A 474,846-nucleotide genomic window follows, 5' to 3' on the forward strand; every position below is an offset into this window, starting at 1 on the left:
AAATGCAGGAACATGTTCAGCTATATCATACTAATAAATTTTAAAATAAAATGTTCCTCATTTTCATAGCTTCCATATTCAGCTTAGTTCAAGCTAATATAAACTACACTATCTCTGATATTGGCTTTCTAATTGCTCTACTAAAAACTGGATTAATATTGATCTCATGAATGATAGTCTGCCAAAGGCATGACAACTTTTCTGTCAATCTTTAAAAGAGAAGACAACATAAGGCCTCTCCAGAAAAAAAAATATAGAGATTCTGAATGAGAGGGGAAAAATCTATAGTTAGAATAACTGGAAAACTCAAAATTGTTCTGCCAGCTTTTTAGCTAAGAAAGCTTTCATTGCCTGTGAAACTGGAAAGAACAATTCTAAAATATAAAGTTAAGATGATCTGCATGCTTCCTATAGTCAAAAATTTTGATGGATAAAAGTAATACCTTTTTCATCATTATCATTTTGCATAGTACAGGTGAAAAGACTTTAAAAATGTGAGAGAGAGGTGGGGTAAAAAGCCCTGCTGTGATTGACTGCAGTGATTTACTTCATCCCCCTCTACATATATCTCCTGTGATCTTGATTCACCACTCACCAGTTGTTTTATTATTATAAATAAGCATTATTAGAGTCATGCTTATCAAAGCCAGACTTAGGTTTTAACTAGAGCTAGATGGCTAATTCAGTGATCCAGGGAAGAACCTATTAAAAAAAAAAGTTTTTCTTCCAGGTCATTCTGTGAAGGATTGCAGATAGATTCAAGGGCATCTGAAAAATGTTAAAACTGATTACAGCAATGTATTGATGGCATGCCAGTCAGCAAAGGTCCCTGAAAGGAAGGAATTAGTACGTGGGCTTCAAATTCAATCTTTGTGCAACTGTTTCACAGTTGCTTAGGTGGCAATTCTTCCAGGTGTGTTATCCTGAATGTAGCTTGCTGTTAATGCTTCAGGCAATCCAAATTTCATGCTCATTTACCCAATCATTTTTCAGCGGACTGGCATAGGTCCCCTTCAAGGAATGCCCTAAGTCCAGGCCTTGCCAAGGCTGGTAGGGTAAGAGGGTTATCCCAGATACTGGGCAGAGGTGACCTGGCCACACAACAACCTGAGGAGTTTGGCAAAGTCCCAACTCACCAAACTCCTCTGCACTGAAAGCTCATGAGTAATTTTCAGCAAAACTACCCTGTATCCCAGTTTATTGTTTGTTTCATAGACCTTCCACAGCCTGAAGACAATCTCTTCTGTAAAATACATCCTTATGTGTGAGAGAGGTTTTTAATTACAATATCACATTCATTCATGCACTCTATGTTAGTCATGTTTTCCAAGCAAAAATTTCCCTTTTCCCCCTCCTGTTGTTTTTCAAAGTCCTGTTGGATGGAAAACAGGTGGAAGAAAGACATGAAAAATTCTTCAGGCTTTGATGGAAAAGTTTTTTTTTTCCTTTTCCATCAGGGAGTTCCTTCCATTTCTATGGATAGATCATCAATCAGCTGGTAGGTGTGTGAGGTTTTAAACCTGAACTGAATAAGTAAACCTGCAAATAATGAGGTTTTTTAGTTAGATGATGCATGTGTAGTCCCTCTTTAATTTCTAGATTTTTTATTTTCTTTTCATGTTCTAGCTGTCCAACAGGACACAATTAGTGGTGAATGTAAAGCATTGGTGCCATTCAATCTGCTATTATGCAAATCTAATACTCAATGTTAAAATTACCTACATTATGTAGACAAGTACATATTAAGCTTCCCAACAATTAGTATTTTTCTCTCAAAGAGAAATCTGTCTTTGAAAGACTCTTATACAACAGAATACAGTTTAACTGCTCAATACCAATTTACCAGAAGAAGTGATTCTCAAATGTTTTCAGATTACTTTGTTATGAAATAGAATTTTTTCTTTGCTATCCAAATTTTAGTCCTGGTGGAAGTGTGTACAGAATTCCTAAGGGATTTTGACTCTGTGGTGCTCTCCAAGAGCACAAAAGAAAATAAATAGTCATTAGAATGGTTATTTATAAAGAAAGTGAAAACTATTTCTGACAAAATAATCTGTATTGTATTCTAGCTGCTGGGACTGTTAACTGTACCACAGGAAGAACAGAAAAGAAAATCCCATCACAAAGGCAGATATATGTAATTCTTGGAAAAAAACATTATGCCTTTGCAATGCTATGGTTGTTTTTAATCTAAAGCTACTTTAGAGTTTCATTCAGCTTGTGTAAACTTGGTTTAGGCATGCAGCTCTAGGTCAAAGAAGACTAACAGTATCCAAGCAACAAGAGATTAAATTAATTATACTTTTCAAGTTGTCTTTCAGAAGAGGAAGGTTTACCTAGCAAAAGTGAATATAAGGGGGAGAGAATACAACAGCTCAGCCCAAATTCTATATATATCACATTCCATCTAAACATACTGTATATTTCTGAAGAAACTTTGAAACCTGAAAGCACAGCCTGTCAGCAATGAACCACCATTTTTCTGTGAGGGAGATTATTTGCACACAGCTGATGTAATATTCTTCTTCTTCTTCCACCTCATCCTACTGAATGTTTTGCCATGGGGGAGAAAAACAGAAAGAAAGCATCAGTTATGGATTACTTTGCTCTCTCTGAAACAACCCTCCATTACAATCCTAGGGAAAAGGGTGAAGTTAATGTATTTTTGTGACTCAGGACACCATAATATTAGAGTTGCACAATCATCAAAGATCTAGCTGAACTTTATGTATTTAATTTCACAGATTCTTGTCATCATTTCTTGGTGGTGGTGGTGGTGGTTTGTTGGGGGTGGGGGAAGCTTGTTTGTTTTTTATTTTGTTTTTCACACATATTTTCTAAATGTTTTAATGGTCCAAAACACCAAGTTTCTCAAAGTATTCAGAGGTAATCAGGAGATCTTAAAGGTACTGCACAGAATCATCTGGAGGGAAAAGGGTACAGAGTTCTCATTATTATTCAAATTCTAATATCACTTGCAGAAGTTGTCATTACACCATCATCCTCTTATCTGCCCTGTGGCATACATATAGCAATGCATCAGCTCAATATACCAACCTGGTTTTTAACATCCTGCACATCCAAAACACATTAAACCAAAGCAGGATTTAATTGATCATCATTGAACATATTTTTATTTTACCTTTTGTCTCACCTGAATTCTGTGAGAGGAAGAACTCCTTAATCTCAGAAATGCCTTTCTACAGGAACTTCTTTTTTTCTGGCTACAACTTCATTCCTGTTTGAAATGAAAATATTTTCTTTTTTTAATTTCCAGTGACATGAAAATTCCACAGTCAATTTCTGATGGAAATACCAGCACAAAACACTTCCATTTCTGCAGTTGTATATTTAGATACTAGAATCATAAAAAGATTGGGAATCCTTCATAAGGTAAGAAAACTGTTCACATTGAATCAAGCCATAAGCTATTATATGGGGGGAAAATCATTAGAGGGAGAAATTAACAGTCACTTCAGTTCTTTGTCTCTTGAGTTACAGCTGGGCACCCTAACCTCTGAATTAAGTGCTACAGGAAGAAAAAGAAGATTCATAAACACAGATTCTCCCTACCCCATATTCCAGCATTTTTTTTGTTTGTGGGTTTTTTGTTTTGTTTTGTTTTGTTTTGTTTTTGGTTTTTTGGGGTTTTTTTGGTTGGGTTGTTTTAGGCTTTTTTTTTTTTTTTTTTTTTGGCGGGGGGAGTTGTTTGGTTTGTTTTTTTGTTGTCTGTTTTGTTGTTCTTGTTGTTTGGTTTTGTGGGGTTTTTTGGGTTTTTTTAGAACATAGCTCTCTTGCAAGTGCATCCACAGAACTGAAACAGCCCAGCCCTGCTTTTGCACAGCTGGTCTGCTGAGTGCTACCAGCTCCATGCAGACAATTTTCACTTCTCATTCAGCCAGTTTACTGGAGTTGGAGGCACTTCACAAGATAATTTTGGACACTCCTCTTTTCTTGGCAAATCTACAGGGGGAAAAAAGAGTGCTTGGTTGAATGGACATGACAGAGATTTAAGAAGCTGTCTGCCTGGAGCTTAGAAAAAGCACCTGTTTGCAATAAGAAGAAAGTGCAAGGCAAAACCAGTTCATGTCTGTAACAGCATGCAGAACCTAGGAATTAAGCCCAAGGAAGAAAAGCCACACACCTAATCCCTGAAGTAATCAAGGAGGAAGGACAAAGGCAGATCAGTGTGAAATGCAAAGAACATTATCCTTTGAGACCAGCCAGGTGCTCAGAAAGTGCCTGCATTAGGCAACATTGCCTGTTCTTTCAGCACAGTGACATCTAGGGGTGCCTCTGCGAATGCCTAGGGAGAAATCCTTCCTCATACCCTCTTGTACTGCTGAGCTCTTAAACCCCCTACAACTTGCAGGAGAACTAGGGAGCTGCTGCACTTTTATCATTTAACTTGTGTGCTCCAGTAAAGACCCTTTGCTGGTTTGTCACCTGTTATCTCTGTGACTGGAAACTGATACTCTCATCTGAACCAGACAGTACAGAAAACTGACAGTTTTGTAGTGCAATGTGATTTATTGTGATTTTTTTACTTCCCCCCCTCCCCACCCTTCAGTGAGTAAATCCAGGCCTGGTTATTTTCGTCATGATATGGCATGCAGGGGCTACAGTAAATTAATATTATTATTTTCTTCAATCAGAATAAGTTCTCTTATAGATAAAATGAACTTCTGAGGGTGACTGCCAGTTACCTTATTGATTAGAACATAATTAAACTGTAAAGAGCACTGCAGTAAAAACTGGCATTTTGTCTTGTGTCATGGTGCCAACTCACAGTGTATTGGGAAATAGCTTAATAGAAATCAGATTCTTCTAATCAGCATGATTTTATCCTTCTATACAGGTAAGAGGAGTACTCGGAATGTAAAAATACTCTCTTTAATAACATGTAGGTATTTGCAATCTTTGCATATTGCAGGTATTCCCTCATCTGAAATTTACAGCATGGTATCACAAAATGGTACGTAATTAGGCAAAGTGTAAACATCTTCCCACTATCATAAAAATCCCTCAAAGTTGTATTTTAACTGACACCCTCACTTTTCAAGGGTTCCTATGAATAATAGCTGTTCACTTCAGACAGCACATATTTAGGGGCCAGGGGAGAAATTTGTGCACCTCTCTACCAATCTTCCACATGAATTTTGAGCAATGTTTCTTGTCTTTGAGCCCTCCCAGCTGACAACGAACACTAATCCCTACTGCCAATATTCTGCAGCTCCCAAACATAGAATAAAAGTATTATCACTCTCCTCTTATGGGAAAGAAGATTTGAAGATTTTTTGGTTTTTTCCTCCCATTTTTGTCCTCTTTCTGCAAATCCCTGAATAAAGTTCTTTTCAGTAGCTTCTCATTTTTTGTGTGTGTGACCTTAATCAAGTTCTTTAAGGAAACTGCAACTTAGTTGTCACTAGACAAAAATGTTACATATTAGGTAAGTATTTATCCAAGAGATTTTGCCTGTGAGCAGGGGGGCATCAAACTTTAGTGTGAGCTGTGTATTCTACTCCCTTGAAAATTCAGTACTATATGTAACTTAAGGACAATGACAACTTCACATCAGAATGGATGTGGAATTCTGTCAAAGAGCCAGCTGCCTTCAAGAGACAGAATTCCAGGCCGTACACAGACACATTTTCTGATTCCAGTAAAACTCAAATGATGCAAAGCAGGCCGGGCTTGCACAGTTTCAAAGGAAATTTAAGCCGAGCCTAAAAGATGTTTGCTCAAAGTTTTTGCAACAGAACTGTAATTTTAATAACTGGTATTTCCCTGTATTAGGCAAAATCTCTGCATCTGAAATGTCCTGTAACAGAAGAAAATGCTCCAAGCAGGAGACTAACTAAAGTTATTGTTAGAGGTAGGGAAGTAAAATGGACAAAAGGTTTCTTCTATGCGCTGCATCACTCAAAAGGTATGTTTCCTTCTCTTGTTTTTCAAAGCCAGTGTTGTGATAAGGGTGTAGAACTTTGGCAGAGAAAGAATCCAACACCCCTCTGTTCCAGATGGTCCTCAGAGATCAGAGGGACTGGGAGCAGCTGGGTTTCATTTCTGTTTTCAGCCAATTTGGCACTATCAGCCTGGTCACGTTCAGTAGGAACTTTTGTGACCACAGACTCACAAATAGTGCAGTTTACCATCTCCTGATGCCATGGCTGAGTTCATGAAGAACCTGCACAACCCAGAATCACAAACTTCCATGTGAATTCACCCACATTTCACAAAAAAATCCTGGATCAGTTCATTGAAAGAGGGTAGATTCAGAGCTATCAGTGAGAGGTACACTAGCTACAGAATGTCAGGGTGCAGTAACGGAGCTCTGTTAGAGGGATATAGATTATATAATATATATGTATAATATTTTATACATGCATGTATATGTATGTGCAAATATATATATACAATCTATCTATAGACACAGATATATAAACATTCCCACATCTGCCCCAACACAGCTGGAAGCATAGAACTTACCCAAAAGTGGCCCTTCAGGAAAAGAGGAGGAGACAGAACCTGTGGACTCATCCCAAGCAAGCAGAGATGTTTCTCCCTCTCCCTTTTTGCCACCAACACCGCCGTTTTTTATACCCTAATTTTTGTCCTTCCCAAAGGGGTGACACAGTCACCTGCTATAGGGTGGCATGTTGGTGACCATGCTCTTACGTGTAAGGCACGTGTTCGTTTTTTCATCATTTGCATTCTTAGGGGGGTGAAAACTAATATGTAAATGAGAGCCTCGGTTGGTTTTGATTAGAATTTATAGTTGATACAAAAGGTAAAATAAACACTTGGGTCCTCCTCCACCCTCTGAGGCAGCAGTAGAGGCTCTCTGACCTTCAACAGAGAGTGTTTTCATTATCTCCTTAACAAACTAGATTTATAACAAGGCTTGTTTCTCACAGTGAAGGGGGAGTGAGACCAGTGGCTGGTGCAGAGATGAAGTTGTTTTCCTGTGCCTCACTGAAACAACATCAGCGGAGAGGTCTCGCTTCACTCCAGATCTATTTCAGTCTTCAGGCCTAAGACAGGTGCAAGATAAGCACAGGGCCCAGCTCATGTTATTCTTCATCAGTTCTTTACCAACTTAAGGCAACTCTGGGGCAAAAATTTACCACAGTCTGCCTGCTATTATGTAGCTCAGGCATTCAAGATTACTTGATTAAGTAATTTTTTTATTTATTATCTTGATTATATTCAAGCTCACTTAAAGATATTTACCCTTAAAATAAGTCTTTTTCAAAGTAGGGGTAAACTTATACAACATTTGCCCCAAGGAAGGACAATTTGCACAGTATAAGACAGTTTTAAGTTTTTAGGCTAAAGATATCAAAAGAGGCTCCGAGCATTAGAAGAAACCACTCACTTGAAAATGCATTAATAATTAACAGTTCTACAGGAAAGTTATCAAACTTATATTACTAAAATAATTTAGGAACATGTTAAACTAACAGATTTCAAAGTACAGTTATTTTTGTTCATGCCTCAGAAAAGACAGACAGCTTAAATCAATGTGAGACAAAGTGTTGATAGGTAGCAGTCACTGTGTTCTAGGATTCAACAAAAAACAGGAACATCATCGTTCCAGCTATGCAAGCTATAGTATCTCGGTAGATTTACAAAACACAAGACATCCAAATACTCAAACTGGGAAGAGAACCCCATTTCCAATTTTCTTTTTAAAAGGGTTTTCAAATGTGTGACTTTGATTAGAAATACGGAGGACATGGAATAAATAAAGGAGGTGCAAAGTATCCCCTACTGAGACTTAAGAAGGAAAGCACCTTTTACACCAGTCTCATCACTAAATTCATATGAGAAAAGGATATCCTGTTAAAAAAAAACAGACTTCTTCTGGATGAAAAGGGGCACAAAAAGATATTTTAGGAACTAAAATTGGTATCTCATTTGTGTCAGGAAGGCCTGTTCACTTGACATTCTGCAGACCCCTGTGAGGAGATTGGCACCCCACCCAGTGCCTGTGTGAGCTCAGCACAGGAGGAATCAGAAAAAAATAGATACTTATGTATAAAAGACCTGTGGCTACACAGAAACATGGTTACAACAACAAGGACCTATATCCTTTTCAAACTGATGAACTGCATGCAAATGCATGCATTTGTCCTACGAAAAATTCTGGTGTGAAAATGCAGCTGACTTTCTGCAGCCTCCCTTGTAACCCATCCAAAAAGAAAGACAGGGGTCTCAAAAATGCTGCAATTTGCGTGTTCTACAATGGGCAGTGAGAACCTGCCTGACTCCTGTAACGAGGGGAGCAGGGGGACCAGAGGAGACACCCCTCGTGGGACTCCACAGAGCCCTCACAGAGGTGCAGGCCTGCGGCCTTGCTCTTCAGTAAGCAAATATCACTATTTGCTCCTAAAGAAGCTCGTATCCTCTTCTTTTCCTATAAACAGGGAGGACTGAGGAAGTCACGGACTGATTATCTGCAGGCACACCAGCTGCAGAAAACAATCTCTATCTGCTCTTAGCTGTTTACAGCTCCCCATGAAGATGCAGCAAGACATGGGGCTGTGCAGTTCTCATCTTCTAGACAAAGAGGAGTAGCATGGTACCCCTTTCCTAATCCTGTTGAGAGGGAAAAATAAAACATATCTTTCCCATGAAACAGCTCAAACTCTTGAATTTTGTTAACTGATGAAAGCTGCCTTTCAAATACATGCTGCTCAAACTTCTGCAGAGAATCATAAGAGAGAAGAAAAAGAAAAGAAGGAAAATAGAAAAGGAAAAAAGCCATAACAATAAAATAAAACAAAACAAAAAAAAAAAAAAAAAAAAAAAAAAAAAAAAAAAAAAAATAAAATAAAATAAAATAAAATAAAATAAAACAAAATAAAATAATAAATATTTTAAAAGACTACTCCTTATGCTGGGAAAAAAGGTGACAACCAAAAAACTTGGGAATCACAGAAGTTCAATAAAAAACTTTAAAAATTTCAAAAGAAATACCTTCCTATCTAAAAGCCTGTGCTTACACCCTGAACAAGTCATAATTTTAATTCAAATTCCTGAGAGTCCACCTGAGTATTTGCTGTTTCAACCAGATGCTTCTAACTACCTGCTAAGTGAGGAATGCCTATCTCCTAACAAGTGTTGTGCATAAATAACTGCAAGCCAATCAAACTTGTGTGAAGAAAGATTTTGTGGCTTTCTTTTTAATAATTTAACAAAAAGGATTCTAATTCTTGCACTTAGAATATACCTATTTCTGCTTTCATCAATGTTATTCTATCATAGATGTTAACTGAAATACAGAAAATTCTATTTTTAAATTTTAAGGGAAAAAAAAAGGAAAACTACACTTTTATTACAGGGAGAGTGGACAAACAGTGGAACAGGGTTTGTACAGTTTCCATCCTTGGAGATGTTCAAAACCCAGCCAGACATGACTCTGAGAAATCTGCTCCTCCTCTCTCTGGTTTGTAGGGTTGAGCAGATGATCTGCAGTGCTGCCTTGCCACCTCAATTACTCTGTGATACAGGACAAGGAAGGAATATATCAGAAAAGGAAGGAGATTCTGAAATAGATGCAGCTGCTCACAAACAAATCCCCTTGTTTCAGAAGGAAAGAAGAATATTGGTAAAATGCAGTGTATTTTGCAACCATCCGCTACTTTCTGAGGTTTTTATGTGTGCTGCCTGTCTTGATTGCAATTCTCTGTAAAGAGTCCAGTAGTCTGATATATAAGATGAGCACATCTGCTTTACACGGGGTAGGCTACGTGAAGGAAAGTCAAGTAAGGGTACAGAAAAAGACTAAAAGGGTAAAAGATGGAAATAAAGTTTGTGTAAAAATACTAAGTTTCCCTAGTGGTAAATGTATGTAACTGTGGTCAAAGATTAAAGTTCTTTCCCACTGTCCTGTTTCAGGCATTTTTTTGCACACTAAAATATGATAACATTTTTGTTTGTTGGTTTTCAGCTAGGCTTGTATGCAACAAGAATTTAAGTAATTGACACAGGAAAAGAACTCTTTTAAATTGACAAAAACATATCCAGTCTGAGCTGGCAAAAATTTTAACACAGTAACTTCCTGGAAGTAAAGCACTTGTATTCTTGCTTACTGAGTGTTCCACATAGTTTTTGTGTGCTTTTGTGAAGTTTTTTCATGCTTTTGAGAAAGTGGCACCCTTTCAACTGACCTCCCACGTCACAGGGAGCACTTCTCACAGCCACCTTTCTGACAAACGACTTTTCTCATGGTGAGGACACTTACAGACTAAACACAAGGTGACTCCTATTAGCCATGGGCACAAGTAAGCTGATGCAGATGACAGGATGACACTTGGGATGGGGATGCCAGAAACCATTCCAGCCTCCCTCCTCCTCTTATTTTCTGAAGATCAGCTGGGTTACTCAAGTGCTTCAGTCTTGAATCACCATCTGTTAACAGCATCCACACGAATGCCTCTGGGAAATTCATAACATTAGATTCAGTTACCCTAGAAATGTCCTTCAGTCTCACACTAAATGAGGAGCTGTAAAAGCTAAGCCATAGTACTGGAAAGTTTAAAAGGCAAAACAATGCAGGACCTCTGCAGTCCAGCAGAAGGAATATTTAGGCTTTGCAAACATCTGTCTTTTTCTGTAGTTTGCCTTTAATGGCCTCTCAGAAAGACTAAGTTCTCTCTCTATTCAGAAAATCATTCTTTAAGAAGCCATTAAGAGAAAAGGAAGATAATTTGGTCCTAGTTAATTAGAAACTCTCCTGGCTATGCTACGGATTGGTTTGTGTACATTTGTATGAATACCTAAGTATTCTAAGGAGATGTAGGAACACAGGTCTTGGAAAAAATTAATGGTCTTGGAAGGAGACTATTTAAACCAGGATGGGCAACCCAGTGGGGGGTGAAAGTGCTAGAGTTAAAAAAAAAAAAAAAAAAAAAAAAAAAAACCACTTTGAAAAACAATATTCTCAGGCTGAAGACATAAGCTTGTCCTGACCTGCCAAGAATATGGTATGGTCACCCTGCTGTGCTCTAGAGGAAATATGAAAAGGGCTACTTGGCAGTAACAGAGAAGCAAAGAGGTTACTGAGATCTATAGGACTTCAGTATTATCCACTGAGATGTTACCTGTACAAGTTCATAAATGTGTAATTAAAACCTTTCAGCTCTCTTTTATTTTAAATCTAGCTAGGAGAAACAAAATAAAATACATCTTTAGTCCTAAGCTATCTCTCTTCTCTCAGCTAGCAAACACAAATTTTATGTTTGACCCAAACAACACGGTGGCTAGCTAGTGAGGAATTTTCAGTGAGTTATGAGCACAATTAAAAGCTCATATCGAATACTGTGATGATGACTTTTAGTTTTATGACTGCTATGTCATAAAGATATATAAGACCCATCATTACCTGTAATATCAGAGCCATAAAGACTTCTGAATATGCAAACTGAAAATTTTAGAGCCTGTTACTTCTTAACTGATCTGGTTGGGAAAATAAAACACAGGGGGTCCAAGTATGAGAAAGCAGCTACAAAATACTTTAGTTAGAACTGTAACTTTTTGTTTCAGGCTGAGAATGTCTAAGAGGAATTAAATCTCAGGAATGACTAGAAGATAGTGAGTGTACCAGAGTCAGTAAATAACAGTAAAAGTTAAGATAACAAGAGATGTATTCAGTAGCAGCCATAAGAGCAGTATTTCACCATAACTGGGACGGATAGAAGAGGCAATTGTTCTTGTCACTTTCTTCTTCTTCAGCCTTTCCTTTTCTTGAATATGTCAAGAATAAAAATCCCATTTTGACCAACACAATTGTGCCCCACATACAGTAAAGAAGCTGTGATCTTCAGCTGGCAGAAAGATGCCTCTAACCAGAACTGTCAAAAACCTCCACCTCAAGGGTAGCTGTTGTTAAGTGCTGGCATTTTGAGGCAGAAAAAGTACATGTGCCACTTCAGTCTGTGGAGAAACACTGAAAGACAAAGTGCTTCAAGGAGAAGTGTCTGTAATAATTCACCAGAAACAAGAAGCCCCAGGAGCTGGGACACCGAGGGAGCTTGGTGTGCTGCCCTGAGAGAGGCAGAAAACAAAGGATGGAGTGGCACAGAGGTGTTGTGGCCATGCTCTGTTTAAAGCAATGCAGTCAATGGGAGCTAAGCCAAGGAAGGGCCCAAGCATGAACAAAAGCTGAACTTTGCTTCATTAACTCAATACATACGGCTTTTCATGCTCTGCATGCTCTAATGAAGTAAAATCTGTAAGTGCTTTGTACATTTGACTGAAGTCACTCATGATCACCCTGATCATGAAATGACATCAACTTCACTTTTCCCTCACCCTCAAAGGAAATAATATAAGTGTCATTTCAGAGAGGAGGGGTGTCACCCTTCTGTACTGGGACAGCTGACAGACTGCACCCATCTCTCCCCATAAGGATGCCTATAGGTAAACTTTACTCCATGGTAACCAGTGTGCTCATAAATAGTAATTTCTGAATACTATTCTGTTGTAGCAATCAATGAACTGCACTATTTGTGAGTCTGTGATCATCAGTGTTCCCAGACTTAGTCTAAACCACACTGTGAACCTGTGGTTGTGAAAGTTCATATTGAAAATGAGCATGTTTATTGTGTCAGATAGGTTACTCTGTAAGATTATTTGTGACTCTGCATCACAAAGGTCCTGCAAGGACTAGGAAGACAGATAGCATTCAGACTGAAAAGGGCAAGGTCTAGTCAGCCCTGGGCCCAGTAATCTGTGGATAATCTGGAAAGCATGTGGGTGTCTCTCTCCTAAATTTTTACATGATGTGGCCCCATCATGCCTTACACTACAAACAGCAGAGCCCCTCACTCTGTGTCACATTAATTTCTTCCTGCCAGCTGCAAGAGACAGATTCCTTCTGGAAACAGCATAAGCTGTAGATCCATCTTAAAATGTTCTGCCACAGATTTTGCAGGTACTGCTCCTTTGCTGAGGGCCATGTGAGAACACAGAGAGGGCCTTTACTGCCTCACTTCACTCTCCTTCAGTGACTTTGAGGATACTGTGGTAAAGAAACACAAACAGCATATAAAGTGAATTTATAATGGCAACAAGTTTAGAAACATTTCTCTGGTTACCCCTTCCCTGACTTCACCTTGTTCTCTACTGAGCAGGAGGGAAATTTTTTTGAAGTGGACATTCCTGATTAAAAAAGGATGAATATACCAGTAATCTGCTGCATTGATTTTATCTTTCAACAAAATTTTTAAGGTACCGTGTATCTTTGAACAATAGTATGATGGGAGACAGTCTTTCTCTCCTCTCCTTGTTATCCATAAGTTTTTGTCTTTCCTCTCCTTGTTATCCATAAGGAGAAACATGCAGCAATCAATATCTATCTCTACTGAACAATATAAATTCTATTAAGCTAGCTTGAATCAATCATCCATAAGGCCTGATTTAATTTGTCTCAAACTTATTACAACAGAGAGGGTAGTCTCAAGATTAATTCAGTTCCAGGTAGAGAAGATCAGAAATCAGGGTACAAAATCCCCGTTTTTTCTTTTTTTGTACAGCATGCTGACAAAAAGTGTCAGGACTATCAAAGGGAAAACAAAATTTCTGTCTCTCCTTGGAAGTTATTGCTTCCTTTAAGCCACTCTCTAACTTTAGGAAGAAGACTGAGACACACAACAGACAATCAGAATGAGAACAAAGAGCTATAGTTATCAGGAAAGGTAGGGGTGACTCATACTGCATAGACTTTTCATCAAATACTCCAAGAATCCTGTTGAGACACTGAATCTTGGGTTGATGGAAGCATACCACCTGGAACTGCAGTTCAATGAAACTCAAACTTTAGAAAATAGTACCTGTCCTGAACAGCCGGCATTAATAAGCACTAAGTAACATAGTAGGATGAACAAATATTTAAAATTTACCTTGTCCATTTCAGCTTCAGTTCTTCCACCAAGTCTGGGTATCTTTCCATGCCCAAATATACTTCGTTGGGCAAATATTGGTACTCCATGAATTGATCTCTTGCAGTGCATTTTAATGAAAAACTAATGCAAGAGATCACATTCATTTCACATCAGGCATTGATGGAAAGCTGATGGGTAGAAATATGCACTTCTGAAATTCACTTCTTGTTCTGAAAGAGCAAGATGTAATGGACCTAGAAACTGTATGGTACTATGAGTCATTCTTACCAATTACATATGTTAATGTTCCACTTTTTTGTATCCGTACTGTCTTTGACGCAGAGAAGATCACAGCTTCTGCCAGGCATGGAAGCAAAGGTTTCTGAAACTGAAGTGATGGAAAGTTCAGGAAAGGGTGTTGAGAACTAGCAAAGACCACCAAATCAGTTGCCACTCTATGCATGGGTGCAGCTCCAGAAGCAAACATGGGCCAGAAAGCTGTTGTCAGCTTTGACACCCTGCTAATAACATCAGAGGAGCACCAAGAGCTGATGGGGGTCTGAGCGAGTATTTTGTATTAACTCTTCTGGAAACATGACTGAGTGCCTGAAATAGATCAGTTTGATGCTAACTGGGTCTGTGCGTCATTTGATATTGGTTTATGCAACATCTGCAAAGCACCAATGTCCTTCTTCCTCATGTGTGTAAGTGAGACTGAAACTCCTCACTGGAATAAAGCAGAACTAATATTCTCCTTCTTTCTTGGTCAAATGGTTGATATGCAAGCAAATACCCAGGGAATGGTAAGAAGGCTGTCAAAGTTAAGGAGTGCTTTGCAAATCTAGGGAAGGTGCTGCTGCTAAGCATGTGTTCTTGACAAAAAACTGGTACACAAAATATTCACGTTAGAATGGAACTTGTGTTTGATGAAATATAGTGGAATCATTAATTAAGATCCCATATCTTACCTCAGTCATTCCAGGTAGAAAGATTTTGTTTCTCTTCCACCTCATCCAACAGAACTCCAGAATGACCTTTGAGGAATTTACAAGATTTTTCATACAACAAATCATACCCCAAAGTACAGCTTTTAGTGGCACCAACCAATATTTCAGCACTGGTTAACTTCTTATCACCAGGGAGCCACTAGGACATATTTGCAGTGAGGCATTCTTTAAATTCTATCAATTCCTGCAGTTTTCACTTTTTGATGATCAGCCTTTTTATTTAGGTTGTCTGCTGCTTTATAGTAATTACTGCAACTGTGTCCTTGTGTCAACAAGGCAGTTTACAAAAGCTTGCTTTAGCCTCATAAGGATGGAAATTAAGGGTACTGGGAAAATCAGAACCTTTCTCCATCTCATCATTATCATCGCCAGGCCAGATGTCCCCATGCCATATTTTGGGGTCTGCACAGTTTTCCACTTTTTGGCTTTCTTTAGTTAAACCAACAATGGCAACAGGTTCAGTAAGAGGCCTAATTTTTCCTGCAGCTGTTTTTCCCAGTTTTCAGCTGCAGATATACCTTTTCAAGTTCCTTATTCCCTGTTCTTAGGTTTTGGGTTTCACTCATGAGGAGATCTACTCATGTGCTGAGCTTTTCTTAGTACTTTCTTTCAAAAGTCAGTAATGTCTTCAAAACTTCACTTTTGGATTTCAAAGCAGTATATTCTAAATCTGGAATTTTTGAGGAGAGACAGTACACTTATTTTCTTTTGTGCACAAAATAAGTTAATCTCTAATACTAGACAAATAATACTTCTGTCATTCTATTTTTTTAACTTTTTACACACTTCTATAGTTTTCTATCTACTTTCTATCTGCCACTTTATGCTTATTTTCCCAAACTTTTTGGGCCCATTCTATTCCCTCTCAGAATTATGACTGTTATATTTTTGCAGCAGTTCATTCATGGCAATCCTGCTGACTATACTTTTTTTTTTTTCTGTTGCACTAGAGGATGAAATCTGGCAGAAAAATAAACCAAATTGCATTCCAGCTGGTACTCAGAGATTAGAGTGGCTGGATATGGTTGGGCTTCATTTCTGATTATGAACAATTTGGCTCTGTGAGTCTGATTTCACTCAGTAAGGATTTGCACAATTGGTGATTCAACAGTAGTGTGGTTTACTGAAGCACCAGATAATGCAGGTTCTGTATTGATGCTGTTAAATGCACTTACTCTGTTAGCACTAAATATACTGAGGCCAATGACTCAACTCTGTTCACTGAGTTCAACTTCACCCTTGATAAAGCTTAGTTTCACCTGGGTGTGCTCTGATGATGTCAGAGGCACAAATCATAGGAAAGAATCATAAAAGATAAAGTTCCAGCTAGTGCCATTCTATGATCAGGTGGAGTTTGAGTGACTTTGGTCACGTCTGTGAAGCATGTGCAGGTTTTCCTTCATTAACATATGACAGGGCAGCAAATGCCATCGGGTTGGAAAAACAATGTGTATTTTTGAGTTAATAAAGCAAAGTTCAGGTTTCAAGCACCACCTGGGTTCTTTCTTTGGCTTAGTTCCCATTGTATTAAACAGAGCATGGCCACAACACCTCTGTGCCACTCCATCCTTTGTTTCCTGCCTCTCTCAGGGCAGCACACCAAGCTCCCTCGGTGTCCCTGCTCCTGGGGCTGCAGTTTGTTTCTGGTGAACAGTTGCTCACACAGACATGTGTCCTTGCTGAGCTTTTTCTCTGAGTATTTCTCCACAGGAGCCCACCAGAGTTCCATGGTAAAAATTAAACAAGTTGAGAACAGCGTAAGAGAAACTTTCTCCCAGCTTCACCAATTTCCCGAGCAGGAAACCATGTAAGATTTTCAAACACTCTTGAAGTTCAAGCATCGTGGTTCCAGCTTAACTAAAACTGATAATTTCCGGACTTCCTAGATCTGCCTGCATATGGATTGTACTTGGATAATTAAGTGTCTGAAACTCTTTGCTTGCTAACGGAAGTTTTTCCAAATTTAGCATAAGAAATCATTTCTGCTCCACCACCTCTATCCCCACCACCAAGGGCTAGTTTGATCAATTAAAGAAATTTGTCAGCAGCAAACTGATTACAATGCCTTTGACACTTTCGGAGAAGGAGGAGGAAGAAAGTGGTCAGATACCATCAACTAACAGCATTTGGACTTGATAATGCAAAATGGTAATCACACTCCTCTGTAGAGCATCGGAGTAGTCAGGACAGCCAAATATAAACTCTTTTCTTGGCTTGAAATTATCTAGGAGATAAGCCAATATTTTATGCAAGACTTCTTTTCCTTCCCTGAGGCCTTAATTCTGACACTCATTAAGCTGCAGATACCTTTGTGACAAGATGGATACAGAGATAAAAAGGTAAGAGGGAATAGTTTGACTTTGGTGCTTCAGCAAGGAGTGCATGAGTCCCTGCAGTTCAAGGAAAATCACATATGCAGCTTTTAGATTTTCTTCCTCTATTCTAAAACTTTTTCATTATAAAAAGATTTGTGTGTGTGATTTAACATCTATTTATATACTGCCTAGATAAACAGGCTAAATCTGTGCTGTCAGTAAACACAACACTAAGCACCCAAAATGAGATTACTCTAACCTTTCTGTTACAAATTGTTTACTGATCTTTTGGAACAGATCCCATACCTTGTCTTAAAACATGCTAATTTCGAAATGTTCTGGATAACAGTCTTGCTTCAGAGTAAATACCCATTGCATTCCCAAATGGCTGCCTGCAACAGCAGCTCCCTTTCTTCTTGAGGAAAGGCTGTAGATCTCAAAAAAAAACTTCCAAGCTTCTGCTGGTTCCTGCATTAACAGGATGACCGTCTCTAGACAGCCCATAATGTGTCTCATTGTCTCAGCCCTTTATCCAATAAAGTGGCAGCCTTAGCCTATTTCTGTTACCTTGCCTGTTTGAGATAAAAACCATCCACTTCTAAGAACAGCAACTTCCTCCTCTGCCCCACATCCAATAGCAGGACAAGGACTGGGGAGATAAAAAGTAGAACTTGTGGCAGGAAAGAGAATGGTATTTCTACCTCTGCTTTCTCTCTTGTGTGCAATTGCAGCCGACTTGGCAATATGTGCATGGAAAAGTTTGACAAAATTCCCTTTGCTCCTCATTTTCCTCAGAGCAATCTGTAAACTCTTTGTGTGGTACAGCGTATTAAGGGCTTGAGAGAGAGGATATAACCACCAGAGGTGCTGTTCCAGCAGGAAGAGTGCACACCTGGGGTCCTATAACCTGTGGTGGGAGAGGGTCTGCATCTCGCCTCCACTTTCATTCCATTGTTTGAATCTTTGCTCATTTCTGATTTCTTCTCACCTTTTTTTTTGTTTGTTTTTTTTTTGTTTTTTTGTTTTGTTTGTTTGTTTGTTTTGTTTTTTTCTGTTTGACCTTATCTTTTATGCCCTTCAAAAAAACAACGCCAATGTGATGCCTTTCAGTTAGTAATTCTGTTATGCTGCCACAGGCTCAGTGCCTGTCTTCTGCAGAGTCAGTCATCCCTCTGGATGCAGGAGCCTCCTAAGATTGCTTGGTACAAAGTATATCCATGCTGAGAACAACTCTTTTCTCAAACATCCATCCATAATGGATTATGTTATGTTCCACTTTCAGCTTCTAACAGAAGTCATCCTAGCTGAGCACCAAAATGTCAACTTTGCTGTTTTAAGAGGCTGCTGACCGCTTAAACAGAAACTCCTCTAAGTCAGCCTGTGTGCCATCACTGGCTGTCAAAAAGGGTCAGTTGTGTTTGCCCTATATTGTTCCTATCTGCATTTATACATAAAATATCCCCAAGACTAAACTGCAGTACTACAGTAAAAGAAGATATGGGACAAAGGGCGGCGATACCCTCCTGTATGCCTGTCTCCAAAATCTGTTTGTTATGACAGATCCTGACTGAACACAAAAACCCTTCCCCAAATTCGGCTCTTTCGGTTTTACAACTTCTGTCTTTATGGAACTGCTCATAGCTGGAGCATGTCTAAAGAACACTGAAAAAACAAACACATTACTGTTGTGAAAGCTGCACACAAAATGCTTTTTTTTTTTTTTTTGACTGAAATTATATCTTCAAATCGGTTAGCATTCATCCTTTTCTGATTCCCTGAAGTGCAGTGTGTGTGGTGTGTCCTTGAAACTGTTCTTGTCTACTGGTAACTGCATGGGAGCATCTAGTCCTGTAATAAAAAGTATCAAAAATTTGTATGTTAGGGATTCTTCTTGAAAGTTTATTCTGGTCTTTTGATTTTTTTTTTGTTTTTTGTTTTTTTTGTTTTTTTTTTGTTATTTTACACAACTTTGCTCCAATATGCTATCTAGTGTTTTACCCAGATTTGAATCATTACGTAGTACAGCTCAGGGGGGACACACATTCTTTAATTAACAGTGAAGCTTGCACTGTCAGATATGGGCTATGAAGTGTCAGAATGTTAATTTATTCCCTCTCCATGTATGGAAGTTATTCTGGTTTTAATCAAAATATCATCATTTTTGTATAAACTCTTCCCTGTCAGCTTCTGTGCAATCACTAGCTGGCTTTCCAAAATTAGGAATAGTAGCAGTGTTACATAAAGATAAATGTAGAGTCACTTTCATTTGCTGCAGAGGTCAGCACTGGAGGTTGTCACAAAACTGTGAGATAAATGGATCCAATGGGAAAAAAATCTGTCAAATTCAATATCAGGTTTTCTCTTTTTTTGCTTTTTTGTTTTTGTGGGTTTGTATGTTTTGTGAACTGATGGATGTTGCCTCACATTTTGGCTCATAACATTTACTGACCAAGAATCTATTTTTGATACTCTCCAGTTTTGATCCTATTATGCCTCACCTTTAAAATGAAGATAATAAAATTTGAATGTGCTGAACATCCTGGAAGCTAAACACTTTAGTATTTCATGATACCCAGACGACTCTGACACAGCATCACAAAGCAGTCTAAGGAAATCAAGACTATTTTCAGAAAGAGGTTATAAAAAATGTAAAATAAAAGTAATTGTTTTCCATAAATTCCAAGTCCTCAAGCTCCTCATCCCAGTCCAGGACCTCCTGTGAAGAGAGATCTCCAGATGCAGCTTTGAGCTCACCACTCCCTCAAGCAATTCTTCAATCCCTTTTGAATGCCTGAGGAAAGTCTTTTCCACTGTGGCCTAGAGCCTTTCAGAGGATCTGTTTGGGATCTGTGGGAGACCCAGAAGAGATTTATGAAGCTCTGCATGGCCTGCGGGGCAAGCTCAGAGGTTATCTGATTTCACCCCACATGACAGCTCAGCCCAAACCCACTCACTCCCTCCATACCAATGGAGGTGACAGAATTGGAAGGGTGAAAGTGAGAAAAACCATGCACTGAGATAAAAACAGTTAAATAAGTACAGCAAAAGCTGTGTGCACAAGCAAAGCAAGGCAAGGGATTCGTTCACCACTTTGTATGGACAGGCAAATGCTCAGTCACCACCAGGAAAGCAGGGCTCTGGTACCAGAGACTTGGGAAGACAACGCTGCCTCTGAACATAAACCCCTTCCTTCCCCTCCCCACAGCACTCCATGCTGAGCACGATGTCTTCTGGAATATCTCTTTTTTCAGCTGGGAGCGGGTGTCCCAGCTGTGTCCAGCTCCTTGTCCAATCCCAGCCTCCTGGCTGAAGAGACAACGTGAGGAACAGCAAAGGCCCTGGCACTGTGTAAACGCTGCTGGGCAATAACAAAAACACCCCTGTGTTTTCAACGTGGTGTTATATGTAACAGGTATAATTCGCGCCATTTTCTTGCATTATATATATATATAATATTAAATAGTTGTTAGGATGTACCTTTTGGCATTAGAAGCCCCCCCTTCTCAGGCAAAACTAAGTGTGTGTTAAAACCTGATTTACAAGCAAGGGGATGTGGCTCGCCAGGAGACGGGCGCTGATCATCATCAGGAACACCCCCCAGGCTGATACATGTGAATACTCTGTTCCCGTAAATTTCATCAAGCGTTTCCACGACACCAGACTTCGAATTTTTCTGCCTTGTCGAGAGAAGGAAATCTCATTAACTTATGGGACTTTGAATGAAACAAAGGACTGAATGCTGAAATCCTGGCTTCAGGCAAAATTTTCCCTATAAAAATCGCTTGTACCAGGATGGTGGTGTGTGGGCATAGAGTGAAACCTCTGCTGAAGCTGATCTCTGTGTCTTGCACCCAGCGCGGATCCCGGGCTCGGCACTGTCCTTTTCCGTGTGGCTGGCTAAGTTAGATCTCTATTGCAAAAAATAAATTCTTTTTATTTTTTTAATTTGGCTGAATCATTTTCATTTATAACAGTGGTGTTCAGCACAAATCCAAAACACTGCCCACACAAGACCCTGGGAAGAAAACAAACGTGATTCCAGACAAAACCAGTGCAGAGAACCTGCATCTGTAATAGCATGGATTCAAGGAGCAGGAAGCAGCTGAAAGGGTGCAAATGCTGGGCGTAACTCCACTCCTACCCCTTCAACAGCAGGCTCAGCCAGCTCCTGCTCTGCTCTGTAAAGCAGTGGAAAGTAGCAGTGTGTTTCAATAAAACCACCAGCTGCTCAAAACCAGTTATCAATATCTACCAATATACAAGACCTGGAGTGTGAACTTCCTTCAGATACTTCTCCAAGTAAAAGTGGAATTCCTGATTTCTGTACATTAGTAGATCAGTAGCATGGGTTGCCCCTTATTCTGGCTCTCAAAGGAATCAAAGACCAAAGTCAGAGAGAGATGGACAGATTTGATTTTTTTTCAAATGAGAAACAAAAAATCCAATATTTTACTGCTGAAATAAATAATTATGGTTTATTAATTAATAATTAAACATAAATTAATACATATTAATAAATATAATTACCGATTAATTAATTTTTTATTATTATTATAATTGTGGACGTGTCCATTCTTCTTTATGTCTGATATCTGTCCATGAATACTCTGATTTGAAGTTGACCACATCTTTGCAGAGTTACACATTCTGATACTTTCAATTGGGCCATCACATTCACAGAAGCCATTCAATGCCACAAAAATTTAGATACCTGCTAGCATTCAGCAAAACACTAACTGCTTCTGGAAACTTACGTAATTTTCAGTCTTTGCAAAAGAAATGGAACCTGCTGGCACATGCTGTGTTAATTCTAACACATAATATCAAAAATCACATGTGTTCTTTGTCTAGATCTGCTTCCCTGTGTCTAAACAGGGCCACACACAGTAGGATTTTCGTAGTGATAGCAGTATCTCAAAGCTATCACATCATGTATGTAATATTCATAAAGTTAAAATTTTATTCCAAGCATAGTCAAAGTCCAGAATTCATACTGCATGTAAGAAGACAGCAGAATTGCTCGAAACAATGGTCTGGGAAAGGGAAGAGCCAGACCTTCAAAAGCACAAAGCCTCCAAAATTACTGAATTATTTTCTCAAAACACCTAATCTTTAAATAACTGCAGTTTGCAAGAGCTGTGCTCAAACAATTCAGAATGTTTTTGGAATGTTAGGAAAAACAATTGAAGTACAGCAAACACCATAGTACATGAATCGCCAAAATACACTCCTGGAGAAATCAAGACTTGTAATAAAATATAAGGCCTTTTTTGGAGGCAGCAAATAAAAAGAAAAAAGAAAAGAAAAAATAAGTATAAGCTACCAAATGTTACAAGGTCCATTCAAATTATCCCTTCACTGAGTATTAAAAATATGGAACACATCCATTGTTCCATATTTCCCCTTTTACAAGTGGCATGTTCTGACTCATGCCTGCATTTCCCAGAGCATTATTCAATCAAGCCTATTTCTGCAAATCTATAAATTCCTGCTCTCAGATCAAGAGCTAATGGCTTCAGTCCAAGATATCCATATTCTGGATAGGGATATTCCCTTACATGGGCAGTCTTGGTGGCAAATGAATGAAACTGTCATGAATTCAGGTTTATGGAATATGTGTAGAGAAGATTTGGGAAGATTGGGGAAATTTTCTGGAAAGAAACAACAGCTCATACATGATGCAGCCTTGGTAACAGTGAGGTGTGGACTCGGAGTGAGTGAGTGGATGGATGCTAGGAATTTCTGACAGCCCTGCTAAGGCTTCCAGAGCTCTCTCAGAAGGACTGGTCCCACTCTGTAGGGCTCTTGCTATCCACTGCTCTCACTGGATTTTTAAGGAATCAAACAGCAGGATCAGAGCTAAGTATGGGCCCTGGTAAATATAGTTTCACCTCCTGCATTTCTCATCAGCCTAGACAATCTTTTTGGTTTGTTTTTTTTTTTTTTTCCTGAAAGTACCTACTTATTACCAGACTTTAAATTCTAATGGCACAAAGAACTTTGCTCCTCTTGTTATAAGCATGTGAGTACTGGAAAAAAAAATGCTGAAGAATGAAGCTGTGTTTTTCAGCAAGTGTAATTTTGATTAGCTCCACTGGCCATGTGTTAATGGTGAATGGGGCACAAAGAAGTCTGTGTCTCATTACATACCCTCTGCAGGTCTTCCATGGATTAGGTACACTTGATATTTGAACTCCATAAGGTCTCTAATAAAAACATTCTCAAGATGCTGGGTCAGGATAACAGCCCCTAGAAGAGATACAAAAAATGGTCCACGGAGTTTTTGGTTGCTTTTAGTGAGTTCTGCTGTGCACACAAATACCTTTCACCAATTCAACTAGGTAACATAAAACACCCTAGGAATAATCTCAGCATCACTAAGATTTTGATTAGATTAAGATTCTTTTATTTCAACCTAGATGGATTACTAACCCCTTTAAAAAGGGTTAAAACTACTCACCATTCTGCCTAAAACTAATAGTAAAAAAAACAGGGGAAGTAAATATCCCAGTGCTACAATGTAGCAGAGATATTGGTGTGCAGGCGGACACCACTCCCTCGCATCAGCTGATCCTGCTGTAGCACATCCATCACTCGGGACGCTGGTTGGGGGCACAGGTTTCTGCTGGCATCGGTTAAGCACAAGGTCAGATCTGCAAGCACAGTTTTCAAGGGAATTAGTGGAGTAAAACTGTACAAAAAGAACCTATCCTGAGCTTTCCCCTGTGACAGGAGACGAGATAGACTCTCATCCTGCCTAAATCGTTGCACCTGAAACTCCCTTTGCACCCCGGCTCAACATATCTTCCTGAAACTGCTCCCAGAAAGGTCACAGAGCTATGGTGAGACATAAGGATGTCAATGTCTAAATTGTCTTTTCAGCTGAGTGAAGCTATATCACCAAAAACACAAAAAACACCAACCCCACAAAAATTTCCACTTGGCCACTCTTGCCACAATTGCCAATGGCAAAACAATTGCAATTATACCCTCGCGTTACACCACAGTCTTCCCTGGGTTAAAATCCACGGTTTCCTCTTTGCCAAGCCATCTGTGATGTTCCGGTATTCTTTACTGGTTTTGGTCTGAAAGTGATGGTCTCTGAAGAGGACAGAGGAGAGAGCTGAAGGAAGAAACCTCTTAATTTGCTGCTACAAATCTGTGAGAAATCTTCTCTTAGAGTCCTTGAAAACTTCTGCATTGTGATGAGAACTGATCTGGTGAATCAACATAACCTGAAAGAAAGGACTGTTCTCTCTCCTGTGAAGGTTTCACTTCCTGGTAATATTCAGAAATGTCTTATTTCAAATCTACCTCAGCAAAAATCTACCTAGAATGACCTGGTCTTGGTCCCCTCACAGCAGGCAACCCTGTCCTGACCTGATACACTATTTCAGTCAGTTTAACTTGCTGTAACATTATCTCTTCTTCTCAATAAAGTTGTTTACTCTTCAGTTCTGAGAAGAGCAGCCGGGAACACACCAAACATCAGACCGTGACAAATTCAATCAGTGCTGAACTGCTGTTCTGGCATATCTGTGAGAGCAAGTCATCCTTTTCACACGTAGTCAAGCCTGGCAATTACCTTAACAATGACAGCACAGGAAACCCATGAAGAGCTGGATACCAGCAGGATCTAAGTTTATCAGGGACTAATTCAGCACAACATGCTAAATAACTCTATTGATTAAACCTTGTGACATCAGAGATGGATTTGGCTCACGGCAAAAAAAAGAGAAAGGCAAAAAGAAGAAAAGAGGAAGAGATATTCAGAAATCACTAGGATAATTCAGCACTTTATACAGGAACATTTTCTCTGGCAAACAAAAATTATCCCAGTGTTTTGAAGTGCATCTAGACACATTGCATATGCCAATTTTTAGGTCATATATAGGACAATATTTTCAAAAGCAAATATGAAACCAAAAACCAACTTTAAACTGGGAAAAATGTTGCATGAAATAGCAGCAAATAAGTCCACTAGAATTCCTTGCAAATATTCTCATACCATGTCTCACTCCATTTCCTAACTCATTAGAAATATTTCCTACAAGACACAGTTTTCACGGAAGTCTTTAGAAAATACCTGTCTGCCTCAAATGCCTTTTTCCTTCAGAAATCTGCAATGATTTATTGGTTAACTTGCTTTTTATCACTTCTGTGAAGAGATACCAAATGTAAGATTAAAGAATTTATGTCCTCCTTGCATTTTTATCAAATTTAGAGCTACCTTAAGGTGCTGAGACAGAGAAGAATCTTGTCACCCAGGTATCTGCAGGCAGAAAAAAAGATACAGCAGCAAAACTGGCAAGATTTCACTCTTTTCTGTGTACAGCAACAAGGTTTAAAATTTTTCAACTGACAGCCATACAGCAAAGATGCTGAGATGTTACATTTTTGTCTTTCAGATTCTCTCATCTTTCACATGGATGTACAGCAGCAATTACATTCTTTATTTCTAAGTCATTAACATTGTTCCATTTATTACAATACATATGTTGCTTACAGGCAGAGCACTTAGCAAATGCAAACAAAATTTTTGGAGATACACAATGCAAAATCTATTGCACTTGTATGAGTAAAATATGGTAAAAATTATGTACTGATGCACATCAATGTGCATGCCTTCAATTAATTGTGTGAAGGCATTAATTGTCTTGACTTAAATATTTTCAATTCAAATTTGATGCATTTTTTTCAGAAATAAAAACACTCAAGTAAAAAAAAAAAAAATTAGTGTTTTAGAAGTAAAAGACCAGATTTATAAAATCAGAGAAGAATGGAGTAACCCTACAACACTGAACTTTAGGACTAATATGGAAAATTAAGAAACCAAGTTCTGCAAGTTGCTACAAAAGCAAAGAACTTCCCTTGCATTATTTTTGCAGGCTCCTAGAAGAGCAAGATTATAAACCTAATTTACAGTGCTCTGCAAATAACTCATTTCAGTTTGTCCTGCTGAAGTGTTACACACCTGCTAGACCTGACCTGCTAGACCTGGCTACCTCAGTAGCCAGTAAGACTCTTCTGTGATAATTGAAAAACTAGTTTGCAATTATACTTCTAAAGTCTCTTCGACCTGTCCTTGTGGAATGGCCTTGCCCTGAGTTATTTGGAAAGTTTTGTTCGAGAGTTCTTCATATACCACTCAAGGCAGTCACTAATGATGTGTGACACTTCAGAGCCAGCCCTGCTGAATCAGGCAAAAGAGGATTTGTACCAAGACTCCCACATCCCAGGGGAGTGTGTACCTGTTATGCTGTGACGCTTCTGCCTCTGCTTTAAAGGAGGTCACTTAAGCAGCTCACTGTTCATTTAGATTAGTGATGCAGTAACTGCTTATAATAGTACAGATGATTGCTTGCCCAAATCCTGTATAAACCATTCACAGAATATTTTCCATGTCTTAGTTTCAACAAAATTAAGAATCAAGACATTTACTGGGAGGACCCTAATGCTGATATTGATGTTATGTCAAGTAAGTGAATGGGAAGTGCAAGATCAGCCTGAGGTACCCAGCTGGAGTTCTGCAGTATTTGTAAATCTCAGAGGCACAGCAGAGTACCAGAGTCACACTCTTAATAAAATATTCTGGACAAGTAAATTTTCCTGGCTGAATATTAAAACAAAAACCAAAATGGGGATAGACAACATATCAATACTGTGTATATTATGAATATAGACAAAATGTGACTTTCTTCACCTTAAAATAAGATTTTGGCTCTCTTTTCCTAAACACGTGTTTATTTCTGTCAGTGAAGATTTGGTTATTTACAAATTTTCCAAACATTTACATTAACCGCCATTTACTATTATTTACTGCAATTCAACAGCCATTTCAAGATATCCGCAACAAGGGCTGTGTTACCCCTCCAGGTACAAACAGCTGCTAAAATGAGAACTCAGAAACGTCTGTTTGAGCAAGTAGGACAGAGCCCTGAGGCCAAAAATGCTTCTAGCTCTTAGCCCTGTATTGAACCCACAAGCCACAGGTTTGTCTTATTAAAAGTTAAAATTGCTTGGTGTTTTTCCAGTCCTTCTCTGTCCAGAAGGCAATACAGCTGGCACCAGGGGTGACATGCTGTGCACACAGCTGTTCTCCTCCCAGGTCACTGCAGGAAGACCCACTGTCAAACCAGTGAGAACCTGCACTTGGGTGAGGCAGAGAATAAACAGAGACAGGGAGAAACTCCTCACTGCCCTGGAAGAGTGATAAACATAAAGGGTGCATCAGTGCAGAGACTACACATCAGCAGAGATACCACTATGGTGGGCACTAATTAAAAGGAAGAAGGCCTCTCTTCCTCAAATATTTAGCTGGTCTACAGTCCTCTTATATTCCTGACCCAGTGTGTGATGGAGACACTCAACTACATCCATGAAAAAATGAAGAAAGGAGTAGCACACATAAAAGTACTGCTTCTCCTGTACTCATTAGCAAAATGGAGCCCACTGTCTCTGCATTTTAAAAGTTAAAACCAAATAAAGCTAAAAGAATGAATGCAAGACAACAGATGAAATCATGTACTCTTTTTCCAAGCCAAAGGTGCTAACATGCGGCCCCTGCACCACACATTATGATAATGTTTGTACACAAGACCCACAGGTGAGATTTATATGACCACAGAGAGATTAGAGCGTGAAGAGCATGAAGTGGAAAAGACTCCCCAGAAGCATATTAAATACATTACCTTGCAGAAAAACACAGAAAAAATTCATGTCCACAAACTGTCGATTGAGATAACAATATCTCAATAACTGGGGGGGAAAATAAGAATATGGTGGTGGTAATAATAATAACAATAACAATAACAGTAACAATCACAATAACAATAATAATAATAATAATGATGATGATGATGATGTAATAACAACCACAATAATAATAACAACAAATTAAAAACTCTATTCAATTAAATAAATAAATAAACAAATAAAAGGTGGGGAGAAAGGGAAAGAAAGGGAGATAAAACCCAAGTGAAAAATGTGATGCACAATACAATTGCTCACCACCCACTAACCAATGCCCAGAATATCTTCAAGCAGTGATCAGCAGTTCCTGGCCAACTCCCTCCACTTTGTACCCTGAACATGACGTTCTATGGTGTGCAATATCCCTATGGCCAGTTCAGCTCTCCTGGCCATGTTCCCTCCCAGCTTTTTGTGCACTTCTTCACTGGGAGGGCTCGGAAACTGAAATGATTGCGACTTAGGTGAGCACTTCTTAGCAACAACCAAAACAACAGTGTGTTACCAACATTATTCTCATATGAAATCCAACACCAGCATTGCACCAGATACTAATGAGAAAATTAACTCTATCCCAGATAGAACCATGACACCATCCATTCTGAATCACCATGGCACTGTTGATTTCAGTATGATTTATCTAGTATTCATTGATGATGGATTGGACTCAAAGAACAAATGCAAGAAAAGCTTCATTTGGGAAGGGAGATTAAAAATTCAGCTGAGATATATGTTATAATGAAGAAATAGAAAAGTGGCATGAAAAATGAAGTACACATTACACCAGCAATGTTGTCCACTGTTCTCCAAAATGGAGAAATTCCAATTCCAGCTTTTGAATAGGCACTAGTTTCCCTAAGAGAAAACCTAACACAGTTCTTACAATAAAAGCCCTGGATTTGATCTATTGATTATTGAAACATCTGATAATGCAAGAAAGAAAGGGAGGAGGGAAAATGTGGCAAAGAAGGCAAGGAGAGAGGGAGGCAGGAAGAGGAACAGGACATAGGAATAAAAGAAGGAAGGAATAAAGAGCCAGCATCAAGGTAAAGAGATGAGGGCCTTTGCAAATCAAAAGCACTTTGCAACAAAGACATTTCTCAAAGCAGACCAGAGTATCTACACAAGGAAAGCTTGACTTTAACATGTGCAAAACCAACACTGTTTTTGAAGGTTGAAAACCAACCCTGTTCAGAGATATCACACATTTTCTCATAATTTTACTTTCACGACCTGCAAGTTTGGTTTCCCCATCTTGATCAGGAAAGGCTGTTATTTCAGAATATACCTGAATACTCTAAAAGAGGGAGAGCTTACCAATCTATACAAAGTGTGGGAAAGTCTGTCTCACTAAGGATACCACTCTGAGTCCAGTTTCCTCCAGTGGGGAGGAAACCTTGTGCAAGCACAGAATCTTAAATAGAGCTCTGCTTCTACACCAAAACCAGAGAATTAACCCCACAGGTAAAAAAGCCCTGTAATCCTTCTCCCCTCCTCATGCAGACGGTGAAACCTCTGACTGTTCATATAATGCTCAGACTCTTCAAGTTAAAAGAAAAGAATTAAGACAAAGAAGCCATCATGGAAAACCTCTATTTTTTCTGCTTCAAGGACTGTGATTTGAAATGAGTCATAGCTCTCTTCCACCGAGTGTATAAAACAAGACAGCAATTTCACTGCCTGCATACAGAGGGAAAGACAGCAGTCTCATCTCTTCTGTCCATTTCTGCCCCAGCACAGGGAGAAAGGGTACAGACCTCCTCCCAGCACCACCAGCAGCACCAGGAGAAGGATGAGCTGGGGCTGACAGACACACTGAGTAGTCCAATGGACTCAGTCCCAATCTGAAGCACAGTGGGGTGAGGAGGAGAGCAACCAGCACCAGCAGTGTGAGTCCCACAGGCACTCACTCCTCGGACCCCTGCTCATCTGGCACTGCTCCACAGCGTGACATTTGACAGAGACATCATGTGCCCCTCCAGAGCACTGAGTGCCCTCCCTTCCTCACACTCCTTTGGCTTTCAAGAGCCATCATGTAGCTTAAAGTGTTTTGTGAATGCAGCTTCCTTTCCATCTGCTGGTGTTGCAAAAACATCAACACCACCACAAAATCCTCTCTCATGCAGATTGCAGCAGTAGCAGCCAGAAACTGTTTCACCCTGTCAGAGCAAGAAGCATTTCTAAGATGCACCACAAGCAGGAGCAAAAGAAATCCATTTGGATGGGAGGAGAGCACAAGGGAATAAAAACAAGGACTTGATTGTCCCAAGGACAAAGTTTCACTTACAAAGAAAACAACCAAGTTGTTAGTAACAAAGGATTTTGAAATGTTAGGGGTTAAGTTCCCACTATAAAGTCATAGCTTAAACTTTTACTTAATTACACCCTCAATTTACTTAATTACTTGCAAAATTATCTTGTTATTCTTACATCTACATCTGAGGTCACTAGTGCCTTGCAGATACTGAATGTTATCTTGCAAATCATCAAATATCTGACAAATCTTCTGTTCCTCTCTCTCTCTGTGAAAAGATGAGAGTTTTCTCTTTTGAAAAAAGAGATCTCTTTTGTCTTTACAGAGAGAAAATTGACATCTTCAAACTTTAGTAAAAGAGGAAAAAGACACTATATAAAAATGCCCTTGAAAAGAAGAATAAAAGAACATAATAACAAATATCTGCAAGCTAAAGTTTTGCAAGTGAAAACAGATGTGGCCTGTGAGAATAAGCAACATGAAGGAGTCTTCATCCTGTGAAGTCTGTAGGTGAGTGCTAGATAACTTTCTGCTTCAAAGCAACAGAAACATGATGACACTGCAATTCTCTGGAAGAAAAAAAAAATTCAACAGTTATTGCATTTTGCAATTGTGTTAGATAAACAGCTTTATTCTTCTACACTTGATAGGCAGAGCATACTGGATTTCTAATAAGACTTTTGAAAGGTCAAAAGCAAATGAAAAACTGTTTGTGTTTCAATTCTTAACATCTGGAAACTATAACTCCAGAAACATGAATGTTAAAAGTCATTCTGTGTACCTTGAAAGGACTGAAGTTTAGTATAGGCATGAGAGCAGTTTCATCATTTACTCAGCTTAATGTTCTTCCATTCGTGACTTTCAAACAATCTTCAATCTCCAAGTTGGTTCTGTAAAGCATATCTATCACCATCTCAGTACTGCAGCAAATGACACATTAGAGCCCCATTTTCCTGAATCCCAGTCATCCTGCTGCAGGTTTCAGCAAAGCAGAGGTGGGGCACACCTCAGAGCTGTGACACATGCTGTCAGAGGATGCTGCCGGTCCAAGCGACCTTGGATGCCACACAGGCTCCTGAAGATGCCTTGTGCTGACTCCGCACTCAGCTGACCTATTGCCCCATGACACAGGAAGATATCTCAGCTGTTTTTAACCCTCTCCTGTTTTCACCAGGAAAATCTGATTTTAACCACTGGACCAAAAGTAACTTAATAATTACCTGGAACAGAGTGGGGATGCTTGATAGGGAAACCCATGTAGCCAGATAGGCTTTGGGGCATGAGTTTCTCAAGCAATTTCAAGCTGAGGCTGCTCTGCAGATTCTTTGCAGAATTTCCTTTTCAGTGTCATTATTCCTCATTACTTTGAAGGCAGATTAGACAAAATCCAGCACATCTGTAAACTCACCGGTTTGATGGTATGAGATTAATGGCTGTGATAATAGCCTACAGTGCAAGTCAAAGTGAGGAATTTTGGAGAGATCACTGTCTTCCATAAATCCAGGTACAGCTGAATGCAAATGTTGAACACAGCCAGGATGAAGTTATAGTGTCCTCGGGGACCCATCCATCCCCAGCCTTCAGCTGAGAAGGTGGAACCAGCTGGAGATCAGCAGGTGCCTCCCCAAAGTGCTGGAGTATGAAGCTGTAAACCCTCTGGTGATGGAAGGAGAGGGATGGAGAAAGGTTCTATTTTCAGCTCTGACTAGGTCACGCCTCACAGGTGTGGTCCAGCATGCAAACCAACTGCATGTCTTTGTCCTGCACAAACCAAACAGTAAAATTCAGGACAGCCAGAGCACTTTGGTACCCAGTCAGACTGAATTTTAATCCAGTTTTAAAGCACTGCTCTGTGGAATTATTCAGAAGATGTCTCCAAGAGGAGCTGATCAGGAGGTCCTGATTAGGTGATGCTTCCTCCTCACCTGTGGCCCTCCATAGAACACTCTGACTTATATTATTTTTGAGACCTAGATAGAAAAATAATTGTTGCTTTAATCACTGTGCTGAAGAAACACATATGGCACTCATACACTGTGTTTTCACATAGTGCTTTGTTCTTGTCTAAACATGGTACAGTGGTCAGAAAAATGAGCTGTTACCTTAAAAGCAATTGAACTTGAATCATCACATCGTTTTGCCACATCTTCCAAGTACAGTATGCAAATTAAACACAAAGAATCTCAAATATCCAAGCACACTGCCTCTGACAACAAAATAACAACAGCAAAAAGAAAGACAAATAGGAAATTATTTTGGATGATGGCTCTTGCTAAATATAGTCCATCAGAATATAAACAAAGAAAACTCTATAAACAGTGCACCAATTACAATGTCAGAATCAATAGCACCATCTACCTAGAAGGTTCAAACTATTCATGCTAATTCCTTTTCTTTTCTTCAGATGTGTTTTCTCATCATTTTCAAATTGCAAAAGTAATATTATTTCTTTATTTTCAGCCCCTGACCTCAACCATTTTACCCTATTTTAAGAGGTTAAACCACATAGCATACATAAAGTAGGGATGATTATTCCCAGCAGCACTTCTGGTAAAGACAGGTTACAAAGTGTTCAGTCTGGATTTATGCATTTATTCAATTAGACAGGTAAACAGACTATGAAAATTCTATTATACATGCCTATTCTAGTGATTTGCTGTATTAGCTCTTTTGACATCTGCATAAAACAAAGAGCAGTTTCTACTCATTAGAGCCCTGGGGAAGGCTCATTTGTGATTATTATGTATTGTTTTTCATGTTTTTTATGCTTCCCACACAGAAGGAAATAAATGTGTTGAATTTGTACCCTTCAAGGCTGATGGGGCCCGCTAGCTTGCACATCTGATGCAACTCCTATCTATATGGACTGGTGGAACTAATCTTACAAGATATAAGATTATATCTTTTGAAACTGAAAAAAACAGAGGATTTTTTTTTTAATACAGCAGCTGTGAAGTGAAGGAAAGAACAGGAAGATAGCAACAGAAAGGCAGATACCTTGTCCATCATGCATCTTAATACCTGTTGATTTAAATGTGTTTCCACATATAAATTCAAGGGGTCACAGAAAGACTATAACTAATTTCCTAATTGGTCCCTAGGACATCTCAGGCCAGTAGCTATTGTTAAAAGACCAGACCCCAGGCAAGTGTCTATATTTTCTATATAGACAATATTTTCTATATTGTCTATTTGGGTGCAGCATTCAATAGCTTACTGATTTCGGGACACTGTGTGTGTACAGCTTCAGTCCTAAATTTGGGAAATAACAGTGACTACATCTTTCAGGCATGCCACATATCCTCTTGCTTTCACATGGGTGCATCGCTCTACAAAATAAATGAAATCAGAATGAAACCATAAACCACTACTAAATCTGGTATCTCAAAGTGTCACCGAAACTCGTGAAGAAAATAAAAAACCCTCTAACCCTGTATTTGAAGTGATAGAGAGCCAGGCATTACTTTATTCTGGCCAGGATGTGCCACAGAAAACATTCCATATACACATAAGTTTTTCTAGGTTTTTCCCAAACTTTATTCAGTCCAAAACCCATAGAAGTCCATTGGTCCCAAGCTGAGTATTTCTTAATATTTGGTTTCCTGTTGGACCTGGATTTCTCCACCTCTGACATTAATTAGGTCCACACTCCTTGATTTACTTATCAGCCTTTTCCAGACCAGGTGCCTCCGGCTGTGCCAGGGGACAGTGTAGATGGGGTAGATATTCACTGATGTTTTCTGATGATCGTTGATGTTTTGTCCATGGTCGTTATCTCTTTTGGTATCTTTTGGGCTATTCCCAGTCTGTTGAGATGTTAAGGTCATCTCCTTTGAGTGGTACAACATTAAAAAAAAAACACATTAGCATTCCTTTCTCCAAGGCAAAGGCACACCAAGCCTGACTAGAGAAATAAAATTAAAAAAAAAATTAAAGTTATATTATTTCCAACAAAAGGACAAGATTTTAGTCCTCTAATTAGGTCGGATAAAGATGGATTTTATCCTGACAGGGGTTTGGATACCAGGGCAGGAGCATTTGGGCTCATGAGAGGCCTTTTATTTTTTCTGAAGGTCGTTGCCAGGGCTGAGGTTCTTCCAGCTGTACCTGCTGGTGTCACTGACACAGCTGCTTTGGGAGCTGGTGGCTCCTGGATGCGACAGGAGAGACCCACACCAGGAAAACTCCATTGGCGTTGGTGCTGCCTTTGGGGTTAAACACTGGGCTGGCAGCAGTGCCCTGGAATTCCCTGCTGCAGTGCCCAGAATTACTGCGAGCAGAGCCACAGCTGCTGCTTGCACTCCAAGAGAGCGGAAGAAACACCATTAATTGCAGGAATTCTTTGGCATCTTGCTAATATTGTCAGCAGACCCTTTATGCTCCTTCCAGGACATCTTTTGGGAAAGCCCGAGTTTTTTTTTTTTTTTTAATTTTTGACAGATCAGTAGCCTACTTGTCAAATAATCCCTGTCTCAGCAGAATTCACTCATAAAAGGCATCCATGATCTACCTGCATTCAGGAAATTAAGTTATTTGCAAGCCAATAAAGGGACTGATTCCTTTCAATATTATAAGACAGATTTATGGCACCTGATTCCCCAAAAAGGATATCTAGCATTAAAAGAGGAATATGGAATTGAGTTACTGATTCATGAGAATAAAAAATACCCAGATTTATTTCTGTGTATGTCAAAGCAAGCACAGTAGTGTACTCATGAGACCAACCTCCTTTTTCTCTCTTAAGCATGGATCCATGGCCAGACCAGACCTTCATTTTCTCTTACTGCTTTCCACCTCATACAATGCCTTCATAACAACAGTTCTAAAGAGGGATTTTCACTATTAAATGCACCTTCCAAATGTTGCTGATTTAACCTTTTCATCCAATGTTAGCTGCAGTGTCAGTGTGTGAACACTACTTTGCTCTACCTATTATTATCAGACGTTTTGCTAATTTATATCCTGTACTTACTCTAGTAAAGTTCATCTAGGAGAAAAATCAGAAATCAGACCAAAAGAAGGAAAATATTTCCCTTTATTAAAAGACCATTTTGAATTAAATTTTCTGTTGTATTTCTTTCGTTGTCACAATCAGACAAAATTTTCTCATAGATACATTTTTGGACTTATGTTTTCACTATTTTTTTTTAATTTTAGGTTTTCAGGGTAGTGTATCAACTAAACACTGTTCTTCTCTTCATCCAAATTATATTTCGGGCAGATGAAGGTCCAGCTGCTGAATTTTTAGCTGATGTTTCTTTTTGCTGTCACATTTAAACTCCCGCCAGATACCCACTATTTAAATAACTGAAGAAGTATTTACCTTCTATTAAAACTGTCAAGAAAAGTGCTTGCTGTTCTTAAAAACATGAAGAGATTGATGGGATAGGGCAAACTTTTTTTTTTTGCTTTGTTTGACAATGAACCAGTAAAAATAGAGATTTGACAAAAGCTTTGTGGCATGCAAGTATAAAAAAACAACAAGCAAACAAACAAAAACAAATAAACAAAGCCAAAGGAAATTACCTAAAAAGCTAACAAAGGAAAAAAAGAAAAAAAAAAAATGCTACTACATACCATCTGTAGGTGAACTACAGAAAAGAATGAATTTGTTACTATTTCATTTTTGTCTTTCCCTTCCTCCTTAAACACAACTTCTAAGATTCCTGCATATCTTACCACAATGTCCCTTGCTGTATTAATAAATGTATCTGCACAACCTTGCTAATAGAATAATTTAGGAATATGTGTTACCCACTTCCTCAGTCTGAGCCCTAGTAGCAAAGATTGGAATTAATAAATCCTGATCCTGAGCTCTATTTTACCTTCTAAGAGCCTGCCGTGTAGACACAGCTACATCTGAATTTGTTGTAAACAGAGAGGTTTGTTACTTTTAATTATGTAATTAGATTTGCTTTAGCCTCACTGGGATTGAGGATAGTAACTCAGGAAGATAAGAGTTTGCTCTGGGTCTTAGCACATCTTTATGATGAGAACACAAAAAACCAAATTCTTCTCTGGTGCAAACCATGACTGAGGCAGCTGGAAGGTGTCAGCTGAGGGTTATGGGCCGCAGGAGTGACTGCTGGGCACAGACATCTTTAGACAAAGGTGAAAACCTCTTATTATCCCCCCAGACAATTCTTTTCTGAGCTGCTTGATGGATCTCTGCCCTTCCTGCAGCCAGGCTGTGCCACAGGCAGAGCTTTTCCATTCGTGAGAACTTGTAAGACCCACTGTAAGGAGGAAAGCATCAAAGATTGATCCACAAAATTACCATAAAATAACAAATCCATACACTCCCGCTAACATAAACTAGCAGGCAGATTGTTGGGAAATAATTTTAAGAATTTTACCTCCATTTTTCTTTGTTTAGAAAGGAGAAACATCTTTGCACACCACTCCAATTGCTCCTTTTGTCCTTAAATAAAAATACGATGATCCGAGGATTTTAAAATAATCCAAAAACTTGTCTGCTAAAATAAAAGAAGAGGATTGATATTATTAGTAGTAAATAAATTGAATTATCTTTTTTCCACATAAGTCCCTAGGCTAAGGGGACCATCCATATAAAAATGTCCTTCCAAAACCTTCCATGATGACTCATACAATTATCTGAGTTTGCAAAAGATCTCTGGTTAGGATAAAGGTGCAGAGACCAGCGAGATAATTTCACTTTCTCTAGACATTACAACTTTCCTAGCTATGTGCCAAATACTCCCCCAGAAAGGTGTACATTTGTCACCACAACACTCATTTCTTGTTGTATATAAGTGCAAAGGTCCATGAGCTCCTCCCTGCCTGAAAGTGTAGGAAAGGCTACTTAACTCCATGAAAGGAATGCAAAAGGTTATTGTTTTCAAGGAGGTTGCCAAGAGATAAAATTCCTCTTTTTCACAGCTCTTTCCTATTTAACAAAATAGAAGAAAGATCTTTTAAATCTGCCTTTAGAAGAACATTAAAAGGTCTGATTTAACTAATGGAAGATCAAATGTTTCCTCTGTCAGCGTGGTACAAATCTGGAGTTCTTCTGAAATCAGAGCTTTTGCCTGGAAAGTTCAGAGAGGAAATTCAGCTTACAGAAAAAGCAGAGCAGGAACCATTTCTGACACCTTGGCTCTTCACTGTCACTACCAAGTTAAATAAGAAAATTGAACAACTGTATATTTAAAGACATCCAAAAACTGATTTTTTTTTTAACTAGCTGAACCAATACACTCTTCTACTGAAAGAGGAGCCCTACATGGGAGTAGGGCTCAAGGAGTTAATGTTGTTTACTCCTTCTGATTAACAGTTAATAATTTAAAGAAAAAAGAAAGAAAAATGTAAAAAGGAAGAAGAAAAGGTTCAGTGAAAACAGGGGTCTCTCCAGCCCCCAGCCCCCTATGTGTCCTGAGGTACTGTTGGGGAAGTAATTTTTCTCTCCCCTATAGTGTAAACCTTATTAGAGTTGCTGTACCATCTCCTTTTTTGACAAGGGAGTTGTAAACAGAAGAAAAGCAACATTTCCCCTGTGTTTTTCTCTATTCAGGCCTAAAATCTCACCATGTTGTACATGAAAATACCAATACATCTCTACTGTAAACCCCACGCTCAGGAATATTCTCTGAATTTCTTATGTTTGAGTCACGAAAAGATAAACATAGTATCAGTGAAACAGTAAGACTGGAAGGGATTTCAGAGAAGTCATCCAACTACAACCTTTGCCTCAAGCCAAGAACATCTCTCAGGGTTTTAAAATACATATATTAATTGTGATCTATTAAAGCAATCTTGTAAACCACCAAAAGGGAAAAGTAAAGCTTTTTCCGCATGAAAATATTGCAGATAATGCAGAGTTGGAAGAGCACAGCTGCCAAAAGATTGAACACATCTTATTTTGGCAGTTCTTTGGTGAAGAGATGCAAGCATATAAAAAATGTGATGGATACAAACTGCTGTTTACAGGCTGTCTTGCCTACTACCCTCATTGCAAAGATCAGCAACTTCCTGAGGAAAAATAAAATAATTGACTTTTAAAGCTTTATCTATCATATTTATCTGTCTACATTTTCATTACTTTATTACTTCTCAACTCCTCTACTATGTGTTTCTGGCTACCTGAATACCCACTTAATGCAGGAAAATATTCTTTAGCATGTAACTGATACACTCTGTCTCCAGAAAAGCTAGAAGATTTCTTGAAATGCAAATGTCCTTTCAGAAGTACAGAGGCTATGGATCTGTACACTCAGCTTCTACTTCCCTGATGCCAAGATTCCTGCAGGAGAGGATTACTATTTCCAGGTAGTCCCTTCTCCCTGAGGCATAATTTGGTAATTTTAGAGTCTAAGTATCTACAAAATATTACTCTTCTTTCTCCTTAAAGCATCCAGAAAAATATATTTCTTAACTTCCCTAGGTAGCTCCTTTTATTGATCACCCATCCTTAGCATAAAAAGTTTCACCCAGCTTCTTACCTGATTTTTTTTTTCTTTTAAGCTGGAAGTTTCTTTTGACTTTCCCCAAGTAGAGGTCATGCAGAATGGTTTATTGCTGTCCCTTATGTGAGTATTTTAGTTCTCAAAAACAGCTACTTTTCATCTCCCTTCAGCCTTATATTGCTAAGGTGAACAGAGCTAATTCATTCAACCTTCCCTCACAGGCCCTGTTCCATAAATCTGTTCTCACTCCTTGTGTTCCCTCCTCCAGTTTGCAAAAATCATCCCTGCACTCCTCTTCCTGTACTGGGACACAGAGCCTGGCCCTGGTCTTACTGGTGCCCAGGCATTATTTCCTTCTACATCCAACGTTTGATCTTCCTTTGAGGAGATAATTTAATTAAAAGTGACTTCCCTTCCCCCATCCTCCCCAACAGCACAGCTGATGCAGACTCAGTCTGTGATCTCTCTATCTCTGTCACCCAACTTTTCTTTGTTCATTTTTTTTTTAATATTTAAAATAGTACATCGCATTTGCTCCTACTGGATTTCATCTTGCTGATACCATGCACTTTCTGCAATTAAATCAAAATCATATTTAATTTTAAACCCATTACCCATCATGCTTGCAGCCCTTCCCAGCCCCACACCATCTGGATAGGCACACCATTTCCATTTTATCATTTAGGTCTTTAAACAAGACATTATCTCCCTGCTACAATTGACCCTCATGACATCACTTGCACCATCTTTCCAGAATAAGACAGCAAATAGGTTCACAGGCCCTCATTTTGCATCATGCTCCACTATGCAGTTCATGTGAATGCCCCAGAGCACTGTGTCAGGAAGCAATTATATTTTCTCTTTCTCTTGCACACAGCAAACTGTGTACCCTGTCAAGAAAAAGCTTTAGACCTGGCATAAATTAGACCTGGCATTGTCATTTATGGGGCAATTTCAGGGATTCAGCCACAGCCCAGGGAAGGCTGCAGAGACTTTTGGAGTGATCAAACTACAATTATTGGTTTGGTCTGTGGAGTGGTTTTGGTTTACTTGTTTTTTTTTTGTGGTTCTTGTATGCTCAACTCCAATTTTTTTCAGAATTCAGAAAACTGAAACATTCTTTGCACCTGAGACTCAAAAGGAAAGCTCCAGACAAAACTTCAGGCAGGCTCCTCAGGAGCAGGAATTTCCATCCTTATGGGACATTACTCTTCCTCCTAATTCTTCAAAATCTTACTGATGCTGCCAATACCAACCTGTAGTTCATGTTGTTGCTATGCTGAGTTCAGCTCCACTTTTCTACCTTCTATTCACACATCCTTCCCACTGGATGGCAATGTAAACCTCAGCCACCTGTATGTGAGTGTACACACAGCCACACAAGCTGTGTGTGAAGACAAATTTGAGAGGGAGGAAATGATCAAAGAGGTCATTAACCAGCCCAGCTTCCTGAGTTACACCACTGACAGTAAAAATTACCTTCCAGCCATTGCATCTGGAACACTCTCAGGCTTCTAAATTCTCCTAGCAGTTCTCCTGGGACCTGGATTTAAAAAGTCACAGCACCCAAGTAATGATGTCCTGATCTTCCACCACCAAAACCAGCAAGAGAAGTGTCTGGAGTACACTGTGTGGGTTGATACTGCCACTTTCAGAGACAGGTATCCAAACACTCATCCTGCAGCCTCTCTGTGCTGTACAAAGTGCAGGACAAAAAGGTAAATAAATGTCCAATCCAAAAACAAGCAGGAATCGGTGTTTTTTTTCCCAGTGAGTGCTCCTGTGTTACAGAAGCAGAAGGACACTTGGACTCTGTCCCGCACCTGCCTGAAAATTCTCTGTTCATCTCTGTCTTCTCCTGGTCTTCCTCATTCCAATTGCCTTAACACAGACCTCAGACTCAGTGGTCTGTCACAAAATTGTGTATCTGTACTTCCCTGTGGCCCCCATCACTTTGATCCAATTACACGTTGGTTGGTGCATAGATAAGAAGCATCAGCAGGAATTGGTTTCTAATTCTGTCACTTGTGACAGAACTGCTATTTACTGCATTGTGTGCAGCAAGCAGCCTTGCTTTGTTGCAGCTCCTTTTTGTGACGATCTAAAAGAGTTTTATCAACAGAACAACTAAATTCCTGTTCCGTGGCCTTTCTTCATGATCTGAAAGAAAATTGACACTTGATATGTCTAAAATAAGTTCCATAATGGCAGCAAAACTGCCATTCAGTGTGCTGAAAATATCAGATAAATGGCAGGCTTGGCTCATGTTAAGAAGCTTTGCACTTCTTGTGTTCGTTTCATCTGTGACAAAATTCAGCACTTATAAGCCATTAAGGCTGCATTGTGCAAGTCAGAAATGCAGACAGATATTCTGAGAGAATTTTAATCATGTAATCACTGTACAAGACATTCAGATATTATATGCTCAGATTTTTTTATTTATTCTTTTTATCCTCCTTACAAAACATGTACACAGACAAAATAACTAATTCTAAGAGACCAGCTTTTATTTATGCTCATCAAAACAGCTGTTTTGAAGGTGGCAGGATTGATGCTGCTATCAGGGACAACCAAGCCAAAAGGTCATATCCTAAAGCAGAGAGAAAAAGACATGTTATGATGGGATGTTTTCAAGCTCCAGAAATTTACAAATGGTGCCAGAGGCCTTTAGAGCTGCAGGACCCTGCACAAGCTTCCCGTGGATAAGTCACTCTAATTGATGATATTCAGAACAAAACCTGCCTGAAATGAACCATTGTCCTCTCTTGCTTTTGTGGCTATTGTCTTCTCTTGCTTTTATTGTTCCTTTTCATGTTTATCTGTTCAGTTCTTTAATACTGCACCCACAAAAAACCATGTGAAAGGAGAGAGGAATGCAAAGTGAGTAGAAAAATGCCTTGTCTCCTGCCATCCATCTTCAGTCCTATAAATTTCTTCTTTTACAAAGAGCAAGGCTTCACTCATGGAGGTGACATCCTCAGGTACACAATGAAGGGATGAAAATTAAAGAAGGGATCATGGCTTCATGCTGGTTTCACTTCTGCCACTTCAAGAGTTCTGTGGGTTTCTGGGCCTGCCAGTTCAAGGCAAAGTTATTTCTGAAAATTTGATTTCTGAAAGACAGAAACAAGAGGAACACTTTTTTCATGATAGCCATATTTGAAATTCAAAGCAAACAGAAAGTACTTTTAGGCTTAGGGAAACATAAGAAAAAAAGAGAGAATCTTTCACACTGTCTGCATTTTCATGCTGCAGAAACTGGAAAGACTAAACCCTCTCTGAAAAAGCAAAATTAAAAAGTTCTCAAAATCCACAGCTAAACTTATTCTCAATCAGGAAAAAAAAAAAAAAAAAAGAAAAAAAAAGAAAAAAAAATGAGAGAGAGAGAGACCAACGCTACAAAGCTGACAAACTAGTCTACTTTTCATATCCTTTTCATTTCAACAAAAAAAAAAAGTAAGTAAGCATCAGAAAAATCTTGATTTCTTGATTTTCAGAGGTCTCAATCTCCTGCTCCAAAGGAAGGAGCCTCAATACCAAAAAAAATCACAGAGACTGGGTAACTCTTGCAGTTTTTCTTCAAAGTAGTCAAAAAGCCAGCCACTATAACTGTTTTGAGAGCAGAGGTCTTCAGAAAGGCTTTCTAGCAAAGCTATGGCTGCTTGTTGAGCCACAATATGTGGCTTCAACAACCTGGCAGCTGTAACAAAAGCAAGAGCCACCTTGTGTTATCAAAATTACATTTATGAGACAAATTCCTGCTAGGGATCAGAGGGACAGAAAAGCAGAACTGGACCCTGGTTCTGGTGGTGAGTTTATTTGGTTTCAGGATTATGGGTGCTTTTCATCCTGAGGTCTGAGTATTTATCAGCCTTAACTGATCAACCATTACAACATCCCAATACTATGACAGAGAAATATGATGAGAATCTGAAACCTTACAGGTAAAGCAAAAGTGATGAGAAAGTCCTTTTCTCTTGTGATTTCAGAAGTTATCTTTGGTTCCTGGGTTGATATGAGCAGTAAGACAGAGAGACATGTTATGTCTGTTGTGGGTGTGTATTATTTTTCATTCCTGTCAAAGCACTGCAGGATTTCTTTATAGGACTGCATTTAGCCAGTGGCATGGGTTATAGCAGGTGTTAGTTCCATCTTCCTTTTCTTTAAACTGGATGATTTTTTACCATAAGAATTCCTAAGAAGTCTGTTCACATTATGACAAATGTCAGTGAACATCCACGAGTCACTGCTCATTTGCTCAGGCCAGTGGCCTCTGGCTGTCTCAGCTCCTGACATATTAGCCACATGAAAATATATGTTCCCATTCCTAGTGCATTTCTAGAAACACATCTTTGCCTGACTCTTGGTTAACAATCCCACACCTCATTCAGGATCTTCATGAAAATTATGGGAACTGAAGAAAGAATTTTTTTCACATGGAAGGTGTATTTTAACCCTCCAACTTTAGTCTAGAAAAAAGCCCAAAGAAAGACAAATCTAGCCAAGATCTACAAAAAGCATATCTGAAAATGAACAGTATGACTTTTTTTGTGTCTATAGCCAAAAGGGCAAGGAAATAAAGATGGTAAATCTGTGTGTTTACTTAAAATCTCATTCAAGAGACTGGGGGCTCTGAAACAAGGGAAACAAGCTGCAGCAGAGTTTTTAGTTTTCATTTTGCCTGAAAATCATGTCTTAAGAATCAGGCTGAAAGAATACAGGAAGTTCTAGCTTGCATGAAAAAATGTGTTCTAAATTCACAGTCCAGCTTTCCCACTTAAGTCAGGCTTGTGCAGGGTGTTTATTTAAATATTCTCTAAAAAATGAGATGCTTCTATTGTGTCTTTGCCTCTGCATGAAATCTGAATGAAGTGGCACATCAGTGGTCAGAAGTTGGTGAAATTAACCAAAGCATCTGCCTTGGAAAGCTTCCAGTAAATACATCAGAAAACTTCCTAAACCACCATGGCCTTAGTTAGCTTTACCAGAATATCAGCTCAATCACAGTCTTTCCTTTCCTTGATTCTTCAGAGACTTCAATTTGCAGGTCATAAGAAGAGAGTTCACACTGTCTTCTTGGTTTCCTTCAAATAACACGAGTCTCTGTCTTGTGCCCAGTCTGGCATTTGACCTTTCACAACATGAAAAAAGTGACAAATAATTTCCACTGTTTTCTTTCTGAATGTCAGAATTTAATGTTTTCTGGTTTATTCCTTCATGTATTGCCATCACATTTTGTTTTACCTGATCATGACTGAGTATATTGCATTGCTGTTTTCCAAGTTGATTTGTTATGAACACAGAAGAGTTTTCTTCAGTCCAAGTATACTTGATATATTAGGTATAGGAAAGCATTTTAAAGTGTAAGAAAGGCATTTGGTTCTAACAATAGATGTCCCCGAGAACCAGGATATATTGTTTAGTTTCATTTTACTGGGTTCACCATGAAGAAAACAGGGCAGGGAAACAGCAGATACAAAATTTAAGTCCAAATCGGGATGTGAATTGAGGTTCCTCATAAACTTTTGCTGTGATTTCTGATTTCTAAGTAAAACTCTGACACAAATGCTGTCACCATATGCTTCCAATTGCTCACAGCAAGCCGGACCGAGAATTACCCACACAGGCATGATGTGCAACATTTCCACCAGTTTAGAGACTGCCATGGAACTTCAAACAAGTCGTATTTAATTTGCATTAGAATATATTTTCCAAGCAGATCCTGGATTTACCTGCCCCCACAAATGGAGATGTTTGACTAGCAGTGGCAAGCAGAGTGGCAAAACCCACTTTCCTCCCAGCCTGGCTCAGGTGGTGGAGTAGGACCATGACAGGGAAGATGTGGAAACCAAAGAGGTTCCTTGTCACACCACAGAAGTACACAGCTCTCATTTCTGAATCCTTACAGCTGCCAAGTCAGATCAAGAGCCTAAAGGAAGTAATGAGACCTCAGCACTGTGGCAATCTTTTCTGTAGTCAAAGAAGAAAAGACAAATCCATCTGGCTAAAATACTGTATAGGAACTGGATCTCACATGTAGATTTACTGCTTTATTGTGAGGAATTCACTTATTTTCCAACCATGATGCTCTCAGCCAGTTCAGACACCAGGAACAGATATGTAACTGGTTATTTCATGCCCCATTTATTTAGATTTTACTAAAATTGGTCAGGATAATGGTATGCTATTCAAGCAAGGAGGACAAGAAATGCACCTTTTTACTTTAATAGTAAAGCTGGTTTGTCCGTGAATCTGTGCAAGATGCAAAACCAATAATGAATTACTGCACATCCAGATAAATACTTTTTCTGGGAGATAAAATGGAATTATTAGGTTAGCTTCATTATTTAAGAATGAAAAAGAAACAAGAAAAGTAAAACAGGAATTATAGGCAAATTTTCAAAACTGCTGTTGTTTTAGTATTGCAAAGTGTCATATAACAAAATAAGTCAGGTTTTTCCTGGCATGGATGGTGTCCAGCTGTGTGAGGCATCAGTTAAGCCAGAGCAGTGTGGCAGTTTCCTACAGGTCTGTTATTCCATGTTTTCCTTGACCTGCTGCTGGGTGTTGACAGAGTTACGAGACCTGAAATATCTCCTTGCTTCAGGGATCTGTATGGAGCTGCTAGGAATAATGTCAGACAGTTCCTCACTAAAGCCAGTTTTGATCCTTTTATTTCCTTTACTTGGCCTGCCCAGATCCACTGATCACCTGGGACTTGGGGAAGCTCAACTACCTGTGAGAGCTTCCAGCATGCAGCCCTTCCTGCTCACCTGTGCTGCATGGTAGGTACAATTTGAACCACAGGCTCTTGAAGACTTATAGAATCCTGGAGTCACTGAGGTTGGAAAAGACCTTTCAGATCATTGAGTCCATTGTGAACGCAACAACTCCCAGCCTGCCACTAAACCATGTCCCCAGGGGCCACATCCACCTGTCTTTTATCCCTCCAGGATATTTAAAGCCCTCCCGGGACTCCATTCATTTTGGTCTCACCTTCTCCAGGTGCCAGCATCACAGATGGGGTTTATGCAGTTCAGCTCTTCATTCTTCTCACCTGCAGCTTCTTCCTACACTTGGCACAGCACAAGGCTGCAGCACTCATGTTTGCATATGGTTCTGCCTTTCTTGTCTCAAAAATCTTTCCCGGGTGTGCTTCAGAGAAAGTATCTTATGAGTGAGAATCATTCTTAAACCTTACTCTTAAAGCCCACTGCTTACTAAGAGCTGAACAGACACAAATGTTTTACATTAAAAAGCTGCACTCAAAGATAGCACAGATTTTTCTTATGTGTACTAGCTTCAGTCTGCTTTGCAAATTAATATCCTGGGCAATTGTGCCTAGGCAAGGACAGGAATATTTAATAGCAATGTTACTGAGCCTCAAGCACCTGATATGGTTTAAAATACATTTGGCTGGCTATTGGCTGTCTTGTCCAACCAGCAGCTAAGGAAAAATTGTGGTGCATCATCATATAAGTCAATGCATTTAGATGCACTCTTATTCTTTAATGTCCTTGCCTGTTTAACTAAGGACTAACTAAGGAATTTCAGTCTATTGCTATAAAAATCTGTGGAATTGTCCCATTACATTCCAAGCAAGTTAAATTATTATTAATTGCATCTCCATCTCCAAACTATGAGGCCTTTCATAAACTGCTACAATTCACTAGTCTTCATACATTCTGAATACTCTGGCTTTTGGGGGCACAATCTGGGTCCAGGCAACACTGACTGATCATAGAGGGTTCCTGCAAGCCAGAGCTTTCCACATGCAGCCTGCTGCCCACTGCCCACCTTTGTGAGGTGATGAGAGAAACCTTCATTCAGCCCAAAAAGCCACCCTGTCCTCACAGTGCTCTCAAGTAACATAGAGCAGGAAACCTATGCCAGGGAGAAAGTACAGAAGTGGAGCATCTTCTAAAAAATAAACTCATGGCACCAGCCAATGCTGGAAGATGAGGAGGGGGGCAAACAGAACCCATTGTGATAACTTAGTGCTCATTTTTAATACAGGAACTGCTAATCTTAAAAGATATTTTGTCCTCTGAAACAAGTCCCTCCTAATCTGAACATGTTATAGTAGCCATTACTACCAAATTAGTAAAATTTTCAAGACCCTTTTGTTATCATTGTTTAAACATATGAATCCTCTTGAATATCAAGCAAAGCACAAAATATCCAGCATCCTCCATGAAAAATCCCTGTAATGGATTAGAAGAGACAACAAAAACCTCCAAACAATTGTAGGGGAGAGATTATGAGCCTCAGTTTATAACCACATTCTAACCAACTCAAGGAAGAATAAATGGGTCAGTAGAGAAACGACAACAAAGCTTCTCAAAGGAAAGAGGGCAAACCTTGAGCTCATGTAAACTGCAGCTTCATTAAAGTCAGTGTATCCAAGCCTGTGTACACCAGGAAAAAATATGGCTCTGAATCTCCCTCTTCTGGTGGGGACCATAGGGCAAACCTTCACATGCCTGAGCTCTCTTCATAAATGAACACCTGTTCAAGCTGAGTTTGTACACGAGTTTCCTGTTTGTGCCTTGAGTAACAGCCATGAATAATCCATGATGGAAAAATACACATTTACAAGTGCTTTTCCATCATTCTACCACCAGGCTTGTGCTCAGCACACTCAGGCTGTACCACTTCTGGAAACTTTAATAAGCAAGGCAATGGGCTTCTTGTGGAAGAAGTACTAGTTTGGGTAACACCTGATATCTCCAATGCCTTTCTCACATAATTCCATGAATTACGGCAACACAGAAAAGAACAAAACACTGAGAATGAAGACAAGGATACCAGACCATTAAATCTATGGTGGGGGCTATTTGATTTACAAGCAGTTTTTAGCATGGTGAATGCAACAGGTCACCATCCTCTAAATTATCTGAGAGGTGTTTTTCACCTGCTGTCTCACATTCAGGATCACCTGTGGCACAGGGCAAACCTCAGCACTGCCCAGAGGGCTTCCCCTTTGCAACAGAACCACTTATTTCATTCAGTTCATCACAAGAGACAGATTCTCAGTGCGCAGGCTTTTAATAAAAAAGCACAAGTGCCCTCCCTGCCTCTCCAGTGCAGAACATGCCATTCCCCTGGTGCCCATCCCTTTTGCACTGCTAGCACAGGCAAGCAATCAACCCCATCTCTGGCTACAAAAACTCCACATGCTTATTCTGAATTTTTAATTGCAGCTGTTTTGGTGTTTTCTGTTTGAAAAAAAATCTAGATTTTTCAGTGTGCTATATAATGGGGAATCTTATTTTTATTTTTTCTTCTCTTTTTCTTTTTTTTTCATTTTTTTCTTTTTTCTTTTTTTCATTCTTTTTCTATTCCTTTATTTTTGGTTTTGTGGAGTTTTGTTTGGTTTTGTTTATTTGTTTGGGTTTTTTTGCTTGGTTGTGTGGCTTTGGGGTTTTTTTTGGGTATAGGGTGTTTTGTTTGATGGTTTAGTTTGGTTTTTTGGGTTTGGGTTTGCTTTGGAGATTTGTTTTTGTTGGGGTTTTTTGGTTTTTTTTTTTTTTTTTTTGCAGTTGGTTGGTTGGTTGGTTTTGTTTTTTGGTGTGGGTTTTTTATTTGTTTGTTTTTGGGGTTTGTTTGTTTGTTTGTTTTTTTTGTTTTTGTTTTTGTTTTTGTTTTTGTTTTTTGTTTTTTGTTTTTTTTTTTTTTTTTGTTTGTTTGGTTTTTTTTGTTTGTTTGTTGTTTTTTTGTCCCCCAGTAAGAAGCTGGACTTTTCAGCAAAGATCCAGTTCTTCAAAATCAATTAGTAATTTTGGACTCTTCATTTTAGTGCATCCCACATCAGATACGTCAATATTACTTCATTTTCTGAAATAGCTCAGTATTCAGACTTGGAAAATTGGACCTTCAGGTTAACCAGTCACTAATCCTCAGTTCTTAATTGACTCCCTAGTCCCTCAGCCATAAATCTCTCTTTCGATGAGAGAGAGAGACTGGATTTGTTTCTTCAATGACATATTCATTTACTCATCAAAGGAAAAATAGTGGTGAATCAAGACACAAGAGAAAAAACCAAGAAGCAGCAATGAACCATGAGTCAGACTTGAGTCTGCAAGGAATGACTGTCTGGAGTTAGGGCTCCACTAAATCCAACCCATCACAGATTGATGAAGAACATCCTCATTTATTGCCTACAGAAATGTCTCTAAAAGGATTTCGATCCAAAATTCAGTTTTGAGAAGGAGAAGGAAGTTGGTGATTCATAGGATTGTAATGCATCAACTTTAGCTGTGTATTTGCAGGATGGTCCTACTTTCTCTTGCTGTGGATTAATGAAAGGAACTGAATTGTCCTTGACAACAGCATGTCAGGATGCTGTCACCTTTTTTACCTTCAAAAATTACCTTTAAGTTATCTTTAAATAACATTTTGTATTATTTAGACAAATTAAACTAACATAGACTATTAAAAAAAAACATTTCAGAGCCTTTTTATGTCTGTCTTTGTACAATGGAGAGGCTGGAACATGATCCTTCACATAAAGCAAAAGTGCCTGCCTGAGTCTGACCTTCAGGGAAGAGCTGATGCTCAGAGATCAGCATCCTTTCCCTCCATCTGCCAATGTTCCACGAGGCAAAATATCAGACAGAAAAACAGATTACATGAGTCACATGGATATTAGAAGAATTCTGTGGAGCAGCCATTAAGATTTCCTCCCGCAAAAAAGACCTGGAAAATCACCACCTGGCAAATCCTCCCCAGAGGAAGCAGTAGAGAGCTGACAGAGTGTTTGAAGCAGTTGATCTGAGCATTAATAGGCAGTCTCCTTCTGCAGTGCCAAATTCAGACCCAACAGGTAGGAAAGAAGGGTGAGAAGAAGAATCTCAGATGAGATTTTCTTAGAACAGGGCAGAGTATGGAGGAAATGGAAAATACAGAAAAATTTAAGAGATCTGGGGTTTGTCCTGCAAGCTGGAGTTGTTGCAAGAACAAGGAATGAATGAATTTTCTTCAGAATTATCAAGAAAGAAAACTATAGTGATTAACTCTGAAGACATTATAACATGTAATGGACCAAAACTGATGGTGAATATTATATTCTGATTCTCTTTGAAGACCCTAGTCTCTCTCAGACGCCACCATTATCATAGTTCCTCAAAAGGAATTGTTCTGAAAGAGCTTCATGTTTATGAAATCCACTAAAGCACAATTAATTTATCCTTACATTTTTTTTGCATCTGCTGCAAGTGAGTGGTTCAGGTAACCTAAAGAAGGACAAACAAGGGATCAGCAATAGTAGGTTCAATATAATTTGCAAAAGCACAACAAACTTGGAAGGCAAGGCTCACTCTGTTACTGAATATATATGGAGCACACAAAAGACAACTGGAATGAAAGCAATCTACAATGATTTATGTACATGCAACACCACAAGAAGTTAGTGTCAGGAGACCCAAATAAAATTAGATCTTCAGGTAATTACTGTAGACCATGCTAAGTACATTTTTCCACTACGAACATTTTAAGCAGCTAACCTCACCCTTAAAACAAGTCAGCTCTTCCCACAAAAGTGTTTCTGCCAACAGATTAAAAGGACTCCACACAAAGAAGCATAAACCAGCTTCCCTTATTCAGAAAGCTATATTTAGAAGGAAGTTCTGTTCAGAATCTCTTTTATCTGTTACAAACAAATAAAACTGGTTTATTAGTTTCCATTATCCGATGGTTTATAGTATTAAACAAGCAGAAGCTAGAGCATTATGATGATTTCCACACCTAGAGATGGAAGAAATTACTACCTTTTGCCATCCCTGTTGACAAAAGGAAATAGGAATCCATATCCTATTCATTCACAATTCCCAAGATAACTGAGTTCATATAAAGACCAAGTAATTAGTTAAAGCTCTGTGCAAATTACAACATAATAAATTACCAAACTTCCTTGTTTTGTTGTTTAGAAGAGAATTCAGGAATCTTCACATATTATTTAGAAAAAGAGAAATAAAAATCAACACAAATTACATGAGTGTCTCTTTAAAAGTTCACCTCAGACTTAAAAGAAATCTCACTTCATATTGCGTTACAATGATGATTAAAATAGCTGAAACTATTTTATAAGGTGATAAAACCCTATACCCTGTATAGAGGAGTAGGCCATGGTTCAAAACTCAAGATTTTGAAAACTCTTCCTCTGAACACCTCCTCCCATGGGGTGGGATAAGAGAATGATTGAAGTCCACAAGACTATTCATTTTCCGACTTACAGCAAAGATAATCTGAGGGAGCTGAGGCTTCGGGTCCTAGCCGTGATGAAATCAGTTTTGATGGTATTTCTTGCCTATAAAACAGACATAGTCCTGTCTATTTCAGGCCCTGTAAGACCTAAATTTACTCAAATAACAAAGGTGAACCTAACTCTCAAAAACCCTAAACTTATACAAGGTGTATATTCAGAGGATTTCTGACTCCAGTGCTGAGAAAATCCAATTTATCCATCAAACTTTAATTCTGCCAGTGGTGCCTGTGCAGGTGGTTAGAGAAGGACTAAAGCATATGGGTTGAACAGGGGTAGGACATAAGACAAATCTAAACAAAAAAGAAACCCCAAAGAAAAAACCCAAACCAACAAAAACATGTCTTGGGGATTTGCAAGTTTTCTGGTTTTTTCTCAGAAGTGGAATGGTTTTGCCCTTCTTTCCCTCTTCTACCTCTAGGAGCTAAAACTCCTGGTCTTCACATGGTCACTGCCCTTCACCAGTGCTTGTTTCCTTCCTAAAGTCAGAAATGCAGCATCTGCTATTCTTCCCTTGTCACTAGAAGCAAATACCTCAGCCATAAAAAAGGAATCAGGGTGGTCTAGATAAAATTGCTTTGCATTTCATAGTTTTCTGTTGCCCACAAGTATTTGCTTTCCCCTCAAGTATATACTCACAAGTATATCCTGAAGCTTAGAGTTTAGGATTAAAAAAATCAGTATTGCAGCTTTCTTAACTGGTTATATTTTCACCCTTTTTTCTCACTGTTTTTTTTTTGTTTTGTTTTTTGTTTTTTTGTTTTTTTTTTTTGTACTTCATTTCCTTTTCGATTTCTGTTTTCTCCGTACTTCACCTTGGTTCTTGAATTCATGGGGGAGATTCCCCTTTTTAGATTAGATGCTGAATGTTATCCCTTAGCTACACTGAGACTAAACTTGAAGAGAGGAAAGTGAAATTATCAGGTCTGGAATATAAAAAGGTAGAAAAAAGTATTATAATATGAATCCACTGCAAACCTTTCATAACTGGGAAATCCTTCCACAAAATGCCAAAAATTAACTAGAAAACATTTTAGTAAAAAAAAAAAAAAAAAAAAAAAAAAAAGCCAATGAAAAACCCACAAACTAAAAATCTTAACTCTTCTTGGTACTAAATCCCAGAAGCTCTGATATTTTAAAACATTTCTCTGTTATGAAATTTCAGACATTAATATTGACATTTTTTCATCTGGATATCTAAAAGCTGACTTTTAAGTAAAAATCTTTTAACAGTTGAAAGAGGTTCTATGCATTTCAGAAGCTGTTGTGAAAAGATGTAATGTTCTCTCAGGGTTTATGTACTTAACAGTAAATTCAAAGTGTTGCCTCCTCACATTCCCAGGTGTGTAAATTCTGATTCTAATCTCTTGGCTTGAGGCCTTCTGTTCTTATAACAAACCCTTAACTCATAAAGTAAGTGCAATGTGTAATGTTAGCATTTGCAGCTCTTTTCTTGCTACTAAAGCACAAACCTTATAAGTCATATTCCTGCAGAGTCATCATTCCTCTAATTAATTTGCCTATTAAATAGGCCTGTTCCTATTAAATAACCCAATATCCACTATTGCCTCTCTATAATGAAGGAAATAATATCTTCATCACCCCAATAATGACACACATCAGTCATTGGTTGTTGTCATGAAAATGAGGGGAAAAAATGTCTTCTGAGGACATTAGAAAACTGTTTTTGAGAATCTCATTTCAGTCCTAGCAATCATGAATAGATGACAGTCTTTTGGGATGTAAGAGCTGTACAAGTAACTCAAGGCAGCTTTGGAAATTTGATCCTCAGTCCCTTGAATAACCCAGCATAAAGAATATTCTCTCAAGCAGTTTCTACATGAAAATAAGGAGTGGGAGAAATACATTCGAGACATGCAATTTTCCCATTGGTTTCTATGTTGTGAAGATCATCAAATAAAAAGAGAAGTAGTGAGGCAAAGGAAAAGTACTGAAGTTTTAAAGAGGACTCTGAGACAGCATGGGGAAAATTGCGTAGATAAGCCTAACCAGGTCCCAGAATAGTCTAGAAATAAATAATATTTATCAGGAATCCAATCTTTTGCCATTTTGTAAAGCAATAAGCTTGGGATCGATTTTGCTCATATATCTTTTATGGCTAACACAATGTGTTAGTAGACTGCAAATATAATTTGTATGGTGTATTTCAGACACAGAAATACTCCAGAACGTTTCAGGTGTACCTCACAGAGCTGCAAAAATCCACTGCGCACATACTCATCTGTGCAACTTCACTCTCATGTCACTTGGAGTAGAATGACCTTGCTCAAGGTATGCCAAGTGGCAGAAAATGGATGTATGAATTACAGAAAGGACAGAAAAAAAAAAAAACATTACTGCCTGAGGGGTGACTTCTGATGGTGCTTGGAGGGGGCAGAAATTTTTAAGGCAAAGTGCTGAAAGATCTCAGGCTGTGGAGATGTAGACAGTGACAAAGTAAGGTAAGAAAGAGAAAGAAACAAGGAAAGGACCCAACTGTCTGACAAGCTCAGCTGCAGCACGCATTTACTGTGCTTTGGCATACTTTCTATTAAGTGAGAAAATAATTGCCCACCACCAGGGAGTTACTGAGTTCATCCAAGCTGGGGTAGAAATAAGGCAATATTCTGAAATGCCTGTGAAACTAGTGATTGATTGATTGATTGATTGACTCACTCACTCGGGTTATATCACTGATCTTATTTTCCGCACTGAACTGCAAAATCCACATGTCATGTTCAGGCATCTAGATGCAAAAAACTGCCAACACAGAAGAATTATACAAGAGTTGGGCTAGAAGGGACCTTTCATGGTCTTCTATTCCAAGCCCTCTGCCATGGGTAAGCATATCTACAGGTAGTAGATGGTTGTAGTACAGGTTGCTCAGATGCCTGTCCAACCTGACCAAAAGGTTTCCAGGCATGGAATCAGCTCTCTGGGCAACTTGTGCCAGTGTTTCTCCATTCTCTTAGTAAACAATCTAGCCTGGCTTAGATCAAAAACATTAGCCCTTGTCCTATCACTACGGACCCTACTAAAAAGTCAGCCCCCACCTCTCTCACAGGTCCCCTTAAGGTATTAAATGGCCTCAACAAAGCCTCTCTGGAGCTTTTTCTTCCCCAGTAGGACTTAGCAGCAGGAGACAAAGGCATAACCACCAGCAGAGAGGAAAACTATCTATTCTATTTCTGTGTGAAGAAAAACGCACAGATTAGGAGATGAGTAATTGTTTTTACTTTTTCAGATTTGTGGCATTTTTCACATGACCTTTCTTTGAGCCACATGAGTACATATCAAGACATCAGGCTGATTCAGTCAGAAAGCTGTGCTTTTACCAGGTACTCCACAGCCTTCCTCAGGGAAGCCATTCCAACTAGAAAAGGGCTGATCTAAGAGCAACTTCTCCTTTAATTTGCCATTATAGGTTTGGTTCAAGATCACCATGATTTGCAGCATTTGCAAACTCTTGCCCTTTAAAATCTTTATCCCCATCACTGTGAGTTTTCAAATTCAATAGCAGCCCCCAGCAGAGTCAAAGAACCTCCCCCCAAAATGCCATCTGTTTTCCACAACAGTAATGTCTGCTCCACGAAAACCTGCAGTCTTTTGGAAGCAAGTCGCCTCTAAAGCTTTTGAGAATCTTCTGAATTCCTAACAAAAGATTATTATCTTTTCTAAACTCTCAATCCTCACATGGATGTAAAAATAAATCTCTGCTTTATTTATAACTGCTGATTGAGTTAGAAAGTTGCCCTTTATCTAACAAAAAGAAAAATGGCATTTAAAGCACTTCTAATTCATTTGGCTTTCTGTTCATTCATTAGCTGAATACACTTTTCACCTGTATTTTTCATTATTCACAGTAAGTCTATTTTTACAAGAGTATTTTGACAATTTTTTAACAGTAAATGCTCACTGATTTTATGGCAGTCCTCTGCAGAATGTTCTACATTATACACTTCCCTGGTATGGCACCAGCAGAACTCAAAGTTTGCTCTTCCTTCTTAACTCAGTGTATGAATACCATTTGGATGGTTCTAAATATTTAAAACTACCCAGTCCTCAGCAGATGCCATGAATCTGTACAACCACACAGATCACACCACAAAATAAACCATCATAGACTCTCCTCACTTTGCCTAATTCTTCTGGAACCTTGCTGCTAGTACACTTTATGTGGTTTGATGACAAGGCCTTCACCTGAGATAATTTAATGTGTTCGGTGTGATTAAAGCATTACTACACTCATATGCTTATTCCTCCCACCACTGATGACTTCTTGCTGGTATAGTCAAAGGGAACCTGGTTTCTATTGAATGCTTATTGGCTTTATATTCAAAAACTCATTTAGGTCTAGTATTCCATTACCATATGATTCATAGTTATCCAAGCTAACTTTAAACACACAGAATAAGCTCAATCTTTGCTTTCCTTGACTCTTCAGAGTCTTCAATTTGCAGGTCACAAAGACACAATGGTCACACTCTCCTCTTGGTTCCCTTCAAGGAACATCATGGACAGCAATCTCTGGCTCATGACCAGCCTAGAATTTGACCTTTATCCACACAGAAAATGCAATATGCAACTTGCCCTAAAAATGTAGTTCTGTCTTTGTTTAAAATGCTGTCAATGTGACCATTTTCATCACAACCTCAAGTTTTATGGATTAGCTCACAAAAGAATGTAAGCATTGAACAAGGAGCAAATAGCACTGTTTTAAACAAAAATGTGATTTTTTTCCCCTAAAGAACTTATTTAAGCCAGTCTGGAGCACTGCATAAAAGCATTCATATTTTAGTCTGAATAGTGCTTTTTTTCAATTATGATTGGTTCTGTGGGTGTTTGGCACCACTGGAACTAAATAACGATTCCTATATTAGGCTAAAGAGATTCAACTTCTTCCTGTAGACAGGTTTAGCTCCTTGACAAATTTGCAGTGCTCCTTATCAGCTGTGGGTTGTAAGCAAGGCAGGGACAGAACATCCAAACAAATAATTCTGAGGGTTTTCAATTATTATTTGTCATCCGTGAATAACTCATGGCAGCCTTAGTGAATCTTGTTTCTTTTATTTTCTGCAATCAGCTTATGTTTCTTTCTGGGATATTTGTTGTTGCCCCTGTAAATTTGTCAGATGCAGTCTCAGCTTGAAGATCTATCAAAAGGAGCTTCTTGTAAGTATCTGCTGGACACAATTCAAATTAGTGGTAATTTTGTGGTAGGTTTCATCAGGCACACAGGGCTCAGGACAACTTTCTTATTCTATTAATTGCAAAACTATGACTGAAAGACACGGATGTGAGTTAGAACTTATTCATTTAATTAACGTGGGGGGAATTAGCAGGGAGAGTAAGAGAATGTTAGCTTCTTCTTCCCACTCTAAGAGCACAGGACACAACTGTGCAGTTTCCAACTAATCAATATACTTTAGGACTCTGATCACATCTGAACAGATGAAATACTTAATTTTTAAAAATGTATTCAAAGAAGTCTAGTGCCTTTATGGAATTTCTCTTCTTAATTTGGTAGGATATCTGAAAGCAAAGCAAACCCAAGACAAATAAACTTAAATGTGTAAGTAATTTCAGGGGACAAAATACACACAATTCACTCAGTTGGAGTACAAGAACTCTGTTGCACACAACTGAATCCACTCTTGCAAACAAACGAAACAAACCAGTAGCTTAGTTAAAAAAAAAAAAAGGTTTTCTCAAAATACTAGCTGCAGAAACCACCTGTTACTTTTGGTAGACTCAGATTGTGTCAATTTATCTTGAGGCTGTTGAATATTGGATTTCCTGTGCTCACTTTTCTCCACCCCACAATACTTGCGATTCCTTATTAGACAGAGATTTTATTCAAGTCACATCAGATACTCCTTTTTTATTATTATTTGATCAGTGGGTAAATTCCTGCATTTGTCTTCTCCCTTACTTCAACTCCTAGCCAAACCAAGCAGCTATGTACTTCCAGCTTACAGATCCATAAGAGATATCCCCGACACCCAGGGACTTCGGGATGTTTAGGCAATGTGTGTGCCTATATTATAGCTTTGCTGTTGTCCTTACATATTTACTCAGGTTAAGTTCATGAACAACATGTGTGCATGTGGGAAATAATTCAGCTTGCAAATAAAGATGCCTCCTCCACTGCAAAAATGCCTCTAAGAATCTAGAACATCTTCCCCATTCGTATTGAAATTCAGCAGCTAAAATAATATCTCCCCAAGTTATGTTCCCAAGGAGTTTCCTGCTGCCTGCAGAAAAACTGTGAGGTAGGAGACCCTGAGCACTTAAATATGATCTGCATTCTGAACAGACTCCAAAATTTTTCTTTCACTTCAGCCTTTGTCAGCTATAAAAATGCTTCTGCCATTAATTTAGGAGCCAATGCCCAGGTGGCCAGCTGTTAATGTCACTGACAGACTGCTTGCTCCTGTTGAGTGGTGCCTCACTCCACCCCTGCTCCCACTGAGGTCAATTTGCTGGGGGCAAGCAGTGCACAAATTCAGCAGGCTTTGGCCTTCAGTGGGAGTCTGAATCTTTTTATGAAAACTGAGTAAAGGACTCCTCTGGTTTTCTGCCCAGTCAAAACTTTCAGGTAACGTAGAAAGGGATAAAGTTCCTGCAGCACACATTAAAAATGTGCTGGGGAAAGCAGCCTGGGTTATTCCTGCCTCAGGCAAAGACAAACTCATCTGTGGGATTGTTTTTGCTCAAGAACCTGGCTGTACTCATTGGGTAACTGGGGAGGTCAGGGAATCCTGGTGTTTGCCTCACTGGGGTTGATTCTGGGTGAGAATTGTCTTCCTGCACCAGCTGTACACCCATCACCAGACCTAGCACCTCACAGTGCCCATCTCTGCCACTCCACATCTGGGGACCTGAGCCCAACCCCGTTGATGAGAAATGAGCTGTGACCAAACCGGACAAGTGCTGCAGTAATGGAATCGGGCCTGACTTCTGCAGGTTACAATCCACCACCACACACCATCTCTCCTGCCCTCAAAGACTACTTGACCTTCCTAAGGGCAATCACAGAATGCTCTGAGTTAAAAGGGACCCACAGGGGTCATCGGGGCCAACCCTTCAGTGAATCCCCACAAAGGGATCAAGCCTCGGTGTTACCAGCACATGAGCCAATCTCTACTCGTTAGCTTCCTTCCTGAGCAAAATAATTTTTACTTCTTTCTGTAACAGCAGCCTCATCTAGAAGCAACAGCCTAAAAAGTGGATGGAAGAGGGCTGACTGTGTGAAATGTTTCCATCTCTGAAATCAAATGCTGGTTACATTGAGACCCACAGGCAGTTTTAAAATGCCCTTTGCAGGCATATTTTGAACTCTCTGGGTTTTTTATTTTTTCTGTAATTGTGGAGATGGAGGTGACTCAGAACTGCACTAATGGGATGTTTGCATCTACCTTCCCCACTCTGGGTCCTGGTTGCCTTTCCATGCTCCACTCTTCATGTGACCCCCAAGTACTATCCAAAATCAGCCTTCTCTCACATGCTGGTGTGACCTGTTGGGTCATAACCTGACCAAGAAAACCCCAGGTCTGGGGTTTTGAATGTGTTTTATGAGTCCCTCTGCAGGTACACACATTTTAAAATTAATTTTAAATTAAATTAAATGCCAACTATGGTACAACTTAAATTGGAAAACATGGAACAGCTTAGCCTTGCCTCCTGTAATTTTGTCTTGGCACTGTACTGCAGCAAAAATCCTAGGATTTTTAAATTTAAAACAAAAATAAGCCATACACTCATAACCTTTGTGTTCGGGGAATATCACAGAAATGGGCATTGGTAGATTTGAGAGTGGCTGAAGATGAGAAGAATTTAACAACTACACCAAGTGAAGTAATAAAGTACTGGGGTTTTTTTACAGTGCTTTATAAATTGTGCCTATGTCATTGTCATGATAAAACTGCACACTGCTCTGGGCATAAAGGAGGATTTAAAAAATAATTGGAAAGCTGTATAATTTCATTGCTGTGGCTGATAAGAGTTGTGAAAGTGTTGCCTTAGCCTGAAAAGCTAAAAATGTCATCCAGGCTTCATCTTGCATATATTTAAAGCCTGATGTTTGTCACTTTTCCCATGATTACTGTGGTTCGGACTGGTTTTCAGTCTGAAAATTACAAGTTGTTGCATTTAGTCTGCCATAGCTAGACTTCCCATAATCTGAAATAAGTGTGCTAAGTGTGAATTTTGCTTTATGTAAAATAGCATTGAATGTCCTACAAACACAAGCTTACACAGGAATAACATGACACTGGAGCCACTAAGAGAAAAAAGAAGCCCTTGATTCTCCTCTTACTGTACAAATTCTGTACCTTACTCTTAGATATTCAGGCTGGAGCAGTAATATTTCAATTACAGTAGATGAAATAAACTTGAGTAGGAATTAAATATTCCAGGCATTTTAAAAGTAAACTCAGTGGACTTTCATATGGATGGTCCATAGATTAAGGGAAATATAGTTGTGAGAAAATCTATCAAAAGATCAGAAAGTTAATGGTGCATTAGGAAGTGTGAGACCTGGCGTGACCTAAATGGTGCATAAGGGGTGGGCACTGTCCTGGTTTCAATTACTAAATAGCTCTCATCTCAGTCCATGAGATGTTGGGGGTTTTCCCTCCCCTGACTCTCCTTCCCACCCTACAGGGCAGGGAGTGAGCAAGGAGCTATGTGGCACTTGGCTGCTAGCTGGGGATAAAACACAGCAAGGACAGACCACAGTTTTGCTTCTCTAGACGTGAGAGAAGCAGCTAAACTCAGGGTACCAGTACTCTGTAATCTCTTTATTCCTAGAGGCATGTAGCAGATTCACTCTCAGCTCAGTTACAGATGCAGCTCTGCTGTGGAAATGACCAGGAAAACTGCTTTCTTTTGGAGGCCTGGCATCTAAACTGTCCATGGTCTTATCAACCCAACCGACTTCTCACATGAAAAACCTTTTAAAATACAGAAGACAAAAAGGTGAGCTCACTGAAGAGCCTTATTTAATATTTACAGAATCACAGATTAGTTTGGGATGGAAAGGACCTTTAAATTTCATGTAGTTCAATCTCCCTGCAATGAGCAGGGACTGCTTTATCTTCCTATTCAGTACCTCTAATGAAAAGCAAAAATGCAGTTCTTTTCCATAGTCCTTTGTCAAGGGATAGGAGCACCCAAAGCTTCCAACAAACACACAGAAAAACATAAGTTCAATATGTTATGATTATGTCTTCATTTCTGATGCTTTGGGGGTTTCTCTGGAGATTCACACATTAGCATCTCTGTTTAAAAGAGTTACAGCTGACATTTGGCTTTTCTCCAGGTTTGCAAACAACAGAGAAAAACCTTGACTTCCTTCCTCTTCATCACAGAGCTCTCAGGTATCTAAAGCAAGTTGCCCAGAGGATGTTGGCTTCAAGATTCTCTGGTGCTGCAAAAGTGGTGCTTTTTTTCTCAGAGGTGTTTAATTCCCAGTGACACTCATGTGCCTCCCTGTGATGGGCCAGAGGAGAGCTGGGCTCTGTGTTTGACAGCAAGAAATGGAAACTCAGAGAGGACTCACAGAGTGTATAACAGAGACGGAAAGCACTCTCACAATTTCAAAGCCCGGGATTACATCATATAGCCTGAGCTGTCTCTGTTCTTTCTTTCCACATGACATATCTATCCTCTGCTATCCAGCACCATGTTAAAAATACCTGAGCTTCGTCTGAGAGAGCACACTTGCACAACAGGAATAATTTGACACCAGCATTTGTGCTTGGAAATTCTGTGAGTGTGCTGTTAAAGGGGACTTGTGTTTTCCAAAACAGACCTATAAAGATCAGGCTCTGTTTTCATCAGGCAGCTTGTGCAAATTCTTCAGTTCTTAGGTTGCTTCTGGAGTACGACAAAAACCGTTTGTCCTATGCACATGTCTGGTTGCTTCTCCTGCACCACCTTACCAGGAGATCATCCAGCATCACATTATTTAAAGGCTCCTTGGAACAAAAGCCACATATCCAGTTCATTAATTTCCTCCTAAAACCACAACCTTGGGTGAGTGCCATTCTCACTTGTACTTCATCTCATGTGTCAGCATTTTGCAGATGTTTTCCTTCTGCCAGCATAATCTCATATGTGAGCCTAATCCTAGCAAACTTCAGAATTATTTGCCCTTCTAAGACATTTTCTTTGTCACATATGTTTTTCTGATACCACTTTGAAGGAGATTTAGTTGTTGTATAGACCACAGCAGACAAAGCAAGTTATTGAAGATAGCAGCAGCCGGCTCCTCAATATCACAACCATATAGGACTCAATCCACAGGTGTGGGTACCACATTTGGCTGGAGGCTAGAATGGACACGCTGGATTCAAAGAGGTATTTTCTGCTGTTGGGAGGCTAGGAGGGAGCTCTGCATGAGGTTTGGACCCTCACAGAGACTCACATTTCTTTCAGGGTGGCACCCCTGGCAAGCTGTATTTTCTGCTGTGCAGCTCCAGACAGTGCCCAGAGGCACGTGCGAGCCCACAGTATTTCAAGAATGCAGCTGGCTCCTGCCCAAATCCATTTAGCTTGTACCAGAAATCCTCATTAAAACCGACAATTTAGGTACGGTCACCCCAGCTGATTTGAAGAAGGGTTTACAGTCAGTTTCTAAAGCAGCAAAGAGAAGGGTTAAGCCCATGTGGCCTCTACACTTCTCCGAGGAGATGAGGCAATTTGCCAGTTTTGCAGCCCTCAGTAAACTTGACGGAAATGTTTAGCTGGACAAATTGGGTGAATTATTTCTTTGTTGTGGCCTTTTCCTTAGCTTGTTTATTCCATCTTTTCGTAGTTTTTTCACCATTCTTATAATTCAACTTGGATAAGCCCTTGTGATTTCTTACTATTCCCCCTCCCTCATTTACCCCAACCTCTAAGCCAGAGGGAGCAGAAGGGGACAAACAATAAGAAGCCTGTGACCTACCAGAGTGACGCAGCAGAGGGGTGCCCTGTCAGCTTTGTGAAAATTGAAGCCTTTCCCTGAAAGTTAAACAGTCTTCATTCATCTTTATTGAGTGATTACACCAAGTGGCCTTTTGAAGCCAACCAGAGCTGTGCAAGGGTTGCACACAGCCTGTAATAATTTTATATTTGCCGCAGAATTTGGGGCAGGAGGAGATATAATGCAGAGGCACCATAGTGCCAGCAAAGCACTATTGATATTTTTTTCAAAATTCTGTGTTTGCTCTGTGAGGTGTTTGTCTGACCTCACTACTCAAATGACATTGATGCTGGTAACAATTTTGACACTGACTTCAGATTTTTTTTTTTTTTTTTCTCTTCGCACCTCCCCAAATTTTCACAAGCACTAAAACTGTCATCTTGAAATAAAGAAGGAAAAACATACAGGGAAAGTTTCATTAAATCCAGTCTGGTCCTACAAAGTCCATGGATTGGCATCCTGTTTTCATGAGGGATGTCCTGAGCAGGGCCATGATAGGGGATGTCCTGCTAGAACAAAAACTGGGGATGTAATCTTTTGTTGTGAGCCTGCATGCTGAAAAAAATTCAGTTAAAAATAAATGTGCTCACAGCAAAGACATGCAACCGCACGAGCACACCATTCCAGGAACCAGTTCCGTACTCTGGGCCAAGGTGTGCCAGCTCAGGGAATGAGCAGTGGGGATGACTTTTCCTCTTCAACATCTCACTGTGGATATTGAGGATAGCACCTTTTCTGGCATAAAGCTGGTTCTTCTTTGGCAGGGCTCTGGCCTGGTCTTTGCTTTAACTTCAGGTCTGGAATATCCAGACAGCTCTTGCCTGTACAGTTGGTTCCACAAGAGTTCAAGACCCAAGAGAGAGCCTTTATATCCAAGTAGCTCCTGGGTTCCCAGATCATCACCTGCCTAAGACTAGGCCCTTCTAAAGACTCTCTGTGCCACCCATCACGATGCTGTAAACAGTGCTGTGACCAGTCTTATCTACTGGAGCTGTTTCCATCACTGTCATGTGAATAAGCAAGACAGAAGGTATGACAGAATGGAATAGATTTAAAAGTAAAAATAACTAAAGGCACTGACATAAACTTCACTTAGAGGGTCAAGGTACTAAGCCAGATGCTTACTAATCAACCAAGTCAATATAATGGCTTCTCTTCCAGTTGTCTCTCTGCCCAGAATTAATGTACCTCCAAGATGAGAACAACAGGGAGTATTAAAAATGACTGGCAAGGAGGAAAATATGACTAAGCATCAAACTCAAAACACATGGCATGAACAAAATATGTGGCAAGTGGGAATCTCAAGAGCATTTTACAGCTACTTGTTTGGGAAAATATACACTACCACCACGGACAGGGAGCAATAAAAACAATCGACTGGATCACTCACACTGACAGAGAGAATGATGCTGTCACATGTAGCTGAGCACTTCCTCCCTCATCCTGGCAGTGGAAACAGGGCTCATAGAGTATATTTGTATCTCCTTTAGGCACTTTAGTCAGTTCCAGTGCTAGAAAGAAGCTGTGACTGAGTACTAGCAACTTTTTTTTTTTCTTTTTTTTTTTTTTTTTAAATTTATGGGTACTTGGAATGTATTGAGGTCTTTACATGGTAGCATTGGATTTAGAGAGGAGACTAGCAAAGCCAGAGGGGGTGGTGGGCTCTGTGACACTTCCTGTCAATGTTACAAGGTCCCCTGCTGCTCTTCTAGCCAAAAGGACCACAGAGACGAAGTGGTTGACTGCCTGTTTTCCTCACTCACTTCTTGAGCATCCTTTGACAGGATCAATCTCTCTGGATTTATACTGCCAAAAGAAACAAAATGGAAGTTTTGTTCAGGTAGCAAGAGCTGTCTCAGCCTCTCTTGTGAGGCAGTAAAGTAGCACACAGCCCTCACTGGTGAAAATCCATTTGACTTCAAGGAGTTGTTTGGCTTGCCTGCCCACAGAAGGACATTTGCAGGCATTAAGTGTTAAGCGTATGAATTTTGGCAGAAAATAAACCCTTGCAGATCAGAGGGGCTTGGTGTGCCTGGGCTTCAGTTCTGGTTAGAAGCAATTCTGCACCATCAACCTGGTCACATTCAGTAGGAACAGTCATGATCACAGATTCACAAATAGTGCAGTTTATTGAAAGAACATAAATAACAGATTCAGAATTGCCATGGACAAACATACCAGCTGTGAGAGAACTCTAATAAAAACCATATTATTGTATTAACCTGGGTAATAGTAATCCTACACAGAAACTTACCAAGAAGGTGTTCTCCCCTGGGAGAAGGGAGAGCACAGTAACCAGTCACCTGTCTCCATCTGGGATTTTTGGGTCTTCCTCCTAGCTAGGTGAAATTTCTACCTTCCTGCTATACAGGCCAAACTTAACCTCCTTTTCCATCCTACAAACAGCAGGATCAGGATGGACAGTTGAGTAGTTTAGTTGTTTAGTAGCACATACCTCATTAAGCTTATTAGCCTATGCAGGGATGAGAACTTTAAGACAGGCAAAACTCACTTTTTAGCTGTTCTGTCCTTCAAATTTTCAGTCACACAGCCTTGTTCTGTTCCTCACATCTTATCTTCACAGGACCTCCCCCCACAGGCAGCTCAGCCTTTCGTGATGTCAGCCATGCAGATCTCCATCTGCAAAGATAACACAGAATGAACACAGCATGTGCTGCACATAGTAAGCCTTGGCCCTTCCCTGACTCCTTCAGGGATCACCATCCATCCCACAGTAAGGCTGGAGCAGCCAGTGCACTGATGATCCACCACAGCAACATGAAGGTTTTCAAACATAATACTCAACATCATTAATGCAGTTTTAGATATCTGAAAGTGTTTGCAAATTTATTTTTTCCTGGCTGGTGAAAGAGTGTGGAGGGCAGAAAGTAAGGAACATCTAGATTACTATTTTTTTTTCTCTTCGAGTGGCAATTCAACTGAAAAGCATAGCATTTTGAATCTTGGAAACTGCATTTAGATAAATTGGAGCATCTAAATAGAAACAAAATAGTCCATTCCTAGTAAATGAAAGGATTAACTTTATCTGAACAGTTTATTTTTCCCTCTCATTTTCTAACTATGGTTATGAAAAGGGACGGGGGTGGAATCATTCCAGACTGACCCAAAATAAGTCTCTCACCCATTCCGAGGCTATAGAAACAATGTGAGGTGTCCTGCATCTCAGCTCATGACTTGGGCCTTTTAGAAGATGTGAGCAGATAAAAAAGGGGCAGATGAACATGAATTTAAGTAATATCACGCTCTGCAAGGCCTTGGGGTTTGTTAGCAATGGGAGCAGAACAACACAGAGCTGGACAGAAGGGCTGTGATGATCTATTTCCAAACAAGCCCAGTTGCTCAGAGGAAACAAGCTTTGTGGAAGGTCACTGTGATACACACAGGACAAATGTTCTGCAGCCCAGAAAGCGAACAAACCAACCCTACTTCAAAGAAATGACAGTGAGCCAAGCAAGTGGAAAGAGCAGCAAGAGAAATACGAGCGATGATTTTAATCACATTTCCCTGCTGCATTTTTCATTGCTGAAAGGCTTTCACCAGCTCTAATTGTGATGCTCAGACACTGATCAAGGATGGATAAATTCTATGGCCACAGTTCTGCAGCAATCAATGTCACCAGCACTGCTCTGCTCATGGGTGACACAGGGTGACAACCAGCTCAGAGGAGGTGAATCCACTTGCCTGGGTCTGCCTGGTCTTTTTTCAATTGAATAAGTAGCACAAAAAAAAAAAAAAAAAAAAAAAAAAAAAAAAAAAAAAAAAAAAAAAAAAAGAGCAGAATGGACATTCCTCATTCCTATGGCAGCAACCACCATGAGAAAAGGAAAATGAGGGAGGAGTGCTGAAGGCAGACAGTCCTTAGCATGAAGTTGAAAAAAGTCAAAACTCTGTCAAAAATTACATTCTGTATTTTATTCAGTCCTAAAAGAGGGACTGCAGTACTTCTAAAAAGCAGGGTGCAACTGATTGCAGTCTCCAAATATTTTATTAGACTAAAACAATTGTGCTCTTTTGCACATGAATATTTATGGGAAAAAAAAAGCAGAAAAAATACTGATACAACTTTCCAAATATATAAACTTTGGTGGCATTTATATCCTTTCTCAGGGCACTTTCTGGAAATATTCCAGCACCTCACAGAGCAGTACTTAAGGAGTACTTAATGTCTTCTGAAAAACAAAGCCTGTGTTCAAGCATTTGTTATATCAGGGACATTGCAGACAATGTCATTAACAGAAATATTTGAGCAAAGAGTAAAAATAAACACAAATCTCAGAGAAGACAAATTAATAATTTATTTATTGCTATAAATGATCAAGCTGAAAAGATACTTTCAGAATGTAGAGCCATTTGAGTCAAAAATATTACAAACAAAGGTTTGACTACTCTTTACAGGTCAGGTTTCTAACAGCGACCACTTGCTATGACTTGTTCAAAACTGAATCCAGAGCACAAATTCTTTACAGATGTAATCCCCAGAGTAGCACTGATGATCCAAAAAAAAAAAAAAACCAAAAAAAAACCAACATATCACTATCTGGCCATAAATTATCCACAAATGAAAAACAAACAAGCAAACAAAAACCCCAATAAAACAAAACAAAACAAAACCTAAACAAACTAAAAAGTCACCAGAAAAATGGCAAGCAAACAAGAAAAAAAAAAGATATTGAATGATTTCACTTTATTAACTGATTTCTAGTGTAATTTCCGGAATTCTTTCAATAATAAGGTTGATTACATTTCCTGAAGCATGTGCTTTTTTAAATTAGTGCCACCTGTGCCCAAAAGCCAGAGAAATATTTGCTGCTATAATAAATCTTTAAATGAATGACAATTTAGGGTTGTCTCTTAAGACACAGAAGAATCACTATTTCTTATAAAAATAATTCCTACATGAAAACTAGTAGTTATCTAACTACAGACCAGAAAATTTATATGCTTACCAGTTTTTTTTTCAAACCCGACAAACAGGATGCAGATAAAGACAACACCTCTGGAGCTGTACAAATCTCAAATTATCTCTTTCTCACTACCTGAAAGGTAACTCCTGTGGTTCAGGGAAAAAGAAAAGTTTTCTCTGCACTGTGTGAGATTTACTATATCCAAAGCCAATTCTCCCAGCCAATAATTCTTATTGTTAACAGAGAAGACTTAAAACACCTGTGTTAACACAAACTATCCATTCCTTCAAAGAAAATGAGGAAAAATGACAGGAAGAAGCTGGGCTGACCAGACGAGAAATAAAAATGTGATTATAAGACTAGAAGAAAAATGGAAGAAGAAAAGGGGAAATAGGAAATCGTTGCTCGCCTCTACACGTAGAACATGGTGCATTCTTGGCCTACAGACCACCATGCTACCATCTGTACTTTTCCATGCTGGGAACCAATTTTGCAACCTTGTACCAATTTAGAGAGAGCACTGTGAGAGAAACACTAGCTTTGCAGCATGCTGGGGATAAGGACATGATGGGGAGAAGGACTTAGAGAAACAGCAGCATGGCTGCCCAAGATGTGGGTCAAACCTTGCCTTGAAGACTTTGTACACCTCTGGTGACCCCCGCTCAAGAAAGATGAATTTAAATCCGAAAACACACAGTTCAGACCTATTGGGAGGCAGTGACCTCCTCTTTTATGCAGTGGGATAGGAAGCGTTTATTTCTATGCAGATTTTATGTATACCAATGGAAGAAAAAACAAGGGAGGACAACAAAGATTTTTCAGCAAGGGTGGTAAAACATTTTCAGAGGTCCTCCAGAGATGTGGTGATTGCCCCATCCCTGGGAACAGTCAAAGTCAGGCTGAATGGGGCTTTGAGCAACCCAATCTACTTGAGGATGCTCCACTTATGCCAGGAGGGTTTGAGTAGATGGCCTTTAAAGGTCCTTTACAACTCCAACCATTCTGTGATTCTATTATTTTATTTTTCTTCATAAATATGTCTGAAGATAAGCCTCAAATAAAGGGGAAAGACTATTAACATTCAGAAAAGATCTTAAGTTAAAACACTAGGTCAGGGTAAACTGCTGGAGGAGCTGCCAAAAGACTTCTAAACACTCCAGGCATGAATGTCTCAAACCATCCTTCCATGCAGGACAGCAGGACGCTGCGCTGCACTCAGGACTCAAACAGGGAAAGATGACAGGAGTCCCACGGGCAGAAAATACATTCAGGTGCACTCCAGCAGGCAGCGCTCTCCTCGCTGCCGGGGAGACCCGTGAGATGATTCCCCCGTGATGGCCAGCGTGGCTGCGGAGAGGGATTCCTCTGAGATCCTGGCCATCCCACACGGGACGTGGAACGTGTCAGTGCCCCAAGCACGGTATTAGAGTCTCAGACCTGGGGTCAGCACGGCTCCGACAGCCCAGGATTAAACCCGTCTACCAGAACTGAGACAATGACGGGGATTTCCCCTGATCCTTTCAGACGCGCACTCAAACGCCCATCTCAGCTCTTCCCTGTTTTCCCTTAGGACAAGGGTGGTCTGTCCTAAAAGCCATGTTAGGCAGTGCCCCAGGTTTGCGGAATCAGGATCTCGAGTCCCACATGTCGGAAAACGGTTCCGTTTGAAGCAGCAGCGCATGGGAAGGCATCGGGCACTGCCAGCACTGCTTTCCACAACAAGCGGCAGCGGTAGACACGGCTCCACCGCCAGCCGAGGGCGAACCGAAGCCTCACCTTCGGTTCGCAGCCCTTGGGACACGGAAAACTGTTCCGCTGCCCGGGCGCGGTGAGGGGGGCGTCCCGCGGCAGCAGCGGACAAAGAGCTCCGTCGGGGCTGTCCCGGGATGCTCCCCGAGGGGTGCAAAGGGGCGGCCCCCCCAAGCCCCTTCCTCGCCTGGCGGCCCGGGGAGGAGCCGAGCGGGGCCGGCGCCTGCCGTCCCTCCCGGCGGGAGCGCAGCGCAGCCCAGCGACCGCCCGCAGCCGCGCCGCAACTTTGCCCGGCTTCGGAGCCGGCGGGGGGAGCTCCGAGGGCTGCGGGGGGACAAGGGAAGGGGGTGGCGCAGGGAGCCAGGCCGGGATTACAGAGCGGAGACGCTGCGAGGCGGGGAGAGGAGCCGGGAGCAGCGCGGGGAGCGGCAGCGGGGAGCCGGGCAGGGGCGAGCCGGAGGGCTCGGAGCGGGGAGCGGGGAACTGAGCCGTGTAGAGCCCGCCCGGGCTGCGGAGGAGCGGCCGGACAGGGGCAGCCGGGTAGGGCAGCATCCCACTGCCGGCCGGGTAGCCGGGCGGGGCGAGAGGCAGGGGTCGGGTGCCTCCCGGCCCCTTCGGAACCGAGGAGGGCGGTCCGGGGGCTGAGCCTCCCCGCAGTCCCGGGGCGGGGGCGAGGCGGCGGCGGCCCCATGGGCGGCGGCGGGGGCGGCTCTGCGCGGGGCTCGCCCGCCGCGGCTGATGCCGCCGTCGCCCGCCCGCGGGGCGCTTGATGCGGGCGGCGGGGCCGGAGGAGGCGGCGGCGGGGGCTCCCGGCCATGTATCGGCCGGGGATGCGCGGGGTCTTGGGCCGGGCGTGCCTGCTGCTGCTGCCGCCCTGCGCCCTGGTGCTGGCGGCGGTGCCCGGCTCCGCGTCCCACCCGCAGCCCTGCCAGATCCTGCGGCGCATCGGGCACACGGTGCGAGTGGGGGCCACCCACCTGCAGCCCCGGGCCGCCCCTGCCGCCGCCGCCTGGCCCGGGGAGGCGTCAGGCGGGCGCCCCGAGGGGCCACCGGGCCGACGGGCGGGGGGCGGCGGGGGACAGCGGCGGCCACCCCCCTCGCCGCGGGACGCGCTGCTGCTGGCCGTGGCCAACCTGAACGGCATGCCCGGGCTGCTGCCCTACAACCTGTCCCTGGAGGTGGTGATGGCAATCGAGGCGGGACTGGGCGACCTGCCCCTCTTCCCCTTCTCTTCAGCCAGCGCCTCCTGGAGCAACGACCCCGTCTCCTTCCTGCAAAGTCTCTGCCACACCGTGGTGGTGCAGGGGGTCTCAGCCATCCTCGCCTTCCCGCAGAGCCGTGGGGAGATGCTGGAGCTGGACTTCATCTCGGCGGCGCTGCGCATCCCGGTGGTCAGCATCGTGCTGGGCGAGTTCCCCCGGCGGAGCCTGGTAAGGCAATGGGGACACGGGGAGAAAGCGGCGGGCAGGGCAGCGCCCCGGGGACGCTGCGGGGAAGGGCCGGGGGACGGGCGTCGGAGCCGGGCAGGGGTCTCGGCGGGAGGATTGTGACCGGGGAAGAAGCGCTCGGACCCCGGGGCCGCCGGCATCGCTCTTCGGTCCCTCCCTCCTTTAGCACCCCGTTGCGCTTTAGCCCCGGGGTGGCCGGGGAGAAGCATCCTCTCTGTGGAAAGGCAGACAAGAGCTCGGTGGCACGAGCGAAGTTGTTAGCCCGAAGTCATATACTGCGATAAGTTGTGAGCCGAGAGCAGAAGGGGGGTCCAGGACATGCTTTGCATATCAGGAAAAGGTTGTTAAGGGGGAAAGAAAAAAAAAAAGGCAAACCTAAAAAACCCCAAACGGCTTTCAGAGTGTTTGTTAATGGTCTTAATGCTGTGGTCTGTGTATGGGCACTGTAGCTTGGGCACCAGGTGACACTTCTCAGGGAAGTATCTTCTCAGTGTAACTTGACTTGGCGTCGAGCTGAGCTAAAGCGCCAGAATTTTCTGTAGTTCAGTTTCATTTGTAGTTCATATGTTGGTACTAGATCAGATTTTTGCTAATTCGAGTTGCCTAACTAAAGTTTGTTTGATTGTGTAGCTAAAATAGTAGAAACTGAATTCTTTGTGTTTGACAGAACTCTTAGGTGCAAGTAGAAGTAGCACTAGGAGCTAAACTTTTTATTATACAAAGATAGCAGCTTAGTGTTACACACTCTGGAGAAAGGTAATAGGCACAGTATGTTGAAACCGTGTGTTTGATGCCGGGAATCATCTTCAGGTAGAAGAGCTGGAAGAAAATGCTCTATTCTGTAAAGCTTGTGCAAGGGAAGTCCAAAGTAAAATGGTACAAGCTGCCTTTTAAATACAGGATAAATAGTTGTTGTATATAAAAAGAGGTAGCTCAACTTTGCTTTCAAAATGTAATTAGAAAAAAAAACATTGTCAGGTGAATTTGCTTTGCAAAAAAAACCAAAATACAGACCACGCCCTGGATCTAATTTCTGTGGGTTTGGGGTTTTCAGTTTTTCTGTGTTTGAATTGTGACAGAAAAGGTAGAAAAAGTCTGTGTTAGGTAGTTCCTAGTCTGTAACTGAAGATGTGACTGCTGTATCCTGTCTGAATCACAGAATGGTTTGAGTCAGAAGGGACCTTAAAGATGATCTCGTTCCACTGCCTGCCATGGGCAGGGACACCTTCTACCAGACCAGGCTGCTCCAAGCCTCATCCTGCATGGCCTTGAGCATCACCAGGGATGGGGCAGCCGCAGCCTCTCTGGGCAGCCTGTGCCAGGGCTTCATCACCCTCACAGTCAAAGATTTCCTCCCAATATCCCATCCAACCCTGCCCTCTGGTATTTTGAAGCTGCTGCCCCTCCTCCTGTCACTCTATGTCCTTGTCAAAATCCCCTCTCCAGCTCTTTTGTAGCCCCTTTAGTTCAGCTAGGCTTCTCCACGTCAGCAAAACCCATGTAACTCATGTAATTCATGTAACCCATGTAACTCTCTAGGTTTAAGCCAAAATTCAGGCGTAATCAGTGCTGCTGAATTCTGCTACTAATGGTGCCAGTAGCATCCAAGTTTGCTGTTACATCTACCAGCCTTGCATCTGCAGTCACAATGGTGCTGGAGTCAACAGCCAAAGCTCCCCGAGGGCCAAATCTTGAACCCCTGATTTGGTCTGGCTGTTAGCATTATTTTATGTTCCATCTCAGAGAAGGGTCTAAATTCACCCAAAGCTGCCTGAGTTCACCAGATGTGTTCAACACATGCAGCACAGGGTTAGATTTCATTGCTGCTTTCCATGGACTTCAGTGCTCCTGCTTAACTTTCAAATTGTTCTCAGCAGGGAGCCCAATGGATCGGTCTTTCCAAATCAGGACTTTGTTCTTAAGCAGAATTTTACTGGTATTGTCTTCAGTGACAATGAAACCAATGCCTGGCACTGCACCTGTGCTGAAGAGACTCCATTTTTCCTTTGGGCCGAGCTAAAAAAAAAAAAGACTTTTCAAGGACCTGTGGAATTAAAAAAACAACTCAGTCTTACTCAAAGGCCAGCAGGCACTTGTATTCAAGTGTGTTAGTCTATCAAGGTTGTCTTGGGAAGGGCTGATATCTTTCTGAACACTGTTTTTTTCATACTTTCCCTTATTACATACCATCTTTAAGCTAATGCTGGAGGCAGTGCTACAGCAGCTTTGCCTTGCATACTTCCTGGAGTTACAGTATTTCCAAGAGGATATTGGACCCAGGAGTCCCTGGAGTTGTTGGCCTCAGCAGTCTCTGTTGCAGGCAGGGATTTTGTGTTGCTCACAGTCCCATACCAGCACTGACATGAAATGGACATGCCACAGACCTGTCACCTTCCTGTCTCTCTAGACCTGGAGCTGCAGATTGGCTTCTTCTACTGACTGGCCGTCTTGGAGGAGGCAGTTGTAAATGACATCACTGTAGACAAGGCAGTTTTTGCTGATAGGCCCAGCATGCACATTTCCAGAGAAGAAAAGAAGACTGATTTCTAACCCTGCTTCTGAACTGGCACCCCTGGGGTCACTCTTTCTGCTGATGCTTGGAGAGAGTGTCTTCTCTCCCACTAAACCACTGCAGCATGCCCTTAGGAGTGCCTGCAGGTATCTTCCTTCCACACAGGCACAGGAGCAGACCCAAAACTTGTTTTGCCCTTAGAGAGCATTCTGCACTGTGAAGACCATGGCAAACATAGCAAACCCAGGATTCACTAGATGCTGTATCATACTGCTTCTGCTCAATATGGAAATCTTTTATTAGGGTGGTCTTAAGGTAGTAATGTCTAGCAAAGTCTCATTTTCCACACTGCAACAGGACAGGAACATACACATGCAATGTCTTGTACTGCTGCTGAATGTTAATGTCATTACTTCATGCAGTAGTTTGTAACAGGCAAATGTTCACTGTAATTGAAAAGCATGTTGATCTTGGAGCAAATCTTCTCTAACATGGCAAAAAGCAATGCTTAGAATAAAAGGGAAGGTTAAGATTCAGAACTGAAATACATTTCAATAATACTGCCCGTTGTCTCTGGTGTTTGATGATAGTAATACTTCAGATGTGTAACATGAGAGGAAATGTACAGCACTACAGATGGGCAGCTGCAGTAAGATACCTAGACAGTGTTTTAAAAAGTTTTGTTGCTGTTCAAGCATATTTAAAAATCCATTTCTCATTAAATTCTACCACCCTGAGGTTAAAAAAAAAACAGCTAAGTCTTTCCCCGTGACATGAACGATCACAAGACAACAGCCATCACAAGGTGTGGTACTATACTTGTTCTTCCACAAGGCAACAGCCTATTCTGGAGGTTCAGGAGTGTGTTGGTTTCAAGGGAGGCTACACAGAGTAAAGTGAGACACACTTTTTTCATTTTATATATGTGATTTAATTGTTAATGTACACTAACAGTAAATCCAAGTGCTGTTGTGACCTGAAAAAATGCTGTTTACTTTTCTCACTTTACTGTCATTTCAGTAAATTTTCACACTCAGTAAGCAAAAGTAACAATTTAACACTGTCATTCAGCAAGGAAAAACAAGCACTGGATTTCTTCACTACTAACACAAATGCAAATTGCAGTGAAGCTTTGACAGCTCATTATTTTGGAGACAGCATCTTCACAAGCACTGATGCCACTGAGGCAAGGCTTGTCACTTTATGTATGTTTGTATCAAGAGAAGCACTTTATTTTTTGATTCCAAGATTGCCAACGTCATTAATAATTTTCCCATGGATGAAATAGGGAAAAGATCCAGGGAACATGAAGCATAAATAAATACGTGATACTGCTTCTAGTAGTACAGCTCAGAGCTGAGAGTCTGGGAAGAATAGCCCGTACTATCCATTTTGTTGGTGATAGTATCAGAAACACAGGGGAGGTCATGTTTCCAGCAGTGTTCTCTGAATTTAAAGGAGTATTTTTAGTGGGTTTCAGATAAATCAGGACCTCTGGTGTCTGTTAACATGAAAAGGAATCTTCTCAGAGCAACTAAACAGAGTAAAGTAATTGCAAATCATCAGTCCCTGCCAGTCTGTGCTTTACCTGGTTTCTTGAGGAACTGAAACTGCAGTGCTACTGATTATTGCTATGACTTCAGAAGGGGTCAAAAGAATAAATAAACGAAGTCAAAGTTCCAGATTAAATTGAATTTTCCAGTAAAAAGCAAGCTCAGCCTCAGAACAGATGCTGTAAAAAGAAACTGCCTATAAACGTTTTATTTTTTAATTTGTTTTTAAAGGAATTAAGTGGGTTTTTTTTAACAGCTTCCTAATTTATAGATATATCAGACCAGCCTGGGTGAGGAATTACAGGTGTTTTTGGAAATAGACAGGAATAACACTGTAAATACAGTGTCCTCAGAAGTCATACTGACCTGCAAGACACAGACTATGCATTGCACCAGTGAGGGCAGACAGAAATTACAGCAAAGGGATGGAGATGTGGGAAAGCTTCTGCCCAACTAAATGCCCAGAGACAGATTTTTTTCTTTCCTCCTCAGAGATAGAATTTCATTTTTGCAGAAAAATGGTTTTGATTTTGGAGAAAGTTTTAATAATTCCATTTTCCAGGGAGAGAATGCAACACACACGTTTGGCTGCAGGCTCTGGTCATTCAAACTGTCACTGCTAATCTGTCTTAGTCCAGATATTGGAAGCTTGTGCTAGTTTCTGTGTAGATGAGGAATACGTGTTCAGTCTTTCCCTGTGGCCAGCAACCCTCCTTACCTCACACTGAGTAAATAGGGTGGTGGCACTTGCCTTTTGTATACTTCAGGAGGGTTTTATGAGAGGGGTCTTGAGAGGAATTGAGGACAGACATTGAGAGGATGTGCAAAAAAATGCCCAGTTGCTTCTCTTTCAGCCAGAGACCCCAGTGATATTTCCTCTATCAAAAATCTTTGCATGGAACAATGAAAGGGGAGAAAACCCAAACTAGTCTCTTTATAGGAGTTAAAGAGTTTAAGGAAGCTCCACTTAATCACAGCTGCAGAAGATCCCTTTTCAGAGTGCAGGAAAGTGGTGAGAATGTTTAACTTCAGTTCTCCTCTGGTTCCTTAATTTTAAAGTCCCATGGAGACAGAAAGAGCCTGAAGTCTGCTGGGATAGCACTCATTCAGAACTGGCCAGTAACAAGATTTCCTCATTCCTTATCTCATGCTGATTCTTCGATGCAGAAAAGCTGAGTTAACATCAAATTCAGTGCCATACATGATGTTTATTTTGGGTTTGGCTCTTTTTTTCTATTCTGGGAGTTCACAAAGCAGTGTCTTCCTTGCTGCTAGGTCTTTCATAACACACTGCACAAACTCCTGTCAGTGATGAGTGATTAAAATATGACAGTGTTAAATCATTGATTATTACTTTGCTGAAGGACAGGCATTATCAGAAGAAACATCAAAGAATACTTGGTTTAATCCACTAAGTAAAAATTATAATTTTGCCTAGAATAGACAAATTTAAAGACAACCTGTTGTCAGATTCTTTATGAATACATGAGTTACTGTACTGAACAGATTGTTAACAAAGAAAAGTAAGTTGGAGTATTCAATATAATTTCCTCCAAGAATTTGTCCATGAAAGTCAGTGGAAGTAGAGCTCTAGAAAATAGAAATCAACAAGTGATCTTGTGATGTGTTATTCAATTTATTTATTGCAATAAAATTCAAATACTACTTTTAAAAGTTCTCATTTAGGGTATATTTAATAAATTGTTTACTATTTAAACCCATGAAATATTGAAAACACATAGTTTTAGGACTTAAGCTTGTGCTGGATTTAGTTACAGTTCTAAGCCCGCAAATAAAATGTTTCTATCATGTTCTATTATTTCCCTCTCTGGATTTCCAGTTAATTTTTAAATGTGAAAGAAAACCAGGTAGAACATGGCTAGAATTTATGTATTTTTTGTAATCAGCAGAAAACTGGAAAAAGCAGTTTCTTTTAAAAAAGCTAAATTTGCCCTCAGACTATAAACCCATGTTTCTGTAGGCTTTACTGAAGGGCTTTTAAAGAGTGGAAGGGTTGTCTTCTTCATTTGATGGAATGAGAGAGTGCCTCAGTCAATCTCACTGCAATACAAATAGCTGTGCATTGCAGAGTTTGTTCTGAAGAGCTGAAAGCATCCAAAGAGGAGGAAGAAAACAAGAAAAGGAAGCAAGAAAACTGGAAACATCACATGTCAGTGATGCAGGGGAAGAGAAAGAGCAAATAAGCTGAACTGAGAAGAGAAAGAAAAGGTGCCCTTCCCTATGTCTTTACTTTTTGAGGTTCTAGCAGCACAAAACAAGGGAACTGAATTTTGTAGGAAAGCACTGGACAAAGAGCTGGAATCACCAAGCACAGAGAAGAATGGCTTGCCCAAATCAGGGCTGAATTCACAGGGCTGTCGTGATCCCTGGCTAAGAATAGCTGCTTCCAGTGAGTAATGCTTGCCCAAAAAAGCATTCCCCACCGCGCTCCCCCCGCAAAAAACAAATGCATTGTCTTTCCCGCAGACTTCTCAGGAAACTGATTAAGCCAGCATGTAGGATGCAGTGATGGGAACAGGGATTTATGTCAAAGGTAGATAATGGTTTATTGCTGTTGCCAGAGCGGTGTCTTGCAAAGGGTGTGAGACCTTGGTGTGGTTGGGTGTGATTAATGGAAGCCTTTTTGCAAACTTCATGCTGAGTTATGATCAGAGTCCCTCATGATGCTTTGGGACCCAGGGTCAGACAGATCAGGATTTCAGAGCACCAAGTTACTGGGATGCATGCAGCATCATACCAGTAGGTACCCAAAAGGGATTTCCTAATAAATGGGAGCAGGGTCAGGCACGGGGACTTTAGGATGGGAGCTTTGGACATTAGCAACTGTACTTTACTTCAGGTCTGGCCCTGAAAGACTCCACATTTTCCCCAAAACCCTGTTAGCCAAATTGGTTCTCACCACCACAGGGAAAGGATGTGCGGATGGTGGAAGTAGCAGGAGGACTGGGAGAAGAATTTAGGCTTGAGTAGGCAGCACTGATAGATGATTCATTTATTAAGGGAGTCACACTCAAGCGAAGCTGCTTGTTCAAGGGGGTCCTCATCAGTGTGACTCAGAAGTTCACAGCCTGGCCCCAAGTGCTTCACAGCTGTCACAGCAAGCTGGTAACACAGCTCTTGGTAATTATGGACAGCTTCACGAAGAACTGAGACAGGCATACCACAGCCATTGTAACATTACATGCTGCCCTTGTTGGGCATTACAACCAAAAGTTTGTGTGCAGTTGGCCTTGAGACCTGGATTTGGCTGCAGACAGAGTTCCAGAGCATCTCTCTGTTCAGGCTTGCTGTTCACCCCTCAGAGCTGAGCTCTGTGTGTCATTTCCCTGCAGTGTGGGTCCGTGCAGGCACTGATGAGCATCTTGCATCCCTGGAGCACAGGAATACCCTGCTGGTACAAGCAGAAAGCAGGTGCCACCCCCATGCCAGGCAGCCACCCTGTGCCTCTGTGAGCTCTGAGTGCCTTGTCAGTGAGTGGGGAGATGACGCTGAACCTCTCAGATGTGCCCTGCTGCAGGAATGGTGAGCTGGGAGACCCCTCAGAAGCTGATGGGAAGGTTTCCAGTTGGCAGTGGTTTGGAAAAGTCTAGTGTGCAGTGTTAGTCCTGGATAATTAACTTTTATCTGAAATGTTTCAGCCTGGCTGGCTGCTGGCTGCAGATAGTGGGTGGGGGTAGAGGAGGATGGCACAGGTGGGCACAGGTGCACCCTCAGCTAACACCGAACCACAATAAATGGGGAAATTACTGTGATCATTCTATTCTTATTATTATGCAATCAAATGTTGGGGAGCTCAGAAGAAGCATTTTTTGCTCTTCTTTCTACAGTATTTTTATTACTCTCCACCCGCTTTCATCTGTAATGGTCATTTCTGAAGCCTGTTTTACAATGTGGAAAGTATTTGAAATGGATTATAAAAATCTATGAATGTGCTGCACAAGCATATTTTAAACTCTCAGTATTTCCCCGAAGGCATGCTATCCCACTTCCAGCTTCTTTAAGACTGTGAAGGAAATGATTGCCTATGCTGTTCATGTGACATTTTTATAAGACTTTCTAGCTTGAGACAGAGTCAAAAGACAAGACAGATCTTCAAGCATCAACTGAGATTTTAAAAATGAAGTTTTGCATTTGTTGCAAAGAAAGAGCTATTAGACATAGCAAATAATAACCAGAAAGAGCAGCTGAATTATGCACCAGCCTCTCTCAATGATGCTACTGATAGATGCTACTGACAGTTGCATTACACTCATTTTAATAGCATACTCTCTCAAAATGGCTTAAAAAGATCTTTTTATTTTGCAAATCAGATAGAAAGTGGTAAGTAATTATGCTTTCAGCTAAAATAGCACCGGAAAATTATCAAACTGTGAACTCAGTGATACCGACTTTTCGAGTGTGTAAGGCTCACTCATATGTAACTGCTTTCTGTAAGACAGCAGTTGTTTTTAAGAATTTTCTGTACTCAATGTAAGTATCAAAAGTGGGAAAAACAGATCTGACCTCTATTTGGAGCTGCCCTCCTTTGAGAATGTACTGAAAGTGTTTTAGCTGTGATGTACATTGTTTTAGTGTGCTAATACTGCAGAGCTGATTTTAGCCCTGCCTTAGAAGGGCAACAAGATGAAAGGTTTATGTGCCTGGGTTTCTTCTGCTTAAGTTTTGTGTGTGATAGGTGATAAACTGCAGAGGCAACAAATAGATACCCACTGACAGCCCTGAGGCAAACACAGGTAAATAGTTACAGCAGAAAGCACTGGTATTTTTTGTTTAAGTGTCGAGGCATGAAAATTCCAGATGCCTCATCTTCTGTCCCTGGAAGTGTTGAAGGCCAGGTCACATGGAGCTCTGAGCAACCTGGTCTGGTGGAAGGTGTCCCTACCCATGGCAGAGGGTTGGAATAGAATGGTGTTCAAGGCCATCCCAACCCAAATTATTCTGTGATTCTGTGGTCTGTGAAAGTGTCTGCTCCAGAGTTCATGACCAGGGAAATGGTAAAAGGTGGCATAAGTGTTTCGGCCTCTGAGATAATGGGGAGAGAAAAAACACCTATTAATCACCTCTATAAAAGTTCCTATCACAATGTATCAGTATACAAATATCCTGGGTAGGCTGGTATGGTTAACAATGCTCCTGTGGTATCTGATTAGGAACCTTACATCAGCAGTCAACACAGGGAAGCCAAAATTATGATTATTCAGTCATCCTTATGATCATGTTTTTATATACATGAATTATTTACAGAGTACAGGATGCTTACAAGCTTGTTAATTAAAAAGTCCTTTTTCACTTCAGTTATGCGCCTAAGATTTCTTCAGAGCATGTCATCCTTCTAATGACTTATTTCATGTTCATTAAGCCACATTTTGTTGAACGTTTTCTTCCGCTGTCTAAATTGAAAATCCCTTAGTGTGGATTTTCCCTTAGTGTGGGAAAGGATTCCTTAACAGTTAGATGGGTGGTGGGTCTGTTTTGGATACTGATGCCCAGAATCCCCAGGAATGCTCAAATATTTTTTCAGATGCTGTTATCGATCTACTCTTCCATTTTCAGTGTGGCATGCTCATTTCATCCTTTCTTTATTATGCCCACTGGTCTTTGTTCTGAGATCCTGTCTTCCACTGTAGGATACTACAGAACTTACAGAGTCTATGAACTTACAGAGTCTATGAACTGAAGAAAAAGATTGCAAGGCTCTGTTGTGATACAAATGATCAGCAACATAAATTGCTCATCATTCACTGTTCATCTGCACTGAAGAGCACCAAAAATAAGGCACTTACTTATAAATAGCGCAGCCTGCAGGATTACAGTGAAACACAGTTTTATATCTTCCCACCATTTTGACAGTGCATATAAATATGTAACATGCAGTTCTGTGGAAGTGAGCTGTGCCATGATGTCCTCCTGGGGTGTTCACAACCCTTACAGGTTTATAAGTGGCAAATTTAGACCCATGGTGGGATGCAGCAGTGCCACATGATTAGCAGAAGAAAGATGCTCTGTTTGACAGGGAATGGGAGCTTGTTGACCAGCTCATACTGCCCTTGTATTCCTGCCCAGAGCTGTACTTTAAGAGCAAAATGAAGTGAGAATTCACAGTGAATAATACATCTGATAATCACAGACATTTTATTTCTCTGCCTGAAAACCACCTGAAATTTCTGGACCAAGCCAGAAAAAGGGAATGGCAGCATCCCAGAGACTTTCAAAACTTCTGTGGGACTACTTCCCTTTACTTCACTGGCCAGTTTGAGATACAGTTTTGGTTGTTTAACTAAGCCCATGATTTTTTTCCCCCCAGTCTAATAAACACAGGAATTGGTGATATACATGGAATCTGAAACTTGAAAATACTCCAAGTGTTTGGTTTTGCTGTACATTTTCTATAAGCATTTGTCCTAATGTAATTTGATTACAGAAGTGTTCATGAAAAGGGGAAAATGTTCTTGTTGAGGAGAAGAGCAACAGCTAAAGTGAATCTTTTCAGTTGAGGGCCTGCATGCTGTTTCTGATGCAATTGACATCATTAAAAAAAAAGTATTCAGACTTCATTTAAGTGTGGTATTGTTTTGCTATGAATGAGGAACTAGTCCAATAGGATTTGTGGTTTGTTGCTGTGATTCTAAAAATATATTCATAAGCAAACTTTGGACTTTTGTCAACTCTAATCTTTCATTTTATCTGAATTTGACTTATTTTCACCAGAGAGTTCCCACTTTGCCTAAAATCCTATAGAAAGCAATTCACTAACTATGACTGAGAATAATTCAGAATTCATCTTTTTCTGGATCCATATTATGCCAGCACTGTGAGAGCAAATGCATGTCTTCCAAGAGTCATACAAAATTATTACAATTTTATTGGAGAATAATAAGCAGCAAAATGGCCTATTATTGTCAGTAAGATCAGGAGAAATGAGTCTGCAGTCTGACCACTGAAAAGGGGACTCAAATGGGAAATTAAGTCCTCTTCAAAACAGTTAAAATCACAGGAAAATACACTGGGCTGGTCTACCAGTCCAGGCATGAAGAAATCCAGATGTATTTCTATGCTTTGTCAGAAGTCTCCTCTGGAAGACTAAACGTTGCCAGGGGGATGTCAGAATTACCCATGATTTGTTGCCCGTCTGTAAACAATGACTGCCCAATGTCACAATGATGTGGCTGCCACTGAAAATGTTGTATGGTGCTGTGGCACCCTTTAACAGAAGATCCTGGTTTCTTGAGTCTCTCTTTGTTGCTTTTATTCTCACTGCTGGCTGACTGTTCCACTCCAGTTTGCCAGGTACCTCACAGAGCACTTCTGAGGTATCAATGCTTTATTGCAACAAAATTGAATTCAGCTTATAGTTTTTCACCTTCTTTAATTCCATCCCAGGTCACTGAAGTGTGTGGAACTGTAATTCTGCACATTGCTGTAATAACTGTAATACATTCCCCATCCCTGGAAATGTTCAAGGACAGGCTGGACAGGGCTTGTAGCAAGCTGATCTAGTGGGAGATGTCCCTGCCCTTGGCAGGGGGTTAAGGTCCCTTCCAACCCCAGCCATTTTAGGATTCTGTATCTTAGACTGACCAAGACTTGCACTCAAGTGCTAACATCATGTGAACAACAAAAACTGAAATGTGGAAAGAAATAAAATCCTGATATTTTTGTGTCTTCGGAGAACATACTTTCTTTTTGTGGCAGTTTTTGCTGGAGGTTCTCTCTCCTTGAAGCAGTACCGTTTCCTGCAGAGAGAGCGACAGCAGTTTGCAAGCTCTCGCCAAACTCTTTGGAGCGGTGATCTGTCATCCCTTCCTCTCAGGTTGTCTGGGGGAATTAGATACTCCTCTGCAACACTCCCCCTTGTTCGGAGCGTTAAAAAGAATCCAGTGCCAGAAATAGGCACCACAAATTCCTTGTCCCCAGGCTTTGGTTCACCAGACTCTGCAGAGTCATCGTGGATTATTTGCATGGGGCTGGAGAGACACAAACATCTTGCAGAGATTAGTGAGACGTGACACTCCCATATTTTGACGAAGGTGCTTATCCGTGTTAAACTCCCGGGGTGCGCCTCATTTTTGCCAGTTCTTACCCTCTCCTTCAGGAGGATACAGTCACCCACTCAAGGAGCAGAAATAGTGCATGACTAACTATGTCACAGAACAAATGATTATCACTAAGTAGTTTGTGCAAGCTGTTTGCAAACAATCCACGTGCCGACAATTACGCTGGAGCAATTTTGTGAATACCTAACTCAGTGTGCTTTGCATAACTCAAGACTGGCTCCCAGATCATTAAATTCATAACTTCTGTCTCGTTTGCTAAATTCATGAATGTCATTATTTCTTCTAGCCCGTAGAACTTGTAGTGTTAGACTTGACTGTGTTAATTAGTCTTTGTAACACTGGACTGGCAAAGCTGTCAGAGGGATGGTGGCTCTGATGACTGAGGAGCTGTTAAAGAGGAGTAACAGCTGCTGTGTTTTTAGAATTTCTAAGTCACTTGAAAGTTAACTCACAAGTTTTTAAGTGAAGAGGAAGGCAGACTACACAGGCAGGTCCATTATTAATCTGATGCTCTCAGATTCTCAGCAACGCAAACAAGGACGCTGTTTGCCCCAGCTGCACCGGGAAGACCCACAGACCCAACCACTGGCTGCCCAAGTGCATCAAAACACTCTTAGAGTTCATTTCTGAGAGCTGAGAGCCTCTCTGTCAGCTGGAAAAGTTCATTTAGCTGTTCAGGGTCAAAAAACTGACTTCTAAAGAGCGTAGCATCTGTAGGCATCATCTCATGGATCAGGACGGGGAGAGCTGAGCCATGAGGAAGAAAGATCTTGTACATCTGTAGGAATCTCAAGCACAGACAAGAGTTTATTGATTCATTTGGTTCAGAATGTTTGGGAGCTTTTGACTCACAGAAATGTGCAGCCCAAGCAGATGCTAAAGCTCTTAATGAGTTAACTGAATGCCCAATGTGCTTGGGTAAATTGTGCTCTGCAATGAGTGTAGTGGCTTTTCAGCTGTCCCAGAGTTTTTCAAACCCTACATAATTCTATGTAGGAGGAGGAGGTACATTAATTTTTAAGGGAGATTATAAGATATTATTTCATAATAAGATATAGAGGCAGTGGAGATTTTAAGGAATTGCAACAGAGATGATTTAATCAGTATCATTATCATTTTATAGGCCTTTTTCATAATTTCCATGCTGCAAAGCATTCTTCCCATCACTAACATCCAGACTATCAAATTGTTGCTGTTACTTTCATTATTTTCTCATAAACAAGGCCAACCCCTGTTAACCTGCCACAATAGTTTTTTCTTTTTCCCCTCAAGCCATGTAAGGTATCAGCTCACATATGATTTTTAAATAAATAGGTAGGGTGAAGAACTTTATTTATGGAGAAGTTAAATTGGTATTTAATTGTGTCCCAACAATTTGTCCACTTTCTGACTATCTTTTTCCTATGAGTGTATTGAACTTCCCTACCATGAAAGGTCTTGCCTGGTAAGAGCAGTATGATGAGTTATTTATGGATGGACACATTGCTTAAAGCCTCAGTTACCGCTGCTCCACTGAATCTAAACATGATTCAAAAGAGGGATTAATATGTATGATTCATATTTCGTTGTTACTTACAAATCTTGTGCAGTCACTTCATTCTTGGTCCAAATGACTACGATAGGTGAAGAGTGAAACCAAACTGGTAGCAGTAGTCATGCAAGCATTTGCGTGTAGTAGGGAGGTGAAGGTGTTGTGTATTTTCTGTCAGGCATTTAGATCAGCCCAGAAGATTGAGTCACAAGTAGGAGCTGTAAATGCTCACTTGATGATCTTGCACATTATAAATCCAAGAGTGAGACAGGGATGGCTGATGATTTTTGACACATTCTCCCAAACCTTCCCATAATACTGGCTGTAAACCACTTTCTGCCCTCTGAGGTACCTACTACAAGCAAGATCTTGTTCCATGGCTGTATCCAGGACTCTTTTGGAATACTGTGGACCATGAGTAACTTGCTTATCCCCTTTAAACTAATGAGGAAATCACAGTACCAAAATACCCATAGACATGGGGCCCTGATCAAGGGATTTTCAGTGGGATGTTGGAAGGGCACGCCAGCGCACCAGAGCAGTGTAATGGTGCAAATACCAAATTATTTAACAACACATAAAACAAATTGTTGTTACTTCCCATAGTTTTTATATATTGAGGTAGTTGTGTCTAGCACAGCAAAGAAATGGAGATTTTGGCCTTAGATTCTGCTTCTGGCAAAGGCTAGATGTATTACTTAATCTGTTTTTTTTTTTTTTTCCCTTTTTTCCCTCTGATCCGTGTCTGTGTAAAAGGCTGTGAAGTATTTATCTTGCTGTAAGCCTTAGGATGGGTGAGAAGCCTGGTGGTGATGTGTCCCCCCTGGGCACTGTGGAGGGGGTTATCCCCACTTTACAGCGGGGTTTGCTCACTGAGATGAGGCAGGGATCTCAAACTGGATTGCTCAGCTTCTATATTCAACAGCTAGACGGTGCCTCTTCTTCCCCCTCCTCCTCCTCCTCCTCCTCCTCTCCTGTGTGCCTGGTAACGGGCTCAGTGCAGTCGCACACTTTAGTGGGTCGTTGCTATAACGCTTTATTGGAAACTCAAATGCTTCTGCCTTTGGGGGTGGGGGGTGGGCGCTTCTTGATTACAGGATCTTGCCGGATTTTGTGGTTTGCACGCTCAGAAAAAGCAATTGCAAAGCACGGTCACAAAACTTCTACACGCTGGCTTGTCTTTTGGGTTTTTGTCAGTATTGGGAATTAAAAGTAGGGAGCAGTGGTTAAAGCATTTGCAGCGGGTAGAAGCCACTAGGCATTGGTGCATTTTCCAAAGTTCAGATTCCTGTCTTGTGTTGAAAGGTGCTAAGTCTGCAGCTGAGGACCTTTCAAACATCACAGCTCCCAGTTTGTTTGGGTTTGCCCCCTGCTGAGGAAGGGACTATCGCTGCCTGATTAGTGAAAGGTACCCAGCGAGCTGAGGATGCCCGTGCAGGATGAGACCCTCTGACCCTGGCCATCATTCAGGACAGCAGCAAGAGGCATTTCAAGTCCGCTCAGGACAGCACCTGCCCGCATCCCGTCACATGGAGACTGTATTTGTTTTTAAAAGAGATGTTTGATTTTTTTTCCCACTCATCCTGTGCCCTGAGAGCCAATTTTAAGTTTGTTTTTTTTTTTTAAATTTCCCATCTTTCTAATTAAATCCTTGGTGTATTAAATAAGAAACCTCATGTGAAGTTGTTTAAATTCTGATCCTGGTTTTGAGCCAAGCCACATACACCCAAGAATTCACCTTAGAGCCATGTTTTTAATGGCTAGCCTCAGAAAGATGAACTACGAACTTAATCTACCCTGGCTTCATTTAATAGAGTTAAGAGAGCAAGCTTTGCAAGCTTAATTCTCAGCTCTCTTTCATACAAAAAAATCAATAAGGAACAAAATGCCCTTGTAGCTAAAATTAATCCTGTGAAACATGCCTGGAACAAGGCCCAGCAGAAGAGGATGAGATGATGAGCTGGTGCTGGCTTTCTGAGGAATGGGACATGGGTCAGCATTAATTTCCCCTGCTGTATATTGCCATCATTCCAGGGGTGCCCTGTGGATCACCACATGGGCATTTCTTTGACAGGCAGAAGAAGGAGGAAACTTCTTCTCAGGGACACAGCTGCTGAGGGTATGGGGAATGCAAATGCTCAGGAAGGGCTGAAAACACTTTCAAGCCATGCTGTAATTGCACTGGTGAGTGAAAATGGTGCTCTATCAGATTTTATTCCTTGCTGCAGGTGTTAATGGTAAATATAATCTAATTGGATTAAATGCTGTGTGCATACACCAGGTACATCTCAGAAGGGGCAATAGCTGCTTTTGTAAAATGGTACCAGACTCCTTTTACCAACACAGCATGAATCAGTCTTCTCCGTGTCCTCTCTTTTATTCCACATTTCCTTTCAGAATTAATTTTTTCCTGTTCAGACACTGTTTTGCTTATGCCAAAGAAGTTAACTTGTTCAGAAAGAGTGCTCACAGCCTGCTGTGCCTCTGAAAAAGCATTTGCCAGCAATATGCTGCAGGATGTCCATCTTACTGATGGGAAGGTGGAAGCTCCTGAAACAGGGCAAAGATGGGAATGCTGTTTCAAGAGCCCTTTATGCTGAGGAGCCTAGCAGGGGTGACGTGCCAAGGAGCCCAGTGTGGAGCAATGCTTGGCAATGTGCTTCATAATTACAGCCCTGGCTGCCAAATTCCCTGTCAGCTCTTGTGCTGTGTTAGCAGGGGTCCTCAAGAGCAAGGCATGGGAGCAAATATTGCACTCGGCTAATGTGAGCTTTAGAAACCCTTTCTATGTGCAAAGCCGGGAATTCATTGTTAGCCTAATCGAGGTTTCAGCCCTGTTAGCAAAATGATATTGTTGGTCCCAATGATGCAGGGGAATTACGCAAGTGCCACAGCTCATTCTCCGTAACAGCACAGTTCAAAATGTTGCAGTCAGAGTCCCTGTATCTCTGTGTTATAAACGCCAATCACTTGGTTTTTAAAATTTTAAAAGTTTAATAATAATAAAATAGTTTTAAAAATAGTAATACAATTAGAGTAATGAAAATTTAGAGTTAGGACAATTACAAGACAATAAAAAGCAAAGAATTACGGATGTCCGGATGCTCTCGGGCACTTAAGCCCAATAAGCATGCCTTGTGAATAAAGGAATAATCTTTAAAAGCAGTAGCCTGTTGCATATTCATACATCTCATACATGATGCATAAATTCCTTGCAAATTAAGAACTTTTCTGGTTTTTGTCAACTTCTTCCCCTTAATCCTGGTGGTTCCATAAAGACGGAGAGAAGGTGGAAGAATGTTTGTCTTTTCCGATAAGGAGGCAGTAATTCTTTATGGGCCCCCATCATTGTCATCTCTGTGTGAAGAGTTTCTTCATTATCTCATCTCTTGCTTGAGCTAGTAAAAAAAAAACCCCACATACATAGGTTCTATTTTAACTACAAAACTACATTTACCATACTATTAAAATGTTAATACAGCACTTCTAATCAATATAACATAATACATATAGTATTCAATTTAATATTTGCGAAAAGCCAATCATAAAATATGCATTTTTCACATCTGGGATCATCCTCTGGGTTCCCAGATCTTTAGAGAGACAGAGCATGTGTGCCTGTGTGTTTTTGGGGGCCGGGGGTTGTGACTGCCAAGTAATCTGTGTTCCAGGATTTCTCAAGCCAGGAGCTTTATGCTGGTTTTGGGAATTTCTCCCACTTTTGGTCTCTTCTAGATATTTGCTAATGCTGCCTGCATGCCTTCTCTATTTACTTGCCCATTCCTCATTTGTTTGCAGTTCTACCTTATGTCCACATTTGTGGTAAGTTTTACACACTGGGTAGTTGTCCTTTGTTCTGTGTAAATCCTGTTCTACTCAGTTCTTAAGATTGCAATCTCCTAGTGACCAGTAGCTGACCACTGGTGAGTGGTGATTTTTAGCCTTGGCACCATTCTGTGCTGGCAGTGGTGTTTTTTGCTGTTACTTTGTGATATCACTCTGAGGATCTGCAATATAACCTTGTTTTTGTTGTTTGGTTTTTTTAATCAGCTTTCAAACTCTTCTTTCTCGATAATCTCGATAATCCAGCTCCCATTTTATTCCTGCAGCCTGGTTGCACCTATATCTTTGATCTCGAAAAGGCTAATGAGAGTTCTTCCATTAGCAGACACACACACAGAGCACCCTTGCATCTGCTTAAATAGCTTTCTTCGAGTTAAACCAGCAACACTGGCTGTGTTACCAAATGTCTTTACAACAACAGAGTCTTCCTCTATCACACCTCAGATGTGAGGAGCAAGGAGGCAAATTTCAGAAAGCCCAAAGTACTTGCAGTATCTGCTTCAACGTGCAGCTGCTGTTTTGGCTCTGCTGTTGTCAAAAGTTGAATTGCTTGAACCAAAAACCGGGGTGGGGGGGAAGCTCTCCCCTGTGCATTGCCTGAATAACACATGTGGGAAAACTAAACATTGAAATGGATCTCTTTGGACTGATAGGATGTGCAAAGCACCAGTTCTTGTGAGTTGCTTCTCTACAGAAAAGCACTCAGACATCCCTAAACAGTCTGCTGAAGTCCTTTGAGTCAGTAGAATGCTGTTTCTTCTTAAGGGTAGGATTAAATTCTGCTAAACACAATTTTACAGCTATCCAGGCCGATAGTAGCAATCAGAAGAAACCCCAAAAGAAGCTCTTAGTGGAACAGCCACTGTGGTTTGTATTCTTTATAGATGTGGGAAGACTTGTAGTGGGGCAGCTCCTTCTGGCAAGTCCTCACCCACTTCAGTAGTCCATTCTGACCTCCACAGACAGCAGCTCCTGGCAGCTTTAGCTCAAATGTTTGCAGGGGCTTTTTGGACACTGATGGCAATTCTGTGACACCTGGGAGTGAGCACCAGAGATACGGACCCACCGCTTCCTCCTATCCAAATTGTACTGCCATTTTAAAGAAATGTCATGCAGAATTAGTACAGCTCCCTTGGTCTGTCTGCACGAGTGACCACATGCCCTTTTTTAAACTATAAAGGCAAATTTTAGGGAAGGGAAAACTGTTCTCTCTCTTGGATCTGTATGAAATATTCTTCATCAAACTTTGAATGCTGGTATTTTTTTCTTCTTGCTGAGCAAAGAACACCTTGAAGTTTTTGAAGTTATATCACTGAGGATAATTTATAAGTGGCTATTCAGATAAATAATGGACCCTACTTTCCAAGAGCAGCTGAAAGTTCATATTTTACATTGCCTCTTTGACCTTGAAGAGAGCTGTACATATTCAGATTCGTCTGGAGTATTTTTGTGTAGCACTAGAGAAAGCAACCTCAAGTCATTTCTGTCTGGTCTAATAAAAGAAATAATTTTCAAGACAAACTAAGTCAAAATTTAAATTAAGCTAGCTCCTGTGGTATAGTGATTTTTAAAATCAACAGTGCATTTTTAGGATTTGCATGTAAGCATTGCCTGGATGGATGCCAGGCTTCTTTTGCTGCAGGAATCAGGATAGCTCTGGCTAGTCTAAGAAAGCTTTTCTTTCTCAGCTTTTAAATCCTCTGCAAAAAAAATAGTCTTTAGTGTGGGGACCAACCCAGTTTGAAATTATGGTCTTGGTCAAACAAGGATGTATAAGGAGACAGATGGACAAGAGAAGGAAAAAAGGAATTTCTGACATCATCTCACTCGTTTTTGGTACAAAGCAGGTCTGGGATTTTCTTCCCCAGAGAAGCAGAAGTCTGCACAGCAGAAGCAGCAACGTGCTGAGGGCAGAGCAGTTTTTTTGTTGCAATTGGAGCTCACCTCCCCTCTGGAGCAGCGGTGGGCTGGGCAGGGATTGGGATGTGGTGCAGAGGGGGAGCCTCGGCAGCTGGCCAGGAAGAGGGGGCAGGACTTCCCACAGTCTGTCAGCTGCCAGCACAAACTCCTTCTTGAAGTATTGCCATTTCAGCAGAGGCAGCACACATTAAAAAAATAAAATAGCATTTCCTAGCACCTTCTCTCATAGCATGAAATGAGGAGGTGCCCATAGACTTTAAGGAACTGGGCTTTAGGCCTAAATTTTCTAATTTCAACCCTGGAAAAAACCAGTCCTCCCAGTTTTTGAATCTGTGGCATCAGCTTGCTCACAGCTGCTGTTGAGCTCTGTTTTAGAGATGTGAGTCCCCACAGTAGCACTGCAAGCCAGGAGGTGTTTTTTCCTTCAGTGGAACTTTTTCCGATGTGATTACATAGCCACATAGCCTGTTTTCTCTTTTGTGTTTCTTATCAAAAGCGTATATACTTATATATGTACGTAAGCACTGCCTTTGCCCCCAAGAGTCAGAGGGAAATCATATTTTCTGTGTCTTGTTTACTTTTACACAGTTAGCAAAACAGTGTTCACATCTATCCTTTTAACTCTGCTAATGAAGCTATTATAATGTCAAATAAAATGTCACCATGACTATGCCTAATTAGCATTACAAATTTGGTTGAAGAGATAAATGACCAGATCCTTCAGGGTGCAAGTCAGCCCAGCTCCAGGCGCTTGTGCTCGCAAGATTTACAAGGATGGATCTGCAGACTGATGAAATGGAGGCCTGGAAAATCCTGCATTAATGAAATGCAAACTGTGTTTCAGCTGTTAAATGAACTGCTCTCTCAGGTGTCTCAGGCAATAGGAAAAACCTGTAAAAACTGCTCTGGTTGGGATACAAAAAACAAATCAGTAGTTACAGTCTCTGCTGATGGGCAGGAGAAGACACACATCAGACCATGTACAGCTTAATGTTCCATGAATGGCTTGGTCCAGAGCCTGCTGAAAGTCAGTGGAAAGACGGTCAGCGTCTGATCCAAAGGCAGTTAGTCAGAAATTAGGGATTCAAGGCCTGTTCTTTACCAAGTGAACAGTGAAGTCAGGTGGTCATGTCTGGTTTATAAAACAGGGGCTAGTGATGTCCAATAAAAAATTAAGCACTTGTGGACATAGAAGTTGTTTCTGCTAGTGGCACTGTGTAAACTCATCACTAAAAACAGATAGCAATTAGCACTATTCAAATAAAGTTAAATTGTCTGTTTCTGTAGTTTGAAGAAAAACTGATGCAGATTACTAGTCTTCAATGGCAGCTTAAAGTCAAACTTAAAGACATTTAAACTGAATTTCCATGTGAGCTTTAATTGTCATTTTAACTGAAATAGTAAAACTCTGCTAATTTCAAAGGGAGGTAAAGAAGGAGTTTGCCTGAGAACTTTAATAAGGGTGGAGCAGATTTCAGTTCACAGATGAAATCTCATAAATCACTGTTCTGTTATTACCATGAAGTTGTACACATCTAAATTATCATTTCAGTTGTCAGAAACCTTCTTTATGAAACTACACTGTCTCAGCAATTAGTACTGAATGGTTTAATAAATGATTTGTAGAAGTTCTTCATTAAAAACCAGTAATTGTTGACTTTGAAGAGAGAAAAATCAACAAGAGATATGTAAAAGTATTAAGAACACTGTAATATCAAAGGCTCTCTACTGAAATGTGGCCTCTGTGTGTTTTTCTTCAACTGCAACCTACATACAAATGGCAAATAAGCCTTTCAAAATATAATTAGGAAGGCGTTAAATCCAAACATATCCAAAGAAACATTCCCTTCCCTCAGTCCCAGCACAAAGGAAACATTGATTACTCTTCCTTCCCAACACCTACAGGGGTGTTCTCATGGTGTGCAGAGACAATTAGCTGAAACCTAAGCAAAAGTAATGCCTGGTGACTAAATTTTATGTATGCTATTGTATCAGAAAAATTCTGAAGACAGGTTTGCAGTCCAATACTCCTAGTAGAGAAAAGAGACTCTGCTGCTTTTCCAGGGCTGAATGTTTATCTTTCAAGCATCTTAGCAGGGAATTTAGCAGCTAATAAATCACAGTGATGGTAAGTGCTTGTGTCAGTGCATCTGTGGGCTCCTAAAGGTGATGGCTAAAGCACAGATGGTCTCACTCTGAGGAGCACTTCTACCCACAGGCTCAGTCCAAGCCAGGTTATCACAAATAACACCCCTGTTCAGGAAGGAGGAGTGTCTGAGCATGGGAATGAGCTGTTGGACCATGCTGCCACATCCAGGTGTGTTGCACCTAGGACAGGGATCACAGTGCAGGAGCTCCTGAGGACTAATGCTGTGGAGGTGATCCTGTAGGAGAGTCCAACCCTGGACCTGAGAACTCCCTGTCAGGTGGAAACTGCCTTCACCTCCTCAGCCTTTTTGCTGAGTGAAATTGCATCCATTTTTCTGGTCCTGAGGCAGAGTTCCACCTTCTCTGTGTGTTCTTGAGGGGCCTAGGGTAATACCTAATAATCTCATAACGTCAGAAAAAAAAAGTTTGTTGTGATTTAGTTTGCAGAGTCTAGTTTATTCAAACCAGCTTCCCAAACCCACTGTGCACAGTGCTTTATTTCCCTCCTGAACTTATCATGTGTTTTAATTAGTAGGCAATGTTTTCCAGCTCAGAACTCAGAAATTCTGCACAGGTTAGCTCCTTGAGCACTGAGTAACTTGTCCTTTATCTAAGAGTCATCCCTCTTGTGTCTTGCTGGCAATGTATGATGTGCATCGATTGTGGACAGCGATCTGTTTAATTAGCTCGGTCTTGCATCTTGGTAAAAAAAAAAAAAAAAAAAAAAAAAAAAGGGCCACAGGTACCAAAGCCAAGAGATAACAAAAAGAACTGAGAACATCTTCAATTACAGCATTATTTTTATCAAGCTTTAAATTCAAACTATCTGGAAAACAGATGATGAGTTCATGTAGCTGCAAATTAACACAATGTGGGCTTGCTGCTTATAACCAGTACATAGCTCTTCAGGGTTTGAGTTTTTTTCTTTTGTTGGTTTTTTTTTTTTTTGTTTTTGTTTTTTTTTTTTTTTGTCATTTCACCCCTTACATCTCTGTTAGAGAGCCCAGGGTTTTATTTAATAAAACTAGTGTAAATTGACTCATTATCATATTATTCTGAATTCAGAATGACATTTCTAAGATCCATACAAACTGGAGCCTATTATTATCAGTAAAGTACTTTTAAAACCAAAGTGACATTTTTTTATTGACTTTGAAAAGGTTTGGTCCCTCACATAATACACATTAACTACTGAGGATTTAAGAGAAGGATGAACAGACCTAAAGTGTTTAGTAACATAATGGATAAAAAGATAAAATACAGGTACCTGTGTAGAGTAATATACAATTTGAGTGGACACGAATACAGACAAATGCTGACATAAAGTCACAATGAAGCTCTCACAGACCAAAAGATGCATTGGAACAGACATAATATTTTTTTGGATAGTCTCATGGCTGGAATTGAATGCCAGTGTAAAGTGATACAACTTCTTTAGGAAAGCTACAGGGAAGACTGTCAATCTCAACTAAAAGCAAAAGTTGGAGTAATATATAATATGCTAGCTGAAAGCCTGGTTGAAGCCTTTTTGTAGGGCAGAGAATTATTTCGTAGCAAATGCCAAAAATTGCTTGTATTCTTTAACTTTTTTCCTTTCTTATTAAAACTGTAAATAAAAATTTATTTTTAAGACCAAGGAAAAGAGAGAAATGAGAGTGAGGGAAAAGAATGATCAAATAATAAGAGCTACTCACCTTAAGAGTACAGAGGAGTTAGCCTCAAATCATCCCTCCTTTTCTGGAAAAGATAAAGCCAAGGGCAATGGTGTTGGGAAACATAATGGGTCACGTTCTGTAATAGCATCAATGACACGGAAATGCTTATTTATCAAATATTTTCCAGCTCAGAAATCACAGTCTGCGTATGTTAGCCTCTTGTGCATTGAGTAACTTGTCCTGTTCTCTTGGCAGTACATGATTTGCCTTGGTGGTAGACTGTGATCGGTATGTCTGTAAAAACTCCCCCAAATACACACACACACAAAAAAAGAGCTATAATGAAAATAACAGAGGGGTTTTCATTATTTTTTCTTATTGTTTATCCATGAACTTTTCAGCATCCATTTGTAATTGGGTCTGTAAATGGGCTGAACTTGAGCAGCAAGGAAATAACTTCTCATATCCCTGTTAGGGGTGCAGGGAAGTCTTTGCTTGAGAATGCTTCAAAATCCAAAAGCACGAGTAGATAGAAAGAAAAACATATTCTCAGATACAGTCATTAATGACTGCTGCAGTTGAGTCAAACTAGCAGAGAAAGCCCATGAATCACAGTCCATTTAAGCTGTGTGGGTGTAAATTTTCCTGTTGGTCACACAGTTCTGTTGATTGGCAGGTGGTTACTTTGAACTAAAGGAGTGTATAAAAATTAATCAGACTCACTAGCTTGTTTCCAGGATATTTCTGATCAATGTCTTTCATTTTTTTAACCACAGAACCCCCTTCACCTGCAGATGAGCTTAGAAAACACACTGAGTTCTGATGCTGACGTCACTTTCTCGATTCTCGTGATGAACAACTGGTACAATTTCAGCCTGATGCTGTGCCAGGAGGAGTGGAACATCACAGATTTTCTCTTCCTCACACAACAGAGCTCCAAGTTCCACCTGGGGTCCATTATAAACATCACAGCAAACTTCACTTCAGCCAGTGACCTTCTGAACTACTTGCAGTTTTACCTGGAGAGCATCAAAGACACAACATCAACCATGGTGATGTTTGGGTGTGACATGGAGAAAACACGGAGGATTTTTGAGATAACCACACAGTTTGGTGTGATGCCTCCAGAGCTGCACTGGATTATTGGGGATTCACAGAATGTGGAAGAGCTGAGGACAGAAGGTTTGCCCCTTGGTCTCATCGCTCATGGCAAGACAACTCAGTCGGTCTTCGAGCATTACGTGCAGGATGCCATGGAGCTAGTAGCCAGGGCTGTGGCAGCAGCCACCGTGATCCAGCCTGAACTGGCTCTCATTCCAAGTACAATGAACTGTATGGACACGGATGAAAGGAATATCACTTCAGGCCAGTATTTGTCAAAGTAAGTTTTGCCTTTTCCCCCCTGCCCCAGGTGATATTTGCTGTATTGCAAGAAAAATATTTTTCTTCTCCCTCCCACCATTCTCTGTGGTTTAGCTATCATGCTGCTAACCCTCCCTCACAAACATGTTTGTTTCAGTGTTTCCTCCTGCTTCTTTACCTCTGGGCAGATAATGAAATTTTGACTTTGCCACACTGGGAGAGAAGCTAGAACTTCTGGTGGAAGATTGTGGTGGAAGAAGAAGACACTGTTCCACAGAAGTAGAGATCACATAGTAAACATAGGCTAGGTTACAGACTGTGCTCTGAAACTTTATTTATATTTACTCATGTAAAGTGGGCTACCATCAAATTCTCTGAGATTCTGAGTGTACAAAACAGAATATTTGCACTGTCTAAGCCCTTGGACAATGTAAAGATGTGTAGTAGCCCTTGATAGTATGCTTCCATGGAAAAGAGAGGAAAAAAATGCATCTTCATCTCCTCAGTTTCTTCTGGTGAGAGCACTCAAAAGTACAATGTGCTGTTTCTGCTGCATGTTGCTATATAGAAGCTCTTCCTAAAATGACTTCTGTGTTCCTGTTTAGAAATATTAATGTTTTTAACATATGAGTTGAAAACTTGCATGGTACTTTCTGAAAACAAGCAAAAATGTCTTGGCTAACTACATGAATTCATCACTTAATCTACATCCAGCAACTGTTGCATGTTTTTCCCCCATTACATCTGGTGTTCAACTTAAAGATTTTGTTGGACAGAGTTAGGATAAAAATTCTTGAGGTTTTTTTTGAAAAACGTAATTTTTTCTTGGATATGTCTGCACAATCTTGTATTAACAGCACTGCTCGAAACACAGCCATTTGAGACCCTATCATTTCCTTAGTCCACTCGTCCGTTCAGGGTCAAAAACTCCGTTTCCAAAGAGTGGAAGAGAGCTTGGGAAATAAACACTGGACCAACTCACAATACCCCAGTGACCTGTGATGTTTATTTTGCCACATTATTCTGGATATTTTAACTGAAAAGTAAAAGTCAGCAGGAGCCTTCTTAAAGTATCAAGAGGACAGCAGTTTTCTGAATAGGCTTTTTGAGGTTTGAAGAAGAGATTAAAAAAAAGGAAAACAAAAGTAAAACACTTAAATGTATTCATGAAAAATAATTCATCATTGTTTCTCTCTATGGAGAACCATTAGCTTTTGTTATATTTTGGGAGACAATATGCAATTTCACATCTGTGAAACTTCTTTTACCTTCATATTGGTAAAGATATCGTGGAAGTGAAAGAAAGAATTTTATGCTTAGCCTTGGTTTTTTTCCCTATACATTTGCTTGTGAACTCTATTAAAGAGAAAATAGCAGGTTAGAGAAGCCCTTGTCCTAGATCAGTGCAGCTGTTTCTGCAGTGTATGAGCGAGACAGGTACCTGATGGCCAGAAGTGATGCATTTGCATCAGCAGCATAACTGTTAACTCTGAGTGGTGCCATTAATTTCTTAACTGTGACATGCTGATGAGTGGCTTCACTGTGACCAACCTGGCCCATCTCACCAGGGCTTTTAGGCATTTTTAGCCTCCAAAGATGAAAATTTTGTCTGGTATTTAACTGCTTTTTACTAATGAGTGCATTTTTCAGTCTGAATGAACACACCTGTCTTGGTGGGAAGCCTTGGAACTGCCGTGCATGGGGATGGAGAAGGGGATGATGGAGAAGAAGCAGTGCTCAGACCTCCACCTCGGCCCTCTGCAAAGGGTGGATGGACAGCAGCCCCACTGTCTGGCATAGCAAGAATTTCTTCTGCCAGCATTGATCTCATACCTTGGCTGTGCAGACATTTAAGTGCACCCAAGAGCAGAATAATGGGCTAGTACATGGCAAAGCATGCTTGTATCTGCATGGATATGGGTATAGATGTACAGCCCCCTGGAGATTCTACTGTTGTAAGTCACTGTCCATTATTCCTCTTGCAATGGGATTGATTCCCTCATCTATTCTTGCCTCCTCCCGGGAGCATCCTTGTTGATGGAACAAGGCATTAAAATTTCAAAGCCTCATCTTGTCTTATAGCTTTAATTAGTCTTACAGATTTAACTCAGCTTCTTGGGTAATTTCATCAACCTGCTATTTCATAGATCCATAAACTCACAGAATGGTTTGGGTTGGAAGGGACCTTAAACGTCACCTCATTCCACCCCTTCCTATAGGTAGGGACGCCTTCCACTATCCCAGGTTTCTCCCAGCCCTGTCCAACCTGGTCTTGAGCACTTACAGGGATGGGGCAGCCACAGCTTCTCTGGGCAGCCAGTGCCAGGGCCTCCCCACTCTCACAGGGAAGAACTCATTCCCAGTATCCCATCTAACCCTGCCCTCTGGCAGTTTGAAGCCATTCCCTCTTGTCCTATCAGTAAGAAGTCTCTCCATCTGTATTGTAATCCCTTTAATAACTGCAAGGCTACTAAAAGTTCTCCCCAGAACCTTCTCTTTTTCCCTGCCAATTCTAGTTCTTGCCTCCAAGAACTAGAGCTCACTTGCCTCCAGTAAGCTTCCCAAAAAGAGAGGTGGAATGATCCAACTATCAAGAGTGAGAGAAAATAATTTCATTAGGTCATTCTTAAATATACTACAAAGATACTGCTACCGGAGAGTGATAGTACTGCTAAAGGTCTAAGAAGCAGTTCTTGTAACAAAGCACATGAGAAACAAAGCTGAAAAGAACAAATGACACACTTTGGAGTCATTCAAACTGAAATTACTCAGATAAAGCTTTGATGCAGTTATAGACTGTCACTGTCAACGTCAGCTCTCATATATTGACACAGCATCAAGAAAATTCATTCAGCTGTCAGACCTGAGGATCTTCACCTTCTGAAATTTGTGCAGGCTATCTTTCCATATAAATCTGTCAGTAGCCCTTCTGAAACAGCTGCTCAGATACTGCCAGCATGTCTGTGCAGTACTCAGCACTTGTAATTCCCAAAGATTCACGCTGAAGATCTCTAGCTTAAGAAGTGTAGTCAGAGCCTCTTATCTGTTTCCTAAGTTATCGAGTAAAGGAGTTTTCACTTGAAGTTGCTGGCATGAGTTTCACTGGTGCTGCTCACAGTGCATGCAAATGCTCAGCAGCCGCAGCTGCTTGTGTATAAAACAGAGTGTTGTTAAAATGCTTCTCCAGCATGGTTCCCATCATTTATTTTGATTCATGTTCTGTCACTACAGAAAAATACAGAACATGCAAATCAGCTGCAAAGTAAGCCACTAACTTGATGAGGTGGTGAAGTTGTACATTCAAATGCTGCTAAATCTCTCTCGGGTACCCGCTCCTTACAGAACCACAGGACAGGTACAGAGGGCTTGTTCTGCCCTCCTGGGTGTGCTTGCTTCTACTGCACATGTCAGGGAACAGTGTGCATTAATTCCAATGCTCTCCTTCCACCTTCAGAAAATTAATGTAATGCATTGTTCCGTGGCTTCAGTTACTCCGAAAGCACCTGCTTTGCAGCATTCTCATGCCCAGGTCATGCTGTATTAGCAACATGGGGCCAAATTCATGAGAACTTTGCAAGCTTATTCCACCTGAGGACTTGTCTTCCTCCGTTTTTGGCATTTTTGTGAACATCTTCTAAAAAAATTGTCATGCAGGTCCATCTGCACACATGGAAGGGTTTTACTTTTACTGTCACAGCGATGGCTTCGGCCTGTATGCCCAGGAAAGCTTGTAAAGAAGTCGCATAATTTGTTACAGAGACTGAGGGAGATAAAAGTAAGAAAGAGATAAAACCCAAACAAGTTTATGGGTACGTAAACCTTCCTTTAGTGCTAAAAATTACCTGCTCCCATAAACTTCGTCTTGATAGTGTTTGCATACACAAACAGGGAAGTTACACCATCAGATAGAAAGCACGGATTAGGAGGGAAGGAGTGGGCAAACAGTGGCAGATACCACTGATTACTGGAGCTATGGTGTCCTTTAACACTGGACTAAATGGATTTAAAATGGATTTAAAACATGAAAACGGTATATATAGTTTATATACGTTTATATTTATAAACACCTGTCTGCCTTTTTTAGGTGTGATTTCCAGACCCAGGCTAGCTTATGTACAGATCATCTGCTTTTGAGAGTATTGTCTGTGTCATCTTTCTCTAAACTCAACCTACTCAAAGGAGACTGAGCAAGAACTGTGAAGCTGCCTTACAGAAGCCTATCACGGACACAACCACACTCAAAACTAAAGCATTTACTTTCATAAATTTACCTCTGCAAAGGGGTAAAATTTCTGTGACCTTGAGACTTAAACAGTGCAGAGTTTTAACTGCTGAAACCCCATCAAAAATCATCAAAAGTTATCAGAATAAAGTGTAGAAACCAGACAGAAGTTTGGATTTACACACACTTGCAATTGATGTATCCTTTTCAAATCAATTTAAGGTTATTTTCTATCCTCTGTAACTATTGATAAACAGTTAAGTCTATTTAAAAGTTTATGTCTTCCTTATTGAGGCTGGAATGACAGCCTTCACACTTCTTCCAACACTTACTTTCATCCAATTCTCAGGACCAATATGAAGTGCTGTATTCTGCTACAACAGCTGAGTAGTCTGTCTTCTGAATGCCTCTTACTGAAAAAAATGCACGTGTCTTGCCTTGCACCATATTAGCAGCAATTTAACTCAGTTGTTTTTAATGGAACCACTGTTGTAAGGCTTGTGCAGCCCCTGCCAAATGCATAGCAGCTCTGTTGTTAGCAAGCATGCAGTTCAGCTGGTCATGGTGTTCACACTGAAAAGGATTTTCTGCTTCAAACACTTAAATCCTGCTGAGTTCTCAGCTCCTTTATCCATGTTGTTTTTAGCCTCTTTGATGATGGCTTGCCAGAAGCTGAATTTAATAGGCACAGTGGACAACTACTAGCAAACACTGCCTTCCAATACAAAGGAAATACGCAACTTTATTGTCAGTATCTGGAATAGTAAAAGCCCAGAATTCTCAATGCAAAATGTGCAGTGCAAAACTGGCACACTTCATGAGATCTTCTTCAATGGCAGCACTGCACTTTTAAGAACATTACTTTTGCACATTTTTTTTTAAAAACTGCTTTTTTTGTGGGTTTTTTTTGTAAGAATTAAAACATTAAAACTGACTGTCCTAGAGCAACCATCTTTCACTTTCTTCCCTTACTTTTTTCTGAAGTGTCTAACAGTGATTTACCAATGCCAAATTTGCATTTTTGAATCCAGACTGGTTCACTTGAGAGTGCTTGAAAGCTGTTGACAGCACTTCAGTAGCCCCTCATATGTAAGCTAGATCTTACTGAGATTGTAGCAGTTTTCTTGGAAGGACATTTCATACATAATTTCCACTCTTCCATTTTCATATATATTTTTATCTAGGAAAGTGACAGCAGATGTGGTGAGTTCAGTTTAGAACTAACCTGTATTTCATCAGTTTGTGAGACAAAGGTAACTGAAAAAATTACTGTTCTCGTATTCATTTTTTCTAGTAAGTAAAAAATACATCTTTCCTGAGGAGTTTTCATTTGCATTAGATAGGTAGGGGAGCATCCCCATATAATTTAGCCATAAATTATGTGGCTGGTTCATTGTACCATAGGATCTATGTGCTATTAATGGTCCAGGTGTTCAGCAACATCCCTATCTACTCTCTCCAACATAAATTCATGGTCCAGCTGTCTGCTTCTGATTCCCCTGCTTTCTCTCTCCAACAGGTTTTTAGCCAACACAACTTTTGATGGTCTCAGTGGCCACATTAAGGTGAAGGGCTCATCCATTGTCAGCTCAGAAAATAATTTCTTCATCTGGAATCTGCAGCACGACCCTGTTGGAAACCCAATGTGGATGTGCCTGGGGAGCTGGCAAGAAGGGAAGATCATCATGGACTATGGCATATGGCCAGAACAGGCACAGAGACATAAAAGTCACATGCAACACCCCACCCGGCTGCACCTGAGGGTGGTGACTCTGATAGAGCATCCCTTTGTCTTCACAAGGGACGTAGATGATGAAGGTCTTTGCCCAGCAGGGCAGCTGTGCCTGGACCCACTGACCAATGATTCAGGTGTGCTGGACAACCTGTTTAAAACCCTCCAAGGGGGAAATGACACCGTCCCCATTGAGCTGAAGAAGTGCTGCTATGGCTACTGCATTGACTTGCTGGAGAAGCTGGCTGAGGATATGAATTTTGATTTTGACTTGTACATTGTTGGGGATGGAAAATACGGTGCCTGGAAGAATGGCCACTGGACAGGGCTGGTGGGAGACCTTCTTGCTGGTACAGCTCACATGGCAGTGACATCATTCAGCATCAACACTGCCCGAAGCCAAGTGATTGATTTCACCAGCCCTTTTTTTTCAACCAGCTTGGGGATTTTAGTGAGGACCAAAGACACTGCAGCTCCTATTGGAGCCTTTATGTGGCCACTTCACTGGACTATGTGGCTGGGGATATTTGTTGCTCTTCACATCACAGCAGTATTCCTCACCTTGTATGAGTGGAAAAGTCCTTTTGGAATGACCCCTAAGGGAAGGAACAGGAACAAAGTGTTCTCCTTCTCCTCTGCCCTCAATGTCTGCTATGCAATCCTGTTTGGAAGAACAGCTGCCATCAAACCCCCAAAGTGCTGGACTGGAAGGTTTTTAATGAATCTCTGGGCTATTTTCTGCTTGTTTTGTCTGTCGACATACACAGCCAACCTAGCTGCTGTCATGGTAGGAGAGAAGATCTATGAAGAACTTTCTGGAATACATGACCCAAAGGTAAAGCATGTCCATTGTTATTAACTCAGCCTTTTCTTCTCTCCACTCAAAATTCACTGCTGCATAATTTACGGTTTCTAACAAAATCAGAAAGTAATCTCTGTGGAAAACTGTGGTTGCAATTACTTACAACCTGGTGGCATTTCAGGAGGAAAGTTCAGTGAGATAGGACTTTTAAACACCCACAAGAGTGTAGGGGGAAGGATTTAAAAGACTGAAGGTGAAGAGAAAGGTGAAGTGTTCTGGTATTGTCCACTGCAGAGAAGAATAGTGGGTTCTACATGCAGATTACGGATTTGAGTTCAGTTCCGAGTTCCCTTTGGTAGGACTTGTTTAAATGAGTTGGATGATTCAGATCATCCTGAGATCTACTCAAACAAAACAACTACACAGAACAAGACAAAACCATTGATCCTCTCTAGGTAAAATTTTTCAAATATTTCACTGGTCATAATGCTGCTGGCAAAGGCGGTGCTGGCAAAATTCCCCATTAATGGTAAATGAAACGTAGCTGAACTGAAATATTTTGAAAAATCCTGCCTTTTGCTTCAAAACAGTGGAGTTCACTTTACAAGTAGTCAGGCATTTGATTTGCAGTGTTGTTTCTGCTGGGGAGCCATCATGGGAGGAGATGAGCATTGTTGTAGACAACCCATCTGCAATGAGCTCAGACTTCCCAGATCTTCCTCCACCTGCTTTCTCCCCCTTCCCAAGGGGTCTTCAGTTGGAATTTAAGTCTAGTCCTTTTCTAAGACTATTCTTAATTTATATGCCACTAAGTAGTGATTGGGAAAGCAAGGGGCAGAATGGCTTTTAGAGAGAATAGATGGCTACAGGTGACACCAGAACATCCTCTGCACCCGACAGTCACTCCAGGGGACATGATGGCAACAGCAGATTTCCCTTGCTCATATGACATTTTCTGTAGTGAAGGTGTTATTGTCTTACCCACAGTTTTGTACTTGTGACCTAACTGTACTTGTCTCAAGGGACTGAACTGACAGATTGTGGCTCCACTGTAAAAAAGTAACTTTAATAACACGAGAACAGGGCATACATCTTGTTTTTGTAAACTGTGTGAATAAATGGTGTGTATGTCCCTCCAGACAGCAAAAGCCAGGCTCCATCTGTTATGTCAGTGAAACCTCGCAGTCAGGCTGATGACCAGACAGTTTTAACTTTGTGAGTGCAGTGCCTGGCTCACTCCCTGCAATGTTAATTAGATGATTTCTACCAAAAATGTTATAAACATAGAACAACAGTTTTGTGGCTGACCCAAGGCACTCTGAAATTTATTTATGGCTTAAAGCAAATTGCTTCTAATAATCTGCCATTCCTTTCCCAACAAAAAATATCATAAATACTGCATTAATATCTTCATCAATATAAGGCACAAAAATCCATTATATGTGATTTCCTCAAAGCATTCTTAAGAAGCAGATGAGAGCTTTCAGCTGAATTTCCCCAGCTCCAGGGATATCTCTGTTACATTTTTGTGTGAAGCCACAGTGTTGATTTGAAAATGAGGTTGGTCCCCTACTCTTTGCGTGGGTGTCTCCTCATCCATCAAATCAAATTGCATCAGATTACATCCTGTTTTTCAGCATTATTGCTGTGACCACATGCAGTGTTTTTAAAACAGGTATTGGGAAATTCCTGCAGCTCCAAGGAAAATTAAATTATTCTAAAGCTGTGCTGTTGAAGCTTAGTGCAGAACACTGAAGCTTGTCAGATGCTGCAGACACAGATCTTGGTCCAGAACAGAAACACTGATGACTCCTGGTTAGTAACCTCAGCGATTCCGTTACATCAGTGGGATTACTGGCCTTTCCTGGAAAAGCACTTCCCTGCTTTATGGAATAAATCTAAGCCTCTGAGTAGTTACCAGTTCCCAAAGTGGGAATAAGACAACCCAGATTTTAGGGAAGAAGACGATTGCCTGCCATTACATGAGCTGCAGAGTAGTTTTGTGTACGTCATTCATGCATTTGCCTCCAAAGTCTTAGTCTGAAAGAGTAGTTGTAATAAAAAGTGCACTGGTTTAACCTTGCTCACACAAGAGCCTGAGCTGTGGCTATTCAAAGTTCTCCCAAAGAGTTAAAGCTTAGGTTTAGGAAATATTTGGGCCATAACAGTCGCATATTTACAGGCACCACATTTTATTTAGTTACTTAAAGCATTTTTATGTGACTTGAAAGATGTTATGCTTGGGTTTTTCTTCCCAGATATGTTTACCTCTTTCTTTATAGTGGTGGAGACTCATTTCAAAAAGAAGGCAGCAGGAGGGAGAAGTAACCTTTTTAATTTAAATATATTTCTAAACATCCTTCTGCTGCTTTCAGTATGCATGTGCACTTCGTACTGTGCTTTTGAAATTTATTTTAAAAACAAAGCCCAAAATAGAGGAGCAGCCATTAAGACATTTAATTTCTTCAGGCTGTCAGCCATAAATGGCAAATCCCATCTGAGGTTGTGATCAGTCAGGAAGGACAGAATTAGAGCTATCTCAGTTGGACCTTTAAATGCACTAATGATATAGAAGAGAATATAGAAATATCACCAAGCTGCTGAAAGGAGGAGCAGCCAGGGAGACAGGAACCAGAACAGAAGGAAAGCAGTGCAAGGAATGAGAATTAATTTACTGGAATATGTCTTGAATTTGGGGAACTTGCTATATATTTTCTGTGTTAGAATCTTAACCAGGACAGGTCACTGAAGTCACAGTCCTGCAGTGTCCATCAAGGGTGGCTGCCCCCTTTCCTAGGAGGAGCAACAGGAGCCAATAGGTTGTAGGGATCTTGAAGCAATGTCCTGCTACCTTCATATCTAATTCTTCTGAGAAAATGGGCAGTTTTGGGCCACAGCTTCCCCCCCCCCCCCCCCCCCATTTTCTAACTATATGGGTTTTAGACATCATCTCTTGCCAGTGGAAACTGGCAAATACAGCTTCTGTGCCCACTGGAGCATGTTCATCCTCCTGTTTAAAGACAAGGGAATAGGATAGCTACAGGATGAATGTGCTGGCTGCCCAGACGGAACATGCATCCATGTCCTGAATCCTTGTTAAGAAGCTCTCTACACTACATGGCAAAGAAGTTTAAAAGCTTGTCTGCAGACAGAGGACATAGAGAAAAAGTGTTGTACTTGTATTAGTATTAGTACTTGTATTAGTAGTTTCATCTACTTTTATCTCTTCTCTCATCTGAATCACAGAGGCTCGTTTCACTTTTCTTCTAATGTCACCTCTTAGGTTGCACAAAAATATTATAACAAGATTCTTTGTCAGAGTGCCTGGCAGCCAGGTACTCACCCAGAGCTGAGCTCTTTCCAAGGTTCAGATACTCCTCCTCCAGGCACAGCCACGCATAAGTTCTAGAAAGAAGGTATTTTTCTCTGCAGGTGATTCTGCCCAGAATCTCCCCTAAGAGTGGAGTTTTTTTAGTGGCAAAAGGGACCTGAATGGCTTTTGGCTTTTTCATGCAAGAACACATATTGGAGATGCACCATGATGTCCTGAGTGTGTTGGGTAGTTCAGGTTATTTGAGGCAAAATAATTCTGGAAGCCCATAGGGCAGAAGAAATATTTCAAACATGCTAAGATGGAAGCAAACAGCAGCAAAAGGAGAGGGGCTGGGCAGATTTTCCATAAGGTAGTGCAACACCTGGCCTTCCTTTCTGCAAAAAGTGTTGTTCTTTCAACAATTTAATGAGTTTTGGGGTGCTATCTGCCCATTGTGACTTTTGTAATAGCTGTCAGCTTTTCTTTCCCATCTTTACCACACACTTGAGTAGCCATTTACTGTGGTTATGTTTTTACTTCTCTGCAACACTTTACCTTCAAAAACATCCCTTGGCAGTGGAAAAGTTCCTTTGTGCGTTGTATTTTGACATAAAATATTTCACCCATTTAGCTTCATTTAACAAAAAAAGGGCTACTCCTTTGGGTCCCATCACCAGCAATTTCACTGCATTGTTTCTCCTAACTTTACATGCCTTCAATGAAGAGATAAGATATTATATTATATATATATTATATTATAAGATATTATATAAGAGATAAGACTAATATACCTTTGCAGTTATAGTTTGATCGTGTTTTCAAAACTCACCAAAAAAAAAAAAAAAAAAAAAAAAGTGTCCCAAGAAATACAATGCAGACACCTGCAGTCACTCTGGCAAGTTCCACCCAGCAAATCCTTCAAACAGCCTTGGTGTGCACTGGGATTAGTCCCCAGAAATCTCTGATCTTCTCCTAGCTCAGTGTCTGAAGATTTGCTCTTATGAGATGCCCATATTTTTATTACAAAACTGAGCACTCTGAGTGATCCAGGCAAGTTATTTCTGAGGTTTTGTAATCAGGAATTCAGTATGTGCAACCACCCAGATATTTGTATCTAGATATATAAAACATGAGGGTGCAAGCTCTCATTTCTGATTTATGAGCATATCAGTTAATTTAGAGGCCTCGTGGCCCTTATTATATCAGTTGAATACTTTATGTTACTTGTATTAAAACTGTCCAGAAATACAACTGGCAAGCAACTGCAGATGAGTTTTAGCAACAACAAATCACAGAAAAAGAAAGGCCAAGCCACTCTATAGGTGGTCCCTCATTAGAGGCATGATTCAAATACTCCTTCTTTTAATAATATTTTTCATCGAGTTCAGCAACTTTTAGAGTGAGGCCATAACTGCAGTGTGTTTATTGGTAAATTTTCTTCCTGAAAAAGGAATTTTTGTAGGAATTACACTAATGGAAATTACTGCTGTGGTCTTTCACTGCAGCAGCCTGAGATGAATCCTTATAAGGGGCACCACTTGAACTGCTATGTGTTAAATAGATAATGAAGTAGCATTTATTTAAATATGCATTAAATACATTAAATTGTGTAGCAAAAAATCAAGTTACAAACTCAGTGGAATTTTAAAAAATCGTATTGCTGCCATGGGGTTTAGTATTTGTACAGGACCACAGGGTTCTTTTTACAATTAAAAGAAGAAACTACAGAGCATGTGATTCTGTGAAGGAAGTTACTGGGCACAGGAAGGTCATGATTCACAGCATCACAGCCTGCTAATTAATACATGGTGATTTTCTGAGTATTAATGAGTCAGAGAAGGATTTGAACTCAAAAGGACTTTCAGTGTCACAGAGAGGAAAGTGAAAAACTCTCAGACGAAGGCAAAATTGAGTATCAAGCTCCAGCCAGAATAAAGAATTGCAGAGCTGTCTCGCACAAGAATGAAAGGCACCTGCAATTTATGAAGGTGAAATCTTGACTTCTTTAGTTTCCCCATGCAATTTATGGTGGTGAACACTTGTTTAGCTTCCCCATCACCTCATTAAAGATTTCTAGTTAAAGTTACAGTTTTGGAGGTTCAGAATCTGTCCAGCTCAGATCTGCTTCGTTCTGATACCCATTTTATCAGACAATGCCTGCAGTGTTCTGCAAATCAGGTTTCCTTTCCCAATGAAACATGCTTTTTTATGCCTTCTTGCCAACAATTATCTTTTTGTTATCTTTGCATATTAACACTTACTGCTCGAGGTCTTCACCTACACACTTGCCTCGCTCTGTCACCAACTGCCCTGGCCATTCTTCACCTCCCCTCATTGTTTGAGCCAAAGAATTTAGGGGTAGGTGTGGAAGAGAGGAAGTCCTGCTGTTTTCATTCCGTGTGGTGCAGGTCGTGAAGGTTATTCTTCAAGCACCAGAAGGAATTCATGTGTTTTGGCATTTTCCCATCTATGTGGGTTTCTTATTCTCAAGCTAAATACCTAAATACTTAAATGTTATAACACATTTTGAAAAGAGGAAAGTGAGCCCACCACCAGAAATAGCAACTGAATCATAGGTGGGACTCAGATCCTTGCAAGAAATAATGCAAGTGGAGAATTACAAGAAGTTACTGAAGTAACTGGCAAAAAGTAGCAGAGAGCAGTGAAGGTGCACAAGCTGATCCTACCACCTGACAAGTGGAAGATCATTATGTAGCTGGCTTAGCAGCATGGAGAATGTTTATTATTGTTCATGAAAGTCACAGCCATAATGATCTACAGAGACCAGAGTGCTAGTCTGGCTCACCCTCCTGGACACAGGAGTCCTGCACTGATCCCCTGGATTTCAGTGATGACAAGGGTCCAAGTCCTCTGGAAGAAATAGTGGTTTTCGCTGAGTGCATTGAGATTTGACTGAACACCAGGTAAAGTCAAATATTAATGTCTATTAATGGCCACTGTGGAAGAGGCCAGGATATCCAAATATGGCTGTAATTTTTCATTTACACTTCATGCTTAACACAATCCTCACTGATTCCAAGAAGGAAAAAATCCCTTTCTGTTCCCATGTTGGATCTGTCTGTAACACAGGACTCCCTCTGATTTACCTTCATTTGATGTTCTTGAACCCAGAGCAAATAGCAAATAATGTGTTGAAGAAATGAGGGCAGTGCAGGTAGACAAGTTCCACCACCTACAATTGGAAACCACTTCATCTTGGTAACTCATGACCTCTCCACAACACAAACCCATTGTTTGTTCCTTTCCTGGAAAGCACAGAGCATTCTTCCTGCTTACAGGTTTAGGGAGAGGACTGTTTTCAGCCCTGGCACCCAGGGGACAGTTGCCACGTGGCAAGGGGGTAGGAGGACTGACCTTCAAGCAGCAACAGCTGGAGCAGAAGAAATTAGTAAGAAAAAGGGTTTTAAAGCTGGTAGTTTTGAAGATGGTAAACTATACCTACATTTAAAGTTGCTGCCACATTAGGTTTCCTCCTTCAGCCCTCAGATGCTTGTAGAAATCTGTGATAGTTTTTCATCCAGAGACTGGAGACTCAGGATGGAAGGACAAAAAGAATTCTCTAACCAGAAATCTTCTTTGATATCTCTTTGGTAGCTTGAACATGTTCTCAGCCACACAGCTCTCTTTCATTTGTAATTTGAAAAGCATTTCACCCGCATGACAGTGCATTAGCCATGTTTTACTGGGACCAAGCAGAAGAACATGCTGGATGCAGTGACTCCATCTGACACATCTTTACAGCTGCTTTCTGCTGCTGAAGTGGAATTGGAAGCAGTGATCTACTGCCTTTGGGCAATTACATCACTTCTTTTCCCTCAGTCTACCCATTTTTCTTACAACATTTGACACTTTCTACCTTACAGTCCTTAGCTCTCCCAGAATAAATCGCAGTTCAGAGATCCCTCTGTCCAGAAAACTCTTAGAATGCTATTGAGAAACAGGGATAAACACACCTGCAAGTTCATATTCTGCAGAATGCTCTTCTTACAGAGCTTTTTGCACTGCCCAGCACCTGAATCATCAGGGCAACCCTCAGAAATTAACCACAGACCTGAGTCTCCAGTCTCATCCCTGAGCTGAACAGCTCTTCCAAGGAGCAGAGCAGATCTTACATATAATTATCAGCGCTCACACAGGGACCATGAACACAAAGGTTCACATTTTTGAGCAGAGACTCAAGTTACAGTTTCTTTTCACGTATCCCCTTGTTGCAGTGAAGAGAATAAACTGTCAGCAGTGGTCTCTGCACTCACATCCAGATTGGAGCTGCTCATTGACTTCTGTGCAGCTGTCCGGTTTTATGCCAGCTAATGACCCCTCTGAGCTGGATTCAAAGTGACAGAATTTTAAGGAAATATGTCATTATCCTGACAAGGAAAGAATCAGCTCCACCGACACTTTTCGCAACAGAGAAGCGAAAGCGTTAATTCAAATGTATTCTGCACTCACGCTCCCCTGGAGGCCCTGGGAACATCTCAGCTTCCGAAGCCTGAACATGTAGGACAGTTCCTGATCAAAACCTCCACTTCCAGAAGCTGAGCTGTGAATTTTCATCTGCTAAAATATGAAATTCATGTGCTTCACTGTGAATAATTTTCTTTCATCTCCCTCTGCACCCCATAAATATTCACTAGTTAGTTTCACTAGTTAGTTTTCTAAAACTCCTGCAGATAAGAAGGGAAAGCCCATGAACAGTTTGATATTAGTTTGTGGTTGGGGTTTTTTTTTTTTTAATTATTATTTCATTTGTTTTGTTCATTTTCCCCTGAAACTTTGCTTATCACTTCCAATTACTTATATTTTCTCACTGGGCTATGGGAAATCTATTGGTGTCTGGGAAACCACCTAAATGTGTGGGTTACATAAGGCAAAGTAAAATACTATTGTTTTATGTGTGAGAGACAGAAGTGTCATTGTAAAAAAGCCGATTTCTAAAACCACATCAATTATTCTATTGCTATCCTTCTCTAGTGATTAGCAACTGAAACTGAGCAGATTTTCAAGATTCTGCAGCAGTTGCTTGGCAGAGATCATGCTGGCAATTCTGCTGATACACAAGGTGCCCATTAAACACTGCACTTGGTGTTATAACAGGTAACCAGCACTGTTGTGGAAGTGAGCTACTAAAACCTTTTGCACCATAGTTTTTCCTCAGAAATTGTTATAAAAGTTAGGAAAGTGCTTTCAGCCGTGTTCCTCCTTTCTATACCTTATTTAAATTAAAAGGTACCTTTATAGGTAGTGGTAAAAGCTAAATCCATGTTAGCTCTGTCACTGAAGCACGTGGTCACTGGCACTGCCCTCAGCTATGTACTGGGGGTTGCCTTTTTCTCATTTCTGGCAAAAAAAGTAGTTCATGGAGTTGAATTTGGGAACTGAAGAGGCCAACAGAATTAATGATGAAATGCTTCTTGTGAGCTGAGATTGTGGTTAGAAATGGAGTTCCCAAAGCATTTTTCCTCCAGTCCCATTTCACAGAATGGTTCTGAACCAGACTCAGTGAGGCAGCTGCTGCACCCCATCAATCAATTTTCTAGATTTCAGTTACATCATTTCTTGTAGAAAACAGGCACAATTTCCCTTCCCAATAGCTGCTCTGTTTAGATGTTCCTTGTCTCCTCACAAGTCCTAGCAAGCTCAAACTCCATGGGATCAGCAGGCAATATTGTACTGCCTACTTTTGTGGACCAGAGACCATAATTTTCTGTACCTGGGTTCTTACTGCAAAAACAAATGGCAACTGAATGGGATGCAAACCTCAAAATTATACTAAACTAAACCAGGGCATCAAGGCAGGAGAAGTCCTTAAGGTAAATTATGTGACTTTGCAGCACTGAAAAGTCATGCAAAAGCCAGAACCTGCTAGAAAGACCTAAAAACTCTACAGTCCCACAGCCTTGAATGTGCCAAGGTTTACTGCTGCATTTTCAGTTTTAAATCCCAACCGGCACTGGAAATTTCTGGGCCTGTTTCCTTTCAAGTTGGCATCTAGGTGCTCTCCCCAGCTGACAGCATTGAGTGCAATGGCAATGCATTACATAAAATGGAATGTGCCAAGTTATGCAAAACCCCTGCCATTCAGGATTATGTTTTCCTGTTTCTGCTGCTGTGGTTTCATCACATTGGTGTTTATCTTGTAGGTATTTTCATGCATAATTGGCAACCCAAGCCATAGATGTATGCAGATGCCCAATTTGTCTCAACATCTTCCCAAACAAAACAAGTTCTCCACTTCCCACTCAGCAGATGTTTTAACAACAGCAGACAGAAACCAAGGAGATTTGGAAGTAAGGGGCCAGGCTGAGAGAACTGGTAGCTGCAGTGTTTGCTTTCAGCAGCAAGAAGCACAAACATCATTTGTCTGGGAGCACCATGTTATGCAAGGCACAGAAGACTCTGAGAGGTCCCAAAGCTTGTCATGGCACTGTCAGAGAAGATGGATGTACTGTAAAGCTCTGGTGTTTTCTTAAACACCGCATGGCCTTTATGTCTCAAGAGCCAGTGAGACGGATGGGAGCTGTGGGCACGGAGGGTGGCGTGGGCTGTGGCCGTGGGCACTGCCCGGCGGGGCAGCAGCGGGCCCTGCCCGTGCTGGGGCTGCTCAGCGCAGCTGCCCCGGCCGGCACAGGGGCTGTCCTTGGGCAAGGCAGCTGTGCCGGCAGGGCCCGGGAGCCGTGCCGGCTGTGCCGAGCTGCCGGGGCTGCGGGACAATCCCGCCGCGGCTGCGCTCACCACAGCCTGGCCCGCTCGGCTGCTTTTTCCTTCTAACCCTCCTGGGGAGGCTCTAAGATCTTCCCTTCCCTGATGGAAGTGCAGCTGCTGCCAAGGAAAACGTCCCCATACTGACTCAGTGTTCCCACTGCTTCCCAGCTGTGCCATCTGCCGTCCCTGTCCAGGAGAGCTGCTCTGCACGGGAGGAAGAGACCGAGGGAGAGCCTGGGGACATTGGCGGCTGCAATCCCTCCTGATCTGGTTCTGTTTAAAGATGTATGGACTTGCACCTAGACAGGGATTATTACATGGTCATGTACATATGTAGGCTTCTGTTTGTACAGGAATATTTCTGTAGGTATGTTGTCACATTTATGGATGTATGCTATGTATATATGTATGCATATATATACATATATGTTTGTAATTACATATATGTTTGTATATGTATCTAAGTATATGTGTATGTTGTAATAACTATGTTTAGTTCTATTTCCTAGGGTTACAGTTGTGTGGGTATCTATTTGTATTTATACAGTGTAGGTATATGGCACTTTAAATATGTATATTGGTATTTGTATTGGTAGATATTTCTATTTTTATATTTTTATATGTATATTGATCTATTTTTGTCTGTTTAATGATATTTACGTTCGTGTCGAGATGTACAGCTGTGTATTTGTATTGATGCAGTTGGGAGGATATTTAGATTGGTGATATTTGCATATTTATAGATAGGTTTGGTTAATAGATCTACTTATATTTATATATTATATGTAATATGTAATGTTTACTCTATATTTACATCTAGTTTGTTACAGTTATGTAGGTATTTCTATTTAAACATGTATGGAGGGTATAGTTGTATAATACTACCTATTGAATTCTTCCCTCTCTATTTAGAGAGGGAATGCATATTTTTGTATTTCTATATGGGCTGTACACTTGTAGTAATATGTAATAAATTGAGTTGTTAAACACTTCATTGATTTTTGTGTATAGTGAGTTGCTGTAGAAGTTTGCAATAAATTAAATTTTATTAACTGAAGTTGGTATTTGTATATTTTTACATAGACTGGTTGTAATAATCTAATAAATTCCTGTTTTTAACCTTAACTGAGATTTGTATAGATCTGTACTGTCAGTGCAGGTGTAGCAATTTCTAATAAATTATGTTTGTCAACTGCAATGGGTCTTTTGCAATTTGTGCTACCCAAAGCCACGAGCAGATGTAAATGCAGGAGGATTTTGGCCATGAAAATCTCCAGCCATGCCCAGCCCATGCCCCACTTGCACTCAGGCTGGGCAAGGGAAGCGCAGATTTGGGATGGCAGCAGAGCCACACGTTGGCTCAGAACTCGCTGCAAAGGTCTGCTGAGGAGACTCCGGGACTCCACTGGGAGTAGAACTCCTGCTCTGTGGAGATGCAGATAATTCAGTCCATGTTTGGTTCTTTACATACACACACACACAGATATATGTAGGCAGCACTTACTAACCTGTAGCATACTCGATTGTGGGAACTGAAATGGATATGTCTCTACATACAGGGTCAGCAGAGTTGTGCCATTCTGTAGCTGATATTGGTCACTGTATTTAAGCAGCAACGCAGTTGTATCAATCTGTAATAAATTTCCCTTTTAAATTGACGTCGGCTTTGGGGCACTTCTCATTTCCATGATGAGTGACCACATCAATGTTTGTCCCCATTTCTTCACTGATCCTGAAGCTTTGACGAGTGTACGACAGGCCGTGGCACCCAATTCCTCACAGGTCTGTCCAGCTGTGGGTAATGGAACCTGTCTTGTCTGTGAAACATCCGTCTGAGGTTATTTGTCTGAGAGTTGTGGTCCATCTCTAGAACCCCCTCAGGCCGCACGCTGGCTGGGGAGGGGAGGGGAAAAATGTAAGGGGATTATGGCATTTATTCTCTTTTAACACATATTTGCATTAAGCTGTAGTCTAAACTCAGTAAGGAAAAGGATCTATTTTCCTTAGTCGTGCAGTGTGGGATAAAAGGTGTAGGAATTGCCACAAACCAGGCTGCAGGAGCAGCTTGTTCTTGGTCTTAACAGAACATGGTGTACAGGTAAGCACCACAATCTTAATGATTCACCTCTTAGGTAAAACCACAATGGTTCACGGTGTAAAACTATCTGTGGATGGAAATAACAAATGTCCCTGGGCTGGGGCAGAAGCCTGGGAATCACACTCTTGGAAAATGAGACCCGGCAAAGCCAGCCTAAGGCGCAGGCACGCATTTGGCTCAAGTCAAGAGGCAGCTTGTGCTGCCAGCACGGGAAGGGACTCCAGGCAGAGGAGCTGGCCGACGGCAGGGAGCAGCTCCTGCTGTTGCTGTGAGGGAAGGACTCGCAGGACGCAGGGGAAGCGGTCACATTGCAGATGGACAGCGGAGCCGCTCCTGAGCCGCCAATGTGACCCCGCCTGGTGCTGCAGTCACAGCGCAGTTACCTGTCCTGCAGGCTCTCTTTGGCTTCTGGAGCTCCAGCCTGTGTAGGCGTTTTTCCTTTTCATGAGCAGGACGGGACTGCTGGGATACGTTACTAGAGCTTTACTTGCAGCATCAGCCTCATTGCATGGATGAGACAATAGGAAGATGGCAAAACTCACGTGCAGCCAGCAGCAGCCAAAGATTTCTTTGTTACAGAGCATCTTAAAAACTTTTTAGCCAATAGCATATTGCTAAAGCTTACAGACAGTTGTTTTAACCAATTAGTAAAAGTACGCGTACACCTGCTTCATGCAACGCTTGCTTGTCTTCTTTCTGTGTATAGTACACAGTATTCCATTATTAAGCTTAAAACCTCCTACTATCTTGCTAAGCGTATTTTCCTTCAGTCTTAAGGTCTGTCTTAGCCAAGCCTAAGACTCAAGCTATTGTTTAATGTCTTTGCTTGCTATACCATTGTAACTTTTTCTACTTTCAGACTTTGCAGCTGCAGCTAGCTCTAAGTTTCTTTACTCTTTCGGTTTCCAAGGCTTGCTTTCCCAGCTTTCTAAAAATCTTCTTACCTTTACTAATTCCTACAAAACCCACTGCAGAAAGCAGACCTGATTATAAATTATAGAAATTACAAGACGTCAGAACTTGCTGACCCACTGGTAATAGTGGAGTTTTAATGTCTTAGATTATCTGTGCTTTAAGGATCATCTGTGTTTCAAAAGGTACTGCTCAGCATTTAGAACCATGCATTCTCTCCTTTAGCAGATTTTTATATATATATATTTATATATATATATGCACGCGTATATGTTTGTTATTTTATGTGTTTGCAACATTCATTGGTGTGAAGAAAGGGTAAACTTAAGAATATGTACTTGTTTTACAACAGCACAGTTCCACAGAAATGTATTTCAAATTCTTTTCTGAGGTTCCTAGAGTATAAAACACTTTGCTAAACTATTAAGGATGAGAACTGCAGGCTGGTTTAAAATCCAATCCAAATTCTATTTCATTGTGTGCAATATTTCTATTTCTAATAGTAAATCTAATTAGTGTCCAGGATTAAAATACTAGATGTCTTTTTTTTTTTTTTTTTTTTTTTTTTTTTTTTAGGAAACAAGGCATGTGTATGCTTTTGATTTTTATTTTAAAGATAGTAATCCACTGGACTAATTGATACCTTGGAACTTCTTTATCTTTTACAACTACTCATGGCTCTCAGGAACAGAAAGGTTAAAGGAAGGGAAGAGAGCAAATCTTTTAAAGCAATGACCTGAGAGTTATTTTACATCACTTTGTAATCACTTGGTTAAGTACACCATTACCGAAAAATCATGTATATATGTACTTGGTATGAAGTATCAGCTGAATAAATGCTATACATAGCATAAACTATGCTATACATGGCATAAAAGTTCTCATCTACATTTTTTTTGTAGCCTCGTGTTCTGTTCTTTCTCAGTAAAATCAGGAAGAGAAACACTGCTGCTCTTTGAAAAACCAGTTGGTTAAAATATTGACAACCCTGAAGTTTGATTTAGGAGTGTACAAACAACAATTTTAATTGTCATGAGAGGAAAAGAGAATTGTCACATCATCTGTGGTAAACACCAGACATTGTTACCAGTAAGGTTGCACAAACTATCTGTAGGATGTTGCATAGCAGTTAATATGAAGATCTCATCGATGAGGTCTGAGATAAGAGACACTGACCCTTGGACATGTAAAGAATCATTTGATAACAAGAAGAGCTTATCTTGTTCATCTTATACTTAAAATTATTTTATGTGGATTTGATTTATACTGATTGAAAACTCATCACTTCTTGTATGTTGTTGAACAACACACAAGTCTCAGCCCACAACAACATTTTAGTCTCAGCCCACAGATTTAAAAGATAAACATATTACTACAGCTTGCAGTATGGAACCAGCATCACTTGATTTGTAATTGAAGTATCAGAAAGTGTTGTAAACGACATAGATTGCCATGGTGAGGTATTCCCAGGAGCTGTTCAGCATTGCAAATAAACATAGGTCTGATTTGTAGTCTGTCAGCAAATTTGCTGAGAGCAAAACAAATCTCTGAAATTGCCATGGTTATAAAGGAGAAAATGTGCCAGTAGAAAAAAACTGCTCAACAGATTCTGTAAGAAATCATAAAATTACCATTAAACAACATGATGCAGAATTGTAAACACAAGTGGCCGGTATCATCATATCCTGTTTAGAAAGGCAGAAAAAGTCAGTAAATTATGAAGCTGAGAGTTGCACTCATTCATCTGGGGGCTGCTGAGGCAGCAGCAATGCAGTTCAATATCAAAGATTTGTTATTGCTCAGACCACGTCATAAAATCTCTTGATTATCCATTATTCTTTCGGCTAATTGTTGTGCTCTTGGTAATAGACGTCTCAGAGCACCGGAACGTCACAAGCTGGGCTCGGCCCGGTTGTATTAAAGGCTGTTGCCACGGCTTTCCAGCATTTTTCCCAAGTGTCTCTGAATTTGGTCAATTCTGCTTATGCAGCAGACACACTCAATTGTTTTGAAAACTTTGGGGACGCAATTCAGACCTGCGTTCCTTTATATCACCCGAGGTGTTCATTCAGGACATGACTGCATATGCCAAAAGCCTTGCACAATTCTTCTGTCAAAGTGCACACACCCTGCAAAAAGCAATTTCAATGAATGCCAACCAAGGCTTGACCTGCTGTGCCTCACTGGCTGGGATAATCCCAGAGGCCTAAAGGCTTTGCAGCTGTGGCAAACAGATGTTACTCATCTTGCCAAAACTGGCTGATTTGAGTATGTGCATGTGTTTATTAATACCTTCTTTTCTGCCATGTGGACATCTGCTCACGCTGGAGCTGTTGGAACCATGGATCAAGCTCAATCAGCTCTACCTAGTTTGGATTTGCCTCAAACTGGATTTCAAGTTGATGCACCTCCCGTGAGTGCGGGACATACTCCTGCACTATTGATGCTCTATAATCCAACAATGAGAGGACATATGGGTCCTTTGACTTCCCGTTTAAGCGTGATTACAGTGGTTTTTCCGGCTTTTAGGAGTTTCTTTCCAGTTCCTGAATTCCTTAAAAAGCCTGATGGTTCACAGTCTAGGTGGATCCCTCATGATTATGGTCATGATGGAGGGAAAATTCCACCTGTTCCTGATGACCTTGACCATAGGCTAGGACAGTATTGTGCTGCCTGCACTGTCCTGACTGCTGTCTTCCGGAACTCAAGAGATAACTCCCATACAAAGACTGCTGAATCTTGATTCAATGCCTTTAAAGCATCTGCCAACATATCTGCTAACCATATACCATATCCTCTTTTAGACGCATCGGCCTTTGTCTCATGGATAGCAGGTCAACCTTGGACACACCAAACTCTAATCCAGATTCTGGGTGAACAAGTACCAGGGATCGGTGCGAATCTAATGACTCAAATGGACATGGTTGCCGGAGAAGGCAAAATGACAGCATTGAATGCTATAAATAGTTTCTTGAAAGAAGTGGATTCTGGGCTAATCCTTCTTCCTGGTGTCATCGATGATATTCCAAAGTTTCAAGAGGCCTGGAAAAAGCTCGAAGCAGCTGTGTCGCTTCAATGGTTTCCATATGTTAAGGCAACATACCACCCAGAAGCGAAGAAGATTTCCACAAATTCTTTCCCAAAGCTTGCATCCGCTGCTTTGTACCATGCTGCAGAGACCAATGCAACTATGAGACAATACCGACAAGGGAGACCAATCCCTGGCGGAATCCCGGAGAGCAAACTTCGAGAAGCTTTCAAGAAGCAGCTCAAAAGAGCTGGTGCAGAAATCCTTACTCTTGAACAATGTAATATATTATCCCAATTTGGAATTACACCAGATATCATCACACAAACTCTGTCCTTCAGAAAAAGAGATTGATCCCCCGCATCGTCCTCATTAGAAGATGAAACCTGTTTTTAGTTTTTAGACATAGAGTATTTAGCTATTAAGAAAAATCAAACCAATGGGTGATCATGATGTCAGAGCAGTCGCAGAACTTCTCCGCAGGCTCATTGTCGCTTCAGCTTCCATCATCGACAGAGGCAAATCAACAGTTGGATCCTCTATACCGGAAACCACCAGCAATACTGTCAAGAATTCGAAAGGATGAAGAAAGCCACTCTGTTAGTAGTGTCAAAAGAAGCAACAGGATTGGAAAACGCCACACTGGCCGACCTCTACTCAGCAGTGGAGAAAGTAAAGAAAAGACGGAAAGAAGATCCACCAAGTGAGATCAGCGATGATGAAACTTTCTGTGATAAGAAACTGGAGAAACTCCAAACTGATGTTGCTTTCTTAAGTTCCAGGGCATCCGAGGGAAGACCAATATCCTCAGCAATATACCCCTTTGGAGAAGCAAATATCCCTGTCTGGGTGCCAGTTATAGGCTACCCTGGACCAAGTCCCATGGGGTGACCCTCAGCTGGCCGGTCAACAGGTGTCTGGATAGCGTAATTAAAATCCCCACCAGGAAGATGGAAGGATTCTTGAGCTGCTGGAATCCAAGTGGGTTTATTGAGGCTTGATCGAAGGAGTAGGGAGGCAGAAATAGGAACAGGGAGACAACCACACTCAGGGGAGGCAGAGTCCAAGAGCCCTGGGGAAGGAGGGGAGGGGCCAGAGTATATAATTGGGAGGGAAGGAGTGACTAGAGTACAAATGATCCAGTGGGAAGAGGGTGGGGTAACATAAACTGGGCCAATGAGGGAAAAGGGGTGGTTTACAGAGGGAACCATGAGGAGCAACGAGAATGGGGAACTTTCCAGAACTTGGGGAGATGACAACCACAAACTGACAGGTGATGGGCATGTGCTCATTTGCAGTGGGGGGCAGAGGACTCTGGGGAAATGCCTTATGCCAAACAACTGTAGTTTCCCATGGCATTCCCACACTGTCTTCCCCATGGGCACATCCCACATGCTGGCAAATGGGTTTTGACAAGTTGGACTGCCAGTCCTTTGGCGGTCTAACAATGTTTTGTTACCGTACTCGAGTTAGTAACTGATTTCTTAGAATTAATAGTTACGTTTGTAAAAGGAATCTAATGGTAGAGAATTTAGAGTGTAAGTATTGCTGCATTTTGTAACTTAATTACTAGGCTTCCATTTATTTCCTGTTACATATATTTTTAGGCTGTGTTTAGTGGAACCTGCAAAAAAACCCATGGGTTATTAACTATGTGGTAACATTTCTTGTAAAGTGTTTCCCTGTAGACAAAAACAGTTGCCTTAAGTATGTGAACAGTTTTTGTCTCTTCAAAAATTCTAAAGCAAAAATTCATTTGGGATATAGGTAAGTTGTCATAATGTAACTGTTTTAACTTCTTACTCTAATTTTCTTTTTTTTTTTTAAACATTAAAAATATTATTGATCGCTAAATCTATTGACTGATCGCAGAAAGAGAGTCACCAGCATCATCAGAAAACCTGACAGTCTCTATTGCTCCTCTGCACAGTGGGCATGATGGATTTGTCTGTGCCCACCGCAGGATGCAGCCCCGGCAGAACTGGTGGCCACAGGGCAGAGTAGAAGCCACATCATCCCAGGTGTTCTGGCAGATGGCACAGTTGCCATCTGTCTCTGTGGCCATATTTGGCCGCTGCAGCACGTTGAGGAGGGCTGAGGATCAGGAGCTGCTCTCCATTGCCGGTGTCACACCCTGCAGGAGAGGGGAGGAAGAAGGACACCCTCCCACCTCCCTAAAGCCCTAAAGTCACCTGCCCACGTCCGACCGGGGGACGTTTCCTGTCAGTGCTGCAAGTACACTTTGCCCCAGCCAGGCAGGGCTGGGGAAACCCTGCTGGTTGCTCTGGGATTGGCACTGGGACCTGCCAAGAACAGGCACCACTCAGCACCAGAGAAACCTGGCTTGACCCTCCACACCTCGCAGTCACGCTCGGTAGGAGTTCAGGCCAGAGCCAGACTGGCACCGGCTCTGCCCACACCTGTATTTAAGCAGTGAGGGGGGACATGTCACAATCCTGCGCTCGGTGATGTCCCAATCTGCTTCTCGCTGATGTCAGCCTCCATCAGCAGGCGATGTCCACACCAGTGCATGGTGTCAGGAGAAAGATGAAAATATTTTTTCTTGGTTTTAACTACTGCATTTCTGTAGGGTGCGCGGGACTCCAGGATGGTTTGGATGGATGAGAGATTTCTGAAGTCAGGTCTTAGAAGATGTGGTTTATTAAAAGGGGTGAAAGGCACTGCTTGGAGTTGCCAGGCGCAACTCGTGGCAGGCCTAGGGAGAGAGGGAGAGGGAGAGAGAGGGAGCGAGGGTTCCAGGTGAGGGTCCCAGGGGAAGGTCCAAGAGAGCGTCCGGTCCCTCGGGCACACCTTATCAGGGGGCTTCAAGGTGGGCTGGAAAAGGACTTGGGCCAATGGGGTTACAGATACCTGATACTTCAGGGGAGGGTTACAGGTGTGGGATGAACCATACATTGGGGGTGAGACAGAGCATTCCATTTGACCCTTGGACCTATCTGCAGGTAAAGGGCATTGTTTAATCAGAAGGAGGGATTGCTTTCAGCCTGGCTATACTATTGTTTTCTAGTTATTCAGTAGTCAAGGTTTGTTATTTCAAATCTAGTTCTCATCTCAGTGTCTGTATTTTCCAAATCTTTTGCCAGGCAATCATATTGATAAGGTTTTCCTATTTCATCTTCCCCAACACATTTCCATGTTGCTCTGCCTTGGCCACCTGCATCATGTGTCCATGGCCCTGTGTCTCATCCCCACTGCTGACACCTTGCCAAGGTTTTCTGTGATGAATGGAGTGGTGGGAGCTGTCAGCATGAACTGCCTGTGGCTGGATGATCCCTCCTGTCACTGCCTTTCCCTGGGCAATGCAGGGATTTGGAGAACCTGGGTGCTGGTGGCCAGCCCTGGGTGAGAGTCTCCCACCCCTGTGGGTGGTGTCCTTGCTTCAGGGAGAAGCAGGAAGGAATGTTTTGCTCCAGCCCCATGCACTCCCACTGGCACTTGCCCACAGTGCCGGGTTCCTCTCCACTTCCCAAGTGTCTGTGTTTCTGGAATTCAGTGCCTTTGTGCTCCTCCCCACAGCCTCAGGAAGGAGCTGGAGTTGCTGTCCCAGCAGAGTGGGGTACAAGGGCCAGAGGAACCCTGTCATGACTCTGGAGAGCCCAGGACCCATCACCCCATGGGCCATGCTGTGCCACCATCCCCTCCTGCCTCTGGCTATTGTCATCCCCGAAGAGTCATCAGCCCAAGCAGTTCTTTCTTCACTTGGAAATAACTTCTCCTGGTTTGAGGCTTGGGATTCTGTGTGCAACCACCACGTGGCTCCGCCTCAGGGTGCAGAGATCGCTCTTCAAACCTGTGCAAATGGAGGATGTCCATTGCCATACTTTGGTGCTTAACAATCCACATGGAAAAAGATGGAAGTTTGTTCATCAGGACTTCTTTGTGTTGTTATGGGGAGGGTGTTTCTCCTTGCTTAAGTGCCTCTTAAAGGATGCCGTTATATTCCTTCTCATTTGGAATTGGACTTTTAACAGTCTAAATATGCAGGCAGCATCTGGAATTTCAGAGTACCAAGATATTCCCTCTTTCCTGGGGTAACTGAGGCCACAGATACTGCAGGAGATGAATTTCATGCTTTAAGAGGACGCTTGGCCAAAGTGCTGATTTCATCTTGAGTTCCTTGCACATCTGTGGCCCAGAACATGCCCCCATTACCTTGCTGCCATGATCCCATTTCTTTTTCTCTCCTGTCCCGTGTGCCCTGAAATGATGAAATGACAGAAAGGGTGGGGATGGAAGGGACCTTTAGAGATCATCTAGTCCAAGCTCCCTGCTATGCTCAGGGACACTTTCCCCTAGACCAGGTTCTTCAGGCCCTCATCCAACCTGACCCTGAACACTCCCAATGATGGGACATCCACAACAGCCATGGGCATCCTGTTCCTGGCTTTCACTCGAGCAGAGGGGCAGAACTCCCTCCCTTGACCTGCTGGACATCCCTCTTTAGACACAGCCACAGAGGGCTTTCAGGGCTGCAAGCACACAGCTCATAGCCCATGTTTCCTTCTCAAGGATCTCCCAGTCCTTCCCCACAGGGCTGCTCTCAATCCATTCATTACTCCTGCTGTTCTGCTAAGTTCTGGAATATGCCTTTCTAAAGAGGAGGCATTTCACACACTGGGAAAAAAAAGTTGTAGGTCTAAGGAAAGGAGGCTGAGCCAAGTGGTGGCATTGAAATACAGGTGGGGTAGACATTCCTCTTTGATGAGAGGAATGCTTTGCAGGTTTGGGGTGTGTAATGTAACATTTGGGGAAGGAGAAAAAGGCACAGAAATTCAGGCTTTCAGCAGCTGAGAGGTGGCAGTATTAGAACACGCAGCAGATGGTGAAAGCCATCTCTCTCCTTCAGGTTCCTGCTGTGTGGGAAGGTGCTGGGAGTTGTGATGGCTCCACTAACCCTTTGCTGGGAGGATGATCTGTACCAGGGGAGAGCAGAAAGCTGCCATGGTGAGCAGAACATGCTCAGAGCATTACAGTTCAGAGAATGATACTGCCCCTGAAGTGCAAAAAGCTTGAAAGCATCTAATTCTGTGCAGCACTGTTGTACAAATTTTCTCCCCTGGAACGTGCCCCTTTTTGTATTCTGCAGATGAATTATCTGGTTTTTACAGAATACATGGAGTTTTTTCTTACGGTTTTTGGGAGAACTCTCAAGTTGATTTCTATTTCCATTCCACATCCAGCATTTATACAGGTATTTCTTATTATTCTTTTTTGAAATATTTAGGGAACAAATATCCAATTATTTTTTATTCCTTTGGGATATTGTGATTTATAGTCTTAGAAAGAAAGCTTGTTGAACAAGTGTGAAAACACAGAGAAAGGGGAAATAGCATAAGGGCATATAATGAGGACTGAAGAACTGCAGAACTAATTCATCCAAGGGCGACTTCTCCAAGAACTGCCAAGACACTTCCTTAAATCAAGGGAAATGTGACCTGCAGCCTTAGAAAGTACAGCCAAAACAAATGAAAACCCTTTGGAAAAGAGGGAATTTTGCCAGTGACATCAATCTGTCTGGATAACTGAGGGATGCCCATCGCCCTTGCACTGCATTTCTCAGTATTTGCAGTGTGTTTTCTCCCAGTTTCTGTGAATAAGCAGCTGCAGTTGCTTTACCATTAACTTAAGCTCCTAGGAGAATTACCAAGCAGCATAATTGTTTTATGTAGCTGAGCATGACTTGAGTTTCCCAAATCTTCTACAAAGCAGAAAGGAACAAGACAGCTACTTGTGCTGATGTTAATGAAGTGTTTCATGAAAGCAGGTGAATGAGAGCATTGCATTGTAAAACTTCCACAGTCAAGAAAACATGATTGCACTTAGAATAAAACATAGGAAACTAGGAAAACATCGGAACAGGATAGAAAGAAATTACTAGACAGGAAGGGATGTCGGGGAAAAAAGCCATTTCTGATGCATGTGCATGCATTTGTAAGGTAAAACAGAAAAAGAAGGGCAGAGATAATGAGGGATGAAGATTTTAAAATTGCACTGGGCAGAAGAGACACACAGAAAACCACTGTAAACACAGCTGAGAGATTTAGCTTGGAGTTGTATTAGAGTGGGATACGTTCACTGAAGTTCTCTGACGCACACGAGTGCAAAGACTGAGGAAGAAAGGAGAAAAGTTTAATTTCTGAAAGTCATTTAGACTCCTGGAAGCATTGTCTAGAGATCGAAAAGGCTAAAGCCTCAGAGAACCTGAACCTAAAACATTCCCAAATGGATTGATAAGGTATGATGTGCACATCTCTGCTGTTTTCAGAGTCAATGAAACTGACAATGAGTGTCTGGAAATTAGGAATGGGAACCCAGATTTTATCTCCATTACTCTAAGAACACCTTAACAAGGCACTTTAGGAGCTGAGCACTAACATTCTCACCCTGCTATATTCACTTTCCATCTGAATACAGGCTGGTAGAAGAAGAAAACTGGCTCTAATTTCAACCCAAGTTGCCTGTTGCACTTTCAGGTTAGGAGTACATGTAAAATTCAGCTAATCACTCTCTCTATCCATGAACATTCCACTACTGAACTGACGTATGGAAACATCATTTTTCTCTTTGTAACTGCCTAAGTGGTGCCCTAATTAACAGAAGACTTTTATAAATCACACAGAAAATCACCAAAATTGCTGAAATTGGCTCTCAGTTTCATTATAAAGGCTTCTGAAAAAAGGCTGGACAGGATCACTAAACAAACCGAAACTTGGAAGAGAAACATGCATTTTAGCGCTGATCAAGAGAAAATAAGAATAAATCCTGTCAAAATTCCAAGTGGAAGATAAGGAGAAAGACAGGAAGCACAGGGAGAAAAAGGCCCTGTCAGATGACCTGTGGAAGGTAACTTTGTGCCCCAGCATTGTTGAGGACATTCCCTGCCATTGGTGCAAGCAGCTGGAGACATAAATACTGATGGATTTGGGGGCCACAATCTTGATAGTGCAGAGGTGGTTCAATAACGTGACATGATGGAGTTCCCTCCGAGCAACTGGGCTGCCTGAAAGAAGTGAACAGCTCACCACAGCCTGGCCCGCTCGGCTGCTTTTTCCTTCTAACCCTCCTGGGGAGGCTCTGAGATCTTCCCTTCCCTGATGGAAGTGCAGCTGCTGCCAAGGGAAACGTCCCCATCCTGACTCAGTGTTCCCTTTGCTTCCCAGCTGTGCCATCTGCCGTCCCTGTCCAGGACAGCTGCTCTGCACGGGAGGAAGAGCCCGAGGGAGAGCCTGAGGACATCGGCGGCTGCAATCCCTCCTGATCTGGTTCTGTTTATGGATGTGTAGAGTTAGACTTTGATAGTTACAAGTATAGGGATATTTACATGTGCAGACTGATACTTGTATAGGTGTCTATGTATGTAAATTGCTCTATTGATGCATGTATATTGATCAGTTTGCATCTCTAGTTATGTTTGCATACTTGCACAGTTGTGTAGCTGTGTGGTCCTATTGCTGGGGTTGTATGGATTGTGTTAGTGCTACATTGATATTTGTATATTTATAGGTAGGTTTGTTATGTGTGTATTATATATGTCATATATGTAATGAAATACATAATACATATTTACACCTGTATATTCTTATGTATTTACTTCTGCTTAAATATATATGGAGTTGCATAGTTCTAAAATTCTATTCATTTAGTTTTGGATCTGAGATTCTTTTGAGAGGGATCTTGATATTGCTGTATTCATATATGGACCATACAGTTGTAGTAATATGTAAAAAATTTAATTGCTACACTTCAATTCATATTGGTGTATATTAAGTTGTTGTAGAGAGCTGCAATGAATTAGTTTTTTTAACTGAAGCTGATATTTGTAAATATATTTAGAAGGCACGATTCTCACAATAAATTAAGATTTTAAACTTAAATTGCTATTTGCGTGTTTATACATTGGCAGCAAAAGGGTAGCAATTTAAAACAAATTTCATTCTTAAACTTAAGGGCTTTTTGCTTATTTGTACATTACTAGTGTGGGTGTAACTATCTGCAATAAATGCAATGATTGAACTGAAAGAAGTATAGATTTGTACTACTCAAAGCCACGAGCAGATGTAAATGCTGGAGGATTTTGACCATGAAAATCTCCAGCCATGCCCAGCACATGCCCCACTTGCACTCAGGCTGGGCAAGGGAAGCGCAGATTTGGGATGGCAGCAGAGCCACACGTTGGGCAGAACTCGCTGCAAAGGCCTGCTGAGGAGACTCTGGGACTCCACTGGGAGTAGAACTCCAAGCAGGAGCCACCAGGGATGACAAACCCACCCCCATCCCAGGGGCAGCTCTTTAGGTAGTGCTCCAAGCGTCCCTCTGAAGCTCGTCCTGGAGACCAGAAGCCAGCAGGGATCCTGAGCCAGCTCCGCTGCCTTTGGCAGCACTTTGGCAAATGAGCTGCAGCAAGGGGGAGGCAACAGTGACTGACTGCTGCAGGCTGGGGATGAAGGAAGGGCCATGGACACAAGTGCTGAGATGCTTGAGAAGTCCTTCTCCATTGTTGAAAGCCTTTGGGGCCCAGGCTACAATGTTAGGAATGAGGGATTGAGCTATTAAGAGTGTGAGCCACAGATGTGTTGAGTACATTATCCCTGGGATAAGCCAGGGTCAGAGTGTGAGGGCACATGCCCTCACTTGGTGTCTTCTGGTTTTCTGTGTTCATGTTTTGCCTCAAAGCTCATTTTCTAACAGCTCGATTTTCACTTTGGCCACCTGAATCCTGAGTTTAAAACCTGCTGGCCGGGCACTTTGTTCACTGTCAGAGACAGATGCATATTTCACAGTGTGCTCCTTATTTCACCTTCTTTTGCAAAAATGGAGAGTCCTCGAGCCTTAAATATTTCCTTCCTTCTCTTTATAAAGGGATGTTTAGATAGAGATAAAATCAATTTTCATTCACTTTTTTCCAAAACAGTTTTTGTGAGGTTTTTAGGATATTTTCCTTCCCATGTCTCATACAAGGAAAAAAAAAAACAAAACAACTCCTCCCTCTTCCCCTGTGACAAAGGCTCTTGCACAGTTTCTTTGTGCCATTTCTGGTACTTTATCATTGTTGAATATATGTTTAAGTCTCATTGTGATAATGAACACAACTGCAGATATGGATATGGATATGGATATGGATAAATATGGATTTGAACGTGAAGCTCCTTTTAATATTTGCTCTAGTGATAGGGCAGACAAAGCATGTTTTAGCTGTATAAAATGCTTTTAGATTCTTGGTGTTTTGTTTCAAAAGTGGGATTTTTTTTCCTCTGCTCTTTACTTTATAGAGAATTGAGCCATATATAGGTCCCCTATATATAGGTCCTCTATAGAGAACTAATGGCTTTCCACATATATTTACATGTGCATGAAGAGGAACTCTTCATTTGAAAGCAGTCATTTACTGTCCTAGATCAGCTCAGGCATAAAAGCTCAGGCAGCAATTAATTCTGTTCTAGTTGGAATTTATAGTATGCTCTCCATTCCAAGCATACAAGAGCTAAGCTAAGACAGCATGTATGTCCTTAACTGTGGAACACCACTGATGGCAGGGAAGAGTCCATGGGTGAATCTCCTTGCAGAATAACTTGAACTGTTCTTCTTGCTGGCTTGAATTAATCCCAGTGGCAGGACATACTAAAATGAGCTGTACATCTTGTTCTGATCCTATTCTTACCCATCTTTTCTGCTTTATTATCTGAACCTTCTGTATCTTCATAGGTACTTGGAGGTTCATGACTACTTTCACCAGGACAGGTGGGAAGTCTAATTTTACATGACTGCTTTGGTGGCTAATAAAATACAGACTACATGCTAAGATGCACCTGCCAGCCAAACAATGCCTACAGTGAATTTGAAATAGGGGTGTTTAAATGTAAATGAAAATTTGACACGTCTGCCATTGGCGCATGTAATTGGACTGATGATCCCGATGATCCTAGGAGTTTTTAATTTTGAGTATACGCTGTGGAAGAAATATAACCAAACAGCCAAGAATATACCTCATTAGAGAGTTTCGGAATAGCCATTTCATCTCCTTTGCCTAATTAAGAAGCCCATGAAAGAACACTCCCTTTGTTTCCTCTGTAGCAAAACAAGTGGGAAGAAATAGCCTCATTAGCAAGTCGTTGAGCCTTGCTTGAAATGAAAAGTAGACCGATTAAGATGACCTATGTAGGCATACTTCCCCTGTTCACAGAACAAAGGGACTTTAGAGACTGACACCTGTGGTTCACAAACGTCCTATTAGGGAGATTCAGTCCTGAAAGGAAAGGACTCCTGAGACAGATGAGTGCAAATGGGAAATACGGGTAGGGACACGGTGTAGTTCTGACAATACAAACCCTGTTATTTTTTCCTCTTCACTGTTACTTTTGTGATCTCCATTCACGAGCAACTTCACAAATGGGGAACGTATGACCTGCTAATGTTACTTTAGGAATGCTACTGACCCCAAGCCCTGGACCTTGCTGAGGAGCATACTCCTGCAAACCTGACTCCTTGCATCGAGCTCTTACTCTCGTGGACAGTTAAGGACTCCGGAGGGCAATCTGGGGAATGGAACTGGCTGCTGATAGACCAGACTTAGCAGTCTGCCACTGTGGTAGGAACACGCAAACTGAACTCGCGCACTGGAATCACATAATGAGACGGGAAAGGACCTCGGGAATTCTTTAGCCCAACCTCCTCGTCAACCTCCTGGAGATTTAAATGCAGTGCAGCACTGCCAGCACTGACTGCTCTCATCATGATGAGGTGACTGGTACTGACAGTTTTCCTTTCCTTTTTTCTGCAAACCAAGGCTTTCAGTGTTTCTGTGTTTGTATTAATGAGAAGGATAGAGTTTAGGTTTGTGGTTTAATGGAGAGCAAAGCAGTGTCCAAATTCAACTGATTTCATTTTTGTTATGATGACATTTTTTTCTGCGCTAAGTCTGAAAACCAAGGACATCTTTTTGGAAGTGCTCAGAATCCAAGATCTCTGACTTTGCTTTGGTAGTAGCTGAGTGACCCCTCGGAGCCTGTTTGCCTTGAATTGAGTACGCAAAGATTTTAGCTCTTTCAGCCTCTTTTTTTAGAGAGAAAAAAAAACCTCCAGACCCAAAACTAATTTAACTAGTGATAAATTCTCTGAAATTTAACATTTCAGAGAATTAATTCTCTGTGTTGAATTCTCTGAAAAATCTGACCTATTGAAGGAAGTAACACTTTGTGATACTTTTGGCATCAGAATGTGCAATATTTACAATTCATTCAGACACTTGTTAATCCAGACCAATAATGTTCTTATTAATGTTTTAATATAATTTATAGAAATAAAATTACTTGAAATTTTGGCTTCAGTTTTCAATGATATTTTGAATATGAGAATATTCATTTGGGAGAGGAACAGAATGCATTTACAGAGTTCTATTATCTTTTTTTTTCAACATGCAGATCCTCTTGTTTCTCTTCTCTAGCTTAAGCACTAAAGTAAACCATCTGCTTTTAAAATGCAGATAAAATGTAACCGTTTCTGCTATTTTGCTTTTTTTTCATTATCTGAAATATTCAGTTGTAATTTGCTTTATAGCATTCTTTGTAATTGTGCGACTGAAAAAATGACCAGAAGAATTTTTCCTAACCACAGAACATATATAGAAAAGCATTAGACTCTTTGTCAATATTAATATTTTGCTTTATATTACATTATTAAATATTAAATATTAAATATTAAATATTAAATTAAATTAAATACTAAATATTTACATTATTAAATCTATGCTTTGTAATAAATTTTACCAAGCAGTTTAATTACAGCAGTTGCTTTTCAGCAAGCTAGATAAAGAAAGCATTCATTAGGGAAAGCAAGCTTTCCACATACGCATTGTCCATTATTCCACCTGAGTGAACTCCTTGCAGTTCAATAATTACAGTGTAATATAACAAAACTATCAGCTACTGTAAAAGGCTAATTTATTAAAGTTAACCTCTTCATTCTAGCACTGCTGCTATATCTGGGACTGTGTTTTCAAATGTGCTAACATTTCAGTGTGTGTTATGTTCTCTCAGTTACTAAGGGAACTTGGACCCCCCCAGCACCAGAGGACTGCCCCAACAGGGACTTCACTAGGCAGCGTATGGAAGCAAGACCTGGGAAGATGCAGTTGTTTCCTAAAATTGCTGTAGGCTTGCTTGGTCCAGGTTTCATCTCTTCCTCTGATGAGAGCCCCTCAGGCCTGCAGGATTGCACAGATGCCTGCCTTTGCCTCTTGCTGGGTGGGGGAGAATTCTGGGGGCTGGGTGCTCTCCTCTTTCAGTCTTCCTGTGAGACTGGTCCCAGCCCTGTACCTGGCTGCAGATGCCACGCTGGGCAGATGGAACTGCCACCACTGCCTGCTCTGGTTCCTCCTGGGTCCTGGAGGGCTGCCTCTCTGCTCCTGCTTCTTCCTGCACGTTTAATCCTGCTGAGACACTGGCTGAAATACTCTCCTGGGAGCTGCTGGAACTGGAGCTGCTGGACATGAAACTGGAGCTGGAGCTGGCACTGGCCACAAGGCTGTCAGTCTCCTCCCCTGTCAATTCAGAAAAGCAGCAGCCTCTGGGCCTCGTCATTGCACTTGGCCACAGTGACAGTGATGAGACCATGGACCAGCGGTGCTGTGTGTTCCCCAAGGCAGTCCTGCAGTGTCTGAACCAAGTTCTCCACATTCGGACCATGGAGGCAGAGTTCATGCAGGATGCTGCTCTGCGCAACTTGTACCAGCCACCACTGGTCCTGGAATATTCCCTCCAGCCTCTCACACAGCCAGGGCCACACAGGATCCAGGAGGTGCTGTCGTTGTTGGAACAGTATTGCCCACACCTCAGGCAGGAGGCCACCCACAGGCTCTGGTCCAGTAGCCCCCTGCTCAGCTGGGGACAGTGTTCCGTGTGGACAAGGGGACACCAGAGGGCCATGGGTGCTGTTTTCATCCAGGAGGATGGGAGCTGCCCGTGTGGCTGCTGGTCTCTGGTGACTCTTCAGGGGAGATGACAGCAAACAGCAGATAGTTCAGTCCTGTTCACCTGCTCAGAAAGCCTGACAGTCTCTAACAGTGTCCTCCGGAGTGGGCATGATGGATTTGTTTGTGTCCACTGCAGGATGCAGCCCAGGCAGAACCAGTGGTGACAGGGCAAAGCAGAAGCCACATCCTTTGGAGTGTCCTGGCAGATGGGGCAGTTGCTATAATTTTCTCTGGCCATTTTTGTGCTTGGCAGCATTTTGGGGAGAGCTGAGGATCAGGAGCTGCTCCCCTTCATTGGCATCACACACTGCAGAAGAAGCTGTAGTCACTGACTGACCCAGGGAGCGGAGGAAGGAATGGCCAGGCTCCTGAAGAAGAGCACTCTCCCACCTCCCTCCAGGGAGCGGAGGAAGGAATGGCCAGGCTCCTGAAGAAGAGCACTCTCCCACCTCCCTAAGTCCCACCACCCACCCCACAGCCATCCCAGTGGGACATTTTTGTGCACAGCTCACCCTCAGTGCTGCACTTGCAGTATCTGGCTGTCCCAACCAGGCAGGGCAGGGAAACAGGAGTGATGGCTCTAGGATGGACACTCTAGGACAGATGTTGATGGCAGCCCCCAACACACCACCAGTGCTGGGAAAAGCCTGGTTTGTCTCTGCAGAACCCAAAGTCTTCCTCTGCATGAGTCAAGACTTGGGCCAGATTGGCCCAGTTACTGCTGGTGCCCAAATAAAATCAGCAGATGTGTTGTCACAATCTGCTACTTGGGATGTCACCTCCCAGAGCCTGGTGATGTCACAAGGGGATGTTCCCCACTACAGGTGCACAGTGCCAGGAAAGAAAAGAAAATAGTTTCTTGTTCTGAACTTCTACATTTTCATGTTGCTCTCCCTTGGTCACCTGTGTCATGCATCCAAGGCTGTCTGTCTTGTCCCTGCTCCTGACACATTGCCAAGGTGTCCCAATGAGCAGGAATGTGGTGGGAGCAGTCAGCATGGACTGCCTGTGGCTGGATGATGCCTCCTTCTCTCACTGCCTTTCCCTGGGCAATGCCAGGATTTGGAGTCTTTGGGTGGGGGTGACCAGCCCTGGGTGAGGGGAAAAATCCCCTCCAGCCGTAGGTATGTAGGCCACTGTGCCCAGCTGCGAGAGGAAGCCCCTACCAGGCCCCTCAGGCATACATGGTGTTGGGGGGACACCTCCTTGTGATCCCCATGCTAGCATCCTGGGGTGCCCAGGGATCCAGGGATACTCCTTTTGGGTAGGCAGAGCTCGGGATGACCCCCAGGCTCTGGGACCAAGTGGGGCAACAGGGAGCTGCCAGCAGAAGCTGGGGATGATGCTCAGTTGGATTCTCAATGTACCTGTGACAAGATAATTTTCCCCTCCTGTGCACTCCACCTTTGTCATCTGCTGCACTGTCAGTGCGTGGCTGCAGCAGGGTTTCTATGGGAGGAGGCACCACTGACAAGGCCCTGAGGCTCCAGGGCCCATGGCTGTACCCCTCAGCATGCATGTGCCACCAACAGTGGGGCATAAGGGGAAGGGTAAAGGTATTAGTAGGAAGAGAATACCACAGACAGTGTGAGTGAAACAACAATTTATTTCCTTTTATTATTTCCTGACTAAAGGGTTACAGGACTCCTGCTAGTGCTGCTGTCAGGGTGGCCTTCTGCTGGGAGGAGGAGAATCCTGGGAACTAGGGACCGTCTTCTTTGGGGGGTGCTGGGACCCCTTGGGCAAGAGGTTCCTGCCCTGGCTGGGAGCAGAGGGGCTGTGGCTGCAGCCCTGGGCAAAGGGACCTGCCACCACCAGCTGCTGCAGTCTCTCCTGGCTCTGGTCCCACTCTGAGGGGTTGGGTGCAGGTGAGGAGCAGCTGGGACTCCCAGTGGAGGTAGATGCTGAAATACCAGGTTTCTTCTTCACCTTGGAGGCTGCAAGGCTGGTGGTGGGGGGTCCCCTCCCAGGAGCTACTGTACTGAGAGCTGCTGGATCTGGATCTTCTGCAGCTACTGGAGCTCTTGGAGCTGGAGCTGGAGCTAGAGCTGGAGCTGGAGCTGGCCATAGGGCTGTTGTTCTCATCCCTGACACAACCAGAGCACAGCAGCCTCTGGGCCTTCTCACTGCACTGGCCCACGATGACACTGCTGATGCTGTGGATCAGTGGTTCTGTGTGCTCGCTGAGGAGAGGCTGCAGCACATGGACCAGCATCTCCACATCTGGACCGTAGATGCAAAGGCTGTACAGGATGCAGCTCTCTATGTCCTCAACCAGCCACCACCAGTCCCAGTATATTCCCTCCAGCCTCTGACGCAGGCATGGCTGCACTAGGTCCAGAAGATGCTGCTGTTGTAGGAACAGTCCTGCCCACACCTGGGGCAGAAGGCCACCCACAGGCTCTGGCTCTGCAGCCCCCTGCTCAGCTGGGGACAGTGTTCCCTGTGGGGAAGACAGAGGTGTCACAGCTGCACAACTGGGGCTGTTTTCATCAAGGAAGAAGGGAGCTCTCCCTGCCTGGCTGATGGTCTCTGGTGACTCTTCAGAGGCTCTGATGACCATGTTTATATAGTCATCTTCTTCATGGCCAAGAAACCTGACAGTCTTTACTGGCCTGCTGCAGAGTGGGCACACTGGACTTCTCCTTATCCACCACAGGATGCAGTCCAAACAGAACTGGTGGTCACAGGACAAAGCAGAAGCCACATCATTCTGAGTGTCCTCGCAGATGGGGCAGCTCCACTCTGTCCCTGTGGCCATTTCTGTGCTCTGCAGAGTGCTGGGGAGAGGTGAGGACCGCAAGCTGCTCCCACTTGCAGAAATGCTTGGCAGGAGTCAAGGTTTGAACCAGACTGGCCCAGGGCTCTGCTGGTGCCCAAATATCAGCAGTGAGATACATGATGTCAGAATCCATCCTCTGGTGAGGTCACAATCTATCACTTGTGAGGTCATCAGGATGTGAGACAGGATGTTCTCCCCCGCAGGTGCACAGTGCCAGAAGGAAAAAGGAAGTAGGAGTTTCTTGTTTTGAACTTTTACATTTCCATGTTGCTCTCCCTTAATCACCTATGTTACACATCCATGGCTGTGTGTCTTGACCCTGCTTCTGATGCATGGAGCGTCTGCAGCTGCCCCTCAGTGCCTTTCCATGTTCAGTGATGTGATTAGGAGGATTTGGATGGTCAGTGGCCAGCCATGGGTGAGAGTCTCCCACCCCTGTGGGTTGATTTCCTGCTTCAGGGAGAAACAGAAAGGAATGTTTTGCTCCAGCCCCATGCACTCCCACTGGCACTTGCCCACAGCGCCGGGTCCCTCTCCAATTCCCAAGTCTCCATGTTTCTGGAAGCCAGTGCATTGGTGCTCCTCAAACCCCCCAGCAATGGAACCTGGTCCCACAGCTGGAGTTGCTGCCTTCATGAATAGGGTAGCCCTTTGCCCATGACTCCAGAGAGCCCAGGATCCATCACCATTGTTGGCCCTACTGTCCCATCATCCCTTCTTACCTCGGGCTACTGTCACTACATTTGAGTCATTAGCACTTCGACCACTCCTTTTTACATTTAGAAGAGCATACTTTGTTAGCTTGAGGGCTGGATGGTGCAAGCTGGGACTGCTGGGGGGCGGGGCAGGCGCTGGCTCTGCCCATTGACATCTGCTCAAGTATCAGCCCCTGGTCTCTATTCACGGGGCTTCTCTTCTGCTCCCTTGGGAGAGGCCATCACACCGAGGCTTTTCCGGCCAATGCCTACCTACACAAGATTTTCCCGGGTTTTTTTGAAATCAGAGTTTGTCCTCTCTAGAGCCCTGCTGGATCAATGGTGATGGCACAAGGACACTTTTTGCCGCTTTCTGGAACTATGTTGACTGTTCTGCTTTGCTTACACAGTAAAAAGGTTTGGGAGTTGAGTCTGGGAAAATCACCAGATGCTCAAACATAGATTTCCTCTCTTTTCTCTTTAAGTAGCTGTAAACTCCTTCCCAGTTTTTTTCCCAGACACGTAAAAGCTACAATTAGCTCAGGTTTTTAAAAAAGGTAATGAGAATCAATATGTTTCATTTGACAAATGTGAGGATTCTTTATTGACTTGAGGCAATTCAGAGAAGGTGTCCAATAGTAAATATCACAATCTGTTCTGAAATGTAATAAAGAAAATTCTCATGACAAATTTTGTAAGTATTGCCAGTGGTTGCATCTCAGGAACTCTTGCTTCTGTTCTTCACTATTTTGCAGTAGTTTTCCTTATGCTTTTTAGCATTATTTATTTATAAATAATTTCCACTGTTCCTCCAGGGGAAAAAATTTAAACCATCTACTAATCCTTAAAAAAACATCAAATATACACAAATTTTCCTATTCACCGATTCTTATAGAGAGTTGGTCAATACTGGGGCCAAAACATCCTTTGATGTCCTGGTGAATGACCTGGATGCTGGGACAGAGAGCACCTTCAGCAAGCTGGACCAGTTCTTAATTTTTGTGGTTCTAGAACTGCATCTTTCAGGGTCTCCAGTGGCACCAAGGCTAGATGAGCACTTGCAGGTTTAGCCATCAGAACCTTCTTTATTATCCCCTCTCAAAATGCTCAGTCATGATTTGGTCTGTCTTCAGCAGAACTAGAAATAAAAGGTACTTCTTGCCTGTCTCTGGGTGATGTGACTCCTCTTCATGCCAAAATGCAAGGATGGCATTGGGTCACTTCATAAAAGATGATGAACAAATATCAAGATGTGATTATTGGTGTCCTAAACACAAGTTTGAGAAACAGTGCAGACTGTGAAAAAAATGGGGAAAAAAAGTGTTTGTGGATATTAATAGTTCTCCAAAAGAGATTTTTTTTGAAGTTTAAATAGAACACTTTTTCCTTCTTTTAGACTACTCTGTAAAAAACCCAATAATATTATTAGCCATATCTCTTGGTTCACAGCAAGGACATAACTAGCAATCGGCACATAGCAATGTCAGCTCCTTAGTGAGCACTCTGTAGATAAATGTGCTACACATGTAACAGAAGTAGCAGACAAGAGAAGAGATGCAGAGGCCTGGAGCCTTTGATCACCTGAGGATCTAAAGGATCCTGGGGGCTCTATTTTTAACATAGTCATTAATTTTGAGACCAGTTACTTCAAAGCAGAAAAGGGAAAATTCTGCAAAGAATTCTGCTGGTCTCATGGTCTCTGAGCACCCTGAAGTGGTGGTTGTTCCCGAGTACCAGTTCCACCTGGAATATACCACCACACCATTCTTCCCAACTTTAGAACTGGATCTCCATACAATACTCTTTTTTTGCCTTATTTGCATTGCAAGCCCCGTGCCGCAGCCACACTCTCAGGTCTGCAGCTGTGCAAGGCGGAGTCCCAGGCTTGGCTCCAGAAGACAAAGGGAAACCTTATGGAATTGGCATAAACCCTCAGATGCTGCATGGGCTGCTTCAGATTTTTGCAAAACCGAACCAAAAAAGTTGTTCAGCCCTCAGATTTCACCTGATTGAGTTGTCTGTGAATGCACAGCAGCACAAGATACATCCCAAAGAGAGTCTTCAAGCATGAGCTGTTTTTAATGCCTGTTGACAGGTTTAACTGCAGATCTTGGGTGACACAGGGGGTTGAGGTTTGTTTCTGCAAAGCAGGAGAGTGGTGGCTCACAGAGGAGAAAATACCTTGTGTCAAATTTAGTGTATTTTTAGTGTTTTACATAAGTTTACATTTTCTGGTAGGGTGGAAATGTTTATTATATTGACTTCATAGGGCTTTTTTGTCCTGAAGATACTTCTTAGAAATGTCTTAAGAGTATCAGAAGACAAAAAAGCCTTTGGGAGGGAGTAAACTCTGAGTCTTGCTCAAGGCCACTTTAAAGCAAAGAACATGAAAATCTAAACTCTGCAGAAATGTTTGCATGCCCTAATTTTATCTCTCCTTCATAGTTTGGCCACAGCTGCTCTGAGAGGAAGAATAGATGCCAGTATCTCCACAACAAGCTGTCCACATGAAGAGAGTAATACAGGAACTGGACAATCAGGAAGCGAAGTCCTGACACCAGTTGTCTGCTTCAGCCAGCCAGTCTATCAAGTGTTGGTTAATTACTTAAAATTTAGGATTAATACCTGTAAGATTATGTATGCCATTATTGAATTGTAACTTAATTATTTAAGATTATGTAAATTAGTGTCAAACTTTAGTATTAAAGAAGTTTCAGTATTGTAACTACTTCTGTTGTTATTGCTTATACCATATTTGAAACTGCTTTTTTCTTGTCTTTTCCTTTTTCAAGGTAGGTTAGGTTTTGTGCATTGAAATAAATTTATCAGTAGACACTGGAGACACAGTAATTCTCCTGTAAAGTTGTGCACATTTTAAGAAAAATATTGTAGGAAATTGAAATATTTTAGGATAAGTCTAAGTCTAAGTCTATTTTCTCTTCTTTCTTGTTAATGCAAACTATTTGCCTGGAGTGATAGAAGGACTAGAAATTTGCAGAAAAGAACAAGAAATCACCTTGTTTTGGAGGGTTAAAGAGGCAGAAACTCACCCCTGCAACTTCAGCCCCCATTGCAGTGATGGCTAAAAGTATTTGCTTGTAGATGTAGGTTTTTCCTATGAAATTGCTACTTCCATTGTGGAAGATAAGAGCATTTAACAATCTAGTAGTTCCTCAGCTTTAGTAATATTGGGAAAATGAATGGTTTACAAAAATGAACCATGTCTAGGTTTTGGGAAAGATTATAACTTAAACATGTTAGTATCTATTTATATGCTACTATCAAATATTTTTTGAAAAGAGAGAGGCAAAGAAGTATTGTTTACATGAAATATTTATTGAAATATTTTTGCCCTGGGTGCCATAAATGTAACAAAGATGACATATCTATAATGATAAACTACTGTGATTACCAAATAGCAGAAACTTTCATTTTATGCAGCTTTTTGGTTTATTTTAATGTAAATCGTTGTTTACTTTATTCTGTGAAAGCACAGATTATTTGGTCAAAAATCTTTGAGCGTCTCACTGCATTTGTCATTTCAAAATGCTTCCAAGTGAAAAGGGAAGGATTATGTTTTCAAATCTTTTGTGTGTGTGTGCTTTTGACAAGGCTTTGGTAGTATGGCTAGCAGACTTCATCTCCAGCATCAAATTACCCTGTTGTGTGTCATTGTGAACCAGAAAAGGTTTCTCTTCCAGAAAACAGGCATTCAGGTAACTGGGATCAGTGTGATTTTTGTTCCTCAATTTTTGGGTGCAAAGGCACTGCATTCCTGGAAGTGTAAAGGCAAACAAGGTGTATCCCTTTCTGTTGCATGGATGGGACATTTGCGTTTCCTACTTGAGATCATGGTGGCCCTGGGTGCCTGGGTGCAGTTGTTTTCAGCTCTACCCTTAAGTGGCAAAGGAAGAGAAGCCCTCCCATGCAGAGCTGCATTCCCCTGGGTGTGTCTGCCCTGTATCCTGAGCACATCCATGCCCAAGTGCCCAGGGTTTCCACAGGGGCTGTTGAACTCACTGGTCCTGCTGCAGCACCACGGACTGGGGAGCTCCCACCTGATAAACAATGTGGCTGCTCACCTTAAAATGCCGTGGAGTTCTTCATACTGGGACTTATTCTGGTAGTTCTGTGCTCTGTATCTAAGCCATGTGCCTGGGTCTGACATGAGCTGCCACTTGGGACACAGTGTGTCAGGGCCTCACCACCCTCACAGAGAAGAATTTCTTCCTAATATCCAATTTAACCCTGCCCTCTTCCAGCCTGAAGATATCACCTTGTCCAGTCACTCCAGACTTTGTCCAAAGTCTCTCTCCGGCACTCTTGGAGTCCCTCTAGGCTCTGAAAGGGGCTCAAAGGTCTCCCTGGAGCTTTCCCTTCTCCAGGCTGAGCCCCCCCCAGCTTTCGCCACCTGTCTCCATTGCAGAGGAGCTCCATCCTTGGGATCAGACTAATTAAACTAAATCTCAAGGCAGAAATCAAGTACTTGATTGTGATGAACCATCAGGTTTCCAGATAGAAAAAATATGTCTAACGTGTCTCAGCAATTGCAAAAGCTATTGAAAAATAATAAAAGCAAGTAAATTGAGGTAAACTAAAATGAGACATAACAGAATGCTGACATCTTCAAATCAAGGACACATGGCCAAACAGCCAAGACAAGGTTAGATTGTGAGGAACAAAATAAGGCCAACTCATCAAACTGGGTAAAGTGTAATTGTGGCAGGGAAAATTGTGATTAGCAACTCATGGCCACCAACCCAAGAAACCCACCAACTCAACAGTAAGTTGCCAAGTACTTTTTGTGCTGTTTGGAAAATCTCAGACTTGCTGGTGCAGCTGAAGGTGTAGTGATGTTAAAAAAACCCCTGTGAGATCCTTGACCTTCTAGCTCAGCTGAAGAACTTAGAATTAGTGAGTCCTGCTGAGTACCAAGTAGGTGCTTTTTAGGATTGTTGGGAATAGCTTTATCATGGAAACACCTGCAGAAGGAGCTTCTTCATTTGCATAGTGAATAAACTAATCTCAGCATCCTGAAAGCACTTGAGATTATTCAAAGTAATACAAATAAATACTGAGGAGATGGCTAAAAAGTTGCTCCTTGTGTTTTGCTGTGTCTTTCCCCCTCTTTCTCATGCAGTTGTGAGCATGAGAGCAATGTTAACAACATGGTTTGAAAGCCAACAGGAAAATAATGTAACAGGAACTCTGAGAAGGGATTTGGATTTGCCATTTATTATCACAGAATGGGTGAGGTTGGAAGGGATCACTGGATGTCATTAACTCCAGCCTCCCTGCTTTAAGCAGAGTCCTGTAGAGCACATTACTCAAGATTGTGTCCAGAGGCTTTTAAAGACCTGCAGTGTGTTGCTAATGTGATTCTTTTGGATGGAGACTATTCTTTTATAAAGTGGAGTGAAATTTTGGTGCCTCCTACCATGCTTGTAGGCTGTTCTGTGCTTTCTGGTCAGAACTAGTTTTTTTTTTTTTTTTTTTTTTTTTTTTTTTTTTTTTTTGATTATGTTTATGTTGAATAGAGAGTGTGCATTAGAGAACTTTCCAGGTAAGACACTTACACACATGTATGTGTAGGGTAGGGTAAGATGTGCACATCTTGTGGGGGTGTATTCTCTCATCACTGCAAACAGAAGATGCTTTTTGACTGTTGTCACTGCCCACAAAACAACATACATTTTCTGTAGCTTTAGAGTTCCGGTGCCATAAGCTACCATTTTATTTCAGTCCTTATGGAGAAATATTAAAAGACAAGTCTGAGCAAAGAGAAGTCCATGGTGTCAGTAGTTCACTGGAGACAAGAAGTCTGCAGCCCCAGGAGCTGGGACACCGAGGGAGCTTGGTGTGCTGCCCTGAGAGAGGCAGAAAACAAAGGATGGAGTGGCACAGAGGTGTTGTGGCCATGCTCTGTTTAAAGCAATGCAGTCAATGGGACCTATGCCAAGGAAGGGGTGAAGCAGTCACTGAAAGAATTTTGTTTATTGGCTTGAAAATGCATAAAACTTTTCATACCTGCATATGCTAATGAAGTAAAACCTCTACCTGCTTTACATGTGTGAACTAAAATCACTCAATCTCCATGTAATCATGAAATGGCATCATCTGGAACTTTGTCTTTTCCCCACCCCCAAAGAAAACTATAAATACAACATAGGAGGGGAGGGGGTCAGAGGAGATTTTCCCTGTGTATCCTGGGATGGCTGATGGGCTGTACCATGGTGCTTCTCCACAGGGGGTGCCTCTCAGGTAACCTTTATTCCAAGAGGATTCTACTGCTTGTGCTTTCTCATATCAGTGTACTTATCAAGGATAGTTTATGACCCTTATTCTGTCACAATGATAAGTAAACCATACTGTTAATGCTTCTGAAATTGGGAATGTGACCACTCTTAATGCTGCACCTTTTGTGCATCTGTGTTCCTGAGAGTTCTAATGCAGACACAGACATGTTCACTCTAAAATATTATCTGTGAAGGTCTCACAGGGACTCAGACAACGGAAGGGAAGATGTAGACACCTCTGGGTCCAGAACATCCTTGGATAACCTGGAAAGAAAGTTTCCTACATTTTTACATCAGAGTCCCCACTGAGTGCATGTGCTGTAGCTCTTGTGGTGAGACATGAAACCAAAAAAGATAAATATATAATTCAGAGGACAGCACCTCACCAGTGTCAGAAGTCCTTGATGATAGTTCCACAGACTATGGCTTTTGCCTCCAAGGTGTTAATACTGAAATTGTTCTCTTCTTGATATAGGCTAGTACTGGTGCTTCTGTGCAAGCATACCAGGTAGGTGAGAGAGATTCATGATACTTTGAGTGTTGAGGAATTACTTTTATTAATTAAAATGGGTTTGCAGTGGAGATTGGCATATTACTGAGGGGTTTTTTTGGGTGCTGGTTTTGCAGTTACACAAAGTGGAAGCAAAGTTTGGAGAAGGCTGTCACTTCCTACAATTTTTATTCCTTAATTCTGCTATTTTTCTCACTGGCTATTTGACTATTCCTGCAGAAAGTCAGCTTGGTAAAGTAGGTTGCTTAAATAAAAGTTTTCCAGTTGATTATGGTTTTTTCTGTTTCCTAAATTAAAGCCTTACATCTTGTGTTTATTCTTGAGGAGCTGCTTGCTCTGACCTGCTAAAAGTCACTATTATGTGAGAGAGTTATGGTCATCAGAGGTGTTTATGGGAATATGCGTAGTTGTGGACTGGTCTGGAGCAGTGTGTCACTGAAGAAAATGTACGTGTTGTTCATTACAGTGCAATTTAAGGACCTACTCTGCCTTCAGATTTTTATGTATTTTACCAGTGTGCAAAATCACCAGTGGATGCTGATGATAAAATGTTCTGTCTCTACCTTGTTGCTCATTCCATTCACCCAAATTTAGTCCAGTTGATTGAGAAAATGCTGTGGAGCTTTAGCCAGCAGTCAGCCTGGTTAGATCCTGTCCTGGTTTGACATGGAAGTGAAGTTTCTCAGGAAGTTGGGGTCAAACCAATCCGTGGTCAGGTTTGGATACTGGCACCTGGAGTGGCCACTGAAGGTATGGACACGCCTCTGAGAACACAGGGGTTTAAAAGCAGAGAACTCCCAGGGGAGCTGTCCCTTTGGTTCCTGTCAGAGTGCAGTGCAGAGCTCCCCTGCCCAGCCACGGGCTGGGTGGGGGAGGGGAAGCCATGAGGCCTGGGAGAGGTAGGCCAGGATGTGAAGGGACTGGAATCGGGCCGGCCCCTGTGGACAGAAGGATGGAGAGAAACTGAGATGTCTTTGTTCCCCCCCACCCACAGAGGGAAAGAGACAGAGAGCCTGTCTCTTTTTGCCAGCAGAGGAGAAGGAGAAGTGAGGGGAAGGTGCCCAGTGGGGGAGCTGGAGTTCTGGGCAGAGATTTCAGCCGTCCGGGGAGTCTGAACTTTTAACCCTTTCCTGGGAAATGAAAGCTTTGTAAAATATTACTCCTCCTCAATTTGAAGTAGAAGAGAGACAGTCTGGGATCTGGGATGTTAGAAGAAGAAATTTTTAGATGGGAGGAGATGATGGAGTGGCTTGTGGCTGGACTTTTCTTGTTAGCCATAGACTGAACCAAATTCTCCTGCAACAGAGACTGCATTTTTAGAGAGATGCAATGGTGAGCCAAGCGACCTGCTTCAGCGACTACCAGCACAGGAATGGAGTGAACAGAGAAAAGCTGAGGAGGGTGTGGTGGTGCCCTCTACAGGAAGAAGATGATCTCTGTTCTTGAGACCCTCGGCCCCAGGGGAGAAAAATGGGGGGGACTGTGGTCCCAAAATGAGAAACTGAACTGTTGTTCTTTTGGTCCTTGGCAAAGAATCCTTAAAGGAGCCCTATGAGCAGTCTGTCCATGCACGGTGGTGAGAGCACTGTGACGTGGAAAGGAGAGTGTCACCATGGCAGATTTTCTCCAGGCGGTTGCCATATGTGACAAGGAGACTCAGGGGTGACAGTTGTGTTTCCTGAGGGGTCTATGGTGCAAGAGAGACTCCTCTTTCCTTTGAGGGACTGAGTATTGATTATCTGAAGGGTGGCAACTTGATCAGGAATCCTGGGTGGTGTCTCACTGTGGTTTTGGTAGAAATTGGCGGGAGGAAGGAGGAGTGTTTTGGAAGGTTTTCATTCTGGATTTAGTGTGTGTCTTTTATAGTAGTAGTAGCTTAATAAAGTTTTTCCCTTTGTGATTAAGCTTGGGCATGCTCTGCTCTGTTCCTGATCGCATCTCACAACAATTATTTGGGAAGGTGCATTTTCATGGGGGCGCTGGCATTACGCCAGTGTCAAACCATGATAGATCTCTTAATTGATCCATCTTCCTGCATAATAAACTTAGAAGCTACTTAACAAGGTCATTCTCTTTACAAATCTTCCACAAGGATGTTGATTTTTCTAAAATACCAAATACCTTTTATTATTAGCATGGCAAAATAAATATGAAAGTGGATTTTCTGGCAGGCTAAGATGTGAAACTCACTGATAAAAAGTAAATCTTCAGAGGTGACCTTTTCCTAATAGAACTGAATCAAAGTATTTTTGTCATTGAAGAAAAATTGTGTTATTTCCAAGTTTCACAAATTAAACAGTTGTATTTGCAATGTTAATTTAAGGGATATTATGCTTATTTTTTCAAAGCTGTTTTGTACTGTCATTAAATTTGGATGGGGTATAAAGAGGCAGACAAATGGTATGTAACAGCAAGCTCCCCTTTTCCATGGATCCCTTGTCTTTGAACCCTTCTAGACAGCAGTTGAATCTGGGGATGGAGAAGGGAACGAAATCTCTCCTTAAGGCAGAGTGCTGGTGGTTCCTCAAAAAGATACTGCAATTCTACAAGTCAGTTGGGGTTTTTAAATACATTTTGTGTAGTTCTGCAATGCTCTTAGAGTTCTTTCTCCTGAGGTCAGTTTGTTGCCTTAAGTGTTCTAGGCATGCCTTTGTTAGTATTAATCTTTTTCTCTCACAGTTTGAAGATTTTGTCCTGCTTCTTACCTATTCCTCTGTTTTGGCTCCCTCTGTAAGTTCTTAGTCTGATGAGCACATGTCCTTGTATCCATGCTCTCATTCTGTATGTCCTGGTTCTCTATAATTCTACTGACTTTCCATTTTTGTTTGGACAAGGAAAAAAGGTAAAAAACCCAAACAAACAAACCACTGGTTTGTGTTTTTCTGGAATACACAGTATATTTGTATTATATGTTGTAAGTAATTATAATGTCCTCTAAATAATAGTTCAAGACTTTTCTCAAGATGTATCACACCACATGGATAATTTAAACTAAATTTTGAAATTAATTCCTTAGGGATTTATATGGTGGATTGGGATATGATTATGCATAATTTGAGTAACATCAGTTTCTGCCTTGGAGAGAAGTCAGGGGAAGGGAAACCTGGAAATCAGAACTCAATGGGAAGAATCTTAGGAAAATTCCTAAGTTGGGACAGACCTCAGAAGGTCACTTACTTCAATCTTGTTAGAGGAGGATGAGCTACAAGGCCAGGCCAGGTCGCTCAGGTCTCTACTTGGTCTTGTAAGCCTCCAAGAATGGAGTCTGCATGACCTCTCTGGGCTTTACTGTCATTTTTGTGCATACACCTCTCTGCAAGGACATGCCTTCCTGTTGAATTGCTTACAGTTCCTGCATGCCCAGCATTTCAGTGTCATTTCAGTAATTTCAGTGTCATTTCTCTTTTCATTGCTAAGCACTGCTGCCTCCTGCAAAAAGTGCCTGCAGATACAAATACTGCACTCCAGTACTGGTTTTCCATGTACTTTTCATCTTCAGTGCTGTCCAAAACAGATCTGGTGATTTAAACTGCTGTGGGGCTGTTTTAACAGAGCAGGTGGGAACTGTTATAGAATTAGCTTGTCTTTAGGTATTGAATATGACAAAAGAACAACTATTTATTGAATTCCTAAGAATCCTCACTTGTCACATTTTTTTTTAGCATCCCCCCTGCCCCTGCCTGAGATCCATCACAAACCCTTTATTTTGTCCTGCAGTTTCCCTCTCTACAGTCATGCTTTCTAGCATTGTTGCAGCTTCTGTCTACATACAACTCACAGATCTACTATCCTTTTCTCCTTCTGTTGGAATTAAACCCTCCACCCAACCTTTCTCAACCAGAATCAGTTTGACACAGAAATATTAAGATTTTATATTTTCTTGCAGGTAGTGAGTACCTCAGTCCCAATTTGTCTGTTCAGTATAACTCCCTCCTCAACTTTTTATTTTAACTGATTGTTGCAGAGTTTTTTGACCCCATGTGACACTCCTGTATTGCTTTTTTCCTAAAATTTTCATACCAAGCTATAGCAAAATCCTGCATGTATTACTAAAAATAAAATATTGAAGCAAAAACTATGTCCCATACATTCAGGAGCTTTTCCTTTCTTCCATGGGAGGCCTTAATTAATCCCACTGAAATAAATAGAAATTGTTCCATGAGGTATCAATAAAACTGGATTTGTTACAAGTGTCCATGTTAGGTTTCTTTTACTTCTTTATAGGCAACTCCCACCCCTTTCTCTCCCAATGCATTCTATACATCTTCCTATATTTTTCTTTTTTTAAATTCTGGAAGTGTAAAGTGTGGGAAGAGATAGAATTAAAGACATCACAGAGTTATATTTTTAAAATACCAACAAAATCTCAACAGAAAGTACTAAAAAAAATTGCCTGTTATTATTGTGTTGTATTTTAGAAATAGGCTTGTATCACAAGTCACTGTGGCTTTGGGTCAGTTATAGGTTTGATTTAGACAATGAGCAGAGTAACTTCAGATGGAGGACTGGCAATGCGACCAGAAGGGTATTGCAAAAGCGTAACACTATCGAGGAATAAAATTACACCTTCAGGGTACAATCCCATAAATATTAAAAAAAAAAAAATTACTAACAATTACAGAAGAGGAAAACTACTCTTTTAAAAGTTATTGTTTCAGAAAATGAAACAAAAGAAAGTTATTCCTGTTTAACTAATGTGAAAATCTGTAGTTTAAAAACCATTTGTATTGCTTTATATTGTAAGATAATAACAGTACAAAAATTTTAATTACCTAATATATGTTAATATAAATTAAGTATAATTATTCTCTAGGCAGAAAGAACCACAAAATCCACTTATTATTAGTGCCACACTCACCCTGTTTTTTAAAGGAGATTAAAAGATAGCATTACTCTGCTTATGATGCGTTATATTCAACTCTAACATGGAGAGAGAACATCTTTTCACACACATGCCTATGTTTGCATGTCATATGTGCTCACAGCGGTCAAATAATGAAAGGAATTCTCCACTTTGTGAATCAAAGAATAAATTCTAAATTGCACCGAGAACTAATTTTATGTTCATGAGCTCCAGCTTTCAATCAACCAGGATTTAAAAAAAGTTTTTCAATAATGTTACAGCTTCTGATATGATGATACAATTTCAATACTAGAAAGTATCTGTCTCTTCTATTGTTACCTTTTGTTGTTTTCATGTCTCTTTGGTTTAGCTGGGAGGCCTCCCTTAAACTTTCAATTTACTGTGGATATTGCATCCTACAAATATTCAGAAGCCAGGAAACTGTATGGGCTTCAGATTGCTAAGTGTAAGTTAGGTACATGATAGCTCTGGTAGTATGATATCTAAAAAGTCACATTAAAATATGATCCATCAGTTTAACTAAAATGAGGTCAAAAATGACAAGGATTATTCTTTTATATTCTTTCTGTCATTTATGTTACAAGGCATGAAGGGTGAAACAAAAGTCTGTCTATACCTAGCAAAATATATGAGGTTTTATATTTCAGGTGCAAAGAGGAGGAACAACTCAAAAGTCTGGAAGCAGATGAAAGGCAAAATTTTAGCTCACTCAAAAAGGTCACTTACTGTCAGTCCTATGAAGAAAACTTCAGATCCAGAGTAACACAGAGTCAGACCTTGGGGGATGATGCACTCTGGAAATACACACCTGCACCAAAGGTATAGTGAGGACAGCAGGAGCAGGTTCCTCTGCATCTCACCCCAACATGACAGGATTGCTTAGGAGGGAGAGTCAGCGCAGAGAGGAAAATTCAGGCTACAGGGCTGCATATTGTGACAGCAGAGAGATGGATGTTTTTAGAAAGGAATTGCTTCTCTGAAGTCAAAGATTTATGGCCATAGAAAAAGACACCTGAAAGATTCCTTCATAAGATATTAGTGGATAATTTAAGGTAGCGGTTAAATAACAAAAAATCTTCCCTATAAAGACCATTCTGAAAAACAGTCAGCAACTGGCTTTTGAAACCAGTGTTGTGAAGGAGGTATTTCCTTAAAAACATCATGGTTTTCTTTTATCTTCAAAAGACTATCAAAAGTCATAACTGTACTAGGAATGTATTTAATATTGATCTAATAATCTAAATATCTATTACAATTAAATCATATAGTAATAACTAAAGCTATTTTAGAGTTCTACTAGCATTTTGCTTTCCACTGTATGGAAAGACAAATATCTGTCATCTGTGCCTATCTATCATTTACAAACTTTTCACCCTCCCTTCCTCGCATTTAGAATCCCCAGAAAACAGAGATCGCTAAAACACTGCCTCTTTGAAACTACGGAGCAAACAAGCCTGAGGATGCAACTTCGGAGGAAGGAAGAAGATAGAGGATCCTCTCCCAATGTTATGTCTTGTCAAACATCCCTCCTTAGCCATACAAAGGAGCGGGGGAAGGGAAGATGTACCGGGGGCACGCACGAAGGCCCCCGGTGCGGGAAGGGGCGGGCGGCAGCGGGGAAGGGGCTCTGGGTGGAGAGATGCCCGGGGGACCGAAAAGGAGGCAGGGAAGGAATTTCAGGCTGCGAGCGCGGCTCGTCCCTACCCGCGGAGCGCATCCTGCTGCCCTTGCCTGCGGAGCCGGTCGGCGGCGCTCCCGGCCCCGCGTTCCCGGTGCGCGGCGGCGGCGAAGGTGCCACCCGCTCCTCCCGGAACGCGGAGCGCCAGCGAATGCGGCTGCTGTGGCCCTGCCGGGCAGCACCAGACAGCCCAGAGCCACCGCCGCCTTCGCACCCTGCGGCCATCCCGGCGGGAAGGGGCGGCAGGCGGGCAGCCGGGGAGGAGCACGGCTCGGCTGCTGGCGGGGAAAAGCTTCAGCTGCCGAAACTCCTTCTGCTCTCCCTGTCCGTCCGGCCGCCGCAGGGGACACGGCGATACCGGCGACGGCCCGACCTTACTCTGCCCGGCACCGTGGGCTGTGAGCTTTGATAACCATGCAGCTGTGTCAGCATCCCTCTTGCAGACAGCCGCTGCTATACCCTGGTCATGGGTAGAGTGAAAGGAACTGGGAGCCACAGCTGAGAATATCCAGAGCCAGTGAGTGCCAGTGAAAATGAGAAGATGGATTTTTTACATTTAACACCCCAAACCACCAGTTACATCACTTCCTGTTACTTCTTGTAAAACAGCAGCAGTGTCTGCTTATGGTGACTAGGAAGAAAATGCTCTGGTGTTTGTGAAGGGCTCCTGGTGTAAGAATGAGCACTGTGTCTGTATGGGTTGTATTCTAGGGGTTTTTAATGTTTGTTTAATATTTTCCTGCCTACTGCGTACTGTCCAGGTCATGTGAAGACACTTTAAAAAAAAAACCACAAAACAACAAACCATCAACCAAACAACTCTAAAACTAATCAGAACAGATACACAAATGAGACTAAACTGGTGTTGGTCAGCTCTGCCAGTACTGATGATTAAAACAGAAATATTAATGGAACTGTGTTGACATAGCACTCTGTGCAAATGACAGTGGCCTTTGAGGTATGAACACTCTGCCAAGCAAAATACTGAAAAATGTTTAAATGACTGCTAAATACTGCTTTTAGAGATCTTTTTCAGATGTATTTTATTATTATTTTATTATTAACTTTTTATATCTACTGTAAGCTACTTTTACCTTCAGAATAAAGCAGTTGGATGGCAGTAGGGTTTTTTGTGCTTCAGTATTGTTTTGCAGAACAGCACTTCAAAATGTGCTTGTACCAATAAATATTTTAATGATTTCTACTATTTATGTTTCTAAGCTCCAGCAAGCAAGGCACATTGTGCACTAAATGATTATTTCAGCCAATGAAATCAGGTTTTGATACATCTGACTAAGTCCCCATGTTTTGGAAGAAAAGTTAAGAGAAATTAATGTCACCTCTCACTAACTTAGCAAAAACTATTTCCATTTTACATTTATGCAAGTAATTGTGCATCTACAACTGAGGAAAAAGGCTTTTTGTGCTTCTGCACAAAAAACACACCACAATTCAGTTATGACATAACACTGCTGGAAATTCCTGTCAGAATCTTAATCAATACTACTGATATCATTACAGCAGTATAAATTACAGTCAACTGATACAATTACAGTATAAATTATAGTCAACAGTTTTGACTAGAAATGCAAAACACAACCTCCTAGTCAAAGTCACAAATGAGAATGAGATTTATTAACTCCCACAAAAACATTTGGTTTGCACAGCAGAGATTGCTCCTTTACATAAAAGGATTATTGGTAAATTAGCACGATCCTTTTAGCTGTATACATTCCTCATGTTCCATAGCAGCCTTAATAAATTATCCCCAGAAACTGGCTGCATCCAAGCTTGACTTAATGTTGTGCATATTTTCTCGACATTGTTTGGTGTAAACATTTGCCTCCCCTTTTTGCAGCCGTTGCTTCAGAGCAGATTTTTGCTGCTTCGTCAGCTGACGCTTTATCTTCTGTTTCACCAGCTCCTACAAACAAGCACACAATTTGCCATCAAAACTTCTTTAAATCATTTAGCAATGCAACATGACATGACATCAGAATTTTTTCATGACCAGCATGAACATTCATGATTCATGATGTTCACCTTGACTGTAGAAATGAACAAAGCTCTTTCCTTGTAAGAAAAACATAAAACAGTTCAGCTGAAACAGGAGATTCTCTGCTATGGACAAGGTCTGCATGGAGTGCTGTGTATGTGATCTCTGATAGTCTTCATTATAATAAATAGCATTTTAAATATCTTTATAATTTTGAAGTTAAACTTCAAGTGTGTTTCCTACTGAAATGCTAAACGCCACACCTTTCAGTGCAGAATACAGGCCTTACACAAAAATGTAAAAGCTGATTATACTGCAGAACATTTCATGCCCAGCAGCAATTATGGGTTTGTGCTCTTTTTTTAGCACCCTGGTTATTCTGAAGTTTAGATTACAAAAATATGACTGATTCTAACAGAAAACAACAACTCTGTAACACAAGTGTGGCTAAGAGAGACGAGGAATTAGTGATTTATAATTCCTCCCCAAGGTTTTCCCATTCCATCAAACTGGAGTAGTTATATGAAATCTCATCTGTTACTTGCACCTGTGGCTCATTCTGAGCTCTGCTCTCCATTGTGATGGCAGTATCTGCCCACCACAAAAATAAAGCCATGCTTTTGTAGATTGTGGCATGGTCCCAGCTTGATTGACACATTGCCAAGTGCACACTTGCATATTTTTTCTTGGAAGAAAAAGAGAAATCAAATCATTTTCATCCATTTCATCATGGAGGAGTCATATCTTGCTGGAAATCTGCTAGAATAAACTCTGCAAGGCAGATACCATTATGACATGTAATCTAATGTAAGTTCACCAAATTCTACTGCTCAACTGCAGCACTTGGTTTAAAGACTCATCAGTCTTTCCACCATCACAACCTACATGTGTTCCAAAATTCCTGATACCAAGTAGACATTACACCTACTGCCTGCTCTGGGGTTGAACAAAAGCACATTAAATTCTGCTGAAAATGTCCTGATTTATGTAATTCGGAAGGTCAAATTCAAATTGCCAAAGAGATTGCTGTTGAAGGCGAGTTCACAGAAATCTTTCAGAAAAGAATGTGAAGAAATCTCTAAGAAGAGAGGTGAGAAAGGCAAAATTAAATCTAGACTCAAGTATCCACATTCGAAATAAAAATATTAATTGTGCTGGCAACAGAAATGGATGAACTGATGCTGTTAGTGCATTACCATAAATTAGTTATTGGGTAAATGAGAGTTGTTGGTGTTAATACAGAGCTTCAGTGAGAGACTAAAAAGCAAAATATGAAGGAGAGTGCTGGAAAGCACTTCCTGTAAGCAGTTACAGCCGTATCAGTCCTACTTTTCTGTGGGAATGGAAATACACACTGGAGATGGCAACTGTTTTTAAAGATGATTCAAGCCAGAGAAGAACTTCAGAAACAGGTGCTAACAGCTATGTGCAATTTAAGGTGGTCTGAGGGTAAACTAGATGACAACATAACAAAGTAATATTTACCAGAGGAATGGCTGAACAGCTCCCAACACTTCTGACTGATGTGATGCTCTTAGTTCTTGTTCTGTGCCCAGCAACAGGAACAATGCACTCTTCATTACTGAAACACATAAATCAATGTATTATCCCACTAGCAAGATAAACACACCTTTGCCTTTATGAGCACCCTGTCTGAGTCTTCACTTTCTGGGCTACAACTTGAAAACTCACAAGAGAACATGCAAGTTTTAAACATTAACACTGGATGTTCAAGACAGGCACTTTGTGAATGGAAGAATTTGTTGCACAACAGCGATGTAAATATCAAGCACAAGAACAGAAACCTCAGGGTACTAAAACACTTCCGATCCTGCACAAGGTTTTGACAATATTTAACAGAAAAGCAAAAGCAAATGAGGAGGAGTAAGATCTCTGCATCCACATACATGCTAGGCTGGCAAACTCAAGAAATATAATTTCACATGCAAGGGGTTAGTCTGAAGGCAAGCAGGAATTTTTAAGTATGTCAGCAAAGGAATTAAAAGCCAGAACAACATACAAGAATAAAACACTTCAAGGAGCTTGTTCTTGATAACTTCAGTTGAGTGAGTAGCAGAACATTTGCCTTTGACACAAAATATCTGAATTATAAACTTCCTCATGGAAGTTATTTAGAAGTAGTATTTTAACATCAAAACTACTTTATTATCAATCTTAGCTCAAATGAAGAAAAAGGGGAAAATTCCGGCACAGAAAATAGATTGGTCTTTGAAGTGCAAAACTTGTTTTCTCATTAGATAATACAACAGGGCTGGATAACCATACAACCAATAGGAAGGGTATTTACTGGTATATATTCAATTCAAAATAAATTGAATTTTTAGTCTTCAATTTAAGCAAGGGTAGCTGAAGAGCAGTCCTTCTTGAGCTACTTGACACATTTACATTTTTGGAAGCAAGAAAAGGGCCAGACTTCTAGACAGTAAATGTGAATCTTTACCTGTAATGACTGAATTCCTCATTTAAAGCTGATGAGTTGACCACCTCAGGGCACTCGTCCTCATTCTCCTTACCCTCACAGCACCCTCCTTGACCTGCCTGACCTTCCAGTTCAGCAGCATTTTCAGTTACTCTTTGCCCTTAAAAGAAGTAATTGCAGAACTCTCTGCAACTTCACTGGGCTTCCAAGGCACAGCTGGCCCTTCAGCTTCTTCCAAGGCTGAACTTAACTCTGCCATATTTAGTCTTTGTGTATTTTCACTGCTTTCAGCCGTATCAGCCTCTTCCTCACTGCTGCTTGCAGCGTTGTCAGAGGCTCTGCTTTCAGAGAAATCACCCACTTCACATGTGAAGTCTTCACTGTTCTGTTCATTTTTGCTGAAGAAGCTGAACTCTTTCTCAGCATCCTCTGCAAGTTTTAACACTTCTGATTGTCATCCTCATCAGAACCTGGGGGGTAAAGCAGTTCACCATCTTCCTGCATCTCCTTTGCATAGCCACTGGCAGCAATCTCTTTATCAAGAGAACACCCTCTCCTGTGAAAAAGGAGTGTTTTCTTTTAATATGCTAAATTTAATAAGCCAAGTTACCAATAAACTACATTTTGGGTTTAAAATGCTAACCAAGCTAGACTAAAATTACCACTAGTAATAAAATAGATACACTGTTGAAACACAAAAAATACATGATGGTGCTGAGCTTTAGGTGAAATAATAATTTAGAATTTTTTTCTTCTCCAAGAGAAGAAAACTCCTCCAGAAGACGATTCTATCTCCATAACCTGCATTTATAGTTGTTTTTGTTGGTTTTTTTTTCTTTCAGGAAACTGTTCTACTTTAGCAGGAATAACATTTTGGTTTAAGTTCAAATCATGCTTAAGCAAACAGAAAGGCTGTTTAAAGTGTGGACCATACAAAGGCTGTTTAAAGTGTGGATCTCCTAAGGAAAAGTGCTCAGGATGAAATAAAACTGTTTTCATTGTAAGAGTTTCGGTCTCTTTACACAGTTTCAGTGTAAGTTTTGTTCTTAAAATGAGTGAAAATTAAGTTTACTTTTCAGAAGGAGCAAAAGACTTTAGGAAGAAAAATTTAAATGTAACAATCCCTAAGGAGGCAGTCACTGTACTTACAAGCAATTTAAAATAATTTTAAAACAGAAACCCAAATTAATCCTCAATATATTAGAATTGTTAAAACGGTTAATTAAAATCCAACAGGCTGATTCTGCATCACTGTTAAAATTTCCTGGACATTCACCATTTGGATCAAGCTTTCATGTTGACCTCTCTTCCTTGGTTGCAAGAAGCCAAAGGCGGCAGCAGAGGGCTTTAAAGCACACGTGAAAACCACTTACAGTAACTTTGAAGAAAACACAATAGAAATGAGAAAAATGTAACTTAAAATTACATTAAAAATAAAAATACGCCTATTTTTTTATTTCTCCCCCAGGCATCTCTCACAGGAAGCCACTTTTCTCAGAAAACCAACATTAGTGCTGTAAGTAGAATGCAAATTCATCTGGTCATTTCTACCTGATGTCTTTGAAGGTTGGGAAGAGCTCACTCTCATAGTTGAAGCGTTTCTTGAAGAACTCCTTAATACAGTTAACATCTCTGTTAAAATACCTGTAAAAGTACAGAAGTGTACAAATAAACAATCAGTGAAGTCTATTGCAATAAGAAGCATTTACGCTGCAAGGTTTTATTTGAAAATTATTTCTATGAGTGATCTCAAGCCAAAAGGCTAGGAAGGGAAAGCGGATACAGTTAATTTCTCAGTGTTTCTTAATCAAACAATATTATTACCTCTCAGAAGCATTTAATCACATATTTATTCTGCAGAGACATTTCTACTCATTCTTTGTTTGGAACATTACTTGTGCTGCATCACAACAGTGGCAGAAAAAGATTCAGGAGAAGACTTATGGAAACAAGTCATGGTTGACTGTTTGCTGTCATCAGCATTTGTCAGATTCACCTGGAAAACACCTTTAGATCTAAACCTACCATTCAGCATTTGCATGTGATGTTGACACCATCTGAGGGAAATCAATCAAAGTGACATGGTCATTATTATCCAAGATGAGATTAAACTCATTGAAATCCCAATGTATCAGACCATGATTAGCAAGTTTTACAATCAGGTCCGTTAATTAATTCACTGTAGACGGCAGCAGGATCTTCCACTTGGCGCACCTGGCACCTGAAAAGTTAAGTAAAATTAAATAATCAGAACCTTGAAATGCTTAATTTAAAAATACAGATAAAGGATACAAAATACACCTGACAGAATGCCAGAGTAATTCAGATTAAAAGGGCCCTCAGATCTCTGATCCAGTATCCTCTTGAAAGCTGAGTCAAATCTGAGACCAGACCAGAGCGCTCAGGTCTCCTGTCTAGTTGGGATAGAAAACTTCTGGGAATGGAGAGAGACAGTGAAACCTTCCCAACCAACTTGTGCTACTGCCTCTCTGTCCTCAAGAGGAGAAAATATCTCCTTCCAGGCTGAACCTCCTCTGAACTCACTCACTGTATCCCAGTGAGCACTGCTGTCATAATGCATTATGTAAATAATGGAGCAGCAAACTTTTATGGTTCTCCTGTTTTAGGTAATCTTATCATATCATTAGGAGCTAAATCTTCTTATGCTGAAATTCAAATGGCCTGTGGCATTTTTGTTTACAAAATCAGATTTTCTAGATTATGTTAGGAAAAGAAGAAAAACTAAACTTCCACTGCCACAAGGAACTTGAAGTGTTCTGTTTACACAATGGATGTGGAATTATTTAACAAATGAGGGTGGGAAGTCTTTTCCACATTATTCTTCAACTGTTTTACTCTAGGATTAATTCCCTTTTGATTAAACTTAAGATGTTGAATCCTATACAAGAGAATGGATCAGTTTGTTCTATAAATAGACACTTTAAATCTCTGGATTAGACCTGTGTTATTGTATGAAAGAGACAGACCTTTTGCCTTCAAAACCAAACCAATCCTTCACCTACAAACCTCAAAAATATTTAATGTTTCTAGAGGTTGGAAAACTCAAGAAAAATAATCTTTCTCAAAGGTGCAAAACCAGATTATATGTGGTAGTCTATATAAACAGTGCAGAAGTGAGTTACAAACTCACATGTATTAACAGAGCAAGGATCACAAAGTGGAGCTCAGAACATGAGCAATATTAATATTCTATATGCAAAGTAACATATAGAATGTGCAATTTCTGTGTAGAAAACAAGGAAAAATCATAACCCTGTTACTTTTTCCAAGGTTGCCAGGGTCTCTGTAACACAGAGAATTCAAGCTTCACTACTTACAAAGGATATCCATCAACAAGTTCCATAACAACTGCATGCGTGTTGTAGTCTATGGGCTTTGGAACAGAAAATTCTCTGTCACGCAAAGCCTGGAAAGAGACAACACATTGAAAAATTAAAATTAAATAGTTAAGGAAACATTACACATATTGACAAACCCACACATAAGATAAGCAGTACATATCACTGCGATAGCAGCATATATTGCCCAAATCACATGTCTAGGAAGGAAAATAGCCTCCCAGCCACTGGAACTCTCACTGCAAAGACAATAAAATTCAGAAGTTTAGACAATGAGTGCACTGCCTACAGTTTAATTATCGTGCAACTGGAAGAAAATCACAACAGACTGGAGAAATGACAGAACCTTAATTCATTGGTCTGAGTGAAAGCTGCATTTTAACAAGATTAGTCACTTGTTTTCTGTTACAGCTCAATTTTCTAAATTGCCGTAAATAAAAAGCATTTCAGAAATAACCACTATTACAGAAGAAAATCAGTGCCCATATGTAAAAAAGAAGCCATTAATAGATTTTAAGGAACAATTTTACCTTCTCATATGCCCCAATCTAGTCAACAACCCATGCGTGGTGTCGCGCAAAATGTTACAGAGGAACAGTTTTCCATTCCCGCGAAATCCCTTTCTTGCCACTCCTAACAAAAGCAGTAACAGCTCTAAAGGCTCCAACCCTGCAGCGCTGCGCCCCCGCCAGTGGTGCACCTCGGTGGGCGCTGGTTGCCCAGAGAACCTGTGGAGCCTCCTTCCCTAAGATCATTCCAAAGCCGCCTGGACAAACCCCGAGGGACTTGCTCAGGGGGTGCCAGGCTGAATGACCTCCAGAGGGCCACGGCCCGGTGAAGGCCCAGCATGACGACAAGGCCAGAAGCCACCTCCACCCTGTGCCCTGCGGGTACCTGCGGCCGCCCCAGAGCGCCCTGAGCCCCGCGGGGCCGAGCTCCGGCCTCCGCCGCGCCGCTACCCGCAGCGCCCGCAGCGCCGCCATGCTGGGGGCGCGCCGGGCGCCTTCCGCGGCCAGCGCGGGTGACGCATTTCTGCAGCGCCCCGCAAAGCCGCATGGGAAATGTAGTCCGTCCCCTCAAGCCCGCCCCCTCCCTGGGAGGCGGAATGTGGGGAAATTTCCTTCGGAAAAGGCTTCCGTGATGTCTGGTCTTTGTGTGCTTTCAGGCCTAATCGACAGGAAAGGAGGTTTAATCAAGCAGGCAATGTTGTGAACAGGCTTAGAAAGAAACTTTAACAAAAAGGAGGCAGGTTAATTAAATAAAGTAAGCCTGTTTATTATTAAAGGAGCAACTGGAAGCAAAAGCCTCCGGCTAGGCCGGAGACTGTTTCAACAATTTAGTAACTGCAGCCTAGGAGTGTTTCCAGAGAAACCGGCTCCGAGGAAAGACGCGGGAGCCACACACCCCAGGCCTTTTAAAGTCTCCCTCTCGTCTCCTGACTGGGGCGTTCAGGAGCCGGGCTGTGACAGGTCTATTTCTCCGTTGCTGATTGCCTTATAAGTTGGCGCGGTCTTGGCCAATCCTTTTGGAATTCTCACCTCCCATTGGTTGGTCTCTCTTCCAATCTTGATGTAACTTGTGGTTGTGTTCTGTGATGTAATACTCCTGCAAGTTTCTCTGCCCCTCCACAAAGATTGGTGCCCTGTGAAAAATGCATATTATATGGCTCTACGCAGATATTTACTATATGTATTATGCTAGGTTGGAAAGTTATGCTGTAGTAACATTTTAATAATATAGTAAATCTAGTTTTGTAATTGAAATTAAGCTTTAGTAGTTAAAATAGATAATATGTGTGTGTGGTATTCTTTTTGCTCAAGAGAAGGAGAAGATAATCAAGAAATTCTTCACACAGAGATAACAATTACAGAAACCCCTAAATCTTCCAGAGGAGAGGAATTTATGGCTTTCCTTATCAACAAAAAAACGAACTTCTCCAAACTCGACTTAGACTTCAAGGCGCCTGGGATTAACAGGAATTCCTCAACAAGTACCGGACGAATTTCTTGTTTTAAATAAAAAATATGCATATTCATGAAGTGATTTGTGTATGCAACAGGTTACCCCTCTTAAGGAGGGAATTCTCTTTTATCGGGGTCCTTCTCCTGGCTCACTTTTGTCCAGAGAGAGGTACCCAGCCCGGGCTGTAACTTTTTGCTGTTATTGTCTCATTAATTGTCCTAACTCTAATTGTTTAATCTTTATTACTATACTTGTATTATTTTTATAACCATTTTATTTTTATTAAACCTTTATAAATTGATTGGCGTTTATATCTCCTCCCCGGTTCCACTCCCCCTTTATACATGAACAATAGCACTGGGTTTTAATACAACTAATCACAATTTGTTACTTGTATTAACAACATTTAACTTGTATTAACAACATTTAACCATTGTTAGCTACATTCCCCAAAAGTTTAAATTTTATTTTTGTTCATAACAGGCAACAAGCTGTAAGTGAGGTCCAGGTGTTGAAAACTGGCAGAACCACAGAATATGCTGAATTATAAGGGACCCGTCAGGACCATCGAGTCCCACTCCTGGAGCTGCACAGCACCATTCCCAAAAGTCACACCATGTGCCCGAGGGTATTGTCCAAATGCTTCTTGAGCTCTGTCGGGCTAATGCCATTTCACTGACTTCCTAAGTGTTACACTGCTTTTCCTCACTGGAAAATCTAGCATGGAAACATTTTCCAGATGGTATATGGAAAGGCAAAATGTGATGCTACAGTATCAGGTTTAATGAAGGACCAAGTTCTAATGTCCTGTAACACAATGTACATGTGAAAATCATGGTTGTCAGACCGAACGTGCCCACACTGAGGTGCACAGCTGCAAGCCAAATCTTCTCCCCAAAATCCCACATAGCCACCCATATTGCAATGTCATGCAAACTTCTCTGTTGTGATGCCCGAAAGATAGGCTGGAAATAAAAGCAAATAGACTGGTGTCTACAGAGCAGGTATTTGTTTATTGCAGTGCTGGAGGTTAGGGGGATTTCTCCTCCTAACTCACCCACCTTTGTCAAGGCTGTGGTATATTTATACAATAAGTATTGCTTAGTGTTACTGTGTCACTAAAACATCATCATATATATGCCTGAACTAATTTACATAGGGTGATCTCATGGTTATAAATAGTTGGTTTGCACTCTGCTTGCACCTCCCCAGTTTGGGAGTCATTAAGGATCTTTGATGAAAGCTTCCAAAGTCTTCTTTGCATCTGAAATTTTCAACTTTGTCTTTGGAGCATGTGCAGTTACGCTGTTCCTTGGTCTGTCTGGTCTTAACTGGCCTAAATCATTTGTTTTGTGGCTAAATGGCTTTGCACTTGCCAATTTTTCATTAGTACTATACTTATCTATCTCTAAAACTATCCACCTGGTGAGTTTTCTTTTTCTTTTGTCTATTAAGCATTAAGCAACTAGTTAACTATATACTAGCCATTACATAGTACAAAAAGTTATTTATATCAGGTTATATAGATATAAAACTTATGACTCGGGTTATATAGGTATAAAAAGCTGTGATTCAGGTTATATAGGTATCAGGTTATACAGATATATAAAAAGTCATGATTTAGGTTATATTGATATCAGGTTATATAGATACATCAGGTTATATTGGTATCTTATAACTCAAGCTATATAAGCACCTTGTAATTTTGATCCAAGTTACATAGGCATCAGTTGCTTAGCAGAATTTTTCAGTGAAAAACACTGATGCTGTATAAATGGTGTATCAGCATTGCAGTTTATATGAATCCACACTACAGTCATTCACCAACTCTAGGCCTATAGGTTTGATTATTTGCTTTAATTTCTTTCTCCCCATCCTGTAGGCCAGTACTCCTGGAGGGAAGTGAGCACAAGGACTGCTGGACAAACATCATACCCTCAGGAACATCACCCTCTGCAACCTTGGACATTGGCACGTTTTTACCACAGAGACCCAGTGTTTGCCTGAAGAATGACGTCGTTTCTCCATTTGTTTGGCCGCTGCAGTGACCCTTTGGCCTTTACATGGACATGTGAGACCCTGATTTCTCTCTCCACAACACTGTCTTCTTCCTTGAGCCTCTCTTGGGCAGCTGCATGCCAAGGTCAGTGCTTGTAGGAAACCTTAGAAGCCTGCCAGGCTGCCAGTCAGCAGAGAAACCTCTGAAGGAGCTGACAGTGCAGTCCAGTCAAAGGCCTTGTGCTTGTGTTCCTCTGTTTTCCTCCACGCTGCCCTTCCTGATCCGTGTTTTTTGCTGAAGGAAGCTGTGGTACATAACATGGACATAAAGTCTTCCCTTCTTTACAGTGTTTGCTTTACATTCCGTTTCTCCCATCCTAGCAGAAAGACACACCTCATGGTGTGTTAAAGTTTCTCCACCACAACAGAAGCATCTAATATAGATTTAAAATATTTTTCATTAAATATCTTATCTAAGACTCTCTTGAGACCAAGAAGGTGCCATAATGGTGGTCTTCTTCCTCAAAGTCAGAGTCCGAGTCCTGTTGTTCCTGATTTGGCTAGAAGCTGACAGAGGAGGGAAGTTCTTGGAAGTGTTTTATTCTCAGTCTCATCTGTGATATGGTCTCACAGGCTATTAGAGAAAATTTGTGGGAGTCTTCTTGAAAAAAAGCAGTGTCAGACATTTAGATACACTTTAAATTATCCCCTGCAGCCCACTTGGATTCCTAACTCTTCAGAAGTATATAAATGTATTTCCAGGTGAATAATTGCTGGTGTGATCCTTTCCAGGCATTCTAACACTTTGATCCAGCACTCCAAGCACAGGATTACAGGTCCTCACAGATATTTTGAGGACACAGAGATAAAAAGGTGAATGGATATGATGCTTATCTTTTTCACTTAATTTAGGAATGGGGGCTTTTTCAGGTCAGAAAATGGAATGAAGAATCATAGTACATGATGTCACTGTAAGGTGTTAGTATGCAGACCCATCACACTGACCATACTATGCAGAAATAACAGTGATATTAAAATTACAGTGGAAAAGAGTACATACTTCCATCACACGTAATCATACTTTGGGGGTACTTGGGCCTCTTAAATGAGGCTATAGTAGTATGGTTTCTTCAGTAATAATAATAAGAGGGAAAAGCTTGCATCATGAGTGGTATGCAGTGTACTTGCATTTACCAAACAACTAACCTGGTCCATAAAAAGCACCAAATCACTGCCTGCACTAACTATTCCATGCCAAAATTGGTGTATTATTCAAGCTGTAATTCTGTCTCATGGAGGTAGTGTTTGAACTCGGACCTGGCAACTCTCACACCTTTCCAGTGGCCATGAAGGCAGGGCTTCCAGTGGGAGTTCAGTTTCAGAGGCAGAACCATCTGTCCTCTGCATCCCTGGGTTTCTTCATCCCCCTCAGCCTCTGGCATGGGAAGAAGGACACAGGACAAAGATCCCAGTCAAGGATAAGGATAGGGTGAACAAGAAGGGAGGTCAGTTGCACTAAAGAACAGCTACTCTCAATTTTTTGTATTCTTAAAAATGGTTATGCAGACTATTGCAGTGATTACTGATACGTTTTTTTAGTGAAGAGTATACTCATTTATTAGAGAAAGGATTACTCGCTGGTTTTGGATGTCTGAGAATTGATTGCTTAAATACATATCTAACTAAATAGAGGGCAGGGTTCTGCACATATTATGGCTTTTTAATGTGTTCATGAAAGAGTTGATATAAATAGTCTTCCAATATAAAAAACTTTATAGCTGTGTTTGAAACATCACTGTAAACAAGATGCATAACTAGTTACAGAGTTTAAATTTTCATTGTCCTGCCTTTTGCAGCATAGAAACAGAAAGCAGTCGTTAGCTACAAAAGAGATTGCTTATGTTAAAACACAAGAAATGTGTTACAACATAAGTGAATTTTCTATTTGAATGGCTAGGAGGCTTTGTTGGAGTCAACTTTCTCATCTGAAATTCCCATATAGAAGTTGAGAGAAGTATGCATTTAAAAATATTAAGGACTATTGAAAACTCTATTCACATGTGGCATGGGTTATTACTTAGGTCTTAATTTGTGGGTTTACTTTTTGGAATTTGACAATTTAATTGCTGTCTTTGTTATATCCAGCCTTGCTGTCAAAGGATCTGACAGTTGTGCACTTAAGTTTTAGGTGAAGTCTTGCTGGATAAAATATATTAAAATCAACAGAAAGCTTGTTTTAAAGACAGATGGAAATATTGTAATTGCTTATGATTTTCCAGATTGTGATTCTTATTGTCTGCTTCTAGCAGTATAATTCTGATAATGTTTTGCCCTTAACTACTCAAATGACCTAGCATCTTAAATAAAAAAATAAGTAAATTGGAGAGAGATAAATTGTAGTACACCTCAGAAAGAATAATGGAAAACAAATATATGAAGCAACTTCAGAGATTATATGGTCACCACATGAAAAATTACAAATGTACAGATTCTCTCTGGCACTAAAGTAAATTAAAGAGTACTTTTGGATGCGGTCAGACCTGTAAAATGGATTGAAATGGAATGAAAAAGAACACTGGGAGTTGGAAAGATGTCCAAGAATAATATGCATCAACATGAAAAACACCTGGCTCTGGTGCCCCATGAGGCTGCTGCTTGCGTGATGGGGTTAAAGTCTAATCTGAGCAGGCTCGAGCAGAGTGGAGTCTGCCTCCTACCCACCTCTCCACGCTGTGCTGGATGTTTCCTGTTTTCTGTACTCTGCAGTCTTGCTTAACCATCTCAAAGTCCAGCTTGTTCATCCCTATCTAATCAGAGGTATTGTTTATTAAGTGGTTTGTTTTCCCCAGTCACCTACAGCCCTCACCCCCAATATGAAGAGCCTGGCTGTTTAACCCCACTGGAAGAAATGCCCCTGTATTTTTGGCTCCACAGCAGAGTCTGCAGACAAGTACATTGGGTGGGCTGGGGGATGTTGGGCAGAAGAGACTCAGACCACCAAGGAGATTGCACAAGGAAGGGTTTACTTTGTTCTGGATTCTGTGCAACTTAAAGCTGGGCTGCAATAAGCATCATGACCTGGAATGAAAAACAGGCAAGCACGCAATACTGCTGTTATCAGAACACAGATCTTTGCACTAATTTCTATAGTGGGTATAGCAAACAAGGATACAACTTTAAACTGAGCTGCCTGTGGCAACTTTCCTGGGCTGTGAGAAACAGCTGTAACAGGACATGAAGGTAAATGCTGTAACGGCACTGGTCTCTTGTGGCTTTCTGTTGACATTTTGTTTTTAAATAAAGCAAGAAGGCAAACACCTGGGTTCTATAAAGGCAGACATTTAACTGTTTATTACCTGTTTATCTGAGCAGCACATGGTACCCCAAAAAAGTGCAACTAGGTGCTGCATGATAATATTTGCATGAAGTTTGCAAAATACAAACCACAGCAGATGTCTGAACTGGACAAGCTTGCCAAAAGGACCATTTGTAGATGTGGTTTCTGTCCAGGAACACTGGACACCAAGGCAGAAATTCGAAGAGAAAATAGGCACAGCTGCCCAGAGACTTACAAACAGAACAATAAAATGTAACTCTTCATCAACATTTAAAAATCACTGTTGTTCCTAGCTTCCTAGCCACCAACATGTCATTCCTAGCTTGCCATGAAGAACGAAGTCCTAGGAAGGGACACTGACCCTCAGCCTGTTGGTACATGGATAAACTGGCTGATGGGGTGGGTTCTCCCAAAGCTGTCAGGACAGATAATCAGTGGAAATAAAGTTATTCCAGAATGGAGACATGCAGTGAAGAAGCACAGACCATGGAGTACCTAATTCTCTATGCATTTTTGGCAGGTTTGTGTTTTACTGAAGATTATTCAGAACCACATGTTGGGCCCTGCCATCTGCTGAATTTGGATACGATGTCTGTAAAGCTGGTGTGAAAATACAGAAAATTAAACTCTGACTTCGGGAGAGAACTGCCAATGCCTTTGTAACTACAACTGTCTGTTACAGAAAGTTACCTTTTTTATTTTGTGAAATATGTACCCTCTCTATACAAAAGTAAGCCAAGGTTAAATTCCACCACTCAGAGCTTGATTTTACCTCAGGTCCCTGTTAAAATACCTCGATTTTGATTGGAGAAGAGCCTGAGAAACCTGGTCTAATAAGACCTGCTTTGAGTGGGGGTGGATCAAAATTATAACATCTGTCCCAATGCATGAACATGGAAGTATCTTTATTTGTCAAATACAGTAAGGAAAGATGGATCTGCCAATCAGAAAAACAAACAGCAAACACAGGAAGAAGAGACTATTAATATATTGAGTCTTTATAGAAAGGTTGTTTATTTTGTAGAAAGTTTGCTTGTAAATAAATTTAGTTTATAAAAAACCAAAAACCAACCAAAAAACACCAAATCCAAAAAAAACCACAAAAAAACCCACCAAACAATTCAGCCTGTATCCAGACAAATTGCTGCTGAAATACCCAATCTGGTGACTCACAGCTCCTCACCACAGGAAGGAAGGCTTTTCTCTCTTCCAGTGCAGTGCCTTCTCAGTAAGACATTGATGCCTACTGGAGTTAGAAAATCCTCATGGGCTGCTAATCTAGTAGAGACCTGTCAGGTTATGCCCTGTGTTCTGCCTGCATCATGCTTGCATTGGACATGCTTTGGAAACAAATGTAGTTTGTGTTTAAGTTAAACCCCCCCCCCCCACCGTGAACTGTCTTGGACAATAAAGCCTTGGGTCCTGCTGATGGCCCATCAAGAAAGACTCCTCTTGTGCAAGCAGCAGCTGCTGCATTGAAGAAGTCTCCAAACTATTGGGAATGAACCAACACCCAAGCAAATCCATACTGTTTGTTTCAAAAATAGTCACTAAGCTTGTTTTAAACTGAAAGAAGACAAGCTCTTAAGACCACATTTCAGGGACCTAATACCATGCTTTGAACTTCTGTAGTCTGAGATGGAGCAACTCAGCGCCACTCCCCTCAGAGAAAAGAGAGGGGAAAGACTTTTGGGTGTTTGAATACTGCTTTTTTAGCCTGAACCGCAGAACAAAATCCACCAGGAATTAAGTCGTGTAGCCTCCCATTCTCTGTTCTGAGGGTGATGTGCACTTCTCTGACTTCTAATTTCTACTAAAACATGGAGCACAGAAAAGAGAAACAAGACTCAATCTGCTTCTGGAAGATTGGAAGGCAGCAGCAGGAGCCCCTTCCTGGGATGCCCCCTTGGCAGGGTGGGCACTGTGCAAGTACCTGAGTAACTCAGAACAGCTCCCTGCCAGCTCAGCAAAACAGCACCTCTGTTGTGAAGGTGAGTTGAGCACTTCAGGAAATTGTCCCAGAAGGACATAACAAATTTATTAACCTGCTTCTTGCACAAAGGAGTTTGTGCTCAGCTGGTTTATCTGAAACTCTCACACTGGCAAGTTCAAGCCCTGGGCCCTCTACACATTGTTTGGTCTCACAGTCAAATTCTGTCACCTCTTATGCCATGAAAATTGTCTTCTAGTTTAGAAAGGATGCCTCAAAATCACGTTCTCAATTTTCAGCTACAAGGCTCAGTGAAATTATTGACCTCTCCTGGACTTTGGAAATGTCTAATTAAGTACTACTGAACAAACAGGAAAACAACTGAGACAAATGGATAAATAATTTCCTCAGATCAAAACATTTATTAACTGGATACAACTTCTTTCTTTTCTCTTTTCTTTTCTTTTCTTTTCTTTTCTTTTCTTTTCTTTTCTTTTCTTTTCTTTTCTTTTCTTTTCTTTCCTTTTCTTTCTTTTTTTTTTCTTTTCTTTTCTTTTTTTCTTTTTTCTTTTCTTTTTCTTTTTTTTCTTTTCTTTCTCTTTCTTTCTTTCTCTTCTTTCTTTCTTTCTTTCTTTCTTTCTTTCTTTCTTTCTTTCTTTCTTTCTTTCTCTCTTTCTTTCTCTCTTTCTTTCTCTCTTTCTCTCTTTCTTTCTTCCTCTTCTTTCTTTCTTTCTTTCTCTTCTTTCTTTCTCTTCTTTCCCCTTCTCCTTCTCCTTCTCCTTCTCCTTCTCCTTCTCCTTCTCCTTCTCCTTCTAGGCCTTGCCTTTGGAATGGCATGGAACCCACAAGCAGATTTTACTCACTCTAATTTCCAAAGATGTTCTGAAGGTATCCAGCTGATTACTGGAGAGAAAAGCAGTGCTGTGATGCTGTTTCTCAGCTAACGTGCACCGTGCATCTGTGTTGTGTAACTGATACCCACCGTGCTGACAAAGGGAGGGTTGCCATTTTCTTTGGTTTCATCTCTCAAGAGCTTTAGGTATTTCTCACCTACAATCAGACTTGTTAAGAGCTTAAGGCATAAATATCCTGGGAGAGAGCTGGAAGAAGAAAATTCAAAGCAGAGCCCATCCATTACCAAAAAGAAAAAAAACAAACAACTCCCACTGATTAAACTCAACAAAAAATATTTTCTTGGTTCATTCCAAAGCAAGGAATATGGTTTTTAAAATAGTTCAACCAAATGCCACCTCAAAGTGAATTTGATTCAAAGCTAACTAAAGCTAAAGTGGGCTTTTCATCAGATATACCCAATTTTTGCCTGGTATCATTCAGTATGAGGTCTCTTGTCATCTGCAAGGTTTTATCGAACTGTGCCCACAGCCCTGGTGCAAAGTACCTATCCCAGATGCCTAACAACCAGGAGACATGGTCATGGTCAGAGTGGCCCCTCGATGTGCTGTGCTATTGTTGCTTGTTCATGTGAACAGCTGTTGTTTCCCACAGGTATTCTGCTTTCTGCCAGGAGCAGTGAATGAACCACTTCAGCTGAGCTGTGAATTACAGCTCCAGAATGAGCAAGGATCCTGCACAACAGCAGCACCTGATCTAATCTTTCCTTTGCCTCTGTGATGAGGGAAAATCAGGGTAAATTCATGTTGAATGTCTAAGTTCACTCAGTGGCTGACAAGACCTCTTTTAATGGATCCAGTACGAGTGAGGATCCCAACCAACACAGCAATCATTGTGTACAATGTGTGTTGTGTATCAATGAAAATGTGCATTTGTGACCCATCTGTGTGACACCAGTGGCTGTAATTCTGTTTTCCTATCCCTACTCTGAGAGGTGGCCTTTAATGAAGCAGCAGAGGTTTTGTTTTTAAGAGCCTGTGGTCAAAGCAAAAGAAGTGGGAATGGTGGAGGTGCAGATAGGGAGTCAATAATTAGAGACACTTCATAATTTTGAAGTATCTAGGCAGAATGTGTGGGGAAGTTCCTGCAAACCACTTCTGCTTTTGAAGGGTCTGCTCAAAACCACAGCTTTGGAACAGAAACAGGTCAGAGATGAGGCCTTAGTAAGGATGGGGAAATAAGGCCTTCCCCTCTTCATTAGCTTAAACTTGAAACATTCACTTTGCCCAACATCTCTGCCGCCCTAAAGTGAGGATTTTTGTAACCACTGTCCAGGAGAGTAGGCAGGAAAGCTGTGCATGTTGGTGTGAGAGCATTTCTTTGGGAATGGCTAAGGAGAGTGAGCTGGAATCCTCCACTCCCCTCTCAGGTGGTGCATGGTGATTAGTTCCAAGTTGTTATTAAATAGGGTCTCCATGAACAAAAGCTGATTTTTTAAGAAAACTTGTACTTTTAGAGAGAGTTATTCTTTGCCCGCATGGAGACACGGGATGGCCAGTGCAAGCAGCACAGAATCCGATTTTGCACACTGTCCCTCTGCCCCATGGCGAGTGCCCTGGGCGTTTTTTGTGCAGCAAGGCAGGAGAAGCTCACAGCAGTTTTGGTTCGCTGTTCAGTCGGAGGCTGGAGTACATGCCCACGTGCCGCACCAGGTTGGGCTCCACCACGAAGGCGTTCTCGCCCTTGCCCCGCAGCAGCGAGTAGAGGGCCGTGTCCTTGGCGAAGCCCCGGCGGCAGCGCAGCCCCCGCAGGTATCCCGAGGCCCGGTGGGCGGAGGCAGTGGGGAAGAGCATGGCGGGCGTGCAGCACTCGCTGGCCGGCACCACGTTGTAGAGCGCCGGGTGCAGGCGGCGCAGCTCCAGCCCGTAGTGCCGCCCCACCAGCTCTGACAGGGCCATGCTGTACAGGGCGAAGAACGCCACCAGGCACCAGCTGGGGCCCGCCCGCCCCGCGGCCCGGCAGTACGCACAGCTCAGCACTGGCCCCAGGAACATGCCCAGGCCCAGCCACTCCAGGATCCTCATGGGCTCGGGGTTGAAGTAGCGCTGGAGCCTCTCGGGATGGTACAGCTTGAAGTAGAGAGCGTCTCTGAGGTAGGGCTTGGAGAACCGGGCCGAGAAGAGGTGCTGCAAGACAGAAAATATCTCCTCCTCTGGCACAGCATCATCTTCCACGAGGAGGATGTACTCTGGGTTGTACACCAACAGTGACTGCTCCAGGCAGAAGACGTAGTCCTGCTTCTCCTTCTCAAACTGGTTCAGGCTGGGGTCAGGATTCTCTCCAGTTCTGTCACGACTGACCACAGGAAAGAGTCTGCTCAGCAGCCTGACATCCTGATGGCTGCTGGGGTCTGACTCCACGTTACAGAGGAGCATGCGGTGGCTCTGGCAACGCGCCCCACATTTCTGGAGGAGGCGGTGGAAGTGGGAGGCCACTTGCAAGACGTAGTGGAAATCATTCCGCCTCTGCACAGTGATAATGGTGATCAGCAGCAAGGGCTGGAAGGTGTCACTGCCAGAGGCCTCAGAGGCATTTGGCATCTCCATCTTCTCAAAGTAATGGAGGGCATCCTGGCCCTCCTGCTGGTTCTGCTCCAGGAACTCCCGGCTCATGGGGTTCAGGTGCCAGCGCCGCAGGTAGAAATAAGAGTGGAGGAACCGGTGGCAGATCAAAGGTGCCAGCACACCAAAAGTCACCACAGTCAGGGTGAGGAGATGGATGAAAGGGCTGGACCAATGGCACCACTTCCCACAGAGCTGCCAGGCTCGGTGTAACATAACTGCTGCATAAAGAGGGCACTCCTGCACTGCTCATGCCCTCAATCCTTCACTTCCAATGCATCCTTCTCCCTGAACTGCAGGATACCACTGGGGCCATTGCTGCCAAACCTGCAGAGGTTGTCCAGGCCTAGAAAGGAAGAAAAAAGGATGGTTACTGAAATAGGAACTGACAGAGAAAATAGAAAGCAGGGGACTAGTCTCTGAGTAAGCTAAAATGCACGGCCTCTGTGGAACCCTTATGGTGGAGGCATCACAGAAGAGTCCTGGGAGATTGAGGACAGATGAGCAAAACTTAAGTTTTCAGCAAAAGACCTCTAAGGCCTTTTTAGCACATAGGAGCTCTGATCTAACCAAGTTCAAAAGGACTTTGTGTGTTTGTTACCGTGCTTCAAACATGTATCAACAGGCAAGGTGGATGCAGGATGTGTGGAAATCCCTTTCTGTTAAAGGCATGAAACTTAGGTACTCCTTTCTGGTGACAGTGACATAATAATGTTTAGATCACAGACATGAAGCAAAGCCAGATCTCTTGTATCTTAGTCTAGCACATGTTAGAGAGACAAACTTTTACCTCTTTGGAGGCACACAAACATGCTTCCCTCCTGCTGCTCACACACTTCCAAATGTGTTTTTTTTCACTCCCCTAGAGTGTGAAGCATGGGCCTGTGTATGCTAAAGATAATGTCAGTGTCTGTTTCTCTCAGATGTCTCTTCCTTACTAGACCCTGTGAAATACATGGGCACAGCAACATTAACATGTTGTAATCAAGCCATTGACTCCTACTTCTTATTTAAAAGAATGCAATTTAGAAGTTTATGCCTTGAATTTTAAACTGAAACATTCCTATAAATATATAATATTTTTGTACACACATAAACACACACTCATTTTAAGCAAACATTCACCTTCACACAAATTAAATTTTGCCATATTTGGCTTTTCTGTTCTGTTTCTCTGGCTGCCCTGAACACCTCACAGCCTGGCTTTCAGAAGCTTATACAAAAATCAGGGCAATTAGACTGTTCACAAGAACTCTCTTATGTCACTAATCTTGCTTTTAATCTGCTGGATTGTTCCTGGAAAAACCATTTCCTACCTGTTTCAAAACTGCTAAATTTTAGATTCCTAAATAGGAATATAAGAGAGACTATCTGCCTTCTCCTTCCTGGACCATGAGACAAAGACACAATTATTCCTGTACAATTACAATATTAAATTACTCCTTTTGGCCTATCTACACTTCTTCTCAGTGTCAGTGGGAAAAGCCATTTCTTTCCTAACATAAAAACAGCTGGATGAAGTCATTTGGTCAGAGCCATAGAGTCATCTCTCTACAAAAGGATGAAAGAGGGAAACAAAGGCAGGCTCTTGGAAAATGTCATGGAAGTGTCATGGGCTGTCACAGTCCCAACAGGGCCATAGCAGTGGTGGGAGTAATGGTGCTCACACAAGTGGTCCTTTACACTTTTGATCCTGTAGCAGCACCCAAGCTGAAACCTTTGTGTGAAAAGCTTTTCTACACCCCAGCCTAACACTATGCAGAAGAGCTGCCAGCTCAGGACCAGCTCCTCTGCTGATGGATCCTCTCTGGCAGAGACAGGGCCTTTGTGGGACTGTGACAAACATCCTGCTTGAATCTGAGGAAGCTGATGGAAGCTTCCTAAGGAGCCATAGAGATCTCCTGTAACATAAAGGCATGCTGACGGGGAATGTACACATATCCTCAAAATCCAAAACCTGAGGTCTCTGCCATGAGCTGATCCCTATTACTGGGCCAGATGGCCAGCTTTTCTCATCTGCAATTCCTCTTGTTTTCTGACAGCTTTTAGTAGGTCAGGTGCCAGATAGTATTTCTGTAATGTGTCAGGCCCCCCTTGACAACAGCAGAAGCCAAGCACCCACAGATCTGATTGTTGCACTTCCATGCCAAAGTGGGAGTTGGGTTCCCTAGAAAATACAAAGCATCCCAGCAAGAGCCGTGCTGGTAAAAAAATTCAGAGGAGCCTTAATGGTAAGAGACCAGTAGTTGTTATATGATTGCATTTTACTGGCAAGTACCAAATATATCTCTCATCTCCTCAAGCACTGCTGAAAGCAATTGTTCTTTTGTTGTTCATAAATGATGAGTAGCATCTATCATCTTATCATCAGATAAGCCAGGCAAAGATCAGGGCTGCTGCACTTACGCTCTCAGCTCCCTTAGAACTTTCGTTTCTTATGGTCTGTGTACTAAAGATGTAACACTCTCACAGTTAACAGATTAATGACAGCTTGAAGTATAAGAGAAGTGGCTAGAGAGGGGCAGAGGACTTGGCCCTTAGGAAAAGTTATGTGGTGCATGAGATAGAAATTGAAGGGGGTGGTGTCTGTTTTGATCTGCCATTCCTCAGGGCCTGTCAGTCAATGTACAGACCTCTTCAGTCCAAGGAGATGGAATTTAAGCACTATTGGAACAGTAAAAATGCACAAATATGCTGGGTGCAACTGTGACCAATAGGGTAACACCAGAAACTGCAGAGTTAAAACATGAATGTAAATTTCATCATAGGCTGGCTTGCTATTCTCATTAGACTGTAGTTAACTTTTACAGGTTGTTCATAAATCCCTTGAAATCCATGATGCACAGTTTGAAAGCTACTGAACTAAGAAACAAGGGACATAGCTGTGGCAGGTGAATGACACTTTGCCCATTTTGTTTGAACTAAGAGGATAAGACTATGCCACCAGTGAAAGAGGCTATGAACTCAATATATATTAATTTCACTTATTTCCCCAACTTCTGTCTTGTTTCTCATGTATATTAATTTTCCTCTGTCACATAAACCTGAACGGAGCCCATTTCACCTGGCTGCCTCCCTGCAGGTCAGTCCCATGGGAAAGCAATGCTCCCTCTGTTGCTACCCACCAGTCAGATCAGATGAAGTGTGAGTGGAGAGCAGCCTGAGTAGAGTTCTGCAAGGTAATAGCTAAACACGGAGACTTAAGGCAATGACTTTGAAGAGCTGTCTGTGATTTTGATAGGTGTGACAGAGGGTTGAGGTGCCCCAAGAGAACCAAGGCTTGTGATCACAAGAGTCAATCTGTCTATAGAGGGACTCATCCATCCTGGTGCAGTGGCCTGTAGCAAACCCCCACAATAAAGTCACCTGTCCCTGTCCTCCCTTAATCCTGATTCATCATCTGTTGGACAGCTCCTCATCCATCCCTGGGCAGAGCTCCATTCACCCCAGCTGGTCACTGACATAGAGGGTGACCCCTCCTCACCTCCCCTGCTTGCCCTTGCTAAAGACTGTGTATCCTTCCATTCCACCAGTGCAATCACAGGAGCCACCCCAGCTCACTGCCATGATGCCAAGGAGCAGGCAGCCCTGCAGGTGTGCCCATGACTCCAGCTCCCTGTGTTCATTCCCCATGCCTTTACACAGAGGCAGGTAAGTTGGACTCTGATGAAGGCAAAGGAGTGGCTGGAGTGGCTGGAATTCCTTTGTCCTACCATTCAGGTGCTCTCCTGCTGATCTGTGATCCCTCCCCAAGTTCTGGGCCTCTTTTGCTAGCCCTGGCTTCACACTGAAAGGCCTGAAATTCCCCTCCCACAGCAGCTTTAAATTAAAGCCCTCACCAACTTGGTGAGCTTGTCACTAAAATTCCCTCTCTGTCCTCAGAAGGACCCCAGAAGTCCCAACAGGTTTCTCCAAGTACATCCTATGTATGTTCATGACATTTATATATCCAGCTATAGCTTTAGGTGTAGAAATGTAGTAAGTAGCAGAGTCTAGTCATGGTTTAAATCATTGTTGAAATCAGAAACTAAAACATGGTTCAATTAATTACCATTCATTACACCTTAATTATTAATTATTGTTAAATCATTGTTAAATCACTGTTAAATTATAACTGAATTATTCCTTAATCACAATTTGCAATTTTTAATCATTAAATATAATTTGATTATCATCTAATCATTAATAAAACCTTTTTGTTATCCCCACAATGATGAATTCTCTTAAAAATTCACCTGTGCCAGTAGAGTTGTGGGTGTAAGAATGGGGGGAGAGGGAGAGAAAAGGAAACAAATGCGGTGATGGCTGCTAACACTGCAGATGTTGTAGCTTTACTGTTGTTTATGACTGTGAAGAATAAAGTACAGGAATAAGGAAATAGAATATTTGTGAACAAAGGCCTTTGATGACAAAGCTGTAAATTTCCAGTTGGGACAGGTCTACGTAACAATCGAAATGCAAAACTGTACAAGACAACAACCAGAGTATTGTGATTCAAACCTCTGAAACAAATATTTTGTCATATTGATAAAAAGCATTCCTTTTTGAAGAGACTCTACTCTTGTTAAACTACTGATTTCTCTGTATTCACCACTTGCGCCTGAGGAATATCCACCCTCCTCCTCCCCTCCCCCCACAACGCATGAACCAGAGTGTGTATCCTGCACAGGAAGGCGTGGTGAATGGAGTGCCCTGGTTCTGGGGGATCCTGGTGATCTGCTTGAGCCCCAAGGGGAGAAAATGAGGAAAATGCAGGAGCTGAAAAATAATCTGTGGTACAATTAGTAATGCCCTTGTTGGACAAATAAGAAAGCAGCAGATTTCACATGTGCAGGAGGGTATTCCTCCTGGCTTTTGTGCTTGCAAATGCTTGCTGAACTTGATGTGCCGTAATGGTTGTACATAAATTGTTTTCTCAGTGACTGCAGGAGAGAAGCCAGCCCAGGAACCTGTAGTGTACATCAGCATCGTCTCATGTTTTGCTGCATCACAGCACAACTGCAGATTTCCTCAGCAGCCTTTGATTTTAAATGTCAGCGACTTTGGCCCCTGGGTTTCTTAGCTGCTCCTTGTTCCCCTCGGGAGAGCTGCCAGGTAGCACAAGGTGACCCGTAAAGCACCGGGATTAATAGCAGTTACCTCAGTGGGGATGGTCAAAGAGGAGAAGGCGTTAGATTAGAAATGCTGATCCCACCTCCACTCCCTGCCCTCCTTGCAGGACACGCACGGAGGGCATTTCAGTGTGCCCAGTCCTCAGCTCCTTGCCCGGGTTTACGACTAGAGAGATTCTGGCCACGCTTCTACCTCGGGCGAGGGCTCCTCTGGGTGGCACCAAGCACAGGGCAGAAGGTGGCTGGCTTCTCCCCGTTCCCTTAAGAGTTCCACTCAGCTCCCCTAAGGGAGGGGCCGTTTCTTGAGGCGCGGCCAGGCTCCGGCTACTTGTCCTCGCTCGTCACCGTGTACAGGCACATCCCCGGAGCAAGCACAGAAACATCTCCTCGATCCCTGGAGGGTTTCCACCTCCCTGCTGGCTCGGGTGCCGCAGCCACAGCAGCCAAGCCCAGCTCTGATGAGCAGTTGTGGCTGCTCATCGGCCATAACTTCGTGGCCCCCCTTCCCCGTTCCCCCAGCCTCGGTGCGCCGCCCGCCCCCTTATCTCCCGCAGGGAAAGGGGAAGCATCCCTCCGGGACAGCCCGATCCCAGCGGGCCATTTACCCGATCCGAGCGGGAGATTTACCCGATCCGCTGGGCAGCCCCGCACGGCCGCTCCCGCCTCCCTCCCGCCCGCAGCTCCGCTCCGGCCAGGATCCTGCTCGGCGTGTGGCTCACTTCTCTTCCGCGAATTTCTCTCCTCCCTCTCGGGCGCTGAGGGTGGGATTAAAGGCATCAGAGACCAAACGTGTGACTTCGCCAGCACAGGGATGCTCGAGGAAGGAGGGGAAGGAGCTGGCCGGAGGGGGTCACCGCACACCGGGGAGGAGACCTGTCCCTGGAATCAGGCTCAGGAGTAAATCCCGAGCCCCAGGGGGACGCCCGGGGCGAGGCGGCTGCGCAGCCGGAGCTCCTCATTCCTGCTCTGCGGTCAGCGAACGCTCCTTCAGGAGCCGCGGGACAACCGCAGGGACAGCGCAGATCCTCCAGCCCTCCCCAGTCAGGGTGTCACATCTGCCCGGTGTCACTACGGCCGCGTGTCACCTTTCGTGGATGTCACTTCTGGCGAGTGTCCCTTTAGCCGGGTGTCCCCGCCAGATCCCGCCCCTCTGGGGCCCTGCCCTCCCACACTGGGATCTGCTGGACGCTCCGGACCCCTCGCCTCACTCCCAGGAGGGGAGAGGATCACCGGGCCCCCGCAAACTCGAGCACAAAATGCCAAGAGTCACCAGCAGGTTCTGTGTGTGCGTGTCACCCCTGACAGGTAAAAGCTTTCTCAGTCTGCAGCGAAGTCTTCACAGGTGTATTGGCTGAAGTGGGGAGGCTCATCAGCTACACAAAGATTTACATCACGCTGTTCAGGATTCAGACATTTCATCAAAGTGCCCCAAGACTTGCCTCTGACCGGTTCACTCCCCCTCCCTCCCACCCACCACTGCTTTTCTCTGTGTTCCCTGTTCTTATACACCCACACCCTTCAGCCCTGTGAACATAATATCTAATTAACTGGTTACCTGAAAGATGCTTCAGGGAAAGTTTACTGTCTGTTATTGTAGGAACTCCTTGGGTTTGTGCCTGCAGCTCCAGAAAACGCAAGTGCGTGTATTTGGGCTAAACTGTTTTCAGGCTCAGACTTCTCTTACATCTTAGAAGAATCTTGGGGAAAGAAAAAAAACCTACCAAGAAAAAAAAATCCCTTAGGCCCTTTCAGTAAAATACCATGTTCTGTTAAGCACAGCTAGAATTTTGCTAGTGTCCAGTCCTGTAGTCAGAATCTTCTAGCATGATATATGTTTATAATTTGAACATAGCAATTTCTATTATTCCCTCTTATAAGCATGATGAACAAAAGAAATCAGCTTTGCATGCCTGTGATCCTTATTCTTTCTCCTGGCAAAAGCTGTCCCACATCTAGGGCTTTTTATTGCAGAGATAACATGGAAGAAGGAGGGAAAGCCACAGGAACAGTAATGCCCAAAATAAACAACACATTCAAGCACCACAGTTGGGTTCCTGTACTGACTTCCAAGAAATGGATTAGGTATGCTGGAAGCTTCAGCTTACTAAGATCCATGTTACTCTCTCAAAAAAATAAATCATAGTTTCTCAGGTGATTTGCTTTCCCAAATCTCTCTTTGCTGACCACATCTGCCTATTTTTCTGTTTTTAATGACAGTGATTTAGACTCTACCTTCCACTTAAATGCTCTCATGCCTCCAAAAGTTGATGCACTGCAAACACAGCAGGATTCTGGAACAGAGCAGAGAAAATAGGGTATGTAAGAGTACTGGAGTACATTCCTAGGAGGTCCGTTATTATGTTCTTTCCAGGATAAGAGTTGCAGAAATTATAAGAAACAAAAAATGTTTTTTTTTCCCACTTCTGTGTCAGTGTGCATGTGGGAGAGAGACTATTGAGCCGGATTACATTTTGGATGTTTTAGCCAGCAGAATTTATTACTAGGGGTAATCAATTTAAAATAAAAAAAATGGGCCTGAAGGCCTTATCTTTGGGAATAAATATTTAGGTCATTGTAATTTTGTATGACTTCTGTGTAAATCTTCCCAACTTCCTCTCTGCTCACTTGCACACTTTTCAGGACACACTTGACTTTCATCCTTAAACAATTATTTCTTTAAAACAGCTTCTGGTAGACCCAAAAGATTGAGGGACAAGAGTCTGAAGTGATTTTGGGGCAGTGGCAGAGAAAGACAGTGGAAGCCTGTCATTCCTGACTACTCATCCACTCTTATCATGGTGCTGTTTTCCCCTGTGCACGAGCATAAGGGACATTGATGTAGCTGAAAAATGAAGTTTTTCTTCTAGTGGGTTTTGTCTTAGTTACATCACTTTGTCCCTTCAGTTTCCCACACCAAATGGCATTGTCAGCACAGCTGGGAGGGCTTTGGAAAGCAGAGATGAACATCTGGGGACTCAACTGCTCCTGCAGTAACCTAACTGCAACCTGAAATGCTCAGAAGAAATAATTACTTATGAAATTATACAGCCTGAACAATAACAGGACAGGACTTTAAAACTATGATCAGAAAAAATCTTTGGATGAGAATTTATCCAGGTAGTGAAGGTTCAGCCCAATCATTCAGATCCCAGTGTTTTCCATTGCCAAAGCACCTTTCCCCTCTGCCATCCACTGTAACAACTCTGACGGCACTGAGCGTTTGTGCAGGGAAATGGGAATAATATTTTCTTTTGCTTTGCCTGAGATCAGGTACAGCTCCTGTTTTTCATAGGCATGAGTGTCAGAGGCAGGACAAGGCAGGCAGGTGGTGTTTTGATACTTGCTCAATGTGCAGGCAGGGCAGACATTCATGGTCTTGGGGCAGCTGAACTGAGAAGCCTGGTGTCCTCTGAGTTGTGTTATTTGTGCCCTATGCATCACTGTCAAATTATCTTTACTCCTGCCTTGTGTTCCCTGTCTCCTCCTGATTCCTTGCTTTCCTCCTACTGCCTCATGTTTTTTACCAGAAGGCAAGGGCATGAGGGTATGCACACTCCAGTTGACTTTGAGCTGCTTGTGCTGATTATTCAGCCAACAAATCAAACAAACAGCTTCCTGTTCGGGGTGTCTTAAGGGTCTGCTCAGCAGGATGGACACACTCAGCTCTGCTCTGCAAGGCACTGCCTGAAGTAGCAACAAACACATATTTGGGGCTTACCTCCTTCAGCCAGTTGCAATGAAATTTGAGAAGTGAGTACAACAGTTACTAGGGACAGGGAGGAAGCTGTGAAAAGACAGAAAAGGAAAAAAAAGATACATAGGAAAAGAGGTTTTGTAAGGTTGGTCTCCTTAGGAAAAAATCCAAAGCCATTGCATTCCAGCAGGAGGAATGAATAATGTGTTTAGCATAACTTGTTGTGCTAGTATGTACATACCCTGCAAAGGCTATACCTCTTCCACAAACACTGAGAAGTTCTTTAGTGACAGCAGTATTCCTTTACATACAGATACCAGATGATTGCCTGGTTATTCCTGTACTGTCAGCTGCACAATGGGTATGTTCTCCTTGTACGTATCTGCTGTTCACCTCAAAGGCTAACTTTTAAAATCATTTTCTTCCCCTGCTAATTATTTATAGGGGTAAAAACTCCAATTAATTTCCTGCTTGCATTCTGCTTTTGTAAGAAGCAGCAGACATTTCTGATGGCTATTTTGAATACAAATACAATATCGAGGATAACCAAATTACATAGAGTGGCAGTGGCTTTCTCTTTGTTTTCTTTCAGACTCAATATTGATCACTGGGACAAAAAGTGTTCAAAGTCCTTTGCCATTTACTGGAGACATAATGAGCTTATATGTCAGGGCCACTTTAGACAGCAATAGTCAGAGGAAACACAGCTCCAGCAGGAATGGATTCATGCTGGCTTGGCTGTCTAGGGTACATCAGTATTCTCTAAAAAGGCTGAAGTATTTTAATCTCATTTTCATCCTGGTCTGTGCATTTGGTTTTGGTTCTTTTCAGGACTAACCATCCTTCATATATTCCCCAAGTCTTCCCTCTACAAAATCTCCTACATACAACCACAGCCAGACATTTCAGGCTCTTACCAATAGCTAATTCATCTTGTAGATGAGTTATTAAATCCTGTTCCTGTAATCTCTTCTACCCAAGCTGCACACATCTGAAGATGACAGAAACACACTCACTGTAGTCCAGTTCACTTTAGAGACTACTGGGCACCCCTCCCCACCACACATGCCCTTTTTCTATGCGTCTTTAGCTTCTCCAATCAAACCATTAGAAAAGGCTGTTCATAGCTAAAAGAACACCAGAGTGAGCCAACACAGAAATGTGTTAAATGATGATGGAACTGCAGAAATACTGCAAACCTGGTGACACTCAGAGAACTGGATGTACCTCGGCAAGTTTAGTGGCATATGCTCTGGTGATCCAGCCTCCTTCCCATCTTGCTCCAATCTTCTGACTCTTGCAGACCACAGAGTATTTCTAAGAAAGGGACAAACATTTTAATTTAGACATAAAGTCTAGTGCCTCTTCAAAATATCTGTTAAAATACATTGGCTCTCAGTTACTTGCTTTGTCTTGCAACATAGAAGAATGGCCTAGAACAGTGTAATTTGTGCTAAAAAAAGATGCTGATGCTAAAAAATAAGAATGAGGTGAAAAGGCAAACCAGAATTTCCAAACTGAGAGTCAGGAGGAATTATCCCCCAGGGACTGCTGGAACACTTTTACTTTCTCTTGCAAAATGGAGTAAAGTTATTTTGTATGGTCACTGGGCACTTTTCACTAATAAACTCTGCACTCTGTCAGAGGCACGGAGTGTTAGCAATTTCTCTGCTCTCTCTCACTGCAAATTTTAGGTGAGCACTTCTGGAACTAGAGGTCAGATGCTGGCATGAGAGACGTGGCCTGTCTAGGAAAATCTAAGTACCATTTGTACAAGGTTTTAACTACACAAAGACTCTCAGGAAAATTGTATGAAATATAACTATTTTAAAACAGCTTCAAATCTCTAAGGGGCAGCACTATTTGACATTTAAGAGGTTTTTTAATTCAGTTTAGCTGAATGGTGTTTTGTTAACTTTTTTTCATTCCATGTAATAGTGAACATAACACAGAAACTAAAATAGTTTACTCCTAGTTTAGATTTTTAATTCATTCAGGTTAATTTATTTTTCTTTTAATATATAAGTTTAGGCAAGTCCTGGGAAACCAAGTAGGGGCACCTGCCTTACTTGAAGAAAGACATAGAAGTCCGTGACTAGTCCAGGATCTAGAAGGAAAATCTGCTATAATGACAGGAGCTACGTTGGCTAGTATAAAGATGCAAGTGATTTCTCTAGAATTTATTCTGCGAATTCTGTAATTTTCACTGCTGATGAGTAATTAATATTTTCAGCTCACTGAAAAAAAAAAAAGCTCACAAAAACAAGCTCACTTTCTTTTTCTGGTCTCTTAATGTGCCAGTAAAGAGCTTACTAGGTTACAAAGTAATTTCTGAAGACTATCTCTTTAAAACTGAAGTGCATCTACTTCAATTAAACTAACTATGGATAGTAGAGATAAGCTCCTTTTCAGGAAACTCTTCATATCACTATTTCCAGAACCATTTGCACACAGGAATCCTCTGCATAGACAGCAAATTAAGGTGGTTCCAGCACCACCAGGTGTGATGCCGGGGGAAAAAAAAAAGTGAGAGTGAGTGAAGGACAGCAAAGAAGACAGTGCTCCATTTCCTGGATTTTCATTTCTCCTGATCACTATGGCAGCTGGGCAGTGAGGCAGCAAGGCAATCGCTAATAATCCCTGCTGAGACTTCCCAGCCTGGGTTTCTCACTGACTGGAATCTTTCATTCTGTCTTTTTAGATTGCCTGCCAGGATGTTCTGGGTGTCAGTGGAGTGAGAGAGCTCCTTCAATTCACATATTCTCATATATATTCTCCATTTAGCATCAAGAAACACTTGATGCTAAATGCACTTCTCCTGTGATGCACACAGGAGAAGACAACTAGGGAAGGAACACAATAAAACAAAAGTAAGTGAGAATTTTTGTGCAGCATATATAAGCAACTGAAACATTTCTATCCAAGTCCATTCTGGTCAGGTGACAATGGAATTTCTTTTCTAAGAAAAGAAAAATATGGGCAAAATATGATCAGTGTCTTTCTTCTCAGATGTGAGTCATAAGTATCCTATTATGCTACTTAGGAAAGAATAACTATCAAATTCTAATAATAATAATATTAATAACAATAACACTAATAGAAAAAAAGTAGTGCCATTTCTTCCAATGGAAAAGCAAGAACTCAGTTCACCTGCATTGGCTACAGCTTTATGTGTGTTCATTTTCTTTAGTCAGCTTGTCTGTCGAGAGAATTACAACATCCTAAATAACATAAACAGCAGTTGTTGGCTAGATCAAGGATGCTGTGGAGTGATACTTTTCTGTGTGATCTGATGTACACTGCACTGGGTGGATATCATTAGGTAAAGTGCCTGATCTTATCAAATACAGTTCCTGTTGGCCCCAATTAATGTGTACCTAGCACAGCACCTTGCAGCACCCTTCATTCCATTTCATGCCCACAGCAACAACATAGGCTACTTCACAACACCTGAGAGGAAAACCAAAAATTATCCTATTTTCAGAGCACAACCTTAGCTACAATGATGTGCTTTATCCTTACCTTACAATGAGGTAAGGATAAAGTCATGCTAGAGGAGGGGACACCAGAACAACCTCAAGGACAAAATTTTGAGCAGGGGCTGAAGCTTTGTGCTTCAAAGCTCAGCTTTTAAAATTAATCTTGTTACTGCTTATTGCAATTTGGTAACATGAAAGCGCCTCTTGCACAATTAGACTCTTGCCATTAAGAAAGGGATGCCTTTTAAGACACTGGTGTTTCTATTTTTGCTTCAAAGCACCAATGATCAAAATAGCAGAACAAGATAGAATCACCCTGCCTGTAGCCAGTGTATGAGGAAATTAAGGGGGTTAAGAAGTTCAGTACAAGCCTTTCATCCTATTTATTTATCTATTGTAATTGTTTTTAAGAAAAAAAGCTACATTTGCTTTGAAGTCAAATACCTGTACACACATATGACAGGTCTGGTACTTTTATTTGGAAGTATATTCCACTAATGGTGAGGAACAGGTGGTTTGGAAGAATAGAGGTTTGGAACAGGTAATGGGTGATGCTCAGCACAGCCCTGGTCACAAGGCTGTGCAATTCTTGTTTACAGGAGATTCAGTCCATCCAAGTCTCCTTTTGTGGCCACAGCCTGAGCATACCAACACTGCAAGCTCAAAATTGTCTCCTCTCTAGGCTGTTTCTTACACAACTTTTTATTCAGTTCATGTCCAGGTCTCTGGTGGTTTCTTTATACCAGGCTCCCCTCTGCTTATGCTAAGAACATGTGCACATCCTTTCCAAGAAACACTCTGCTTCAGTCACTCCAATTCTTAACCAACTGTAAATTTGTAAAGTGCTCAACTCTCTCCTGTAGCAACTGCAAGTTAAGGACTGCAAGGTTCAGGAACAAGCAGCCATATTTGTCACATTTCTGGTAGACGAAGTAATTGCAAATTGCTGCAAGACTTTCTCTGCAGTTCCTCTGCACTGGCTTTAGATTCCTTGGCTCTCCCACTTTCTTCACAAAAGTATCTTAAGTGTTCCTCACAACAGTATCTCAAGTATTAATACCAGTATTATTAATCCTTCTCTTTCACTCCTTAACGCTCTGATTTTTTCTTGTATTTTTTTCTCTCATCTGCTGTGTTGTCTCTGCACAACAATTCACAAGGGGGTGACAGTTAATCTACAAACAACACTGAGGAAAGCAGAACATTTTTGCTACTGGAGGGAAAAAAGAGCTTCAGTCTTGAGTCTGCAGGCTGTTTGCAGGCTGTGTGGAAAATCCACATGTAACCTGCAGGATAGCCATTTCTTTTTTAGCATTGCAATCCAGCTGGCAGATAGATCTTGCCCTTTTAAGTCCCATTTTAGGGCCCCTCCAAACACTTTGGTCTGTGGTATGTGCTGTATAAAGAAGTGGTTTCAAAGTCGGTTTGAATGCTTATCTAAAGCGTGGTGATTAAGACAGATATGGAACTGAATGTACTAGGGTAGGAGTGCTCTGCAGGAAATGGAGGCAATGCCAAGGTGCACAGAGATAAAAGACACCAGCATGAAATTAAATAAAATGTTGTGGCTGTCCCCATTTCAGTTAGAGCTTTGCAGAGCAGACATAAATTTATTCTTCATGGGTTCTACACTTGACACAAAAATATTCAAAGGACAGAAAAAACAAATATAAAGAAAGGGCAAGAAAAACACAAGAGCTGAAAGGTGTGCTGACTGGAAACCCTCATTTGGAGCCCATTTTATGAAGCATAAAAGCACCTTTTGGTTTCAAACGTTTTGGTGAACAACTGACTGCACTAAGAATCAATCACTTATTAACCATTTCTGACTTAAGTAAGTGCTCCCCAGTGTTGGAATACTGGATGCTGAGAATTTTAAACTTTCTGTGCTTAAAGGCACAGACCCAGAAGAGAACACTGCATTTGACCTGAGATCATGGAACAGGCTTCCAAAATTTATTAATAGCATTGGGATTATGGGTGTATAGTTGGTTAGAAGTGTGTAATATCACAGGGTGGAAATCTTAAGAGTTTGGGATTTTAGAATATGGAAATAAATATGAAGCAAGATGGAAGTTTTAGGGCGGAGGCAGGTTGTTCTTCTTTACCTTCTTATTCCTTCTTCTTCATGGGTTTGGGTGATGTTTTGTGATTGGACAGAAAAGTCTGCGTTGCGGGCTTTGGGAGATCAGTTATTGGGTTTAAAAGGGAAAATAATCTAGGTGTCATTTCTTAATTGGATAGTTTAGTTTTAAAAGACCTTGTAATAAGTTAGTTAGCCATTTTGTGCCTCGCTAATGAAAAAGCTGCAGAACTCATGGTAGTGAGACTGTAATATAGATAAGAAATAATAAACACCTGAGTCTGAACATGAAATACCATCTCAAGTGCCTTCAATCCCGACCTTAAGAAATTGATACCTCAGCTGTAAAGAAACGCTGTAGGTGGAAAACATATTAGCAAATGTTTTGTCATTCGTTGTGGCTTTTGATTTTTAACTACTGGAGGTCTAAATACAACCTTTTAAGAAATCCCCAAGGTATTCAGCTTTCCAGTCCTGTTACACAAGTTTTATTTTATTTTATTTATTATTTTTAGACAGTATTGTGTAAAAACAGATTTCAGCCAAGTTGGTCAGCTTCTCTGTTGTTGCCCTGATTTTTATAAGCGCTTTCTTTTATAGTTATTTGAAAGTTTTAAAGTTCTCATAAAATTTATTTAGCCTTCTGATAATGTTTACATATTTGAGAGTCAGATTCCCAAAAAAATTCATTTATAAATAGAATAGGTTACATATTTCTCTGTGGGTGGAAAGAAATGATTGATTAATCTTTGGACCAGTGTCGTTTAAGAGGTGGTAATTCCATCCTCCAATCCACGGTCACCTTTGGAATTCTAAATATCAGGTGTTTGAAAAAAACTGAGTCTTTTTCTCTTCTGAACTTACCAAGTTTCTGTGTACTCATTTTGTGTCCAATAGCGACACACTGTCCCAGCTGCTCTCACACTTGCTCACAAAGCTGCAACAGCTCACTGGCTCACTGTGAAAAACAACAGTTCACTTTGAAAATTTAAAAGGTTTATTAAACCTTAACAAAAATACAACAAAAGGACTACATAAGGAAAATTTCACAGCACTGGGAACAGCCCTCATGGGTACCACATGGAGGGTTCATCTTCAGTATGGATGCTCAGTCTTTTATACCCCTCGGGATTGCATCAGCCACCCCTGGCTCCTCCCAAAGTCTGTCAGACAGCTCTTCTTTGCTGTTTATCGGTGGAGACTGCTTTCTTGTAACTTGATTGGAGGTCAGGTGTTGCCATGCCACAACCCCCTAAGCAACAAGCTTTTCCATTCCCAGCTGCCCCATGGAAGGGGCACATGTGCATGCCTTCTTTCTACCTGTCCTAGACAACCCAGGCTGTCTGATGGCAACAATGCAGAGCGGGGGGAAAGGGAACTATGGAGAGAACAGAGAACATCTAAACTATAATAACATAACTATACGTCACTAAAGCTTTAATATTCACAAAATAGTCATCCCTTAATTGCGAGAGCCAATCACCTCATTATTTGTCTATAACATTGAATATTCCCACAGCTTTGGCTCTTATTCTTGCCAAAGCATCTTAATTTCTGTCACCAGCTTCAAAGGGTGTTTATTCCTCCATTCATCCTTTCTACTTGACCTGAATTCTCAGGGTGCCAGGGAGTATGGAGGTCCCACTGAAATCTCAAAGCAGCCATAATCCCTTGAAGGATCCCCCTGGAAAATTAGCTCCCCCGTTGTAGTGGTTTTGGTTCACCAATATAAGATTTCCCAAATTTTGATATTTTTCTGGCCAATGCACCAAAGAATGTGGTGGGTTCGGTGCTGGCCAATCACCAACACACTCACTTCCTGCTGTGAGACAGGATTAGGAGAAAGGCATAGCAGGCCCAAAACTTTAAAAGGGTATAAAGAAAATTTTATTAAAAGTAACTAGAGGGAAAAAAATTAAGAATCAAAACAAACCCTTCAGGACACTTCTCCTTCCCCCACAATCTTTTCTTTCCCACTGACAATGTAAAGAAACTGAAATCAGTTGGGCCAGGAGACCAGCTCCCTTTGATGCTTTTATTAAAGTGATCAGCTCTGGGTGGGGGCCCGAAGGGTTGCACACACCACCGCTGCTCCCTTTGGCAACGCAGAGAAGGAGGTGTTCAGTCCTGCTTTACAGCAGAGCTGGGGCTTCTGTCCTCACAGGCGTGCTTCGGAAGACAATTTCTGGCTTGTCGGCTGGGGTCCTCATTCTAGTCTGGTTCCACTTAGGTTATGGTGACTTCTGAAACCCCGTTGAAAGGGGAGAGGAACTTCTCCCCAGTAGGTCCAGTCACTTGGTTTTCCAAATTTTAAGTCGGCTCGTTGTTTCCAGAGTCTTTTGTGGGGTTTTCTTGAGCTTTTCTTGATTTGCATATTCCCGGGACAGTTTCCGGACGCCATTTTAGGAAGCAGCAGCAGCAGCAATACCCGAAGGGTTCTATAAGGGGACAGGTAAGGGGGGGTACAATCAGGGTATGTGTAAGGGAGTTTAACAAGGAAGGGGAGGTACCAGGGGGTACAACCGGGGTGTATGTAAGGGAGATAACAGTGAGGGAGTATAACAAGTGCAGAAGTAAGGGAGTTTACATGGGGCGTGTAAAAAGGGCGTATGCAAGGGAGTTAACAGTGAGGGGGGGTTGTAACTGCTATGAGTAATAAAAATGGTTTATTTCTCAAAGGTTATGAAGTGTCACATTATGACAGGTTGCTAAGGAATTGTTAATTACCCCTTGTTCATCCCTTGTTAATTACCCCTTGTTCATCTCCTGTTGATCATTCACTGCTCATTTCCTGTTAGAAATTCTCTTTCTGTTGGGTTGGGTTTCACTGTCGCTGCTTCCTAGAAATGGCTCCCAGGAAGTGACATCAGAAGCAGTATGCAAATGGCAGAAGGCATCAAATTCAACACCAAAAACCCCCAAAACAGTGAGCCACAATGAAATTGAAGGACTCCAACCACTGTAAAGGGTGAGCAATTAATCCTGGTTTCTGCAGGAACCTTTCTAATGTCTCACTCTAACCAGCAGAGACATCGGCTAGCATGAGGACCCCTGACTATGAGTTGGACTGTGGAATCCTGCTGCTCCCGTGAGGACGGAATCCCTGGCTCTGACTGTGTGCAAAGTGGACAAAGCTGCACTCCTCCTCCTCTGTGCCACTCCGGGAAGCAGTGGCGGCGTGCGTGTGACCCGTCAGGTCCCCACCCGAGCTGGTCACTTTTTAATAAAGGCACTTTAAAGGAGTACGATCTCCTGCCTTGATTTATTTCAGTAACAAGGGTGTAACATTTATTAACCTAAACAATAAATGCTTTAAAAGCTCCAACCATATTGAACTTGTTCATAACAGAAACCAAACCTAAAATTTCCAGTCTGTTTACCATCTCTACAATAGTCCTTCTTCAGTTCACTGAGGGAGACAAGTCCCTCTTGTTAATGTTATGGAGACTTCTCCACAAGAGGCAAAAACAGTTCTCTGGTGGCTTTCAATTTCATCATGAGTAACAGCTGCCCGGGGAGCCCTGCCATTGTGAAATCCTTCCCAATTCCACAAGCCTTCCCACAGCTTGTCGATGGGCCATGTCAACTTATGGGGTATTGTTTTAAATATGAGCTGTTCAAAGGCAAAAGTTCTCATTATCTATCTCTAAAATAATTTTCATCCCTGGGAACAGAAATCATCTTCTTCCCTGGGAAGCACCAGACTATTCTCTTTCTCTGTTCAACCTTCTCATGGGATCACAGCTATTTCAACATCTGCTTATCTTAGCATGGAGGCCTTCGCTTGATATCAGTTTGAACACTTTCATCTCCCCATAGTTTCATGCATTACAAGGAAAAAAGGAGTCTTTTTTCCATAGCTTACAAGAGGATTTCAGCTCCAAAAACAAGGCATCTTCTCCTCCCTCCCATCTGGGACTTAGCTCCTTCCTCGCTGACCTTGATGTCTTCATGCTTGCCTCTTGTTCTTTTCTCTCGCTCGAGGGAGGATTGAAGCACTGAGAGGGTTAACATCACGCCTGAGGCCTGCCTGACCCGCCGGCAACTTGTGGCGGGGAGCTGCGGTTGGGATGAGTCAGGATCGGCCTCACGGTTGCTCTTTGGTTTTTTGTACGGGCTGCGGGGGGCTCTGCTTTCAGCCGTGCTGGGGGAAGGGGATCTGCCGGAAGATCTTCACAGCCGCGGCCAGCCCTGCTCCGGCCAGGGCTCTGCAGCCTCCCCTGTCTTCCTGCCCGGCAGCTGCTGGGACCTGGCCTGGCCAGACCGGAGCCGATGAGGGGACCGGCGGGTGGCCGGGGAGGGGTGAAGGGGCCTGGCCCGCGGCAGGGCCGCCCGGCCCGGCCTGGCCGAGACGGGGGACCAGGGCCCTCCACCTTCCTCACCAAGCGGAAGAGACAGTTCCCGGCTTTTTTTTTTTTGTAGGTGGCCCCACATTTTTTTGTCTTTTACATGTGTGTTTCACAGAGGTGTGTCCAGCTTCTCAGGGATTCAACAGACTGTCAGTTACAAAAAAGCTTTGCATCACTTTCCTGAATTTCCTCCCATTCCAAACCAGGACATGCATCCAAGTCCACTGCCTTCACAGTCCCATATTCAGAAACCATTTGTTAACTGATTGTTATGAATAATTTATGTAGTTATTGGCTTTCACTATTATTTGCTTTAGTAAATTATTTTGATATAGTACAGTTAAAAATGGGACCACACTCGTGGTGCTAAAAGTTATTTCAGCATTTATTATAATAAAAAGGCCTAAAGCAAGGGGGGCCACAGGCCAAGCAGGAGCATTCCCATTGAGAATGCTGCACTGCTGGCGCTGGGTCTTCTTGAACAACGATGTCCTCGATGTTCCAGGTGGAGCAACACGAATTCAGTGGGTCAGATGCCCCTTTTTATCCTGTTTTTTGTCCCTTTGGATTGGTTTCTTTTGGATCCTTCATTTGTATGAAAGTTTAAGGTGTTTCATTGGCCTATTACAGTTCTGTCCTGGCTGGCTCGTTTCACCTGGGGGGTGGTACACTTAGGTGTGTGAAAAATGCGTATTATGTGATTGGCTTTTCACAAATATTAAAATGAATACTATACATGTTATGTTGGAAAGTTATGTTAATTAACTTATTAATTTTGTATTAATTTTTTTGTAGTGCTGTATGAATCATTTTAGGTAGTGCGGTAAATATAGTTTTAGGCTGTAAGATAATATTGAAATAGAAACTATGCAATGTAAGATACTTTTTTTAACTAGCTCAAGAAATGATAAGGTCATCAAGAAATTCTTTGCATAGAGATAACAGCAACAAGACACCAAAATTTCAAAAGAAGAATTATTGCCTCCTTCTCAGGAAGAACAAGACTTCTTCCAAACTTCAAGGAGCCAAAACACTGATTTACAAGATGAGGGGGGGAGTTGACAATAACCAGAAAACACCCTTTGTTTGGAAAGAATTTTTGAATAATGTATGATATATGAATATGCAATAGGCTGTTGCTTTGAAGGGTTAATCCTTTGTTAGCGAGGTATGCTTTTGTGGCTTAGTGCCCAAGAGCATACAGATGTCCGTAATTCTTTGCTTTTTATTGTCTTTTATTGTCCTAACTTTGATTGTCCAAATTCTTATTGTCCTGTTTCTATTACCATTTTTTCCCTATTAAACTTCTAAAATTTTAACACAAGTGATTGGCGTTTTTCACACAGGTGTAATACAGTATTTTGAGTTCCATATTTCTTATAAATACCCTTTTAACCCCTTTTACCATAACCAAACTAACAGTACCTGCTTAACAATTATTAAGTATTTTGCAACCCTTTCTAACCTATTTTTAACAATTCCCCCCTCTAAGTATTTGATCAGGCTTCTAGCCTGCATCAACCTTTCAAAGTTCAACTTGTACTTTTCTCAGTTTCTTGTGGACAATGAGATGTTCAAGCATATCTCTGGCATTCTGATCACTCTCTTCTTTTATTAAGGTTACTTTTTCACCACTTTTCCCTTCTACGTTACCTTGCAGCGTGATGCTGCTTTGGACAATGCTGGTTACTATCTGGACTAGACATGGAATTGCACATAGTAGAAATATTACACTTGCTAGTGCACACACCACAATGAAGACCAATTTCTTCCACCATTTACCATTCCAGGTGAACAAGTTGTCCCACCAATCAGATTCTCCAAACAAGTGTTCCAACATAGGTTAGTTTTCTAATATTTTGAGTAATGTTTTTAATTACATGACTGTGGTCATCGATCTCTAGGCAGCATTCTGAAGTATTAAATTTTCCACAGATCCCTCCTTCCTCTGCAAGGAGGTAGTCTACTGCCAATCGAATCTGGTAAATTACTGGTGTTTGTTGTTGCTGGTGTTCAAGAGATCAGTGGTCAGAGTTGTTTGATTTGACATTATTTCAAGTACTGCTTGTAAATGGATGATTCTACTGAGCATATCCACTGGGTTGTTCCACTCGGTGATCACCAGATGTCGCTGTCGAGGCGGTCGCGACACAAAGCAGAGACGACACACAGTCACAGATGACAACTCTTTATTATCGAAAATGGCTGACCTTTTACACACTTTCTAATTCTTTATACTTCTTCTAACCCAACTATTGGCCACAATAAATCAACATAACACCACCTGTGAAAAGTAACACTGACTTCAGCTAACTTTCTAAAAATACCTTGTCCAACTGCAAAGTTCTCTCCTTTTCTTTCTTAAATTCCTCTCTTCTCTTAGTCTTCTTGGTAACAGTCTTGGAGAGAGCTCCTTATCAGCTTCTTCCTGCTTCTCAGCTTCTTTTCGCTCCTTTAGCTGACAGGCCCGCTGTTAGCCCCTTCTGCAGTAATTCATCCATGAGGGGCAAAAAACAAGTAGAGCAGAATAGGATTTAAAAGTCTAGTGATTAATTAGAATTGGTTTAGGTCTGACACACCTTGAGATGACACCAAAATTAATCATCCTAGAGTGCAGCCTACAGCCCCACTACTTGTATTTCTACATTCAGGAAACATATTTTCTTCCTTTTACACTGTCTTAATTTAAAAGCTGAAAAGATTCAAGAGGAATTGCTAAATCCTCCAATGAGTCCATAAAGTTTCCTCTCAATGATCTCTTTAGTGCTACTGCAGTCTACTATTCAAGTATATAGGAAAAACTGTCACAATAATCTCATTAACAATGTGTGCTTTGTTAAAATAACCATCACAAAAACTCCAATCAGTCATAGAAAGGCAGATAAAACAGAATCAGTATCGATACTGAAAATCTGTTACAGAAACAGAGAAAGGCAGAATCCAAAAACTTCAGAAATGTGCATATAATATAATCATTTAGTTGAAAAAAAAATACTCGTTTCTTAGAACAAGTTTTTTTTAAATCTAATTTTTTCTACTTTGCATAGCTTTACCTCAGCAGTCCAAAGATTATTTTTGCTGTATTGAACTAGTGAAACAAGGATATTTAGTCTAGATTGTAAGTTCCAGAAGGAAATATTATGCAGCTGTTATAAATGAAAAGTTAAGTTAGGTTCCTAATTTATCAGTAAAATACCTAACTGCAGAATGATATCAACAAGAAATTCTATTACTTTGGAAGAGCAGGGTGATACGTTAGAGAACTCTACCTTTCCAGACACTGGAGAAGAAGGACTAGCACAGGGGCTGGAATAGCTACTGCTGTCTGCAGGCTTCACTGAGGACTGAGCTGATCTGTCATCTGAGGATCGTTCGGAGAGCAAAATGTCGCGGCTGCTCTTTACTTTGTCTGCCCCGATCAGCTCCCGAATGCCCGGCTTGGGCGTCTCAGCTTTTCGTCGGGGCCAGGGCTCGCCGCAGTTTCCGGGCGCTTTTGCTGTCGCGCTCCGGGGTGGGCTGTTGGCCGCGCTTTGCCGTCGGCGCGAGGGAAGAAACAAAGAGGCAGGGAATTCGTCCAAATCCGTCCGCGTGGCGGCTGGATGCTTTATTGGCTGCGAGAGCTGCGATGGAAAGGCTACAGCCACTCCCAGCTTCGCACGGACGCAAATGGCCTCGAGCATGCCGAGGAGTGGGATGAAATAGGGAAGGGACAGGGCGGACGGGGAGCCCTCCCGCCCAATGGGTACAGACATCGCGGTGATGACGTGTACTACAGCGACCAATGGGAACACGGCAGGGGCGGACACGAGACTTTGGGGTGAGTGGGACCACGAGAACGGGAACACAGGCATGGGAAACCACAGGAGTAGGGGAAAACCCGGGGGATGCACGAGGGTACAGAGAACTGGAAAACTAACAAAGGAAAAACCCATGTGAACCCAAACCTGGGAGGCAACAATTCCCCGCTTTAAATAATATAAAAAAGACAGTTGTTTCTGTTTGGATTCTTGCGCAGTGGCTTCTTCTCTTAGCTTCTTCTGCTGCTGTGACTGCTTTGTAGATGGAAAGGGCTTGGGGATGGCACTGCAGCTGCTTCTTCCCTGGGTGTTTGGGGATAGGGGAACTGGGACACCAACTTTATTACACACGATCTGGAGACATACATGGTCTGAGGTAGATGTGGGGAAAGTGCTTTTTAGGGAGATGTTGAGTCTCTCCCTTTTCTGCGGCGCCTGCGATTGGATGCAACCCCTTGGTTGGTGGGATCATTGGTTGCATCTACTGGCACTGTATCGCTCCCACTCACTGACTGTCCTGGTGTGTAAGGTTTGACATGCCTCCTGGGGATCCACTTGACTCCTGAGGGCGTGGATACGCAGGCATATCCCCATCCCCAAGTCAAGAGTGGGAATGGACCCTGGATTTCTTTAGAGTCTGGATCCCTCACTAATACTGGAGGCCTCTCCTCTGGTTGGAGCTCCTGATGTTGTTTGAAATGTCTCAGGGCTGGCGGTTCTTGCCTGTCAAAAGAGCAGTTTAGGAAATTGATAGTAAACAAGGCCTTGCAGAGTCTCTCGTGCGGTGACAGCACTCGCACATCTCCCCGCTGCTTCCGGAGGACTTGTTTCAGCGTCTGGTGAGTCCTCTCAATTATGGCCTGGCCGGTGGGGGAGTGAGGAATCCCAGTATTATGCTGGACCCCCCATTCCTGCAGGAAGTTACTGAGCACCCTGGAAGTATATGCTGGACCATTATCAGTTTTTATTGTGGCTGGGACCCCTAAAGTAGCAAAGGCGTGTATGAGGTGTTTTTTCACGTCTGTGGCTCTTTCTCCTATGTGGGCTGAGGCGAAAACTGCTCCCGAGAAGGTGTCCACGGTTACATGGACATTCTTGAGTTTCCCAAATTCGGGGACCTTGGTGACGTCCATCTGCCATACCTCACAACTGCGGAGACCTCTGGGATTCACACCTGCTCCCAGTGTTGGTAGAGCTGCCTCCTGACAGTTGGGGCATGAGGCCACAATTTTCCTGGCTTGGTCACGCCGCAGATGGAACTGGCGTACCAGACCTGGGGCATTTTGATGGAACTGCTGATGGCTGAGCTTGGCCTGCTCGACTATGTTTGGCTGGCCTCCCAGCTGTACTGGGGCTGCCAGGGCGTCTGCTCTGCGGTTCCCTTCGGCAATAAAGCCTGGGAGATCCGTGTGTGACCTCACATGTACCACATAAAAGGGATGCTCACGGTTAGAAACCAGGTGTACTAATTCTGTGAGCAACCTGAAGATGACTTGATTTGGGACCTCTTTTACAATTGCATGTTCAGCTCTAGACACTGCTCCTGCCACATATGCCGAATCTGTGACTAGATTAAAAGGTTGATCGAATTTTTTAAAAGCCCTCACGACAGCATCCAACTCAGCTGCTTGTGGGGAACCTTCCACTACTTTAACGTCTGATTCCCACAGCTGAGTCACTGGGTCTTTCCAAGTCACTACTGACTTGTGGGACTTCCCTGACCCATCTGTGAACACTGTCAGTGCTTTGAGTGGTTTTTTACTTTGCAATTCTCTCTGCAACAATTTGAATTCTGTATTGAACAGATGGAGAAGCTGTCTAGAGCAAACTGCAAATTTTCATTTTGTCTGAGAAGGTGTTCAAAGGTCTCCTTGGTCATTTTCCCCGTGGATGTTTTGATGGGGAGGTGGATACATGTGAAGTCACAACCCACTAGTACTTGCAGACGAGCCCTGGCCCGTATTATGAGCTGCGCCATCAGCTCTTGTGGCCTGGTGATACTTTTGGACTGTCTGTGGCCAAGGAACACCCACTCAATTATCAAGAGGGGGTCCTGTTGGCCCTTGTCCCACTGGAATATTATACCGTATAAATGGGGTAACTCACCTAAGATGATGAAGCGGAAAGGCAGCCCTGGTTGACAGCGATGGGCTTGCCTACTCGCGATGGTGGTTTGGACCTTCTCGAGTGCGGCTCTGGCCTCCCGGGTCAGGACTCTTGGGGAACTTAAACCCTCATCCCCCTCCCTTTCTGCTAACAAGTCAAAAAGAGGGGATAGTTCTCTCGTGGTGAGTCCCAGCCATGGCCTGATCCAATTTAGTGATCCACACAAGCGCTGGATGTCATTCAGCGTCTTGGGGTTGTTACTTATCTGAATTTGTTGAGGCCTAATCGTTCGGTTATTAATTTCTAGGCCCAGGTACTTCCAGGGTGGCAGTAACTGTACCTTCTCTTTTTGTAGCTCGAATCCGGCCACCGACAAGGCCCTAACAGTGTCCTCCAGAGCTGCTTGTAGGACCTCGCTGTCAGGGGCACAAATCAGCACGTCATCCATGTAATGATAGAAAATACAGGATGTCCACTTGGCACGCATTGGGGACAGAACTCTGGCGACATACCACTGGCATATAGTGGGGGAACATTTTAGCCCTTGAGGTAGTACTGTCCAGTGGTAGCGCTTCATAGGGGCTTCTCTGTTGATGGAGGGTACAGAGAAGGCAAAACGGGGAGCATCATCCGGATGGAGCGGGATTTGAAAGAAGCAATCTTTGATGTCAATTACGGCTAAATTATAATTTTGGGGTAGCATAGATGGAGATGGCATACCCGGTTGGAGAGAGCCCAGATTTTCTATGGCTTCATTAATTTTCCTTAGGTCATGGAGGAGTCGCCACCTGTCCTTCCCTGGTTTTTTAATTACAAACACTGGAGAGTTCCAGGGGCTGTTAGTTTCGACTATATGTCCCTTTGCCAATTCCTCCTCCACTAGTTTTGTGAGCGCCTGTAGTTTTTGTTTACTCAGCGGCCACTGCTCCACCCAGACAGGCTTATCAGTGAGCCATGTTAATTTCTGTGTGGGGCGCTCCTCAGTGGCCGCACCTAAAAATGTTGGGGGGCCGGAAATTCCAATTTGGCTCCCCACTGGGACATGGCGTCTCTCCCCCATAGTGTAAATTTACAATCGATCACGAACGGACGTACTGAGGCTAGCAGTCCGTTCGGACCCTTAATTTGGATAATATTTTTTGATTGCTTTGCTGGCTGGGGCCCGCCTAGTCCTAAGACTGGTGTGGCCACGCTCTGCAGCTCCCAGTGTGACGGCCACTTATGTGGTGGGATGACCGTCACATCTGCCCCTGTGTCCAACATCCCCTGAAGGTATGCAGAATGCCCCTCGCACTCGAGTTTACACCATACGAGGGGTTTTTCCTCTCCCAACTTCCCAGCATAAAAGACTGAGAGTTCCAGGTCATTACACAGAGCACGAGGAATAGGAATTGCCTGTGCAACAACCTGGCCCTTAGGCAGGAAGAGGGGGGGATGGACACAGCGTGCCACGAGATAGAAGAGCCTTGGATTAAGGGTGGAAATTACTGGAGGAACCTCTATCTCCAGTGGGGTGCTTTTTGTGTCTCCGACCACGAGGTACCTGCAGTTCAGAAGGTCCTCCTTCCTCCTGGTTTCACAGCGGCAGATGTGTGATAGAAGCTCTGCATCTGCTATGAAGAAATGCCAGTCCTGGGAACGAAAGTGGACAGAATTGGTGAGTCGGAGCCAATAAGGCTCCCCGATGTCAGTAGTTGAGAGGCAGCCGCTTACAGATGGGACTAGATGGTGTATCGCAGCTCCTCTCGCGGCACCACGACTTGCCTCATTTTTGTCAGCACGCGAGGCAAGTGCGCGTTCCTTTCCTAGTTTTTTGGGATTGTGGGGCTCCCATCCCTCTTCCCTCCTCCCGCAGCCCTGGGTGGTATAGTCCTTAGAAGTGGGCAGCGATCCTGAAAATGTCCCTCCTGATGGCAGTGTAAGCACCGGTGTGTGGATGGAAGTCGCTTCGGAGCTGAGTTCCTTGGAGGAGCAACAGCAGATGCGACCAGCTTGTCTTTAGGTCTCTTTGGGGCTTCCTCCTCTATCAGGTGTGATTTCAGGGTGCGCTCCTCGATGATCTGGTCGAGGGTCGGCGCTGGTGAGGCCGGCAGCGACAGGATGATTCTTTTGCACATGGTGTTGGCGTTCATGTGCACCACTTCTAGGACTAGCCCGTCTCGGTGTTCAGGTTTCTCCACCCGTCTCTCGACTGCTGCCCGGACCCGGTCTACGAAATCTACAAAAGGCTCTGCAACACCTTGTTTAATCGCTGTATAGGGAACCATCGTGTCCTTGGTGGGCATGCCCAGGAACGCACGCTCTGCTGCACCCCTGGACATGTCCAGCACGGCCGTTGGAATTCCCCGAGCTTGAAGTTGCCCTTCACTCCATTCTCTTTCACCCACAAGATGGTCCAAAGTGATCGGTTCTTCCACGAAATCCAGGCTGTAAGGCCCTTCTAGGATTTCGGGAAGCAGGTCTGCTGCCAGTTTCTTCCACCTCCTCTCCCACAGGCTGTATTCTGATGGGAGAAGCAGGCAGCTAAACAGACACTTAAGGTCTGCTGGCACTACGGTTCTAGACGTTAAAGTCACTTTTAAAATGTCTTTAAAAAAGGGGCTTTTTTGTCCAAAATCGCGTGATGTTTTGCAGACCTCTTTTATGGATTCATAGGGAAGGGGTGTCCATGTAGGGTTTTCCCCTCCCCTGGCGTAGGAGGCTGGAGTGTGGAGCGACTGCTCGACTTCATAGATTGGGCCCCGTCCCCTCCCCTCTCCCCTACTCCCCCTCCCCCCCTGGGTATCCGAGGAGCGGGAGGACGTGGGGGCGCGGTACGTGGGACAGGGCAGGGAGAATCTTCTCCCTGGGACAGCGGGGCGGAGGTGACAGAGCCCTCCCTATTGGGGGAAGGTGGGGCTGATGTTGCAGCAGGCAGGACATGGAAGAAGGGAACGCCCACCCGAGGGGGAACAGGGGGAGGGGTGGCAACCCGATGCCTGGAGTGGGCGGTGCCCACACCCACAGGGAAACAGGAGGGGGTGGGGTCAAAGGTGGGGATACAGGGAACAAAGGGGACAAAGGGATTATGGGGAGAAGAAACCTCTCCACGTGGCCGCCCTCCATCTTGGGAAGACAGAGGCCCTAGCCACGTGGCTGCGGCTTCCTCAGGGGGACAAAGAAAGGGATTCAGGGGAGCAGAGCAGCGCGGGGTAGCGCCAGAACTAGGATTTCTAACTGGGAAAAAGGGATTGGAAAAGGGGTTTGGGGTTAGTTCCTCAGCAGAGTAGCTAATTCCACCAAGGCGGGGGTGCCGGGACGGCTCGGGGGAGCCAGGAGCACGGTCCACGTCTGTGGAGCTGCCCTGCGCCTCAGAGCGGCGGAGTACTCCCCTCTGCCTACCCGGTTTAGGGGAAAAAGAGGTAGGAGAGGATGGGGAAATGGATTCAAGGGAAACAACAGTTCTGCCCGATGGCTCTTTCCTTTCCTCGGCCGCTTCTCGCGCGGACCCTGCTTTTACAACCTCCGAGATCAGCAAATGGAGCTTTGGGAAACAATCTTTCACAGAGGGATCCTTGTCAATTCCCTCTGCTAACCTGGCTCCTACTTGCTCCCAGAACTCTGTTCTGTGAGCATCCTCCGCGGTTACACGTGGAAAGGAAAAGCAGAGCCATCGTACAAACTGCTTGACTGAATTTTTGGGGTAGGGATGTTTTACTGATAAAATCCCCTTAATTTGGGTATAGAATTCCCTTTGTTGGGCAGATAGCATGGTCCCCATGCTATTTCTACCCAAAGCCTCACCCCTGGTGCAGAAAAAGCGAAAGAAGAAAAGCAAAAAACGCGAAAGACCCCGGAGGCCCGCCGCACACGCTGCGCGCTGCGTGATCCGTACCCCCGGAAACGTGGCAGAGCCCACCCACGTGAAGTATCAGCCGGGTACCCCCCGTGGCTAATCACTCACCAAACCGGAATCTTCGCAAATAAAAGCTGCTACCAGGGTCTTCTTTCCCGGGAAGCGTCCGTTCTTCGGCTTTCCGTAGCCGTGAATGGTTGCGCTCCCAGTCCCACGCGGGAAAACACAGCGTGTTTTCCTGTGGGTGGCGGAGACGTCACTGACTTACTTCGGGGGGGCACTTGCTCCCGTTTTCAGTCCGGCACGGAGCACTTATCCGTCGTGGACCGCGACCCTGCGGTGGCGGCGGCGGTTTTCCGCGCGGATGGCGCTCGCTCGTCTCGGCAGCGGCGCTCGCTGGTCGGCGGCGCGGCTTCGCGGCGGCGGCGCTCTCTCTGCGCGGCTCCCGGGTGCTCTGTGGTGACTCTCTGCCTGCTCCGTGGCTTTGCGCTGGCCGTGGCCCGGACGTTGGGCGACACTCGCGGCTGCTCTTTACTTTGTCTGCCCCGATCAGCTCCCAAATGCCCGGCTTGGGCGTCTCAGCTTTTCGTCGGGGCCAGGGCTCGCCGCAGTTTCCGGGCGCTTTTGCTGTCGCGCTCCGGGGTGGGCTGTTGGCCGCGCTTTGCCGTCAGCGCGAGGGAAGAAACAAAGAGGCAGGGAATTCGTCCAAATCCGTCCACGTGGCGGCTGGATGCTTTAATGGCTGCGAGAGCTGCGATGGAAAGGCTACAGCCACTCCCAGCTTCGCACGGACGCAAATGGCCTCGAGCATGCCGAGGAGTGGGATGAAATAGGGAAGGGACAGGGCGGACGGGGAGCCCTCCCGCCCAATGGGTACAGACATCGCGGTGATGACGTGTACTACAGCGACCAATGGGAACACGGCAGGGGCGGACACGAGACTTTGGGGTGAGTGGGACCACGAGAACGGGAACACAGGCATGGGAAACCACAGGAGTAGGGGAAAACCCGGGGGATGCACGAGGGTACAGAGAACTGGAAAACTAACAAAGGAAAAACCCATGTGAACCCAAACCTGGGATGCAACAACTGAGGACTGAGCTGATCTGTCATCTGAGGATCGTTCGGAGAGCAAAATGTCTTTTTCTTTGTACTTCTTTGGCTGGTGGAGTGCAGGAGTAGCAGATTTCACTGAAACCCTAAAAAGGACATACCTTGAGTTTCACAGTCACTGAACATTTTACATCGACCTGTCAGCCTATTGCATGACCACATGTATTACAGCAACTACAAAATCTATTAAACCCTAACTAAAAAACCCATACTGATCATGCATTGCTTTTTAATGCTACTGTTAAACCTCTTCTGCTACTTCTCAAACATCACAATTCATGGACAATATTCCTGACTGCTCTCTCAGACAGCAGGGCCAGGTATGAAATAATTCTTTATGGGATTACAAAGCAGCATACAACAGTATAACACTTTTCATCTGTATTTCCACTGTTTCCACCTCCTATTACTAGCAGAAATTTAAGTGAAGCTTGTATACATCAGTTGCAACCTACAGTGAGAGCAGAAGACCTCAACATCTTACTTTTCAGCATGAGAGGAGTCAGACAATTCAGTTTCTGTTGAGCTTTTTCTGCTGTTGGTTGACTTCCGTGTAGATGTCAAAGGAAGTTCTTCACAAGTCACAGGTCTTGGTCTCTGGCCAATTCCTGAAGGCTGCCGCAGACCTGCAGACTGTTCTTCAGCACTCAGAGCAGCTATAATTGCTCTTAAAGTTGTTTCATCAGCCTGAGACCATGGCTTACCAGGAGCTCGCATACGACGCAGGAACAAGCTGTGCCACTTCTGCCTGAATTGCAGCAGTATACCAGCAGCCTGCAATGAGTTCTAATTCTGTTAAACACTGATGAAAATTATATCACACAGGTAAGAGGACCCTGTCTTTTTCATATCAGGCAGCACCTGGCATTCTAATATAAACAGGGTCCACAATGAAAGGCAAGACTAAGGTCTTGGGGAAGGGGAATAATCCATATTTAAACTAAGATATTAATTTGCTTTCTTTTCCTTGGGTGCAAGGTAATTTTTGAAACATTTCATTTAGCTCTGTACTAAACTTAGCTTTGTATTGTAAAACCACAGACTTTTTTTTTCCTTTTTTGTTGCGGTGTGTCTCCTCCCTCCCAAAGGTAACCCTCTCCCCCCGCCCCAACCCCCATGAGCCCTGGCTGTGAGACAGGGGGTCCAGGGGGTCGAGTGATTGGCAGATTTGAAAGATACCCCCTGCCCCCTGTGGCTATTGGTAGACCTAAGTGCCCCTTCTCCCCTGGCACCCCTCCCCCTCACCTGGTTGGTGGCTACCTGTCCCTGCCCCTCCCCTTACCCCCGGGTTAAAAGGACAATCCAGCCACGTGGCCGGCCCTTCTGTTGGAGCTGCCACCAGGTCCACAACTCTGTAGCTGAAATAAAGACTCTGGATCAAGCTCTAGCAGAAGTGCCTCCTTTCTTCACCATCGCCTGAAGCCTCTCCACTGAGGAATATCGCTCGCAGCCTCTGAGTAACCCAAGGGTGTCACTGGGGAGGAAACATCCCAGCTGCTGCCATTGGACTCAGCAGCAAGGCAAGCCCGGGCAGGTCTCTGTCGGAATATTGGGAACCCCGATATTTGGCGCCCACTCGTGGGGCAAAAACTCGGCCCTGCGACCAGACGGAGACCCATCTGAGCTTCGCAAGACCACCGAGAGAGTTTCTGGCAGCTTGGCGTTCACTGGCAGGGCTTTGGACGTAGCTCTCCAGCACAGACTTGGATTAAAAAAGTCTCCTGAACGTTTTGCACCTCGGAGAAGAAAAGCTCCTTTCTGGTGAACCAACTTCTCAGAGGAGGACAGGGTAGCTTCTCCAGCCCCGGGGAGGTCCTGTTCAGGTGAAGAGAAAACCCCGACAGACCAAGGAGCCTTCGCACCGATCTGGGTGAGTATTTCCACTCCACGGGGAGGTGGGAAGCTCAAAGGGAAATCCCTGCGGAGGGATCCCGTCTGTGTTATTATTAGAGCTGGTAAAGCTGTATGTTTCATGACCCATAAACTACCTCCTACCATCGCCACAGCTCCTCAATGGCATAAAGACTCCTATTTCAAAGAGGTTTTGAAATTTATCCTTCCAAAATCTGACAGCAACTTTCTTTCAGCAACTCCAGCTTCAAGTGCTCCTTTTTTGATTCAATTTTGTTTATCCTCTCAGAGAAAGAAGAACACAATATACCAATGTGACTGTTCTCTCAGCTCTTGTTCAGATTTTGGCTATCCCAGCTCATGCTATGGCCTGATGGAGCACCATGCGGGCAGGACAGGAGGCCAGAAGAAGCAGAAGGGCCCTTATGCAGCCACTGTCACCTGCAGCTTGCTGTCCCTTGCAGCCATTATCTTTTGTCTGGCAGTCTCTTCAGAATTTGCTGACTTGTGGAAAGGGACAAAACTGCCAAGCTCAGACATATAAAACATCATACTGCCCAGAAAGTTTGTGAAGCAGATCCAACAGCATCTGGACTGCTGAGGCTTTCCTGCTCCTTTGTGTAAGAGACAGGAGACCCACACCAAGATGGAGGAAGAGGGATGAGCACTCTCACTGTTGACTTAGGTGACCAATTATTTTCTTTCTTTTTGCTCACAGGCAAAAGAATAGAAAGGTATGGGTGACAGGTGATGCAGCATTGCAACTTGGATGTTGAATATACGAATTCACACAACAGACAACTCTTGTGCCAAAGGGGATTGAAGCCCTTTAATTCCTGATGAGCTCATGAAATAAAGGTTAAATCACAGAGTACACAGTTTGAGAGACCCAAATGGACCATGACGTTCTTGGAGAAAATTCTGGGCTACTCAAATGTTACAAAAACATTTTCACATCTTTTTCTAATTCCTCTACATGAAGCAAACCCAGGAGTAATTTCTTACTTACTTCAGGGTCCAGTTTGAGATGAAGCCATTCATCCAGCTTCAGCTGTGCAGTTTTGTCCTCCATCTCACTGTCACTGCTATCATTAGATACCTCTCCCCCTGAATTAAAGACAAAAGATGCATTAGCATCTCTATATTATTTCTACTTACATACAAAAATCCGCATACTACTGTGTTACCAGCAATAATATTTTTCCTTCTAAAATTGACTTTAAAATGTAAACATTTGTAAAACTACCTCTTCTTTTCTGCAAATACACTGAAAAGTCTTTGTTCCAGATAGCAGCAATCAAGTAGCCAGACCTGCTGAAGGTCCTACTATGTAAAAACCTGTACTGATATGATGTGACTCAACTCATGTACCTTCACCTGCATTCACAGGCCACTAACCAACTTTTGCCTAAAGCTGTTTGCAAAACCACACGCAGCTCTATTTCCTAGTAAAACAGCAGATTTAAAGACCTAGTAAGAAAAAAATATATATACATATGGCTATTAATTAGGATTCCTGATTTTTCTAAAATGCAATTCAATCAGCATGAACACTACTCTAAGGTTCACAGTTTAAAAGCAAGACAGGAAAGCTTCAGAAATAAGTTGGACTTTTAGTTTGATTCAAACTATAACAACTACCAGCAGTTATTTTTGCTTCCATTCCAACAGGACTCAATTTAAATGAGAAAATAAAAGGAAATGTGTATATATTCTCTATTAATGAGACAGAGTAAAAATTTAACAGGGTAGAAATCCACTTGGATTTAGGTGAAATGTGCCTCTTTGAGCTACCTAACGTAAGTAAAATATGCTGTTTAGTTTGGTAGCTGCAGCACTAGCGAAACTGCCCCAGCTAAGGAGAAAGAATGCAAATTTCCAACTAAAGAGATAAGAAAGACTCCTCAGACTTTGAAGCAGACAGCGCAGAGTGACCCAGGAGTTCTCTCTGTACTTTCTGACAAAAACTGAGTACAAGTGTAACTAGCTCTAAGTGTAACGTGAAATCAGAAGAATGAATATGCATGAACCTATTGTGAAATTCTATGAATATGTAAATTAGGTAGAGTAATTAAAAAGGATCAGGAGTTTTCAGGGGCGTGCATGTCCTTTGAAGGGAAAAGATCCTTCACATGCATCCAGTGCGGAAATAAACATACTGTGCCTTACAAATCTATCGAAATTGCGGGGTCTTGATTTTTCACCACAATTCATTACTTACAGTTAATAGTACAGTTAACTGACATTAAAAATTATTAATAGAACATATCCTGAAAATGTATGTGTCAGCTAGAAGCAACATGACTTGTTTGCCATATTGATTGTTTCTAAATTATTCCGTTTGGATAATATGGTTCAATGTATCAAATAAAGTAGTCTGTAGAAAAAGAACATACATACTGCACTTCTTAGTACCAGTATGATCATGAGACATTGTGGCTGCATTTTTTCCTTACAAAGTATACTGCAATTTCTGAGACCCTAGAACTGTGTAATTTATGGACTTGAATATGCAAGGAATCCCAAAACTGAGAGATTTCTTACAGAACCGACAAACTCTTCCTGATTAGCTACAGGAATTATGACAGCGCTGTTTTCAGAATCAGCCAATATATGTATTAAATATTACTGAAAAATAAGCTTTCCATGTCACACACTGATGTATACCAAAGAAAACATTCCAAATCCAGACTCCAGTGTACCTCGAAAGGATGAAGATGCCTGCAAGGCATTACTTGGCAGTCTGGCTGGTCCACTGAAGAGACACACGGTGACAGGTGTCACAACAGAGCAGCACCTGATGTTTGCTGTCTTGTGAACTCTCGTCATTTCATTATATATAAGCCAGTCTGTAGGGAGGGCCTGGATGGCTGCAGCTTGTCCATTTGCTGAGGCAATCTGTGCAAGAGCAGGTAAGACCAGGCTATTATACCCTCTACCTGTAATTAATATAAATTTGAAAGTATTTCTCATTTTATCCAGAGACATTGTGGATGCCTCAACCTGATAGTGTTCAAGGCCAGGCTGGGTGGGGCTCTGAGCAACCTGGACTAGTGGAAGGTGTCCCTGCCCATGGCAGGGGGTTGAAATGAGATATGCTTTAAGGTCTCTTCCAAGCCAAACCGTTCTACAATTGTGTATTTTGAGAAATAAATACATGTATAATTAGATACATATAAAAATATACATGCAAATAAAAAAGCATGAGAGAATTCAACCACATTCACAAATTATCCTACCATGATAAAACAAAATATTTTGCTTTAAAAAGAAATGTTAAAGAAAAGTTTGAGAGAAAAACTTGCTTTTAAGAGTAGGGATCATTGTATCTTTAAAACAATTTTATAACTGGAGTGGTTTTTCTGCCATTTTGCCTTGTTCCATCTAGAGAAAGGACTAATTGAAACAATGGAAAATTAATCACCTCCAATTCTATCAGCTGGGTAGAACAGTATTTTCTAAAGCTGTAGTGTAAAATGCCCATAGTGCTTTTAAAGTACTGACAACTAGGAAAAGATATTTCTAAAACACATGATAGATTTTAGGGCCCTTTTTTTTGAACTATGAGTTCAAAATGATTTTACCTTTTTATACTGAGACTCAACAAGGACAGAGGTAGGATGAAATTGCACTTTCTTCTCCTTTGCATCAGTCATCTGCAGGCTTTCTCTGTCTACATGCACAAGATTGGGATACATCCCGGCCACTAAGGCAGCTTTAATTACAGCCCAGTTCTCAGAGTTAGCATTAACTGCTTTAATATTAGCTCCTCCTCTGGCTGTCACAAAACCTGACAAATGAAAAAGACAAAACAGGGCCATGTTAGCTTGTGTTTGGTTCTCAAAAGGAGTTAGAAACTAGAGGTGAAATAAACGACTTATTTGTTGCATTTTTCACCACTGCCAACCTTAACAGCACCAAGAAGAAACCATTACACTGAAATCCTTCCTGATAAGGGGTTTTATACTAACACAGAATATCACTATTTTCTACAATTTAAAGACATTTCCTATGGAAATGATTTATTAAAACATGAAATGCAGTGACATGTGAAGATGAGGGTGCTTTCAGTTAGATCAGCCACACTTCCTCATCTACACCATACCCTGCATGAATGTGTGCATGAAGGTGTATTTCAAATTAAGTAAGGAAAATTACAGCAGTGAACATGACTTTTGTTACAATTTCTATATGCTTGACTTTAAAACAATGTTAAAATAGTTTCCAATTCCTTTACCTGAGGCTCTAAGTTTGCCAAGCAACTGTGTTCTCATTCCTGCAATGATTTCCATTGTGACTCGGGATAGGAAGTTCTTTTCACAGAAGGCTCTCTCCCAGCCATCACTGCGTGCCTTCTGCCATGCCTGAAAACATTTTTACATTTGCCTATTAATTTGAAGGGCTTAAACTAAAACTGCATTTTTATTTTAAAGATTACTTTTATGTCAATAAAATAAATGCAAAACCCACTCTAAAAGTTAATGTATCAAACCAGATACTTTTTTCTGTTCAAGAATTAGATTCTCTTTATGTGTTCACTAGAATGATGATTATGTCAAGTTAAAACAATAAATAAAGATCATTACATTAAGATCATGATTTGAAGTTCAGTGTAGTAGGATATAAAGAGGCACATTGTTAGAACATTTAGAATTTTATAAGGTTTGAAAATATCAACAAAACATACTAGAAAAAGGGTTCCCTCACAAATTTATGAGTCCAATACCCAGGAAAGCCGCTAAGCAGAAATAGTCTTCTCCGAGGACTTAATCACAGTCCACCACTCTACATCCAAGTGGACTGGTACATTTGCATTGCTTGGGTGATGTGCTGTGATTAGTACTCTGTGAAATTAAATACTACCTGGAAAGCCCTGAGCAGGGTCATGTGGTCACTGAACGTCCCAGCAGCAAAACACTTCTTGCACAGCATGGCTACATGCTTTTGGGAGGCCAGCGTGGGCAGCACAAAAGGGTCTTGGCAGGCAAGAGCACAGGCAATGGTCAGAACAGGATCCAGGCACTTCAGAACTACAGCATACAACACCATTTTACCGAGGTGTGGCTCTACAGGTAATTCAGTGAGGTGATAACCAAGCTCAGTGAGATCTTCACAAGGGTCCATGGCATCTATGGTCTGTTTATAAACAAACAAACAAAGGAGAGGGGGACGGGTACAGTGGACAAAATCAATTTAGAGTGAAAGCAGAAAGGATGTGAATACTGGACATTAACTAGATTTGTTTCCAAACATTAAAAAAGCAAGTCAGACTATTAACAGAGACAAGACTTTGAAGCACTCTCTTCCCTCGACATGGAAAAACACATCCCCACACACAAAATGAAAACAGACAATAAACAAAAATTCTAAACATCCTAAAGTAATTAAAAACAGCTTCAGTACAAATTGAAGTCAGTAAGACAGACTGCTATACCACCAATTTGGGATCAAACACAATTACCATCTAAACCTATTCCTTTTCTGACCTTAAGCATATGCACAGCATTCATCACAGTCACAGCAGGTGGAGGATCAGGAGCTTTCATAAGAAAGTCTACAATTGGACAATTAATTGGAGCCAGAATTTTTGTGTACAAACAAATATCCTGCAACGTAAAAGGCAGAACAAAGAAGATTACCAAGATTTGGAAACAACCTCCTAACACACGACTTGTTGCAATTAATAGTATGGTTCGACGACATTATATTTTTTAAAGTTATAGTTTCTAACTGAACATGCACCTGAAGCGGCATTCTTAGAAGTTCTGGAGATTGAAATTCCAACATATTCTGAAATTGGAGCCTGCTGAAGAGACGAAAGCAGACTCCAGGCTGACAGCGCCCAGCCCTTGAAAGTAAAACATAGGAAGTTGTGAAAATGAGGATTTCTGTCTAAAAACAAAACCAAAAGCCAACAAACAGACACGGAAACTCAGAATGGAAAAGAAGAGGCAGTACTATGAAGAAAGTGTTGTAAGTCACACGCAAAATGAGAGTTTTCCAATCATTAATAATTTTTGAGAGTGTGGCTATTTTTTACTGTAATTTTAACCCAACACTGAGAAATCTGGAAAAAGAAAAATAAGGCTTATCTAATGTAAAGTGCTGTTAGTTTTTTGCTAACCTAAGACCAGTCCAAATCTCAATCATCCTTTGTTGTAAGGAATCAGTTGCAAACTTTATTGCTTCCCCTCACATCCCCCAAACACAAGTGATGCTTGGAGTAAAAGGTAGAATAAAGATTAAATAACTTGTGAGTGAATGAGAGACAGCAAATTCTGCATACGTGCAGCTTAATGCCAGTATGACTGATTAAACAGGCATTTGTTGCTACATAAACTTCTGAGCCCTTACCCACAGTGTTGGGAAGAATATAATTATGGCCTGTTAAGTCATGGATAGGTTGGAGAAAGTGAAATAGGCAGTCCCCTGCCCACAGCCAAGATGTGAAAACACCCCACTGGACACTGTGACTGCTGGTGCTACATGGGAGAAAGAGGAAGGAAAACGAATTAATGGGGGAAAAACAACCCAGACCTTTAGGAAATGCCTGAGCATCACTATTCTACAACTTGGGAAATTATTCCAAGGAAATACATACTGACCCTACACACTGGACTAGGCTAGAAACAGTTACTATGTTGTGTGCTTTTTTCTAAACGTAAAGGACTGTGGATTTCTGCAAAATGGAAACTGGTATGAGGCATTTATTACCTGCCTTTTCTCTGGACAGCACTGGCTTTTGAAATCCACCCCATTTTTAGCACTGTAACACGACTTAGTGCATCAAAAGACTTCTAGAAAAACAAAGAAATTAATATAAACTAAAAACTCAATAAGGTACATGAAATAAAAGTTACTAGTTGTTTAGATTACCAACAGAAGTTTTCTAAAAAGTATGAAACAGTAATATATACAGCAGCTTCTGCAACAAAGGTACCTTCTCAGTTTTAGTGAATTTATGATGGTATCGCCTTTGTAGTATCTTAATGCTCCACAGGTTTTGAAATTCATTGTTTTCTAGTCAATAGGTAATTGCAAGTCAGTAAAAGGTATGTTAAATCTGTGTTCTGAGATATCACAAAGCAAGTAAAAATACATTATTATACCAAATAAAATTTTTCTTTTTATCTCACTTGGAAATTATCTACTTATTTTCTTAGACTGATGTGAAATTACAAAGAAAAAGTTTGTTTTATGAGCACTTCAGAAATTTGGTTTGCATATCGCCTCTGAAATCCAGTTTCATTTTCAAAGCTGCACACAAGGTCTTAAATTGCCTCATTATGTGTTCTCACTTTTCTTGAACAAGTAATTAGGAATGGGCACTGAACACATCAAAAAAACTGCTTAAGAACTTACTGGATTATTTTTGGACTTGATACAATAGTAGAACAAAAGGAACTCCCAGTGCTCTCTAAGTCTCAGGAAGGTGGTGGTCTAAACTGAGGACTTGTTTTGAAAATCCAACAGAAATACTAAATTGCGAAAGAGAAAGATCCATTAATACATCAACCTAGATTAACTTTTACAAGGTTTTTTAGACAGCTAGCTATTTACAGTTTTTGTCTTAAAACAAATGGATGTTGAAACTTTTCAGCGAGGACTGTTGCCTGACAGGCACTTAGCTCTTAGTAAAAGCTTTTTTTCACTTTACTGTAAAGTAAAAACATAAAAAGTTCTCCAAAATTTATGCACTGTGTGTTTTAGAATCGTACCAGGAAAATTTAAGTCAGTCATACCTCTTTCACCTTGCCTGAGTCAATGACAAACACCACATCATTGACTGTTATGCTGGTTTCTGCAATATTAGTAGAAAGAATCTGCAAAGAAAAAAAACCCGAACCACCAAAATTATAGTAACTGTAAAAGCAACGGCAAAATAGAACATTGTAGCCTCAGGCAAAGTCCTCTAATACTTGCAATTTTGCAGATGCCAAAAGGTGGAGTTTCAAGCACTTTCTTCTGATCCAAAGTCTGCATACTTGAATGAAGCATGAAAACTTGGTATCTAATGTAAGACAAAATGAACATTTTAAGGATCCTAAAAGAAGCAATAAAAAGCCACAGTAACTAAAGGTTTTACCTGTCAGCATTATCAGCAAATCTCTTGTCATCCAAAAGAATGCAGTCCCTCGGGCTCATTATCTCATCATACCCAGGAAGAAATATTAAGATTGCTCCTAAAAAGGAAGTGGGTTTGCAAAGTTAAACAGAAAATTCAAATACATGTCGATTAGCACTCAGAAGGTTTTAACGTTTGGGGATTGCTGAAAAAAGAGCACGATTCATTCATCAGAAGCCGAAGCCACAACAACTGGTTAGGCATTTACCTACCTGCATCAGAACTATGACAGATGCTGTGAAGTAAGTGCATTATCAGATCCAGATCCACTTTTTCATCATCAAAACTGTGATGATAAGCTGTCAGTAGTTCTCTGTCCTCTGCACTAAGGTCACTACCGCTATTTTGGACCAGGGAACTTTCATCCAGATTTCCAAATTTGAATGAAGCACTGTAACAGAAAAATACACCAGAGTCAAGGCTGCCCCTTCAGGTTTGCATTGAGCCATCAACTCAAACTTAGATCAAGACCAACATGACTATTGCTCTTGAATTCTAATGTTTAAGTATAGCAGAAGGGAATCACCATACTCTTGCTGTTCACTGATTTCAGTGTTAACCCAACAAAGGATGCCACTTCATTTATTAGTGTTAACTTTAGTTTTCTTCAACTTCATTGAAACACAACCATAAGCAAATCAAAGTGTAAAGATACTTCTCATTTATCTGTTCAAGGAAAATTATTTAAGAGATACGTATTCTCCAAAAATTTCCCACTAGCAGAAACTACACTAAGAGAAATTATAATACATATAATCTTTAGAAAACACTACCTCAACTATAACTGTAAGTTAATCAGAAAATCATTCTTGAATGGCCTAGTGTACACATTACTTCTGTAAATTTTCTTTAATATGCTTATTGCATATAAAAATATACAGATAAAAACACATGACAGATTTGATTCCAAAGTAAGCATGTGAAAATGGTACATAGTATAGAATTAGTGCAAACATAAATAAAAAGATACTGAGTACAAACTATTTTGGTTTTGAAATATTCCTATTCTTAAAAAAAAAGTATTGCTATTCAGTCCAGATTTTACAGCATGAAAAGCTAAAAACTGTTCTGATTAAAAGAACACAAACCTCAAATTCCCCATCACTATCATATACAACTCGTTCTGCAAAACAGTTACAGCTTACCTGTAGGATTCCAACAGATCGACAACCTCTGTCTGTCCAAAGTGCCTAGCCCAGTCCACAGCCATCCTGAAAGAGTTGCACATGTATTTTTATTATATTTTTCGCTTCAAAAGATGAATATGAAGAGCACACCAGGCGAGGCAATTGACACCAGACTTTTGTACCCATTTCTGTATTGTTATCAGTACTGTTATTGCTGGATCCTCAACTTCCCATTTGAAATAGGTGTTAACAGCTATCTGACTTTTAGGTAACTACAGCTCTTTACCACAAAAGAATGTCACTTTTACACAGGAGCACCTGCAAACATGCACAAGGAAATGAGGAGGAAGGAGGTGCCATTCCTTTCAAAAGCCCACAACAACGTGCAGAGATCAGACCTGCCTGTTTGCAGTACCCTTTAAGTCATCTCCAAAAGTCACACCCCAAGCGTAACATTCAGCTATTGCATGCCTTTCAGAAGCTGTCCTCCTCAAAATGCAGTTCACTGTTTTACCTTTAAACTGCATTTCTTCCCAAGTTTTTCAAATGTTAGTACCAAATATCAGACCCCTGCAATCCTAATTCTTATCATTCCATACGACAATTATTTACTGTACTTCCCTGTTTAGATAAAGACATACTCCATGACCACAAAACTTGAGTTTTTCCAGATTCACAAATATTTTTACATGCTACAACATATTTAGAAACATAACAGAAAGATCTTCTGATATAGGTAACTCCATGAAAATAAGAATTGCAAAACATTTTGGTCCAATTCAGTAGATTACAGTTGTCCTGCTAACCAGTATCTTAAAAAAGACCTACTGAAGCAAAGTTTATAGCTCATAATCAAGACCATGTAATTAAGAATTTGATTTAGAATTTACAGAAAACAATATGATTAAAAGGAGTTAGAAACTGTTGAGGCTGTCAAAATCTATAGTTCTTACAGCAGTGTGATAAGTTAGCAAATTAATTTAGATGTTAAAGAATTTTCTTTCTCTCTTCTATATTGACAAATAAATCTGTCTTTTGGTTTCTCTGTTTTTACCAGCCATTAGGTGATTTGCAGTGGATACTTGCTCCCATGCTGATCAACTGTTCTACTTGACTCAAAAAGCCTCTTCCTGAAGAAATCATCAGAGCAGTCACACCAGTTTCACTGTGCCTATAATCAACTGAGAAGTAAAAAAAAAATCGAGCAAACCCAATAGAAATATTATTTCTTCATCTAAATATAGTACAAATATTGCTTTCAAATTCCAGCCCAAAGAGAATTTGTTTCCTCACTTTATATGTGCAGTCAGTTCATGTGAATTCCACAATGTTTTAGAAACACACTTGTCAATACTTCAAAACAACAACAACTACTAACTAAACAACTTATTAATTCTGCTAGCCGTATCCATTTTTTCAGTAGGCATCAGAATGCAAAGGTAACAACATTTGAAACTGTAGATAAAAGTAGCCATAAAAATCAAAGTAAATTTGAGGGTTTTTTTTCTTATGTAATAGTACAAGAAACTTACCACTGACATTTTCAGTTAAAATAAGATTTAACACCTGAGCAAATGAATCAATATCTTTATGCAACCAGATGTTAGAAAGACAGGAATCCATTTCTTTTACACTCCACGGTTCAAGGCAATTCACATCTTTTTCAGTCTGAAGATAAAAAACAATACTGAAAAATTAATCTCTTCCAAGAGCTGTCTTTATTCTCATACATTACCCACAAAGAATTTGAATGGTTATTTTTCCCAGCAGCAACCAGAAATCCAGCACTCAGGTATCAGTTAACGCATTGATTTTGTCATATGCAAGTACTAAAGTAATGACAGTGGAGCCATTTGATCTGAGGAAAAGCCGTGTACAACCACCCTAACTGAAGAGCACACTTCAGCTAGAGCAGTTCATCCTAATCAAGTAATCTTTAAAATATGTTAATATCCTGAAAGCCTCTACAGAACTACCTTTAGAAAACAGATTTTAAATGGCTAGTAATACAACACAAATATGAATGTCTCTTCCAACAAAAGAAAAATCTTACCAGTTGATTAAATACTGTGCAACCACCATCATCCAACCATTTGCACTTCTCATTTGCCCTTGGAACCGATTTTTGTCTCTGATATGTCCGTTTTTTACTGTTACCTTGAGCTGAACACCACTCAGCAAGCGTGTTCTTCTGTTTCTCTTCTAGAATGCAAAATATTCCCCAAGAAAGTTTTAGAGTCATCTTTATTATCCATTGTTTTGTACTAAAAAAGATAGTTACAGCAGGTCCAAGTTTTACCTATTCAACCTCTTTTATTTAATCTAGAATGCTACTACCAGTCCAACATAAATGACATGTTTAAGAGTACCCAAAGTGCAACACTGCAAACAAGGGCTATAAGAACGAGGTAAAACCCACCACTTTGGTGTTTAACCCCCCAAGCCTCCATTATTCCAAACTACTGCATTCAAAGGGTCTTCCTTGAGTAATCACCTTCCACACAATCTCAGCCCAGATCTTTTTCCAAAAATGGAATGCTGAAGACAAGTGATACAGTCCCTGCATGTAACAACTTATTTTTGTACACAAGTGGAAGAAACATTAGAAAACACCAGTGTCTTAACTGAACTTTTCTGTCCCCATTGATCAGAGATGAGCACTGTGATAAATATCCTGTTAGGATTGCATGTTATAGCTTTGGGGTTTGCATTTTTTTTTAATTTTTCTTTAAATAATCACTGGGATCATTACTTTCAGGTGCCAGGAAAACTTCTGAAGCAGTATCTACTTAATCAACTGAAAACCAATGATGTTTAGCTCAAGAGTGTTAACACTTACAAAAAATACATCCATGTCTGAAGAAAGCAGTGAAAAATGTTACTAAAGGGAACAACTTGTCCATTTTGTGCAAGATGTACAAAATCCTGCCCGCTTTAATAGCTGCACTTTAATTTGAACCCAAAGGTACAGAGCATCCTATGCTTCTTTAGTATTCATGTGGGCAGAGCCCCCAGTTATATATAACTCTACAGCATAATAATTAGAAAACAGATTACATTTATCAACTGAAAGATAAAAGAAAGCAACCAATGAAAAAAGGTGATCTTTTCTTCTTTAATTGCATAGACTATTTCAGTAATGTAAATCCTGAGAGCTTAAAGATACTTGATGTCATCTAATCACATCTCATTTAATCTCCTGACTTCGGAATTTTAGCAGAAAATAATCCTGTTAATTGTTTGTTCAATCAATCAGTGATTCTCATTGCCAGCCCTTACAATTAACAAGTCCACCAACCTTGCTGCTTCTCTTCTTTGTACTTCACCATCTCTTTGTTTGTATACCCAGTGCTTCGTAAAATGTCCTCCAGAAACATCTCTTTAACTGCAAAAGGTCTCCCTTGGACTAAAATAGAAAAAACCCATATAAGATTATATATTCACTAGCTTCAGTTACAGCATTCATTTTTTCAAAAACAATCTTCACTGGAGTTTATTTTTCTCAAAATTATACAAAACAAAACATTTCCAAAGTTAAATGCCACCTTGTTTCTCCTCAACCTCCTCAATTTTATCAAGTGTTATAGCAAGAGATGTTCATAAGATTGACAGTTATTAACTATAATTTTTTTTAAATGAGAAAAAGAAAACAGCCATTTTTGTTTCAGGTTACAAACAAGAACTCGCCATGTAAGTGTGCCACCTGGATTTTAAATTTAATTAATAAGCCATTAATACAGCTTTTTGCTAGGTTCCACACGGATGCATACAAAGATGTACTGATCTACTTTCTTTTCATGAGAAGCATGTAAGAAGACAGACTTATCTCCATGTCCTCAACTAATTCAGCAAAGCTTTCTTTACTGAATACTTCTTGACAGATGAGACATCCCAGTGGCCTTACCTTCTAATAATTTATCCTGATTTCTTTTTCAACATGACTATTTTCTAGACCTTATCTGTGAACATTAAAGGATGCTTTTTGCATGTAGAATTAAAATCTCTGCATTTTGATTTCTTGTCCCTTAAATTGACTATAGATCACTCAGGATTTTCCTTCAGAGAGAACAATCCACAATTCACATACTTTTAGAAGCTGTCAAAGAGGAAGCCTTCCAGCACTGATCACAAACTCTGTGTACTACAGCAATTCACAGCTACAAAATGTTGGTTTCTGTGGTCAGGAGGAGAATCAAACCTTTTACATTACATTAAGAGACAAAGATGCTTCTTTTAGTTCTTAAATTCTCAAAAAAAAAAAAAAAAAGGGAAAAAACCATCTTTTCAATTGTTATTGGCCCGTTACACAACAAGCACAAGCACTGTGGTCAACTGGAGAGATTGCCATTGGAATTTCCAACACAAATTGACCGATCTGAAAGAACAGGAAGCTGCAAAAAGAGTAAACTGGAAAGCCACACAACAATCACAACTGAGGCTCTCGCTTGCAAAGAAAATTCAGAGAACATGAAATCATGTGTAATTTCCAGATTCCTGTCTCCAACAAGTTGCAAGCCTTATTTTACTAGGCAGAAATTCAAAACTGGGAACTAGAAATAAACACTTCCATCTGCAAAAAAAAGAAAGGAAAAAGAGGTTTCCTTCTCACAAACATTTGCTAAAATAAACCAGCAAGCAATCCTGTTTCCTAAAACTATTGAGATTAAAAACAAAAAAGGCTGACATGCAGAGAGTCTACCTGATTGTCAAATAAAGCATTTATCTTAAAAGCTACTTTTCAAAACACATTCAACTTGGACATTATTGTTGAAAAAGTAAGAGGATTGCAAGGTGCCAGAGAAGGTCGCCCATGCAGAAAACCTGCAAGCGAGGAGCATGGGGAAAAAACACAAACCCACAAAAACCCCCCATCTCCCACGCATTTATATTTTGCCTCTACTAAAGATCAGTCACATGAAATTAAAACAGCAATAATGGTAACTTTTCTTTGCATTTGAGTGTAATCTAACTGCAGGTAACTGAGTCTGAACACAAACTAAGAGAAAATAGATGCCGTTTCTGAATATTTACCTAGATGAACAGCTACAGATTTTCTTTAAATCGAAGAATCATGTGATTCTTTTTTCCTGTGAAACCCAATCTGCCTGAGCCTGTATTTCTGAACTGAACAGGTACATTTATCTGTGTTTCATCCAGTAACCAGTAACAACCTTCACAAAGCCTGAAGAGTGAGATTCTACTGGAATATATTGATATATATCACTCTCATGTAGCTCCTAAGTCCTGTATCAGCATGAAGACAGCACTTCAATAACCTTCCTACTTCTTCAATTAATGGTGGAGGAGGGCAGGATGTACCTGCATTTACAGAACTCCCAGTGACTAAAACACTTCACTCTGAATGAGGTACAAATAGTCAAGAAACAAGAAACCTGAATACACGAAGAACAAGTATTCCTGTAACTCTCAGTGCCTTCACTCTGAATAGTTTTCTCCAGTTTAGTAAGATCAGTGAGTCTCAGGGCAAGTATACTCAGATTTAAGAGATAAGATCAAGACTTACTATGTATTACTGAGCAGCTTCCAAAATACCTAATAAAGAGATTTGTATCTAGAGCAGCGCTAGAAAGAATTAATTTTAAATTATTCTGGTTTTGCAGCACATCTCTCAGTTTTATTAGCAAGAAGTCGCTGAACCTATCCCTCTCATGTACTTCATCCTGTAACAAAAGGAAAAAAAAAAGAGAATAAAAACCATCACAGATTCAGGATCACAACTTCTGACAAAAAAAAAACTTTTCTAAAACAAATAATTTTATGATGATTTGGTGGCACATTACAGAAGCCTTAAAATGTGTAAGTCTAATTTAAGTAATAGGATTTTTTTTTAATTATCCATAAGCAAAAGAAGTACTCCAAAAACTTTTTATCAGCGCTGAAAGCATTGTAATGCTGAAGCTGTACGCACCTTAACTTTACAGGCTAAAGTGAATATCTGAAACATCTCTGATTTTGTATTTGAAGCCAAATTTCAAGAAAACTCCACAAACCACAAATCCTACAAATCTTATTTTCATAAATTCTCACTTCACCACTGATGAACATTTAAAGAAATGTATGACACCACATAATCAGAAAAACAGACAGATTGCTTAGACAAGTCATACACAAAGCTTATAAATTAAGGCACATAACTGATTAATCATCTTTGTCATTCTTCTGTTTTGATTTGTATTATGAATGAAGGAAACAAGGACTCAAAATACAAGGTTTGTAGGCTGACATCAAGAATATATAGATCATTCTCATTCCTTTTTAACTTTGATAAACAGGCAGGCACCTAAACTTACCTTTTAATCTTTAGGACTTAAATCTTGCCATAAACATTCTAATTCCCCTTACTTATTAAATTCCACAATAGGAATATTAACATACTCATAAATGAACACATCTGAATAATTTGCTAGCCATTAGACTCCACATTATCTTGAAAACTCTGGGCAAACAAATGGACTGAAAACTTGGTATTGCTAAAACAAATGATAACAGAAATTCTGACACAATTACATTGAACCACATCAATGTAAGCCTCCCCTAAGGATATTCTGCTAACAGGGGAAGTTCAGAAAAAATTACACTTTCATCCTTCTCCACTCTTCCTGATTCCACAATTAATCATTGTCATGAAAATAAAATAAGATATTTTTACAGGAAAAAAACACAAACACACAGAAAAACACCAAAATCCGCAAAACACGCATGCTACTCTAAGGACTCAGAAAGTCTTTAAAGTTGATTCACCTTCTACCACACAAAAACACCTAAAGTGCTCAGCAAATCTAAATAAAACAAATGAGGACCTCATTTTCCAGGGCAATACATATTGCTCCACCCCACATGAAAGACCACAGGATGCTCACCACAATAATATGGGTCATGGTGGAGAAGGTGCTGTCTCCTGCCATCAGCGTGCCAAGGAGCATGTCATTAGTGCAGAATGTTACCAGTGTCTTTGGAGAAACCCTATGGAACAAACACAGAGACAACTCAGGGGGTTTGCACCATTTAAAGGCAGCTAGCTTTCCATGGATCAAAAATTAAAGCAGCTGCTGACCAGAAGAGGAATTACAGTTTTTTCTTCAAAAGACTCCTGCACATCACTTGTTTTTAAACTATGCCTTTTCCCAGACATTTCCTAACAATTTGTAGTACTTGCACCCCAAAACTTTGGACAACAGATTAAATGAAAAAATAAGATTCAAATTTTAATAAATGAGGAAGTAAAAGAGAACCGTGAAGAAACTCTGCATGTCATTCAATTTACTAGAAAATTCCATGTGGAAAACCAGGTTCCAATTCCTCAGCCTATGCTTGGATATAGCCTTTGTATTTGTCTACACATGGTGGGATGAGCCTGCCTGATGCCAGGTGCCTACCCAAGCCACTCTATCTGTCCTCTCCGTGGGCAGGGGAGAGGAAACACAACAAAAGACTCACAGGCTCAAGAGAAGGACAAGGAGAACGTGGGTCTCTCCCATGGGCGACAGTCCTCCACGAGCTTCTCCAATATGAGTCCTTCCCATGGGCTGCAGTTCTCCATGAACTGCTGCAGCATGGGTCCCTTTCCACAGGGTGCAGTGCTTCAGGAACATCTTGCTCAAGTGTGGGACCCCCCAAGGGTCACAATCCTGACAGCAAACCTGCTTCTGTGTGGCCTCCCTCCACGGAGCCACAGGCTCTGCCAGGAGCCTGTTTCAGCACAGACTTCCCAGAGGATCACAGCCTCCTTCAAGCATCCACCAGCTCCAATGCAGAATCCTTCACAGGAGGATCCCTGCTGCACCATGGGCCCCCATGGCCTGCCGGGCCACAGCTGCCTCACCATGGGCTGCACCATGGGCTGCTCTGGCACCTGGAGAACCTCTTCCCCTCCTGCAATAACCTTCCTGTCTGCAGAGCTGCTTCTCTCACATGCTCTCACTGCTCTTCTTGAACTGCTGCCTCTGTTGTGCAGGTTTTCCTCTCCCGTTCCCCACTGTCCCAGAGGCACTACCACCATCACAGATGGGCTCAGCCTCAGCCAGAGGCAGGTCTGTCTTGGCTGGCACTGGCTCTGTCACACACAGGAGAGGCTTCTGGCACCTCCTCACAGAAGCCTCCCCACAGCTCCCAAAGCCTTGACTTGAGGACACAATACATTACAGCTGACTAAATCACAAAATCATCTGCTCGATCCTCTGGTTCTTCAGGAGGTCAAAATACTGAAATGTTACAGTTCTATACCTGGGGCAGAATTAGCTGTTCCAATAAAAGCAGCAATTGTCACTACTCTCTCTGGTACTGTCATCCTAAAGGAGCTGAAAAGTTCCTTTGTACTGTACTCTACAGCTCTTCTCTGGAAGACAGTTAAGAAACTTTAAAAATTATACTTCTGTGTTACTATAAACACCTCTAAACATCTCCACTCCAAAATATTTTTGTCCACAGGTCAAAATATTGTTATCTCCCCCTTTTAGGGTTTCTCTGGAGTAATTGTATTGATTCTTCTCAAGCTGGATTTTCTCCACTGCTTCCAGTAATGCTTCCATTTTCACCTGACTTTGCTCTTCTTCTGCCAGCATAGTACTTCCATATCACCCAGTTTATTTGTGATACATCTTCACTAGCTCTTCTAATCTCTTAATATCCTTGTGAGCTTTCATACACACATTTGAATTCTTCTTGTGGCTTTGTTGTTAAAGTACATTCATTTTCATCAGCTATGTGTTATCTCCGTTCACTCAAGCAACACAACCTTTTGCCATCCTCTGGTCACTCATATCCCAACTGCTGCCCCTTCCCTGAAATGTCATTGGCTACACGGTGCAAAGATGTAAAAACTGCACACAATCCATTCATGCGCTGCTTTACAGACAAATTCATCAAGTGATACTGAAATGTCCACTTTTACACTTCATGTTTTAAACACAGAAGCTGAAGAAGAGTAAATTTAGCCCAAACTAGACTGAATGCTCAGCTTCATCAGTCACTTTCCAATTTTGTTGTTTTCCCTTTTATGACTCCTATGTCATATGTTACAGCATGCCGGTGTTCACACCTACCTTCAAAGCTTGCAGAACTTTTGGATGTTGAAAGTAGAGAGAAAAAAAAAAAAGAAAAAAAAAAAGAAAGTGTAGACTTGATCTGAAAATCAGACAAGGATTTCCATGCATACACTCTGCAGAAGTAGTCAACCGAAAATACCTGAGATTCAGTGCTATAAGACAACCTACCACATGAAAATTCCAAAACACAGGAAGAAAGCCATCCTTTTCACTCTTACGTATTCCTCACCTGCAGTAACATATCCCACCTGTAAGGCTGCAACCCAAACATACTGCAGTTTACACGTACACAAGATTCACAAGACCAACACAAGATCAACTGACACTCAGAAATACCATTAGTACCTGCTTTCTAAATGGATCTGGTAACCAATTGTCTGGCCAATCTTCTCTCTTCTTTCTGCTGCCACTCTTTCAGCCACAGCAACAGCTGCTAAACGTCTCATCTGAGTACAGAGCACACGACAGGGAGTTCCATTCTTGTAGCAGTCATCAAGGATAAATTGAGGGATCTGTAAAGAAGTGGTTCAAATTTACTCTTTGAGAAAGTCACAGCCTTGTTAGCACAAGTTAAACAATTTAACTGCATCTCAGAATTACACACTGCAAAATACTTTTCATTAGATTATCATTGCATACATACCTGAATCAGCAGAAAATAAATTTCTAAGTATAACCTATTTGGGTTTTTTTTAAAGAAAATACTTGCAGTGCCTACCTCCTGCTTCAGAGAAATCTTAAAAAAAAAAAAAAAAGTCCTGTAGATAATCTCTCATTTTAACACAAAAAATACTCTGGGTACTAAGAACAGAACTAGCCTTAGAAGAAAAAGGGCTATACAAACATCACAGGTACTTTTTCTTCAATATTTTGTATTATTTTAATGAAAAAATTGTATCTACCAGAAAATTGTGAGGAATCATTTATGCTTTTAGTACCTATCTACTGGCTTAGTGTTTCAAAAGCAAGAAAGTGAATTGGAACAAGATTTTCAATCATACAGGAAAAGAAAAATCTTAAAATAGCATAAAAATATCCTGTATCACAAATGTTACACAATTAGCATTAGTTTAGAATAAATACTGTTATCTTTTTTATTTCATTGAAGAAACATACTTGCGTGGTTTTTCCTGATCCAGTCTCTCCTATAATCAAAACAATTTTATTGTCCTTTGTTATTTGGACAATTTCTTCCTGTTTTTCAAGAACTGGTAGTGACTGCCTGAAGGAATCAAACTCTGATTCCCCCCTTTTCACTGGGACCTGGGGGACACCATCAATAAGTCGAAAACTTATCTTGTGTACTTCTTTGTTTTCTGTGAAGACAAGTTAAAAGGTTATTTATGCAGATTCAGAGGAAGGTCACAAAAACACTGCTCAAAATTTGTACTGAAAAATTAACACTGCTGACTTTTTATGCATCCCTGTGGGTAGAGTGACAAGCACATCACACATTTAGAAGTCATATTTATAGCAACATGTCCTCCTGCAGTGCTTGAAATAGGTATTTTTCAAAACAGTTATTACTTTCATAGGTATTTTGAACAAAACCAGACTCTTCCAGAGCATTGCTCCAAGTCAAAAAAGCCTACAAACAACAAAAGGAGAAACAGAAACCAAACCAGAGAAAACCAGCCTGGTGTATTTTGGTGGCCTTTGTATCTGTGCCCACATTTCACACCTGCAGTTCTCCCTAGAAATACACACTCACATAATTAAACCTGGAAGCTATTCCACACCTTTGCCTGAAATCATACTAATGCAAGCATGCTATATCAAGAGTCCTGGCCCCCACACAGCAGTGTGATGTGTTAGAAAGCAGTGCATAAGTAGCCAAAAAAGGGGCACATCTTCTGAGGGAGCTACTTCACATCCATCATTGCAAGTGCTACTCTGTAATTCCTTGCGAATTATTTTCCAGAAGAATGAAAAGCTTGCTGTAAACTCAGTTATACATATTTAATGTCATTAATAGATTCATACACTAAATTTCAAGCTCTGTTGTACCAAGACAAACACAGACTAAGAGATCGGGAGAACTAAAAATACATTCTTGAGATGCAGAGAAAGGCAAATATTGGACTGTTCATTAACTTACCCTTACATTCCTAAGACATTGCATTTCAGTACTTTCATTATAGCTTCCCTCTGTTCATTAAACAATCCTATAAAACAACTGAAACACTTGAAAATAACAGAAAAGGAAGCACTTCAAGAACAGACTCCATGTATCAGAACCATGCAATTAAACAAGGTATATTGACACAAGTGTTTTCTGCTCACTACACCCATCTCTGCACACAGAGACACAGTGTAACTTCCACTTGTAGCTGATAAAGCAATAATCTAGATTAAAGCCTTGCTTTTGAAAAAAAACCCCAACATTTTATCAGAAGTTTGTCTTTCAGTGAACTCTTCCATATTCAAGAAATCAAGAAGTCTGGACAGTAGTCTCTTAAGGAACAAATCTATTTGTAGAGATGAAGAAATAAAAATTAAAATTCTTTATCAAGGACATTAATTTCTATAAACAGAACAGACAACCTTATTTTCTCATACAGGTGTTCTTACGGCATCAGGGTAACACTGACTCTTCAATCCCACCTCATAGTACTTGTATGAAGCCACATTTCAAAATGTGCTTCCAAAAAGATTTGGCTGGAACTGGCTCAAAGATTCTAAATTAACACAACACAAGGTGGACATCACAATGTGCATGATATGACTTCCCAAGTTCCTCACAGCACCAGTTATAAAAGACCTTAAAAGTAAGGAAAATGAATGCGTTTGTTTGAAGGTGTTTGTTAGGACATGAGAGGGGACAGAACAGAAGGAGGTTTGTTTTGTCACTGCGTTGCAGGTGTTTTTTTCAAGTGGTGTCAATGGACAAGTCCAAATCAGAACACACGCCGAACATACCAGATTCAACAGCACAGGCATTTCCTTGCTCTGTCCTTGGCAGGAGTTCCGTGCTTTCCTTATTTGTGACAGGAAAGCGCTGAATTAGATTCCAAATGGTGTGCTTCGTATGGAGAGCCAAGTCACAAGTCATGACTGCGCGTGCCTCTGATGCATCCTTCTTCCTTACAGTAAGGTATCGATTGGCTCCTTTTCTGCCAGGGGGAGAAGTAAACATATTTTAGGAAAAAGGAACATACTCTAGGTTGACTTTTATCTGTCAAGGTATGAGACACTATGCAAAATATTTGGGAAAAAAACAGAAATCGCAGTGAGAAGCGTTTTTAATGGAGCCATTAAATCCACAAAGTATAAAAGCAAGCTGTCCCAAAACACATGTCACAAGTTTTTCCAAACATGCGTACAGCAATGAACAAAGATGCTCATTTCTGTAGCTACTTTTACACTTTTTTCTCTAATACTATTCATTGCAACACAGTTGAGTATGTTGAAAACATCAATCAGGTTATCATTAGCCTTGAAATACTTTTTGTGTGCACCAAAAAACTGAAAATTGTACCCCGACTCACCCTTTGCTTTTAGATACCAGTCCAAGAGACTGACAGAGCCGGTGAACAAATGCTCTTTCAGTACTAGTGAAACTAGAAGGAAATTCCATCTCTAGAATGATAAATAATATTGAGAAAACAGTAATGATGCAACAGGCAGTAATCTTGACATCTCAATGTTACAGAACCACTGAATTGCTAGGATTGGAAGGGCAACCACCCACTGCAACCCCCCTGCAGGGTCACCTGCAGCAGGTGATAGAGGAACACATCTAGGGCTTGGGATGTCTCCAGAGGGGGAAACTCAATGCTTTCCCTGGGCAGCAGTTTCAGTGCTCTGCTGCTCTCAAAGGAAAGAAGTTCTCCCTCATGTTCAGGTGGAGCTTCTTGTGTTTTAATTTATGGCCTTTGCTCCTCATCCTGTCACCAAAAAGTTTGCTCCGCCTTCCTGGCACTCATCTTGAAGATATTCAGATGCATTAGTGAGATCCCCTCTCAGTCTCCTCTAGGCTTAAAAGGACCAACTCCCACACCTCTCCTGCTAAGAGATGCTCCAGACATCTCATCTCATCTCATCTCATCTCATCTCATCTCATCTCATCTCATCTCACCTCACCTCATCTCACCTCACCTCATCTCATCTCACCTCACACCTCACCTCACCTCACCTCACCTCACCTCACCTCACCTCACACCTCACCTCACCTCACCTCACCTCAGCTCTCTGCCGGACCCCCTGTCAGTAGCTCCCTGTCTCGGTGCTGGGGAGCCCAGAGCTGGACACAGCACCCCAGCTGCGCCTCACTAGGGCCGGACAGAGGGGCAGGATCCCCTCCCTGACCCGCTGCCAGCGCCCTCACGACACCCGCAGGCCCGGGCCGGGCTGTTCCGCGTACCCGCCTCATCCCCGCTCTGGAACCGCTCCAGGGCGAGCTCCACCGCCATTTTCACCTCCTCGTCCACATCGACCACCCTGCCGACATCGGCCCGGGCGCCCATCGCGGCGCCGGCAACCCAGCCCCCCGCAGCCTCGCCGGGCTCCCGCCGCGGGACCCGCCTGTGTCGCCACATGGCCCCGACACGGCCCCGACACCGACACGGATCGGGTGTCGCAGCTGCTCGGCCCGAGGGACGACGCTGGCGGGGGGCGGGGCCTGCGTGGAGTCACCCACAGCCCAGTCGGCGCGAACCGAACGGAAGGAAATTGGCTCTTTTCCCGCCGGCAGGGGGCAAGCCTGCCTAGTACCGAGATGCGTGCATGGCTGTGACCAAAACGTGGCACTGGTGCCATGTCCGGTCATAAATTGCGTGCTTTAATTGCATGGTATTCAACGTAGCTGTGGCGAGGGTCATCTCGGCCCTCAGCCTCCTCACTCTGTAAAGTGTTACTTGCCCTTGATTTTGGATCGTCTTTTCCTGCTGTCCTTTGACCCCACGCTGAGGACACGAGGTAGAAACCAAACCAAATCCTCTTGGGCTTGACACAGGGCTCGGTATTGAAGGCTGCTGCTTTGGCAACATCATAGGTCAGAAGGAAAAATACTTGGAGGAAGAACAAACTACTCTTCAGTTTGAACAAATATCCTTAGTTGTGAACTGAAGTGGGCAATTAAATAAATAGAAGATAAACACTCACTGTCTGATGTAGCTGGCTGAAAAAATAGCTCTTAAGCGACCTCTACCAAAGCTTTTACAAGGCTAACTTCAGCATAATTCTGCACTGAGAGATCACACTGGAGCAGAACAATTGATCTTTTCTAAGGTTACTTCAAATTTTCTTTTTAGTTTTTCAGTTCAAGTATCTGACTATGTATCTTCAATCAAAGTACATAATGCTAGTTCCTCATAGCTGTTCCTGTGACATTCAGTACTGCCACCTCAAAGCACATCACAGTTATTATGGAAAATTAAACACTTCAGCTGAGTAAGATGAGCATTCCTCTTATCATCCTTGGTATCAAAGGTACAAAATGAGAGTTCATAACTAATTTGAAAGTGTCACATCAGAAATCTTTAATCATGAACCCAGATCTCTTAACAGTTTCTACCTCTTAACAGCATCATCTTGCCTTCCTATAGACAAAAAGGCCTATGATTCTGAAAAATTATTCCTCAGGCTCAATTCTGCTCTCAGTTTGCAATCCTGTAAATACAGCAGCGCACAGAGATAATTAACTGTTGGATTAAGTCTCATCTATATGGCTAAGACTGGCATGAAGCCTGAGTGCATCCTGCACAACAAATTCCTTAATACATGCCTTTCTTCTTTCACTGCTTTTTTGACTGTCCAATGCTATTAGAAGTGTTAGGAATAAATTTGAGGTTTGACCGTTGAGGTGTACGTTTAACTGTTTGACCATTGTTCTGTTTATTTCACAGTTTAAAATCATTCGTCTGCTTGTTCCACAGTTCGCTAATTTCACCCCTGTTCGTGTAACTCCTACTTGGAGTGTCTGCCCTTGTGTTCGGTCCCCACTCCGGTTATATCCCTCCAGTTTCACTATATGTATCGGTCTGGGGGTTAGCCCCCCCTTTTTGTTAAAACCCCTTTGTACCTGACGGATTGGGCCCTCTGTATCCCCTTCGTGGCGTCGGGTAGTTCGGCCGCTGCTCCCTGAGGTGACTTCCTGGTTCCCAGAAGGCTTAGCATGTGCTGCATGTTAATGGCCGGACTCCAGCCGAGGACTAGAACTGGACCAAGATCGTGAACAAAAGCAAGGACAGCCCAACAATCAACATCTCCAGGACAGGGAGATGTCAGGGAATTGGAGCTGGCCTTCGGCACCCCTGGAGCCGGTCGCCATGACTTGAGAGAAGCCTGAACAGACTCACCCCCTTAGACCAACGAGCTACAAGCGAGTCTCTGGACGTATCCCCTGAGGGTGAAGACTCCGATTCTGCCGTAATCGACAGGATCGTCTACCCCTCCTCTGGGACGTCGACTCACCTGGGAGTAGCGGCGGCGGCGCGAACCCCGTACCCCCCGCCCCTTAGGCTATCTTTTAATAAAGGCCTTATCAAGAAAGGAGCGCAAGGTCTCCTGGCCATTTTGTTTACATCAATTGGGGGCTCGTCCGGGATCGGCCACGCCCACAAGGACCCTGGAGGACTGGCCATCCGCCTTGGACCTTCGAGGGACAGCTGGCCACATCCGGACGGAGAAGACGGCCTTCGGGGAGAGTCGACGGTCAAAGAGCGTCAGATTGGTAAGACCTCCGGCGGCGGGATACGGGAGGCGAGTGAGTGTGTATGAGTGAGACGGGGGCTGGCAGCTCGGACCCCCGGGGCGAGTGAGGACCCCTAGTACCGCGGTTTCGGACTCCCGCGAGGGGGCCGGCCGGGAACGGGGGGAAGCGGGAGAGGCCCGATCCGGGCCCAGTGAAGCGACTGAGACGCCTCCCTCAGGGGTTAGCTGCCTTGCTTCCCCTGATTAAGGTGTGAGGTGAAGGGAGGGACGACCCGGGCCCCGCTAGGACCTAGCCTCACAAGAGGTACGGGGGGGGGAGTAGAGGCCAGGGAAGGCTCCCGCAATCTCTACTAGGACCCGACCTCTAGGTCAGGACCCAGGAGTGCTGGAAGGGGATAGCGCTGCCCCGTTGGGACCGGGCTCTGGGTCTCTGGGATAAAGGGAGAGTTGAGGACTGGGGGAGGGATTAGCCCGTTAGGACCTCACTCCAAAACTTCCCCGCCCTAGGGGTGGCTGTTGGGACCCAACCGGGAAGAGAAGGTGTGGGGAGGGACCCCTAGGTTTTATTTTTATTTAGAGTGGTTCCCCTATCCTCTTGTATGAGTTTTGGATTCGTTTGTTCAACCCTCTGGGCAGGTGGAAGGGTTTTAAGTAACGGTGAGTTGACCTGCAGACCTTGAGTTAGTTTGTTCAACCCTCTGGGCAGGTGGAAGGGTTTTAAGTAACGGTGAGTTGACCTGCAGACCTTGAGTTAGTTTGTTCAACCCTCTGGGCAGGTGGAAGGGTTTTAAGTAACGGTGAGTTGACCTGCAGACCTTGAGTTAGTTTGTTCAACCCTCTGGGCAGGTGGAAGGGTTTTAAGTGACGGTGAGTTGACCTGCAGACCTCAGGTTAAGGTCTAGGCACTTAGGCTCCTGGGGAAGTATGTGTGTATAACGTGTTCCTTCGGGCAGGTGGAGGACAGCGTGTTAGTGTGTTGACCTGCAAGCCTCAGGCTAACCCGGGCGCTCGGGACCCTGGGGGAGTGTGAGTCGGGCGCAATAAGCATTGAGGGGGACTGCAGTATTGTTTTGTTCTAGTAGTTTGTTGAATCAGGTTTTCAGAGAGACTAATTTTAGTGTAATTTGTGTTGTTAGATAGTGTTTTGTGTGATACCCTCAGAATGGGTCAATGTATTAGTAAAAGAAATTCCCGTGGTAGGAAGGCCAAAAGAACTAAGAACATTCCTCCAACTAGCCCCCTTGGGAGAATGTTAGATAGATGGGCAATGAATGAGGTAACCCGGGATTTAGACAAGATTAAAATGATCTACTTTTGTATGGAAGTATGGCCAATGCTAGACATTGAATGGCCATGGTTTGGGTCCGAGGACAATTGGATGTGCGCCTGTTTAATGCAGAGCTTACGTAGTCAACCTGAACCAGATGAAGAACAACTAGTATACGCTGCCTGTTGGGGGCAGGAAAAATTTGGAAGGAAGTCAGTTAAGATCTGCAAGTTAAAAGAATGCAAGGAGGAGCCAGACAGGGAACAGAAAGAAAGGAGTAAACCATGGGATCCCCTAGATCATCTGCCTCCTCCTCTTCGTCCTATAGTTCCTCCAGAACCCTTACCACCGCCACCAATTCCCATTCCCTTACCCCCTCCGCCAAATTTTACTCTTATACCTCTTCCTCCTCCTCCAACCCTCCTTCCTTTACCTTCCTCTTCACCAGATCCTATTTCCATGCCTCAAGCTCCTCTGCCCCAACCTACCAGTTCTTTGTCTGCTTTATCCCCCTTAACAACCTCTCCCACTTCTCAAACTTCCCTTCCACAATCTCCTGGTCCAACACTCTCTCCTCCTTCTCAGGAGTCTTCTCCCTTATCTCCACCAATTAGTCAGTTATCCCCACAGACCCCTGTCCCTACTGCTCCCAGTAACCTGTCGCAAGCCTTCCAGTTACAGGTTCCAATCTCTGATCCATCCCAGCTCCCTGACTCTTTCTCTACCCCTACTTCTTCCTCATATACCCTGAGTTCTTCAGTTTATTCTGAACACCCGTTAGCAAAAATTGCTACCCCTATGTTCATGTCTCCTTCACCAAAGATGGTTCCTAAGCCTCCTCTTCAGTGAGGAGAACCCCAGACTGGAGAACCTCAGACCTCAGGAAATAATTCTATTGAAGCTGAGCATTTGCAACTTCCCCAACCCCACAATGAGACCCCTTGGGAGAGATTAGATGAGGGACCCTATTGTAATACAAGATCCAGGGCTATGCGGGCAGATCGGTTATTCCCTTTAAGAGAAGTACCTATGGGAGGAGTTTTTGGTGGGTTAGGATACGTAAATGCACCCCTTACCTCCTCAGAGGTAAGAAGCTTTAAGAAAGAAATGGGTAGCCTAGTTGAGGACCCAGTAGGGGTATCACAACAACTTGACCAGTTTCTTGGCCCTAATATTTATACTTGGGGAGAGCTCACCTCCATTTTAAAAATATTATTTAATCCCGAGGAAGTGAAGTTGATTCGAGCTGCTGCCATAAAAATTTGGGATAGAGAAAATCAAACCGGGGTTCCTGCAGACCGTAAGTTACCTGTAGGAGATCCAGGCTGGAACCCCAATCAGGCGCAAGATAGAAGGAATATGGAGGAGTACCGGACTCTGATAATCAGAGGGATAAGAGAGGCAGTTCCTAAAGGAACCAACTCCAAGTTGGCTTTTGATTGTTGTCAGGAGAAGGATGAGACACCCGCTGCTTGGTTAAGCCGACTGAAAAAGAACTTCCAGCAGTACTCGAACATAGATCCTGAGAGCCAGGAGGGACAAGTCTTGCTAAAGGTTCAATTTGTATCCAAGGCATGGCCAGACATTAGAAGAAAGTTAGAGAGGCTGGAGGACTGGCAGGAAAAAGGAATCAATGATTTGCTAAGAGAGGCGTTAAGAGTGTATTTGCGTAGAGAAGAAGAGAAAGCCAAAAATAAGGCACGTATGATGATTGCAGTGGCAAGAGAAAGTGTAAGGGCAGGGAAAGAAATAGCTGAAGGGAAGGAGAACCCCAATCCACCTAGTGGGAGGGCACCCTTTAATAAAGCTTCTGAAGCAGCTTGGCGAAAGAGGCCCCAGCGGACTGGGGATTCAAAATGTTATTATTGTGGAGAGGTAGGACATTTTAAGAGAGATTGTCAGAAGGCCTCTAGAGATGAAGCCATCATGAGAGAGCAGGAGGCCCTTGAAAGAATATTAGGAGGGCAGGATTAGGGGTGTCAGGGGCTCTATGTGTTGGGGGACCTCATGTACCATTCTATTGAGCCCTTGATAAATTTGGAAGTAGGTCCCCATTTTCAAGAGTTTGAATTTTTAGTGGATACCGGAGCAGATCGTTCAAGTATTAATAAAGTTCCATTGGGAGTAACAATGGGAGATAAAACTTGTGAAGTTGTAGGCGCAGAGGGCAGACCCTTTTCAGCACCAGTTTTGGAAAGAATATTAATAAAAGGAAATTCTCGGGCTAGTCAAGTAGACTTGGTTTACCTCCCTGATCTAGATACAAATTTGTTAGGTAGAGACCTCCAAGTCCAGTTAGGGATAGGAATAATTCCTCAAGGAGGAAGAATGGTGGTTAAAATGCTGAGATTGACTGAGATAGATTTAGGGGAAATAAGTCAAGAGGTTTGGGCTGGAAAAGGAAAATATGGGCTGTTGGATATTCCTCCTTTGAAGGTACAGATGACAGAGGGACCTCCTATACAGGTCAAACAATATCCATTGTCCCTAGAGAACAGAAGAGGTTTAGAGCCCATTATCCAATCTTTGTTAAGCGAGGGCATTCTAGAACAGTGTATGTCACCACATAATACCCCGATTTTGGCAATCCGGAAGGCTGAAGGAAAATATCGTTTAGTACAAGACCTCCGAGAGGTTAACAAAAGAACAATAGCAAGACATCCTACTGTACCAGATCCTTATACCCTTCTAAGCAAAATCCCTCATTATCATGCATGGTTCACAACTATAGATTTGAAGGATGCGTTCTGGGCCTGTCCATTAGCTCCAGAATGTCGGGACTGGTTTGCCTTTCAGTGGGAAAATCCTGAGGGGAATAGGAGGATGCAGCTAAGGTGGACCCGGTTACCACAGGGCTTCTGTGAGTCTCCTAATCTTTTTGGGCAAGCTCTTGAGAAAGTATTAGAGGCATTCACCCCCGAAGAAGGAATACAGGTACTTCAGTATGTAGATGATCTCTTAATCTCAGGAAAGGACCAGGAGCCAGTCCGAAGAACCAGCATAAAATTATTGAACTATTTAGGGACAATTGGGCTAAAAGTATCAAAGGATAAATTACAGTTTGTGGAACCGCAGGTAATATACCTAGGACACATGATTGGACATGGGTACAAGAAGTTGAATCCTGAGAGGATCTCAGGAATTATATCCATTCCGCCCCCAAAAACAAAAAGAGACATCAGGAAATTATTAGGTTTATTTGGCTATTGTAAATTATGGTTGGAAAATTACACTCAGAACGTTAAATTTCTATATGAAAAACTGGTTCTTCCAGATCCAATAGAATGGACAAAAGAAGATGAGGAGAGATTAGAGAAACTCAAGAGGGCACTTATATCGGCACCAGTCCTGGGGTTGCCAGATTTAAAAAAGGAATTCCATTTATTTGTTAATGCGGAAGAAGGGGTAGCACACGGGGTTTTAACTCAAGAATGGGCCAATCACAAAAAACCCATTGCATATTTATCAAAACTTCTAGATCCGGTAGCCAGAGGATGGCCAACATGCCTCCAGGCGATAGCAGCATCAGCTCTTATAGTCGAAGAAGCTCAAAAATTGACATTTCAAGGAAAAATCAGAGTATATACCCCACATGACATTAAGGGCATCCTTAGTCAGGGGGCACACAAATGGCTCTCCGACGCCTGAGTACTGAAGTATGAAATCATGCTGATGAGCTCAGACCACTTGGAATTGGTCACAACCGGGCTAGTGAATCCCGCCCAATTTCTATCTGGAGGACCTGCCCCCAGTTTAGAACATTGTTGTGTGGAAGCTATTAGTTTGCAGACAAAAGTCAGAATGGATTTAGGAGATACACCCTTAGGACACGGAGAAAGATATTTTTGTGACGGGTCATCAAGAATAGTGGATGGGAAGCGGATGTCAGGATATTCAGTGATAAAAGCCTCTGATGAAAAGAATCTAGAAGTCCAAGAAAAAGGAAAATTGCCAGCACATTGGTCTGCCCAATTGTGTGAGGTGTATGCTCTAAAGCGGGCATTAGAACTTTTGGACCAAAAATGTGGAACAATTTACACTGATTCTCGATATGCCTTTGGCATTGTTCACACCTTTGGTAAAATCTGGGAAGAAAGGGGTTACCTGAATTCTAAGGGCAAAGACTTAGCCCATAGGGAGATGATCAAGTCTATTTTGGAGGCGTTACTGAAACCTGAAGAAATTGCAGTAGTACATGTGAGGGGGCACCAGAAAGGTAACACTCTAGAAGTGAGGGGGAACCGGGCAGCTGACCTAGTAGCTAAAGAAGCAGCCCAAGACCCAAAAGAACCAATCAGAGTCCTGAAATTAACAGATGCTACTAACAAAAATGGGGAAGGGGATATCTTAAAAGAACATCTGGTATTCTCAGAACGGGAACAAAAAGTTATACAAGAATTAAAACTGCAACAAGGGCCCCAAGGGGAGTGGATTCTCCCAGACGGGAGACAGTTTATTTGTAAAGCCCTAGCACGGAGAGTTCTAACTGAGATACATCAGCTTACTCATTGGGGGACACAAGGGCTGTGTGATCACTTCTTGAGGGACTATGTTTGTATAGGGATATATGATATAGCAAGGGCGATCACACAGGGTTGTATCACATGTCAAAAGGTAAATCAAAAGGTGATGAGAAGACCTATTCCGGGAGGAAGAAAATTAGCTGAGAGACCATTCCAAAATGTGCAAATTGACTTTACAGAAATGCCCCCAGCGAGGGGATATAAACATCTCCTGGTGATCGTAGATCACCTAACTCATTGGCCAGAAGCTTTCCCCACCCGAAATGAGACCTCGGGGACAGTAGTAAAAATTTTATTAGAGAATATTATCCCCCGGTATGGACTAATCAATAATATTGATTCTGATCAAGGTCCACATTTCACAGCTCGCGTTCTTCATGACACTACTGAAGCCCTGGGAATAAAATGGAGATTACATACTCCATGGCATCCTCAGAGCTCCGGCAGGGTAGAGAGGATGAATAAGACCATCAAGACAGTGCTCACAAAATTAATTTTAGAAACAGGATTGGACTGGGTGAAGTGTCTCCCCCTTGCTTTACTTAGGATTAGAACTCGACCTAGAGCAGATCTGGGAGTGTCTCCCTATGAGATGTTGTTTGGTCTCCCATTTCTAATCTCCCCTTACAGTACGGCACAATATGTAGAGGGAGAAGAAGCATCTCGGAAATATCTAGAAACCATCATATAAACGCTAGAGGAACTCAGGAAAAAGGGATATCTCCCCCAGACTCCTCCTTTAGAAGTAAGCACCCATCATTTCAGTCCCGGAGATTGGGTTTTAATTAAATCTTGGACTACTGCACCTCTTACCCCCCGATTTGAAGGACCATTTCAAGTCCTACTTACTACACACACAGCCATCAGGACCAGGGAAAAAGGGTGGACGCACATTTCACGAGTAAAAGGACCCGTGGAACCCCCAAAGGAAGAGACTGGGTCAACGAACAGTACCCCAACCTGGACTGCTATACCCACTGGAGCCCTAAAGGTGAAATTAAAGAAAGTTCCCAAGAACTGATACAGTTGTTAAACTGCACTAGTAATAATTGTTGCATGTATAGTTTCTGTTATAAGTAAGTAGGTTGTAAGCTTAGAGAATAAGTTGTAAGTTTTTGAACATATTGAAAACTGTTACCTTAAAATCCCCTTAAGAGGCAGCTCTGCTTCTTTAGAAAATATATCTTTCCTTGGACAACTGTCCCTCAGGAATAGCAAATTACAAAACAGGGAATAAGGGAGGGAGACAGGAAGGACAAGGTTTGGAGACCTTGAAACTCAGTTCCCCTGTGTAGTAGAAATACGGAAGATAATCCCAGGAGGCAAGACCGGGGGAGGTCAAGAGAGAATGTCTCCTACCGGACTCCTGAGGAAAATGAGTCGACTCTTTATAATGATGATTATAACAATGATTATGGGTCGCTCTAGTACAGGAGAAATGGACTCCTGTATCAAATGCTACCACCCCTTGTATGACGGGGAGAACTTGGAGTCTTTAGTAAGAGTGCATACCAATCTGAGTCCTTCCTGCTACAATCAGTCTCAATTGGAAACTTGTAAAGAGGGAGGAAAGGTCTACTGGATCACTAAAAATACAGCCTCTTTTAGGCAAAGAATCCTAGGGGACTGTCCCATGAAAGATCACTGGTTATGCTTTGAGAAAAAAGCTCTAACTGAAAGAGGAGTGGATATAATTAAGGAAAATAAAGTAAATATGGAAACTGGTAACAAAGGATGGGAAGACCTAGGTGGGAAGAACTTATTTATTGATTTAGTAGAAAAGATTAGCAAAGAATTAAATATCACCAGATGTTGGGTTTGTGGAAGTACGCAAATGTCAGATGTGTGGCCTTGGGAAGGCATCAGTCTCAAACCAAGAGAAATCTTGGAAATCAAACAGATAGAGGAAGGACAAATAAAGTCAGAACCTAGGAGGATGGAGAGGTGGGAATTAAAGAATAGTGTAATTGGAGAAGAGTGTATTTTACGAACAGGAAGCAAGTTTCGCACACCAGTGGGAAAAATGGCTTGTAAGCGATATTTAATAACTAAAGGAACCCCATTCCTCATGCGCTGGGTTCCCCAAGAACCCAACCGATATTGGAGTATGACTAAAAGAGAAAGAGGATGCATATACAATGAAGGTTACAACTTGTTTGAATGTGCGGATAAAGGAATTAACCCCTTTTGGGGAACAAGGTCTATATCAAAGTTTTGGGAGTTCCCACATGAAACTGAGAAAGGGTTCTGGAAGGCTCCCGGAGATCTGTTTTGGATTTGCGGAAAAGCAGCTTACACGCATTTACCTGGGGACTGGGCAGGCAGTTGCACAATAGGAATTATTAAGCCATCTTTTTTCTTACTACCAAAAGAAGCAGGTCCAGGATTGGGAGTTCCTTTATATGACAACCTGAAAACATCTTCAAAAAGAAAAAGGAGTCTTATAGAAATGGGAGGAACCCAAAATTGGAAAGGAAAAACATGGACTCCTGAGGATATTATTAGGACTTATGGACCTGCCACCTGGGCGCAAGATGGCTCGTGGGGGTATCGGACCCCTATATACATGTTAAATCGTATAATTAGACTCCAAGCTGTAATCGAAACCATTTCAAATAGGACTGCCTTAGCGTTAGATCATGTTAGTGAACAACTTTCCCAAACTCGCACTGTTGTATACCAGATAAGATTAGCTGTTGACTACTTACTAGCAGATGAAGGAGGAATATGTGGGAAGTTCAACACTACAGAGTGTTGCCTTGAGATAGATGATAGGAGTGAAGTCATCCAGAACATATCCAAGGAAATTAGGAAAATTGCTTATGTCTGAACCCAAGAGTGGACTCCACTTGTTAATACAGATTGGTGGGATAACTTTTGCTCATGGAAGAGTAGTTGGTGGAAAAAAGTAGCATTTATCGCAGTAGCGGGGTTAGCCGGATTATTATTCCTTCCCTGCCTTATACCCTGCTTAATTAAAATAATTATATCTGCAATCCAATCAAGCAGTATGATTCCCACTTCCATAGGAACTTCCTCAAAAAGAGGAAAAAGAAAGACTAAAATAATGAGGCTCGAAAATACAGAGAGAATGACAGCCAAGGAAGTGTACGACAAATACCAAAGATTGAGGAAATTTTACTATCAGGAGCTGGAAACTGCTAATTGACGCGGGCCTACACCCGGTCAAAATAAGAGAGGGGGGACTGTTAGGAATAAATTTGAGGTTTGACCGTTGAGGTGTACGTTTAACTGTTTGACCATTGTTCTGTTTATTTCACAGTTTAAAATCATTCGTCTGCTTGTTCCACAGTTCGCTAATTTCACCCCTGTTCGTGTAACTCCTACTTGGAGTGTCTGCCCTTGTGTTCGGTCCCCACTCCGGTTATATCCCTCCAGTTTCACTATATGTATCGGTCTGGGGGTTAGCCCCCCCTTTTTGTTAAAACCCCTTTGTACCTGACGGATTGGGCCCTCTGTATCCCCTTCGTGGCGTCGGGTAGTTCGGCCGCTGCTCCCTGAGGTGACTTCCTGGTTCCCAGAAGGCTTAGCATGTGCTGCATGTTAATGGCCGGACTCCAGCCGAGGACTAGAACTGGACCAAGATCGTGAACAAAAGCAAGGACAGCCCAACAATCAACATCTCCAGGACAGGGAGATGTCAGGGAATTGGAGCTGGCCTTCGGCACCCCTGGAGCCGGTCGCCATGACTTGAGAGAAGCCTGAACAGACTCACCCCCTTAGACCAACGAGCTACAAGCGAGTCTCTGGACGTATCCCCTAAGGGTGAAGACTCCGATTCTGCCGTAATCGACAGGATCGTCTACCCCTCCTCTGGGACGTCGACTCACCTGGGAGTAGCGGCGGCGTCGTGAACCCCGTACCCCCCGCCCCTTAGGCTATCTTTTAATAAAGGCCTTATCAAGAAAGGAGCGCAAGGTCTCCTGGCCATTTTGTTTACATCAGAAAGGTGAAAAAAATAGGAGAGTGTGGTCAGGCATACACTGCCTGCTGCAGCCCTGCTAAATACTGAGTTGCAGTCTGCACTCAGCATATGAATAAGCAAAGAATTGTGCTTACCCAAGCTCTTAGACATGGAGGTTTTATTCTTTATACGTATTCTCTTAACAAAAATTACTAGCTGTGTATTTTCATATTAGAAATAACAATCTGTAAGTATTTTAAAATTTCATTTTCATTATTGGCCTCAGAAATACCTTCTGGCTAATGTTTACTCAAAACAAATAGCCCCTGGAATAAGAATTATTTCCTTGTATTAACATATGTCCAAATGCCCGTGTATTTTTTTTATAAGAAGAATTAAGAAGCAGCACAGTTTTATGCAAAAATACATCTGCATGTTTAAATACAATTAGGTATTCTTATTTTACCCTCCCAAGAGGCACTTTTTCTGACTTCTTTTCAGTTTGCAGAATATTTTCTCTCTTGTAAACACTCTTATGTTCCACAAAAGATGCTGTTCTACGAGAAAAAGAACTGCAAAGCAAGTTGGTGAAACAGTATTATCTATTCTGTACTGTGTTAGATTGTGTCAGGTTTGACTGCAAAATAATTAGTCTTTCTGGTTTTTGTTTGGGAGTTTTTTAAAGATTTTAAGTGTTATAAGACTTATTAGCTGTTGAAATAGTGAGCCAATTCTTCAAGATCAAGTTAATGAAAGAGCACAAGATTTACTTCTCTTTTCAGTTCCTTGATTACTAAAAAAAAAAAAGGAATTCCAGTATGTAGGGGTTTAAGCATTATAGTAAATTTGTAACCAGACAGCTGTTGGCTGCTGTGATCATTAATGATCCCATGAAGTAAATTATGTATTTATACACATTTAGGGAAGTAAGACTGATGTCAAGTTATATTGAGAGATATTTGTTTAATAAATTAACTGCAGTGAAAATGGGCATTTCTTGCTTTACTGTACACTGCTGGATACACCGATACACTGACAGTTCCCCAGACCTTTGGCTGCTGATCCGGGTGATTGCCCCTGCCCCATTTCTGTAACCTCTCCTATCATCTACTGATGCATCATTTCTTACTTATCTGTCTTTTCCACTTCCCTTACTTCAGTTTTATTTATTTTTGAGACATCAAGGAAAAAGCCTTTTGATCAGTTCTGTCCCTGTAAAACAATCTCTCTCAGGTCCTCACTTGCCACAGTCCAGAACTTGGTCTTTGTCTCTACAAATCCATTTCCCACATCACTGTTGAACTGAACTGAACTGCAAAACTTCAGTGCCCTCAAGGCATCCATAGAGTTCAGCAATGAATCCAGAACGAAGACTGGGAAGAGCATGATTCCCAACAGGGTCAGATATGCCCCAGTTCTTCCCACAGCTTTTTCTACTCCTCACTCCTAAATTGAGAAACTCTAGTTTCCAGGGTGAGCAAATGACAGAGGATAGGAGGGAGAGTCAAATGATCCTGTGCTAACAGATCTTTCTGTGTCTACAACATGTTATAAAGGCAGCATGAAAATTGCAGGGATCCCATGTCTTGTGAGCTTAGGAGTAGACTGAAGGCAGTAGGATTTCATACCTGTGATTCATTTGCATGTGTATTTGCTGAAACAGGAACTCATGTGCTCCCAGGAGAGATTAATTTATCCAGAACGTAATTTCCTATTAGAATGCTGTTTCACTGAAATAGTTTGACAAAAATAAAACCTATGTTGCAGAAATTTTCTGGAGCACAGAACACATTTAACTATTGCAGTCATGAGCAGCTTGCAGAATAAGATTTTGAGGTTACTTCCTAGTCACAGTTTACAAAAAGACCGTTTATCTTTACATGTGCCCCCACTTTTTTTGACCAAAGTAGTATTTTGTTAACCGAGATATAGCTTCAAATAACCTATTTTGACAAAAAAATAGTGGGAATATTCAATATCTTTGTTTACATGTATATACAAGAAATGAGAAAATGAACTTCTAACTTTCTGTATCCAAAATGTGGATCCTTATGTAAGATCCAGGAATAGGAACCTGTCTGTGTAGGAGAGTAGTTTAGAATATTTTTGAAAAAAGGGGCAAACCTGTTCTCATTTCTATTAATCATCATCATCACAAAAAAGTACACTTTTCAGAACAGTTTTACAAAGTGGTTGAGCATTTATAAAGGTGAAAAATTATTAGGAGGCTTCTCAAAAGAGGCATTAATATTCTATCTAAAAATTAATGTTCTCTCTAAAGTATTTTTAATCCTAGATAAAATATCTCAGTTTTGCAGACCACTCTTGAGAGCAGGAGGAGAAAAATCAGAAAAATCAGCCTCACCAAAAAAAAAAAAAAAAAAAAAAAAAAAAAAAAAAAAAAAAAAAAAAATTTGAATATACTGTTGTAAGAGTTTTCAAACAGCTCTGCTTGCTAAGAATTCCACAGTAAAGGCTGCACAAGACTTATGTTTCTAGATGGATCTTGAAATCATAGGTCTGTGATGAGAAGTGGATCTAAACAAAGAAGGTAATACAGCAACTTCAGACACAAGATTTTGATGAGACTTTAACTTAGCAATTTCTTAGCTAAACCATTGCTCTACTAGCAGCAGATGCAGTTTGCTGTACACAATGATGTTTTAAATAACATTAATTTGAACTCACATTATATGTCTGTTATTTAAAATCTTTTTACAGTGAAAGTCAGTAAACAAAGATGGTCTTTATCTGAAGCCGACTGAAACATGGTATAATCTCTCCTTTGACACCACTAGGTATTGCTTTTGATCATAGTGTACATAAAAATCTTCAGTCTGAATACCTAAGCAGTGGCAGCAATTAGAATAGCTAACTCTCCCATCTATCTTACAGCAACATCAAAAATATGCATTTTGTAAGTTACATTATAGAAAATAAATTATGTTTTTAATTTCATTTCCCTAAAAAAAAAAAAAAAAAAGGTAGGTTTACATAGGAAATTACTTCTATTTAGCACTTATATTACCTGGGCATGGTTTATATAGGCTAGGCACAGATTTAGATCTGAGCATACTTACATCTTAGTAGCTTGGTATACATGTGCAAAGTCACATTATGTGAGTGCCTGGTGGCCAAGCCAGCTCCACCCTGGTCCCATGTCCCAGCCTGCCCTTTGTTGCTCCAGGGAATTGTCTGATACCCTGGGCTGACCTGGCTGTGATGGCTGGGTGGTCCTGGCTAACAGGTCCTGTTGTGCCTTCCCAGGCAGCCCCTGCAACTTCTGGCTCCCCAGCCCCTCGAGATTTTGATTGTAATACTGATACAACAAACCATGGATTGTGATCTGACCTGAGCTGCAGAGATTCAGGTGATGAGAAAATTATAAGTTAAATTGTATTATAAATTCCCTACCATGCTAGTTACAGATTGTACTAGGTTAACTCTACTTGTAGAAATCCTATGCCATTCTAATAATAAATTCTCTTCTATATCAATCATAACATCCTGTTAAGAAAACAAACGTTTTAATTGTACCTATGGTTTAGTGCCATCCTCACTCTGCCAATATCCCCAAGAGAACCCACCTGTGTTGTGGGTGACAGTGTCACTTGGATAACCCTGACATGTCTATTAACCGAGAACCTCATGGAGCAACAGGGAACTTTTTAGCAAGTGTGTGAAAAGGGCTGGATGTAGTATTTAGGAGATTGAAAGAGATGGTATTCTGGACAGTTGGACTCTGGGTGCTGAGAAAGTTCTGCATTGCACACCCTGGCTACCTTTCTCAAAGGAATATTACTAAATTAAAACTTCCTGCTTGCAAATTAACTTACTGTTTTGTTAGTGGGTTTTGAAAGAGGTTAATTGAAAATGCTATGGCTGAATGTTATCTAGAAGGAAGTTCTTATCTTTTTTTGTCAGTTGATTTTGGTCATTTGGCAGCTTTTTATGCAGTGACTTAAGCTGTTTTCTACTGCAAAACCACTTTTAGGTAAATTTGGAGAGGTTTACAGTGCTTTTCTTTTTCTATTGTTCAACATCTGATTTGAGGTAGACTTGACTTTCAGGGATCACATGAACTTAGGTGTCCTGTTGATTTGGTGAAAACTCTGAAAAGTCCAGCATCTCTGGAAATCAGGTGTCTCCTTCTCATCTTTCAGAGATGTCTGATTTTGGGTATAAAAATGTTGGCGATTAAGTGCAGCTAGTAGTGCTACAGCATTGTTATTAACATTTGCATTGACTGTCTTGTATATGCTTATTTGAATTTAGAAATCAGGGCATTGTGGAAAATTTATATTGTACAATATAAATTATATTGAAAAACGAAAGATTTATTTAACTTACATAAGAAGACAAATACCCAACGGTTAAAACCCACAGTCTTAAGCAGAAAACATACAAACTTTTTAAATATTTCTTTTGAGAAATATCAAACCTATTTTGCTACTCACAGCAGTACAGAACTCTCACTCCTTTCCCTCCTTCCTTGTTCTCTTCACAACTTTCTAGGCACCACATACCTCTCACACCAGGGATGCTTCAGGCAGAATTGTACTTTCTGTTGCACAGCATAGTTTGTGTTTTAAATGTGGGGGTTTTGCCATCTGAAATTCACATTTTTTGCTTTGTTATCAGGGAAGGTCAGAAACCACTGCACCAGGTTTTCTTGGGACTGGTACAAATGCAATAAAAGTTAACTACAGCTGATCCCCAGAAGGAAGAGATAGCAGGAAAAATTCAGTTCAACCAACCCAAAAATTGTTCACAATGAGCAGGGAGAAGATAAGGAATGGGTGAATTTCCGATCCACAAAGAAAGCTGGTGTGTGAAGCATGCGTCTAAGATGAGAACAAAAGATAAAGTGTTATCTAGATTAGATGAGAAGTGGGAGATTAGTTTAAAAATTTTGAGAACTGGCCAACTGTGAGGCTTAGCAGATAGCATCAGGATGGAGAGTGTTCTTGGAGATTCTCATTGCTGTATTTTGGATCCAAAAGACTTAGAGTCAGACCACTGTAGGTCAGGAGATGGAACATCTGAAAGGGTAGTTGCAATATTTTCTGGTTTAAATGCCTTGAAAGAGTATGGAAGTGTGTTGCCTCCATACTACCAGTACCCTGGTCATCCAGCAAGAACTAATGTGAGCAATGTAATTTGGAAATCTGCATAGACCGAGACCATATGAGAGTGAGTGTATGCATGCTTACACTTGCAAGCAGTTTTAGTTAATAAAATGCCAGAGGAACTCTTTACCTTGTAATGACTTATGTAATCAAGGTACAATAAATATTAACAATTAGAACTCTTGCCATCAGTTAATGTACTTTAAAGGCACTGTGCAACAAGTGTGATAACTTTGCTGGATTTATACATTCATTAATCCCTGACAGCAACAAGGAAGATCAAAATGTTTTGTAGTGTGAACTGGGTATCTTCAAAGACTTAATTAATAGGAAAGGAATAATACCTGATGCTATGAGGGAAATGTATGTCCTTAATAACAAGGTCTTTTTTTTTTTCAAAAGAAATAGGTTAGGAAAAAACTTAGTTCACCCAAATTAATCATGTGACGTGACGGAGTAAGAAACATAATGTGTTATGTAAACTGAAAGGCTGTTGTAGACTGTTTCAGAATACCTGTTTCCTGTTAGAGATAAAACAGATTGGTGCTGGTGCTGTATCACTTCTTTTCACAGGAATAAGAAAAAAAAGCACTGAACAAAACTTAATTAGATAGTGAGTAGGGTGGCAAAGATACCAAAGGAAATGAAGCAGCTGCACTATACAGGCACGATTTTGGTTTTTCATCTGGCCACATGATGACTGCAAAGAAAACTATTTTTCTTTAAATGAAAAAGAGACCAAGAGACAGGGAAGGGTATAGGCCACAAACATGTTCAGGGACACGAAAACGAATTGTTGACTTTGCAGGTAAAATTTGATCAGTGGAAACGAACTGGATGAGTCAAGAGAGGCTGGTGCTCTGCACTTCAGAATCCTTTTGCCTGACCAGTACCCCATCAAACAGCCTGGAGTGAAAACGAAGGGCTACAGAAAACGCTGGGTTTCCTTGGCTTCCACAGACCGGCCAAAGCAGCACCAGCGGAGCAAGGAGCCGGCCGTGCCCAGCCCAAGGAGAACAAGCGACGCTCGGGGCGGGTTCGGGTCGCCCTGCACTCGGCGGCCCCCAACAGAGAAGGCAGCCGCACCCGGGCTGGCGACGCCGCCCGCTCGCTCGCTCGCTCCCGGTGGGTCCAACCGTGACCCCGGCGCGGGACAATGCCACGCGCCGGCAGGAGCTCCAAGCCGAGCCCCCACGGGATCCCGCCCCGGGTGCCCCTCCGCGGGCGGTGGATGCGGGGCCGGCAGGGCCCCCGCCCTGGCTTTGTGCAGCCGCTCGCACTTTGCAGGCGCGGCGGGACTGGGAATCCCGGGCGCCCGAGGCAGCCTCGCCTCCTCCTCCTTCCCCGCCTCCTCCTCCTCCTCCGGAGCGGGGGGCATGCTGGCGGCAGCCGCCGTAGCGGAGATGAACAGCACCGGCAGCAGCAGCAGCGCTGACACCTCCAGCACGGGTGAGGAGGAGAGGATGAGGCGCCTCTTCCAGACCTGCGACGGCGATGGGGATGGCTTCATCAGCAGGTAGCGACAGCGGGAGGCGGCTCTTTGCTGGTACGGAGCCGTCCCGTCGTTCCTCTCGCCCCGCGTTCTCCGGAGCTCAACTTGTGGGCGAGTTGGAGCAGTGGTGGGAGCTCCGCGGCTCCCGCCCCGCTGCCGCCGGCACCGGAGCCAGGGGCTCCAGCGGGGCCTCGGCACCGAGAGCTCCCCGGGATAGCGGGCGAACGCTGCCCGCAGCACTTCCACGTCTGCCGGGGCTGAAAGGTGACGCCTCCGATCCTGGATTTTATCACCTCGTGCCCTGGGCAGGTGGTTTTTGCAAGTAAACACAAAAAAAGCCGGTCGTGCGCAATCTAGGGGAAAACTCATACTGTTCTTCCGGATCCTATGATTTTGTTTCGTCAGTACGGTTTAATCAATATTCTTATTACACAGTTTCGTTTGAATTCCTCTGCTGGTCCTCAGAGAGTTAGAGGAATGTCATGCAGGCTGATGGATTGTGGTGAAGGGTGAGCTTGTACATTTGCAGTAGACACTTGGAAATAAGCCATAGTGGAATGTTTATGTGTCTGGAAGCACTGGCAGTGTGTTTTGGTCAGGAGTTGGTTTTGTGGCAGTGGTATTTCTGAGCTCTCACACCATAATTTAAAAAATACTGAATTTCAAAAGGCGGGATATACCAGAGGTCGTGGAAACTTGCATTTCAAAATGAAACTTATGCTATTGCTTGCTATTAGTACGTGCCTCTAGAGAACTGGGACAGTGAGGGAATTTCTTTAGTTTGCCATTTAACCTGTAACCTGAGCATATGACCCCAAAGAAAGGCTAATTGAATTCCCACTGCCATCTCTTTGGAGCCAGAAAGTTGTTGATAATCTGTAACAACTGGCAGTCACTTTCAAAATAAAGTTCAAGGGTTGTGATATTTCTTACCTAAACAGCTCCCTGAACACTCTTTTTTCCCCACTCGGTCTAATGATTATTTTGACAGTTGTGGTTTTGAAATGCAAAACCAGCCCTGCAAATTTTTCCTTATGTAGTCCTTTTATTATGTTTTTGTTAAGGTTTAATAAACCTTTTAAATTTTCAAAGTGAACAGTTGTTTTTCACACTTTGAAAATGTGTACTTTCCAACGAGTGTGCTAAGACTGCTTCTCTTTCCGTTTGTTTATGGTCTTCACAGAATTTATTCTGATGTCTGAAAGCTTGTGATGTTCACGTAAAATGTGCACTGGATCCTCAGAGCACACTTGCTTTTCTGTACTGTCATGTGTTCCTGCAATGTAAACTCTCTTGTGTATTTATAATCTAAAGACCTTACTCGGGGAATATTAATGTTTTAGTGTTTCATACAGACAGTTGAGAGATGTTACCATGACACAAACTACTCATTTCTGATCGACTAATCCACATTCCCTAAATTTTGTCCCAAATTTGTATTCTCTTTTCTTCAAAGTGGGTGTTTCAGAGTCTTGCTTGAACGAGAGTGTTGAAAACGCCAGGATATGTCTGAGTAGACACATTGAATTTCATGATGAAATGGCAATAAAGCCCAGGGTTTGGGTGGTGGTTGAAAATCTTTCAGGAGATGGTGGGGTCATTGTTGAAGGTTGCTAATACTTTGCTTCAGAAGGGACTTGTGCATTCAAGGCAGAACTGGTGTGGCCTTTATCAGAGAACATGATGTTATAAATTACCGTCTTCCTTTACATCTCTGTATGTGTGACAAAATAGTGAAGGAATATTTAAGAAATTATTTTTTACATGACTTGACTTCATTAGGTAGCCTGGGTGATGAGTTGTATAAATGGAATGCCTTTCTTGCTTTCTGTAGTTACTCAGTTTTGCTTCTACTGTGTTTTATGGCTGTGGCTTATGCAGGAGGAGACTTGTCCAGTTGGATTTGGATGTTTTTATATAGTATGTACCACCATAGTATTATAGACAACTCTGTCAGGTTTATGGACTCAAGTGTCCCTGTTGAAAGTATAGGAGATGTGGGTTTGTTGTTTAGAGCCCTAGTGTTTAGGTTATTGCATCCTTTTTAATGTAATCAGTTAAAAGAAAGGCAAAAATGTTATGTCTGCTTTTATACTAAATTTCATCTTGCCATTTTCTGCATACTGTTTGTCTGGTTTCTGTGTTTGTTTCTTTCTAGGGCTTTTTTGTTTTGTTTTGTTTTGTTTCATATGGGCCAGTTGCTTGGTCTTCCTGTTCTTGCCCTGCTTCTTTGGACTTCTCTTTGCTCATCCTCATGGCCAGCAATTTTTTTGCCTTTCTTACGGCCCCAGTGGAGATTGGAGGCTGAATTTTGCACCTCACGATATCTTTCACAGCAGGTTAAACATGGCAATAAATGCCCAGGCATCTGTATAAAGAGCTGAAAACACAGAAGCTAGCATTTTAAAATCATCTCCTTCCTTGTGTATTAGGACTAGACTTGGCTGTGATCTATAACCTATTATTAGCATGAGCTTCTTTTTAAACACTAGTTTATTTTCAATGCAAAGGGACTGAAAATTGCTGCTTTGCAGGTGCTACTGAGTATAAATTTTATCTTTGAAAATTAGTATCCCTCCTATTTGCAGGCCAGAAGCTTGGTCAGTCATTTCTTTGCCTAGCACATGCAGCAGTTTGTTTATAAGGTTTATTTTTTTCCAGCTCCAGAGCTGTTAAGGAAAAGAAGATCTTTATATTTGCAGCAAAGGCAGACATTTTGTGTATATTTATTTAGTTCATATTGCATGGGGAAAAGAGATGTTTGCATTCCTAATGAAATAACATGTTATTTCAGCTGTGGAAATCCTTTGTCGTGCATCAAACTGTAATAAATCTCTTTAAATAGTAGAAGGGAAGTACAGGCACAGATGGAGAGGAGGAGCATGCCTTGGGATACTGATTAATTTTTAGGCTCTCACCTGAGATACTGATTAAATTTCAGACTCTAAATAGGATGATATTAAAGCAATAAAACATAATTAAGGATGAGCTATTGTTGCTTATAATCCAGAAGACACTGAGCTATGGGATATGAAATGCTAAATCAGTGTCTCTGAACCTTGCATTGACATGTGCATATTGAAATTTTGCAGCATCTAGCTAGAGAAAAGTACCAAGAAAATAACAGAGTTTTAACTTGTTGTCTTGTACTGAAATGGCTTTTGATTCTTTTGGGGTTAATATTTGTTACTTTATTATTTTAACATCTTGCAAATGTTTGGCATTCTTATGATACTTCTGCAACAAGAAGTAATTTCACAAAAACGAACTAACCAACCAACCAAGCAACCAAAAAGTACCACCCCAACTCAGTTGCAAAGCACTCCGCAATTAAGGCTGGATTCTTAATGCTTGAGATCAGCTGGATGAGCATTGCTGAGAGCAGAAGGCAGCCTTAAACATTGTTTAGAGCAGAACTTTAGTTTTGCAGCTGTAGCTGGATTGTGTTGCTATTAACAAAAAACTGTTAACTGAAAAAAAGCAGTAATTGCTTTCCTTTGTTTAATTCTGTTTGCTTTGAAAAGTTTCAGAGTCTGATGTTACAGTTACAAACATTTTCAGTTTCACAGGGTTGGTGAATTGTTGAGGACGTGTGTGCTTTTTTCCTTTTTTTCTTTTTGATGCTGTCTGCATATATAGCCTTGAATGCTGGGTTTTTATGGGTGACAGGCTAGATTAATGTCTTCTTCAGAAACTTAATTGCCTTGTAGCTTTATTATATGTGGATTGTATTGAAATTCCATTTAGCTCACAATTAATTTCATTTTCACTGCAGAAGTCACTAAATCAGTTTTGGATTACTCTATTGTAACACTGCAAAATGTAAAGATAACTTTGAATCTGCAGGAAATACTTTTGCTTTAAAAATTGAAAGTATGAGCTGTGGAAATGATGGGTGAAGAAAAAATTAGTTTCATTATTAAGCTACAAATACGCTAGATTTCCAATTTTAACTTTTAATCATGGATAAATAATTTTAGGATTGTGAAGAAAAAACGTAAAGCTAGTGTTTAGTTCAGCTAGAACTTTGTCATTATATTAACAATAATGGAATTAAGGTTTGTTGGTAGAGTTTGTTTGAAAACGGTGTTGTCTGTGTACACTATTTTTTTGTTTACACTTGTCAATGTCTTACAGAAAGTCTTGGTAAAAGTGGAGTACCACTACAATAGAGTAAGATGTTAAAACCCCAGTAAACCTGCTAACTTTGTAATGAGCTTATACAGCCTGTTAAAAGGACATGCTGAATGTGCCCTCTCTAGCCCTGCACAGAAGCAGTTAAAAAGAGGTAGTTGGATTTGATTTGTTACCTGAGTGGTTTCGGTGTTACATGGCTTTGGGAGCTCAAAACTTCTGCAAGTACAGGCTGGTCCTTCCGTTTTTAATGGGTTGTCACAGTAGGAGGACATTCACTGCTTTCTTGCTGAGTGTGTTTTGGCACCTCTGTCCCCCCCACCCCCATTGTTTCTGCATCTACTGGCTGTATGCTGTTAAAGGAGAAAACCCAGTATTTTCAAGAAGACAAAGTATTAATCTATTCATTGACTTTTTAAGGGAGGGGATTTATTCTTCTACGATGATCTCTGTTACTCTCTTAATGTAACTTTCTTTTGAAGTGTTTGATTTTGCTAATGTGCTTCAACTTCTGTGCTTAACATTTAAAGAGATACCTATTGAAGCACTTAAGGACCGATAAAATGAAGCAGCAAAATCAGTGTGGGTTGTCTGTGACCAGTCAGGTTACCACTGTTGGTAAAACACGTGTTTAATCCATAAAATGACCATTTATGAAGTCATGTGAACATGTGCAGTCAGGATGTCTGAATACTTACTTTGGGCATATGTTAATATTCTGCATCTAATCTCTGCAGGGTATTTTGTGCTGGCTGAAAGTTTTATCAGGAACATGCTGTTGTGAGTGCTCAAATGTCAGCAGGCTAGGCAGTGATAAAGCTATTTATCCTACAAGCAAGAGGTTTATAAAAGGTCAACTCTAACAGAACAGGTGGAAATAAAAAACTGCCTTTGAAGTCTTGTGAGAGAAGTAATATTTATTCTGCTAGTTTTGCAGCTATTGAGATTTCAAATTTCAAAAGAAGTTTGATCCCAGTACTGTACAGTCCTAAGTCTGGTCTCAATCCAGCTATCTAACAAGGAGACATCATTTAGAAGCAGTCTGCAAAATGTCAGTAGATTGGGACAAAGCTTTGCTTAGTCCTTGCTTTCAGTCTGGCTCTTCATATAGCTGGGCTCTTCTTACCTTGAAGCTAAAAAAGACCTCAATACAGGATTTTATTCTCACTTGAGGTCTGGACTATTTGCTCTGTGTTTTCTTTGAACCAGCTCAGTTTTAGAAATTCCAGGGGGTAAAAGTCCCAAATCTCCAAAACTCCCAAGCCACCCCCCCAAACCTTGGTAAAATGTACTTTGTCCTTGCACTGCTGCTTTAGTTCCAGCTCCCAGATTCTGTTCCTAGGCTTAATTTTAGTCTTCATCCATCTCCATTAAGAGGCTGTCACAGGGTTTGGAATCCATGTAACTGAAGGATTGTTTTTATATGGACACAGCACAATACTTACTGTATGGTAGATATATGCTGAGTAAAATGGTGACTGGAAGCACTGTGATATTTCTCACATGATTATAGTCTGTTTTTTCTGTTTCTCCTGGGACTTGCCTTAGTCAATGATTCCAGAGTTGTATAGCATTTTGTGGGGTTTTTAGTCCAACTTTGTCTTCCCTGGGTCCTCTTGGAGCATCATAACCAAAAAAGGAATAAGTTACAGGGAAAGCCTGAAGGGTGGATGTGAAGCCAAGGAGACATACTTAGTTTAGGATGAAGAAAAAGGTATCCCCTTTGTTAAATACAGTGTCTAGAAAATACACCAAGAATCAACATTCGTTAAGGGAGTATGTATTTCAAAGTTTGTATTTCTTACAACTGGCACACAGTCAAAGGAATGTATTCAAACTTGAATTGTCTGAACATAATATATTTTTTATTTGGTTAGCACTCCAGTTCTTATGTAAACATCAGACAGCTTAAGGGTGTTTTAGCTGGAGCTGTTAAGGTTTTAAAGTTAGTGGAGTTACTTGGTGTGTTTTATATATTGCTTTTTTCCTTTCCTCATCGGCATTATTAGTCTGGTAAGAGGGACTAAAGTATTTATCTCAGGCTTCTTGTTACATGGTATGACTGTATTTTCTTTCTTAGGACCTTGTTGTCCAGATAGGTTGTAATGTGGAAAAACTGACCAAAGAGTAATTCACTTGAAAATACAAATGTCAATTTTTTCAATCCTGTTGAAAGTTACCATCCAGCTGGCTTCTAAGCAGTGAAGTTATTTGTTATATTTATTAATTTTGTTACTGATTTTTTTTTAAATTTAGATTCTTGAAAATACCGTGCTAGTTGGGTTATTACTGTAAGAGAAGTTAATCACTCTTTAAAGTCAGTAATTTTTAAGTCAGTAATTTCCCTTTTGTGATGAAAAAACAAGTAATTTTTAAACTGGGATTTTTTTTGCTTTGTGTTTTCTTGGTTTTCTTGTTGGCAATTCTAAAAGATCAACTTCACAAATACACTCTGTTACTTTCTTCCTAAGGGTGGTAGGGAGCTCGAGCCCTCATAAGATGCTTTGGTGGTTGGTCTTTCTAGCAAGTCCGTCGCCCTGCATTTATAACACAGGAACCAATGGTGGTTGTTCTAGCAGTATCACTGGGACTATGGTTTTGTTCAGCTCATGTGTGATTGCATCTTCCATTACAGCAGACAAGGCAGTTAGTACTCTCCATAATCACGGTTGGTTAGCTCATGTTCCTAGGGAGCAACTTTCTGTATGTTTTTAGAACTAATTTGCCAAGACCTATAGTTTGAAATTCAAGGATGTGTTGACTGGTTGACAGTGTTGGGAGGCACTTGAATGAGAAAAGCATTCTTCCAGATAACTCCTTTGTGTTTATTGTTTGAGGGTGCCATGTGCAAATACTTTGCTGGTAGTTGTGGATGGATTCTAAGATTATTTTTAAATCCTCTTTGTCTCTGATTGCTGGGGTAGGCTAGAGATTACCTGACATTGACTGAAGCAGCAGGTCATACATGTTTTGACTGGGAGTAAGGAACCTCACAAAATACTTGGGCACCTGGCCTTTCTTGCAAATATACACCCCTAATCTGTGCACCTGCACTCTTTACACAATGAATTGTGAATTTCTAGTGGAGGGTCTCATGATTTTTTTAAGTCAGCCTTTTCTGCCAGATGATGATCTGCTGTGCATGGTCCTGAAGTTTCACTATGTCTGCACAAGAATTTGTTCAAAGAGTTACCTTAGCTGTACACTAGTTTGGTAAGAAATATTTCTTTGCTGCATGGCCAGTTTATAGTTGTGACTTTTTATCTGGCTGTGTGACTTTTAATGTTGACACAAGATGGTGGAGGGGGGTAAGAAATGAGCTTGAGGGGTAGTTGTGATCCCTCTGGTTATGTCCTCTTGATTTTTAAAACATGCTTCAATCCAAATGATCTGAACTAAGAAATCTCACTAAAAGTTACTTCATTTTCAGAAGTGTAAAAGGACAACAGAGATTTTACTGAGACTCTGGTGGCTCAGGTGGTAGATGAAAGGCGTTAATTAACAAGGCTTGTGTTGTGCCTAATTGAGTGTTGTCCAAAGGATGGGCTTCAAATGGCATCTGAAGGAAAAGTTATGCTTTGGATACATGGCTTTTCAAATCCGCTTTTTTTTTTACTGTGAATGTTCATATGCATATTTTAGAATAAATAGTACGTATGTGGAATTCATCCTAGTGCGGTGAGTTTTGCATTAGTTGAACTGTGTTAATGTCACCATAATGCTAAATTGGTAATCAGCAAATTTAATGTCTCCTTTCTTCTGAGAGTTTTTCTGCAGCAGTACATTTTAGTATTTGTCAAAAAAGAACAGTATTTTTGTAGTATTAGTGATTATTCAATGAAATCTCATATGTAATTTTTGAGGGTAAGCCAGGTAAACCAGATCATCTCTGAATGAGAGCTGTGCTCCTGATAATTTCTAATCACGTGGAAGAGTCTGTAGGTTGAATTGTTACTGTGTGTTAGCAGTGTATTTGAAACCAGTGAAGCGCACAAAAGAAAGTGTAGAATGGCAGAGATTCTGTTGACAAACTGTTTCTCCTTTGACAGATGGACCTTTGTTTGCCTGCAACAGTTCTTTCTCCAGAGAGAAGACCCTTAGCCAAAAAGAGGACACCCTGTCCTTGCAGGTTGAGAGCTGCAGTTTGTGCTATCAGTACAGAGTAGGTCATCAGAGCACAAAGTTTAAACTATTTCTACTGAGTAGAATATGCATTTCTTGTGTCGTCTGTAAAATACATTTCTGTTCTGAGAGGTGCCTATTGCAGGCTGGCTGTCTTGTCCATATCTAATGTGAAGTGTGGGAGAGACACACACAGACACGCTGAGGTAGGGAGGTAGGAAGGGAACCGTCCCCTGCTTCCCCAGAGGAAGGGGTGGTGGTGTAGGCATCATGCTTGGAATAGTATCTTGAGAGGCAGGACAGAGCTGTGAAGCAGAAGCTCAGATGGCTGAATTGTGAATAAAGCATGACATCGGGGTTTTGGGGCTGGCTGATTGTTAACCCTATCTTTTTCCTGATGATGCTCAGTGTTGTGGATCTGGATCAAGTTGCAAGTAGTTGTGAACAGGCACTGGAATATGCAGAAATTGAAACTAGCAGGGAATTTCAAGTGTAAAATTGTTCCACAATATAGAAACAGTTCTGAAAAAGTGACAGAAAAAATAGAGAAAGAGTACCCAAGAGAGGGAGTCAGTGAGTGCTGATGATGCTAAGACATGTGAGATTTTTGGTTAGTTTTGTTTTGCTATCTACATTGAAAATAATACATGTAGTGAGATTGTTCTTGCAAATAGGACTGGTAACAAATACATTGGATGGAGAGGGAAGAAATAAGTTGAAGAGTGCTTGGATTTGTTTTAATTAGTTGTACTTGGAGATTTTGGTATAATAATCCTAAAGACAAGCTCAGAATTATTTCCATTCTTTTTCCCTGAGCTCTTCTAAAAGACAGAAGAACAGAAAATGGGGAAAGATAAAATATGCTGCTTTTCTTTAAAAGTGTGTTGAGATGGTGGTCAGTCGACAGACAACTTGCTGAATATGGATTTGTTAAGACAAAGGTTGAACTCATCTAATCTAGATCTAGTGTCAGCAGTTTGTGGGGGGAGTGAAACAAGAGATGCCCTTTGTCTTGTCTATTTTAAGGCTTTTGATGTTGTTTTATGACACTTGTAGGCAAGCCAAGGAACTAGGCTGAGAGAGTTTAGTTTATTCAGGTTTTTTTTCCAAGCTATACTTGAAGCTCATTAGACACCTGTGCTTTGTTTGACAAATAAAATACTGTATCAAACTGAAATCAGAAGGATGGCCTGGACTAGATCAGCATTATTAAGGATTAATGATCTGGCTGACATAATAATGGGTAAACTTTCTTAAATCTGTGATAACATCACGCTGAGGAAAACTGGAGGCTTGCTGTGGGATAAGAGTCACAATTGGTGCTGACAGATGAAGCTATTGCTTGAAAAAAATCAAGTGACATAAAGTAGGGATAAGCAGACATTAGCATATTTGGTGGTACACATACAGGATGTGTGCTGGATGAAAAACTTTATGAGATTTATAGTGGTTCTCAAGTTAAACTTGAATTAACAGAACTGTGCTGTTGCAGAACAGGACTTCAGCTTTTGCATTCTAGTCTCTTTTCAGTGTATGCTTTAAACTGGTGTCTAGTTCTGTGTGCTGTCGTCCATTCAGTTGGTGGATCATTTAGAGAAAGACAAGAGCAGCTTATGATTGGATGATTGGAGATACAAAAAATGGGATTCTTTACTCAAAAGAAGGTGGAACATCTGATTATGGGCTTTAAATATGTAAAGACTGTTTTTCTTACCCACTGTAATGGCAGAAAACAGTGTGTTAACTTCCTTTTTGAAGTGGCAATCTGAATTGTATCTGGGAAAATTGAAATTAGGAAACTTGCAGAAGAGAACAGTGAAGTGCTAGGACAGAGCACCCGTGGAGGTTGTGGCATTCTTAAAAAGCAGCTTAGACACCTATCCATGAGGGATGACACTTTTTTGAGTCTGGTATATTTTCTACACTGGTAGGACTTACTTGGCTGTCTTCCTCTGTTTAAGAGTTTGTCTGCTGAGTTACACAATTTGTCTCTTGTGCTTATAATCAGGCAAATATGCAAGATCCCATATAGTGCTGTATAGACTTCCATTATACAGAACTCAGTGGTTACAGAGTAAATATCTGTGAAAAATGCATATTTTATAATTGGCTCTTCGCAAATATTAAATTTGCAATACTGTTATTTTGTAATACTGTATGAATCCTTTTTAAGTAGTGTGTTAAATATAGTTTTAGGTTACAACATAATGGTAAAATAGAAACTATGTGATGTAAGATATTTTTTACTAGCTCAAGAAAGAGATAAGATAATCAAGAAACTCTTCGCACAGAGATAACAGCAACAGGACACCTAATGAGTTACTGCCTCCTTATCAGAAAAGACAAACATTTTTCAACCTTCTCTCAGTCTTTATGGAACCACCAGGATTAAGGGGAAGAAGTTGACAAAAGCCAGAAAAATTCTTAATTTGCAAAGAATTTATGCATCATGTATGAGATGTATGAATATGCAACAGGCTGTTGCTTTTAAGGGTTATTCCTTTGTTCACAAGGCATGTTTTTGACAGCTTAGTGTCCAAAAACATCCAAATGTCTGTAATTCTTTGCTTTTTATTGTCTCATAGTGTCCTAATCCTCATTGTCCAAATTCTTATTACTCTAATTTTATTACTATTTTTATAACCATTTTATTGCTAATAAACTTTTAAAATTTTAAAAAACAAGTGATTGGTGTTTTCCACAATATCCCCTTGTGGGACTGTAGTCCGGTCTAGAGGCCTTTTTCCCCTTGTTTCTTTCAACTTTATTGTTATGAATAAAATTGGCTTTTGTAGGTGGGGTTATAGATTGTTAATGATGTCATGTTGTTATGAATGATTGATTAATGTAATGAATGATTAGGCCCAATTAATGCAGTAAGTTATGAAGTTAAATGTACTGTAGTATGAGAGTGTGCCCACTAGAGGGGGGTGGTGAGAACCCAGTGAGTTCAACAGCGGGAACTTTCCAGAAGGCGACCTCACGGCCTGATGACAGCAGCCGGCACTGTAATTGGACAATGAGCCAGCCAGTGAAATCGAAGCGTCCCAGAATGATTGGCCGGGAATGCACCGCAAATTGGACCAACCAGTGACCGGGAAAAGGGCCAATCAGCGGAAGGATCAAGGGCGCGCCAATCGGACGGCATGAAGAGACTTTAAATCCCCTGGGAGCCCAGCGCTGTGGATCCAGTGTCCGAGGAAGCGCTCTGTGGTGCCTGAGATTTGATACTTGTATCTCTGACTTGCTGCTTAGGCCTCAGGCTTACCCGGGGCTCTCGTCTTCAGTTGCTTTGATTTTTAATAAACAGTCCAGAGCTTTTTAAAAGAAAAAAAGTCCCATAAAACTATCAAATGTCAATTAATGCTTTTACATCATCCTTAGTTTTCATGTAGCACGAAAAAACCCATCTGTATGAATTCCCTTCAAGATCACAATGAGATGTTAAATCTGAAGCTTCAGCGTAAGTTCTCAGATCCCAGTATCAACAGTATTACTGCTCAGCATTTTGACCAGCTTGTCCAGTTGATGTGCCTGTTCTCCATCCCATCTTGCCTTACATTATTCATGCCTTACATTATTCATGCCTTGCCAAACACATCAGCTTCACTGAAATGGCTCATTTACAACTACTGCCCCGGGCAGAGAGTGTGTTTGATACACAGAAAACAGGGAGCATTGGGACAGCCATAAGGAAATGGAGCTTTACATTAAAAATGAACAAAATGGGTGTTATTGTGTATCTTATATTCTCATTTTTTAAAAGGGTTGCTTAATACTACTACTACATGATCTGGCACTAGGAAGTAAAACAAAAAAACATTTCTGAAACAAAATGCATTTTGTTTATCAATGCAGAGAGTATTCCAAATATACATGTAAAAATTTTTTACACATCAGTTTACCAGTTGTTTGTTGTATGAATAGCAGTGATGGTCAGGAATGCAGTTTATTAAGCTGAGATGGGAACTTAAGGCCTTTTCTCCTAAGAATAACTTTCAGGCAGATGTATTGTTGCCTGAAACAACAGGCATGTATTGTTGGAAACTTGTGGTTCTTCATTCTTTGTCCGTTTGTAAGGACATCCAGGTTGCAGCAGGTGGAAAATTCCAGTAATTCTGAAGCTGTCCTCATTATTCCTTCAGAAGCTGTAACTTCAGTCTTGCCTTGCTATTTCCTTTAAAAGGTAATGTGGAAATGCTGTCTTAGTCTTATCAGGATGATCCATACCTGATAAAGTAGTAGCTTCTGTATTGTTAAACCATCAAAAATTGGTAATAATTGAGGAAATTGGAGAGCAAAAAATAACCTCTTAAAGTATTTCTGTGTGAGAAGGTCTCTGGAGATGTAGTTGTTTAGATAATGACAAAGGTAATGAAATTGTTTTCCGAGTCTAAATTCATTAGACTTTTTTGTGATTGTTGCTGGTTCTTGAAGAAATAATTTCTTTAAGAAAACACACTAAGAACTGCTGAAAGTGTTTGTCCTCTTTCCTAGTCTTACTTGCTGCCTAGTTCCATCTGCTAGTGAACTTCTTGAACAGTTTTTTTCTCCTGTGTAAAGTCAAAACATGTAGCAGGCCTTGGGTGGATCACAAAACTACATATCCATCCAGCACCCCCTGTAGGTGAGGACATTGTTTTTATTCATGTTTTGCAGACAGCAGTGAGCATTATCTTTCGGTCTGGTAACCTTCTGAAGTGCTCTCTGTAGTTGGGTGCTAACCTGGAGATGCTTTTTTTGCCAAAGATTATAGTGTTATACAGGGCTTCTGCGATACACACTCACCGTGGTTTCTGCATTCTTGGCATTTTAGATGACTTTGGAATTACTGTGCATTACCTCTGTTCATCCAGATTAAGAATTTTTAAGCATTTTGATACAGCCTGCCTTGTGATGCTTGGAACCTCTTACCTTATAATTTCTTTAACCATCTAAAACTCTGTTAGAAGTTTATTCAGAACACAAGGTGTCATTCTGTGAGTTTTTTGGAAGACTTCTGACTGCAGGCGAGCGTAGTTCTGGGATTGCTGCCAGGGCTGTTTGCCTGCAGTTGCTCATAGAAATGTCAAAGCTGTAGAGCTGATGTGATTCTGTGGTTTAAGTAGTCAGGGGCTTGACTTGCTGTGAAAGTCAGAGCAAATGGAGCAGTGTGTCCAGGATGCTGTGGAGATTGGTGGCTCACCAGGGACCTAAACTAAACAGCCAACTACCAAAAACAGAAGTGATCTGGAGTAATTTTAGTGCATCTTTTAGAGCAGCAACTTCTTATTGCCTCTGAGTGCTCTGGTAGTCAGTCCTGTTTTGATTAGTCATTTCAAAATTAATGTTTCAACTAGATTACTGTTTATCTACAGTATTGGTCTAGAAGTGAGTCATGATACAGCTGCATGGAACAGGTTTTCCTACATTGTTTATTTACTCTATTTGCCTCTAGGGAGCTTGGCTGCATTTATAATTTTGAATTTCCTCTTCAAAAGGTGTTTGTGTGCCTAGACTGCAAGTTGCATTAGGAAAGATTAAATGTTTCCTGGCAAAATGATGATAACTTTTTACTGTCTGAAATTTTAAATTGTTTTAAGAAAATATATGGTTTGTCATTGGTGTTACGTAGTGGAACAATCTTTGTGAGATTTCCTTTATAAATCAGTTTGCATTTGTGTAACACCTTTAGATTGTAGGGAACCAGAACTGGGTTTGGACATGTCTCTGTGGGCTGTAGTGGAATAGAAGCTTTACAATTGTCATGAGCAGGGCGCTGTAAGGTGTGCTACCAGTGCTACAGCCTCCTTCTGCCCCAGTATAGCAGATTAATTCTGGAGCCAGGGCAACAGACCTGTGTCCTGGAATCCCATGGCAAAATCACCCTGCACTGCTTCTCCTGGTACTCATTTCAAAATTAGCACACCTCTGCAGAGTCCCTCAATCTGAGGCTATGTCTGATCTGTTCCAAGAGAACAGAAACAGACATAGCTGAATTGTATCTGTCACTCCCCATGTAAAAATTTAAATATGCTGTCATCCTTATTTTTCTTTGCAACACCCTTGTGAGATTGTATTTGTGTTATTTTAATTTTTAAAAACAAGGAACTGAGCCATGGAGATTATTTATTAATTGATCAGATTCAAATCTAAGAGCAAAACTCTGAGTAAAAATTGAACTGCAGGTAAGCATAGCTTGTATTTGGCCTATGTGATGAATCCTTCTGTAATAAAGTTATTTCTTGTCATAAGTAGAGATTTGATTGCATTCTGCTATTTTTGTTGGGATTTTGTTTGTTTCTTTGTAAACTACATGCCTCATGTTGTTATTATTGTCATTATTTCATCATTCTCGTCATCATTACTATCAGTTTTGTTACTATGATCATTATTATCCAATTTTATTGTAAACTACTCCAACAAGAATTCTGTTTCTGCAGCTCTGGAATTTCTGCATAGAAGAGACTTACAGACCTCCATCCAATGTACAGCTTCTTTCTGTAGAATAGAATGGGCCTTGATTCTGATAATAAATTACTTCATTGAAGCTCTTCATGCAAGAACTTCGAATATTTCAATGTGTCATGCTTTCACATAAACCTTCTGAATGATGCCCTGATACTAGTAATGAAATAATAATAATACTATTAAATCTGCTAATAGTTCGCCTAATAGTAATATTACACATTTCCTTTGCCTTCCTTCTACTGAAAGATTTTGTACAACACAGAAAAAAGTGATATGTTTTTAAGCTTTTTTAAAAAAGCCATAACATAGAAACACACTCATGCTATTTGTGGTATAAATTGGTATGGTAGTGCTGTGCAATCCAGTTCAAAAAGTGTTTAAGAAGAGGATGGCAGGAAAGAAGCAGTGAAATGTGAGAATAGCAAAGTAGTGGTAGTTTAAAAAAAAAACAAATCTAATTGGAGAGAATAGGGCACCCAGGAGATTTGGTAGCATAGAGCAGCTGTTGCTTCAGATCTGGCTGAATTGGTTTGCCCACATTTTATTTAGAATGTGATTATTTGTCATTTGATAAATATGCATCTGTCATCATTCAGATGCTGGAGAAATTGTTTTAAGATTTTATTTCCTTCAGTAGTTGGCTTATTGGTTTTAAATGCCTGTGCATTAATGCATATCCAGATTAGACAGGGCTACTATTCCTTTTCTTCTAAACTAAGCTTTTGTTTTTTTTGTTTTCTCTGTTCCCACTTTTCCAATCTTCCCCCACCCCCATTTTCCCTTAAAAATATCTTTAGGAATGACTTGCTGATGGTGTGCCGCCAGCTGAATATGGAGGCGTCTGTTGCAGAGATCATGCACCAGCTGGGAGCAGATGAAAATGGAAAAATTTCCTTCCAGGATTTTAGTCAGTGCCGCATGGAACTGGTACAGGAAATCAAGAAGGAGGAAGTGGAGCTTTCTGTGAAATCGGATTACTCTTGTAAAAATAAAAAGTTAAGAGATAGAGTAGCTTCCTGGCCAACTAGCAGCAATAACAGTTTAGGTAGGTATGACTTAAATATCCTGTGGATGTAATTTAACAAAAGGTAAACTGTGGGGTGTTTGTGACTGATTTCACTGGCATTAGGGTTGCCCCTAAAGGACTTTGTGAATCTGCCTTTGCATCATTTCATCATATACTAACTAGAGTGCTGTTGCAATGGATGCAAACTTGTCATCAGAATGTAAACTAGAATATGTGCGGAGCATACTCTTCTAAAAATGCAAATTGCACAAGAGAACAGACTCCCTTGGAAGGATATGGGCTGGTAACTGAAGATCCAGGCAGTTCTCCATAAAGCCCAGGTAGGTATGTAGGTATTGCCGTGGGTGGTGAGGGAAGACAAGCACACGATCAATATGATTGATAAGCAAGCTCCAGTTTATACAAAGATCCTGTCAGTTTATATAGTCTTTTGCAAGCAATGTCAGCAACAAGCTCTCACTGGTCAATTCATAAAGGTTCGTTGTTTTATGTTCTTCTACGTGTGGTTTCATCTGCAGCTAAGGTTTTCATCTTCTAGCTTGATATATTTTACTTTGCTGAGTACATCTTGTTTTACATCCTGTTCTTGTACAACTCATATCTCAAGGATATGCTGCCTTTTGCTATCTGTACATGCACAGTGTACTGTTCACAGGCTTAGACACAGTGCTGTTTCCCAGGCCAGAGCTCCTCCTGGGCACAGAGATCAGGTCTGGGGTCTCAAACAGAGGATTGATGGAACAGTTGTTCCATTGATCCATGACGCTATTCTTGCAGCCATACCCCAACATGTAGGTAAAACTGAAAAATGAGGGGAGACTTAATCTTGGTTCCAGTCATAATACACTGTAGGAACTAATGTTTCTTGGATGCTTTAAAAATTGTTCCACTTAGGGGGAGATTTGAATGCTGGAAGAGTCCTATGGTTTAGAGAATACAAAAATACTTCTCCGTCTGGTTGAAAACCAAACCAAAAAAACCAAAATCAAAAACCAGAACCAACCAAACCAAAAGAAACCACCACCAACAACAAAAACAAACCACAACCCCCCTCAAAAAACTCAAACCAATGAACAAAAAAAAGAAAAAGTGCTCTTCCATCCACAGGAAAACAGTATGTAGGAAGGGATTATCTGTGTCATTGAGCCCAGTCTTTGATAGCTCTGTGACCAGTCAGCATTAGGTCAGAAATGTTAACACCTGCACAATGCTTCCTGTCACCCTGTGAAAAATGAAGAGACTAAACAACAGATTCTGGGGTCAAAAATGGCTAACTGTGGTGTTTTGTGGAAAAAGCTGAGGATGCTGTCCATTCCCCACTTCCCTACAGCAGGTGCATGCTGGCTAAGCATGACTGCTGGGCTGGTGACCATGGAACTGACCTGCATCTATTCTTCACAAAAATGGCATCAGCCTCTGATGGTGTTTAGTTGGAGCTATGTCTCCTCAGCCTTTTCTTTGGGTTATAAGAGCCTGCATGTTTTAAAACACTTTTTAAACTGCAAATCTTCCATTAGTCTTCCCAATAGTTTTTCTTTGAAGTGTCTTAAATTAATTTAGGAATATTTTTTACTGTTGGATGTGCTTCATACATCTTCTGGAGAGTTGTGTTATTCCAGTTTCTCACATTATGTCACGGTTATGTCAAGGTCATGTTGTTGACTTGTTGCCAGGTATAATGTTTAACATCAGATCTATTCATTTATTTGAAGGTAGTTGATGGTAAATGAGATTTCTGTTTTAGCAGCGAGGATGCAAAGCATACTGAAAGCACAATACAGACATTAATCACACATAACAGAGGAAAGCAATTGCAGGGTACAGCTCAGTCACAATACCGCTGAGGCTGAGCTGTGTATACTAGCTTGGCTAACTCAGGGAGACATTTACACTCTTACTGAACTCAGGGAGAAATACAGCACCAGTTGATTCTCTCAGCTGTTTATAGTTTATCTAAAGCAAAACCCACCCTCAAGTCCTCTTGGTGTTGAGATCAAGGCAGCTTTTTTGCAACAGCTGTGATCAGTCCTAGCCCACATCCTTCCCTGAGCTTCATGGGCACATCACCCTGGCCCATCTCTGATCCTGCTCCCATAGTAGGGCTTTACTGATTAGTCACACTTGTCTTTATCTCCTCAGTAGTCAGCTTCATAGAAAGTAAAACTGGGCATTTGTTGATTTTGGTGATTTGGTCTATCTATCCATTTACTTATTAGCTTTTTAGGTATGAGATTAGCGTGTTCTGTCTTATAGTCACTTTGCGCATGTTTTTGGCTAGTCATCTCAGAAATTCAAATTTTCCTTGTTTACTTTGTATCCTTGGTGAACTCCTTATCTTTTTCTTTTTAGATGGACTGTACCACTCCTTTATCATCCTATTATCTCATGTTCCTTGGCTTTTCATTTTGGCTTCTCAGCACAGCAAATCTGTTTCATAGCTCTGTTTGTCTTCCATCTCATATTTTATAGCTTCATAGTCATATTTTATTATAGAGGTAGTTCGTTTTTAGCATTTCTTCTGTTTATGCTTCTTTCATATATGTTCTTGAATTGAAAAACACTGTAGTTTCCGTGCCCATTTCTCCCATCACTTTCTGTATTGAAATTTTCGTAAGCCTTGTGCTCAATTCATTTCCAGCCTGTGAATCTCTTTCTGGAGCTGTCAGACAATATTTCAAAACCAAGATTTTTTTTTTTTTTTTTTTTTTTTTTTTTTTTTTTTTTTTGTTTTTTGTTTTTTGCTTTAAGGATATTGTGTATTCACTTGCTCATATAATTATCTTCCATTGCCTGCTTTTTCGGTGCTGACACAGTTATATTTTTCTGCAAAACACGGTTGTTGTTCTGTCCTCAGATGGCTATACAAATTTTCCCTGTTTGTTGACCAGATTTCTGGGGTTTAAAATCTTCTTTCTTAGACAAAACAGCCAAGTAATTATGATTTGTAATAATCAGAGGTGAAAGACAGAAACTTGAGAAGAGAAAGGCCAACATAATAGTCTCAAAATTTATCCCACAAAGAATCTTACTAATTGCTGCCAAAAAGTATTCATAGATGAACTTCCAAATTTATTAGTGTATAGAATTCAATCCCAAATACTTTCCCCCCCATTCCCCAGTTTCTGTTAGTTTTACAAGAATAATTTAATGCATTTTTAAGTTGGTAAGTGAACCCTTTTTTTCCCCAAAAGTTAAGTCTAGAAGACGTTTGAATTTCCTGCCTTGATATATTTTGCTCTGCTGATCAAGTGGGACTGTCTTAGTGCTCTGTACTTCTAATTATGGGAATTGTGGGATTTGTCCTTGTCCTGCCTCAACTCTTACATGAATTCTTAGAGAACATACAGAGATGCTCCCACCCAAAAAAAGGATGGGAGGAAATACTAAAGATGAGCATTTAGGATGCAGCTGGTTTTTATTTGGTTGTAAATGAAAACCATTTTGGCAGCACTGTTCAAAACGTTCTACACAGCTTTATTTTCAAAGAGTCAAGGAAACAGCACTGCAATATATTTCTAAGATATAAACCCAGCCTGTGGTATGAACATAATGACAGCTGAGGAATTACACTTGCAGTCAAGCTTGAATTACGATCTGTGCCTTTCTGTGCGTTTCAGATATTTCTGTGCCTTTGAGGGCTCGTTTATATACTCATTAGTGATCAAAAAACAGATTATGTTATTGAGTCTTTGCTGTTGCTTTCTAAGAATTGCTTTCTAAGAACAAGAGACATCATGTACAAATTCAAATATGAGCTTGGTGGATGTTCTTTTTTTGTGTTACCGTTTTTTTTTTCTGGTCAAAACACTTTTAATTGAACTTTATTTTCAAAGATAGTTTACAGGCCTTTTTTTCAAGATTAATTTCTACATAGGTTATGAGCTGCTAATATTTAAAACTGGTATAATGTATTGATATGGGGCACATAAATGACAGAATTTCAAAACTCATTTGACTGGTGTTGAGTACAGGGATCTAGATGATCTGAAACAAAGGAATCCAGCCTCTGACATGAATGTTTTTACACTGCAAGTTTGTACGTAATTGTTTAGAGATTACCAGTCAGGCAGCATTTTGTGCTGCCTTTTCTTGGAACTGTTCCAAATTCCTAAAAAAAAAAAAAAGGCAAAACCTTTTATCTAAGTATAACATTACTGTTGCTCTCTATAAGTTTTGCTTTTCATTATGAAGAAAATAACTTGGAAAAAAAGTTGCAAGACATAATTGCATCTAATTTACTATTGAACTTCATCTCATCCATCTTTTTTATCATTGATAAGGTTATTCAAATAATTTTGCCCTACTTTGCCCCACAAATGTTCACGCCTGTGTTTCCAGGTGGGATGCAAAAGAGAGGAAATTGGTAGACTCTTTTAATCAAGGTACAGGACTTAAGTTTATTAATACTCACTCATGTATGTCCTCAGTAAGCCAAACCTGTATCCCTATCTACCATCCTGATGAGCAAATAAGTATATGGATTTAAAAGTTTCATGTTTTATTCAAGTGCACAAAAAAGGAAGTTTTCTAAGTTACTAGAATTAGGCTTTTTGATGTTTATTAATCAGCATTTCAAAGCTGTTAAATGTGTTTTCATTCTTATCCTACACTATTAATGTCAGCAGGAGCTTTAACAATAATTTGCAAGTATTAACCAGTTACTTTTCTATAAGTGAAATGGAATGTAAACTCTGTTAACATTCTTGCATTTTAAAATCTAGTTGAAAAAAAAAAATAAAATAACTTCCGAAAGTGTTGCTGGAGTCTTGCAGTTACCAAATGTGACTCTTTATTATATAATTTCAGTAGGAAATGCAGGAATAATGTCAGTTATTGATCAAATCTGTGGATTGATTTGTCTGGCTATGAAGAATGAGAGCTATGATGGGTACAGTAAATTTGTGTGAATAATGTAGTGAGTGACGGAGGTGGATTGCTTGGCACATGAAAACTTTAATGCAGCAGAACTACATCTGTAATATTTGAAGCAGGGAGTTACCTGAACAGTTGTGGTTTCTGTTAGCTTTTTCAGTGTTGTATAGTTTGTATATCTTTTATAGAAGCTAGCATTAGAATTATTTATATTGTGCATTGTATAGATTGGTCTAGCTCTTTACAAGGAGCAAATTGCCATTTGTTCCCCTTGATAAAAAATAGCCTATTTCTAGCACCCATTGACTTGGTGGATGAACAAGAAATGGCACTATTTATGAGTAAATTATTGGTTCCTGTAACTGCACGTATTTATTGATCTGATTTCATATTCTAGATAAACAATCACGAATACAAGAGTCCTTCAACAATTTTTGTCTGTAGGTTAGTGCTTAGTAATTAATTCGTAGCCAATTCCCCTTTCTTTACTGAAAATAAGTCCCCTGAAAACTTGCTATGATAATTTATTTGCACAGTAGATCAAGCATGAGAAATAATCAAAGGAATGGTAGGAATTCAGCCTTAAATTAAGTTTATGGGTAAACAGGGGAGGCAGACCAGTGGGGTTGAAAAATGATTCTTTTTGCTTTACATTAATTCCATGTTTGATCTTACTGCAAATAAATTGCTCTTGAGAAACTGATGCAGTGATTACATTTATTTATGCTGTATTTAATAAAAAACTACAGAGCTCATATGGACTCAAAGGCATGCTGCAGATTTTCTTGAGATTTATGAGCAAAGTTTCACCCTTAGATATATTTAACTAGAAAAGCTTTGAGTTTCTGCTAGGCCAAATTTAATTACGTACAAACTCCTGTTAACTGTAGTGGTTTAGTTTATTACATTGAAATAATCTTTTGATATCACTGTCTTTGTGCAAAGCAGCAGAATATAGGTAATTTTTCTTTTCTTTAATAAACAGAGAATTTAAGTTCTGTGAGCGTCCTTATAAATTAACATGAATTTCTGGAGGTTTATAATTGACAGCTGATGACTCTTACTAAAATCATAATATATAGTATGCGATAAACACCAGTGAATCTATACAAGATGTAAGTGATCCCTGCAGGGATCTCTGGTGTCTAATAGAAAAACAAACTTGGTTGAAGCTTTCTTCTGGTTTGAATATTTTTAAAATGTAAGAACAGGTAATCTGTGTTTGACCAGACTTTATTCTCAAATGTTAATTCTGTCCCTTAGCATGGTGAGAAGTAAATGATTAGAGAAGGTAGTAGGGACTGAGTGATCATGTAACAATGCTTGCACATTAAATTTCAGCTCAGGGACTTTGAATTAGAGATAGTTGCACTTGTTCACTCACACACGTGGCTTTCCTCCTTCTAGCCCTGTCTTGCAGGACTGAGCGTCTGAACACCTGCAAGTCTTTAATGTTCACCGTGGTCTGCCACCAGGAGTAGCACATGTTGCCCTTCCATTGTATGAGGAAGAAACTCTTCCTGCTTTCCTGAAGTTTCCTTCCTCCCACGTGTTTACAGGGGTTTTTCTCTCTTCCCCTCCCTGCCCCCCCCCCCACCAGTGTATCCAGTCAAGGTTGAGCATTGCATTGAGCTGTGTTACCTTCCTCAGTAGAAGCACTAACAGAGTGCCTTCCATAAAAGTTACAGAAATTCAGTGTGTTTGACACCAAATGCCCTTGAAATAACCAATTACCTTAAAATTTTGAGAGGAGAGAGTAAGGACAGACAGCTGAGTGGATAGAACTGTGGGAAACAAAGCTGCTGTTCCTGAGAGCTGCTGCTACCCAGAGCTGATAGAAGGGCTGGCCCAGACCAACTCTGCAGAGCACCACAGGTCAGGCTTGTGTCAGGGCACTGCTGTCTGTGCCTCCTGGTCAGCTCCAGTGGTTACACATGTAGCTGTGGTTTGGGTTTGCCATATGGTTTGGAGCTGGATTACAACCTCACTCCCTGAGTTTTGTCCCAGTTTATGCTTTCCATGCAAACTGTGATCAGCTTGAGAAACTGAAAGGCCGCTGGGGTTTCCATAGGAAGCATGCTTCATTTGGCACAAGACGAGCACTGTCACACATCCTACACTTCAGCTTTTGTAAATCAAGGCCTGCCTCTCAGCACATTTTTGCTTTATCTCTCCTGACTTATATGATGTGCTCTTCACCCGCCTCCTTCTAATGTGGCTGTGACATACTATGGTTCATGAAACAGGAACAAAATGAATGTGACAGGCAACAAACTCTGGATGTTTCATTTGTTTGCTTGGATACATGTGTATTAAAGTCAGATCTAAAGTGAGGTTGTCTTGAGTGGAAAGTAATCAGGGAGGAAGCTGATTATTCACCTCTGAATTTCCATGTAAAGAAAGCCAACTATTTTTAGAAATACAGTGCATACATTACAAATACTGTGCTTGAAAGGTATGTAGGAACTTTGTCTAGCTTCTGTATGACTTCAGGTTTTATGTATTCTTTTTCCAAAATACTGTATACTCCCCTCTTAACTAGAGATTATTAATTTTAAGGGGAAAAAATTATTGTTTTCTTCCTTAATAGAAGCTTCAAATTAAATTCTAGATTGAGTTCCTGAACACAATGCAGTTGTTAGCCAGCAGCGTTCAGGCAAAATTTAGTTTAGGTGCTTAAACAATACTGGTACTAGGAGACCTTGGTTTCTAGACTGCTGAGAAGTCATCCCCATCCTCTGTTTCTTATGTATGAATAGAGCAAATGGACCAGAGTTATCTGGTCTCAAGGATAGTCTTAAATAATTTCAGAATTAAGGACAAGTGTCTGAAGGCATTATGGATAGTGTTGCTTTTATTTTGTTTTCTATGTAACTATTTCCTATATGGCCAATGCCATTGTGCTGGAAAGTACTGAACCCGTGATAGTTTACATAGATGCATTTCTCCAGTAACTAAAATAAATTTGAAGAAGGTAAATTGATGGAAATTCCACAAACATTTTTTAATATATATGCTTTGAACTACTGGTTTAACAAACCCAGCTTCTTCATCCAAAAGCTATGTTGAGTAACTGGGAAATTGTAATGAGAGAAAGTTCACTGTTAACTAGATATGTCTCTGTGTTTTACTTTCTCAAAGTTTTATGAATTATCTTGTCTACTTTATGGTTTTGCTCTTGGCAAGCTTACTCACTTATCTATCCTAATTTTCATGTAGCCGTTTGATTTCTTTTTCTTAAGATTTGACATAGTTTTTGTAAGTGATAAAAATCCGCTTAGAAAAAATATGTCATGGAATGTAAAAAGTTAAAATCCAAAAGCCTAAAAAAAAGAGCTAGTATTACTCTGGTAAGTAAGAGTGGTGGTTATGTTGCGGACTGTTTCAATTTCTTTAATGTGCATTTAAGTGTTTCTGAAATTTTTGCTATAATGATACCCTGTAGTGAGTGAGGCAGGCAGCACAAAATTGGAGAATTCCTGAATTCTGAATGTACCAATGTTGGGGATACTTCACTGAACCTGAAATATAGTTGAGGTTTTATGATGATTTTGCAAAATATACCAGTAGAAAGTGCTAATGTGTGAACTTATAGTTCAGGGACAAAAGGAAGATGACATGTGAGCTGACAGCAGTCTTTTAGAGCAGAAATTATCATTGTGGTTCAGTTTTCCTCTAAGACCTAATTTCATAAAAGAGATTCCTCCCATGAATAAGTTGTGTTAGTTAGTGTGAGGTGTAGCTGTGGTTTCCTTCTCTTGGAGCTTGTTATCCTCACTCCCATGACTAATGAGAAAAGGACTGAAATAACATAGCCTAACATTGTATGTTGTGTGCAGTGTTCATCAAACTGGAAAAAAACTATGATGGGAGAAAAAAAATGTAGACAGAGATCCCACAGACTCTTGCCTTGAGATTCCCCATTTCCCATAATTGCTTTGCCCACATCAATTACTTCCTTCTCAGGTCTCTGGTCAAGTGTTGCAAAAAATTCTAGTGTCTCAAGGACTGAATGCTGAGTTGAGAACATTTCTTCCCCTCCAGAATTCTCCTAGAGCTTGTAATGGATGTACAGATAGCTTTCTGTATTTAATAAACACTCTCACCCAGCTGTGCTTGTGAGGATCAGGTATTATCATCATCACTCTGCTGCTGTGCCATTTATAGGTGTCATTCATATTGTCTTATCATCTAATGGAAAATAATAAATAAGTTTTAAAGAGTGATTCCTGTTAAATAGGAAAGTGTTACATTAGCTGTCAGGCTACCAGCTGAAGCCAGAACCTTTGACCTTTAATCCCTGTATGGAAGTGTTTTTTAGAAAACAGTGGAAATAATTGTGATAAGCTCCAAACATGACTATTATTTTCACTTTCCTAATCAGGTTGGATTAGTATAAGGTTGATCCCTTTACAGAATATAGCTTCTTTTCAGTTGTTTTGATTTACTGTACTTGGTATGTTGCTTGAGCAACTGGACCTCTATTCTGTTCCTAAATTTTCTTTAAAGTTCATTTGGGTTTTGTAATGTTTGCATCATCTTGCGAGACTTGAATTGTCTGAATGTCCAAAGATTTACTCTTTTCTTGGCTTCCTGAACAGCCTTCATTTTTTATAGCTAGACCTTCTTCTCAAAGTCCTGACTTGACTAGCAAGTGCAAAATTAGTATTAATTTTGTACATTTCCCTCTTCATTCAGTGCACTTACCTCCAAAACTATTATTACTGAAGTTGGCAGGGAGCTCTGAAATGGCTAGTGCTTTTCACTAATCTCCCTGTTGCCTTCACTGAATAATAACAATTCAAATTTCCAACTCTTTGTGATAGGTTATCACAATTTACCTTGAATGAAAGATGAGCAAAAAAAAAAAAAAAAGCTGAAAAATAGCCATTCTTTTGGTAATACGATGCATATAAATTTAAGTAGCTAAATGTCATGGCTACCTTACGGAAAACAGTGATCAGACTCCTCACTGTGTGAGGTGAATCTGTGTGACCAATGAGCTGGTTGTGTACTTACGTTGTCAGTTGTCTTCATGTTCACCACTGGCAAGTCAGACTCATTTTAGAACTTGATGCAGGGCTAATTTTACAGTACCTCTCTTTTCCTGATACCCCAGGTCCTCTCAGAAACAAATACATCTTTAGTGTCCTAGCATTCTGGTGGTTTATCTTTTCTACTATGTGAGCAATGAAGAAATCCCATTATGCTTGGTTCACCAGCATAGCCTGGTAAAAATAGCCTTTATCAAACAAAAATCTTGGCTGTATGGGCAGACTTGTATTTTTGGCAGGCATGTGTTGCAGAATACAAGCCTCCTGGGCAGAAGGTTAACTGCTGGAACATCAGATGAAACACCATTTTCTATCAGATCAGAGTGGCAGGGTGGCACCAATACCAGAACACAGACCAGAGAGCTTTGCAGGTTGTAAAGGAAGATTTAGACAGCAAGAATTCTCAGTGCAGGTGGGAATGGTATACTGTTCAGAGTAGTGTTTGTGAACCAACTTAACTTCAGTCAACTGAATTGACTAAAGTTGTTTTAAACAGCTTTGGTACAATTCACAAACTGAAATTTTATGTAATTATGGAATCTTTCATGTACCATCAAACTAAACAATCCTTTGTTATCCTTTAATACTGTATGTATTCATTCACTCTAGAAAGTGTTGTTTTAACTTTCTTACTCTGGAATTAAAGTGTTACTTACATAATTTGAAAACAATTACGTGCTCTTATATTACTAGTCTAATACAAATATTGTGCAATGAATTTATTTATGTCTTCTTTCTGTCTAATCATTGTAGTAACACCAACTTCCCAGCATGCTTATTACCTGGGAATTTTCATGATAATTTTGTTTCACTTGATACAGAAATTTCATGCTTCTTGTTATTCTAAGTGCAACTGCACAGTGAAAAGCTACCACGGGTTCTATGTTGTTCTGCAAAGACTAATCTTAAACACAGATTGATTAACTATAGGTTTCTAATTACTCGGTCAGCTATCAGCCATCATACCTAATGTTTCCTTATTTTTGATTAGTATTGTAAGAGAAGGAATTATATGTTAATTACAGCAAGATACAAGAGTTGTCTGTTAATTCCTGGTTGAATTTTTAGTTACCAGTGAAATCTCAGTTTTGACACCAGAGTTTCCCTGCAAAGCTGAGATTTGAGAGGTGCATGATCCAGGACAGCATTTTAAGAGCCAGCGTTCTGGAATCTGTTGGGAAAACAGTGGGCAAATTTAGGGATTAGAGTTAAGCCCAAAATAAAATACTGGAAATTACTTTCAGTCATCTGTCCTTCCATTTTTAGTATGTATGTCTTAAATTAGGAGTATTGACAGGAACTTTTAAGAAAACTTGGGTTAAAGATACAGTCATAATATAATAATGAAACCCCAGTGTTTCCTGATCCATCTATGACAGGTGACTTCTGTGCCAGCTGAGTGTTCAGTCTGATAGCAGATGGTGCAATCTATGAAGGCCACTTGGGTCCTGCAAACAGAACTGCTGTTCTTAATTGCATGAATGTAGAAGCTCTTTTGCAGAACAATGTTTTTTGAGTAATAGAAATGTAGTACATATTCTCTGTAGAAACATGTGCCATATTTAGCTCTGTGGAAAGAGGTGTATCCATATGATACAACGAGCTCTCTTAATTCTGTGGCTCTGCTTGCCCAGAGAGGGTTGTTTCTCCTGCTCTTGGCAGGCCTAGGAAGTGGCAGAACCGATCCTCTGCTGCCCTTGGATGCCTGAGACATTTCAGTGGCTTCAGTTTTGTGAGCTGCTGATTTTTTTGCTCTGTGGTGTTCTGTAGTTCTGTAGCCACACGAGGGCAGAGACACCCAATGTTGTGTGCAGCCACAGTGCCCTGCCTGCTGTATAAAATATTGCTGGTACCAGTATCTCAGTGCAAGTCTATTGGAAAGCTCGCAGCATGTAGCTAGATGAAGTACAGTGGTGCATGCTCTTGGTGTGAAAGTCATTGAATTAATCTTTAATTAATCTCCCTCTACCAATGGTAAGGAATCATGGTAATTATATTGGTATAAAATGTAATTATTATGCATTATTCTCTACTTCAATTTTTAAGACTAGAATATTGCACTGAGACAAGGAAACCAACTCCAGGTTTCCTAAGTCTGCTTTTCATGCATAACAGCTTCACAGGGTGTTAGGGTGTTGACCTTGTTATGTGTATTTTAGATAATTCCTGCTTGTGAGAAATAGATGTATGAAATATGTTACATTGGTAAGAAATATTCCGGTACGTTTTTTTAAGCACTCAAGCCAGGGATGGGAAGGTTGCTTCACGGTATTTCAAAACCGCAGCTGGCAGCGGGGGAGAAAAGAACTTAATTTGCAAACGAATGGACGTGGCCGGCTCGGAGATGGTTGCTTCTCCAAGGTGGTCCGAGCAACGCCCGACGACGAACACGCGATAAGTAGCCGAGAGTGAGATAACCAGAACCATCAGGGAGATACATCTGAATACCGAACTCCGGAAACACGATCTTACGGGTTCTGTTCAACTTGCCGCAGTGAAGGAGCTCCATGAATAGGTGCAGCCCAGAAAAGAAGGAAGGGACTTTGCTTCAGGCAAGAAAAACCGTATCAAAATCGCTCGGACAGAACAGTCGATGGACAGAAGAGTCGGGGTGAACATAGGGGACTCTATGCTATAGTGGTCAAACCTGTGTATCACCCAGCGCTGATCCCGGGCTCGGCACTGACCCTTTTTTGATAGTGGCTTTTAGTTGTTATTCTCTAAATTTATATTTGGACCATTTAATAAATTTTCTTTAATTAATAAATTGGAGCATTCATTTATCACAAGCTGAAACAACAGATCAGTTGCTGTCTTGCAGCCCTTCTGGCTGGTTTTCCACTTGTACTTTTGCATCTCAAACTTTTCTTGTCGAGGGGGAGACATTGTCCTAATAGTCTATTATGTAGTTTATTGGTTTTGCCTGGTAATGTACTGAGTAAGTAATAACCAGTGATTAGTAGACACTTCCATAGAATACTGGTTAATACTTGGGAGAGAAATCTAGTTCAAAAAAGGAAAAGCTTTCAAAATAATAGGATGGCCTTACAGGTAACTACTTACGGTTTGATGATTGCATGTTTGATTTAGAGTTTTGATCTAGTGTGTAGCTCTGGATTCTATTCTGACTTTCCTCTTAACCAGAGTGTATGCCTGGACAAGTCAATAATTTGTTTTTAATCTTCATTATACTATAGATGAAATTTTATCTGTACTGCCCAGGGTTATTAAATAATCTAGTGCCTGCTCTGGATTGTTTTGCCATAGGAAATGGTTGAATCTAAAACTTTACAAGATTTTAATTGGAGTGGGATATTCGTAAGGGAATCAGAAGCAGCCAGGGATGAAATAGTTACTGACAAAATTAGAAATTTTTCTTGTACTTGTTTTATGGTTTAACCCCAACTCTGTGCATAGGGAATTGGAAGGATTGTTCATGAAGAAACAGGAACCCTACAGCTTCACGATACAGAAACTTTCTGAAAGCATTCATTGTTTGTCACTTGCCACAAGATCATATCCTTATATTGATTTGTAATGAAACATCTATAATTTGAATTGAAACAAGCAATCCTGAGATAATAAAAAAGGCAGTGGTAACATAAAAAACTATAACTATACAGCTAAAAGATACACTTATTTGTTGGCATTCAGTAAACAAAAAGTTAAAGGAATTATGTTTTTCCTCTTTCGCTCTTTGATCTCTGCTGCTTTTCAATCTGATGTAAGTTACTGGTACTCATTTGTTGGTCCTTAGCCGTTCTAAACGACACTAGTTTTGCAGTGTACTAAATAACATATGCAAATGCTTTTAGTTTTCCTTCTGAATCTTGTAATTTAGTAATTCACCTATGCACTGGAAATTTTACTGCTTTTTTCCCTGATGTTATCAGCATATGCAAGGTGGGCAGTAATGGCAGTGGAGGTTTCTTTTTTCCTTCTTTCTGGAATGATGGTCAGGGTTATTCCTATGTCAGCAGAGTGCCCTGGCAGCCAAAAGGGCTGTGTCCTGGCGTGTATCAGCATCATTAGCCAGTCAAAGAAGGTGGTGGTCCTAATCTGCACTGTGTTGTTGCTGCCCCACCTTGACTACTGTGTGCATTTTTGGGTATTTTCTCAGTATGTGAAAGGCATCAAACTATGGGAATATGTCCACAGGAGGGAGCTCAAGATGGTGAAAGATCTCAAGGAGCAGCTGAGGTCACTGGGTTTGCTCAGATTGGAGAAGAGAAGGCTGAGGGGTGACCCCAGAGGTGCTGATTTCCTCTCTCTGGTGAGCAGTGACAGGACATGAGGAAAGGGAATGAAGCTGCATCAGGAAGAGTTCAGACTGGGTGTTAGGGAATGGTTGCATTCTGGAATGATGGCTTGTCACTGGAACAGGCTCCCCAGGGAGGTGGTCACAGTACTAAACCTGGCAGAATTCAAGGACCACCTGGATTATGCTCTTGGTCATGTGGTTTAGGTTTAGGCAGCCCTGTGAGGAGCAGAGAGTTGAACTCAGTGATCCTAATGTGTGCCTTCGAACTCAGTGATCCTAATGGGTGCCTTCCAACTTGAGAGATTCTGTATTTTCTTTATTTACAGAACTAGACATTCCATACTAGAATGTTTTTCCTTTTCTGCATTTTAGGTGCCTTGTCAGGAGCCAGAGAAAGCTGGGAGTATGATTCAGGAATGAGAGACCTTCAGAGTCCAGACCTCCACAGTCATTTTGTGCTACAAAAGGTGTTGGAGTATGGTAGAAGCAATGTGACTCAGCAGGCTGCTCTGCAAAGACTTCTAGCTCAGGCCTCAAATTTTAGCAACTCGGGTGGAGGAAGCTACTTAGAACTTGCTGACGCTGTAAGTGCATTTTATATTTAAGTTTGCTTTTAAGTTTTGTAGGAGGACTGGTGGTTTGTTTTGTTTTGTTTTTATTTTTGAAGAAGCATATTTTTTTCCACTCTTAGAGCCCTTATTGAAGTAATTTTTACTTTATTTTTCAGAAAACCAATGTGATTTTAGCAATAATGTAGTGTATAGTGTTTCCAAAGCTTGATAACTAAGTTGTGTCAAAAAAGCTGGGAATCTCTGAGTGGTCAAACTGAAGTTCCTAACTGATACAATTTAACAGAAGATTTGTTTATAAAAATGTCCTCCCAATTAATCTTAAGTGTGTCAGATTGCTCAAAAGTGTTGTGCAGCAGAATTCTTCACATGTTATTTCATTACTACCCACTAAGTTATTTGTTACTTCCTTTAAGCCCCTGGTGTGCTTTTTTATTTCTACAGGCAAATACTATTTTCCATTTTAAAAAGCCCACATAACTGTGTGTGCTGGTTTTGACTGGAGAAAGGTGAATTTTCTTCACAGTGACCAACTGTGATTTGGAGAACACTTTTGGAGGAGTAAGATATTATTTTCTGCTTCCTCCCCATTTGTATTGAGACTATGTTTGTATTTTAATTTTAACCCAGACATCTAATAAATGACCACCTATTTCATAGCATGTTTCTGGTTTATGTTGCCCAGAAGCTTAGGTGGAGAAGTAAAAGTTGCTAAAATGAAAGTGAAAAATTTGTAATTAAAAAAATTGCTCTCCATTGGCATGCTTGACCTTGATGAAATAGACTTCTAGTTCATGATATCATAAAATAATTTAAGCTGTAAGGGAAGCCTTAGGAGGTTGTCTGGTCCAACATCCTACTCAAAATGGAAGTGATTGCTGACAACAGAGGAAAATCAATGTATTCCAGCCACATTATTTAAAAAGAAAAAGATTAAAAGTATCTTGACAATGCTTGCAAAAGCTTTCTTGTTTTACCCAAGTTCCTAAACATGAGCTGATATAGGACCTGTTTACATATGCAGAGTAAAAAAAGGTAGATATTAAAAATTCCTTAAGAGGGAAAAGAGTTTAAGAAAATTGGTATTTTCTTAAAGGAATTGTGTCCTCATTTTTCCTAGGGAGTATAATAAGAGATCAGCTGTGGTTCAATCATGAGCTCACTCAGAAGCATATGGGAGCAGAAAATAAGCAGGCACACATGTATTATAAAGAGAATAATATGGGTGGATTGAGAGATTATAGGCCATTTAGTTCCATTACTTGTGGGGAAACAAAAGCAATTTTAAGTGAGAGCAGAGAACATGCAGATTTGTAAAAGAATAATCAAGTCCATCCAATATAATACCTCCTTTAAGGGGAAATGGAAGACAAACAATACACATTGTGTTTCTCTGGTAAAACATCTGACCCTGCCTTGAGTGATGCTCTCATCATTAAGGCAAGAAACATAATATAAGTGTAACTATTGATGGTTGTGCGATGATGATTCAGAGGTTTTGTGCTGTCACACATTTACAGAGATAGGATACAAAGCTGCATACGCAGTATTACTCAAGAATGCACAATGTGATGGCTACTGCATTGCTACGACACTTAGAAATTTAAAAAATAAAAATGCAGGAGGCTTATAAAAAATACAGATTCCCAGGTTTCATAGCTTTCTGAGTCAGAGGAGGACATCAGGAAAAGTTTTTTTACCCCCAGGGTGGTTGAGCACTGGAAAAGCTTCCCTGAGCAGTGGTCACAGCACCAGCCTGACAGAGTTCAAGAACTGTTTGGACAATGCTCTTAGGCACATGGTTTGACTCTTGGAGTGTTTTGTACAGGGCCAGGAATTGGACTCGATGATCCTGACTGGGTCCCTGCCAACTCAAGATATTCCATGATTCAGTGATCTCTGTATTGCTTCTATGCTTGCTGTCATGAAAGATGCCTGATCTTTGTTTTAATCTGTTACACTTCTGCTTTAGAGTATTTCTTCTGTGCTTTTCAAAACCACACTAGAGTCATCAGTTTCTTGTTTATATGTAGATGAATACAAGAACATCTTCATTTGACTCCTGCTGAGCACTGGTGTCATGGGTCATATGTAAATTTTTGCTTTGGCTTTATTAAAATGGAGAGAGAAAGGAGTGAGAGAAAATTGAGAGATTATTTACCTTGGGTTTCAGTATTTATTAATCCTTCTGCAAAATTTAATACTATAGGGCATGCTTTCTGCAGTCTAAATTTAGGCTCTTCGAAGAGATAAACATAGCCTTCACAGAGCTGAGATTTAAGAGAGGTTCTTCCTTCTCTGTTTCTTTCTCAGATCTTTTACTGAGCTGTGTTTGCCACACTGGAAGCAAGCTGCTCCCTAGCATTCATTCTCAGATATTACAGATCTCAGCTTTCCCATTCCTAAAAGTTGAATTCAGTTAATTAGTCAAGTGTCAATTCTTGTTATTAATGTCCTAGTTTACTTTCTGGCAAGTTTTTTTTAGCCTCATTTTGATTTTAAACTGTGCAGTCAGGCTAAAGACATCCCTTGTGGTGATAATGTACTCCTACAGCATAGCTTATATATCCCTCAGTCAAGACAGAAGGTGTCCATGCTGTCCTTAACATTTAGGATTTTTCCATTTGTAAAAGCTAAATGAACATCAGTCCACTATGCATAGGAAAGAAAATAATTTTATAAGGGAAACTTTTTTTAAAATGCATTTTTATATTTTTGGGAACATGCAGCTCTACAGCATTTTATGAAAACATAATGCCTGCCCTGAAGCATTATTCTTCATCACAGGAGTGATGCAATTTTTTAAACAGTGCTGTTTGAAATTTAGCCATTTATACTCATTTATATGTGTTCTGGTTTGAAAGCAAAACTAGTGAGAGACTCTAAGTCAGAAATACAATTTATTGGGAAAAGGGAAAAGAAACAAAATACATGCAAGAATACAAAAGGAAGACCACTGATAAAGTCAGAATACAACCCGACACCCCTTTGGCCAGACTGTTGGTCACAGTCCAAATTGGAGTGGCTGCAGTCCTCCTGGAGTGGCAGATGTGGTTTCTGTTGGAGCAGTGGTCCTGTAGAAAAGGTGTAGTCGTCCAGTGGAAACCCTAGCTGTGTCCTCTTGGAAACTTGTGGGAAGACTGCCTGCCTGTCTGTCTGAAAATCCCAGAATATATCTAGGCGGGAATGCTTGGCTCCTCCCCCCTGTGTGGAGCATCTCACAATGGGCTGATATCATTCTGAGTCATGAGGTGGGTCCTTAGTCACCTGTTAAACAGAAACGGCTTTTGAGGGAGCTTTCTTTGAGTCATGTGGTAAGACATTGATGGGCCTATTAACAGGAGATAAGGAAAACTGCCCAGAAGACAACTGCTGCACAGATGGCGATAGAAAACACCCTGCTTCTCAATCTTGGACATTATGTCTCTATCATTGTTAATTTTGTATCATTTTGCTATAATTTGATTTATCAAGCCGTGTTCAAATTCAGCTTTTGTTTTACCTAAATAATTTATTCTGTAATCTTTATAGGGTGTTAATCCCTTTCAGCATTTTCCAGATTTGCATTATTAAACTTAAATATTAAGAACTCATTCCTCTTTATAACTCTTTACGCTTGGTACCAACATTTATGACTAAAATATTAACCTTTCACATGACTTGTCACCATTTACTGGTGATGTACCTATTTGTGCCAATAAGTGTCCTCATGTGTGTTTGTGTTTGGGAGCTGTAAATAAATTAAATCTTCATGGACAGAAAAGAATGCAAGCGTTTCGAAGGATTTGTTGGTGCATGTGGATGTTTGGGAGCAGCCATGGGATCTCAGTGTGCACCCTACAGTGCTACAAGGAGAGATGGAATTCTGATCCAGCACATGCAGTATTGCTGTTCTATGAAAACATCACACAGGCAATATCTCAATATAATAGGCATATTTCACATTAAAATTCCACTGAAGTTTAATAAGCAGAAGAAATAAGATTTGCTTAATTCCCTTTTCATATTCTCTTTGCATGTGATTAGAATACACTTTTTTAATAGAATGTGTGCATATAAATGGTAATGCATGTATGTGTGCCTAAAGCTGGTTTCTGTTCCCTAATTGAGGTTTGAAGATGAATGTATTTATTGTCAGAAGGTAACTTCATTTACATAAATAAAAAACCCATTGGGTCTGTTTCATTTGCCTCAATGATAAGATCTCTATTATTTTAGCTGGAAATACATCTGGTCTGCCGAGAAAAGTCTTTAAAATGTGACCCCAAGTATGTTGATATGTGGTATTTTTTTAACTATCCATTCCCTGGTCTGGTGAGATTCAGAACACTTTGATTTTTCCATCCAAAGACACTCCTGCTGTGCTAGAACCTCTTGGACAGCACCTTCCTTGGCAGAACTTTTTTACTTGGAAAAGATTTGATGAGAATATGGTTGTCTTACAGAGGGGAAGGGTACAGCTGTATTTTTGAGAACAGAGTGTGGTAGAATTTCGTTATGACCATGTTTTAGGAGGCTGTGTTGCTATTTCCTCCTCAATGCAGCAATGCCACATATGTGGTTATTCTTAGTTAGAGAGAAGAGCTTATTTACAGAGTTGCCAGAATTACTTCCAGCAGCATCTCACTCTTCTGGCCAACCACAAAGTGTGCATAATCCTGCTTTTTATCTTGTGCAGGGCTGTCAATGCAAGATGGATGTGTCTAGGTGGGAGGGTGTTGTTGCAGACTGCTCCACCTGCCAAATCTGCACTTCTCATCTCAAGAGGAGCTGGTTTTTGGAATGTGTCTATCAAGTACAAACAGCAAACTAGTACAAAAATGTTCTTAATGCATCTTCCTGTAACTGCTCTGGTATATGCTCTTACATATCTCCCCCTGTCTGATTTGCATGTGTTTGAATCTCATCTGGAGATACTAAAGACAGCACTGGGGCTGAGAATGGACTGTTAATTTGCATATTCGTGACAAAATATGCTTTATGTACAGCAGAATTAAAGCAACTAAACTGGATTTAGTTCTAGCTATGGACTCTATCAAATGCAGATACCATCTCTATTGTGTACATAGCCCAGCAGTTTGTAAAGTACAAAGTTAAACTGAAAATACATGTAACAAAGCAACATATAGTTGTGTTAGCATTAGCTTCTCAGCATGATCACTAGCAGTTGAGAACTCAATGTCTTTGTTTTAGGAAGCGTCATGTTATCAGACAATAGATATTCTTACTGCAATACCTTTTTATTAGTCAGACTCAGTGAATGTCTGCCTTGCTGATTTTTCTTCCTGGAGAGCATTGAGCTGCAAGTTATGACAGACAGAACCACTGTTTTGAGAAGGCTATTCTTTTTAGTTGACATAGTTTATACTGAGCAATAGTACTCTGAAAGTCTCTATTGCATTTTTCAGGAACACATGACTTTTCCTTTCCTACCTGGATCTGCTCCTTAATCAGACAAACCTAATGTGCTGTGGTCTACTTATATTAATAGCTTTTGTGTATAAAAGAGCACACTTAATATTATCATTGTGTTTACATTTATGTCAGGCTGTAGTGAGGCTTGTTCTGGATAATTGCTTCAAACATTATCTATGCCCTGCTTCATCCTGAGTCACAATAAGCATTTATATGCTCTGAGGTACATGTAAGTGTAAATTAAGTGATTTACATGTAAATTCCATACTGCTGTCACGTTATTGAGCATATAATAGTTTCTTGTAATTCCTTAATGTTAAAAAATGTACTTAGTACTTTAGAAGTAGAATATCTCAGAGGTGCTTGGTATATGGCGTATGCTCATATGTGATATTCTGTGATGAAATTCAAAGCACTGAATTTAATGTCTTTGTCTGGTCCTTTCTCCAGCACATCGGGCAATTTGACAATACATCAATTGTTCTGTTACTTCTTACCTTACCTCCTACCTTGACTGTTGGATAGCCAGCTGATATTTCTACTGTCCTTTGCTGTGTGACTATCAGGGCATGTGCCTACATGACCAACAGTCTTTCACTACAAAGACTGAAGTTCACATTACCTGATGGTAAAGGATGTCTGCTTGTTCATCTTATATATGCAAACTTTTATGTGGCACAAGTCAGTGTAATGTTAATGTGTTTAGAGGTTAAAAATTATACTGCTTAAAAACATGGTATCATTCACCCTCCAAAAAGATGTACACCTCATCTGTGCTGTGTGATTTTTTTTTTTTTTAGACTACATTTTGGGCTCATTTTAACTAAGCAAGTAAATGTAGATTTTAAAATTGACTCCTTAGAAACAGGAAGGATTGTCTGGTTACATAAGAAAGCAAAGCTACTTTTGCAGGGGATGAGGGAAAAAGGGATTCCTAGAGATTTGTGGCAGTCTAGGGATACTCTTGTATCTCTCCTAAATGTGAACCATTTTCTCTTTTGCTAATTTACAGGCATTAGTTGTAAATTAAATGGTAATCCTGTGGAAATTATTTTGGGAGATGATCTTTTAAGGGAAAGTAGCAAGAAGTCTGAAAATAAAATTGTACTGTGAGAAAGGGAATTCCGTGGTTGGTTTGTAGGCTACTTTTGTTTGGTGTAGCTGTTATGAGAATCTACTTCAAAATTTCTCATTTAATTTCTGACACTTTTATGGTTTTAGAACTCATTAATATTGCTTTGTCCTTTTCTGGCAAAGTCTGCCCCTTTTATCCCAACCCTTCTCTCCAAATCTACTCTGTTTTAAAATAATTTTATTTTTGCCTTAGTGTGGGAAGCTGTGCTCCTTCAGCTTCCCCACCCCTTCCCTTGCAGTCAGGAAAATGGGCCCCAAAGCATCAGATATCCCATGCTCTCAAGGCATTTATTTTTGAATGGGACAAAGTAATGTCTTTCTAGCCCTCTGCATGAGGCTACTGTGGATAGGAAATACTTAGATTTTATGTATTTTGAGGAATTTATCCAGTACATAGGCACTTTGTGGGATGTGTTGGAATTTGGTTGCTTGTATAGAGACTGCTTTTTCATGAGTTATATTCCATATTTGGAGCATATCTGGGGTCTCTGTTCCATATTTGGGAACTAGTACATACAATAAACCACACGAGCTTCCACTCTTCCTCTTCTCCCCTTGCAGCCATGCTTTTCCCATATTCTGTATGCAATTTCTTTTTCATGTCAATAAAAATCATCGCTACAGAAATGTAGTCTAATCATGCCTTCAGTCTACTGAAATAGGTAGAAAGAACTGAAATTGAAGATTCTAGTGGTGTGGACAGTTGAGCCTACTACAAAAGCTTTGTGCCCAGGATAATCTTGCCTTCTGTGTATGTGCTTCCAAACCAAGCATAGTTTCCTTTCTGCCAGGCTAAAAATAGAATCCAAGAATTCCATTAAAACAAGAACTGATTATCGGAATATAGATTCAGGAGGTTTGGCTTGTCCAAAAGCAGGCACAATGGCAGTTTTGTCTGACAGACTTTATGTTTAGGGGTGTGGGAAGCTGTTAGCTTTTTGATCTCAAGCCAGCATTGTAATGGACCTTGTTTGTCTCAAGCAGGCATCAGCTGTAATGGGATTATGCATTTTGTTTGTAGAGGCCTGGCTTCTATAGCCCTCTAAAATCATTGTCAGTTATTAGATTTTCTCTTAAAATTGACGTTCTGGATTAGGTCTGCCAGGACTCATCTATTTTATATGAAGTGTTGTTTTGCTGTCTTTTGAATTTCCAACATTATAACAGAGATAGAGGTGAGCAAATGGCAAATTATATATATATATATATATATATTTAAAATTCTGTTACTATTTCCATCTGCAAACAATCATAGCACAGTGTGATGGGTGTCACCACAGGTCACATTTGTTCAGGCAGACTATTAATAGATCTTTTTTGACTTTTTTGAGGCTTTTAATTGGCTCTTTTACATGACAGTCGAACAGTCTCTTACAAGCATATGACAGAGATGAAGTGCAGAGAGTGATGGGTTTTGACCTAGTTTGGGTGATGTGAAATGGCATATGGCAATCAGGCACTGTAGGAAAGAGGGTCTTAACAAGGGTGTTTAAGTAGATGTTTTGAAGGTTTCAAAACTTCTGATTTAACTTAGTTGCAAGGACTTTGTATTTTTTCCCTCATTGCTCAGAAAATGCCCTTATGTATCCAATTTTCTTTGCTGTACTCAAGGGAGCTCTAGTTCTAGTGCAGGTGTTCAGATATTTTTGCTTTTCCAAATCCAGTTGTCTGAGATGAAGAGCAATTCACCTGGTACAATGGGCCAGCATCATTGCACACAGCTATACAGAATATAGTGTTAATATTGTTATTATTAGCAGTGGCAAGCTGAGTCTGAGGGCCAGGGTTAGTCTGGTGGAGCAAGATTACCCTCCTGCATTCTGGTGTGCCAGAAAGATTACCACCTACCTCTTGTCACAGGGTTTTCTTTTTCACCAGATTTTCTGCTTGCTCTCTGAGTGTGAGCTGCTGACTTTAGTTTAAGTTGGCAATGCTGGACTTCGGTGAGTCCTCATTTTTTAAAAAGATGGGGAGATGACTCATTGCCCTTTTTCTTACACATACACTAGCCCCTTGTGTTCTGGTTACATGTAATACAGGATTTCGGTAATAAAGTGAAAATCTTCATTGCAGTGCACAGTTGAAAATGGACTCCCTTAAGTACTTTTGCAATTCAGTGCTAGTTTAGTTATAACGGAGTAATCAGCTGTTATCCTGCCAACCCAGAGAGGCAAGGCAGAGTTCCCATAGAAACCTGTCAGTGACACAGTAAAATTCATCAAGATGCTCCTGTTCCTTGGAATTGTTTCTCTGCCACTGTCAGGCCTGAGACACTGACCTGAGGCTGTGCAAGATGCTGCCACTGTTAAAACACCCCACTCCTCTTTGTGTTGTGATGTTTTTTAAATGACTGTGTGGGTGTCAGCACAGCTGTTTTGGGGAACTGTTTTGGTTCTAGTACTGTGAAAATGGGAGGGGAGTACTTATACACATGTGCTCTTTGTAAATACTGTTCTTTATGTTAAAAATTGTTTCAGCATGATTGCTCCATTTTGGGCTAGAAATCTACATTATCACTTCTCATCTGAGAGACAGTTTATGACTGTTGATGTGTTGCAGTGAATTAGTAAACTCCAACTCCACTTTTCTTTCTGATATGAAGCAACCAAAGTAAATTTTGCTTTTTCAGGAAGGGCATTGTCTGTTCTGTGAAGAGTTCATAATTAACTAAGTTCACCTCACTGAGATACTCAAGTGAGGTTCATGCCTTTAAGCCAAATAGCCATCTGTAATTTCCTGCACTGAGTTTTTTATTCATTTACCTGCTTGAAGCTATAATTTTAGGAATGTGACTGGAGAAAAATACATTGAATCTTTCTATTCTTTGAATTTTTAAGAGATTATAAATACCTATTATTGTTTGAATCTAATTTTTACATAAATACTGATTTTCTGATATACATTATAGAAAAGGAGGGAAAAGTCTTTGTTTCTGTAGCACCCACATGGGTGGTAGGTGTTTTTTCTTAATCATGAATTATCTTGTGCCAGGATTTTGAATTGTGAAGGCAGAACAAACAAGACTTATTTTTGTATGAGACATGGGGTTGTTTATTTTACTTGGTTTAGTTGGTTGATAGAGCCTTATCTGAAAGTAAACACTAGAAACAATAAGCAAATAATTTCTTAAAGTAAGAGACTATCCAGATGAGGCCTGAAAATAAAAAATATTTTAGTTCTGCAGTCATCTGAAGTAACTGTAAGTGGCTTGAGAAAGATGTCTTGGTATGTCAAATCAAATAAAACCATACAAGAAAGAGTGATCATAAATGCTGAAGTAGTGTTGTCTTCTGTCCCTCAAAATGTAAAATGGAATGGACAGGTATGAAGCCTGAAGTAGATGTGAGTGAGGCAGAGCTAAGATAGCCTTGAAGATTATGATGAGAAACTTAAATGTAGGAAGATGTAAAGGAAAAATGTCACTGGGGAGATTTAAATTGTATATGGGAAAGCAGTTAGAAGGGAAAAACTGAATTTTATAGACCAGATCTATATGTCAGGTTAGAATAGAGAGTTTGGATTTTATGCTTAGCTGTCCACAGAGAGAAAAAATCCACAAATACCAGATCTTTAGGGGAAAAAAAAGTTCTAGTGTTTATTGGCTAGTAGGGACTTGAGAAGTGATCTGTAGACCAACTTGCTGACCTTCATAAGCAGCTACTAAACTATGCAGACACAAAATATGTCAAATTAATGAATGTAGATGAGGGCTGTAGGAATTCAGTTACAACAATCATAGAATAGATCTGGTTGAAAACTAGGGGATTTGATTAACTAAAATTTTTTGATATATTACTTCAGCTTGTGTCATTGTTAATATAATTTTAGTTATAATTTCTGCTAAAAGAAAGCACCCCAAACCTTTAAGTGGTCAGAGAAGTTGACATTCTTGTAATATAAATGCTCATGCCAACTAAAGTCTTGTAGAGCTTCAAGTCAGATGCTTGCTTTGCATTTGCCAGAATTCATTGCACTGAAGATATTTCAAGTGGAACATTTCACTGGATCCAAATATACATAGTAGGTAGGCAGATGAATAGATATAACTAAGTGTATGTACACGCATGTGTGAGAGTATATATGTGTGCACGCTTGTTTGTGTAAGTACAGCATATTTACAAAGGTCACACACTCTATATACACAAATGGGTGAAATAGTGTACATATGTGTGTGTGTGTGTATATACACATATAGTCAGAAACTGTTCAACAGTTCATCTGTTAAACATTCAGAGATCTTGTCTACAGATGGTGAAATGGCATGCTTGGCTAGGTGGGGGATGAAGTGCCAAAGCGTAGTTCTGATGTAATCCAGGGGCCAGGATCCATCCCCTTTGTTTGTGGGAACTCACATCATCATCAATCCATGGTTCAGGACACTCCGAGTTAGGGAGTTGAGTGTTCAATGTACCCGTGGTAATGAAAGTCAGAATTGAGAGAAATCTTGGAGTTAGGAAAAATAATTACATGCAGACGTCTTGGTATAGTTTAAGGGCTGCTGAATATTTGCAGAGGCACGGTCATAACTCTGGAATGAGGACTGGAGCTGGAAATAAGAGCCTGTGAAAGACAAGATATGAAACAAAAGAGAGGTAAGGAGTAAGGAGGGAATAGAGGGAACCTCACTATTAGAGACTGGGAAAATAGGAGAGACTTAGCAGGGGAGTCTTTCTGGATTCTGGGAAATCTTTATGTAAAAGTGAGAAATTTTGGAAGAATTTTCAGTTCACAACTGATAAACAGGAGGAAATACAAGTTGGCTACCAAGATAGTAGGGACTTGAAATGAAATGAATTAATTTCCTTGTGGCTAATAACTGGAGTAATTGTGGACTTTGAAAGGATGCTAAGCAGAAGTATGATGGCATGAATTGTAGTTTATAGAATAGCCTTGTTGGTATTTGCAAGCAAGGAGCAAATAAAGTGATGATAATTAGGTGCCTGTGATGTAGAAATGGTGATTGTCTCTCCTTGTCCTCCCAGACAAGTCACCAACATAAATAACAGGCACAAATTGACTCCTAGTCATTTTCCTGTCCTGCCCTGATGCTGAGGCTCTGTGGGGTCAGTGGGAATACAGCTGAATGTGATAGGTGTGGATGAAATGACAGGAAATGAGAGTGTTTGTTTGACAGGTTGGTGAGTGGCTTCATGGTGTGAAATACTGGAGGATGGAAAGAGGGATCAAATGTGAACTCCCACGGAGACTGCACAGGTCAAGGACATGACTTTTTAAGTGGATTGAGTAGCTGAGGGAGGGTGAACAGGTGAGAGTAGCTGATTAAAGTACTGTTTTGTAATTATATTGTTCTAGACATATTATCTGTTTCAGACTAATGGAGACAGTTTGATTGAATGAAAGAAAAAATATTTGCTCATGTTTTCTTCAGAGACAGTGCTTAATTTTTCAGTGTAAGGGTACTCCCAAATGTTTCAAATGGGTTGGATTTTTTTTCTCTCACCCTATGTGCATAACCTTTACTGTCAACTAATGAGAACAGTTTGCATCATGAACCTAACATCCCTTTCAGCCTCTCCCTCTTAAATCATGGTGCATTAGTGCTATTGAATAAAGAATTTTCTGGGAACATTATCCAACTTGTATATTGTATTGAATTTCTGCTTCCAAGTTTAGCTTTCATGCTAATCTGAGTGCTATTTCCTCCATGGAAATTTGCACTTTGGCACTGTGCCAGTGTGTTTTGTGCAAGAATGAGAAGGAAAAAAATTTGTACTCAAATTGTTTGTAGTAGATTTGCAATACTTACAGGTGTGATTTATGTGTTAGATTGTGCAGAGTGCTGCTCTAACTGTAGGGATGATACTGAAACAAACAAACAGGAGCTAAATGCTCAGTGGACTTCAATTAGTTGCATTTCAATTACAGTGCTAATTAAACAGAACCAACCAAGGCCTTATTTCATACATCCTGGAATCATGATCAGCTAATGGTGCATGTTGCATGCAGAGTGAAACTGCTTCTCAGAAAGTGGCACACACTATGCTGAAGAATATGTGACATGCACATATTTAGTAGATAATTACTTTTATGCTGTAGTTTTTACTCTACAGCTGTTGAAACAAGGAAGGAATATTCATGTATGCCAAGTGTGACACCTGCTCCAGTAACTGTAAGTAAATAGACTGTTGTAATTACTGAGACATATTATGAGGGAGAGGTCTTACAAAATAACGAGAGTGCTAGTGTTTTGCAGATTTTGTGGCACTTTCAGAAGTACAGATGAGAAAGGTGATGGAGTTGTCACTTGTCCCAAAAGAATCCTTTCACACCATGTGATAGAGCAAGTCTTATGAAATGCTTATTCAGATACAATCAATAAACTAGAAATCCTCAGTGAGTCTCAGACATATATCAATGATTCTTTTTCTACAGCTGAATGAGAGTAAACAAATGGAATAGGGTGGCCATAGGATTATTAGTTCAACAATCAGCAAACTGGCCACACTAACGGTTGTTGCTGCATAATTCTGAAATTATCTTGGGAAGAATCTGTTAGTGCAAATGCACTTACCAGAAGCAGTATGTGCATCATGAGTGCTTTAGAGGTGCATAAGGCAGTAATGGATCAGAAATGCCGTGCAATTGAGTGGAAGCCCAGGCCGGTGTCTCTGTCTCAGACAGAAAGTGTGCGGTGGATGTTGTTTCTGAAGCCTCTGTGCTAGTCAGGTTTGTCCATCTTCTTGTTACCCATTTCTTGTTATCTACTTCCACTCCGAGGCATCCACTGACAGTATGTCATCTTGGGCTAAGAAACATCTGATTCTTGTTCCCAGTCCAACCCCCTCCCTGCCTGTAGAGGCTAAAAAAGGAGGCAGGAACAAGGCTGAGGGCAAGGAAGCGTTGCTATCCTAGGCAGGGAGGTGAATCACCAAGACAGAGAATGAACAGTCAGCTGCCAAACAACAGAGAGGGACTGAGTCCAACAGGACACTCTCTCACTGGGTCACAGGGTGCTCTGTTCATTTCCTGGCACAGCAAAATTGGCATACTTGAGGTTTTCTTTTGTTTGCTTTGAAGCCTGCCTTTGGCACAAGCCAGTGGGAAAATACACTTTGGTTTAAATAAAGTTCATAGTACCCTGCTATTATATTAGGTCACTCACATGTGCTTGGAAGTGGTGAAACAGCCTGCAGACAGCTGGGAAGGTCTATCATGGAATTTGATTTTGGGATGTAACATTTTCATTCGGTTAGTTAATGGACTTGGAGAAATGCAAGGCAATAATGACATTTCACACAGGAACAAGTTCTACATCTTCAGATATTCAGGATACATTCTTGATGCTCCTGTTTTCAAAATGTGATGTAATAGTAACTATTTTAGAAGAATTATTATATTTAGTCTTAGCTAGCCCTTCACAGTAAAGAAATGCCTGTACAGTTTATATAAGGATGTTGAAACAAGTGTTGCCAGTTTTTATAGGTTAACACTTGATGCTTTCCAACTGAGAAATGTCTAATCCCATACCAGGCAGTGCAAGTATGCAGAGGTTGCAGTAGGAGTCATCTGGGGTTAAAGCAAAATAATTTTTCATCAGAGTTTGGTTTAACCGTTTCATTCATCTGCATGAGTTATAATTAATTTTTAAATGTTAAACAAACTTTGTTCTGAAAGTACCTGCATGTATCTCCCAGGTTCTTAGGCACAATTGAAGCTGCAAATTCCGGTGTTGTTTTTCAATCAGTCTCTGTCTCTTTCGACCATGTTATTGCATAGAGTAGGAAAAAGGCAGGAAAAAATCTTGTGTAGAATGCAGAATGGATCTCGTTCAGATCCTGAAGTGTTCTGCTTAGGATGTAGTACCATGTGCTCTGGTCTGTCTGATGGCTGGTCTGCCAGAAATGGTCAAACAATGGTGAGTTTTGAAGAAAATAAATCAGAGCTTTTAATTTCTGAATGCCTGTTCACAGTCAGCAGGGACGTATTTGGCATATAGGGATAGAGCGTGGGAAGTGCAGTATATTGAACCCATAATTAATATGGGTTCCTTTAGAAAAGGAAAAACCTCAGAACTTTATTCTTAGTATTAATACTGAGGATCAACCCTGTGCTGGTAAACCTGTGATAGATGTGATAGAACTGGATGAAGATAGCATGAGAGCAGATTATAAACAGGAAAAAAAGTTAATATGGGTAGTGATACAAAATACAGAAGACTGCCTTGTTTTTGAAGGCATAGTTTTGAAAAGATGAAACACTTTAAAATGTACTGTGTCAGCTGCAGGAAGTTTTGAATGGAAGTTGATGGGTTTTAACTTATCTATGAAAAATGTGCTGGGTCACTATACAGCACCCTTGTTTCTGGGTACAGATCCCAGTGAATCACATTTTAATGCTCAGGAGATCAGTGTACAACACTGCTGTGGATATGCTGTTCCCATGCTACAGTCTGGAGGAGCCTGCTTCCCTACTCACTGGAGGGGACAGCACAGTCTGTCCCAGTGTCACCCTGTGCTGTGAGACACCGTCCCTCTGCCAGCAGAGAGCAGTGCAGCCCTTCGCTGGAATTTCAGGGCCATAACTGGAAACATATGTGGGAAACAAAGCAGATGAGTAAGGAGGAATATACACAGAAGCACTGAACACAGAGGCAGACCTGAATGCGAAGGTGGGACAAGGAAGATGCACTCTATGGGGAAGACAATGGAGAGTGGAGGCAATGCAAGGTGGGTATGAAAAGAGGACAGGAAACCCCAAAAGTGGATAGAAAACCTCAAGACTGTACTAAAGCAAACTGGAGACCTGAAGGATGAAAGTAAAACATCTTTGAACAAGATCGTGGCATTCCTGTTACTCTGTGAGCAACAGGAGTGTTACAGTTCCTGGTGCTGGGCATGGAGGTAGGACAGGGACCCAGGATGTGCGATGAGTCTGTAGTACCATAGAGCAATATAGGTGTGCTTTCCTGGAATCAGGATATTAATGTGCTTCTTGTAGTGAATTGTGGTGAATTATCCCTATGTCTGCATGCTGATACTAATCTGTGACTGACAGAGGAGAAAAACTCACATGATTATTTCCAAAATGTTGATCTTGGAATTAATTGTTTCCCATGAAAATGTTTTTGTCAGAGTGCAAGGATAGGGGCACAGCTTGTATAGCATTTATTCCTGATTCTTATGTTTGGGGTTTTTTTCTGAACTAATTTGGCACTTTAATAATATATTGTATTAAGACGATCAGATAAATTTCCGCTGCAGAGGATTGTGTTTCCTACATCTGACTCAAGAACTAAATCCAGTCAAAAAGTGTGTGGAGCTGTCACTGTGTTTTAGGGAACAGAGGAAAGGGGAAAAGGAGTCGTCATTTCTTGTAATGGGTACAGGATGTCCACAAATCCAGTTTATTAAGGATTTTCCCTCAATTTTTAGCAGAATGTTGAAAGCAAATGCTTTTTTCTCCCCTTCTTCTAGTAGCATCTCCTGAACTCTTTGTAAAATGTCAGTCTGTTACGTAAAATCTGCAGCAATCTAAATGTGCTTTCAGGCTTACTTTGACCTTTTGAAATCATTACAACCCCCCACCCCCTACAGCCCCCCATTTCTCCTTACTTAATTGCACACAGGAATAGGGAAATAAGAATCCATTTTATTGTTATCCAGGTGGTGTTTCCCGTTACTTAGCTTTATGGTTTTCTGTATAGTAATTAGTATGCACAAAGCTGGAGAGATGCCTGTAGTTACAAAATGAACTCTCTGTAGCTCTCTCTCTCTCTCTCCCCCTCCCTCCCTCTCTCCCTCCCACTTGTGCTCTCCTTTTGGCACCGCCCCTTCCATGCGCCCTTTAGCCAGTAGCGAGACAGCTGTGTTTGATCATAAACCACTTAAACTCCAGGCTCACTGGCAGGGGAAACTTTAGTGTGAAGTGCAGCACTGGTTTCTCTCGGGGAAGGGAGCTTTCTTCTCTTTTCCTTTCTGCCTCCCCAGATACTGAGAACTATAGCAGCACTCTCCTTTTAATTTCTCTGTGAACTTGTGTGAAGCTCATCAGATTTTTCTGAGTATGTTCAGCGGCATTGAGAGATGCCCTTTAACAGAGTTGCGGAAAAGAGCAGCATAAAGCAGTATCTGTATTTTTCCCAGCAGAGATGAAGCACGCCTTGTAGATGGACTAAGACAGCCCTGGGATCCTGGTAAGTGCGTCATTCCCTGCATTCTCTGAGCACTTCACATTATTAACAAGTCTCTCTAAGCAATGGATTGTCTGTGAAGTCAAAACCAGTTTGGCTCTTCTAGAAGATCTTGCATCATTAACTTAAACTCTCAATGTGGAGTAAAAATGGCTGTCTAGAGCAAAATGTGTAAGAAAGAAAAATTTTGGTGAAGAAAGTATTGAATCAGTTGAACAAAGCTTTGAAGCATTACAATCTGCAGAAATCATCAAGCCCCGAGAAGACTAATCATGAATTCTGGAGTTGCTATGAAATATGGAAATGAGTCCCCTGCAGAGCTGAGTGAGGTAAGCAGTTTCAGTGCCCTTCTTAACGCTTTAAAAAGAAACATTCCCCATCGGGCTTTCAGTCCACGAGCAATGCAATTAAAAATTAATAGAATGTGCATCTTGCTATAACTTGCTGTGCCAGTCAGGAAATGACCTGAACTTTTTTTCTGCTTTGCTCTGAATGAGTGGTGAAAGGCTAACGATTGCAACCATGTAGAGACATTTTTCCTGTTACTCTGCAGCAGTGATTGCCTTCCCTCCGAGAGCTGTGTTTATACCCAAAATTCATCTATATACCCAACATATGGAGATCTCAGTTGAGATTAAACAGATGGTGATTTATTTAGGAGGGAAGTGGGGTGAGTAGAAAATGACAAAAATTTATTGGTAAGACAACAACATTGGCAGAAGTTGTTTTACTTGTATTTAGCCAAGATGATACTGTTTGTTTAGGTGAGATGAATTAGGTTACTTTCCTTCCTTGCCTAAAAGAAAACAAGTCATGAGAAACTTTTTCCTTTTTCACTGGAAGCCATAGTCAAGCTGTTATTTCTTATAATGGTGGTTATATTTTAGTGTAACATGAATGTGTGTGTTTTTAATAAATTTGAAATTAAAGCCATATCAGATGTTATGCAAATTCTTAATAAATACTTTAGAAATGGCATACTTTGCCAGTTACTGGAATATCTTAGATGTGTAATCCTTATGGGCTTTACTGAGAACTGCTAATTTAGTTGTGCTATGAAATCCCAATCATTTGATTAAGGTCATTTTGTAGGAAATTGAATCTGCAGTCTGTCTCATTCCAGTTTAACTGAAGTGCTTCTCTTTTCCTTTTGCCAATTTTTTTTTTATACACCTTTTACTGTGACATATCCTTTATATGCTAGGTTTTTTAAGGATAGGATATGCTTGGCAGAATAAGAGCGGTAACAGTTTCTGGAGTTAATTGTATAGAGAAAGGAGACACTGAGGTATAGAATGGAACAATAATATAAGTGGAATAAATCAGTAGGCTAGTGAGGGAGACAACAATATAGAGGGAAGCACTTAAGCAAGTGCTGTACCCTGCCATACAAGAGGACAGTAGATTTGTTACTGGGAGGTTCTGACAAAAGAAATGTCATATGTATTTCTCCTTAAAGTAAAAATAGTTCAACTTCATTATTTCTGTGTTACTTTTTTCAAAGTATTGCTTAGAAATTCTATATTGGCATTCCAGCATAAGTGGGGTTCATAAATTCAGCATAAAAACCTGGGTTACTTTTGGTCAGAGTTTCTGGCTATGGTTGTATTGATGATGGTTACTGCTTTCTATTCCCTCAATATTTAATTTTCAAGACTTTGCAAGATAACACAGATCATGGAGTGTCTCAAATAATTGATATTGGAGTCAATATTTAGAGCAGGTAGTATTTACATTGCTACCTTGAAATTACTTATTCATGTTTCCTTCATGCATCGACTGAATAAGATCTTTGTTGTGAGAAATACCTTTTCCTTCTGATGTTTTAACATGGGAGATATTGAAGGAGTCTGTGACTGTGCAACATTGTCATTGTTTAGGTGGGATTTTTTTCTCAACAAGCTTTCTTTAGTCATTAATTCACATTTGGACTCCAGTGCTACAGATGGGTTAGAAATAGGCCCCTTTTTGACTGCAGACATAGCAGAGAAGATCATAAAACTCCTAACTTTCCCCAGCTGCTTATCATCATTTGCTTGCTGCTCATCATCTTTGCAGTTTTAGCTGCTTGTTTAGTGAGCCTTAGCCAGTCACCAATAAGGGCTGGGTCAGCTTCAGCAGTGATCTTGGGTAAAACACTGTGTTTTCAGTGAAACATGGAAGCATCACAGAAACATCATATTCCACCTCTCTAGGGAAGATGTGTAAGTACTCTGAGATGCAGTAGATAGCTGCTCACCCCTAATTGTTAATTTCTCAAATAGCTCTCTGTAATATCTATGCTTCTATTAGACATTTCCCTCTTGGGAAAGGTCTTACTTGATTGCCACAGTCTGTAATTGAAGGTAAAATGTCCTGGGTAAAGCTTGTACCTATGGTTTATGTATCTGTATTTTTCCCATCTTTGCTGTGCTCTTCTCCTTCCTTTCTGGCTCTGTCTTCTATACACCGTGTTTCTTTTTGATCAATGAAGGACAGTAGCCTTATGTTCATTTAAATGATGGAGAAGTGGCTACAACAGGAATTTGAATAAATGGCTGATGTCTTAGTTTGTGTTCACTTGCACCTCCATCTCTACAGACAACTCATATGCTGATATTACAGTGGGCTGCTACTCCTGTACATATCTGAATGGCAAATGATAAGAGACCAAGAAATACTATGATTCACATGATGCGCAGTGGGTTTTCTTATAGGTGCCTTGATCTCTTTATCTCAGTATGTGGAGCTCTAGGCATGAAACCACTGTTATTAAAATAAACAGGAAAGCTACAAAGCCCTGAAGACATAATAAATACATTCTTAACTGGATACATTAGACAAAAGAGAAAATAAATGTATTGCAATTCATTCCATATGTATTAGAACTTGTTACCTGAGATTTGCATCTCTCTCTCACAAGAATTAAATGATATGTTTCTTGTCCAAGACACAGTGTGATTGTAGAAACTTGTGTATAGTTGATGTTTGCTATTCCTAAACTCTTGTCCAGATAAACAGGGATCTTGATAGTCTTTATTTACTCACCTGCCCCCATCCAAAGGTCATGCAGAAACCAGACTAAAAAAATCTGATTTCTGTTGTAGGTCATGCAGACCTCCATAAAACTTATGCTCTCTGGTTCCCCAGCTCCAGAGTTCAGGCTGTTTTGTTATTGAAATGTGTCAGTTCATGTTACCCCTTTTCTTCTGCTCTTCTTTGCCTTCAAGTTTCAAGTCCAAAGAAGGAAATATTATCCAGTTTGCTGTTCGCATGGTGGATTTGTCATGTTGTACTTGCCTAGAGAGTTAAAAGAAACCTTGTTCTTACATAGCAAGGTGGTGTTAGGCTTGGTGGTTTGTTTGGTTGGGGGGTTTCTTTGATATATATGTATATAAGATACAGTAAGAGAGGCAACACTGTTGTGTAGTCTGTGAGCATCTACAGCAGCCTGTGGTACCTTTGTAAATAGGCAACAGTAGCCAAAAAAGCTCTGTTCTACTTTTCTGAAATGGGACTTCTAACACAATTTGCAGAGATTGCCTTTAAAGCTTGAATCAAGGAAGGATGTGATTTTTATGCATAACTTAATACCAAGATTATGAAAGCTGTCATTGGATCCCTTCAACTTCTTACTCATACAATTCTGAAAGCCTTTGTTGTAAACATAAGGGGTATTTTTATAGCAAACATAATGAATTTTACTGAAAACATGTACAGGTTAACAGTGGGGTGCCCATAATTGCAGACTGTTTTATACATCATTAGAAATGAAACTTTGTATCAGACTTTAAATGCTTTGTATCTATTAAGTTGTCTATTCTGCAGAAAGAGGCCTTCATCTAGAAGGAAACAGATTGCCTAATCTGTATTTTCTTCAAAATTCAAAGGCATGACCTGGCTTTAAACCCCAGCATTCTAAGGAGGTATCCCTTACATACTAACACTGATCTTACCTGCTCCCCTGGCCATTCATTGTGGAAATGATGTGCTGAAACAGAGAGAGCTGTTGTCTCACCTGGTACACCTGTTGGACTGAATGTGGCCACCAGTTATTCCTGTGCCAATGCTGGGACAGTTAAAATTAGTAGTGCAGGAATGTGAAGGAAATGTTAAGTGCTGAGCTTAATGATATTTTTCTCAATTGCATACTTAAGAGATAAATTTTATCCCTGAATTAAAATCCAAGCTATGTTCTTTGCTATAATTTTCATTAAGTGAGCCTTGTGAATTTGCTGGTAATAAGACTATGCCTAAGAGAATTTGTAATGATGTAAGAGCTGGTATTATAGTAAAGGAATACGTTCAGCATTGCAGCTGATTTGTATGACGTTACTGTTTATTGTGTTCTTTTTGCTCTTGCTGCATGAGTTGATGGTCAAAACATCTGAAAAGTTTATTTTATTATTTTCTGTATGGCAAAATTTGAAGATAGCGTGCTGCTTTAGGTACGCACTTTATACTCCCTGCTTCTTGATGTTTGGAGGTCAAATGTTTAGGATACTGCTGTTGTATGTGACAGCATTAGCTAAAGCTTAAACAGATGGGCTGTTTGTCTTGGAAAAATTACTAACTTTTTTGTTTATTTCAACAACAAGGTGTTTAAAATTTAGGGGAGGGGAAGGAGAAGGTTCAAAGCTGGTGTTTGTAGGAAGCAGAAAAATGACTTTGTGCAAAGGATTTCACAAAAAGCTTACTTGTGAAGAAAGGACCAAGTCTGAAAGGCTTAAGTTCTGACTTTTAGTAATTTTACAGTAGGACAGTATTGCACTTCCTTCTTAGATTTGTGTTCCACTGCTGCTCTACTTATAAAGTAGACTCTGATGAAGAACATTGTAGAAGGGGAATTGCAGAAATAAGAGGGGTAGCATGGATTGGAGTTGTGTACACAAGTCCAGTGAGTGTGAGGTAGCTGTGGGGTGAGGTGGATAATCAGCAGAGGAACAGGACATCACTCAAAGCCTCCCTGGCAGAGGAAGAGTTCAGAAGGGACCATCCCCACCCTCGGGTACTTTCCCATGTGTGCCTCTGTTCCTTTAGAACAAGAGCCAGCTTGTGCTGTCACTGTACCTAGGTGTGGGGAAAGAGCACTGATGGAATGGGGAACAGGTTTTTTATGTCTTCCAAGGTAGGATTAAATCCCAAACACTTGTTTTATCTTCCTGAGCTTGGTAGTCTTCCAAGAAAATCAGTGAGCAAATATCACCCTAATACTTCATCTGCTTCCTGAATGGTCTCTGGTCATGCAACAAATGTGCCTGGGTATTTCCAATGCCTCTCATGAGCAGGTAAGCACCATATTCTACTGCAATTCCATCTCTGCTACAGGCTATAGCCTTGGCTGTCAGTGCCAAAGCTGTGCAGGTTGTAACACCTGCAAGGGTGTGCTGTGCCTTGCTGACAGAGGTGGTGTGTTTCCTCAGTCAGAGGATGTTTTGGGAAATGTGATATATTATTAATCCTTTAAAATATTGCAACCTTACTATAGAACAGAGTGGAATGTGGTTATCAAGCAGCAAACATTGCACATTTTAGAGTTTTTTTAACCTTGATAAAGTTGCATAACTGATTTTTTTGTAACAGTAGGCAAACCAAAAAGGTGAACAGTGTGAACTGCTAAACTCTTAGAAAAGCAAGCATCACAACCCAGTATGCTTAAATCAAAGTACCTTAAGGAGAAACTTTCTCAAATGGTTTCTAGTGGAGAGCTGGGGTAAATCTGCCATCTGGAGGTAGCAACACCTGTAGCCTTACAAGTGTGTTTCCAGCTTTAGTGCTTCAGAGATGCTGAGGTAAAGTCTGCAAATCTTTGGGTGAACTCTCTTCTTTTTCCTGGTTCACATGAGCTTTGTGAAGAACTAATCAGCCTTACAAATCTGACATTTTCCCATGCTGTTGTCATGAGGAGAGTGGAGACATAAGATGTGAAATAAAATCACAGATTTTAAAGACTTCCACTGGGTCTCTGTTACACTGATGTATCTATAATAACTTAAAGAAAATGCTAAAATGGTAAACTTTAATGGGCATGCTTCTGGACAGTGGCTCCCAGTCTGAATGCAACCTTTAGACTGGGTCCATAGTCAAGCTGAAGTTGCTCAGCATGATCAACATATGTAATTTATCATGTGCATGGTATTTCCAGTGTTAAAAAACATTGTGACTTCAAAGAAAATGTTTTTTCCTGGATTTGTTTGAGCAGCTTATCAGGCACAGAGTGTGTTCCAGGCTTGGCTATTATTAAATTGAAACACTATAAAAAGATTAGTTAAAATGCCCAGACACTGTCAGGACTGATAATGCTCTTCTGCAGCCTCCTAATAAAAAAAAAAGACAAAGATTATGTAACTTATCTGCCTGATATTTTAATATCCCTTGCTCCTAAAAAAAACATTTTTGAAAAATGCCTTACATGCTGTAAAATCTGTTTGTACAAATATATGCTGTGAAAGTACCTTTAACAGTGTATTGGATTGTTGAATTGCATTTAGAGACTTGATGTTTTTATTCATAGATTAAAAAGCCAGAGTTTATTTCTGGAAGATTTTTGGAGATAAGGATTGTAATCTTCTCCCTCCTACTCTTCCAACTTGGAAAAGAAAAAAGTGTTATTGCCTTTGATCAGACTTGGACATACCAGAACATGGCTCTGTGTGGGAACAATTATAAGATTCTTCTTTCAGAAGGTATTTTTATGTATTCCTCTGCAGTCTCTGGATTTGTAGCTTGTAAAAGGACTCATAAAAGGTTCTGAAAAAAGAATCCATAGATTGCAAGGTTAAGGTTTGCAAAGGCAGATGTTTCTGTGGTGTGTATGTGGGAAGACAGGGCATGAAGAGAGGCTGTATCATTGTTTTGGTCACCTACAGTCGAGTGTCATTGCATTCCTCTTCTGGGGCTCTGAGTAGTTTATGTACAATTGAAAATGAAATGTGTTCATGTTGCTTCTGGGTATTTTCCTTATGTTTAGGTTTTACTGTCTTTTACTCTCTACCATGACATTGCATGGTACTTCTAGCTACAAGTTTTACTTGTGATGAGAATTTCTGCTTCTCAGGTAGCATGGAAAGGTTTAATTGTACTCTTCTGTTACATGTAGTAATAATTTACCAATTTATGTAATCTGTGATGGTCTCTGAGTTCAGAGATTCTGGGAGATGGAGGTTTGGTGTGGGGATCTGATGCTGGTAAAGAAGGCTTTTTGACATTGGTGGCAAACTGCTTTAGGCAGTCCCATGTTAGGATTTCCCATATAAATTAACTGTCTGTATGAATTATGTGTATTTTCTGTAGATTTAGATTTTAACTGTCTCTAATGAATAGAAATATTCATTAAGACTCTGGAAATCGGCTTACATGTTCTCACTCTCTTGTAATTATACATGAAAATTTGTCATAGAAAGCATAATATTTACAGAAATCGTTTCAGCCCTCCCAAATGTAAAGAAAAGAAGTATATTTTCAGTATGCTTAGATATACCCCTTATCGTTATTTGTAATAGTACTACTTGCATGCAGAGTTTTATAAATTACACTCAGTAACCTTTGCAAAATTTTTGAAATGCTTCAGAAGGTTGCTGGATTTTATTGCAGATTATTGGGATATCACTAAAATGTAGTACATTCCAAAATAGAAATTTACATCAGGATTATGGCCATCTACTGGTAATTGAAATAAGGTACTGTTGTAAAACCAGGCCATTTATGCATTTTAAAGTGTGAGGCTATTTCAGTGTTTGGTAAGTTCACAACAGCACCTGGCTTCTAATCTGCCAGAACAACTTTTTAAAACATTGCCAAAAAAAGTAAATTTTTTGGTAGCACTGAGGGGATTACAATTGTCAACACAGAACTGTGATTCATGGTTGTGGTGACAGAGAAATACAAGATTGTCACTATATTATATGGAAAGTCCAATACTATTCTAGTGACGACTCAGTGTCCTTCTGAACCATGTCCACAGAGATTTGGCTGAGGCTGGTGTTCCCACAAAGCAGCACAGGTGCATATCTTGAAAAGTCTTTCCTTTGCAGACTGTAAACCCAAAAGTATCATTTGCTTGCAAAGACATGTTATCTGGCTTTCATCTACAAGAGGCTGTGAGAATCCTACCCCAAACTGTGCTGATTTGCTTCCTATCCTTCCTATCAAACTGAATGCCTCTAGTTTGATAATCTTTTGAACTTTGCATCCAATCTAAATTGCACAGTTTGTTTACCTAATATTAAGCTGTTGCCAGGTAGGAGGTAGTAGAATCTAGCTGGCTGTTAACTGTACTTGGGACTGCCACTCCTTAAGAGGCACATCAGCTGAATCTTCCTTCCTTTGCCTGGATTCATGTGCTCAAGATGGATTTTGCAGCCATGTAGAGAAGTCAGCCAAAGTGGGTATTTGTCATTTGCAAAAAAGACCTCTAGAATGCTGTACTGAGGACTGTCCTTTGCTGTTTTACATGTTTGACTTTTTTTTTTCCTTTTTACATTACATATAAAATGTTTTATCTTAATAAGTTCCCTTTTCCATCTCTTAATGTATTTTTTCCTTTTTTTTTTTTTTTTGCACAGCATTGTACAGCATAATTTTTTTCCAAGCTACTGATGCTGCTCTTGTCTAATATACTGACTTAGGTGTTTCTTTTTATATTATTTATTTAAACTGACTTCCCAGTGTACTTGTATTTTTTTATTTAAAAAACTCATGGTGGTTGACCTGTTCAGCAGCTAGTTCTTTCTTTTTGTGGGTTGTGATCTCACTCCTGTAAGGAGGAGATGATTCTCTCTTGATGCTTGGTATAGCACAGGAAGGTCTGGCCCATGCTAACTAAAAATGCAGTTAACTTCAGTGAAAGACATAAGTAAAGTAAATCTTTGAGAGAAAAATTTTTGTCTGCCTGAAGCAAGTAGGTGCCTGCTGTATGTGAAGAACAAAAATTGTTAACAGTATTTCCAATTATACTTTTCTGTCTTATGAGATGCTGGATTAAATAATGGACAGATTCTCTTTATTTCTCCTCTTCCACTAATGGATATCTTCCCTGTGTAGCAAAGCAGGAAAAAAATGTATTGGTTCATAGCTGTCAAGTAATAATTGCATGAAGATCTGTATTAATATAGTTACTTGGTGAGAGAGATCTGCAAAATGTGGAACTTTTTTTCCATGCTTTTTAAAACTTACAGATTCTGTCTCACATTCTGCAGGGTTGAATACCTCTGAATACCCATAATTATCTTTCTTTGTGAAACTCCATGTGGTTGAATTTCAATACCTACCCCTTCTGGGATGGAAATAAATGTGCTAATTGCTTTTTGTTAAGGTAGATTTTCTCCTTTCCTGTGAGAATTTCTTTTAACTTCCTATATTCTGTATTGTGTGTTAGGCTGAATCTCTTTTTATAGCATATTTAAGCACTTTTAAATATAATGATTGATGCCAATGAGTTATAGACAAGTGTCATATCTCATTCAGAATGTTACATAATCATATTCTTCAAAATGTAACAAAATGTCATTTCCCAATATAGAATCACAGAATGGTTGAGGGACCTCTGGTAATCACCTGGTATAAGCCCCTACTCATTTGGGGTCAACTAGAGCCAAATGTCCAAGACTGTGAAAAACTTTTGGATATCTCCAAGGATGGAGACTCCACCACCCCCCTGAGTAACCAGTGGTCAGTCACCCTCACAGGGAAAATGAGTTTCCTGATGTTCAGAGGGAACCTCCTGTGTTTCAGTGTGTGCCCATCCCCTCTGGTGCTGTCACTGGCCACCCCTGGAAAGAGCCTGGATCTGTTTTCCTTGCAGCCTTCCTGCAGGAGTTTGTGTACATTGGTGAGATCCCCTGAGCCTTTTCTTCTCCAGGATGAACAGTTCTAGCTTTCTCAGCCTTTCCCCATAGGAGAGGTGCTAGAGTCTATCCATCATCTTGGTATCCCTTTGCTTTCAGTATGTCCGTGTCTGTTTTGTGCTGGGGAGCTCAGAACTGCACCCAGCACTCAACCTGTGGCCTCACCATAGCTGAGAACAATAGAAAGCTTACATCTCTTGATCTGCTGTCAATACTTTGCCTAATCCAGCCCAGAATCTGTCCATCTTCTTTGCAACAAGAGCATGTTACTGGCTCACATTCAGTTTGATGTCCACCAGCTTCCACAGGCCTCTTTCCCTTCAGAACCTTATCCCACAGGACTTTTCCAAGGAGAGGTCTGTCGCCCTGATTTCTTAGGATTTTCTAAAGCCTTCTGAATTTACATTGTTGTAGAGAACTTTCTCACGCAACTTTCTGTAAACAACCTATTGTTTTGCATTCTTTCATAGAGGTGGAGAAATTTGATGGACTTGTAGTTTGTCCAGTGTCGTTGGAGAGGTGGCGCGTTCACCTTCCTATCCACTGGCACCTTTTGAGAACTATAAATGACTGGAGTCAGAAAAAATAAATTAGTCTCTTCATGGTGACCAAAGCTGTGGTGCGTCGTTTTTCCTTGTGTCCTCTGGTGACAGAGGTCTGAGTGATATCTACAACTGTGATCTTTTAACCACCTCTCTCCTCTCTGGATCATAAACTCCACTGTCTTGCAGTTATGAAAGTGGTCAAATAACATTTCTGTAAGTGCATGAACTGTTGTGCCTTTGAAAATGATAGGAGCACAGTATGTATTGTAATCAAAAAGAAAAAAAATTTAGAAACACCAAGGGAACTTTCTGTGAATAAACAAAATATTAACTTGCAGAATATTTATTGAATTAATTCTGTCAGAAACTTTTCTGTCTTGGAGTGGCAAGACAGGATAGTATCCTAGCATGAATAATTCCTTAAAAGGAATTAGTAAGCTTCAGAAATTGTCAGTTTATTTAAACATTTGATTTCATTCTGTTGAGTGGTATGATTAGAATTTAGTAGATATTTTCATTGTTCTGATTTAAAGGAAAAAAGGCAAAGTACTACAAAGGATGACCTACAGTGATTAAAATCCCCACACAGTCTGGCTCATTCACAATGTATAAACACAGTTCCCAGTGGATCAAAACAAAGTTAAAAACTAGTTATTCCCTTCCCCATGAAAGGACTTTTTTCTTAACACCACTGTTCTGTCATTGTGTGAACACTGGTACTTGGCGCAGTCAGGATGGAAGCACAGTGTAGGAAAAGCTGAGGACAGGAATCAGCATCCATCGGGAAAGGGGGAGGGAGAAATAGATGTCAAGAGGAAATACACCTCAAACTTAAGATAAGAAGTTATGTGAGTTTCTTGTGAACTTTTGCCATTGCTGATTCATGACTTCAAAGGGTTTCAGGGCATCATTCTGACAACTGAGTCAGCATTCATTTTAAATTTAACAGCAAAGATTTTACTGAGAAATGAAAATGATAGATTTATGTGGTCTTTTGAAGTCAATGAAGTAATTCACAGTCGAGTTATAGTTCAGTTCTTTGGTCTTTTCTAGATTTTTTTCCCTCCATCAAACTGGGCTGTATCTAAAGCTGTGCTATTTATTTGTCTGAATGGGAATTGTGAACAGTTGGTAGCCTTGCATCATCTATCTGACTTATCCTGGAATAATTAAAGAACCATGCTGCCAAGATTTAGTGATAATTATTTATTGAGACCAAATATAAAACCCTGTGTTTTGTACAGAATATATAAATAGAACAACTGATAGAGTAAGCTTTGTGTTAGATTCGAAATCCAGTAATATGCAGTACTGTTGCCATGATAGTGCTGCTTTGTCCCTTATAGTGCATTTCATTTAAGGAGCTGAAATAAGCTGCACACCATTATTGATGCAATTCTGTCATTGTAAAGTATAAGAAATTACATTTCAATTTATTAATCTCACTATGTTACCATGATTTATCAAAAATCTTATTAATCAAACTTGTATTTCAATTGCTTGGCTTGGCCTTGAAGAGAGGAATGTACCTAGCTGAAGCATAGTTATGAAATCATACTTGAAACAGTTTTTAGCAAAACAAAGATTTTTAGAGGATTTTACTGATAGGCTGAATTGGTACAGGCTTACTTTTTAAAAGAATGACAGTGTTGTAGCTTTAATGTGGATTTTGTGGCATTGCTTGAAGAGACAATGTGATCTAGTAACTTTGAGAAAATAGATTTTTGAAAAAGGTGACCATGACACAGAGGATTTCTAGACCATGAGGTCTTCCAATTTATGTATTTCAAGATAAATTATTAGCATCCTTTTTCTCCTGCTCATAATAGTTGTATTTAGAGCCTGGAAGCTCAACCAGCAGATGTTCATTGGGTTTTATAGTTTGCCTCTGAGTAGACTTTTCTGCTTCTTTGTTTTCAGTGCCTGCAGTTCATTCCCTTCTGTCCTTAGAGCTTCACTAAATGCACTGTGTGTTCTCAGCTTTCATTAGCCTTTTCTTTCAGCTCTCTTGCAGTTGCTTATTTATTATTGCTGCCCTTGATCCCTTTGCCTTTCGCGTGTGCCAGTCTACCTCTTCCCTGTCTCTGTCCTTTTATTTATGTTGCACTCCAAGACTGTGCAGGGTCCTCCAGAATTCTCACTGATATTCTTCAGTCAAGGAAGAAGGAATCCCTCCTCTGGCAGGACTGACTGTGTGAGGCTGCAAGTGCTTGGAGAAAGGGCTTGGTTCTCTTGGCACAAAGGCAAGCTTCTGCCCCATGATTAATTAGCGGGATGTTGCAGCAAATGAACTGTTGCAGTTAAACCAGTACAGTAATGGAACACAATGAGCAGCAGCACTGAAGGCTGGTATGGACTAGGGGAGGCTGATCCCAGGAGGTGTTGGTCCAGGCAAACCATTTTCACAAAAACCCACTCCTATTGTGTACCCATAGATATAGAGTTCCTGAAGATTACAGAGTATTTAAAAGCCTAACGATGAAAGTAAGATTTATGGAGAATTTACGGTTTGGGTTTTTTGCCTCAGGAATTGTACTTTTTTGTTGTCGAATCCTTTGTACAAGGTCAAGCTTCCTTGACAAACTGACCTTGTGAGAGGGGTTGTTCTGGAGAACACAAAAGTTATGATGACCAGGCTGAGTTTTACTGAAATTGCTGTTTGTCACATTACTGTTTTGCAAATAGCTGTCTCCTCAGAGTTTAGGTTTAATGACTACTGGCCATAAGCAGTAATAGAGTATGAGGGTAACTTTACCTTTTCCCCGAGATCCCTCATGCAATCTCCTGAAATATCCTCCTCTTCAGTAACTTTTTTTTTGTGATAGCACTTGTAAGCTGTCTGAATGTAGTTAGTTCTGGTTGTTCTGAGCTATAGTAATAGTAATTTGCAAATGTCATATGCCTAGGAGTTCCACAGTGCCACTACTGTTTCTTCTTATTCTTCTTGCCTAAAGCCAGAGTCTTATGGCAGACTTAAGGCCTTTTTCCTTAAAAGGGAAAACAAAATGTTTAAGCAGAGAAGAAAACATTACTGAATGCTTTGATGCTTTTCTTTCCTGAAAAGAGAATAAATGGCTTTAAAGTTTAACTTAGTGCTGTTCCATCTGGTGGTTTACTAACTTGTCTGTGGCATTTTAACAGAAATTCTGAAAAACAATTGATCTAGATAAACTGAGACCTTTGTGATCAGAGGGAAGGCATGGACATTTCAGCGTTACTGCAATGTCTCATGATATTAACCAATGTTTTGCTGTCATTGCTGCTGCATTTCCTGCATAAAATTTTATATGCAGAAAGATAAAAACCTGGAAACATCCTAATAAGTGGTATGCAATTCATAGTTATATGCCGAATACTTTGATTGTGATTATGAATTCATTGCACTATAAGAATTTTTCTATATAAATTAAAATCTTCTTTAATTTTTTTGAGCCCCAAAAAAATTGCTTCTCATTGTACTGAACTAAAATGAATGCTGAAGTAAAAAGATACTGCAAAGGACAGAGAGTACAGGTCTTTGCTAGGTAATGTTCCAAGAAATATTTTTTTGCAAGCCTGACAGTATTTCCAAATTATAATTGAAATGTACCAATTCAAAAATCTGTGGACACAAAAAATAATACCATTTTTTGTTCACTTTTTTTTGGTGATGCTGTTTTTTTTTGCCAGAGTGATGAAAAAAAAAAAGGGCAGTCCTAAACTACCTGGAAGTTGCAGTTTTACAGCACTGCTGAGAGGGTTCTGTTTAGTTTTAGTAAAATACTTCTATCTAAGACTGATTGACATGAAAAAAGTAACTCATTGATATTGTTGCTTGATAAATAGTTGTTGCCAAAAAATATTTATTGTCTAAGGAGTAGACTAATGAAGATCACATAATTTTGTGTTAGTTGGACAAACTAGCATTTGAGAATTTAACTAATCTTGCAAATGATCAATGTTTACTGACATAGGCCTACCCGTGTTCTTAGTGAGTTATTATATGAAAGCTGAAGCTACCAGTATGAAATAGATTTCTACTTTTATTAAAAAGCTCAGTGCAGATTTAAGGATAGCATTTTCCAGGTGTTTTGTGGCTGGATGAGAACTGGTATCTTGTGATTCTGTTGAAAAGTTTTTGTATGTGTTGGGACACATTGTAAAAGGTATTTTTAACTGTTACAGAAAATACATGTTTATAATCAGGGAAAAAAGAATTAAATTAAAAGCAGTTTGATTTTCCACTTCATTAAAGCTCATGAACTGATCGGTGATTGGTAGATTCCATACACAGGATAAAAAAATAATTGAATTCCTTTAGGAAAAGGAAAATCGGTATGCTGCACTGAACACAAGTGCTTTCCTATTGGGTCACAAATGGCAGTGTAGATGACCTATTACAGAACTTTCTGCTGGGGTAGCTGCAGAACTTGAGCAAAAACACATGGGAATTTAGTATCCTGGAGCCTCCTAAAGCTGCAATATAGTCAGTTGTTTGTAGCATGCAGCTTTTGAGAATTACAGCCAGATTACTCGGACCTTTTTTAACATGTAAGATTCTTGGCATGAATTCCAGTTGAGGTAAGGCAGAAAACCATTAGAGACAACGGAGATTCCAAACAGCTAATTGTTTTAAAAGGAAGAGTAGTAAGTGCATGTAGTGTATTTGTCCCAGGGCAAGAAGAAACTTGGTGATCCCTCCCTTCCCATGCTTAATTTAAGAAGAGTAAAGATATTACTCTTACTTGTGTCTATTTATTTATTTACAGAGTTGTTCTGAGCAACAGTGAGTGATTTCAGTGTTCTGAAAACACAAAATGCTGTGTATCTACTATATATTACACATCCCTTTAAAACATCAGTGATATTGGGAAAAAGACAGCTGTTTTTCATTTAAGTTAGAAGAAGATAATCCATAGGCAAAGTATTTGCTGATGGAAAGAAACAGACATTGTTTGAAACTTTTTTTCTTAAGCTAAATTATTTGCAGAATCATGTTTTGGGAAATGAAGCTGACCCATTCTGCTCTGTAAGGATCTGGATTTAATTTTTTCCTTCTTTGCATACTTGGTTGGAATCTCTAAAATCTTGTCCATTAGTTTCTTATAAACTGTAGGTCAGTAATATTCTAGCTTGCCCCCCCCCCCCCCCACCCCGTTGAAGTCTAAAAGGACTGCTGTACTATCATTTTTGGCTCTTGGGATGTTCCATTTTAGAGCTTTATCAGAGTCTCTAAAATACTTCTCCCTCCTCCCTTTCTCCTGGCTCCAGTTTTGAATATATGAGAAATAGAGATGTTTTGTTCAATGACATGCAGTTTTTCTGCTTATGTTAGGCCAATATATTTTTCTTTACTAACAGTGTGACATTAAATACTTTTTTCCCCATGTTTTTCTTCATGTTGTCCTATTCCTGAAAGCCCTGCTTTCTCTGGCCATGTTCCAGAGAAAAGGATGTTGTTTTCCCAAAGGATTGCTTGAATTATATATATAATGTAAAACCTGACAATTTCAAGGTCTATTTCTTTATATCAAAAAGCTGATCTTAGTCTAAGCGTGCTAGAGAACATATCTGAGAGTCTTAGAGCGACCATGAAAATAGACATGGTGAGAGGCCTCTCTTTGCTTTCTAATCATCCTGATTAGTTCTTGGTCCTAACTGAAGATTGACCACTCGGCCTATTAAATGAAAATGCCATTTTATTGTGATAGCAATAATAATCTAAAAGTATTACTTGTGCAGCTGTCTGATATTTTGAAAACCTTTTAGTCTATGATTCATGAAACTGATTTAGCTGTTACTGAATATCTAGACTGCCCAGTGTCCAAGATATTGTTCTATCTGGCATCTTCTGAGCAGACCATAGGTACCAACAGAGCAAGAGGACTGGCAGTAATTACATCTTATCTTTGCTATGATATGTAGCTAACAGCACAGAATATGGAAATTAATAGACACCTATGAATGCATCCATTTATGTGTCACATCTGTAAAGCAGGCGAGTTTTCACTCTTACCATAGATTTTAGCAGATTTTAGATTTGTCCATTTAAAGAATTAGCTCTTCCATAAACCCCATGTTTCCATGATTCTCTCTGGTTTAAAATACATTGTTTGATAATAGTGTACTTTCATAGCTTCAGCTGAGGTTCTTGGGATGACAGTTCTTTAACTCCAGGGTACATGATCTAACATCTCTCCTTGGCACTTGGTTCTCTCAAAAAGTCTGTTCTATTAATGTCTGTTTAATCTCAAATCAATTAAGAATTTATTTTGCATTGAATTTTGTCCAGATTTTATCTGTGCCTTATGGTTATATCATCCTTTCTTGAATACAGCAAGTTCACTATCTTAATAAAGCAAAGATTTAAGAGAGCTGCTCTTTCTGATGACTCATCTGCAAAGAATAACAAAAGGGCTTGACATAAGAATAAATTATTCTTTAACAGACAGTGATTGGTCTTGATGTAGATGAAAACTGTGGATGAAATAAAACAAGCATGTCTTGCTCATTTCATAAAAATTACACTGGTATAATCAGAACGGCTTTACACTGGTATAATCAGAAGGGGTCAGAGGTCTGTGCAAGTAATGAGGAATCATAATTTGCACAAACCATGTCTTTTTGGTCTTATTGACTGTATCTCTTAAGAGCCACTATTATGCAATGCAATTAATCATCAAGGGAGTTTGGGTTTATGGTGCATATTTGACGGAAAATTTTTTAATTGCTGGAGCTTTATGTTGTGGACTTTGACTAAGTGCATTACTAAATGCTTAATTTAAAGAGATTCTGTCACCCTGAAACATACCCTTTTAAATTTTTTTCTATTATTATTTGAGAGGAGTCTGTCTAAAGAGTCTATCTAAGAGTCAATTCCCATGCCAGCAGTGTGATTTTTATGGCCACTCTGCTTTTTGCTTTCTTCAAGGTGTTTTTCTTTCCAGCAGTCAGTAAGAAAATTAATTGGTGTAAAATAAAGTTTCTAAAATCTGCAAAATGTAAAATACATTGAGTTAATTAAGCATTTTTCCCAAGCTATAATTAATCTTGATAGATCTGGTGTTGTCACCTTGTTGTTGTTGTTATTATTATTATTATTTTAAAATTTAAGGAATTTCTGAACCTTCTCAGCATTCTGACTGTCAATTATAGCCTACTTCATTCACTAGTTAGCTGAAACTTCAGTTTCACTTGTACTGCATGAAGGATCTTGACAGGACAGCTCCTGCCTGTCTTGCTGCAGCTGTCTTAGAGGCTGCTGTTTGGCAGCTGTCTGCACCACCTCTGTGGGCAGCTGGTGCTCCAACAGGTGCCTCTGCTTTCACTCTGTCTAAAGTCCAGCTCTTTTCATTTTAAATCCCTCTTTACCAGGATTACTGTCCTTCCTTTTAGTGCACTGCGGACAATCCAGGTAGGACATCTGGCTGAAATGCAGCCTGGCTGGTCTGTCATAAATGCCCAACTGGACCTGAGAGTCATGTTCTTTCTAAAATTATCCTCAGGTTCTCTTTCCTCGCTTCTTTCCCTTCTTACAGCCTGGCAGTATTTTTACAGTGCCTAATTCTGCTCTCCTCTGCTTTCTGCCCTTCTTCCGAGAACAATATGTATCCTCCAACACCTGTGTTCAGCTTACTGTTTCCCTACTTGTTTTTAATTACAGAGACAATCTTTGTATTTTTTCAATAAATAGATTTTGAATATTTCCATGGGTTTCTCTATATCTAAGTATATTTGTAAATACTTTATATAATACATTAAGCAGTACTGTCCAGTATTGTTTAATCCTTGTTTTGATCTTTAGTATTTCTAGTAAAAGTGTATTGTATTGGTATTGCTTGCTATGAATTTGTGACTGGAGAAGTGTCCATTTCTTTCCTCTTCTAAGTGCCTGTTTGCTCAGCTATTTTAACAATGATTTTCCCCTAGTCAGTGGTATGACAATGATTTAGTATTGACAGAGATACAGCAACTAAACTTCCTCCAAAATCAGAGGAGTCATCCCAAACAGTTTTTTGTTGGTCACAGTTGGTGACTTTGAGGCTCCACAAGCCGTTCCACAGACTTTTATGTTGACACACAAATAAAATACTTCATTCTCTGAGGTTTTTAAAATCTTGGTGAGACAAAATGCTATAAATTTATTTTAATGCATTTAAGGTTCTTATAGGTAACGTGAAGTTGTCATATTTATACATCACATTTATTTCTCTAGTAGACTAATCTGAGACCTGTAATTTTTAGTCAATTATTCTATGACTTCTTGCCATTTTAGCTACAGTGATGTCCAAGGTGTTTGTTGCAGTTAGGATAGCTAAAACCATGCCTTCTCTTTACTCTTGGCTAAGGTAGATGTGCTACCAAAACTCCCGAAGTATAAGCCTGGTGGGGAAATCCCATTTACTTTACTTGACAGTGCAGAAAAACACATTAATACCACCTTCAAAGTAGCAAAAATCAGTTTTGGCAACAAAGTCCCTCCCTCCCTCCCTCCCTCCCTCACATTCCCCTACCCTTTTCTTTTCTGTGCAAAGTGTGCTAGCTTTTCTGGAAGTGTTGTCAGAGAGATTGTGTATTCTGTGAAAGCTTAGGCTGTGCCAAATGCAAAGCTCCTTTGCTCTTTGAAGTTTTAGGTACTGTAAACCTAAAACCTGCTTAAGGATGTGATGGAAGCTTGATAATATATTTGAGGAAACCAGTCACAAGCAGACTTCCAAGGTAGCAAATAACTAGGAGCTTTTTACCCCTCTTTTTATACATATTGACATGCCCAGCACGATAGGGACATGAGGACAGAAAACCTTCCTTAATTGAAGAGTGAAATCGATGCCTCAGGGAGTGTTATGCAAAATGCCTTAACAACACAAACTGGGTGTGCTTACTATGAAGTGATAACATAGGGACCAGCACAGCTTTTATTACTCTTGGCATTCCCAAACTGGCTACTTTTTACACATAACTTTTTGTCACTTGTTTTAGAATCCATCTCATATCACCTGGAATGTATTTTTTATCACAGTTTCTCCAAATCAGAATAGAAATGTCTGGCATTGCCTTGAACTGTTATTTTTTCCTGCCAACCTCTTGCTGGTAGCAGAAGAAAAAGCAGTTGAGTATCCTCAGTGCTCTTACTATTTTTTAACACCTTTCATTGCCACTCCCTTGCAATACTTGGCAGAGAGTCTGTGAATGAGACTGCACATCAGGCCAGGTAGTGCTCTGGAAAGCATAACCCTCTTCATATCTTTCTCTGAAGAATTAATTGTTAACACAAAGTGTTATGATTCCCAATGTACTTAGTACTTTAATGCAAGCAAACCACATTCCAGATGAAAGTCCTCAAACTCATCTGCTGGGAGTCTCAACTAGGTGGACTTTTTGCCTTTGTGTTAACTTACAGCTATTTTCTTATGTCAATCTACTCTTGCTACCAAAACTGTCTCAGATCTATAAAAATTAAAAAAAAGAATGGATCTATTAAAACAAAAAAAGAACGTTGTTAGGTAAAACATAGTAGAACTTGCAAAATCATTGTAGAGAAATAATTTCTAAAATGTATAAAACAATCTGCTTTAAATAAATGGAACTTTATTACAACAACATCTAATAAATAATGATATTGTTTGGTTGGTTGCTCTTAAACACAACAATGGATTCTGTTATGTACATTTTATTGCAGTAGAAAATGTTGAGTCTGTAACTTCTGTTTACTTACTTTTTGCAGTCCAGACAGTCCCTGTGCAAGTATGCAGCATTTCTGAAAATAGTTTCTTCTAGACTGTGGTGCACTTATTTCCGACTGCTCTGATGTGGCTAGAACACCCTCTAATCAGAAGCGGGGTGCTTATAGCACTGAACTAATCTGTCTACTACAGAATCCTGAGGTTTAGAAATTAATTGCATGAATAATTTAACTCTTTTCAGAGTTATTCCAACTCACCTTATTCTGTGATTCTGTAATGTTTTCTCTTTCCGAAGGTAGCACAAAGGTTAGTGGCCCATTGCATGGATACGTTACTTTGAGAATGTCTTCTGAGTGGAAGTCAACCTGCTCTATTAACATTATTCCATGGCTTGCATTTTTGTCAAAAAAAAAAAAAAAAAAAGCAACCCAAACCACAAACCAAAAGTCAGATGTGGAAAAAAAAAAACCAAAACAACACAGCTACCATTTTTCCATTATGTGTTTTGCCACACGCTCATCATGAAGATTGTGAAATTATGAGAAAGTGTCCATTTGCCTTGTAAGTATCCTCACAGAAATTTCTGTGCTTGTACAGTTGGAGAATCCTGTCCAGTAAAAAGTACCCTAAGGTCACATAGTTCTGGATGTTTCTCTGGGATATTTCTTCATTAAATTAACTTCTCAGCATTTCCACTTACTATGAAGTAATACTGAACACCAATTTCCAGCAGTCCTGTTTACTGAAATACAAATTTAATTTAAAAGATCACTAAAAGAGTATAGACTTCAAGAGTTGATGCCCTGAGTTGATACTAAACTCTGGGATTGTCCAATGCAGCACACACAAGGCCCACATCTTAATTTTCCTCTGTCAATGAGTTAATGTAGGAAGAAAACCAAAACTGCAGCAGAACCACATGATAACAATAGTTCTGTCACCTGATCCATCTGGTGATGGATGGATTCTTTTTAATTTTACAACAAAATATTAGGAACTGCTGTGTGGCTTGGGAGGTAGTTAAAGTAGTACATATATATCCCTAAAATGACTTGTTAAGGCTTAGAATGGAACTATTTTATCAAAGTAAAAATAATACTGTATAGTTCATTCATCATAAAATCTGTTTTTACAACTATGAATATATTTCATTCTCAAGTAAACCCTGAGGAATTGCCTATTTTGCAAATAGTGAAACTTTAGATATGACGTGTCAATTATGAAGTTATTCCTGCTCTACTAATTTTTGCTGCTCTGAGGTTAGACTCTGCTGCCAGTGAGATGCTTTGGTCTAGTTGTCACCACAGCACTATCATTGGTTCTATAAACAGCCTTAATTAAATTGCTTTATTTCTGTTTCTGAATTTCCTCTTTTTTTAATGTATTTTTTACAGTTGGTATTTTCTGAAAATACTTACTTTTTATGCTTATGTTTATGTGAAGCATCCAGATATGATTATTGTGGTTTTTTTAGACAAACTTAATTTTAAAAAGTTAGGGAGGAGTACAGGTTAAAAGCAGTAGTATTGATTGAAAATTAAAACTACTCATTGCATTAAAGTGCAGGGTGTCCTCTGGGGTTTCTTATTTGTTGCTCTTTGTATTTTTCCTGCTAGTAATATGCCACTGAATATGCAAAGTAGATACATGAGAAAACACCATGAACTCCTGTCTGTGATCACCCGAACCTTACAAGAAAGCTCAATGTTTCCTGGGTTTCTTTGAAATCTGTTGCTTAAGTAAGCAGGCACTAGGTAAGGTTCAATCAAAAACAAAGGGAATAAAGGAAGAGCAGGACAGATGGAAAGGAAATTTAGTCCTTTATATATGACACTGAGCCCAAGGTTATGCAGAATTTGCAGGGCTGAATTTCAAGTACTTCTTAGTCCACCTCAGGTGTAGATTCATGTAGCCAGGTATGTCTGACCTTCAGCCAAGGCCCCACAAACTGGATCAATGTGATCCCAACCTGTGCCTGCAGGTAATGAGGTTACTTGTGTTATCTGTGGCTGTGATTTGATATCTACCAAGGGCAGCAGTAAGAGCTATAGCACTTCTAAGGGAAAATAATTTGTAATTGGAGGTAGGAGAGAAAGATGTGAGACTGAAGCATAGATGAATACACTGTCCTGGTCTAAATTGGTTTAATTGTTAATACTGTGCTTGGGCCTGCAGCTGATGGAGCAGCAAAAGAGTGGGAGAGACATAATATTTTATTTATCCTCATAGAGTTGAATCTGTTCAGTACATAGCCTAACTGGGAGTCCAGCACAGTGGTGAATGAGAATATACTTCATGTTTATGGAACAGAAGTGTACCAAAAGTGGGGAAAAGGCATCCCCATTAGAAGTGTGCCTACAAAAGGACCTGTGCTGACAAAACTATAGTGCCTTATCTACAGATTATATAGTTCCATTGACTGTTTTTATACATGACCCTCTATTTGGTCTTGAACATGAGTTATTTACTATGTGTAGTTCTCCTGCACTACCCTTGAGGATTTCTGTTAAAAGTGATGCACCCACTCACTCTCATTATGGCTCATCTTCTGCTCCTCACTGAAGAATTCCCAAACCTCACATAAGTGAGCTGATTTGCTGTTGTGACTTTTGGGTCCTTAGTCTGTGAAAGAAATTAAATATCCTTTAAGCATCTGTACCTCAAGTGTGCTTCAAATGCCAAAAAGCACTAAGAGGGTCCTTCCAGACAGGAGTTTCTAGATGCTATAGTACTGCCTATTGTAATTTGAAATAAGGGTGGTATTCCTTTACAGATGAGTTTTTTGAAAGGAAAATTGTTAAGATTCTTTGAAAACTCCAAATTGTATTTTAAGAGGCAGATTTCAGGATGTGTCTCGTCAAATCTCTGCAAGACTGTAATCCTGTCTGAAGTGAGCTTTCTTCACCTTTTCTTTTCAGCTTAGAAAAATCCCCAAAGTTTTCTTGTGACATTTCAGTGAGGCACTAGTAGCGTTCAGTGTTAACTTCCACATAAAAATAAACAGGAAAGTTGCTGGTATGTGCTCTACCTTTCTCCATGTAGCAATTAATAGCTACTAAATTATAAATAGCCAGGGTGCTAATTTGGTGGCCTGAAAATACTTGAAGTTAAAAGGCTAAATACACTTTTAATGTATGTGTCTCATAAAATAGTGAAAACCAGTAAATTAAATCAGCTTCTCTCCTTGTTTTGATGTATTTCTTCAGAAAACAGCCTATCCTAACACTTAGCAGAAGAGATAGTCCTCTCAGTTCTTTCAGGCTTCCCTTGGTCATCCCAAATCTGTTTTCTTTTCTTGTCTACATGAAGGGCATTTTAAATATTTGAGCCATAGATACTTCAAAATGATACCATTTCACATCTGAGGTGGATATCCTTATTGTGGTCCAAGTTTCTACATAGTTTTAAACATAGATTCCTTTGATACTATGCTTCAGACTGCAAGCAAAGAGGTAAAGTAATACAGTATGTCTTTGCTGTATTTAATTCTTTAACTGTATATTTTTGAAGCCTATGTCAAGTGTATTTACCTCAGAGCTTTGCTGGCCATAGCCTGCTCATTTAAAGAATAGCTACAGCAGTCTTGTTTTTCTATAGTCTTCTGTATGTGTGGTGTGTTAATTAGTTACTGGTTACCCACTGTGTGCCAGACTGATTTCAGTGTGCCTGTGGTGTCTGAAGCTGAGAATGTTCCAGTTGCAGCAGCAGCCACAGGAGCAATTTTGGTTCTGGCTAGTGCCAAGTCACTTTTTTTTTTTAATGATCCTTGCAGATGACTTGGGAGCAACAACATTTCCACACAAGACACATCACCCTTAGCTGAACAGGGAGCTACCATCATCTGGGGCTGCTACAGGAATTTTGTGGGGGGAGAGAAGCTGAAGAAAGGAGTGCTATCTGGGAAAAAAAAATAAAAAGAGGTGTGTTTGGATTATCTAGAGTGCTGTAATTACTAAACACCGTTGTGATTGAGAAAATGGAGTTATTCCCCATATTACATGTGAGAAAACGGTGAGGGCTTGTCTACACAGGGATGTTATGCAGTTGTGTTGTTAGCCAATACACTGCTGTATTTAAACAGCTGTAATTATGGTGATAGAATTGCCTGGGTGAGATTCTCCTCTGAGTTGAAACATACCCTTTTCTGGTTGTGAAGTGTACTGCTTTGGAAGAAATTTCAAGTGACCTAAAAAAGAAAAAACAAACTGAATTTCTGGATAAATGCAAACTAAGACCAAGTAAGTTATGCTCAGTAAATATTGGCTTTAAAACATTTCTCTCATGCTATATAGCTTTCCTGGCTAGACAAGCCAAGCCTTGAACAGGATAGTAATGGGCTTGTTCACTGTTTCTTCTGCTTGCTAATACTGTGTAATACTACTTCCTTGTGTGTGTTGTCTTCTCCCTATATCACTGCAGATTTTTTGTTTGTCCTAGAGGGCTTCTTTTCCAAAAGAATTCATATGTACAACAGCAGTGCCACAGTCACTAGAAGTTATTTTTAAAAAATTGGAAACTCAAGTATACAGAATATATAGCAAAAGATGAGATATTCTCTGGCCTATACAGTGGAACAGTTTTCCCACTGTGAAATTGCACTGGCTGTAATCCAGGAGTTAAATGCTCTTCATAAAAAAGACTTCTGATTTAACACCATCTCTCATCTTCTTACTACAAGACTATTAAAGCCCTCTCCAACACCATCCAGATGTAAAGATGTACACAGCCACAAACAAATAGAGAAAAAAAAGAGTATTTGCCTTGTGAAAGAACTCTGTGTAAGAGTTGGAAGAAATAATTTCAACTTTTGTGCCTTCACTGTGAGGAGAAAAGGCCATCTTTGTCCTTTTCCTCTGAGTTAGAGGTTTGTACCAATTAATTAATGATACTGTAAAGATGAACCAGCAGGCTGATGAAGAAAAACAGGACCACGAGCATTTATGAAAAGTGGGAAATCTGACTGAAATACAAAAAAATAATGGGTGACAAAGGTTACTGCAACTGAATAGTACTTGCTTTTCCACTCATTTACTGTTATAAGGTACTAGGTACAGGAACCTGTCAGAATAACCATATAATTGAAGCATATCAAGGGTGAACAAAAGAAATTAGCAAAACCAGTTAGAGGTCTAGAAATTAATGTTTGTCCAGCAGAACTACACCGCAGAAGAATTTTCACCAAAATTCAGAAGACTTATATACTGAGCTCCCATGGGAAGTGCTAAAGATTCCATTGCTTGGGAAGCATACACCTAGTGGTAGGTTGCATTTTCATCAGCATTTCTGTATTGTTTCCATTTGGTGAAAGTGCAAAACCCTTAATTTTTAATTCGTTACTGGTTAATGTTGGTTTGAAGAGCTGTTTGTGTAAGGGGTAGAACAATGGATGATAACTGAGGCATTACTTTTGTGAATCAAAATGATGTATCCTTCATTATTTTGTTAAGGCCAGAAGCTAAAAAACATTTTTTACATGTTTTCATTGTTTTCAGGAGCAAATAGTCCTAGGACTTCTTGAAATAACCAATACAATTGTACAAGTTTTCCCATTTTAGCATTTGAATACTTTGTTTTATATTATAAAACAAGTTTTGAAGAGAGAAAGAATGTTTGAGTGTCTAACACAGTTAAAATTAGATTTAGTTGTAATGTGATAATCATTTGTGCATGTCATTGATTTCATAGAATGATTTAGGCTGGAAACAAACCTTTAAGAACTGAATCCAACCATTAATCCAGTAGTGCCATTAACCCAGCAGTGCCAAGTCCACCATTAAACCATGTCCCCATGTCATCTACACATCTTTTAAATACCTGCAGAGATGGTGGCTCTACCGCTTCTCTGGGTGACTTGTTCCAATGCTTGACAACCATTTTGGTGAAGAAAGTTTTCTTAATTTCCGACCTAAACCTGCCATTGAGACCATATCCTGTCATCCTGTTCCTTGTTCCCTGGAAGTAGAACCTGACCTCCACCTAGCTGCACCCTCCTCAGGTGGAGTGAGTCAGGGAGTTGTGGAGTGTGAGAAGCGCCCCCTGACCTCCTTTTCTCCAGGCTGAGCCCGTTTCCCTATTCCCTGAGCTGCTCCTCAATGGACTTGTGCTCCAGCCTTTTCTCCAGCTCCATTCTCTCCTCTGGGCACCCTCTGGCCCCTCAGTGTCCTTCCTGAATTGAGGAACCCAGAACTGGACACAGCACTCCCAGCTGTGCTTGCAGCGCTGCCCAGCCCAGGGGGACGGTCACTGCCCTGCTCCTGCTGCCCCACTGTTGCTGACACAGGCCAGGATGCCCTTGGCCTTCTTGGCCACCTGGCCACGTGCTGGCTTATGTTTAGCTGCTGTTGACCAGCACCCCCAGGTCCTTTTCCACCAGGTGGCTTTCCAGACACTTTTTCCCCAGCCTGTAGAGCTGAAGGGGTTGTTGTGACCCAGGGGCAGGACCCAGCATTTGGCCTTGTTGAACCTCAGACCATTTTCCTCATCCCAAGGATCCAGCCTGTTCTGATCCCTCTGTAGAGCCTTCTTGCCCTCCAACCCAACTCAGTGGCATCTGCATTATCAACAGGACTGGTCCCAGCAGTGGGCCCTGGGGCATTCCCAGGCATCAGCTGGATGTAACTCCACTCAACATCATTCCCAGGGTCCAGATGCCCAGACAGTTTTTCACCCAGACATCACACCTGTTCAAGCCATGAGCAGCCAATTTCTCCAGGAGAATGCCATGGGAGACAGTGCCAAAGGCTTTACTAGAGTCTAGGCAGATAATATTCACAGCATTTCCCTGATCCATTCAGCAGGTCACCTTGTTCTAGAAGAAGATCAGGATAGTCAAGTAGGACCTGCCCTTCATAAACCTATGCTTCTTTATCTTCATAGATGCTAATTCCATGTTTCAAAAGTAAGCATGTTTATTTATTTTTATTCTGTGGTCCAAGCTCTGATCTGTTACAGGATATCTGACCTTTCATTATTATTACTGAAAATTACAAACATGTATGCAAAAGCCAGAGTGTAATTCTAGTCTTTATTCTGCTTATAACTGCTTAAAAAAACTGGAAGAGAAGCCTAACACTGAAACTTAAGAAACTCATTCTGAGGAAAGCTTTCTGGACCAAAGTAATATAAACAACTGCTGCTGCGCATGGGGAAGCTGGCTGTGTTTAAGGGAATAAAAATTAATGTACTTCTTTTTCAAGTGCAAAATCCTGGATTAATAATAGAATATTATATTATCTATATATTGATGGGGTTTTTGGTTTTGGTGGTGGTGGGTTTTTTGTTTGTTTTTTGTATCTCACTGGTCAGCGTGCTTACACATATATATTGCCTTTACTCATAATAACTCCATACAATGATTTTCAGCAGATTTTTTATTTCTTGATAATGGATTTGATAATTTTTATTTCTTTTGATAATAATCTACCCATTAGCCCTGATGATAGTCAACCAGAAGAACGCGAAATACTGAAAGAAACTTTTATTTTCCCAGCTCTTGTGATTTTGCTGCTGTTGCTCAAGGGTGTAATTCAAATATAGAGTGCAGAGCAAGTGCAGTAAGATTTCCATTCAATTTAACAGTCTAAGAATGTTTCAGGTTTTTATTTGTTCCCCCTTAGGACAAATGTGTCACATGCTACTTTTTTTCCCTGCTTGTCTATTCATCTTTTCTTTAGCTATTCTAAATCAGTATACTTGATAAGAAAGTGGAGAGGTCAGTGAGAGAAATGTTTTTTTCAAATTACATACTGCTCGCATGTTGCTGTGTTTGTATGGATATTATAGTGCTTTTGTCTTAATGACAGGTCTCATTCTAGATTGTTTTATTCAGCCTCTTATCTCCTGTTTTGAGATCATAGTCTTTAGTAAAATAACCTTAATGCAGTCATATATATAGACCTTAAAATCAGTTTATGTTCCTTTCCAGTAATCCAGTCATCTAAAACCATTTCTCTCTGGGAAGTATTCTGTTCTTTCCTCGCCTTTTGTTGTGGCTTTCCTGAGTAGAAGCTGGCTCTTTCTGTAAAAAAAAAAAAAAAATTTGAACAAAAATTTTTAATAATTTTACAAATAGTCCACAGCAGAACTAGTAAATAATGATTTGGGATGTTTAATAAAATCCATTTATGCAAATACAACTTATCAGAAATGTTTCTCATGTTCAGTTCAGCCATTCATAATGATAAAATGCATTGTGATCTGTAGAAGAAGCTGGTGTGAATCGAGACTGAGGTGAGGCTGGAAGTGGCTTCTGCTTATCCCAAACGAAACAGAAAACACAGCAAACAATTCTCTTTTTCAACCCTTCAGTGCCATTCAGGGTCTTGAATACTTACTTAAACAATGAAGAGATGAGTAGTTACAGATACAGGGTAGTTTTTAATGGTGTTTTAATACTGAGTCAGTGATAGCTGGGGGCTTGACTAAATTCTGTCAGGTTCTGTTTCATAGAGCCTCTCTTGGCAACCCCATCTGTTGCTTGGCTGTCCTCAGAAGGAAAAGGTTGTTCCACACATCTGGCTGGAACTTCCTCTGTTTTGACTTTTGTTCTCTCATGTCCTCCATGCATCTCAGCAGGAAGCATGGCTGTATCTTCATGCTAACCTCTTCATGGCTACTGGCAGGCTGCATGAGGTTCTCTAAAGCTGCATCTGAAGAAGTAATCACAGCCTTTCCTCAAGTGCTCAGCACCCTGTTTATCTAGTTGGCCCTTGGAGAAGCTTGTTTAGGTGCCTTAATGGCAGGACAAGGGCAAGTGGCCTTAACATGAAGGAGAGTAGGTTTAGATTATATATTAGGAAGAAATTCTTGACTGAGAAGGGTTGTGAGGCACTGGCATAGATTGCCCAGAGAGGTTGTGGACTCCCCATCCCTGGAGTTGTTCAAGACCAGGCTGGATGGATCTCAAAGTAACAGGGTCTAGTGCAAAGTTTCCTGCCCGTGGCAGGGGATTTGGAGCTAAATGATCTTTGAAGTCCTTTTCCAATCCAAACCATTCTATGACTGTATGACCCCAGACATTATGATTTGAATGTTGGTCTGGTGCTGTGAGGCCCCAAACTGAATATATACTTCCAAAGAGTGGTCTAAAGAGCACAGAGTAAGTGGGAGTATTCACCTAGCTACCATCTGGATTCAGGATTACCTTTAGTCCTTATTGCTGCCATTGTGCACTATGGGCACCTGTTTAGCCTTTTCTTTTTACCAGCCCTTTTTCAGCAATGGTTTCCAAGTCAGTCAGTCCCTAGCATGGCTTATTGCACGTTTAGTTAATCTCATCTGCCAGAGATTGCATTTGTCCTTGTTGAATTTAATGAAATTACTGCTGGCCCAGTCCTTCAGCCTGTTTATTTTTCTCTCAGTGGCAGTCCTGCCCTTGAGTGTATCATTGAAATGGAGGTTGATTGAGATAATTGATAATGCCAACCAATGGGAATCAAAAAAAGAACAAAAGATACCATAATCTTTGTATGATAGCATCTCCATTAAAATAATCAGCATTTTCAGGCACAGTCCTACAATTCAGCAAGCAGCTGTGGATGGTAAATTGGAGGAAAGTGAATGTACCCCTTTTTCCTCTCCTTAGAATAAACACGTATTTATATTGAGATATGTAGGTACTTATCCATTGTATTAATTAGCTTCTGTTCTAGCATTGAACACACTTTGCTGTTGGCTTCTGTCACTTAATGATTTTATTTTCAAGCATCAATTCTTAGATGTAAAGTAATCTGCTATGTAGGAGAAATTGAATGTGGGTTCCTACATTATAGATAAGCCTGGTTTTTAACTCCAGATGTGCTATGTATTTATGTTTGTATCATCAAAGCTTTTTTTAATGTCTGCCTTCCCTGTCTGAAATAGGATGTCACAAAATGTAACGAGAAATTGAGAAAAGTAGAAAGAATGAAAAAGAATCTTCAATGGACTATATAAAACTTCCAGAGAAATGTTGCATGTTGGTACTAAATAATAAACTATGCTGTGAAAAATGCATAACTTAGTTACAAATTACTCAAAGTCTATTTTCAGCAGACGTGTATGCAAAAAATTATCTGATAAACTTTTATAGATAATGGGAAATATTTCTGAGGATAGGTCTCCTAAAGGAACTAAGGGAACCTAAGGCTGAAAAAAAAGGAGCAGCATTTAAGAAGCTTTCTTTTATGCATGCAGGCAGGGTGTTTATAGTGTTTACAAAGGTTTCTGAGAAAAAAAAAGTGTACTCTGAAATAAATTAAAACCTTGTTATGGATGGAGTATTGAAAGTATAGCTCAAATACAGTTTAAAGTAATTCTGAAAATAAGAAGTGTCAGGAAGATCAGTTAGTAGTTTTCCTGAGGGTTTGAGTTATGTCCAAGTAACTGATACATATGGGTAAAAGCATTTAGGAGGCTTTTGTTGTTGCTGTTAGTTCCTTTGGAAGGGCTTTTAAAATCTTTCATTATACAGATTTTTTTTTGCATAAATCTCTTGCCTCCTCTCATATGGTCTGTATTCCTTCTATAATTTCCCCATGTCATATTTGACCCTTTTTGTGATACTTCCTGTGACATCACAGGACTTGAGTTTTCTTGCACAGGGAATGAGTTACTGGGTAGAGGGATGTGTTTGGTGAAGGATCTGGAGATGTGTTGTTCTGTGACCTCCTGTAATGAACCATTTTCTTCACTGATTAAGTTTCAGTAAAACTTTTTTTTTTTTTTATTTAAGTCCTCATTTTGGCATCTTAGTGTGTAGCATTACTTGGTTTTTCTGGCATGCTGCCTTGGTTTATTAGCTTTGAAACAGCTTTCTTACATCTTATTGTAGTTTGCCCACTAATAGAAACATGACTGTAGAAATGAGCAGGTAATATTCCAGTGTTAGGCACTGTATGAGCTGTAAGTGTTGATTATTGTTAACGAGCAATGAGGAACATTGTATTCATATGGGAAGGGAATTGTCTGATTTCAGGAATTTCCAGAGTAACAAAAAACGGCTCCAAAGAAGGAGAAATTGGCTTTAGTAACTTTCTGTATCTTTGGTGAGATTGTTCTTGATAGGGTGATAGGTGAGATTGTTCTTGATTCTCCATATACTGTTTTCACATTTGATTGGAAGATGCAGTGTCCAGACATTATTTTCAAAAAAAAAAACAGTACATGAAATACCTTTTGCAGAATACACTAGGTTTGGTCAATTATATTTAAGTATCATTTCAGGTTTAATATGGTAAAAATTTTGCCAGAGTAAGTAGATAATGCTGTCTCTTCTGTGACTTGATTTTTTTTTTCATGAAAACATAGTAAACAATTAAATTCTAAAAATCAGGTGATGACAGAAGCTCAATACATAATCCAAGTATAATCTGTTTTTTTAATTACATTAAAAAATTCTGTAGTTGAACCTCACTGAAAAGAGTCTGAGTGTCATTTAAAATTGTGTGATTGGATGCTTTGTTGCTGTTGCAGTTCTAGACATGCTAACTTTATATGAGACTAATTTTGAAAGTGAAGTAGTCATCTCAGGTTTGCCAGATTAACTGAAGAACTAGGTACAGTACCAGTTGATATGAAGGAGAATATGGCAGAATACTAAAGACTATGCTTTTTATGCCTGGAACTTTTTAAATTCTGTCAATTTGACAGGGCATCATTAGCTTTTCTTGTGTGATTGATGTGGCAGAAGAAGAAAAAGTGCTTTTTTTGTTTTCTGAAGAATGAAAGATGCTGACAGTGAAAATAAAATACCAAGACAACTACAGCTTATTAAATCACTTAAAATGAATGAAGAGTTTCCCTTTTAAAACTTCATAATTGAACAGGCTTTGCAAAGCGTAGTGCTAATTAGAAAGTTGTTCATCATAGAAGAGACTGGACATTATTGCAAATAGAGCTGATGTGTAGTGTAGTCAGAGATGGCTTTGGCATTAAGACATGCTGACCAAGTTAAATAATCACAAAGCAAATTTAGACCAGAACATGTATTGAAAACTTTCCCGATTACTGATTTAACTCTACTTCTGAATCACGTCTCAAGCTGTTCCTTTCAAAGCCACTGTCAAGTCAGCAAGGATAGACTGTGCTACACTATTTAAAGTTTCACAGCTGTCAAGAAAATTTGCCTGGATTTGAGCAGGATTTCCTTCTGGAAATCAGACTAACAGGGAAGTAGCAAAAGTGGTTAAATGATGTTTCATAACGCACTAGGCTGCACAGATGAAATGCAACAAGTAGAAGGTAAACACTCTCGTTTGTCACTTTCCAGTAGTTAACAATTTATAACCAGATACAGCATGTAGTGTGGTTGAATGTAGAATTTTAAGAGGAGATTTTAGTAGATTTTGAATGTTTCTATGTAAGAGTTGGTAGCAAGTTATCTTCTTTGGGTCATTTTGAGATGTGTTCCATTGCTTTATTTTGGGAGGAGAATGTGGAGAGAGAAATGGATAAATAGATAAATGGAAAGAAAGGTATTCACACTTCTGTTGGCCATTGATTAAATGATCCTTCTGCTTCTGGTCTCACTTGAGTGCAGTTAATCAGTGTTAGTGGATCACAGCTGCCATCATAGGTTAGAAACTCCCTTAATTACAAAGTGTTCATGTGATGTTCAAAATTCTGCTGATCTGCTGCTACACATAAGAAGAAAATGAGATTTTCATACTTTTTAGTAGTCATAATTTGTCTAGATCTTGTATGTTTACTAAAGATTTATCTTTCAATTAACCCACTTTGGGCTGAATTTTGAATGGGGTGTAAGCAGCATTGATTTCAATGCTGTTACATGGCTTACCCCTCCATGTTAATCAGGTCTCAGTTCAGCTACAATCCTTTCTTCCAGGAGTATTTCTAACAATACCACTCTCATCAGGGCAATCTCATCAACAACCAAAATGTTCCTGATAGCCGGAGCAGTAGTCCTGAGGGCCTGGTTTATTGGCTGTGAGTGAAAGCCATTCCATTTTGTCAATAGTTTTCGTATCTGTACGTGTGCTGCTGAGCTACTCTGGAGGGTTACCCATGCAGATTTTTTCCATTACCTCTTTAGATTAGATTCCGTCTTGCAGCCTTGGTTTGGTTATGGAAAGAAACAGTACCATTCTTGTCATACCAGTGCACATTTTTCTTCTGCAGGCACAAACCTCCCTCTCCTGTGTATGTTTAAAGTGCTCTCCTTGCCAATTGATCACTGATCTCATAACCTGCTTTTTCTGCTGTACCAAGTTAGACTTGCACTGCCAGTCCTCAGCTTCAGTTTTGTAAATAACTTCTCTGTTTTCCTCCTCTTTTCCCTTTACTCTGTGCTCTTTCAGATTATTTCCCTTTCCAACCAGTATTTCCCTAGAGTTTGTTGTTGTTTGTGAAAACTAGTACTGAATCTGAGAAGTGAGGTAACAGAAATTATTCTTGCCTGCTCAGACAGCAGCCAAACAAGTGGCATGCAAGCCAAAGGATTTGGCCTGGGGTGAGGTGGTGGAATGCTCCAGGCAGAAAGCAGGGGTAGGACTGGCATTCTCCTGTCCTAGAGCACAGTTTCTGTTTTACTAGTGACTGCCCTGCCTCTGGAAGCTTTTGCTCTTCTGCCTTCAAAACACTTTGTCCTATTTGGACTGAACCAATTGGTCCCACATTTTGTGAGGGTCTGGGAAGACACTTGTAGGAGCAGGACCTAAAAGGTCCATGTTGAAATGGAATTTCTTCAACAAGGAAAATGAGCTAGGAGGAGTTGCAAAATTGACTTGATAAATGCATAGGTAATTTCTTAAGCTGTGAGTAAGACCTAAACCTATAGGACATCAGAGGAGAAGGCAAATTACTGCATGGTCTGTGTTTCAGATAGTGGCTGAGAAGAGATGCTTTGTTCAAAAGTAAAGCAGTGAGGTACTGCTGTGCCCTCCCTAATTTCAGAAGCTCAGAAATTTGGGGATAGGCTATTCTGCTTAACCGTTTTTGAAGGATTTTTTTTGCCTTAATGAAAGAGTTCTTTGAATCCACATAAACTGGGAAATGTTGATGGTCCCAAAGACTTGGTGGCATATTGTGTGAAAGTCCTTTTTTGTTTGTATTGAAGCTGACATCTAATTGTTTTCAGTGTGAGAACTTCATTTTGTATTATGAGAATATAAAGAGTCATTCCTTGATTTTTTTTTTTCCTTAACAGTCAACTCTTCATTGTAGTCTACTTACTTTGCCTGATCTAGCCTTGGATTGTCCTTGCCATTCATCTTCATTTTATTTTGTGCTCACGCATGTCTTTGTATATCTGATTTAGTTGTCACCTAATAGCCTTACCCTCAGAACAGCACACTGGGTTTTGTGTTTGTTGAGTCATTTCCCCCCAAACATTTTTCATAACATTTCCTCCTTGTTTTATTTTAGAGTGGAAGGTATTTTTTCTTGTCTTAGTAGGTGATGTATCCACATTATTTTTTCATTCCTGAACTGGACCTGGGTAGAGGGAGGTTTAGCACCTTGTACTGAGGTGTCGTTTAGATCTTTAGTCAAAACAATGCAGATAACACACTATTATTTTGGCTGATGATAAACAGTACTTTCTCAGAGCCATGGGTTTTTCTGTTTCTTATTCTTCCTTTCCTCAGTCAATAAACTAGGGTGAGTACAGATCAGAATTGTTTAGTAAGTGGAAGAAGATAGAAGGAAAACAAAAGTAAAAAAGCAATTTAAAGGCATTTGCTCACCACCTCCCACAGACAGACTAATGCCCAGCCACTATAAAGGCTTTAAAAAGGTGATGCATACTGGATGCATATTAACCTAAGGAGCTGCTGCTTTTCCCATCAGTAGTGATTTTACCAGATGCTACTGGGAATGTTGTAAATGAGAACTGCATAGCATTAAAAGAAAAGAACAATAGAGGTTAATTTTGGCAGAGAGATTTAGAAAACCATTTGTTTTCCAAACTCAAGGTGTAATGTTGTTCAGGTAAAGGATAGTAGTAGGAGAGCAGCATGATTCTGTAAATGTTTGTTTATTAAAATGTTCTGAAGTAAGGTTAGTATGACTTCTATTGAAGTAAATGTGTTCAGGAGTAAGGGTATGTCTAACTGTTTAATGGATGTGCAGACAAATCTATTTTACATGCATGGAAGTACTGAGATAATTCTGTGAAAAGCTTTGACAACATAAGAAGAAAATCATAGGGGAGATTTCTCTGTAATGGTAATTGTACTCATGCAACAGTAAAAAGGGAATCGTTTTGTGACACCTGTGAGAAATTGGCTCTAAAGTGGGGCTATTTGTAATGGGAAAATCTTTTTGCCATAATAGTTTTGGGTGACAAATTACTGTCTTCAATTTAGGCTTAAATTTAGCCTAGAATCCATTTCCTCTGTGATACTTGTACAGTGGGAAGTGATCTGAAAAAGGTACAGAAGCTCTCGGTATCATACTTTTCAGTAAATGCAGTAAATAAGGAGTGTAAGAGTCACATTTGATACTGAAAAATGCAAATGCGAAATTTACTTATTTTATTATTTCACACCTAAGCAAGACCACATGATTGTTGTGATATATATATATGCATACATATTTATGCACATATATACATAACTATGAATATATATATCAGCAATATATCTACACATAGAGCATGTGAATCTCTTAAGGGAAAGGCAAAAGCATTTTTAAAAGATAGTCTTTTGAGCTCACAGTCATGCTTTTATACAGTGAGCTTTTATGGCTGAGACTGTCCAGCTGCTGCTGCTGCCCTTGTGAGGTTTCTGTTGGCTGTAAGGGGTCTGGCTGAGCTGGACATCCATTGAACTTGCATTGTTGCACAGGGATGCAGCCGGGAGCCAGGAATGACTCATGCCGATGGCTGTGAGCTGCAATGGCTCAGGAAGAGCTTTGTACTCTGAAGGTAATAGGAGAAGTCGGCTGGGGGAAGAACTGCCTGAGCTGCACCGCCTCACTTTCTGGGAATGTGAGTCAGAGCCACTGGCCGTGCCTCCTGCCCTCCTTTCACAGCTCAGAACGGATGCACCGGCAGGTTTTGTTACAAGGAGTGTTCTCGTATTTTAGTAAAGATTCCTAAAGGACAGGAGACAAGGCTGTTTTCAAAACAGCTGAGCTAAACCCCTGCAATCATCCACTGTGATCCACATTACCTGATTTATCTTGTGATAAATAAAAACTTAAGTGAGAGGGTTGTTACATGCCAAGTTTTCTGAACACCAAAAGACTTCCTTTTTGTGTTTAAGGTGGAGATACTGACATACACACAAGATTGCTTTTTCAACCATTCATCTATTTATCTATTTAAAACCTTTTCTCCATCTGGAATGTGGAAAACACTGTGAGGTCATGGATTTATGAAGTCAGTACAACCTAGAAGTACTTAAAAAATGAGAAGCTAGAAGAATACTTGGATAACTTCTTACAGCTAGATCAGTGACCTATGATCAGAACATTTGGATGGAAACTTCTCTATCAAGCTTTATTGCCTGTTGGCCCATAAAACCAATTCTCTGTTTACTTAAGGATTACATGCTTTTGAAAGTCTGTATTTTTACGTAGAAATTAAAATTATGAAGACAGTATTCTTGCATAAAAACAAAACAAAACAAAAAAACATGCTACCCGTGTTTTCCCCAAAGTATTAATGTGCTTGGAAAAAAACAAATATAACAGTTGTCTTTAGCTTATAACCTTGTAAGTATTACACACTTAGGAGTTACGTAAATGCTGAAAACATTCTTCAAAAATGTATGGTGGACTGAATTCAACGCTGAACAGGAAGCCCTTGTGTTTTGTTAAGGGTTTTGTGTGTGCCATTTTGTATCAGTATTAAACATCTAGACCATATGTGTTACTCAAAAAGAAAACCCGTGGTGTAAAAGGCAGTTGCTGGTTTCATTCTGTGTCTTGCAGAAATACTTCTGTTTTTAGAACCTGGCTGGTGGTTTCGTTTGTGATAAATGAGGCAGAATTGAATACAGTAGATAACTTACAAGTCATATAGGGGGAAGGGGTGGGGGGGGGGGAAGAGAGAAAACAAGTGTGGCTGTTGTTACCTGAGGAGGTGGAAGGAGAAGGTTCAGTGTTGAAAGGTGCAGTTGCAGCATTGTGGGTTTTCTAATGCTGCTTGTGCGTCAGAAGTTCTGCCTGCACATTCCAGGGAATTTGTCGTGCTGCAGGTGCTTCCAAACAGTTTTTACTCTGTGCAATGACAGGGAAGATAGGCACAGCATACAAAAAGTTTCTGTGTAGTGCTTGATCTTCTGATTATTACTGCAAGGGCAGGAGGGAGAGGTAACTTGAAGACTGATTTCTAAGGCAGACCACTTTGCTGTGACTTGTGATAAATACTGAAGGAGTGAATCTTGAGCAGAGAACATATGTAGGTTGCAGTCAGAAGTTAAAATTTTTCTGGAGTTTTCTCATTTGAATGTCCATGGATGGGCATTAGAAACATACTAAATTAAAAAATTGTAGGTTAATAAAATATAACAGTTAATTCATTGGACAATCCTATGTTCCAAAGAAAATGAGTTTAAAACAATTTTAAATGTGTTTTTCTGTCTATGGGCTCAGGGTGTCAAACAAATTGGTTGAAATAATCATACAGAAGTTGAATTATGTACAACCCCAAATTTAAAGCATATGAAAACTCAAAATAATATTATCTCATCAATCTAATTGGTTTTGTCTCTGAAACAAAAAAAGTCTTTCTACTTAAAAAACATGCTGACAATATAAAGCTTATTATAATATTTACATTGAAAAGATAGGTGTCTACTTGTTAATCTGAACAATTTACCTGACAATGACAAATCCAATTAGAAATTGAATAAATGTTTTGCAGGGGTTGTTTCATTTAAGTGGTACCACTTTGTGACACCTTGCTCTTACCTGGCTTGTGGGAGCCAGGGAAGTCATGCAAGGGAACTACCCCTGGTCACCCCCAGGGGATTGTTCTGAGGCAGGGTGCAAGTCCCTGAGCTGAATCAGGGAACTGGGCACTCTGTGCTCCCTGGAGAGCTGCTGGATTGGTGTTCATGTTTGAGAGCACCAGTGGGTGCTCTCCATGAGGCTGTGGAGCAAGGATGACTGCTGGAGAGTGAATTAATCTGGCTGCTTTGTGCAAGCAGGGACTGCCCTGTCAGCATAGAATGGGGTGGCAAAGTGAGCCAGTAATCTCTGGATCCAGAAGAGGACATCCCCATCTTCTGGTAAGTGTGTTTGGGAGGTGCAGGACCTACTTGATGCAGCATGCGTCAAATTAGCATTGTAGGTGAATGTTTCAAAACTGATCTGGCAAAACCAGTGTTGGTGAGTTACCATATCAAACTTGTCACAGAGGCAGGTAATTGCTAGGTGGGGTGGTACAGCCTGTGTGTTATGCAGGAGGTCAGATTAGATCATCACTGTTTCTTCTGGTTTTGAATTCTGTGACTCTGCTACAACCAGTTGTTCCATGCAATCATTGTCCATACTTGTTTATCACTGACACACCCAAATCGTCTTACACCCATATGTGGCTGACAGTGTAATAGAGCTGCCTGTTTTCCAGGGCATGAAGAGGTTTCCAATAGGTCAATGTGGTAAGGAAAATGGGACTTTATATAAACATTATTGCATGACGTGGAATTGAATCAGTGGGAGGGGGAAAGAGCATAGAAAATATAGAATTTTGTATTAGAAATTCAAGTATTCCTGACTAACTTATGCTAAATCAACAGAACCTGTTTGAAAATGAGGTAGCACACCTGTCAGGTTTGGAAGTAGGAATAATAAAAACACAGTGCAAAATGGTGTGTTATGCAGAATTATGTTATTATTATGTATTGTGTATGCTGTATATTATATGTATTACAACTTGTAGCATGTTGTTACCATTATATATTATTGTGTTCTTAATACAGAATTAAGGACAAAGTAGGTGGGTCACCTTGAAGCAAGCTGCAGCTGCTTGAAAGCCTTTCTTATGATGCTGGTTGTATTAGACTGTTTCCATCACTGAGAGTATAGGATTGGCCAAAAGATTGGTTCAATCAGATGTATTTGGTGTTCTTGAAAAGAATGCCATTTTGCAGTTCAGCAATGTGTAAGTAGCCTATATTTGTTTTGGTAAACCTTCATGCTCCCTTTATATTTACAAGGCTGGTTGCAGGCATGAATTTACCTATGCATGCAACTTTAGGCCAGATCTAGAGGCCTGAGTCAAAGAAGTTTAACCCTGTTTGCATAACAGTTACTTAGAGATAAAAGACTTAAGTTTTCTGACAGTTTGTATACACAAAAATATGTAAAAACTCTTACATAATTATAGAGATATAAAAATATAAAAAGAACCCTTAACTGTTGAGAATTTTTTTTTAGCTTACATGAATATGAGTTAAGTTTTAGTTCCACAGACTAAAATCTCTTGGTTATATTGAACTGGTTAACATTACTGCAGTGCTGTCTACCATGTTGGTGAGAGAGAAGGCTCTCCCCTCCCTGTGTTTGTGGCCTCCCAAAAATAACTAATTTGCCAGACACAATTTTTTTCAAGAAGGAACACATTATTTTCAAAGAAGGACAAGACCAAGATGGATGCATTTTAGAGCACTGTTACCATTGTAATAAGGTTTCAGTCAGCATCACTCTATGCACTTACTGCCTTGCTTCAACTTACCCGTCTCTTAGAATGCCTAATTTTATTTGGAAAATTTCAAACGGTAGAGTTGTTGTGGATGGAGTGATTGTCACGCAATATTAATTAGTAACTGGTAGATTTTCTTCCTTTTTTGCAGGGTCTGGCATAAAATGATGAGTCTGTTGAGTGTTTTCCTTAGTCAAACAAATACTGCATTTGAGATGGTATATAAATTCTCCTCAACAAAGCTTATTAAAAAATTACTGCAAAGGCTTATTTTTAATAGCAATAATTAATAAACTGCACTCGCTGTTACCTTTTATATACTTCAAACATTTTTAAAATGTCTTTCTGATAGATGAAATCTTCTCTTGAATCAGCTACACCCATTAAAAGAGGGAACATAAATTGGTCAGATGAAGCTGCTAACTGTTCTAATGTAATTCAGGAGCACTAGACATAACACAGGTTTTTGGTACAGCAGCACATCTTTCCGATTATTGTCTGAGGAATATATTGCAATCCATACAAAGAAAATTTGTATATAGAGCTATTGCTTTTATTTTGTTTTTCTCTGATACCCTTTGCTGGTTTTGTCTGTATGGTTTAGTGGAATGTTTGGGGTGGTTTGGATGGATATTAATTTAGTTTCTCTGAAACAAAAATACAGTTTTAAAAAATAATGATAAAAAATATGTTTGAAATCCAGTTTGCATTTAGAAGAAGAGGAAGAAGGTTTAAAAGCTGAAAGTAAAAATGAAAGTTTGCTACAGAGGCTATTTTTGAGCTTACCCCTTTTGCAAGGTTCCTGAGGATTACTGTGGTATTACAGTTTTACTTATTTTTTAGCTATAAACATACATTTTGGGTAAGTGGCAAAGTGGTTATAGCTGCTTACGGCTTTTAGGGTTATCATTACTGGTTGGCAAGCTGCCTTAGTGGGTCACATGTCAAGTGTTTTCCAAATCTGAGTGCTCTACAGGCTGCTTTTCCCTAACCCACACACTCATGTGCTCATTGGCTTTGGCTCTTTCGTAGTACTGTCAATGTGCAGTTTAAACAATTTCCTTTCAGAAGTTCCTTCTGACAGTAGAAGAGAATTGGTTGTTCCTGGTGATGTGAACCAGAAGCTGCAGTTTTGATTCTTTCAACATACCTTTGTTAAAGTGGTTTCATAATGTCAGTATACTGGTCAGAACCTTGTTTCTTTGAGGATACAGAAGGATATCAGGGAGTGGTTTTCACTTTAGGTATTGGGAAGCAGTTTAAGCACCTTTATTCAGCTGTTTTGTTTATTACTTATTTATAGCACAAAAAAAGGGTGGGAAAAATCAGAAGGAAGCTTCTGAGCATGCAAGTGTCTGAAGCAAGTAAATCCTTTGAAGTTGCGTATGATCTAAGCCACCATTTAAAATACCACAGTTTGATGATGGAATCAGAAGAGCTCTTCAGGGTTACAGTGGAATGCTGCTTTTGGTTATGAAGAAGGGAACTGGAAATACATTTTAGCATGCATTACAAAAGCACAGCTCAGTTGTGGTATGGCACTTGGGGCAGGGTCTGGATAAGCTTTGAGACAGAGCAGTTACAAAGAAATTATGAAGGAGAGGTTAGAATGGCTACCAGTGCCATTCACCTGGTGGTGAGGTTATGAGATCTAAAATCAGTCTGTTCAAGAAGGCTCTGCATCACTTAAGAAAGCCAGCAGCTATTATTTATGGAAGTATTGTCAAATAACTGAATTTTGTTTAAATATGTTGGTTATCCTGAACTCATGAACAAAAGTCTTTTTTTATGGTGTTCAATCAGATTTCCAAATTCCTTCTTGTAACAGGAACGTGTATCTGTACAAAAGTATCCACGTGCTCCAGCATTTAACTCTGTATTTGCAAGTGTATGTATTTAGGGAATTCAGTCTTCAGTAAAATAGGTCAGGACTGAAATTTGTCTTTCATATTCAAACGTGTGGTGAAATTTATCATCCACCCACACAGTGCCAATTTACGCAGATTTTTTGTGATGGTTTGCACACAAGATGGACATTCTCATGCAAATTCTTGACTCCTTTGGAGTGGTTTCCTTCCATAGGAAAGAACTTTGTAATGGTTTTGTACTAACCCATAGGGAAAGAGACAAAATCGGTACTTGCCTTACTAGACAAAGGCTTGCAGAACAGTCAAAAATAATGTGCATTTTCAAATATAAAGGATCATACACAACATACTTAAGTTGGCTGTGTTATTAGGACCCAGAACTGTGTTTAGAATGGATTTTAGTGTGGTGACATTTTTAAGCTGACTAATGGCAATGATGTGTGTTCATTTTACTGGTCTTCTCTTGATAAGTTTTAGGAACTTCATGGATATATCACATATTCATAGTTTCTTATTTTTGCATTAATGATGATGACAACTGTAGATTTAGGGTGAAGAACTCAAATACTTCACAGAAAAGGAGAATATCTTCCTGTAGGCATTGACACATCTTACAGTATATCCTGGATGCCCCCTTGAAATGGAAGAATCCTGTGGCCTAATTTGCCTCATTAAATAATGTAGTACTGTTATGTCAAAGTGATACTTAGCACTGCAAAACCAGGTTATATATGGGTATATATAATATTTATAATATGCATGGGTTTAGATTTAGAAATAATAGTTTCCCTTTCTGCTCTGTTTCTAACCTGTGACTTCAAACCATATACTGAACTGTAGAACGCTTTGTTCTTTGTTGTTGCATATGCCTGTTTATTATTGCAGGTTTGTTTGAAATTTACTGCAAATGTGAGCACCTGAAAATAAATCTTTTGCTAATCTGCAAATGTGTTACACAACGGGAACACTCTTCAGCCTCCAGGTAAGGTTTGCAAAGTACCATTGAGACGTAATCTGTGGATTGGGTCATTCTGCAAGCTCTTATTGATATGAGATGAGTCTCGATGGAGAAGTCCTGCTGTCACATGTTCATCATGTACTGATTGAAAGCAGGGGGACAGACTCAGAAAGAAGGCTGAAGCTGAGATATTTCCTATGCTGCAGAGATTGAGGGTGTGAAAGAGGCTAATGTTTCATTAAGCTTCACTGATTAAAAAATGGTAGATCTTGTTAGACGAAAGATGCTCTGTTCACTGCTAATGGGACAAGTGAGCAGTGTATTAAGGTAAAGGCACTGTTCTTCAGCAGCAGATATGAGAAGCTTTGTTTATTGTCGGTGGGGGTTAAAATGCAGGGGTTTTGCTGCATTGTTACTGAAAAAAAAATTGCCTGCTGTGTCACACATAGCCTTGTCAGAGAAACAACTGGAATGCAGAAATGCCCTTGAACTCAGGATGGGTTTGTTTTTGCTTCCCAGGCAGTCGGCATCAGTGTTTTTAACAAAAAGGAGGAGGCTGATTACCGCAAGGTTTCCTGTTCATGCGGATAAGGAGCTTTCATAAAGAAACAGGAAAACAGAAGTTCTCACAAATAATCAGCATTCTGCTGCGTTTTGTGGCTCTGTGCAAAGTGCTGAGAGAAAACAATGTCCAAAAATAAGCAGGTTTATGTAAAATGCCTCTCCAGTATTGGACTTAGGTACTTGCAGACAGTTGATGAGAGCATGCTGATGGGTGTTCTTGGTGGGCCCTTCAGGGAATGTGGGGTAGCATGAGGTTTGTAGATGAAGAAGGGGGTAGAGGGCAAGGTTTTCCTCCTGTTTGAAGAAGGCAGCTCTTTGGAGAGTATGGCACTTACTTAGGCTGCACTTGAAGGTGCAGTTGTTGGGTCGGCCACTCCTCTCTTCCCAGGGCATGTAGCTGTTGCCCCATCCTCTCCCAGGTATGTACACACACATTCCTAAACAAGAAAGGCTTTGTAGAAAGGAAGGGCTTTCAGAGTTACTGAAACAACAACTGGCTGCATGTAGGATTTTGTCAAGAGAGGATTTTAGTGGGGAATAATTTTGCAAGGCTGTCAGGCTTGAAAGGGGCTCCTGCAGGCAGGGCCTCTGTTGCCCAGCCATCTCCTCTTCCCGTTGAGGACAGCTGAACACCCACAGACAGACATACACCCTGGGCTTAAAGAACGGTCTGTTCCACGTGAGTTTTTCGCCCGAAATTGGGATAGGGCAGTCGTTGTGTCCCACGGGGAGGACAGAACGCGAAAGCATCTTTGCTCCCGCCAGCCTGAGGTTCCCTCCTCCGCCTCCTACAACTTTATCTGGCTCGAGCGCCGCGTTCCAGGCGGCATCGCGCCTTTCCTGACCCGCGGCTCTCCCTTTGTGGCCGTGGGGAGCCGCGCCGGGCCGGGGGCAGGGCGAGGCGGGGCAGGAGGCGGGCAGGGGGAAGTTGGCGGAGGGAGTCGGCGGCGGCCGCGGGCCTGAGGGGAGCGGGCGCGGCGGCCGAGGGTCGGCCGCCCGGAGCGTCCTCGCAGCCGGGTGGGGATGAGAGACCCAGGTAAGGTACCAGGAGAGCACACGGATGGTGGCCGAGTGCGGCTCTTATACCCCCGCCATTTTCTGCGACTAAAGCTTTTTTTCCCTATCGAACAGGACAGGTACCTAGGGGAACTCAGGTGCCAGGTGTGAACAAAACATAAGGTTTTTTTTAAACTTAAGTTACAGCGTAAGAGCGTTGCCTTCAGATAAAAAGTGATCCCATCTTCCATGGTTAACCTCTGCATGATCTTAACTGGGAGGAACAGCAACTTAAAACATGAGAAACATGAATCCATTTTTCTTTTTTTCCTGCATTGTAAATGCCTTTATGTTTATATGAACATGGGAGTGCATAATTAGCTGGCTGATTTTCTGGGAGCAGGGTTATAAACCACAAACCTCCTGTCTCGGCTGTGTGCTGGGATTACCATCCTGTGTCAGAGGTAGATGAAGGTAACATGGCGAGGAAGTGCTGGTGATACTGGGTGATAATTAAGCAGCCTCGATACAAATATTTCAGACAAGTCAGGTCTTGGGAGTGGGAGGTCCAGCCAAAAGAACAATGAGATCATATAGTGGAGGTACACAAGAGATGAATTACATGTCTGAGCTGACTGTTGAAACTTATAAAATGAGAAATAATTTAACTTGCTAGGAAGGATCTGGAGAGCTGCAGGAAAACTTTGTGGTCTTAAGAAATAAACCAAACAAAACCTCATATCATAGTAAATCTGTTCTTTCCGTTGATCTGAAAGTTTCTCTGTAGCTTTTAGTTGCCTCCATCCCCAAAACTAATACAAGAGAAACAATAGCAAGCTTATTTCATAGCAAAAGTTCAGAATATTTCTGCAGCAGTTGTGTAGTAGAAATAAATACAGCATCTTGAACTCCTTAATTTAAAATGTCTTATTTGTAAAGTAATTATTTACTAGATAATTCTTGGCATTTTTGTTAAAGTACCAGTTACAGCAAATAGGATGTGAACAATCTTTCAAAAACTGTTTTTACTAAATTTTGCTGAGTACAAAGAAATTACACCATTATATTTTGATCTGCATTATAATTTCATTGTCAGCTGGAAACATGTCAGAGGTCAGCTGCAAGAATAAACTTGTTTTCATTTATCAGTCCTTTTAATTCACATCAATACATTGATTGTAATGCTAAATACAGGTAGGTTGTGAATGGTGTTTTGATGTGAACCTACCTGACAGTACAGAAGAGCTAGAGACAAATTAACAATAAACAGCCTTTGAGCTGGCCAGTGCTTCTGAAGAATGCTGCAAACACTACCCCTGTTTTGTGAAATAGTTGTTACTTGCTTTGGGAGGCTGAGACAAGGCCAAAAAAGATTTACAGTATAGTATCTTCTTCCTCTTCTTCCCTGTGGTTTAACTACTTTCCTGTTGTTGAGGAAGTTGGGAGGGGACTGTATTCTAAAATATGCTCTTGGGAAATCAGAATAACCTTTTCTTTTCCAAAGATGTCTCTGTTAAAAAAAAAACAAAAAAAAAAAAACAAAACAAAAAAAAAAAAAAAAAAAACCAAAAAACTCTGGCCTTGTTATGTTTGAAGGCTTTTTAGCAGTTACAATAAAAGGAAGATGTACTGCAGTCTCTCCTTCATTGTGCATTTCCTTGGCATCGTGTAAGTAACATTACAAACACCTCTTGCTTTGTCTTATATCTAGCTTGCTGTTCTATTGGTGTAGGCCTTTCAGAGTGTCTGAACTTGTTTGTTTGGGGTTTTCTTCGTGCTTCCTTTTGGAAGTGTGTGGGCTGGTTTACATATGCACTGTTTCCATCCTGTATGAATCAGTATAAACTAAAACTTCACACCTAGAGAAACCACATGTCTTGTTTCCTCCTGCTAAAGGAGGGTCCTTCAAAACTGTGAATAAGTGTGGGAGTTTTGATGGGGCAGTGCTCTTTGACTCTCTGGACTTAGACAAGTCACACATACCATTTACCAGTCAGGATGTTATTAAGTAAGTTCTCCACCTTACAGCAGCAGTGACAGAAGTTCAAAAGCATTATTCACTTCCTTCATTGCTATCACAAGGGCAGCTGTTGCACAGATGGGACACAGGTGTTCTTATTTTTATCACTACAATGTCTAATCTATACTAGATTATGTGGCACAGGTTACCTCAGCTCAATTACAGCAGGGACTAAGGAATAGTTGTAGTCTTCAATGCAGAGTATTTAATTGACCATATAAATTTTGTCTTTCTTCCTCTCAAGTGCAGGGTTTTCATCAATAGTAAACACCTCAGATATGTTGCTTTTCTGCTCCAGTGTGGTAAATTCTCTATTTCCAGCCAAAATATACGCATTTTTGTTGCTCTTAGAGACCTCCCTTTCCGTTCCTTTGTCCACAGGCCTTCCTTTATGCATTCTTCCTCTTTCTTGTGTGAACTCATTGCATGTTTTACAGCTGTCACTGGGACACTGTGCCTGGAAAGGCTGGCATACGCATCTTGGCACTCTTGCTTGCTCACATGCTCCCTCTGTCTTATTAACACCCCCGACCTGGTTATTCACACAGTCTGTGACTTGGGATAAATTTCACCTCCCTAGGGACGGGATACTCTGGGAAGCATAAGCAGTTATCTGGAGGCCAAGAGTGAGAGATCACAGTCCTAGTAGCAGACTTGCTCATTTCTCAATAGGATCCACTTTCTTTTCAGATTTTGGGTACACTGAGATTATTTTTATACTGTTAATTTTCAGATTGAATTTTGGGGAAATTACAGTGTTACAGCCCTACCCATGTGATCACTTTTTTCCTTCCTCAAGGGGATGGCTTCAGTAGTTCAAAAAACAGGCAAAGCTGAATCCTTCCCTGTAGAACTTCATACGTGAGTAAAATGTCTGTGAAAACAGTATCAAAATATTCACCACAGAGGCAGTGGAGATGTTCTGAGAGTTGGTGCTGGCTAGGATGTGAAGACAACAGCATTTTTCTATACTCTTAGGTATCCTGGGGGGAATTAATGGGTCTAGATGATAAAAGTACAAAGCAGGTCTTGAATACTAACAAAAGGTGCTGGAGAGAAACTTCAGGAAGAATCTTGCTGTGAAGCAAGCAGAGTGAGATCTTCTGTCTTGCTGACAAGTTTTGCCAAAAGAGTGGTGCTAGCTTTCCCATTTCAGGAGAGATAAGAGTTCAGGCAGAGAGAAGATCATGGGTGCATTCCTGGTGAGTTACATAGACAGAAGGCACAAGTAGGCTGTGTGACTTAGTCCAACCACAGTGCAGGTGGGAAGTAGCAGCATGGAAGTGTGACAGTATGTGGAGGAGATGGTGATGACAAGGAGGTCAGCTTAAACTGTGACCCTCTGAATTTCCAGGGGAATCATGAGCGACAGTCATGAGGACTGACAAAATAAGTGTTTCCTTGAAGGTATCTCAGCTGAGACAGTCCCATACTGGAAGAGCCTTTCAGAACAAGAAGATGGTGTAATTCTGTGAAAGTTGTGACAGTTTCCCCTCTTGATCTTTGCTCTGGGGATTTTTTCCACTGATTCAGGACAGTTCAGGCTTGATCAAGAACTAAGGTTTGTGCTCATATGGTCTCCAAGGCTTGCATCCGAAGTGGACTTTGCTTGGCTTCCTCTGTGGTTTGACAGTTAGCTTTGCTTTTGTTTTTGCCCTTCGTTAGTGTTTTTTCTTCATTAGAGCTCCCATAAAAAACAGAGGTTTAATTGTAAAGAATCTGGGAGAAATTGTCAGTTTTCTCTGTGATGTAAAGAGTATTTGGGATAAGGTAAAACTGACTTCAGATGAATTCTGAAAAGCTACAGTATGACCTGTGTGCTATACTCATAAGTCATTTTGTGTTCTGGCCATTATAGAATAAAGGAACAGGCTGATATCTGATGCTTTTGCAATTGCTTTTCTCTCTGAAATTAGTTGTGTGTTAGCAGACCTGCAAAGACAAATCTCTTTCTTGCTCAGCTGGATTACAGCGAGCTTGAAAGCAGCAAAGTCACAATTACTCATTTGGAAGTGAACTCCCTCATTTTTTACAAACTATTTTTAGATGATTGTTGAGGTTTCCTCCTCTGGCACAGAATGTTTTTCTGTACTTCACTGAGTTACATAACATCTCACTTAGGTTTTGGAAAGTTCATTTTGACATGCTTGATTATCACATATTTTCAGTTCTTACATTTAGATAGGTAAAAAAAAACGCAGACCAACAACTAGACTTCATTGCTTCCTGTTCCTACTTACTCCTTTGTGCCTTTTGTTATTGTTGCTGCAATCACATACTGACATGAAATTAGTCTTCAGAGTGTATTTGAAAGAAGGGGGAGGGCCAGAGTGCTGTAAGTCATACAGATTCTCTCACCTGGGAATGTGCTGTGCTGCTCAGTAGTGTAGGGCACTGCTGTGGGTTGACCCCCTCTGGCAGCCACTCCCCAGCTGGTTGCTCACCTCCTTCCCCACAGCAGGGTGGGGACAGGATAGAAGGGCAGGCATTTAGAGGGTGTCTCCCATGGTGTGCCAGAATAATGCCAACCTAAAGCAAGATTCTAAGAATGCCAATCAAAACTGTGCTAGGCTATCCAGTTAATGGATTTACAGGCTTTCCTGTGGTGTTGGTCATTTATGACGAGTGTGACTCTTCTAAAGAATTCAGGCACAATTCTTTTATCCTTGTCAGAGATACTTTTGAAGAGAAGCTCTTAATTTTTGTATAAGAGGTAGTAATACAATAATGAAGTTGTCTTGATAGAAATCAAGTTGTGCTGAGAAGTTTGCTTTGTTCTAAATTTAAGTTGTTTTTTAAGGATTTTAGGGAACAAATAATTCCATGCTTTGCTTTGTGTTGGACTTTCTTGTTTTCCTTTCTTCTATTTCAAATACACCTTTATGTTCTAAAGGCAAGAGATGAAGAGGACTTAATGCAAGAACAGGATTAAGGTTTTCAAAGAACACTAGTGATGCAGAGATTATTTGCTTGTCTGTTGCTGTTAGAGCAGGATGTTATTTCTCATTTCATGTTATTTCTCTTTATTTTGGCCCTAACACTCTTGTCTTGGTGTGCCTTATGTATTTCTTTGTTTATTGTGTAGTATTTCAGAGCCTTTTGGAACTCTTCAGCATGTCTTAGATTGTGGAAACTCAGAGATGTCTCTTGGGAGATTGTTGAACTGAACACAATCATATACTCAGAAAAAAAAATCATAATATACTTTCCTTTCTTACTGTCCTGTATTAAAGTTCTTGTTACCCAAAATGCATTTCCATATTGGGTGCACACCTTGGAAGTAGCAGCTCCTGCTCCTTGCCACTTACCCAGATTAATAATCTCAACTTCATATGTCTCACAAGTGTGCAAATCTGTAGTGATGGCAATAGCACTTGAGAGTAGGTAGATAATCATGCAAAGCAGTCAGGTCAGTGGCTTTGTGCTGCTTATTGTACTTTTCTGATCCCTCAGTATCTCATTCTCTGCTTGATAATTCCATGTTTTAGGATTTAGTGGATTTTTCCACATGACTTCTTACCTGAGTTGCAGACATGGCCTGTCATCTTATTTGCTCTCAAACATGACTCCTTCCATAAATGCACAGTTTCTTCTCCTGCTGCTTCATTTTCCCTCTATGCCTCCGTCAGGGCCCAGCTGCACCATAACTCACTATTGGTGCATTATCATCCCATTTTGTGCTATCTGGCCTTCTACCAAAATCACTTCAATTTTCATACTGTCTTTGTAAAACTTATGTACTGTTTCTCATTCTTCACTGATCTTTCCAGCACCAGCCTGTTTACTCTTACTTGCAGATGTCATTAGTCCAATTTAGTTCCCTTTTATAGGTATTGAAGTTAGGTAAGGTGGGCCTCACCAGCTGATGCCTCTTCACAGTTTAATGGCATTTTTGCTTACTTTATGGTGTCATTGTGTATGTCTGACTGTAAGTTGATTAAATTTGAAATTAATTATTCCTGAGACACTTGAAGCTTTTACTTAAATGGGATATATTTTGTAGTTACCACATCCAGTCTCCTTCCATGGAGGTTTTCAAGACCCAGCTGTGCAAAAAGTCCTAAGCAGCATTGACTCTACTGTGAGCACAAGATTGTGCTAGAGATCAACCATCCAGCCTGAGTCATTTCATGTTTCTAGAGCAGTCATCAGCCTTACACCATTCCACATCTTTCAGATTCACCACTCCTGATCCTTCATGTCTCTGGGTTTGCTTCCCTGGTTACACAAGGTTAGGTATATTGGATTAGCTCTATCTTTGTGGGTTTTAAAATATAGGTTGCATTTCCAAACATAACTCATGTACACTGACAGATGTATCTTTATCAGCTGATAGATCCTTTGTAAAGAACTGATTTGGTCACCTTTGAAAATGAGGATAAGAATTCTGTTTGTCAGCTGGGCTGGTATTTCCATGATGTCTGACAGCAGGGCACATTACTATGATTAATTTATAAAAGAAAACAGGGTGTTCTGAAATGACTGCAGGGCATGGCTTCCATGAAATGTGAATAAGTTGCAACTAAAATAATATAATCTAATATTTCAATTCCCATCTGAGGTCCTGCTTTCTTAACTATAAATAATGTACAACTCTCTTTTATGTATAGTTCTGGACACTAGTGCTCAGTGTAGGTTTTATATATCTCTGTTCTTTTTTAGTTAATTTTCTCTTCTGCCTTATATCTGCTGCATTAAAATATTTTAAGATGTGGAGTGGTGATCTAGAAAGCATTTTTTTTGTTGGTGTCTGGTGGGGGCTGCATAAGCTCTTCTAGTTCCTCTGTTCAGTGAAGACAGATTGAAATATCTTGACTTTAACACCTACTATGCATTTTCCAAAACAGCGTTACTAAGTTTTAATGTCTACAATGGGTAAAAAAATCGTTTCCCTATTCATTGCAGTACAACAATAAAAGCTTTTCTTTCATTCTCTCTGTGGTTTTGCTTCACAGAGATAAAATCACTAGTGCATTTGTGGTTTTATGTGAATGAAATTAGTCTTCTCAATTATTGTTTCAAAACAAGCTTTCTAATGCCTGTTGTCCTAATCTAAAAAATTAATTATTTGTCACCAGAAAACTAGCACTGTCACCTCACTTTTGATTTAAAAAAAATATTTCAGAGTTTTATTAGTTTCTAAAATGACTGTTTTTTAATGTTACTACTGTACTGTATAATTCATGCGCATAGAATAGGATGGTAAGCAGAGTTAACCTTATGGTGTGCATACCAAAATATGTTCATAAAATTCATTGGGGTCAGGATGGTTGGGTGATAGGACCTGTGCTCTGGGAAATGAAACAACTGGATTCCAATGCCAGATCTGCTATTTTCTGTCTGATATCTGAAAAAAAAAATCAATCCCATTTATTGTTGTCTCTGGAAAGAAATACTGCCCACTTCTGTCAAGTGTTTATATGGTACCTTACTTTTCACTCCAAGATTTTTACAGTATTAGTAGTTTTACATTCTCACTCTGCCTAGGAAATCTCAGGGATCCTTAACCAGTAGTGTATGATGTTTTTAGGCTTTAATTCAGAAGAGTTGATAGTAATAAGCCTCCCAAATCTTACTTTCTATGTACTACAGGAATTTCTCAATGTTCTGCTATTGTTGGTGTTATTTGGACTCTAAGAGTATGAAATAATTTGGGTTTTGTTTTTGTTGGGGGGGGGGGGATTCTTTGGTTTGTTTTAGACTAATTCTGTAAGTAACCTAATTCTTTTAAGCCATGATGTTACTTTGTTTTTAGCTGGGTGAGAGACTTCAGTAAAAGGTGATTGAGATCTCTTTTTTAAATCCCTGCCCATGTAATAGTTTTCTTAATTGTTTGAAATGGCATAGTAGTATTGTGTTACAATAGGCATGGAAGAGTCTCATCTTCTGATTATCTGTGGGGAGCATGGAGGAGGAAGATGTAATAGTTTCAAAGTGGATGATTCAGACTGGTGGGAGAAACAGCTCCATCCCATGTGTAAGGATTAGAAACCCAAAATCAGCTTGGATAAAATTAAGCTAAAATGTGTAAGGCCTGTTGGGATTTTGAAGGGCTGGGGTGTTCCCATCTGCCTTCATTCTGCCTGTAGCTGAGAAGTGGGTTGAGCAGACAGAATGGTTAATTCTCACAGTTTCCATAATTTTTGTTGGCAATTCAGACTTGTCCATTGATAGTCACATAGCTGAGTATGTAAAACAAACCCCGATTTTCCCTTGGCTGACTGTGCTGCATTTGTATCTCCTGCACTGTGTAGTTCTGAGATATGGAATAGCACTGGAACTGTTGAGTTGGTAATGCTGCAAAAATGTGTGTGAGTTGTGCAGAGAGATGTTTATGTTTAAGTGTAATGGTCTTGCCTAGAGACATCTGGTTTATACTGTCCTTGAATTCTTTTCCAGATCTCTGTCTTGTTTTCTGATTTTGTAATGTAATGGAACATTTACTATTAATTAGAAAAGCCCTTAATGCCCTTACTTAAGAAAAGCAACTAACTCAAATCTCAGGGAACTCAAGTATATTAGTTCGAAGCAGGGTTGTCTAATTCACAGCATCATTTACTGACCAAGTCCCCACAGTTTGCATTACAACATTTGGGAGAAGTTGGGGGTAGCTACAAGGGAAGCATATGTAAGCCCTACAACTGCATGTGTCTCTAGGTACACAGCCTGGTATGGTATGAAAAGAAAGGGAGGGCAGAATTAATGATTCCATAGTATGGCTGGTGTGTAGCACTGAATGATACAACCAGCTCTGAGCTTCAGGTAGAAATAATTGCAAGGAGGGCTGCAAAATCAGTGATACAAACCTCTTACTGACAGAGACTTTGGACCACTGTGGCTCAAAAACTTGGCTAGTCACAAGACATGAGCATTCCTGCTCTGTTTTCTAATAGCAGCCTAAACTGGAATTTATTCTCATCTGAATATGGATTGGGAGAAAGATTAGAAAGATAAGGGTGCCCTTTGGTATCCCTCATGTTGCAGTCTTGCAGACTTACTCTGAATGTCATGCTTTGCTGGGCAGTGGAACTGACCTCAGCAAAATATCTTAACCAGGTTAATACAAATCCAGTTTTGACCCACAGCACCTGAAAAGATGGTGTAATATTCTGCTAGTGCAGTGGGGAGTGTTTCAGTCTCATTATACATTTATAAATGGAACTCGAATGGATGTTTTTGAGTGTGCATGAACTGTGCATGATCAGAGCTTAGAGAAGCAGGTTATAAATTTCTCTGGTTCTCTGTTGAGATTGGGCAAATGGGAAATCTTGGTAACAGGATTAAAGAGCACTACAAATTACATTTACAGAAATACTCTACTGGAGTTATTTGAAAAGATAAATGTGAGAATCTCATATAGCTGGTGCACACAATCTCAGGAAACATTTCTTCCCTTCCTGCTTTTCACATACTTTCCTTCAAGAAATACCTGCACTTAAATTTGACTGGATGTGGATATATGGTATGTTAGGACTATGAAAAATAAAAACTGAAATTTACATATCCTAGACAGCTAAACCACATTATGCATGCAATTATATGTTTGTGATTACAATTTCATTGAAGTGGAAAGGAACAGTAGGACTGAGTCTTCTTTTGTCTCCACTGTGGTGGTTTCATGTAATGTATTTTGTATAAACTTTCTGTCCTCTGACCAGATTTAGTTCTTTCAAAGCATGTCTTGGAACACCTTTTTACTCTGAAATATACAGTGTATATCAGTATGTTTTTATTCAGATTGGCACAGGCTTTCAGATACACTTTCTGGTTCTGGAATCTTAGAACAAGACAAGAAAATAAATTACTTTCCCTCATTTTCTGGGTCAGGTCCGATTTTATTTTTTCCTCTTTGTTTTAGTGGACATTTGGATTCCTGATGATTAGAGTGCTTTACAGTGATGTTAGCACAGTCAAATTGGCAGGAAGATGTCCCATTGTATGACTCAAGAAAGAGCAAATTCATGGCTGCGTCTGTAGTTCTTTTACCCTTCCAGTTGTTGAGACTGCAAAGAGTATTTTGCATAGTGCTTGGAGATAATGCTCAGTGGGTGACATTGAACTGTGTCTGGAGCAATAATTTCAGGTCATGAGGTAGGGAGGGATTCTTCCTTCAGAGGAAAACTGCTTGTTTGCTTATTCCCCAGCCCTAACCTCCTCAGAAATTATAACATCTGGGTAGCTAGAAGAGCCCCAAACTCAGTCCTAGATTCGCTTAAGGAGTAAACATTTAAATAAACAGTTAAACATACGTTACAGAATCAGCTGTGTGGTGTCAAGGGTTTGTGTTGTGAGTCCCAGGTCCTGCAGTCAGATTTCCTCCAGCATGGAAGTAGTAGGGCCTCTGGTGAGTTTAGAGGAAGAGTAAACAAAATAGTGATGGGGAAGTTCTGTTGCTAGGACAGCGAGCCTCGTATCAAGCACTGAACACTCTTCTGTGGCTGTTCCCAGGAGTCTGGGGAGTGCAGGAAGAAGAATGTGTTCGACTGATCAGGGTCAGGTTTGCAGGCATTGCTGCTTCTTCCTAAGTAGCCACTTCCAGCTTTGCTGCCTGTACTTAAGTGAGCGCTGTGCAACTTGTTTCGAGCTTGGCTCTTTGTAATAAGAGTTTTGTGTAAATTGAAGTCTGGGTCCATCTAATGAGAAATTCAACCTGAGAGTTGGATGAGATGCCTGAGGCAAGTAGCTGTCTGTGAAAGAAAGCCATCAATACCTTCTTGTTTAGGACAAAATACTTGAAAATGGACTGAGACAGCTGGGGACTATGACTGGGCGGAGGAGGAACACTCACCTTCTTACTGCAGTGTAAAAATAGAAAACAACCGGTGTTAATTTTCTACAGCTGCTACTTCTTTTAAAAAGCTGTTTTATCTCAACAGGATTTTAAAAGTTTGTTTTTCAGTATGTATTCCCAAATACTCTGGCACATGGTGCAGTTAGGTGTATTTCAACAAAGAAATATCATAAAGAATTCCACTATTTTGAGCAGGTTAAAAAATCCCTCAACAAATCAAACACAAAACCATCAATAAATAACAGACTGCTTTGTAAAATGGCTGCCTTTTTTCAAGCAATAACATGTATTAAAACTTGACCCTTGCTGTTGTAAATCTGATCCCTGTCACACAGTCTCTTTTAAAATATCTGTTTACCGACCTTAATTTCTAGAAAGAGTCTTTGAGCTGTTATGTTCTAGGGCTTTAGCTGCTGCATACTCAGCATTGCAGCTGAAAGAGGCAGGAATGGTGACTGCAAACAGAGAGGGTACTAATTGCTCCCCGCACTTAGTTAAATAGCTGCATCGATGCATAACAGCAGGAGGGAGAGGGTTAATGAGGGGCTAATTCCATCCTCGGAGGGACCCCAGGGCTGAATGGAAACAGCTGCTGCACTGCAGGCTCTAGGCTGCACGGCGAGTTGCTGGCAGCTTCGGTGAAGGGAGGGAACAGGAGAAGAATGGTATGTGGGGAAGGGAATAAACAATCCAGAAAGAAGAGAATATCTAAAAGTATCTTATGTCGAGATCCTGGAGAGAGGAGAAATCACAACAGGCAGGAGTGGAGAAGAGTTGGAATTGAAGACTGGAGGATCGGGTGCAGCCACCTGTGAGCCCTTGACCTCCCCCAGTGAACATCAAGGCTTACAACTAAGTCATCATGGCAGAGTGTAAGTATAGCTTGAATATTGAAACAGCATATTGAAAATATACACTTAGCTGAGCTAGTGGGCTCTGATGGAAGGTGTGGGGATGTTGCTGGGGATGAATGTATGTGGCAGTGCTTCACCATAAGTGCATGTTTCTGATGGTATTTGTCAAAATATGAATATGAAAGTAGGAGTTTCATTCACTGAAATCAGCCACTCAAGAGTCAAGTTACCCAAGAGTCAAGTTGTTCTACAGTTCTGTAGAATACGAATAATTTGGGTAATTGCCATCTCTGCTACATACCATGATGTCACTTGTAAGTTGCCTTCTTTCTTGTACCCGTTGGGTGTGTAGACATGTCTTGTGTTGCTGCTTGCATATCAGCAGCTGTTACCAGCATTCATACACAATAAACCCCCAGAAATGCTTTAGCTGAAGAAAGAGCCTGCCCGCTTCATGGAGGGGGAACTGCTAATACCCTTCCCACTGCTTTCTCCTGAAGACCTGTGTTTTTCCTTGCAACTGATACAGTTATCTGAGATAGGGGTGGTGTAGAGGACAGACAACTTTGAAATTCTCAGCACAGAGAACCATGGAATATACCCAGGAGAAATACTTGAGAACACAAGGATTGCTTAAGTGCAGGCTAGATTGTTAATGTAGTGGAAGTCAGTGATGTAATATATGCGTAGTTTGAGGTTGCTGACAGTAAAAAAATCAGCGTGGCCAGCTGTACAGCCAGGCACTGTCCCACAGGGCTGTGATGTGTCAAGCACCAGAACTGTAAAACCAAAGCAGTCCCAAGAAAGGCAACAGAGAGGATCAAAAGTGGAAGAGGTTGTCCTGTTAAATAGATTAGGTTATGTTAGCCTCAGACGATAAGGAAGAAAAAGGGGTATATGTTTTGAGAGAGCATTATAAATTCACGAGTGATATGAAGGAGATCAAAAGGGACAAAAGTTATCCATGAGGTGCAGAATGTGCAAAGCAATACCAGAGAAGCTTTACAAATGTGTAAAGATAGTTCTTATGTGTTTTCTTCAACTTCTCTCTGATTTGCCACTCTCAGAGGATGCTGGACTGTCAGCCTCTGGTCTGGTCTGATACGCTTTTTGACACAGGAATCTACTTTAAGATGGAAGAACTGATTTTTTTTTTTTTTTTCACTGATGTTTCTTCAGTTACATTAGAGTGATCACTGTTTTATTCTTTAAATTACATTAATGATAATATTTCTTGATATGTCAAGATTTTAGAGCCCAAAGAAACAATTGTTGGGAATGTAAATGAAATTGAATGGAAAAAAAATGCACCAATGTAACTCTTCACCTGAACTGTGAAGTATTCTGTTAAACAGATGGTAAAGCCATGAAAAATGAAAAAAAGTAACTTCCACTTTCATTCTGCTAGATTACTGTATGAGTAATATGCCACATGCTGTATAAATATTCAAACAAGAATGCTGTATGAATGAGGTACGATTTTTATGAAGAATTAATGCAGAATAGCTTTACAACTTTGGAATCAGCAAATTTTTTGACTTACATGCTGTTCAGGGGTGAAAAATAAGCCATGTGTTTGATGGAATAATGGAGTGTTGATCCTTTTCTGTCAGGACAATTAAAATGAGTAAAATGTTTGCCCTACTTTAAACAGATAAGGAGGTGCTGCTTTGTGTTCCTCTTAAGATTAATGTTTCTATATCGGCAGCAGAGAGCACAAGATTTATTTGTAGAGCCTTATGTAGATTTACAGCTGTGCCAGTTACTGCTTGAAAGCTTTTTATGTCATGCTTGCAGTGAGTCTTTTTGTATGGGTGAATGTTAGTGAAAGTGGTCATAAAAAGGATGCAGACATTTGAAGTGTTAAGTGGGATGTGTGACACATACAAAGCCTTTAAATTATTAATTTTGTCTTGTCATGACCCCTGATTTGACTTTTTCATATGTGCACGTGTAGGCATGCATTTGTGTGATATAAACATAAAAAATGTATTTTGTCAAAATACTGTAGAAGCATGTTTCTGTGCTGTCCTGACTTCCTTAGAGAATTAGTAATTTTTTAATGTTATTATTTGATGATTTAAAGCAAAGAAAATTATACTTAAGGAGAGAACAACAGTCTCAGGGCATGTGCACTTATTTGAGTCCATACTGTGGACTCATTATGCAACTCCTGTTTATTTAATAGGATTGCGTGGGTGAAATACAGGGTTGAATTTGGCATTCAGAGTCCAAGATAAGGAGTGAATCCGCCTTGGGCTTGGTAGAGACAGACACATAATATTGGGAATACTATGTAAATTAATCTCAAAATGTTAGAGCAATTGCTGGTATTTTGTGTGACTGAAACTTTCAAGTTTGTAATTATAAGCATCTGTAATTTCAGTAAGTGCAATTAAATTTTGAGTGTGTCTATATACAAGTGAAGATTGTCTGGTAGACACATTTGAATCTTCACATTTATTCTTTTTTAGATAAATTGCAGAGAAAAATTAATATAACATTAGTAGTCTTAACCCAAATATGAAATAGTGGGTTAGAAAATGGCTTTTCATTTGCGGAAGTTTTTGACATTTAAGAAAATTGATGTACACTTCTTGAGGAACAAGAGAATATTTTTTATACCAGTTGAAAAAGATACTAGAGACATCCTCCCTTGAAGAAAAACTGAAGTTCATCTTCCAAGCCTCTGTATCTGAACTTACAGTAAAAAAGAAAGAAAATTATTTCATTGTGGGAAGAGAGGTAAAGAGAAAAACATATAATCTTGTACCAGGGTTTTCCAGACACCTTTTTCTTCCCACAAGTTTTGCAGACAGAGTTTTGAACTGGGCTGAAATTCTAACCATTGTATTCATGAACACTTGGAGTGGCTTCAGGTTCATAATTACTGTCTGTGCCTCTGAATTATTTTTGATCCCATCTTAACAAATTGCTGTCACCAGTTGACTCAAATGATCTGACTTGGTTTTTTCATGCGACAGACTCTTGATTCTCTGCAAATTTTACAGCTACTTGATTTTATATTGGGAGAAGCCTGCTAAATAAATTGCTGAAAAAGTATGAAGCCGTTTGGAACAAGATGCTGTGCCTGAAGCTACAGACAGAGATACCATGTTGGGTTATTAGTCTAGTGCATGACAAAAAAATATTTCTCCTGAATGGAGTCATATATCCAGGTGTTACTGAAATACAAAAAAAATTACCTGTACAAATACTTATTCAGTAAGTAAGATGAGGTCTGCCAGCTGTGCAGATTTATCTGTGTTAGTGCAATTGATAATAAACATTTATCAATGTTTATTTTCACCTTCTTAGTTTGTGCACTGGAGGTTCTATTGCTTTAAGTGTAAGCTGTATCACTGGAAAAGAAAAATGTATTCATGCAGTCTAGTTTTTTTGAACAGCTCTGGTTCATGAGCAGCATATCTTTGTACTGTTTGCTTCATTCCAAAGGTAGTTGCTATCAGAAAGGAGTTTGAGGCATCATGCAGAAATATTGCATAAGGTTTTCTGGTGGCTAGCACTAGATCTGAACATTCAAATAACTGGTATCAATTGGAGGATGAAAGGTGGTGGAGTGCATTTTCAGTTTCTTGTTTCTCTGACACTGCTTTTATCTTGCAGGAAAAAAAAAACAACCAAACAAACAAACAAACAAAAAAAACAAACAAAAAACACCTCTAGTGAGTTTCAGTAATGCAAGTTGTGTTTTTCCAGATAGAAGAAGGGGCTTAAAGTGGAATTTTATTTTTCAGTAAGAGATTTCTATCAAAAGAGTTATGCCATAGAGAGCAAGAACTTAGTTAAGTAGGGCTATGAACTGTTTTTAGAAAGGGGCAGCAGTTTGTTAGGCTAGAACATAGCAGATGTGCTTGAGCCTTTTCTTTATTCAGCATACTTTCTTTAAGAATCTTTACACAAGTATAAAAAAAAAGTATTGATGTACTGAAATCCAGATAAGCAGATACATTTTTTAGCGTTTTCTGTTGTAAATAAACTCCTCTAGCAGTGTTGTTGTAATTGTTGACATTCTCACTTCCTTGTAACATACTCACTCTTGGAGATGATTCATCACAGAGCCTTATCAGGCTGTATTTTGCAACAGTAATTGTTTTGTATCCAATTTGTTAAAGTTATAAATTGAATTCTGACATCCAGTGCAGTGGAAAACCTCAACAGGAAGTAATGCTAACTGCTCCTGCAGTTTGCCATCTACTTGCAAAGCTTTCAGTAAAATTAGTCAGCTTTCCCCCCGTATATTGACCAGGTAATAAGAAAGAGGAGGCAGTGAAAAATGCAAGACTTGTGATTGAAAATGCCAGAATGTACTGGGTATTTCTTATTAGAGAAATACTCAAAGATGACTCGCACAAAGGTTTATGGCATGGAGCTAGAAACTTCTTGCACCAACTGAAGTTACAGTAGCTTAAGTAATTTTCCTGCCTTGGATTTGTAGTAAGTCTGAAGAAACTTAACTGTCCATGGAGAAGTTGTGCATCCAATTTTGGTTGGCTTGTGAAGATTACTGGGCAAAAGAACTGACTTCTGCCTAAAATGGCAAGTTCTGGTCTAGGAAACAGTTGTTTGTGCTAAGAATTGACATGCAATAGTGAGACAATGACCCAGGAATATAGCATGGACTAGTCTGAGGTTTGCAGCCAGGAGTGTAAATGTGGTTGATACTTAAAACCCTGTTACCCTTATAATATGTTTTCTTTCTAAAAGCATTTTAAAAACCACTGCTTCAATGTGAGCTGGGCAGTCAGAAGAGGGAAGAGGGAGTGGCTGTTGGCCGGAGCTTAAAGGAGCAGGGAAGAAGATATGAAGGTCTCAGAGGTGCAGCTAACCTTGGGAAGGTGAAATAATTAAGAGCTGTACTGAGTGTCTTTCATTAAGCAAGTACATGTGCATCCAGGGAATTTTGCTGTCACATCTGGGAGCTCCAAAGCTGATTAGCTGCTTCTAAAAATCATTTTAGAACTGTACTTTTGGAAGTTACATAATGGACATTCTAATGTAAAGCTCTTTAGGGTATAAGCTGACTAAGGAAAGCTGGAGAGATGTTTTCTTTCTGTGAGTTTCAATTGGACATCCTAGAGGATTTGGTGGATTTTTTTGTTTGTTTTCTGGGTTGAGTTGTTTTTGGTTTTTTTTTTTTGGTTTTTTTTTTTATTGCTTATGGTAGAAACAAAATGCGGATTTGACCTGGGAATAGAGATGTTATTTCTCTATGTTTATGGTGACAGGAGATCACATGGGTCATTATAGAGACAGAGATCCTTAGTATCATTGTAAGTAGTTTTCTTGCTATTCCACAGTCCTATCTTTCAAAATCAGAAGTTATTTTGAGATAGTTTTTGGAAAGAACTCAAGAACCATTAAATGCTTTAGTAAATTATTATTAAATTAGCATAACAAGTATATCTAATGTTTGAGTGGTTCTTGAATGTGATGTGTGTTTTGAAAGATCTGTATTATTGTCAGAAAAAGCTGAGGCTGAAGGAGCAAGTTCAGTTGTTACAAAAAATGGCAGAACTCTTGGTAAAGAACCCAGTGTGGACGAGCTTACACCCTGTCTGTAATGTTGCAGCCAGCACTGTACTGTGAGTCACCATAATGCTAAATGCAAAGGATTGAGTGAGGTGCATTCTTGGGATTAGTTTTCCACTAATTTTGTTCCTGAGAGGAAAATAGTGTGCCTGTCAATTCAAGGAACTGGAAAGGAACAGAGAAAAGGAGTTTGGCATTCTGAGATTTCAAGGGAAAAGGACCAGCAATGAACCTTGCTGTTTTTCTCCTCTATTAATTTTATCTGGGGATGTTGGGCAGAAGAGGAGATAGGAAAAAATAAGTCTGTTCCTCTTTCCATTGGTGCAGTGATAAAGAGATAATTTGCCTTACTTAAATAATGTTGAGAGCAAGTGTAAGACAAGTAAGAATGCTGAATGAGTTCACTGAAGGAGGATAAAACCCTTCTAAGACTGGATGAAGGACCTAGCTACGACCCTTCCTAACTCATAATTTTGTAGTAATTTATTATTATTTTTCTTTTTAGTTAAAGGCTGTGATTGCAGGCAGTGTGATGAAAAATGTATACAGTATTTTGTTGTAAGCTTAGTCTCCCCAGAAACCCATTTTCATACCCTGCATTACTGTTGTTCTGCTCCCTCACTGGGAGTGGAAATAACTGCAGGTTCCTCCTCTGGAAGGTAAAAGCAAGGCTGACCTTTCCTGCACAGTGTAGATGCCAGTTCTGAGGCATTGGGTTGGACATGTGTGCTGCCCTGCAGTGCCACAGGGAAGATTCTTAAGAATCCCAAACGAGTGAACTTGGCCAGCATGTAGTTGTTTCTGCAGTCCCAGATTCAAGTGTTAGTCTCCTTTTGTTATTTTTAGGTCTCAGTATTTGCTTTTTCTTCTCATGTCACCTAAAATTTTCTTTTCAATGATATTGTAAACATCTGTTTTAATAGATGTAGAGCCATTAGTCTAGGCCTCGGGCATACTTGGAAATGCAATTTGCACCAGGGTCCATTCATCAAGTGTGAATTGCCAGATTAATTTTTCAAGGGAAAATCTTCCATGATTACATTCTTTGTTTTTTCCTTTAATACGTTTTAAAACTGATCCTGCTCACTAGAATAGCATTTACTTCTTCTGCAGTCTTTCTTGTATTTTCTTTATGGAACAATTTTAGCTTTGATTTAATTGGAGTAGTTTTTTGGTTTGTTTTAAGAAATAGTTTGAAATATTCACAAGTGCCTGCAAATGTTATTTTTCAGATAAGAAAAAAACCAAGCAAATTCAGTTGAAATTGTTTATAAATAATACAAACAGATTGAAAACATCTTCTGCAGATTTTTCATATTAAAACTGTGTCTTACAAAAATTTGGTCTTTGTTTTTCTAGAATTTGAATGGCTCCATCCTGGCAAGTGTTGGCATATTATTTGTTTAGTATTGCACAAGCCTATGAAGTAACTGTCTAATGTTTACTATAACAATAGTTGCCTCAGTTGCACAGTCACAAAATGTCCATTTTGTATGTCACTTTGAAAATATATATACTTTTTATTAGCATGTAACAGTAGTTTCAGACATAAACTTTTAGGGCATATTTGTAGGTAAATCCAGCAATTCAGTGGTACCACTTTTTTTAGTAATTTTGACTTTGCCTTGGGTAGGTACTTACAGGGCTGTTGACTGTGATATTTCAGGGCTGTGCTCTAGAGATCATACGGCTGAAAATGTGTGGGGAATATTGATCTGTCATATCACTGCTTCTGGGATATGGTTATTCTTTTGTGTTTTTCCCTTCCATTTTGTCAGTAAATTTACAGAAACTGAGTTTGATTACATTTATTTCATCATGTGGACCATAAAAAATGCACATTTTATGGGCCGTGGCTAAGAAAAGGTGGCATGAAAATTGTGTAGGACAGAGAAGAAAAATGGTTGAGAGTAGCCACACATTTATAGAGCAATCACTTTAAATAAATGTTGTTTGCAAGTAGTGCTGATCTGTGCTCCTGATGAAATGTAAACTTGACAATGCCTTGGAGTTTTATCTGTAACAAATGTCTATAGCATGCGTTTCATATCTTTTAACTTCTCTCTTAGAAGGATTTTTAAGCTTTGACTTGACTTTTGTTTCTTTTTGTTTGGGTTTTTTTCTGGTTGTGTGAAGCAGTGCTGTGATTTTTTCACACTTACTGTTCTGTGTAATTTTTTTCCTCTGTACCTTGTTCACATGTCTTCAGTATATCTACCATGCCTTAGCATGAAAGTTTCTCATTCATCTCAGCAGGTAAGTGCCAGCCTTGTCTGTGCTTTCCCTGGACCAGCCCTGATAATGATCTGTACTGCCATTTATGAAAGTTAGCAATTCACAGCACAACCACAGCCCTGAGATTGCTGAAGGTTTTATTGTTCTGTCTTCAGATGTGTTTTTCACTATGAACTTACATCACCAACCTTTTCATTCCTTGACTGAAATCCCTCCTTCCCTTGAAGAAGAAAGGTGTCAGAAAATACAATGGATAGACATTTGGTGTTTTGCCCTTTCTGTGCTGTTAGCTGGAGTTCTAACTTGTATTTTCCATGTTGTCCTCTACACCTATCATCTCTCATGTTAAAAAGCAGCTTGGGTTTTCAAAGCCAGCATAGTGTCCAGTGTAATTTGATAACAAAAGAATTGGAATGTTTTCAGAGAAGAGACGACATTCCTAGTATTTAATCAGATGTTTTTATGTATAGTGCCTGTCATGAAACTAAGTAGTTGCAATACACAGAAAATGCCCATGTTGTGGATTATTTGCACTAAACTATGCAAAATGCTAGTGGGAAATAAAAAAGAGGAGAGAATGGCAGAGTCTAGTACTCTCTGACCAGGTTCTTTTAGACAGTCCACATGTGGAAGGTGTGATGTTTAACATCAGATTTACTTATTTGAAGATAGTTATGGTACACAGGATTTCTGTTTTAGCATCATGTCACAAAACACAATGAGAGCACAATACAGATACAAATCAAACACAGCAGAGGGGAGCAATTGCAGTGCACAGCTCAATCACAGCCCAGCCTCTCTGGTTCCCAGCCTCTCTCTAATGTAATCACCAGTACCACCCTGGGCATCCCTGGCCTTGCCAGGTGTAAATGTGTGAATTGAAACTGGCTCAAGGTCATCACTCTCTTTGAAATTCTGTCAGCTGATTATGGTTTTATAGTTTTTATTTTGGGCTGAGCCATGTATAATGCCCCACACTGGCCTGGCTAACACAGAGACGTTGACACTCTTAATGAGCTTGGGAAGAAATGCACACCAGCTCATTTTTTCAGCTGTTGATAGTTGTTTATCAAAATCAAAACCGACCCTCAGGTCCTCTTGGTGTTGAGATCAAGTCAGCTTTTTATGCAACAGCTGTGCTCAGTCCCATCCAGCCACATTCTTCCTGAGCTTCATGTACACATACCCTGACCCATCTTTGATCCTTCTCCCATAGCAGGGCTTTACTGGTCAGCCACAGAGGACACACAGAGAATGAATAAACTGGGCTTTTGGTGTTTGGCTGCATTGTATTGGTATATAGTTTGGTATGATTTTATGGCTCCCTGGTTATGTCAGAAGTTACCTTTCTGAACATCGGTTCCCAAACTGGTGTGCAGTTGTACTGTAGCTAAGGAATACAGGAAATGAGGAAAAAGATAAGATTAGTACTTGGATTTCACAGAGAATTACGTGCATAGGTGCTTTTTGTAATTTCTCTGTTGAAAATAGCAAACATGTGCAGTCAGTACAACTGGTTTTAGCAATATGTTTTAATTAGTTTGGTTCCAGGCTGTGGGAATGAAAAATGTGGATCAGATTTAGTGGTAAGGATCATATTTCACAACGTCTTGGAAAAATGCTGAGTGTAATAGTAATTTTAGTGCTTTTCAGGGCTTTAACCTTATCATTTTTTCAACACCCTCATTCATTGTCCTTTGTGATTTTTCTCTTGGTTTTTTCTTGGCATCAGAGCACGTCTAGCAGTGTGTACAACAGTAAAGTAGTCACCTGCTTCCTTGGCATTCAGTTCATCTTATTATCCCATCTACTTCTGTATTTCTTTCCCACAAAATTGTTCAGGAATCTGACTGCCCACAAATGTTCCTAATTCCTGCATAAAATATTTCACAGCACCAAAACCAGTCTTCAAAGCACAATGCAAAATAGGCATCACATATCATGTCTGCAGTATTGTATGAAATGCTTGTGGAAGCAGGTGGATAATGAGGAAGAAACTGCATTCATAAAGGAGGCTTGATCAGAGGTTAGGAAGTTGTTTTTCCTAAACTTGTTCTTATGTTTTTATAATTATAGTATCTTTCAAAACTTAGCTTTACATTGGTTTGCATTTTAACAAAGGCATATTATATGGTTTGTTACCTTATATTAGTAATATCTTAACAATAATAAGTAATTGTTACTATATATCTAATATATTGAAACCTGACAGGATATATTGGGTATAGCATGTGGTGTGTATTTTTCAGTAAGCAGCAATGCTGTTGTTACTGCAATAAAAGCTCAAGGAAATTGTACCTTCTAAGCTAAGATAGGTAATGAATTTTTTATTTATTCTATGCATCTAATATATTTTCTTCCTTGGATGATGGTAGAGAAGCAAATTGGTTGACTTATCTGACCATTTTTATCTTTGCTTTCGCCTGTTGACCCAGTATGTCCTGTTGGACAGTTTAGGTGCCTCAGCATCACAACAGTGTTTTTTCCTTGATGGAAGTCGAGTAGATGTATTGGATCAGTATAAAGTTTTTTAACAGCACAGGCTTTGTCAGTTGACTGTTTTCTCTATATGAAGTCGGTCTCTCTGCAGTCTGTTGCTTAAAGGTTCAGGCCAGTGTCTTGTACGAGTAGAAATCTTTGTGCTGTCTGTATTAATTTTGTACACTGCTGAGTTTTTGATCTGTTTCAAAATCTTGTATTGCTAAGAGGCAGCCCACCTTGAACTATTAATACATGGTATGAGTGTTAGTCATTATGACTCTGCCTTATCTGTCATTGTTTGCTGAGGAGAGGAAAAAAATAGCATGCTGCGTGGCTACCTACCCCTGTTCGCTCTTTCTCAGTTGTCACAATCCTATAGTGGTTCAGTGCTGCAGAGTTATAATTGTGGTTGATTTACTGGTTGAGATTTTTAAATTGAGTCTTTCCCACTTTAATAGTTTGGATTATCAAACTTGATTTCTAAACATGAACTTTATTTTTCCCCCGCCCAGAATACTTCTGCATAGACTGTAGCTCTTTGCTCAGTTGTTTTTCCTTTTCTGAGTTACAGCAACATCCAAAGATCATGTTCCAGTTCCTGCCTGCCTTGTGATAAACAAGCACACTGGGAAGCATGGCCTGTGGGAGCACTCACACCTTAAGGGAAAGTGCAGCAATGGTTTGTAACAGTCCTCTCCTCACCTTTTTAATGAATTGGAGAGGAGATCTTGACTCTGCTGTGAATATACAGTTACACTGTCTGTGTTAAACTTATGTATTTAGTATTAGCTGGAGGCATCAAACTAGAGTATCACAAGCAGACCTCCTCTATTATTTATGCTAGCTTATTTTTGCCTAGTCTGCCCTTTCACTATGTTGTTTGGGTTTTTTTTTTTTTGTTTGGTTTTTTTAGGGTTTTTTTTTGTTTTGTTTTTGTTTTGTTTTGGGTTTTGTTGTTTTTTGGTTTGGGGTTTGGTTTGGGGTTTTTTTGTTTTTTTTTTTTTTTTTTGTTAGCCTTGGAAACTGAAACAGTCCAATTAATGAAAGAGTAGTTTTGGATGGTAAAAAATGCAGCAAGCCTTCCTTGTCGTTAATAAAGCCATCCTTTGTTTACTTGGAGAAGAGAGATGCTATACTGAGCACAGAGGTGGATGTAACTCACATATTGGATACTCATGTTTGGCAGGGGCTGCTAGGCCAGGCAGCAGGGTTGCTGTAAAACCAGGCACAATTCATATTGTTTCTTACTCAGCTTGCATTGTGCTAGGGGACATGAAGAACAGCTGAGCTGACTGCAGAGGGTGAAGAGGACAAAGACAAATCCATTGGAAGTCTGCCTCATTAGTTCCGCTGTTCAGAGAACAAGTTGCTTTTCATTGAGATTTTCAATTTAATAGTGTCCTTTTATATTACAAGGCTATGTGTATGGTCATTATTAGTCTTGTATTTAATTAAAACAACTGCTGGTGATCATTTAATTACAGGGTATGAAAGGGAATGATACTTGACTATGTAGCATTTTTTTATTCAATTTGGAGAATTGTAGCCGTTTTTCATGTAGTATTTGAAAGCTGTGGTGAAGGATGTGCATTCTGATGAACAAACTTGTGAGCTTCATTGCAACAATTCTACTCTGTTATGGGAATAAGGTAAAAGAATGGCTTAAAAATTCACTAGGTTTCCTGAAAAATGGAAGAAAGTTATGAACAGATTGGTACAATTGGTCTGGATCTTTTTTCTCCACACTGTAGAATCAGTACATAGTTTCCTTCTTCTGAAGGCCAAAAATACTTTACAGTATTCAGGATGTTTCTGGGTTTATTAAGAGGTTTCAGTGTACATATTTTATAGAAGCTGTGTAGGATATGCCCATAGCAAGCCTGAGTTACTGAGTTTTTACATGAAAAATGAGGCTGCCTTGAGAATCTTAAATGTTCTGCAGTATATAATTGTGCATGTGTATATTTGTACTGAAATAAATAACTGCATGTATGTAAGGTGTTTTTGTAGCTGACATAATAAAAGCCCTGTCAACTAACAAGTGAGGATCAAGGGAATAACTAGTTACACAGCATTTAAAAAGGCAGAATTCACATCCAAATATCTTTCTAAAATTATCTTTCATGTCTTGGAAGCAGAGTTTTTTTCATTAACAATGGGAATACTGTATGTGAAGAGCCAGTTGCCAAATGTTCTGGTCTCTCTGCTGTCAGGCAGCTGCTTTCACACATCAGCATGGGAAAACAGCTATGGTTTTGCTAGCTTCCAGTATTATAAAGGTAGAATTTATAACAAAATAGCACTCAATTACTGATTCATTGTAAATAAAACAAGAAAAATTGCTTTTTGACCTGCTGAATAGAATATCAGAGGGACTGAAAGTGGGTGGAGGATTACAAGCAGAGTTTGTATTTCTGCCTGAATCTTGGCAGCAGAGCAGTGTTTGCTGTCTTGCTTGGTCTGGTGTGAAAGGTCACTTCTGTTTTCATACCTAGTATAACTTAAAGGTGTTTCTTTACAACTACAAAGAAAGACTTCAGGGCTAGTGGCTAGTGCTCCTTCCTGGACTTTCAAGTTGTAGTTGTCAATACTTTGTGCTGAATTCTGGCTGGTGCTATTGGTGAAACGATGAATGGGGTATTTAAGGACAAGAAGAGAGTGCGAACAATTAAAATTCTTTTAAGAACTGTTCTTAATTAGCTAACCTAATTTCAGTGTTGTGAGTTATCCTAGCCTGATACATATTTCTACATGCTATCAGCTAAGTGTAGAAAGTATCTTTCATCAAACGGATCTGCTGCAGAAAGAAAAAATGTTCAGGTTCTTCATATGTGGGTTAGTAGATAAGAATCACTGAAACTCTCTGGCGTGGGATTGAGGAGAGTAACAACTGCAGAAGAGTCGTTTGTAATGGAGTAAGCACTAGTTGCAAAATAAAACCAGATCCTTTGCATGGAGCTATCCACTTTCACCAAACTGATAACCTCTGTATGTCTAAAGGCATCAAAATGTGGTACGCCTTATTCTATAATGCAAATCCTAGTCAACATTTAATGTAAGGTTTTACAGCACAAGACTCAGGCTACGTCTTAATGAAGTAGTGTGAGAACTAATCTACACATTCCTAGCTGAATTACTCCTCATTGTATTTACCCTTTTAAAGGATATAGTGAAGGAATGTGTGTTCTGCCTGGAAAGAAAAATTCCATGTTAAAAAACTATTTGTTAAATTGTTAGTTGCATGTGGATTTCTTTTAGTCTTTGTTCTACTGAAGTTCCTATTAACTACTACAGAAATCCAGCATCACTATAGCTGCCATATAATTCTATCCCTTCTCTAGTGCTAAATGGCTTGTGAATTGGTTAATTTGTTTCTTCCCTTTCTGTCTTCCAGCTTCATTTAGCAGCCCTGGCTTCATTAAAGGGAGACATTGTGGAGCTTAATAAACGTCTCCAACAAACAGAAAAGGAGCGTGACCTATTGGAAAAGAAATTGGCAAAAGCACAGGTGAGCAACAGCAGTTCAAGATTTTGAAGATGATCCTTGGTTTTGTGTGGTCCTTGTTCCTCAGAGAGAGGGAAAGATACCGAACAATGTCACAGGTCAAATGAATTTTAAGACTGTAAGTCACATAGTTGCCATCGGTTATACCTTTTATGTGTTGAAGACAGTCTTCTAAAAAAACCCTGTAAAAATTAATTAGTAGATACGTTTTGTTTTGAAGTCAATAGAAGCAACAAGTGCTTTGAATTATTGCAGAAAATAAGAACTACAGGTTGCTCTCTGTGGGTTAGGTAACTGGTTGCAGAGCCTTGCACTTCTGGGTCTCATTTAAACACAGGACAAATTAACACTGATCAAATGTTACTGCCAATTTTCAGTGCTTTGATGTTACGTGAGAAAATACTTGTGATCTCAGTCTGGCTTCCAGTATGCCAGTTGGAATTGTGGAATTGTGGAAAACACAGCCAGTGGAAAGCCAAGGGGTTAAATAAGAATAAGGTTGGAACTCTAATGCTTTCATAGCTCTTATATACAGGCAAATGCAAGCAAGGAAAATGGAACTATTGTTTTGAATATTTCTCTCTCTTGTAAAAAAATATATGTTTTCAGATACTGCCATTGTACCAAATACCTTTTATAAATAGTTGGCATTTCAAAACTAATTCAAAATGCTTGGATAGAGACAAACAAAGAATTTTGTCCTGTAAAATATGGCACCTTATTTGTTGCTTAGAGATGTTGTAGAATATCCGACCTTGGAAGTACTCAAGGCACCTGGACCAGGTCTTGGGGACTGAATGAGTAAATTCCAATGGTCCCTGTCATCCTCAGCCATTCTGTGACTTTGCAAATTTAAAGTTTTCAGTATTTATTTCATTTTGATGAGACCTTTCATCTTGTTACATAAATTCAAGCCAAATATAAAAGTGTTTAAGCAGTCTTGATTTTCAGGCTCTTTCTTCAGTCCTCCCTTATTATGGCCTTTGCCTGCATTCCCTAATGTTTTTATCCACTGCTTTTAAGATTTATGGGCTTGTAAGTGATGCTGTTATTGCAGACCATCAGTGTGACATCCAGAAATAAAATCACTTTCATGTTTTTATTCCCCTTAATATGTGATCCAGAGCCATGCTGGGAGTTAACATGGTTTATCAGCTATAATCCTGAGAGCCTTTTCTAATTTCTGTGGCTTTCATGGGATACAGTCCTCATTCTGGCTTACAGTTTGATATGAGGCTGCATTTGACAATCATTAAACTCTCAGATGGATTCACCGTATCCAAATGATCCATATCATTCTGCATGATTGCACTGACTTTATTGTTATTTATAACTCTGGAGGGTCTGGTGCTAACCACAGGTTTTTATTAGTGTTTCATTTTTATTTCTGGGTCTTTACTTAAAAATACAGATATTATCTCTCAGCCAGTGAAGAGTGCCTGTTAGGTGCTCTCATACAGTACCAAATACACAATGATGGCAACTAGGATTAAGGATCAGTTCTTGATACCAATTAATATGTGCTCTGTTAGATCAAGATTGTTTGGTGTTTTCTTTGATGGGTTACCAATTATGCATGTGTTTATAGTGCTTGGTTTGTAATGCTGGGGGTTTTACTCAATATTGAGCCATGTAAACACAAACATAGTGATCAGTGCCTCCTGACCTGTGAAGAGCACACAACTGGAATATCTGAAAGGCAGGCTGATAGCTAGATTTCAGATTAAAAAAAAAAAAAGTGTTTTTAATGAACAGTTTTATATAAAGGTTTAATGATTTATCTCTTTGCAGTTCATTTTTTCCTGAAGCCCTCAAGAGGACAGAATTTAGATGTATTAAATAAAATACAAATCTTTCTTAAGGAATTCAAATCATTAAACAAACACAACTCATACACTGAATGTGTTGGCAGTGCATAAGTACTGAGACATACACTGGTGAAACCACGGCACCTTGCCTTCTTTTTCTAACTGCATACCAAGTACATGTGCCACTTAACATATTTTTTTTAACTTTTGTTCCCATTCCACAGAGATTTGTTCATTATTCTTTCCTCTACAGCCTTTGTCTAACGTGAATCAGAGGTTCAGAAGGCATAAATTTAATAGGAGGTTTTTGAGGTTCTGCATAACTATATTCAGATGCTAATAGGTCAGTATTAAATCTCTATTCTGCATCTGGACTGTACTTACTAAGGCAGCACATGTTTCATTTTAGCCGGCATGGTAAATGCTCTCTGGAACAAATAGCTCTTAAAATGCATTTTTGGTAATACCTTTCCCATCATTTCATAAGGCATGTGAGGCATTTGGAAGAAAGGATTAGTGATTTGCTGAGTGGAGGTGATTTGGGGAACCACAACTCAAGTAATAGATGACAAATGGTGAAGAAAGCTAGCTGGACAGCCTGGGCTTAAGATTTTGTGAAGTGATGTAATTGTTTAGTGGTTGTTGTAGCATACTCCCTTCCAAATCTGCAGCCTGTGGAGACCAGATATAGCATTTCTTTACATGCCTCTACTATTTCAGTAACACAGCAGATCTCTTTTCTCTATATTTTTATCAATGTACAATTCAACAATAAAGTGATCTCTTGAATGAAATTTGCTGTGAAACGCTGGTCAGCCACAACTAATGTCTTCTTCCAAAAAGCTTTTTGTGATTATGAGAATTGTTGTGCCTTCTACTGGCTGTGTGGCACAGTATCCTGGCTTTGATAGTGATAAACAGTGGGAGTCTGAAGGGAGAGTGTAAGAAATGTACATAGAGAATTTTTCTCTTTCATATCCCCCACCTTTCTGCCAACATCTGTGAGCAGGAGGCCACATCACATTTTATAGTCCTCTATAGTTCTGTCCTCCATGGATTTGTATAATCTTTCTAATCTATCTGCATTCTTGGCATTTCCAATATCCTGTGACGACATTGAGTTCTGCAGTTCTGTGATTGAGCATGGGATTTAATAACATGCTGAATGTCTCAGCAAGTACAATAAGAATAGATAATTCACTTACTATATTTTTCTTAAAATTTCATCTCCTTACACAAGGTTGTCCTGCTCTTTCATTCTTTGTTCTTAGTCGTTGTTATTTTGGATTTTTATAATAGCTCTAGACAAAGAATATGCTATATTGTTCTGGATCCTGTGTCACAGCAGTAAGTCTCATTACTGCAGTAATAATTCTTTGCCATCCTCTTGATTATTCAGAATATAGGGAGGAACAGCAGAGTTTCATTATAAAAATAAAACCAACACTGTAGACATAAAAGAACAGAAGCAACATTCTCTGTAGACATGTAAGAACATGTGAACTTCACAGGAAGGCTTCAATTTCTCATTTAACAGAGAAACTTGAAATAGAAATGCATGGTGCTCAAATGAGCATTGAGATTACTTGTTTTGTTACTTGATGTCCTTATCTGACTTGGATTAATTCTGTGTTCTTGTATTCATCTTCCCCATTAAGTATGCACAGAACATACCACAGAACACTTAATTCTGACCATGCATATATTTGTGATTGAGGATGTAGCACCATAGACTTGTTTTTATACTTAAATTTAATGGATTGCCACTTCTAAATCTGCCACTCCTCTCAAATTAAAACACTCTATTAGTTGAGCAAAGAGTTTTAGCTTTTGTAATCCTGTTAGACAGGTTTATCACTGTGGCTTGTTCAGGTAATGACTTGTATTCTTGGTGAACAATACCACAGCCAGTGTTCATCTCTGCAGGGCCTGGGGCACTGGGGCATCTCTTAACGAGCACTGCTGCTAGTAGTTCTTTTTTTTTTTTTTTTACCTCTGATTGAACACTACCAATTTAATATAAAGATTAAAAGAATTTAGCACATTGTTAGTGTTTCTTTCAGTAAGAATTTGTGTACATTAATAGGAAATTTCGTCCTTCTCCCTCGTACACTTCTTGCTGTTGTTTCCCAGCATCAAGAGATCAGACAATGGTGCTTCTAACCATTGTTAATTTTTATTGTAAATGAAATAACCTTTTTAATCTGTACCAAAAATAACCTTTTTAATCTGTACCAAGAATTCTCAACTTATATTGAGAACTGTGCTGGAAACTTCTCTCCTGACTTCAACAATTAATTGCTTATCTTTTGCAACCTCTCAGTGGGTTATTGCTGCGTTTACTTTCTTAGAGAATTAGACCTCCTTAAGAGTTTTAGACTGGAGCTCTTAAGTATGAGGCTGAAAGAGAGATGAGGAAAAGGGTATTTATTATTTATTATTAAGGGTATAGGTATTTATATTTACCTTATATTGTTTGACTAACATACAAATAAATTTTAAGAGCTGAATGTCTACACCTTGCAAATAAGTACAGAGTGGTGGCAGATTGCTGTTCTGAGGCTCAAAGCACAAAGAAACTAAGGAGGATGGTGAACAGCTACAGTATCCCAGAGAAAAACTTTACCAGTTTTACCAGAACATGCATTTGTTTCTTTTCCTTTTTAAGTTTTCAGATGAATGTTCCATAATAAAGAGCAATCCTGAATAGCCAGAAGAATTTTCCACTGCTGCATTTTGGGATTCACACTGAACCATGTTTACTTGCTTGGATGCTTTTTCCATTTTTTCCTGATGGTTGACCAGAACTTAGGAGATGCAATTCTGTTCCCCACCTCGAAGACAGACCAGTCCTTAGCATAATGGCCTGTCTTTTACAGAGGTTTGCTTTCAGCCTTTTCCAGTTGCTTTTACCTAAGATAATTCAAGAGCTCATTTAAAAAATAAAATGTGAAGCTGTTGTTGTATATTGCCAGGCTGCTGGTTGTTCACAAAGTACATGTGTCACTGAATTATGTTATCCTGAAAAATGATGACTGAGAAATGTCTGGAGAAAACAGAAATCAAGTTGTAATGTGGCTGAGACCCATTAGCAAAAGTCCATATATCTTCAGTCACTATAAACAAATTCTGCTTTTCAGTGCATAGCTTGGAAAGACGAAAATTGTTGTGATTAGGGTTTTATTTATTATCTGGAAACAATTATTATACACTCTAGCTGAAACATCCCTTTGGTTTAAAAGCTAAAAAAACCCCACAAGTGCACATAATAGACTGATCTTGATAATGCTGAGGTAGCATTTGTGGGCATATATGTGTCAGAGGAAATTCAGGTTTAGAAAGCCTGAAGAAGCAACTCTTTATTGCCCCTAAATCTGCATTAAAGCTTTGTGAAACATTTTCTCTGTGTTATTTCTGCACTTTGAAAGCCGTGGTACTTCTTCAGAAAGATACAATGTTAAGCTGTGGAAATGTGAGAAATAAGCTGTAGAATGATCCTACGATAAAGAGTCCTCACAGCCTACATACAGCCATATCAGTTCCCAACATGAAGTTTTCTAAGCCAAATGACCATTATCAGTCTTCTGAAATGTGTTCCTTTCTTCTCCTTTGCAGTGTGATAATATGATCTATTTTTCTTAATGTAGGTGAAAGTGATTTTTATCACAGCTGAAGGTAGAAACTGTTTTGTTAATAGTGTGTGGAAGGGTGCTCTAATGTCTGTGCTACTTTTAAGTGTGCATATTCATGGAAGTTAAAAACTGTAGTATAAATTTATTTAAAGTTCAAAATAAAAATGTTATTGAAGCTTATTCTAAATTTTAATTTTCAAGCAGTCTTTTATATAGCTTATGTTCTCAAGCTGTGAATGTAAGTGGCAAAAAAATATGGAAGCAAATTATGAAAATTCTGGCACATCTACTACTTTATTATTTTTTGTAGTCCAAAGGGTTTAGGGAGTTAGCTTGTATAGAGTGTTTACTTGATTTGAAAAAAAAACATGTTTGATTCAGCAGTTTTGGAGGACCTCCAATATTACCATCAATTTTGGCCCTTAGAAATGCTAGGATATTACATTGCAGCTCTTCAGTTAAGGAGTGTGGGTTTTATACTGTTAGATGGCTTGTGAGTTTTCTTTTTTTTTTTGACAGCATGATACTTGGCATTGTGTGATTGCAAGGAGGCTTGACTGAAGGGGGTCAGAAGCAAAATGTTAGAAATCAAAGCAAAGCTTCAATCAGCATGCAGTGCTGGCTTGTAATTGCAGTGGTTTGTAATGGTTTGTTGTAATTGAAATAGAGCGTGTGCTGGCCTGAAGAGTAAGCTAGGGAGCCTACATTTAAAATACTGTGTGAAGGAAGAGGGAGGATTTTGTGATATGTATGAAAAACAAGCAGCCATGTAGCTTTTTAATTGTTCAAATCATGAGCATTTTATTGGAGATTATGAACATATTAAAAATAGGCTGTGTTACCTATAAACATTAAGAAAAAAAAGTACTTACACTAGAGAAGAAGCTATAACCTTAAAGTGTGATTACTTTATAATAATGTGGTTTCTGCTGTAGGATTTGTTCTAATTCAGACCACATTGGGAAGATCCTAGGATTCAAAGATTATATATTTCTAGCTATTTTGAGTTGCAAATAGTGGGGTTTTTTTCAAGCAGAAATGGCAACTTCTCTTTAGGAAAAAAACAAATAAAAGAAGTGCACTACATAGTCTGTCAGTTCCTCAAATATTATAACTACCTACCTGCGTGTAGCTGTCAGTGTTTTGTGTCTGTCCTTTTCTCTTGCTAAGGCACTGTTGGTTTGATGAGTAGGAATACCACAGTGCAGTGCACTCCTGCCCTGTGCCCAATCTCCCTGCAGTTGTCCATAACAGCCTTTCTGTTTCCTTGCTTCTCTGCTGCAGTGTGAGCAGTCCCACCTGATGAGAGAGCATGAGGATGTGCAGGAGCGAACGACGCTGCGCTACGAGGAGCGGATCACAGAGCTGCACAGCATCATTGCTGAGCTCAACAAGAAAATCGATCGACTGCAGGGAGCAACCATAAGGTACTGAAGCTTCCCGGGAATTCTGGGCCAGGGCAACACTCGTGCAAGACATAGTGTGAGTTATACTCTAATATGATGACAACTTTCAGGCTTGTCATGACAGGTACAGAATAGCTGCCCATAATTAAGGTGAGTATTCTGCAGGATATCATCTGAGCACCCAAGAAGTGCTACCTTCTCTCTGGCAAAGCCACACTTCGCAAAACTTGACAAGCACTGCAAAACTTGCGCCATTACATCTAAATATTCTTTTTTATAATGTGCCAGTGTGCCATATAAGTGATAGCAACAGTGTATAAAGGAAGGTGAAGACACCCAACTTGAACCTCTGCTTTTAACTTTATTTTGCAGCCTTCTGTAGATCACCTAAGCAAAATCATTTGTGTAAAAGATACGGTTCAAATAGATATTAGTAGGTTTTGCCTCTTCTTGTGCTGGCTTTTTTGACAAAACACAATGGTACAAATCATGTTATTGCCTGATTCTGCAGCAGCAAAGCTTGAGGTATTACACTAGGTTGTTAAAATAAACTTTGTTTGACTACATGGAAACATTTTTCCTCACTTGTTTTTGCATATTATTTTCAATGTAGAAATGTTGGACTAGAGTGCAGAAGGAGCTTCCTAAAGTTTACCTAGTGAGGATGCAACAATATGCCAGAATCTGTGGATATTCTAGGGAACATCAAGTTAGATTTAATGCCTTTTTGGGTAATGTTGATGTGGGGCTCTGGCCATGTAGCCAATTTTCAGTTTTCCTTTACCTATAAGTTGCACTTTTTTTTTTTGGTAATTGCTTCATTTCTTCGTTGTAAATACTTCTGCTAGCACAAGGCAATGTTGTTACAACTACTCACTTAATCTTTCATTAAAATATTAGAATGGAAAAAGAAGAATGTTTGATGTACCATAAATAAGAGGAAATACCATCACATACATATTTACCACTACTAAAGCTGTGTTAGAATCACATGTTCGTATTATTTAAGAACATAAGTACTGTTGCCTTTGAGATGATCATAGCTAGCAATGGTCATGGTGCAATTTTTCAGGTATTTTCTGCTGGTAGAAGTTCTCTGAAAAAAATCCCCATGACTCCCTTCTTCGTTTATGCTTGATACCTCTGCAGACAAACTTTCCATTTGTCTTTTGAAAAGACTAGTTGAAAAGCAAAATCTGAGAAAGCATGAGAGCTGCACTGATTTTTTCCTTCTTGAGTGACAGAAAAACTCCATGACATTTAAGAAGAATATTACATAGAATTCATAAAAATGGTGTGTTTGGAATCCTTGTGGCAAAGTAAATGCCAAGCAGTGTACAATTACGAACTACTGGAATCAGGTGGATACCTCTGAATGTTTAACCATGTTCATAAATGAGTCAGCTGTGACATGCACAGGAACATGAGGTGTAAGAACGAAGCCTGATGGGATGTACATGTTGCTTCTTATGAAAAATGCAGTTTTTCTGTTCCTTTTGGGCAGTTCTGGCCTTTAAAGGTATGAGAGCAATACTGCTGCAACAGGTGCCACACCATTGTCATGCCACTCCAGTTTAATTCAATAAAATGAGAGCTTGTTTTGCTCAGACATCTGGAATGCCTCATCTGGTTTTATTTGCTTCGGTTTTATTAGTAAGAACAAAATTTTTTTGTTAAGTTAGTGGCTCTTTTTGTTTCCTTTAATGATGGAAATAGCTTATTTTCTTTGTCAGGCCAATAATTTGGTGTCTGGGGAACAGAGGAGTAATATTCCTACTGAAAATGGAAACTGAAGGGATTCCACAGGGTTTCTAAAACCAGCTGAAAGAAGGAAAACTGATACCTCCTTCTGTGGCTTTTGTAAATCTACTCTGGGATCCACATGTGTCAGTTTTGAGAAGCTTTCTGTGCATCCCACAGAGCAAGGGTGGTGCAGTTGCTGTCCTTGCTGGAACAGGTGTGACTCACAGCGCTCCACCCTTGGCTCTGGGGACTGTTGAGTCTGAGCTGGAACAGAACAGTCCTGAGTGAAAGTGTTCTGGGACCACAGCCCTGCTGGGGCCTCAGCAGTTACACTTTCCTCTAAAACAGGAGGATGTTAGTTTTGCTTTGTCTCTTTGAAACCTGAAGGTAGTGTTGAGCAGAGACTTCATTTGTGCTGTCACAAAATTTGGGCTGTTTTTCTGGAAGCAGAGTTTACATAAATAGCATAACAGATTAATGTTTCCCCCATGGTGACACAGTGACTGTCTTTTTCACATATCGATTTTAGATTGTAAAAATAACTAACATGTAGCTTCATGTACCTCTACTCTGTGATATTCTTTATAGTTCCTAAACACAAAAGTATTTTGGAAACAGAAGAAACCACAGAGGTTATTTGACTGTACTCTTTAAATTGTATTCTCTTTATTAGAATGTGAACAGTGCCCTCAGATTGTAGGACAGAAAGAAAGGAGACACCATGTTTTTAAATCGGAATAAGGTGTTGCAACAGTTTGAGGAGTGTTGGCAGGCTGTATAAGCTGGTTAATACTCTCCATTCTGAGAATTTTTCTCTCTGTTTTTTGGTGTGCGTTTGCCTTTTCAATGTCAGAGTTTTGAAGTGTAATGGCTTTTGCTCATGTGGTTTAGTAATGCCAGCTCTAGAATCATGGAGTGGTTTGGGTAGGAAGGGACTTGTAAGTCCATCTAGTTCCAACCCTGCAATGGGAAGGAGCACCTTCCACAAGACCAGGTGGCTCAGGACCCTGTCTAGCTTGGCCTTGGACACTTTCAGGAATGGGGCAACCACAGCTTTTCTGGGAAAGGAGAGAGCTTAAGTCACATGTCAATGCATGTGTCTCTTCCCAGGTGTGTCTGATATGCTTGTCCCAGTAGCAGTAATCTTACAGGAATATTTTTAGAAGTTTACAGGATTTTTCTAGGTTTGCTAGCCATTTCTTGGGTCCATGTGTGTGGCCTCATGAATTTAGCTGCAGCTCTTGCTCTGCATTCTTCCAGCATTCCTTGAGGAAAATGAGTTCCCCATGCTTGGGGGAGAAAGGCAGCAATTGTCTGCAGTTGTCTCATCTCCCTACTGCTGATGCTCCGGACAGCCTAGCTGGTTTGAAATCCCCCTCCAAAAAGAGGTATCAAGGTGAAAAAAATTAGTTTCGGTACTCAAATACTCATGTGCAAGTTGATGAGCCTCTGTTGCCAAAGATCTCTGTCCTTTGACAAAGTGAATGCAATTTTATCTCAAAGTGTGTACAGGCTAGAAGATGGGAAAACCAGTTGAATGGATCTTCCTAGTTAGAGTCATATTGTAAATACTTGGACATAAAGGACACACCCAGTAACTCTGAAGGACAAAAAGGATTTGGAAATTATACAGTAGAGTACTACATTGTAATAATGTCTACATTTAAGGTGAAAAATTGTGACTTCAGAAGTTTTTAATATTGACTTAGATTCATTCAAACTTGACTCTTTTTTCTTAATAATTTCTTTGGCTGTCAAAATCAACTGTAACTTCAGCATGTGACTGACAGTTTTTCTTAGATGTCAAATTGAGGTTCAAGAAAAGGAAAAGAGAGATGTCTAATTGCTTTTAGTTCTTAACCAGTGGCTGTTTGGGTACTTCCCTGCAACTCTAAAAATAACGAGCAACTAAAACAATACCAGACAGAAATATACTCTGTTCAATATTGGTGCCTGCTAAAAATTACTTGAAACAGTTGTCAAGAAGCTTATAAGCCATTACTGTAAAATAATTTGTTCAGACTTACAACTTTTAATCTGAGATACATTTAGAAACTGTTGGAAGTTAATGGAGGAGTAGCAAAGAGACTAGAAATAATACTTCTGTTATTTCAGTAGCAAAGAGACTAGAAATAACACTTCTGTTATTTCAGAAGAAATAACACACAGCACTTACAGTCACATTTACACCGTGACCTGAAGGTCTAATTCTGGCTTCTAGGTGGAATATGTGCTATGTGGAACTTGGCACATACAGGATTCAATTCAAAGGGCAGTGTGGGTGTGATAATGTTGGCTTCAGCGTACAGTGCCTAGCTCCCCTTGCCCGCAGTGATTAATTTCTATGCTATCTCAAGCATGTCACTATTTGTTCACAATGAACTAGTTCAGAAGGACCTCAAGTGTTTTTACACAGAGTGCAGTCAATATTTGTGCACATATACCTGTAATATTTTCTATCTGAGGGTCTTAGAGGGTTTTAAAAATAGTTTTTTAAGTTAAGTGATTGTTGAAAAACTGCTAGCACCTGTAGTACAAAGCAATGGACTGTTTGTAGCCATGAAGAGAACATGTAACTTTTGGCAGTGTGCTGTGGTGTGAAAGGATGCTGAAAAATGTGCAATTTTGCTCACTGTTTGAACAAATTTTTCTGAGTGTCTGTGCAACACTCTGGTCCTTGGTTGCACCTGTTGTGAAGAAAGCAATTGGTGCAGAAGTAACTGAAAACCACAGGCATTTTTCTCCAATCCTCCCATCCTCTGTGTTTGGAATGGCTTGATCTGGTCTTAATTGCCCCCGACTTACCATGACATTCCAGCAAGTGGGACCATCAGGGTCCATAACTGAGCAAAATGCCTGCTTTTTATAACCAGGCTGTTGCGGATGGCAGCAATAAGAAAGTTGTAATGTCTCCACCTTCTGGGTGGTGTGGCTGGAGTCCAATGGCTGGTCATTGTCAGCTGTTGAGCACCTTGCCTTTCCAGTGCCACTGGAGAACTCTTTCCCCTGTTTTGGAGAAAGGAAAATCTCAAACAGCATCTTTTGTTATTACCAGCATCAGTTTTAAAGGCAGAATTTATATTTGTGATGTATCACTGCCCTTGAATTCCCCCTTATTCTTGCCCGCAGTCTGTTCTCTGGTGGTGGAAGCACTGATAGACCTTGCTGCCACTTTATCAGAAATGGATTTCTGATCTTTCTGGTCAGCTATTAAAAGCATTGGTTCATTTAGAAACTGACTTCTGGCTTGAGTCATCAGAAGGGTGAGAGACCTACTGCATAACATACTTTTCACTGTCCCAAGATACAGAGGGGCACTTAAACTGAAAAACCCAGAACTAGAGCTAGCTAGATGAGGCTGTGTTGTATTTTAAACAGAAAAATCTGTGCAAGAAGACCCCAAAGAAGAGTGGTGAGAAATTACTATTATGTATGCTGTTGCTTTAGGGCCAGTAGAGCTTTTTATTAATTTGTAGAGGTAATTCGGATTTTAAAAATGTAAGACTAATTGTTTCATAAATTTAAAAAAATCAATTACCTTCAGATTAAAAATTACAACTGTTTGAGTGCTTGGTAATTGTTTTGTCTAAAGCTAATTACTAGTGGCTTTTTTGTGGCTAATAACAAACTGGTTCTTGGAACATTAACTGATACTTATGTGTCTTCATTACACTGTTTTAACTCCTGCTCTTCATGATTAGGTTCTATCACTGTCTTACTTCCAAAACCTTGCTTTGATGTCAATCTCAGTGTTAACCAGCTGGCCTGCATTTTGTTTAGTAACAGTAGCCACTAAGTGCTTCTGATAAAGTTACACTTCCTTTGCAGTGAAGCAAATGTAAAGGCTAGAAGAGCATGGTAGAAATTGCATCTCACTACCTTGGGAAACCCTGCTTGGCAAGCAAGCTGGAAGTCCTTTTTGGGATTTTATTGAGGTACATAAGTTCTCACCTCTGCAGCTCTGAGAGCAGACTTTACTTTTGTCATTGATGCCTGCATGTGTGGGCCATCTTGTCTGCTGTTTGACAAATCAAGACACACCTCCAGGCTGAATCCTGCAAGAAACACTCATCACCATGTAGCATACACACAACAGACCTAACATTATAGATAACCCTCCCAGATGCAGATCTCCAGATAGGTCTTTGCTGTTTCTCATTGTTTCCAAGGCCAGACAGTTCCATTCTGACACTTTTCTGCTGAATCTGCTGCAAAATTAATCTCTGCATGTGATTTAGTGTGCAACAAAATGATTGCTGTTTGTTTTCTATCAGAGGGGCCCTGCACCTGGATAAACTGGTGTTTTTCCAATGTTTAAAATAGATACTTTAATGTAAAAACAGTTGCTATGAAAGTAAAAAAAATAATAAGTCTGAGTCAAATCAGGAAATGGATCAAAAGAAAAAAAATGTTTACAATTGTTCTCAAGCAAAGCTATTATTCATTTACTTATCTTCTTTCCCAGTGCTTTGAACTGTTTGTGTGGAGATGGAGAGAAAAGCCCTAATTTTTTAAGCTCATTAGCTTTAGCTAAAGTATTCTGTGTCCTCAATTATATTAGTTGAACCAGTTTGACAAATAAACTAAAACCTAGGTACCTGAGGCTTTTCCTTTTCCATTAACTCCAGCAGTTCAGTGCAGTGCTCACTTATCTGTTCCTCTCTCTTTTGGGAAGAGAAAATGAAAAACCAACCTGTCTCCAAGAGCATTTTGATTCACATATGCAGGTACACGCATGTGCATGATTACTTCACACACGAGGTGGTTGACATCCTTGAACTGAGAAAGAGACCAAAACCAGTTACATCTAATCCACTTTGGGATCAGAGCCATTTTTGCTGATTTGTGTAAATTATCAGATGGGGAGTTACTGCAGAGCAGCCTATGTCCTTGCATACATCCTTGGTAGCACTCAGTTCCACCCATTGCTTCTTTCTCCAGTGGCCAAGAGAAATAATGAATCTGGGAATAAAGAAATGGAAGCCAGGCACCAACTGCTGCAAGTGGGTTGTTACGGGCATGGCAAAGTGGCTTTGCAGTGAAGAGTTTAAAGTCATTTCTACTGGACAAAACAGTTGTGTGAATTGGATCCTGTGGCTCAGCTTACAGGTCTGAAATGAGTGTCACAAAGATGAACTTTTCCTCATAGAATTTAATTTCTGCCTTTGCTCTCTCTGCCAGGGAGGAGGATGAGTACTCGGAGCTGCGGTCGGAGCTGAGCCAAAGCCAGCAGGAGGTTAATGAAGACTCACGCAGCATGGACCAGAACTCCGTCTCAGTGCCAGAGAACCAGTCCACCATGGTCACTGCAGATGTGGGTGAGTTCTCAGCAGAAGTGATGACTTCCCACAGCAGAAAGGTACCATAGCTTTTGAAATGCAAATCCAAGCATTTGGTGAGGAAATGAATTAATGTAGGATGTGTTAATCACAATTGATTCTGAGCTTCTACACACTGTGAACTTACATGTAAAGTAATCTTTGTGCCTCGATTGTAGAATCGTAGAATCATTATGTTTGGAAAAAGTTGGTGACATAATAGAGTCCAGTCATCAGCCCAGCACCACCACCATGTTCACCATTAAATTTAATTATTGTCCTAAAGTGCCATACCCACATAGTTTTTGAACACTTTCAGGCATGGTGACTCCATGCATCCCCTAGGCAGTCTGTTCCAATGCTTCACAACCTTGTCCATGAACATGTTTTTCCTGATATCCAATCTAAACCTCCCGTGTTTGCTCTTGCCTGGTCACTTGTTACCTGGGAAAAGAGTCTGACCCTCAACTGACTGCAGCCTCCTCTCAGTTGTACAGAGCAGTAAGGTCCCCCCTGAGCCTCCATTTCCCTAGAAGCAGACCTTGGTGTAATCCTTACTATGACAGATTTCCAGAATTCTCTTCAAAAGTCTATTCCTGTTTTCTATACTGTATTGTTTATGAGTGCAAGACCTGCAATAGCACATTTGTATTTTCATGTCTACAATTTCTACAAATATTGATACAACGGTATTAATAATAATGTGACTGTGAAGTGTCTGCCCTAGGAATTAAAAATATTTAACTGAGGTTTTTAAAGTTATAAAGAAGTTAATGTTTTACTTTCAAAAGCTAGTGCTTACTGTTAAATTCCTATTTGAACAGATTCTAATATGACAGTTCTTTCTTCCTTAATTTTCTTCTTACTAAGAAAAGAAAAGAAGAAACTAATTTGCTTTTCAGGGTTTGTTTTGTCTTCATGAAGTGAAGCTGAACCAGGGTTTGTGGATATAAATGGCAGGTTGTCTAATTTTTTTCTAACAATGAAAAACATGGCAGTAGAATGATGTACAATGTAGAGACGTAGAAGATAAGGGGGATGATATTTCTGTCTCAAAAACCAACAGACGGATAGCTCTGGAGCCAGCCAAGAATTGTTGGTAATAACACACTCTGAGGAGGAGCAGGATGTGGCTGGAGAAAAGAGCCATACGGAGGTAACAGGCAGCACTCTTCAGAGACAAGTGTCCTTGTTCAGCTCCAGGACATGAGCACAGCACAGCACACCGCCAGCACAGGGATGAAGCTGAGAAGGGGGCATGTGCTGTAGATCAGAGTCCAGGTCACCTAAGACCCCAGGAGCCCTCCCAGACATTCAGAAAGGTCTGAAAGAACAGATTGCCCATGATGACTAATTTGCATAGAAAGGGAGAAACTTATCTCCAGAGTGGAGAAAACTTACCTATAAACAGGTCCACAAAGCCCAGGTTGCTTGCTTTGCATGTGCAACCCAGCATTCTGAACAGCTGAATCATGCCAGAGCCAGGACTGATGATCATCTTCTCTCTTCTGCTCTCCTCTTTTCCTTTATTCTCTCTTTGTCTCTCTCTTTCTTTCTTCTTCTCTTCTATCTCCCCTTTCCCTCTCTTCCCTTTCCCACTTCATCCAAAAGCCATTGCCATGTGTTTATATAGTAGGTCAGGGCCTAACCTGACCCAGTTTCCATGCCAAGTGTATATTTGTGAGTTTCTGTGGACCCTCTGATTTACATCATTCCTTTGACCACAAGCATCTGCAAATCTTGGGTGCTCCCTTTCCCTGAAGGCTCACAGATAACAATGGAAAAAGTAAGAATGTTATCTCTAGGGTTTCCTGCATTTCTTCCATATTTTCCTTCTATCCATAGATTGTCCTTTTTGGATGCTGTTTCCATATTTCTGTGAAAATAAATTGCACACACACATATATAGATATAGGAATATGTATGATTTTAAATCCTTCTAGATATAGGTATATAAGGATAAAAAATCATGCTCTAATAGCCCGTGTGTATGACTTGCTTACTGCCCTGATAGAGTGACTGCCCTAATCAGTGACTTAGTGAAACCAGTAATACCTCATGACACTCTAAAGCATGTGGATCTGCTGCTCTGTTGCTACAGGCAATAAAACACGTAGAGCTAGAACTGTGAATGCTCTCCAGTATGTCTTGCAGAGCTTGTGATTGGGCTGTGCTGGTTTTCTGTCAGAAATGGGGTTCTCACATTGTGAAATATTTATTTTATGGGGCAAATATCACAGTCAAAACAAATCCCAGCAGGCAAAGTCTTGTGAAGGTTGGTTAAATATATAAGATGTTTATTACAGAAGATGTTATGGAAAAAAGCAAATTCAAGCAAACAAAACACAAGGTTTTTACAAGTAAGCATCTTGCTTGCAATATTCTGCTTGTAAGTGAGTGGTGGTATTATTATGAAGGGCTTTTTTGGTATTACTGTAACACATGGGTGGCTGCTAATTAGGAATTAGTGAAATTACTTCCCAGAAAAAACTTTTATATGTTACCCATTCAAATTTTTCATGCAATGCTATAACATCATTCTAAACTCTCCTTTTTGGTCAGCGGTAGGTTTGTGTTTATGTCTCTTAGGCTGTGGACATAGGTTAATGATAATGAGTTTGCAGTTTTTTACTTTCTGTTCTTCCTATTCCTTCATCCAGCAGCTGTCAGTCTTCCCTTGCACAGGGAGGTTTCAAGGCAGTCTGCAATAATCTGGTGACTGAAGTATGTTAAAATTACAACCCAGTTCAATGCCACACTTATTTAGTGCTCTGCAAGAACCACAGGTATGAGACTACCGTGAAGTTCTAACCATGCTGAAGCATTCGTAGCAGCAGTACAGGAATCACAGCCTCCACCAAGAATGCTTGCCACTGTTTTTAGTGGAATAGAGGAGCTACAGGTGTGCTACCACCTCATAGTGCACCCCCTGTGCGCTCTGCTGTGGGTAGCTACTGCAGTCTCTGACCTAGCAAGCCAGAAATACTGACTGGCACATCCAGGAGGACAGCACAAGGGTGAATTCTGCCACAGGTCTGCCTTAGGATCTGCCACTGTCCATCACCAGAGGTGAACCTAAGAGAAACAAAAATAATTTATGGAGTGAGCTGGCAGGGTGCAGAGACTCACTTGTTTTCACATAAGTGGGCAGTGGGCAATAGAAGAGGTTTGCCTAAAGACGGGAAAGGAAATAATTCTCTGTAATACTTTATAATTAAAATAACATTGTTGTGTAAGCTGGTAATATGGTTGTAGTATGAAACATAAGCTGTGGTGTTATGATCCCTGAAAATTCTGCCATTTTATTTGAAGGAGTAGCTGTTAAAATAAAACACAGGCTCTAAGGTGGTTGTTAGGGATCATTTCTGTAAACACCACGATTTTTTAAAATCAGGCAATACCTATGTATAACCACAAAAATTCCTCTGAAAACATCAAGTTATAACATCCCTGAATGTACCTGACAGAAGAATCTTGTATTTACCGAGATGAATGTATGACTTAAATAAAATCAGGATAATAGACCTCAAATGGCCAAAAGAACAACATAAAAAAGTTACAGAATGTAAGCATGTAATATCTTGAAATGTTCTTCAGAAAATAGGGAGTTTTGAAGAAAGAATGAACACTTCAGGTAAGCTGTGGGTTGTTGTTTGTCAGATGAGAAGTAGCTCATGATTTCACTTGATGTGATTATGGTACTTAAGCCTATCAGTTGTCGAGGGAAAAGAATGCAAAGTGCAGGGACATTCTCTGAACAGTATCAGTCCTGGCTGTTGTGCAGCAGACACTTCTGCTTAAGAGTTTGTTTTTTCACTGAATCACTACTTGTTGTGATGTTTGTTTTTTTTTGTCTTGCTTTCTTTTAGATAACTGTAGTGACTTGAATTCAGAACTGCAGAGAGTGCTGACAGGTCTGGAAAATGTTGTCTGTGGGAGGAAGAAAAGCAGCTGCAGTTTATCGGTGGCAGAAGTGGACAGGCACATTGAACAACTCACTACTGCCAGCGAACACTGTGATTTAGCTATTAAGGTAATGGTAACATTAGGCTCTAAAATGCAGCATGTTCATTGCCTGAGACACCTGATCACTTCTGTAATAATCATAATCACACTTTGCTTCCTGAGGTGTTAAAAGTACTTTACAGGAGTCAACTCAAGTTCACAGTGTGTGTTTGTAAGTAGTAACACACCTGTTCTACACCTTCCAAGGTACAGGAGGACCTACTTTGGACCTCAAATCAGAAATGTATTTATCCTATGCTCATTTCAAAGATAAGAGAAATGGGGATACTCAACAGTTAATTTACTTTCTTAAGCAATTTTGTTCTCGCCTGCCCAAGGTCCTACAGCTAATCATTGACCAGTGACTGAAAACACACTGTGTATGTTTGTGCTTGGCTACCTTAAAATATAAAGCTGTCCTGATTCCAGCCAGGACTGGGCTAATTTTTGCAGTAGCCAGGGCGGGGCATGGCCAGGTTATCCTATATCACTCATTTTCCAAGAAGTGGGGAAGGGGTCCCTTCCTGGTCATGTATTCTTGGGGGTGAGAGCTCATGTGCAAATTGCCCATTTCTTATACACTCTCAGATTAGTTTTTTTGCTGTTACTGTTCATTTTCTTACCTCATTGCTATTTCCAGTAAATAGTTCATATCTCAACCCTCGATCTTTGCCTTTATACCTCTGATTTCCCTTTCTATCCCTCCACTGGAGACTGGGAAGTGAGTGAACAGGGGGTGGTTTGGAGTTGTTTCAGTAGGAACACTAAATTGGGGAACACCATTCCCCGCACCACAGCAAAAGCTAATTTAACACTAAGCATTGGTTGTACATTAGTTCAAATGAGATAAGTCAGCCTCAGGAACAAGTAATTCAAGTGATGTCTGTATGTTGTGAATGTAACAGAACAAGGAGATGGATGTTTGCTGACACATGTAACAAAAAGCACTGCAGTTCAGAATCTGAAAGCAAGAGAGCCACAGAGAATCTTCCTATATAGGGGAAGACATGAACATGGTTTTTGTGTCAGGTGGAAGGGTGTCAGTGACTCATTTATACAAGAAGAATTATACTGACAGTTTGGTCTTGCAGTGAAGAGGTCTCTGACCATTCTAGATGGCTTTGACAGCCCTTTGTCCTACTGTTGGAGAAAGTTCCTTCTCTCCGTGGTAGTGCCTGAGGAATATAACAAAATATAAAGCAATTAACGTTGAGTAGTAATTTGAAGAATGTGTGTATGTTTGACTTCTGGTCTCTTGGGATCAGTATTAAAGCAGTTTATTTCAGTGTCTCAGAGGATTAGGATCGGTACTTTGAGTGTTGCCAATTACTATTTGGAATTTTAGGGTTAACTCTTTTCAGAGGTCACTATTCACCAAAAGAGAGACTGTGGATTCTGGGAAATAGAGATCAGCCTGTGGAGGCCCACAGAGGTATCTGAAGTGAGATGTGTTTAACAGAGCAAAACCCACACATAGAGCCCCTCTCCACCATTGCACCCCTGGCTGCAGGTCATTTCTGCTTTCATGTTTCCTCAGAGAAAAAATGGAGAGAATTTTAAAGTGGGTGGAATTGTGAATGGAAACCTGAAGTGTTCTGACTACCTTTTGCCTTGGCTATTGGTTTTTTTCTTCAGCAACAGACTAATGCATTTAAGTGTTTTAAATCCTTCAGCTTTGGTAGTTAAATTTTACTGGGTTCCTTTTATTGCAGTTACTGCTGAATTACTTTTTGCTTCTTGTATACAAATTATGTCACCCTAGCTGTCTCAATTGTTTCTGCCCCACAGAAACTGAAAAGACCTTGAAATTAAATTTATCAGATTGTCTTACTAACTGAACAGTTACAAAAGCATACTTTAAGAAAAGGATTTAAGAAAATTTCCACAGAATAGTCTGATTAATGCCTTGCTTATTCTGGAGATCACATCAGTGACAGATACATAACCACTAAAATTTTGCTGATTAAAGAAGCTGTAAATATTTCCAAGCATGAAACATTTAGAATATGAGAGCAACTGTACTGGATCGGACCAAAAGTCCATCTACCTAGTGGCAGACACTAATGGAAAGACAGCATCAAAAATGACATGCATAGTATGTTCTTCTCCTTCCTTCAGAGATATTTCCAGCAAAGTGGGTCTGTAGGAACTTGAACCAAAGATGATGTCTTTGTGTTTAATTTTAATGGGTGAAATCTTCTTTTTTGTTTCTATCTACTGTGGTTTTGGACCTGTCTAAATTTTTGGCCTCCATAAATTCTGTTAGGAATAAATTTTGCCATTAAGTTACACCATGGGAAGAATTACTGCTTTAGTGTCTTTTAAACCTGATACTTGCTGATTTAATCTGATATCTCATCTATAACACAGCACTTCCTGTAAAGAAAATAAAGCAGAGAGCACTGATGGCAGTGTCAGCGACAAGACTGGAATTACCATGATAGGGCATCCTGCTGCCCTGTGCTCAAAACACGACATTGTGATTCAATCCCATACTCCGTGAAATTATACCTGAATTATCTGCTGTGCGGCAACACACTAGATAAAACTGCTTTGTAATGCTGCTTTGAAGAAAACTAATCAGCATTATTTTACATAGCTATATCTGTGTACAGTGTTTACGTTTTATTTTCCATGGAGAATGAATGGTTGGTAACATATTGGACACCAGAGATTGGCTCTAATGATAGTGCTCTGAGAAGAAGTGGTCTGGGAAGGGGAGGGGTTGGGAAAACAGCAACACTGGAGCATGGGGAATAGGGAGGAAGGAGGCAGCAGCAGAACTTCGCATTAGAGGGGTGAGAAAAACACAGCAGGGGAAGTTCAAGGGTGATGTGGAGGAAGAAGGGAGTGGAGAAATCAGCACCAAAGAGACACTGTTTAAAATAAAGCTGGCATCATCAAAAGAGAATGCTCCTTCCATTACCAGGCTTCTTTTTACATTGTGAGATTAACCACCCTGTGCTTATTAATGCGAACTCATCCTCATGCTGTGTTGAAATAATTTACCCGGTCATAATTTGAGACCTATGGGTCCAAGTGAAGCTAATACAAGGGAGACCTGCAGCTTCCTTCACCTCACAGAGATGTTGCAAGCCTCTGCTTTTTCAGAAAAGTAATTTCAGTTTCCTGCCAAATCTGTAAGCACAATTACAGTGTAGATACTCTGATACTCTGTCAATAGTTTCATAATTGTGGCTCTAAACTGTATTGCAGTTTTATGTAAGAGAGACATGAAATACAATTCAAAAGGATAAACTGAACAAATAATAAAATTTCATTGATACCTCAAAGTCAGACAATGCTGAAAACAGTGGTAAGATTTCTTGCAGGAAAAAAAGTGTCTCCAACTAGGCTTATTATTTTCAGCTATAGTCTAGTTGGTTCTTTTGCTCCCTCCCAGTTTAAAGAAATAAACAAAGCAGTAAATATTCAGTAACATAGAATCATAGATTCTTAGAATATGCTGAATTGGAAGGGACACATCAGAATACAAATGTTCTTTTGAATAAAACAGCTAAATAGATAATTATTAACCTTGGTGCATCAGTTATCTTCCATATTAGATGTAAAAGTATAGGCTTTACCTATAACTTGTTTTTGGATTAGCCAATGAAATGAAAATTTCTGCATTGCCAGTGATGTCATATATTCTTTTATTTTCCTTGTTTCTTCTCATCATTTCAATACACACTGCTTTCAGGGAAATTCAAAAGCTTATGGACAACATCTGGAGTGGTTTTGCTTGTTGCAGGTATTTTCCATAGTTAGACATGGAGCACAGGCACAGCATATGCTAGGTAGTAGATTCCAAACTGCAGGTGGCTCCCTCACAGGCTATTATGTTTCAGCGTGTTAGTGGCCAGCCTGACAGTCAGTTCAGGAATGGCAGTATTCCCTTGCTGGTGGTGGGTACTCGTTCACTTTCCCCCACTGGAAATTCCTGAATGTCCCTTGTACTGAGCAGTGTCTACAGAGTTCTGAGCACAGAGGTGGGACAGGAAGTGCTTGATGCCATTGTGTCCCAGAGAAACCCAGCCTTTTTTTAGGTACTAGAAAGGCTGTAACATACCCTTTAAGCCTAGTCAAAGCCAGAGTTCTTCCTTTTATTTTGCTGTCACCTCAAGGAAAGAACATACTCAGGAACATGGGAAGGAAGAACCCTCTTTTAATCCTCTCCCACTCTTTTTATTGCCCTTTTGTGGCATTGGTCTAGCAATAAATGAGGCCCCATGCAATGCACATTCACAGACTGCTCATTTCTGCCTGTTATTCAGCAGGGAAACAATAAGTACAGTGCTTACCCATTACAAGGAGTTATTAATTTGTTCTAAAGCATTCTGAGATTAAACTACCAGGATTGCTGTCATTCACTGGTGACATGTTTTATTTGCATGAATTTGTCTGCTTTGGTGTTTGTCAATATGAAATGTTTTAATGATATGGTCAAACTGTCAAAGAAAATAAGTAATAATTTTGTTTGATATTACTTAGCAAACAAAAGAAGCAAACTAATGGTATTGAGAGGCTGGGAGTGTATATATAAGTGTGTAGATTTGCCTGTTAACACACAGTTCTGTTCCATGTACCCATTAGTCCTGATCAGTTGTCTTTGCCCCTTTCTGTTTGTTGATGACTGTGATTTTGCAGACCGTGGAGGAGATTGAGGGAGTGCTGGGACGTGACCTTTATCCAAACCTGTCTGAGGAGAGGTCTCGGTGGGAGAAGGAACTGGCTGGCCTGCGGGAAGAGAATGAGAGCCTCACAGCTATGTTGTGCAGCAAAGAAGAGGAGCTCAACAGGACCAAGGCCACCATGAACGCTGTCCGTGAGGAGAGGGACAGGCTGCGTAGGAGGGTAAGGCTGCTGCACAGATGACGCCTTCTTCCTCCAACCTGTGTGGTTTTGTCACCAGAACAGGCTTCTCTTTAATCTCACTTCCTGTGCTATAGGCTATATAGCTTTTTGCTTTCAAATCTGGGCTGTACAAATGACAAAACTAGGACAGAACTGAACATAATTGAAAAAGAGTGTGTGAAAAACAGCCAGCGTGCACAACAGCCTGATTTCAGAAATCAGAAAAACTGATATTCATCTTCAAGGAAGCATACATAACTTGGATATAGAGAAAGCAGATGTTCATCTAGTGAATTTTCCTGTGAGGCTACTTTTTCCTGTAAACAACAAATATTTCTTTGTTTTTGATGGGAATTCGATTTGTGATTAGGAGAAAGAAAAAGAGCAGGACTCCTGTCAGTGGGCAGTAATTCTCCTACTGAGCAATGAGTAGTAGTACTGAATGAGTAGTACTGAACAATGAGTAGTACTGAACAATGAACAAGTTCCAGCCAAGTCCTGCTTCCCTGTCTACATTTTATGATGCTTTAAGGTCAGATAAAGGCTTTGTGCTTTGTGTGGAGTCCAAAGTGGAAAAAAAAAGGGAGAAGATTTGTTCACAAAAAAGATGAAAGATCCAAGAGGATGTGACCTCAATCTCAGTTACTTTTAAAATGTGTTTACTTTGTACCTAGTAAATTTGCAGAGTTTTGTTTAGATAACAAGTTTTTTTATTTTTAAAACAGGCAGTTTCAAGTTTGTGTTCAGTCTAAATGTCAATTCAGACCACCGTATCATGATAAACTATTGCAAGTATTACTCTTTACCTCTTGGCAGCAGATTAGCTTTTTTGCTGTTCTAAACCAACATTGTTCTGCAGTGACTCTGCCATTACAGCATGAACCTACATCGTGTGAGATTTGCAATCTTCAGGTATGAAACCTCAAATTACCTTTGCAAAACTCCCTGTCTTCTAACACTAAAAAGGCATGTGTGATGAGGCAGGAATAGTAATCTCGTATCATATAAAGCAAGACCACTTCAACTTTTCCTTATTAAATTTTTGTCTTATAATATACCATAGGTTGTTTTCAGTCCTGAAATTTTTGGACTGATAGTGATAATATTTTTTACTGGAGGCAATACTACTCTTTGAGATACAGAAGTAGCATTTATGGACTGGCTGGATTGTTGCCAAATTGAGGGGCATGGACATCAGCACAAGCAGGCAGAGAATTAAAGTGTGTGCTTGAGAAATTTGCTTACACAAATGCAGTTATTGACACTCCAGGTAACACAGATCAATATTGAGATATCAAACAAGAGAAAGATAGGTGGCCTTGAGTATACAAAAAGATTATTGTTTTGAGAAGTATGACATGCGAGTTAAGGGGCTTAAAAGAATGGTACCAAGAATTTATGCTGACATCCCAGAGCTCCTCAGTTGAGAAGCAGAAAAGGGGAAAGAATTGGTGTTGTACCCTCAGGGATCAGCATGGCTGAGCCATAGTAGCAAATTGAGTCCTATGAGGTACCAGAGAAGTTGTTTTCAGTAGGGATTGGAAAAATTGTATAGAGTGAGATCTGATCTGGTTTGTTATATGTCATTCTTATCTCTTAAAGATGCAGTTTAAATTGGCAAAAAATTATGTAGACAATGGTCAGAGAAATGGTCATTGTCTGTAGAATAGAGACTTGTCCTGTTCAGCATGGCAAAACAAATTCTTAATTTGTTTTCTCTTTACAAATCCTAGAGAAAGAAAATAAAAATGGGAGCAATGGCTCTCTAAACTCAGGGACAAAACTGGAGCAAGAACAGAATAATACAAACCACTTGTAGCTGTATGAGGCCAGAAGTTAGTCTGTGAGGTGTCCAAGACACAGGAAGATTGTGATTCTGAAGAAACAGTAAGGAGTAAAGCTACTGACTACTTTCTAAATAGAGCTTTAAAATATTAAAGTTATGTTTGTATAATGAAATATATGACTATGCGAGGATATCTGTTAAAACCAGGATCATTACATTAGGATTGTATCTGAAGAAAAACAGAAAAAGCCAAGTTAACACAGCTGCATAAATTCTAGAGCCAGCCTTAGCATCTTTTCACGTTTTGTTTTTGTTTTGTCTGGCTGCCAGCAGTTCCAGTTCTCTATTATGGAGGCATCTCTGGTAGAAGCAGAATTGAGGTAATCAGTTTGTTTCAGTTGTTTGTAACTACAGAGGACTTTACTGAAATCTGGTAATTGATATCATCCTTATCATGCAGAATAACTGATTTATTACCCCCACCAGAGAAGTTAGTTCGTGACATATGACCCTGTCTGCACACTGTGTAATTCTTGCACTGGGGACCATATTTGCATTTTTAGTGTAGCTTCATGTCCATAGTGACAACAAAATAAATGTTTTCTTTGACCTATGAAATATTTTCTGTCTGCCACCTGAACTCAAAAGTCACTTCAAATTATTTCCCTGGAGAGTGGAAAAGGAGATCCAACTAAAATTTAGTTATTGTCCTTCTCAAATTAAATTGGGTGAAGTGAACAAGCTTGAAGTTGACCAGATCAATAGGTCTGTTGCTTCAGACCAATGCCTGTAATCAAGCAGAGTGCTTTCAATACATTTTTCTCAGGCTTGTTGGAGATTTAATTTAATTAGGTATTTACTGCGCTCAGTTAACAGATTGAACTGCTCTCTGGAACAGTAGCTAAGAAACATCATACATTCAGAGTTTGTTTCTCACAGGTCATTAGTGAGTGAGGTAATTGCTTAGTTCTGTAAGTTGTCTGCAGTGTAACAGCTAATTTCATAATGCAGTGATTTTGCTGCATTAAAAATAAAATCTATTTAGGTCCGGGCTGGTCAGTGCCCTAGAAACTGCTTACACATAGCTGACCATAATCCTGAATCCAGTAATACAGATAAGATAGTGGGGACCTTCTGTGTCAGTCTGTGGGATTAATATTATTATTACATGAGAATAAGGCTGTAATTGGGTCAACACTATTTACAACTGCTATACAGAGTAACAGGCTTAAGTAGTAGAAGAAAAAGTAATAATTTGTGTTCTTACACAAAAGCTCTTGTATTCAGCAGTAGATTCAAATGAGTAGCAGTGAAACAGCATATAAACTCCATCCTGATGGTAAAGTAAAAATTGTGGGTTTTTAAATTACTGTCCATAAAAGTTGTCAGATGAGTAGTACCTCAGCACAGTCTTAAGGAGTTGTTTGGCATAAAAGGCAGTGGATGTGGGCAGCGTTCAGGCTTCCCTGAGGCTGTTCTGAAGAACTAAGTCTGAAGTGAAAAGACAGTTCCAGCTCTGGAAGTCTGTTAAATCTGTTCTGCATGAGCCATATGTCGGCTTGTTCAGTTAATCCCATGCTTCTGGTTGTGAAGGTTGTTCTGTACCTTCTCCAAACTCAGCTGAAATCACCAAACTGACCAGAAGAAAACCACTTCATTGGCCGTATTCAGCTAAGACCCTAATAGAAACATAATGCGCGGAGTAGTAGAAAATCAGCATTTTATGTGTGATCCCATCAGCTGCCTACATTTCCCACTCCAGAGAACTTTAATTTGAGCAGAGGGCTCTCCCAAAATATGTGGTTCTTGTGAACAGTTGAAACCTACCTCTGCCACAGCAGGACTCAGATCCTTGGCCTTGCAGGTGTTCTTGGGCCCACACTGTTCTCAGATGACACAAAGCTGGCAGGATCTGCTGGACTCTGTTTTGTAGTCATTCCTGTTGGGATCAGAAGGTATTGTTCCAGATTGCTGGAGAACACTGATACATTATGAGCCCTTAGAGATTATTATCTGCTTCACCGCTTAAAGTGACCCTGAAGCTGTTCTGTCTCCTTTATCTCTTGGTGAGCACCAGAAACCTGAGCTAGCAGCCAAAGCTATTTCCATTCTCTACACCCTTCACTTGCATGGCATTTGCTTATGTAGCAGCATCTCCTCTTGGGTGTGAACAAAGTAGAGTTTTACTTCTGATTCCAAGCTTGCATGCAAATACTCAGTGTTTAAGTGACCTTATAGATACCAGGAATTATTTCTTTACCATACTCAGTTGATCACAAAAGACAATACATAGAAACTCAGCAAACTTTGTTTGCTCTGGTGCTCATGATATAGGAGAGGCAGAAAATTGGCTCTGAAAATGAATTAAAGGTAAGGGATTTTTTTTTTGTCTGGGAAAGACTCTCACCACTCAGAGCAGCTCAGATTGTTACACGGATGTTAGATTTGGCATCTGCTCCTCCACAGATCTGCAGTATGCATGAATAAATTAGGAAGTGGGAGAAGTTCACTCCCTGTAGTTTGTTGTATTTTGTCTTCCTCCACTGTATAACAGGGGAAAGGAAATGAAGAAGCATTAAAATGCTGAGGGGGTAAAGTGCTTTTACTTGAAGGGTTCAAAGGTACTGTATGATGAAACAGATCACAAGTAGGGTAGAATGAAAAGAATCACAGGCATGTCCCTCATTTGAAGCTGGTTTAGAAACAAAAGCAGCAGGTGTCCTTTGAATGTGGAAATCAGTGATAGAAACAGGCAGTTCATAGCTCTGGTGGTTTGTTTAGGATACGTTAATGAATCATGTAGTTGTCACTATGCTTGTGCAAAATAAAAAGACTAAAAACATGCTTCTCAGACTCATGGTTACAAATAATGAAAATATTCCACTGAAATATTTTTCTGTAGCCCATGATGCATTTGGACAAGCACGTCTGTGACATCTGTTAATAGTTTATTAAGTTTTTCATAAATTGAACATTGCTATTCTCTTCTACTCTTACTTTCTTTTTATTTAGTTCTTAAGGTGATAAGAAATTACCTTTAATTTTTCAGTATTTCCTACTCCAATTCTCAGCATTCAAAGGAAAAAAATTAGAAATGCAGCTCAACAGTTGGTTCAATTGCAAAACATCAAATATTTATAAGTGACATTTTGAGTTACTTTTGTTCATATTAATAACTTGAGAACATCTGTTTGCACCTGACCTTTTTTTTTTATCTAGGCTATCCATTGCTCTGAAACCTAATGGTTCTGTTGCCTTGTGTCTCACTTAATGCACCTGCTCCTGCTTTTTCCAGGGTTCCAGCACTTTTTTACTTCTGTAATTTTTTGGACTTCGTTCAGTCATTTGGAAGATCTTTCCATATATTTTTTTCTGAATTTCACAGACATTTCCCTGGATATCTCCTTTTTCCCTTCATTCTCAAATCCTTTTTTTTTTTTTTTTTTTTTTTCTGACCACATGATAAGATCTGCTTGACAGACAGTTTCCACCTCATTTTAGTGTTTCAGGAGTTTATGGCAATTTTTATACCCTTCTGCATGTTTGTTTTTAAAGTAGTGTGATGCAAGGACTCAAGAAATTTTTCTTTAGATCCTTCCTGGTTATTCCTCCTCCCAAACTCAGAAATCCACACTCTTCCTGTCTTATAATGTAACTTTTTTGGGTTTGTTTCTATACTTGTCTTTGCCCATTGCATTTTGCCAATTTTGTAATCTATTTCCTGTAAGACATTACCCTTCCTCTCTCTCCCATTTCCAAGTGTTTATTGTCTCTCATGTGCAGTACTGCAGTTTACCTTCATTCTATGAGTTAACCTTCAGAATAATTTATACTACATTGGTAATGATGCTAAAGACTTGACATGGGGGGGTCAGACAATTTTTAATCCCGTCTTTAAAATCAGTCTTTTCATAACCTGTGGATTCACCAAACCAGAGAATAAAATGGCTCTTCTGAACTCTTGATTTGAGTTTGGGGTATTTTTTCTCTTCTTTGGTCATTCTTTATTTTTTCTGTAGAAGAGCTACCAGTGTGGAAAAGTACATTCTGAAGAGATGCTGCATATGCATCTATTTAAGATTGAGGTTTTGGTGACTAATGTGTCTCTGGGCAGTGTGGAAGATGGGCAGCCCAGCCATGAGTCGCTTGGTGAATGTAGGAATTGTGAGATGTGTGATTTTACCGGTCATACAAACTTGCCCTATTATCCTGCTCAGAATTAACATCCATTACTCAGTGTTGGTAAAATTAGTGCAGTTATTTATAGCAGTCAGTTCAGCATGTAATTTCATAAATTAAGGCCTGACTTAGTAAATACATCAAGAAGGACAGATAAGCAGGCAGTTTGTTTTCATGGTTGCTTCTATGATACAATATTAAGGCAGTGAGTTGCACAGATGAATAACTGTGCTGTGCTCTTAAGTTTTCTTCTAGAAGTGCTTTTCTGAGCAAAACTTCACCTGACTACATTCTTAACTGTGTTAATTTCTCTTTCTGTTGCCAGTGTTGTTTTACAGATTTGTATGAATAATTAGCTTTGTAATCCTGGCCAATAGTCACTTCACAGTAAAAAAAACACAGAATAAAGGAAACCTACCTGCATTAAAGGTTAGTGTGATACAGTCTTTGCATAAGGTAGCTCTAAACTTCAGAGTCTACCAACACTTGGCATTTAAGCAACTTTAGCACTCTCTTTCTTGGTTGCACTTAAATTTAAAATGTTACTTGCTTTTGAACTGCAACCTTCCAGGACTGGCTTCTGAGCATAGGTGAATATTATAGCAATTTTTAAGCTGGACATGGAGGCTTGGGTTTTATTTTATAAAGAATACATCCAAACGGTCTTTCTGTTAGTTTGCTTTTATACAGTGCTGTAACTTAAGCACTTGGAGAATTTAATTTGGTACAGCCTGGGTTGAAAGAAATAGTAATAAATGGCAATTTTGACTTAATGAAGTTTTGGGGTTGCTTTTTTTTTCTCAATGTCAGTGCCACAGTGCAAATCCTAAATGCACTGACATTCCACATCTGCAAGCAAAAATATGCATGCGTGGTTTATTTCAGGTTTATGCATATCAACAGGCTGAAATTATTGGTTTGTAGCAGTAGAGCACTTTTTTCCTTAAGGTTTGCATTAGTGCAGCTGCGTACCTATGTTGAAGCTAAATGTGTCTGTGTAAACAAAGGAGGCCTCAGCTGCAAATATGTAGAAGATAGTTGCTATGGATGTCCACTTCATACGCTCAGCTCAGTTAACTTCATGAGATAATTGAATTTATGATACATAATTCTGGGTCAAGCACCCATATCCATTTTTCAGCAAGTTACTTTTAACATTTTTGTGTATTTTAGTTGTTTGGAATTATTTTGTTCAAGGTGTAACACTCCTCCACAACTGAACAGGGAACTTAGAAGTGCAGTGTGACTTTATGTGTTTTTATTGTTGCCACTTACAGCTTTTTTAAAATACCATGTTATGTAAAACACACAGACTTTTTTTCTTTTTTCTTAATTTGTAAATACCTAAAAATTCTTTTGACACTAAATGTGCAGACAGTCTGTCCTTCAGTTTGCATACAACGGAGGGAGAGGCAGGGGTACTCTTCAGGAAATAGGAGCAGGCTGTAGAGAATTGTAGGAGGCAATAAATACTGCCTTGGTGACTGGAGAGCATTCCAACTTGAACTCTTCCTCTCTGCAGTAGGTTGAAGCATCTGTTGTGCAGAGAACAAGACTGCTGCTGCTGCTTCAGAGACTGATAAACACTGTCCAGATGCACCTACACCCAAGAAAGTCTAAGCTTTGATGCAGCTTTAATTTTGGGGTTTTTTGACTAAAGGACTTCTGCTTGCTTAGTCTTTGTATAAATGTATTTAGTATAGAATCTCACCTTTCTTTAGACAGTAGGAATCACAGTTGCATTTCATGCTACATACGAGGGAAGCTATCAAATGGACTGAACTTTACTTGACTGGCCTTCTGATAAAATTTCACAAGTTCAGTTTTGTAGAGGGACTGTTCCAACAAAATTGCATAGAAACCTGTGTATTTAAGGACAGCTGTGTTCAGGGGGATTTCCTCTTTAGATGGTTTCCTTCACCTTCTCCCATCTCACACTCTGTTTGAGATCTGTGGGAAAAATGAGCTCTGTCACTTTACCTTGTGTCATAACTGTTGAGTTAAGCAGACCATTTATTCCTTGTCTGTTAAGAATTATTCCAAGGTAAACACTGTAATCTTTAGCACAACTGTAGTTTGGTTCCTGCAGGCCTTTCTTATTTTTTTTTAACCTTTAAACTGAAAATCTTTTGACATCAGTTCTACAAGTATCTGATGTTTTATGAGGACCATGCAGTGTTTGCAGGGTACTTTTACAGAGAGCTTTTGCACACTGTTGGTTGAGTACTTTGCTGGTATTTTTTTTTGCTCTGTACATTACTCACTGAATGGTAGTTTTAGTTGACTGTAGTTTCAAAACATGATTAATGTTTGAATTTCTTTAACCTTTAAATATGACCAGGTCACCATGTGATCTATTTAAGAGTCAAGAGTTTTTTTCAGCACTGGAGTTTTCCATTAACAGGAGGATTGTCATTTGGTTTGTTCAGCCATCATCATCTTAGGCTGGAGCTTTAGCTTTACCCCAGAGAGAATTATTTCTATACCTGTAGTACAGCTGAAACTTTGAATACTTATTCTACAGTATTCTGCATATTTCCACATTGCTTATATTTTAAAAAACTGATAGCAGTGGGATTTTAAAATAACCTCCTCTCATCTGCTTCCCATGTGAAAACTTTGCGGTCACCAAAGTACAAAAATGTAACTTCTGTGATGAAGCCAGAAGCAATTAGACTTGGCTAGACAATGAGAAAATCTCCAGACTATTTAAACCATAAAAGTAGAAAAATCAGAATGTTATGTTTTATTGCAGGTTCGGGAGCTGCAGACTCGTTTGCAGAGTGTGCAGGCCACGGGCCCATCCAGCCCAAGCCGCCTTACTCCTGCCAACCGCCCCATCAACCCCAGCACAGGAGAGCTGAGCACCAGCAGCAGCAGCAACGACATTCCCATCGCCAAGGTCGGGTTTGTGTATTTGTAACCCTTCTCATGACCTGGGAAAAGCAGGCTTCATTTTGTGCTGTGCAAGCATGGAATTAGCTGGGAGACATTTAGGGGAGTCCTGAGCAGGTCTGTGAACTTGAGCTGTAGAAAGGAATTAAACATTATTGATTGTAGTTCTCTCAGTTACAATGCAGGACTCAGTTCTCTAGTAGTTTGCTTCAGCTTTGCAAGTGTAACTAGAGAACAGATGGGGTTTGTGTGATCTTTATGGGGTATGGGCTGCTGTGTAACCTGTGCAGCATTCTGACTTACAGGTTGCTGAAAGAGTGAAGTTGTCAAAGACAAGATCAGAGTCTTCATCATCTGATAGACCTGTCTTAGGATCAGAAATCAGCAGCATAGGGGTAAGGACTAAGAACTGTGTGCTTGCGTGATCCATGTTCCAATAAAAGCATTGTTTTCTTAATAAAATTAATATGTTTACTATCTGAAAATACTTTAAAAGCTAGTTTGAGCAAAAATATTTCAACAAAGAATATTTCACCCACTATGAAGATCTCATTTTCCCAAAACCAGTGGCTAGAAGTCATTCTCATGAGTGACTTCAAGAGGAAAATTTTGGAGTCAGTTCCACCAAAATACTCTCAGAAAGACTCTCCAGTTTCATTTCACAACTTTCAACCAACAGCAAACTGGATTCTGCTTTTGAAATGACAGTGTAAATCAATAACACTGTTGTTACTGTGTGTTAATATTTATTTTACTGAAGAACTTGGCTCTAACCCTTTGCTAAGCTCTCAAGAACATAAGTAACTTGCATAGTAGGCTTTTAAAATGTATAATGAAATAGTGGACTTTACCTTTGGTTAGTAGAATTTTAGAACAAAATGGCTTCTAAAAGTGGAATCTTGTAAATGTTCTATTCAATGTAAAATTCATAACAAAAACTGAATAATGAATGCGTTGAAGTGAGTGCATGCAATCAAATGCATATCTTAATGCAGAAAGTATCTGGTAGAAATCCAGTGGGTATCTCTTCACAATGATCTATTAACTGCCCTGTGCAGGTCTCTAGTACGGTGGCTGAGCATCTAGCACATTCCCTCCAAGACTGCTCAAACATCCAGGAAATCTTCCAGACTCTCTATTCACATGGATCTGCTATCTCTGAAAGCAAAATCCGAGAGTTTGAAGTGGAGACGGAGAGATTGAATAGGTGAGCTAGAAATTTAGACATGTTGTCTTCTGTTAGCTTCATTAGAGTTGACTGCTATTTTTACCCATTTTGACCATTTCTTAGTTTAATTCCAGCTCAGCTGTGGCAGCTGCAGATAAGCATGGAATGTGCTTGCTGAAGAGGAGATTGAATCGTGTGCTAAGGATTCTTTCCATGACTATAAGTTTGTTTGTGCATTATTAGATCAGCACAGCACCTTCCCCTGTCTGCACTCAGGAGTTTCCCTTTCTGTGCCTGACCAAGTAGTCACGACATCTTTTTTCATAAGACACATTACTCCTTGAAATAAGGACTCCCATAACTTAGTCTGCATCATTCTGAAATTAGCTTGCTTTGTTTTGTTCTGAAGAAATAGAATAATGGCATTTAACTGTCTCAATAAATGTACTGATGCATGGTGGTGTCGCCTATATATCAGCAAAAAGGTTTCTGTCTGCAGAAGAGAGATTACAGCTTTCTGGCTGCAGTTAAAACACTGCTGGTGTTATCCTTTAGCAAGCTCTATCAAAACCAGTGTTTCATGTCTTTTTTGGCACATAAAATCAAAACTTGATCAGGAGTATGAAAATTGTGTCTCAGCATGTCTCTATCCAAATTCTGTCTTCCCCACAGCTAGATCAAATATAGTCTGATGAGTACAATATCTCTTTTTATTTATAGCTTGTGTTTTTGTAGTGCTGCAAAACTTGATTCTTTTTTTTTTTCTTTTTTTTTTCTGTACACTGCACAGTTATGCTTTGACAACATGTATCATTATAGAAGATGTCAAGATACAGAAAGTGGCAGTTCTAGCATCTAGAAAAGTCAGGGCTTTGTTCTGACAAACATATATACTAGCCCTTCTCAGTCTTCTTTGTCAAGAAGTTAGTGATTTTAGAGTCCTGGATGGCATGGATTTCTTCATTAGTCTTTCACCTGTGCAAGGTTTCAAATTGTTTGTCTCTTTGGTTTTGGCATATATCCAATTTTTACAGTCGGGCAAAGTATATTGATGTGTGGTTCAGCAGAGAGAATAAACAGTAATACTGATACTCTGAATCTTCATTTCCATGTTCAGAGTGAACCTCATTGTGGGAGGGTATTACAGTTAAGCTTCTGTTTGACTTTTGCCAGAACATTTGGAGGTTACATTGCCTCACTGAAAACTCATTCGTAGTTTGGAAGCTGCCTCTCTAATCACAACCCAAACATGACTTCAGGTGGAATGGTTACTCTGGATTTTCAGAAGAAAGGAGGCATTTATGCAACTGCGTGATCCCTGCACACACCCGCAATCACACTAATGAATATGCCATTTAAAACAAGTTGCAAATGTGGCAGCAGACAGTGGGAATGAAGGCAGAAAAATTGAGCAAAAGGTTAATATGAAACTGTCCTATGCAGTCTTGTGTCTGCAAAACAAGGATACAGCTTTCTGCTTGCTGCTGCTGCACAGGGTTATGACTACGTTTTATGGGGAGGAGAAGAGAATGACCTAAGAAAAATTTCTATCCTCTTGGCTTCTGATAAGCTATACAGAACTGATGGATTTTACCATCTTCATTAAAAAACACTTGTGCAGACTAAGACATTTTTGTTTTGAAGTGTGATTATTCCTAGAATTTTCAGGACAGTGACTGCAAGTTAAGCTTGAAGGTTGCAAATTACTTGGTTTTTTGCAGCCGTATTGAACACCTGAAATCCCAGAACGACTTGCTAACAATAACACTGGAGGAGTGCAAGAGCAATGCAGAGAGGATGAGCATGCTGGTGGGCAAGTACGAGTCCAATGCCACAGCCCTCAGGCTGGCACTGCAGTACAGGTATGTACCTACACAAGGGGCCAGGAATAGGGAGCTGGGGGAGACTTGGTAGAAGTGCTCAAGAGTGAAGTTGATGGTGTACCATAGGTAATACTGTTTATTTTTTGTTTCCTCCCTGAAAAGGCAGCCCTTTGATTAAACTACCTGACAAACTACCCAATTGAAGTTATTCTTACAGGGTATTTCAACTGTAGTTGACCAGCATCTTAAAGGAATGTAGAGGTTTTATCTCTTCATTCTTAGATACTGAATTAGTATTTAAATTAGGGGTTGTGTGTAGGCTGAGACTGTGTTGCTGAATCCAGCCTTAAGAGACAGACTCTCTGTACTTTCCCAAGACCAGTGGAGCGTTACACTCCACATAACTTAGAATGACTTTGTATTGCATCATTTGGAATTGTGGATTAATGGCTTGGTATTTGGTAGTAAGTATCTAAATTTGCATCAAACTGTTCGCAAAAATACGGTATCACTTAACACCTTCAACTGCAACTAATTTGGGACAGGCAGATTTGGTCTTGGAACAAATCATGTGCCTTTTAAATAATGTATTCTTTTGCTCTCAGCCTTGAGCAAATTGCAATGAAGTGTAAATTGCTTATAGTATATTAGTATGTATTTTTAAAAACATTAAAATTCAGCAGGGATTGTATGACTCATAAATATAATTGGAAGCTGTTCTGTCGTAAGGAGGAACATCTTACAGTCAGGACAGAACAAGAAGTATTTTTCTTGCCTCTTTTCTGCTTACAACACTGTGTAGTATAATTATATTGTAGAGTATAGAATACTGTATGTTGTATAGTAAGATGGTCTGGGAAAAGTTTCTCAAAGGGATCATCTTGACCACTGTTTCTATTGCCACCTGTTTAAAACATGTTTCTGGAGCTTCCTTTATTTTGTGTCACTCTCTTATATTTTGTCTCGTTATATTACTTGAGGCCAGCCTGGCACTGTTATAAGAATGGGGAGACTGCTGAATGCTTGTAATAGAAGCTATGTATGTCATGTTCTGTAATATCCCTGCTGCTAGACAAGTAGTAGAGAATCGTGCAGTTAATCAGCTAGCTCTTTTTTTGTTGTTGCTATTGCAAGTATTGTTGTTCTTTAAATTGCAGTTAACTTTTGTGTGGTTTTTGTTTTCCCTTTCAGTGAACAGTGCATAGAAGCATATGAGCTGCTGTTGGCATTGGCAGCAAGTGAGCAGAGTCTCATTCTTGGACAATTCAGAGCTGCAGGTGTTGGTTCTGTTGGTGAGATGTCAATGTATCACTTAATTTAAGTGTTGTTTTGGCATGTCAGCTAGCATTAGAATTGGTTGTAATGTTGAATCATGTCATCACCCATTACTTAAGAATGCTCTCCAGTCATTTCTTGTTTTTAACTATTTAAATTATTTTATACACCCCAAAAATGGGGGTAAAATGCAAGAGAGCAATTTTAATTCACCCGTGTTGGTTTCACAAGGAGATGCCTCTCCTGGCAGGGGTGAGATTGTTTAGGTGTGCAACTGTACAGAGTGGAATAATTAAACAATACTAGTGAGCACAGATGGCTTAGGGCCATACAGCTGTGGTAGTTGCAAGTCCAGATTCACTAAGACTGACTCCCCAGAAACAGTCTAATCTGTGAAAAACTGAGATTAAAATAATACAAGGGTAGCATTGAGTAGTTACAAATAAAATTTTTTAAAGGCTGTAGTTTTCGACCCCCTATTTTACCTTTGCTGTGGAATTTTAAAACATTCTATCTTCTTTTTAGCCTATATGTTCTGGATTTTTCTTATTTTATGGTTAGTTAATCCTGTGGCTAGGTATTGTTTTTTAATATGCTGCCTGCTAAATAACGGAACAAGCCACTATCATAGGTACAGTACAGTTCAGAAATTTGGAGCTTGGCATTGCTGCTGGCTCCATTCTTCTGATAGAAAGAGGTGATAGCACAATGAAATTCCAGTGTTAGTAGTTCCATTCTTTTATTTGACAGGAGAAGGCAGTCATAGTAATCTTAAAGTAGAAAGAAGTATTCAGAGAGAGAATAACTGTTCATACTGTGCTGATGCATAGCAAGTGCCTGGTGTGTTAGGAGTGCTGGCTTCTCAGTAGAGGGGATCTCTGAGATTTTCTTCTACCTTTCTCCAAACTCTGTTTATTCCCTTCCACAATGTGCTAGGGAACTTCTCCCAGCTGGCAGAGATCATTGAGTAGCAAAAGTGAATTTAGACTTGGATTTTCTATTCCTGTAGGTGGTAGAAAGAAATCTTATTAGGAAGAAATACTTTGAGTTTGAGTAGGATTTCATCTGATGTGCATTTTACAGAAGAGACTGTAGTTACATTTTTATGTAGGTGTCTGTCTACAGCTCTTACTTATGGTATTATCAGTTACAGCCCTGAGAAATAGTGTAAATTTCTCATTACACAGCACAGTGTGGAGGAAGTTGTGTATGTTTTATGTAACTTTACTTCATTATGAAATTTGATGAACACACCTAGATAAAATAACAGATTTTTGGTTTGAAGATCAGTCGAGTTTTATATCAACATCTGTGAGCAGAAAATTCATGGGTGTTACATCACTTAATGATGAGCGTATCCAGCTTCTCTTAACAGAACATTCACCCTTCCTTTCTTCCTCATTAATGTTACTTCTAGTGCATACCCTTCACTCAACAAGTGTGCAGTATAAGTAATTGACCTGAACAAGGATTAAATGAAAATCCAATATAAGAACAAGCTGTTGGGTTTTGCTAAAGTACAAATATATTGTAGCTTAATCTACAAATACATTTGTAGATTTTTTGTGTAGCCAATAACATGTCTTAATTTCATTACTTGACTGCAGTGCAGCTGGAAGACTGTAGGAGTAGTGACAGTGGTGGTTTCAGTCCTGCTTCTCCTGAAGCTTACCAGCTACACAGGTGCTATATAACCACTAAAAATTATAGCAATTTAACCAGGGCTAGTTTTCTTTTGGCTTAGTATGCATGACTGTAAAATGTGCTTCTGAGCAGCAGGGCAATTCTTCTATCTGGCCAGGTAGCCTGTAAGAAGGTGTTCTGGCAAACCATCAGGCTTGGGACCAAGGTAGCTGGGAGGAGAAGTTATGGAGTTGGCTACACTGTGAAACCACACTGCACCGACTGGAGTAAGAGTTGTAATTGAGGCTGAGGCTTTTCCAGTGTCTTCATAATGTGTTCATAATTTGAGCATCCAAACCTAGTGTTAATGCAGAATGCACATCCATTACAAATAGACAAGCTAAAATTCTGCATCACTTAAGACATGTTGCCTGGAGCCACAAGTACCTGGAGCTTGTGACTAGGAGCAGGGTGCATTCAGGCCAGTGTCCCAGTTAATCACTGATGCTCACAAGGAAGTGAAGTTGCTTTTATTTCACAGCTTGGTAATTTATTGTCATTGTCTTGGTATAAACTGAGAGTGAGTAGAAGGATCTCTTGCCTTTAATTTCTGACTGAAACATTGTTTGCTTGAAAACTAGGGGACCAGACAGGTGATGAAAATGTCACACAGATGCTTAAGAGGGCTCATGACTGCAGGAAGACAGCTGAGAATGCAGCAAAAGCATTGCTGATGAAGCTAGATGGGAGCTGTGGGGGAGCCTATGCAGTCACAGGCTGTAGTGTGCAGCCCTGGGAAAGCCTGTCCTCCAACAGCCACACCAGGTAACTGCAACTCTTCTGCTCTCCTGATCTCCTAATCTTTGATTCCAGACAAAAAGTTATGTTCTATTGTATTTGCTGAGTTATCTCCCCTCACCTAAGTCCTTTGGCTTCTGTGCTTTGATTTGTAAGTTGCCATGCCTCAGTGGTCTAATTGTCTTTGGACTTTGAGGAACTCCAGCCAAGAGTTTTATATAAATTTGTTGCAAATGTGTGACTCAGAACTTTGATCTTCCTCATAAAGGGCAAAACCATTACGTTTGTTTTACTACAGTGACTTTCTTACTGTTTTATTGGAACTCAAATCATGTTCTTGTTACTCATATCTGTGGTATGCAGATAGCATGGACGTGCGGAGAACCAGAGATCTGAAACAGGCTTTCACTGGCATTTGGAGTGCTCAAGAATTGTTTTCTAAATGTTGCAAATTTGCTTTTAAACCACTTCCTCTCCCTTCTCCTTCCTTACCCTTTGCACCCCTCCAAATTATTTCTTCTCATCCTGTTCTTTTCACTCATGGTGTGGAATAGATTGGCTTCTTCAGGAAGGACTGGATACTGCAGTTTTTCTGAAGACCTATAAAATAATAAAACATAGATGAGCTATTATTGCAGAAGTGTTCCAGTTCAAATATATCTACCAGCAGCTTCATTTTGAGTTTTTGCCTGCCTGTGGTGTAATTATACTCTGCAGTAAATATGTGTGCTTGTGTATGGATACAAATTTGGCAAGTGTCCTGGATAAATATAGATGAGTATTTTTTCTCTTTAAAAGTTATTTTTGTTTCTCAGATTTGCTCTAAAACTTCATTTTAATTCAGTTTTCTAGCCAGTTCTTTATTCAAATGCTGTCCTTTTTTTGACACTTCAGAAGTTTATTTTAGTACTGTATCATTTCCTCTTCATGCTGATGCCTGCTCCAAAGGATCTTATTTCCTGCCATATGACTGGCATGGAATAGCTAAAAAGGTAGCAAAAAGGTACTCTGAGGGAACAGGGTCCTAATGTGAGATGAATTTTAATGTTGTTTTATTCAGAGAAGTTTTCTGCTGCACTCTCAGTGCAATAAAGCTGTGTCTTTACATAGAAATGATTGTGGCAGCATCTGTGCTAGTAGCACACTGATCACACTTTCTACCAAAAGCATTTAAACCAGGCTTAGAAAGAAATTACATGAAGCTGTTTCAAGCACTTGGCTTGCTGTGTCTTAGGCCATATCTACACCTGTATGCAAACACAATTTCTATGTCTGCATGTAGTAAAACCTCTACCTAAGCCAAGCTTGTTTCCCATTCTATTGTTTGAAAGAGTCGTTTTTAGTTTTTCAGAACTACCTCAGTGTTTTTGTTCCTTGTGTGATATGTGGCATGTAGTCAAGGCATAGTGATCTTTTTTTCTTGGAAACAGATCAGGCGGTTTCGAGTATTGACAGGGAAGAACTGGTGGGGAGGAGAGGGATTGTTCCTGTTTCAGTGTTTGCTTTCCTAGACTTGCACTGAAAGTGTTTGGTAGGAACGTTATCCCTACAGCTCTTGCTTGCTTAAGCAGAATTTTTGGGAGGATAAGAGTCTGTGTTTGTGTCTGTGTTCACTGGTGGTCAGCTGGACCTGTGTGTATGTGTCCATGTAAGAGGTTGGCTCAGTAGATGAAGTTTCAGCAGAATATGTTTAAAGTGACATAGAATTTAAAATTTCATCAGGATAAGCTATGTCATTAATATGAAAATGCAAATTTAGTGTTCTTATATTAAAGAAATGTTTTACCTTAAGCCACTATTTTTATTGTAGTATTTTTTTCTGGTGTGGATCAAGATACTGTGCTGAATGACATAACTTCTACAATTTCTTTTTATATATGTGGTACATAGGAGATAAAAGTTGTTGTCACTCACCCAAAGGGCACACAGCAAGTCAGGAATTTGTGACATCAGCACCCTGATCTGATTGTCACTTATAGATTGTTGTCCTTCTCCCCTCCGCATGCCCAAGGTAGTTTATCTTTGCCTAAGCATATGTATCAACGAAAACATTTTTGAAACTTCAGCTTCTCCAGAAAATATAAATCTTCTCTTCTTTCCTTCTGTTGCATTCACGTGACACATGGTTAGATGTGTTTTCAGATTTTTTCTACCCTGTCTCAAAAGTGAGGAATCCCTTCTCCAGCTTATAGGAACAGACATTGTGCTAGCCCATTGATGGAAAATCTGACTTGGTTCAAAAGGCATACACTTTTCTGTGTTTATATCACAGAACCACAGAAATCAAGTTTGGAAGATACCTTCAAGGTCATCCAATCCAACCATCACCCCAACACTACCATAACCACCCCTAAACCTTCTTCCCAAATGCCACATCCAAATACCTCTTGGACACTTCCAGGGATGGTGACTCCACTGCTTCTCTGGACAGTTTATTCCAATGCCTGACAATTCTGTCAGTGAAAATTTTTTTCTAGTATCTAATCTGAAACTCCTCTGGCACAATTTAAGGTTGTTTCTTCCCACCTCTAGTGAGTGCTATGTGAACTACCGCCCACCTGGGGACCACTGCGAAAATATTTTTACAGTATTCAATTGAAACATACTTTGAATCTGCAAAACAGATTTTTCTTGCCTTCGATGTTTCAGTGTTGCAGGCTTTTAGTTGCAGATATGTATTGCTGCCTTTTTCCTTTTGAAACTAAAGGAATAAAGTGGTAGTAGGATGATGAAAACTATCCTTTGTTGAGACTTGTGACAAATTACTAATTCTCCCTGTTGTTTGAAATCCTGTAGAATATGGATTTACAGTGGAATTGTTGACCCATCTTGGGTTTTGAAATTTCAGATGAGATTCTGAATCAAATCACTGAACATGTTACTGAGAGTAAGTGCTTGGTGAGCCACTAGTGATGAGTGGTTAAAGACTATAAAAGGGAGCAACTGAAATGAAAATAAATGAAAGGCAATGAAAGAGGATCTAAATTCATTTGACTGGCAGCAGCACCACAATAATGTTGCCAGATCAGTTTCTGAAAATAGAAATGGGTTTGCAGTGTAGTTGGAAGTCATAATTATTTTAAATGGACAGAAGCGAAGTATAGAACATACACTGCCAACAAGGTTTGATTGATTGCACCTTTGGAAGGAAACAAAAGGGAAGAAGTCCAGTTGTAACACTGTCTGAAAATGGTGTATTTTATGCCCTGCTGTGCTAGTAAGCCCAACCTTACATCTGGGTTCATGGGAGGACAGATTGGGTCCCTTATATGCAAAGGCAATTCTTTTCAGTATTATGCAGTGTCACAAAATATCTGAACTGAGTCAGTGGTAGGAATATATCTCTCATCAGAACCATCTCAGGTTTCAGATAATTTGGTAACAGACAAGATTATCTTGGCTGAGGCATGCAAATATGTTATTTGGAAGTGTCTAAATAGATATCTCAGTGTTATCTGCTAACACTTTGTTGCTGGACTGAAGCAGTCTCAGAAGGAAGCAGGGCAGTTTACCAAAGGCTCTGATATTAGCTGTTGTTTGTCCTTTGCCTGAGTGGGATATTTTTCAATTTCTCGGGAAGAGAAACTGGCATTGTGCTGTCCCAGATCTCAAACCACAATGTTCAGCTAGGAAGAAGGTGTTTGGGCTATGTGCACTGTGGATCAACAGCATTCTTTAAAGCATTAGGTTCTGTGCAGGTATTCAAGCAAGTTTATAGATTCAGTTCTGACAATGTTAATCTCAATTCTACCAACTGTATTATCCACACCATTGCTTAATTGCAATTATATTAATTTATTTACTTGATTTTTAACAGATAAAATGATGTTTATGTAGGGTTTATGGATACATTTTTGTAGTGTGCAGAAACTACTCACAGAGAAGCACTTCTGAAAGCCTCTTTTATGTCCATCCACTGCATGTTATGCACACACGCATTCTAGCATTTAAGGCTGATATTACACTGTACCAGCCCATATATTTTCCAAAAATTGTATATGAAAATTAATTTGACATCACCCAGGCATGACATCATCATAAAAGACTAAGGGAATGAAACAAGTGTGAAGAATATTTCTTGTTCTCATACAGCATCCATGAGAACGGGCAGATTGATGTTGTATTCCCTCCAGCTGTGATGAAACTGTGATCTTTTTCCTGTGCTTACCTAAACACTTGAGAAGTAAGAAACTGCACATCTTTTGCAACAGTTTCATGTGGGTTTTGAATGGATGCATTATAGTATAAATGTTTTCCTTTGTCCTGAGTGCTGTTCAGAAGGGAGGGCAATATCAGAAATTCAGGATGAAGTGCTCACCAGCTGTCATCCCTTGAAGAGAGCAGTAGTGGACCAGCACTGTGGCTATGGAGAGTTGTTTGGTGGGGTTTTTGGGGCAGGACGCCCTGGCAGAGTTGCTGAGGAGATCAAAAACACTGCAGTGCTGTTTCTGTCCCTTCTACCCCAGCTGCTTCCAGTCTTTTGGGTGGGGATGTGCTGCTAAATGCAGGGGGAGGCTGAAGGTTCTTGTCCTCTTGTGTGCTGGCTGAGACACAAGTTCCTTGCTGAGCTCCCTTCAACTTCAGGGAAAAAAAAAAAAAAAAAAAAAAAAAAAAAAAAAAAAAAAAAAGACCAAACAAAAACAAACAAACAAACAAAAAAAAACTTGAAGAGGATCTTGCTAGCAATTCACCAGAGGAGCCAACTCAGCTGCAGGCAGGCAGCCAGGACTGAAGTAAAAGCAGCCTGAGTATCACTGGCAGCAGCCCAGACTGCCTTATTCACTTTGGGTTCCATTCCCCTAACATATATATGCATAGCTGTGGGTCTTCAAGGGCCAAAATCTGTGAATATGCATGGAGTATGAGGTCCAGCTCAACATAATAATAAACTGTCAGCATTTTTTGGCTCAGGTTTCATTTGCAGCAGAAAGGCTGGGTTTTCTTTTCTTTTCAAGCAAAAACTGAGATGAGGTCTTTGTGCCCCAAGACTTTTAAAGCTATCCTTCCTCTAACAACAGCTGTTTTACATTTAATCCAGAAAAGCTCTGCAATTGCAGTTTTTGGGTGCTGAGGAAGAAACTTAGAGCATGACTTCAGTACTTTCCACATTGTCTATCCTCATTCTTTTTATATAAATATCTAATTCAGCAGATGCCTTTAGGCTCAGTAAAGCAGGATTTAGTGTTTCATGATTTTCTAATCAAGAAATAGTATGAAAAAACATTTGTTTCAGCCTGAAAGGGTTTCTATGCATATGGATACGGAGTGCTCTTAAGTTCCACTGCAGAAGGAAATGGATAAAAAGAAAAGCAAAGAGCAATTTACAGTTGTGTCGACTATAGCAGGCACCTCTTATCCCTCAGAAAAGGAGGGAATAATGTGAAATTAACATAGAACTGTAGTAAAGAGCTGTAATACGATATTCCATGAGGGGGAAGGATTTTGAGAGATCTTGGTAGACCTGCCGATTCTCTATCTTCTCCAAGGCTGTGCTTGGAATTTGTGGAAAGATGGGCAATAATTATATGAAGCACTTTAAAAGCACAGTGTAGCTTTAGCTGAAGTAGAACCAAAGGAAAGAGAAAAATCAAACCTGTCTTGATAGGCTTCCCATTTGCACATGCATAATATTTTAGGACATCATCCTGGCTCTCACACCATCTAGTGGGTGGGACTTTCTTTCTTAGTACAAAAATGTTGAACAGCAGTGCAATTTGATACAGAAAGTGATTTATTCCCCTGCTGATAACTGAGATCATCTAGCATTCCAGACAGGCACAGTTAATGGATGATTTATCCCTCACCCGGCAGCTGATTACAGGACCTCAGGAGACAGCAGGGAGCTTTGAGTGAGGCTATAGAAACAACATGGCATTTTATTTTCCTTTTAGTGTTATTGCAACAATATTCAGCCCTGGAATGCTACAGCTGTGTCAGTCTGGGCCCCCTGCAGCACTGGCATGCATAGAGGTGGGTAGGCAGCACTCAAGCTCCCATTGCTCTAATGACATTATTACCCCTTTCTGCAATCTCTGTATAAACACTTATGGGGTAGAGTAATGGGCACTCATTTGTTCAGAAGATCCAACAAGTCTTTCATGATAACTTTTTATTAGAATTTCTGCTACTCCATTGGTTAGTTTTAAATCACTCTAGCCCTGAAGGAATGCTGAGGAGTACGCCTTCACATGAACTGAAAGTTCTCCTGGCATCTGCCAATGAATTTTTCATTAGGTTGATTCCTAAAAGTATCCATTAAAATATCTGAGGTGATAACTGGTATGGTCATGAGCAGAGATAGATCAAGTCTAGGTTCATTCTTTTTTCTTAGGAGATGCTTCTTCTCAGAGAAGACTCAGTGTCTGAGCAGCTTTCTGTGCTGTTATTGCTAAGAAGTCTTAAATAGCTTTTTTTTCCCTTTTTGAATAAAAAAAAAATCCACCACTTTTTTTTCAGAAGACACCATTTCAGATAAAGTAATTCTGTTAGACATCAGTAAATATCTGGGTTTGCAGAGAAGTTCTCACATAATTCAATTTTCTTGTGCAGCTTAGAGAATTAATTTCTTTTCTGAATTTGTCACACTTCACATTGCAGTGTCCGGTCCATGCTACATCTGTGTACTTTCTATGAGCTTTTAATTAAGACTCAGATGTGTTGATGAAGTATTGGGAGGATGCTTGATGTAAAAATTAGGGTTTTGTTTCAAATGTATTTTTTTCTAATACCATTCTTTGTCTTTCCAGTACTACCAGCTCAACCGCAAGCAGTTGTGACACGGAGTTTACGAAGGAGGATGAGCAGCGGCTGAAGGATTACATCCAGCAGCTGAAAAATGACAGGGCAGCAGTGAAACTGACAATGCTGGAGCTGGAAAGCATCCACATTGATCCTCTTAGTTATGATGTTAAGCCACGTGGAGACAACCAGAGGCTGGACCTGGAAAATGCAGTCTTGATGCAGGAACTCATGGCAATGAAGGTATTTTATTCATAACTGGGAGGGGGGCTGCTCTGCTGGCAGTGCCCCTGTGTCACAAAACATGCTCAGTCACACACAGGAGGCTTTGATAGTGGTCACTGGGTAATAAAGGGTAACTTTGATGAAACACATAATCTGGACTGCAAATCCAGTAGTCAGAAAGAGACAGAAGGTAGTGCATTAACAGTGATGAGCTGTGTGTGTTCTGAATTAGGAGGACTTCATCTGTCTCTCTAAACTTGGAATACTCTTCTTGACAAACCAGATGCACTCTTTTGTAGAGATATGGCAGCTGAATTGCTCAGGGATGACCAAAAAACATGATTCAGCACTTCCCAAGAGATAGTTCATTACTTACGAGCTTGCAAATATGCATCATGAATATTTGTGAACTGAAGCAGAACAAATTCATATTGGTGTGGAAGGAGGAATGATCTGTCAGGTATCATCCCTAATGCTCTCTGGCAGTTGGTCACAAGTCCTGAGCTGTTCTAGGCACTGTGCTGCAATCTGTAGGTCAGTCCAGAGACTGAGCAAAGGGTAGGGTGTGTAATGACTTGCATTAACAGAGGGTTTTTGAGAAAACCCTGGTTTATATGTCCAGCTGTTAAGATGTGATCTAGAAGAGCTGATCTTTACTGACCAGGTGTAGAGCTTACATCATTTTAAGTCTGTCTTCTGTATTGATTCTGAGAGGTGAACTAAAATGTAGGAACATACCAAAGGCAATACAAATGTGTTGTCTGCATTTAGAAATTGTCTGGCATTGATTCAGTTTAAGTTTAACTTCTATATTTTAGCAAGTCCTAATTTAGCCAACTAATTACTGAAATGTCAGGTGATGGGACAGAAAATCCTAATTTTGAGTGGGACAGAAAATCCTAATAGTTTCATGAGCTTCTAAAGTTAGAGATTTTTGTTCAGATGTGCTGCTTCTGGCTAAGTGGTAGCCTGGTGATGATAATTATGTTCTTAATGGTGCTGTTTTTCCATGATGGCAGATACAGTTTTGCAATAATGCATTCATTATTCGCAGTTCAGAAAAGATTGCTTGCTAGAGGTTGGGAGATGTAAAATTATGTTACTTGTTTGAATACTTTGTGACCAACAGCAATATATTCCCCACAACTAAAGCATGCAATCTGTACTGTAAGATGTTGGTACATAATCCAATGTGTATTTCAGATATCACACTTCCTTCTCCTTTTTTGCATCCAGATCTTCCCTGAAATCTCTTGTCTGCCATTCTTACCTCTATTTTTTAATTTTAACTTACTTTATTTTTCTAACTTTATTTTAACTTAAAGGTAAGGCAAACTGCGGAGCTCTTGTGAGTAGTGGCCTTGTCTTCCCTGACTGTCAGGAACACCAGCAGTTGCTTATCAAAATTTCTGGTACACTTTTGAGTGCTGGTAATTCTTTTGTCCCCACAGCAGTCATCTAACTTGTTTTTGACACACAACATCCATTTGGCTGGACCTGGCAGTGTTTTCACTGCATGAATTGCCTCTGGAAGAACATTTTCTTCTTGACTGGGTTGTGTGGAGTGCATACAGAATAGACACGCATTTTGCATAGGTGTGTGGAATTATTTTCATCCCTTTGCAGTACAGAGAAACTGACAGTACTGTTATTCATTGTAATTTCTTGTACTTTGCTGAAATTCACAACTGCAGGAAAACCTTACATTTCTAAAAGAGACGTTGTGAAAATTCAATTGTGAAAACTTGTGATTTGTCTGCATTACACCTCGTCATCTGTTTGTCAGGGTAGAACAGAGTTGAGCCTAAGGTCAGGACTCACTTTGGCTTTCTGAGTATATTTTTTATATCAATTATATGAAACATGTATCTTACACAGAACAGCATATGCATCTGCCTCCTTCTGTGACAGAGAATTTAAGTTTCCTTACAGTATTTCATTTAACTTGAAGCAGATGGACTGCAGAAGACTTAATTGTTTGGCATTTTAAATTTGTTCTCTCTGTTCTACATTCTTAGCAAGGATAATACAGCTCTACCAAGCTACTTGATGATTTCCTGCATTGCTGGGTCTAAAAATCTCCTGCTGTTTTCCCAAAACTTGGTTCTGCATTGGAATCTCTGCCACATCTTTTGGCACCTTCCATTTCTGATTTCCAGTAAAAACGGATCACCTCATCAGTTTGAAATACTTTTACAACAGTAGTTCTTCATTATTAATTAGAATGGCAGTTTGAGGGTTGTTTCTCTGCTGCCCTGTTCATTATTACTTTTTACTGATCCAGAGCGTAAGATGTAGTGGTCTGCCAGTACTCCTATAAAATTCAATTCTTTGCTTCAAGCAATAATTAACCATGTTTCCAAATACATTCTCGTCCTAGGTTTATCATTGAGTAGTCTTGCTTTGAGGTCAGTTGTTGTCATGCCCCAGTTAGCAAGGAGATTACTTCTGATGGGTGTAAATAATTCTTGGTTTACAGCCTTCCTGCATTTCAAAGGACTTAATCTAGATAAGAAGTCTCAGCTTCCTCCACTGATAATTTTTCCTTTTTCTTTGTACAGGTGTTGATAATGTTGCTCATGATGTGCTTTGAGACTACAGTCTCTTGGTGGAAAATGTTAATAATTACATTGTCCACCTTTGTTACAGACCTTCATGCTCTTACAGATTTGTATAGTGAAATACAGTTAACTAGAGCATGACATTTATCTGCTGTGATGCTTGTTTTAATTCTGAAGGCTGGTACATCCCACCTTGTTTACTGTGGTTCTCCTGGAGTCATGACTTTTTGTGACTTTAAAAACTTCTGGCTACATTAGAGTTCTGTGTGACCAAATTGAATACAGTTTTTGATTTTGAGAATTCTGTGGTATCTCTGATTATTTTGGATCAGAAGTTTTTAATTTTTGTTCAAGTTTTTGCCCAAAACCAGGCTTACAGTATGACTGCAAGTACAAATTATCCCTCAATAATAAATTAATTAGTCCCAGAACAACTGCTGGATTTGATACCTGAAGCTTGTGAATTTGCATGGATTGTCTTAAGTCTTCTGCAATCCCCTAGAAGAGGGACACTTGCTACCTCCCTCCTCCTTCAGGGTTTCATTTAGTGAATGCCACTTGTGCTCACACTGAAGCAGCAAGTGTGTTAAACTGCAAAAATGCTTCACAGCAGCCTGTAGCTGAAAGAAAAGGAAAATAATAAATATACAAAGTTGGTGCTGTAATTTCAATTAAATTTAGATGCAGTCTTTAGGAAACATATTTTCATGGAAAAAATTGCTGCATATTGGCTCTCTAAGTAAACCTGAGCTACTTGAATTTCCCAAAATGGCTGCTACCACTCTGCCTCCCACATTGCATGGGTCCATACCACAATCCTCAACTGCAATCAAATTTTCAACCATCATCAGCCTCTCAATTCCCTCCTGTTCCTTCTCTGTGAGCCTCTGTAAGACACTGGCTGACAGAAGCTTTTTAACTTTTCCCCTGCTTTTTTTTTTTTTTTTTTATTTCTTCACTTCCAGGTCACATTGTTTTGACATGACAAAAGTAACATATGTGAGGTACATGATATGTCTTCTGAGACAGGATGCACACTGCTGAATTCATAAATGATGATCTAATCTTACTGTCTTCATAAATAAAGGAGTTACACATTGATTGTCAAATTTATATTGAGTTTGGATATGATAAAATAAGTTAAAATTATGAAAATAAAATAAGTTAAAATCTTTGCATAATGAGAAAATACCTGTTCCACAGATTCATTGTTGTAGTGGATAAATTCACATTTTAATTTTAGGAAATAAACGTCCCTTATTTCTGGGCTGAATTTGCCTAGCTTCATCCTCTAGCCAGGAAAGATCTTGTCATGACCATCCCACACAGACAGCCGAAAGTATCTTTTATTCATACAAGTGTCAAAATACTCTGTTCAAATTACTTCTCAGCCTTCACTGAGAAGTCTAAGCAGATTAATGGTTTTAGAAGTAGAGACTTAAGAAGTTAAATGCATACACTTGAGTATATCAGACTATCCAGTTCAACTCCTGTAACAAAATGTCCCCATCATTTTTTATCATTATTATTTACATTTTTTACTGTTGACAGAGGCAATTAAGGGTAAGTTTGCCTAACATCTAAATTCATGTAAACCACATTGAATGAAACTGGTTGTGCTTCTAACCTTCAGTTCACAAGCACACAGATGAATAAATCAATGACTTTAAAGCTCATACAAACCTTTCCAAGCCCCTCAGGGTTTTTGAGATATGGATTTTATTTTTGTTTTGTTCTGAATAAGCCAGTAGTGGTTGTAACTGCAATACACCTGTGTGCACTGCTTACTCTTAATCCAGACAGGAGATTTTTGGTAGGAACTTAGATTCCCTTCGACATAAAAACTTTGTCTAAATACATGTAAAGATTTACTTTTGTATAACATTTGTTAATAATGGCTAAAATATGAACAGCATTGTTTTTGAACAATAAAGCAAGATGCCTCTATAAATTTTGTGCTTAGGGGTTTTTTTGGTTTTTGTTTTTGTTTTTTTTCTTTTTAATAAACAGTGACTTGTTCCTAGGCTGGCCACACAACAAGAAACTTCTGTCTTTCAGAGGTGTTTACACAGTGAACAAGAGAAATGTAATACAGAAAATGTCTGCATGAACTTAGTATTCACCCATTAAGTGACCTAGGGCAAGGCAAGCTAAACAGTGGAAACATGATTCTGGGTTGGTTTTTTTTTTTTTTTTTTTTTTTGTTTTTGTTTTGTTTTGGCAATCTTTGTTTAATGGTGGTTTTAAGCACATAATGTAAATTATGTGTTAGTACTGTCTCAAAGGTTTTGTGGATGTTGGATTTTTCTGGGTATAGAAAATAACTAGGTGTTCTGTACAAGAAATATTTCTAAAGTGTTGTTAATCACTAAGAGCCTTCTGGTTCAGGAATAACCCAGAAGTTATTCCTTTCACAGGAGTCTTGGAGCATGTGCTGAAAACAAGGGTCATTGCACTCATGCCCTGCTCTTAAATTTCTGCCCAGCCACTGTCAGACAGATGTTAAAACAGAGGTCTGTCCCTAGGCAGCAGACATTGTGTTACAATAGGTGACAGCCCTGTCAAAAGCAAGAAGGAGCTCTCAGAATTGAGCTTCTTTCTATCAAGTACCAGTGTCCATCTGCTGTGGATTGTATTTAGGCAAGAAAATAAATGAGTGCATTTTTCTGTTGAACTCAAGTTGTGTGTACTTGGGATTCTGGCCACCTAGGGGAGGGAAATTATAATGGACATCTGATGGTGCCATACTCAGTTGATCTTTTTGACATAACTCATTTTACCACAGAGGCTGGTATTACAAGGCACAAATAGGTGCCTCTTCCACTGTAATGAGATTAATTCTTGCATATCAATAAGAAACTGAAATCTTGCTTTTAGGGAGGTGTTTGACAAAGTCGTACACTTCTGCTTTTAAGACAATAGTTTCTGAAGGACAAAGTAGAACCAGAGAAATTTCAGCAGCTGTGGCAATTCTCTCAGATCTCTGATAGTCTAATTCTAATTTTGCTTCTGAGCTTATTCCTGAAGATGATAAAAGGGTGGCACGGCTCATCATAACTCAGACTGAATATATACGGGTCTTTGACAAATATGCAATGTGATTATAAAAAGTTGTCTGGATGTTGATAGTTTTCTCAATGAAAAGAGCACTTAGGCTATAAGAGTGGATGAAAATCTTGTTTAACCTCATCTTCTTTAGGTACCTCCTCCCATGAAGCAGCATGTGATAATACAATGTTTCTTCAACAGGAAGAGATGGCAGAGCTCAAGGCACAGCTTTACCTGCTGGAGAAGGAGAAGAAGGCTTTGGAATTGAAGTTGAGCACTCGAGAGGCCCAGGAGCAGGCCTACCTCGTCCATATTGAGCACTTGAAGTCTGAAGTGGAAGAACAAAAAGAGCAGAGAATGAGGTCTCTCAGCTCAACCAGCAGCGGAAGCAGAGACAAACTGGGCAAGGTCGGGAGTCAAGCTAAATTTCCGAAGTTGTAAACATGATTAATGAAACCTTTCCCATCCCTATTGCACTCTTTAGCATGTTAATCATGCTCTTATTTTGTCTTTATGAAAATCTTTTCTCTCTTCCCCAGTGTGAGGTGGTTCATTCCATGCTGTGACTTAAGGACTTTGCAGAATTGGTGTTAAGCATGGGCTAAAATAAGAGTGTTTTGAGGACTACCACAAGGCCAGTCTTGCCAGACATACAGCTTGCTGTGGTTGAGCATGTGTTTTGCCTGTTGCCACTCACTGGAAACACTGGAAGGGAGTCTAAGCAAAATTCCATTCTCCTATAAACACAAAATATTAAAATATGACCACTCATTTCTATGCAGCATTTAGAGCATTGTCATGACAATCTCTTTCTCCAGGTCAGGTTGTAACAATTTGATAATGAAGACTCTTCTCCCCTTAATGCAAAATAATGCAGAATAAACAGATTTCTGTATTAGCAGTAATAATTTGCATTAAGAAATAAATACCTTGGAAAACTTTGTTTTATTTTAATGCTGTGTCCCTAGAAAATGTCAGTAATGCATTTAAAAACAAAAACCAAGACATAACGTCTTACTTCTTGCTGCTGGCAATACATCATCTGAATTTCTTGATCCCACTGCCTCTTTGTTTCATGTGTCGTGTCAAAAGAAATATAAGGAAGGCAGTGGCAGTTTTGCACACAGTAGCAGAATTCTGCAAGTCGATGAGCTGTGGTGGTTTAAAAACATTTAGAGGCATTTGTGAAGTATTAATCTGTTTAGTACATTCTTGGTATGAGGATACACTGCTGTGTTGCTGTAGCATTGTGTTGTCTATTTCACCTTCATTTTAAAGGTACTCTGAAATAAGAGGCTTTCAGAATTTTCTCATTAAGATTGTCAGTAATTTCTAATCAGGTGGCTTTTCCTCCTTCTCAGGAATGCAGTGATGGCACTGCAACACCGCTAACACTTGCTGAGCTGAGACCATACAATGAGAGTGAACTGACTGCTGAGCTGACAAATGCACTCAAGAGGTAAGCACAGCTTCCCTCACCAGGGTCAGGGCTCGTCCTGTAGGTCCAGGGAAAGGTTTATTTCTGAGCATTCACTCTAACCCTCAAGTGGTTTGAAGAATGATCAGAGATTTGTCCTGTGAGAAGTAAAACTATCAAAGTCCTTCTAATTTTCCTCTGTCTCCTGCTGTTGTTCTTTAGCTGCTTTCACGTGGTGCTCAACTCCATTCTCCTTGAGGTTCTCCAGAATTCAGTTGAATTCTAGAAATAAAAGAAACCCTCAAAATGGCAGTAATGACCACTACCAGGCAAGAGTATGAGACATAAAACAGTGACATGACACATTTCTTGTGTGTTTAGTAAAGACAGGATTTGAAGTGTGATCTTTGGTTAAGAAGGCTGGCCGCAGGTTAGAATTCGGGGAGGAGTTACAGGAGTGGGAATTGCAGGCATTTTGATGACTCAGATGCTCCATAAGTGGAGCCACAGTTCAATTACAAATGACATTGTGTTAGGCATTAGCTTTCCAATGGGAAAGAAAATTGATGTCTTGACAAACAGCTTTTATCAACAGCCAGGTTTTAAGCCTAATCTTTCATTTATACAGTTATACATAAGCTAGATATTTGTTTGTGTAGCAGTTTTTCCTTCACCAGCTATTTGGTAAACTTAATGACAAAGAAATTAATAGTTTCGATAATTGTTTCAATACTTGTTCCACCTTTACCAAGAAATGGCTGTCTGGTATCTAATCTGGTTCTTATATTTAGAACCTGTCCAAAATGCTGCTAAGAATGTGTTTTGCTTTACTGGTGCACCTGTTCTGATGGTGGAATGTCCTTCCTGGCAGCTGTGGTGTTTCATTCCTGAGGTGCTTTTTTTCTTAGGTGCAACATATGCTGTGCCTAGGGACACTTAAGCCTGAAAGGCATTATGTAAAAATGTAAGATCATTACCACTGCAGAATCAATACATCTCATACCATTTGCTTAGTAGTCTGGCAGTTGCTGAGTACTTAGTTTGCATGATGCAGGGAACAAAATTCTGTGGGTAAAATAATCAAAACTGTCATTTGTATGTGGGTGGATAAAACCCATCAGCAAAGTAATTTACATGAACATTGCAGAGAGACATTGGCCTCCAGTGTATCCCCCACATTGCTCACTGGTGTGAGCTGCTCCACCAGCATTTTCTCCCTTCACTCAGGCTGCTGCTCTTCCGGCTCTTGTTATTTGCCTCTGGATTTTGAGAAGATGCCAATGACCTTAGTTAGCAGAGGTTTGAGTATAGTCATGAAATGTGGTTTGCTGACAACACAGAGAAAACAACTTTGCTTTATCTACTAGGCCTTAAGTTGATTAGCATGGATTTCTAGCCAAGGGCCTCGCAAGTACAGTTTGTCAGGCAGAAATGGAGGAGAAAAATAATCAGATTAAACTGTACATAAATTGTGAAGGCTCTCTGTGTAATGGAAATACAGCCGTACTAAATGTGATTGCTGCTGCCAGTGGGGCTCAAGCACAGTTCCTGCAAGCTGTGTGGACAGGGTATTTTTCTCCCTAATCAGTGTGCCAGCCAGATCAGGCTGCATGCTTAGCCCTCCTTACCCTGAAGTCTTGTCTCTGCAAGTCAGCTGAAGGTCTGTCTAGGACATGGAGAAAGCTTACTGCAACCTGTTTAGCTGCAGCTATGCTAAAAAATACCAGAAGTCCCTAACTGCTGTTCTGGATAAATGAGCCTTCAGATATCACAGTGATATTTAGACCATCACAAATCCACAAAAGAATTCTAAAAATGATCAAAGTCCTTTCTCCTCTGCAAGTGCATCCTCCTCACCTGCCAAGGAAGTAGGACCAGAATACAAAATTTAGTCCCATTAGCTATGTTTGCTGAAGGGTGGAGGTGAGGGGAAATGTGAAACAAGTGCATATCATCCTCTAGGGTCCAGAGGCAGTATCTAAATGCCAGCATTCAGGAGCGTTTCAGGACTGGTTTCAATTGATGAATACATCCAGCAATTGGTCCTCCCTATTGTTTCTCCAGGCAGTAGACACTGGTTCAGGGGACAACAACTGCAAAGATGGGGGCAGAAATCCACTGGTTTTTGAGTCTGTTTATCAGAGTGTGTGATATCTATCAGCAGCCCTGCTTCCTGTCCCCTTCTTATCCCATCATTACAGAGACTAAAGCTCTGGCTGCTCCCCTCTCTGCTACTTACCCATTCTGTCCTTCTGCTGTTGTTAAATTGCCAGGTTCTTCTCAGTTAATTGAAACAGAGTGAAACCCAAATAAAACAACAGGACATAGTTGCAGTTTGGGTTTGGTGTAGTTTCGAAGCATTTATTTGCTAATAGTCTGCAAATGGCCATACAGCAGAACAATCTCATCCACAGAGCCAGGCTGGCTTCTCTCTGCAGATGTGGATATTTTTATAAATCTGGAATCCAGTAGCACATTGTGAAACTTCTGTTGGTAGTGTCCATCAGCAGAAATTCAAGGCAGAAGCAGTTCTTTGTCTATTGGGTCATAACATATTTGTTCTAGAACAACTCAGGATTTCCTGTAGTAGCGCTCAGCATTAAAACTACTGTTACCAGCTTTTTACAGAGTTCACTTGACTTTTACATGATCACTATGCTAACTGGGAGAAATGTAAATTATCCTAAAGTCCTATGCACTTAAAGCTGCATCTTTTATACCAATTTCTGGTGTTGCAGTCTAAGCTTACTAATTCAGATATATCCTGTTCCAGCCAAACGTAAACACTTTCTGCCGGAGCCTTTAACAGTTTTGGCTTTCCCTCTCTCTTTTTTTAATGGAATGATGAAGTGCTTTAATGGGCACAAAGCCTCTTCTTTCTTGAGTCTGACACATCCATAAACAGGCTTCTTACTCTTGAGAGGGTAAGATTAAGAATGTCTTAACCTATGTATGGTATATGTTCTCAGCAGCCTCATGGCCTGGTGCTTGATACCTTGATGATTGTGCCAGAGGCCAGTTTTATAAGACAAGATTTGGTTGAATACTGCAAAATCAGACACGTGATGCAGTCTCTGAGAACTCTTAAAATGAGTTCTCTTCCTTACTGGTTTGTTCTCTTCTGCTGGGGTGGGGCAGGGAGCCCTGTACATGACTTGTATGAGTGTGTAACTCAGTAGACACATACCAGGTTATGCATTAATGCAGGTAAATGCATTACAAGTGGCAGGAGGGAGGCAGTAGGAATTCCATACTGCTTTAGAAGGCTGCTGATAATGATGACAGAGCTTATATTTTCTTCTACTAAGTTCTTTCATTCTGTGAAAAATGGCCAAGCTGGCAAGACTGAAGCTTCTTCCTCTACCTAAGCCTTGCTACAAATGTTTTGATGGTTGAGGGCCTTCTGTGGTCTATGCTTGTACTTCCAGCTGCTGATAGCTTTTCTGTCTGTGAAGGGTTGTATTTTATTCATACATTTAGAGAATAATTTATAAATCATTAAAATGCTTGGCCAGGAAGGATCTAGCAGTACTAGGAAAGGACCATGGCAGGAAAAACACTATGTAGCTAGACTGACTGTTCAGATCTCAGCTGCATCATCATTTGGCACAAAATTATTATCCTTGATGGCTGTGCAGGATTACATGAATAGTGTCAGTTTAGACATGTTTCGGTATCTCCCTCACAAAAGAGTGACTTTCCATCTGGCAACACTGCTAAGGAACTTTTACCATGTCTGATGACTTCTAAACTAAGATATAATGTAGTGAGTGATGCTACGAATTGTGAAGTCACTGTGGAGAGAGGAAAGTAGTAGTTATCAGTAGGACTGGCAAAGAGCTCTTCTTCTGTTAACAAAAGGTACATTTTGCCCAGTGCTGTGGTCTCACCTTTCTGGAGTGGAAGCTGCAGGTATTTCTAGTAGAACATAAAAACCACATCCTATTGCCATAACTTCCTGGTGTCTATTGAGACAGTACAATGTTTGTTGCATTCTTACGTCCTTATTCCTGTCTGAAGACCACAACTGTGTTTCATGCCAAACTGCACCTCAGAGAGCAAACATTTCAGTAGAAAATTAGGCCAAGGCATGGCAGTGACTACTTCTGACACAATGTCAGTGAAAGAGAAATCAAGCCACCTTCCTTTATTTTAAATTTCCATAAACTCCATATGATGGCATTTTAAGCTTGCATATTTTCAAGGGCTGACCTTAGTTTCATGATAGCAGCAGTCAGTAAATTTCATCATTGAAATTCAAGCCTATGCTGAGCACAGTAAGGCTGTCTCAGAAATGGAAATAGAAACGCCTAAAACACATCGTAACCATTCATATTTAGAATTACTCTTTAGACTTTTCTTTGACCAAGGTACAGGACAAACATGCAGTGGGTAAAAGTAGGGGGAGAGAGACAGAAGTTTGTGTTCTGGACCTACTGATGCATCTTTGGCTGCTTTCTGTCAGTGTTTGCTTATTTCTGTTCTCCAATTACCACATCAATTAAATGAGGAGATAAGAAGCTCTGAGGCATTTGAAAGCCAGACACTAGTATGACTTGCAGTCATCCACTACACGTCTCTTTTTTTTTGTGACTGTGCAATATCCTACTGTGGTTTCCCCTTGGTTTCCAGGGGGGGCGTTTCAGAAGGCATGGCCTGTCTCTGGAAATCCCTCTGGAGAGCCCCCTAAGAAAACCTTCTCACAAGAAGAGAAATTACTCATGCTGATAGCCGGGACAGATTCCTTAGAAGCACCTTGAGTAACTATTTTTACCATATGCCTCACAGACAACCATAATTTGTCTTTTTGGCCATTTTTGAGATGGAGTAAGTCGTTCTTACCACCATTTGAACTGCTGAGCTGCTGTGCACTTTGATAAAATCATCACAAAGAGCTCCAAATAGCTCCAGGTCTGGAGAGCTTCCAGGCTGGGCTGGCAAAGCTGGGTGGGAGGTTTGCGCAGTGAGTGTAGCAGGCATGCTGCTGCCTTTCTCCAGGGCTGTTCTCCCTTTTTGCTGCCAGTATGTTGCTTCAGGACCACACCTGGCCTGTCTCCCCACTGCAGGTGTTGTAGCACATGCCTGTGGTACTGTGTTACAGTTTTTGAGATCTGTTCTGAGCATCTTGGCAATCAGCAAAAAAAGCAGTACAGTATTTTTCACCAGCAAAGTGGTTTTTGAAGCACCCTTTGTCACCTCTGCAATCAGAAAAGGCCTCCTGTGCACAGGTAGCGGGCAAGCACGGGTGGTGCTTCAGCAGGTGAGTCAGGGAGACACGGCATTTGAAGAGGGTAGCTCTCTTGGCATTTGTGTAGTGTTGCTTTATTGCCTCTTTAAAACATTTATTATATTCTGGTTGTTTCCCTTAGCAGGCCAAGCCAGACCAGTGAGGCAAGCATGCATTGTGCATTCGAATTAGCCTGGGGATTCTGCATGCCAGCCTGAAATAAGATGTTAGTTTAGATTAAGAGAATGAAGAGAGAATTAGCTGATGAAGAGTTAGAGTTAGCTGATGAAGAGAGGATTTATCTGTATTCCTTTTAAATGTCCAGCTGTTACCTCCTGAGAGGAGTCAGGTGCCTAGGAAAGCAATCATGTGTCATCCTGTTCAACTGGAAAAGTCAGAGAGGGGAGTGAGGGGTGGTGCCGGGCTCACTACAACAGGAGGATATCAGGGGAGAAGTAGGAGTGGAGTGTGGAATGAGAGATGTGTGCCTTCTCTTCAAAGCAGAGGCCTCGCAGATAGCTGTGGACTGTGCAGGAAGTGCCTTCCCTCCCTCCTCTTCCTCACACCCCTGCGGCCTGGGGCTGCTCTTCCAGCATAGATAGCTCTGCCAGGAATTCTGTCCCCCTGGGCTGGCTGCTGCTGGTGCTGCTGTGTCAGGGCTTTGTGCCTGCAGAGCTCAGGGACAGGTGCTGGGCTGAACCGGGTCATCCCACTCCTCAGAGGGAGCCAGGATTTGAAGGGATCTGCCCGCAGCAGATCTCTTTTGATGAGTAAGAAGATGTGCCCTAGGGATGGCAAAAGTTCTCTGCCGGGCTGTGGGAAAGTTTCTCACCTCTTCATTTGGAGAGACCTCACTGTTCCTCTTTTACTTCAGATTTGGCAAGAGCTGTGGTGCTCTTGACCCCAGGGCAGAGGGGTGGTAGCTGTTACTTTCACAAGAAGGGGAGTTAGCTGGGTGCACTTCAAGGGAAGGGAAGAAAAATCAACTTTCTGTGTGCCAGGGAAGAGCAGCTTCTTGTTTGCAGCACTGGGGAATTTTCAGTGAAATCAGCAAGAGCAGGAAAATCTGGGAAGACTTCTAGCACATGAAACCTGAACATGTCTGGAAAAGCCTAGTCAGGAGGGAAAATACAAGATGCTCATGACCTTGCTTACATTACAGTGTGCCAAACATGGTGTCAGTGTGTGGAGACCAAATTGACAGAAACAGTTTCCTTTATGGCCCTGACAGAATTCCCTATTGTCCAAAATGGTAGCATTGAAACCAGAGAACACCAGTTAGCCCCTTCCTATTCAGCCATCCTGAAACAAAAAGCCCTTAAAAACCACTACGCAACTGTCCACTGAGTGTTTTGATTGTGAAAATACCAAACAAAAACCTTTATTACCAGCATATTAGGCATTTCACTAAAAATAATGTTTTTTGTGGATGTTGTAGGCTGTAGGCTGTGAATACACTCATTCTGAGCTTTTCCCTGGAAAAGGACAAGTCAGGGATTTCCCCAGCTGACTTCTCAGCAGCAGAAAGCCCTTGTGCTGGAAGTGAGCCATGCCCTCAGATCATAGGCTCGTTCCCTCTTCTGGGAATACTTGTTCATTTTCTCTGTGCACATGAAGTGTCGTGGCTGTGTTTTCTGCAGCCCCAGCTTGCAGTGGCCACTTGAGGGAGGAGCTGTTGGTATAAGGAGCTCTGCGGACTTCTGCAGTCCAATAGAGTGTGAGTCAGGGGCTCACAGAATTTGTGTTCACTGAAAAACACTTCTCCTTCCCCCTTCCCATCAAAATACAGAGGTAAGTGCTTTCTTGGGATACACAGAGATCCATATTACACCCCTGGGGCACAATAGCAATGTGAGTTTGGTGTGTCTGCTTCCATGGCAGTTTGGACCTTGGACTATGGAAGACTGTCTGGCAGCAGCAGGCTATGCCTACATCAGTAGGATGTTCCATATGTCTGTCACATCAAATGCAATTCCATCCCTGGTTTGCAGCTTTGACGTGTTCTCATTGTAGATACATGGTTCATGTGCAATATTGAAAATATTGTGGCATATTAAGCCCTGTAGTGGCTGATTTTTCACACCCTGCAGTCAGGAAAGTGCTGTGGTGCTGGAAATCCCCTTAGGACAACACCTCAGGATTCAGTATAGCTCCTATTCACTATCTAACTATGCAATCAGTTTTGAAGAGAAACAAGTGTGGACAGTTCTTTCTGACCAAACTGAGGTGGTCAGTGATAGAAACTGAGGGAAGAAGTGGGGGCGTAACCCTTGTGAGGCATGGGGTTTTTAGCAGCCTGTGACGTACGGCTCCGAGGTCTCTCATCTGTTGCTCAAACAGAAGATGCAGCACCCTGGGGAAAACTTTACATGTTTTAGTGTGTAATAGTCATTAACCCAGTGCATCTTCATTTCCCAGAGTAAACCAAGGTGTTTGCTCTGCCTTTACTGTTGCTGCTGTGTGTGGCTCCTCATGTGTGACTTGTTCTGTGAAATGTCTCTTGAAGTAAAAATATTTAGATAGGCAGTTTTAAAATTGTAAAAGGGTGTAAAAGTAGATCCTAATGTGTGGGTTTTTTCAGATCTTTGAGACATTTCAGTACATGCAATCAAACCACCAATTGCTTTCCATGAGATTAAGGTTGAGTAGGTATTGTCTAGTGCTGTTTTACTGACATGAAGACATTGTGAAAAGCCAAAAGAGATACATGTATTTTACTGATGCTAGTGTAAATTTGAGTCATCTATAGATTTGAAGTATTACCTACTGTTTCCTGGTTCAGAAGGTTCATAACTGGCATCTGAAAGTTGTTTAAGTAGTTTGAACAGGGTGCTTACCACTCTGCTGGCTCTGTGTCTTTGACAAGCAGCAAGACAGGGATGTTTTAGGCCAAATGTTAAGAAATACAGCTTGATGTTTAGCTGAGTTCAGGCTGAACAGGACTGGTTGAAAGGTGTGAGTGAAAAAAGAAGGTGATATCATTGTTTTATCAGGTAACAATCACCATAGCAACCAAACTTTACCATGCATGAAAAGGTCCTCTAAGTCTTTCCACTGTATTTCTTTACCATGCAGCTTTTATTACAACAGGTGTGTGTGAAGCAGTTTAGCTGCAGTGAACTGTGGCTCTACAGGGCTCTTTCACATGGCACTGTGTGCAGTGTTTCCACAGCGATACCTTTTCTTGGACATGTTGTTAAATCAACCTCACGTGATTTTGAGATTTCTCTGCCCATCTAAACACTGTGCCTGTTTATTCCACTGGACTTACTGTTCAAACTAGGTTGTCATGCTGAAAATGGTGCTACTGAGCCTTCCCCAGAGCCTCTGGATGTAGCAACCACTGGAGCAGAGAAGCACAAATTTACTGTGTTACAGTCACATTTTACTCTGTTCTGTCACAATTTACTCTGTTCTGTCACATCAGTAGTGCAGTGCCATAAATGCATTAGGGTCTGGCCTCTGCCACATCTGATCTTTTCTTATTGGTGCTCTGGCTCTTTTTCTTCCTGTTTCCTTTGCAGAAAAGATTTTGGCTGTAGACTATGCTGAGCCTTTCTGACTGCTGAGATAGAATATAAAAATTAAAATTTACATTTGGGATGGATGGCAGTGAACTTCTAACTGTGAGGGAGAAGGATTGCATTACTTGAAAGCAGAGGGCGTGTTCCTTCAGTGAAGGGACGTACAAAGAATACTGATAATTCTTCATCAACAAGGGCCTTCTTATGTCCTTTTTAATTTGGCTGGTAACCCAGCACTGGAGTCTGTTGGGATAGATTGCTAATTTGGAATATTTCCCCAGCTGACTTTGTGAAAGCCTTTCTGTTGCTGCTGGAGCTGGGCGCTGTCCCTCTCTCCAGTGATAAAAGGCTGCCATATCCAGGTCTTCCTGGGAACTGCAGGCTGCTGAGCTGAGATTCCAGGAGGATCCCTGTGGTCTCTGCAGAGCTGGGGACGCTTTCACAAACTTCAGAGTATTCATTCCCGTTGGGCTTATATGGGAACTGGCAGTTGTCTCGTTATTGAGATGAAAACAAGTGTACTCATGTAGCAGCACTGCAACAAAGCAGGAAAGAGAGGTGGATCACTGCAGAGTGGTTCTAGGCAGCGAAGCACAGACTCCATGTAAACACACAAAGTTCCCACATGGCAGATTTGATGCTGCAAAATCTGTGTTCCAGTTGAGCCCAGCTCTATATCATTCTTAAAACATATTTTTTCTTTTTTTAATTTTCTTTTGTTTTTGTTTTTGTTTTTGTTTTTGCTTTTTTCTTTCTTTCTTTTTTCCCCCTTCCAAATCTTACTTTTTTTTTCCTCTGGGCTATCTGTGCAGCGTTTGGGTCACAGAGAAAAGCTCCTGGAACAGTCCCTTGTGTGTGTAGGAGTGGGCTGAGCAGGCATCAGCCATCAGCTCTGGAGCAGGGAGCTCCCCAGGAAGAAGCACCTGCCTCATTGCCTCATGCCATGTGATTACCTGGGAAATGCTTTTTAAATCCAGTTTAATCCCCTGGCTGTAATGCTTCCTCCTGCCCAGAACTTCTATCTTGTTCACTTTTTTTTCCCCTCACAGAGAGACTTGTAATGTGAAAATGTTATAAGATACCTTATTTCCATTTTGTCACACTTCATGTAATTAGCTTTTGGTTCAGAGTTGGTAAGTGATTATGGATAACTGTATTAGCTATTTATGTATCTTACTTTTTAGTGTGATTCAATGCATACAGCACCATAATATACCAGAGAAGTTAGTTTACTCTTTTGTCTGCTCTTTCTCTGATCCTGAATTCTAAAATGGTGAATGTTATAAATACCAATCTTTGGAAAAGTTTAATATAAGAATTACCTCTTGTATTATCCTAGTAATAGTAAGAAAAATATTTGCAGCTTGTCAGCCCAGCACAGGACAACTGTTGATACACTTCCAAGGTGAAATACTATTTCTGTTTTGAAAATAGTTTTCTACCTCCTTTTCTCCTGATCCAGGGAGAAGAAACTGAAAACAAGAGTTCAGGAGTTAGTGAGTGCTTTGGAGAGACTCACAAAGAGCAGTGAAATCAGACATCAGCAGTCTGCAGAATTTGTTAATGACCTTAAAAGGGCAAACAGGTAAAGGATCTACCTGCAGATGAACGCACTATTGGTTTATTTTCACTTGGTTCTTGCAAAACACGAATATTCCACTTACCTTAATGAGACAGGACCCTCACATTCCATCCATGTGTCAACACTCCAGGGTTATAGTTAGAGAAAGGGCAGGTATAAACCTCCCATGTAGGCCACTGACAACTACACAGTTAAGAACAGAAAGCAGGGAAGTAGGTTAATCTCAATTGAGTTACTACTAGTGATTGCACAGTGTAAAAAACAAACAAAAAAAAAACCTTATGAATCTGTTACTTAGTTTTTAACTGCTCCCTTTTTTTTGGCTCCAACCTCTTAATTAATAAACTGTCTTGGATAATCACACCTAAGTTCCGTTGCTCACTCAGGGCATTTTTGTTGTACTGTATTTGGATATGGTGGACTGCAGCTGCCCTCTGATTAATAATGTGATTTTCCTTAAATTGAATTTAAAAGCCTTTGTGGTGAGAAGCAGCACCCATCTCAAGCTTTCCAACCCAGTCAAGGTGGAGGCACAGAAGCTACTCAGCAGCTAGCAAATTAGCACAAGATGCCATCCTCTGAATGTAAATCTTACTTTTTAAAAATGAAAAATGCAAAATCAGTCCTTAACTTTCTAAGCAGATTCAGGCCATGCAGTGTTTTTAGAGATCACATCTGATGCTGCGGTTTGAGAGGTTATCAACAGCAACCTCCATCTGCCTCTTTGAACTGTGTTTACTTTTCTTTACCAGTTTACTGGAAAAGGTGTGTGCTTCCCCCAGGAAATACACAGACATTAGCATTGATCTGGGTTTGTATCAGAAGGGTTTGGATTTAATCCATTTTAAAGCACTGGTAAATTTTGGGAAGGGGATCGGTACCCAGCCTTTGAAGTTCCCTGAAGGTGGGATTTTGGGGTAGATTTTTTGTAGCACTTACTCTGAAACAAGCCTGTTTGAATTACTTGTATGCCTTGTGTTTTTAACAGCAACTTGGTAGCAGCTTATGAAAAAGCAAAGAAAAAGCATCAAAATAAGCTGAAGAAACTGGAATCACAAATGATGGCCATGGTGGAGAGACATGAAACCCAAGTAAGAATGCTCAAACAAAGAATAGCTTTACTGGAAGAAGAGAACTCCAGACCACACACCAATGAAACTTCACTTTAAGTGCATCTCTTTAAAGGATGCTTAGTGCCATTACAACTTTCTTTCTTTTGGAGGTTGACTTTTAGGTAGCTTCAAATATTAAAAGCTCTGATTGTCAATGCTGACAAACTTAAAAGCTCCTTCTCTGGGATCCCAGAGAGGTATCATGGGGATAATAAAAGTGTTAACCTTAAGGACTGTTTCATAATGTAAAATGGCAGTGCCTGAATTATCATGCTATAATTGTGTGCATTGTCTGTGTTGTTATGTCTGTATTCATACAGCTTATCTTCCATTTTATCAATGGCCCATGGATGACAGTGTCACACAGCAAAATAATTCATGTTAAGATGTTTTCATTTGGGTAGTTTGGGGATCATGTGGAAGTTTTCCCAGTCCCTGAGCTCTCTCTGACACAAGTCCATACTGTACCCTCATGACTCGCTGCTGTGGTTACACCACCAAACAGGCAGCTGCAGAGTGGGTGTGATGGTCTGGCTGGCTTTTTCTTTGTGCCCTGCTTGCAGTTCTGCTGCTCACAGTGTTGGTCAGGTGGGAAAACTTCTGTTGACTTGGGAAAAAACCAAGAAAGCATAGTTGCATCTCTGAGAACTATGATAAAAGTGTAATTCTTACATTGCATAAGAGGGCCAAAGGCTGTGGGTTTCACCATGCCACACAGTCTGTGCCAAGGGTGGGTAAGAAATTACAGAAGACCTCCTGGTATTTATATTGCATGGTGTTTGCAACTGTGCTGGAACTCACCCCCAGCTGGGGTGAGCTGGAAAGGTGGAAAAGTCTCTCCTCCAACCCGTGTCTCCAGAGAAAGACTCAGTAGTCTTCAGTCATCCGGTCTCAAGGTAGTTTATTGTATGTTATCTAAAAGATTTCTTCCTGAGCCGCTGTGGTCCGTTCAGCAGTCAGGCAAGGGCACACTCCGACGCCCAGGTGGCTGGTGCCCTCTTTTATATCCTACATTGCGTATTAGATGTTTACAGTTTCTCCCCAATGCCCATCACCTATACTGAACAGTGACTTTCTACCCTAAACCAATCTGTGAATGCCAACATAACCAAGATCATGGAGGTTAGGAAGAAGGAAAGAGGACAGGGCACACCCAAGTCCCTCCATCTTAGAACTTCTGACCCCCATGTACAAAACTCAGACCCCTCTGTACAAGGCCTAAAACCCCCCTGTACAGCACTCAAAAATTCTTCCTTTCACTTTGTGACTACTTCTACTATAATATCTAAACTTTTGTGATTTCTTGTTCTTCCTGCAAGGTTGGTAAATGGTTCCATAGGTCAGGTTGAAAGCCACAGGGGTTTCTGGCTGCGTTACAGGGTCTCAAATGCTTCTAACCTGGGCTCGGAACATCCAAGAGTGTCCAAGGGACATTCTGGGTTCCGACACAACTACTTCGTAGAAAAAGTTGTTTTTTCTTGCAGTATACACTATATCCAAGGTTTTCTTCAAGAAGCTGGGCCATTTTTGTCATGTGTGTTGTGCTTATTACAGCTTACTGTGATCAAGAGGTGGAATGTCTTCTTTTTATAAGTTTTTTGACCAAAAAAGGGTACTTAAGTAACGTACCTGTTTAATATTGAATACATAGGCACAAAATTATAGATGTGTAGATGTATGGATATCCAGCCACAAACCGAATGTGAATGGTGAAGTCTTACAGCTTTCTTAGGTTAGTTTTTGTTACTGCTAACATTCTCTTGTTTAAATCACCTATTACTGTATTACCAAACTGACTGAAGTGCAAATTTTGTCTTGTTAGGTTAATGAACATTAAGCAAATCATGGGGATCAGGTTGATTTCTGTAGGGGTCAAAATACAGGAGTCTGCCTTAGCACCTATTATATTCAGAATTCACTTTTTTTTTTTTTTTTTTTTTTTTTGACAGAGTACGTTAAAAAGCTTCATGTGTGTTTTAAAAAGCCAAGATATAGTCCCTTCACTGTGTTAGCCTGCTGCTGTGTTATGCCTCTGCTTTGCATTTTCCAGGCTGATTTTCAGTGAATCTGATTTCAGGAGATGATCATTGTTTTTGTTTTACATGTTGAGTTGCACCTCAAGTTTTTTACTAGTATATTTAGAATTATAATAACTTTTCTCATTTATTCCTCTCATTACTAGTTCTAAGGGAGTATTTTAGAGGACTCTTTTGCCTACTGTTGGGTTAGGTCAGACAACATAGTTGTGGGAATTTGTGTTTAGAATATGGCATTATTGTTAAGTCTTGGTTACATCTGGAAGTGTAGCAGTTGGTTTTCCATCTCTTACTTCTGTAGCTGCTGCTGTCTTCTGTCTTTAGAGTAGTAGAGTCATTCCTACTTCTCTGGAGTCTAGTACATCATCCACAAAGCCAGCATCCCATGTGGTTGATTGCAACAGCAAATTAAAATAACAGTGATTTCAAAATTTTTAGGTAGTGATGTTCTGGTTTTGATCAATCCTCTTTCTGAGAATAATTGCACTTCTTAATTTATAATGTCACTAGAAATTATTGCAAATGAGTTTCTTGAGGAAGGAGGCACATTGATTTCTTGTGTCTCTGTGGTTTTGCTTAGCAGCTTTCTAAGGTGTTTCCCCTTTTAGCCCAATTTTCTCACGCGCAGGAGGGTGAGGGTTTGCCATCGGCTTCAGTGGTAGCTGAGCACTTTTGTTTTGAAGAATCACAAAGGAAAGTATCCACCATGTGCTGTGGCAAAAATGCAGTTACACTTTTGTCTTTCAGCATCTGAAACACCCATGTGACTTGAGGTCACCTCAGAATGCGCATGTGAAATACCTTTCACTGGAGAGGACAGAAACCATACTGCACTGGGCTGCCTCTTAGGCTCATGTTTTCCCCCTGTTTAGATTAATGGAATTACAGAATGGTTTAGGTTGGAAACTACCCAAATAATCATCTTGTTACAATCCCTTTCTGTGGGCAGGGGCATATTCCACTGGACCAGGTTGCTCCAAGCCCCATCCAACCTGGCATTGAACATTCCAGGGATGGGGCAGCAACAACTCTTCTGGGCAACCTGGGCCAGTGGAAGATGTTGCCTCAGCACAGAAGAGTTTCTTCCATAAAAGAATTCAGATACTCTTACACAGAGGTATAAAAAGCTGCAGCCTCAGTGTTTTTTCCAGACCTGAGAATTTGGTGATTATTTCTCTACATTTAGCACAAATCTTCCATGCCAACTGTGCTCTAGAAGTGCATTAGAATAAATTATGAATCATCAGTAAATGTAAACCACTTCCCTTTTTTTCCCCGTAAGGGTTGTAGATGAAAAAGCAGCACCGGTACCATGCAGCCTCAGCAGTAGCCATAGCTTGCCAGTTGATTTATTTGCCTCAGCAAGCAACTACTACATCATTTGTTAGCTTAGTGAAAAGGATCAACTGGGAAGTGGTCACAGGTTTAATGTTACTGTGAAAACTGTTCATTAGTGATAATCAGCTTCAGCTCCAGTGTACCCCATTAAAATGGCACCAACCCTCACAAAAAATGCAAAAAAACCCTCAAACTCCTTTTATGCAACTCTGAAGTACCAGCACACCAGGAATACCTGAGCGTGCAACGCACGCGAGTTACAGCAACTTAACTCTATTAAAGCTTGTTGCAGAAATAATAAATTTGCAAAGCAAGAAAAAGAGGTGATTCTTGTCGACCTAAGTTAATTCATTAATTAATGATTGGACTTTTTTTGAGTTTTCTAAAGTCACCAGAGTGCATGAAACTTTGTATTTCACAGACTGCTCAGAAAAAAATCACTTTTTTAAAAATTCTGTGATATATAATTTATAATTTTATCTTCACCAGCTTGAATGTACTGTTAGCTTTTGCAAAGCACATGTGACTAAGTTTGCATTCATGTCATGCTTTACTAGTTTAATTAGTTTTCTCCTCCTGCATACTACACTGTGCATTGTAACTTTAGAAACTTTTCACCTTAATGAATTAGCTTTAAATGTGTTGCTACCTTTTAGTTTCCAAGCTGTAAAATAGCTATTTTGTGTTCATTTGATATAGAATTGTAAAAACTGCATTTATTTATACAGAGGCATTTATAATACTTATTTTACAAATGTTCTTATATTCTGAATAAATTTCTAATGCTGTTTCTTTGCCTTGGGAGTTGTGTTACCATGGCTTGTCACCTTACTGTTGAATGGGACTACCTAAAGACACCTTGGCACAAAGATATCTCATCTCCATGCCATGTTACTGAGGGAGATGGTTTGACATTGTCAGTAAAGTTCACTTAACAGAGCCATGAAAAGTTAAGAACTTAGATCTGGCCATAGGTTTTAGCTGGGCTCAAGAACATCAGTACCGTCTACATCTTCAATGAACACTTTATGGAGATGGAAGGGTGCATGTGAAACTGTTATCACACATCCTATTATTTTAATAAAAAATTATATGGACCAAAACAAAAAGAAAACAAAATAATATTACATAAATATTCTAAAAGCAGTGATTGAAGTTCACACACTTCCTTTCTCCAGTTTGTCTAACACATTTTTTCCCATTGTGTTGAATGGTATCCACCTTTACAGCTGACTTTAAAAAATACTTCCTCTCCTGGCTAGAGGAGATATAATCACTGCTGGCTTAAGGCAACACGTAAACATTCTACAGTGAAAGAATAACCTGTGCCAGCAGCAGAGGCATCACATTCCACAATGACCAGCAATCCTTATATTCATACTTCAGTATTTCAATATGTTTATTTATAAAGTAATTTAATTTTACAGAGGAAAAAATAACAATATAGAAGAAAATGTTAACTTAGTCATAATCTCTCCTAAATGGTGTGCTTCAGTTTTGAATCAATTCATAACAAACAAAATCACAATCATCAGTACAGCAGATGTTACAGGTAGTTACAGATTCTACTTAATACAATTGAAGAGTTGACTAATGCAAACTTCCTTCAAAAGAACATAATGGAAGTTGTATAAAATCTGTAATGATTTTAACTCTTTAGCTGTACGAACTTTCTACTTAATGAGCACCAATGTGCCACTTACACAGAGGAAAACAGATTGAGTTCTTAACAAACAGGAGGAAGACATAACCCTTCATGCCTCAGCCACACCACAAAGCAGTGGCTCCTGTTTTCTGTGAGGCACGCAGTGCTGCCCTGAAAAGTGTCATCAGCTGGAAGCAATATCCAAGTCCGAGTCCTGGAACATGAACACCAGTCGAGCATTCTGCCTGAATTAACAACCCCACACTTTCTTCTAGGGAGGTCTGTTTTGCTTTTTAATGGTAAAAGTGCCTTGCAAACCCAGCTAAACTACTCCTCAGGGATGAAGTTAAACTTCCACATAGCGCAGTGCCATGCAGACACAGTAAAGTTCTGTTGCAAGTATTGGTGTGAGAAGTATTTGCTGAGAGCTCTTAATCATGCAGTTTTCCATACATTTTATGCATAACAAAATTATGTACCCAACCAGTAAGATACAAATTTCATCCCCACAGTTTAGTAATTTTGATGAAACATGCTTAAAAAAATTTGCAAAGTTCTTCTCACCATTGGAAATGTGTCAGAGAGAACTGTGTTTGCAGGATGTGTTTTCTTAAAAAGTTATGAATGCCTTATTTTAAAATGATTAATGCTCCATAAGCTGTAATCATTTTCTTAAAGGCACTGAACCCATACTGGAAACAAGAAGCTAGTTCTTCTGATCAACAATATAAATGCTTAAAAATTACAAAATATTCTGTTTTCAGTAAAATCCATAGAGACCTTTCCAAATTTAAACATTCTGTACTCTGTGAAATGTTAACCATTACTTAAAAGGAAGCATTTTTTTTTTCCTGGAAGAATTGAAGGAGAACTCGAAGACACTTTTGACTTCCCAAAAGCAGCCAGAGCTGAGAACAATTTAAAGATAAGGGTTTCTGTAAAGCTGAATCTGTGCAAAAAGTTAAGTCTTGCTGAACCTAACATTTTCAATATAAAGACAAACACCAAGTATTTTGTTTTATTGTACTGCTACCAATCTGGAACAGTTCCTCTGGTACAATCTTGAATATGGCCAATGTTGTTGTTTAATGTTGACTTCCTTTTAAGTTCACAAGCTACAAGAAAAAGTGAAATGCACACACAGCACAAATACTACTGCATCTATCAGTGCTTACATATGGGATTAAGAACAGTGCAAATACTAGCATTTAGCCTACTTCCATTCTTGACTACACTATTGCTATAAATGCATATGAACAAAAACCTATTATGGAAGAGTTTCTAAGTCTAGTTTACTGTAAAAGCACCTTCAGTTAGTTTGTATAAATTTACCATATCTTAAATAATTTTGGTTGTTTCAAAAGCTGAAATACTGTAATAACAAAAACAATTTGAAATTATGAAGTTGTGTATAAGCACCAGATTATTTAACATTTACAGTGCAAGACTTATTTACAGAAATCAATATAAACAAGAGAGATTATTCTACTAATTCTCAATAACTATAAGCTTCTAACACATTTAGAATATAGCCTCCTAACTTCAAACATGAAGGCACCTGGCTTTACCTCTGGAAAAGAAACCTGTTGCTCAGAATTTGTAACAAAACCCCAAGTATCTGAGGATTAAGCAGCCCACTGACCCCACAACTGGGCAGCCAGTTACCCCTGGAGCAGCAGTGCTGTCTTGTACCACAGGATACTGGAGTTTGGATTCTTAATGTAGACTCTTTGCTCTTCACACCATAATGACATGACTGCAAAAGCAAATCGCCACATTAAGTAAAGGCTGGAAGAATTGTATTCTTATCTGAAATTACAATCTGGGAGCAAGTATGTTAGAAGTGGCCAGACCTGAAGCCTGCCTTGTTTTAAAAGGAACCGTTACATCTGTAACAGCCACAGGCAGGTGAAAGAAAATCACTAAGTATTGTTCTCAAATCACCACATTAGTTCAGCAAGGTTGAAGCACAGCACAGAAGCCTGGAACAGTGATCAGGCCCAAAATTTCATTAGAAACAATTAATGTATGTTTGGTCTAAATAATTTACATTGTGTTAAAAAATAATAGTCTGATTGTGCAATAAAGCTATTTCCCTCTTTCCTTCCCAGAACTACTGTTGTCAGTCTTAAAATTATGCAAGACACAGTTACTTTCAAAAGCTGGATGACTGATGTACATCAAGGAAATGAAGTCAGCAGCACTTCAGTCATTTAACTAACTGGGGAGGCCACTCTTCAGTCCAAGGTCAAAGTAATAGAAACATTCTGAGGAGAGATGCTAAAAACCTCATGCAAAAGCAGGGAGTTGATGTAGTACAAGAAACTGCACACTAGTACCAGATTCCTAGCACCACACAGCTTAGGGGTTTTTGCTAAATATTTGTTTACTCTGCAAGTTGATTCCAAGAACACTGACTGACCGTTCATTATCTGAATAACCCCTAACATGGCAGCATTCTCAAATTGACAGTGTTTGTTTTTCAAGTATCTCAACACCAGCTCTTGAGTCGGACATGCAAACGGTTCCTATTTCCCTGTGTCTATCTCCTGTACAGTAAAACCTCACAGAACTAAAGCCTGTATATCACTTGCTACTTCTTCACTGTTTTATGGAAGATAATGTAAACAGTATTTCTAAACTCAGAAATACAATTATAAAGGGATGTTGAAATAAGAACATAAACAAAGTAAACAAAATGTTCACGGTGCAGGGCATGTTGAAGCCCACCAAGTGGATCACATGCCACCACATTTACATAGTTTTAGGATAAACCTTACTAAGAAAGCAGAAAGCAATGCTACTACAGGAAACGGTACCCTTATACAAAGAAGTTAGTTATTGCATATTTATCACATTTATTTGCAACTCACATTAAGGCTAGGTTTACTAAAATGAATGGCATATGTATAAGCTTCACTTTGGGTTGCTTAATGAAGCAACCAATGTCTCTTATACTGAACCAACCTTTCACTAAGAAGAAAAAAATTACACAGTAAACAGAGGGCAGCCAGCATCTCCTATTCATAGGATATGCTTCCATTGTTCTAAAGACTTCTTTTTGCCTGGGACAGGACTTCCCAAACAGATGACAGATGCTCCAAGTTCACCATTTCATCAACATCCCCATTAATTCACAGAGCACTAAATTATCTATAACTAATTTATCTGAAAAGTCAACTTACTTACAAAAAGATTTCCACAGCCCGTTATTTAATTATGCCGTAGAGTCCTAGTAGCTCCACAGGCAGTAGCAGCCTCAGGATATGATACAAACTTCTGCCTCACCATGAGTAAAGGCACTTTTGCTGGGAAATCAACTAAAATAGCACAAAGAAGTAACTAAAGATTAGTTTTCACCTGAAGCTGAATAACGTAACCTCCTCCAGCATAATCCTACCATCTCAATTACTTTTCTTTGTCATTGTATGGCCTTTGGATACGTTTAATAAAAAACAAAAACAAACAAAGAAAAAAGTGAATCAAAGCTATTCGATTGAGCTATTTAACAATTTGGTCTTGAAAAACAAGGCCCTCAGAACCCTTGTCCTCCAGAAGGAGGAAATGCTGTAGTCCATTTCTCCTGTTGATTGATACACAAGTTGAACACTCCCATGGCCAAAATTTTTACAGCATTAGAGTTCCAAATCACCTGGTGCCAGGCAGGTGAATAAACCAGGAGAAAGTTCTAAAGCTATTTATGAGGAAAACACTAGGTAGGGTGTATGAAGTAAGGTGGTTGAAGGAAGACCAGGATTTTGGTTTTGGATGACATATATGAGTTGCATAAAAACTCAGTGCATGTAGATACACTACAAGGGTGTAGTTCATTCAATCTATCAAGTTATCAATTACCTCTAAAGAAAAGTCTATTTTTAAATCTGGGACATGCTTGCTATCACAAGCTGCTGTGACAAATTATTCCAGTGCATTTCTCTCCACTGCAACGCAGATGCTCAAAACCCACTGACTTGCAGGTGATGTAATAGCTCATCACCCCAACTCTTACATGTTTTTTGTTCCTCCCCTCCATCCCCACCCCATCTTTCATGTCTTTTCTAAGAAAGCACTGTAGCTGAAAATGACTGAAGCTAGATCATTTAAATGCTAACTGTAAGTGCAATTCAATACTACTGGATATATACAGAGCAGATACACTACACAAGAGATCTGAGGACAACAGCACAGAATACAATACTGAACACCCTTGAAATAGTTGGAAGTCTGATTAAGCTGTTCAGTGTCACACAATGCCTCTATTACCCATGCACCTGCTTTTCTCCTCAGTGAGAGCTACAGAGGCTTATTTACACTCAGTATAAATTCTACACAAGTTACCTCTCACAGACAAGTTTAAGCTTCTCTTTTTTTCGCAAGCAGCTGCTTTGTAATTTCTTATGCAGCTGTGGGCACTGCACAAGAGCTAAGTTAGACACTTAGAAGGGCTGAATTTTACCCAGTTTGAGTGTCATTATCGAAGACCAAGGAAGAGCAGGTACAAAAAGTCAACATGATATAGATTTGACTAGTACTAGTGATTGCCCACCAACAAAAACTATCAGTGTGAAGGAGGGAAGGTATTTCGGGCAAACAATCAATACAGAGAAAGGATGACAGGCTGAGACTAGGTTTGAAATGTGCAACTTGGTTTTAAAATCACTAGGACAGAGGTGTCCTCTGAGAATTAGTTTCATTGCCACTGCATAATATTGCAATGTTCTACAAAATAATGACAAACAAGTCAAGTAATTTACATCAGAACAGTTAAAAGGTTACCAAGCTGGTATACTCCAACAGTTAAAAAAAAAGTCAATGACATTCTACAAAACACATGGCAAGTTACAATTAAAAAAAATTTAAAACCACAAAAAAAATAAAACACAAGTAAAAAGAATGCCCTCTAATGCACAACTAGGAACAAGTGAACTGAACATTGGAAAGGTACTTTTGTGGACAAAGGTTAGACTGCATTTAAAGTGCAACACTTGACTATGCCACTCCCATACTGCAAAGAGAACAAACCCTTCCAAACCAGCAGTCAGTCCCTGCATTGCATTTAAAAACAAACAAACAAAACAAAATAAAAAACTCCTGAGAAAGAGTAAGGCTGGATAAGAAACCCCCTCAATTGCAACAGGCAAGTTTGATTCTTATAAGTTTGCTGTCAGAGGTCAAAACTTTTCATTATGACATCATGGTCAAACTTGAAATTCAAGAAAGCTCTTGATGAAAAATCAAATTTGTAATGGCCATTGCATGCCATAGAATGTCCATCTACATGTTCTAGCAGTGCGTCTTCGCTGGAGCAACACATCTCAAATGCTGCTTCTGCTTTAAGAGAAAAAATATGAAATAAATTTTAAATGAGCAGTTGCCAATAAAAGTATCAATAGCAACACAAAGCCATACCTCAAACATATATTCAGTTAATATCTATAACAAAACCTCTGTGTTTGGTCATAAACAGAAGAAGGTAACTCAAAACAGCCATATTTACAAGTTGTCTACAGGCTAGAATAAATCTTCAAATTCACTGCAATCTGGAAATACTTTCAAAAGCCACATATATATATATATATATATGTATATTACACATATAATACTGTTTCATTTCTCAATAGCCATTTCTTAACAAGGAGAAAAAATGGCACTGTTTCCTGAGCAGTAAGTAAAGAACTGTGTGCATTCTGCTGCAGCTTATTACTAGCAGGACAGAAAGTCTTAAAACAACAATTACCAGTATTGTGTTGACTCAGATGCTTTTTTTCTAAAGTAGCTTTTAGTTACTTTTTCACTCAGACACCTTGTGTATCAATCAGTCTTAAAAATTAAAGAGAAGAATTGCAAGAGCAACATGAAACAGTATCTTTTTCATTAAAAAACAAACAAAACCTCAGACTACCTTGGAAAAACATGACTTTATAAGATTTGGAAGGTTGGCATGAGGAATGGTTGAGGAAAAGCCCGCAACCATCATTATTAGGGTGCCTTCAGCCTGTAACACAGGGCAGTGGATGAAAATTCTGACTGCACTTGCCTGTTTCAAAGTTATCTTGAAGTTTTCTTGGATTAAGCCTTTTTTCACATTTCTGGTGAAGAGAATGACCATACATTACACATTTTTGATAAAGAAACGGCATTATATTTAAGCATCATCTAAAAGGCATGCTGGTTTGTTTTGACACACTTCATGGATTAATTATTTTACCTCTAACTCAGCATTAAATCTGTCACATTACTTGATGTAGCAAACATGCTTTAAATCCACAAGTTTTTCAGAATCATGCAACCTTTTAACAGTCATTAAAACATTTCTAACATGCAGACTTTTAGGGGAAAATTTTGAGTACTTTCTAACTGTTTTAAGATGGAGGGGTCTTGCATATGATGGTGTGGAATCAACGTTGTGCAGGCATAAATCCACTCTTCAACGAGCTTGTCCCAAAAGAGGCAAGGGGAATGTATTTGCAAACATGCTGCTACTGCCAATTAAATTAACATGCTTTAGAGACACAAGCTCAAAACTCTCCAGGGAGGAGTTGTTTTAGCCCCAGGTATTGGGGCTGTAAATACAGCGATACAAAAAAAATATTGCTCTTTGCACTCTCTGCAAATTAAGAGTTTCCTGGCCTTCAAATTACATTAGGAAATTGTCACTGGACACAAAATAGTCACACTTCAAAAGACTGACCATCATGGAAACAAAAGTGAAACAGAAAAACAAATATTTAGAAAAGTTTGTGAAAAGCCTACAAAATAACTGTGGAGCATTAACAGTTACCTCCATGAAGATCTTACAGATTACCATTACAGTTTTTTCCTATCCATCTAAATTTCTGGGCTGTCAATTCACTCCTCTACGCTCAGACTCAAACATAACTAATCATTTTTTGCTGCAGTGAGGATTTTAGGACAAGTTTATGGTTTCTGTATGTTTACATGAATAAGAGAAAGAAGGCAATAACCCAAGAATGGGAAGAATCTCATTTAAAGCCTGTAAACAAGAAAAACTAAAGCCTGGACAAGCCAGCTGAGCTGCATAGAGAACTGCAGGCTCGCTGCTGCACAAGAGCCAACAAAGTATACTGAAGAGCCATAAAAAACAGCGAATCAAAAGCACATTCTACTACAAAAGAGAGCACAGCCCAGTGAGTCAACTCCCACTGAGAACTGGACAAACACAATTAGTAACTGCAAAGGAATGTAAAACTCAGAGTGTGGCACTGGAATTTACAAACTGCTGTAACCAGCTCTACTGTATGACTGAAAAACTATATGAGATTCTCGCATCCAAGACAAGTCTGTGTCTCAACATTTTTTGCTGGAGAGAAGGGAAATAATAAGTATTTACAACACCACTTTCTAAATATTGAATAAGAAAACCCTACAGTAAGACATCACACATGAATAAATAAGATGTGTACTACACTGAGTTATTACTACACACCACAGCAGGCTTTTACATGACAGGAACTTCGAAAGCTGCAGGATTGTGTACTGAAACAGCTGACAAATTTTCAACAGCTAAAACTACTTATTTATAAAATGCAAACTTTGAAATTTAGTATGCTTGTTTATAGATGTATATGCATACAAGGTAAGAAATGTTATACATCTACAAACATGTATCAAATACTCTCACCAAACATACTCTTGACAGATAGGCACTCTACTCTGTTTGACCAGGACATTGTCCTGGACAATTGTTAAGCATTACTGGAACCTATTACTGACACAGATACTGCATGTTTCTTACCAAGGTATGGTTTTGCTTAACTGGTTGACTATGCAGTCCATTTGTTCGCTTCTTTTGGCTGGAAGTGTCTTGATTTTGCTTTCTGCCATTGTTCTTCAGGCTCTGACTCTGCTGTTAAGTCCAAAATGAGTAGAGGGAGGAGTTTAAATGGCAGAATCGGACATCACTGGATTGATATTCCCTACTTAGTAACTAAAACTTTCCTCCAAGTAACTTCAAAACATGTAAACAGTTTCTTTTACAGAAAAACTGAAGCCCACTGAAATTAACCAAACATACACTCTAGCTACAGGGCCATCAACTGTTACTCATTCTCTATTGCACTGAATAGGACAGAATTATTACCCAATTAATTCAGTTCAGTGAATTTCCATGCACTGATGCAGATATACTAGAGATAACAGCAAAATGGCAAGTACTAATTACTATCTGTACATGAAACAACACAATTGCTACATGATACCACCACTTATAGTGAGAAGTGAGATAAATCAAAGAATTCCCAAGAGTATTCCCCCACTCCCATGTTTCTACTTTTGCATTCTGTGGTGATGAAATTCACTGGTTTTGTCCTAGATAGGAAACTCTCATGAACAAAGACATCTGTTTTAAATAGTCCAGATGCATATGCTTGCCTAAGAAACAACCTACCTTTATTTTCGAAACTTCAGACACCTCAGGATGATTATATGGCTTCTGTGGCTGTTTTGGCTTCACCAAGTGCTCTCCTGAAAAGCCATCTGTAAACACCTGTTGACTACAGCGAAGTTTGGATCTAGTACAGGAAAACAAAGACAGTTTATAACACAATTTCAAATCTACTGAGAGCAGAAGACAAATGTGAAAAAATTTTCTGCTTTTTGATAACAATCTGGAAGACAATCTTAAGTAACCTAGTATGGAAACTCTAATAATGCTCACTGACATTTGCATTCTCCACAGACAAGAGGCCAAGTCCACATTAACATTTGTCCTGTTGTTCTCACCATTGGTGTTGCCTTGGCTCAAGTTACTGAAGTCCTCTCATGGGGACTACAGGTTTCAACATTTGCTCTACCACTTTTCACTCAGCTGAATCTAAAGCCAGCAGCACATATTCCCCTACTGATTCCCCCAGGTTTTATCTAGCACTTCTTAGACTATTTTACAGTCTTGCTTTGGAGAGTCCTACTTTTCCTGTGCAGAAGTGCCAAAAATATTGAACTTGAAGCACTGGAAGTTATCTACTTGCTTTAGCTTCTGGGTTTTTTTGTTTGTTTGTTTGTTTTGATTCCCATAAACAAGACTGAGGAAATAATCTCAGTTCTTACACCTGTGTATCATCACATTAATTAAGTTCTCACCTTACTTACTGGTCTATGATATACGTCTATGCTTATTTTTCTGTTATTTACCTATTACTGGAACACAAATCCTTGGAGAAAGAGAAAAGGACAAGCAGTATTGTATATCATTGTCATTGTATAATATTGTCATATTTGTATGACCAGTGTTTTGTAAGAAAGAATATAGAGATGTTAAACTGACCTGGTTCTTACCTAGCTTTTTCCAAGTTGGACTTAGAGGGTGTGCTCCCTGCAGATAAAAAACCATTGTCACTGTCTGAGGAGTCTCCATTCCTTCGGGAAATCCATTCCCTCAATGGCCTGTGATCAAGGAGTAGTACAACAAAATCTACTTACCAAAACAAATCTAAAGAACTTAAAGTTGTCTGAAAGACTCTGGCCTAGCATTTGCCTCATCTCAATCATACCTGATGAAGGGAATTGCCATAAAAAATTTGTTAGGTGCCAAACCCATCTTGGACTTTGGGGTCATGTCATTTCTGTGGCATGGTAATTTGTTGATGGAAAACCACTCAATATTCTAGAAAAACAAGAAATAAAATCACAATATCCTCTACTGTAGCCTTAGCAGAATGTTACAAATGTGTATCAGCCACAATTATTTCCCTTAATTAAAAAATTACCATGGAAGACTTAAATTAACAGGCCACAACAGCGTTTTTCACAAAAGGTATTAACTCTTCTGACTGCCACTACAGTAGCAGCACAAACTCATTGCCTGATATAGCACCTAAAATATGAAAGGTATTAATCAACAACTAAACTCTGAATAAGAGTTTCATAAACAAACCAACCAAATCACTGCACACAGAATGCCATAAATAAATGTACAGGCTTTGAATAACTTTCAAAAACTTTTTACTTAAAGTGTTATCAATACTGGACCACTAATACCCATTCAAAAAGTAAGAAGGGTGTTTAGTTTGACAGTAAGTTTCAGGTATTGTTATAAAAGAAAAAAAATGGGGATAGGATAGGATAGGATTTGTGTTACTGTTTATATGTTATAGTTTTAATAGTTAAAATTGTATACTTAGCAGAATGGGGAACAAAATCAGGAATTCTGACCACAGACAGTATAGAAGAACCCAGATAAGATTCACTATCACAGAATCTACTCTGAAAGCCCCAGGTCCAGACAAGATGTAAATTATGGAAATAAGTTCCAAACTGAACAATTTTCAATATAGTTCTACAGGGAGTACAAAATCAGCCTGCCTGGTGGCATTAGATCAGATGAAGACAAAGCTTCAAAACTCTGTCATTGCAAGAACACTTCTACATTCCCACATATATGGTCACTGTTCTACAAAGTACCATATTTACTTTATATTTTAAAAAACCCTCAAATTTCATCTTATGTCATATTTTAATAAAACAGGTCTCTAACACAAGAAATTAAGTCCTGTCCAGTCAAATACCTTCCTTATTTACAAAGCAAGATACCCTGTTTAGTGACACAATCTGCATGGAAATATAGCTATTTTAAACTGAATTGCCATAAAGTTAAACTGAATTGCCATTCCAACTTCAAAGATTACAGATACCACTGACAGAGGTTCCAAAAAGTTGCTACCTGAGCTTTTGTCTTTCCCTTTCACAATACCTTTTAAAAGCCTAATGATACACAACATATCCAAAATAGTTCCCTTTTTCTGTCCTCTTCCCATCTTCCTCCTTAAAATATACTATTTTTAAAATCTGACAGTATTAGCCATGAAAGAAAGAAAACAATCCTTAGTTTTTTCTTTTGATATGTAGGCTTTTGCATGTCCCCAACTAAAAATTACAACTTGAGAATATATAGTTACATTTGCATCTGTAACTAGGAATAATATGAAATTATTAATATATACACCACCTACAAGAAGAGGAGAATTGTATTTTAGCAGCATGCTCTATTGTCTTTTCATGATGAATGGAGATGCCAGACAGATGGTCAAGTATCACACTTGCAGGCGAGCTGCAAGAAGTCAACACAAAACCCTACAGTGAAGAGATGCCACTGGTACCCAGCATTTAAGGTGTTCATTGTGCTTACTGGATTCATTATTTTACACACTTCTGGCTTTAAAAATCAACCTCTGCAAAGTTTCTACAGATTCAGACAAGGTGGCACATACCCGAATTTCCCTTCTAGTTTTGGGGTTGAATTTTGTGCTCTTGGGAACTCCAGGAATGATATACAGCCGTGCTAACTGATCATTGATTCGCAGCTCAATGTAGTCTTCTTTGCAGATATAATCTTTTATGTCAAACCCAGTTTCTTCAAACACCTGAAAAGTATTTAGATGAAATTAGCGTCTGTGTATTCAGAGTTATCCTTTCACAACCTACTACCACAAGTGAAGGAATGACAATTTTTCAGATATATCCATAAAAGCTGCTGGGAAAAACAAACCTTTACACATAGAGATTTGCTCAGAAATAGAAAAACTATCTACATGCTTTAGATTTCTCTGAAACTGCAAACCTGTTATGCAAGTTGAAACAATTCTATTACACCTTCATGTAGCAATTTATTATTATGGATGGGGTTAGTCTGTTGCATCCTGGGTTTGGGTTCAAATTATGGGTTTTTTCTTTGTTAGTTTTCCAGTTTTCTGTACCCTCGTGCATCCCCCGGGTTTTCCCCTACTCCTGTGGTTTCCATGCCCGTCTCCCCGTTCTCGCGGTCCCACTCACCCCAAAGCCCCGTGTCCGCCCCTGCCCTGTTCCCATTGGTCACTGTAGTACACGTCATCACCGCGATGTCTGTACCCATTGGGCGGGAGGGCTCCCCGTCCGCCCTGTCCCTCCCCTATATCACCCCACTCCTCGGCATGCTTGAGGCCATTTGCGTCTGTGCGAAGCTGGGAGTGGCTGCAGCTTTTCCACCGCAGCTCTCGCAGCCAATAAGGCATCCAGCCGCCACGCGGACGGATTTGGACGAATTCCCTGCCTCTTTGTTTCTTCCCTCACACCGACGGCAAAGCGCAGCCAGCAGCCCACCCCGGAGCGCGGCAGCAAAAGCGCCCGGGAACTGCGGCGAGCCCCGGCCCCGACGAAAAGCTGAGACACCCAAGCCGGGCATTCGGGAGCTGATCGGGGCTGAGAAAAGTAACAAGCAGCCGCTGTAGTCCTCATGAACTTCTGAGGTACTACTGAACTCTGTAGGCACTGCCAAGTGAAGACCTTTCAATTAGATTTTACACAGATGCAGCTTATGGTTTCAGATCTGTGCTGACTCCAGTGAAAGAAGTTGAAAGATTTATTTCAGATACAAAATAATTTGTCAGTCTATCTACAATGACAATCTAAACTGATGGAAAATAGATTATAACAATAGTGCTGTTCACTATTGATATCTAAATAGATTTTTCAAATTAACAACACCGTCAAAAGGTTTTTTTCCCCACTATAACTGTGTCCCCTTTAATCCTTTGGCTGGCATAACTTGAAGTAAAGAGGAAGATATGCTTCATGTAACTTGTTCTTGAAGTAGCTGTCTAGTTTATCCTTGATACTTAAAACAAAGAAACAAAAAAAACCCCAAAACCCTGTGATTTCTCAGATACTGATTCAGTCCAATTGAAGAACATTAAATGCATCATACTGCTTTCCCTCACCTTGATTTTCTCTCTCAAAAACTCTGGATGTATTATGTTGAATGAACACAGAATTTGTACCAGTAATATTCTTTTACAGGCCATTTTGAATATGCAGCTTTACTACATATCTAGGTCTCCAGGAGCAATAATTACCACAGATTATTTTTCAGATTTTACTTGCAATATAGATTGATTCTTGTTCCTGAACATAACTGAACATAACTGAAAAATAGAAAAGTAAAGTTCTTCACAATTTTTACATAAAATTCTACAACCTCCAACTCAGCTCCTTAGTCTCTTTACCCAAACCAGTGTACAGAGGCTGAATTCCCATTTCTCCAAGTTTTTACAGTTATGGTGACCCTTGAAATTAATACACCAAAAGTCATAAATTACGTAAGATTTCCCAAGCACCACAAGTAATGCTTAAATGTAAATTCACAGTTCAGCAGAGAACTTTAAAAACAGTACTCACTTCATTTAGCACATTTGTGCAAAAGAATGTGAAACATAAACTTTTTTTTGGTTTTATTTTAATATATAACCTCAACCTTGATATCATTTTGGAACTCAGAAAGGCACCAGAAGATGACTGCAAGAAGAGACTATTTATTCACATGACTTCAATATCAGGATTACCTAAGTAAATGCCTTTTCACCCAACACATATATCCTGATTTCAGCAAAATTTCAGTTCTTTATCTTAAAGGAGTTGATATAACTTACCTCTCTAGCAGCACAATCATGAGGTGCCTCTTCTTTATTTACTTTTCCTTTTGGAAATCCCCAACCAGATTTTGCTAAATAGCCCTGAACCAAAAGAACCTACAAAATACAAGGGAATGCAACTGTCAAACATGCAGATGTTCTAACCAATTTCATTAAATGTCTTCCCTCCACCATCCCCTTGTTCTCCAAAAGAATATGTTAGCCTCAAGGAAGGAAACCATTAGGCTTGCTGTGTTCTAGCAAAAACATTGAAATATTTTACAGAATCATGTAACTCAGAATAAAAAAATAAAATCTGAGAAGGAAAGCATGCAGAAGTGTGTTTACTGACTCACATATTTCTGTACACAGCCACCAATATCAAGTACTTGTCAGATCTCTGCGAATCTGACAGTGAATGTAAATTTCTTCAGAAGAAAAATGTAAACAACAAAGAATTACTTCCGCCAGCATATGCCATCCCTCCGTCCTTCACAACTATTTCCATACTTACATTTTCAAGTGTCTCATCAAGGATAATTGCACCATAGGTTGGCACTCCCATTTTGTATTCTTTCCACTCATCTAAAACCTTTTGTACGTCTTCACCTTGAGGCAGTAAAAAGGGGCAATGATTGAAGAGTATAGCAGCATGGTCAGGAAGATAAACTTAAGCAGCCAGTTCCAAGACACATACTGAATACAAAAGATATTCACTCCCTCCCCTAAGTCCTTTCAAGACAGATTCTCCACTACCAAGCACAAAGTCAGAGTACATCAAGTAATTCAGCAATTCCTATACATAATAATCTAAATAAGTGAAAAATCCCAAAAAAACAAAAACCAAAACCAACCAAACAAAAAAGACACCAAAAAAAAAAAGCCAACAAACCAGAAAAAAAAAACACACCAAGAAAAAAGATTGCACAAGGCTGCTTGTTTGAAGGAAAGTAATTTTGAAAAAAAAAAATAACCCCATAACAGTTATTTTGAATATGTATTATTTGCAAACACATTTTCTTAATTTTTAAGTGAGCAAGACAGAAAAAATGTCAATTCCTTGTGCTTAAAAATAAAAAAAAAAAAAAAAAATTAATGACATTTAGTTACAGAAATCGAAATTCTAATACACTTTATCAAATTCATAATGCAGAGAAAATATAAACCTCTATAACTCTAAAATTTTGAGAGAAAATCTTCAAGTCCCTAATCAAAGTATTAATATTATATAGTTCACATATTTTACTACCAATAAAAAATACTCCACAGCAGAATACTTAAAAATACACTGCAGCAGAACTAATATTTGTGGCAAATATAGGCTAGTAAGGGAAACATGTAATGAACATATAACATCTATTACACTGCATTTTTTCTGCACTGCCTACAATTACTAGAAGAACTCTGTTGGTCTGAAAATACATTTATAATTAAAAACATATATAAAATAACAGCATAACATCAACCACCAGGATATGACCATATTTTTACAGTTTACTGCTAAAAGCTGTAGTGTTTCAAAGTAAATATATGTTATGAAACTAACAGTTAAGTATGTTGTGTAGTGAAACCATGGATAATATTATCCTCAAAGTTAGAAGCAATACTACAATCTTGCATCAAGAACATATGGGAAAAGGTTAAAACTAAAATGCTTGCTGGATGAAAGCCACAAAGTTTTCCCAAGCAATGACTAGATAGTATACATTCCAGCAGCCCTTGCAAGCAACAAAAAAAGCAAAGGCCAACCATTTGAATTCAGTATAAATGCAGTTTCTACCCTACAGAAACTTCCAACAAATACAAACCACTGTCCATGGCAGAACACATACCACCTTCAACTACTTTAATATTTATGTCACTAGTTACTTAAAAATTAATTAAACTGTGGAGTTCACTTTGAAGAGCAACAACAGCTCACCCTTGAAACCAACCTAGCATGCAAACTACAACCATGAGAAAAAATCCTCGAACATCAGAAATGGACCATTTTCCATAGTTCTTTAGCAGTCCAAGAAATATCTCTTTTGTGGGTTCCACAAAATTATGGAAGCAGTGAACTCAGTAACATCACATACCTAGCAATGCTAACTTTTAATCATTAACACATGAACTGACAGTATCATACTATGAAATACCATTAACAATATTCAGTTTGCACTTTATCACTGAGACAGAAAATAATCAGAGTAATAAAAAGGATATCAGATTTAGCAAAGTCTCTTATCCCACACTGAGGTAATCCTGGTGTGTTTTGCATGTAGAAATCCAAATAAAACCAATGGGCAAGTTCAATCTGAAAACACACTCTGATTGCGTTGTCTCTCTCTTCACTTGGAATGTGCAAAATAAATCGGCTGCCAGGAAAGAAAGAGTAAGATTAGCCAAATCTATGGACTTAAATACAGCCAACAACAAAACATTGCAACAGTACAATTCTTGATCCATTAGCACATACAAACAGACCACCAGATCCTTCTTGTGTTCCACAAGGACAGTAAAAAGTTTTCACAAAGTAAAATACAACCTTTAAAGTCAAGAAGGAAAATGGATTATTATGATCTTTCAGAAACATCATTTACAATATACTAAGTAAATTAACTGTTGTGAAAACAGGGAGTGTGAAGACAACCTACTTAAATGGCTGTTACAAAAACGAAAGCATTTTTACAAGACCATTAAAGAATATCTGCAAACTCTGATATTTCAGTGCTATTTTTTTCAGGACACAAGTTGAACATAGTTAAGTATTTTCACTTAAAACCACAGTAAACTAATAATCTAGATAGATATTAAAATTCAATATGATCCTACAAATTTCCTCAGTCTGAAACTGAACATGGACAATCGGGTTTAGTCCAGATAATGGCACACAAACAGAGTCACTGAGATAAAAGTTTTAGCAGCACTGTGTGACAGCCCATTTTAGTTAAGCAGAAGAAGCTTTATTTATTTATGTGTTTGCATCAAAAGCAGAACCTCCTTTTTAGAAATGTAAGGTCATACACTCCAATGAACTTAAATCATTTGACGGAGATCTTTGACATTCAGCTCCTGAGTGCAACCAGCTAGAATTCCAAAAGTGCATAATATCATTGCTCAAAGGATAAATACAGTATCTTTACTTAAAATCTGACAAGCATGAATTGTCACAGGATCTCAGAATTGGCTGCCTCTCTAAGGCACTCTGGCCAAAGACAGAGGCAGAAGGTCACTGGTGCAGGCACACACCTGATACTCCCCAGGCTTCCAGGCACATTCACAGGTCCCACAAGTACTAGCACAGGTCTCCTTTTCCACCCCATAGCCCTGCCCAGATCCCAGACCCTCACACGCATCACAAAGGTCCCTGCCGCACCAGATGGTCCAGTCTGAAGTTTGCTAGTGAGAACACGTGCACAAACAGGTCTGGGGAAGACACCTGTATCCCTCCCACCCAGCATATGGGTGGTGACCCACAGTCATGCTGCAGCTGCCTGTGCTATGCCCCTCACTCCCACCACTTCCCCCACACAAGCTGGTTTCCAGGACACTCATCATTGCCACCCCAAACACTGGGAGCTGAGACCTCCTCCCGGGAGTGGCTGGCACTGAGTTCTGCTCCCTCACTCAAGCAGCTGACACCTTGCCCAATCTCTCACACAGCTCCCATTAGCAGCTGGCACTTCATCCTTGGAGAACACATATACAGGGGGTAGAGAGTGGAATTATCCAGACAAAAATAAATATTTACTAAGAAAATATAAGATAGGACAGTCTGTGACACTTGGGCAGAAGGGTCAGACAGAGAAGTGTACTAACTTGCCCAGTTTTACAGCCAGCCTCTTTTATACCCCCTTCTGCCTACCCTTGCTTTGTCCCTCCATGCTTCTCTTTTTGTGTGGCACTCCTCTCAACCCCGAGTGTGGGACTCCCCAGGTCTAAAGCCCTACCAGATACAAAGGCCAGGCTGATATTCCTGGGAGTGATGCCTGTGGTTTCTTGGCAGTTGGTCAATTAGTGCAATTAACAGGTTTGTTTCTTGTCTTTGTCTACTTCTCATTTCTTAGGTCTGTATCTACATATTTTTTCATTCTGATTCCTCTACTTTTTTCCTGTTTTCCAGGAGTAGGTCCATACTCAGATAAACTTACTGGAACAAACATTCCTATACCCCCTCATCAACCAGTGGCCAGGTTTGGTTTTCACCACCACCACCATATCATTCCTCTGTTGGGTTTGTAGCCTTGTACACTTTATTTATGGATTCCTCACCTTATAATTCTTCTGTTGACCTTGTAGCCTTGTATGCTTTATTTACTTTTTATACTTTTATTTCTCATCTTCTTATCCAATTTACACAAGGAAAAAGGGCCTTGGCCAGATACCATTAAAGACCTCGGCAGGCCTGAGAGGGAGTCTGTGTGAGCCTCATGAATTTCAGCATGGCCAAGAGCAAGGTACTGTGCCTGGGTTGGGACGATCCCAAGCACAATGAAAACACAGTCTGATCAGAGAATGGATGAAGAGCAGCTCTGGGGAGGAGGATTTGGGGTGTTGGTGGAAGAGAATCTTGACATGAGCTGACACTGTTGAGCTCCCAGCCCATTCTTGTGATGGAACATAGTGTGCACAGCAGGTTGAGGGAGGTGATTCTCACCCTTTATTCTGTTCCGGTGAGACCTCACCTGAAGTGTTGTGTCCAGCTGTAGGAACTCAAATAAAAGGTGATGGGGACCTGCTGGAATAAGTCTACTCTGAGGCCTTGCAGGACCTCAGGTGCGCTACAAGAGAGCTGGAGAGAGGCTTTCAACAATGTCATAGTGACAGAACAAGGGGGAATGGCTTTAAAGAGAAACAAGGCAGGTTTAGATAATAGGAAAAAATTCTTTACTGTAAGGGTCATGAGGTACTGGCACACACTGCCCAGAGAAGTTGTGGATGGCCTGTCCCTGGAAGTGCTCAGGAGCAATCTGATCTAGAACGTGTCCCTGCTTTTGGCACAGGGGCTGGGATGAGATGATCTTTAAAATCCCTTCAACCCAAAGCACTCTATGATTCTCCCTTGCAAAAATAACCTTATTCATACCAACATTTTACCACTCCCAATTTCTTTGGAAGGCTCTATTATGACTGCTGAAAAGATCCCTTATCTATAAAGCTACTGTAACTAAAAGATAAAAACTTAAAAGTCTATGTTACATCTAGTTGAGGATATTTTCTTGCCCCAGCACTGCAGCTGAACATAAATCTAAAGATAAAATATGCAGCAGTATCAAAGAGAAGTAAGAACATGCCAGGGATTAGACTTAGAGAACAAGAGCAAAGCCAACTACAATGATACTTATTAATCAAAAAGATAACTTCTAAGTTACTTAGACCAACTGAAGAGCTAACAACAGGCATCTCTAGGTTGTTCTACGCACAGCTTCCAGGTGCTGGCAGTGATGGGTTAATGCTGGACACACTGTGAGACACAGCTGGAGGCAGCAGCTGAGATGGTGGTGCCTGTGGGGAAGTGTATTTAAGGACAAAAATACCAGACAGGCAGAGGAAGTGAAAAAAACAGCATGAAATAGGAGGGCAAACACCAAAGTTGGAGAAGAAGAAGGAAGAGGAGATGTCCATCCTACAGCCTGTGGAGGATCACATGCTGGGGCAGATGGATATGTCCTGAAGGAGCCTCAGCCCATAGAAGTGATCCCACACTGGAGCAGGGGCAAAGCATAAGAGGGAAGAAGCCCCAGAGAGGATGTGTTACAGACTGACCACAACCCTCATTCCCTATCCCTTGAGCTGCTTGCAGGGGAGGAGGTAGAGGAGAGTAGAGAATGAAAGGATGAAGCCGACATGAAGTTTCCCTGGGAAAAACAAGGATGCAGAAAAAGCTCTTTTTCAAATGTTTTTTGAAGAGAGGCTGGGTGAGCATCTGTCTACTTGAGCAAGGTAAACCAACCACAGTCTTGAAGTCAAAAGATGGGGTAACAGCACTTATTTACAAGACAAAAGGAATTTCAAGAATCTGCTAAACCCACATTATGTCTCTGCACATCCACTTCTTTACTCAGTTAAATAACTCCACAGCACAAGTAGCATGACATGGATACCAGTAACTTGTTATTTAACAATACCCAGTAACTGAGTAGGAAAAATCGCCGGTCACTTTCTACCAAAGTATACCCACTACCAAAATACCCACTAATATCATATATAGATTGAAGAACATAGGAAATTACAGATATTTTTATAACACATTTATAACATTAACACAATCATAATACAAAACACCATTTCTAAGACAGAAGATGACAGTATCTTAAAGAAACATAGTAAGACACTGGGAGTGATCCTATTACAATATAAGATTCAAATACTCATGTGCCCTTCAATCAGTCACCCCACAGAAGTGACACTAACAGGCTGTATCAGTCTTGTAATCATTGCAATTCCTCTCTGTATTTTCTGAAGAATTCTTAAATCTTGTGACATATGTGAACAGGGATCTGAAAGGCAAGTTCCTCTCTCTGCAGGGAGGGCAAAGGAGACACAAATGGAAACACAAACATGCTTCAGAAGCCATATTTAGGGAATTTAAATTTTACATGCCTATCACAAACTCTTGACTCTTGCACTAGACAAGTGCAAAACAATACTGAGCAGGACAGTTCTACCTTCCTGAGGTATTCTCACTTCTAAACATTTTCACTCATTTGAAAACCGTAATTACAATAAGTAATTACAGTAAGATTACAGTAAGTAATCTTTCCTCTTCACTAACCTTTCCCTCTTTTACATAAATACCTAATAAGGAGTCCCTTGGAGGTGGTAAAATAGAAGGATTATTTAATGCCAAATATCACACGCAGTTTGATATTTGATAACATTCTGGGGATGACCGAAAAATTACAAAGTTTGAAGGGCTGCACCACAGATAATTAGAGGTTAAGACCTGACAGGGAAAGCGCAACTTGCCCCTTCTAATGAACACAGAATCCGCGCTTTATGAAAATTCAAACGCAAAGCCCCTGGAACAAGAAAAGCATTTCACTCTGAAAGAACCGACAAGCAGCTTCAGAGCGAAGGGTGTCCCTGTGCCTCTTCCCCTTCCGCCCGCTGGCACGTTCCCTTCCAGCAGAGGTAACTCACCAGAAGGGACTCCCTGCCACCCCTTCCAAATGAAAAGAGACCTCGGAGCAGCAAGTACCACATCAGTGCTCGGCTACACGTCACGCCAGCCCCACGCTCCCAGCTCTTCTTTCACCTGCGCAAACACCGCCAACGCAGTTCTATCTTTTGCGGCCCAAACCCCGCAAGAAACAATGTTCTTCTACTTCCCCCGTGCACTCGGCTGCTGGCCCGCCGCCGGAGCAGCCTCACACCAGGTCCAGAGGGTGCCGCGGAGAACCTTCCCGCCCTTCCAGGACAGATTCCATCGGGAGGGCGGAGCCTCGGGCACGGGGCGAGCCTCGTCCTTCCGCTTCCCGGCCGCCGCCCCTCGGCCCGGGGGGCCTCGCACCCCCTTAATGTCTCGAGCATCCCGGGCCCCGCACCCCGCGGAGCGCCGGGCAGGGGCAGGCGCCTTTCCCGCCCTCCAGCAGCAGCGGCACCGCAGCCCCGGGGCCGCCCCCGTCCCACGGCCGTACCTGCATAGGTCGTCCAGGACGCTGCTGGGGATCTCGGCCCGTTTGGTCTCCATGGGGAAGCGCGGCTCATCCCGACGCGGCGGAGGCCGGGGCGCAGGGAAGCGGCGGGGGCGAGGCCGCGCTGCGGAGGGGGCGGCTGAGCGGCGGCTCCCGGGGCCAATCGGCGCCCGCTGCTGGCGGAGCGGCGGCCAATGGGGTGGGGCGCGGGTCGGGACCGGCGCGCTCAGGTGATGGCGGGAGGCCAATGGGCGGCGCGGGGCGGGGTCGCCGGGAGCGCGCTGGTAACGCGGTGCGCCGGGCCGCGCCGGGCCTGGGGAGGAGCGGCCAGGGTCCAGCTCTGGGCTCCTCAGCACGGAGACAGAGAGCCACAGGAGGGGGTCCAGCAGAGGCCATGAAGATGACCATGGTGTGGGGCGTCTCTGCTTTGTGAGGAAAGGCAGCGGGAGCTGGGCCTGTTTAGTCTGGAGAAGACTGAGAGGGGATCTCGTTAATGCATGTAAATACCTCCAAGGCGGGTGCCAGGAGGGTGGTGCCCAGCGACAGGACGAGGAGCAATGGCCCTAAACTAAAACACAGGAAGTTCCACCGCAAAATGAAGAAGAACTTCACGTTGAGGAGTGGGAGAGCTCTGGAACCGCTGCCTGGGGAAGGCGTGAAGTCTCCCCCTGTGGAGACATTCAAACCCACCCGGACGCGTTCCTGTGTCACCTGCTCCAGGTGACCGTGCCTTGGTGGCGGAGGGGCTGGACGGGATCATCTCCGAAAGGGAATAATTCTGTGATTCTGCGAAACAAAACGGGCTCTGGTGGCGTTCCCGGAGGAGCCTCGCTGCCGGCAGAAAGTATCGCTGCTCTCTCCGCGGCAGCTGCTGCTGCCATTGCAGCCTCTGATTTTAAGTAGCAGCGAGTATTTGATGCATTTCTCCTCTTGTTCTTCCCCTTCCTTTCCTCGCCAAACTGCCTGAGCTCCGTCTGGCTGCTCTTTCCCTCAGCGGGGTTGGGGAGAGAATCAGCGAAATGAGAAAACTTGTTGGTTGAGATAAAGACTAAATTGTCTAGTGAGTTATTGGTATTGACTATTAAACTATAGGGAATGTAAAAGCTGCACACATTAGAAAGCAGAACAAGAAATTAATTCACTGTTTCCCATGACCAGGCAGGTGTTCAGCCATCTCCAGAATGGGGATTCATCATGTGTAACAGTGACTTGGGGAAACAAATGCCATCACTCTGAATGTCTCCTCTTTTGTTCTCCCCACAGCTTTATATCCTGATAATGATACTAAATGGTATGGAATATGTTCAGAACAAATCCAAAACAAGGCTCCATACTAGCTAATTAGCTCTGCCCTAGTCAAAATCAGCACACAGAAACACCAGTCCAGCATTACCCTGAAGACACAAAAAGTATGTACATTCACAGTTCAGTTCTTGACTGTTAGGCACAGAAAGTGGGAGATGTTTCCTTTGCCTTCTTTCCAAAGACATAACAAAGAACAGGAGGTTCCATGATAGCTCCAGAAGTATAAGGAAAGGGCATTCAACCAGGTAAAGAAAGAACAATACTGTAAGATGACTTTGGAGCCCAGTCTTAGTAGGAGCAGCAGTAGTAGTATTTGCATACATTGTTGCCTCACTCATAAGCAAACTTCACTAAGTGATATTTGACAGTGACTTTTGCTCCACTCCCTTTATTGCTGTGATGCTTGGAGGTGATGGGTGGATCACTTTAACGCTGACTTACAGAAGTACTTTGTTAGGGAGAGTAAAGTCCACTAACAGTACTATTGATACGTCTAGACATAGGAACAGCTGGAAGGATCTGAGTTCAAACTGATCAATCCCATTGCTCAGGAATCCAAAAAGCTCAGTTTTTACCAGAAAGAGTAGATGTAGGAGGTTCTTTAAAAGTTGTATCATCTGGATTATTTCAGGTATCAGGATACTCTTGCTGCTATTGTTTTTCCCTGCTTTCAAATTGCTCCCCATGTCCTGGTCCCCATCTCCCACGTGGATTTGGTACCAGGAGCTCCTACAATTCATAAAGAGTTAAAAAAGTGGCTTAGAAAATGCACTTTGACATCTCATGCCATCTATGGTACTTTTAGCCCTGTCACAGTTTCTGAAAAATACCCAACCTGATACAATGAAGCAAATATGTCAAATGTTACCTAAGTTACAAATCATTCTTGGATAATACATGTCCTTAACATATGACAAATGTACTACCAGAAGAACATAATGGAATTTTGTAAACAGTGTTCCAGGACAGGGGAGAGAGGAGAGACATGTTTGAACATTTCTGCTTGCTCCATTTTGGAGACATTGCTGGAAGACTAGGTTAGCCAGAACATGAACATAAGAAAAAATATGTTCACAAGTAGGATTTGGAGTTGTGTATCATTGTAGTTTCTTTTTCTTGCTGTGCGTTTTCTAATTTCTTTGGTAAACTAACATGCACTCCTTTTACCCGTTAACTCAAAGTAAGTTGAGTTAAAGCTGACACATTCAGGTTATATTTCCCCAAAGATAAATCCTCCAGGGAACTTGCATGCTTTGGTGGCAAAGTTGGAAGTAGCTCCTGTCAAGCTTTAAGGGCAATTAAGAGAGTAGGAAGGCCAGGCATAACACAGAGAAGCTCACCCAGTACCCACAACACCTCACAGCTCCAAGCAATGTGCAGAATCATCCAGTGATGTAGTCAAACGGGTTTTAAATCACTGCTTATCAGTCAGTCTTGGCAGTCCAAAAGGCAGCAATAAGATAGTTGGAAAATAATGTTGTTGTCTGTTTGAACTGAGCAAAGAGAGAAGGTGGCAGAAAATAGAACAGGGGCAGTCATTTGCACATTCAGAAAAGGGATCTCAGAAAAGGAGTTGCACAGGACAAGCAAGAGCTGAAAGTGGATAAAGTTTTGCTTGGAGAATCTCACCAAAGTGAAAATTGCATTGGATAGGAAGACACTCTCAGATACCAAGCAACAGCCAAATCCAGAACTCAATAAACATTTATTTGCCATTTATGTGAATTAGAATAAAGACTGAGGCAGAACCTTGAGAGTCTGCAATCAAGAGATTGCAGACTTCAGCTTGCCTAAGTAATCAGGCATTAATTCCACTCAACCCTTCAGTAAACAGATTCAATACTAAAATCTCCAACAAAGTAGGGAGGTGGGAGGTAAGTGGACTGAAAAAACAATACTTTCTGTAAGCAGTATGAGCTCAGCACCCTCAGTTACTACATGTTTGTATTTTGGACCAAATTTGTATGCAAGGAGACAATGCAAGCACTACTCCCCTGCTTTGCTCCATGTGTTACATGATAAAAAGTGAGTGAAGAGCTGGCACAGACCATCAGGAGGACAGTGATATACTATAGAACCAGTCCCATATAACCCATATGGAGAAACATAAACACTTAAAATATGTTGAAGCAAGTTTTAGGTAAAGCAAATTGCCCACACAAAAGTTAATGAAAATTTAGGCTTAAATCTGTGTTCATCTTAGTTTCCTGATTTCTGTGTTCCTTAGTTTCCTGATTGTAAAGGAAAATGATAAAGATCTGAAAATAATTTGGAAGGGTTTTTACTAAGTGAGAAGCACCATAGAAAGGAACACTCTTGTGGTGATGCACAAGACATTATAATAACTAATAAGATGCACTCATTAACAGACTTGGATGAATAATGGTACCTAAATCTTGGTACCAGGCAACCTCTCTGAACCTTGCAGAGGAGATAGGAAATGCACATAAAAAGGTAAGTGTGAAAAACGCATATTTTATGATTGTCTTTTTGCAAATATTACAATGTATATTATATGTATAATGTTAGAAAGTTATGCTGTATTAATTCTCTTAAGTAGTATGTTAAATATATTCTTAGGTTACAACATAATGTTAAAACAGAAACTCTGCGATGTAGGCTTTTTTTATTAGCTCAAGCAAGGGATAAGATAATCAAGAAACTCTTCGCACAGAGATAACAGCAACAGGACAAAGAGTTACTGCCTCCTTATTGGAAAAGACAAACATTCTTCCACCTTCTCTCTGTCTTCATAGAACCATGAGGATTAAGAAGAAAGAGTTAACAAAAACCAGGGAAATTCTTAATTTGCAAGGAATTTTTGCATCATGTATAAGATATATGAATATGCAATAGGCTATTGCTTTTAAGGGTTATTCCTTTGTTCACAAAGTATGCTTTTGATGACTTAGTGTCTGAGAGCATCCGGATAAAGCAGGGACTAAGAAAAAAAAAAAAGGTGAGCTGGACAGAAACAAACGCAGATCCGAACCAATGTGGCTAATCATATCTCTCTTTATTGTTTACAGACAGTAGTTTATATACACTTCCAGATAGTTTGCAATCGTGAGCACACTTTCATTGGCAAGCAAACATTGTTTGTCCTTGTCTTAAGGTGGCTAAAGTTTCACACTGCAGGCCTATACTAATTCACACCAAGATAGCTCAGTACACTGTGTTATACCTTAACATAATTTCTGACTGTGCCACAAACTTATTCTTAACTGGGCCACAGGCTTCCAGGCCTCACCCGGGCCCACATCTGAGGCGTAGGCTGGGGTAGCTCAACCTTCACTCTAAACATATAAATCGTGAACGTACAGATCGTGACCTTTTTCTCTCAGAAATTCTTCTACATCCGGACGTCCATAATCCTTTACTTTTTATTGTCTTGTAATTGTCCCAACTCTAAATTTTTATTACTCTAATTGTATTACTATTTTTATAACCATTTTATTATTATTAAACTTTTAAAATTTTAAAATCCAAGTGATTGGCATTTTTCACAATAAGCCAGCGATCATTTGGTTACTTTATTTATAGAGCACTGTGGTGAGCCAGTTCAGAAAACTCTGTACTGAGCTTTTCTTAATATTACAGTACTTTCATTATCAGATCAAATAATTTATAATCTGAGACTTTCCAGGTAATCACTAATTTAATGGCAATAACATGCATTGTTTTACATACATGACATGACATGCTACAGGTCAAGACAGCAGGGCTTGTTTAGCCAACATTGATCTCAAACAGGCTTAACCAGATGGCCCAGGTAACACACACATCCCTCAGGATGTGATCATCCATTCAAACTCCAAGTCAAACAGACTGTTGGAGGAAGTCCAGCTCTGGGGCCCCAGTATCAGCCAGACATGGACCTGCTGGAGTGAGTCCAGAGTACCACAAGGATGATTAGGGGGGTGGAGCACCTTTCCTGAGGAGACAGGCTGAGAGAGATAGAGTTGTTCAGCCTGGAGAAGACAACGTTCCAGGGAGAGCTTATAGCACCTTCTTGTACCTAAAGGGAGCCTACAAGAAAGATGGGGAAAGACTTTTTACAAAGGCATGTAATGACAGGACAAGGAGGAATGTTTTTAAACAAAGACAGTAGGTTTAGATTAGCTATTGTGAAAAAACTCTTAACTGTGAGAATGGTGGGGCCCTGGCAGAGGTTGCTCAGAGAAGTTGTGGATGCCCCCTCCCTGGAAGTTTTCAAGGCCAGGTTGGACAGGGCTCTGAACAACCTCGTCTAGTGGGAGGTGTCCCTGCCCATGGCAGGTGGGTCAGAATGAGATGAGCTTTAGGGTCCCTTCCAACCCAAACCATTCTGTAAGTTCATGAAGTACACACCTGTGCTAAAGCCATGAGCTGACCTTTACCTCTGGGTTGATTATAACAGTGGAGTACCACTTCAGCTCAGGGTGAAAAGAGAGTTGAAGAGTGTTGAAGACAGTTAAAGAAGTAAGAGAGCTTATCTAGTGATTAGGCCAGTCTGATACTAAAATCAGATTAAAGAGCTTAAAACATCACAGAGAAAAATATGGATTCGTATTAACTGGAAAAATAAAGGTAGAGAAAAAATTAGGACACGAAAAGGGAAAATGAAGAATGGAGTATCATGAAAAGGACATAACCCTTTACATACACTGTTTTCTATTAGTTTGTTTCATAGCACAGCCTTCAGCAGGCAGGATAGGCAACCTGCCATTCTGCATGTGGTGCAGAATTCTCCCAGCCCAGGTGTGTTCTGCAGCCTGTGACTTTTCATGTCAGTTCTGTACTTCATGGTAACCTACTGATAGTGGCTGGTTAGCCTGGACAAATGGGCTACTGCTGCCTGTGGTTTGGTTCTGGTGTTTAGGACACCAAATCTTTATAGGTGGAAAGGCACTTATCCTCTTGGTCCTCCATGGGGTAGTTCTGCTACAGTTTTCTAGTTTTCTTCCTCTCCTGCAGAAGCTCCTTGAGCAGGTCATGCGATCTGCCTTTAACCAGCCTCTCTAGGTCTTTCAGGTTACAATATTCCTTCCCCATTCATATTTTCAGGTTTTTGTGGGAACATGAAAGACCACTGCCCAATACAGCATGTTGTTCATATTGTGCTGGAAGAGTCTTGGTATTTTTTAGTACAGTACCCTGCTTTTATTTCTTTTTGATTTTCCAGTTTCTTTCTTCTAAAAACTCACTTTTCTCTCACCCTGTAGCATAGGTATCTCAAATAAAAGTTATGCACCTTACTACTATAAACAGTTTACACAGCACACTGTAGTGCACTGAAAACGTTTGTCTAGCACAGATCAGCTGGTGGAGCTATTAATGCCATGTTTTATAGTTTAGTTTTAAATAAAGGAACAAAAAAGTAGACAGTGAGTTATTATGAAAACTCAGCAGGAATTTAGTTGGTTTTACTGTTTTTATTAAATTCTCTTTTCTATAATACTTTTATGTCTTACCTGCTCTTCTCCTCAGTCCTTCAGTCTTACAAGTATGATGAGAAAATCCCAAATTTTTAGAGGGACCATCTTAAGTTCAAAGAGAGTGAGCATGCGAGAGAAACAGACCCCAAAAGACAAAAATAAGTTTCCATGAGGCTTTTGCACTCCTACAAACTATGGTCCAAGTTTGCAAATCTCCAGTTTGAGAAGTGCTCGTTTAGAATTTAGCAGATCCTATACTTTTATACATCCCAGGATAATCATAAATAAAATGAGAGTGATGTCGCTTTCTGCAACCTTCGGTGATGCTTACCTTGTTTTACTTTTAACCCATAGGCACATTAGAACATTAAAGTGTCCTTAAAAGGCAGGGAGTTTCTACACAATGTCTATATACTGGACAAAAAGGGAATCTCAGCCGAGTTGCTAACATTTTTAATATTGCTGTATTTTAAATTAAGGTGTAGAATTTTGCTCTGCTTGAAGCCAAGAATTAAATCTCCCACAGATCTTGTAAAGGACCATTTCTTAAGGCTATCTGGCACTGTTACTAATCATTATTAATTTGAAAACATCAATATATCCCTTCATACTATCTAATTCCAGTCCCAACAGTCTGTTGTGTTTCACATTCTCTGTAAAACACAAGGCATATGAGATGGATCCAGCAGACAAAGAAGGGATAAGGAGGGGGCTGGAACACATGGCATAGGACGAGGGTGAAGGATCTGGGACTGAGGTGCTTCTCAGAAGTGAAGGTCAAGTGGGGACATTGATTGCTACCTTCAGCTCTGAAGGTTAAAGTGAACTGGACCCTCCTGAGAAGTAACAATCAGGGCAAAGGACAAGATGAAACATGTGACATCAAAGGACATCTCAATTTCAAATGTGAGGGGAAAATATTTCTTTGGTTGCAGTTAAGCACAGTGAAGGGCTGCCCAAGGAGGCTGCAGAATTTTCATCCATTAATATTTTCAGACCCTAGGGATCCAAATCCTGAGCACTGGGATCTTAAAAAAAAATAAAAAAAATTGCTATTATAGGACAAACCTTTTGACCACAGTTATAGACTAAATATTATTCTTCCTCTTCTCCTCACCTCTGCTTTAATAAGACAGTTACTTGAAAGAAGAAAATGTATTTCAGCAATTAAATTTAAATTATTTCCAAGATGCCATGCCCCCAGCTGACAGCTCCAAAGCACAATGCGATGTTTACATTTGATTTTTTCAGGTGAAGATAACACACAAAAGAAGACTGATTAATATTTTCTGGCACACTCAGGAGCAACACAGATTTGAGGAGGGCATAAAGAGTCCCAGCACTGGTTGTAATGCTGAGTCAGATGAAGAGGAGTTGCTCGGAAGGGTCAGCCCAGCCGAGGAAGTTTCCAGGTGTTATAAACGCCAATCACTTGGTTTTAAAATTTTAAAAGTTTAATAATAATAAAATAGTTATAATAATAGTAATACAATTAGAGTAATGAAAATTTAGAGTTAGGACAATTACAAGACAATAAAAAGCAAAGAATTACGGATGTCCGGATGCTCTCGGGCACTTAAGCCCAATAAGCATGCCTTGTGAACAAAGGAATAACCTTTAAAAGCAATAGCCTGTTCCATATTCATACATCTCATACATGATGCATAAATTCCTTGCAAATTAAGAACTTTTCTGGTTTTTGTCAACTTCTTCCCCTTAATCCTGGTGGTTCTATAAAGACGGAGAGAAGGTGGAAGAATGTTTGTCTTTTCCGATAAGGAGGCAGTAATTCTTTATGGGCCCCCATCATTGTCATCTCTGTGTGAAGAGTTTCTTCATTATCTCATCTCTTGCTTGAGCTAGTAAAAAAAAACCCCACATACATAGGTTCTATTTTAACTACAAAACTACATTTACCATACTATTAAAATGTTAATACAGCACTTCTAATCAATATAAGATAATACATATAGTATTCAATTTAATATTTGCGAAAAGCCAATCATAAAATATGCATTTTTCACACAGGACTACACAGCCAACAAATTATATATAGTTGTCAAGAACATTGCACACACCATAAATTCCAGGTTACAGTTACACCAAGGCGCTGCTGCCCTCGGAGTGGTCACATGCACCTTTTGGGTACCCGCAAACTGTCATAACCACGACACCTTTCTTCTACATCTCGTCAATGCCTACCATCTGTTTCTGACTTTTGCTCACCGTGTATGGTATCACGCGCTGATTTTGGGGGTCGGGGGACATTCTAGCAGTTGTAGGCAATCGGAGCCGGCTACGCGCGTGGCCTCCTCCTCCTTGCCATCTCTGACACAGGGGTCTTGTCTGATTACTTGAACAAGACGCACCATCCTTGCAGGGATCTATGTCCCTGGCCCCTCTCCAGGATTAAAAATCTATCTCTGCCAGCGGGGCAAGAAGGGCGGGAGGCCGCCGGCGGACATCGGCTGCGCGCACCGCGCCCGGTGCTGTATTCCGCCCTGGGCCTGGTAACCGGGTCTGGCCCGGCGGGGCGCGGCCTCAGACCTCCATTTCGCGAAGGGAAGGACTCGGAGCGGGCCGGCAGCCGGCGGAAGATGGTTCCCAGCCGCTCGCCACCGCCCCCGGGCGCGGCGCCACGGGGATGGGCGCTGGGGGCCGGGGCGGCGCCTGCGCTCGGCCGCGGGGAGCGCGGGGCTGCGGCGCGGAGCGGGCGGCACCAGCGCCATGACCGCGGCGATGCGGCAGCGGTTCGACCGCTTCTTACACGAGAAGAACTGCATGACCGCCGTACTCGAGCGGATCGAAAGCAAGACAGGCATCAGCCGCACCTACATCGCCACCGGTGAGCCCCGGCCGCCGTCCCGCCGGCTCCCCGCGGGCGGCTGCGCCCTGCCTGCGCCTCCTCGCTCCGGTCCCTCGGGCGCTGACGGCTCTCTGCTCTCTCCTCAGGTATCCTCGGGATCGTGGCCGTGTACCTGGTGGTGGGATACGGCGCGTCCCTGCTCTGCAACCTCATCGGCTTCGCCTACCCCGCCTACGTCTCGTGAGTGTCGCGACTCCTGCCTCCTGCGCCACGCGATGGTTCCGGGTGCCACCCTTCGATGTGGTTGCAAAATCGCATCGCTTGCGGCGTTGCCGAGTCTCTGGGGTGGCATTCCGGGACCGTGCTCCAAAGTGTTGGTTTTGCTGGCCACCCCTTTCCTTGAGAAGGTACAGGTGCCAGGTGAAGAATGAGGCTTCTCCTGTCTGGCGAGTGGTACAGGAGTTACAGGAGTTACAGATGGGAGACGCTGAATGATTTCCACACTTGATAACCAGTTCCTGTAGCGGGTTATGCTTTGGGGTTGGGTTCCCAGCTTTGTCATCTCCAGCGGGAAGCTGGATCGTACGGGAGGGAGGATCGCCGCTTTGAGGGTGTTTGTTAAAACTCGCGCTGATGGTTGAGCGGGGCGCAGGGAGGCACTGGCGTATCGTCGGCGTATGCCTGGTACCGAGTACTGGGTGATGGGCTGGAGACAGAGGTGCATTAAGGAGTGCTGTTTACTCCAAAGCTGCTTCGCTGATGGGGGGGTGGGGGCAAGGAAAACGCTGTAACTCCTCTCTAGCGTGAAAGACTTTTCCTTGGTTAATTTGCTTTCATCTTTTGTGAAGTAGTTCAGTGTATCATTTCTCCATTGTTAGTAACTGAATTGTTTAAAAGAATAACAAAGAATGGTTTGGGTTGAAAGGAACCCTGAAGGTCATGTAGTTCCAGACACCCTGCCATGGCCGGGGACAAAGTAGTGGGTCAGCAGAAAAGGCACTCATGAAAGAGTGGGACAGGTGTCTGTGCTCTGCAAGGGACATCAACAGTCTTTACAGTTGTTTAAAATGGCAAACAAGCTGCCTGATGGGTGACCCATGGGCATGTTCCAAATCTGTTTTACTGGGATTTCAGTTCTGGGTTACTTTAGTTATGTTGATTACTGTGCATCACTGTGCTTTCCTGAAAGAAAATATATTGGAGTCACAGCAAACCCAGAGACCCTCAGCTCGGAGTTAATTCTGTTCATGCATGAAACCAGGACAGTTTTGTGCAGGTATCTGCCTGTCAGGCTTTGTATAAATCTGCAGTTTATTTTCCTTGGTCTCTTTCATTCTGTGTATTCACTGTGGTGTGTGCAGTGCAGCAGGTGTGAATTTCAGTGGAGAAGTGCTGGAGGCTGTAACTGCTAGACCAAGCAGATGCTGTGAAGGGGTGCAGCTGCAGCTGCACTGCTGCCAGTGTTCTCATCACTGTGGTGCAAACCAGTGCCAGGGGAGGGGGCAGCTCCCTGCTTAATGCCTGATACAGCTTCAAGCAGGCACAGCTGTTTCTCTCCTTATTCCTCCTTGTTCACCTTCAGCTTTGCCGTGGGTAAATCTTGAGTGGTTTCATACATGGAGGAATTTCTTCTTCGGCAATACAAAAATCTCCCTGTACATCCACATGATATGTCACAGCAAGGACCCACCTCTGTGTCTTAACATAGGCAAAATGAAGCAGTAGTTCTCTGGCTGTTTCCCAGTAAGTCAGGCAGTCTTTACTCTCATTCCTTAGAAGTCTGTAAGTGCTACCTGATAAAAGAGAAAAAATAATTTTAAATTGAAATCTAATACTTAATTTTCAGGCTTTTGTGGTTGCAGTAGACCAGTACTGAAAAGTTTGCCACTGGTGATAGACGCAACTTTTTAAACTTCTAGCAAGCTTTAACTGCACAAGGCAGTAATCAGGCTAGAGATGGAAAAAGTGAGCATTGGCAAGTGCATAAATACCATTGCCAGCATTTTCACCACTTCTCTAAACTTTCCAGAGCTAGCATGTTCATATGTAGCTCCACCCATAGTTAGTGGTGGTTAACTGCCTCGGAAAAATTAGAGTGCAAGCAGGAAGGGAGCCTTTGATGACTAAGAAATGTGTGCAAAGGATTGGAAATTTCTTAAGTGCTGTCATGCTTGGTTTAAAAATTGAGAAGATGAAAATAGTTTTGGGCAGTAAAATGTCTGAACTTATTATTAGTGTCTTAAAGGGAGAAAAGCAGTACAGTACAATAATGCCTCTCTCTGCTTTGACTACTTTTATGCTGTTACTTCACTTTAGTTGTTTTCACTATGTAAATGTTACTCATGGTATTTTACTAGCAAGGAACAATCTGGATTGATTGTAGAGAAGTATAAACACTCAGCTGAAGCTTGAATATTGTCATGGTGTCTTGAGTCTCTCTCCTAGTTCCTTTTCCTCTTTCATACCTTTAAAACAGGAACACTGCTTTTCTTTGGTGACAGTTATTTAGAAAAGATTAAATTGTTTATGTATTTCTTGAGAACTAGGACAGTAAATTTCCTTTCTCTTAACAATTTTAAAGGCAAATGTTTACTTTCTTCCTTCATGAAAAATGATGCATGATGTGCCAAGGTTCAGAAATAATGCTCTGCTGCTGCTTTATAAATATGATTTGAGAGAGCTGACATATCTAGCCAGATTCACAATGCCCAGTATAAATATAAGTGGAATTTTTTCAAATCTGTCTGCACTTGTGCTATTTTCTCTTGTGCCTAATAATCTGGGGCTTCAGACACTAAACCGGGTATTTTTATTTTTTTTTATATGTCCTGCCAAATCAGTTCCTCCAAGCATACTCACTTTTTGGTTTTTAGGTTTTAGAGTGCCACGTTTAAAAGACATCTAAGCAGTCATTTGGACAGATAATGTGCTTTCCTTTCTAAAGAAAGCAAGTGTTTAGGTTCAGGGAGTGTAATACTCTGATAACAGTACGGAAATTTTGATTTTACTTCCATATCTTACATATATGTTAAAAATGTAAAAGTGTTTGTCATACAGATGGGTCTATTCTGAACTGAGGCACTAACACATCTTAATCACAGCAGAAGAGCCGACATCTATGTGGGATTTTGTTTTGGGGAAGCTGGCATCGACCTGAGTCAGAACTGGGGAACTAACTCATTGGTTGGCCCTACAAATACTTGTTCCAGAAGGGAGCAGGCCAAGAATGAGCAGAGTGCAGTGAAATGAGAGGATGCCCGCTTTTTTCCCCAGCTTTGTTTCAGGAATCTAGCTTTGTGTTGAGTTAGTGTGTAGGCTGTAGGACTCCATGGGTGGGCAAAATGGCATGTACTCCTCTTGCTGCCTCAGTCCCCATTTCCTTTCAAGAAACACAGTTAGAGCCTTTTGTACTACTGTCATGTAGCTTTTTGGTGTCTTCTTAATAATAATCTGTCTGTGCATGGTCAGTGAAACCCTCCCTTGCTATCCTTGGTGAGTTTTTCTGATCCCTTCTGCTAGATCCTCAAAATTGTGAGGGGGGGAACTGGTAGACTTAAATCACAGAAGTTGTGTAAGTGCAGTTGGCAGGAAGATCTTTTCTATATCTGCAAATGCATGACTTCTGTTGCAGTTATTGAGGAGGAAGAAAGATGGAAAGCAGAAGGCTTTTAGGTGGTGGATAGAAATGTAGAAGCCAAAATGATAAAGCGAATTCAAAGGCACAGGTACTTGTGTCACTGAAATGATGTGGGATGTCAGGGAGGCAGCCTGCCGGGATGAGTCTGACATGCGGATGACAGGGAGGCACCAAGCTAAGGAAGTTTGTGTGCAGTGGAGTGTTGATTCTGTGGGGGTGTCTGGATAGGTAGCTAGAAGTAAATTACTTTATGATCTGCTGTAAAGAGTTGGGGCAGACCAGTAGGCATATAAGCTCTAGAAGTGTAGGTGATTTCATGGGTTTTTAAGTTAAATGAAGAAAAACCAAACCCAAACTTGCGCTTGGCTAAGGGTATGACAAATATGCCTACCTACTCACTTCATATAGCACTGACCAGAAAACCGAAGGAAGGATGCACAAAATGGTCTAGTCTTTCTCAGCTACAACATAACCACTGGGTTTAATAGAGACTGATCTTTTGCCTTGAACCTGTAACTTTATTTATACAAGAATCCTCAGGTTCACCTTGTAAATGGCAGGGATAAGGGTGATCACTTCACATGAGACCACAGCAATAAAATTTGGCATTTCTTTATTTCTGCCTCCCACATATGGACTCAGCTCAGTAAAACCCCCACCCCAAACTCATAACTTAGCCTGTGAGTACTATATGTGTGAATTTACTGTAACAAATGATTTGTTATGCCAGAGCTAATTGAGGAGCAACAGTCTCTTCTTGGGAAAGAGCTGATTTTTTGTTGAAATTAGTCAGATGCTCTAAGTGAAAGAACTCCACTTGGCAACTTAGTAAAATTAGATCAGTGTCTGTTACTATCAGTAACAGGATAAGTAACCACACTTGATCTAGGGTAAAGTTTGACTGATTTTAGGATGCACATGGTCAAAGCTGAGCCAGTGCTCTGACTGTAAGTACAGCATGGATGGGAGCCCTGGGCTACTACAGAATGTGACAACCTCCACCCTTCCCTCTTGGCACCACCAGCTAGCAGGGTTACTGGGGAACCGATCTGGCTGAAAATGAAGTTTCTCTTGGCTCCCCATCCATCACAGTGCTGGCCCACAGCAGGTCATTTTCACTCTTGGTCAGGCAGCTGACCAAAGTTACTGAGCTGTGATATTTACTCTCCAGACTACTGGAGCTGTTCCTAGTGATTGCTTTTACCTCCAAGGTGCAGAACTACTGTAAGTAGTTGTTTGAGGCTCTATTTAAAGTCCTCTGCAGTTAGTGATGAAGCAGTATAACAAATCCTTTGGGATGTGTAATTATTTTGCATAACTAAGGTGGAATTTAGATCAGCACTAGACAAAACAGTATAATTTTTTAAAATCTGAAGCTATTGTCTTTGGATGGTCCTTCATTTCTTAGAAAATCTTAATATAATGTGTTCATGAGACTGACTTATTTATTCTTGCAACACAGAAATAATTTATAAGAAGGCAATCCTAAAGTAGAATATAGTGTCAGTACCTCTTGGCCTGTAACTTTTCACTTATTGATGGAGATTGCATTTTGAATATCAGCCTGCCTGATTGGTGACCTAGAGAAGAATGAAGTGTTCTTGGGTTGAAGTAATGTCTATGATGTCTCTCCTAAGCTTAATTGTACAGGGCATTACACCAGGATCATACCTCTAGAATAACTTGGAAGACTACGTTTAATTATGGTGTGATTCTCAATGTTGAAAAGAGTGTAGTTATAAATGGATAAAAATCCCTCTCTGTTCAGATATTCTGCATAAATTACTGTTCTTGTTCTTGGACAAGTACTATTTTCTGTGACTTGCTATTGAAATAGTGTGTAACTAGCAAGGGATGGAGGTAACTTTTGCCCTTTTATTCAACAGGAACATGTTATGCTGGATTTCCCTCTCTCATCTGAGGGACACACTCCCCATTCCAAAGCAGGATATTTATAAAATACTTACTTTCCTTGACTTCAGTTAAAACTTTCAGTCACTGATGGCCATGCTGTAACCTGCTTTTCCCTCCCTCCCTCCCTGACTGGGACTGGAGCCATGGCCCACAGGAGCAATTTGAGCTGACGTGGCTGTTCCCTGCTGGCTGTGGTAGGTTGCTGCCCTTGACCTTGCCCACCAATATCAGACCACTGCAGAAGGAGGGGAGGTGTGCTGTTCCCTACAGTGTGTAAGAAAACAGCCACGTGTGGATTTAATGCTGTGTACATCAGCTGGCTAAATCTGATGGGGCTTTGACTACTTGTAGTGCTGCTGTTTGTGGCTGTCTGACAGTGAAAGCTTGTTGTTCATGTATCCCCTAAGGAACTACAGCAGCAGATGGTGAATATTCAAAGGCAGAACACCCATGGTACTGCATTTAGGAGCTCTCAAAGGCCATTTGTTTCCAGAGGAGAGAAGCTAATAGAATGTGGCCCATTAACACAGTGATATGCCATCTGCCTTTTGCCACATAATTGGAGATTCTAAGCTTTTTTTTTTTTTTTTGCTTTTTTTAAAATGAAAACTGATTTTTGTGGTTACTGAGATGATTTTAATAATGTTAAAAAGGAAAACGAAACAATGCTCCCTTAAATCCATATATGGTGACTGAAAAACATGAAGACTGCTGGCAGGTTAACTGCAAAAAGTATTTTCTCACAAATGCCAAGCTAGGATACTTTGTTGTGGAAATATAAGCCTTCTCTTCTAAGCCTCTAATGGAGAAATTGTCAGCAGAATTCACATGGTGAGCCTCTACAGCAAGTTTTCCTTAACAGTGAGAAACTTTGCAATTGGTTTCTTGCCATTTATTCACCATTTATGCACCATTCTAACATCCCTACTCATCCGTGTGCTTTTTTCTTTCCCTCCAGAAGTGCAGTTTCACACATTGAAAATAGCTCTATAGCTCTCTTTCCTAACTTCTGTGGTGTCCAGGGGCTGTTTTTGTACAGCCCCCTCACCTGGTCATACTAGCATACTTCAGAGGTGTGGACGTGGAAAATAAGTTCTTTAACAGTGGGAGTAGGAGCAGCTGGAGTTGTCACTGCCTTTGAGACTGCTTGGACTAGGGCTGCCTGTGATGATAGGAATAGTAGAAATTAGACCTGCTGTTGCAAAACCTGTGGAAAATATTCCAGTTGGGCTGGTGCTGTGTGTGTTGGTAAGATCTCCATATTGATGGGGTATGGCAAGGGCTGCTGTTTTTCCCACTGCAGGACACTGCTGGCCAGCCTCACACTCCAGTAGAAGTAATGCATGAATTAAGTATCAGATCCTTGTACTGCATTTCAAAGTAATTCATTCCAGCAGCTCTGCCAGCTCCCTCTGCATTTAGTGGGTTTGCCAGTGCTTTTGCTAAAATATGCAGCATGTCACAGGAATTATTTCCCCCAACTCTCCCTGCTCCCCCCTGACCTACAGAACTAGGAAGTGACAGAATCCATAGCACTTCTCAACTCACAGACCAGGAAATGGACTTATGGCCAGCTCTCTGATTTCTGCCTTGTAAACCTCCCTCTGCCTTTTTAAGGAAACTAACAGAAAACTTGGCACTTCTGGTACATCTCACACATGCTGCTTCAGAAACAATACAGCTGATATTAAAGGAAAAAGTGATAGAAGAATTTAAACTAAATACATTAAACTGAGTCTACAGATTTTAATCCTCCAGCATAAGTGGAGAGGACAAATGGTCTAGAAGGCTCTTAAGCTTGAAATTATCAGGCTTAGATTTCCTAGTATTTTCGTTTAAAACTCCTTACAGTGCTAATATGGAATTTAGTGGCTTCAGAAACTCTACTCCACTACTTTTACTGAACGAGCACATGTGCATCTTTTAGTTTCTGTTTTTAAAAACTATATTAACTTGAACTACATTCTCATAGAAGATGGAGAGCAAGAGCCCATTAAATCATTATGCAAAAAGCCCAATACTTTAGTAGAGGTTTTTTTACTCTGTTCTTAATACTTTAGTCTACATCAGACTCTGCAAGTCCTGTAGGAATCAATTTATAGAGCAATACATTGGGTGATGCAGATGCATATGGATCTGGATTCTCTCTGCTTATGTAGAATAAGTGCTTCTTAGGACTTAAAGCAAATCCTATGGATAAGTTTACTTTTTCAAAGAGGAATCTAGTGCATATACAAGTACATTTAAAATGCTATTTATTAGAGCTAACTATGTAAAAGAAACAGAATAATACAGACAGTTTTTTACCAGTGGTGGTGCTGGGAACCCCAGGCTATGCAGCACTGAATGAATTTCTGATCCACATGTAGCCCACTGTGTGGGCCTTGTCTGGAGGCAAGTCTACCAGATTTTGATAACTTAAGATATTGTAGGATTTTTCGTCCAAGACAACAACTCTGTTCATCATTCCTTTCTGGCTGCCATAGAAGGGGGATAGTCACTGATGGGTGCAGGCAAGGCCAGGAAGGTGTTGTGATCACTGGCATCCTGTGCCTCACAGGACTGGGCTCACTCAGGTTATCTGTTACGTGGATCACTAATGCTCTAATGTACAGTAGCCTTCTGGTCAGGATTACTACAATACCTCCAAAACTGGAACCATGGCCAAAGATTATCCCCTCCTTTTCTTGTCCCTCAAAATGTTTTGTGAACAAGGTCAGAATGCTCACTGGTTTTGTTTGGGTTTTTTCCTCCTTGTAATCCCAGAAGTAGAAATAGCTTGAGTATCTTTTAGTTTTGAAATGTGGTATATAGGAAAAAGCTTTGCTGTTCAAAGATCTTGACACACTGTCTGAGTGATAGATGTTAATTAATTTTCTTGGCATAATTCAATTATGGAGAATCACATATAACAACAAATCTGAGTCATAAAATCTTCATCATTATAGACGAGACTGATGCTACTGTTCTGCTCACTTGATTTATTTTCCTTGCAGAATCAAGGCCATTGAAAGTCCCAACAAAGATGATGACACGCAGTGGCTGACTTACTGGGTTGTGTATGGCATTTTCAGCATAGCTGAATTCTTCTCTGACATCTTTCTGTCATGGTTCCCTTTCTACTACATGCTAAAGGTACGTTAATTCATGTGACCCCTCTCCTAAAATGGGACCTTTCGATAAAACTGATTTAATGTCTCCAGGAATGGGTAGATGACAACAGATTCATTTGGAATCATTCCCAGATCACACCTTCTTTTTACATGCAGGTTATGTGTAATATTCTCTTGTGAAAGTGATCTGTTTACATCTGATCGTTTTGTGAGGCAGGAGGGGAAGTTGGGGAAGTTGGGATAGGTGGAAGGGAAAGGTCTGCTGGGTTTTAGGAAAGAAGAAGAGACATTGTAACTGTCCCAAAAAAAAAAACCCAAAAAAACCCCAAAACGAAACAAAACAAAAAACAAAACAAACAAAAAAAAAAACCAACCCACAAAAAAAAAAAACAGAGACAGTTCTTTCTCTTGGTGCTCAGGTAAATTTGGATAAATGACATGGTAAGCCCCATAGAGTGATTCTATTTTTGCTTTAAGGGGATTAGTAAAAGTGGAGAGTAAAATCATGAAGGAGGTCATAACATCTGTGCTATTGGAGCAAGGAGGGAAATTGGAATACAAGAATAATTTGTCCTACAGTTTTAATTCTTAATTAAGCTCAGTTTCCTGATAGAAACTGGTAGGTATCAGAGGAGATGGTTGCTGACGTGCATTTCTTAGTGTGATTTGACTATCAGAAATTATTTGGTTAATGTGTTCCAAGCTTTATGATCTAAGGTTTCAGTCAACTTTAACATGTTAAATTTGTCTAGGAAATAGCTGATCACTCTGTATGCTGTTGGGTAAGAGACCTTCTAGCTTGCTGCAGAGCTTGCTCTTTATCTCAAAGAACTGTTACCAATTTTCTGGTTCAGTGGGCTGTTCTCTTCCTTCTCTTTCGTTTTGTTAGCCTGGTTTAGTCCCACCAAAGTTGTTAAAACAATTTACTTGCTAGCTATTGTGGTGGGGTAATTTAATATTTTAATTATAAGACCTGACAATGTCAAAAGCTGTTTCCAGGAAATGCCATATTTTATAGACAAAATTTGACTGCAACATCTGGTTTACATGTCTGCCTTGTTCCTTTCAGTCTTTAACAAGCCTCAACTGTGACAATCATGTGGACACCTTGTACTTTAATCCATCAGCTGTAGTGGTGTATGCTCACAATTCTGAATTCATACAGTGGATTTTCAGAGCTTCTTTTCTAAATTCTCAATGGAAAAAGATATTGCAGTGGTTTCTTCATGCTACCACAGCTCTCTTTCTGAAGAGCTCACGACTGAAATTCAGGTTGAATTTCCAAATAACGACTACAAATGGCTCTGATAAAATGGTATCAGGAATGCCACAATTACATGTAGTGTTGTAATCAAGGGAAAGGCACTTTTCTCAGTTCTGTAAAAGCAAGCACAAGGAATTATGCCAATACACAGCTTTCTTTGATAGCTGCAGAAGGCACATAGAAGCCAAGTGTTTGCTCTCAGTAGTGGTTGGTATGAGAGGTTTATACAAAGGCAGGCAGGTGTTGGCTGAGAATCAGAAAGTGTTGCTGAATGGGTGGAAAGATGGAGGTTACTCCACAGGAGGAGAAGGAGGAATCAGGCAGCTTCCACACTTCATTCCATCTATGAACTAAAACCTCTTGGAGGGTAGTTATGATGTCTCCATATCTCTTTCATGAAGTAGAAGCCCAGATATGTCATTCATGAAAATTTTGAGCTTGCTTTTATTCTCAAGATGTGCTAAATTTGTGTAGTCACATCTATTTGATACCGCTTGTAGCTTCCACTCCAGACTGAGATTTAGTTGCTCAGTATTTCAAAACACGTTCATGTACATGGCTGAAACATTGAGCACCACTGCTTCCAGAGTCCCCAAAATCTAGAGTTTAGACTCTGCGACATTAAAGTTTTCAGCAGACTAGAAAATTTTATAGGTGTGAGAAAGGAATGTTAAAGAACTCCTTTAAATACTTTATTATGTTTGTATGGACTTTTATTCTCCATATGACTTTTTTTTTTATTTTATGGGCTTTTTCTTGGATTTTATGAGCTGCTGGTTGGTTTTTTTTTGGTTTTTTTTTGGTTTTTTTTTTTGGTAATGCTCACTTCTCATTTATCTGCTTACATTTTTTATCTCTGAAGCACAGGACATGCATGCAGCTCATAATTTCTTTTGTATATGATTTGGTTTTAAATATTTCTGTTCAAGCTTTAAAGATTTCTGTGGCATTCAGGTATTAGAGTACAGTATCCAGTAAAAGCAGCAGAGTTTATCATTTTGTGAGTATTCTTGGTGGTGGGAGTGAGAGGACTTCTTACTCCACTAATGGCTCTACCTTGAAATACTGTAATGCTATATCTGAACAAAATTGGTGCTGCCAGGGCAAAAACAGCTGCTAGGAGCAGGTCCAAGTGATCCAGACTGAGCTCAGGTGAATTCTATTCCCTAAACTGTCTGGTCTGGAGGGTTGCAAAGAATATATTTTGGGCTTGGATTTTTATTTTTCCAGTTAACAATTTTACCACTCAGAGCTTGCTGGAACTTCTTACAGCCCTCTTTATTTTCAAATAAGTTAGTGAACTAGCCTATGTCACTTCAGTTTCACAAGAGATGGGGGTAAAATAAACTAAGTTAGCAGTCTAACATTTTCAAGCTTTGAAAAGAGTGAGAATCTCAACTTTGCTGTGTGTCCAATAGAAAATGCATATAAACATCTGTTTCAGTACAATTCAAAAGTAACAAGTATTTGAGAACAAATCTCTAATTACTTTTTTCTCAACTGGAGTGGGACAAAGCTGTCAAATCAAAATTACTAATTTTGTTCTTAGGCAAGGAAAGGGAAATTTCAATTTCTTTTGGTTTTAGAGGAAGTTGGACTCACATTTGAGGGATTTCTCTAAAACAAAGGAGAGCTAACTTTTTTATGTAGAAGTTGAGATATTTATACAGCTTTGTGGGAGAAGTAATTTTCAGTAATTGATCAGATATTCTTGAATAGGAAATCAAGTCAGTGTACTTCTCAGCTTTTAATGAAAGATAACATAAGATAGCACCATGTAGTCTTTCTGTTATATTAAGTTCAAAAGAATTGAAGCTTTTGAAAATCAGTGTTTATATTGATAAAGCCATTTTTTGCCTTTATTTTCTCTGACCATACTTAATAATTCATCAGTTGCTTTTTACTGGTGCCAGATTTTATTGCATGTTGAATTATTTGTTTTAGTTCATTGGAATTTTCCTGATGGGCCAATCTCTCTGGTGAACACTTTACTTTAAAAAACCTTTCTTTCTGTTCTGGGCAAACATTCCTTTCAGTCATTCTGTTTTGACACCAGGATGAAATAGTTTAAAGAAGAAAGCTTAATCCTTACCCAGAAGGATGGTAAATTGGTCTGGCACTGCAGAGAAGGCAAAGCCAAAATTTTACAGATGTGAAGAACAGAACATACAGAACATTCAGTCTCAGTATACCTTGTTGGGAAGGAACAGAGGAGACATGTTCCAAAATATTTGTAGGCCTTGCTTGAAGAAGACTGTGTGGTTTGTTTCCTTTCTGCCCAGAAATGTGTGGAAATCCTCAAATATGGAATCCTGTCTAACATGAAAGCAAGGCATGTTTTGAGGCTGAGGTTGTTTTGTTTTGTGTTTCAGGAAAGAGTAGTCTGAGAAAAGCTGTTATCCCTTCATTTCCTGGAGAGGCTTTTGACATGGAATAATACTGTACTATTTGTGTACAGAAAGAATGATACAAATGCTGAGAAAATGTACTTAATTTTGTTGCTGTTTTATCCTGTAAAATAATTTTATATGTATTTTCATCGCTCAAGCAGATTTAGTTTATGTCACTCCCTGTCCCTTAAATGTTTCATCTTGCTCTGCATGAGTGTCTTTGTGTGGTGTATGGCAGTGAAACTGAAACCAAATAAAAGTGCTTCAGTCGTAAAGACAGGAATTTGTAGTACATGTAATAACTGTCTTTCCAGTTCCCTTTTGTAAGATGCAGAAACATGACCCCACACTGTGGTGTTTGATTTTTCTGGAGAGCAGATGGTGCTCTAAAAGCTATGCCTAAATTGTAATCCAGAAGCATGACTCTTCTTTGTGCCCTGTGTGTAGCTTGGGTTTATTCTCTCCTCCTTGTCAATTTACCTCTGGGGTACACACAATCCTGTTCTTTCCCCCACTGTGTTTTCAAGGCAGGCAGAGAGGAGAGGGATGTGTTTTGGCTGAATTGAGGTCATTTAGGGACCTAGACATTCAGTGAGGCCTGTGCCATATGTTTTAGAAATACTGAGAGACACTGATGTTTTTGTAGCCAGATTTTATAGTTCCACCTTAAAGAGGAAAAAAAAAGTGCATGTAGTCTTGATACCCCTGACACCAGATTAGATTTACTGCTGCAGCCCTCCTCCTTTGTCCTTACACTATCCATGAAATAATTCCAGTGTAAAGACTGACTGTATGTAGCTGTCCTGGTGTGCACCCTCCTGGAGCCCTGACCGCACAGGGACTGTTCTCAATGTGCTCAGTTCTGTGGCACTTAGGAAAGGCACATTGTCTCCTACTCATGAGTCCATCCACTCAGGCCGATGTTCTCATTCTTACAGTGTGGCTTCCTGCTGTGGTGCATGGCTCCAAGCCCTTCCAATGGGGCAGAGTTTCTCTACCACAGGATTATCCGTCCCTTCTTCCTGAAGCATGAGGCCCAGCTGGACAGCGTTGTGCAGGACCTGAAAGACAAGGCTGCAGAGACTGCAGACACCATCACTAAAGAGGGTGAGCAAAAGGCCCTTCACTGGTCACAGCAAGTATGGGGAATTGCACTGGGGAGCTCTTATTACTGCACTTAATATTCATCATTTGGAGGAAACAAAAATAAATTGCAAGAAGACAACATAAATTATAATGGAGAAGTTAAGTTTGGGAAATGGGGGCTGCAGTGGATCTTGCTTTCTAGAATTGCAGTTAGGCTAGAATGGATGGAACAAATTGAATTGTTTTTGTGTCTTTCCATCATACACACCACTAAAAACATTCTTTCTGGAGGCAGGTCCAGACATAACTTTCATAAATACAGTTACTATTTTAGTGTATCCTCATATCTCCTAAAATACTCCCTTAAATACCTGGTAGTATAGAGGGGCTCCCAGTTGTGCAGTAAACAATTCACAACAATACACAGCAACGTGGAAAGTGCAGTTTTCCCATGTATATGTTTTTGCAATTTTCCTTCCTCTGGAGGTCAAAGGATTCCTCCCTCTTAAAGGAATTACTTATGTTTTATTTTTATGTATTGTAACAGGCTGTAGATTGCTTAAGTTTTTTATTTCCTTGCATTCTGTAGTGAAACCTTGCATTCTAAAATACCTGATGATGATTTTATGAATAAGAGAAGGAGATGTATTAAGTAGCTAAAATAAAGGTTTTTTTATGTTTCACTTGAAAGGAATTTTATCTGTATGCTATTTCAAAGCATCTTAATGCTCCTTTCCACCAAACAATACGTGCAGCCTCATTTCATCTTAGCAACTTTCCTGTCTGCTTAAAAGATCTGCCTTGCTCAACTATTCTTGGAAATTTTGCTGCATAATTCTTTCCAAGTCCTTCTTGTTAGGCATGTACCTTAATTAATGTCCTTCGATGTTGCATTTGGGATTTTCCTGCCCTTATTTCATCACTTATTCTTTCTTTTCCCTGTTTTGATATATAAAGATTTCTACCAAAAAACCTCAACAAACCTAACAGCAACAACAAAACAAAACAAACAAAACAAAACCACTAAAATAAAACAACAGCCTTTTTTTTAAGTGACCATGCATACACAAATACTAGCATTATTCCAAGCCTGTTCTATCATTATGGTGTATTTCTTGCTGCAAACCTGTATGTCCTTAACACTATGAAGAGCCCTGTTTTAACAATAATATAGTTACTGTACTGCTTCTTACTTATGTTTTATTTTTAAAATGTTTTTATGATAAGTTTTATCACTATATCTAGGTGTATACAAAAGCTATGATTTTCTTCTGTGTTCTCTTGTGAGTAAAAGGAAATATTTTTTCATTCAGTTTGAGAGCATTTGATAACCCACTTTGTCTGTAGGCCTATGACTAAACTTGATTTTATTTTCCTGCAGCCAAGAAAGCAACAGTAAACTTGCTGGGTGAAGAAAAGAAGAGCACTTAAACTGGATAAGTTTCCCTACCACCTCCTTTTTGCAGCTTGATGTTACTGGGGACTGTGGTATAAGTTTAATAATACTGCCTTGGAAACATTTTGATATATTAAAGGAATGTGCTGTAAGTTTACTTACTACTTTGCTGTGACTGATAGAGAGTATGCATTTTTATTTAAAAGCAATGCAGTGGGCAGCATCTGAAGCTTAATGAAAATATTTTATTCATCTTCATGCAGAAGACTTTCAGTAATCTCTTTCTGCAGTAACATAAATAAAAAGTATATATCCCTCAGGCTCTGCACTTTAGTTGTCTCTTTGTCTATGAAATTACTCTTAACACTTTGATTGTGGTGCATCTGGTAGCACAAAGCTATTTCATAGGGAAAATTCTGAATGGATCTTCTTGAATATACAGGGAATTATTGTTAGAGGTGGCATAATGGATGTATTCCCCACCACTAAAGCTGTAAATTGTGAAATTACATGTTCTAGGCACCTGATTATAGAGATTATTCACTGTTGCATGTTTTGTTGTAACATCGTATTTGGTACAATGTGTGTATTCTTAAATGGATGGATACTAAGTATAGGAAAGAATAACTTTCTTGGCGTAATCAAGCTTATATTGTCCTGAAGTGATTTGCTAGATATAGATGCATTAAATCTCACAAGATTAACACAGCCTGACTGAAGTACAACTTCTTGCCTATTCTTGCTAAAACAAGTTGTTATCCAAAATTGTTCAAAGAGTGCTTTTTAAGATCACGCTCAAAAGCACAAGCCACCTTTAGCTAAGGAGTGGTACCATTACAAACATTTTTTCCTGAATTCCTTCTGAAGTAGCACCTGCCTTGGATGTCAGTCCCCAGAATTACATCATTACGGGGACAGACCACAACTCCCACAAGCTTTTTCTGCTCATAAAGGTCTGAAATCTCTTCTGACTATACTAAGAACAACTTTCTATAAGCACTTAAACTTCCTGAGTGGAGATGCTTTTGTTACTTGATATATTCCTGACCAATCAATAGGAGTGCAACCAAAGTTGCTAAGAAAATAAAGGAGTTTTTTACAATCAGTGTAAAAAAAAAATTTTTTTTCCTTAGATTTGTATCTGTACTCTTTCACACTGTGATATTTTCAACAAAAACGATTACATTCATTAATTAGGCATGAATTACTGAAATTTCCATGTTTTCATCTCCATGCTGACATTTCTTTAAAGCCTAGAGTAAGGTTACGGCCATTCTGAGCTCACAGAACATGCAGAAAGGAAACTTAAGCTTTTGATAGGATAAAAATTATTTCCAGTACACAATCTTGAATTCTAAAGACTTAATCATAAAATAAAGTTTTGAACACTTCTGACTTTCTGCAACAAATTGTTGTATAAACATTCATTTTAAATTTTCAGATGCAAGAACTGCAAAAGAGTGAAGCACACAGTGCAACTCAGCAGGTCAGTTTTAACCTGGAGAGATATGTTTTATAAGAGAGGATGTAAAAGTGTCATAAATGAAAAAAATTTAGGCTTTGAGCTGGAAAACATAGCCCTTAGGGGTGGCATCTTGGATAGGGAAATACAAGTCCTGCTGTACCTTGTGTTCTGTAGGACAGCATGCAGTTTGTCATGTGAAGATAAAATGAAAGATTTCTTAGCTAATCATTCCTTGACAACTTTTTGTTATGAGGGGATATGCTGAAGAGAATAAAGTTTACAGCAAAGTTCTAGGTTTTAAGCATGTAAAAAGTTTGAAGTGTATCACCATTTAACTGGTTTAATTTCTTGTTTTAACTTCTGTCGTAAACCCATTGGACTTTCTTGTAAGCCTTACTAAACCTTAGTCCTGTGTTTTAAACTCTTATCAGCTCTATGTAAAGCACTCATGTGGCCACTGTAATTTAGTTTCACTTCTTGAGATTAGAATTAACTAGATGAAAATAAATGAGGATTCTTAATAAACTATTTGATTTCAGTGCAATGCACTACATAATTTACTTATCTAAAAGCTTACAGTAAATTTTAGATTTTTCAAGCATAATGATGTCTGTAGTAGAGACAGGATTTACTTTTAATTTCTTATACTACTAAACAGTTCTTCCACTGTTATTAATGGGGATAAAACATTCTAGGTAGATGTTAGGTAAGTGTTGAAACAGTCCTTTGCATCTCTCTCAGAACTTGAAAGGTTTAAAATCAACTTCTTGTCTTTACCAATTTGATATTATCAGCACATACAATCAGTGCTCTTTTGTTAGATTTCTACTTGACTTAGAGTTACAGTCTGTTGTTAACAGAAGTTGTCTTTGTTTTTTTGCCTTGATGCAAGTAGAAATGTCTGAATTTCTGCAGCAAGTTATCCTTTCCTGGAAGCAACTCCACTGGGCTGGCCCCGCAGATCAGTGCTTTTCTTTGTGTCTTCACAACATTTATGTGCAAATGTTGGTACACACATCTATTCCATGTCTTTGCTGAAGCTGTAATGTGCTAAATAAAAATGGACACAAATAAAGAGATTCCTGTGGGACTGGTATGTTGTCTCAGTATTTCTTAAGAACCTTATACCTCTACAGTGAAAACCTGGCTACTTTAGGAAGGCAGGTCTTTACAGGGTATTCACTTTTTTCCCCCCCTTCCCTGAAGTTCATTACTATGGAACCACTAGAAACCTCTTAAACTCCAAAGGAAGTGTCTCTGCCCCATGCCCATCTGAGGGTGCAGCCAAACAGATTTAGAGCATCAGGCCCCTACAGAAGAGTTTGGAATGCAGAACTCTTCCCAACTGTGACCACCATGAGCATCTTTCTAGGCTTCATAGCCTGGCTTACCTGGGAATCATTAAGATTGAGGATTCTCTAGAAACATAGAGAGGAAAGACTGTAAACTACAGGGATTTTGAAGTTTTTCCTCTCCTATGGGTTTCCTGGTGTTCCATAAATGACCTCAGCAAACAATGCTGAATACTTTTGGCAATGGTGCTACACTTACCTAAACTTCTGTTGCCACTCTTTATAGGACATTTTGTCTGCTTTTTCTGACTCCTTTCCAAACTCAGCAAAAAAGGAAAATAAGTTCAGGAAAACATAACCCCCACCAATGATAATATCAGCTCTAGTGATAAAATAATGAAAACTCTCCAAACCACAGCAAGCCAATGAACAAAGCCTAGAAGTTCTTCTAAGTAGTGGAAGGTGTGACTAGTATTTGTCAGGTCAAACCCTCACTACATTTAATTTGACAAATAAAAGGAAGTTTCTTGAGTTTGCATTCCAGTCTTGCCAACTCTTTCTAAATAATCTGAGAATCAATTAGAATTTTTATTACAAATTCCTTAGTCATCTTCCACCCCCATTTCATATTTCACAAACAATAGTTTCCTTATGCAAAGGAGGAAGAATGGAGTTTTATAAAAGAAAACCACAATTCCTTGTAGATCATGAGAGATTCTCATTTTCTGTAAAGGGCACCTGACAAATATGATGAACATCTTGTCTTCTAGAGAACTACATGCAGTGTGATGGAATGAAACTGTTCTTGAGAAATGACAACCCACAGCTACTAAGGAAATCCTCAGTTGTGCAGCCACGTTGTTACAGTTATATGAAAATTTTGTTTCC

General features: G+C 40.4%; 7 protein-coding genes across 12 annotated transcripts; 3 read left to right on the forward strand and 4 right to left on the reverse strand.

Annotated features, from left to right (window-relative positions):
* Positions 1 to 58,942: 58,942 nt before the first annotated feature.
* On the reverse strand, positions 58,943 to 222,025 carry LOC137465348 (3'-5' RNA helicase YTHDC2-like). Its single transcript, XM_068177366.1, has 27 exons — positions 221,827 to 222,025; positions 220,952 to 221,042; positions 220,383 to 220,576; positions 218,580 to 218,779; positions 217,809 to 217,975; positions 215,280 to 215,382; positions 213,923 to 214,079; positions 211,697 to 211,804; positions 210,452 to 210,600; positions 209,931 to 210,066; positions 209,453 to 209,579; positions 208,417 to 208,482; positions 207,484 to 207,662; positions 207,233 to 207,329; positions 207,070 to 207,157; positions 206,889 to 206,969; positions 205,861 to 205,943; positions 204,889 to 204,994; positions 204,633 to 204,752; positions 204,010 to 204,282; positions 203,384 to 203,510; positions 202,731 to 202,936; positions 201,849 to 202,044; positions 200,156 to 200,253; positions 197,780 to 198,069; positions 197,273 to 197,381; positions 58,943 to 58,957 (listed from the first exon to the last, which is right to left on the reverse strand). The coding sequence occupies exons 1-27, from the start codon at positions 221,999 to 222,001 to the stop codon at positions 58,943 to 58,945; spliced, it is 3,741 nt and encodes a 1,246-aa protein (XP_068033467.1). The 5' UTR covers positions 222,002 to 222,025.
* Positions 68,888 to 101,417, forward strand: LOC137464368 (glutamate receptor ionotropic, NMDA 3A-like). Its single transcript, XM_068175665.1, is given in 4 exon segments — positions 68,888 to 69,343; positions 69,346 to 69,972; positions 94,004 to 94,608; positions 100,331 to 101,417. Coding segments are annotated over 4 exon segments (2,367 nt in total). The 5' UTR covers positions 68,888 to 69,280; the 3' UTR covers positions 101,403 to 101,417.
* LOC137464835 (serine/threonine-protein kinase RIO2-like) lies at positions 148,848 to 156,011 on the reverse strand. Its single transcript, XM_068176389.1, is given in 10 exon segments — positions 148,848 to 149,157; positions 150,715 to 150,811; positions 151,691 to 151,820; positions 151,823 to 152,119; positions 152,122 to 152,225; positions 153,221 to 153,313; positions 153,695 to 153,834; positions 153,836 to 153,890; positions 155,008 to 155,096; positions 155,697 to 156,011. Coding segments are annotated over 10 exon segments (1,482 nt in total). The 3' UTR covers positions 148,848 to 148,995.
* LOC137464429 (post-GPI attachment to proteins factor 4-like) lies at positions 166,397 to 168,530 on the reverse strand. The gene has a single exon (XM_068175775.1). It carries the CDS (start codon positions 167,942 to 167,944, stop codon positions 166,757 to 166,759), a length of 1,188 nt encoding a protein of 395 aa, XP_068031876.1. The 5' UTR covers positions 167,945 to 168,530; the 3' UTR covers positions 166,397 to 166,756.
* Positions 222,026 to 240,218: 18,193 nt separating the features above from the next.
* On the forward strand, positions 240,219 to 421,120 carry MCC (MCC regulator of WNT signaling pathway). Of its 6 annotated transcripts, none has more exons than XM_068176000.1 (19): positions 240,219 to 240,477; positions 255,957 to 256,204; positions 270,746 to 270,957; positions 356,975 to 357,088; positions 363,810 to 363,952; positions 370,856 to 370,992; positions 374,862 to 375,025; positions 379,648 to 379,854; positions 388,575 to 388,721; positions 389,020 to 389,109; positions 389,773 to 389,921; positions 391,604 to 391,744; positions 392,897 to 392,997; positions 395,245 to 395,428; positions 402,148 to 402,382; positions 408,175 to 408,381; positions 409,335 to 409,432; positions 419,604 to 419,726; positions 420,712 to 421,120. In XM_068176000.1, the coding sequence occupies exons 1-19, from the start codon at positions 240,338 to 240,340 to the stop codon at positions 420,890 to 420,892; spliced, it is 3,021 nt and encodes a 1,006-aa protein (XP_068032101.1). In that variant the 5' UTR covers positions 240,219 to 240,337; the 3' UTR covers positions 420,893 to 421,120. The 6 variants fall into 6 exon arrangements, with proteins under 6 accessions (XP_068032101.1, XP_068032102.1, XP_068032103.1 ...); XM_068176001.1 differs by having other exon boundaries at positions 240,377 to 240,507; XM_068176002.1 differs by lacking the exon at positions 255,957 to 256,204 and having other exon boundaries at positions 240,441 to 240,477.
* Positions 421,121 to 425,590: 4,470 nt separating this feature from the next.
* Positions 425,591 to 447,027, reverse strand: DCP2 (decapping mRNA 2). The gene is made up of 11 exons (XM_068176007.1): positions 446,877 to 447,027; positions 441,460 to 441,611; positions 439,769 to 439,896; positions 439,273 to 439,371; positions 437,080 to 437,232; positions 435,364 to 435,476; positions 435,149 to 435,256; positions 434,262 to 434,385; positions 433,611 to 433,721; positions 431,892 to 431,943; positions 425,591 to 431,182 (listed from the first exon to the last, which is right to left on the reverse strand). Exons 1-11 carry the CDS (start codon positions 446,927 to 446,929, stop codon positions 431,019 to 431,021), a joined length of 1,257 nt encoding a protein of 418 aa, XP_068032108.1. The 5' UTR covers positions 446,930 to 447,027; the 3' UTR covers positions 425,591 to 431,018.
* A 9,226-nt stretch (positions 447,028 to 456,253) lies between these two features.
* REEP5 (receptor accessory protein 5) lies at positions 456,254 to 471,851 on the forward strand. The gene is made up of 5 exons (XM_068176828.1): positions 456,254 to 456,440; positions 456,548 to 456,641; positions 464,949 to 465,087; positions 469,658 to 469,826; positions 471,187 to 471,851. The coding sequence occupies exons 1-5, from the start codon at positions 456,323 to 456,325 to the stop codon at positions 471,234 to 471,236; spliced, it is 570 nt and encodes a 189-aa protein (XP_068032929.1). The 5' UTR covers positions 456,254 to 456,322; the 3' UTR covers positions 471,237 to 471,851.
* Positions 471,852 to 474,846: the final 2,995 nt, after the last annotated feature.

Source organism: Anomalospiza imberbis, chromosome Z (genome assembly GCF_031753505.1).
Source record: "Anomalospiza imberbis isolate Cuckoo-Finch-1a 21T00152 chromosome Z, ASM3175350v1, whole genome shotgun sequence".
Taxonomy (NCBI): domain Eukaryota; kingdom Metazoa; phylum Chordata; class Aves; order Passeriformes; family Viduidae; genus Anomalospiza; species Anomalospiza imberbis.

What these genes read in the sequence shown, in the direction of transcription:
- LOC137464429 (XM_068175775.1), bottom strand. Translation starts at nt 167,944, where the DNA reads ATGTTACACCGAGCCTGGCAGCTCTGTGGGAAGTGGTGCCATTGGTCC.
- REEP5 (XM_068176828.1), top strand. Translation starts at nt 456,323, where the DNA reads ATGACCGCGGCGATGCGGCAGCGGTTCGACCGCTTCTTACACGAGAAG. An exon ending in GCCTACCCCGCCTACGTCTC is followed by an intron (nt 456,642 to 464,948) that starts GTGAGTGTCGCG and finishes TTTTCCTTGCAG; the next exon opens with AATCAAGGCCATTGAAAGTC. An exon ending in AGACACCATCACTAAAGAGG is followed by an intron (nt 469,827 to 471,186) that starts GTGAGCAAAAGG and finishes ATTTTCCTGCAG; the next exon opens with CCAAGAAAGCAACAGTAAAC.
- MCC (XM_068176000.1), top strand. Translation starts at nt 240,338, where the DNA reads ATGCTGGCGGCAGCCGCCGTAGCGGAGATGAACAGCACCGGCAGCAGC. An exon ending in ACTTAGAACTTGCTGACGCT is followed by an intron (nt 270,958 to 356,974) that starts GTAAGTGCATTT and finishes TCTGTCTTCCAG; the next exon opens with CTTCATTTAGCAGCCCTGGC. An exon ending in ACTGTGATTTAGCTATTAAG is followed by an intron (nt 375,026 to 379,647) that starts GTAATGGTAACA and finishes GTGATTTTGCAG; the next exon opens with ACCGTGGAGGAGATTGAGGG.
- DCP2 (XM_068176007.1), bottom strand. Translation starts at nt 446,929, where the DNA reads ATGGAGACCAAACGGGCCGAGATCCCCAGCAGCGTCCTGGACGACCTA. An exon ending in ATGGCAATTCCCTTCATCAG is followed by an intron (nt 435,257 to 435,363) that starts GTATGATTGAGA and finishes CCTTGATCACAG; the next exon opens with GCCATTGAGGGAATGGATTT. An exon ending in TCAAGATAACTTTGAAACAG is followed by an intron (nt 431,183 to 431,891) that starts GCAAGTGCAGTC and finishes CTCTTAAAGCAG; the next exon opens with AAGCAGCATTTGAGATGTGT.
- LOC137465348 (XM_068177366.1), bottom strand. Translation starts at nt 222,001, where the DNA reads ATGTGGCGACACAGGCGGGTCCCGCGGCGGGAGCCCGGCGAGGCTGCG. An exon ending in GATCAGGAAAAACCACGCAA is followed by an intron (nt 217,976 to 218,579) that starts GTATGTTTCTTC and finishes ACTTCTTTACAG; the next exon opens with ATCCCTCAATTTATCCTTGA. An exon ending in GGCATCTTCATCCTTTCGAG is followed by an intron (nt 200,254 to 201,848) that starts GTACACTGGAGT and finishes TCTTTAATTCAG; the next exon opens with GGGGAGAGGTATCTAATGAT.